A 576,716-nucleotide genomic window follows, 5' to 3' on the forward strand; every position below is an offset into this window, starting at 1 on the left:
AAAAATAGGGGTCCCCCATATTTTTATAACCATTACTGGGCTCCAACAGCCAGCAGTGTCATTCTACAGCCAGGGCAAACTTTTAACACAAGTGATTCTGCCAAAAACATGATAACCGTGGCTGTTGGCTGAACAGCCATGGTTATCATGTTTTGGCCAGGGGGAACTTGTACAAAAAGTTCCTATGACCCATAACCATGGCTATTAAGCCCTGGCCGATTCCCTAGGGGAGTGACCCCCCCAATAAAGGGGTCTCCTACCTCCAGGGCTCCCCCAGCCCAGACTGAAGCCCAGGGCTGTCCCTTGTACCCCTGGTCGGTGGGTGCCAGGCTAATTTTTTTCTGTGTGTAAAAAAGAGTATATTACATTGGGTTTAACTTAAGACCTAGAAGTGCCAGCAGGTGCACTTGTATAAAAAGTTTCCCTGACCAATAACCGTGGCTTTTTAGCCCTGGCTGATTCCCTGGGGGAGTGACCCTCCAAATAAAGGGGTCTCCTCCCTTTAAGGCTCCCGCAGCCCCGGGCTGTCCCCGGCACCCCTGGTCAGTGGGCGCCAGGCTGATTTGTTTTCTGCGTGTAGAAAAGAAGAATAAATTACATAGGGTTCAACATTTGACCTACAAGTGCCAGCAGCATGCTGGGACTTGGAGAACCACAGGTCCCAGCATGCTGGGCATTAATGGGCTCGCTGATACATGTAGTTCTACTGTTAAACCAATGTAAAAATAAAGATACAAACACACCCTGAACACTTTATATACATACAGTACATGCACTCACACACACATACATACTGTACATACTCACCATTTCCACGATCCCCCGATGGATAGTTCTCTTTTCCAGTCGGCGATCTTATGGCTTTTACACCAAAATCCCTAGTTCATACCCCATTTATACCGGCCCGGCATTTGGAATACGGATCCAAGCCAGGTCAGATCTGGGATTTGCACCATTTACACTGCAGTGCCTACCCGCAATGTAAACAGAGGCGGCGCTTGGAGATGACATCATCTCTAATAGCCGGGACCAGCCATCACCAAGGTAAGCTGTGCCGATGTAGATATGGACTGGAATAGAGGGTGTATTTAATAACGTGAATAATGTATCCTGGTGAGTATTTTAATCTTCAACCTAACCATCCTCTCCCACAGCCTAACCCTTAAGGTGCGTACACACGGGTGCAATTATGTATGAAATCGCTGGCAAAATGGTCGCTCAGCGACCATATTGCCAGTGATTTCATGTGCAGCCGGCGATAGATGGCTGGGAGCGCGCTCCCGCGGCCAGCCCTTCATGGTCGCTGGTCGCAGGAGCATGCTCCTGCGACCAGCGGCTTCCCCCCAGCGATCGCCGGGCAGGAGGTCAGCACCGGAGAAATCAGCACTGTTCTCCCATGCCCTGCGACGCTGCTCCCTCCCTCCTCTTGTCACCTGCTGCTGCGCTCCGCCTCCGCCCCGTAGCAGTGTCTCCTTTTCATCGCTGATGAAAAGGAGACACTAGCAATATGATTGCTGGGGATATATTGCTAGCAATATATCCCCAGCAATCATATAGACCCATGTGTACACAGCATTACCTTCCCTCCTGCAGCTTAAAGGGCCCCATACATCAGCAATTAATTGTGACAATTTTCAGATATGGAGATGATTGCCACAATTCATTTTAGATGTGTGGGCTCCCCCTTTTGGCAATCCCAATCAAAATCACCAGGTTTTTAAACATGTTTAATAATCTGGTATTATCTGCAGATCTTTTTTATATGTGTGGGCGTTCCCAATTCGTCTTCTTCATCTATTTACATTATGAACAGCAATCGATTGGGCAATTTCCAGATATGAAGATGCAATCTTTAGATGGAAAAATCTGCCGATCACTGAAATAAATCCGTGATGTGTGGGCAAAGTCAGATAGATTGTAAAATCCATTTATCTGGCCAAAAAAATCCCTGTATCTGGAAATCCATAAATTGTGATTGCTGATGTATGGGGCCCATTAGACTAACCATCCCCTCCCACAGATGAACCCTAACAGTCCTCTCCTGCAGCCTAATGGGCCCCATACATCAGCAATCACAATTAATGGATTTCCAGATCCAGGGATTTTTTGGCCAGATAAATGGATTTTACAATCTATCTGACTTTGCCCACACATTACAGATTTATTTCAGTGATCGGCAGATTTTTCCATCTAAAGATTGCATCTTCATATCTGGAAATTGCCCAATCGATTGTCATTTCAGCTGTTCATAATGTAAATAGATGAAGAAGACGAATTGGGAATGCCCACACATATAAAAAAGATCCACAGATAATACCAGAGTATTAAGCATGTTTAAAAATCTGATTAAGCAATCGATTGGCGATTTTGATTGGGATTGCCAAAAGGGGGAGCCCACACATCTAAAATTAATTGTGGCAATCATCTCCATATCTGAAAATTGTCACAATTAATTGCTGATGTATGGGGCCCTTAACCCTAACCATCCCCTCCCATATTTAACCTTAACCTAACAATTCCAGCAGCCGTGTGGGCCCCATACATCAGCAATTAATTGTGACAATTTTCAGATATGGAGATGATTGCCACAATTAATTTTAGATGTGTGGGCTCCCCCTTTTGGCAATCCCAATCAAAATCGCCAATCGATTGCTTAATCAGGTTTTTAAACATGTTTAATAATCTGGTATTATCTGCAGATCTTTTTTATATGTGTGGGCATTCCCAATTCGTCTTCTTCATCTATCGATTGGGCAATTTCTAGATATGAAGATGCAATCTTTAGATGGAAAAATCTGCCGATCACTGAAATAAATCTGTAATGTGTGGGCAAAGTCAGATAGATTGTAAAATCCATTTATCTGGCCAAAATATCCCTATATCTGAAAATCCATAAATTGTGATTGCTGATGTATGGGGCCCATTACACTGTATCTTTTTTTTTATATTTATTTTTGTTGAATTTTTCTGTATTACACAAAATCAATTCTGAAAAAAAAAAACAACAACAAACAATAAATTAAGAGGAGGGGATATAAAGGACAGAGTATAAACGGGGGTATGGATCATATGTTAGGTATTGGACAATATTCACAGATTTTACACATATCATGGTAAATTAATCAATAGGGGTATGTACACTATGACTTGTTAGGTACCTCAGTATAGGCTCATGAGGAGTGACTTTACAGCCAATTATAGCAGCATAGACCGATTGGACGTGAGATTCAGCTAGGGGAATGCAGGACAGACAAGTCGCATGGCGTACTCGAGGTGCAGGGTTGACCTGTGGATTCCCTATACTCGCCCCACCTGCACCACTTCGTGTGTATCGACGAGGCGGACGATGAATATGGACAGCTAGCCGATTCAAAGAGAAAATGATTGTGAATTCTGTTTTCAATGGACTTGAGAGTGGGTATAGAATTTGACTTCCACATTTGAGATATAGAAGCTTTGGCTGCTATCAATATATGGCCCAGGAGGTAGTGGTCATCAGATTTCTGATCCCCAGGGAGATGATGAAATAGGGCCAGCAGGGGACTCATGCAGACTTGTCTGTGTAACACCTTTGATATAAGACCGAACACCTCCCGCCACAGGGGCTGCAGGGCCGGGCATGTCCAGAAAACATGAAAAATATCTCCCACCATGCCGCAATTCCTCCAACAATAAGGAGAGACATTAGGCCAGAACTTATGCAATATTGCAGGGGTAAGATATGCTCTATGTAGCAATTTGTAGAACATTTCGGAGTGGTTGACGTTTTTGGATATTCTAAAGCAGGAGTGGGTGATTTGTGACCAAATTTCTTCAGTAAATGTGTTGGGCATATCCCTCTCCCATTTAATTTGTGAGGGGAATGAAACTTTCCCTTTCTCCTCTATTAAATATCTGTACCATTTAGAAATTCCTCCCCGATCCGAACGAGACATTAAAAGAAACGTGAGAATTTTAGGGAATTTATGTTGCCGAGGAGGTTTGGGGGTGAAGCTATGAAACCAGTGCCGTATTTGAAGGTATTTAAAGAAGTCTTGCTTTGGTATACAAAATTGTGTCTGGAGGTGGGAAAAGGGGACCAGATCACCGTTAGAAAGAATATCTTGAAGGGATGAGATGCCTAAGTCAGGCCATGTATTGATATTTAAATTGGGGGTCAGCTGTGCTATAGCTTGTAATGAAAGATGGGGGCAGGGTAGGGTAGTTGCTTCATTAGATAAGACCATTTTGTGCCAAAATGAGATGGTCGTCTGTATAGCTTTACACTGACTGATCCCAGAGGCGACCGCTATAGGTGGTAGCCACAGCACATCTGGCAGAGTTAGGGGAAGTGTAACAGCTTGTTCCATAATTACCCACGGTTTAGGGTTGTCTTTCTGGAACCAATCCCTGGCCTGAGCAAATATGCATGCCATGTGGTATTTCTCTAGGTCGGGGTATGCCACCCCTCCCCCAGTTTTAGCGGTAATTAAGGTTGATTTTGCTATTTTGGGTTTTGCACCCCTCCAGACATAACTGGATATAAGTCTGTTAAATTTGTTGTATATAGCCTTAGGAAGGGGTCATGGGATAGTTCGAAACAAATACATTAATTTGGTCAATAGCATCATCTTAACTGCGGCTATGCGTCCCACCCAGGACACCTCCTGCATCATCCATTCTTTAGTAAGCTGCTCAAATGCTCTATAGAGGGGCTCATAGTTGCAAGTAAGCAAGTCCGTATCTCTAGAGAGATTAACACCCAGATATTTCAGTGATTTGGATTGCCAGGCATATTTATAAGAGTTTGTTAGATATTTGAGTGTGGTATCTCCGATATTGAATGGGAGAGCCTCCGTCTTAGTGGTATTTAGCTTGTAGTAGGATACTCTGGAGTATAGGTCTAGAATTGAGTGCACCTGGGGTAGGGAGGCTTCCGGCTCAGGGAGGCACAGCAGGATGTCGTCTGCAAACAAGCAGATCTTATGGGATAGGCCCCCTATCACTGGACCAGCGATCGCATTCTCAGATCTAATCCGCTCAGCCAGAGGCTCAATGGCCAGAGCAAAAATCAAAGGGGATAGTGGACAGCCTTGGCGGGTGCCATTTGAAATATGAAATTTGGATGAGTTACATCCATTGGCAAAAACTTTAGCGGATGGGAAGGAATATAGAGCCATTATAGCGTCAAGAATTTTATCTTTAAATCCGAACCGACGCAGGGTTGCTTGCATATATTCCCAGTGAAGCCTGTCAAAAGCCTTCTCTGCGTCAAGGGACAAGGCCAATAGTGGCAAATTCTGGGCTTGACAATGTTCAATAATGTTGATAACTCTACGGGTATTGTCCGACGCCTGCCTACCCAACACAAAACCCACCTGGTCTGGGTTAATCAGACTTGGTAACAAGGGAGAGATCCGGTTCGCTATCATTTTAGCAAATAGTTTAATGTCCGTGTTCAATAAAGCGATAGGCCGATAATTTTGGACAGCTGTGGGCGGTTTGCCCGGCTTAAGGATAGTTATTATTCGGGCCTCTAACATTTCATCGGGGAAGCAAGCGTCAGAAGAGGCTTTATTAAAAACTGGCAGAAGGACTGGGGCAAGGGTGTTTTTAAATTTCTTGTAGAAATTTGAGGGGTATCCATCAGGCCCTGGGGCCTTATCAAATGGGAGGGAATTGATAGCTGTCTCAACTTCCCCTAAGGTCCAGGGGGCACTAAGCGTTGCACAAGTATCGCTGCCAATGGACGGGAGGGGTAGCCCCCTGAGAAAGTTGTCTATATCCACCTTGGCTGGTTGGGGAGTATTAGGATCATCTTTCAAGTTATATAATTGCGAGTAGTACTCAGCGAATGCATCGGCGATGCCAACTGGGTCAAATACCTTAGCTCCCTTAGAGGTGTGTAGAGCATGTATTCTTTCCCTTGCTCTACAACCTCGTAGTTTACGCGCCAAGAGACGACCGGCTCTGTTACTGTGAACATAATATTTTTGCTTAAGGCACTGTAGTTTGCGGTGGACTTCAGTGAGGGAGAATGTGTTGACCTTGTCCCTAGCCATGAGAAGCTGATGATAAAGGGCCCCATTGGAGGGGTCCATTTTATGTGCCTCCTCTAGTTTGGCTGCCTCCCTCTCTGCCGACGCAAATCTCTGCCCCCATTCCCTTTTGAGTCTAGCGGCCATTTGAATTGCAGAACCCCTAGTTACAGCCTTTAGTGTGCACCAAAGTGTAAAGGTAGATGTATCTTCGGGCCGATTAGTTTCCAGAAATACATCTAGGGACCCCTGAATGACCTGCTGTGCCTCCGGTCGAGCAAGAAGCTGTGCACTCAGCCTCCAAGAGCCAGGGGTGATTGACCGTTTACTAACTTCCCATATCAGCAAAAGCGGGGAGTGGTCTGACCAAGTAATTGGTAATATATCTATTTTACTGATGGAGGGTAATGTCCATCTATCGACTAAAGCAAAATCAATCCTAGAGTAAGATCTATGGACATGGGAGTAAAATGTAAAATCTTTAGTTGTGGGGTGCTTAGCTCTCCAGGAGTCATATAGTTCATATTCTGCGAGGAGTTGACGGAACTGGGTTGAAGATTTTTCAGTATGACCCGATGTTGGTCCTCTAGTATGATGGGATTTATCGGTTTTAGGGTCCAGTACCATATTAAAGTCACCGAGGATTAATAGGGCACCTCTAACATGCTTCTGGAGGGTATTACAGAATTTCCTACAATACGAGATTTGTTTTGTATTCGGAGCATAACAAGATACTATGGTAGTGTCTACATTATCCAGCTGACCTACTAAGATCAAAAAATGGCCCTCCGGGTCTGCATATTGTGTAGATAGCTTAAAGGGGCAGTGTTGGGAAAATAAAATGGCTACCCCAGCTTTCTTAGATGGTCCATTTACTGTATAACAATGGGGGTACCTGTTGTTAGTGAAAAGGGGGGGATTTTGGCATTGAAAGTGGGTTTCTTGCACTGCAACCACATTTGCCCTAAGTTTATGAAAGTAATTTAATGCTACTTTACGTTTATGGGGTGAGTTTAGTCCCTTAGCATTTATAGATATTATTTTAACCATGTCTGAAAGTTAACAAAATATGAAACATGCACGCTGAAATAAACATATAAAGCTTAGAGACCTGACATATATAGAGAAACACATATCTACCTTGAAAAACTAAAAAAAAAAAACAGGGAAAAGACAGAACAGAACTGACCTCTCTTGAGGCCATGACCAGACGCCATGAAGTGGCGGCTGTGTATAACAGAGGGGGTAGTGGACAATTTCCTACCATCCTGCACAATATCACAACATAAATGTAACGGTTGTAAACAGTATTTTCGAAGATTAACTTGAGAAAGAAATATCGCAGACCATTGAGCCCAAACTATATATTACAGGGAAATATTAACTGTTCAATTAAGAGCCCACATTTAAGCATAGATCGGGTACCAGTGGTAAGGGGCCAAACAGGTATAACATTGCAATAAAGCCTTTAGTGATGAGCTCCAGTACATCTTATATATGACTATTGCAGATAGCGTTATCCTACATAACCCTGTAATAGAAACAGTGCGGATAAACGGACCTGAGTAGCGTTATACAGGGAAATATTAACAATACCCATAAAAACAAGAACCCAGGGGTTAATGATGACCTAAAAGAAGCTTTGTTGATATCTGCATAGTCAAGAAAAACTTTGGTACTTATGAGTTATCCGGGCGCCCGATTTCTAAATCGGGTCGGATCGGGCACATCGCATCGCATCGCATGCGACCATCGGATGCGATGCGATGCGATGCGATGACCCGATTTTTCCATAGGAATCAATGTTAAAATGGACAGAGTCGTGCGTAGCGAGCCCCGCGAGGGGACATAGAATACCGTCCCCTCGCGGGGCTCGCTTCGCTCGCCACGCTTCGGGCTCGGTGGCTCGCTACGCTCGCCACAGGTTTATATCCAACTCCATGCCCACTTGGATAGTAGGGGTATGAAGAGGACCCCTTTTTCCCATTGAATTCCATGTTAAAATGGACTCTGTCCATTTTAACATTGATTCCTATGGAAAAATCGGGTCATCGCATCCGATGGTCGCATGCGATGCGATGCGATGCGATATCGCATCGCATCTGATTGTATGCCTTAACTTAAGGCATACAATCAAAAAATCGGGCGCCCAGATAACTCATAAGTACCAAAACTTTTTAGCAAATGAGTGTAAAATGGGTAAATGTAATAAAGAACCAAACAAGTATAACATTACGATACAACTCTGTAATTAGAACTCTCACCCAGCCGTAGACCAGTCCTGCTGAAGCCCGCAATGTTCCATGAGCCAAGTAGTTTGACTCCTTCCTCGGTGTCGTTAATAATCACAGTGGAACCTTCTCGTGAAACTAAGAGTTTTGTTGGGAATCCCCACCGATAAGGAATGTTAGCTTTCCGAAGAGCCAGCGTGATGGGTTGGAATGAGCGCCTCTTGAGTAGCGTAGCCGGGGACAAGTCTCCAAAGAGTTGAAGCTCTCCAAGGGTAGCTGAGGTATCAGATGATGGTCTGGCAGCTTTCAATATAGACTCTTTTATATGAAAGTAATGCAGCCTCATTAGAACGTCCCGGGGAGCACTATCCGGAGCCGACTTGGCCTTAGGGACTCTGTGGATACGATCTATTAGTAAATCTGCAGACGAGGCTTGGGGCACAAGCTTCTTAAACACATCTACTGCAAAATCATGTAGGCTGCTATTGGACACCAATTCGGGAATTCCACGCAATTTCAGATTATTTCGACGGGATCTGTCCTTGAGATCCGCCACTTTGTCACGTAACATCCGCACCTCACTTGTAAGTGCATCATGCGAGTCCAAAAGTCCGTTATGCGACCCCACCACCTCCTCCATTTTTGTTTCTAAGTGATTAGTGCGATCCCCGAGTTCGTCAATGGAGGCTTGGCACTCCTGGAGAGTGGCACGAAATTCCATCGCTACTTCCTCCTTAAAACGTGACAATAACATCTTCATAGTGCCGACAGTGAGTGCGTCCGTGTCTCTGACCTCTTCCGACGTATGCACGCGGCTAGGCGGAGAGGCAGCAGCCATTTGTGCAAGAGATGGAGGATCGGCAGTGTCAGGCGGAGCACTACTTTTCTTAGGTCTGGGGGGCTGTGGGGACGGTTTGAAGAAGGAGACTTGAGAGATTGTTTTAGGGACTTTGGTCCGCTTAGGAGGCATATTAGGAAATAATAGTAGACAGAGAGGGTTTTCTCAGATATGTTAGACAATGAAGTGAAGGTTCCACTTGTATGGATACTGTTATAGCATCCTGCTGAAGGGGAGGATGGTAGGATGGAAAATCAGCATCATAGCTGCATTGCTAGTGAACAGGGTGTAGTTAATGACACCTGTGGTCTTCTATGAGGACCCTGCAGTGGGAGAGGACAAGCTATTCACAAAGTCTCCCACATTGACTCCCTGTGTTTGTATGCTGGCAGGCTATACACAATATGGCCACTTCTGGCAGGCTTTCTGAGGGGGGACCCAGATCACCCAGAATCACACAGCAAAGGGTTCCAGGGGTCACTGTATGAGAGGACCCTGGGTTGATGTGGGGGCCTGTGGTCAGTAGAGGTGCTGTTTTTACAGAGGAGATGTGTAAGATCTCCTCTGCCCCAACCAAGATGGCCGCCACTTGCTTCAAATCTGTATGCAGGGCTTGATGAGGGGATAAATGCTTGGAAGCTGGACTTACCAAGCGGGTCCCCGCTCCACAGGTACCTGGAGGTGCTTGGGGAGAGCCTGCTGTAGCGCTGGGTGTTGATTTAGAGGCTCCGGCGGTGTCACCCGCCGCGGAGCCCGATTTCCGGCAGCAGCCCCAAATCGAGGTCCCGGCTCCGGAGTCGCGGGTAGGCCGCAATCTGCAGAAGCCTATAAATAGGCCTCCCGACTCCGCTGCCGCCCGTGACTTGTCACCGAATGGGTTGAGGAAGCTCAGGGGGTCCCACAGCAGTCCGTGGAGAGGGTATGGGCACCAGAAATCCCTATTTTCCTGAGGGTCCTGCAGGAGCTCCTATAAGGTGCTTCTGCTCCATATAGCCGCTAGGCCATGCCCCCATTACACTGTAATCTTATTCTTGATGTGTGGGAAGTGGAGCTCAAGACATACTGATCCTTTTCTTGATGTGTGGGAAGTGGAGCTCTAGACATACTGTAGTAGTAGGAGGCTGGGGCAACGAAAAGGAGGAAGGGGTGCTGGATATTACAGGAGAAGGAAGGAGGCAGAATCCATGGGAAAAGAGGAGCAAACTGTGACAGTAGGAGGAGGAGGGTGCTAGATATAAGAGAAAAGGCTGGAACCAGGAAATAGGAAGAGTAGGTTGGCACTGGCGCATGTATGTCAGATAATTTCTGATTATCTAGAAACCCCCCTGAAACATCACTGGATGGATTATGGACACTATAGGTTATAGTAGAAATGAGACTATAGTTCTCTCTGCCACTCTCATTTCGGGTGGCGGTAGGGTTAGTGTGTGTGTGTGTGTGTGTAAGTATTATGGATACTATATATGCTTGTATTGTATATCTTGTTTGTGTTATATGTATTTGTGTATAATAAATATATTTCAATATCATCCTAAGGTGCGACATAAATAAATATGCTGTGAGTGCCACAACTTTGGATGGATATGTCCTGATAAAATATACAGCATAATCTCTGTGGTTTAGAGCTACTGCATACCTCCCAACATGACCCTCTCCAGAAGGGACACAATGCTCTGTTTTTCTCTGTTACCGTCACCTGTTGTGAAGCACCTTTCTTATCAATTAACCTGTTTAAACAGGTGATGGAAATCATACATTAATAGGGAAGTCCTGGAATCCTGCAGGATTTTGGAGACAAGATGAGTAGTAGGCTGGAACAGGTCAAGGAGGAGGGGTGCTGGGTATGAGAGGAGAGCCTAGGGTAGGAGGAGGCTGGAGCCGTGTGTCAGGAACAAGTGTAGCACAGGACATGGAAGGAGGTGATGGGGAAGTTGAGGGGACAGGGCCAAGAAGAGCAAGGAGCTGGGTAAAGAGTAGGCAGCGGTAGAAGAAGGAGGCAGGATGCCTAATTGTATAGTGCAGGGGAGCCACTGGCACGAGAAATCAGGTATTATATGCACAGAGACGGGACTGTTGGGGCCAGGTGCGCTGCGATGCTGGCAAGCATCGGGCTATTTAGTAGCATTGCTGCTGAGTCTGACGCATGGCCTCACTGCTGAAAGAGTGAGAGGCACAGAAAGGAGGTGGAGCTGCCCGTCTGCATTTACCATCCTGGAACTGCTGCTAGAAGTAGCATGATGGCCCATGCTGTAAAATTGCATATACCAGCAGCTGGCTCCAGTCACTGAATATTGAACTATTCAAATGAAAATAGCAGTCAAATGAAAATAGCACAAATTGCATGTAAATCAGTCAAATGAAAATAGCACAAAGTGCATGTAAATCATGGCCAGCTTAAGCAGGCAGCTGACATCAGTGCATGTCGGCTGCCCACCCGCTTTGCGCACAGGGAGCCCGCAGAACTAAGACACCACAGAGGTGTCTTAGGTCTGCAAGCGCTGTAGAAATCATACGATGGTCGGCATTCATCGAATGATTTTACGCAAAACATCCATTTGCATGCCTGCTGCGGATTGTGGCCGTGCGTGTGGCAGCAGCATTTGCAGCCTTGCCAGTCAACCAGAATAAGGTCCTTTATGCATCTGTTTCCAGGGAATTGTAAAAGAGAATTTTTAGAACTAAAATAAATACTTAAAGCAAATATTACAATTATGTGTTTACTATATATGGCCATACAGTATATCAGAGGTTCCCAATCTTTTTTGATTCACGGCACCCTAGAGAATCAGAATTTTTCTCACGGCACCCCTAGGTCCAAAAAATTTAATTAGATTGGGTTTATATGCGATTCTTAGCGGCAGTTATGTGGTAAAGGGCAGGATTTGCTTCTGTTTGTACACATTCTATGATTGGCAGCCACCAGCACTGGTTTTGCTCCTAAATATTTAACCATTAATAATTTGAGTTGGTCCTGGACCACCAAGCTGCGGCACCCCTGCATGTGTCCCTAGGCACCCCAGGGAGCCACGGCACACAGTTTGGGAACCACTGCAGTATATACAATTAAGTACAAAAATAAATTGTACCTACTGTAAAGGGCATACACACGTTGAGATGTGTGCTTAGCGATGTTTGGTAAGCGATTTAGGCTAGGTAATTTCCCCTGAACTAGATCGCCCATAGACACATAGTGATGTGTGCTAAGCTAATGGAAAAAAAAAATCCTCCCAGCTTGGCGATCTATCTAGATTTTGACTGCATGGACATATAATCTGAGCTGGCAATAGCAGGGCTATGCATTGCCACCACTCTGGGGTGTACACAAGGAGCAATTGGTACTTTTTTAAAGTGATCTAGACAGGTCACTTAGAAAATAGGCAAAAAATCGCCTGTGTGTATGCCCCATAAATCCTAAAGTATATTAATACTGATATGTGTTATGTAAATTCTGCATTTAATACACAGGCTACACCAATTTTGTTAACATTTCATAAGTGATTATATTTTTTTTACAATTATTTTAAACATAGTAATGAAAATAACATGAGTGCTTTATATGTGGCTGTACTTTGTTAAAATATATGTAGCAGATCGAGCAGCAGTGACATCAGGATCAGCTTCTGGTGGGAGCAGTCAGTAATGTGCAGCTGAACACTGAGCATGTCTCTGTGGAGCAGACTGCAAGCAGCTCATTATGCACAAAGGCAGCACAGACGGAAGAGAAATACAACAAACAAAAGCATCTCTTCTTTTGCAGCAAAGGGACCAGATTTTCTCACTAAGCATCAGCTGTGTATCCCGCTGAAATGCATTATTTGCTAGAGATCATCTACTTCTGATCAAGATGGGGAATCAGGATGGAAAGCTTAAGAAATCATTGGGAGATGTACATGAAAAAGCAGAGCCTAGGCCTGAAGATGGAGAGACTACAAAAAAAGGAAGCAGAAGGACCTTAGGAAAACGCAGTGAGCAACATGGTAAAAAAAGAAGCAAGTCTGAGTCCAGGGCTTCTGTGTTCTCCAATTTAAGGATCAGAAAGACACTAGCAAGGTCCAAAGATGGTACATGTGATTCCAAGGAGGATGTATTGGGAAGGCAAAATCTGCAAACAGAGGAGCTGGACAGTACCCATTCAGTGACTACAAAAACTCCAGACATAAGCATTTCAGCCGATGAAGGAGGCCTCTCTGATACAGATGCTGATAATTTCCAGATCTGCAAATCCCTGGTAGCAGCTGCTGCCAGTGAGATACAGGAAGGACAAAAGACCAGTTCAGGATCTGATACAGATATATACAGCTTCCATTCAGCTACTGAACAAGATGACTTGCTGTCTGACATCCAGCTGGCAATTCGGATGCAATTTTCTGAAGAGGGATCTTATGAAAGTGAAGCTGGTCAATTGTCAAAAGTTTTTCAAGGACACCTCACAAGTTCCCACACATTATTTTGGGATGCAGGTGAGCAGCTAACCGCTAATAAGGAAAAGAATGCAAATGTAGCTCATTCAGATGCAAAAGAAAGCATTTTTAATGAAAATGAAGGCTCTAACAAAGTAAGGCTTAATGCATTGGGGAAGGAAAGCCTACTTGAAGAAAGCTGTCAAGAAGCTGCAAGTGAGACAGCAAATATAACAAATCATCTTGAAGTCTCTTCTTCACCATCAGTACATATCAATGAAGTTAAAGATTTAGCATCTATGCCCGACCGAGGTCCAAATGGAGATATTACTACCATTACTGATTGCAGTAACTGTTCAAATACAAATGGAGATAAAGATACTGTAAACTGTATAACGGAGGAGAAACATGGTTTATTATTACCTGAGCAAAATAATACAGTACTGCTTAGTTCTGCATCTGTCACTGAGGATAGGTATATATATACAACTGCCCAAAGGAACACTGAAAGTAAAGCACATACTGTAATTAAAACAACAAGACAACAAACCTCTTCAAACTGTTCTCCATTTGCCTCACCCCAGTGCAGTCCACCATTTCATAAAAAAATGGGCCATATTCTTAAAGAGGATAATGTAGGCATTCAAAAGAACACATCGAGCAGCATGACAGGAAGCAGCAGCAGGTCTGCAGACTGGACGAATGAAATGATAAAGGCCCAGCATAAAAATATGAGGAAAGGAAGCTTACCAGAAATGTTACCATACGGAGCAAAATCTTCAAATGTTCCTGCATCAAGATTTCCCAATGTGTTCACAGGTAAGGAAACATTACATTTGAATTGATAGCAAAACACTTTTATCAGTAATTGTGAATAACATAGAATATAGAAATATATAGAAATAAAAATATTGACAAATTGACTATTGTTTTATAGAAACCTTGATACAGATACATTTTCTGAATTCAGCAGAGGCTATACTGATTATTAGTGTTCACTAATCCTCACACACTGAACATATTTGTATGTACTTGCATGCTAGTGACATTACAATTTGTAATCGAAGGTAGTCATTTATTTGCACCAACACTATACAGATATGACCATAGCAGTAAGAGTTTTATGCAAACAAAATGCAAATTTAATCATTTTTGCATACGGCCTATAATGTTTATTCACCTCAGTCCTTGATCCAGTATAGCTTACATCATTTCTATAATTAAAACCTTTAATCAGGTACTTAGAGGCCAATTAATAGATCATGAGATTTTTAGACTGTGGAAGGCAACTCAGATGGTCATGGTTAGAATATTCAAACTCTATGCAAATAACAAACTGACAGGATTCAGGTCATTGGTAGCTTAAGAAAGGAGGGGCTCCATGAGCAGGCCCTGTATGCTCACCGAACCCCCAACCCACCATATCTCTGGCATACAGTAGAATTTGGCACTGTGGAAGAGTCTACTGTGTATACACAGTTCTCTGTGACCTATAATGCACATGTACAGATCTTCAGGAAAATGGCACATTTCATTAAAAAATCACAGGCAAAATGGTATGCACATTGGCATTTCTATAATGGGTGCAAAGTGTGTGGTGTACATGGGCCCCTAGCACAATGCTCTCCACTGAGATGTGGAGAGGAGGGGGTCCACCCAGGCTATGCAAATGGGACCCCCCCCCAATTAAAAAATATTCTTATATTATTTTAATAAACAGCATGCTACATATTACTTACTTTAACTTATTCTAATCCATTTATATATATATATATATATATATTTTTATACAAGTGCTCTATTTACTTGCACCAATATATCGATATTTATACTGAGCTGCTCATTAAGCGCAGTACACACTCTTTCTTTTTCCACTTCATAAACGGTGTTGTCTATACATATATTACTCACCATAAAAATTTGTTTTCTGAAGATGGATATGCAAATATGCAATTCTTATATTTATTTATTTATTAACTTTTATTTATATCACCAGCATATAATATTGTACTTCAAATTGGGAGAAAACACTATTAAAATTAGGGGTATAATGAGGAAGCAATTTGATAGGATAGGTTAAGTGGAAAATATTGCAAATGGCATAGTTAGACTGCAAAGGTACTTGGGGCCTGATTCAGACCTGTTGGTTAGGCTATGTATATTCGCAGAATAGCCAACAGGTAAACGCCACCCACCGTCCTACCAAATGCCCCCCCCCCCCACCCATGTCCGTTCCTTAGCATGCAAACTGATGCGTTAGCATACACATCCACTTGCATTCGGCCAAATGGGAGAGAAATCATTCACCATCAAATGATTTGGTAATAAAAGTCAGTCTAGACTGACTTTTATTCTGGCCACTATCCGCCAAATTCATCATGTGACGTCAGCCGCCCTCCCCAAGCAGGCATCAATGCCTGTGTACGCAACAGTACGCCCAGTGTTTTCATGGGTGCAACCATAATTTTTTTTTAAACTGTGTCGGAACCTTGCATCCGCCCCCCTGCCCGCCCTCGTCCCTCCTAACCCAGAGTGAACAGTAGGGCTGGACTGGGACCAAAAATAAGCCCTGGAATTTTGAGTACACAGGCCCACATGTTGTGGCCATACAGTTCTATTTGCTTGTGACCTTCAATCATGATATTGTGGCACGCTGATGGGGCAGTGTGGGTACAGTCACTGGTGAATCTAGAAATATGGTAATGGATGGTCCGAGTTCTAACTTTTGCAGTAGGGGAAAAGGTGGCAAGGCCTCATGGAAAGGAGGCATGACATCACAAAAAGGGGGCATTGTATTATACATTATACCACACACATAATGCCCATTAGAAATTTTAGCAAACTCCGTAATACCCATTACACATAAAGCCACATGCCATAATGCCAATTACACATAAGGTCACACACCGTAATGCCCATTACAGAATATGACAATCCGTTATGCCCAATACACATTATGGAATACACCGTTTGTGCATCTACTTAGGGGAATAATTCCTGGTTCATCATGGATATATCCTTAATACACATGCGAGTCCTCCTGAATAACACTTTAGGAGACCACAGTCACTCTATAGAATGTAACATTTTTTATCCCACTGCAGAACTGCAAGTCCCATCAGTCCCTACAAGTCCCAGGGTCTGCCTAACAATGTAAAAGATCCCTAGCACAAGGAGAAGCAGTCTGGTACAGGTTGAGTATCCCTTATCCGAAATGCTCGGGACCACGAGCATTCCGGATAGGGGATTTTTTCGGTTTTTAGAATAATTTTTTTTAGGCTTACTTACCTGTCCCCTGATGGTGTCCGGTGGTCCCTCAGCGCCCACGCAGTCCCCGGGCGTCCACAGCAGGCCTCCGGCATCTTCTTTGGGTCTCCAGCGGTCCCAGGAATTCATTGCGCGGGTGTGCGCGCGCACCGGTGACGTCACCGGTGCGCGCGCACACTGGCGCAATGCATTCCTGGGACCGCTGGAGGCCCTGGAGAAGATGCCGGAGGCCTGCTGTGGATGCCCTGGGACTTGGTAAGTATGAAAAGAGGGTTAGGGGGGTAAAAAAAAAAATTCAAATTATTCCAAAAACCACGGTTTTTGGAATAATTCAGATAATAGATACACGGATACGGGATACTCAACCTGTACCATGGTTTACCTAAAGGCAATCATTCCTGGCTGGGTGACACCCAGCCAGGAATGATTGCCATTAGTTAATTTATTTAGTTAAACTACGGTACCAGACTGCTTCTTCTTGTGCTAGGGACCTTTTACACCCAGTGGGCGTAAAACTGTCAATTTACCTCGTGTTCTGCTACTCAGAGTCGAGTCACAGCACTCTGAGTCCTCTCCTCTGCAGTGCAGGCTGCAGCAACCACAGCCAACAAGTCGAGAGGGGTGGTCAGAGGTGCCGCCGCCGAGGGACAACTCTGTGACAACTCTGCGCCGCGCTCTCATATGGTGCCTACCCAGCAGCTCAGCACTTATCGCGAACTTGGAAGGCGGGCAGCAGGGGGTGGCTTGCGTCATGACATGGGATGTCCACAAATGCGGCAATCCCTCTTTGCTCCGTCTCTCCCCCCATGCCACCCAGCTCTGCCGACCCCCACAAATGCTGGCGCCGCTCACATTGGAGGGGGGAGGCTCAGTCAAGGTCGAGTCATAACGCAGCTGCATCATGACCTCATATGCTAATTATGTGGCTGCACGCTCAGCACAGGGGTGCCGAGGAGGCGGTGCTGACAGACTAGTTCACGTAAAAGGATGGTGAAAATCAGCCCACCTGGCCATCGGCCCTTCCGGCATTTGCCAGGAGCGCCCTGGTGAATTGTCAAATTGTTGGCCTTGGGTCAGTGGGTTGTGTACAAAGAGAACATACTTAAATTATATTTAATTTGTACTGGAAGCTAAAAGAACGGAATGAAGTCAATTTACCGACGGACATTTGACCCGGCCATTATCCAACACCCACTGACCGACAGTCAAAATACCGAAAGGGTCAATATTCCGACATTCATTATTCCAACATGTTCAGTTGGCCGACATCGTCAAAATCCTGACATTTAAGATGCCGACAGGTCAAAATGTCAGCATGAGTTTTCAACAATTTTTTCCCAAAGACAGACTTTTTTCATATTTTATCATCCTAGTGGACCTGGAGGGGGAATATAATATAGTGTGCCCGAAGCATGGCGAGTGCAGTGAACCATGCAAGAGGACACGGTAAACTAAGACGTGTCTATGTCGACCTACATTGACACGCCCCATCAAAAAAACACAGATGTTGACATGTCGACCTGTCAGCATATTAAATGTTGGTATTTTGACCATATTGGTCAATTGAACATGTCGGTATAATGAATGTCGGTATACTGACCGGGTCGATATTTTGACTGAAAGTCAATGGATATCGGTATAATCTGTCAGTCAAGCATCCATCCATAAATCATACTTAACCCAAAAGAACACCTTGTGCTTGGGTGCAGGGTTGTGAGTTACTGAAAACAGGGTAAAATTTGCAGGAAGGTGCACTACAAGCTGTTGGATGTGAAAAAAAGAGAAGGGGTGAAGTCCGAATATGAGAGTGGGGCTGCATGGTGCTGTCTGCAGTCAGTGCTTGCAGTGCAGCATGGGAGAGAGGGAAGGGGGCAGGAGCAGTTGCATATAGGGCATGATTCAGACCTGCTCACTAGGCTGCATATATATGGAGCCTAGCGAATACGTTAACGCTGCCTCTGCAAATGCATGCACTTCGCCGGTGGGATCCCCTTTCTGCACTGTGATTGAATCTGTACAATTACACATGCGCTCACATGTGCATACCTCCCAACTGTCACGATTCCGTCGGGACAGTCCCGATTTTCGGGTCCTGTCCCGACGTCCCACCCGCGGCAGGCATTGTCCCGCTGCGGGGGGTGGCAGTTGGGAGACCCTCCAATCTAGTAGAATAGACGCTGTGCGCATGCGCACAGCGTCTATTCTCGTATGAAAATGAGGTCGCGGCTAATAAGCATAAGCCGCGCCCTCATTTGCATACGCCCCGCCCCGCTTCGCCGCGCGAGTGTCCCTATTTCCTCCGGCCAGAAGTTGGGAGGTATGCATGTGCCCGCACAGAGGAGAAATAGTTTGATGGTTGTTCACTATACAATTACTTCTCTTCTGTTCATAGCAGACTTTACAAGACATACTTTGCTGCTGAGCAGTTTTCAATGGTCAGGGTCATGTGACATCATCCACCTGCCCCGAGCAGACCAGGGAACGTTCTCTGGGGCCCGCCCAGCATTTCTATGGCTGTGCCCACCATTTTTTTGTGCATGCCCTGGAACGCCTCCTGGCTGCCAAACAATGGGCCTTATTCTGATCGGTGCGGATTTTACCGCATGCGGACGTCCCGCCGATGTTGATCGTCTGCGCATGTGCAGAGGTCACTCTGCGCATGTGCAGGCGATTTCGACGCACGTATTCTTTATACGCCGCACAGGGGGCGTAGAGGGGCGTGAGGGGCTACTTAGCCTCATTACCCTATGCATACGCCCCGCGTTTCATGGGCGTTCCCATGCAAACGCGGGGCGTATGCATGGTAATGAAGCCGTGACGCGTGTGTAGGGGGCGGGCATCTGACATCGCCGGATGTCAGCTGCCCGCCCCCATACATGATTTCACACGGACAAGTGTCCGTGTGGTCTTGGGTGGCGGGACCTGGTGGAGCGTGCGGCCCTGCATTCGATGTTCGGCGACCATCGAATGCAGGGGCTGCTCCCAACATAGAGGAGGCGTATCCCCGTCCACTTTCATGCGGACCGCCACATATCCGCATACGGACGGAGGTGGCGATCCGTATGGAAGGCGGGGATTCGCCTGCACGGACATGACCGCATATTTCTGATCGGGCCGCACCGATCAGAATAAGGCCCAATGTGCCATTGCCACAGCATTCGCTGCTGCGGATTGTACATGCACATTAGTGCCTATAAGCATGCTCAAACACCCACCATCGGAGATGGGGCCAAATTTGGATGAACAAGTCAAAGCCCCTTGTGGGCTCGCTGCGCTCGCCATGCTGTGGGCACGGTGGCTCTCTACGCCCGCCACCTATTCTATTCTCTCTATATGGGGGTCGTGGACCTCCACGAGGGAGAATAGCCGGTGACCGTCGGGAACCCATCTGTCTGTGTTTTAACAGTCGGGATCCCGACGTCGGTAAATGACTGTTGGGATCCCTACTGTCCGGACCCCATCCGGCACCACCTGTACCATGATGCTGCAGCCGGTAACAGCCACCCCCTCCCCCTCACCTTGCCAGAAGCTGAGCCTACGTGCACACCCGGGACATGGCAGCTACTTCATGAACTGGGAGACATCAGAAATAGCCTGACCAGTGGCTCAATGAGCCGTGAAATGTCAGCAGGAGCCTGGCCAGTGGTTTGATGACCCTGCAGTAGCAGTGTCAACTTGCCCAGCGGTAAGATGCCCTACTGTATGTTGTCCGAAGTGGATATCCCAAGTAGCATCTGCCTAGAGTCACTCACCAGGGGAAGGTGGTGGTCTCAGTGTGCCTTGGCATGGGGTTGGGGTGAGATGTTTATTTGTATGTAAGCATTGCATGTGATAAGCACCTGCACCTGAATGTATGTAACGGCAGTGCATGCATGAATGAATGCAGTGCTGTAACTGGACATTTGGTGCATTGTGCCAGAAATGGAATTGATGTCCCCCCCCCCCCCCCAGACTGGAAATAGGAACAGCTTGCTAAAAATGTAGGGCACGGCTTTGTGGAGAAGGGGCATGGTAACATAAGCTTACCAATTCATATTACACCAAACAGTATTCGTTATTCACATTACACCACACCACACTTGCCACTTGTACACATTGCGCCAGGTAGAGCCCCTTAGACACTATTATCCTAGTTATGCCCATTACACATTATGCTGCAACCGTAGTGGCCATTACATATTATGCCACACACCATAATGCCCATTACACATTACACTGCAAACCCTAATGCTTATTACACGTTATATTACACACTGTACTGCCCATTACATATGGGGGGGAAATGTAATAGGGTGAGTGATTCAGAAAGTGAGAGATTTGGTAAGAAATCTCCAGTTTTTTTTAAACTATCGGCTATCGGCTATCATTTACATATCTCTAGCGCCGGCGGGCACTGGCGTATGCTGACAGGTCCTGGCTGGCAGACGGGGACGGATGGGGATACGCGAGCATCTCACACGTGAATGCGTCCCATTGCCCAGAATGGGGCATGCAAATATCTCGTAGGCGCACCCCATTTTGGCGGACGGGACAGGGGCAGTGTAGGCTGGCCAGGGGGTTCAACAACAGCGGCGCCATCTGTACACTGCAAAATCAAACTGGTTTTGCAGTGTAAATGATTGCCACTTTAAGAAAAACTAGAGATTTTATACAAAATCTCCCACTTTCTGATTCTCTCACCCTATTACAATTTTCCCATTATGTCACACACCACAATGACCATTACACAGTATACCATTACACCGTATACCTTGGGTAAACGGAACTGAAAATTTTCAGCTGCAAACTTTCTATGCTGTATATTCCACACACTTATTGAAGTTTATTTGGTAAACGAAACTGAACATTTTCAGCTGCAAACTGTCTATGCTGTATATTCCACACACTTATTGAAGTTTATTGGGTAAACGGAACTGAACATTTTCAGCTGCAACCTTTCTATTCTGTATATTCCACACACTTATTGAAGTTTATTGGGTAAACGGAACTGAGAATATTTTTTGTTTAGCAATTTCTGCTGCAGTCTGTAACCAAGTAGGAAATCTTTTTGTAGTAGAGCGGCCAGTGGTCTGATATTGATCACACCTTTGATCAACCATTTGTTGTGGGTGGAGTTGTAGGGGGATTACAAGCATGTGCATTGCTGTTTAATCAGTGTATTTTAGGCATTGTTGCCTACCCTCCTGCATTCTGCAGGAGACTCCCTGAAATAGCATCAATCTCCCTCTCTCCCTCATTAGTCTAACAATCTCCCTCATTTCACACTGCTACATTTTTGGGGAAAAAGAGAAATGAGAGACATTTACATTGAATCATCAGCGCCATTTCCCAGCACTTTGGGGCTCATCTACATTTGGATGTAAGTCATTTTACAAGATTCCCCTCAGATGTAGCAGTACACACCCACGCTTCTAAGTGCCATGTTCCTAATCTCTTTTCACAATCTCTCCATATATGGAACTAGACACGCCCTTTGGGTGGAGGATGACACGCCCCCTCAATGGTGCGCTGTGCAAAATTTTACTACCAACTATAATCTCCCTGAAACTAGTTTTCAAAAGTAGGCAAGTATGATTAGGCTGCATAGCCTTCTGGTTGTATAGCATTCGTAGCTGTAAAGTAATTTTAGTGTTAACTATTTCATATTAATATAACTTTGCAGATACACCATCAACAGCATCAGTCTGCACACCCTAATATCACTACTCACATTTTCTCTGTAACCATTTCAGTGTGCTAGATTCCACATCAGTTCTCTGTCCATTATATTTGTCCCTCTACACCTGCTTCTCACACTACCTACCCTAACTCTGTACTTATTTTCTTTTCTCCATTTTGACACTATATTTCTGAAATATACTGTGGCACAACAGCTATATTATGTGTGTGAGTGAGGCTGTATCTGCATATGAAAGAGTGTATTCATGGAAATTACTGTAACATAGCATTCCGTAAGCAGGTACAGCCACAGTCGCACACAGAATATATTCATGCCACATATCATTTTAATCATCGGAAGATCCTTGCGTGTGCTGGTCATAACAATGCAAATAAGACGAATTTTCAGCAAAAAAGGCACCCAACGTTAGCAGAACTGGCCAGGAGCTGCATGGCCTATTGAGGCAAGATTTATGAGGAAACATCTGTATCCAAGCAGAGGCAGAGGTCACAGTGTTAGCGGCTGTGCGAGTGGTGTCTGCGGGTGGGTTGGTTGTTCAGCATATGTGTAAGGGGCATTATGTGTGTCATGTATAAATTCATTAATAATGTGTGACATGTGTAACAGGCATTATGTGTGTCATGTGTATAAGGTCATTAATAATGTGCAACATATGTGTAATGGGCATTATGTGTGTCATGTGTATAAGGGCATTAATAATGTGCAACATATGTGTAAGGGGCATTATGTGTGTCATTATGTGTATGAAGGGCATTAATAAAGGTTGGCATAATGTGTAAGGGGCATTATGGTTATAATGACATTAATAATGTGTGTCATGTGTAAGGGGCATTACTGTCTGGTATTATCAGTGGTGCCGAGTGAAAGGGGTAGGGGGTACAAATTACCCAGGCCAAAGTCTGATGGGAGGGTCCAGTGGGGGCCCCGGGCCCCCTCCCCTTAAGTGACAACAGCAGCTGCAGCTCTTCTCCTCTGCCCAGCACACACTGTTTTGTGCTGGGTGGCAGTGTGGCCATGGAGGTGCTTAAAATACAATATTTTCTCAGGATTTTTTTCTAAGGTTATAATGTGAATAATGTGAGGAGTAAGGTACACCATCGCATGATATAATGTGAATAAAGTTGCACTACTGTGTGGCATAATTTGAATTGGGGGTACAATTGTGTGGCCATGCCCCTTCCCAGCAAGAACACACCCCTGTTTGGACTGCGCACCGAATGTGTGCGCTGTTTCTATTTAAGATATTGCGGGTAGGAGCAGCAAAATGATGACTGCTATGATGAGGGTTGATGGTGCTGGGAAAGGGGAGCAGGGTCAGAGGCGGAACTAGTGGCGGTGCTAGGGTGCACCAGTCAAAATCTTGCCTAGGGCATCATTTAGGCTAGGGCCGACCTGTCTGTCTCCCCCTCCTTCTAGATTGTAAGCTCCTTAGAGCAGGGTCCTCTTCCCTCCTGTTCTCACAGCACTCTTCTTGCATTTCAACTACAGCTCTCTTACTCACCTACAAGCTACAGTATAACTGCATATATTCTCATTCACTTCCTTATATCTCAGCTGTATTGTGTACTAAGAATTGTGCTTTAATTGTGTTATGTCTAGTTCTGTGTACCCTGTACTGTTCTAATGTGTTCTATATGTACGGTGCTGGCTGGTGCAATCCCCATGTGGTGCCGCTGAATGGCTGGGTGCTGCACAGCTCAGTAATTATATGTTCCCCATGTCCATGTCCCTCATTAGAGTACATCTAGTATATATATATATATATATATATATATATATATATATATATATATATAGAACCAAATGGATTATACAGCTGCGCTCAAACCTTGCAGAAGTCCTCATTTGCATCTCTCAAGCAAGCATAAAAGTCCTCCTTCAAAAGCGTTCTTAGCTGGAGTTAGACCAGTTCTGGTTTTCCTCACTTAGGTCTCTTTTAGAATAGACCGTCGCTCCCCAAAGTAAAAGACCCGTGTCCAGCGGGTATTAGAAATCTGTAGGAATGGAAGGACAATGGGGGCGCCTCATAGTGCAGTAATTTTTTTAATATATAAAAAACAGACAACAAGTGTTAAAAGATTAGAGGATGGTACGCGTAGACCACCTTTCCTCCAGCGGGATCCCAGTTCGCAACACCGCACTCAGAGTCCTCCACGGACCGCAAGCACACCGGGACTTTTTCCACGCTGGTTTAGAGGCACGCCGGACACCGGGACACAGAAAAGGGATGACGTCACACAGGTACGCCCTAAACGCATTTCATCATAGACACTTAATAAGTGGGCTGTCCTGTGTGACGCTCATCGTCAAACTTATTCTCCGTACAGCCAATCAGCTGCGGTTTTCGCCGGTCAGTCTATCTAGCTTTAAAAGCCGGGTGCCAATATTATCAGTCTTTTTGTATAACTGCTCTTAAGGGGCGAATGGCAAAAGTACTATTTGAAATTAAAAGTAAACTGGAGGTAAAAATAAGAAATAAAATATGAGTGGAACAGAACTGTTTTATTTATATAGTGACAGTAGTAACTTAGTTATAATTTTTAGATTTCAATTAGCGTGCATATATCATTTTTAAACTATCTTTTGCCCATCCCGGTTTGAATCAGGTTTGTTTTAAACAGTATTCATATCCAAGGCCGGGGTTTTTGTTTGTTTCACCCGTCTTTTAAACCTACAGAGACTTTACAAGTCACAACCCCATATTGGTAACTGGACTTATACAATATACATAAAACAATATGATACATGAATGATGATACTTGAAAATTATGATATACACACACTGGGCAAGCACGATATTCACTATGTCACCCTTTCTCTTTGCTACATTGTTTCCTTCACTGGAGGAATTGCTGCAGGGGTCAATAATCTTAGCCTTCTATTTCCACCATAGACATAGTCTCGCAGTGAGATTTTTTTAGAGGCAGAGTTCTTTTTGTCCTCCTCTGTTTTATACACTAGTAGGGAATCTCTCTCTTGTTCCCTTACAAGGGAAGGGGGTACCCTATAAGCCTAATTGAAAATTCTAAGCTGAGGGTAAGGGAACAATAGAGAGATTCCCTACTCGTGTATAAAACAAAGGAGGACAAAAAGAACTCTGCCTCTAAAAAAATCTCTTGACCATTTGTAACTGAATATAGTGCCTCTCAAAAAGGGGTAGAGAAAATAATAAAGGATAACTGATAAGCCAGATATTATGTATAAAAAGGCTAAAAACATAAAATCTTTTGTGTATAAAAGTTGTTTAGAAACAAAGAAAGAAAGTAAGATGCAACTATACATTTTGGGGGATTTAAAAGGATTTTATCCATGCAATGGCTGTAAAATGTGTACGCTGACAGAAAAAGGAGCAAAAACCTTTAAAAATATTAATGGTGAGGAAGAATACAAAATCAAAAGCCTCATCAACTGCAAAACAACCTTCACTGTATACATGATAAATTGTCCCTGTGGAATGTCTTACATAGGGAAGACAAAGCGGCCCCTTAAAATCCGCATGCTAGAGCATGTTCGAAATATAAAGAACGGGGTAACAAATCATAGCATCCCAAGGCATTTTAAAAGCGTACATAATGGGGATCCATCTGGATTAAAGTTTAAGGGAATAGAACATGTCCTTCAACATAAGAGGGGAGGGGATGGAGAAAAGGATCTCATAAAGAGAGAGACCTATTGGATCCTGATGTTAAACACAGAAGTGCTATATGGCCTAAATGAGAACTATGAAATCACCCCCTTCATTGAAGACTCCTAAAAGCATACACTAGGATTTAATTACATGTACCACCGCATTTATAAATAAATAGACACGCACTGCGAGACTATGTCAATGGTGGAAATAGAAGGCTAAGATTATTGACCCCTGCTGCAATTCCTCCAGTGAAGGAAACAAAGTAGCAAATAGAAAGGGTGACATAGTGAATATCGACTGCTTTGTAACCCTCCGATGGTGTAACAATTCGTATTAGCTGGCCATATATACGGCCGCTAATCCGAATTATTTCTAGCAGTCTGCACAGATCAGTCAGATCCGTGCAGGCTGCAAGGTGTAAAAAAAAAAAGAAAAATAAATATAAAAAAAAAAAACGGCGTGGGGTCCCCCCCACAGCCGAAACCAGCACCAGGCTGACAGAGCCTGGAGCCGGTAATTAAAAATCAGGGAACCCGACAAATAGGGGTTCCCCGATTTTTAACAACCAGCCCCAGGCTCCTGCTCTGGGGCTGGTTCCCAAAATACGGGTGACAAAATGACTAGGGGTCCCCCGTATTTTAAGAACCAGCCCCAGGCAAAACCAGCCAGCAGGGTAATGCCACAGCCGGGGGGAGACTTTTTATACAAGTCCCCCCGGCCAAAGCATTCATCCCTACCGACCAGTCAGCCTGGCCAGGGGCCCTGGGGGAGTGGGGACCCCCCCAATGAAGGGGTCCCCCCCCCTCCAGGACTTACCTGACCAGGCTGAAGCCTGGTACCCTCCCCGATGCCCCTGGGCGGTGGGCATCGGGCTGATTAAGTGTAAAAAAAAGATTAAACTATTGTTTTTTACTGTGGCACTACAAGTGCCAGCAAGCTGGGACTTGGAGAACCACAAGTCCCAGCCTGCTGGGCATTAAAGGGCCCGCTGGCACTTGTAGTTCCACAGTTAAAAAAATAGTACACAAAACACACTGACACACATTTTAAATAAAAGTTTAATACACACATCACAAACACACTGATACTTACCTATCTTGATCCCGTCGGTAGGTCGCTGGCTCCGGTGTCGGCGGCTCCGGTGTCGGCGGCTCCAGTGTCGGCGGCTCCGGGTCGGCGGCTCCGAGGTCGGCGTCCTGTCTGAAGAAAATCCATGTTGGACCTGTGGAAGTAAATCCTACTCACCAGGTCCTCCATGGATGGTCTTCTGTCTTCTCTCTTCTTTTCCAGGACTTATCTTCTGTCTTCTGTCTTCTTTCTTTCCTCACGCTGCCGCCGGGACTTTCAGAGCTGGAGAGATGTTGCCTCCTCGACGTCTGGACTAAGAATGAATTCTAGCCAATCAGGAGCCGCCTAGTGGCCAATCAGGAGCCAGTAAAGTAATGCCCAGCAGGCTGGGACTTGTGGTTCTCCAAGTCCCAGCTTGCTGGGGAGGCTTGCTGGCACTTGTAGTGCCACAGTAAAAAACAATAGTTTAATCTTTTTTTTTTACACTTAATCAGCCCGATGCCCACCGCCCAGGGGCATCGGGGACAGTACCAGGCTTCAGCCTGGTCAGGTAAGTCCTGGAGGGGAGGGACCCCTTCATTGGGGGGGTCCCCACTCCCCCAGGGCCCCTGGCCAGGCTGACCGGTCAGGGGGTTAATGTTTTGGCCGCGGGAACTTATATCATAAGTGTCTCTCGGCTGTGACATTACCCTGCTGGCTGGTTGTGCCTGGGGCTGGTTCTTGAAATACGGGGGACCCCTAGTCATTTTGTCCCCCGTATTTTGGGAACCAGCCCCGGACCTGGAGCCTGGGGCTGGTTGTTAAAAATCGGGGAACCCCTATTTGTCGGGTTCCCTGATTTTTAATTACCGGCCCCGGCTCCTTCAGCCTGGTGCTGGTTACAGCTGTGGGGGGGACCCCACGCCGTTTTTTTTTTTAAATTTATTTAATTTTTCTATTTTTCTACACTGAAGCCTGCACGGATCTGACTGATCCGTGCAGGCTAAAACTCAAATAGAACAGGAAAATGGTGTTCTATTTTTCTGTCGGGGGCTGAGCTATGCGTCTCCATGGAGACGCATCGCACAATCACGCTCTCAGCCTGTGTCAGCGCTGGGACAGTGCGACACAGGCTGTTATCTGCACGGGAGAAAGCCGGTTCAGCCCGCTGACAGTGCAGGCTGACCGGCTCTGCTGCAGACAGACCAGCAAAAATTTCGCAAAAAAACACAAATCGACTCCTATTAAATGTCACCCTTCATGTCTTTGAGTAATGCTACACTGGTATTACAAACCATAGTTAGGGATAATCAAAACTGAGGAATATTTTGTGACTACTAGCAGATACTTTGTATTACGTTGTATTTACCCATGTGTGTGATTAACGTTTGAAAAATCAGACAGATTGCCAAGAATTAATGGTATTGCCAGTTACAAACAAAAAGCATAAGTCAGTGCATTCTCTTGAGATATGTTAGATATATGAATAGATACAGACATTTGTCCTGCAGCATCTTATTCAAAAAATATTTTTCATTTCTGAGAAAAATAAAGTACTTAGCATATCCTGTTAATTTGACAGCACGTCTGACAGGGACATTGTCGCCTGTAAATTTACCAATGTCTATACTTAGGGGGAAATTTACTAATATGAATTCATAAAAAATAGGTGTATTCGTAGGCAGAAATACACCTATTTTTTACACATTCGTATTTTCGGGATTTACTATCCCGAAAATACGGCAATTCGTATTCCTAAAGATGGCACATTCGTATTTGTATTTACAAATATGAATGTCTACACCATTGACAGGAATCACCATTCAAAAGAATGGTGGTTCCTGATTTACTAAGCGGCCGTATTGAAAATACGGTTGCTAATTGGCGTGAAACTGCCACGAAAATACGGCAGGAAAATACACCTTATTTTCTTGTCGTATTTGCTTTAAGCCTGCACGGATCAGTCAGATCCGTGAAGGCTGCAGTGTAAAAAAAAATGGAAAATTAAATAAATAAATGAAAAAAAAAAACGGCGTGGGGTCTCCCCCACAGCCGCAACCAGCACCAGGCTGACAGAGTCGGGGCCGGTAATTAAAAATCAGGGAACCCGACAAATAGGGGTTCCCTGATTTTTAACAACCAGGTCCGGGGCTGGTTCCCAAAATACGGGGGACAAAATGAGTAGGGGTCCCCCGTATTTTAAGAACCAGCCCCAGGCCAAACCAGCCAGCAGGGTAATGCCACAGCCGGGGGGAGACTTTTTATACAAGTCCCCCCGGCCAAAGCATTAACCCCCTGATCGGTCAGCATGGCCAGGGGCCCTGGGGGAGTGGGGACCCCCCCCAATAAAGGGGTCCCCCCCCTCCAGGACTTACCTGACCAGGCTGAAGCCTGGTGCTGTCCCCGGTGACCCTGGGCTGTGGTCACCGGGCTGATAAAATGGTGTAAAAAAAAAGAATAAACTATTGTTTACAACTGTGGAACCACAAGTCCCAGCTTGCGGGGCTTTAAAGGGCCCGCTGGGTCTTGTAGTTCCACAGTAATAAAAATAGTTAAATAAACACACACTGACACATAAGAAAAATAAAACTTTAATACATACATTACACACATACTGATACTTACCTACCTTGATCCCGTAGGTAGGTCCCAGGGTCTTGTACCGGTGCCTTGTCCTGGTCCGGATCCATGTCGGCATTCGGCTCCATGTCGATGTCCATGTCGGCGTCGTCCGTGTCGTTGTCCGGTCCGGGGTCCGAAGAAATCCATGGGGTACCTGTGGAAGGAAATCCTACTCACCCAGACTGAGAGGCGCAGAGATCTTTCATCTTCCGTGCTTCTCATCAGAATGATTCTATTGGCCGCTTAGCGGCCAATCAGAAGCCATGCTAAGCGGCCAATAAAATAATTCTGATGAGAGGCGCAGAAGATGAAAGAGCTCTGCGCCTCTCAGTCCGATGCGGGGAGCCGATGGAATCGCCGGGAGCTTGAAGAAGCTGGAAGAAGTCCAGGACTACGTCGGTTCAAGACTTCAGATCTTCCATGGAGGACCAGGGTGAGTAGGATTTCCTTCCACAGGTCCCCCTTGGATTTCTTCGGACCCCGGACCGGATGATGACACGGACGACGCCGACATGGACATCGACATGGAGCCGAATGCCGACATGGATCCGGACCAGGACAAGGCACCGGAACAAGACCCTGGGACCTACCTACGGGATCAAGATATGTAAGTATCAGTATGTGTGTAATGTACGTATTAAAGTTTTATTTTTCTTATGTGTCAGTGTGTGTTTATTTAACTATTTTTATTACTGGGGAACTACAGTAATGCCCCGCAGGCTGGGACTTGTGGTTCTCCAAGTCCCAGCTTGCGGGGGAGGCTTGCTGGGACTCATAGTTCCACAGTTTTAAACAATAGTTTTTCATCTATTTTTTTACATTTCAATCAGCCCGGTGGGGTTATTATTTTTTTTTACACCATTTTATCAGCCCAGGGACCACAGCCGCACCGGGGACAGCACCAGGCTTCAGCCTGGTCAGGTAAGTCCTGGAGGGGGGTACCCCTTTATTGGGGGGGTCCCCACTCCCCCAGGGCCCCTGGCCATGCTGACCGGTCAGGGGGTTAATGCTTTGGCCGGGGGACATGTATAAATAGTCTCCCCCCGGCTGTGGCATTACCCTGCTGGCTGGTTTGGCCTGGGGCTGGTTCTTAAAATACGGGGGGGACCCCTACTCATTTTGGGAACCAGCCCCGGACCTGGAGCCTGGGGCTGGTTATTAAAAATCGTGGAACCCCTATTTGTCGTGTTCCCTGATTTTTAATTACCGGCCCCGGCTCTTTTAGCCTGGTGCTGGTTGCGGCTGTGGGGGAGACCCCACGCCGTTTTTTTATTTATTTATTTTTCTCTCTTTTTTTACACTGCAGCCTGCACGGATCTGACTGATCCGTGCAGACTGCCTACACTAATTTGTATTAGCGGCCGTATATACGGCCAGCTAATACGAATTAATAAACCATCGGAGGGTTACAAAGCAGTCCTATATGACTGCTATGTAAATCCCCCTCCAGAACACGGCTTGGCATACGACGTATGCAGTCGTAGCCATTCGTATTAAGAATACGAATGCAACTTTTTGCATAAACTCCCCATCAGGTATCCCCAGGTCCACACCTTTCCATCTCACCATAAACTTAACCTAAACCTTAACACTAACTTATATAATAAAAAAGACACAGACACAAGTGCTGGCGTTTCAAAATGAATGTCAATTTATTTTGACAATTAACTAACTATATATATATAATGGTGGCGGCACCAAAGAACGGTCATTATAGGAAAGTGGGGTTAAAGATGTTACCATACACACCATCGCCGGTGATCGCTCTCCCCGGTCATCCACTCGTGCTAGTGGTGACCACCACCCCGGGCGGGAGCATGGCCGATGACCATCGATGTCAGGAGAGAGCGACACCCCACTATCTACACACACACATGAAGATCTTACAAGGATGACCGTTCTTTACCGCCGCCGGAGAGAAAAGAAATAGGGAAGGGTGGGCGGGGCTTTTTCAGACAGAGGAAGACTTCCTGTGAGTATGATCCTTTTCTTCCCTGTCTATACTCCTCCCACAGCTCTGATAGGCCTTGTGCCCATCCTATTAGCATATCAGCTGACCTTCCAGCGTAACCTGGGGAACCATCAGGGGTTTATGCTCACTCAGTGCTTAGTCAGCATTCGTGGTTCTTAAACTCCCCATCAGGTATCCCCAGGTCCACACCTTTCCATCTCACCATAAACTTAACCTAAACCTTAACACTAACTTATATAATAAAAAAGACACAGACACAAGTGCTGGCGTTTCAAAATGAATGTCAATTTATTTTGACAATTAAACTAACTATATATATATAATGGTGGCGGCACCAAAGAACGGTCATTATAGGAAAGTGGGGTTAAAGATGTTACCATACACACCATTGCCGGTGATCGCTCTCCCCGGTCATCCACTCGTGCTAGTGGTGACCACCACCCCGGGCGGGAGCATGGCCGATGACCATCGATGTCAGGAGAGAGCGACACCCCACTATCTACACACACACATGAAGATCTTACAAGGATGACCGTTCTTTACCGCCAAAGCTAGGCCCTAAGCCGCAGCACCGCCACCAAGTAGGAAAACGCCCAGCACTGTGTATCTAACCAACTAAAGACATCGCCCAAAAACAGAGCCACGCCCTCCGGGCTCAGATGAACACCATCGCTCCTATACAGCGCACTCCGCTGAAAGCTGATGGCGTCATGGCGAATAACACCCCCGCCATTGGTCAGCAGATACTTCTCAACTGCAGCGTTCACCGTCTTCCGTGAACGCTCCAGGCGGGGGCAGGACATCGCATTCCTCCACACTATCCTCGATATAATGGAGGACCACACCAACTTACATGCAGGCAAATACAAAGAAATAAAATAGAGGTCCCGCACAATCACTGAGCGTAGCTCGAGAGCGGTCACCCGCCCTAAGTCATCGCCACCCAGGTGGAATATGATGACTCTCTGGACCCCAAAATTTCTCAGGGCTCGAATCAGCCCAGCCTGCAGCCCTTTCCATAGCATACCTCTCTCACACAGCCACCTAACCTCCCCAGCTCGACCAAACACGCGTACATCAGATACTATGTTTGCCCTGGAAGCCCAATAGACAAAGGAATGTCCAATCATCCAAATGGACTTAACGTCCTGTCGACCTGAAATATTTATAAAGAGGTTAGAAGGCTGTCGACAAGCTTGCATACCACGCATTCACCACGCTTGTTAGAGAGAGGAATGAGAAAAACCGTGGCCGACCAGCTCTTGAGGCACAAAACACACCGTCTGGAGTAAACTAACAGGTACGCCATGCCAGATTGTAATTATAGCCGAATTGTGCCCCCAGACGGATGTGAAAACACACCTCAAGGCCCCCACTGTAAGTTGACGAGCGCTTATGCGTCCAGTCGACCATGGTGAAAAGTGACAGATAAAGCTGGCCGAATGTACCTCCGGAATGCTGCCGAGCGCCATCGACCCAGAGATTGAATCTCTGCGTCGGAGCGGCCCCCCGCAGCCGCCGAGGTAGCAGCCCCAATCCTAAAGGAATGAGACCCAAATTCCTTAGGATCGAGACCCGTGGCCTCCAGCGCCCGTCCCAAGACGTGACAAAATTGGTATTTGGTGAGCGGTGACCCATCCTCGTGCATCAGCCATGCGCCTGGAAGGTCCGGGCGCACCTGGGCGAAGGCCGAGACCAACGTCACAGGGCACGCCCTTTCCACCGTGCACGGGAGCAAGGACAGCCACCGCCCCCTACCAGCCTGGTCCGTCTTAGATCGTCGCAGGTGACATAGCACCGAATCCACATGGACCACCAGGTCATCCACGGTCAGTGGTGAGGGCATTCGCTTTGACGGCGCCACCAGCTCCCCAAACCTGAAGGCACCATGATACGCCGTTGCATACGCCATTCGGAACAGCAGGACCTCATAGTCAGGCCAGCAAAATGTCCCTCAGGGCACCCAGCAAGGCTGGGAGCAATGTCAAATCATTTGGTCGCCTGCAGTCTGGGAGTGCCGGCGAGGCGCGCAGTCATCCACGCAACGCACTGGGCACCCGAAAGGACCGGGACGGGTCCGCCCTACCATGCCGAGACAAAAGAAAGGCACCCCTGCCAGCATCCTGCGTACTGAGGCAACAACGCCCCAAGGAGTACCAACTCCAGACAACGGCCACCATAGCCGCACCAGGTGTCTTACCTGCATGAGGGGCAGACAGCCTAAACTGTTCCCCCTCGTGCCATCCTTCCTGATGGCACCACAGTGTCCCGGGCATGATAGCCCTCATGGCTAGCCCCTACATTCCATGCTAATCACCTGAAGTGCCTGCCTCCGGCATGAGGCTCACCTCTGTGGACCTGCCAGGGGTCCCAACAGCCGAGTTCCAGGAACAACCACCGGAGGAGGAGCTGGCCCGCCCTGTGAGGCCTAAGTGGCAAACGGCCTGAGCTCCTGTGCCACTGCACATGTTGGGGACACAATTACGGGCGCCACCCGTGAAGAGGCTGTAACCCCAGGCAGCTCATCAGGGCAGGCAAAATAACAGGGTTGGGAGCTGGCAGAGCCCCAGTAGGGGAAAACCCAGACCTGCGGTCCATGAAGGAATTCAGAAGGGCCATAAACTGCTGTACTCTCTTACAGGCAGTAGGTGGCAGGGGCCCTACACCGCGCCAGCCCAACAGAGGGGAAGTATTTTCGGGAACTACCCGAGACCCCCTTTTAGCGCTGCCCTGAGGGACCAGCCTGGTCCTCCGCAGCCATCGTCGCCTGGCCGGTCCTGCAGGAGGCATGTCCCCGGGGATGGACAGAAGTGACTGGGGTCCCACAACAGGGGAAGGGGGGGGGTGGCCGTCCCCAGTAGCCTGCACTACCAGCCCTACATCCCTGTCACACGTCACCCCGCAGGCCAGTCTAAAGGGGGAATATACAAACATCTCACAGTTGGAGCCATGGTGGGAACCAAACCAACGCCATCGGTGCTGTGGGGCAGTGATGCTAACCATTACACCATCTGTACTGCCGGGAATGCCAGAGGGGCGTGCAGTGATCGTGGCAGGAGTACCCAGCCCCCTGCCTCTAACGGCCTCACTATATAATATGGTGGTGCCCCTTATGGGAGTCGAAGCCTGCCTCATGGCGTTAACCATCGCGCCAAGATGCTGTACCTCCCCAATGTCGGGGACTGGGCAGTGGCATCATCCCAGGGGCCCTGTCGCCCCCCCGGGTAGTTGCGCCATGGGCACTAGCTCTGCCCAACCCCCCGGGCTGCCAGGAGGTCCTGGCGCCATTGCCGCGGCCTACCCTTTAGTGATGGGAAATCTAGTTAATTTTTGTGACTAATTCATTACGATCTAGTTCACCCCAAAAGATTAGCTCAGAAGACTACCATATATATATACTCGAGTATAAGCTCACTTTTCGATAACATATTTATATGCCGAAAAAGGCCCGTCTCGGCTTATACTCAAGTGAGGGTCCCACTCGAGTCAATAAGCTTTCCCAGTATTTGATGTAGACTTAGGCGCTTAGTCTTATATTCGGGACGACCTCCACTCGAGCCTACCTACGGCAGTCCGTCCGGCTCACTATACCATCAGAGACTGAGAGGAGTGATTAGAACTAGATGAACCAGACTAACTTATTACCCGCAGAGCAGGGATTTTTTATACTAGCTCATTGGAGGAGTAATATTCTTGTTAGGATGATCAGATGGGAATAATCTGATTTATTAACCTATTTTAGAAGCAGTAATTTATACAGCACCCTTATACCCCCTTCACACCGCACTGAACGGAATATTGCCGTTGTTTTACAATTTAAACACGTTTAAGGCAAACAGAAAGTGCAGAGTTGATTTACCAGTGAAAGATCACCGATATTCCAAAACGGTCCTACACGTTTTAGGGCCATTGTTATGCAGTGAGAGTGTCTCGAAACGGTATTTAGCAGAAACAAACATCAGACTACAGACCCGTCCCCTACCTACTGCCCTGAAACGTGTTGAGGGGATCAAACGGGTTGATTGATGTGAATGGTATTCAAATGGCATTCAAAGGGGCCATCTACTGCAATGTCAAGGCTCAGACCTGTCTTGAATACCGCCTTAAATAAAGCTTGTGGAGCGTTTAGGCAGTGCGAAAGCGCACTATAGGGGCCTATTCTTTGTTTAGCTCTGCCAAACTTATCCCCTTTTGGTTATTATTTTAACTTCCATAATATGCAATTAAAATACCCAAATTTAGAGTAATATACTGTCACTATTTTTGCTTTTAAAATACAGTATTTAACATGTCCCTTTTCCCCAATGTAACTGACTTTAGAGAGAGATAAAGTAAAGCTTGCAAAATATCCAGTCAGTGTCTGTCATTTATCTTCCACAGCCTAAATGTGACCGAAGCCGATCGGTTGCTAGGGGAAACTGCTCCACTTTATGTATTATGAAGGTTCATACCTATCCCTCTTTGTCCTGTGGAGTAAACAGCGCTACAGTATATAACATCCTATACATGATTGGGAGTGTAGCTCGTGACCTAATATGAAGGCAGCATGGCAGTGCATACTACGGTTCAGCTCCATACATGTGCCTGAGCAAGGCAGTACCACACATGGCCGCCCAGAGGCACTGTACAGTCTCATTATGGCTGTATGAGTCAGAGATTAGTTTTTGGATCTGTAGGAAGGGAACTGACTAAACTACTGAACCATTTACATGACTCATGAGTCACCAGTAGATCCGCAGAGTCTAGACCATGTCTGAGCTCAGCAGTGCCCCCTGTGGCAGCAATCATGCACTGCCTCCTATGCACTGCATGAGAGCTGAATAACATGGCTGCTGCGGAACACCTACCCAGATCCCAGCAGAAGATTTTGCACAGCAGTATGCTCAGGCCCCTAGGGGTGTCCGCGGGGGCTGCTGGCACCATCTGGACCCTATTCGGCCCCTGACCTCCTCCCCTGGCTCGCCCACGGCCTCTACCCGGTCTATTAAGGTGGGAGAGGGGGCTCCGGAGGGGAGACCCCCCTGGGTCAGCCTGGAAGCCAGGATGGGACTGGATGAGGGCCACTGGCCCTCCCGCGGCCCCTACCCGACCTGCTGGGGGTGGGGGTGGTTACTCCCGATGGGAGGCCCCTCTGTGGCAATCTAGATGCCAGGATGGGGATGGATGAGGGGCGAGTAGCCTGACTGCGCCTATTGGCGCCCTGTGATTGCAGAGGGGTGACCTGTGTGGCCTGTATCCCAGCGCCTCTGGCGCGGGTAACCTGTCCGCGCCTATGGGCGCCCTGTGATTGCAGAGGGGTTACCTGTGTGGCTTGTCTCCCAGCGCCTCTGGCGCGGGTAACCTGTCTGCGCCTATGGGCGCCCTGTGATTGCTGGGGGTCAACCTGCGCGGCCCGTACTACAGCGCCTCGGGCGCTGGATCGGGCGGAAGGCCGCGATCCAGGCCTGGCTTTGCTGTCCGACGTGCGGGGCCTAGCCCGCTCGCACGGGTGTTTGCTGGACGGGCGCTACCCCTGCCCGACCCCCCTTGGCTGCCGCGAGCACCGCCGCGCACGCCGCGGCCTCTGCCCGCACCACGCGAGGTCCGGCGCCCGGCCGCGTCATCAGCCGGCGCCGCGACCATCGCGCCATGACGCGCGGGCAGCACAGGAGCCGCAGGACCGCGCCGCGATCCCCTCCGGTCCCCACTGGAACCACCAGGGACCGCGCCACTAGGCCCCGCCGCCTCCCAATCCGCCTCTGCTTCAGCAAGGCGGGCGGGCGGATCGCTCTGCGCGGCCTATAGGCCATATCTGACAGAGAGGGACAGGTAAAGAAAAGGGGACAGATCTATGAAGAGAAGAAAGGAGAGACAGAGTGGTATTAGGGAAGGAAGAAAAAGGCTTGAAAGACAAACGGAAATTTTATTGCTGCAGAGCAGCCTTGCCTGATCCTGCAGCACGCTTTTTCAGACAGAGGAAGACTTCCTGTGAGTATGATCCTTTTCTTCCCTGTCTATACTCCTCCCACAGCTCTGATAGGCCTTGTGCCCATCCTATTAGCATATCAGCTGACCTTCCAGCGTAACCTGGGGAACCATCAGGGGTTTATGCTCACTCAGTGCTTAGTCAGCATTCGTGGTTCTTTCGTATTCTTAGTAAATTTCCCCCTTAATGTTGAATGCTAATTACACTTTGGCCCTTATTCAGATCTGATTGCAGTACAAATGTGTTCTCAAAATGGGCAAAACTATGGGGGTTATTCTAGTTCATTCTTTCTGACAAAATCTTTCTTATACCCCTTTCACATTGCAGCTGCAACACGGTATATTGCCGTTTTTTTAGTGCTTTAAAACGTTTCCAGCAGCAATGTGAAAGCTACATTGTCAATTTACCGGTTACAGAAAACCGGCATTTTGACACGTGTTAAAAGGAGGATCCTACACGGTTCGGAGCCGTTTCACCTGCAGTGTGAACAGCTCAGAAACGGTATTTGCTATAAATGATAACCACACTTGATCCCCGCCCACAAGCAGGAAAAAAAAACATTTAAAATTACATTGTATGGCTTTCTATGGGTGAAACGGGTTGAATCTGAAAGGTACAAAACGTTATTTAAACTGCAATATAACGTTACATCATGCAATATGAAAGGGGTTTAACTGGCTTTTGACCAGTTTTAAGACACGTTTAGAAAAACGGGTTGAAAGCAGGTTTTTGCAATGTGAAAACAGTATTAGATGGACAAAACCATGTGCACTGTGGGTGGGGCAGATGTAACTTGTGCAGAGAGAATTAGATTTGGGTGGGGTTTTTCTTCAAAGTGAGATCTATATTGCAGTGTAAAATCATGCAGTCAGTATTTTCCCTGCACAGAAACAAAAAAACTCACCCAAATCTAATTCTCTCTGCACATGTTACATCTGCCCCCCTGCAGTGCACATGGTTTTGTCCATCTAAGAAGTATTTTGTCAGAAAGAATGAACTAGAATAAACCCCTATGTGCACTGCAGGTGGGGCAGATGTAACATGTATAGAGAGAGTTAGATTTGTATGAGTTATTTTGTTTCTGTGCAGGGTAAACACTGGCTGCATTATTTGTACACTGCAATTTAGATTTCAGTTTCCACACACCATATCTAACTTTAACTCTCTCAGCACATGTTACATATGCCCCACTTGCAGTGCACACTGTTTTGCCCATTTTGAGAACATACGATCATGCGATCATATCTGAATAAGGGCCTTTGTCCTCATAAGAGTCTCTGCGACATTAGGGAATTTAACCCTTTCAATAATTATGAATAATTATCACTTTGCCTCAGATGTGTCCTAGTGTAATAAATTACTTACATCGCTAGGCACCTATAATTTATCGATTCCAACTTGGAACCAATTTCCAGTGAATAGCGTATATTTTGCAAAACCTCACGGCAAAACTGGAATCTGAAAAATAGGCCATATCATCCCTTTTTTTAACTTTACTAATAAAAGAGTGCCCCACAAAAAGAGTCCTCTTTTCTTATTCATGTTTCTAGGGATTTATAGTTCGACAGCACAATCCAATGTTATTTTAATGTGTTTGCGCAAGTTGCTGAGTGAGTTCTTAAATACAAGGGAACTCTAACAATTTCCCCCAGGACCGGCTCAAAGTGCCCGGGGCTGGTTTTGCTGGGGGGACCCAACACTGTTTAAAAAATAATAATTTCTTTCAAAATCCCATACTTCCGTTACTAAAAATTTGCACCTTTGTTAAAAATCACACATTCCCATTACTAAAAAAATCACCACCCTATTACATGTGCGATTCTTGGTTGTACATCGTACGTGGCATGTGTGATATAGTGCAAATTTTTTATATTACTTAAAAAATTGCACCCTGTTTCATTTCGCCCATGGTATGCCATTGCACCCTGCACATTCAGCACTCTCAAAGAGTAAGATTGCTGTCACTAACAAAGTGGTTGAGCTGATTATTCACAGATTTGGGTGCTCATTGGAATAAACACATGCAGTTTATGTGACTGATCTGAGCACACAATCAACCTATTCTATCCCCACAAAAATGCCACTGGGTTCCAACATTCTTCTCTCTCGGAACATCCATCTCATTCAGTATACACATTCAGCTCCAACAAACAAATCTTGTATTATTGCTAAAACTCAAATCATACTATCTGTTTATCTACACTTATACACTTTCATGCTGCTCAGTGTTCCCCAATCCTTTGAACATATAGCAAATTGGTACTTGTTTAGTTTCACGACGGCAGATGCGATATCACATGTGATTGCATGCGCTGCGATATCGCATGCGATTTGATGCAATTTTGTACCTGTTCATAACCCCACTATCCACTACGCATGGAGTTGATTTTATATAGCGTGGCGAGCCCGAAGCGTGGCACAGTACTTTACATGTATTCCACGTCCCCTTGCGGGGCTCGCTGCGCTCCCCATGGAATACGTGTAAAGTAATCCGCGTCCGCTCGCCACGGTTCGGGTTCGGTGGCTCGCTGCGCTGCGCTCGCCACATGATATAAAATCAACTCCATGCGTAGTGGATGTTGGGGTTATGAACAGGTACAAAATCGCATGCGATATCGCATGCGACATCTGCCGCCGTGAAACTAAACAAGTACCAGCAAATTTTTATACACTATACACTACACAGCTCAATATAAAGTAATATAATAAGTTTAAAGGGAAAAACAGTGCTAAAATATATCAATTAAAAATATTTAAGTGGCACTTAAAAAAATGTAATGAAAATGCTAATGTTTAAGTTTGTGGTACTTGTTTAGTTGCACGGCTGCAGTGCTCGCCACTCTGTGTTTGAAACTTGGCAGACTGCCTTACTTCTCTAAGCTACGTTATCAGCGTCCTACGCTGACTCTCTGGCAGCCCAGCGCTGACAGCTCATTGTGGCACTTGTAGTTCCACAGAGAAATATACAGCCCGGCACACCGCTAACAAAGAAGGCGTCTAAAGTAGACACCCCGGCAAACCACTAACAAAGGAGGCTTCTGAATTTTGCGTCTACTACTTTGACGCTATACTGTCTAAATACAGCCCTGGCAAACTGCTTATTTAGACGGTTTAGCGTCTAAATTTAGATGCTCCACAAACAGCTAACAAGGGTGCATCTAAATTTAGCGTCTAAAGTAGACACCCCGGCAAACCGCTAACAAAGGGGGCGTCTGAATTTTGCGTTTACTACTTTCATGCTATACCGTCTAAATACAGCGCTGGCAAATTGCCCATTTAGACGCTTTAGCTTCTAAATTTAGATGCTCCGCAAACTAGACACTTTAGCTTCTAAATCTAGATGTTCCGCAAACTGCTAACAAGGGTGCATCTAAATTTAGACCCTTACAGCGTCTAAATTTTAGTTGAGTATAGGGGTGCAGAGTGCAAAACACTATTAAACCTGTTAACAATGACACTTGTCGACGTAACAGCTGTTGACCTTGTTTATTCCACTATCCATGCCAGCCCTAAGCGTGGCGAGCGCAGCGAGCCCTGCAAACGGAGGCGGTATGCGTCCTACAGACCTTTTCATACCCCCACCATCCACGCCGGCTTGGAGTTAGCTTTATATAGTGTGGCGAGCGCAGCGAGCCACCGAGACAACTGTTAACTGTTTTTTAGTGAATAATAAAGAATATGAATGAGGATAAAATGATTAAATGACAATACAATTCATTTAAAGACTAAAAGACACAAAAAATTCTAGAAAAAAGTCACTATTTGAACTGCAGTGCCATCATCAGCACTTGAAGAGGAAGCAGCTTCTGAATTGGACACTATCGACTCTGGCTCTGCGGCGTCGACTTTGTCGGCCTGGGGGAGCAGGGTCAGCGCGTGCAGTATGCGCTTGAAGGGGTCCTCTGCGCCAAGCGTCGTCCTCCAGATGAACTCCTGGAGATAGGAGTCCAGCTGATGGCGTAGATAGCTGTTTAGCGTGTGCACCCCACTCTCCAAATCCACGAAGTGGAAGCGGTGGTTCACCCTGGCATGATAATAGCCAGCCTGCTCCAGCTGCTTGATCTGGTATGCTCTCCAGCAGTCGCTGTAGATAGTGGTCCTCGGGAGCACGTGCCTCTCGATGGCAGCCATGAGTGTGCTGGCATCCCGCCTCTCGACTGCCGTCAGGAAACACTGTCCGGTCTGTCTGGAGATGCCCCCAAAGATCCACTGCTGGGGCAGCAGGCGTTCGACATTGGCCTTTCGTCTAACAAAAAGGCCTTCATCGACCTTCACTTGGGCCGCCACTCTTCCGCTGAGGCTGCGACAGGATGTCGACAGTGCAGGCCTCCTGGGCCGGGGGTCAGGGTGCCATGTGCCCCCCGGGCCGCTTACCCAGTCACTGGCTGCGGGCCGCGCTGGATCACCATCCACCTCCTCCAGCCCTCCTGCTCTAGCTGCAGCTTCCAGAACACTTTTCCTGTAGCCGCGGCCGTGTTCTGGAAGCCGCGGCCAGTGCAGTAGGGCTATCGGTAATAGCCTCACCGGACTGGGGTGTGGGCAAGAGGGGCCTGTACTGAACTCTCCCCCGCCCCCCCCCTCCCCCCAGCAGCAGCAGCAGATGGAGAGACAGCAACAATGTTGAGTTGCTGGTGGGAAATTCTGGCAGAGTGGGGCATATGTGTTTTTGGCACTGTGGGGGCATATGTGTATTTGGCACTGTGGGGGCATATGTGTCTCTGGCACTGTGGGGGGATATCTGGCACTGTGGGGGCATATGTGTATTTGGCACTGTGGGGGAATATCTGGCACTGTGGGGGCATATGTGTATCTGGCACTGTGGGGGCATATCTGGCACTGTGGGAGCATATGTGTATTTGGCATTGTGGGGGAATATCTGGCACTGTGGGGGCATATTGTATGTGTATCTGGCACTGTGGGGGCATATGCGTCTCTGGCACTATGGGGCATATCTGGCACTGTGGGGGCACATGTGTATTTGGCACTGTTGGGGAATATCTGGCACTGTGGGGAATATCTGGCACTGTGGGGGCATATCTGGCACTGTGGGAGCATATGTGTATTTTGCATTGTGGGGGAATATCTGGCACTGTGGAGGGCATATTGTATGTGTATCTGGCACTGTGGGGGCATATGCGTCTCTGGCACTATGGGGGCATATCTGGCACTGTGGGGGCACATGTGTATTTGGCACTGTTGGGGAATATCTGGCACTGTGGGGGCATATCTGGCACTGTGGGGGCATATCTGGCACTGTGGGGGCATATCTGGCACTGTGGGGGCATACAGTATGTGTATCTGGCACTGTGGGGGAATATCTGGCACTGTGGGGGCATATGTGTCTCTGGCACTGTGGGGGCATATGTGTCTCTGGCACTGTGGGGGCATATCTGGCACTGTGGGGGCATATGTGTATTTGTCACTGTGGCAGATTATCTGGCACTGTGGGGGCAAATCTGGCACTGTGGACATCACATTGTGCGGTGTAATGGGCATCATTGTATGGGGCATAATGGGCATTATGGTGTGGGGAGCATTGGGTAATTGCCATCACAGTATGGGGTGCAATGGGCATCAAGGTGTGCGGCATAATGTGTAATTAGCATCACAATGTGCAATCTGCAGGTAGACAATACAATCATGGTACAGGCCATGCCCCCTTATGATAGGCCACACGCCTAATTTTTCAGCGCACCTCCGGTGTGCACAAGCATTCCGTCTTCCAGAAAGTTGGGGGGGGTGTATGGGCCAGTGCTCTGGACTTGCCCCCTAGGCTAAAAGTTGGCAGCCAGTCCTTGCACCCTCTGAACCACTGCTGCCCTCAGACTGACCTTTTTGGCACAGCTGCAGATATGGCAGCGCCACATGCGCTCCCTAATATTGAGCCTCATTGGGTGCCCATTGGGGCAGGTCTGTGTCTGAGGCAGGAAATTTTGCCCCTGAAGGAATTCTACTGCCTTTTCCTCAGTCTGGGGCAGAGTAAAAATTGTCAGCCTCTCTGCAGCCATGTCTCCAATACGTGTGCCTCTCAGAGAATACAGCTGACTTACTATGTTAACTGTGTAGCGCTCAATCTACCAGCTGACTGACTACGCAACAGCTGACTGACTACGCTAACTGCGTACCGCTCAATCTACCAGCTGACTGACTTAGCCGCGAGAACTAGACGCTGTTTCTGACAGGGACGCTAATTCTGACTACGATGACTATGCTAGAACTAGACACTTTTAGATGCTTTTAGAACTAAACGCTAGACGCTTTTCAGTAAATACGGTGACTACGCTAGTCACCAGAACAGTACTGCCTACGCTGACTACACTACGCTACTTCTGACTGACTATGCGGTACTTGTTTACGGATGCTGATAACATAGATTACAGAAGTAAGGCAGCTGGCGAGGTGCCAGGATTCAAACAGGCGTTACGCTGATAACGTAGCTTAGGGAAGTAAGTCAGTCTGGCAAGCTGCCAAGTTTCAAACACAGAGTGGCGCGTGCTGCCTCTGAAACTAAACAAGTACCAAGTTTCTTTTTGTAGTACAGCTGGCTATACGCGTATGCCATTTTGCAAGATCTATTCCAACGCATCGGGCTGAGCAGTTGAGTGAAATTGGACTAATCACATGTGTTCACATGTGTTTTAGATTCGATGCACAGTACTGTGCGCATCGGATCAGAGCCCCTAGTTCACAAGGTGCTGCATGTGGGATTTGTCAGATCAGACAGCCTCCGGCAGCACTTGCTAAGATCACGTGCGATATATTGCATGCAAAAGAACCATATGTGATGTATTGCATATAATCCTGCTACCCGGGAAGCTTTCCGGTGGTTCAAGGGAAATCTTTAATGTGTGGAGTCCAGAACAATTTTAGATAAAGCTAAATCAGGACCTGGTCAAGGTCATTCTTTCTGTCTTTCTCTACCTCCTTTTGAGTGTACTTCTCTATCAGCATTAGTGGTCCTGATGTGGTCTGTCAGAAGCTCAAAGCAGAGTCCACTTCAGGGTTGGCAAGTAGGAGTCCCCAGGTAAGCTGTGATCCTACTCCTGCTGCCAGTTTACCCGCTAATGGTTGCTGCCAATGAAAATACTGTGTGATTAGAAGTCAGGGAGATTGTGGCAGTACCGCACATGCTGTTAATACAGTATATACTGCAGGGTTGCCTACCTGACGCTCTGGGGGAAATTTACTAAAGGAAATTTGTAAAAAAATAGGTGTATTTGTATCCAGAAATACACTTATTTTTGACATATAGGGGGAAATTTACTAATATGAAAAACCTAGTTTTTCGTATTAGTATTTCCCCTACGACTGCATACGACTGTTTCAGTCGTATGCAAAGTCGTGTTCCGGAGGGGAATGTACAAAGCAGTCAGATACGAGAAAGTCGGCTCCTGATTGGCCTGCTAGGCGGCCAATAGAATTCAGTCTGAGGAGAGGCGCCGAATATGAAACTTCAGCATCTCTCCTCAGCGCGATGCAGAGACAGCGCAGACAGCGGGGACCGGCGACAGCTTGAAGATTACCTGGATTACGTCGGATCAAGAGAAGACTTCTTCAGCGCAGGACCAGGTGAGTAGGATTTCCTTCCACAGCTCCAACATGGATTTCTTCGGACCCGGACACCGCCATGGACCTGGAGGACGACACGGACCGTCGACATGGACCTGGAGGACGACGCAGACAGCCGACATGGACCTGGAGGACGACACAGGACATCAGGACCAGGGCTACCTACGGGATCAAGAAAGGTAAGTATCAGTATGTATGTAATGTGTGTATTAAACTTTTATTTAAAACGGGTGTCAGTGTGTTTTATTTAACTATTTTTTTTACGGTGGCACTACAAGACCCAGCGGGCCCTTTAATGCCCAGCAGGCTGGGACTTGTGGTTATCCAAGTCCCAGCTTGCTGGGGAGGCTTGCTGGCACTTGTAGTTCCACAGTAAAAAACAATGGTTTTTCTATTTTTTACACCGCTATCAGCTCGATGCCCACCGCCCAGGGGCATCGAGGACAGCACCAGGCTTCAGCCTGGTCAGGTAAGTCCTGGAGGGGGGGGACCCCTTCATTGGGGGGGTCCCCACTCCCCCAGGGCCCCTGGCCAGGCTGACTGGTCGGTAGGGTTAATGCTTTGGCCGGGGGGACTTGCATAAAAAGTCTCCCCCCGGCTGTGGCATTACCCTGCTGGCTGGTTTTGCCTGGGGCTGGTTCTTAAAATACGGGGGACCCCTAGTCATTTTGTCCCCCGTATTTTGGGAACCAGCCCCGGACCTGGAGCCTGGGGCTGGTTGTTAAAAATCGGGGAGCCCCTATTTGTCGGGTTCCCTGATTTTTAATTACCGGCTCCAGGCTCTGTCAGCCTGGTGCTGGTTTCGGTTGTGGGGGGGACCCCACGCCTTTTTTTTATTATTTATTTAATTTTTCTATTTTTTTTTACACACTGCAGCCTGCACGGATCTGACTGATCCGTGCAGACTGCTAGAAATAATTCGTATTAGCAGCCGTATATACGGCCGCTAATACGGATGGCTACACCATCGGAGGGTTACAAAGCAGTCGTATATGACTGCTTTGTAACTGACCCTCCGGAACACGAGGTTGCATACGACTTAAACAGTCGTATGCAACCGTAGGGAAAAAACCAATACGAAAAACTAGGTTTTTCATATTGGTAAATTTCCCCCTTAATTACCGGCTCCAGGCTCTGTCAGCCTGGTGCTGGTTTCGGCTGTGGGGGGGACCCCACGCCGTTTTTTTTATTATTTATTTAATTTTTCTATTTTTTTTACACTGAAGCCTGCACGGATCTGACTGATCCGTGCAGGCTAAAACGCAAATAGAACAGGAAAATGGTGTTCTATTTTCCTGTCGTATTTGCGTGGGTGTTTTACACCACTAAGCAGCCGTATTATCAGTACGGCTGCTTAGTAAATCAGAAACCACCATTCTTTTGAATGGTGATTTCTGTCGTATCCTATCGATGGTGTAGGGCATTCGTATTTGTAACTACAAATACGAATGTTCCATCTTTAGGACTACGAATTGTTGTATTTTTGGGATTGTAAATCCCGAAAATACAAATTCGTAAAAAAAAGGTGTATTTCTCCCTACGAATACACCTTTTTTCTACGAATCCATTTTGGTAAATTTCCCCCTTAATTACCGGCCCCGGCTCTTTCAGCCTGGTGCTGGTTACAGCTGTGGGGGGGACCCCACGCCGTTTATTTATTTATTTTTCTATTTTTTTACACTGCAGCCTGCACGGATCTGACTGACCCGTGCAGGCTTAACCCCTTCCCGACGAGGCCTTTTTTGTTAATTTTTTTTTTTTCCCTCCTCGCGTTCAAATAAGCGTAACTTTTTTAATTTTCCGGCTATATAGTCACATGAGGGCTTTTTTTTTGCGGGACAAGTTGTACTTTTTAATGGTACCATTTACTATAATATTCTGGGGAATCAGGAAATAATTCAATGTGGGGTAAAAAAGAAAAAAAACGCAATTCCACAATTTTGCGCTGGTTACGGTTTTTTTGGAGTTCATAGTTCGTTTAAAATGATGGGTTATCTTTATTCTATGGGTCGTTACGATTCCGGTGATACCAAACTTATATAGTTTTCGTTATGTTTTACCACTAAAAAAAAAAATAGAAAATTTTACGGTTTTTCTAATTTGCGTCGCGTCGCCATGTTCTGCGGCTTATAACTTTTTTATTTTTCCACCTACGGACCTGGGTGAGGGCTCATTTTTTGCGGGCTGAAGTGTACTTTTTAAATAATACCATTATGGGATATGGGCGACTTTCTGATCTCTTTTAGTTATTTTTTTTTGGGTACGCGATGCGACCAAAAAACGTAGTTTTGGCGTTGGGAATTATTTTCCGTTTACGCCTTTAACCGTGCGGGATAACTAATGTTATATTTTAATAGATCGGACTTTTAGGAACGCGTCGATACCAAATATGTTTATTTTTTTTATTTTTTATTTATTTTTATTTGTGAAATGGGGAAAGGGGGGTGATTTGAACTTTTAATATTTTTTTATTTTTTTTTATTTTTAAACTTATTTTTTTATTACTTTTACTACAAGGCCCCCTAGTGTACTTGACCACTAGGGGGCGCGATCGCCTGTACTAGGTTCAGCCATAGAGCTCTATGGCTGAACATAGTGATTTTCAGCACTTTCTATTACATCCTGCCTCAGGCAGGATGTAATAGGAATGCTGACACGGCCAGCACAGGGGTCTACATTAGACCCCTGGCTACCATGGCAACCGATCGGCACCCTCCGATCTCGCCGCGGGGGGCCCCGATCGGCGCCGGAGGGGGGCGACCCCCCTCCGATCAGCTATTTAAGCACTGCGGGCGCTTTGCCCGCGGTGCTTAAAGGGTTAAACGGCCACGATCGGCGAATTCGCCGCTCGTGGCCGTGAGAGCACATACCTGGCTGTAATATACAGCCATTACCTGCTCTCTTTCAAGCCAGCTCACTCCGTGAGCTGGCTTGATTCCCCCGCAACCGACATATGACGTAAATGTACGTCATATGTCGGGAAGGGGTTAAAGCAAATACGACAGGAACATCAGGCTGTATTTTCCTGTCGTATTTGCGTGGCTGTTTTACACCAATTAGCAGCCGTATTATCAATACGGCTGCTTAGTACATCAGGAACCACCATTCTTTTGAATGGTGATTCCTGTCGTATCCTATCGATGGTGTAGACATTTGTATTTGTAAATACAAATACGAATGTGCCATCATTAGGAATACGAATTGTTGTATTTTAGGGATTGTAAATCCCGAAAATACAAATGTGTAAAAAATAGGTGTATTTCTGCCTACGAATACACCTATTTTTTACGAATCCATATTGGTAAATTTCCCCCTTACTATCCTGGAAATACGGCAATTCGTATTCGTATTGATGTGCTATCAATACGAATACGAATTGCCGTATTTTCGGGATAGTAAATGTCAAAAATAAGTGTATATCTGGATACAAATACACCTATTTTTTACAAATTTCCTTTAGTAAATTTCCCCCTCTACATCAGGGAGAAAATGCTCTGTTCCTGGACTGCCCTTGTAATGTATGACTGCCATCACCTGTGGTGAAAAACCTTTCTTATAAATTACCTAGCTCCCCATAGGTGATGGCAGTCATACATTACCAGGGAAGTCCAGGAACAAAGCATTTTCTCCCTGAAGGAGAGATTCAGGTAGGCAATTCTGATATACTGTATTTTCTGTATGTGTCAGAAGCAAAAACACTTATGAACACCATCACTGGCTCCCAAATTTCCAGACAAAAAGGTGCAGTGCAGTTCCAGATTTAAGTGTCAGGCTTTTAAGTGTAAACTGACTTTTATTACCGTTTGTGTCTGTCGAAGAAGGGGTGGCCGCTGACGTCTTGTGACATCAGCTGACAGCCCCGGCAGGCATTGGCCCACCTGCCTTCCCAGGGAAACGCCCAGCATTTTCATGGGGATGCCCATTAATTGCTGGGCATTCCCCTGCTCCGGCACCTGCCTGCCCCACTTCCTCCCCTACCCATATGAATACCTTGCCTACCCTCAACTATCAGTCGCTGAAGGTGACTGCACATGCACAAATCCACACATGTGCTGAGTATTGCCATCGGCTGTTGCCTATGGCAGTGGTTCCCCACCCTGGTCCTCAAGTACCCCCAACAGTGCACGTTTCCCAGGTCACCCAGCAGGTGCACTCATTATGCAGGCACATTTGAAAAGATCCACAGGTGGAGCTAATTATAGCACTTGTGATTCTGTGTGGAGACCTGCAAAACATGCACTGTTGGGGGTACTTGAGGATCAGGGTTGGGAACCACTGGCCTATGGCATCACTGAGCAATTAACAGTCAGGGAGAATGTGGCAGCGCCGCATTGCTGTTAATATATTGTGGCAGAGATAGCATCTCTCCATATGAGAGTAATGTGGAGGATCCATACCAAATTTTGGAGCAGTAGCAGCAAAAAGTGTGTATACTCAGCAGCACATCATTACTGTGCTGATTAAGTGATATGTTGTTGACCTGCTATGGAAATAAAGACATAGGGGGAAATTTACCAAAATGGATTCGTAGAAAAAAGGTGTATTCGTAGGGAGAAATACACCTTTTTTTTACGAATTTGTATTTTCGGGATTTACAATCCCCAAAATACAACAATTCGTAGTCCTAAAGATGGAACATTCGTATTTGTAGTTACAAATACGAATGCCCTACACCATCGATAGGATACGACAGAAATCACCATTCAAAAGAATGGTGGTTTCTGATTTACTAAGCAGCCGTACTGACAATACGGCTGCTTAGTGGTGTGAAACACCCACGCAAATACGACAGGAAAATAGAACACCATTTTCCTGTTCTATTTGCGTTTTAGCCTGCACGGATCAGTCAGATCCGTGCAGGCTACAGTGTAAAAAAATAGAAAAAATAAATAAATTAAAAAAAAAACCGGCGTGGGGTCCCCCCCACAGCCATAACCAGCACCAGGCTGAAGGAGCCGGGGCCGGTAATTAAAAATCAGGGAACCCGACAAATAGGGGTTCCCCGATTTTTAACAACCAGCCCCAGGCTCCAGGTCCGGGGCTGGTTCCCAAAATACGGGGGACAAAATGAGTAGGGGTCCCCCGTATTTTAAGAACCAGCCCCAGGCACAACCAGCCGGCAGGGTAATGTCACAGCCGGGGGACACTTATAATATAAGGTCCCGCGGCCAAAACATTCTCCCTACCGACCAGTCAGCCTGGCCAGGGGCCCTGGGGGAGTGGGGACCCCCCCAATGAAGGGGTCCCCCCCCTCCAGGACTTACCTGACCAGGCTGAAGCCTGGTGCTGTCCTCGATGCCCCTGGGCGGTGGGCATCGAGCTGATAAATGTAGTAAAAAAAAGATGAACCTATTGTTTTTTACTGTGGCACTACAAGTGCCAGCAAGCCTCCCCAGCAAGCTGGGACTTGGAGAACCACAAGTCCCAGCCTGCTGGGCATTAAAGGGCCCGCTGGCACTTGCAGTTCTACAGTTAAAAAAATAGTGCACAAAACACACTGACACACTTTTAAAATAAAACTTTATTACACACAAAGCCCACACATACTAATACTTACCTATCTTCTTCCCATAGGTCGCCCTGGTCCTGTGTCGGCGTCTTCCTCCATGTCGACGTCGCTGTCGGCGATGGTGTCCCCGTCCGGATCCGACGAAATCCATTTGGGAAGCTGTGGAAGGAAACCATACTCACCTGTCCCAGCGCGACGTAGTCCAGGTAAGGGTCTTTGCAAAAAAATAAACCGAACACCCCGAAACCAAACCGGACTGACGGAGACGCACGGTGTTTACATCGTGCGGCTCCGCCTCCCGAATGCCGCTATTGGCCGCCTTGCGGCCTAGCGGCCAATCAGGAGCCGCTAGGCCGCAAGGCGGCCAATAGCGGCATTCGGGAGGCGGAGCCGCACGATGTAAACAAACACACGTGCGTCTCCGTCAGTCCGGTTTGGTTTCGGGGTGTTCGGTTTATTTTTTTGCAAAGACCCTTACCTGGACTACGTCGCGCTGGGACAGGTGAGTATGGTTTCCTTCCACAGCTTCCCAAATGGATTTCGTCGGATCCGGACGGGGACACCATCGCCGACAGCGACGTCGACATGGAGGAAGACGCCGACACAGGACCAGGGCGACCTATGGGAAGAAGATAGGTAAGTATTAGTATGTGTGGGCTTTGTGTGTAATAAAGTTTTATTTTAAAAGTGTGTCAGTGTGTTTTGTGCACTATTTTTTTAACTGTAGAACTGCAAGTGCCAGCGGGCCCTTTAATGCCCAGCAGGCTGGGACTTGTGGTTCTCCAAGTCCCAGCTTGCTGGGGAGGCTTGCTGGCACTTGTAGTGCCACAGTAAAAAACAATAGGTTCATCTTTTTTTTACTACATTTATCAGCTCGATGCCCACCGCCCAGGGGCATCGAGGACAGCACCAGGCTTCAGCCTGGTCAGGTAAGTCCTGGAGGGGGGGGACCCCTTCATTGGGGGGGTCCCCACTCCCCCAGGGCCCCTGGCCAGGCTGACTGGTCGGTAGGGAGAATGTTTTGGCCGCGGGACCTTATATTATAAGTGTCCCCCGGCTGTGACATTACCCTGCCGGCTGGTTGTGCCTGGGGCTGGTTCTTAAAATACGGGGGACCCCTACTCATTTTGTCCCCCGTATTTTGGGAACCAGCCCCGGACCTGGAGCCTGGGGCTGGTTGTTAAAAATCGGGGAACCCCTATTTGTCGGGTTCCCTGATTTTTAATTACCGGCCCCGGCTCCTTCAGCCTGGTGCTGGTTTCGGCTGTGGGGGGGACCCCACGCCGTTTTTTTTTTTATTTATTTATTTTTTCTATTTTTTTTTACACCTTGCAGCCTGCACGGATCTGACTGATCCGTGCAGACTGCTAGAAATAATTCGTATTAGCAGCCGTATATACGGCCGCTAATACGAATCATTACACCATCGGAGGGTTACAAAGCAGTCGTATATGACTGCTTTGTAACTGATCCTCCGGAACACGACTTTGCATACGACTTAAACAGTCGTATGCAGTCGTAGGGAAACTACCAATACGAAAAACTAGGTTTTTCATATTGGTAAATTTCCCCCTTAGGGTCAGATTACTTTAAGCTTCAGAAGTAATAACATGAGTGATAAACAGCCAGCAAATCAGCTCATACCTGCTATGTCACAGACTGTGTTTGAAAAATGTCAGACATGAGTTGATTGGTTGGTTATTACTCTTCATTTTATCACTTAAGTGCATCTGGCCCCAAGACTAGAACAGCTAGTATACCTGTGTTTAAAAGGGTCAAGTTTACCCCCCCCCCCCCCCCCCCTGGTTAAACAATGTGCAGCTGGCCTAGGAGCCAGGAAAGGTTCATTGGAGTGTGCCTCGAGTACTGTTGCCTCTGCAAATCTCCTCAGTTTGTGCATATAGTAAAAGAAAAGGGCACCTTAGGAGTTGATAGCAATGTGTAAAATGGAGCATTCTTAAATGGCCACCTTACCACTGTAAAATATGTTTGCTGCTAAGTAGCCAGCAATGCAAGCGGGTATCAGCTTAGTCTGTTTTACAAGAGCTCAGATTCAAATGTTGCATTGAGGTATTGAAGGAGCCGAAGAAAAGTGAGCCAGAGTGGGAGAGGCTCCCGAAGCTCACCTCAGCTGAGTGATAGTTCACCCCAGGGAGTCCAGAGGTATTCTGTTTGGGTAGAATAATAGAGAATATTTTGCCCAGGGATCGAGTTACCGTTTGAAGTAAGTCCCCCGGCAACCTCCCACTTGAAGGGAACTTCACAAGCTCTGAATGTATATGCCAGAAGTATGTGGGAAGTCCAACCTGCTGCCTGACGGAAAGCTGGTGTTCTATTATCTCCCAACTGGAGGGAGCCTCACGTGCTCTGAATGCGGTTCCCAGAATGCTTAGCAGGTCTTGATCTGGCAAGTAGCAATGAAGCCGCATAGTTTTTGAATCTCCAGACCGGAGGGAGCATCACTGGCTCTTTTTTGCATACACCGGGATCTGGCTCCACTGCCGCTATGACGAAACCTCATGCTGTCAGCAGGTCAATTCACCTGGTGCCAGCGTGAGGTCTCGTCATAGTGGCGGCAGACTGGAATACGAAGCAATACTGGTTACAGACACATAAAAAAGCAGGGCCGGTACTGTTCCTCCCCCCTTCTTCTTTCTCCCCTGTCATTCCCAAACCCCTCCCTTATTTCTTTCTCTTCAGCAGACTGCATAAGGATTTAAAAGGAAATTGTACATACTGTATTAGAACATTGTTTATTTTATTTCATTTTTTGTTATATTTGTAGGCAATGTCCCACTTTTATTAGCGTCAAAGAGAAATTGAGTTTTATTTTATTATTAAACATTTACTAATGTGGTACCAATAAATAAATTTATATATTTTAATTATAATTGTGACAACTGCGCTCACTTTTTCTTTGTGAATATTTGTGCTATTATTTGAGTGATACAGAGTCACTCTTGGGAGTAGCAGAAATAGCCAATAAAATTTAAGTTTAAATTTAGAATTTTAGGTTATCTGTGTGTCTGATTTTCCTGTCTGTGTGGATGCGGCATGTATCTAAATATAAACGTACGTCACAGCATATACAGGGTAATTTATATGGTAAACAAACAGGCAGACAGTACCTGAGTTGCCACTAGTAGCGACCAGGGCAGCCGAGAGGAATGCGGGGCCCCGCTAAAATTTTAGGGGAGTGGCCTTAGTGTGGGAGGTGTGGCCACCTCCTGCGCAAGGCCATGCCCCCAAAATGTTTAGAGGGGGGAGAAAGAAAACTCTCAAAACTCAGCAGCAGCAGCACACACCTACAGCATGTGCTGTGCTTACACTGACACGCTGTCAGTGAGAGGCTCATGCTGAGCCTGCTGTCAGCACAGCACATGCTGTAGAAGTGTGTGCTGTTGTTGCTGCCCGGGAGGGACAGAGGGGGAAGGGAGGGGTCGGAACAGGGCCCCTGCCGGGTGCCTCCAGCAAACCTTGGCCCTGGTAATTAGTACCCGCTCCCCCCCTCTTGGCTGCCCTGGTAGCGACACATACAGTCCAGACAGATGCTGGGCAGGGAAAGGGGGCAGATACTGGGCAGGGAGAAGGGGACAGATGGTGGACAGGACAGATGCTGGACAGGGAAAGGGGGACAGATGGTGGACAGGACAGATGCTGGACATTTAGAGGGGGACAGATAATGGGCAGGGAGAGGGTGGGACAGATGCTGGGTAGGGAAAGGGGGCAGATATTGGGCAGGGAGCGGGGGACAGATGGTGGGCTGGAGGGGGGACCGGACAGATACTGGGCAGGAGAGGAGGCAGATACTGGGCAGGGAGAGGGGGACAGATACTGGGCAGGGAGAGGGTAGGACAGATACTGGGCAGGAAGAGGGTGTGACAGATGCTGGGCAGGGAGAGGGGGCAGATACTGGGCAGGGAAAGAGGGCATATACTGGGCAGGAAGAGGGGGACAGATTATGGGCACGGAGAGGGTGGGACAGATACTGAGCAGAGAGAGGGTGGGACAGATGCTGGGCAGGGAGAGGGGCACAGATAATGAGCAGAGAGAGAAAGAAGATGGGAGAAGCTTCAGGGAGAGGCAGGAGCTACAGAGACAGACAAGGAGGGTATACATACTCACAGAGGGAGCCATGCTGCAAGATCCTCTGTGCTTGCTTCAGTGGTGCTTGCTTCAGTGAAGCAAAGAAGCATGTCGCTCCTCCAATCAGGGGCTCCTTTAATCAGCACATGCCGAGCTCCTCCAATCACAGCTCGGCCCATGCTGTCCTGAACCCTGATGCTGAGCTAAGGGAGGAGGGTCTCGGCAATGCAGTGAGGGAATTGCAGGGAGTCTGACTTCTCCTGCTGCTGCTGCTTCTACTCTCTGCATTCTGAGTCAGACAGTCATAACATCTGATGTACAGTAAGTGTCCTCTCCTCTCTACCCTGTGCTGCCAGCGCTACTGCTGTCTGTCATACACTGACAGCGTCAGCCAGCAGCACCATACATGCCTGAGCTGCACACACAGTGGCAAAGTCACAGAGCAGGGAGAGTGCCTACATAGTCGGGTGCTTCCCTGCTTTGCAGGGAAGAGAGCCAGTATAGGCTGGAACACCCAGGATCAGGCACTTGCAGGGAATAGCAAGCTTAGCATATCTCAGGGTACACATGCTAGTCAGGATTAGATAGGATCAGGGTTAGTTAGGAAAGACTGAGTATGAGCTGTTGCAATAGCTAGAAACAAGCAGTATAACCAGCACAGATCTTAGGGCAGGCTGGGTAATAAAGGTAGCAGTATCCAATCAGAACAGCTGGAATGGACAAGCCCCCTAAATAAGGAAAGTCACTGCAGGTTAGCAGCCTGACACACAAGGCAGAGTGCTAATAGCCTAATTATGTGACAGGTGAAACTGCACACAGAACACATACAAGAGACAGGCTGCATTTACACAGACCCACCAGAGGCGGCTTGTAACTCCAAATTGATACTATTGGTTTGTTTAGGGGGACTGCCTGATTTTTCTCCATACGATGTCTTTGGAAGGACCTATTCTTGCTGCCCTCTATGCTCAGCTCATACTCGACTGGAGTCTGTACTGCTGTAGCCTCCAATTCCAAAAAATGCCAAAGGAAAAAAATTAACTCCAAAAACAATTAGAAAAGTAAACATGGGAAAAAGCAATAATCTCTGAAACTGATGCTGCTGCTACATGGGAACACCAGTCACAAAACACCCCGAGGCAGGATAACAGCCCAAACTGGCTGAGTAAATTGCAGTGTGACCTTTACCATTGAGAACTGGTCTGTTTCACACACAGCAAATTCCTTAAGATCAAAGAGGACTATGATTTTGTGAATTGTGTCTACAAATGGTTCATGGGCAGCGAAGCCAGCACTCAGAGACCAAGTGGCAAAAGACCTAAGCCTCACTGGCATAGAAGACGGGATGGGAGACCAAGAAACACTGCTACATCTGTCATAATTCCGATTATGTTCTAGAAACCCTAGTGGACCCGTTAGAAGGAACATCAGTAACCACCAACACTCCAAAAGGAAGAGGCGGCCTCCCACTGAGGGGGGGGGGGGGGGGCAAAACAAGAGGCTCCAAAACAAAAGGGGCCCAGAAGAATCAGTAATTTATAACCTCTAACAGGCAATTCAGCTAACTGGCAGTTCTTGGAAAAGATCTATATTTTGTCCAACTAGCCCCTTTAAAGAGCTAGATTGGGGCATAAATTTACATAAATTGTCAAGGAAGTTACGGCTACAAGAATTTTACCAGCATTCTCAAAGAGAGGAACCCAATGCCCTGGATAAACTATCTGAGAACTCAAAAAGACATTCGCAATTTGACCCGCAATCATCGAAAGCATCTATGAAATCATTCACCAGATTACTAAACGATTCCTTCATCAAATATTCCAAAGCCAAAACAGTCTTGCATTATAATTTAACCAGGGAGGAATGGAAATCACTCAATTCTTTAGTTTCATACCAGGATATCATAATCCACCCCGCCTATAAGGGAGGCGGTATTGTGATTCTTAACCTCACGGATTACAGGAATGACATTTTAGAACAACTGAGTGGTCACTCTACATATAAACTCCTTGCTTAGGATCCCACCCAGAAATACAAAGTTGAACTGGACTATATTCTTGACACAGCTGTGTGTGAAGGAAAGATTTCCAGCAAAACCGTTGAATTATTAAAGCAGGAACATCCAGTGGTTTCAATCTTTTTCTCTGTCCCAAAAATCCATAAACATATGAAAAGACCACCTGGCCGCCCCATAATGTCCACAAGGAATTATCTACTACACCCCACTTCACAACTGTTGGATAATATTTTACAACCTCTTATCATGGAGCAGCCCAATCATATAAGAGATACCACCAGCTTTCTACAACTACTGAACTGGATTGATCACATTCCAGAAGGCACAATCTTATGTACAATGGACATTTGTACAAAGTATCCCTCACGAGAGGGGATTTAAGACTATGACAGACTTCCTGGAGAAAACCAACATGGACATAATGTTTGTCACTTTTTCAAAATTTACTGTGACTGATTCTTAAAAAAAATACTTCTTGTTTGATGCAACGATTTACTTGCAAGTCAGTGGCTGTGCTATGGAGAGTTGTGTATCTCTGTCATATGCCAACACTTTCATGATGTCGGAAGAACAGGGGATGTTCTTTTAAAATGCCACCTGGTCCAGGTACATTAAGAAAGTTGCATTTGTTCCATTTAATCAAATGTAATTTAGTAACTTGCAATTGAAGGCATTACCACTGCCAACGCATGGGGTATTTGGTGGCATTTTAATGCACCTGGTCAATGCAGTGATATGATACAGCCCTGTCGTACAGATACGGTCCAGACAATAGAGCTCTCTCCATGCCGGGTCGCCCTATGCCATATAGGACCTTATTTATGTCAGGAGCATCTATTCCGCAGTTATAGACAGTGTTTTTATTATTTAGCCATATTAAGTGATATGCCACGTGGAGACAGGATGGTGCTTATTTTATGCAAAAATTATATGCCACAAGTTTATGGTTACTCCGCGCCCCCTGCAGATGGGTTTCCATGACTACACGGGATGCGACGGAATGCACGTCGGCAAGGGGCCGGACTGGAAGTTGTAGTTCTGGAACCCGTTGCCCAAGCCGCACGAGCCACGGTGGTGAGGGGACGTCACGTTTTCTTCTCCTAATGTTATTTAAGGTACACTTTTGTATGGTTATGCAATTTGATAAAGGGGTCGGTGAACACCAAAACGTCGGTTTAGTCATTTTTATGCACCTTATTGGAATATAAATGTTTTTCTAAGAATTACTATATATATATATATATATATATATATATATATATATATATATATATATATTATATATTAAACACTTATACTTACATATAAAGCTATTAACCATACTGCACCAGCAGTATTAACCATACTGCACTTATCACAAAATATCTCCCATCTCAACCATTCCGCTCTGCACAAGATCTGCATCTCTGTTCTGCATGGATCACTAGCTCCCATTCACTATTACAGGACTTTCATCGGGCTGCTCCCATCCTATGGAATGCCCTTCCACGCACAATAAGACTCTCCGCTAGCCTCCAAACTTTTAAGTGTTCCCTGAAAACTCACCTCTTCAGGCAAGCCTATCATATTTAAGTTCCACACGCATAACCCTCTGAGGCACTTATGTATTATATAGCTTTTCTTCTGGACTTGCAACTTGGTGGGACTGCTATGCTATTACTGGTGCCTGTCCTTGTGTTTCCCTCCTATATCCATATAGATTGTAAGCTTGCAGCAGGGCCTTCTTACCTCCAAGTCTGTCTGTTGTTACCCAGTTTGTTTTATCTCTGTTCACAATTGTAAAGTGCAACGGAATCAGCTGCGCTATATAAGAAACTGTTCATTAATTAATAAATAAATAAATAAATAGACAGTCTTTTCTCCAAACTCTCCCTGGTGCCTTCCCTGTAAGAACTCTCGTATTTTCATATATATAGTATCGATGGCCTGCAGCACTCACTGGATTTCTTCCACGCATAATAAACACCATACTGTGGTTTGGTGAGTATCCACAGTATAATGTTCATTTTCCAGCATAATTCCTCAGTATCTGCCCCCCTATATATGGTCCCACCCGCTCTTTGGAAACCCCCCTTTACAAATCCTGCATTTGACCCTGAAACACATGTGTGTATGGCAAAAGATAGCAACATCAACTACATTTGATTTAGATTGATTGTGTTGTATTATTACAAGTTATCTATAACTTTTTTACAGCATTTTACAGAGAATATAGGGCTATTCACATCAGTCCCTGCCCCAGTGGAGGTTACAATCTATATTCCTTACCACAACTACAAACACACATTCACACTAGGGTTCATTTTTTTAGTTGGTAGCCAATTAACCTGTCAGTATATTATTGGATTGTGGGAGGAAACTGAATTAGCTGGAGAAAACTCATGCAAGCAAAGGGAGAATATACAAACTGTTATGGTTCTGTAGGTGGTCAGAAGACCTGCTCCCTGACTCTGTTGCCCCAGCCTGACGTCCACGAGATACGTGCGGAGCTAGTCTTCTCCTGTACCCGTCTCGGCTGAAGGGCGAATTATGTCTGCCCCACTCCGCTACAGGCAGGTTTTATGTTCAGGTTTAGATTTTTTAAGGCGCTATTGTGAAACGTAAGACATATATATATGCGATGTAAAATAATAAATAAGGTTAGAATAAAATATGTGTAACGATGTGCTTGCCTGTGGAAAAAAGATGGTTAAAATTGAATGTATACAGCTCTTATTGGAGTACTGTTTAGGTTTTAGCGTTTGTGCGGAGGCTCCGGGGATTGGCGCTTGGGTGAAACAGTCCTACACTTTCCCTACAATACCTCGCGGTCGTCTTGCGGGGATGTCCGTGCAGGGTTGTCACTCTCGATGTCTTCAGCGTCAGCTTCACCCGGCTTCTCCGTCCGATCGTGGTGACCGGAAGTTCGGGTAGCGTGTTTCCGGTCCTTCGTTACACGCTCCCGGCAATGTGTGTCCAACGCGTTTCAAGTTTGGCACTCTTCATCAAGGATACAGAGCCCTTGCTGGGGCTGTCTTTTTATTCTAAAAAAACTTTATTTAAAATTTAAAAATTACAAAAGTCCGTCCCGGAAGTCATCTACGGGAACGGAGGAAGTTGTCATCATTTTCAGCGGCAAGCACATGTTCTATATATATATGTGTTAAAGGAAAGGATTTAAATCTATATCTATGTTTAAACCAGCGGGAGTGAGAGTTCTTAATTCATAGATCCATTTGGTCTCATTTTTTAGCAATTCTGTGACGATATCTCCTCCTCGCCAACTTGGTTTCACTTTTTGTATTGCAACAAATTTTAGGCTTGATGGGTCTTTGTTATGGTGTTTTGCATAGTGGTCTGAAACACTATGGGTAGCTAAGCCTCTTTTTATGTTGTGTATATGTTCAGCCAGTCTTATCCTCATTTTTCGTTTCGTCTGGCCCACATATTGATGTTTACATGGGCATTCTAATACATAAATTACTCCTATTGTTTCACAACTTATTTGTTGTTTTAATCTGTATTCTTTCTTTGTTTGGTGTGAAACAATATTCTGGGTCGGTTTTGATATTTTCTGTCCTGTTGTTCTGCATCCTATGCAGTTGAGGCACGGAAAGAAGCCTGGGGAAGTTGTTTTTCTTTTTTCTTGTTCCATTGGAATGAAGCTACTTGTTAGTTCCTGATTCAGGGTTGTTGCCCTTCTGTATATTATTTTAGGTTTTTGTTTAATGATTGTGTTCAGTTCCTGGTCAAGTTGTAATACATGCCAATGTTTATTGAGTATATCCTCTATTTGTTTATGGTTGCTACTGAACTGGGTGATAAAAGTGACTTGGGGGTCTTGATTCTCTGTTTTGTGTTCTTTGTATTGAATCATTTGTTGTCTGTCCATTTGTTGTACTTTGATTCTGTCTGCTTCTAATGTGGATTCTTGGTATCCCTTCTTTAGGAATTCTTGTTTGGCAGCTTTGCTCTGTATATCATAGGTCTCTATTTCAGTACAGTTCCTCATAATTCGTCTGAAGTTGCCATTGGGGATGTTTTTTACCCATTTTCTGTGGTGATTACTATTGAAGGGCAGGATGTTGTTGCCATCTACTTGTTTCTTGTATGTTCTTGTCATTATTGTGTTATTTTTTATGTAGATCTCTAGATCCAAGAAGACTATTGTTTCTTTACTGGTTGCCGTAGTGAACTCTAGGCCATAGTTATTTTTATTCAGGTATTCTTTGAAGAGTTCCAAGTCTTCCATTGGGCCGTCCCATATAAACAAAATATCATCTATATATCGATGCCAACTCCTGATGTTTTTTTGGTAGACGTTGTTTGACCAAATTTGCTCATTTTCCCATTGGGCCACAAACAGGTTTGCATATGACGGTGCGAAGGGGGTCCCCATCGCAGTTCCTTTCACTTGTACATAGAAGTCGCCTCCATACCAGAAGTAGTTGTTGTTTAATATGAAATCAATCTGTGCCATGATGAAATTAATTTGTGCATTAGATATTTCTGTTGATGTAGATAGATGATGTCTTGTTTTTTCGCAACCAAGTTCGTGGTCTATACAAGTGTACAAGGACTTCACATCACTGGTACAAAGAATGTATGACTGATTCCACTCCATGTTGTCCAAGATCTGAAGGACTTGCGAGGTGTCTTTTAAATAACTTTTCTGTTGTTTTACTATCGGCTGTAGAAACTTATCTATATATTTCGATAAATTTGAGGATAGTGACCCTATTCCCGACACTATTGGTCGGCCGGGGGGGTTCCTCAGATCCTTATGGATCTTCGGAAGATGATAGAATGTTGGTATCCGTGGATTCTGAATGTTAATGAAATCATGTTCCTTCTTTGTTAGTATTCCAGTTTCTAAACCCTCTTGTAGTTGCTCTGTGAGTATTTTTTGAAATTTTTCGGTGGGATCTGTAGTTAATTTCTTATAGGTTGTTTCATCTGATATTAAATTTTCAGCTTCTTTTTTGTAGTCTGTGGTGTTCATAATGACAAGTCCGCCGCCCTTGTCTGCTGGTTTTATTGTTATCTTTTTATCGTTTTTTAGTTCTTTCAGTGCTTGTTTTTGTTGTTTGGTTATATTAAAATGATTCTTTGAGTGGTCGGGTAGTTTTCTGATATCTTCTTCAATGAGTTTCTGAAAGGTCTCTATGTGTGGACCTTTTATGTATGATGGGTAGAAAGTAGAGGTGGGTTTTAGGTTTGTATGTACATATTCTTGGTGAAAGTTGGGTAATGAAGCTTCTATAGGATTTCTCAGAAAGTATTTCTTCAAACACAGTTTACGAATGAATTTATGTGTGTCGATATAAGTATTGAATTTATTGGTTGTGGATTGTGGGGCGAATTTTAAGCCCTTTTTTAAGAGATCTACTTGGTCTGTAGTTAGTGTCTTGTCACTTAAGTTGAAGATGGTATCTTTATCCTCTTCTTCATTTATTGTTTGGTTTTTCTTTGTTCTTTTTCCACCTCTTGTTCCACGTTTTCTTCTGTATGAGTTCGTGGTTTTTTGTGGGGTGTGGCTTCTGGCGGGTGGTCTTTGTCCCAGATTAGCTCTAAAAAATCTTCTTCCTCATATCTCTCGATTTCATTTTCTTCATCCATCTGGGTACGTTTTCTAGGATTTCTAGCTGTTGTATTCCTTTCTTGTATGGTATGTATGAGGGAATTGACTTTTTCTTGTTCTTCTTGTCTTGCTATGTTTTTTCCTTTTTCATAGGATTGTCTATGCGATTGATTCGCTGTGACTTGGGCGTAGGTGAAATGTTGTTGATTGTATGGTTTGTATTTGCGTTGGGATTGTACTTGTTGCGGAGTCTGTTTTATCAAGGGTTCTCTTTGTTTGGCAGAAGTTGTTGTTCGCTGGTTATCCCTATTGCATTTGATTGTTGGTTTCTGTGTATTGTGTTCTTTACTGTAAATCCTTCTCGTATCCATTGAATGGGCTGCGAATGTTTTTTCTCTAATGTCCCGTCTGTATTTATTTTGTTTTTGTGTTATAAGTTCCTCCTCCAATTTTTCCAGTTTATTGTTGGTCAATTTGATGAGATTGGAAAAATCCTGCATGTTGTGAAGGGGTTCAAAACGTTTTTCCAGAATTTTTATGTCTTTATTGATTTTCTCCAATGAACTTTTTCTGTCCTCAATAATTATTTTTATTAGGTTCCTGGAACAGTTGTCTAATTCGTTGTTCCATTTCATAAAGAAGTTTGGTAGAGTAGGTTCAAAAGTGGGATTTTTTTGTACACGCAGACCCTTTGGAATAAGTTTGTTATCTAAATATTTAGACAGTGTGGTTATTTCCCACCACTGTTTTATTTCTTGGTTGTATAGTTTTTCCAGTTTAAAAAACTGGGTACAGAAATCCTCTTCTTCTGTAGGTATTTCTTGTTTTTCTAGAGTTTGATTAATGGAAAAAATGTTCTCCAAATCTCTCCTTTTGTTGGAGTGAGATATGTGTACGGCCATAATGTTGTCGCAGCAGCAGTAACTAATTTAAGGAGATAGAATCGGTGTATGTTCCTGCGCTGGCGGTCTTTTAGCTGCCTCAATTGGGATATAGATTTGGTTTAGATTTTTTAAGGCGCTATTGTGAAACGTAAGACATATATATATGCGATGTAAAATAATAAATAAGGTTAGAATAAAATATGTGTAACGATGTGCTTGCCTGTGGAAAAAAGATGGTTAAAATTGAATGTATACAGCTCTTATTGGAGTACTGTTTAGGTTTTAGCGTTTGTGCGGAGGCTCCGGGGATTGGCGCTTGGGTGAAACAGTCCTACACTTTCCCTACAATACCTCGCGGTATTTTCCACAGGCAAGCACATCGTTACACATATTTTATTCTAACCTTATTTATTATTTTACATCGCATATATATATGTCTTACGTTTCACAATAGCGCCTTAAAAAATCTAAACCAAATCTATATCCCAATTGAGGCAGCTGAAAGACCGCCAGCGCAGGAACATACACCGATTCTAGGTTTTATGTTCAGGACAACGTATTTGTGGAGGCAGACCAGCAGCAAAAGGACCTCTAACTAAACCTGACATGCAGGACTGAGACCCCTACAGGGATGGCAACAATGCTCAAATGTTGTAAAATAGTAAATACAAATGCAATGGCAACAATGCTCAATGATGGAATATAACAAAATATAAATGGCAACAATGCTCAACGATGGAATATAATGAATGCAAAGCACAAGGGTAACTGGCAGGGTGCACCCCTGACTTATCTGCAATGAATGCTGACAGCAGGTTCAGGCTAGGACACTGCAGGCTGGATGAAGCAGGTACTGCGGACTGAGGTGACCAAGGACCAGGTACACGCAGACTGAGGCACAAACAAAGCTGGCACACAGGACGCTGGATACAAGGTGCTGGGACAGGGAACACTCTGGAAACGAGGGCTGGCAGCAGGTTCAGGCTAGGACACTGCAGGCTGGATGAAGCAGGTACTGCGGACTGAGGTGACCAAGGACCAGGTACACGCAGACTGAGGCACAAACAAAGCTGGCACACAGGACGCTGGATACAAGGTGCTGGGACAGGGAACACTCTGGAAACGAGGGCTGGCAGCAGGTTCTGGCAAGGACACTGCAGGTACTGAGGACTGAGGCACAAACGAAGCTGGCACACAGGATGCTGTACACAAGGTGCTGGGACCAAGAAGACTCTGGAGCACAAACATAGAGGGAATACACGGCAGGATACACAAAGCTATCAGTAAGCTATAACCGGCAGTGACTGCAAGCTGAGAACCTCACTAAATCACCTTGCATGCAGCCACACTCCAGGAAGCTGGATCCACAAAACCCGGAGTACAGATCCAGGGAAAACATACAAACTGCAAACAGAATATGAAAAACTACACATTTACACGGATCCGCTGGAGGCGGATCGTAACACAAACTCTGCACAGTGTGGACCATGGTGAGAATCGAACCCATTACCTTTATTAAAAGCCTCTATTTCATACCCAGTTGTGATGCAGAATTTCATACAGTTGCAAATTAATTTTCCGCTTTTACTCTTGTACATAGGCAAATTTCGCATTAAAATGTAGAAGAACCCAATGTGTTTCGTCTCTAGCGAGACTTCATCAGGGTTTTTTTCAATATTAAGATGAATTTATGAAACATGTAGCTTCAGAAAAAATGTTGTTTTAAATCGAGAGGTAAATAGATTTAGTAAGATTCTTGATTGGTCAGGGGTATAGTACCAGTTTGGTTATCCCGAATTCTCAAAAAAATCCCTTCAAAAACAGTGATAGGTTCACATTCTGTGGAGAAATTTAAGTGCTCTACTACCCTCTAATTGAAGGTGGCACTTAATCTATCATACAAGAGCATAATGGGTGTTTTTGTAATACAAAATGTCTGGCGATTGGCTGATCGCTTGTGCCTATATTCAAAGCCATTCTGATTGCTGACCTGTGGGTTGCCATGCAGGTTTTAAAGGGGCTCTCAGTCTTACCAATATATTGTATGACAAGCCACAGGGACAGACAATATGGTACACCACATATCTAGAGTTGCATGGTAATTTGTGTCTGATAGTGTAGATCTGACAGTCAATGGATAAGCAAATTCACAACTAGAGAGAAGATATTTACATGTAACACAGATGCAACAAAAACATCCTAATTTAGTAGTATCACTATATCCTACCCTAGACAAAACATCAGTTTTGGCTAATACTGTATGTCACGTCGGTTGAGTCCCCTTTTGTAACATGCCATTATTTTGCATACCCCCTAGTTTGGGTCTGATTGCATCATGGGCCAAAGTTGTTTGGCTGCCTTGTTAATAGGGCCATAAGAAACTATAAAGAACCACAAGTGCACTATAGCTTCTGTGTAAAGTTCCACAAAAACAATAACAATAGAGTATACAGCGCTTGGGTTTGACTGAAGAATGAACAATACTACATGATAAATGTAACGTATATATTAAATAATATACAAGCATATAAATGAAATGAAAGGTGATCTTAAGGGCCCTGCCAAAATACCAAAAGATTCCTCCACCGCGTTTCATGCTTGCACACAGGGTCCGAAAAGATGGAGTCCTCTACCTCAAACATGTAAATATTTCACTGTTAAAAAATAAATTAAATTGTGTATTCTGCACCTGAATGAGTGTAAATAAATCAGCTCTGTGAGGAAATAAGAATTATAATAGTATATATAAAGTGCAATATGTTTAGATCTAGGAGACAGTGCTTGTAATGTTACAGCCTTTCCAAAAAGTACTGCCGTACTTTTAGCAAGTGGAGTATGGGGGGAAACTTATTCCCCTTTTAGACATACTACCTGGGATTTTGGCCAGGTTTACCTGGGATTTTCAACCCAGGTCACTCCCGAGATTTTAGTAACAGACCCTTTCACACTACACCTCAGATCTGGGAAAAACCTGGGTATACCCCTTTCACACATAAGCCAGGCTTTTCAAGCATTTCAGTGTTTCATCATTAAAATGGGACACTTTGCTGGCTCACTAGAATAACATCATCCAAAGGTGGGGCTGACTACAAAAGGGCCTGTGGGGAGTTCCCACAATACATTGCTGTTATGGCTGCTGAGAACATGTGGAGGATGGAGAGTTTGTATGCTCTTGTGGATTTGCTGTGTTATGCAGGCTGTGATGCTTGGATTAAGCTACACATGCTGTTTTTTGTTGCACAGTGTGAGATGCAGAGAAAGAGGTATCAGTTTTTGTTGGAGAGGGAGGCCAATCGCTGGCATTACTTACGCCAGAGGAGAACCTTGATCATGTCGAGCATCTCATCCATACTGCGTGTGACTGGTGCGTCAGCTCGTACACTGTGGGCTAGAGATCAGCAACATGGGCAGGTGTTCTGGGCTACGGTGGAAGCATTTGAGGATAATCAATGGCTGGCACATTTTAGGATCTCGCAGGGCACCTTTAATTATCTTTTGGAACTCCTCTTCCCGGCACTTACCAGGCAAACAACACATTGGAGACTGGCAATTGTCTTGTGGTGGTATGCTACCCATGGCAAGTACCGCACAATAGCATGTTTGTTTAGTGTAGGCATCTCCACAGTGTGTGTGTTGGTGTGGGAAGTGACAAAGGAAACCCTGGATTCCTTATATCACCGGTTAATTTCCCTACCCCAGGGACAGAGACTGGATGAGACTGTGGCTGGGTTCCTGCATCGCGGATATCCGCAGTGTGCAGTTGCCATTGATGGCACCCACATACCGATAATTGCTCCTACAGACAGTACAGACTACTACAACCGCAAGGGGTGGCATTCCATCATTCTACAAGTGATAGTGGACCATAAATATTGGTAAGTACCTTTGTAAGTTTGGGGGGGGAGGGTCGCTGTTGTGAAACTACACATCTCAGCATGCCCTATCACAGGTTTTACATTCCCTAGGAGCAAAACTGCTGCAGGGCATCCTGTGACTTGTAGTGTCACAGCAGCTGCAGAGCCTAGATGTGTTCATTGGCTGGCCAGGTCATTCTCATAATGCCCATGTTCTTGCCAATTCGGACATCTACAAGGTAGCGGAGGATAGCGGAGGAGAGGAAAAAGTTTGTGGAGGGGGTAGAGGTACCAATCCACATTATTGGTGATGCTGCTTATCCGCTAAGAAGGTGGCTAATGAAAGGTTTGTTAATGGCGATTAAATATGACCAGAGAGACAATAAGTGAAAAGCGCTGGTTACGTAATAAGTCCGCAACCAACGTACCCTTTATACCTAACTACGTGCGAACAAAGCGTAGCGCAGCGTAGCGTACCTTTTATTGTATTATGTATACCAAGAACCAATACCTTAATCAGAGATTCCTTCGCAGTACTTTGTCTCTAATCTGCGAATATACCTTAAAGGACAGTGTCCGTAATATACCTTATCGCTATTATGCGAATAAACAGACACGACCACTGTATAGAAATAAGGAGATAAGAACTGGGACAAAAATAAAAACAGGGGTGGTTACAACATATACACGTTCACAAATATGGTTTCTTTAAAGGGAGGTGGTTTCGATTCTAGGGTCATATACCAAACCCTGGTCTTCCTCTGTATTTCTCGTTCTTACACTCATGATTTCGGTACGTTTTGTCTTTCCCCGGGTCACCACCTTTAAACATTTGAACAATAGCACAAAGACTATGATGGCACCACCGATACAGAGAAGGAGTTTTCCTATGCTAGCTATAATCCCTTGCGCCCATTCTCCTAAACCAGAGAACCAGTGCATTGGATTCAACCAAGAGGTCCATTCGCTAACTTTGTTACCTATTTCTGCCAGGCTGATATTATGTTCCCTTCTAAATTCCCATTTAAGCTGAAGAATCTCATCCATCCGATGATCGATGATTTCTTCTGGGTCTTCAGTATTGTTGGTGATATATGTACAACATTTCACCCCAAACTGTGTAGAGAGGGTGACACAATATCCTCCTGTCATAGCTGTCAGATAGTTCAGCACCATCCGATGTTGGACTAGCTCTCTTTTATATGCTTGCAACTCCTTCCCAGTGTATCTAAAGGTGTCATCATAAATCTCAGTGATGTTATCTACCAAGCTGGCTAATGCTTGTATATATTTAAAATTTATGACTCCTCTGGCGGTATGGGTGATATCTAATGCAATGAGAAGTTGGATACCGAATGACTCGTGTATCATTTCAGAAGCTAGGGGTTCTTTCCTGATTGTTAAATCCCTTTTATGGATTTGATCATAATGGGTATGAGTGTAAGGAGGAGGTATGCCTCTGTGTATGCTCACCATCTCATCATGGGTGAGGGTCATCACTTCAGGTAACACTCTGCCTAGGTAACAAATTCCAACGTAGTTCATGGAGAGCCATTTGTACGCCCTTCTACCACAAATATAATAAACATCGTCAGGGAGAAAATAAGGGACAGAGTATTTCATGATCTTGTCACACATTATCCATAAGAACATTCCCGTCCCCTGCTCCCTGACTTGTTCCTCACAAGTTTCTGGCTGTAGGGTCATATTACAGTAGCCGGCTGATACTCTGCCAGCCATCATTTTACTTTTCTTCACCGTGTAGACATATTTATAGTGTCTCCCACTGGTTCGGATTTTTAACAACAATTCTTTATCAATAGGCTCTCCATCTGGACGCTGGGAGTAAGTTATTGTCTGGTTATGCCATGTCACTTCCCAAGTACCAATCGCTCTGGAACTCGAGAAGTTCATACATACCAGGGATTTATCCACTTGGTATGGGTGTAATCTAAGACTATGGGACCTGGTATACAGGTATCTCTTATCCAATGGCCTCCCCTTATTTAATACGCTTATCTCTGAAATATTAAGCGGGTATGGGACTAGGCCTACACTACTCCTTTTATGTAACACTTGTGAACACACCCAGCATTCTGTTTGGTTTAAGACCTTACCCACTAGTGAGTGGTAATCACTCAAAGGATGTCGGCCTGTAGTTGCCTTACTTGTCGACTGACATCGCTGGATGCATTCTTCTTCCATTTTAGGTTGACAATATCTACAGACACAGTACTCACCAGACAATAACTCATCACATAGCCCTTGAACTACGTTTCCCTCATACCTTTTACCTTCTCCTGTCATGGGCAAAGTGTCAAGCTGGTTTAGGGATTCTACCTCACCCATATCTGGGTCCATTATTACACTGTCAGAACTCCGCTCCGATCGCTCTAGAATGTGGCAGCCACCGAGTATCTTTGGATGAAGAAATGAACACAGAAAGAAAACAAAGACATATATGCATAACTGTGAACCTGTTGCTTGGAGTCCTTCCATCATCTCTACCAGGGGACTTTTATTTTGCTCTGCTCTTAGACCTTTGTTCGCTCAGGTTGCTCGACCTTGGCTGCTTCTCAGTGTTCCCGAAACAATGCTTCTAGCGACGTTTCTTCTCTTTCGCTCTCTGCACACTGGGACTCTGGGTTACTGGCTTTCTTGCAGTGGGACGAATGTATCCAAGTCTCTCTCTCTGTGACTTTAATCGATGTAGTGCTGGTCAACAAAACTTGGTACGGTCCTTCCCAACGGTCTATCAAACAACCTGAGCGTAAAAAATTTCGGATCATAACAAAGTCTCCTGGTTTAAGATTATGACAATTCTCGGTAGGCATATCAGGGTTCAGTAAATTCAGCTGCTTTTGTTGCTCCCTTAGCTGTTTGTTTAGCTTTAGGATATACTGTACAGTTAGCTCATTGTTACATTTGAGATCATCCTGTGGGTCTATCATGATGTGTGGCTGCCGACCAAACAATATCTCGAAGGGGGACAAGTTGAGCGGAGTCCTGGGAGTGGTCCTAATGCTATACAACACAATAGGCAGTGCCTCTGGCCATAACAACCCTGTTTCAGCCATAACTTTACCCAATTTGTTCTTAATAGTACCATTCATTCTCTCAACCTTGGCGCTCGCCTGGGGACGATATGGAGTATGAAGTTTACTATTAATCCCCAGGAGTTTACACATGATTTGGAAGACCTCTCCTGTGAAATGAGTGCCTCTGTCACTCTCAATGACCTTTGGGATACCATATCTACAGACAAACTCCTGACATATTTTCTTTGCTGTGAAGGTAGCAGTGTTGGAGGCAGCGGGGAAAGCCTCCACCCAGCTGGAAAACATGTCAACACAAACTAATACATATTTCAAATTTCTACAGGGTGGTAACTGTATGAAGTCGATTTGTATTACCTGGAAAGGGCCTTCTGTAGGAGGGATGTGGGATGGCTCTGTTGGGATGGCTTTTCCAACGTTCTTCCTCAAACAGGTGAGGCATGACATTGCCACTCTACCTGCTTGAGAAGCGAACCCTGGTGCACACCAGTAGGCCTTTACCAGCTTGCACATACCTTCCTTCCCAAGATGTGTCAGCCCATGGGCCGCCTCGGCTAGACTAGGGAGGTATGCCCTGGGGGCCACTGGTTTCCCGTGTCCATCTCTCCAAAGTCCGGTAGACTCTTGGCCACATCCCTTCGACTTCCATACTGCTCTTTCCTGTGGGGAACACAAATTCTGCATGTCTATCAGTTTGGATGTGGATACCATGTTCAGTGTACAAAGGTTGGTAGGATGGGTGAAAATATTTACAGGGCATGCGGCCCTTTTCGCTGCCTCATCAGCGCGGCTGTTACCAAGTGACACCGGGTCCTTCTCTGATGTGTGAGCTTTGCACTTGATAACAGCCACTCTGTCTGGAAGCTGAATAGCTCCCAGAAGTCTCCTAATGTATGTCGCATGCGCCACTGGTGTGCCAGCCGCCGTCATGAAATTTCGGAGGCGCCATAGGGCTCCAAAATCATGCACTACTCCGAAAGCATATCTGGAGTCGGTATATATGTTAACTGCTTTTCCCTGGGCCAGTTCACATGCTCTGGTCAGTGCCACCAGTTCCGCTACTTGTGCTGAGTGAGGTGGTCCCAAGGGTTCAGCTTCCACAATACCTTCTCCATCTACTACCGCGTAGCCTGTGCACAGCTCTCCCGTGTCCGTCTGTCTATGACAGCTACCATCTGTGAATAAGGTTATGTCTACCTCACTTAATGGGCTGTCGCTTATGTCAGGACGTGCTGTGAAGGTCTGATTCAGATAGGTCATGCAATCATGTTTGTCCTCACCCTCACTAAACTCTGCTTTACCATTTTCAGCAACATTCCCATCACCCTCCACCCTTTGTGCCTTGGAGGGCACATGAGGAAGGAATGTGGCTGGGTTTAGTGTGTTGCATCTTTTGATGGTAATATTTACTGGGGCCATCAGCGCCAGTTCCCACTTAGTGAACCGTGCTGAGGACACATGACGTGTTTGGGCAGAATTTAGGAGGGCAGAGACAGCATGGGGAGCATGAACAGTTAAATCGTGTCCCAACACTACGTCCTCACTCTTACTTACTAGTTGTGCTATTGCAGCCACACTTCGTAAGCAAGTTGGGAGTGAGCGTGCTACTGTGTCCAGCTGGCCACTGTAGTACGCTATTGGTCGGTTGGCATCACCATGTTTTTGTACAAGTACTCCTGCCGCACACCCACCTGATTCAGTTCCGTACAGTTCAAAGGGTTTCCCATAATCTGGCATTCCCAGTGCTGGGGCCTTTGTTAGGCTCACCTTTAGTTCCTCGAAAGCCAGCTCAGATTCCTCAGTATGAGAGACCCGATCTGGCTTAGTTGAGGAAACCATCTCTTGTAGTGGTAATGCCAGAATAGAGAATCCTGGGATCCAATTGCGACAGTATCCACACATGCCTAGGAACGTACGGATCTGATGCTGGGTCTGTGGCAGTACCATGTTCTGAATCGCTTGGATTCTGTCGTCGGTGAGGTGTCTCAGCCCTTGGGTAAGGCAGTGGCCCAGATACTTAACCCTGGTCTGGCATAATTGCAGCTTATCCTTTGATACTTTATGTCCTGTCTCTGAGAGATGCATCAGCAGCTGTCTAGTGTCATCCACTGATGACTCCAGTGACTCAGAACACAGCAACAAGTCATCGACATATTGTATCAGTATCGAACCACTTATGGGTTGAAAGGATTGTAAACAATCATGCAAGGCCTGGGAGAAGATGCTGGGGCTGTCTATGAATCCTTGGGGGAGTCGTGTCCAGGTATACTGTACTCCTCTGTAAGTAAAGGCGAACAGATACTGGCTGTCAGGGTGCAAAGGGACGGAGAAGAACGCTGAACACAAATCAATGACTGTGAAATGAGTACAGTGAGGTGGGATTTGCATTAGGATGACAGCTGGGTTTGGCACTACGGGGAATTGGCTCTCAACTACTTTGTTTACCCCTCTTAAATCCTGCACTAGTCTGTAGCCCCTCCCCCCGCTCTTTTTCACAGGAAAGATGGGACTATTGGCCGTGCTGGAAGTTCTAACTAGGATTTCCTGTTGGAGCAATCGTTGGATCACTGGGAATACTCCTAGCTCAACTTCAGGTTTTAAAGGGTACTGCGGTATTTTTGGGGCTATCCTGCCTTCTTTTAAGCGGATTTCTACTGGAGCTACATTTGCCATTAGCCCAGCGTCCTGTCCATCTTTAGTCCAAAGGGAACTCGGTATTTGTGCTGTAATTTCAGCTACCCTAGATGGATTTGATTCTACAACAGTGGAATACAACATTAGCCTCTGAGGACTGTCCAGCATATCTTGCACTTCTTGTGTAAGATTTTTAGGAGTGTCTAGGAATACCCCATCGGGAGTGCAATAGATGACACATCCCATTTTACATAGTAAATCTCTACCCAGGAGGTTAGTCGGGGCCGCTGCAGCCAACAGGAAAGAGTGTTTGGTATGCAGAGGCCCGATTGTAACCTCCGCTGGTTTCGTCAGTGGGTAATGTTGTATTTTTCCTGTTACCCCAATTGCTGCTACTGATTTGTTAGTGAAACCCAAGTGAAGAGGAGTGTTGAGAACAGATCTGGCCGCCCCTGTATCAACCAAAAAGGTTTGCCTTACTCCAGCTATATCTACCTTCACCTGAGGTTCCTCTCTAAGGTGTTGAGTTAGTCTAACTGGCTGTAGGATACAGGTATGACCTATTTCCTATTGTCTGACCTGGGTTGCCCTTAGCACAGTGTCAGCCATCAGATGGGGAGGAGGCATGTTGCGTGACCTGTCTGTCTCCTCCCATTGTCTAGGGGCTGGGTATCTCCGTGTCTCACCTTGGTGAGATTCCCATTCTCACCTATGTGTTTTGTAACTCCTGGGGTTTCCTGACCTACATTGTGCTGCAATGTGTCCCTCCTTATTGCAGTTGTAGCAAACAATGGGCTTTCTGCCTGTGTCTCTGGTGTTTCGTTGGTATGCAGCTTTGTTTGGGGCATTTGAAAGGGCTTGGATGCTAACCATCATCAGTTTGTCAGTTTGCAGTTCTCTGCGTTTCTTGATGTTACGGTCGTGGTCTACAGCAGATTCCCGTAGGGCATCCACTGTCATTCCACGCCAATTTGGAAAAGAAGTTTGGACTCTGGCTCTCAGGTTTTCGCTAAGCCCTTCCACCAGCACAGAGACAATCAGCTCCCTCAGGTGGGGGTCGTCCTTAGGCTCGGAGACACCAGTGTACTTTGATACCGCCATCAAACCCCGGCTGAAATATTCGCTAGCTACTTCACCATCTTTTTGTTTGATAGTGAATATCTTGCTATATTCCACTGCTGCAGGAAAATACACTCCCAACTGTAAGTTGATTAGGCGTATATTTTCCTGGTTGATCTCATCATTTATCTCCTTGTCCACTTTCAATCCACTATCCTGAATGAATTTCGGGATGTCTATGTGAGTGGGGAGACAGGCCCTCAACATGATTCTCCAATCCTTGTTGGTGGGCTCATCAGAGTTTCCCAGATCCCTTACAAATTTCCGGCACAGAGCCAGATCTTTCCTAGGATCAGGGAAATCTGAAATGATGGACCGCAGCTCTAGCCGTGTCCATGGGTTTAGCATGGTCATCTTTCTGGTAGGTATCACACCCTCTCTGTCTGCCTTACCATAGGGAACCTCCAGTGTGCGCATAGGATATGTTTGTACCACATTCGCATTACTGGGACCTGCTTGGGAATCGTCCGTGTCTGTGCTGTGTGGTGCATCATTACCTGAGTCCAATACTATGCTGTTGGCATCAGCCGTCTCCTCCTCCTGTGCTGGGGCCTCAACAGCGGGTTGAGCTTTTCCCTCAATCATATTAATTGCATGAGAGACGGCCAGTGCCAACAGCTGCTCGTTTTCCTCTCGGGTTTCCTTGTAAGGGGATAAGACAGGGTACAAGTTAGCAACGGATACATTATTACTTATGTCTTTCTTATGAGTCATTAACCCCTTCGGCACATATGGGGGTGGGGGAGCTGATTCTATTGTGGCAGCGGTTGCATTTATATTGTGGCTGATTGCGTCTGGTATTGCCAGACCTCTGATTCCCCATTGTTCCTGTCCTTCCTTCTGCCACAATTTAAGAATATCTATATGCTTCACTCTCTCCTTACGACTGGAGAGTAGGCATATTTCATCTTTTACTGCCGATAAGATTTCCGGATCGAAGCTACCAACACTGGGAAATTCTAACTTGCTGCCTTGTGTCATTTTTCTCCATTTATTTTGGTAAACAACTGCGAGTTCACCGTGCTTCCTGCACATAATAAAAGCCGCCGATCCTTTTGGCCGGCTTGCTTCCTCCCTAACATGCACGTTATCACAGCGTGACCCGTTATTACCCATAATTACAGGAATAAACGTTCACAGCTTAACAGATACCGGTGGGTTATTACTTGTCTGAGAGCTCCCCAACCACTCACTTCTCCACACAGTGGCACTATTCCGCAATCAAGCGTGAAGCCCACAATGCGAGGTAATGTACTCAATCACCAAGTCTTTCAACTAGCAGCGAACTTCTAGTCAACTTGCAAGGCGCGGCCTAATTTCTCCAGGGCACAACAAACTTGTTTTCCTGTGCCCCCAGAAACTGGATTTCTAAAGTAGCTAATCGGAAACAACTGGGTTCCGATGTATCTTCTTGTACCCTCCTAGCGGATCAATTCCACTGAAGGGGCAGTTCCTATGGGCACGTCGTCACGTACACCCTGTCCTAACTGGACTGTCCTACACTGGACTACACTGCGCTTGAGTCGTGCCGTCACACACCCGTTCGCCTCAGTTATTTTTCACACTGGGCGCTGGTTACACCTTGGTCTTATGCATATATTTGAAATATTTCTGTACAGAAAATCTTCCCAGGCTGGTAGCTTTTCACTAGATACTTATGCAGGTATAAATCCCTTATAATACGCTATAGGAATCTATTAAAATAATGCTTGAGTTGCTTGCTTATGAGAAAATGAACAAAAGAAAAAAAACTTATTTTCTCTTTATTAAATCACCGCCCCATCCACAGTATATTACTATACTGTTTTAAATAAGGCTAGTGGTTTAATACTGTTCACCTTTGAGTTCCTATGTGTGCTGCATGTGCAGTACCAATGAACAGCCACGTGTGTACGTGCGTTGCTCACAGGCCGCCGATGAATCGGCCACCCACGTGTTCTATAGTGTATTCGCAAGGTTGCGCTCGGGTTTCGCTATACGCAGTAATTGCGCCTAAATGTGGAATAAATCCCTTAACTCCGTCCGAAAGTTACGTATCAAGATGCGAAATAAATCCCGCACTTAATCCGTAAATCACGTACAAAGATGCAAAACTTTCCCGATATGGGCACGTGCGCGCGCACCTTGCGTAATACACAATAGACACTTTACGTTACTGCAAAAGGCCCAGGGGCTTGTCACCACGTGGCGGAGTCCCTGGTTTTGCAGTAACTAACAATGAATGTTATAGTTTTGCACAGAGGGGATCCTCTATGTACTATAATAAACACAGACTCCACGTATGCGAACCTTATCGCACGTGGTACATATACTGTAATGAACAAGCAACTCAAAACACTATACCCTGTTAAACTACTTGTGGCAGGCAGAAGTACAGTTTACTAAATACTTAATATGTTTTAAAACACGTGGCTTTCACTTATTGTACTCCGGGTTCAGCGCTAGCACTTCCCGAACCCCGCACCGCCGCGGACTCGGCCTATCCAGCAATGGAAACAAATAAATACTTCCACCCTTTTGCTGGTATAGGTCGGGTCGCACGCCTGGTACTGAGTTCCGGAATGTGGAGCGGACGGACGAGCCCTCAATTGTTAATGGCGATTAAATATGACCAGAGAGACAATAAGTGAAAAGTGCTGGTTACGTAATAAGTCCGCAACCAACGTACCCTTTATACCTAACTACGTGCGAACAAAGCGTAGCGCAGCGTAGCGTACCTTTTATTGTATTATGTATACCAAGAACCAATACCTTAATCAGAGATTCCTTCGCAGTACTTTGTCTCTAATCTGCGAATATACCTTAAAGGACAGTGTCCGTAATATACCTTATCGCTATTATGCGAATAAACAGACACGACCACTGTATAGAAATAAGGAGATAAGAACTCCGTAAAAAGGTTGTATTTGAGTCCCTAATGGACAAAAGGGGGTTACAGAAATAAGAATAAACAGGTATAACAAGTGATACAATATACTAACAATGAATACTAAACAGACTCTGCTAGGGGGAAAGAAAACAGATACAAGACACAATCAGCCAATCAATACAATAAGAATAAATACCGTTAATGCAACCGTTACCGTTCTCATCAAATATGCGAAGCGCAGTCCGGTCAGAGCTCACTATCGTTCAGGGATGAACTATAGTCCGGTGGTAAGTCAGGGAAAGGTAGATGTGCCGAAGAGACTTTGGCTGCTCTGGGTCGCCTATCTTATAGGGTCAGAAAGGGGAGGTCAAAGGCCGTTCTCATTGGTCAGAGGTCATATGTCAGGTCAGCTGTGATTGGGGGGGTAAGATGATACACCTGGTTTGGCTAGGTCCAGGGGAGTGAACTTTAAGAGTCCTTTGTTTGGTGGTTTCGGCGTCAGCAGTGATAAGAACCGGTTTCGTCTAGATTCCTTTGTTACATACTTTCAACAGAAACTGTCCCTGGAATATGGATTATGTCCATAACTATCGGGCCGTGTCTATTGCGAAATATTCGCAATGACCGGAATACTACGCATAAGAAACGGAACGGAACGGTACTAAACATGATACAGACAGATGTATGCAGGGCTAACTAAGCTATGTGTGGCGTTCTAAACCTTTAACTATATTTTATTTAGTGTCAGTATGTTATTATGAATTTATGTGTGATAGTATGGCTACTCTTCTGGTCCACTTTGTCACACATACTCGGGTATGTAAACTTTATTTGCGCAACTCTGCGAACCAAAATGGCGGCCGTACTATCCTAAAATGGCGTGTGTGTAACTCGACTTCCATAGGTTATACATAGCATCTAAAAGTGGCCATACACACACAGATTTATCTTCAGATCTGTCTGGTTGGAACAAAAACATGGTTATGGATGAGAGCAAATGACAGTTGACCATTTGCTTGGAAATGCTGAAAAACTGACAAAGTGTCAAAGTGGACATAACCTTGTTTTTGTTCCAACCAGCTAGATCTGAAGATAAATCTTACTAGGGCACCTTTAGGTTGACACCGAAACAGATACGGTACACCCATACCCATACCATACCCATACTCAGTTCTGCCAGGATGGTGGTGGAGAATGCCTTTGGCCGGCTAAAGGTACGTTGGTGCTGTTTGCTGAAGCACAATGACATTCACATTACCCTTGTTCCTGACGTTGTGGCAGCATGCTGTATCTTGCATAATATATGTGAGATACAGAAAGAACACTATTTGCCGGAGTGGGATGTGCAAGATGATCAGGTTGGCAGTGAAATTGTTCCACCCCCCGCCCGAGGCCCAAAGTGGTGTGAATCCCGCAGAAGTAATACGTGCCACTATTACAAATAATCTAGATGCCATGTTGCAGTAATTAATAAAACATAAAACTGGTACTTAAACCATCAATTTTTATTTCAATTGCATTTCTTTCATGCATTAAATGTTTAATAGCATGTGTAACATAATGCCTTCATAAGGATTTGGAAAAATCAAGTACGTTTACAACACAGGTCATGTGTAAAATGTCTGGCAAACAATTCTCACAGTCAAAAGAAGAAAACAATTGTACAACTGCGCAAAACTCACTAAAGCAGCTTGGACACTGTCAATGAAGTAACACCAATGATTTCAAAACAATGGACAAAAGCAAAAAGAGTCAGTGTCCTGGGCGCTATAGTCTTAATGTATAAATTAATTTACACATACACAAACATAATATAATTATTATGGTGGAGAGATTTTCCTCCTTTCAGAAGGATTTCTGTATCCAAATCAGAACACAGTCCGTACACCTCCCACTTTCCTTTGTCTCTAAAAAAGAGAAGTAATCGTGCAACACCTTTTTCACAGGGGGAAACAATTTATTTATACATCAAACTCACAAAGGTAGGTTAAAAACAGGCGTATAGTCACCAACGGTGACACAAATGAGGAGCTCTCACCAACCACTCCTGTGGTTCTGACCGAAAGATAGCGACTCCCTCAGGCAGACCTCAGTGCGGGTGGTCCTCCTCTGCGTGTAACAAAGATTCTGTTCTCCAGCCACGGATACAGCAGCTCAATGCATTTTAGACCTTTAGGTCCTTCGTCAGGAGCATGCTGTATTCCGTGGCTGGAGGGCTTACCCAGCCATGGAGAGTTTACTTTTATGGGTAGTATACAATGCAGCCGGTGAGGGGGTTAAACAGCGAGGATTGCAGAAAACCAGCGATCCTTGCTGTTTAACTCCCTCGCCAGCCGCTCGCCCTATTCAACATTCCGGGGAAATCCTCGCCGCTGGAATTCCCCAAAACAGCGAGACCCGCGGCTAATGCAGAAAACCCGCTGTATTTAACCGCGAGTCTCGCTGCTTCTGGAGCCGCATACGCCAATCCCCCCTTGCTCAAAAAATGGAGCAATGGGGAATTGGCGTATGAGGGGGGTGAGTTGAATACAGACAGGGCGAGTGGTGACAGTGAGCAGGAAGCCCTGCTCGCTGTCGCCGCTTGCCCATGGCAGTAAGCTTCATTTCTACAGACATCACCAGCTCCAAAAAAAGCACACATTTGAAATTTTAAAAAAGCATGTTAAAATAAATTATTGCCACCTATACCTCCGGAGTGGCCAAAATTATAATTATAAAATAATAATAAAATCAGGACGTATATTAAGTTCAAACAAAGCTTCAGCTAACTTTTATAGGAGCATGGAATACGCTTTGAAAAACTATGGGGAAGATTTATTAAGCTTGGTAAAGTGATAAACTGTCTGTTTTTTTATCAACAACCAATCAGCTCCCACTTGTAATTTTTCAAACCAAGCCTGTAACTTCACAGGTAGGAGCTGATTGGCCGGTGATAAAAAACAGACAGTTTATCACTTCACTGAGCTTAATAAATCTACCCCTACTGTACGTACTCTGTTAACTTACATATTTTGGTAAATTGTGAACTCCGTACTACTGTTTGGAGAAGGGGAATGTTGCCCATTATGCCATTCCACACACTTCCCCCAAATGAAGGTGGAGATTGTGCTTGAAAATTGGGTACAAATGAGGGTGGAGAGTGCACTTGTTGCACATACTGGGAAGCATGGGCAAATGATGGTGGTGACTGTGGTTGGTGACTATATACGTTTGGGGATGGCAACGTTGTTGTGGGTGGTGACCAGGATTGGGACAGTAATTGTCATCCAAAATCTCAATTTTCTCAACAAAGGTTTGCCTGATCCTGACTCACCCTGTCATGCATTGCTGCCATTTGGGTAAGCACATTTTTCTGCAGTTCCCTTCACTATCCATGAAGCGCTGCAGTCTGGCATCTTCTTGACATTGCCACACAGAATCCAGGTCCCGCAGTTGTTCACCGAGGATGGTAGTCATGGCTCATGTGCTAATCTCTATTTTGGTCCTCTTCTTCTTCCACGATGGAACATTGTAGACAGTGTGCAAAAAAATTTGTTATAATGGTGTGCCAATAAACAGTCACAATACTTCATCTAGCTGTCATGTCGGCAAAGGTAGACACTACTATATCTAGCTGTCATGTCAGTAAAGGTAGACACTAATATATCTAGCTGTCTTGTTGGCAAAGGTAGACACTACTATATCTACAGTAGCTGTCATGTCGGCAAAGGTAGACACTACTATATCTAGCTGTCATGTCGGCAAAGGTAGACACTACTATATCTAGCTGTCATGTCTATAAACCAGGGGTACTTACTGTTATCGTGCAGTGTCGGCATGCCTCTCTGGGTCTCCGATTGGGTCTCTACCCCCTGGCTCTGGTGTGTTGCTCTCACATTGGATGTGCTGTCTGACTTGTTGGATTCTACAACAATGGCATCGTCATCATCATCAAATAGAAGTTGTGATGGCGGCGGGCTCTGCATACTGCACTCCGGTATCGCTGCTGGCATCTGTGGCCGTGATGAGGCATTATTATTATTATAATTTTATTTATAAGGTGCCACAAGTGTTTTGCAGCGCCATACAAAGGAACAATACAGGGAGACAAATCTTGGCATAACATTGAATAAATAACAAAAATACAGTACAAATAAAGAGGACCACAGTTCAATACACATTACAGCTTGGATATAAGTAGTGAGGACTCAATCAACATACAACTAGAGGCTAGATGTCAATGATGGAGATGAGTATGCGGACAAAGATGGTCACTGAGTGTTGGAGTATAGGAGAGATGTGAGAGACGTGAAGAGAAGAGGGCTATGACAACAGGAGGGAAGAGGGCCCTACTCGGAGGAGCTTACAATCTAGTAGGAAGGGGAGACAGACAGATTACAAGAGGTGCAAGCAAGTGGGTGGTGGTTAGATAGCAGGATGTAAACAGGCAAGGGGTCAGAGAACCATCTGGTTTATGCAGTGGAAGGGTATGCTTTGATGAATAGGTGAGTTTTCAATGCCCGTTTGAAGCTTTGCAAGGTCGGGAAGAGTCTAATGGAGCGAGGGAGTGCGTTCCACTGAAGGGGTGCAGCACGGGCAAAGTCCTGTACTCTAGCATGGGAAGCAGTGATCAGGGTGGAGGAGAGACGACAGTCGTCAGCCGACCGTAGAGGGCGGGAGGGTGTATGAATGGAGATGAGGTTAGAGATATATGGAGCAATGGAATTAGAGATGGCCCTGTATGTGAGTGTGAGGTGTTTGAAGAGGATTCTGTAGGGGAATGGAAGCCAGTGCAGATTTTGTTGAAGGGGAGTGGCAGAATTAGAGTGGCGGGAGAGGAAGATAAGCCTGGCTGCAGCATTGAGGACAGATTGGAGAGGAGCCAGTTGGGATTGAGCGAGGCCGGTGAGGAGAACATTGCAGTAGTTGAGCCGTGAGATGACCAATGAGTGGATGATCAGCTTAGTTGCACTCTGTGAGAGAAAGGGCCTGATGCGAGCAATGTTGCGTAACTGGAACCGGCAAGAATGGGCCAGGGCTTGGATGTGGGGTGCAAATAAGAGGGAGGAGTCAAGAGTGACACCCAGGCAGCGGAGTTGGGGAACGGGGGAGATGATGGTGTTGTTAACAGTGATAGAGATATTAGTAGGGGGCATAGCTCTGGGTGGGGGAAAGATAATGAGTTCGGTTTTGTCCATATTCAGCTTCAGAAATCGCTCAGACATCCAGGTGGAGATGGCAGAGAGGCAGTTGGAAACCTGAGAGAAAACAGTGGGGGACAGATCAGGAGAGGAGAGGTAGATTTGGGTGTCATCCGCATAGAGGTGATATTGGAGGCCAAAGGAGTTAATGAGTGCACCCAGAGAGAAGGTGTACAGAGAGAACAGAAGGGGGCCAAGGACGGAACCCTGAGGGACCCCAACAGGAAGGATAGAAGGTGGTGAGGTAGAGCCAGAGGCAGAGACTAAGAAGGAACGGTTGGAGAGGTAAGAGGAAAATCAGTTGAAGACTGTGCCAGAGAGGCCAATGTTTTGGAGTGTGTGGAGGAGGAGAGGGTGATCCACAGTGTCAAAGGCAGCAGATAGGTCCAAAAGGATAAGCAGGGAGAAGTGACCCTTGGATTTGGCTGACAGCAGGTCATTGGTGACATTCACTAGGGCAGTCTCAGTGGAATGAAGTGGGCGAAAGCCAGATTGAAGGGGATCAAGGATGGAGTGGTCAGACAAGTAGCTGGTGAGACGCCTGTAATCCAGCCGTTCTAGTATTTTAGAGGCAAATGGGAGAAGAGAGATAGGGCGGTAGCTTGTGGGAAATAAAGGGTCCAGGTTTGGTTTTTTAAGAATAGGAGAGACCAGAGCATGTTTGAAGGGTGAGGGAAAGATGCCAGAGAGAGTGTAGACTGTAGAAAGAGAGAGGTTAAAGAGGTGAACAAGGTGGGAGCAGCCAGTGGGGGAGAGGGAACTGAGGAGACGGGAGGGGAGAGGGTCCAAGGGACAGGTAGAGGGGGGAGAGGATGAGATGAGGGAGCGGACTTCCTCAGCTGTAGTAGGGCAGAAGGATGACAGAGTGGGGTAGTTGGGAGGGGAGGATGATTGGGGTGGGTGGGCAGCAGAGGGGGTATGGGAGGAGATATCATGTCGGATTATCTCAATTTTAGAGAGGAAGAAGGAGGCAAAGTCAGTGGCAGTGAGGGATGAAGGGAGGACGATGACGACAGGTCGACAGGGTTGAATAGTGCTTTATGGCCAAAAACAACATTGCAATGGTCGTACACGGGCCACTCTGTGCATCCAGCTCCACTGCGATTGCGATTCTGGTCATTGACCTTTAGGTACTGTTTTTTTTTTAGGGACTAAGCTTGTTCAGTACGTGCTGCTGTGTCTTCCTCACACCTCTGCTAGCAAGGACCTTTACAATATTTCCATAAACTATGGAATCATTCACAGTGCCTGTGATTTGAGATTTGATCTCCTCTTCTCCACGCACATGTAACAGCTCCCTGACTTCCTCTTCCTTCCAATGATGTGCCATGGCACCTGACTTCCCACAGGAGTCTGCACTCTGTTGCTGGAAAGGGAGCAAAGGAGCAACATGCAGCCACTGCCTATGCAAGCGCCTCCGCACATGTGCCTGAGGCGTCTTCCTTGGCTGCAGCTGATGATCTCATCAGAAGATGCCACGGCAGCAAAAAAAGCAACTTCACATGTTTAAAACTGAAAAACCCGGATAAAACCATTCATACATAAGCCGGGTATTATACCCGGGATTAAAATACCGGGAAAACCCCAGGTCAATTGCAGGTGTTCAGTATCCGGGAGTGAAATCATGGGTATACCCTTTCAGAAATACGCTAGTCCTGGGTTTGGGCACGTTCATGTGAAAAAAACCTGGGATTTTCGCGTATGTCTGAAAGGGGTATAACTCTCCCTTACTAGGGTGGGGATCCTTGTGGTTCCGTTCTCGTGGCTTGCTCTGGGTGTCTTCTCAGTCACTTCTGGTTTTGGCTCTCCGTACCTCTGGTCTCCGTTACTTCCTCCACCGCGTTTCATGCTTGCACACTTACTCATGGATACTTGGCTGTTGGTGATAGCTGTTATTTATGTTAAAAACTTTCAAAAACTTTATTTAATTCATTAAAAGAAGACAGCATTTTCCAGGAAGTTGTCCTTTTGGCAGCAATTTCATGTTTTCTATCTGGTATTGCTAACATAGAAAATGGCTAAAAAGATATATGTGTGTGTGTGTTTGTGTGTGTGTGTGTGTGTGTGTGTGTGTGTAAAATGTGTGTATTATTATGAGGGTTTATAAAAAACTCTTTTAATCTATGTCAATATTAAGACCTGATGGCTGTAAGGTTTTACCCTCTCACTCTCCTCCATTACCTCAAGCTCACTGACACAGAAATCATGCATGCCTACTCATGCTATTAATTTTCCACAACTTTCCACCTCCCTGCAACAACAGCTCTCACTAATTTCTACATTTACCTCTCCTGACTGCTGTTTCCCACCTCTACCAGACTCTTGAAACAGCCCTTAAAGTGGATCCAACTATTATGTATTTATTTATTTATTTATTAATTAACAGTTTCTTATATAGCGCACACAGATTCTGCAGCCCTTTACAGAGTATATTTGAACACTCACATCAGTCCCTGTCCCAGTGGCGCTTACCATCTATGTTCCCGACCACATGAACACACACACAGACATTCTAGGGTTAATTTTTGTTCGGAACCAATTAGCCTACCAGTATATTTTTGGATTGTGGGAGGAAACCGGAGTACCCGGAGAAAACCCACGCAAGTACGGGGAGAATATACAAACTCTGTACAGTTAGAGCCATGGTGGGAATTGGACCCATGACCTCAGCGCTGTGAGGCAGTAATGCTAACCATTACACCATCCCTACAACTACGAAATCAGTCGCATAAAGTAGAACGCCAATTGCGTAAATCTCGTAATATGACTGATTTCCTCACATATAAGACTAGCTACCACTCCTACTGCAATGCTTTGGACACTGCCAAACAATCATACTACCAATCTCTCATCTCTTCTCATGTCACCAACCCTAAGCGACTTTTTAACACCTATAAGTCTCTTCTGTACCCTCCCCCCCCACCGGCTACCATCAGTGCACAAGAACTTGCCTCCTACTTTAAGGACAAGATTGATAACATCCGAGATGAAATGGTATGCTCCACAACCTCTAACCCTCTTTCTTCCCCACCTGAACCCTCTGGCACTTTCTCTTCGTTTGAGCCCACAAATGAAAAGGAAGTATCCACACTCTTCTTATCCTCCTACTCTACAACCTCTCCTCTTGATCCTATACCTGCACAAGTCATTAAAAATCTATCTTCTGTGCTTATTCCAACCTTAACTAAAATCTGAAATCTCTCTCTTGCTACTGGTACTTTTCCGTCTCTGCTCAAACATGCAGTGATTACTCCCATTCTGAAAAAAACACAATTCTGACCCTAACTCTCTCTCTAACTATTGTCCTATCTCTCTGCTCCCATGCCTCTTCAAGCTACTCAAGAGACTTGTCTACTCTCGCCTCATAAACTTTCTTAACTTTAACACCCTATTAGACCCGCTTCAGTCAGGCTTTCGCTCTCTACATTCCACTGAGACAGCACTGACTAAAGTGGTGAATGATCTGGTAACTGCTAAGTCTAAAGGCCATTACTCACTACTTATTCTTCTAGATCTTTCTGCTGAGTTTGACACTGTGGATCACACTCTCCTTTTACAAACACTACACTCCCTAGGTCTTAATGATACAGCCATTTCCTGGTTCACATCTTACCTATCTGGTCGCTCTTTCCCTGTTCGCTTCTCTGACTCTACTTCCTCTTCACTACCTCTGTCAGTCAGAGTTCCGCAAGGCTCAGTCTTAGGTCCTCTGCTTTTCTCAATCTATACCTCCTCACTTGGCAAACTAATCAGCTCTTTCGGATTTCAGTATCACTTATATGCAGATGATACTCAAATCTATCTATCAATCCCAGAGTTGTCACCAGTGGTTTTGGGCCGAGTCTCTCTGCCAACTCATTTTTTATGTCTTCTCGCCAACTCAAACTCAATGTTTCCAAAACAGAATTACTTATATTCCCACCAGCTAAGAACAGTTACCATCCTGATATCTCATCACTGTTGACAACTCGACAATCTACTCTACCCCACAAGTTCGTTGCTTAGGGGTCATCCTCGACTCTGATGTGTCCTTTCTTCCCCACATTCAATCTGTCTCCAAATCATGTTACATGCATCTAAAAAACATATCCAAAATATGACCGTATCTCACACAATACACTACTAAATCTCTTATCCATGCACTCATTATATCCTGCATTGATTATTGCAATAGTCTCCTAACTGGTCTTCCCAAGAACATACATACAGATAGTGGTAGATGCTCAATTAGTTCAGTAACATTACCCAGGTGCATGAGGGAGGGGTTAATACTGGGTAAGTAAAACAAGACATTTCCCTCAGCACACTGAGTAATGTTAGTAACCAATCTTGAACACTACATGATAATAGAATTCAGAGATATTGGTTACATATACCTGCGCAGGTGTATGCTATGCCCCCAAGCCGCGTCAAGGCTTCTCTGTATATTGGGGGTCCCTAGCGCTATATCTAGGTGCAGGGTGCGGCACCCCAAAAACTATAATAAGCTGGGAAGCCCAGTGCGGCATGCCAGTGAGATACTAAGTGTTAATAATTAGTGATAAGAAGCCAAAGCTCTATATAAAGAGAGAGATAAATGAAATGTAATTAAAATAGGAGAGAGATAGTGTTAGTGAGGGGAAAGTGTTAATAGAATGTAAGGGCATGCCGCACTAAAGCCACCCAGCCCATCCAGTCCAGGAGCACCGCACCCCACACCACCGTTACCCTAAATTGGGTCTACGATTAACCAGCAAGGAGCCACATGATAATGGCTCCTTACTTGATATATCCAAACTAAGAGCTACCTACCTTGGAGCAACCCCAGACTACTCCATGTGACATATCAGGACCCACATCTCCACCTAATATGGGCTCCCTTCTGCCTCTAAAAACATACATACAGATAGTGGTAGATGCTCAATTAGTTCAGTAACATTACCCAGGTGCATGAGGGAGGGGTTAATACTGGGTAAGTAAAACAAGACATTTTTTCCCTCAGCACACTGAGTAATGTTAGTAACCAATCTTGAACACTACATGATAATAGTAGTGCCCCAGCAGTACAAATAGTTAAATAAAAAAAACATACACACTGACAGTAAAACTTTATTACATACGGAGCCCCTACATCCATACATACCTATGTTGATAGAAGATCGGTCCCCTTCTCCAGTAGAATCCAAAGTGGGGAACCTGTGAAAGCAAAATATACTCACAACGCTGATCTTCGGGGCTTCTCCGGACTCTCCGCAATGCTCTCTGGTGTCTGGGGGCGGGTTTGTTTACATCCGGAGCTCCGCCCCCAGCCCGGGAAAAGCCTGTAGTCCTGATCTGGGGGCGGAGCTCCGGATGTAAACAAACCCGCCCCCAAACACCGTACTGCATTGCGGAGGGTCCGGAGAAGCCCTGAAGATCAGCATTGTGAGTATATTTTGCTTTCACAGGTTCCCCACTTTGGATTCTACTGGAGAAGGGGACCAATCTTCTATCAACATAGGTATGTATGGATGTATGGGCTCCGTATGTAATAAAGTTTTACTGTCAGTGTGTATGTGTTTTTATTTAACTATTTGTACTGCTGGGGCACTACTAGTCCCAGCGGGCCCTTTATTGCCCCGCATGCTGGGACTTGTGGTTCTCCAAATCCCTGCATGTGGTGCAGGCTTGCTGGGACTCATAGTTCCACAGCAGTATACAATAGTTCTTCTTTCCTTTTACACCAATAATCAGCTCGATGCCCACCGCCCAGGGGCATCGAGGACAGCCCCAGGCTTCAGCATGGGCAGGTAAGTTCTGGAGGGGGGGGTCCCTTTCTTTGGGGGGGTCCCCACTTCCCCAGGACCCCTGCCCATGCTGACCGGTCAGGGGGACAATGCTTTGGCCGGGGGGACTTGTATAAAAGTCTCCCCCCGACTGTGGCATTACCCTGCTGGCTAGTTGGGCCCGGTGCTGGTTCTTGAAATACGGGGAACCCCTACTCATTTTGTCCCCCGTATTTTGGGAACCAGGATCGGCCCTTGAGCCTGGTGCTGGTTTGATAAAATCCAGGGAACCCCAACTTGTTTGTTCCTGCGATTTTATGAAACCAGGACCGGCTCTTTGAGCCCGGGGCTGGTTATGCTCAGGAGGGGGACCCCACGCAGTTTTTTTTTCACTTTTTTTTTTACACCAAAATCACACATTTCAGAAAATGTGCCGATTTTCATTACTGAAAACCGCACATTTTCATGACTAAAAATTGCACTTTATCGCGCTATTTTGCCGAGAATTTGCATCTCATTAAATATGCTAAAATCATCCCAATAATGCGATTTTAAAAAGTGCGATTTTGTGCGATTTTAAAACATGCCTAAAAATCGGCCCCTATTAAATTTCGCCCTATGTGTTCTCTTATCCTTATCTTCAGTTTTCTTTTTGTCTGTCCAATATATTGTACTCCACAAGGACATTCTAGAATCGAGATAATACCTTCTTTCTCACATGTTATATGGCCCTTTAATGTGTTTTTATTCCCTATTTGGTTAGATTTGAATGTAATAATTGGTTTTGTCTGTTTTGTTGCAATCGTCTTGCAATTGTCATACAATTTAAACAATGGTAGTACCCTGGTTTTCTGGTATCTTTTTTTTCTTATGTGGCTTATGTGTTGATAAAACTTTTGGTTAATTCCTGCCTTAAGTTCTTTGCTTTTTTGAGGGTCATTATATACATGTTATGGCCGGAGGCTGAGTGTAGAACGTCAGGCGTGAGCCCGTAGCCGGGACCGCCGCTTAGGACGGCCACAGCGAACCCTACACTCACTCTGTTGAGTACCTCTGGCAGATGTCAAGCCCCTGCGAGTGCTAGTGTTCACCTGTGGCCTTCGCGTCCGAATTAGCAAGTTAGGCCCGCTCCAACCCCGATGCAGCTAGGTCTTAGGTAGGGACAAAGGGCTAGCAATCGTCAGAGGTATGCTCAAGAGGTAATCTAACTACAGGGCCTAACTGGAAATGACACCCTGTCTACCAGCACCAGGCCAAGGACGGGGATGCGACCCAGTCGCAGACACAGAAGGAATGACACGGGGAATCACCACCACACTGGACAGAAAACAAATACAATGAATTCCCCAAAATGACTGAGGAGTAAAAGGAATAATACCCTGCCTAACTAGAGCTCCCGTAGTGGGAGAGGATACATAGAAAAAATCCTGAATCAGCCCTACTGCTAGCGAAGACCAGCAGGGCTAATAGCGAATACCGGGACCTAACCCTAAACAGAAGAATGGCTGGGCAGCCAGAGAAATAATAACAGAATATAAAGGCAATCTGCCAACAATGAGAAAAGGACAAAGCACCAAGCTCCAGGGGAGCACTCATGTGACCCCTGAAGGGGAGGCTGGGCAAACAGAGGCAAGAAGGCACCAGGACTGCTGATCAAAGACTCTGGGAGACAGGATCAGGACATGGAGGATGCGACCAGGATAGCTGTTTGGAAAGCTATAACTGGTGCCATCTTGCTTGCAGCTATCCCTTAAAAGGGATGGTGCAGCAAATGACCAGGCACCTCTGTGGACTGGCCCCCGGCCAGGTGGCCGAGCGCGCATCCCTCGGCGTCCCCTGTTGCCTGACTTCTCTCAGCGTCTCCCTGTCGGGCAGATGCCGCGTCACTCCGCCGGGCGGAAGTGACGCGCGGGCGCTCGGAGATGCCGGGCGGAAGTGCTGTGTGCAGCCCTCCGGCACCATCCCCCTCGGCTCCCGGGCATCCGTGGTCCTGAGAATACAGTGGTGTAGCTAGGTGCCGCGATTCCTGGAGCAAGGGCATGGTTTACACCCCCAATTTGTAGTAGGCGGGGCTCTTGTGCAGCAAAAACGGGGCGCAGCCTAACATTATACCACTGTCACTCTTAGGGTAATTTGTGGACTCTGAACTGACCCAGGGGCATCAGGGGTATCAGGATTTTGGAAAAGAAGACGTGTTGGATGAAGAACACACATTGCATGAATGAGGATTATTCTGGAATTTACATCAATGGTAAGAAAACATCCAAATTCAGGTTGTGGGGATGCAGCTGGATCAAAGCAAGGAACTGCCCGGCTTGGTTTACCATAATGCGGAGTCCTTCGGTGACTGACTAGGGGCAAGGTAATACTGGTGGCTGGTACAAATCGGCAGGCTAAGCTTCGGTAGGATCAGGAAGAATATTTACCAAGGAGGCTGAGACAAGTCTGAAAAGTATGCTGCTGGAACTGATGCTTGATAAATGCTGCTGTGGAGCACAGAGAACTAGTTGCCACAATACTGGACTGTTGAGACTTTGCACTGACGAATTCCAGTAGTAGGCCTTCCTGTTTTATACCCTGGGAGCAATTCCCATTGGTCAGGTAACTTAAGAAAGGAAGTAAGGGCAAACTGTGCTGTTTTCCCATATCCAAGATGATGCCGCAGAAAGTCGCACCCATAGAGCTGTTCCTCAGCTCCCAGCATGCCCCTGTCTTGCCTGCACGCCGGAGAGCCCAAGAGCCACCGGAGCCCATCGCCAGCACCCCGCACCTCCACCGATGGGACCTCTCCAGAGCCCCCACACCGGTACAACCACACACCATAATGCCCATTGCACATTTTAGCAAACTTTGTATTACCCATTATACATAAAGCCACAGATGGGGTGGGGGTGCTGAGTGAGGGTTGAGAGAAAGAGAGGTGGCAGGCCAGAGAGAATAAGGAGAGAGGAGACAGTGGTGAGAGACAGTGGTGAAAGGGGTCAGGTGATGGGGGGGTGTGGTGACCAGGGGTTTCTTGAGAGGTGAGACAACAGGGGGCAATAGACAGGGTGAGGTGGTGGAGGGACTGTGATAAGGGGCAAGAGGGAGTGAGATAATTGGGATGAAGTGACAGGGTAAGAGTGTATTGGAGGGTAGGTGAGGCAAGTCTTCTCACCAGCATCTGCAGGTCTTCTGGTCCTCAGAACCAGCCACTGCTCAGCTACTGATCCGTCCACCGGCCGCTGCTTCCCTCATTATCCCCTGCTCCCCAGTGCCAGCCCGCCGTTTGACTGGAGGGGGGTCCGCTGCTCTGTTTAGGGGGGGGGGGGGGTAGGCAGTGCTGCGTGCACTGTGGATGCGCTGTGGCTGCACTCTTAGCAGAGCTACCCATGCTGTGGCTTCACTTAGTGGGGTCGGGCAGCACTGCCACTGCACTCCTAGGAGCAGGGGCAAACACAGGGTTTTCATGGGTGGGTTTCTGTACATGCACATAACTATAGATACCCAAATACACACACACAAACACATGTACATACACATGCATAACCTACATACACACACACATCCTGCACACACACACACAGCATACACACATAATGTACACGCACATATACAATACATACCTACATACATCATGTACACATTCCATCCATTATTTACACACACAAACACACATATAGCATACATACATCATGTACACAAATACCTTACATACACATCATGTACACACATACTTTACATGCACATCATTTACACACATACATTATGCACATACATACTGTAGCATACATACATACATACATGTACACAAAGACACATGCATGCATTCAGTACATACATTAGGAACACACACACACATCATGTACACACAGATACCACACACACACACACACACACACACAATATGTAAACATAGCATACACCCTCGACCCTCAAACAAACATCAGGACAACCCCTGAGCCCCCCATCATAAACCATCCTGGCCATGGTCAAATAAAAGTACACTCACGGCAGCTGCTGGTCCCCTCTCCCAGCTTGCTTGCTCTCTTACACAGCGCAGCCGTGGAGCACTGTCTGGGAGGAACTATAGGCTGCCTCTGTAAACAGCGCCCCCTACCTCCAGCCAGCCCAGCAGCACCTTGTAACTCAATGCAACGAGACGCAGCTTACGGCAGCCAAACAGACTGCACTTTTCAAAAGAAAAACATTGGTCAGCTGCAGCGATTGATCGGCGGGGGGGTTTCTAAATACTCGGAAACCCCCTCTGCGTGCGCAGCACTGCCCGAGATGTGGCTTCACTGAATGGGGTCGGGCACCGACGCCCTTTGATGTCTCGGCTTCCCGAACTCGTGATCCGCTGGCTCCACCCTCCCTACGCCTCTGATTAAATATATATATATATATATATATATATATATATATATAGGGTCCAGCAGCAAACAAGCAGTGGCACTCCATGACTTTAAAGGTGCAACAAAGTTTTATTTCCAACGTTTCGGGGTGTGTTCTTCAGGTTCTCAAGGATAACAGTGCAAAAAACTACAAGCAAACAAGTGGTTTAAATAACCAATTACATCTGAAAACTTACAGTGTCTCTGCTGCGTTCTGGCTGCCTGCCTCCCCCGAGTGGGGGCCCAAATTCTCAGTTTGTAGCCCCAAGTGGGGGCCCACAGTCTCAGTTTGTAGCCCTGAGTGGGGGCCCACAGTCTCAGTTTGTAGCCCCAAGTGGGGGCCCACAATCTCAGTTTGTAGCCCGAAGTGGGGGCCCACAGTCTCAGTTTGTAGCCCCGAGTGGGGGCCCACAGTCTCAGTTTGTAGCCCCAAGTGGGGGCCCACAGTCTCAGTTTGTAGCCCCAAGTGGGGGCCCACAGTCTCAGTTTGTAGCTCCAAGTGGGGGCCCACAGTCTCAGTTAGCTGCCTCTGCTGAGGTCCCGAAGGCCACTGCCTCTGCTGAGGTCCCGAAGGCCACTGCCTCTGCTGAGGTCCCAAAGGTCACTGCTTCTGCAGGCGGTTCTGCCCGTCCAGTCCCTAAGAGGGGTTCCGATTGTCCTGCCTCGGAGCAGGGGTGCAGCCATGCTGGTAGCATAGTGGGACCATCTGTTGGTCTTTTTAGTACTGCCCAGCCAGGGACTCACCATAGTGCTGCCTGGCCAGAAAGACCATCAGACTCAGAAGAAGGCCTAAGAGCCGTTACCCTCTCGGGTAATTCAAAATACATTATCCCACAGGGGAATTCTTGTCATAGCCCTATATCCCTGCAGAAGGATACCAGTCAAGCTGTCCCTGAGGGGGGCTCCCAAGCTATTGTTCCAGATCAAGATCCTGGCCCAATTATTTTTTCTGGAGATCCAGAGCAATTTGTGAATTTAATGCATCAGTGTCTTGTATTAGGTCCACTTTTTCCCTCTCCAGAGCAAAATGTTTTGTTCTTGCTCACAGCCTTTAAAGGAGAGGCCTTGGAATGGGCAAGACCACTCATTAGGTCTAATGATCCTATTAGTTCCTCTCGAGCCCTCTGCAGCCCTTGTTTCACTAGTTAAGGATGTTGTGTCAAACATAAGCCAGGGGCTCGAATACCAGGCTTTTGAGAACCTACAGTCTCAGTCTGGGTCTTTTGCTCCATCTCTTCGTTCCAAACCCAGGAGCTTAACTGTTGGTTTTTCCACACTAAGATATGTGGACAAATCCAATATGCATTATCCTGAGCCTGAGGAATCCGATAAGAATTATGGCTATGGCCAATTAGTTCATTCCTCTCTCTCTCAGATTCCTTCTGTCATTAAGACAAAAGCACTTGCTATCCCCTCAGATCTCGACTCCAACTCTGATTCTGATTTGGTAGCCTATAGCTGCGGTTTGGTAGAAGGTACCATCAGTTCTGACAATGTGTGGGGTATTAAACTGTTTACACCATCTAATTCTAGAAAAAAAGAAAAAGATGAATAAGCACTGACCCTTTTGCTTTGTCCTGTTTGTCATATGCTTTGTCTGGTCGCGATGTGTCCGAAGGGCACTTTTGAGAGGGGGGCAGCTTGTTCCTGATTTTTGTTTGTTAGTACCCGCATGCCAGGGTTTGGTATTCTCCATGTAGTGGAGAACCTGGTATTGGGGTCCCTTGACCCCTCCTCAAGGGGGGGGGGGGGTACTGTTAGGAGTCCTCAGTTATGACTCCTATCTGCCTTGCTTGGCATGGGATCATTTCAGCTTGTGTTTGTGTTTACTCGCTGGTGGCCTCCACTGGTCAGCCTTGCAGCTCTCTCAATAATGAGTCAGTTGGGCACAGGTGTGTTATTATCAGGCTGCTAGCTTGGAGTGCACAGCTGCGCTAATTACCAGAAGCCTTGATAAAGGATCTGGACCTGTGTAGTCCTGCCAGTTATACTGTCTTGTTAGCCTCATGTTTCAGTCTGAACTCCAGTCTTGCTGTGTTACTACCGGTCAGTCATGATCCTTGGATCCTCTATTGCTGTGTTCAGTGGTGTTCCTGGTCCCTGGGGGTTATCCCTCGCCTGTCCAGCCAGTTTGGTGTGCCGTGTATCCAGAGTGTCATCCCTGTGATCCAGTGTACCCGTTCTGGGTTGTCCTGCCAGTCTGTGCTGCGGTGTCCCTACTGCTCTGCTATATATCATCTCTCAGCTAAGTTGGGGATTACCCACCAGATCAGTGTTTGGCATTGTTACAGTTGCTTATTATAACTCAGTGTATTGTTACACCTACACCCTGTATTGGCACTATAGGTACCGGTGCATTCATTTTTATAGTGTGTCATCTCCTGAGCATTGTTGCCCCCCCTGAGGTTTCTGGGAGTTCCCCGTTTCTTGTGGGCAGTAGTTAGTTTGTCCCCTTGCTCTCTCCTGGCCTCGGCGGACATGTTGTCTGTACATAAGACCTGCCTGTAACGGAGTCTGGGCGGACCTAATTCGCCCTTACAGCCGGGACGTGTACAGGCGAAGCCTAGCCCTGCACACGTCCGTCGACTCCAGTGAGAGGCAACGGAGTTAGGGTTTGGCGGGGACACTCCCAGAACCCTTATATATCCTCTGGAATCCTTTGTTTGAGCATCCTACCTGTCATTCCCACGTATGACATCCCACATTCACAAGAAATATTGTATATCACTCCAGTTGTTCGACAATTGATATAATCCTTTATCTTATGTGTTCTGCCATATTTATCCTTGATCTCCTTTCTTCTTTGCATGTGCTTGCAGGTCTTACAGATCCCACATGGGTGTGAGCCTGCCAGTGTTGGTTTTGGTTGGTTTTGTTCTGGTATAATGGCTCTTGACAAGGTGATCCTTCAGGTTTGGTGATCTTCTCCAGCTTATGTCTACCTTATCACCCAAGTTATTGGACAAATCATGGTCCAGATGTAGAATGTGCCAGTGTTTCTGGATACATTGTTTAATTTGCCTCCATTGTTGATTGAATCCACTGATGAACCATGGTTTCTGTTCAGTGGTTTGTGTTGTTGTTGTCTTCTTCTTGTTACCAAATATGAGGGTTTCCCTTTCTTTGTTATATACAGACTGTTGCGCTTTTTTCAGTGATCTGTTACTATAGCCTCTTTCTCTTAGGCGGGAGGCTAATTCCCTGCTTTGTTCATCGTAGGTTGTATCCTCTGAGCAATTCCTACGTAAATGTAGGAATTCTCCTTTGGGGATGTTCTCCACCGGGGGGGGGGGGGCTTGTTTGGAAAAGTACACTATTAGTTGCTGTGCTTTTTCTATAGAGTTTTGTCTCTATCTGCATGTCCTGTCCTTTATAAATTTTAAAGTCCAAAAAGGAGATTTCCTTTGCACTGATTTCTGATGTCAAACGTAGATTCAGGTTGTTAGAATGCAAGGTCTTTAAGAATTATTTTAGTAGTTCTTCTCCTCCATCCCAGATCATGATGATATCATCAATGTACCTGAACCATAAACTAATGCAGTTTGTGTATTTTTCATTTTCTTCATTGAATACTCTCTCTTTTTCCCACCATCCCAAATATAGATTTGCGTAGGTGGGCATGTAAGCTGCACCCATAGCTGTCCCTCTTGTTTGCAGAAAGAATTGATCATTGAATGTAAAAAAGTTGTAGTTTAATACAAAGTGCATGAGTCTGATAAGGAATTCTTGAAACTCCCAATGTTCTTCCATATCCAGAAAATACTTCACGGCCTCCAAGCCTTCCTTGTGGATAATGCTTGTATATAGGCCTTCCACATCTAGGCCCACCAGGAGTTGGCCATCTTCCAATATGATGTCATGAAGTTTTTGAAGGATGTCGGTAGTATCCCTGGTGTACGATGGTAATTCAGGCACAAATTTTCTTAAATGTAGATCCAGAAATACTGTATGCTGGCTTTTTCAGATAGACTGCCAATCCCTGATACTATTGGTCTACCCGGTGGTGTGGTGGGATTTTTGTGCACCTTAGGGAGTAGGTAAAATGTTGCGATCCTAGGGTTTTCTGTTTTTAAATATTCAAACTCACTCTTAGTGATGGTTCCTTCCTGTCAGGCATATTGCAGGATTGAGTCATACTTGTTTTTGATCATTTCCAGAGGGTTCAGGAGGATTCGTTTGTAGTAATCCTTGTTTTCTAACTGTTTGTAGGCTTCCGTAACATACAGTGTTTTAGGCCAAATTACTACATTGCCCCCTTTATCGGATGGCTTTATAACTACATCCTCCCAACTTTGTATGGTTTTGAGGACCTGCCATAAAGTCTATCAAATTCTCTGGATACTAGGCTCATAAATATTCCCACCTCTGGGCATATTACATCAACCAGGGTGAACGTGGATTTTTTCTTACATTTTTGTCTTGTGTCTGAGGGTTCAGATTGTGTTCCACCAGATTCTTCCATTAGTTATTCTATTGTAGCCAGTGCCCTTTGTTCTTCCTCGATAAGTTCTATGTCTGGTTGATTATTATTGGGATCCTATCTTTTACTAAGGAATTTTTTCAGGAGCAACTTGCGTCCGAATAGCCTTAGGTATTTTTCTAAATTGAATCTGTCAAAGTTACTTGTTGGAGAAAACAATAGTCCTTTACTTAGAACTCTCTTCTCTGTTTCAGTTAGATCCTGTCCAGAGAGGTTAATAATTTGTAGGGTATCCGTAGTTACTGCTTCCTTGCCCTTATCGGGAAATGGTTCGGTGATGGGGAACCCCATCTTCTTCGTCTTCCTCTTGGAGCGCCTCGTTTTCCCTTTTGCTCTCGGTAGCCTCCACTGGGGTCCCTCTGTTCATCTAAAAAAGCCTCAGTATTTTGTGATGCTCTTGTGTCCAGGGTGTCGTCTCCAGAGGAATCTAATTCCGATGAGGAGTAGTTGTATTCATGAATATTACTGTATACGTTTTTGGTGCCCTTATTTTCTGAGTAGTTTCTTTTCCATGCAAAAATTTGTCCTGTGGAGAAATCCTGTTTATCTCTGGCAAATTTGTTTCTTTTGCGATCCATTATTGTCTGCTCATAGTTGTCCAAATTCTTTTTGTTTTGTTCAAATGCTTTCTGGAAGGTGCAGTCCTTTTCCCATTTTTCTAATTTGTGACTCAGTGTATCAATTTCCTTCTCACATTCCTCCAAAATCAGGTGGTCATGTTTTAACAATACGCTTGTGAGTTCATGTGAGCATTTTATTAGACAGGCTTCCCATTCCTGACTTAGGGCTTCAGTTACTAATGGAAAGGCTGGCAACACCCTGGGTCTTAGGCCTCTCGGATAGATTTATTTGTTTTTGATAGTTTTCTAGGGTTGTAATGTCCCAACTGACCCTTAGTTGCTTCTGTAGTATTGATTTTAGGTTTTTGAAGTCCTCACTCCATGTATTGTCTCTCTCCCTCTGTACTTCCCATCATCTAGATCCTCATTAATTTTCTTGCGCGTAGTGAGTTCACTCCTTAAACTGAAGTTTGACATACTGTTTTTTACCAAGTTAGAAGGTTAAGGGACCAAGGTCCTATGAAATAATTATTTATCAACTCAGTGATATATCTAAATATCAAATAACCGTACTGATCCTGTTCTTGTGTTCTTTTTACTTATCCTCGAGTTCTGGCCTCCCCGATGTATAAATGAATCTGAAAAGATAATGTGGGCACTCCAATAGTGCAAATTATCACTGGAATAAAAATATATTTATTAAAAAACTTCACATAAAACACAGGGATGGGTGACATACTACAGATGGCGGCTTACACATTGCCGCAGATAGACAGCATAGGAAGGTGCGCAGCACCTGATACAAGTTTGAGAGGTTACACTCACTCCTGGCTCCACGATCATGCTTGATACTAGGCAACGCCCCCATGCGTTTCATCACGTCAGAGGGCTGACCTAGCATCAGGCGGACTCCTCTAACATATCAGTTGCACAGGTGTTGGTTATTAGCCGGCTCTGCTCATTTTTTTAAATTTTACTATCCATTATAATCACCTTGTACAACTAAAATCAATAATCAAAAGGCCTTAATTATTATAACATTCGACCAGTATACATATACATGCATCATAACATATATAAATAAAAATACAAATATAAAATACGCAAGGGCCACCTTATTTAAAGTGGCCAATAGTACAATAAAAAATAATAAAGTAAAATATACTATCAAAATATTCTATATAGGACCGGAGGATTTTTTAAACCCTACATATATAACAGCGAAAAAAGCAGAAGACAGCAAAAAAACTGTTTGACAGTAAATAAACCAATTATTTGAAAGCCAGGTACACACTTTAGAGAAAAAGGATACCTAGAGAGTCTAATCCAACAAGCCATAAACAAGTGCAGGGATTAAGATAGAAAAGAGTTATTGAAATATAAACCTAAGAAGGATAGAAATAAAGAGTTGGTTTGTCCCTTCGTCACAACATATAATACGAAGAGTGATGAAATTAGACGCATATTAACAAAACATTGGCCAATAATTCAAATGGATTCTCACTTACAAAAAATAGTAGGAAATAGAACAGAGGTAATTTTTAGACGAGCAAGTACCCTTAAAACCCGCCTAGCACCAAGTCTGCTGCAATTAGAACCCATATCAAATATGACACAGCAGATGACATCACCGCAAGGTTTTTTCACATGTGGCAAGTGCAAAATGTGTTCTCACAGTATAAAGGGGATGAAAAAAATAGAGGGAAAGAATAAAAAAGAACTTTGATTAAAAGGGTTAATGAATTGTTTAGCAACCCATATAGTTTATCTCCTTACCTGCCCTTGTGGAAAAAAGTACGTGGGACAAACAAAAAGAATGCTAAAAATTCGGATTCTGGAGCATTACCGGAACATAAAAAATGGGCTAACCACACACAGTGTTACCGGAACATAAAAAATGGGCTAACCACACATTGGGCCTTATTCTAGTTCACTCTTTCTGACAAAATCCTTCTTAGATGGACAAAACCATGTGCACTGCAGGGGGGCAGATGTAAAATGTGAAGAGAGCATTAGATTTGGGTGAGTTATTTTGTTTCTGTGCAGGGTAAATACTGGCTGCTTTATTTTTACACTGCAATATAGATCTCACTTTGAAGTAAAACCCCACCCAAATCTAATTCTCTCTGCACGTTACATCTGCCCCACCTGCAGTGCACATGGTTTTGTCCATTTGAGAAGGAATTTGTCAGAAAGAGTGAACCAAAATAAGGCCCATAGTGTTCCCCGTCATTTAAAAAAATGTCAAGCAAGTGACCAGACACGGATGAGATTTATAGGTTTAGAACACGTCACACTAGACATTAGGGGAGGAAACAGAGAGAATCTATTGTTAAAAAAGGAATCATATTGGATCTAAATGCTTGATACCATGTGCCCTATGGGTTTAAACGAGGGAATGGAGATAACTCCTTTCCTCAAATAAGTGAAAGTCAATCTGATCAACTATATGATCATTTTAGATATATATTCTTTGATTGCAAACAATGCGGTATATATAATGTTTGATATATTTTTTGGCATAGCAGAAATATGCGTATAAATAATATAGGCTATGTCGCTTTAATCCAAATGTCTTTATGTACTGTCAAACTGTTTTTTCGCTGTTATGTATGTAGGGTTTAATAGGACATTTTGATAGTATATTTTACTTTATTCTTTTTTATTGTACTATTGGCCACTTTAAATAAGGCGGTCTTTGCGTATTTTATATTTGTATATATATATATATATATATATATATATAATATATATGTTATGATGCATGTATATGTATACTGGTCGAATGTTATAATAATTAAGGCCTTTTGATTATTGATTTTAGTTGTACAAGGTGATTATAATGGATGGTAAAATCAAAAAAAAAGAGAGCAGAGCCGGCTAATAACCAACACCTGTGCAACTAATATGTTAGAGGAGTCGGCCTGATGATAGGCCAGCCCTCTGACGAAGTCCTCCGTGAGGAAACATGTGGGGGTGTGGCCTAGTGTCAAGCGTGATCGTGGAGCCAGGAGTGAGTGTAAACTCTCCAACAAGTTTTTTTAATAAATATCTTTTTATACCAGTGATAATTTGCACTATTGGAGCACCCACATTATCTTTTCAGATTCAAACTACCTGTTGGATTCAGGAGGGCCTTTTGGTCCATAAAAAAGTGTGGAGCTGCCGGCTTTTCAATTAAGCAGGAGTGCTGTGATATTCTTACAGGTGTGGAAGGGTTACCCACCATTGTCCGTAACAAGTGTTGGACTTCGAGACTGGTGTTTAATATCGGGACATAAGAACTATCTCCCTTCTGCGCACTGTGCATTATTGTTGCTGGTCTTAATGTAAATAATCATAATCTGCGTTTTACAAGTAATACCAATGCTAATAAAATCGAATTCCTCGATCTGGTTCTGGATACTGAAAAGTGGCCTGAACAATCTGCTATTTGTACTTACACTCATCTTAAAAGTGTCGACAGTAATAGCTATGTTGACTATAAACCCTATAAATCCCTCTCTCACAGTATATTAGGATTAGGAAAAATTGTAATGATGAAATCGTGGCCCTTATTCTGATCGGTGCGGAAATTCCCGCATGCGGACGGACCGCCGATGTTGATCGTCTGCGCATGTGCAGAGGTCAGTCTGCGCATGTGCAGGCGATTTCGCCGCACGGATTCTTTATACGCCGCACAGGGGGCGTAGAGGGGCGTGAGGGGCTACTTAGCCTCATTACCCTATGCATACGCCCCCCGTTTCATGGGCGTTCCCATGCAAACGCGGGGCGTATGCATGGTAATGAGGCCGTGACGCGTGGGTACGGGGCGGGCATCTGACATCGCCGGATGTCAGCTGCCCGCCCCTATACATGATTTCACACGGACAAGTGTCCGTGTGGTCTTGTGTTGCGGGACCTGGTGGAGCGTGCGGCCCTGCATTCGATGTTCGGCGACCATCGAATGCAGGGGCTGCTCCCACCATGGAGGAGGCGTATCCCCGTACAATTTCATGCGGATCGCCACATATCCGCATACGGACGGCAGGTGGCAATCCGTATGGAAGGCGGGGATTCGCCTGCACGGTTGCGGCCGCATATTCTGATCGGGCCGCACCGATCAGAATAAGGGCCCATGTTTGAAGATCAGGCTAAAATCTTCGATAATCGATTTAAAGAAAAACATTACCCATTACATCTTATTGAAAAATGTAAAACTCAGGTCAGATCACTTGAAGAAAGGAACTTTTGCAATACAAAGTTAAGGAATCGACTGACAATAAGATATTTGTTCCATTTATTACTAAATTTAATTCACAAGAGAAACAAATTAAAGCCATTCTTAATAAACATTGGGATGTATTACTCCTTGACCCACTTTTAAAAGAATGACCACAAGTGATTTTTTTTGAAAGGCCAACACTTTAAAGTCAGTATTAGCCCCTAGCAACCTTAAAATGAACACTGAATCCAACTGGTTAGGAAATACTAAGGGGTTTTTCCTTGCAATAAATGCAAAGTATGTAAATATATTAGTAAAGATAAGACTAAATTTCATAATAATGATAAAAGTAAAATATATGAAATTAAATCCCATATGTGCTGTACTACCACTAACGTAATCTCTTATTTAGAATGTAGATGTGGTAAACGCTATGTGGGTAAAACGAACCGACAGCTTAAAATTAGGATTCTAGAACACACCCGCAGTATTATCTTTATATAGTGTACCACGGCATTTTATTCATTGTTGTAGATCAGATCTTAATAATTTTTCGTTTAAAGGTATAGAGCAAGTGAGTTTAGACAATCGTGGTGGAGATATATTAAAAAACAGTATGAGGGAGACATTTTGGATATATAAGCTAGGCACTTTGTCCCCTGTTGGTCTTAATGAGGGATGTGATATCACCCCCTTTCTGCACTAGAATCGTTTGTGCTGCGGAATGGCAATAGGCCAGGGATGTGAAGTTGGGCTTCCCAATGTTGATACATCGCCCAGGTTTGCTAAACCCATAGAAACCTATGGTGGATGCTGGTGCCGGTGGTGAAGGGGGATTGCAGCAGGGATCAGAGATTCATGCTGCGCACCCACATTGATACATTATGGGCTCACGTAATATTTGTGCCTGAACCCCAAAAAGTGGTGTTTAATGGGTTTTAGACACAAATATTGTGTGATCAATGGCCCCCATATACCTTACATGTGGCATGTACACTACATACCAAATACATGATTCCAAGTACATGAGGCATATTGTGTACTTACCATTCTCCCCATCTTGTGCTCCCATTCTTGCAGGCTGGGTGGTGGGGGGAGGGTATGTAGGTGGTGGGAGAGGGGATTGGCTGGGGGGAGGGTAGGTAGGTGCTGGGAGAGGGGATTGGATTTGGGGGAGGGTAGGTGGGTGGTGAAGGCAGGGAGCAGGTAGGGGATTGGTTGGGGGGATGGTAGGTGGGTGGCGAAGGCAGGTAGCGGGTAGGGGATTGGGAGTGGGTAGGGGATTGTGAGTGGGTAGGGGATTGTGAGTGGGTAGGGGATTGTGAGTGGGCCTCCTGGTCCGGCCCTGCCTCCTCCGCCTGCCGCCGTTCCACTCTGGATCTTTGTCGTGCTGTGTATATTTTATCCAATTGAAAAAGATTTGGTGTTGTAGGTGGAATCCATGGAGATTTGGGGGAAAAAAGAAAAAAGAAAAAAAAAAACATTGTAGTTTCATTGCTGAAGTTATAAACCAATAGACATGACTATTTTAAAACTAGCATATAGAGGTTAGGTGAAAAATTTTTTAAATAAAAAAAAAAAAACCACACTCACAATCACTCACACTCTCTCACTCACACTCACTTACACTCATACATATACAAACATTTAGCCAAATAAGAACAAACGGTACTTGTTTCCTAGAACGGCCACAGTCGTTACTACTCGTGTACCTTAAGTTAAGGTACATGAGTAACGAGATGGACCCGATTTCCTTTGAAATCTGGTACATTTTGCTGGCAAAGGCAAAATCGCGTTAATCGCGTCGGTTGCGTGCATTAACATGGCACGCGTCCGACGCGATTAACGCGATTTTGCCATAGGGTTCAATGTTACAATATTTTTAACATTGCAATCACGTTGATCGCGTCGGTCTTGTGCCATTATAATGGCACAAGATGCGATGGACGCGATTAACTACATTTTACATATGAAACAATGGGAAATGGCCCAATATGAGCCATTTCTCATTTTATATGCCCCTGTCATGGGTATTAATTAATGCCCCCCCATTGTGAACGTCACCCCACGATTGACGCCAACCCGAAGCGTGGCGAGAGTAGCGAGCCCGCGAGGGGCGGCGGTAAGCGTCCTCTGACCTTTTCATACCCCTACTATCCACGTCGGCGTGGAGTTGACAATATAAAGTGTGGCGAGCGTAGCGAGCCACCGAGCCCGAAGGGTGGCGAGCGGACGTGTATACCTGTGAAGTTATGCGCGTCCGCTCGCCACGCTTCGGGCTTGGTGGCTTGGTATTCTCAACTACACGCCGACGTGGATAGTAGGGGTATGAAAAGGTCGGAGGACGCATACCGCCGCCCCTCGCGGGCTCGCTACGCTCGCCACGCTTCGGGATGGCGTCAATCGTGGGGTGCCGTTCACAATGGGGGCATTTCAGCTATCAGGGGGGTTAAAATTGGGGTCTGGGGACAATTTTACATTGTATCCAATGTGAAATAGGGTCCCAGGGACCCTATTCACATTTTAATCAATGTAAAAATCGGGTCCATCGTGTCGGTCCCATCGCATGCGATTTGGTCGCATGTGATGCGATCTACGCGATTTTTCCAACCCAATCAAAATCTGTGTGGCCCTGCTAGGAAACAAGTACTGAACAAACGCATGCAAAAATTTGCCATAAACACAGAATATGTGTTCAATACAAAAATACTCACAGCGTCTAATTCGGTGCCTCAGGTTCTGGAGGAGGTCCGGCTGGCGTCTCCTCAAGTCGGACCATCGCCGCTACAATTGGGCGATGGTCCTCCGCACACCTGTACGAGGGCGATTATGCTGCACTGGGCCGCAAGGTAGGCCCGGTGCTTGTCTCTATTGGAGACGTAGGGGCCTGCCCGCCCCAGCCTCCGCTCCATGGTGGCCACTAGGGCCATCAGCTCCACCATTGAAAATGGTGCTGCCCTCTGAGTAGACATATTGGCAATGGCGCATTAAACAAATATATTAATAATGCTGTTCTCTGATTGGTTGTTAACATTCTTATTTGGTTTTAATTTTATTGATAATAGTTAAATTAACAGTATGTATGCAACATTTCTCTTGTCATGGGAATACTTACTCTATGCATGTATGTATATGCGTCTACAGTATTTACATAAATATACTTATACACATATGTGCATGTCTCTTGCCTACATGATTTTATTGTTTAGACTGCTGACCATACCTGCCTGACTGTATACCCACTCAACTAGTATTTTGGACATTTCAGCAATCTTAACCACCATATAATAACTACTGTACCTTCAACAAACACAAAAAACACATACCAACATGATTGTTACAGTAGAATACACAAACAAATCAACTCACCTGACATGGCGTCCATCATCAGCTATATAGAGAAAAAACAATATTAAATAGGTTAGGACATTTCCCAAACATGCAATACATCACCCAGTTCACACATGACTGGGCATCCAAACCATTACACCTCAATCATTATGTAGGCTACAGGTGCATTGTTCATCAATGTCAAATAATCCGTGATGTCACCTTTTTAACACATTTTGAATTGCTTCTGAATTTATAACCTCATCAAGTAGTTTAAGAAATGATATCGTATGTTGTCCATTTACACAGATACCTTAAGTAGCGTGCCAACACAGAGTCCCAAAGTTGGTATCCCTGGATGCTTTCAGGGGTGCGGGATGGGCGCAGGGCAACGTCTTGCGGCTCAGATGTTGTTACTTCCGTCTCAGGAAAGGGAACATTATGCCTCACAGCGATGTTGTGCAGGAAGCAACACACCCCCACAATCCTTGCCACCATTTCTGGGGAATATTGCAGGTCGCCACCAGTGTGGTGGAGCACACGGAAATGTCCCTTTAACAGGCCAGTTGTGCGCTCCACCACTTAGCAGCTACATTTATGTGCAATGTGGGTCCCCACATCCATATTGTGTTGCGTTTGGAGAGTGATGAACTCATATTACAGTGTTTTTGTTTCAGGAATGGACACGTGTGCATTGGGGGAAATTGAGTAAGATAGGAGATGTATTTCACATGTGAGGTTGCTATGGGCACCAATCTGAGTGTTCTTGCTATTGATTGAGCACTCTGTATAAGATAGTAGAGAGGGTGTGATTGTTGTAACCTAGCAACATGACATGTGAAGTACAAGACACATCTTAACAATTTTGAATCAATGCCCCTAAACAGCATTGATGGATAGATACGCCCACACTAAGCCCATATTATGCGACAGTCGTTGGTGGACATTTTTTCTGTGTAGCGATCCGTCCGAGTGCAGAGTGCCGCTGTTGCACATGCGCAATGCGTACTCTACGCACACGCACTCAGTAGGAGTACGCATTCCGAACGAATGTGTACCTGTCCGAGTCAATCAGAATAATGCCCCATGTGAAAAAGCATCATTAGCCTGGCAAACATATAACATATACAATATAAAACTATAGTTAATTTTTTTTTTTTAATATATAGTGATTCTATTAGTGGAAAGGATAGCTATAACAATATTACACAATACAATATTGTTATACCTATCCTTTCCACTAATAGGAATAAGTGTCATTAAAGTGGGACTGGAGCTGCTGATACTGCCGTCTTGCCCATGCAGTTTCCAAGCAAAGCAGGAAGCATGAGGAGTGTGGAGACGGAGCTCACAGCTCCGCCTTCACACTACCATGGCCCATGTCAGTTTCTGTGGTGGCCATACACAGCCATTTTAAGGCCTAAAGATTTCTGCCCACAAGTTGCCGCTGCCCACTGTGACCTCAATAGTCTCAGTTAGTGGCCTGCGGCCCATGCTGCTGCAGCAGCAGTACTAGTAATAGTCAGGGGCCGCTGGTATGTGGGGGCACCTAATGTGTGGGGGCCATGGGACGCGCCTCTATCACCCCTTTGTTGATCTGACCCTGGTTGGTGATATAAGTTCATTATTACTGTGATGTATTTACTGATTTATATGTTTTGCTTATGTATTTAATGCAGGACAGACTTTACTGGAAAAGTTGTTCAGTCAGCAAAGGAATGCACCAGAGGATGCAGAAAAACTCTGCTCTGAAGTCCTTGCTATGGGATTGCTGCTGCCTTTTAGCGACTGCTTTCGGGAAAAATGCAGCAAAAGTGCAGAACAGATTCCATCAACTGTACATGTAAGTTATTAATTTTTTGTATTGTCTTTGTATTAATTTGCAGGTCCACTGATTGGATGACGGGCTAAAATGACGCGAAATGACGTGATTCGTGTAATTTTAGCCCCTCCCAAATTCGTGATCTTATACAGCGGAGAAGGGGGAGCGGAGCTGCCGCGGTTATGCGGGAGACTTGCCCATCTTCCTGTGGGCCGGGAGGGGGACCGGATTTGCAGGACCCTCGTTCTGGGAGGGTAGGCAGGTATGGCACAGGAATGAAGCAGAGGAAATCATGGGGGAGTGACGGGAGGGGGCAGTGTTCCGGAAAATGGGGGCACGTCCCTGTTTCCCGGATGTGGTGAGGCCAAGAACTGCAAACAGCTTAGCATATACGAACCAAGCTGAATTAGGTCTTAAGTTTGTCTGTAAGAGGCAATTTAGGCATTGAATAATGTATTGATGCAATCTGGTTTAGGCTTCATAGTGTTATCAGGTGCTCTCCTTCACTGAGGGCGGGATGTATTAACATACATTGCCGCCCTCGCCACTCCCCCACCGCGATGCTAGCGCATATGTACTATCATATGCAGCTACCATCATGGTGCGGTGACTGAGGTCCCCCGGGATACCTGTGATGTGATGTGATCGGTGTGTCTCTATCACCTCCTGGGCTCTGCGGCAGTACCCGGTGTCTCCTCCTCCCCCTGCAGCTGGAAGGACTTCTCCGGCTGTGACATGCTGCTGGGGGAGGAGGAGCAGCATGGAGAACGGGGAGGGGTAGCAGTCTGCAGCGGACGATGGGCAGCAGGCTTCTATAGGGTATCGATACCCTGCCCTGCGATGACGCGGCGGCTGGGTATTAGTACATTTGAAAATGTGGAAAACGGGGATTTTTATCTTAGTACATCGCGCCCTGAATAAGTTAAAAAAGAAAAAGAAGGTTCAGTTTACTATTTTAGATACATTATTATGTTCTCTATTTGTCAGCGTGTGTTTCTTAGTGTCAGAAAGTGTTTTCAGTGTTTAAGCTCAAATGTACTTTATTTCATTGTATTTAAATGCCAATGTTTCAGGGCACTCAAACACTCAAGGTGCTAAAATAACCAGTGACGTGCGGTGGTGGCTGTGAATGGAGAGGCACTGTCACAGCCATCACCGCACCCCCCCCCCTCCCAGCCCTCGTGAATGGCTGCAGCCGACACCTGCTGCCCCCCTTCCAGCAGCCGGCCAGCAAACTTTCCCCGCCGCCATCTCCGTCCTCCCCGCCAACCCCTCATCCCGCACCTGGCCGCCGATGACACCAGTGCCATTCCCCGCCGCCACCTCTGTCCCCCTTCATAAAGTTGTACTTACCAGGAAGGGGAGAGGGACACATCGTGCGGCAGGGAACCGGGACTCGGGAGCCAGGGCACAGGGGAGCAGGGGAGGGGGGGACAGAAGTGACACTGTCACGCTTAAATGACAGGGGCTGCTGTGATTGGACAGCAGCTGGATCTGCTGTCCAATCACAGCAGCCCCTGTCAATTAGGCACTTCTAGAAGTGCCGCTTTTGGCATTATTTTTAATGGCCTTTTTTTAGCCAACATTTTAGCTTAGCCCCGCCCCCTGCTTCTTCCCCTTGCCATTCTTTGTGGAAGGCACGCTTATCGGTGCCTCCCAAACTAGGTTAAATAATTAAATGTAGTAAAATAATCTAAAGAAAATACTTATGACACAGAATATGTGTCATAGGTATATTCTTTGTATTATTTTGAAACAAAGCCTCCCCTGCCTCCCCTGACTGCACGTCCCTGAAAATAACAGTGCTTAGCTTATATAGCCAAGCACTAGTATTGCTCCCCACGAGTCACAGCCTTGCATTGCTGGTTAAATGACAGACCCTTAAATTACAGCTCCAAGCCTTTGTGGACCTCATTCTGGTTCTTTTACTATGTGCCACAAGTGAACTTATGTCCACCAGTTTATTAGGCCCTCTGTGTCTGTTGTTAAGAACAGAATTATTGATGCATATTTTGTTCAAATACTGTAGCAATACAAATGTACACATTAATGTATGTAAATATTCCTCTGTATTTTAATTTTTTTTTACTCTCATCAGCAAGATCAATTTTCCACATGGGCTGCAATTAATCAACCCACTCATTCCCTAAACTCCTTAGAAGAATGCTTTCCACAAAGAATTCAAACATCATCCATTATATTTGACGAAGAACCTGGTAAGAATTTTGTCCCACTTATTGTTAAACATTATATTATAAAACTATTCTAAATATATCATACAGTATGTGATTCACTGCAACCCATTTTCAAAGCATCAATGATGAGTAACTACACAGCAGAGTGCAGCTCTTTTGAGTAAAAAATAATGATACATACTGTACGGTACTCACAGTTTTTTTTTTATATAAGTATATTTTTTGCTATGCAGTTGTATGCTAAATAGCTGATGGGTGTCCTCCATAATCATTATACAAGCAGTTCTCAGAAATGTCTGTTGAAAATGTATCACTATCAACAACAAGTAGCTAAGACTTTTCTTTAATGTGGTACCGATGTAGCCTGTTAAATTTATGTTAATATGTTACCTCAGGGGCAAACACAGGATTTATAAGGGGGGTTAACGTATGTGTACATCCCGTTGGTCAGGATGCCGGTGTTGAATATACTTACGCCGGCATCCCTACTACCACCTGGAGACCGGTGCCAGATTTCCAATATCAATTATATTAAAATCCTTCCTGCCAGGATGCCAAACGGTCAGTATGCAGGCAGCACGAGCATGTACCCGGGAGAGGGGGGTGTTAGGTTTAGACACTAGTAGAGGGGATGTACCAAAAGGATGATCACTAAAAGGATCATGGGGATGATTGCCAGTAGTTCCTATTCACACCTCTAGATTTCCCAAATTTTTTAAACTTCAACTGAGAATTTACAAACTACAGCAAGCACATGAAACTTTCAAATAATATATTTATAAAAAAATGACACCTTTTATATACATTAGCATCTTCATTAGTTTATATTAACAAGGTCATATAATTAAATAAGGAAACCAGCATCCTAATTTCAAGTCCTGGCACCATTCTTAGTGTGTGTGTATTCCAATGAGCACACAAATCTGTGAATTAGCAGCTCCACCATTGTGTGAGTGACAGCAAACTCACTCTGTGAGAGTGCTGAATCTGCACTTACCCACAGGCTGTGATGGCGTACCATATCTGTATTGCGCAAGGAACACGTCCATTAAGGCGTCAGCCTTAATGATCGGAATTTCATTGCTTTTTGGTGTTTGAGTGGAAGAGTTACAACAGGTTTCAGAAATGCAAGATCATGTGTAAGAAGCCTTAATGCAGGCATGTCCAACGTTGGCCCTCCAAATGTTTTGAAACTACACATCCCAGCATGCTTTGCAATAGTTTTAGCATTCTCTAATAGCAAAACTGTGGCAAAGCATGCTGGGATGTGTAGTTTCACAACATCTGGAGGGCCAACGTTGGACATGCCTGCCTTAATGGGACATGTGAAACCGTAAGGTTTTTTGTCTTTGGAATTTCATAGCTTTTTTCCAATTTATTTTTTTAAATTCAGAAATGTGAAATTTCACTGTAGAAATAAACATTGGATTTTTAAAAATGTTTAAAAATACACACCCTTGGCAATGAGCATTACCACTGGCTACAAGCATTACAAACCAATGGCAATGAGTATGACACCCATCCCAGAGCATGAAAGCCCTGGCAATGAAGACACCCAACTCATGAAACCCCTGGCAATGAGCATGACACCCAGTGTATAGAAGCTATCCTGTAGGGCATAATGTATCACGGGCATTGCAGTGTGGGGCATATGGTGCAGGGGACATTACTGTATGGAGCTTAATATGGTGACAAAATGTTCTTCCTGTGGTGGCAAAGGTCTGTTGGTGCAGGGCCAAAAACTGGGGTATAAGGTAGTCTTCTCCAGTGAGGCCATGCCCATTTTAATGAGACCACGCCCCTTGCCTGGGGCAGAGATCACATTACAACTGATATATAGATGACACGCTGACCCTACCAGGTCATGGATCAGCTTTGGGTGTGAATGTTTGGATAGGGTTAGGCTACATATATGTGTGTGCGTGCGCATATGTATGAATGTATGGATAGGCTATGGGTGTGTGTGTGTGTGTGTCAATGATGCCTACCTATACAGAACATGCTGACCCTACCAGGTCATGGAACTTTACCAGGATGGGGGTTTCTCCAGGGGATGGCGACCAGTCTGCTCCTTCTGTCTGACTTGATGGTTTCCCCTCTAGCAGCGAGTTCCAGGCAGCATCTCCCCTCTTCCCCGGTGTCTCCAGATGCTGAGCAGGAACACAGAGCCAGGCCTCCACCTTCTGGCCTGGCAGTGGTGCGGTCTCCAGAATGGATCACCAGAGTTAAGGGGAGTGTCGATGGGGTGACCAGGGCGGCAGGCTCCCTGCGGAGGGCTGCTGCGCATGAGCCTCCTCCCATGGTCCTCCCTACAAAGGAACATGGGAGGAACTGCACATGACTCGTGCATGCTCAGCAGTACTCAAGTTACCAAGGAAAGCCGCATATGACAATAAGCAAACCAGCTTGTAAGAAATAAAAGAAAACAATTGGAAAGCTGTCACAGCATTAGCAATTATACCTTTGATTAAAGTTGAAAATTAAATGTAATATAGGTCCCCCTTTTTAATAATGGCACAAGACTCAGTTCAATTCAAATAAAAATATTTTATAAACACATAATAAAGTCATATACTGTACAAAAATATACATAAATCACATGTAATTAATGGTAAAACAATGTAACTTAAGGTGCTGGCGTCCCAATTAATTAAAAGTAATGAACGTATGAGCAGCAGACCTCACTTGAAGCTCAGGCAGGATGGTGATGGAGCTGGCGGAAAAGAGCTGGGTCATGGTCAGAGCCCACAGCGGGTCCCCGCCGGCAGAGGAATCTGTACTAGTGCAGGCAGGTGGAGTGCCGGCGGTGCGGGAGTAGAAGGGGGGGCTAGTTGAGGTCTGACAGAGCAGGCAGTAGTAGGGAGGAAGCCACAGTGAGAGACCAAGGCCTAGCTGGTTTGTGCAGAACGGGGAGGGGAGGTCGGCGGGTGAGAAGCCCCAGAGCAGATGAAAGCTACTGCGGGCAGGAGGTTTGAGGTTTGGGGGGAGAAGGCTGCAAGGGCCAGTGAGAGGGGGGCAGTGTACACATGGGGGGGGGGAACAGTATACATGGTGGCACTGAGGGGGGACAGCGTACACATGGGGGCACTGAGGGGATTATAGGCTGTGGGGTGTGTATGGTTAGGGTAATAGGCTGCGAGGGGGGGTATGGTTAGGGTTATAGGCTGCGAGGGGGGGTGTATGGTTAGGGTTATAGGCTGTGGGGTGTGTGTATGGTTAGGGTTATAGGCTGGGGGGTGTATGGTTAGGGTTATAGGCTGCGCGGAGTGTATGGTTAGGTTTATAGGCTGCAGGGTGTGTGTATAGTTAGGGTTCTAGGCTGCGGTGGGTGTGTATGGTTAGGGTTATAGGCTGCGGGGGTGTGTGTATGGGTAGGGTTATAGGCTGCGGGGTGTGTGTGTATGGTTAGGGTTATAGGCTGCAGGGTGTGTGTGTATGGTATGGGTTATAGGCTGCGGGGTGTGTGTATGGGTAGGGTTATAGGCTGTGCGTTGTGTGTATGGTTAGGGTTATAGGGTGCGGGGTGTGTGTATGGTTAGGGATACAGGCTGCAGGGTGTGTGTGTATGGTTAGGGTTATATGCTGCGGTATGTGTGTGTGGTTAGGGTAATAGGCTGCAGGGGTGTATGGTTAGGGTTATAGGCTGCGGGGATGTGTGTATGGGTAGGGTTATAGGCTGCAGGGGGGGTGTGTGTGTGTATAGTTAGGGTTATAGGCTGCGCGGTGTGTATGGTACGGGTTATAGGCTGCGGGGTGTGTGTATGGTTAGGGTTATAGGCTGTGGGGTGTGTATGGTTATGTGTATGGTTAGGGTTATAGGCTGCAGGGTGTGTGGGTGGTTAGGGTTATAGGGCGAGATTCTCTATCACAGAAATGCGGTAAAAACCCTGTTATCGGGGTTTTTACCACATTTCTGTATTCTCTAACCCCCCTTCGCAGTGTCAGCGCTGCGGAGGGAATCGCCAGAAAAAGCTGGCGATCCCCTGCAGAAGCCTATGGGCTTCTTACCGCAGCGCTGTGTGAGGGATCCATCACGGATCCCTCCCAGCATGCCCCGCGGCCGGAGCGTCGATCTGTGCATGCGCAGACGGACTCCCGGGTCATAGACCCGGAAGTCCAGCAACGGCGCCGCTTCGCAAGGGACAGCTCTTACCGCAAGAGATGTCCCTTGCGTTAATGACCGCATATTTTAGAGAATATGCGGTCATTAGAAATGCGAATGCCGGCGATACTGGGCTGCGGATTTTAGAGAATCCCGCCCATAGGCTGCTAGGGTGTGTGTGTGTATGGTTAGGGTTATAGGCTGTGGGGTGTGTGTGTATGGTTAGGGTTATATGCTGTGGTGTGTGTGTGGTTAGGGTAATAGCCTGGGGGGGGTGTGTGTGTATGGTTAGGGTTATAGGCTGTGGGGGTGTGTGTATGGGCAGGGTTATAGGCTGCGGGGTGTGTGTGGTTAGGGTTATAGGCTGCAGGGTGTGTGTATGGTACAGGTTATAGGCTGCGGGGTGTGTGTGTATGGGTAGGGTTATAGGCTGTGGGTTGTGTTTATGGTTAGGGTTATAGGGTGCGGGGTGTGTGTATGGTTAGGGATATAGGCTGCAGGGTGTGTGTGTATGGTTAGGGTTATATGCTGCGGTATGTGTGTGGTTAGGGTAATAGGCTGCAGGGGTGTATGGTTAGGGTTATAGGCTGCGGGGGGGGGTGTATGTATGGGTAGGGTTATAGGCTGCAGGGGGTGTGTGTGTGTATGGTTAGGGTTATAGGCTGCACAGTGTGTATGGTTAGGGTCATAGGCTGCAGGGTGTGTGTGTATGGGTAGGATTATAGACTGCGGGGTGTGTGTATGGTTAGGGTTCTAGGCTGCGGGTGTGTATGGTTATGTGTATGGTTAGGGTTATAGGCTGCAGGGTGTGTGTATGGTTAGGGTTATAGGCTGCTAGGGTGTGTGTGTATGGGTAGGGTTATAGGCTGCGGGATATGTGTGTGTATGGTTAGGGTTATAGGCTGCATGAAGTGTGTGTGTGTATGGTTAGGGTTATATGCTGCAGGGTGTGTGTGTGTGTGTATGGTTAGGGTTATAGGCTGCAGGGCGTGTGTATGGTTAAGGTTATAGGCTGCAGGGTGTGTGTGTATGGTTAGGGTTATAGGATGCAGGGTGTGTATGGTTAGGGTTAAAGGCTGCGGTGAGTGTGCATGGTTAGGGTTATAGGCTGCGGTGTGTGTGTATGGTTAGGGTTATAGGATGCGGTGGGTGTGCATGGTTAGGGTTATAGGCTGCAGGGTGTGCATGGTTATGGTTATAGGCTGGAGGGTGTGTGTGTATGGTACGGGTTATAGGCTGCGGGGTGTGTGTATGGTTAGGGTTATAGGCTGCGGGTTGTGTGTATGGTTAGGGTTATAGGGTGTGGGGTGTGTGTATGGTTAGGGATATAGGCTGCAGGGTGTGTGTTTATGGTTAGGGTTATATGCTGCGGTGTGTGTGTGGTTAGGGTAATAGGCTGCAGGGGTGTATGGTTAGGGTTATAGGCTGAGGGGGTGTGTGTGTGGGTAGGGTTATAGGCTGCAGGGGGATGTGTGTGTATGGTTAGGGTTATAGGCTGCGCGGTGTGTATGGTTAGGGTCATAGGCTGCAGGGTGTGTGTCAGTGGTGTAACTATAGCACCGCAGCCCCCGCGACAGCGCAGGGGGGGGTGCTGTGCATGTGCGGGCGCCGGGGGCTGCAGTGCTATAGTTACACCCCGCCGCCCCGCCGGCATCCCCCACAGTCTTTACCTGTCTTCAGTACGCGGCGCTGGTCCCGGCTCCCTTCTTCTGCTATGAGGACCACCACAAAATGTCCACCCCCATTAGCAGACAGTTCTCTGAAACTGTCTGCTGTACGGGGGCGGACATTTTGTGGTAGTCCTCATAGCAGAAGAAAGGAACCGGGACCAGCGCTGCGTACTGAACGTAGGTAAGACTGCGGGGGATGGCGGGGTTGATGCGGCGGGGTTGGTGCGCGGGGTTGGTGCGGCGTGGTTGATGCGGCTGGGTTGATGCGGGGGGTGAGCGGGCTGGAGCCCGGGCGCCCTCCCTTTAATGGCGGGGGGGCGCCCAAAATGTAGTTACGCCCCTGGTGTGTGTGTATGGTACGGGTTATAGGCTGCGGGGTGTGTGTATGGTTAGGGTTATAGGCTGCGGGGTGTGTATGGTTATGTGTATGGTTAGGGTTATAGGCTGCTAGGGTGTGTGTGTATGGGTAGGGTTATAGGCTGCGGGATATGTGTGTGTATGGTTAGGGTTGTAGGCTGCGGGAAGTGTGTATGTGTATGGTTAGGGTTATAGGCTGCAGGGTGTGTGTGTGTATGGTTAGGGCTATAGGCTACAGGGTGTGTGTATGGTTATGGTTATATGCTGCGGGGTGTGTGTGTATGGATAGGGTTATAGGCTGTAGGGTGTGTGTATGGTTAGGGTTATAGGCTGCAGGGTGTGTGTATGGTTAGGGTTAAAGGCTGCGGTGGGTGTCTATGGTTAGGGTTATAGGCTGTGGGGTGTATAGTTAGGGTTAAAGGCTGCTGTGGGTGTGCATGGTTAGGGTTATAGGCTGCGGTGTGTATGTATGGTTAGGGTTATAGGATGCGGTGGGTGTGCATGGTTAGGGTTATAGGCTGCAGGGTGTGCATGGTTAGGGTTATAGGCTGCAGGGTGTGTGTATGGTTAGTGTTATAGGCTGGGGTGTGTGTGTATAGTTAGGGTTATAGGCTGCGGTGGGTGTGCATGCTTAGGGTTATAGGCTGCTGGGTGTGCATGGTTAGGGGGTACTTATGTAATATCTGGGCTCCCGTTTTTCTTATGAGACCGTGTCCCCTCGCGGGGCTCGCTGTGCTCGCCACGCTTCGGGCACGGTGGCTCGCTGCGCTCGCCACACTATATAAAATCAACTCCATGCGTAGTTGGATAGTAGGGGTATGAAAAAATAGGGTGCATTTAACATGGGAGCCCAGATAATACATAAGTACCGGTTAGGGTTATAGGCTGCTGGGTGTGCATGGTTAGGGTAATAGGCTGCTGGGTGTGCATGGTTAGGGTTATATGCTGCGGGGTGTGTATGGTTAGGGTTATGGGCTGCGGGGTGTGTGTGTGTATGGTTATGGTTATATGCTGTGGGGTGTGTTTGTATGGTTAGGGTTATAGGCTGCAGGGTGTGTGTATGGTTAGTGTTATAGGCTGTGGGGTGTGTGTATGGTTAGGGTTATATGCTGTGGGGTGTGTGTCTGTGTGATTAGTGTTATAGGTTGAAGCAGGATGTATGGTTAGGCTGCGGAGGGGAGTGTATGTTAGGTTTAGGCTGTGGGGATGGGTATGTGTGGGGTTAGGCTGCAGGTGGGAGGAGAATGGTTGGGTTGTGGGGGGGTGTATAGATAGGGTTAGTCTATGGAGGTATGTATAGCTAGAGTTAGGTTGCAGGGGACAGGGGTGTATAGTTAGTGTTAGGCTGGTGGGGAGTGGTATGTATAGTTGTAGTTACGCCATGGGGGAGGGGGTATATAGTTAGAGTTAGGCTGGGGGTATAGTGTTAGCATACCTTCCAACTGTCCCACAGTGTCCCGTGGTGGTGGTGGTGGTGGTGGGGGCAGTTGGGAGATGGCCGGGCGCGCAAGGTGTCCCTCTTAATGGCAGATTTGGGGAGGTATGGTGTTAGGCTTCAGGGTCAGTGGCAAACGCAGGATTTTCAGAAGGGGGTTTCCAGAGGGGCGGAGCAAAGCACGTAGATGGACACTTAGGTGACCCAGTATATGCCGGGTCAGTTAAAGTATTATAGATAGACCAAATGTATATAAATAATAATAATTTAAAATATATATATATATATATATATGTCCATGAATACGGATTAAGTTCAGAAACGCCGTCGGATAATAAAGGCTTGTTTTACTACACTGAAAGAAGACTGACGAGTGCCGCCTCATTTGCACACCTATATATATATATATACATACATATATATAAACATACAAGGGCATCAACAGCAGTGTAGACCCCTGGGCATAGCAATGTATTGGGGCACCTACCGATCCTCCAGCGGTAGGGGTGGGGGAAGCTTTGCCCCGGGTGGTAGGGGGTATTATATCAACAGCTCAGCATGTAGGGCCTGGATCAGTAATTTCCACTAATTACCCCTTTACTGCACAGATGGTGGGAGATGGGGTGGGAGAAGGGGGCATTGGGCTGAATGAAGGGGCCCTGATGCATAACTTCCAGGGTGTATAGTGGAGTGGGCTTATTATTCATAATTTTCTGGTGGGAGGACAGCTTGCTTGACTGCAGATATCTCCAGTTCCCAGAAAAATATTTCTTAGATTGTAATGGAATTAAAAACTAGAGAATCCCACCTACCAAATGGTATTGGGGACTAGGGGATCAGAGTTCAGGAGGCAGAGCAATCTGCCAATGAGTATATAAAACTACATACCAGGTGTGTGGAGCTGGAGCAGTAACCAGCTGCTGGAAGGGTGATAGCTCTGATTTTGGGAAAAGTAGAGACAAGCTACTAGTGTCCATCAAAGGGAGAGAGTCCCAGCTTTTGGAATATACTTTCAGAAAAAGAGGGCCCTTATTCTAATCGGCTCGGTACGGCCCGCGTGCGGCCGTACCGCCGATGTTTTCTCTCTGCACATGCGCAGAGGTCACTCTGCGCATGTGCAGGGGAATTCTCCGTGTTAAAAATTTAGACGCCGCAAAGGGGGCGTATAGGGGCGTGAGGGGCTTCATCCCCTCATTTCCCTATGTGTACGCCCCGCGTTTCATGGGCGTTCCCATGCAAACGCGGGGCGTACGCATGGTAATGAGGGCATGACGCCACTCATGGGGGCGGAAAGCTGACGTCGCCGGATGTCAGCTTTCAGCCCCCATACAAGCTACCACACGGACGATTGTCCGTGTGGTCTCAGCTTGCGGGAGCTGCCGCGGCGTGCGGTCCTGCCTTCGATGGTCGTCGACCATCGAATGCAGGGGGCAGCTCCCAGCATGGTGGAGGCGTACGCCTCCACCATTTTCGTGCGGTTCGCCAGCCGTCCGTGTACGGACGGCCGTGGCGAACCGTATGGTGGGCGGGGATTCGTCTGGTGCGGTCGGAGCCGCATATGCGGCTCGACCGCACCAACCAGAATAAGGGCCTAAGTCAGACAGAACCTGAAATATCCGACTGGGAAGAGCAATTAACCGGCTTGGATGGGGACCACTGCTTTGAAGTCAGATATCTCCGGTTCCCAAAGGCCGATTTTCAAAATTCTTGTACCCCTGGAAAGAGGGGACCCTCAGCTTTCAGCCTAGGGTCCTTAGACTCCTGGGGGGGTTTCTGGGTACTCATAAACCCCCGCTGCGTGCGCTACTGAGGGTGTATGTAGTAGCTACTAACCTTGCCCACTGTGCTTCAAAGGAGGCTGCTTTTGAGGGACACTCTGGATGATTCACCTCTCTGCAACTCTTTATTCATCCTGTCCGGACCTCTGGTTCCAGGTTTCCTGCAGCCTTCCCCCCTCCGCTCTTCAGTGCACTCTCCTTAGCTTCCTAACCTTCTGCTGCTGGCACCGTGCAGTTCTCCACTTCTGCTCCCCTCCAGCAGCCAGGACTGGAACGGCAAAGAGCAGGGTGACATGTGTCCTGTGCAGGAGTAAAGACATTGAAGAAATCATGATGACTTGCGCCGTGCATGCAAATCCTGGGAATACCGCGGCTGGCTTGCAGGGAGGGGGGGGGGGGTGTCCGCGTACCTCCCCCCGCGTACACACAGGAAGGTGGAGGGGCATAGCGCACACACTTGGGGAGGGCAGAGGGTACCCACAAGGGGGCACAGCATACACACGGGGGGGGGGGGATCGAACACACGGGAGGCACAGCAAACACACGGGGGGCACAGCGTACACACTGGGGGGGCACAGTGTACACACGGGGGCACAGCGTACACACAGGGTGGGGGCCACATCGTACATGGGGGGGCACAGCGTACACACGGGGGGCACAGTGTACACAGGGGGGGCACAGCGTACACGGGGCGGCAAAGCATACATGGGGGGCACAGCGTACACGGGAGGCACAGCGTACACAGAGGGCGGCACAGTGTACATGGGAGGGGGGCACAGAGTACACAGGGGGGGCACAGCATACATGGGGGCAGAGCATACACGGGGGAGACAGCGTACATGGAGGGGGGCACAGCGTACACAGGGGGGGCCACAGCGTACACACGGGGGGCAGAGCGCAGCAGATTCCGTTACAGTGTCTTATATAGCGCAGCAGATTCCGTGACAGCGTCTTATATAGCGCAGCAGATTCCGTTACAGCGTCTTATATAGCGCAGCAGATTCCGTTACAGCGTCTTATATAGCGCAGAAGATTCCGCTACAGCGTCTTATATAGCGCAGCAGATTCCGTTATAGCGTCATATATAGCGCAGCAGATTCCGTTACAGCGTCTTATATAGCGCAGCAGATTCCGTTACAGCGCCTTATATAGCGCAGCAGATTCCGTTACGGCGTCTTATGTAGAACAGCAGATTCCGTTACGGCGTCTTATATAGCGCAGCAGATTCCGTTATGGCATCTTACATAGCGCAGCAGATTCCGTTACAGCATATTATATAGCGCAGCATATTCCGTTACAGCGTCTTATATAGTGCAACATATTCTGTTACAGCGTCTTATATAGAACAGCAGATTCCGTTACGGCGTCTTATATAGCACAGCAGATTCCGTTACAGCATCTTATAAAGCGGCAGCAGATTTCGTTACAGCGTCTTATATAGCGCAGCAGATTCCGTTACAGTGTCTTAAGGCCCCCATACACTATACGATTTTGGGACGATTTCATCCGATTTCGGCACTTTGGGCCGATAACCGGATGAAATCGCCCCAAAATCGCAGGTGTGTGATATATGATCCGATCCGATGCGCGGTCCCGTGCGCATCGGACCGGATCAGGGAGGTCGGACGGTCAGCACATAAGACCATCCGACCTCCCTGTAGGCTATGCATATGCCTGCCCACCTGTCAGGCATATGCATGCAGACACCGGGGGGCGGGGGAGCACGGCGGGCAGACACACTGACCTGGCTGGCATGCTGTGATAACAAATAGCAGCGGCAGTAGTGGGGGCGGGCGGCGGCAGTAGTGGGGGCGGGCGGCGGCTCACAAATGAGTTCCCAGCGAGTGGGTGCGGCGAGTGATGCTGACCTGGCCGGCATGCTGTGATCACAAATAGCAGCGCTGCAGCTGCGGGACGGGACGCACAGTGGCGGCTATTAGATTTTCAAAATACCTGTCAAATGACCGGCCGTTCTGTGATTGGCTTAGAGCTCTCTCAGCCAATCACAGAACGGCCGGTCATTTGACAGGTATTTTGATAATCTAATAGCCGCCACTGTGCGTCCTGTCCCGCAGCGGCATCGCTGCTATTTGTGATCACAGCATGCCGGCTAGGCACTACTGCCGCTGCCCGCCCCCACTACTGCCGCTGCCCGCCCCAACTACTGCCGCTGCCCGCCCCACTGCTCCTCACCGCCCTGTAGCTCCCCATTTGTTTTACATGTGATAAATCGCAAGCGATTTATCACATGTAAAAACTGGCTCATCAAGTGCCAAATTGTATGTGAGCCTCCCGGGGAGCTGCCGGGCGGCTCACAGGAGAATTGGGTCCGACTTGTCCTAAGGACAAGTCGGCCTAATGTATGGGGGCCTTTATATAGTGCAGCAGATTCTGTTACAGCGTCTTATATAGCGCAGAAGATTCCATTACAGCGTCTTATATAGCGCAGCAGATTCCGTCTTAAATAGCAGCAGATTCCGTTACAGCGTCTTATATAGCACAACAGATTCCGTTACAGCGCCTTATATAGCGCAGCAGATTCCGTTACAGCGTTTTATATAGCGAAGCAGATTCCGCTACAGCGTCTTATATAGCACAGCAGATTGCGTTACAGCGTCTTATATAGAGCAGCAGATTTCGTTACAGCAACTTATATAGCGCAGCAGATTCCGTTACAGCATCTTATACAGCGCAGCGGTTTCCGTTACAGCGTCTTATATAGCGCAGCGGTTTCCGTTAAAGCATCTTATATTGCGCAGCAGATTCCGTTACGACGTCGTATATAGCGCAGCAGATTCCGTTATGGCGTCTTATATAGAGCAGCAGATTCCGTTACGGCGTCGTATATAGCGCAGCAGATTCCGTTATGGCGTCTTATATAGAGCAGCAGATTCCGTTACGGCGTCTTATATAGCGCAGCAGATTACGTTACAGCGTCTTACATAGCGCAGCAGATTCCGTTACAGCGTCTTACATAGCAGCAGATTCCGTTACAGCGTCGTGTATAGCAGCAGATTCCGCAACAGCGACTTATATAGCGCAGCAGATTCCGTTACAGCGTCTTATATAGCGCAGCATATTCCGTTACAGCATCTTATATAGTGCAACATATTCCGTTACAGCGTCCTTTAAAGCGGCAGCAGATTTCCTTACAGCGTCTTATATAGCGCAGCAGTTTCCATTACAGCGTCTTATTTAGCGCAGCAGATTCCGTTACAGTGTCTTATATAGCGCAGCAGATTCCGTTACAGCGTCTTATATAGCGCAGCAGATTCCTCTACAGCGTCTTATATAGCGCAGCAGATTCCGTTACAGCGTCTTATATAGCGCAGCAGTTTCCGTTACATCGTCTTATATAGCGCAGCAGTTTCCGTTACAGCATCTTATATAGCGCAGCAGTTTCCATTACAGCGTCTCATAAAGTGGCAGCAGATTCCGTTGCAGCGTCTTATATAGCGCAGCAGATTCCGTTACAGCGTTTTATATAGCGCAGCAGATTCCGTTACAGTGTCTTATATAGCGCAGCAGATTCCGTTACAGCGTCTTATATAGCACAGCAGTTTCCGCTACAGCGTCTTATATAGAGCAGCAGTTTCCATTACAGTGTCTCATAAAGCGGTAGCAGATTCCGTTGCAGCGTCTTATATAGCGCAGCAGATTCCGTTACAGCATTTTATATAGCGCAGCAGATTCCGTTACAGCGTCTTATATAGCGCAGCAGATTCCGTTACAGCGTCTTATATAGCGCAGGGGGTGTACTCGCGGGGGGAGGGTGGGTACCCGCGGGTGGCGTTGCATTTGCGGGGGGAGGGGTTGCACTCGCGGGTGGGGGTGCAGTTGAGGGGGGCACCCGCAGGTGGTGGTGCACTCGCGGGGGGCACCCGCAGGTGGTGGTGCACTCGCGGGGGGCACCCGCGCGTGGGGGTGGGCCCAGCTGCCGGTGCGGGTGTACTCGCGGGGGGGAGGTATGTATATTTGCACTTAAAACATGATCATCCAACGTGAATAAAATAAAACTTTTTTGGCAGGGGGTATTAAATGTATAGTTAAGCCACTATGGTAAGGGGAGATAGGGTTAGGCACTTATAAGGGGGGTTAGTTTAGGTACTGGTGTGGGGACTTAAGGTCAGTCCTAGTCCTACGGGGATGGAGGGTTAGGTTTTGGGGGGGTGGCAGTGGTAGGGTAAGTATACTTACCTGAAACATATTGGGATTCCCTCCTTCAGGGTAACGGAATTATTATTCTGAACGTCTGCGTCCCCACCATCAGTTATCTCCACCACCATTCACACTAGGGTGGCCAATCCCCGGATCGGCGGGATCCTGCTATTTGGCCTCAAAAAGTCTGGGATTTCAATTAGACTGCGCATGCCGGGCAATCGCTCAGATGCTGCCCGGCTGTTCCAGAATCCCGACCCCGGCGTGCAGCCTGCGTAGCGTGACAGTAGAGGTCACGCTACGCAGGCCACACCATCACCACTCACCGCCCACTCTTCTCCGCCAGCCCGCCTGCCTCTTCTCCTCCGCCTGCCAGCCTGCCTCCGCTTGCAGTCTGCTAAGGAGGAGGTGCACTTGCCGGGAGGCACCGCGCACCTCCAAACCCACTCCCGGACGCCCGCCCGCTCGCTAATGTAAGTAAATGTGCGGGTCGGCCGGTGTGGGGATGTCTATGGGATAGACAACATCTGTGCTGGTAATGGGATTGATGGTGAGGATGCCAATCCCGGGAATCCCGGGATTGAGCATTTTTCAATCCCGGAATTGAAAAAATGCCCTGGGATTGGCATCCCTAATTCACACACAGATAGATCAGCGCTTATCCAGCGGCACGAATGGCGAGCATCTCACATACATGCACACTACGCTCTTGGCGCCCCAAGAGTGGTATGGATAAAGGCGGCTCCATCTGTGTGTGTGTGTGTTATGTCTTAGCTGCATATATATATATATATAAAGACAAAGGAACAGAGTGCGCTTATAAGTGAAGGTACACAGCTTAATCCTCACATTTGTTTAAAACATTTATTCAATAAAAGCCTTAACAATTCGGCTCATATAAAATACATAAATACACATAATCTTTTGAAGATGACAATTGTCGTAGTGTACAATTTTACCAATATAACAACTGGCCCAACGCGTTTCGTCACCTACGTGACTTCCTCAGGGGCACTTGGCAACTTGATTGACAACCGTACAATTGCACTTTATGCAGTATCTCAAAATGAGTGTGTACAGAAAAATAGTTTTTTTTGCAGGAATATATATTTTACCAGTTAACAGCGCTCTTGTTAAAGCTGGCCCATACAAATAAACAGAGTTTTTGTCCCAGTTTCACTGAGTACACCCACTCAGTGGCAGATATCCACATCCAAGTCAAACAATGCTGTGTGACCAGGAAGTAACCTCTAATGTATTCAATGGCAGAATCCTGCCATTGAATACATTAGAGGTTACTTCCTGGTCACACAGCATTGTTTGACTTGGATGTGGATATCTGCCACTGAGTGGGTGTACTCAGTGAAACTGGGACAAAAACTCTGTTTATTTGTATGGGCCAGCTTTAACAAGAGCGCTGTTAACTGGTAAAATATATATTCCTGCAAAAAAAACTATTTTTCTGTACACACTCATTTTGAGATACTGCATAAAGTGCAATTGTACGGTTGTCAATCAAGTTGCCAAGTGCCCCTGAGGAAGTCACGTAGGTGACGAAACGCGTTGGGCCAGTTGTTATATTGGAAAAATTGTACACTACGACAATTGTCATCTTCAAAAGATTATGTGTATTTATGTATTTTATATGAGCCGAATTGTTAAGGCTTTTATTGAATAAATGTTTTAAACAAATGTGAGGATTAAGCTGTGTACCTTCACTTATAAGCGCACTCTGTTCCTTTGTCTTTATCTCTATCTGTCTTAAGTCCCGGCTAACAGGGGACTTTCAGAGTTGCTGCTAGCCATCTTTAAGGCGCGGACGGTTAGGTATTCCCCATTTTTTTTATATATATATATATATATATATATATATATATATATATATATATATATATATATAAAATAATGTCCCTACATAGATAGGTAGATAGATAGATAGGTTCTCCATAGAGTGAGAGAGAGAGAAAGAGAGACTGTACAAAGATAGATTAACACAATACACAGAGAGAGAGATGATAGATAGCTAAAACATCCAAATACACAGTATTAATACTAGCCTGCACTGTAGGATCCAAACTGCTGAGTGTGACTACCATTGTGTCAGGTCTCTCCCTCACGCTGCCTGCATTTCTGTCCCTCCATCAGTTCAACTTTCACTTTGTGCTCTCACTGCTCAAAACATGGTACAACTAGTGGAGAAGATGGCAGTGCACCTAGCAACACCACCCGATGGTACTGCAGCCAGCAGTGACAGCACTCAGCAATACTCAATGTACACCAGACTGGCTCGTAAATTCCGTTCTCTGGTCAGAGAACAGAGTCTTTGCCGGCCAGCCCTGATCACTGTTTGGGGAGTTTCTGGGTACTCAGGACCCCCCTGGGTGCGCTACTATACCTATCATTAAAACAACTTGCATTCCTGCTTCACGTATATAGAAAATGCAGACCTGTATTGAGTGTCTTTAAAACTATTGAAACTATCAAAGGTGGTGGATTAGATGGTATCGTGTGGTGCACAGGAATAGATGATTGACCAGAAGATGTAAGTTTAAAACGAGCAGATTTAATGAAAGAACTCATATATAAATGACATGAACTTGAATCAAATACTACTTTGATGAGCAGTCACAAATCCTAAATAATAAGTCTTTGCAATAACCTTGGAAAGATCTGAGAAACAAGTCTTTGCATATATATATATATATAAGAATTTCTGTTTGAAGATATATTGGACTGTTGAATGATTGGAAGATTGGATGATTGAAGAATGGATGATTGGATGATTGAAGATTGGACGATTGGATGATTGAAGATTGGGCGATTGGATGATTGAAGATTGGATGATTGAATGATTGAGGAATGGAGATAGGATCCGGGTCAGGAGGTAGAACCGGAGGGTACCGTGATGGTCCAGTGCCTCCCCGGGAATGGAGATGGATCAATAGACCGGATACCAGGAAGAGGCTGAGATGAGGTCAGAGGCCAGCAGGGACTACTGACTGACAGGACACAGTGAGCAGAGGCACTAGCAGGAGTCAGGATCTTCCCAGAGCTGTGTACTGCCCAAGAGACTCTTTGCACTGACACAGGATAGCCTAGGCAGATCCCCTTTATGACAAGGGGGTGGCTTCCATTGGCCACCTGGACAGAGGAGGAGGAGGAGGAGGAGGAGGAGGAGGAGGGAAAGACAAAGACCTGGCCGATCACTGTTTTGCCATTTTCCAAGATGGTGGTGCCGGCCTCCTAGCACCTACCAACACACAGTCAGACTGCCACGCCTCCAACAAGCCTTTCAGAGCCAGCATCCTGAGCCGCCATGACCTGCTGCCATCAGCCTGACTGAGGACTCCACCGGACACATGCCAGCCAGCGGCGGACACAGACGGGTGAGTACTGTGCCCGCTGTGTCGCCGCACGGCAGCGTGTGACAGAAACTTTTGTATTACCAATTCCACATGTGAGGTACTGTAGCTCTTCCAGATCCAAACTTGGAAGAAAGGTGATCATGTGCTGCAAGCAATGTAATCCTAAATCCCTGCATAAAAACTGATAGATAACTTTAATCATTTATTTCTTATTGCTGTAATGACATGGCGATCAGAAATGTAATTTAACAGGGCTAATATGTGGTGGTCATTAGTAACAAGAAAGTTGTTAAAACTGTAATTGTAAAATAGCACCCCTGGTGCCCTGACAGAAATGTTGCCACTAGCATTCCCCTAGAAAGAACAGTCATTGCCGCTAGCACCAATGTCACCTCCTAAAGAACATCACCAATAGCACCCTCTCCTAAGCTTGAAAAGTGATAAAATGGATAAACCATCAGCTCTTACCTGCCATGTCACAAGCTGCGTTTGAAAAATAACAGGTCTGGAGCTGATTGGTTGGTGGCATATCACTGTCCATTTGATCACTTTGCAGGGCTTAGTACATCTCACCCACGAACTCTATTAAGTCAAGGTGGAGTTGTTTTCTTTATTTGCCATTGTGACACAAAGATAAACACCATTTTAAAGTTCTTCTTAATTTTAATTGTACAGTACTAAAATAACTGATAACTGAAAATATTGCTAGATGGCTAATTGCAATAAAAGAAGGACATACTGTACATGTGTCACACTGTACTTTTTATTTTAAATGGTAGTTAACAGAACCTTCATGTAGTCCATTTATATGGCTTTTTTGTTTTTCCAGAAAAAACTCCAACGGAATATGGATTTGAAACCAAACATGATGAGCAGGTTAAGGTAGGGATTACAGAGCAATCACTTCATACTGTAGATATATTAATTGAGTGATCTTGAAATTCTACTTATTCAGATCTTACATTCTGCTCCTACAGTATATAATTAATTCCTTGTATGCTACAGTCAGAAACGCTTGGCTTGAGTTTCATTACCCTTGTCTCTGCTGTCTGCCATTCGTGTGTCTCTTCACCCCATCCCCTACAAACTCTACCCACTACTTACCTTTGACTACTGGCATGGGATGTACCAACTACATGTAGAACATCCTGGGTGTCTGTACTTTGTGACTTCTAACGCCAGCTATAGCCCCTGGAATATATATATATATATTGCCCCTGGCAATGAGCATGTAAACCCCTGGCAAGGAGTATGTAACCCCCTGGCAACTGGCATGTAATTTCCTGGCAGCGAGCATGCAACCCACTGGTAACAAGCAAAAAATCACTGGCAATGAATAAGAAACCCCTGGAAATGTGCATGAAACCTCTGGCTATGAGCATGTAACCCCAGGCAATGAGCATAAAACCCCTAGCAATGAGCATTTAACACCAAGCAACAAACATGTAATGCCTGTCAATGATTATGTAATCCCTGGCAATGAGCATTTAGGTAAAAAAAAATATATATATGGAGTTGGGGGGCAGATTTTTTTCTAGTCATGCCACTGTATCCAGAGATGTAGAAGAACATAGAGAGGTCTAGAGCAGTATATAGGGCAGTGACGTAACAATAGCTCCTTAGACCCCCGCATTGGCTTGGAGGCTCTAGGGAAGTTTGGGCATCGTGAGGTCTGCGGAAGCTATTGCTGACCTGGGGAAGGATAATGGGTTACCCACAGCCAAACCTGTTGCTGCCAGCCATCCCCTCCCCCCCCCCCCCCCCCCGGGACCAGCAGAGCTTCCTGTTGGCAGTCCCAGCTCTCCTCATTTCCATTATAAATACCCCTCACAGAATGGCCACCCCCTTCACAGTAGACAGTTACTGACAATGCTAGAGGAGGCGGCGACCTCCTCTTGCATTCTAAATAAAATTCTGTTATAAGGCAGCGTCCATTTTGCAAGTGACATTAACGCTGAGCGCTGTGATCGGAGACAGGAGGATCTGCTGCTCCCAGTGGGCCGGCAGTGGAGCAGCAATGGACTAGGCACGCTTTAGTGCCAGGGGGGGTGCACATATTTTAGTTATGCCACTGGTAGAGGGATATAGAGAGATGAGCCACATTAGCACAGCAATATTTTGCAGATCATTTGGAATGATGAATCCGACTCTCCAGATATAGAAAACCATTAACATGGGTCAAATTTACAAATATGTAAAATTGTAGCAACATGGAATTTTTCAAGAAAGAGGATATAAGAAAAACTAAAATGGACAGTGTAATTTTCACAGTTTGTTAATGTACTGTGATATGTTATTTGGCGGGACGGCCTCTCTGGTGCTTGGTAAGCTGCGGTCTTCAGCTGAGCCAACCAGAAGCAGGCCCTGGGTCGCATCGCATCTAGTACAAAACTCATGTTGCTGCAGCACATCACATGCATTTTGAAGCAGATGCGATGTTAAAAAAGCACAGAGCACATCACTCCATGACAGTATGGGCACCCTTAGAACTACTGTAGCTTCACAAACCATTCCAAATATTAATCCTCTGGGAACATAGTTTATAGTCCTAAACTTATTAATGATCAGTTCACCATAATTACAAGGCTTTCAATAATTTGAAATACCCACTTTATGTGGTCTCTAATAATCAGGATATCCAGCATTATGGACACTTGTTTTACCCTTAGCTGATTTGCCCAATTAAAGAGATGTAAAGAGATTTTGCATGGGACCCCATTCCACTTTCTTTAGAATTATCATTCTGACAAATTAGGTAAGGATCACTCCCTTTGGCCCCCATTCTGTTCAATCAGAATGGGGAGAATTTAGCCCCTTCCGATGTTTGGGGTTCTGTGCCATGTGCAAGCCTATATTTGTGCATGTGCAGACCCCAAAAACAAATGGCCTCAGCAAGTTACATTCTCGCCTTGTCGTTCATTGCGGGAAGTGAGGGATGGGGTCATCCCCATGAAAATGCTGGGCGTTCCCATCACATCACAGGACATCAGCCGTCTGCCCCATCACCTTCCCGCCACTTGCAAATAAAAGTCTTAACTCAGGGCAGCATGGATGGTGTAATGGTTAGCATTACTGCCTCAGAGTGTTGATGGGTTTGATTCCCACCATGGCCCTAACTGTGCAGAGTTTGTATATTCTCCCCGTGCTTGCATGGGTTTTCTCCGGGTAAGTAAGTTAGTAAGTACGTTTTTTTTCTGCAAACATTTTTATTGAATTTTGCATATTACATATCAGATATCAAGGTATCAGTCGACATAAATTTTCCAGTTCAATTGTGGTGCTCATAGACATATCAGAAATTAATATTAAGTTACAATTTGGTCTACACACACAAATGTAGTAGTACTGAAAAGACGACTAATATCTCTGTAGTTAACTGAGCAATGAGTTTGGGGGGGTAAAATGTGACTTACAAGACAGAGACATTCAAGGGAAGAAGGGGAGGAGGGGAAGGGGTTGTTGGAAGTGTCATAGTATTATAGTAGGTGTATATCGTTTCATGCAAGAGCTTGAGTAACAATACACATAAGAATCTTTTTTTTTATTTTTTTCAAGATATTATACCTGTAACCATATCCTAGCTATTCGATGGAAGTATGTTACAATAGGTAATTTTGATGACTTTCCTTTACTGGCTTCAAGGTAGGAATCATGGCAGTTGAGGTTGTAGGTCATTTTATGTATTTGGTGGAGTAATGGTATTCTTGAGATGATATCCAACTTTTTTCCATATATTAGGTTCGAATAGTTCCAATATAGTATTTTTATAGTCCTTATCCAGGGAATTGAGGTAGTGGTCCCATTTGGTATGGAAGGCTTTGGTTGATAAGGCGTATTCGAGGGCTGTGGATCATAGGTCGAAATATAAAAGTTGTGTAAGTTTTAATCTCAGTTCTTGTAATGTCGGTGCGAATTTTTTGGTCCAATGAATTAATATCAGTTTTTTCGCCACAGTAAAGACTGTTACCAAGAATGGAGCAAGTTGGGAGGTTGAAGAGTCGGGGGTTCCATTTCTCGAACAATAACATTAGACATGCTTCAGGCATGCGGGATACTGAAACATGTAGCGTGGAGTTTATAAAGTTGGTAACTTTGAACCAAAACCTGTGAATTTTAAAACAGTTCCAAAAACAAAGTACAGTAAGTTTAATTTATATAGCACACTTTCTCCAACAGGACTCATGGTACACCGGTTTCATCCCATATTCCAATAATATACAGGTAGGTTAATTGGCTTCCAACAAAAAAATTAACCCAAGAATGAATATGTGTGCGTGTATATGTGGTAGGGAATAATGGGGCAGATGTATTAAGCCTTAACATGAGATAAATTCAAGTGTGATAAGGAGAGATAAATGTCCAGCCAATCAGCTCCTTACTGACTTTTTTCAAACACAGCCTGTAACATGACAGTTAGCAGGTGATTGGCTGGATCTTTATCTCTCCTTGGGCGGGATGTTGTAACATCCGCGCCCATTATCGCCGGACATCGCATTTTTAATAACGGCATATGCTATAACATATGCCGTTATTCATGCAAGGGACAGCTCTTGCGGTAAGAGCTGTCCCTTGCGATGCGGTGCCGGCGCTGGACTTCCGGGTCTGTGACCCGGGAGTCCATCTGCGCATGCGCAGACCCCGGCGCCGGCCGCAGGGCACGCTGGGAGGGATCCGTGACGGATCCCTCAAACAGCGCTGCGGTAAGAAGCCCATAGGCTTCTGCAGGGATTCGCCAGCTTTAGCTGGCGATTCCCTCCGCAGCGCTGACACTGCGGAGGCGCCATATAGCATATAGAGATGCGGTAGAAACCCCGAAAACGGGGTTTTTACCGCATTTCTGCTATATAGCATCCCGCCCCTTATCACACTTGCATTTATCTTTTGTTAAGGCTTAATACATCTGCCCCATAGATTGTAAGCTCCACTGGGGCAGGGAATGTTCAAATATTCTCTGTAAAGCGCTGCGGAAAATGTGTGCGCAATATAATAAACTGTTAATAAATAAATAATAAATAAATAAATAATCTGACTTCTATTTGCGAAGCCAGGAGAAATCATTCGATGGTCGGCGACCATCAAAAGATTTCTCCTGCAGCAGAGGCATGTGATGAGATGTGTTTTTGTTACATATCCCCTTGCATCGGCAGCGCGGAGGGGGGCGGGTATTCGGCAGGGCGGCGTCTCTGTTCGCAGCTTACCGAGCAAACTCCAATCAGGCCCTTTTTTCTAAACCTCATTTCATTGTCCAACCTCGGTGGAAATTTAATGAAATGGGAGTTCTGTTTCACATGGGATGTTGCTATGGGCGACCAACCAAAATCTACTTACTGTATTTATTTTGCACCTTCTAGAAGATAATAGATTGCATCTGATTAGTTGCACATAGCAACATCTCATCTGAAATACAACTCCCATCGTAGTAAATTTCCCTCAGCTACTTGAAACTATTCACTAAAATGTTTGCTAATAGGCTGAATGGAGTGTTGCTTATATTCATACACCAGACTAAGCAGCTTTCATTCATACTCGTGAGGCCTCAGACAGTACGAATCGCACTGTACATTTCATCCACTCCACTAATGCACACCCCTCTAAAATACTAGATACAGAAAAGCTATTTAATCGCCTTTCCTGGCAATTTATGTTTTCCACCCTGCCCCCCCCATTGGTTTCACTTGGAAATTTCATGATGGTCTTTGCATCTTTTGTGACAAGGACTCACATACACTGGATAAGATGAAGTCTTGGTCTTTATTTTGTAGCATGTACTCAGCCTACTAGGTAACCAGCATAAGCAAGGATGTTTACAGCATTGCAACATACAGGTGTCACAGCATAGTACAAACTATTCAGAAAGCTCCAGTGGTCCCTACCGTAGCCCACACCACAGCCTATCACTTTGGCTGCAATTCCACCATCAAGAAATATGAAACCCTTATATCAGGAGAGCACAGGTGCTGCTACTCAGCCTGGCTCTGATCAATTTCCCATGCTGCTGCTCTAAAACCTGGAGCAGATCTTCCACATTATCTTCATTTGGGGGTATGCTGTCCCTGCCTTACTTGTTTTCCCAAAATTCCTTGAATTTTTTTGAACCATTTGCACTACTTACATTCGGGCTGAGCAATTGGACGAAATAAGGCTGTCCTTTATGTTCATGTTGAAGTAGGGAAGAATCGATACAAGCTACCTCTCTTTGCAGATGATGACTTCCTCACTCTGTGTCACGACCGCAGGATGATAGCGGCACTTAGCGGTCTGGTGGTGGGGTCTCCGCTCCCTCCACATTGGTACCGGCCAGGGGAGTGCTGCTGTTCCGTCCGTCCGGCCGCGCCTGTCTCCTCCTGCTTAGCTGCTGCCGGCGTCCATTCCTGATCACCATGTTGGCGTTGTTCCTGTCTCCTGTGGGATGCCATCTTCCTGTAGCCATCCCATGGCTTTCAACGGATCTCCCTGCGGTACTTGTGTATTATCACGGCTCCCACGATTTCCATCTTATGGGATCTTATACAATTTAAAATTGTATACCATTGTATATGGCATACAATGGCATACGATGAGATGAGATTTTAAATTGTATAAGCACACTAAAGGTGCCCACAGACGCTACAATTGTACTGTGCTATGCGTTTTTGTCTGTACAATGGTTCTATACAATTTTTCTTCCAGCTTGCTATGCAATTTTAAATTGTATAAGATCGGGTCCCATCGCAGCACATCTCAACTCATTGCATACCATCTTAAAGCCTTATGGTATGCAATGAGATGGGATGAGATGGGAGCCGTGATAATACACAAGTACCCTCCCTGCTCCTCCAATCAGGAGCCCGGGGGATTTAATCTCTCACCTTAGAATCAGCCAGGGCCAGTGCTTCGCTATATGTTCCCTGGGAGTATCCTGCGACCTGTGCTCCAGATGTTCCTGAGTTTCCCAGTGTTAACATTCACCTGTTCCTGTGTGCTTCCATGTAACTGCACCAGCATTCCCCTGCACTTGTGTGCTTTCAAGTACCTGCACCAGCGTTCACCTGCACCTGTGTGCTTCCAAGTAACTGCACCAGCGTTCCCCTGCACTTGTGTGCTTTCAAGTACCTGCACCAGCATTCACCTGCACCTGTGTGCCTCCAAGTACCTGCACCAGTGCTCACCTGCACCTGCGTGTCTCCAAGTACCTGCAACAGCGTTCACCTGCACCTGTGTGCCTCCAAGTACCTGCACCAGTGATCACCTGCACCTGCGTGCCTCCAAGTACCTGCACCAGCGTTCACCTGCACCTGTGTGCCTCCAAGTACCTGCACCAGTGGTTGTCTGCACCTGTGTGCCTCCAAGTTCCGGCACCTACGACCACCTGCACCTGTGTGCTTCCAAGTAACTGCACCAGCATTCCCCTGCACTCGTGTGCTTTCAAGTACCTGCACCAGCGTTCACCTGCACCTGCGTGCCTCCAAGTACCTGCACCAGTGGTTGTCTGCACCTGTGTGCCTCCAAGTTCCGGCACCTACGACCACCTGCACTTGTGCTCCAGTGTCTCCTACTCCAAGCTTCCAGGCACCTGTGCTCCAGTGTCTCCTACTCTGTGCTTCCAGGCACCTGTGCTCCAGTGTCTCCTACTCCGTGCTTCCAGGCACCTGTGTTCCCGAACTCCTTGGCACCTGGACTCCAGCTGTATCCAGTCTGTACTTCCAGGTACATGTGTATACTTTGACTTTTTCTATGAGAAAGACTTACATACGGCCTGCCTCCTTCTGCCCCCCAGTCAGCCTGTTAACTCTGATCAGCAGACGGACTCACAACACCCACGAGTCCTGACACTCTGATCAATCCATTACTGTCTATTCCTTATATGTTATCATCATTGGACTCTTATAACACACTCTCTAATTACAAAGTGATTAACAAGTTCTGTCCATTCTCTTCTAGTTCAGGATTGATTGCATCTTCTGATACTTACAGTAAGTCTTACTTGGCACAACTCTACCACATCATCTCCTGGCACCCTGAGCCTGGACTCAAATGTGGGGTAGATCAGGAGAAAGTCATGTTTCAAAAAGTGAGTGTTGATGGAATTATCTGGTTATCTAAATTGCTCAGAGCAGCCTGGCCTTTAATTCCCTTTTAGTCTAGTTTATGTTCTGTATATGGGATGACATATGAGCAAGCTTGGACCTAGCTCCTCACCCATCTCCTATATCTCCCACATGTTTCCTCCTGGAAACATGTGCCACTATGGCCTCTTTCTGGCTGGTGATTCACATTGATAGATTTCACCACTTGCAACTTAAATTCTCAATATCCCTATTTGTAGACCATCAAACTGGTCAGCCCTTCTCAACATTACCAGTATCTCCAAAATGTCAATTCCTTTTCACTGCCCTCTTTTGATTGCCTTTGTGCCTATTCTGTATAAATTAGTTGTATATTTTTCCATTCTAACAACCACTTTCCCTTGATGGGATTAAGACATTTTAGATACCATTGATGATGAGTAATGAATAACCATTAGATTTAGGAATGCTAAGGCCGCTAGCATACTGTAGGTATTCAGGACACATGCTAAAAGGTGATACCAGGTGATATTTTGGGCCTGATTCAGCTTGGATCGCATATAATAAACTGCTCGCAGAGATCAGTTAAACGCCGCCCGCCACCCTGCCGAATGCCTTCCCCCGGCCACACAATTCCCCACATTTGGATGCAAGCAGATGTGTACTTACACGGCCGCATGGGTGAAAAATCATTCGATATTCGCTGACCTTGAATGATTTTTCTCCCGTTCGTAGATAAATGTCAGTCTAAACTCACTTCTATCCTGGCCGCAAATCGCCGAATTCGGGGCATGATATCATGTGACAGCAGCCGCCCACCCCAAGCAGGCTTCGATAAACCTGCTTTCACAGGGGGATGCTGGGTGTTCCAACCCACTATGTGCATGTGCAAACCCGACCATCGGGGATGAGGCTGAATTCGCCCCCACTGAGTACATTATCAGACTGTAGTTGCCTGTTGCAAAAATGTGAAAAATTTGTCGACCTTTTTCATGTTGACCTTTTCGATGTCAACATATTGCTTGTCGACCTATGGCCTATAGTCCAATAGTGGTTGGCCTATTGACTGTCAAAAGGGCCGGGGCTACCACTAGGCAGCTGCCTATGGGTGCTTGCCACTGGAGGGCACCCCTTGTTGAGCCCAATATTTAAATGAAGCAGAATGCACAATTATTGGCTGCCTCCTCTGCGGTTTCTGTGAAATAGGAGGTTGGGATTTATGGCAAGCCAAAAGCCGCCTTCACCTGCAGCAACCCCACCAGCAGTGCTATGGAGTCTCGCTGCCAGCAGCATAAGGGTAAGAGTGAGGTAAGGATAAGAGCAATGCAGCAGTGAGAAATATGTCATAAACCACAACCCCACCGGCACGCAGCGGTGCACCGACCTTCTTTCTGACTTTCAAATGTTGGGAGATATGCCTTAGCTAAAACTTCCGATGGTTATCCATCACATAATTTATGACTATCGATGGCTGGTTGCAGTATCGCCATTGTGACTGCATCCCTACTTAGTGCTCTCCCAGCTCCTTGCTCTCACAGCATGCTCCACGTGCAGTCTGACTCTCTACTTCCACTTTCTGTTCCAGCAGGCTGCTCACATGTGCTCTTCCCCTGCAGTCAGCTCTGGGACCTAAAGTCCTACTCATTTTAGAGCCCACTGCTGAGTCCTGCAGTAAAAGGAAGTTAACCAATAGTTGCAGATTATGTGGGTTCTCAAGGGCCCAAGCACCCACAGAAATTGATGAGCACCCATGGGCCTGAGTCCCGCTGCTGGGCCGCTGTATTTACTTGCTTATTTGCAGCTGCAGCACCCACATCGCCCTACCCACCGCCTGGGAAACAGTATGCTGGGACGGCGGGAAGATGGTACTTCATCCGCGGAGTAATACGCGGACGTGGGGTGTGCCAGCCTGTGCATGCTCTGTGCTTGCTGTTCGGCGCCAGTGTCTGAAGTCAGACACTGATGCTGAGTAGCTCAGCAGCAGTCAACCTTCCTGTGTCCCGCTGCACTACCCCTCCATCGTCACTGGCACAGGTATTGTGGGAGCATTTATGTACCTGCACTTTGGGGGCATTTATGTACCTGCACTGTGGGGGCATTTATGTATTTGGCTGTAATGTGTAAAAAGGGGGACTTTGCTTCTGTAATGTGTAAAAAGGGGAGCTCTGCTGCCATAATTTGAATATTGGAGACAACTGTCCTGCGTAATATAAATTGGTATTATTTTTTGGCCATGCTCCTTCCCCATGAAACAACTCCCCTATATTTTTGGCTTGAGCACCCACCAACAAAAAACATAAATCAGCACCTACAGATGGAGCCCCTCTTGTCCTTGCCCGGTGCCTTTCTTCAAGGGGTAGGGTTTTTAATTCCGCATAATGCTCCTTTTTTGTACGTCTTCACATGAGTTATATTTTTATATTTCTTGTTTTTTGTCACTCTTTCATATGTTCACTTTAAATTGGTATATTGTAGATTAGTGGTGCTACCCTTCTCCCATATGGTAATTTGCAATGGAGAGAAAAGAGAGAGGGTGGAGAAATTGTGGGTGCACTCAAAAAATAACCCAGGAAGACGTCCAACTGATTTTTCACACTTTAAAAAAAATATAACTTTTAATAAGTTCGATTTAAAAAAGAGGTGTACTGATTACACCCTCTTAAAAAGACAGTATTGGAAAAGATGTGCAGTAAGATTAGAAAAAGTTATTTCAAAGTTTTGTGGCGTGTAGAAACTCAGAAGATTTTATAGCATGTGTAATCCTTCATTTATCCTATATTATTTTATTTTATTGTATAGGATGTCTTTTCTGAATAGACAGATTTTGAGCAATCTTCTATGCTGTCCTTATGTTATTAAAACATGTAGCAGTCTCTGATATCTCTTATGTGCTGTGTGGTTTCTATTTATGACATTTGGGGGGAAATTTACTAAAGGAAATTAGTAAATAAAATAGGTGTATTTGTATCCAGAAATACACTTATTTTTGACATTTGGGGGGACATTTACCAAAATGGATTCGTAGAAAAAAGGTGTATTCGTAGGGAGAAATACACCTTTTTTTTACGAATTTGTATTTTCGGGATTTACAATCCCAAAAATACAACAATTCGTATTCCTAAAGATGGAACATTCGTATTTGTATTTACAAATACGAATGTCTACACCATCGATAGGATACGACAGAAATCACCACTCAAAAGAATGGTGGTTTCTGATTGACTAAGCAGCCGTACTGATAATACGGCTGCTTAGTGGTGTAAAACAGGCATGCAAATACGACAGGAAAATAGAACACCATTTTCCTGTTCTATTTGCTTTAAGCCTGCACGGATCAGTCAGATCCGTGCAGGCTTCAGTGTAAAATAATAGAAAAATTAAATAAATTAAAAAAAAAAAAAACGGCTTGGGGTCCCCCCCACAGCCGAAACCAGCACCAGGCTGAAGGAGCCGGGGCCGGTAATTAAAAATCAGGGAACCCGACAAATAGGGGTTCCCCGATTTTTAACAACCAGCCCCAGGCTCCAGGTCCGGGGCTGGTTCCCAAAATACGGGGGACAAAATGACTAGGGGTCCCCCGTATTTCAAGAACCAGTCCCAGGCACAACCAGCCAGCAGGGTAATGTCACAGCCGGGGGACACTTATAATATAAGGTCCTGCGGCCAAAACATTAACCCCCTGACCGGTCAGCCTGGCCAGGGGCCCTGGGGGAGTGGGGACCCCCCCAATGAAGGGGTCCCCCCCCCCTCCAGGACTTACCTGACCAGGCTGAAGCCTGGTACTGTCCCCGATGCCCCTGGGCAGTGGGCATCGGGCTGATTATGGTGTAAAAAAAAGACTAATCTATTGTTTTTTACTGTGGCACTACAAGTGCCAGCAAGCCTCCCCAGCAAGCTGGGACTTGGAGAACCACAAGTCCCAGCCTGCTGGGCATTAAAGGGCCCGCTGGCACTTGTAGTTCCACAGTTAAAAAAATAGTACACAAAACACACTGACACACTTTTAAAATAAAACTTTAATACATACAAAGCCCACACATACTAATACTTACCTATCTTCTTTCCATAGGTATCCCTGGTCCTGTGTCGTCTTCTGGTCCATGTCGACGTCTTCTGGATCCATGTCGTCCTCGCTGTCGGCGGTCCGGAGTCCGACAAAATCCATGGAGGAAGCTGTGGAAGGAAACCATACTCACCTGTCCCAGCGCGACGTAGTCCAGGTAAGTGTCTTGGCAAAAAAACGAACCGAACACCCCGAAACCAGCCGGACAGGGAGACGCACGGTACTCTGTGTACATCGTGCGGCTCCGCCTCCCGAATGCCGCTATTGGCCGCCTTGCGGCCTAGCGGCTCCTGATTGGCCGCTAGGCCGCAAGGCGGCCAATAGCGGCATTCGGGAGGCGGAGCCGCACGATGTACACAGAGTACCGTGCGTCTCCCTGTCCGGCTGGTTTCGGGGTGTTCGGTTTGTTTTTTTGCCAAGACACTTACCTGGACTACGTCACGCTGGGACAGGTGAGTATGGTTTCCTTCCACAGCTTCCTCCATGGATTTCGTCGGACTCCGGACCGCCGACAGCGAGGACGACATGGATCCAGAAGACGTCGACATGGACCAGAAGACCAGTGGCGTAAGTTCGTCCGAGTTGCCCGGAGGCAAGATAAATATTGGTGCCCCCCCCAACACACACACACACACACCATCTTATATAAATATATGTATGCGTGTATGTATGTTATGGATATTATGTTTAGAATAAAGAGTGTGACATCTATGGTCCTTCTAGGAGAAGTCAGCCACAGAAGCCATATCAACGGCTTTCAATTAGCTAATTCAAACTCACAGGGGAGGAGAGGTGCCCCCTTGGTAGCAGGAGCCCGGCGGCAGATGACTCCATTGCCTCCCAGAGTTCTGCCTCTGCAGAAGACGACACAGGACCAGGGATACCTACGGAAAGAAGATAGGTAAGTATTAGTATGTGTGGGCTTTGTATGTATTAAAGTTTTATTTTAAAAGTGTGTCAGTGTGTTTTGTGTACTATTTTTTTAACTGTGGAACTACAAGTGCCAGCGGGCCCTTTAATGCCCAGCAGGCTGGGACTTGTGGTTCTCCAAGTCCCAGCTTGCTGGCACTTGTAGTGCCACAGTAAAAAACAATAGATTAGTCTTTTTTTTACACCATAATCAGCCCGATGCCCACCGCCCAGGGGCATCGGGGACAGTACCAGGCTTCAGCCTGGTCAGGTAAGTCCTGGAGGGGGGGGACCCCTTCATTGGGGGGGTCCCCACTCCCCCAGGGCCCCTGGCCAGGCTGACCGGTCAGGGGGTTAATGTTTTGGCCGCGGGACCTTATATTATAAGTGTCCCCCGGCTGTGACATTACCCTGCTGGCTGGTTGTGCCTGGGACTGGTTCTTGAAATATGGGGGACCCCTAGTCATTTTGTCCCCCGTATTTTGGGAACCAGCCCCGGACCTGGAGCCTGGGGCTGGTTGTTAAAAATCGGGGAACCCCCATTTGTCGGGTTCCCTGATTTTTAATTACCGGCTCCAGGCTCCGTCAGCCTGGTGCTGGTTTTGGCTGTGGGGGGGACCCCACGCCGTTTTTTTTCCATTTATTTTTATTTTTTTATTTTTTTTACACCTTGCAGCCTGCACGGATCTGACTGATCCGTGCAGACTGCTACAAATAATTCGTATTAGCAGCCGTATATATGGCCGCTAATACGAATTCCTACGACATCGGTGGGTTACAAAGCAGTCGTATCTGACTGCTTTGTAAATGACCCTCCGGAACACGACTTTGCATACGACTGAAACAGTCGTATGCAGTCGTAGGGAAAATACTAATATGAAAAACTCGGTTTTTCATATTAGTAAATTTCCCCCTTTCTATCCCGAAAATACGGCAATTCGTATTCGTATTGATGTGCTATCAATACGAATACGAATTGCCGTATTTTCGGGATAGTAAATGTCAAAAATAAGTGTATTTCTGGATACAATTACAACTATTTTTTACAAATTTCCTTTAGAAAATTTCCCCCACAGTGTTTAAATCAATACATTGTATCAGAGTTACAATTTTTTAATCTGCAAGATTACTAAACTTGCACTGTCCTCCTATATTGACTGAAGACAGTCTATTTGTTAATTGGCAGGGTATAGTAGGAACTTGCTGATTGGCAACATATAATTAGGACTTATTGTTCTTATGATTGCATTCCATATCCATTGGTGAACAGTGTGTGATTTGAAGCAGTCTAATTATTTGCTTTTCAATAATAGATAAAGTATTTCTTTCAAGTATAGTATGTGCCCAATCTGTTGTACACTTTGTAGTCTTTGCTGCATTTGAAAGGTCAATTTGTGTGCAACTCATGCGATATCTCAATATTTTTACATTTATTATTATTGCCTTTAATGTCCGCTTTCTTATACTACTTTCAGACCGCAAACCCGTGTCCAACCCTGCATTTTGAACACGGGTTTGTCCTTGTGAAGAGCCGTGTCAGACTCTTAAAATACCCATTTCACACTGCACTTCAACCCGGGTTTTCTTAGGATTGGTGCTTACACACTGAACCCGTGTCCGTCCTGCAAAACCTATGTGTGTCATTAAAAATGGACTTTTTTCATGGCTCACAATAATGATGTCACAAAGGAAATAAAAGTGAGGGCGGAGATTGTTCACAGCATTGCAGCAGCAGCAGCATGGCAGACTTCTCTGACCTCATGGATGTTTGTGCTTTGATTCTGTGTGATTCAGGTGTTAGCATGCAGCATAGTGTCACACTATGCAACATGTTGTACACTTATTTCATGCTGAGGAAAAGTATACAGTTTTGGGCAGAGAGGAACAAGGAGAGATGCCTTTATTTGCGCAGGAGGAGAGCATTTATCTCGTCTACTATGTCGACCGCACTACATCTGAACACGGCATCAGCCCGAACATTGTGGGCCAGAGACCGGAGTCATGGGCAAGCTTTCATGCTAGCTGTGGAATCTTTCCAAAATGAACAGTGGATGGCTCATTTTCGGATGTCACGTGGCACGTTTAAACACCTCCTGGATGTACTGACCCCTGCACTCACTATGCAGACCACCAACTACAGGAGACCCATTGAGTGAAGCAGGAGGCTAGCCATTGCCTTGTGGTGGTATGCTACACCTGGGGAGTACTGCACACTGTCCTGCTTGTTTGGAGTTGGGATCTCTACAGTCTGCAGCATAGTCTACCAAGTCACACGGGCAATACTGGATACTCTCTACCAGCGGTCCATCTCCCTTCCAAAGGGACAGCGCCTAGAGGACACCATCCAAGGGTTCCACAGACGGGGGTATCTACAGTGTGCTGGGGCCATTGATGGGACACATATACCTATTATTGCACCCCGTGACAGCCCGGCAGACTATTACAACAGAAAGGGGTGATATTCCATCGTTTTACAAGCAGTCGTGGATCACCAGTACTGGTAAGTTTGTTTTTGCAGTGTGTGTTTTATATTATGTGCATTGAGACCATTTTTCTAAACTAAACATACATTCCTTTTAGCTACACTGATGTCTTCATTGGGTGGCCAGGCAGAGCACATGACTCCAGAGTCCTCGCCAATTCAGACCTTTTCCAACTTGTGGAGGAAAAGCAAGGTGGCTGGCTGTTCCCAAGAGAGGTAAGAAATTACACATTTGTCAAGTTGTGGGGGAGACCAGGAGTGAGCCATAAGCGGACCTCCACCTACTGATGAATTACACATACCGCCGTGCTTTGACTTACATTAGGTCATACTAAAACTGGTGCAAGGAATGCTTGTATGTTTGGTTCACCAACATCTGAAGGGTAACTAATAATATACCACTATGGTGTAGGCCAGTGGTTCACAACCTCAGTCCTCAAGGACCCCCAACATGCACTGTTGGGGGTCCTTGAGGACCGAGGTTGAGAAACACTGGTGTAGGCAATTTTTTGACGTTACAAATACTTATTTTTTACTCTCTGTTTACAGAAATCAAAGATTATTGATGGGGTTGAGAAACCAGTGCATATTATTGGCGATGCGGCCTACCCTTTACGCCGCTGGTTGATGAAGGGTTTCACGCAACATGTGCAGTTGAGCCCTCAACAAATTGCCTTCACCCACACCTTGAGCTCTGCTAGGATGGTCGTGGAGAATGCGTTTGGCAGATTAAAAAGAGCCCTCTGACGAAGTCGATGACGAAACGCGTTGGGGCGTGGCCTAGCGTCATCTCTGACCGAATCCTAACCTGAGCACATACCACTGCTGCCGTCTGCATCGGATCACCGCCCGCCGCGTGCTGTTTGCCGCTTGGTGAGAAACATCAGAGTGTAACCACTCCAACACACTGCTGCGGCGTCAGCATTCTATGTGATTCATACTGCGGTGTTTATACCGCTGTATTTGGTACGTGATCCCTGCTGTCTATCACCAGTTTTTACCTTGTATCAATAAAAAATTTTTTAAATTGATTCACACACTATGGAGCGCTTGCTCTCATCATTTTCTTCTAGATAAACACACCTGTGGATTCAGGATTGCCTCGGTGGAGGTGGAGAGTTTAAGCTGCCGGGGATACAGTCACCTGCATTTCTAAGGACATTATTACGGAGGAAACTCTCTGATGGTATCATTGTCTGAATAAGACATTGGCTTTTTTACAAATTTGAGCACTGTTTTTTTCTTTTTCTGTTATATATACATATATATATACATATATATATACACACACAGACACACACACACCCCCACCGCTAAAAAACTTTATTTTTTGAAAGTGTATGTTTATGTTTGTGTGTGTATATATATATATATATATATATATATATATATATATATATATATATATATATAGATATACAAACACACACGTGCTTGCACACACATACCCCCCCCCCCAAAAAAAAATTACACCAACTTTTTAAGTACTTGTGGGTGTGAGTCTGTCTGTCTGTGTGTATGTGTATGTATTTACACACACATACACACACACACACTCACTATAAAATAAATAGTGGCACCACACATTTTTTTATACATTAGTACTTACTGTTGCGGGGGTGGGGTCTGGGTATTTGGAGGTGGCGTGGCTCCAGACGATGTGGCTCCAGATGCCATACAGGCTACGGCCTGTGTCTCTTCTGCCGATTTAACAGTCGCAACAATATTGTCATCATGGCCCCCAGGATGTTGGTCCATGGTGTCTGCCGGGTCATCATCAATTAACAGTGGCGACGATGGACAAGAGTGTGCAATGCTGCTGTTGTCATGGTCCTTCTCAGATGCCTGGCTGCTTTGCGCAGCTAAATTGGACGACAGCCTGACAGGTGTGGCTAATGCTGTGTATCCAAAAACACCAGCACACTGGTCATAGTGTTTCCAATCTAGGAGTGCCGCACCACTTTTGTGTCTGTTGTGGTCGTGTACCTTCATGAAATGTTTCCGCAGCGCCTTGAGCTTATTGACCACCTGTTGCTGTGTCCTTTTGTAGCCACGGGATGCCAATACTATCGCAATATTTTTGTAGACCACAGCGTCCTTTACGGTTCCGGTGATTTGTCTGCGGATCTCCTCCTCACCCCTAATGTTGAGCAATTCTTTCACCTTCTCATCTGTCCAGAGAGAGGACATATTGCTGTAAAGCAGGCTGTAGAAGTGTGGAATACACAATGGATTGCAGGCTGTAGAAGTGTGGAATACACACTGGACAAGTGTGGATTGCAGGCTGTAGCAGTGTGGAGCAATAGGCTTCCAAAGTGGGGCACAGCAGGCTGTTAAAGTGCAGAGCGCAGGCTGGGATGGTGCCTGTGTCCCGTGGTCCGCAGCTCCAGCGTGCTGCTTGTTGGTTTCCGGGTTCAGACTGCTGACCTCACAGGAATCCACCAATAGCGGCATTTCAGAAACAGTAGTGTCGGATGACACGGGTCAGGGCCTTTCTGACCGCACACAAACACGTATTAGAGCCGTGTTCAACCCTGGTAAAACCAGGGTTGAAAAGCCGTGTTGCTCAACACGGGTTTTCTGAGTGTGGCACTTTCATACCGCACCTTCACCCGTGTTTAAGCCCCGCGAACACGGCAATAACCCGTGTTCACAGTGTGGTCTGAAAGCGGTATAATTGACGTTGTCTATTGGGGTGTGTTCATAACAACTAGATGATTGTTGGGCCATACACTATCAGATTGCACTTGCAATTTTGCCAATGTATAGAGATGTTTGATTAACTGTCATGCTGTGCTTGCAGCGTTCTCAGTAATTTCACAATGTCAGTATTCGGCGATGCCTCTTTTATTGTGTCCCCATTGTGGCAGGCATCCCCACATTAGACTAATGTGAATGGTTAAGCATGAAAGGTATTTACAATGTTTAACTGTGTGGTATTCACTGCCTTTATCCTGCACTCTGCGTTTTCTTGCCCAGTGCCTGCCAGAACGTCTCCTCTGGCGAGTGCCAGCGGACAAGGGACTCCATTAAATTCAGACGCTTGTGCGTCCCAGTCTCTCGGCGGCTGGGCAGCGGGTCCCTCTCCGTCTCTGCTTCAGGGAGATGGGCAGGGTTGGGGGGGGGGGGTCAGCGGTGGGGACCGGCTCTGGTGGCGGGAATCTCCATCACCACGGGGTGTGCGAGCCCCCTGGCGGGGGGCTGGCAGCTGGGGGGGGCTGGCGATAATTTTGCCAGCCCCTGCACAGATGGAGCACGCTACATCTGTATGAGTTAACCCATGCAGTCTCAGGGGAGGATTAGCTATGCCTCTTGGGCAAACAGGAGAGGGACCATAAGACTTTGGGCTGCATGTCTCAGCAACTGGCAACCCAGAGACAGGCTGGCACTTGTAGTTCCACAGCAGTCCAGGGGTACCACACTTATACTTTTTTTAATTGCATCAAAAAGCTGCTTTGTACACTAAGGGGCCGATTCAGACCTATTTTTGGGGGCCTACGGGTCCCGTGGAAAAATTCTGATACTTTAGGGTGCCGTGATTAGAAAAAGATTGGGAACTAGGACAAGCTTGTACTCTTTTTAATATGCTAAAGTTTATTAATGAACCGGAACAGAAGATGTTGATTCAAATCAAAAATGCTTTTGCACGTTTCTTATTCAGGTCAAGTCACAACTTTTCCACACTAGCCGATTTTGAATATCTCAATTTAAATTTTTTCACTCCGCCCTAGTATACATACAGATGGTGCACCTCTCATTCATTCCCAGCACACGCCATAATGTGAGCGCTGGCTGAGAGGGACTCCATCAGACTGGACACATGAGCGTCTCACACGCACGCATGTCCCAGTCACTCGGCGGTTGGGTGGTGGAAAGCCTGCCCATCTCGGCTTCAGGGAGATGGGCAGGGTTGGGGGGGGGGGGTGTCATAGGCAGTGGGGACCAGAAAACAGCGACGGGGAGGCATAAGACTGCAGCAAGGAGCTCCGTTGGAACGGGGCACGCAAGAGTCTCATGCGTGCGCTCCCCCTTCTGACAGATGGCGATTCTATTGCCTGCTCTTGCAAAGCTGGTGCCAGGCTCCATCTGTAGGCAAAAAAAATAAGGTACTTGTTTACTAGCACGGTGCCCACTAAGCAAATAGCTTAGTGGGCTATTCTGCGTAAGATAATCGCATACTGTGTATAGTGCTGTGCGATGCGTGTGATGCGATATTTCATTGTACAAGCACCCATGCCATCAGATGTGATGGGTGCTTACTATGATATTTGATGTGATTACATGTGATGGGTGCTCACAATTGTAAGCACCTCTGGCATTGTTTTGCGTCACCCCTCTGTATCCACGTCACCCTGAAGTGTGGCGAGCGGCGGCGGCATGCCTCCTCCGACCATTTCATTCCCCCACTATCCACGTCGGCGTGGAGTTAATTTTATATAGTGTGGCGATTGCAGCGAGCCCCGCGAAGGGACGCGGATTACTTTACATGTATTCCGCGTCCGCTCGCTGCGCTTGCCACACTATATAAAATCAACTCCACGCCGAAGTGGATAGTGGGGGTATGAAAAGGTCAGAGGACGCCTTCCGCCACCCACCGCCATGCTTCGGGTTGGCGTGGATACAGGGGGTGACGCAAAACAATGCAAGAGGTGCTTACAATTGTAAGCAACCATCACATGTAATCACATCACAGGGAGCGGGAATGTGAAAATCGCATCGCATGCTAGTACTATGCGTTATGCGATGCGATGCGATTTGACTACGTTTGCATACGTAGCAAATCTTGGCGCCGTGCTAGGAAACAAGTACCAGAAAATAAATTTACTCACAACTTATTTTATGTACCATAAATGATGATTAGTGTGTCAAAGATGCTTCTGGAACTAAAATTGAGTACTTAAGAAATGGTGTATATGCAATGGGTCTGACTCAGCCCTGAATGTCTCTGATCACAGGCTCCGAACGCCTGTGTTAGCTGGCTGCTTGCTTGACAGTGGGCTGCCATTTGGGGGCGTTCCCTGGCATTTGGGAGGGAGTGGGAGAGGATGGTGGATAACAAGTTATCCACCGGTGTGGGGGGCGCAGGGGATATGGGTTGCTCTGCCAAGCTGCAGTGTAAGAAAAAAGGGGATAGTAAGTCCCCAACTGGAAAGGCGTTTCGCCAGTTCCCTGGCTTTATCAAGGTGTGATAAGCCAGGGAACTGGCGGAACGCGTTGGTGGACTACCAGGAATACCCCTGTCCAGTTCTAAACCTCCCTATTGACCACTATTTTGGATCCGGACCAGTCTTCCATCTTTTTTCTTCCTCCTTCCCGTACACCAGGGAACACCATCGGCACCTTGGGCAAAACTACCTGAAGCCATTCATCTAGAGGCCTATACTTGCCCTACTCAGGACATAAGGTGATACACCAGGAGATTGCCTCTCCACAAAGTGCCTGCCATCTGGACACATTGGACCTACCATTTACATCCTATGGAAGACATTAAATAGGAACGGACCCATACACCTATGGTCACAAAAATACGGTACCGTATGAACTGGACTTTTTAAATCACATTTTTTATTATTACCAATTTTTTAAAACTTTTTCTTTATTCATTTTCTTAAGATTTTCATTAAAAGTGATACTTTTACCCTACCATTGGCACATTATTGGTAACTATTAGCATCTTTTATTGTTATGCAATTACATTTCTTACTGTCAATGAATTGTACCTAGCGCAGTGTTCTTCGCTTTTTCTTCATTTGGGAGGGAGTGCTTCATCTTCAGTCCTGGCTTACTTAGCGCTCCAAATGTGGAAATCCAATGGATGGTAAATTAATTTTTCCATGTTTCACGGCTGTGAAGAAATCTGCAGCCTTGCACAGGAAGTGGGAATTAGCGTGTGTTAGGTGTGGGGGTCGGCATTTACCTAATCGCAGCTCAGCAATCAGGTTTTAATCAGGCCCTATGCAGGCAAGTTCCTGTGGAGTCTGCCTGATGTTTTAAAGGGGCAACCATTGAAAGGAAAAATCAAGTTGGGTTTGCCTTTGAAATGACTGCCCCTTTAAGACATTGGGCAGACACACCAATAATTTGCCAATACTTGCATCTTGCAGATTATTACATTTACCCCTTGTATGCCTGGACATATATTACATTTCATACAGTACCTACTGTTACATACCTCCCAACATATGTAACTGTCAAGTTAAGGGTAGAGGGGTATGTCCTAGTGCCACGACCCCCATTTTAATAATTTTTTGGGGTTTACCCAGCACTATCCTAGCTCCCCTAGTGACTGGGCAGCCACAGCTTGTGCACGGCATCTCTTCAGCGATCACCGGATGCCCATCCTGCCCGTGGGACATTGCCACCCACAGGAGGTACAGCAGGACAGTCTCCAAATAGCGGGACTGTCCTGCTGTAATCAGGACAGGTGGGGGTGTTCTGTTAGTTATAAAGTATATTGTGCAATAATAAATATTGTATTTTTGGGGGCGTGGCCAGGACCATCATGGAGTGAGACATATCTTGTCTTGATTTTTTGTGGAGTCCCTGGCATGGCCTTGCTCCGGGATTGGAGCACCGCCATCTTGAATCTGCCTGCTGGGACATCCATCCCCGTCACCCTGTGAGAACACCTGTGCCGTGTGACCTGCAGCGCCCAGAGGTGAGGAGGAACGGTGCTGCCTTCCCCGAACCCCGCTCCGATGACATCACCAGCGGAATCCACCACTCCACTGACAGGCTGGCTGCGGCGGGATGAGGGGAGCCGCCATCTTGAGCCTGCCTGTTGGGATGTCCACTCCCATCCCCCCGCAGGAGCACCCGGAGGTAAGAAGAGGTGGAGCTGACATCTCCGGACTCTGCTCCACTGACCCCACTAACTAACCCCACCGCTCTGCTGTGCCGCTGGCTGCGGAGGGAGGGGAGCCGCCATCTTGGAATTGCCTTAAGCTGCTTCAGATACCCTGTGGGCTCCCCTGGGTCCGGCCTGCCATAGGGGAGCATCTGGGGGCACCGTGTGTGTAGGTTGGTTTGTGTCTGCTAGCTATATAGAAGATCCAGCGGCTGCAGCAGCACATAATCAGGCTTGCATACCTGTGAACTACACAAGAAAGGGTCGGTTGCGCTTAATATAAATATTCAATTAAACATAAAAAACATTCTTATTTATTGGGTCAATAAACATAAAAATAATTAATGGTGCACATACTCAGCTGAAAAGCTAATAAAAACGGATCCTCATAAAATATGAATATATAAAAAGAGAGAAGCTGCAATTATTATAGATGGGGTTGTGTACCCACAGTCACCTCAATTCCAGTAGTGTCCTGTCCTCTTTTGGGCCCAAAAGGAAAGTGATTCCAATGGTGGTATGTGGCAGTGGGATTGAATCTGCCACTGTATTCTCACCGCTTTTTGTGACAGCGGGATCACTCCGCAGTTGGATTGTTGGGAGTTTGGGGATGTGGGGTCCTGGTTGTGGCAAAATTAAGAGGTGGCGTTCCTCCACATAGATGGTGCTGCCCGTCCTAGGATCCCTCACTCCAAACGGTGATGATGGTCTCAATCGGTTTGTTAATGCTGGAATGATGTTGGCAGGCTCAACCTGGAAAGGGTGGTGGGTAATTTGGAAGCAGCTGTAAGGATTTACCAATGCCCAACACGTTTCGCTGCCCCTGCAGCTTTTTCAAGGTGGTTTGCTAGGTACAGCATCTGGGTATAAATACCCTTGTAAATGAGAGTATTGTGCAGGGTTGCCGACTTGCATAAAATCCTCTCCGGGAGAAGCCCGGAGAGGAATCTTTCATAACGAGTTACGGTGAATAGCCTAAAAACTGATCTCCATGGAGGGGGCGGGCCTAAAATGACACGATTGTGCCATTTTAGCTCCGCCCCCTCCTCTGAGACCCGCGGATTGCGGCATTTAAATGCCGCGATCGGGGGGTTCAGTGGGGGGGTCCCCCTGATTCCGGGAGGGTTGCCCACCCTTCCGGGGGCCGGGAGGGGGGACCCGATTTTCGGGAGACTCCCGCAAATTCCGGGAGGGTCGGCAACCTATTGTGCACATCTGTGTAGCTTCAATTATTTTTTGAATCAACACAAAACATGTTAAAAGTTATATCAGCAGGAATAGGAGACAGATCTGGTCATGTATATATAATTAAAACATAAAAACGAAGTTTACAAATAGTGTAAAATAAACATTTTGTATAAAAATGAAATAGGATGAGTTCAGTGCATTTCCGGACTTCCGGTGACGCACTTCCGGTTAAATGGAACGCAAGTGAACCACATACTCGCGGTATTGTCAGTCTAATAGAGTTGACTAATAAAGTGTTTGGCTGCAGGTTTTTACTATTTATAGAAGGCGCATATTATTTAACGCGTCTCTTATGCTGGGTAGATGCGCAGTTATATTAGTATGCGCATCTATCTGTGGTCTGTTCGATGGCAGTGGGATATTTGCTTCCGGGTAACATGACTCGGAAGAAGAGACTAGTTTCCTTGCGTTTCACTTAATAGGAAGTTTCTATCACAGTTTGTTAATTAGATGCGTTCCAAATGGCTCATATACATTCTAAAGGGCAGATGAATAGAGAAATAGAGAGCTAAGGTAGACAATTCGTATATTTCATACATGTATTTATGCACTTAGGAGAGTCCATAGGGAATAAGAAGAGTTTTCTAATTATTATAACCAAAATAATTTAAATACAGAAACATAATGATAGTGTAAAGCAATGGTAATATGGATAATTAATTAGTTGAAAAAATACGAATAACTAAAAAATAAAGGATAAAAATATGAAAAATTAAAATATGAACAATAAAAATATGAAAATAAAAATTATGTATATATGAAAAGAGTGAATAGGGGTAAAAACATATATTACAAGTAATGATAATAAAACACACCATATTAATCTCCTATATATTTGGCTACATCTGTCACTCAAAGTGGGTGTCTGTGTCTATAACGCTCTGTTCCTGGACTTTCCTCTTAATGTGTGATTGCCTTCATCTGTGCTGAACACCTTTCTGAGAAATTAACCTGTTTAAAACAGGTGATGGCAATCATACATTAAGGGGAAGTCTAGAAACAGAGCATTGTGTCCCTCCTGGAGAGGGTCATGTTGGGAGGTATGTGACAGAGAACCAGCCCAGTGAGCCCACAGACAGTGCCAGACACCCACTGCCTTCCCATGTTGCCCAGCACTGCTACTCCACAGCCACCAGGTGAGCGCCCCCCTCCCGCAATTTGCGGCAAAACCTCCCCCCACGCGCGCCCCCCCCTCCCGCGTTTCGCGGCAAAAACACCCACTCCCCCGCGACCCCCCCTACCGCGATTCGCAGCAAAAACACCCCCGCGACCCCCCCTCCCGCGATTCGTTGCAAAAAGAACCCCCCCACGACCCCTCCCGCAATTCGCGGCATAACCACCCCCCCTGCGACCCCCCTCCCGCGATTCGCGGCACCCCCCCCCCCGCAATTCGCAGCAGCCCCAGGATTAAATGGCACATGCAAAACACTGACATGGCTATGGTCGACAATGAAAAAGGTTGACATGAGTTTTTGAAGATTTATTTTTAATTTTTTTAATTTTTTCATATTCATTGTCATGTGTCGACATGGACACCAATGAAGTGGCACACTTATGTCAACATTTACATGTGTTGACCTTTCTGTGTTGATTTTTTCTTGTGGCGATTCACGTCACACCCCCCCGCAACTCCCCCTCCCGCGATTCGCGGCACCCCCCGTGCCCCCCCCCCTCCCGCAATTCGCGGCAACCCCCCACCGGAACCCCTGTGAACCCCGCCCTCCCGCGATTCGCGGCACCCACCCCCGCGACCCCCCCTCCCGCAATTCGCGGCACCCCCCCGTGATTCGCGGCAGCTCCAGAATTAAATTGCACATGGAAAACACTGACATGGCTATGGTCGACAATGAAAAAGGTTGACATGAGTTTTTGAAGTTTTTTTGTCATTTTTTGAATATTTTCATATTCATTCTCATGTGTCGACATGGACACCAATGAAGTGCCACACTTATGTCAACATTTACATGTGTTGACCTTTCTGTGTTGATTTTTTTCTTGTGGCGATTCGCGTCACACCCCCCGCAACCCCCCCTCCGGCGATTCGCGGCACCCCGGCACCCCCCTGCGACCCCCCCCCCTCCCGCAATTCGCGGCAACCCCCCACCAGAACCCCCATGAACCCCGCTCTCCCGCGATTCGCGGCACCCACCCCCCGCAACCCCCCCCCCTCCCGCAAATCGCGGCACCCCCCGCGATTCGCGGCAGCCCCAGGATTAAATGGCACATGCAAAACACTGGCACGGCTATGGTCGACAATGAAAAAGGTTGACATGAGTTTTTGAAGATTTATTTCATTTTTTGAATGTTTTCATATTCATTGTCATGTGTCAACATGGACACCAATGAAGTGGCACACTTATGTCAACATTTACATGTGTTGACCTTTCTGTGTTGATTTTTTCTTGTGGCGATTCGCGTCACACCCCCCCGCAACCCCCCCCCCCGCGATTCGCGGCACCCCCCGTGACCCCCCACCTCTCGCAATTCGCGGCAACCCCCCACCGGAACCCATGTGAACCCCGCCCTCCCGCGATTAGCGGCACCCAACCCCGCGACCCCCCCCTCCCGCAATTCGCGGCACCCCCCGTGATTCGCGGCAGCTCCAGAATTAAATTGCACATGGAAAACACTGACATGGCTATGGTCGACAATGAAAAAGGTTGACATGAGTTTTTGAAGTTTTTTTTTCATTTTTTGAATATTTTCATATTCATTCTCATGTGTCGACATGGACACCAATGAAGTGCCACACTTATGTCAACATTTACATGTGTTGACCTTTCTGTGTTGATTTTTTCTTGTGGCGATTGGCGTCACACCCCCCCACCCCCCCCACAACCCCCACTCCCGCGATTCACGGCACACACACACACACCTCCCCCGCGATTCTCGGCACCCCACCCCGTGACCCCCCCTCCCGTGATTCACGGCACACCCCCGCGACCCCCCCTCCCATGATTCGCCGCAACTCCCGCCCCGTAACCCCCCCTCCCGCGATTCGCGGCACCCACCCCAGCGACCCCCCCTCCCGCAATTCGCGGCACCCCCCCGCGATTCGCGGAGGCTCCAGAATTAAATTGCACATGGAAAACACTGACATGGCTATGGTCGACAATGAAAAAGGTTGACATGAGTTTTTGAATTTTTTTTTTCATTTTTTGAATGTTTTCATATTCATTCTCATGTGTCGACATGGACACCAATGAAGTGCCACACTTATGTCAACATTTACATGTGTTGACCTTTCTGTGTTGATTTTTTCTTGTGGCGATTCGCGTCACACCCCCCCCCACCCCCCCCGCAACCCCCACTCCCGCGATTCACGGCACACACACACACCCCCGCGATTCTCGGCACCCCACCCCGTGACCCCCCCTCCCGTGATTCACGGCACACCCCCCCCCGCGACCCCCCTACCATGATTCGCCGCAACCCCCACCCCCGTAACCCCCCTCCCGTGATTTGCGGCAACCCACCCCGCGACCCCCCTCCTGCGATTCTCTGCAATCCCTCCCCTCCCGCGATTCGCAGCATCCACCCCCCCACAACCCCCCCTCCTGCAATTCGCGGCACCCCCGCGACCCCCCCTCCTGCAATTCGCGGCACCCTCCGCGACCCCCCCCCTCCCGCGATTCGCGGACACCTAAGTTGCAATACAGGGCATCTTTCATACAATTCTAACCATATTTCTCATATACAAACGTTCACAAATTAAGGGGGCGCAGCCCCTTACGACGGTGTGAAGAGCGCCCGTAGGGCGCGATGAATCACCTAGTATATAGTATTAGTATAAACAAAAATAGTGATGATTATTATAGTGATAATAAATAGTAAATGGCTGTTTGTAACATGAGATATCGGGGGAAATTTACTAAAGGAAATGTGTAAAAAATAGGTGTAAAAATAGGTGTATTTGTATCCAGAAATACACTTATTTTTTACATTTTCTATCCCGAAAATACGGCAATTCGTATTGATAGCACATCAATACGAATTGCTGTATTTTCGGGATTGTAAATGTCAAAAATAAGTGTATTTCTGGATACAAATACACCTATTATTTTACAAATTTCCTTTAGTAAATTTCCCCCATCGTGTCACATATTATATATTGAGATTATGAAGCATTCTCATAAAGTTACTTGTTAAATAGTTATTGCTTTTATTATGCATGTTTTTATAGAGTGCTTTCTAAATGACTGGGCATAAACCCTACTATCAGCACGATTGGGATGCCTAACTAAAAAAAAGAGGGACTAGGGATGGTGGGAAAGAGAGGGGAAAAAAAAAGAAAAAAAAGGGGGGGGTGGGAGAGAGGGAGGGAGCAGAGGAAACTACTGATGGTGTAATATGTTAGTTCAGATAATCATGTTTAGTTCTACTGCCTTGTTGAGGCCTTCAGGATGGATGGTATTCATCTGGAACATCCAAAATACTTCTTGTTTGCACAGTTTCTTATATCTGTCAACCCCTCGTATAGTTTCAGGTATGTGTTTGAGGGCCATGAGACTAAGACCCTCCGGGTTTCCTGCGTGCGCCTCGAAGAAATGTCTTAGCACACTATGGTTAACTAGTTTGTTGTTGACATTTCTACGATGTTCTAAGAAACAGGTTTTGACTTTTCTAGTGGTCCTACCGATATATCGAAGGTTACAGGGACAGCAGAGCATATAAATTACATATTTGGTGTTGCAGTTTATGAACGAATTGATTTTTTGTTGTTTGCCTTCATTGTTGTAGACATGGTAATTGGATTTATTTTTAGTGTGGTTACATGTTAGGCATCTAGTTCCTCCACATCTAAAAAAGCCCTGGGGTTTTTGACCCAACCATGTGTTAGAGGTTTCTGTTGGGATCATCTCATTTAAAGTTTTCAAACAACTCGGGGCCAGTACATTTTTCAATGTTCTGTTTCGTTTAAACACGAAACGTGGGTTCGATGGTAGAACATCAATCAACAGTGGGTCTTGCTTAAGGATACTGTAATTTTTCCCTACTATTTTTTTCGTATTTGATTGGAATGACTGTTATAGGTGGAAATAAACATGAGTTTGTTTTTAGAGTTTATTTCTTCTTTGTCATCCTTTCTGTTCCCTGTATGGTTAATTAAGTCTTCCCTATTTTTGGTAATGACTTCTTGGTAGGCCTGGTCTAGTAGTTTTTTAGGGTAGCCTCTTTGTAGAAAAGACTGTGTCATTTCTGTGGCTTGTTCCTTGAAGGTATCGAAATTAAAGCAATTTCTAAACATTCTCAGTAGCTGGCCCTTCGGAATGCCCTTTTTCCAAGGGGGGTAATGTGCGCTGCTGTAATGGAGATAAGAACTGGCGCCAACTTCCTTAATATGGTTGGAGGTAGTGATTTTATTTTCTCTGCCTCCAGGGTCACATCCAAAAAGGTAGTACGTTTAGCATTTAGATTGTGTGTGAAACTTAAATTATAAGTGTTGGTGTTCAAGTGATCAATAAAATACTGTGCTCGAAGAGAGTCCCCATCCCAAATAATAAAAAGATCATCGATGTAACGGCCATAGAGGACCAGGTTCCCCCCGAATTCGCTATCCCAGATGTAATTTTGTTCCACCTCCCCCATGTAGAGATTAGCGTAACTTGGGGCGAACCTGGTCCCCATGGCCGTACCCATCACCTGTAAATAAAATGTGTCCTGAAACAGAAAATAATTGTGCTCAAGTATATAGCTAATAGAATCGGTGATGAATTTCTGGTGTCTTTCCCCCAGGTCCCCATCCGATGTTAGTCTCCTGCAAATAACATCCCTGCCCATTTTGTGCGGGATGTTGGAATACAGGCTGGATACATCAAGAGTTAAAAATGAGTAGGTGTCTTTCCATACAATGTTTTGAATTAGTTGTAGGAAATGCATCGTATCTCTGATGTGGGACCTGAGGGTGGACACTCGTGGCTGCAAAAAGGAATCGACATAAAACAAAAGATTGGATGACAGTGATTGGATTCCCGAAATGATAGGCCGTCGAGGGGGTGAGGTGAGGGACTTGTGAATCTTCGGTAAATGATAATAAATTGGTGTCAAAGGGTGCTCACAGTACAGAAAACGTAGTTCCTCTTTGGAGATGACCCCTTCACTGTAGGCACCTCTCAAGAAATCAAATAGGGTTGTACCAAATTCTCTTGTGGGATCTTTCTCTAAAACTCTATAGAAAGTTTGATCCTTAAGCTGTCTATTAGCTTCACATATGTAGTCACATCTATCCTGTATGACTAACCCCCCCCCCCTTTATCTGCTTCTCGGATAATTATGGAGGTGTTCTTGGTGAGATTATGTAGTGCTCGTTTCTCATGCTTACTCAAGTTGGATTTTTTAGGTTGAGATTTGAGGTTAATGTTCAGACACATCTTTTTGAAATCATCTAGGGTCGTTTTGAAAAAAGGATTCCACACTTGATCCCTTTGATTTTATTGGATAAAAATCTGATTTCAGTTTGAAATTCTCTTTTGATATTTCATGTTTTTATTGGTTTTGGATTAGTTCCATCAAGTTCTTCTAGTAGTTCGGTGAGCGCATTTAGTGCTGGGAGATCACCTTGGTCAAGAATGATGGCTGCTGCCTCATCTCTATTTTTGTTTAGTAATTGGCGGGCAAAATACCTTTTCCGACATAGGCCTCTAACAAATCTGTTGAGCTAGACAAACAGGTCGAATATATTGGGTGGTGCAACCGGAGAGTATTTTAGACCTTTGTTAAGCAGTGATAATTCAGATTCTGATAGTGTTTTTGTAGAGATGTTGAAAATGGATTGTTTTGGGGGCGGGAAAGGGGAAGGTTTTTGTTTTAATTTCTTCTGTCTCTCCTTTTTTCCTCCCCTTGTCCCCATTGAATCGTAACTTCTTCCCCTTTTTGGGGTCCCCATGTTTCGATCCCTGTATTGTCTGTGTTCTCTTTGGCTGGTGGGTTTTTCGTCTAAAAAAACCTCGTTTGAATCTGCGTGTTTGTAATTTGCGTCGGGGTCCCGTTCTTTAGGGCGTGCTCCCAGGTACCTTGGTTCCTGTATTCTAGGGGCATCTCTCTGTCCCAGTTGGTCTAGATGTATTGCTCTAGATGAGGGTGGGGGATTCTGTCTATCGGGTATGCGGTGATCAGAGTGGACCCTCTGTCTCTCCACATACCTTTGTGTCCCCTCGTTGGAAAATCTACTCCCATTCTGTTGGTATTTTACGTAGGATTTCGTTCTACCATAATTTTTGTATGGGGGTTCCTGTTGTCTTTCCCGTGAGTATGCTGTATTGGGATGGGTTCTTTTTTCATTCCTCCCTATGGGCCTTATTTTGGTTCATTCTTTCTGACAAAATCCTTCTTAGATGGGCAAAACCATGTGCACTGCAGGTGGGGCAGATGTAACATGTGCAGAGAGAATTAGATTTGGGTGGGGTTTTACTTCAAAGTGAGATCTATATTGCAGTGTAAAAATAAAGCAGTCAGTATTTCCCCTGCACAGAAACAAAATTACTCACCCAAATCTAATTCTCTCTGCACATGTTACATCTGCCCCCCCTGCAGTGCACATGGTTTTGTCCATCTAAGAAGGATTTTGTCAGAAAGAATGAACCAAAATAAGGCCCTATGTCTCTGTATGTTCTTACGGTACCATTTTTATAGTCCTCTACATCTCTCCTGTATTTTTTACTTTTCATTTCAACAAGCGAGTGTTTAGTAATCTTATCGTTAACAAATTTGTCCCTCTCTCTATATTCTTTTGTTTGTTTGTGTAATTCTAGTTTAGATTTAAGTTTGTCAATCTCCTCTATTGCTTTATATGCTTGGATCTTTCTATATCTTATGACAATTTTTATTAATTCCAGGGAACATTTATCTAATGTGCGTTCCCATTCGTTCTGAAATTCTGACTCTGGCTGGAAAATAGAAGGCTTGAAAAGCCGCAAGCCTCTCGGGATTATGTTTTTATCCACATATTTTTGCAGGTTTGTGCTATCTAGCCAGTGTTTTAGCTCTATTTTAAGTAGATTTTCAAATTTATCAAATTGAACCCGTTGGGAAAAGTAGTTATTGCATCATTGATGCTTCATATTATTGCTTGATCTGTACTATCAAGATCCGTTTTATATATATATATATATATATATATATATATATATATATATATATATATATATAGAGAAAGGGGTGTAGAGGTGCGCTCAACAGGTAATATCACCAATCAACAATTGTAAAAATACAAAATTTATTTCGTACAATAAAATGGTTTAAAATACATAGGTCATCGGTGATTTTCAGAAATAGTTGATGGTTTACAGAAATTATTGAAGGTAGTAACTCTTAATGATTCCGTACAATGGTGTAGATTTGATCAAGCGAAATAACCCTACGCGTTTCGTCCGCTAGGGACTTCCTCAGGGGTAATACACCAAGATCTAGAAAAGTTGATGAAACAATGCCGTGAAAAACAGTCTTGAGTGGGTTTGAAAGATAATTCAGGGTATGAGAGGCTAGAAGGAAGAACAAATGCGAAGAAGAGGAGGGAAGAGGAGAGGTGGGTGAGTGGTTCCTTATGAGGAACTAGCGGTGAGAATGTAGACCAGAATTTCCCAGGTCAACCTCAGTGTGGGAAAAAAAGCATAACACATACCTATGGAATCTTTAAGCATACAAATTGAAGTACACTCTTTGTGGATAATTTTATAAAGAAGAGAAAGGGTGTGGTCACCGTTGTGAGTCACATGACTCGGTAGTGCTTCCACTGAAGCAAAACAGCAATATCTGCAAATATATATCATATTGATAAACAGACGGGTATATATAGGACCAACCGTATGTCGATAGGTCTGTTTTGGCACATCGAAACATCAAATTTACAATATAAATACAAAAAAATGTACAGTAATAGATGACAATGGATTAGAGTGAATTAATAAAATACTTGAATAGTTCATAATAAGGTGACAATGAATAAAGGTATAAGCACTCATTGAGGACCAGTAAGCATGATTTTTGAACACAATGGCAACATAGCAGTAAGTTTATAAACAATACGTTTCTAGAAAACAAGCATATATATGGAAAGCGTACAGTACATACCAAAATTAAAAGGCGAAATGACACACCTCTCCGACTGAAGTCAATTTCAGGTAAGCAGTTGATTCTAAATGTCAACACATATGTCTATTAGACAATTTTGCAGGTCGTGCTATAACACCACAGATGGGGTTGACAATATAATGATCTGTGAGGGAGTTGGGGTTAAGGACCAGTGGGACGCTGATATATAGCAGTCCCAACAGTGATGTCAATCATCCGTTAAAAGTGAAAAACAATAATGGCTATAAGCCACCCCTACGTGTATAATGGCCCAATGGGTGCTAGTGTATATTAATTACATCAATAGAGGTTACAGATACCCTCTAAGGTTAGACTGATACAAAAAAGTTCTAAATTGATAAGGCCCGAAGGGCGCGTATAACACACACAGTATGTGGCCACTATGGGGGTCCAAGATCATAGCCGTGCCACCTCTATACATACACAGTTAGTGGCATAAAGATAAACATAACACTATTAAATAAAGCTTTTACAATGGAACACAGTGTGTAATTAGGTGTATTGTATTCATGTGTTGTATATATAGTAAGGGGTACCTTAACATACATAAGTTGGTATTATACAGTATTAATACCATGAAACAGTATATAATTGCATGTGTTGTATAAGAGGTATCTTTACATACATGGGTCAGTATTATACAGGACCAGTAGGGAGCAACCTACCCAAATCAGCTATCCACCGTCTCGATCAGCAGGGAGAGAGATAATGACCCTCTACAATGAGGTGCTTTATATATCAGTACGTGAGTGACCTCACTTCCGGTTTTCCGGCTGTGGGCATATAGAAACTTTTCTACATTAAAGTGGGTAGAGGAAAATATAATGTCATGTCAATGAGGGGAGCGCTGGGAAGTGTGGCGTTTTAAATAAAAACGTTGTTGTTAGGGGGCGGCAGTTACCTGTAAGCAGGGAAATAACATACATTTGTATGAACTTCCGGGAACGCTATGCGTTCCAGCTGCGTCTCAACCCTCATTCTGAGAGGGTGGACGCCTGGATCTGGCGACTTCCGGAATTGTGTGACGTACTTAGAGCGTCTCAGACTTCCGGAAATACCGTGCGTTCCACGATATGGGCTTCTAAGAACGCTGTGCGTTCCAGTTCAGCGTGACAGCCCTCAGTGCGGAAATGCCGTGCGTTCCACGATATGGGCTTCTAGGAACGCTGTGCGTTCCAGTTCAGCGTAACAGCCCTCAGTATATAGGCTGGTCACGGGGGCAGAAAAAGGGGCAGTCTATGGTGCTGGAGAGAAATAGGTGGGAACAATTGAAGAAGATAGGCGTGGTGCTGTGTAGATAGTTATTATCTGGTTGCCCAGGTTACATAGAGGGCTTATAGCGCTGCCTTGGTTTCAAGGTTGCCTGGGTTACAGGCACCTGGGCAGGTAACGCTATAGGTGTCAGCTCCTAACTGTAAGAACAAGACAGAGTGTATCTAAAGGTGTGTGTGACTATGATAAAGGAGTGTAAATGTATTAAATATTCAATTGTTTTTAAAAGGAAAAATTCCATCAATAAAGTGGGCAACTTATGATAGAGGTATGGGGTGAGTGTACAGGGAGAACCCTGTGGGTGTGGGTGGTAGGGGAATGGCCTACTCAGTGTGAGTGAAAGAATAGTGTATACCATATGCTGGTACACGATAAGGGTAGGTGTAGGGCTAAGTGTGACCCCAATATTCTAAAAGATGGGGGGGGGGTTTATATTCTATGTGCTGTGTTGTAGGTGTCTATATGTCACCCCTTAGTTGAATGGGGTGGAATTCTAAATGTGGTGGTGCCTATGAGTCACAAACTTTCTATCAAAAATGGTAATAAGTAGACCAGGAAAATCCTAAATATGGTGATGCCTATAAGCCATATATTGCAATAATAGTAATAAGTGAGGAATGTATAAAGGTGGACCAGGCTAAATTATAAAAGGTTGGAAACAGTGGGGGATGAAATAAGTGCCACCTATAAAAGTGGGAAATGGCAAACTAAATATGTATAAAGGCCGATGGGTTAAGGTAACCAAGGCCCAAATCTGGATACTAAGTCCTAGAAGCACTATAGGATGACTGGAGTATGACAATTAAGTGTGATGGAATGATGAAAGGATGGAGGGTGCAGGTGCCCTCTGAGTATATTGGAGTTCCCTAAAGAGGAGAACCCCATGTTAAAAAATGCTAGAGACGTATGAACCGGCTGTGCTGGCAAATTACTAAGGAAATTAAACCAGCTAGGCTGGTGATTTATAATTATGACTAATAACTATAATTTAATTAAAGAACATAGGTTGATCGGAATCAATCAGTGTTCGAATTATAAGGTTTATAGCCCCACTAGTCCTGTATGTACAGATAATTATCTATGAGGGCGGTCAATTAAGGCACTCCAACTCAAGGTGGAAAAATGGAAACAAAGAAGAAGAAAAAGAAAAAGGGTTCAAAAGTATAGGCTACAAGAAAGAAACTATGTCTAAATTTTCGTTGAGACCATTGGGTGAAAGGGACCCCAGGGTATATATCCAGAAAGTTTCTCGTTTGGATAGAGTGAGTTCTCTATTGCCTCCTCTAGGGTTCAGGGGAATGTGTTCTAATACAGTAAATGAGAAGTTTTTGTCCGGGTTGGAATTATGTTTGTGGAGATAGTGACGGGGTAGGTTATGCGAGGTCAGTTTATTTTTGACATTTCTCAGGTGTTCTTGAATTCTCAGCTTAAGCATTCTTTTGGTCTTGCCTATATAATATAGGCCACATCCACATGTGATCCTATATACCACGAAGTTAGAGGTACATGTACATGGTAGATTTAAAGTGTGAGATTTATTTTCCACTGTCTTCCACATGAACGGTTGCTTTTCCATGTACTTGCAACAATTGCATTTAGTGCATGGAGTACATCTGATGGTATCATTCAAAAAATGTTTGCCCAATTTCGGAGTTGTTTTTTCAGGGCAGAAATGACTGGGGGCTATCAAGCTCCTCAAATTTGGAGCTCGTCTATAGACCACATTTGGTGAGGGTGGTAAAGCTGGGCCAAGGATAGGGTCCTTCAGAAGGATATGCCAGTGCTTGGTAAGGACTTTTTTGATCTGGCGATTCTCCTTGTTAAACTGGGTGATAAATGGACGATATGGTGTTTTTTGGACCTTCTTTACTTTATCCCGCAGCATGATTTGTCGATCTGATTTTTCTGCCCTTACTCTGGCTTCTTCAAGTTTTATTTTATCGTAACCACGTTCGATGAACCTGTCTTTGAGGATTTCTGATTGGCGTGTGTAGTCATGGAGCTCCGTACAGTTCCTTCTGAGTCTGAGGAACTGCGCGTAAGGAACTCCATCCTTCCATTTTGGGTGATGGCAGCTGTTGTAGGGGATGAAGCTATTTGCGTCAACATCCTTGAAGTATGTTTTCGTGTTGATCAATTCGCCAGGTGTTCCCTTAAGAGTAAGGTCTAAGAAATCAATTTCCTTGTTGTTGGCTTTAGAGGTGAATTTTAGATTATGATCATTAACCTGGAGGTAAGAGTTGAATTCATCAATGCTTGAGGCATCACCTTGCCAAATGAATATCAAATCGTCAATATACCTATAAAAGAATTTAATGTGTTGCTCGAACCTGGAGCCGTAGATGTAAAGCTCGTCCCATCTCCCCATTAGGAGGTTGGCATAGGAGGGGGCAAATTTTGTCCCCATTGCTGTCCCGTTCTGTTGGAGGTAGTAAGTACCATTGAATTCAAAATAGTTGTGTGTAAGTATGTAACTAATACACTCAATGATGAAGTCCACTTCTTTTTTGGACATCTTCGGATCTTTAGAGAGAGTCCATCTCACTGCTTCCATTCCTTTTGAGTGTGGGATGGATGAGTACAATGCCTGCACGTCTACAGTGAGCCAATGGAAGTCTTCTTGCCAATAGATGGTTTGGACTTTCTGTAGAATACTAGTTGAATCTTTTAAATGGGATTTGTTGAGAGTTACATACGGTTGGAGAAGGAGGTCTACGAAGTGTGAAAGATTGGCGCTAAGAGATTCTACACCCGCCACAATCGGTCTTCCAGGGGGTTTGTTTTTGTCTTTATGGACTTTGGGGAGGTGATAGAATATAGGCATAATGGGGTGTTTAACGTACAAGTAATCGAATTCTTTTTTGGTGATCAATAAATTCTTCAGTGCATTTGTTAGTAGCATATATAATTCTTCCTGGAACTTGGCTGTCGGGTCTTCTTGGAGTTTTATATATGTGGATTGATCATCAAGAATATTTGACGCTTCTCTTAAGTATGCCTCAGTGGTTAATAAAACCACTGCACCTCCTTTGTCCGCCCCCTTAATAATAATTTCTTTATCTTTCTTCAAAGTTTTGATGGCTCTTTCTTCTTGGGTGTTTAGGTTGTTATCATATTTGTGATCTATTATTTTCATTCTCTGGAAATCGTCATTCACTGAGTCGTAGAAAATGTCAATGTGGCTCCCCCTCGACTCCACTGGATAGAACTTGGACGTGGGGGCCACTCTGGACTGAATTTTATTACTCTCTTCCGGCTCGAGAGTAGGATTTTTGATAAAATGTCGCTGTAGTGTTAAGTTTCTTATAAATTTGTTTAAATCTATAAATAGGTCAAATTTTTTCACGTGGGAGTTCGGGGCAAACTTCAGGCCTTTATTCAAAACTGTGATCTGCGCTGCAGGTAATTGCCGCGCAGTGAGGTCAATAACCCCTGTTTCTGTGATGAGGCTCCCTGTGTTGCTTTTCTTTTTTTGGGGCTTCTTTCTTCCGCCTCTACACCCTCGTCTTCTCCATTTAGGATTCTCTTCGTACCCTGAGGGGAATCCATCATACGATGGAGTTCTTCTTCTCTTTGTAAAATGGGCCGTTGGAGGTCCATATTCCCTCCTAAAAAACGCTTAGAATGTAGGGGGGCAGGGGAAGGAGATCTATACTTGCTCCTGTAGTAATTATGCTCGGACGGAATTCGATTGCGATAGGTTGGTGGTCGTCTAGGGTCTGATCTATCCCTATAATTCCTGGGGCCAGAGTGGTCTCTGGGGTTTCTCCGCCCTGATCGATCTCGAGGGTGTATAAATTTAGACCCTTGGGTTTCTTGATTAAACACGGGTTGTTGCCACCCATTATGGCGGTCTCTTCTTATATTATTTCTGCGGTATTTCGGTTCGTCTATATATCTGGAATCCCTTTGATGGTAGTTGACGTATCTGTACCCTTCAGTGTTTTTAGGTCTAGTGTATTGTTGGTTAGGTTCTGTCCTTCTCTCAAAATTTGACCAATTCCTTATTTTCCCATTTAGGTAATCGTTCTTATCGCGTATGAATTTTTTCTGTTTTCTACGAATGATGTCATTTTCTTCTTCGTCTAATTTATTTTGGATATCCGCGACATCCCGTTTGAATTCCTCACTCTCACCGAATTTCTCCAAAAGTTTCTCGATTCTGTTAAGTTCCTCTTCTGTTTTGAGGATTTCCCTCTTTCTTTCATCTACAATAAGGGCTATAAGTTTAGATGAACATTCATCCAAAATGGCGTTCCAATGTGTCAGGAAATCTTCATTACTGTTACCCATTGTGGGTGTTTTGTTAATTCTTAACCCCCTTGGGATACGGCCCACCTCTAGGTATTTTTCCAAGGTATTGATATCGTACCAATTCCTTAGCTCCCTTAGGGTGAGTTTTTCCACTGTGTTCAGATAGTTGTAGTAGTCATCCTCCTCCGTATCGATCATTTGTTCTTCCTCCAGAAAGATGTTTTTTACTCTGTTGGATCTTTTTGATCTATCATAAAACGGCATATTTACTGGCAGCAGGTGGGGTACACTTAGCAGCTGAACCTAGGTCCACAAGATAGAGAAACAAAAGGGGGTTGTGTCCCCGTTCTGCGCCAATAGGTGAGCAGCACTCTTCTAAAAACTCAGCCGCTAATGGGAGTCTGAAGTACAAGATAGAGAGAAAGGGGTGTAGAGGTGCGCTCAACAGGTAATATCACCAATCAACAATTGTAAAAATACAAAATTTATTTCGTACAATAAAATGGTTTAAAATACATAGGTCATCGGTGATTTTCAGAAATAGTTGATGGTTTACAGAAATTATTGAAGGTAGTAACTCTTAATGATTCCGTACAATGGTGTAGATTTGATCAAGCGAAATAACCCTACGCGTTTCGTCCGCTAGGGACTTCCTCAGGGGTAATACACCAAGATCTAGAAAAGTTGATGAAACAATGCCGTGAAAAACAGTCTTGAGTGGGTTTGAAAGATAATTCAGGGTATGAGAAGCTAGAAGGAAGAACAAATGTGAAGTCCTATTTCAGGTTATGCTGTAAATGATTATCTCCTTTTCATCTTACTGATGTATTGAAGTCCCGGACAGATATACCCTGGTTTATATAGTAATGCTATGGTGGGAGATCTGCGACCGGTAGTCATTAGATTCTTTGCCCCCACTATAGTTATAGTAACGTTTTATTTTTCTCTTTTAAAGTTGGGTAATGTTCTCTAGGTGATATACTCACCTGCATTTTAGGTTGGTATTTTTGGGATCCAGGTATGCCGCAGTTGGGTATTGGTATATGGGGAGGGGGTAAGGTTAACATTTCCCTGTTGGGAAATAGGAATTTCTATGTTGTTGTTTTTATGTCTATGTTATCTCAGCAACATTGGTTTATGTGGCTCTCATTTAATATTACAATAGTGCAAAGGTCCCTTGTTATTTGGCAAAGGTATAGTTGGGTGGTTAATCCGCTCATTTCCCATCATACTACACTTATGATATGGCTTCACTAAATTTCCTCTCCTGGAATGTGAGGGCCTTAATGATAAAGTAAAGAGGTCCCTGGTATTTAGACAATTAAAGCAATATAATCCAGATGTACAGTAGCATGCCTTCTAGAAAAGCATTTAGCAGGTAGCAAAGTGTTGTCACTCAAGAAGCACTGGGTCGGTTGGACATATCATTCTACCCATACCTCCTCCTCCAGGGGGGTGTCTGTACTCATTAGGAAAACCGTTCCCTTTTCTGTGATTGGGGTGCAAATTGACCCCTGGGGCAGATTTGTTTTTATACAATGTCAACTAAACTCTCTTCTGGTATTATTGCTGGCGGTTTATATCCCACCCCCGTATTCTCCCTCTGTCCTCAAAAAGGTGGCTGAATTGATGGCGTCCTCTCCTTGCACTGCTACTATATGTATGGGAGACTTTAATAATCTTCTAGACCCCATGATGGACAGAATCTCTATGAGATCACATACCACTCAGCCATGGCCGTCACACTTCCCGGGTATTGTAGCTGAATTAGGCCTCATGGATGCTTGGAGAGTGAAATATCCTGACTCTAGGCAATACTCGTGCTTTTCACACTCACACTCTTCCTTCTCCAGGATAGACCTAGCTCTGATTACATCAGACCTGATACCTAGGATCCGTCACACTAAGTATGAAAGCAGAGGCATTTCGGATCATTCCCCTATCACGTTACATTTAGACCTTAAGGGGGAAATTTACTAAAGGAAATTTGTAAAAATAGGTGTATTTGTATCCAGAAATACACTCATTTTTCACATTTACTATCCCGAAAATACGGCAATTCGTATTCGTATTGATGTGCTATCAATACGAATACGAATTGCCGTATTTTCGGGATAGTAAATGTCAAAAATAAGTGTATTTCTGGATACAAATACACCTATTTTTTACAAATTTCCTTTAGTAAATTTCCCCCTAATTGTCACCGAGGCCAGGCGATATGAAAATGTAACCCCTTTTGTCTAACTCGTATGGGTGCAGGACTGGACCTTAAGGCAGCATGGAAAGAATTATTTGATAAAAACTCTGAGAGTGTTTCCACGGACATCTTGTGGGATGCTTTTAAGGCCTTTTTTAGGGGGACGTTAATCCAAAGGACCTCCAGTCTAAAATCGTTTTACAAGAAAAAAGAGGTAGATTTAGAAACTCGATGTGTTGCAACTGAGCTAAATTTCCTTACTGACAAATTAGAATCCTCCAAATTAGAGTGGTTGGATGCCCAAAAAGAATGGAAAAATTATTTGCTAGAGAAGACTCGCTATAAATTATTGTTTACTTCCCATTCGACCTATACCTACCCGGTGACAGACCGTGTAGTTACATGGCACGACTTATGCGAGGGGAGCGTGGCCCCTGTACTGTCATGGAGCTCCACACAGAGAGGTGGGGCAGTCAATCACACCCCCGACATCGCCAACGAATTTGCTTCGTACTATAGCAATCTCTAAACTTCCAAATCCTCATGTGACTTGGATGATCTCCGAGCATATCTACATAAAATATCACTCCCCTCCTTATCTAGCGAAGACCGTAATCTGTTAGTCACCTCTCATGCTAGATGAAATAACATCTGCTATACAGTCCTCTCCCAACGGCAAGGCCTCGGGCTCCATCGGTATCCCGTCAGAACTATACAAAAAACACATAAACTTCTTTTCCATCCATCTACTTAATATTTCTCGAGCTCAATGTCAGAGGCTATAATTATTGTTATCCCCAAACCCAGCAAAAACCCCTCTTATCCTGACTCCGACTCATATTTCCCTACTCCCAACAGATATTAAGATTCTGGCTAAAGTGTTAGCTACCAGAATGAATCGAATTATAATATACATAACACACCCAGACCAGACTGGATTTATGCCCAATAAAACCACTTCCATTAACCTCCGTCATCTATTTACACACCTGCAGACCCCCAGGGAAGACCAATGCACTTCGGCTGGATGCAGCAAAAGCATTCGATTCGGACAAGTGGGGATACCTTTTTTGAGGTAATGGACCGATTTGGATTTGAACCAAAATTTATTAGATTTATTCAAACGCTATACGCTTCACCGAAGGCCAGGATCTCGGTGAATGGATATGTATCTCACTCATTCCCCCTGTTTAGAGGTACAAGGCAGGGCTTCCCCTTGTCCCCCGCCCTATTTGCCATTGCCATTGAGCCCCTGGCCTGCTTAATTAGATGAAATTAAAATATTGCTGGTCTCAAAATAGGATCTAGAGAAGACATAATAGCTTTATACGCTGACGATATCCTCCTATTTATCCATGATTACTCTATTTCGTTACCCCTAATATTCAATACCATCACAGATTTTTGTCAGTATTCCAGTTTATTAATTAACTGGTCCAAATCCTCTAGTACACCACTTAGGTGCAGTGTTCCGAGCCCCCTTCCAGTACAACTCCCACTCCCATGGTCGGATACCTTTAAATATCTAGGCATTTGGGTCTCAAACAAACCCAAGTCCTATGTCCCACTAGATCTCCTCCCACAAATCGCCTATCTTCGCTCTAAAATGCCACTCTGGAGTAAATTACTACTAACCGTCACTGGAAGAATCAATATGGTGAAAATGATCTTCCAACCTAAACTCCTTTACATTCTTCAACAAGCCCCGATCTATATTCCTCAGAAATACTTTAAACAAATCAAAAGCTTACTATCCTCTTTAACCCTAGGGCGCTTACCCGCCCAAATTAATCTTCGAACCCTCACCAGAACTAAGAACTCGGGTGGCCTAGTCCTCCCTGATTTCAGGCATTATTATTATGCAGCCCAACTATGCTTTATATGGGAATGGCTAAATGTAAAGGATGATACCACTCTTCATATGCAACTGTTTTCTCAACAATATCCGGGATGTTCCCCACTACAAACTTTACTAGGAGGCATTACTAAAAATATCAGTCCCTTTGATAAAACAAGCAGTTATTATATGGCGATTGGTTCACAGAACTATGGGAGGTCAGGGATGGGATCCAGAGATTTCTTTACTGAACACCCGTGCCTTGCCTAAGTTGGCCTCTCTGGAGGTGGAGAACACGTGGAGTAGATGGAATGTATGTAGTCTGGGAGACTTATACGCTTATAACACTCTTAAAACTTTCCAGGAGCTACAGGTTGTTTTTCCCATTCCCAATTCTATAGGTACCTCCAGGTACGACATGCCCTCAACAAACAAATGGGCTCGTCCTCCCCTTCTATTAACAATTCCCCCATTAAAACATTGATTCAGAATGCCACGGACAAACATCTTGTATCCACAATGTACTCGGCTAGACAGCAGAAATACCATTTGGACCTTCTCCCCTCTGTTAGGTCAAAATGGGAGGCCGACTTTGGAGTCATTACTGATGAGATATGGTCTAGTGCCTTGGAGGCCCATAGGCTATCCACGACTAATATTAGATTCCAACAGATACAGTACTTTATTCTACACCGAGTGTACATGACCCCAACTCTGTTACATCGCATAGGAGGATCCTCCTCTTCGACATGTCCTAGGTGTAATCTAGCAGAAGGTACCTTTTTGCATTTATTATGGTCATGTCCTAGGATAACTGTGTATTGGACTGCTGTTACTGACTTTTTAATCAAATCTGGTGTCCGTGGGAATGCGATAACCCCTGTCTCTTGCCTACTCTCTGCTTTTGACGAGGAAGCCCTCACTACTTCAGATAAACGTTTTATGATTTATATATGTGCCTTGGCTAAAGTGGCCATAGCCAGATTGTGGATGGGTGGGGAGACACCGAACATATCGGCCTGGGCCTCCCTGGTCAATGTAACGGTGAGCCACGAAAAATTTGTCTACCTGTCCAGAAATAGTGAGAGAAAGTTCCACTCTATATGGTCCAAATGGTTAGAGTCTAATTATTCAACGAAAAATACTCCTGGAAATTTATGTCTTGGGACATATGCCCTAATGTATAACAAACCTCTTATGTTGCACAATGCCCAATGTGCCTTACCTCTAGGTTAATATATATCTATGTCCTGACATCTCACTATTATTACCTTATGCGCCTACTAATAAGTTTGTACATTTTAACATTGCAACCTGCCATGATCTATGTTTTTTCTCTTTCTTTTTCTTTATAAGCTCAACTTTGTCTTACAATATGAGATCACACATGAAAAATAATACAATGTTGGCATATTTTACACTCTTTATTGTTCTGATGACAGTATTGATTATATTACTAAATGTTATTACTGTACCATGATATACATTTGCAATCTTATATATGTACACAACAACGATATAGTCTTCTTTATGATAAAGAGACCATGTATCTTTGTATAATTATACTCATGTTTTGCTTGCATGTTTGTTTGTTCTTTTTTGTTCTTTATGTATCTAAAAACCAATAAAAATGTATTGAATTAAAAAAAATATATAGTATTTTTAAATGAGAAATATAATTAATTTTAATGAATATTGTATTTTTTTATAGGATAAAGACTGGAAGTGTGCCTCACCTAAGGAAGATCATGCTAACATAATACAGCACCTTGAGCAAACCATACTAGACCTAAAGGCTAAACTAGCTGAACATGAGAAACAGTACAAGCAATCAAAGATTTTTACTGATTCTGAAACAGAAGATCAAAATGTGTTTTGTTCTGAATTATTTGCACCAAATGATAGCCATCAAGATATGTCATTAAAGAATAATGCAACTGGAAAATCTGTACAGACTTCCCCAATAGAGGAGTATGTCACACAGGAAGTGCCTTCGTTTTCTAGATTTCAAGAGCCTTCAAATGTCACTGAGGATAAAATAAGAAACCAGATGCTCTATTATACTTCTACTAACTCACAATGTAATGATTATTCTGGAGATTTTCAAAAGAAGTCAAATAAATTACAGTTTGATCATTCAGAATGTAAAGAAATTCCCCCAGGCATTGAAGTCTCTCTGAATGCCTCAATTTTAACACTACCCTCTCCTACATTAAGTTGTGTACCTAATCTTCAAACTTCCGATGGGTTGCCTGATGTTAAAACTATTTTGTTTTCTCATCAATGTAAAAACACAGTAATTCCCTTTTCCAGTAAAGGTCACTCATGTCTAGACCATCCGTGCCCATCTTCTCCCCCATTAGAATCAAGGCTATGCACACAATGTTCTTCTGAAATGCATTGTCTTCAACCACTATTACCTCAGCATTCATATAATTCTACAATTTTTCGTCCAGCACCACTACCTCAACTGCTATGTTCTAATGCAATTCCTCCTCCACCTCTACTACCATATACTACTGTCATTTCACCATCACTTCCAATAGGTACTCCTGTAATTCCTCCACAATCTCCACTTCAAGGTAGTACTGTAATTCCTCCTCCACCTCTGATACCATGTAGCACCGCAATTCCTCCTGCACCCCCACTACCAGGGACTGCTGCAATTCCACCTCCCCCCCCATTACCAGGTACTACTGCAATTCCTCCTCCCCCTCCATTACCAGGCACTAATGTAATTCCTTATCTATTTCCAATGCCAGGTACTTTTGCAATTCCTCCTCCACCCCCATTACCAGGTAGTACTCTACTACTATCAGGTTCTACTGCAATTCCTCCTCCACCCCCACCTACACTGCCAGGTACTATTATAATTCCTCCTCCACCGCCACCTCTTCCACCGTATATTACAGCAATTCCTCCCCCACCTCTATTAGGTACTAATCTGATTGAGCCTCTTCCCATACTGCCTCCACCACTACTAGGTTCTACTATTCAGCCTTCTCCACCACCACCTCCACCACTACCAGGTTCTACTACTATTCTGCCTCCTCCACCGACACTTTCACCACTACCAGGTTCTACTACTATTCTGCCTCCTCCTCCACCACCTCCACCACTACCAGGTTCTACTACTATTCTGCCTCCTCCACCACCACCTCCACCACCACTACCAGGTTCTACTACTATTCTGCCTCCTCCACCACCACCTCCACCATTACCAGGTTCTACTACTATTCTGCCTCCTCCACCACCACCTCCACCATTACCAGGTTCTACTACTATTCAGCCTCCTCCCCCACCACCTCCACCACTACCAGGTTCTTCTGTGATCCAGCTTCCTCCTCCACCTCCACCACTACCATGTAATATTGCAGTTCCACCACCTCCACCAGCACTAAATCCCCAACCTTTTGGATGTTCAGCATTTTTTACTACAAATACTCAAACACATAACTCTTCGTTGTCTGGTTATTTACCAGCTGGATTATTTGCATTTGGATTTAATCATACTAAAGGGAATAGGAAAGCTGCTATTGAACCAACAAGGCCGATGAAGCCCCTCTATTGGACACGAATAGAATTACATGGGAATAGGTAATTCAATAGATATTATTGTAACAAATGTATGCCTATATGTTTGTAAATGTTATAAATATAACTAAAAGTGAAGTCTCTTTTTACAATGCAGTAACTGTTCACTTTCCAGATCCTTTCACTTCAATCTTGTCGTACTTTGTAGCATCAGTTTGAGGATTCATTGGTATTTTTTTTATGTATTAACAAAAATTAGTTTTCACAATTCAGATCAGTTCCTGGTCCAAATGTAATAAGGTCTAATTTTGCAAAATGGGCTAATTCAAATACACTATTTTAGGATGTTAAAGTTAAAAGAGGACTTTTATGCATTTACTTACCAGAAGGAGGGGACACTGGACAGTCTATGTCCAATACATGCACAAAAGGAGGCACTTCTAGAGGGATGAATTGCTTCAGTTCCTCCTCAAATTACATGTACAGTAGTGGACAAGTGCTGGATGTCTGTCACGATTCAAGGTCTGAGAAACACTAAGGCTTCTCAGCACCCTAGGCAACACTTCAACCTACTGCCGCCCTCCCTCCTCATACTGCCACCAATAAACCCTTTTCCAACCGCTTAAGGCATGGGTCTTCAAACTGTGGCCCTCCAGATGTTGTGAAACTACAAATCCCAGCATGCCTTGCCACAGTTTTTACACTCCCTTATAGCAAAACTGTGGCAAGGCATGCTGGGATTTGTAGTTTTACAACATCTGGAGGGCCACAGTTTGAAGACCCATGCCTTAAGGCACTCTTGCCTAACATTCTGGAATGGCAGAGAGGCTCCCAAAAATTGAGTGATCCTCCCAGCCCCTCAGGAAGGTGGGCAAGTTCCCTGCTTTCCCTGGAGGCCCCCAGCACCCTACCCTTTGCCACCCACAACAGAGTACAAGGAAGATGGGGCAGCAAAGTAGGGAAGTATGCCTCAAGAGAAAGTATGGAGGTGAGGTCTTAGAAGTTCCGCAGCAGCCACCTGCATTAAGTACAACAAGGATCGTCACAGACAGCCTTGATTTTTTGATAGGCAGACTTGGTGGCGCCCCCACAGATTCCGACACCCTAGGCAGCTGCCTAAAGCTGCCTAATGGTAGAGCCGGCCCTTGGTGTTTCTCTAGGCTTGCTCAGAGATTGTCATCTAGATCTGCGATGCTGCGTTCCAGTGTCCGGCTGGCAATGGGTGTTCACAGTCAGCATCTCCCGCGATATCATCTCAGCGGGCACCGCTGAACACAGTCTGCGGCCTTGTTGTTTACTAACCCCCAGCACTGGGCCTTCTCTCCGTTACAGGCCTCAGGCCTTCCCACAAGCAAACCAAACATAGGCCCTTATTCTAGTTAACTCGGACAGATGCATATTTCGGACGTCCACCGAGTGTTCTTAGCCCCGCCTACCGTACGAATAGCTCACACCGTCCTAAAGCGGTAAGACGCAGAGCGAATGGACCGCGAGTGGATGTTTCATGTGAACACCTTCCCCATCTGTGGGGACCGCCCTCATTCTCCGATGGTCGCCGACCATCGAATGATGGACTGAGCGGTCAGGCAGCCCCGAGTGCTCCAGACAACTCTGACATTTTTCTATGTGAAAGCAGGGATATGGGTGGGCAGCTCACATCCGGCTATGTCAGCTGTCCGCCCCCCACAAATGCGTTATGGCTGGATTACCATACGTATGACCAGCGTTTTCATGCGGACATGGTAATGAGCCCAAACAGTGCTTCACGCCCCTCTCCACCCCCTGCTCGGATGGTTCCATTCGATCCTTTTCTGCACGGAATTCACGCCATGTTCGGACGTGCGAGGCATTCAAAAAAGCGCAGAAACGCCTCTGCACATTTACAAACACAATACATCGATCGTCCGACCGAACACGCAGCCATCCGACTCAATCAGAATAAAGGCCATCGGGTGAAATGTAATAAGATGAGAGATTCAGAAAGTGAGAGGTTTGGTAGGAAATCTCTAGTTTTTTTAAAGCTGCAATCATTCACACTGCAAAACCAGTTTGATTTTGCAGTGTAAATGATTGCCGCTTTCAAAAAACTGGAGCTTTCTTACCAAATCTCTCACTTTCTGAATCTCTCATCCTATTACATTTCACCCATAATTTCTGTCTCCAGCATGTGCGTGGCTATATTTGTTTGATTCACAGGACCTCCTCAGCCAATCCTGGACTTGCTATTCTGACATCACTCCTCTACAACCAATCCGCTGCACTCTCTGCCTATAAGTATGCTGAAGCTGGGCCAAGCAAACAGTCAGTGCAATGACGTCCTTAGGGTAACAGTGTCTCCTGTCCTCTGAAATGTTTCCTGGTTTCCATAGCATCTTCGGCTTACCACCTTGCTGCAGCCTGACTCCCTCCAGTGTCCAGACCTTGGTTCTATCCCTGTTTCACCATTGGTTCCTGCTTACTATGGTAACACCATCACTCATTCTGCCTTCACTGCTTACTTTCATTGCCACCTGCTCAGAGTGTCAACATCGATATTACCACCTTCGATGCATCAACATTGGTTGCAGTCATCATCGGTGGACCTCTTAGTGACTGTGTTAGTGGTATCTACTTGAGCCATATACTTACCTGCAGTATCTCTCCGGTGTACCCTCCACCATCGATTGTCAACATTGGTCAGGAACCACTCATATCTCCAGCATTGTATTCTGTAGATTACTCACTAGACTCCCCCTGGTTCAAGTTCTCCATTGACTTTAACTACCATGCATTTGGGCCTTGTACATTGCTTTCAGTGGTTAGCATTGTAGATCAAGTCCAAACGAATTAAAGAACACAGCTTCCGTTTTACTCCAGTCTCAGTACATACTTGCCTACTTTTGAAAACCAGTTTTCAGGAGATTATAGTTGCTAATTGTATTTTGCAAAGTGCCCCATCAAGGGGCATGTCATGCTCCTCCCAAAATGCGTGTCTAGTTCCATATATGGAGAGTTTGTGAAAGAGATTGTGAACGTGGCACCTACAAGCGTGGGTGTGGTCTGCTACATCATAGAGGAATCTTTTAAAATTACTTATATCCAATAGTAGATGAGCCCCCAAAGCAGTTAGTAAGAGCTACTATACTTGCTAAAGTATAGTAGCTCTTACTAACTGGGAAATGGTGCTGATGATTCAATGTAAATGTATCTCATTCCTTTTCCCCAAAAAATATAACAGTGTAAAGTAGGCTGGGTGAAATGAGGGAGTTTGCTAGACTAATGAGGGAGAGGGAGATTGCTGTTATTTCAGAGAGTCTCCTGCAGAATGCAGGAGGGTAGGCAACTATGCCTCAGTACAAAGTCACCCCTCAGACATGACAATGTCCTCCTTCTATTTTGAGACCCTCAGCCATCTTGTATTTGAAGACCCTTTTAATATGCCCAAACCTTTTCATCACATTTTTGATGTCCCGATGGCTTGAACTAACCAAGTTCACTGCGTTTTGTGCTGATTTTCAAATTTTCTTCATCCAGGATGCAGGGGCTATGTGTATCTAGACACACAGCAGGCCTGGTAATACACTATGGCATGGACTACTGCTCAGTTCTCTCTTTGAGAATGAGACATTGCACCCTGTCCTCATTTTGCAGGTGTTGGTGCAGAAACCTCCTCTTCCTCCTCCTCATGCTCCTCACTCTCTTCATCCTCTGTGGCAGGCTCAGGCTACTGCTGTAACATGACCTCCTCCTCCATCTTCCTCTCCCTGTCAACTCGCCTGGAAGTCCTGGCTGCTCCAAAACACAGCAAATTTCTCTCTCCTTCTCTCTCTCTCAGGTACATTTACAAATGCTTTTAAAATAAAAAAAAAGGTTATGTTGACCATAGCAACCAGTCAGATTCTATCATTTTTCTATTGTATCCTAGAAAATGATAGACAGAAACTGATTGGTTGCTATGGGTAATATCACCTCTTTTCCTTTCAGAAGGTTTAGTATATTTACCCCTGAGGGTTTATATAAGGTGCTTAAATCAGGGGACTTTTGGGTGCCTATGGGTGACTTTCTTTCACACTGTGCAACTCTCATAATGAAATTCACATTCTGGTTGGTCTTAAAACTTAGCTGCTTCCTGGTGTGAAATCTGGGACCAACTACTTGGACCCTAACATTGTGTGAGTTGCAGCATAATCTTGCACATTTTAATGTTCAAGATGATGCGCGTTTTTCTCACACTAAAAAATTGGAACCAATTACATTTGACTCAATAATTTAAAGGACATATGGATCCACAATCCCAAATTTCCATATTCCATGAGTAGTTAGTGGCTTGCAGGGTCAGACTGGCCCACTGTGGAATAGGAGAAAAACCCCAGGGAGCCCCACTGCCTGAAGGCCCAACCAATGCTTTATGGATCAGGATCCAGTAATTATCCAACCACCAGCTATTCAATTGTGCCTGTTTTCACCTCTATTGAAGTCATTTTTCACCAATCTCTTTTCACTTTTTTTGGGGGGAGCAAATAGGCATCAGTGAAAAAATATGACTGGGTGGGGCCTGTATATCTGTGATGCCAGTGAATTTCCAACTAATAAGTATACTGTAGCTGAAATATAATGCAACAGTTATATTTGGATTAAATGAATTTTAGTTATATATTCCATAAATATTGTATTAAACTGTAAATTCTTGCTGAACTACTGTGTGCTTGTGTGTGTGTGTGTGCGTGTGTGTATATATATATGTATGTATATATATATATATATATATATGCCGGTTCACTGGAATGGACGGCGCCTGTGTGATGCAGCGACGCTGTGCCATGCTGATAAATTATTTTAGTGATGTATGTGAGCTTTTATACAGTATCTTTTAGTTAAAGACTGTTATATGATTGCTCATTTTGTGCGCTCCTTCTTGTTTCTCTCTCTCTCTCTCTCTCTCTCTCTCTCTCTCTCTCTCTCTCTCTCTCTCTCTGCTTTTGAGTCCACAAGTTCTTGTTTAGCAAACACTTGTTCCAAAGTTAAGGAACCGCAGCTCCCTTCTTTCGTCTCAGTCCCCGTGAGACAACACCAAAGGCAATCTACGATACACAAAATAAGAAGGGGCGCCCAATAGCGTAGCATTGTGAAATCACATAAAAAGTTTTAATGAATAAAAGTGACATGTATCACTAGGAGATTATCTGTACAATAAAAGTCCTCAGTGGTGGACTTAAAACCACATGGTGTAACAAACAATCCACACTGGCAAATGCAGGAATAGTTTAAGCTTTAGACCGCGGGTCACTCACAGATACCACGGCAAGATATTCTCCCGCTGACATTACGGGGGAAATTTACTAAAGGAAATTTGTAAAAAAATAGGTGTATTTGTATCCAGAAATACACGTGTTTTTGACATTTACTATCCCGAAAATACGGCAATTCGTAAATGTATTGATGTGCTATCAATACGAATACGAATGGCCGTATTTTCGGGATAGTAAATGTCAAACAGGTAAACACCACCCGACCGAATGTCTGCCCCCCCGGTGCAAGAATCCCCGCAATTGCATGGAAAGGTATGTTTATGTACATGCTCAGACCCACACAAACGGAAAAGGGGCCAAATTCAGCCCTGACAGATTGATTTTCTGGTGAGCGCTGAGATTGAGTGAGAGGGGCTCCATCTGTACATCTTGGTTTTATTGTACCATGTATGGCACTGTTTAGCACACCTTGGTCTATGCAAAGTCACTCTTTGTTCTTTTACTAAAAATGTGCTTCTCTAATCTATTACTTTATACAAATTCTACTGCTGCAAAAAAAATATTGCCCCTATGCATTTCGTCATGGACTTCGTCAGTGGGGTCCATGATGAAACGCGTAGGGTCGTGGCCTGACTTACGCTGTTTCAGAAGCAGGAGACGTGAGCTGACATCAGCCGCTGTGCTGACCGATTGGAGTTAACTTGAGAAGTACCGCCAGCGGGAGAATATCTTGCCGTGGTATCTGTGAGTGACCCGCAGTCTAAAGCTTAAAGTATTCCTGCATTTGCCAGTGTGGATTGTTTGTTACACCATGTGGTTTTAAGTCCACCACTGAGGAATTTTATGGCACAGATAATGTACTAGTGATATATGTCACTTTTATTCATTAAAACTTGACAATACTATGCTATTGGGCGCCCCTTCTTATTTTGTGTATCGTAGATTGCCTTTGGTGTTGTCTCACAGGGACTGAGACGAAAGAAGGGAGCTGCGGTTCCTTAACTTTGGAACAAGTGTTTGCTAAACAAGAACTTGTGGACTCAAAAGCAGCTGCAGTTGTGGTATTTTAATTAAGCAGGTGTCAGCGCATCATTCCAATCCTTTGTGTAATATATATATATATATATTTTTTTTTTTTTACAAATGTTCCATGTTAAGATACTGTCTGGTCCTAATTCTCTTTTTTAATTTAATCTTAGAGATGGCAGCAGCCCTCTAGTTTGGGAAGCAGTCAATGAGCTTAAAGTAGATGTTAAAGAGCTGGAAAGTCTGTTTTCTAAAACTGCAGTAAAGGAAAAAAAGAAACCTATTTCTGATACAATAACCAAGACAAAGTCTAAACAAGTAAGTTTATAACTTAGAATGTATCATTTAATTCAAAATAAATATTGTAATGTACTTTTTGGGGGTATATTTACTAAGCAGTAGCTTTTCAAAAACTCCAAAACCAGGAGTGTTTCTCATGTTATCTTATTTCCATTTTAAATTCCTTGGCCAGATCCAACAACAAATGGTGGCTTAAAGACTTTAAATACTTTTAAGCAATGTTCACACTGGTGATAGCAGGTTAAAACAAAATGCGTACAAACCCAATTGCACTTCCAGTATGTATGCATTTAATATCTATCTGATATACTGTACATTTAGGGGTCAATTCATATGCCACACTTATGGTACACAAGGATTTATGTTTACAGCCCCATAGTTATGTATCCAAATTTTTTTGAGTTCTTGGGTTAAGATTAGGTTTCTACAGATTTGCCAACACTTCACTTTGCTCGCACTTAGGACCCATACACACTGGTTGACTTTGAGCTAAAAGTCGAACAAAATGGCATGTTTGAGCAGCTTTTAGCTCAAAGCCGCCCAGTGTGTATGCCCCGGCGATGAGCGGTGAGCGCTGTCGCGCGCTCCCGCATCATCGCCGGGAAAGCCATTCATCTGCGCTATGCAAAGCCGGCCTCTCCCCGCTGATGGTGCCGGGCAGGGGGAAAGCAGCTCAGTGTGTATGCACTGAGCGGTTCCCCCCCCCAGTGATGAAAACGATCATCGCTGTCCATAAACGCTGGGCAAAATAACCCAATGTGTATGGACCTTAGCAATTTAAATGACACAAATTCGATTCATTCTTGTTTTTTATACGCATCATTGTCAAACAGGAATTGATAGTGTTCACAACAAATACATGTTAAAAAAACACATGGGAATACCACATGATTTTCTCAATGAAGGCATAATATTCTTAAAAGGGTACAAAGTAAAGAGACCGTGGGCCTGATTCAGACCTGTTCTCTAGGCTGCATACTGTATATTTGCAGACTCGCAAACAGGTAAACACCACCCGACCGAATGTCTGCCCCCCCCGCCGGTGCAAGAATCCCCGCAATTGCATGGAAAGGTATGGGTATGCTTATGTACATGCTCAGACCCACATAAACGGAAAAGGGGCCAAATTCAGCCCTGACAGATTGATTTTCTGGTGAGCGCTGAGATTGAATGAGTGGGGCTCCATCTGTACATCTTGGTTTTATTGTGCCATGTATGGCACTGTTTGGCACACCTTGGTCTATACAAAGTCACTCTTTGTTATTTTACAAAAAATTTGCTTCTCTAATCTATTACTTTATACAAATTCTACTGCTGCAAAAAATATATTTAAATCAGTCAACTTGCTTTATTTGAAAAAAAAAAAAACCAGCTAAGCCATGTTTTACATGTTGTGAAAAATTGAGAAAAAAAGCCAAGATGTATGTGGACAAATCTGTATGGAAGTAGTTGGAGATGGTATTTGGATTAAGGGTTTTTTAAGGATAGGGGAGCTGAGAGCATGCTTGAAGGCAGAGGGGACAGTGCCAGATAAGAGGGAGAGATTGAAGAGGTGGGCTTAATGGCAAAAAGCAGAGAGAGAGAGAAGTAGGGGAGGAGGTGGGAGGGTATAGGTGTCAGGGTTGAGCTGTTAGTTTGCGAGTGTGAGCGATGGTCAGGGAGTGGAAATGGGAAGTTGGAGAAATCAGAAATATCACAATGGTAGTTGAGGACCCGATCAAGTGAGCTTCCATTCAAATGGGAAGGTGAGGAGGTCCACTGTGAGAAACCAAGTGAAGATGTGAGGTTAAGGAGGCAGAGTTGTATGTGGGAAAATAGGGATGTTGAAATCACCTAAGATAATAGAGGGAATGTCAGAAGAGAGTTCGTGTGGAATGAGCAAGAGAAGCTATCAAGGAATTTAGAGGGAGTGCCAAAGTAGGTTGGGGTGGTAAATTAACAGGTTGGAACAGGCAAATAGCACGGGCCCCAATTATAGAGAATATAGGGATGTTCTGGGGTAGTTGGTAGGAGTAATTGGAGCGTAAAACCTTCATGGTGGCCGCATGGTTGGGGTGTATGTGAGAATGTGAGGCCCCCAGCAGAGAGAGCAGCAGGAGAAGTTGTGTCAGAGGGAATGATCCAGGTTTCAGTAATGGCTAGGAGATGGATGGAGTAGGAAATGAAAAGTTCATGAGTGGGGACCAGCTTGTTACAAACTGATCTGGAATACCATAGGGTACAGAATAGAGGGTATGAGTTTTTGGGACATATGTGAATGAGATTATTGGGGATTCTATAGCACTGAGGCAAAAATTATTTGGAAGGCTGGAATATAGAGGGAATAGGAATTGTGCTGGCTCCTGATGGGAAAGGAAACGTCAGAAGTCAGGCACGGAGGGAGTAAGTGTATACTGATCGTGGAGAGGTGAGGTGACAGTTGGAGGAGGAAGAGAGCAGGTCTGAGAGGGGAGTTAGGGACCCGTGGTCAGGCTGAAGCGAATTAGAAGGGAGGTTTGGGGATAGAGGAGATGAGGAGATTTAGGGGACTATGAGAGAAGGACAGAGGTGGTAACATGGGGCAAATAAAGGAATTGGGTAAAGAAGGAATGTTGGGGAGTGTTGACAGCCTGGACATAGTGTAGATGAAGCAAAGGGTAAAAAATAGAAATCGGAGTGATGGCTGAATGAGAGACAGAGCAGTACAATTTCAGAAAAGAAAGAGTAGTACCAAGAGAATTTGCAAGCATGGTTACGGTTAATTTAGGATTAATTTTTACAGGTTAGCAGTGTGACAGATGTAAAAAAAACACTGTCAGGGGTATGCCCAACATTTTTATGGTCATGCCCATAAAACACTGGGCTTTCCCCTGCTGCCACCCCCTTCCCTCCCCTCCTCAAGCAAATGGCTTTATCACTTTTTGAAGCTTAGCACACCTGTGGCCAGATGCACTATGCTTCAAAATGTATAAAATGGAGAGTGATAAAAAACCAACCAATCAGCTCCTACTTGCCATGTCACAGACTGTGTTTGAAAAATGTCAGGCAGTAGCTGATTGTCTGGTTGTTTATCACTCTCCATTTTATGACTTTTGAAGCTTAGTGCATCTGGCACCTGGTCTTAAGACACTACACTGCTGTACTATCAACTCATCAATGCAAGTAGTGGAGGTAATGGGGCAGGCTGACTGCTGGGCTGGATCTGATCCACTCCGCTTCTGCAATGCTGTTTCTGGGGGATGTAGTACCCAGAACAACCCCCCCCCCCCAACAGGGTAGAAAGACTGGGCACAATATGACTACGCCCCCCTACCTTGTGGCAAATTGCTGTGATTTGATGGTTGTGTCAGGAGTCGCGATGCGTCCTGGGGCACAAGTCCATGATTTGCATTGTATCTGGCCACAGTCCATGGTGGGATGCTCCCTGTAGTTGCCTGGGCCTAGTCGGTGTCTCATGCTTGTCCCAAGTCGGTCCCATGCTGCATGGGGCGCCGCCATGACACTTGGAGTCAGCTGATGGTTTGATCCATTAGTTTCCCTATAACCTTGATCCCTCTGACTTGTGCACTTGATCATATGATGATCAAGGTGTACACAGGTACTTCCTGTGGTTAATTAATACTGCGACTGGCAGCCAATCAAAGACAGGCAGGGGGGATATAGGTGAGCAGTGGCAAACGCAGGAATTTTAGAGGGGAGAGCACATTGGAGTAAGTACGGGAGTCTGGGGAGTGGTAACAACCCTGATATTGGTCTTTTTATACACTGGATACTGTATGGAATACAGTATTAATATTTAACAGTACTGAAGGTAAATGGTCAGGAAAAGGTTAAACTTATCATAATAAATACACAATCATAAAAGAACTAATACTGCACTTTTTAAGCTCACAATCACCCACTTCATGGGAAGGCACCTGTCTCTTCCTCCTGGCAGCTATTCTCTGGTCAATTGCAATGTTTGTGAGTTCAGATACACATGTACAGTAATTGTGGTAGAAGAAGCTGGTACACTAAAGCTCCTCACAGTGAGCATTCTAGGCTACAGGTTACATTGCTCCAGTGTTACCTGTTCCAGTGCATATGTGACCTGCTGCTGCTGCTGTGGCTGCTAGACAGCTCCTAGGATAACCCTTCATCTGCCAGACTATCTTCCAGCTATTCCATCTACAGCTCCCATCTGAAGTAGCCTCCGCCTCATCTAGCCATCCCAAGCAGAAATCACTACTGGCTTCTAAGCCATCTACCTCTCATCGGTTCCCAGACCAATTGCCACTGTAGATGCATGCGGTGCATCTTGGTACATGTAGTCTCAAGGTATGACTCCCTTCCGGTCAGGAGGACGGGCAGTCAGTCAGAGTTAGCCGGAGGCTTGAATAAAGACACACCTGATTCAAGCTGCACAGGTGTCAGTGAGTTGATTGATACACACACATCTAAATGGTGTCAGAAGCGGGATCAACATGGCACATGAGCTAAGGAAGATTGATCCGCTGGTATATGACGAACATATCTCTGACAACTGGCTCAGATTCAAGAGAGAATGGCACATATACTGCATTGTGGGCTTATCAGACAAGTCAAAGAAGGTACAAGCATACACGCTGCTGAACCTCGCGGGCACAGACGCCGTGGACAAATCAGAGGTATTCATATACGCGGACGCAGAAAACAGAGAGGATCCCGAAGTCCTGCTCACTAAGTTTGAAGAGATCTGCATGCCGGTGAAGAATGTCATCATGGACAGGCACATCTTCAACAGCACAAATCAAAAGGGTGACGACACCATACAATCATACGCATCCACACTAAGGCTCATTATGCGAGGTCACCGCTTTGTGATCCCAGCTGCACTGCAGTCATCCTACACACAGCACATGTACCACGGTCATGCAGGCCTAGAGGCCACAAAGCGCAGGGCCCGGGAAACTGCATTCTGGCTCTCTATGTACGGTGACATTGAACGGGTTGTTTCACTCTGTGGCCCCTGCAACACCCAACATGTTACTCCACAGCAGTTAATCACTGACAACGCTTTAAGAGTAGAGAGTTCACAGAGTATGCAAACATATGGGACACCAGCAGCCCACACTATCCACAGTCCAACGGGTTGGCAGAGCGGGCAGTTCATTCTGCAAAGCACCTAATGGAAAAATGTGCACGAGACGGCTCGGACATATATTTAGCTCTGCTGAACCTGAGAAATACACCCAGAGATGGACTACCCTACCCTGCACAGTGTCTGTTAGCACGCCGCACCCACACAGTACTCCCTATGGCAAAGCAGCTTCTACAACCCAGAGTGGAGCCTCAGGTGCGCGACTGCATCAACAGACGCAGGGCAGGTTCCAAGGCAGCATATGACAGGTAGGCACATCGCCTGCCACCACTCTCCCCAGGCCAGCCAGTCCACATGCAAACTGAACATGGTTTCGACAGAGTAGCAGTAGTGCAGCGTCCTGCAGAACGTCCAAACAGCTATGTGGTGCAATCTGACAATGTCCTATACCAGTGGTCGCCAACCCGTCACTCGCGAGCTACCGGTAGCTCGCCTGAGCGAAACGGGTGGCTCGACCACTGCTGCCTGCCCGGTCCGCCTGATCCGCTGGTATATGACGAACATATCGCTGACAACTGGCTCAGATTCAAGAGAGAATGGCACATATACTGCATTGTGGGCTTATCAGACAAGTCAAAGAAGGTACAAGCATACACGCTGCTGAACCTCGCATGCACAGACGCCGTGGACAAATCCGAGGTATTCATATACGCGGACGCAGAAAACAGAGAGGATCCCGAAGTCCTGCTCACTAAGTTTGAAGAGATCTGCATGCCGGTGAAGAACGTCATCATGGACAGGCACATCTTCAACAGCACAAATCAAAAGGGTGACGACACCATACAATCATACGCCTCCACACTAAGGCTCTTTGCAAAGAAGTGCAACTTTGGCATACTCACAGGTGAGCTCATCCGTGAAAGGATTGTATGTGGCATACGCAATGACCAGGTACGTGCACAGCTACTAAGGGAAAAGGGCCTCACGCTAGAAACCGCCATAAGCATTTGCATGCTCCATGAGCAAGCAGAAAAGGGCACAAGGGAGTTGAAGAAAGATGCTGAAGTCTGTGTCATGGCGGCCACCACCCCCGGTCACTCACATGTGAGAACTGCGCAGCACAGCACCCCAAAGGCAGGCAGAACTGTCCCGCATATGATAAATGCTGCAATGCATGTGGCAAATGGAATCACTTCGCTAGGTGCTGTCGCTCTAAAGACCAGGCACCCACAAAACAGCAAACTGAGCCACGCTACAGCCGCACACTCCAGGTAGGTCAACAAGGTTGACACAGACCCGGTGTACGACACAGCCCGCACAACAGTCTGTGACAGTGTCGACCACACAGATGAGAGGGGTGAGATATTCATCAAGCTCAAGACAAAAAACACCAACAGAGTGGCCACGGTCAAGATAGACTCAGGCGCCAAATGCAACGTCATGTCACACAGACAATTGCACAAGCTAGATCCTACTGCACAAATCAACCCACAAGACAGAATAAACTTGATAGCATATGGAGGCCAGGTTATCACCACACTGGGCACCACGCGAATACAGTTCACCCGTGCTGAATTGCTGTTCCATATCGTGGACCAACAGGTCAAATCACTACTTGGTCTCCCGGACAGTATGAGACTAGGCCTGTTAAAACTAGGGCCTGACGTACATGCCATTCAAATGACCGTTCCAGAAATGAGAGACTTTCAAGATCTATTTGATTGCAACACACTGGGAAAACTGACGATCACGTACCACATGAGGCTGGATGACTCTATTGTTCCCACTGTTTGTGCTCCCCGCAGGGTTCCTATTGCCATGAAGGACAAGATCATCCAAGAGCTACATAGAATGATGCAACTGGGTGTCATTGCACCGATTGAGGAAGCAACGCAATGGGTGTCTGCCATGGTCGCTGCAGCTAAGAAAGATGGGACTGTACGTTTATGCATTGACCCTGTACATTTAAACAAGGCACTTCTACGCCCATACCACCCGCTCTGCACCATCGAGCAGGTGATTGCTGACATGCCAGGTGCAACCATCTTCAGCACTCTGGATGTCAAGTGCGGTTTCTTTCAGAAACCGCAGACAGAGCCTCTTCACGACTCACTGCCTTCATGACCGCCATTGGGCGGTATGTTTTCCTCTGCATGCCCATCACCACGGGCAGTGAGGTCTTCCAGCGCTGCATGGAGCAACTGTTTGCTGGTGATCCCTGTGACATCATCATTGATGACATCCTCATCTGGGGCCGCACCACGGAGGAGCATGACCAGCGCCTACACCAGGTACTTCAGCGGGCTTGTGCCCTCAACCTCAAGCTCAACCCAGACAAATTCAGAGTCACGGAGGTGGCATACAAAGGCCATGTACTCACTAGTAAGGGTGTCATGCCAGACCCAATAAGGTCTCTGCTGTCGTGCAGATGCCCCTCCCGGCAGATAAACTGGCACTACAGCGCTTCCTGGGGATGACCAACTACCTGTCAAAGTTCCTCCCGCAGTATATCGAGACCACCGCACCCCTGCGGCAGCTATTGAACCAGGACTCTGATTGGTGTTGGCTTGACACACATACAGCTGCTGTCAACCAACTAAAGACCATGCTTACAAACCCGCCGGTCCTGCAGTACTTCAATGTGCATGATCCAGTTGTCCTTGCTGCTGATGCTTCACAAAATGGCCTTGGGGCCGTGTGCCTCCAACACCGGAGACCAGTGGCATTTGCATCCAGAGCCCTCACTGACACAGAAACCAGGTACGCACAGATTGAAAAAGAATTGTTGGCCCTTGTCTTTGCCTGCAACCGATTTCAGGACTTCATCTATGGCCCTCCTGTCATGATTGAAACAGATCATCAGCCGCTCATCACTATCCTGAAGAATCTCATTCACTCCGCCTCATCTTGCATACAAAGCATGATGCTAAAACTCCAGAGGTACAACTTGGACGTTATCTACAAACCAGGCAAGGAAATGTATGTTGCCGACACATTGTCCAGAGTATTTCTGCCCTCCACTGACTCAGGTAGCACCGAGGATGATTTTGAAGTAATGGCGGTGGAAGTCCTTCCCACCAAGTGAATGGAGGAGCTGCGCGCAGCCACAAGCACAGATGAGCTCTCTCAGCGTTTTGTTGCAGTCATCCTCAATGGCTGGCCACCCTCTTCCAGAGACTTGCCACACTGCCTGCGCCCTTTCTATTGCATGAGGGATGAACTCACTATATCTGATGGCGTCATTATGCGAGGTCACCGCTTTGTGATCCCAGCTGCACTGCAGTCATCCTACACACAGCACATGTACCACGGTCATGCAGGCCTAGAGGCCACAAAGCGCAGGGCCCGGGAAACTGCATTCTGGCTCTCTATGTACAGTGACATTGAACGGGCTGTTTCACTCTGTGGCCCCTGCAACACCCTACGCCCACATCAGCCACGGGAGCCCATGCTGCTCCATGACATCCCGGACCTTCCATGGTCTATCCTTGCTGCTGACTTGTTTGAATGGAGGCGAAAGGAGTTTATGGTGCTCGTTAACTCTTACTCAGGCTGGTTCGAAATAAACTACCTGATCAACACCACAAGCCTGATGATAATCTCGAAACTAAAAAGGCACTTTGCAGCACATGTTACTCCACAGCAGTTAATCACTGACAACGCTTTAAGAGTAGAGAGTTCACAGAGTATGCAAACATATGGGACACCAGCAGCCCACACTATCCACAGTCCAACAGGTTGGCAGAGCGGGCAGTTCATTCTGCAAAGCACCTAATGGAAAAATGTGCACGAGACGGCTCGGACATATATTTAGCTCTGCTGAATCTGAGAAATACACCCAGAGATGGACTACCCTACCCTGCACAGTGTCTGTTAGCACGCCGCACCCACACAGTACTCCCTATGGCAAAGCAGCTTCTACAACCCAGAGTGGAGCCTCAGGTGCGCGACTGAATCAACAGACGCAGGGCAGGTTCCAAGGCAGCATATGACATGTAGGCACATCGCCTGCCACCACTCTCCCCAGGCCAGCCAGTCCACATGCAAACTGAACATGGTTTCGACAGAGTAGCAGTAGTGCAGCGTCCTGCAGAATGTCCAAACAGCTATGTGGTGCAATCTGACAATGCCCTATACCAGTGGTCGCCAACCCGTCACTCGCGAGCTACCGGTAGCTCGCCTGAGCGAAACGGGTGGCTCGACCACTGCTGCCTGCCCGGTCCGCCTGCCCGCTGTTGCCGCTGGCTTGCACCGCTATAGCCACCACCTTGCGCCGCTATAGCCGCCGCCTTGCCCCGCTACAGCAGCCGTCATTTTCCCCCGCCGTAGTCCTTGTTACGGGGACCAGAGGAGACAGGCGCTAGAAGTCATATTTGACCTCTAGCGTCTGACAGGGAGCACCGCGCTAAGTTCTCCCGGCACTTCCGGGTAACGCTGCAGCGCTGTGTTCCCTGTCAGATGCAAAGTCAAATATGACTTCTAGCATGGTGTGGGGGAAGAACCGATGCACTCCTTAAGCCAGCAGGGGGATGATGGAGCTGAGCTCCGATGCTGCAGCAGCCAGCAGCGAAAAGTTTATTATGGAGAAATTTATTATGGTGCAACTGCCCACTATGCCCATGTGAAGACGGGCATAGTGGATGGGGGCAAGCAGTGACCCCCTTGTCAATGAGCATTAACCCCTGGCAACAAAAATTAACCCCTGACAGCAAGCAGGTAATTTACTTTTTTTTTTTATTGGAAGCCATACTGTGGGACATTGGGGGAAATTTACCAATATGAAAAACCTAGTTTTTCGTATTGGTATTTTCCCTACGACTGCATACGACTGTTTAAGTCGTATGCAAAGTCGTGTTCCGGAGGGGGATTTAAGCAGTCATATACGACTGCTTTGTAACCCACCGATGTCGTAGGAATTCGTATTAGCGGCCGTATATACGGCCGCTAATACGAATTATTTCTAGCAGTCTGCACGGATCAGTCAGATCCGTGCAGGCTGCAATGTGTAAAAAAAAATAGAAAAATAAATAAATTTAAAAAAAAAACGGCGTGGGGTCCCCCCCACAGCCGAAACCAGCACCAGGCTGACAGAGCCTGGAGCCGGTAATTAAAAATCAGGGAACCCGACAAATAGGGGTTTCCCGATTTTTAACAACCAGCCCCAGGCTCCTGCTCTGGGGCTGGTTCCCAAAATACGGGGGACAAAATGACTAGGGGTCCCCCGTATTTTAAGAACCAGCCCCAGGCAAAACCAGCCAGCAGGGTAATGCCACAGCCGGGGGGAGACTTTTTATACAAGCCCCCCCGGCCAAAGCATTCATCCCTACCGACCAGTCAGCCTGGCCAGGGGTCCTGGGGGAGTGGGGACCCCCCCAATAAAGGGGTCCCCCCCCCTCCAGGACTTACCTGACCAGGCTGAAGCCTGGTGCTGTCCTCGATGCCCCTGGGCGGTGGGCATCGAGCTGATGGTATGGTGTAAAAAATAGAATAAAAACCATTGTCTTTTACTGGTGAACTATGAGTCCCAGCAAGCCTCCCCCGCAAGCTGGGACTTGGAGAACCACAAGTCCCAGCCTGCGGGGCATTAAAGGGCCCGCTGGGTCTTGTAGTGCCACAGTAAAAGAAAGAGTTAAATAAACACACTGACACACGTGAAAAATAAAAGTTTAATACATACATAACACATACATACTGATACTTACCTTTCTTGATCCCGTAGGTAGCCCTGGTCCTGATGTCCTGTGTCGTCCATGTCGGCTGTCTGCGTCGTCCTCCAGGTCCATGTCGACGGTCCGTGTTGTCCTCCAGGTCCATGGCGGGGTCCGGGTCCGAAGAAATCCATGTTGGAGCTGTGGAAGGAAATCCTACTCACCTGGTCCTGCGCTGAAGAAGTCTTCTCTTGATCAGACGTAGTCCAGGTAATCTTCATGCTGTCGCCGGTCCCCGCTGTCTGCGCTGTCTCTGCATCGCGCTGAGGAGAGATGCTGAAGTTTCATATTCGGCGCCTCTCCTCAGACTGAATTCTATTGGCCGCCTAGCAGGCCAATCAGGAGCCGAGAAAGTCGGCTCCTGATTGGCCTGCTAGGCGGCCAATAGAATTCAGTCTGAGGAGAGGCGCCGAATATGAAACTTCAGCATCTCTCCTCAGCGCGATGCAGAGACAGCGCAGACAGCGGGGACCGGCGACAGCATGAAGATTACCTGGACTACGTCGGATCAAGAGAAGACTTCTTCAGCGCAGGACCAGGTGAGTAGGATTTCCTTCCACAGCTCCAACATGGATTTCTTCGGACCCGGACCCCGCCATGGACCTGGAGGACGACACGGACCGTCGACATGGACCTGGAGGACGACGCAGACAGCCGACATGGACGACACAGGACATCAGGACCAGGGCTACCTACGGGATCAAGAAAGGTAAGTATCAGTATGTATGTGTTATGTATGTATTAAACTTTTATTTTTCACGTGTGTCAGTGTGTTTATTTAACTCTTTCTTTTACTGTGGCACTACAAGACCCAGCGGGCCCTTTAATGCCCCGCAGGCTGGGACTTGTGGTTCTCCAAGTCCCAGCTTGCGGGGGAGGCTTGCTGGGACTCATAGTTCACCAGTAAAAGACAATGGTTTTTATTCTATTTTTTACACCATACCATCAGCTCGATGCCCACCGCCCAGGGGCATCGAGGACAGCACCAGGCTTCAGCCTGGTCAGGTAAGTTCTGGAGGGGGGGACCCCTTTATTGGGGGGGTCCCCACTCCCCCAGGGCCCCTGGCCAGGCTGACTGGTCGGTAGGGATGAATGCTTTGGCCGGGGGGACTTGTATAAAAAGTCTCCCCCCGGCTGTGGCATTACCCTGCTGGCTGGTTTTGCCTGGGGCTGGTTCTTAAAATACGGGGGACCCCTAGTCATTTTGTCCCCCGTATTTTGGGAACCAGCCCCAGAGCAGGAGCCTGGGGCTGGTTGTTAAAAATCGGGGAACCCCTATTTGTCGGGTTCCCTGATTTTTAATTACCGGCTCCAGGCTCTGTCAGCCTGGTGCTGGTTTCGGCTGTGGGGGGGACCCCACGCCGTTTTTTTTTAAAATTTATTTATTTTTCTATTTTTTTACACCGAAGCCTGCACGGATCTGACTGATCCGTGCAGGCTAAAACGCAAATACGACATGAAAATGGTGTTCTATTTTCCTGTCGTATTTGCATGCCTGTTTTACACCACTAAGCAGCCGTATTATCAGTACGGCTGCTTAGTAAATCAGAAACCACCATTCTTTTGAATGGTGATTTCTGTCGTATTCTATCGATGGTGTAGACATTCGTATTTGTAAATACAAATACGAATGTTCCATCTTTAGGACTACGAATTGTTGTATTTTTGGGATTGTAAATCCCGAAAATACAAATTCGTAAAAAAAAAGGTGTATTTCTGCCTACGAATACACCTTTTTTCTACGAATCCATTTTGGTAAATTTCCCCCATTGTGTGCAGAATCTTGTGTAAGGGGCATTGCGGTGTGTGGTATAATGCATTTTTGGGGGCTGTCCTGCTTCCCACCTGGGGCCGGCAGTGTCCTGCGGTGAATAGACGGTGTGCATATGCGCACACCGTCTATTCATAGAGGCTGGGGGCATGGCCAGCAGCTCTCAGAGTGCTGGCCATGCCCCCATAGTGGAAAAAAATGGGGGATGTGGCCTCACAGGAGTACCACGGTAGTAGGTCACCCCCCCTAATTTCGTGCGCATGCCGATGTCCCTTCTCCTCTGCCTCCAATGTTGGGAGGTATGTATGCGGCATATTGGACATTGCAGTGTGTGGCATAATGCGTCAGGGGCATTACAGTGTGTGGCATAAGTGTAAAGGGCATTTTTTGGTTATTATGCAGGTTTTTTTATTTAATTTTTATTTTAGTAGCTCTTCAGGCGGTTTATTTTGTCGCGAGTAGCTCTCGCCCCAAAAAAGGTTGGAGACCACTGCCCTATACGAACTCAACCACCGACACCTGCTGAGTGTGGCTGAGGATAACTCTGCACAGCCGGGTCCATCAGCTCCTACCACTGCTGCAACCAATGTCAGTGATGATTCACATCATTTGGGCGATCCCATCCCAGAGACCATACTGATGGCAGAACCCTCCCAAGATGCCGAGGACAGTTCCATGGGTTCTCAATACACCATCACCAGGTCTGGTCATGTATCCAAACCCAATCCCAAGATCCAGGACTTTATTGTTTAGTCTTTCTTCTTATATTTGTCTTTGTTTTATATTGTTGCCACAGTTCATGCATATTGTGTCCTTCCAGTTAAAAGGGGGGATGTAGATGCATGCGGTGCATCTTGGTACATGTAGTCTCAAGGTATGACTCACTTCCGGTCAGGAGGCCGGGCAGTCAGTCAGAGTTAGCTGGAGGATGAATAAAGACACACCTGATTCAAGCTGCACTGGTGTCCGTGAGTTGATTGATACACACACATCTACAGCCACCATCGGTTTCCCGACCAATAGTCGCAACATCAGTCCACGGCTACCGGGCTGACACATTCCATTGCTCCCAGGCCGACACAGTCCACAGCTCCCAGGCTGACTCAGTCCATTGCTCCTAGGCCGACACAGCCCACAGCTCCCAGGCCGACACAGTCCACAGCTCCCAGGCTGACACAGTCTACGGCTCCCAGGCTGACAGTCCACGGCTCCCAGGCTGACAGTCCACAGCTCCCAAGCTAACACAGTCCATGGCTCCCAGGCCGACACAATCCACGGCTCCCAGGCCAACACAATCCATGGCTCCCAGGCCGACACAGTCCAGGGCTCCTAGGCTGACATAATCTAAAGCTCCCAGGCCAAAGGATACCATATCAGTTCCCAGGCCGATACCATGGTGTTCAATTCCTAACTATCGCTGATCTATCGATACTGATCACTCAGTGATAAGCCAGTTAGGTGTGGGAACTCTGACAGATGGCCACGACCTGTCCACTGATTGCAGCAAAGTCTAAACATCCTTGCGGGGTCCCTGGTGAAAACTATCGGTGGGGTTAGACTTCGCCCATCTGATCAGTCATGTCAACTGCCCAGTGACATATGAACTGTCATTACCTCAAACCCCAAGTCTTCCAGTATCCTGAACCCACCACTGGCTCACTACTGCCAAAGCCGGGGACACCAGTTACCGGAGCCCTGACAGGTTGCTGTGGAGGGGGTAGAGCCAACATGACATGACTCCATTTGATTTGCATCATTTTGGCTCCACCCCTCCCGATAGACCCACAATGCATTTTTCCCTCTGTGTTGTCAGTTAGGTACCTAACAGGTCTACTGTAATACTTGACTAAGATGTCTTTTATTCTCAACAGGTTGTCAAGCTATTAAGCAATAAAAGATCACAAGCTGTGGGAATATTAATGTCCAGTCTTCATTTAGACATGAAAGATATACAACATGGTAAGAATATTATTTACTTTGACTTTAGTAATTACATTTTTTTGCAACAGTGAAGTACTGTACAAACTGAAAAGCACATTAATAATGTCAGCTCCCTTATGGAGGAGAAGTGGTATCAGCACACATTATGGGCCTGATTCTGGTTGGTTTGCACATGGACAAAACCATGTGCACTGCAGGTGGGGCTGATGTAACATGTGCAGAGAGAGTTACAAATTGCAGGGTAAAAATAAAGCAGCCAGTATTTACTCTGCACATAAACCAGGGTTGCCTACCTGACCCTCTCCTTCAGGGAGAATATGCTCTGTTCCTGCAATTCCCTGGTAATGTGATTGCCATCTTCTGGGGATGCAGTTTAAATCCCGGCGGTCGGGATCCCAGCATTCAGAATCCCGACGCTGGAATCCCGACCTCCGAAATCCCGACACTTTCTCCCTCCAGGGGTGTCCACGACACCCCCGGAGGGAGAATAAATTAGCGTGCCGAGCGTAGCGAGGCACCAGGCCCGCTGCGTGGCGAGCGCAGCGAGCCCGCAAGGGGGGGCGATCCACGTCATTTCGGCGGTCGGGATTCCGGCGTCGGGATTTTGAACGCCGATATCCCGACCGCCGGGATTTCATACTGAATCCATCTTCTGTGGTGAACACCTTTCTTATCAATTACCTGGCTCACCACAGATGCTGGCAATCATACATTACCAAGGAAGTCCAGGAACAAAGCATTTTCTCCCTGAAGGAGAGGATCAGGTAGGCAATAAACAAAATAACTCCCCCAAATGTAACTCTCTCTGCACATGTTACATCAGTCCACCCTGCAGTGCACATGGTTTTGTCCATTAAAGAAGGAGTTTGCTTTTGCAAACCAACCAGAATCACCCCCTAGTATGATGGGGCCTCTGTAAATTAAAGGGGTGACCCTGTCCACAGGCGTGTGCACGGGGGGTGCCAGGGGTGCACAGGCACCTCCTAATCATTGCCGGCACCCACACAGGATTGCACACTAAAATGTTGATTCCCGGGCCGCAGCAGCGCAGCACCCGGTTACCGGCCGGCGGTGGACAGGATTGCATTAACTGCCTGCTGCCGCTGACCTCCAGCCCACACGCCAACAATACGGGGGAAATTTACAAAAGGAAATTTGTAAAAAAAAAATAGGTGTATTTGTATCCAGAAATACACTTATTTTTGACATTTACTATCACGAAAATACGGCAATTCGTATTCGTATTGATGTGCTATCAATACGAATATGAATTGCCGTATTTTCGTGATATTAAGGGGGAAATTTACTAATATGAAAAACCTAGTTTTTCGTATTAGTATTTTTCCTTCGACTGCATCAGTCCTATGCAAAGTCGTGTTCCGGAGGGGGATTTACAAAGCAGTCATATACGACTGCTTTGTAACCCTCCGATGGTGTAATGATTCGTATTAGCTGGCCATATATACGGCCGCTAATAAGAATTAGTAGAGGCAGTCTGCACGGATCAGTCAGATCCGTGCAGGCTGCAAGGTGTAAAAAAAAAATAGAAAAAATAAATAAATAAAAAAACAGCGTGGGGTCCCCCCCACAGCTGTAACCAGCACCAGGCTGAAAGAGCCGGGCCGGTAATTAAAAATCAGGGAACCCGACAAAAAGGGGTTCCCCGATTTTTAACAGCCAGCCCCAGGCTCCAGGTCCGGGGCTGGTTCCCAAAATATGGGGGACAAAATAACTAGGGGTCCCCCGTATTTTAAGAACCAGCCCCAGGCCAAACCAACCAGCAGGGTAATGTCACAGCCGGGGGACACTTATTATATAAGGTCCCGCGGCCAAAACATTAACCCCCTGAGCGGTCAGCCTGGCCAGGGGCCCTGGGGGAGTGGGGACCCCCCCAATAAAGGGGTCCCCCCCCTCCAGGACTTACCTGACCAGGCTGAAGCCTGGTGCTGTCCCCGGTGGCCCTGTGCGGTGGCCACCGGGCTTATCTTGGTGTAAAAAAAAGATGAATAAACTATTGTTTTAAACTGTGGAACTATGAGTCCCCGCAAGCTGGGATTTGGAAAACCCCAAGTCCCAGCCTGCGGGGCATTAAAGGGCCCGCTGGGTCTTGTAGTTCCACAGTAAAAAAAATAGTTAAATAAATACACACTGACACCTGAAAAATAAAAGTTTAATACATACATTACACATATACTGATACTTACCTATCTTGATCCCGTAGGTAGGTCCCAGGGTCTTGATCCGGTGCCTTGTCCTGGTTCCGGATCCATGTCGGCATTCTTCTGCATGTTGATCTTCATGTCGGCGTTAGCGTCCGGTCCGGGGTCCGAAGAAATCCATGGTGGACCTGTGGAAGGAAATCCTACTCACCCAGGTCCTCCATGGAAGTTCTTCTGGCTTGATCCGACGTAGTCCAGGGCTTCTTCCTTCTTCTTCAAGCTGCCGGCGACTCCGGCATCTCCCCGCTGCGGACTGAGAGGCGCAGAGATGTTTCCTCCGGAGTCGCCGGCAGCTTGAAGAAGAAGGAAGAAGCCCTGGACTACGTCGGATCAAGCCAGAAGAACTTCCATGGAGGACCTGGGTGAGTAGGATTTTCTTCCACAGGTCCACCATAGATTTCTTCAGACCCCGGACCGGACGCCGACATGAAGATCGACATGCAGAAGACTGCCGACATGGATCCGGAACCAGGACAAGGCACCGGATCAAGACTCTGGGACCTACCTACGGGATCAAGATAGGTAAGTATCAGTATGTATTAAACTTCTATTTTTCAGGTGTCAGTGAGTATTTATTTAAATATTTTTTTTACTGTGGAACTACAAGACCCAGCGGGCCCTTTAATGCCCCGCAGGCTGGGACTTGTGGTTCTCCAAGTCCCAGCTTGTGGGGGAGGCTTGCTGGGACTCATAGTTCCACAGTTTAAAACAATAGTTTATTCATCTGTTTTTTTACAAAAAGATCAGCCCGGTGGCCACCGCACAGGGCCACCGGGGACAGCACCAGGCTTCAGCCTGGTCAGGTAAGTCCTGGAGGGAGGGGTCCCCACGGCCCCTGCTCTTTCAGCCTGGTGCTGGTTACAGCTGTGGGGGGGACCCCGCGCCGTTTTTTTTTTTTTTTTTTATTTATTTATTTTTCTATTTATTTACACTAAAGCCTGCATGGATCTGACTGATCCGTGCAGGCTAAAGCCAAATACGACAGGACAATCAAGGTGTATTTTCCTGTCGTATTTTCGTGCCTGTTTTACACCAATTAGCAGCCGTATTATCAATACGGCTGCTTAGTAAATCAGGAACCACCATTCTTTTGAATGGTGATTCCTGTCGTATTCTATCAATGGTGTAGACATTCGTATTTGTAAATACAAATACGAATGTCCCATCTTTAGGAATACGAATTGCTGTATTTATGGGATAGTAAATCCCGAAAATACAAATGTGTAAAAAATAGGTGTATTTCTGCCTACGAATACACCTATTTTTTACGAATTCATATTAGTAAATTTCCCCCTAAATGTCAAAATGAAGTGTATTTCTGTATACAAATACACCTATTTTTTACAAATTTCCTTTAGTAAATTTCCCCCAATATGTACAATTGTTAGTAAAGCAGTATATATTTTATTAAAAATCTTCACATAAAACTTCATAGTTTGCATCCATTCCTTTCATTCATAATGATATAAACAACCCTACACGTTTCGTCTTTAGAAAGACTTCATCAGGTTTTTTTTTTTTTCACAAATAAAGCAATGATTCAGAAGTGAGTTGCAAATAACACTCTTTTCAGAGATCCCAAGATTGAAGGTTAAAGTGTCCTGTAGGACACATTGGGGGAAATTTACTAAGATATGTATTCTACTTCACATGTGATGTTGCTATGGGCAACCAATCAGATCCCATCTACTATCTTCTAGAGGGTGCTAAATAAATAAAAAGTAGATTCTGATCACATGTGAAGTAGAATACACATCTTAGTAAATTTCTCCCATTGGGTGGCCAATGCCTCAAGATGGTGTTCAATTTTCCAAATAGCGGTCGAAAATAATGACAGCCAAGAATAGATGAAACAAGCCATATCGTACTTAAAAAATGGGCGTGATATCGCGTCTCCCAAATACAAATAGGGTAAAATACCCTGGATAGTGTCAGCACCTGGAATAGTTCTAGCTAGGAACACATCCAGCAGCAGACTGAATGCTGGATGTGTTCCTAGCTAGAACGCTAGAAAAGGGCTCAACAATCCCAGAAAAAAATTACAAAAAATAAATGAACAAAGCAAGCCTTGAGCGCTATAAAATGTCCTGCTGATGCTTGTCTTTAAATTATAGTTCAACTGTAAACTATCTAGAAAGACCTCTCGCAGCACTGGACCCTTGGGGTACAGTACATCCAGCTTGTACTGAACCCAAGGGTCTAGCACTGCGAGAGGTCTTTAAAAAAAAACACACATACAATGTCAGAAAGAAACTGAGAGTTATATAGTGGCAGTAGCGGTTTCCCCCAGCAGCACAGAGTATATCAGGAGATTATGCTGCGGAAGGCACCCTTGGTTTCCTGCAGCTCATGCAATCCATTTGTTACCCCGTCTCCTCCTTCTAGTGGAGAGCGCCCCCCTCAAAAGCAACTAGTCATCAAGTACAGCATGGGGGACCTCCTGAAATGGTCCCCTCTCTAGATTACAGTGGCCGACTCCCGACGGAGCAGACAGCGAGCACTTCATTGGCCTGTGTGGCCCTCGCAGGCCTGACCACTCTGTGCAGCACAGACAGCAAGAAGCCCCCTGGCAGAAGGACCCCTATGGTCACAGGCAGCAGAAGATGCAGCAGGGGCTCCGAAGGTCGGATCCCCCGGGGGCGTTGTGGCAGCAGTCCCAAAGTGAGCCGAGCACATGCTCGCTGCCCAGCACAGGTTCCTGCCAGCTGCATCACCGCCTGTGACCCGGTCTGCAGCTGGCCGGGTCCCGAGAGCCCACACCAGTTGGCCCACACCCTGGAGAAGAGGTAATTCTCCCGACCAGACCTCCAACGGCGGCTGCCTGGTGACCCCTGGGCAGAAAGGTGAGACAACCACTGCCTAAAGTGGCTACAGTGATAGCCCCTGTCCCAGAGTCAGCCAAGCCCGAAATCGCAGGCACGTTCTCCCCCCTAGCATGCTGGTCTACCTCCCACCCCCAGCAGGCAGGACACACAAGGTCCCCAAGGCCCCTCACAGCTGCAGTGCCCCTCAGGGCTAAGCCATATTTCCCCCAGTTCCACAGGCATTCCCCCAGGTCTTCAGGGTGCTATGGACCAGCACTGGCAGTGCAGGCTCGAGGCCCAAAAGAGGGGCCCTGGCAGGAGATAGGGCAGGGCATGCTCCGCCAACAAAAAGGCCGCGTCCAAGCACCATCGCATGTGCTGGCCCCAGCCGCCCCCTGCAGCTATCAGCATCTCTGTGCATAGGCAATAAGGCCAAAGCCCCCGGGGACAACAACTGGAGAAGTGCAGCCCACAACAATGTGGATACAACCATTGGGTATCCACCCCTTTCAGTGGGAATGACCAGCAACAGCACAAGACGTGTGATGTGCAGGAGGGTCTGCCTAGCAGGGGTCCTTGTCAAGTGGAGACACAGAGGCCACAAATCTGCTCTCCTGGCAATCCTTCTTTCGAACACCCATTCCCTGACAAACAAGTTGGATGACCTGTCCCTGCTAGTAAAGGATGCTAGTTTGGGCACCGCAGGGTCCTCCATCCTGTGCTTCATGGAAACCTGGCTAGAGGACCTCATTACAGACTCCTCACTGTCCCTCCCGGGCTACGGGCTCTTCAGGGCGGATTTGTGACAAGGCACTCTCTGGCAAATCTAAAGGAGGAGATATCTGCTTCTTTATAAATGAAGGGTGGTGAACTGGTGGAAGGACTCTGGGAAAATCCTGCAGCCGTCAACTGGAGACGTTCACCATCAGATGCAACCCTCTGGAATTTGCCTCTATTATCCTGATGGGTGTTTACATCACCCCACAAGCAAACGTAAAGGAGGCCCAAGAACAACTACAGTAGCCACCCTTATTGCAGACACTGAACTCAAACACCCAGACTCCCTGCTCATGGTGCTAAGCAACTTCAACAGCGCCAACCTGGGACAGGAGCTACCTAAATTCAAGCAGCAGGTCAAATGTCCCACCGGGGAGGGGTGCACCCTGGATCACTGCTACACCACCATAAAGTTAGCTTACAGGGCCATCCCACATGCGGCCCTGGGTCTTTCAGACCACTGCATTATCCACCTTCTACCAACATACACACAGGCTAAAAGTCAACAAAGCCGGTAGTCCGGTCAGCCAAAAGCTGGACAAGTGAGGCAAAGCAATCGCTCCAGGCCTGCTTCGACTGTACGGACTTGGAGGGTCTTTGAAGTCTCTGCCTCTGACCTTGATGAGCTAGCGAATGTTGTGACGGCTTACGTCAGCTTCTGAGAGGACCTGTGCGTACCAGCAAAAATGGTCCGATCCTTCTGCAATAACAAGCCATAGTTTGGCAGCACCTAAGGAAACTCTGCGTGCCAAGGAGGAGGCCTACAGCAGTGGGGAAAGGGTCATGTACAAAAAAAGCCAGAAACTCTCAGAGCCAAGAAATCAAGCTAGTCAAAAAGCTGATCTCTCAACCGATGATCCTGCAGCAGTCTGGAAAGGCATGCAAGCCATCACCGTCTACAGGAAAGCCCCAAGGCCAGTGGCAATGCACCAAGATCTGGTGAACGAGAGAAGAGTGCCCCAAACACCAGCCCTCTCCCTGACCAGAGCAAAACTACTCTACCACCTCTTCCTCCTGGCCCTTCCCCTCAGGTCCTCCAGGTGGACCCAGGAGAGGTAGAAGCCCTGTTTAAAAGGGTCAAACCAAGGAAGGCCGTGGGCCCTGATGGAGTGTACCCATCCACCCTTAAGACCAGTGCAGAGCAGCTTTCCCCCATCTTTGCTGCAATCTTCAATGCCTTTCTGGAAACATGCAGGGTTCCAGTCTGCTTTAAACTCTCCTGTGAAATACTTAAATGACTACCGACCACTTGCTCTAACTCCAGTGACCATGAAAGTACTTGAAGGACTAATACTGAAGCACCTGATAGAAGTGACCAACTCCCATCTTGACTCTCTACAGTTTGCCTACCAGGGCATAGTCAATCAAGGGCTACACTACATCCTGCAGCACCTTGATCACCCTGGCACCTATGCAAGGGTCCTTTTCATTGACTTCAGCTTGGCGTTCAACACAATCTCCCCTTGTATCCTGCAGCCCAAACTTCTCTCCCTTGGAGTCCCAGAACCAACATGCTCATGGATTGTGAACTTCCTTAAAGCTAGGGAACAGGTGGTGAAAGCCAGAGCTTTCACATCCTCTGCACACATGATCAGCACTGGCGCGCCCCAGTGATGCGTACTTTCCCCCTTAATCTTCTCCCTTTACACCAGCGATTGCTCCTCGGCTGAGCAGTCAGTATTGATCATAAAATTTGTAGACAACACCACAGTAATCGGCCAAATTGAGGGGGGGGGGGACGGGACGAGACCGCATACAGGAGGGAGGTGGAGAGGTTAATCAAATGGTGCAACATGAACAACCCTGATCTGAACCCGGCCAAGACAGTCGAAATGGTGGCCAACTTTAGAAGAAAATCGAGCACCTTGGTCCCACTAGTCATCTCCAACAATGTGGTACAACAGGTCAAGACCTTCAAATTTCTAGGGACAACTACAGATGTAGCCCCTCTCATTTATCTTCCTTAGGCCATGGCCCAGCATGGCTCACCAAGGCTATCCTATTGTTCTCAGCTGCAATACAATACATAGAACAATATAGCAGGGGATTAGCAGAGTAATCCTATTACTCACTTAATCCTATTAAAGGAATAGATGAGATGGGCTCCATCTGTATTTCCCACGACCTGAAATGGGGCCCTAACATAAACACGAATCTGATAAACATAAACTGCAAAGGATAGTGAGGACAGCAGAGAAGATCATTGGAGCTGACCTCCTCCTGTACAAGAACTGTACTCAGCCAGGGTCAAGAAGCATGCGGCGAAGATCACAGCAGACAAGCTCCACCCTGGGCATAGCCTAGTTGACACTCTCCCATTGGGCAGGTGCTTCAGGTGCTTTTGAACAAGGCACTACAATCTTCTCCAACCCCAGTTAGGGGGTAAAAACATGATCTGACCGCAGTATGTACTTGTCTAATATAACCACTGTATGTATGCAGTGGCCAATAAAGTCCATTCGGAGTCTGATAATGTGTTTCGCTCCAATGTAAAGTTTTATTTATACTGTGTGTTTAACCCTTTGAGTACCACATGAATTTGGCAAAATAGGTGTGAAATAGATAGATAGATAGATAGATAGATAGAGAGAGAGAGAGAGAGAGAGAGAGACAGACAGACAGACAGATAGCAGTAAAAAACAGCAGCGGCACTCAGCTGGATTTAAAAGTTCTTTTAGTGGTCAAAATACAAAGAAACCAACATTGCAGGGTTCACCCTCTCTTTCCCTTCGGAACACGATTCTAACTTCTCACGTCCAATCCTCTTCTAATTATATGCCTGACCTTATTGACCTTCCAGTCCTATCAGATTCTCCACCTCTCTACAAACAGGCTCTCAAGATTCAGTATTTTTTAAAGCCTTCCTGCTCTCATCCTCTGCTCCATGCTCCTTGCTTCCCTTTGTATCACACCCCTGTCTGGCTGCCTCTCCCATCTCATGTGCTTATCCTTCCCTCACTAATGCCTGGTACACACCAGAACGATCCTGATTGCTAGTAGATCATTAGCAGATTGCCAACGATCTGCATCCAATCCGATCCCAATCCAATCTGAGTCTGTATCTAGTTGAATGGGTCTTTTACAGATCCTACCTGCAGCAGGTAGGATCTGTAAAATGACCAATCGACAGCAGGGACACACATCGGATTGGAATCGGATTGGAATTGGATCTAAACATGCAAAAACATGCCCAATCTACATACAATCTACATACAATTGGTTGGAATTGGATCCAGATTGATGGGATTGAGCCCTAATAGTTCTGGTGTGTACCCTACATTACTGTTTACCATCCTTTCCTAAACACTGCTTACAATGGCACCAAACCATAATGTTCTAATACCCTGCAGCTTATTTGGCTATTATGACTGCTTATGCAGGAATGTTTATTAATGATGTACTTTTTCTACAATATTCTCTAAGTGATTTTGTATCTTGATTGGGTTAATAGGCACAGACATGTGAGGGGGACTGCAGGGACTCCAGTGCCTAGCTTAGACAGACAGGGGGCTCAGGACTCAAGTTTATAAAGCATAATTTTCAAAAAGTTCAAATTTCCCTTTAAAGCACTGTAGCGGTTGAGTAGTGTTGCCGATCATGCAGACACAGGTCTCACCAGGCATTCCTGGTGTTCAAGAAAAGGGGGGGAGGGCGGCTGCCTATTTTGTCAGTCCCTGGACCCACAATTTCTATTTCCTGTACTATGGTTCTATTTACTGCAGAGATAAGCACTATTCTTGTTATGGATTCTGAGAGGGAGTACCTGTGGGATCCTAGGCGATGTAAGCTTGGAATGGCAGATGTTCCGGAGACGCAAAACTTGATGATGGTCTATTGCAGATGGCTCGAGGAATCAGCACTTAGGCCCTTATTCAGATCTGTGCGGCCGGAGCCGCATACGGTGCTCCGGCCGCACAAACCAATCCCCGCCCACAATACGGATCGCCACGGCCGTCCGTACACGGACGGCTGGCGATCCGCATGAAAATGGTGGGGCGTACGCCTCCACCATGGTGGGAGCTGCCCCCTGCATTCGATGGTCTGCGACCATCGAAGGCAGGGCCGCACGCCCCACCAGCTCCCGCAAGCTGAGACCACACGGACAATCGTCCGTGTGAAAGCTTGTATGGGGGCGGAGAACTGACATCCGGCGATGTCAGCTTTCCGCCCCCATCACTGGCGTCATAGCCTCATTACCATGCATACGCCCCGCGTTTGCATGGGAACGCCCATGAAACGCGGGGCGTATGCATAGGGAAATGAGGGTATGAAGCCCCTCACGCCCCTATACGCCCCCTTTGCGGCGTAGAAACTTTATGTGCGGCGATTTCGCCTGCACATGCGCAGATTGACCTCTGCGCATGTGCAGAGTGAAAACATCGGCGGTACGGCCGCACGCGGGCCGTACCGCTCAGTTCAGAATAAGGGCCTTAATGACGGTCTTCTGGACAGTCCCCCGATACAACCAGAAGTAAAACCCGCAGGGGTTCCATAAGGTATACATGCCTACCGGTACTATGATGCCACCAGGACTTACGCAAGTGTAAGCTTACCCCAAGTGATTGGGGCTACTTTTGGTAGGATATAGGTGGACACGGAAAGAGGTAGGAAAGTGTAGCTACTGTATACTAAACAAGGTGAGGAATAGCAGAGGAGGTTGGGGTAGAAACTAGTTTATAAAAACTATGGGGACGCAGGAGCGTGACTGTGGTTACTGGCAATGTGCCAACAGGGCAGGTATTAGAGAGAACTATACAGGCATTATAAATATACTCTCACACAAGATGACAGGGGCAAACCCTGACATAACAAAATGTACACCACACAAAATACACACTAAATAGCAAAGACAATACGAGACATGCATAAAGAATAAGAAAAGAGTACACCTGATTAAAGGCAGGAGTTTAGCAGTGCAGGACTGGATTTTAGCAGAGACAGAGCGTCAGCACGCAGGACTGGTATACAACCAAACATGAAGGAACTATCACCAGCACCAGGACTGTGCAGCTGGTGCAATTTTAAAAGAAGAGTAACCAATCAGCTAATAACTCAGGTAATACTCAATGGTATGCAGCTGCCTTGCTGCATGCCTCCCTGAGTCTGCTCCTGCTAGACTTCAATATCTAGCAACATGGAACGCCATCTGCCTCTTTTAAGATAACAGCACCTATATAGAGAGGGTCATAGGTGTGCGCAGCCCATTTTATTAGTGGGTGCACAATTGTAGGGGCGTGTCCATTACTGCCTACTGGGCATCAATGACGTTGCGGGGGTCCCGGCCGGCGAATGTCCCGGTGCTTGGAGATGATGTCACCTCCAATCGCCTGCTCAGGACCCTCCTCCGCCAGGTGGGACACCGTGGGACAATTTGCCGGGGTAGGATACCTGATGATGCCGAAGTAAAGGGGACAAATACCGGGTTGCACCTGAGTCCAAAAACCTGGGTGCAACCTGCCATTTTGGTGGTATCAGTGACAGTGACTGCTGCAGCAGCTCATGGCCACAGCACCACAGTAAAGAGCCATTTATTTTACTTTAATATTTTAGCATACTTCCCAACATGACTTGGCTTGGCGTAAGGGCTTGCTGCCTGTGACCGAGTTGAGGAGTTCCAGACGTGGTGGCCGGCGTGCTGGCTCTGAAAGGCAGGTGGGAAGCGTGGGAGTGGTGCGGGCAGAAGGGTCAGAGTGCAAGCAGGCGGGCGGGCACGAGGTCAGGGGTGTGCACTGTGATTGCGTCAAGGTGCGCAGTGACGTTTATAGGGGCGGGGACTGACCTCAGTGGAGCTAGCAGCACCGCAGGTCCATCGCAGCACCCGGTCTGAGCCCAGCCGCCGCTGCGATGATCTGTAGGGGGAAATTTACCAAAATGGATTCGTAAAAAATAGGTGTATTCGTAGGCAGAAATACACCTATTTTTTACACATTTGTATTTTCGGGATTTACAATCCCGAAAATACAACAATTCGTATTCCTAAAGATGGAACATTCGTATTTGTATTTACAAATACCAATGTCTACACCATCGATAGAATACGACAGAAATCACCATTCAAAAGAATGGTGGTTCCTGATTTACTAAGCAGCCGTACTGATAATACGGCTGCTAAGTGGTGTAAAATACCCACGCAAATACGACAGGAAAATACACCTTGCTTTCCCTGTCGTATTTGCTTTAAGCCTGCACGGATCAGTCAGATCCGTGCAGGCTTTAGTGTAAAAAAATAGAAAAAAAAAATAGAAAAAAAAAATCGGCGTGGGGTCCCCCCCACAGCTGTAACCAGCACCAGGCTGAAAGAGCCGGGGCCGGTAATTAAAAATCAGGGAACCCGACAAATAGGGGTTCCCCGATTTTTAACAACCAGCCCCAGGCTCCAGGTCCGGGGCTGGTTCACAAAATACGGGGGACAAAATGACTAGGGGTCCCCCGTATTTTAAGAACCAGCCCCAGGCCAAACCAACCAGCAGGGTAATGTCACAGCCGGGGGACACTTATGATATAAGGTCCTGCGGCCAAAACATTAACCCAACCGACCAGTCAGCCTGGCCAGGGGCCCCAATGAAGGGGACCCCACGCTGTTTTTTTTTAATTTAATTTTTCAATTTTTTTTTACACTGCAGCCTGCACAGATCTAACTGATCCGTGCAGACTGCCTCTACTAATTCGTATTAGCGGCCGTATATATGGCCAGCTAATACGAATTCCTACGACATCGGAGGGTTACAAAGCAGTCGTATATGACTGCTTTGTACATTCCCCTCCGGAACACGACTTTGCATACGACTGAAACAGTCGTATGCAGTCGTAGGGGAAATACCAATATGAAAAACTAGGTTTTTCATATTGGTAAATTTCCCCCTCTGTGTCTATATGTATATGTATATGTATATAGTGCTGGGTGTATATAGTATAGTGTATATAGTATTTGTTTAAACATAAAATTTATTGGTTTTATATTCTCACCCCAAACCCCCCTCAAAAAAAAAAAAAACTGTCATAGTACAAAAATACATACAGTAACAAGGAGAATCTTCGCCAAGTCGAGAGCATTACTTTTAAACAATCTTTAAACATAAAGGGATAAAAAACAACCGGTACTTATGTAGTATCTGGGCTGCCGATTTTTTGATTGTATGCCTTAAGTTAAGGCATACAATCAGATGCGATGCGATGCGATATCGCATCGCATCGCATACGATGCGATGCGATGCGATGCGATGACCCGATTTTTCCATAGGATTCAATGTTAAAATGGACTGAGTCCATTTTAACATGGAATTCAATGGGAAAAAGGGGTCCTTTTCATACCCCTACTATCCAAGTGGGCATGGAGTTGGATATAAACCTGTGGCGAGCGTAGCGAGCCACCGAGCCCGAAGCGTGGCGAGCGAAGCGAGCCCCGCGAGGGGACGGTATTCTGCGTCCCCTCGCGGGGCTCGCTACGCTCGCCACGCTTCGGGCTCGGTGGCTCGCTACGCTCGCCACAGGTTTATATCCAACTCCATGCCCACTTGGATAGTAGGGGTATGAAAAGGACCCCTTTTTCCCATTGAATTCCATGTTAAAATGGACTCAGTCCATTTTAACATTGAATCCTATGGAAAAATCGGGTCCATCGCATCGCATCGCATCGCATCGCATGCGATATGGTCGGGTGCGATGCGATGCGATGGACCCGATTTCAAAATCGGCAGCCCAGTTACTACATAAGTACCAAACAACCTACTGTATTTCGCACAATAATCGATTGCTGCATTATAGGTTTGCATAAAGGTCTTGTCATCCAATAACCATCTAAATCAGGAGTCCTAGTATTAATGGTAATTTCTCCTTGATCAAAACCTGCTACAGGTGTGCACAATAGCCAGGGTAACACTGTACAGCGCTACGGGTGAAAGTATGTGACAGGCAGTTACAATAAACAGACGCTAAGTGGATTTGGATGTACCCCTCCTCATTTCATACAGATCTCTATGATGCCGTGCGGACAGCCTTGAAGTCACTGTATATCCTGCAGTGAGTGGTTTGGTCTGGCAGAAATTGATTATTTATATATAAAGAAAAGAAAATGAAGGTGTAAAGTCGTGAGATCATTTCTTCTGCTTTAGCAGCGGCCTGTACACTCCAACCTCCACTGTGTGATCCCTCTCGTAAGGCTCGAATGTCAACTGTTCTTGGGGTTTCATATTTTCCTGCTGCATTTTCTTTACTTCCGACGCAAAAACGGCCTCTGGGGCTGCTGTGGAGTCAATGCAATTTCGCCTTTATAGATATGACAAAATGGCCTCCATTTTTCAGGAAATTGTGAGTATTTAAGGCGACAGTTCTGGTCTGATCAGGCTGGGCCACATCAGTGAATATAACATCGACCATTCCTAGCAACATGCAATATTTGTGTGGGTGTCTGGCATCTTCAATAACGGGGATATTTGTTTGTATGCTTTTTGGCAACATTGATCAGATCACGTCCCGATCGGTGAGAAAATTCTACAGGGTACACCAGCCCTTCCGGTCCAACCAAGTCCGACACATGGGATACGGTGGTCCCAGACGCAGCCCCCAGGTACAGAACTTTAGAGCCTGGCATTATATTTATCTGATCCACTCCGCCCAAAATGGCGGCCGTGAGCTTCGATCGGAACAGATTCCAGGCTCTGTACTCAATCTTCAGTTCTCCTTCCTCAACCGAGATCCTATTTTCTCCATACACAGTTTCCCCGGGTACGAGGTTCTTGGTCACCAGCGCTGAAAACCACCTCTTCCACTTCACTAGGCAGGCGATACCTAGGATGTACAGAGACATCCGAAAAAGTGTCCTTAGTGCCCTGAAAAATGCGGTTGTACCCATTGTCCACTTAACCCGAACATGTGGTCAAAGTGGTACAGGGCAAACTAAGTATTATAGGACTGTGACAGCCCACTGGGTAGATGCATTGCCTTCCATAGCAACAGCAGCAGCAACATCTCTGAATCACCAGCCTTTACAAATTGGCTCTATTTTACCTGAGTTGTCCCCTCTCCAGTGTGTACTCCAAAAGAGTTTTTAGTGCGGCCAGTAAACTGGTCAGCGATTGGCATAGTAGGTTACTTCCACAAAGAAACATGCAATGGATCATAAATGTCAAAACATACACAGAGAATCCTGATTTTTTTTTTTGTATTTTAAAAAACAACCACAAAGTATTAATTTGTGGTGGTTAAAAGATACATTTGCTTTTGGTTCTCTTAATTAAGATTTACATTTTCAATGTTTTTGGACAAAATTTTATGGATGTGCTAGAATGAGTAAAAAGATTATTAGCAGTTTCTGAAAATACAAAGGGTGAAATGTAATAGGATGAGAGATTCAGAAAGTGAGAGATTTGGTAAGAAATCTCCAGTTTTTTCTAAAGCGGCAATCATTTACACTGCAAAATCAAACTGGTTTTACAGTGTAAATGATTGCCGCTTTAGAAAAAACTGGAGATTTCTTACCAAATCTCTCACTTTCTGAATCTCTCATCCTATTACATTTCACCCAAAGTCTTCTGTATATTGCATTATTGATATTAAAATGATATTGGAATTTATATTGTTGGAAAGGTCAAAATATGAAAAAATTGATTGTGCAAGGCAAGATGAAAAAACCCACAGCAATCAAAAAGTTACAAAGAAAATTCTATCCACGTTCGACAAATGTACACATTCTACTAACCAAACATTGGGGGTTATTCTAGTTCATTCTTTCTGACAAAATCCTTCTAATGGTGCCCACACACGCACCGATTTCAGTGCTATGCGTTTTTGGCTGTACAATGGTTCTTTACAATTTTTCTGCCAGAATTAAGCATGACCCGATGTGATGGTTATTTTGCTGTCTGCGATGCGATGCTGTGCGATTTAAGCACATTTTTTCACTGGCTTTTTCTGACCTTTATTTTGTTCGAGTTCACGTTTTAAACCTGCAATATTTGTATGTAATTATTTCCCCCCCCAAAAAAAAAAAACGTCATATAGCATCGGCTCGTATGCCTGTATAATGCTGAGCCCGATGCTATGCGATAATGTCCAAAAAAGTACCTACTGCACATACTTTTTTGGACATCTAAAATCGCCCCCCGGGAACGCGCATAGCACAGCATCGCGTCGCACACGCCACACGAATACACCCCGATAATTGTACGCACGATGCGTTTTGTACTTTAAAAGTACAAAACGTGTTCTAAAATCGATGCGTGTGTGGGCTGCATTAGACAAAACCATGTGCACTGCGGGTGGGGCATATGTAACTTGTGCAGAGAGAATTAAATTTGGGTGGGGTTTTTCTTAAAAGTGAGATCTATATTGCAGTGTAAAGTAAAGCAGTCAGTATTTTCCCTGCAGAGAAACAAAATAACTCACCCAAATCTAATTCTATCTGCACATCTGCAGTGCACATGGTTTTGTCCATCTAAGAAGGATTTTGTCAGAAAGAATGAACTAGAATAAACCCCATTGTTATTACTTTGATATCTTATTCTCATATACTGTACTGCCCACTGCTTCCACTGATTTTAAACCAAAAACCATGACCTCTTACTATTTTAAACTCTTTATGTTTTATTTAGCAATTCTGAAAATGGACTACTCTGTGGTTGATTTAGAAACTCTTCAAGCTTTATATGAAAATGTAAGTATACTTTTAAAAGAACAATTAGAATATCTTTTTTTTTTCTTTCTGACACTTTTAAATGGTAGGTTAAACAAAGTAACTTATACTGCTTTCACATTGCAAAACCTGCTTAGACCCAGTATTTGAACCGTTTCTTAAAACGGGTCTGAGTAAGTTAAACTCCTTTCACATCACCAGTTGTTACCAGTATATTACCGATTCATTACTGGGTTGGTACCTTTCACACTGAACCCGTTTCACCCATAGAAAACAGTGGCTGTCCTTTGTAATGGGCTTCGATGGCGCAAATTTTTTTTATTATAGCTAAAAATAAGGCTTTTTGTTGATGATTATGTTCTGGACCAATTACAAATGCCTTTAGTTATATATTAGAGAATCCTTTACAGTGCCAGTGATTTGACTGGCAATGTCTGCATCCCCTCTTAACTAAGCATCTCCCTCCCATCCTAATCCGTCCATGTTGCCATAACTGTATGTTCTGTCATGTACAAATATGCCAGCAATGCTTCTTTACTATTTCCAATGCTATTTGTCTGTTTTCCTGATTCAGGATTGTGTCATCAGGCAGGGAGATAGCTTATAACCTCCTTTTGCAGAGTAATGTGTTCAAAATACAATATCTGAGGCTTTCACACTGCAAATGGATTGGCTTTGAAACATGTACTGTAGGATCCTTTTTTTAACACGGTTTCAAATACCAGGTTTTTGTAACGGCAAATTCACTCTGGCACTTTCACACTGCAGCAAGAACTGTTTTGAAACAATGGGGGAGATTTACTAAAGGAAATTTGTAAAAAATAGGTGTATTTGTATCCAGAAATACACTTATTTTTGACATTTACTATCCCGAAAATACGGCAATTCGTATTCGTATTGATAGCACATCAATACGACTACGAATTGCCGTATTTTCGGGATAGTAAATGTCAAAAATAAGTGTATTTCTGGATACAAATACACCTATTTTTTTACAAATTTCCTTTAGTAAATCTCCCCCATTATGCCATGTTATAGCTGCGGTGTGAAAAGGGGTATTAGCTGTAGTATTGTGCTGAGCTGATTAAGAAGAGGGTACTTGTGTAGTTTCACGGCGCCGCCGCGCGCACACTCTGTCTCTGAAACTTGGCAACCTGCCTGAGGCTTTGTTTAACTGTGCGCGTGCCGCTCTAGCTCTGCCTGACTGTGCTCCTGCCGCTTTAGCTGTAAGTTACGTATTGACAGCTACGTTAACAGCGTAGCGCCGGGCAGCAGCAGAAGTAGCGTGCTGCCCAGGCGCTGACAGGTCACTGTGGGACTTGTAGTTCCACAGTGAAATAGGCAGTGCCTGGGCACCGCTGACAATGTAGGTGTCATGAACCCCGGTTCCCGCACTGCTCGCATGCGCCCCTTACCGGCACGCTGGGGTAGTGTCCTCCGTAGGTCAGCTGCCGGCACAGTCGGCAATCCCTGGCGTGATGTCTTTTGCTTCCAAGTCACCCCTGCGTCACTGTAAGCTCCAGGTGTATTCCCTGATCAAGTTGCGGGTCACATGATCCAGGTAAAACTCCATCTACTTCCTGGTCTGTGTGCTGCTGCTGCGGCTAATTCCATCACCTGCGTCTGATTCCCTAATCACCTGGAGGGATAAATACCCAGCTCACAGTCTCCTCCTTGTCTTGAACAACTCGTCAGTTTACCTGTGAGTTCTCCAGCGTTAAGCTCCTGTCAAGACTCCCCACGTGCTCCAGAGGTCCGGTTTTCCTGAGTCCGCTGTCACCTGTGTTACTCTCAGCGTCCTGGTCATTCTACTCCTGCCAGAAGTCTCCACGTGTTTCCATCTGCCGTGTGATCCTGTCTTCTCGTGCAGCCCAGGTTACTTGCTCAGTGTCCGGTTATCCGTGGGTTCCGTGCCCGTCTCCTCTCGGCTCTCAGGCCGCTCCAGTGATCCCCAGTATCGGCTCCCTAGCCGCCCCAGTGATTCCAGCGATCCCCAGTGATCTCAAGTACCGGCTCCTTAGCCGCTCCAGCGATCCCCAGTGATCTCAAGTACCGGCTCCTTAGCCGCTCCAGCGATCCCCAGTGATCTCAAGTACCGGCTCCCTAGCCGCTCCAGCGATCCCCAGTGATCTCAAGTATCGGCTCCCTAGCCGCCCCGGTATTGTCATTGTCTCCAGTGTCCCCCTGTGTTACCTTCACGTCATCCCCGGCTTCCAGGCCGCATCCCACTACTCTCAAGTACCCTCCGTGTTGCTGTACAGCATTCAGTGCCATCGATCACCATCGATGGTTTTCGTACCCCATTAAAGACTCTTGTTATTCAAACACTGCCAAAGTCACAGGGGAACCTGGGCAGAGGGCCGCGACCTGGTCGGCAGTTGCAGCTAAGTCCATATCCCCTTGCGGGGGTCCCTGGTGAGTACCACTGTCGGCTTAGACCCCGCGCCTCTACCTTAGGTCTCAGCCAATCCTCTGTGTCCCCGGCAGTTCAGCTCTCTCCTGTCTCCGTGCATGAGCTCCAGCTATCTCAAGCCTCCTCGCTTCCAGTTCCCTGCGCCCTCCACTGGCGCACCCAGGTCAGTGCCGGGAACACAGACAGTCCAGGCCGTGACAGATTGTTCAAGACCGATGGACTTGGCACGCGACCATAGTGTGGGGCCAGCGGCGCTTCAAGATGTCACCTCGCGTATAGAGACGCAAGAAGCGACGCAGCAGCAGGTGATTACATACCTCCAGGATGTGTCTACTCGTCTGGATTCTCTCCAGCAGTCCCTCCGGCCACCAGTATCTAATCAGCCTGTCACTCATGCTTCTACATATTTCCCTCGTCTTCAGCTGCCTACTCCTTATAAATATGATGGCAACCCCAAGGCCTGTAGAGGCTTTCTAAACCAATGTGACATTCACTTTGAACTTTTACCACAGAACTTTCCGACTGCCAGAACCAAGATAGCATATATTGTCTCCTTGCTGTCAGGTTCTGCCCTAGATTGGATATCACCCCTCTGGGAAAGATCTGATCCAATTCTCACCGATTATGAGAGATTCGTCTCTACCTTCCGACGGATATTCGATGAGCCAGGAAGGCCTGTGTCAGCCTCTACAGAAATTCTCCGTATCAAACAGGGCTCTCGTTCCATGGGTCAATTCGTGGTTCAGTTTCAGACCCTTGCCTCCGAGCTCAAATGGAACAATGAGGCGCTAACAGCCGCCTTCTGGTTGGGCGTCTCAGAGCGCATCAAAGACGAACTTGCCACCCGAGATCTCCCCGAGCAGCTGGAAGATTTAATCTCCTTGTGTGTCAAAATAGACCTGCGCCTAAGAGAGCGAGGTTTAGAAAAATTAAAGAAAGTAGTTCCCCGAGTCCCGCCTCCGTCTCAGCACCGTCCTGCGACAACCTCCACAGAAGAACCTATGCAAATAGGTAGATCTAGGTTATCTACAGATGAACGGTCCAGGAGACAAAGAGAAAAATTATGTATCTACTGTGCCGCCCCCGGTCACTTCATTGGGTCCTGTCCCGAGCGTCCGGGAAACGCCAAGTCCTAACCTGCAGTGGGGGAGTCAGGTTAGGTTGTCTCAGTAAAGCTCCTCCCACCAATGACTTAATTCTACCTGTTGCCCTTGTGTCCCCTGTGGGTACCCTTAAAGTCTCAGCCCTGGCAGACTCCGGGGCTGCAGGGAACTTTATCTCAGCTGAGCTGGTAAAGAAGTGCAAAATCCCAATCCTGCCTCTTCCCCAGCCTCACTACCTCACAGCGGTGGATGGAAGCAGGATCCGCGGAAGTGACATTGTGTATCGGACAGTCCCTGTCTCATTCCACGTAGGGGTACTTCATCAAGAATGTATGGACTTCCTGGTCATTCCTAAATCTTCTTATGATCTTGTGTTAGGATTACCATGGCTACAACTCCACAACCCCCGTATCGATTGGAGATCTCTCCAAATTGTGGAATGGAGCGATTATTGCCAGAAACATTGCTTGACTGAAGTAACTCCAGTCCGATCTTCCACAGTCAAAAGCCTTCCAGGTCTTCCATCAGCATATCATTCTTTCAGTGATGTCTTCAGTGAACAAGCCGCTGATGTTCTGCCTCCACACCGCCGATGGGATTGTCCCATCGATCTCCTCCCTGGGAAGTCCCCTCCTAAGGGGCGTACCTACCCCCTGTCAATCCCTGAGACCAAAGCGATGTCTGAATACATTCAAGAAAATCTCCAGAAAGGGTTCATCCGACCCTCTACCTCCCCTGCTGGTGCAGGATTCTTTTTCGTGAAAAAAAAAGATGGAGGGTTACGCCCATGCATAGATTATAGAGGCCTCAATGAGATAACCATCAAGAACAGTTATCCTCTTCCCTTGATCACTGAACTATTTGATCGTATCAAAGGGGCAAAAATTTTTACCAAGCTTGACCTCCGAGGGGCGTATAACCTAATCAGAATTCGCCAAGGCGACGAATGGAAGACTGCCTTCAACACTAGAGATGGGCATTACGAGTATCTAGTGATGCCCTTCGGTCTCAGTAATGCACCTGCCGTCTTTCAAGAATTCGTCAATGAAATCTTTAGAGATGTCCTATACAAATATCTTGTTGTATATCTCGATGATATTTTGATTTTTTCTTCAGATCTCCAGTCTCATCGGTCTCAAGTCAAAGAAGTGCTGTCCCGTTTACGTGCTAATAAATTGTACGGTAAACTCTCCAAGTGCACATTCGAAGTTCCCCAGATACCCTTCCTAGGGTATATCGTATCCGGCTCAGAGTTGCGAATGGATCCCGCAAAACTTGAAGCCATCGATAGTTGGTCCCAACCAACCACTCTCAAAGCAGTCCAGCGTTTTATTGGCTTTGCCAACTACTACAGAAAATTTGTCAAAGGATTCTCCACCCTCATCGCCCCCATCACAGCCCTCACCCAAAAAGGTGCCAATCCAGCTGTCTGGTCCGAAGAAGCCTTGTCAGCATTCCACCTGCTAAAACAAGCCTTCATTTCTGCCCCCATTCTCCGGCAGCCAGATACAGACAAACCTTTCCTCTTGGAAGTTGACGCCTCTAATGTGGGTGTTGGGGCTGTGCTCTCTCAAGTCACAGACGATGGCAAACAGCACCCCTGTGGGTTTTTCTCCCGGAAATTCCTCCCTGCCGAGAAAAACTATTCCATTGGCGATCAGGAGTTGTTGGCAATTAAACTTGCACTGGAAGAATGGCGATATCTGTTAGAAGGGGCCAAGTTTCCCGTGTCCATCTTCACAGATCACAAGAACTTACTGTACGTCCAGACCGCCCAGTGTCTTAATTCCCGCCAAGCTCGCTGGTCCTTATTCTTCTCACGATTTAGTTTTAAAATTTTCTATCGTCCTGGGTCCCAGAATGTAAAAGCCGATGCACTGTCCCGCTCTATGGAAGATGACACAGTGCTACAAGAACAACGTCCCATCATCAGTCCTACGGCTTTTGCGGCCACCCATGTGTCACCTGTGCCACCTCGAGGAAAGATGCTAGTTTTACCTGAGCTCCAGCCCAAAATCTTGTCTTGGGCTCACGCCTCGCCCTTCTCCGGTCACCCAGGTGTTCACAAAACCCTGGAAATTCTTCGCCGGTCATATTGGTGGCCTCACATGAAAAAGGATGTCCAGGATTTCGTGGCCTCATGTCCTATCTGTGCCCAACATAAAGTCCATCGTCAGTCCCCTGCAGGTACTCTCCTTCCATTGCCCATTCCCACGCGTCCCTGGACGCACATTTCCATGGACTTTATTTCTGAACTCCCAAAGTCTCAAGAATGTAATACCATCTGGGTGGTGGTAGACCGGTTCTCCAAAATGGCACATTTCATTCCATTGACTGGCCTGCCCTCTGCTCCCAAGCTCGCCCAGATCTTCATCCAACACATCTTTCGAACTCATGGACTTCCCACAGATATTGTCTCCGATCGTGGAGTGCAATTTGTAGCCCGCTTTTGGAGAGCTCTCTGTTCTGCCCTGAAAGTGAAATTGAACTTTTCCACAGCGTACCATCCGCAGTCTAATGGGCAAACAGAGAGAGTTAACCAAGACCTAGAAGCATTTCTGCGCCTGTATGTGTCCTCGTCACAAGACAACTGGGTCAACTGGCTGCCTTGGGCTGAATTTGCCCACAACTTCAGATACCACACAGCTACTGGCTACTCTCCTTTCTACGTAGTCTACGGTCATCACCCTCGACCACCGATCTTTGAGCCCTTACCAGTTTTGGAAGTGCCTGCCGCATCTTCCACCCTCAAACATTTTTCGCAAGTTTGGAAAAATGTACATGTTTCTCTCAAGAAAGCCTCAAAGAGATACAAGTTCTTTGCTGACCGTAAAAGAAGAGCAGTTCCTCAGTTAAAGCCTGGCGACAAGGTATGGCTTTCCACTCGAAATCTCCGCCTCCGAGTCCCGTCCATGAAGTTCGCCCCCCGATTCATTGGGCCATTCCCTGTGATCCAAAGGATCAATCCCGTAGCTTATAAGCTGAAGCTACCACCATACCTGAAGATCCCAAATTCCTTCCACATATCCTTACTGCGACCTCTTGTTCTCAACCGGTTCCAAAGTACTACTCCTGAGCTCCCCAGAGTTTATACCCATCGAGGGGTTGAATTCGAGGTCGATAAGGTGGTGGATTCTCGCAAAAGATATGGAAATATCCAATACCTCATCGATTGGAAGGGCTATGGCCCGGAAGAAAGAAGCTGGATCAATGCTGCAGATGTGCATGCTCCCCGTTTGATTGCAGCTTTTCATAAAGACAATCCAAGTAAGCCCAAAGGGTGTTCGGTGCCCACCCTTAAAGGGGGGGGTACTGTCATGAACCCCGGTTCCCGCACTGCTCGCATGCGCCCCTTACCGGCACGCTGGGGTAGTGTCCTCCGTAGGTCAGCTGCCGGCACAGTCGGCAATCCCTGGCGTGATGTCTTTTGCTTCCAAGTCACCCCTGCGTCACTGTAAGCTCCAGGTGTATTCCCTGATCAAGTTGCGGGTCACATGATCCAGGTAAAACTCCATCTACTTCCTGGTCTGTGTGCTGCTGCTGCGGCTAATTCCATCACCTGCGTCTGATTCCCTAATCACCTGGAGGGATAAATACCCAGCTCACAGTCTCCTCCTTGTCTTGAACAACTCGTCAGTTTACCTGTGAGTTCTCCAGCGTTAAGCTCCTGTCAAGACTCCCCACGTGCTCCAGAGGTCCGGTTTTCCTGAGTCCGCTGTCACCTGTGTTACTCTCAGCGTCCTGGTCATTCTACTCCTGCCAGAAGTCTCCACGTGTTTCCATCTGCCGTGTGATCCTGTCTTCTCGTGCAGCCCAGGTTACTTGCTCAGTGTCCGGTTATCCGTGGGTTCCGTGCCCGTCTCCTCTCGGCTCTCAGGCCGCTCCAGTGATCCCCAGTATCGGCTCCCTAGCCGCCCCAGTGATTCCAGCGATCCCCAGTGATCTCAAGTACCGGCTCCTTAGCCGCTCCAGCGATCCCCAGTGATCTCAAGTACCGGCTCCTTAGCCGCTCCAGCGATCCCCAGTGATCTCAAGTACCGGCTCCCTAGCCGCTCCAGCGATCCCCAGTGATCTCAAGTATCGGCTCCCTAGCCGCCCCGGTATTCTCATTGTCTCCAGTGTCCCCCTGTGTTACCTTCACGTCATCCCCGGCTTCCAGGCCGCATCCCACTACTCTCAAGTACCCTCCGTGTTGCTGTACAGCATTCAGTGCCATCGATCACCATCGATGGTTTTCGTACCCCATTAAAGACTCTTGTTATTCAAACACTGCCAAAGTCACAGGGGAACCTGGGCAGAGGGCCGCGACCTGGTCGGCAGTTGCAGCTAAGTCCATATCCCCTTGCGGGGGTCCCTGGTGAATACCACTGTCGGCTTAGACCCCGCGCCTCTACCTTAGGTCTCAGCCAATCCTCTGTGTCCCCGGCAGTTCAGCTCTCTCCTGTCTCCGTGCATGAGCTCCAGCTATCTCAAGCCTCCTCGCTTCCAGTTCCCTGCGCCCTCCACTGGCGCACCCAGGTCAGTGCCGGGAACACAGACAGTCCAGGCCGTGACAGTAGGCATGTAAAAGTGGACACCACGGGCACCCCCCGGCACACCGCTACCAAAGGGGGAGTCCCCCATGCATATGCTGAATTTAGACGCAAAAGCGTCTGAAAACCGGACTATCTGCAAGCCGCTAAGAAGGGGGAGTCAGGATTCAGACGATAAAGCGTCTGAAACCCGACTACCTGCTAGCCGCTACGAAGGGGTCGTGTCCCCCATGCAGATGCTAAAACTTAGACGCTTTAGCGTCTGAAAACCGGACTACCTGCTAGTCGCTAAGAAACCGGGGGGTTTCTGGACTTAGACGCTTTAGCGTCTGAAACCCGACTACCTGCTAGACGCTAAGAAGCCGGGGGTTTCTGGACTTAGACGCTAAAGCCTCTGATATTAGTTGGGACTAGGGGTACATCTAAATTTAGAAGCTAAAGCATCTAAATTTAGTTGGGTCTAGGGGTACACTATTTAAACCTGTCCACAGTGGCACTAGTCGACGCAACAGCTGTCAACCTTGTAAATCCCACTATCCACGCCAACCCGAAGCGTGGTGAGCGCAGCGACCTACGACCTTTTCATACCCCCACTTTCCACGTCGGCGTGGAGTTGAGAATAGAAAGTGTGGCAAGCGCAGCGAGCCACCGAGCCCGAAGCGCGGCGAGCGCAGCGAGCCCCGTGAGGGGACGCGGACACCTGTGAAGCCCGCGAGGGGACGCGGATACCTGTGAAGGTATCCGCGTCCCCTCGCCACGCTTCGGGCTCGGTGGTTCGCTGCGCTCGCCACACTTTCTATTCTCAACTCCATGCCGACGTGGATAGTGGGGGTATGAAAAGGTCATAGGACGCGCACCGCTGCGCTCGCCATGCTTCGGGTTGCCGTGGATAGTGGGATTTACAAGGTCGACAGCTGTTGCATCGGCTAGTGCCACTGTGGACAGGTTTAAGAGTGTTTTGCACAGTGCATATGGATTCAGACGCTAAAGCGTCTAAATTGTAGCGTCTGCATTTCGGGCACCCCCTTTGATAGCGGTGTGCTGAGTTTAGACGGAATTAGGCGCTACGCTGATAACGTAGCGCTGCGAACAGCTAGAGCGGCACGTGCACACGCTACGCTGGTAATGTAGCTCTGAGCACAGCTAGAGCGGCACGCGCCCAGAGTCTGGCAGGCTGCCAAGTTTCAAACAGACTGTGCACGCGGCGGCGCCGTGAAACTACACAAGTACCAAGAAGAGAATTACAGCATCTTTTGTGAATTTCACTCTCTTTATATACATGACACTGCGACCAACATTTCAAGCTGGGATCCAACATCATGATCATCAGTCATGATATTCCATGCAGTTGGCCAGTTGAGTAAGCCCCAGCTTAAATGGAAGTGAGTGCTGCAAGGCCAGGAAAACTGTTGTCATTGCTCGGGTCTCTGGTGTTCCTGGCTGTGGCAGCAGTGGCCCAGTGGTGGATGCTGGGAACTGGAACACAGGAGGCTTTAGGTAAGGACATTTCATAGAAGTATCACTGGCACTGCCAGCACAGCTAGGTGGGGGGGAGTTGACGAGACTCTGGCCAGAGGCATGGAGTCTAACACCACAGATGGTTTTCACCAAGGAAACACCAGTGGACTCTGCTGCATTCGGTGGCAAGGCCGTGGCCCTCTAACCTGAGTTCCCCACAGCTAACTGGCCAGTCACAGGAGATGGATAGTGACTAGTGGCAGTGAGCTTGGAACTTGGAGCATGGAACTTTGGTCTGGGCTGGCCTGGGAGATAACAGTGGCTTGGGAGCCGATGAGTAGTCGACAGCTTGGGAGCCGACACGGAGGGTTGATGGCCTGGGAGCAGAAGGGAGAGTTGATGACCTGGGAGTTGACACGGTACTGTAGTAGGCGGCTTTGGAGCTGGAGGGAGTTTTGACAACTTGGGAGTCGACACGGTACTGTAGACAGCCTGGGAGCCACAGGGAAGTCGACAGCCTGGGAGCTGGAGGGGTATTAATGATCTGGGAGTCAATAGGAGCTTGTTGATGACCTGGGAGTCGACAGGAGCTTGTTGATGGCCTGGGAGTCGATGCAGGAGTTGACAGCCTGGGAGACATGACTGTTGACGACCTGGGAGTTGACAAGGGATATAGCAGTAGCAAACTCTGCTCATGGATGCTGTAGTGCTCTATCCTCTTCCCTTTGGAGCTAGTAGACAGCGAGGAAGGTAAGCTGGCAGGTAGAGAGAGCCAGGGAGCTATGTCAGCAGCAGATTGCACAGGGTAACCACAGAGACTCTGGACAGGATCATGGAGCCTTGAAATGCTGAGGACTGGATACACACAGGGATCAGACAAGTTGTTCAAGGCAGGGAAAATGGGCGAGAGGCCTCAACTATATCCCCCCTGCTGGCCTGTGATTGTCTGCAAGCCGCAGCAGCAATTAAGTCCAGGAGTACCTGTGCACACCTTTGGTCACATGGGTCAGTGCACAGGTCAGAGTATCCAAGTCACAGGGAAATCCTTGGACAACAGAGTCATGTGATTGCAGGTGTCATGGCGGCGCCCATGTGGTGTGGGCCCAGTCCAGACCAGTGTGGGATGCTGGCAACAGTTCAGGGTAATGCCACTCAGATCCTGCCACGGAGAGTACCCAGGGACGGCACAGGACAGGGGCCTGCGCCACAAGACACACCAGCGAGCGGGTAAGGAATGCATGCGCAGGTGCGAACGCACATCACTGTTTCTGACAGTACCCCCCCTTTAAGGGTGGGCACTGAACACCCCTTAGGCTTGCTAGGGTTCTCCTGGTGAATATGAGCAATCTGACGAGAAGCATGTACATCATTGACTCAGCTTACTCCTCAGGACCATATCCTTTCCAGTCAATGAGATACTGGATGCAACCATACCTCTGACAAGCATCCAGAACTTTGTTGACCTCAAATTCCCCCCCACGATGGGTGCGTACTTTAGGAAGCACAGGCAAGGATGTCTGGAATCGATTCAGTATGACAGATCATAGTAAGGAAATATGGAAGAAGATGGGTATCTTCAGATGGGGGGGGGGGGTCAGATTTGGGGGGGTTTCTGCATCCCGCGCTTGTATCTTGGAAAATTGAATTTTTAGTTAAATGACTAATAAAAATGAAAATAATCCACTAGCTGCTGCAGGTGTTAATGAGTTTACTGGAACTCAGACTAGAAGAAGGTTTGGAGATTGAAACACCTTGCGCTGCTTAGTGGATATGTTGCTCTGAGAATGTACCCCTGAACAAAATGTATACTGGACACACCATAAGATCAAATTATTTTTATAAATTAATTAATTAATATGAGAAGCAATTCACAATAAAAATATTACACTTAATACAATAATGAAAAATAAAAAACTAAATAATGCACCAATAAAATGTAGCAATCACGTTTGCATAAGGAACTCCGTGTGTAGCAATAGTTAATTTAAATATCAATTGATGTTAGTAATATGTTAGAGGCAGGTTGCTGAGCCAAGTGGGCTAGTAGAGTAGAAAAAGCCAATAGCATATATTATATAGCCCATTAGCGTGTAGGCAGACCACGCAAAAAACTGTCTGTTGGGCAATAATGCAGTCTGTAGCATAAATAGTTGATGGCTATAATATATGGTTATCTCACCCTCCGTAACAAGTGTGGTGGCTGTTGGAGGACAGGGAGCCTGATGGACCTGTGGCTCGACCCGCTGGGTGGCAGTTGATGTCCCGAATCAGCTGGTTTGCAATGGAGCGGGGAGTTGTCTCCACCCGCCGGAGTCAGCAGAAGTAGCCGGGTATGTGTGCCTGCCGGAATGAAGAGGGGCCAGTGGTTCACCATTCACACTGGAGCTGCTGGCTGGCTGCTGAGTCTCATGTATCGGGAGACGCGGCCAAACAGCTGAGGGAGTAGATGCTGTATCCACGGAGGGTGCAAATGTGATGACGTGTGGCGGAAGTGAGGAATGTCAACGCGTTTCGTTTCTATGGTTACCAGAAACTTTCTCAAGACGATTATGGGCTTCCTTTGGTGGTGCTATTTAAAGGCTGGAGTACTCCTAACAATCAATCAATCAATCAATCAATTACTTAAAGTACATAATTAGTTAAACAGGTGTGTCCAGTATTTTAAATCAATTTATACATAAAATAAAAGTAACAATTTCATAAAATTATTTACTATCTGGTAATTATAGATTATTGCAAGTGTCTGAAGTTTAACTTAATACGGAAAAAAGATTGGTTTAATTTTACAATATCATTAGACGGTACTTATGTATTATCTGGGCTCCAATGTTAAATGCACCCCATTTTTTCATAACCCTACTATCCAACTACGCATGGAGTTGATTTTATATAGTGTGGCGAGCGCAGCGAGCCACCGTGCCCGAAGCGTGGCGAGCGCAGCGAGCCCCGCGAGGGGACGCGGTCTCATAAGAAAAACTGGAGCCCAGATATTACATAAGTACCCATTAGACAAATAATTGCCAATCAGTATCTCAATATATGTAGTAGTTGATCGTTTGAGACAAAAAGGGAGGATTTATATTGCAAAGCTTATATTTGGGAGGAGAGAGATTAAAGTGAATAGTATAATTTGACCCCATTAGTTTGGTAAAGACATATACAATAGATGTATCTAATAGTACTTTTAGACAAAACTAACAAATTAAATACTAACAAAAATAGCGTTGTTCATTTAATTATGAATTATTAAATCAAGGACCCAATAGGGATTTAAATACTTTCACCACTATAAATGGTATATAGAACAGTACCCCTGGGGGTACTCTGCAGACCAGTTAGGGGTACTTTAAAATAATATTGGTAATGGCGGAAGAAAAAAAAGTATTTTGATGGCAGAAGAAGAAGACCCATTGCTATGGAGAAGAACAATGTTGTGTCACTTATAGTTCTGTCTTCAGCATCATCAGCGTCCCGCTTTTGCCTGACCAGCAATCCACTGGGAGCTACCCATGCTGCCCTCAGACATCAACGATCATCTGCCCTGCACTGACATGGGTGGAAGAAGCAGCAGCATTAATCCTAAAGGTGTTAGTGGGAACCCTGGAGACAATACACAAACAGCGGCCAGACACGTAAGGGCACTATTCCTTTCTGCTACTCCTTAATATAAGGACATGCATAAGGACACGCATACCGCTCACTTCCACTCCACTCATAAGTACTGTCTATATTTTAAATTGAGAGGAGGGGTCTCTCATCAATTAAAAGCCTAATCAAGGGGTACGGGAGAGAAAAAAGGTTGGGAACCACTGATCTTGAGCCTCATTTAATCCTATTGGATTAAGAGTATCTAGTCTAAAGATCCATGACGATTCAGCTAGACAGTTTTCTAAAACGATCCCAACCTCTCTTAGGGGTTTATTCTAGTTCATTCTTTCTGACAAAATCCTTCTTAGATGGACAAAACCATGTGCACTGCAGGGGGGGCAGATGAAACATGTGCAGAGAGAATTAGATTTGGGTGAGTTTTTTTGTTTCTGTGCAGGGAAAATACTGACTGCATGATTTTACACTGCAATATAGATCTCACTTTGAAGAAAAACCGGTACATGTGAGTTATCCGGACGCCCGATTTCAAAATCGGGTCGGATCGGGCACATCGCATCGCATCGCATGCGACCATCGGATGCGATGCGATGCGATGCGATGCGATGACCCGATTTTTCCATAGGAATCAATGTTAAAATGGACTGAGTCCATTTTAACATGGAATTCAATGGGAAAAAGGGGTCCTTTTCATACCCCTACTATCCAAGTGGGCATGGAGTTGGATATAAACCTGTGGCGAGCGTAGCGAGCCACCGAGCCCGAAGCGTGGCGAGCGTAGCGAGCCCCGCGAGGGGACACGGAATACCGTCCCCTCGCGGGGCTCGCTTCGCTCGCCACGCTTCGGGCTCGGTGGCTCGCTACGCTCGCCACAGGTTTATATCCAACTCCATGCCCACTTGGATAGTAGGGGTATGAAAAGGACCCCTTTTTCCATAGGAATCATTTTAACATTGATTCCTATGGAAAAATCGGGTCATCGCATCCGATGGTCGCATGCGATGCGATGCGATGCGATGCGATATCGCATCGCATCGCATCTGATTGTATGCCTTAACTTAAGGCATACAATCAAAAAATCGGGCGTCCAGATAACTCACAAGTACCGAAAAACCCCACCCAAATCTAATTCTCTCTGCACAAGTTACATCTGCCCCACCCGCAGTGCACATGGTTTTGTCCATCTAAGAAGGATTTTGTCAGAAAGAATGAACTAGAATAACCCCCTTAGTGATGGGAATACTGTATGTTCAATTGTCAAAATAGTGACTACACTTGGGTCACTACCATAGAGTTGAGAGAAGTGACGGGGGACACTGTGATTGGGGATTCTCTTAAGAATATTTGTCCTATGTTCTTTGAATCTCATTTTGATGCTACGTGTTGTTCTCCCCACGTACTGTAGTTTACAGGGACATTCAAGAAGGTAAAAGCAGTATACTGTATCACAGTTCATGAATTGTTTAAGAGGGAACGTTTTATTAAACATATGTTTACATGTTAAACAAATATTCTTATTGCACCTAAAAAGGTTTAGTGGGGAGCCAAGAGGATTGTGACCCTCATGGAAGTGAGGGTACTAGGCTTGGTGCTATCTGATCTCTTATATTTCGGTTCCTTCTTAAGATTATCTTCGGTTGATCCAGGGAGCCCTGTAAAATCTCATCATATTTAAGAATTTCAAAATGTCTCAATAGTATCTTCTTAATATTCTGCGATTCTTTATTAAACTTAGAAATGAATGCAAGAGATTCAAAATTATTTTTATTTTTATTTTTACAAATTTCTGTGGGCTGATTTCTAGGTTTCAATAGACTATTTCTCTCAACATTTATTACATAAATCATAGGCATTTATTACATGATCATAGGCTTCTGTTAATAGTTTTTTAGGGTAACCTCTTCTCTTAAAGTGACCCAACATGTTTGTTGATTGGGATTGAAAATCACTATCCATACCGCAATTTCGGCGAAGTCTCAGTAATTGTTTTTTTGGTATGTTACGGATCCAAGGTTATGGTGTCCGCTATCAAAATGAAGATAATTGTTAGTCCCAACTGGCTTCATATAATTCGCAGAAATTAAGAGGCCATTTTGGATTGAAAACGCAATATCCAGGAAATGGACCGAAGTCAAACTATACATGTGAGTGAAAGTGAGATTGTAGGTGTTGGAATTAAGAAACTTAACAAAATCAAGTGCTAAATCGTGTCCACCCTTCCAAATAATAAAAAGATCATCAATGAAACGGCCATAGAGGACCAGATTCTCTCTATATTGGCCACCCCATATAAGTTGGTCCTCGAGGCAGCCCATATAGAGGTTTGCAAAATTTGGTGCACATCTGGTCCCCATGGCCATCCCAAGCTGTTGAAAATAGTAGTGATCATCAAAAATAAAATAATTGTGCATGAGATTAAATAGAATAGAGTCAAGAATTAAATCTTTTCTGGGTAAGGAAATATAGTTGTCCAGATCTAAATAATGATTAATGGCTTTAATGCCTTTTTTGTGTGGAATGTTAGTATATAATGCCTGGACATCAAGGGTGAGTAATATTGAGAATGTGGGTAGTGTCCTTAATGTGAGAGGGAAGTGAAGTGACACATTTTTGGAGGTGGGAATCTACAAAATGTGACAAATTAGAAGTGAGGGACCCTACACCAGAAATAATGGGTCTCCCGGGAGGTGACGTGAGATTCTTGTGAATTTTGGGTAGAAAGTAAAACATGGGAGTGATAGGGTGAAAAGAAATAAAAATTGGGCCTCTTCCCTGGATATTGCGTTTTGTATTACAGCTGTGTCTAAAAATGTTTTAAATTTGGACTCAAAGTTTCTGGTAACCATAGAAATGAAACGTGTTGACATATGTCACTTCCGCCACACGTCATCACGTTTGCACCCTCCGTGGATACAGCGTCTACTCCCTCAGCTGTTTGGCCATGTCTCCCGATACATGAGACACTGCAGCCAACCAGCAGCTCCAGTGTGAACAGTGAACCACTGGCCCCTCTTCATTCCGGCAGGCACACATACCCGGCTACTTCTGCTGACTCCAGCGGGTGGAGACAACTCTCCACTCGATTGCAAACTAGCTGAGCCATTGATTCGGGACATCAACTGCCACCCAGCGGATCAAGCCACAGGGCCATTAGGCTCCCCGTCCTCCAACAGCCACCATACTTGTTACGGAGGGTGAGATAATCATATATTACAGCCGTCAACTATTTATGCTACAGACTGCATTATTGCCCTACACGCTAATGGGCTATATATATAGGCTATTGGCTTTTTCTACTCCACTAACCCGCTTGGCTCAGCAACCTGCCTCTAACAAATTACTAACATCAATTGATATTTAAATTACCTATTGCTACACACGGAGTTCCTTATGCAAACGTGATTGCTACATTTTATTGGTGCATTAATTAGTTTTTTATTTTTCATTATTGTATTAAGTGTAATATTTTTATTGTGCATTGCTTCTCATATTAATTAATGAATTTATAAAAATAATTTGATCTTATGGTGTGGGTACATTAGAGCAACATATCCACTAAGCAGCGCAAGGTGTTTCAATCTCCAAACTATCTTCAGATAGTTCCCTTATTCTGATTGAGTCGGACGGCTGTGTTTTCGATCGAACGGCCAATGTATTGTGTTTGCGCATGTGCAGAGGTGTTTCTGCATATGTGTGAACTCCTCGCACGTCCGAACATGGTGTGAATTACGTGCAGAAAAGGATCGTACGGATCCATCCGAGCAGGGGGTGGAGAGGGGCGTGAAGGGCTGTTTGGGCTCATTACCATATGCATACACCAAGCTTTTCATGGGTGTTCCCTTTAAAACACTGGGCGTATGTATGTAAATCTGGCCGTGACGTACATGTGGGGGGCAGACAGCTGACATAGATGAATGTCAGCTGGCCTCCCATATCCCTGCTTTCACACGGAAAAATATCCGAGTGGTCTGGAGCACCTTTATCGCTAGCAGTTTTTGATCTCCGATCGCATAATTCTCTGCTGATAGGAACTTGTGAGAGAAGAATCCAGAGGGATGCATCTTCCCATCTTTGGCTGCCTGTGAGAGAACTGCTCCTACGCTGACATGGGAGGCATCGACCTCCAGCACGAATGGTCTATTAAGGTCTGGCTGCTAAAGGATTGGAGCAGTCACGAATGCCTGTTTTAGAAGCTGGAAGGCTCGGGAAGCTTCTTCAGGCCAATGAGCCAGATTAGCACCTTTCCGGGTTAGCGATGTGATGGGAGCAATGAGCATCAAGAACCCTTTGATAAACTTTTGATAGTAGTTTGTGAACCTGATGAAGCGCTGGATGGATCTGATAGTGGAAGGCTGATTTCAACCAGTGATGGCTTTCAACTTTTCTGGGTCCATGCTGAGTTCTGTACCAGAGATTATGGGGGAAATTTACCAATATGAAAAACCTAGTTTTTCGTATTGGTATTTCCCCTACGACTGCATACGACTGTTTCAGTCGTATGCAAATTCATGTTCCGGAGGGGAAATTACAAAGCAGTCATATACGACTGCTTTGTAACCCTCCGATGTCGTATTCATTCGTATTAGCTGGCCATATATACGGCCGCTAATACGAATTTTTCTAGCAGTCTGCACGGATCAGTCAGATCCGTGCAGGCTGCAGAGTGTAAAAAAAAATAGAAAAATTAAATAAATACTTAAAAAAAAAAACGGCGTGGGGTCCCCCCCACAGCCGAAACCAGCACCAGGCTGACAGAGCCTGGAGCCGGTAATTAAAAATCAGGGAACCCGACAAATAGGGGTTCCCCGATTTTTAACAACCAGCCCAAGGCTCCTGCTCTGGGGCTGGTTCCCAAAATATGGGGGACAAAATGACTAGGGGTCCCCAGTATTTTAAGAACCAGCCCCAGGCAAAACCAGCCAGCAGGGTAATGCCACAGCCGGGGGGAGACTTTTTATACAAGTCCCCCCGGCCAAAGCATTCATCCCTACCGACCAGTCAGCCTGGCCAGGGGCCCTGGGGGAGTGGGGACCCCCCCAATGAAGGGGTCCCCCCCCCCTCCAGGACTTACCTGACCAGGCTGAAGCCTGGTACTGTCCCCGATGCCCCTGGGCGGTGGGCATCGGGCTGATTCAAGTGTAAAAAAAAAGATGAAACTATTGTTTTTTACTGTGGCACTACAAGTGCCAGCAAGCTGGGACTTGGAGAACCACAAGTCCCAGCCTGCTGGGCATTAAAGGGCCCGCTGGCACTTGTAGTTCCACAGTTAAAAAAATAGTACAATAAACACACACTGACACAATGAAAATAAAAGTTTAATACAGACATTACATACATACTGATACTTACCTTTCTTGATCCCGTAGGTAGCCCTGGTCCTGATGTCCTGTGTCGTCCTCCAGGTCCATGTCGGCGGTCCGTGTCGTCCTCCAGGTCCATGTCGGCGGTCCGTGCCGTCCTCCAGGTCCATGGCGGTGTCCGGGTCCGAAGAAATCCATGTTGGAGCTGTGGAAGGAAATCCTACTCACCTGGTCCTGTGCTGAAGAAGTCTTCTCTTGGTCCGCCGTAATCCAGGTAATGTTCAAGCTATCGCCGGTCCCCGCAGTCTCCGCATCGGACTGAGGAGAGATGCTGAGATATTTCATACTCGGCGCCTCTCCTCAGAATGAATTCTATTGGCCGCCTAGCGGCCAATCAGGAGCCAAGAAAGTCGGCTCCTGATTGGCCGCTAGGCGGCCAATAGAATTCATTCTGAGGAGACAGATGGTGCGATGCGGAGACAGCGGGGAGCGACGGCAGCTTGAACATTACCTGGATTACGTCGGACCAAGAGAAGACTTCTTCAGCACAGGACCAGGTGAGTAGGATTTCCTTCCACAGCTCCAACATGGATTTCTTCGGACCCGGACACCGCCATGGACCTGGAGGACGACAAGGACCGCCGACATGGACCTGGAGGACGACACGGACCGCCGACATGGACCTGGAGGACGACACAGGACATCAGGACCAGGGCTACCTACGGGATCAAGAAAGGTAAGTATCAGTATGTATGTAATGTATGTATTAAACTTTTATTTTCATTGTGTCAGTGTGTGTTTATTGTACTATTTTTTTTAACTGTGGAACTACAAGTGCCAGCGGGCCCTTTAATGCCCAGCAGGCTGGGACTTGTGGTTCTCCAAGTCCCAGCTTGCTGGCACTTGTAGTGCCACAGTAAAAAACAATAGTTTCATCTTTTTTTTTTACACTTGAATCAGCCCGATGCCCACCGCCCAGGGGCATCGGGGACAGTACCAGGCTTCAGCCTAGTCAGGTAAGTCCTGGAGGGGGGGGACCCCTTCATTGGGGGGGTCCCCACTCCCCCAGGGACCCTGGCCAGGCTGACTGGTCGGTAGGGATGAATGCTTTGGCCGGGGGGACTTGTATAAAAAGTCTCCCCCCGGCTGTGGCATTACCCTGCTGGCTGGTTTTGCCTGGGGCTGGTTCTTAAAATACGGGGGACCCCTAGTCATTTTGTCCCCCGTATTTTGGGAACCAGCCCCAGAGCAGGAGCCTGGGGCTGGTTGTTAAAAATCGGGGAACCCCTATTTGTCGGGTTCCCTGATTTTTAATTACCGGCTCCAGGCTCCGTCAGCCTGGTGCTGGTTTCGGCTGTGGGGGGGACCCCACGCCGATTTTTTTTTACATTTATTTAATTTTTCAATTTTTTTTACACTGAAGCCTGCACGGATCTGACTGATCCGTGCAGGCTTCAAGCAAATACGACAGGGAAAGCAAGGTGTATTTTCCTGTCGTATTTGCGTGGGTGTTTTACACCACTTAGCAACCGTATTATCAGTACGGCTGCTTAGTAAATCAGGAATCACCATTCTTTTGAATGGTGATTTCTGTCGTATTCTATCGATGGTGTAGACATTGGTATTTTAAATACAAATACGAATGTTCCATCTTTAGGAATACGAATTGTTGTATTTTCGGGATTGTAAATCCCGAAAATACAAATTCGTAAAAAAAAGGTGTATTTCTGCCTACGAATACACCTTTTTTCTACGAATCCATTTTGGTAAATTTCCCCCTACGTGTTTCACAATCTCCTTTAAATTTCTTTTTTAAATCTTGGCAAATATGATGTATAATGTAATGATGTATTTAATTAGTGTTTTTTCTCTTTACTTCTAGAGAGCTGTGTCAGAAGAACAGGAGAAAATTGAAAAACATGTCAAGGCTTCCAAAAATAAAGACAGTTCAAAGCCTCTGGACAAACCTGAGCAGTAAGACAATTATTATATTGCATTTTAAATGACCTGGTTCAGGATATCATGTTTGCATTGTAAAAGCAACCTGGGCTCAGATAATTAGGTGATGATACATTTTATCAACTAAGCATTCAGTACACTGCTTTTACATTAATAAATTAATTCAGTGGAGTGGAGATTAATTTAGTGTAAATATACATAAGAAGTCCTAAATTTGGTGCCCTCCTCTCCTTTAAAAAAGATGTGACAATAGCCGGTGGGTCAGTCTGACGGTGCCCATACACTTATCCGATTTCCCTACAGATTGGGCTGAGAAACCGGCCCAAATTAGATGCGTCTGACATCCCCTCCGTCCCAAAGCGCAGTCCCATTTGCATTGGATCAAGTTGGGAGGCCGGACGGGCTGCACATGAAATCTATCGGATTGGACCCATCAATGGCACATTGCGGGGGCTTTGTAGCACCTGCAATGTGTTGGGTCCAATCCATAGGTGTTTGTGCCAGCGGTGAAGCACCGCCTGCACACACCTATGTGCAGCAGCGTGGTCTGGGCATCAGTGATTGGCAGATTTCGGGCAGCGGAGTCTGGGCATCAGTGATTTGCGTGGTCCGGGCAGCGGAGCGGATCACGTAGCTGCGTGTGCTGGGCAGCGGGATGTCTCTTATATGACCTGATAAGAGATTTGGAGTATCAAGGTATGCATAAGAAGGGGGGGGGGTCCCCCCAGGTGGCTTAGGCAGGGGGGACAGCGGCAGCACTGCAGGGAAGCTCCGGCGTACTAACGCCAGAGAGGAAGTGAGTTGGCTTACAAAGGAAAAATTAAATATATACATATATATAACTCAAATCCACAGCTTAAGTGCTGCTCTCAAAAAAGACTAATAAGTCTTTGTGGCAATACAAAATACAACAAAATACAACAATATCTTTTCCGACACCCACTACAACTGGAATAGCCCGAATTACTACCCATTGGTTGCCCAGTTCCTAAATTCAGCCGGACTGATCCAATGATCCTGATACAGCGGCACAGCAGCGCTAAGAGGCGTCCTTCCATCTCGGACACCAGGGTGAGAGCTAACATCTTGCTTCCATGTCAGCTCCCAGCGCTGGCTCCCCCAACATCGGGGCTACGCTGGTTGTCAGCAGACCGGCACCACCCGCTTCCAGAGTGTCTGCTCTCGGAGAGAGTTACCATCTTGCTTCAGTGTCAGCTCCCAGCGCCGGCTCCCCCAACATCGGGGCTACGCTGGTTGTCAGCAGACCGGCCACCACCCGCATCCGGAGTGTCTGCTCCGGGTACTGGCTCCCATGCCATCGGAGCAACACCGGTGGTAGCGGACACCAAGGAATCAGACCTCTGCTGCTACATCATCTACATCAGCCGGTAATATATATCCACACAAACGTTGAATTTAAAACAACCAACAACTACTACAGCAACTTTATTATAAAGGGAATTGCTATACTGCTATCTATTATTTGGGAACACTCACATTGTTGGCAACTTAAATACCAGCATGGGCTCCAAGTGGTGCTAGTCGGAACCAATATTTTATTGTGTACATGTATCTATTTTATAGTCTTGAATTTTATTGTGTATTTACTGTATTAAATAATTATTAAGTAAAAATAATAACAAAGATCAACACAGTGCGCTCTCTTTCATTTTGTTGTATTTTATATGGTGAGTATATAACAAACTCTATATTTTGAGTGGAAATGTTGGGGGGTCGTCTTATATGCCCAGTCGTCTTATACACCGGCAAATACGGTAATTCCCACAGTTACCGACAGTAGTAGTGCTGCTTATACATAACAGCAAAAGTTGCTGAAAATAGTAGCACTGCCTTATACTGTATATATACAGGGCCGGTGCAAGGCACCGGAGCGCCCCAGGCGAGTCGGCTGGGGGTGCCCCGGTGCCGGGGGTGTGGGCGGGGGGTACCTGTTGCACCGTCTGGGGAGCGGGCAGGGGGGTCCATGTTGGCCTTGAGGAAGCTTAGGTGAAATGGCCGTAGGCTAGCTATGACCACAGCTCCTCTGTTTGTGTTGTTCAAATGTGTAATTGTGTATTAATATGTGTAAATCAGGGTTATGTTTGATGCAAAGTATATTCAGCATATAACGAACTAACGGTGCGGCGCGAGTGATCTAAGCAGCCTGACAGCCCATTGCGGCTCGCAGGCACAATACTGAGCCTGAGAGGGTGAGCGGCACACCAGACAGCCGCTGAATATCACCACAAGAGCGGCTGTTCACAGCCGCCACAGTCCGGCAGCAATAGGAGAAAGCCGTCTGCTACTATATAGACGCTACTGAATGAGGATTAGATAAGTGGGGATATTTGCCGGTAAATGAACGGCTTGACAAAAACCTCCACACAGCCCAGGAATAAATATGTATGTAATGTAGAGATATTGCCATCTCCAATAAATATACCTGGTTGTCTGTACATATTGTTGTATTGCTGCGAAATTGGGTACACACTGCCCAATCATCAGTAGCAATCTGAGGAAGTCATTGTTGTGAACACAATTAATAAAACGATCAAATAATTAAACACAACATATATCCCTAATCTCTATACCTTTCAGTAATAAACTGTGACACCATTTATTCGTTATAATGCATGATAAAAAGTCTAATTTATGATTAAAAAGAACAAGAAATTGGATGATTGATGCTCTCTAAACACACCGTCCAATAAGCGGTGACAATCACACAAAGACACTGTTTGAGTGGGATAAGAACCGTTAAATATAAAGTGACGGCTAAATTACTTTCCCTTAACTTAACAGCAACAATTTCTGTAGAATATTGATCACTGGTCATCTATCCTAAAAATGTGAAGTATATCTGTACAATTAAGGCTCTATTCTGACAAGTAGATTTCCCAGAGATTGAAGAATTGTTGTCATCCATACACATCGAAAGATACTGTTTTAAGGGGACACTAGCCAATAAATAGAAAGCGGCTGAAAAATTGTGTCCACCCTAAACCCAACAGTATGAATATAGGTGGAATATGAACATCTTCTCTCTAAAAGTCAATAGATGATAATAAAATCTATAAAATATTTGCTTAATTAAAGCCTAATTGTAAAACTGCAGATTGGAGGATTGGTGGAAGTAACACATACTGCACAACATCAGTGACAGATATATAAGTGTACTGTCTGAGTGGGGTAATTACCAACTAGTAATAAGTGGTTCATAAACTTTATCTCCCTTAGCTCAAACAACACCGCACTTTGTGAATGAGATACACCACCTCTTTATCATAATACAAGCAGATGACCTGTGTATATATAAGCCTCATCCAATAACGAATTGGATGAAAGACGGCATAAATACACACTGTCCAATCAAAAGACAACCTTGAATTTATTGGTGATAAGAGACATATCTCCATTGAAAAGCTTGAAGAAATCATACAGTAAAAGTAAAAACCGCAATAGCCCTGATACACAGAAGTAACACAAACCCTATTGGAAGGCCATTGCAGCCTAAACAAAAGTCCTTGTAAAGTATAGGATATTATTACCTCTCCTACTGTAAATATATGCAATAAGGAGTTAAATATCACGGAAAATAATCCAAGGTGATATAATCCCAATAGGACACTAGTGACAACACACAGGGATTATTAACCCTGCAAATACAGGACAGAGCAGCACTGTGGCCATCAAATTTTAATCTTATTTCTGCTCTTTATTTCTTTCTTATATATTTTACTATTTCACCGATTTTATTGCATACCAATTAAAAGCTAAATTTTAAGCGACATTAAATGACTTTCAGTGCATCTACAATATACTATCTTTCCCCCCTTTTTTTGTTATGAGTCTATATTCAAGTAGTAGGTAGCACCTCTTACTGATAAACAGTGGTTAAAGTATTCCCATAAATATCAGTATTGTAAGAGATAAGAAAGTCACATTATCAAAGACTGGTGCGGGCATCATCTCCCCCCCTTTTTTCGGGTCCATGTTGGCGTCTGACAGGAGCCTGCAGTGGTGTCCTTGCTGCGCGGGTACCTGTGGCGCTGTGTATAAAGCTCAGTCAATCAGCATGCGGCCAGTGTTTTCAAACCCAGCTTCTGTATAGCCCGGCGGATAGCGCTAGTTATTTCTTATTCACTGCAGGGACCCCCCACCACCGCCAGCTTTATACACAGCGCTGCAGGTACCCGCACAGCAAGGACACCACTGCAGGCTCCTGTCAGAAGCCGGCATGGACCCCCTGCCCACTCCCCAGATGGCGCAGCAGGTACCCCCTTTGCACGGAGGGCGAACTGCCGCCCTCCAGTGGCTGGCACCCTAGGCAAATGCTTAGACCTGCCTAGTGGTGGCGCCGGCCCTGTATATATATATATATACTCTATATATATATACATACAATACACGGTGACCGGCACTCCCGTTGTCGACTCAATGCTATTTGGCACCCGGTGCCCTCCTTCCTGGAAAAAAGTCCACTTAAATAGAGATGTATGGCAATGAAGGCAGCACTCTCGGATTTCCAAAAGCTTTTGCAAATCCGAGAGTGCTGTCTTCAATGCCATACATCTCTCTCTCTCTATCTCTCTCTCTCTCTATATATAGTTCGGCCACTATTACACTAAACACAGGGGTACCACAGGGCTGTGTGTTGAGTCCATTTTTATACTCCGTTTTTACCTCCGACTGTAAACCGGTTCATCCATCAAACATTATCATCAAGTTCGCTGATGATACGACACTGGTGGATCTCATCAGCGAGAATGATGAAACAGCTTACAGAGAAGAGATACAATCTCTTGCTGCTTGATGTTGTGATAACAACTTGTTACTTAATATCAGCAAAACGAAAGAGATCATTGTTGATTTTAGATGGGAGAAAAGTAAACAGGCTGTCCCTATTCAGATAGATGGGATGGAGGTTGAAAGGGTTCCGTGTTTTGAATTTCTAGGCACAGTCATTTCGGAGGACCTTTTCTGTATTCTGACCAACTGTGTTACAGTATGGTACGGAAATTGCACAGTTGCGGAGCGTAAGAAGCTTCAGATCGTTGTTAACCCCTTCCCGACATTTGACGTACATGTACGTCATGGTCGGGAAGTACTTCCCGACATTTGACGTACATGTACGTCATGGCTTGTAACTGTCACTGCGTCTATAGACGCGGTGACAGTTAGGAGATGTCTGCTGTCCCTGACAGCAGACATCCCCCCTCGCCGCCCAGGGGGGGCAGGGGTGCCCCCCCCGGTCGGCGATCGCTGTGATTGGCTGTTCAAATCTGAACAGCCATTCACAGCGTTTCCTGTGTTACCGGCGGCTAAGCCGCTCGGTAACACAGAAAACGGTGGTGATCGGTGCAGCACCGATCACCACCGATGAGCAGCACCCCCCTCCCACCCACCCGGCACTCACCCGGCAGCTCCCTCAGGTCCCCCGGCAGCAGCAGCAGCACGCCAGGTCCCCCGGCAGCAGCAGCAGCACGGAGCCTCAGCGCACGCAGCGCTTCCCCCCTCCCACCCCAGCAATGAGTTAAAAAAATAAAGAAAAGGTACTGAAATATATATATATATAAATATATATATATATATATATGTGTGTATGTGTATATATATATATACACACATATATGTATGTGTATATATATATATATATATATATATACACACATATATATATATATGTATATATATATATATATATATAGACAGATATATGTGTGTATATATATGTGTGTGTATATATATATATATATATATATACATACACACACACACACACATATATATATATATATATATATATATATATATATATATATATATATATATATATATATATATATATATATATATATATATATATATATATATATATAGAAAGATATTCCCGACATATGACGTATATATACGTCATGGTCGGGAGGTACTTCCCGACCGAAGACGTATATATACGTCATGGTTTTAAACTGTCACCGCGTCTATAGACGCGGTGACAGTTTGGAGATGTCTGCTGTCCCTGACAGCAGACATCCCCCCTCGCGGCGATCGCTGCGATTGGCTGTTCAAATGTGAACAGCCAATTGCAGCGTTTTCTGTGTTACCGGCGGCTAAGCCGCTCGGTAACACAGTGATCGGTGGTGATCGGTGCTGTTAAGTACAGCACCGATCACCACCGATCGCCAGCCCCCCCCCCTCCCACCCGGCAGCCCCCCTCACTCCCACCCACCCGGCTGCCGCAGCGCCAGCCCCCCTCCCAAAGCTGGTGACCAAAATGGGGTCACTTGTGGGGGGGTTCCACTGTATTGGTGCTTCGGGGGTCTTGCTAATGCGACATAGCACCCACCATTCATTCCACCACCAAATATCACTCCTTCCCTTCTGAGTCCTGCCATGCACCCAACTGGTATTTTTTGGTCACATGTGAGGCATTGCCGTACTCGGGAGAAATTGGGGCACAGATTTTGGGGTGCTTTGTATCCTTCATTCCTTGTGAAAATGAAAAATTTTGAGCCAGAACTGCATTTTTCTGTAAAAAATTACATTTTTTTACACAAAAATGCAGATCTGGCTCAAAATTTTTCATTTTCACAAGGAATGAAGGAGACAAAGCATCCCAAAATCTGTGCCCCAATTTCTCCCGAGTACGGCAATGCCTCACATGTGACCAAAAAATACCAGTTGGGTGCATGGCAGGACTCAGAAGGGAAGGAGTGATTTTTGGATTTTGCAGCACAGATTTTGGTGGAATGAATGGTGGGTGCTATGTTGCACCAATACAGTGGAACCCCCCCACAAGTCACCCCATTTTGCAAACTACACCCTTCAGGGAATTCATCAAGGGGTATAGTGTACATTTCAAACCCCCAGGGGTTTCACCAATTTTGATACAACTGAGCTGTGAAAATGAAAAATTTATTTTTTTTATTTTCACTGCCCAGTTGTACCACAATTGGTGAAACCCCTGGGGGTTTGAAATGTACACTATACCCCTAGATGAATTCCCTGAAGGGTGTAGTTTGCAAAATGGGGTCACTTGTGGGGGGGTTCCTAACTTTTAGCATCTTATGGTGCCTAGAAACCTACATGGTGCCTAAAAAATAATCTCATAAAAAGGAGGCTCCAAAATCAAGTAGGTGCTCCTTCTATTATGAAGCCTGTGGTTTGGTCACCGTGCACACTAGGGCCACATATAGGATATTTATGAAAACCAAAGAATTGGGGGAATCAATTTTTAGTCACATTTCTCTAGTAAAATCTACTGTATTCGTTAGAAAAATGTATTAAAATTGAAACTCTGCAAAAAAAATGAAATTTTGAAATTTCACCTACACTTTGTTTTAATTCCTGTGAAACACCTAAAGGGTTAACAAACTTCCAAAATGCTGTTTTGAATACTGTGAGGGGTGCAGTTTTTGAAATGGCATCATTTATGGGGGTGTCTCACATACAAGTCCCTCAAAGTCACATCAGAACTGAACTGGTCCCTAAAAAAATCAGTGTTTGAAATTTTCTTGAAAATTTGAGAATTTGCTATTCATATTTTAAGCCTCCTAGTGTCCAAAAAAATGAAAATGAGGTTGAAATAATGATGGCAACATAAAGTATACATATGGTCTATGTTAGTTATTAACTATTTTGAGTGGTAAGATTATTTGTCTCACAAGCAGAAAATTTAACATTTTGCAAATCGCAAAATTTTCCATTTTTTTACGACATTTTGGTATTTTTCACAAAAAAACACAGACTGTATCGACCAAAATTTACCACTTACTTGAAGTACAATGTGTCACGAGAAAACAATCTCAAAATCACTGGGATAAGTAAAAGCAAAAAAAAGTTATACCCACTTAAGTGATACATGTCAGATTTGAAAAAAAGGGCTCTGTCAGGAACGCAAAAACTGGCTCTGTCAGGAAGGGGTTAAAATGGCCCAGTTGATTGACGGTGGAAGCTTTTCAGCGGAAACGCTGTAAAGACTGTGCAAATAATATTGTAAAGGATTTGACTCACCCAGCGCAGGGTCTATTCACACTTCTGCCTTCTGGTAGGCGTTTTAGATGTTTTAAAAATAGGACAAGCAGACTAAGGAATAGTTTTTTCCCTACAGCAGTTATAGCTTTAAATTCTATATAGTGTAAGTGCTGATTGTATTATTGTTTTATGTACTGTGATTAAGTTTGTCGCTGCCATATATTGATTTACGGAAGATGTTAAAACTTAATTTTTTTGCCCTATCGTGGGGTTATGATAATAAAGTGAATCTCATCTCTCATCTCATATATATATTCTCCATACTCAGATCCGTCACAACTGGTGCCCCCGAGGGGTTAACATGCTCTGGTGCCTTCCTAAAGGATTCCACTCCATACAAACCAAGCAAACAAGAGGCGGCACTCAGAGTCTTGTGAATAGATTCTTTTAGTGTAATAAATACATCACGTACATCAACGTTTCGGGGATGTGCTCCCCTTCATCAGGATACAGTGTACAGGTGTCATATAAATAGTGTCTTACCTAACTAAGAGAAACCATCACCTCCTATCACGGCACTGCCGCCCGCAGCCTCGGCGCGTCCATACCCAGCCATCAACTTCTGCTTCCGGCCTGGTCAGCGTCAGTATGTCCGGCGGCGTTGCCGTGGAGACTGTGTACACGAAATACGTACATTGTAAACATGGTGATAACAACAACTGTGATCAATAAGGATCTGCCAAACCTTAGCAGATCTAAAGTGCAAGTGCTTAAACCAATACTTTAACTGTGTTTACAATACTATATCAGTGTATTAAGAATCAATGTATAAGAGACAATATAAAAAGCTATATAAAAAGCAGATATTTCTTGACATGTTGGCCACTCAGAGGTTCTAACCTACATCGGTTTTTATGCTCATAAATAGGGCCCTTTCAGATTTCTACTAGTGACAATCTTATAGTATAGCTGAACACTTACAGAAAGTTAATAAGACCTAATGGGAGAAATTTACTAAGAATACGAATACAAATAATTGTATTTGTATTCTTGCTACGAATGAATACGACTGCATACCTCGTATGCAAAGTCGTGTTCCGGAGGAGGATTTACAAAGCAGTCATATACGACTGCTTTGTAACCCTCCGATGTCGTATTAATTCGTATTAGCTGGCCTTATATACGGCCGCTAATACGAATTCCTACAGGCAGTCTGCATGGATCAGTCAGATCCGTGCAGGCTGCAAGGTGTAAAAAAAAAATGTAAATAAAAATAAATAAATAAAAAAAACCGGTGTGGGGTCCCCCCCACAGCCATAACAAGCACCAGGCTGAAAGATCCGGGGCCGGTAATTAAAAATCAGGGAACCAGACAAATAGGGGTTCCCCGGTTTTTAACAACCAGCCCCAGGCTCCAGGTCCGGGGCTGGTTCCCAAAATACGGGGGACAAAATGACTAGGTGTCCCCCGTATTTTAAGAACCAGCCCCAGCCAAACCAGCCAGCAGGGTACACACAGCCGGGGGGCACTTATTATATAAGGTCCCGCGGCCAAAACAATTATCCCTACTGACCAGTCAGCCTGGCCATGGGCCCTGGGGGAGTGGGGACCCCCCAATAAAGGGGTCCCCTCCCCTCCAGGACTCACCTGACCAGGCTGAAGCCTGGCGCTGTCCCTGGTGGCCCTGTGCGGTGGCCACCGGGCTGATTGAAGTGTAAAAAAATAGATGAAAAACTATTGTTTAAAACTGTGGAACTATGAGTCCCAGCAAGCCTCCCCTGCAAGCTGGGACTTGGAGAACCACAAGTCCCAGCCTGCGGGGCATTAAAGAGCCCGCTGGCACTTGTAGTTCCACAGTAATAAAAATAGTAAAATAAATACACACTGACACAATGAAAATAAAGCTTTAATTCATCCAAAGCCCATACATACTGATACTTACCTATCTTGAGCCCGTAGGTAGCCCTCGGTACTGTTGTCTGGTGTCCTGGTCCTGTGTCGGCATCCGTGTCGTCCACCAGGTCCATGTCGGTGGTCCGTGTCGTCCTCCAGGTCCATGTCAGTGTCCGGGGTTCGAAGAAATCCATGGTGGAGCTGTGGAAGGAAATCCTACTCACTTGGTCCTCTGGCGAAGATCTCTTCTCTTGATCCGCCATAGTCCTGGTATTCTTCAGCATGTCGGCGCTCCCCGCACTCTCCGCATCGGACTGAGGAGACACGCAGAGATGTTTCATCTTCTGCGCCTCTTCTCAGAATGATTTCTATTGGCCGCCTAGTGGCCAATCAGGAGCCGACTTTCTTGGCTCCTGATTGGCCGCTAGGCGGCCAATAGAAATCATTCTGCGCGTCTCCTCAGTCCGATGCGGAGAGTGCGGGGAGCGCCGACATGCTGAAGAATACCTGGACTATGGCGGATCAAGAGAAGAGAGCTTCGCCAGAGGACCAGTTGAGTAGGATTTCCTTCCACAGCTCCACCATGGATTACTTTGGACCCCGGACACCGACATGGACCTGGAGGACGACACGGACCACCGACATGGACCTGGACGATGACACGGATGCCGACACAGGAACAGGACACCGGACAACAGTACCGAGGGCTACCTAAGGGCTCAAGATAGGTATGTATCAGTATGTATGGGCTTTGGATGAATTAAAGTTTTATTTTCAGTGTGTCAGTGTGTATTTATTTTACTATTTTTATTACTGTGGAACTACAAGTGCCAGCGGGCCCTTTAATGCCCCGCAGGCTGGGACTTGTGGTTCTCCAAGTCCCAGATTGCGGGGGAGGCTTGCTGGGACTCATAGTTCCACAGTTTTAAACAATAGTTTTTCATCTATTTTTTTTTACATTTCAATCAGCCCGGTGGCCACCGCACAGGGCCACCGGGGACAGCACCAGGCTTCAGCCTGGTCAGGTAAGTCCTGGAGGGGGGCGGGAACCCCTTTATTGGGGGGGGTCCCCACTCCACCAGGGCCCCTGGCCAGGCTGACTGGTCAGTAGGGATGAATGTTTTGGCCGCGGGACCTTATATAATAAGTGTCCCCGGCTGTGACATTACCCTGCTGGCTGGTTTGGCCTGGGGCTGGTTCCTAAAATGCGGGGGGACCCCTAGTCATTTTGTCCCCCGTATTTTGGGAACCAGCCCCGGACCTGGAGCCTGGGGCTGGTTCTAAAAAAATTGGGGAACCCCTATTTGTCGGGTTCCCTGATTTTTTATTACCGGCCCGGCTCTTTTAGCCTGGTGCTGGTTTCAGCTGTGGGGGAAACCCCACGCTGATTTTTGTCATTTATTTATTTTAATGGTGGGCAGATTAACGCATTATTATTGCGTTAACGCTTAAATCTAATAACGCAGATAATATCTTTAACGTGTTAACGCGTAAATCACGTGACCAGCTAGATCTCAGACCCGGAAGCCGGAAGAACAGCGCATTTTCGCGCCAGGACACAGCAGCCGAGGTCCGTGCGCATGCGCATTGGCACTTGGAAGATGCCAGGACACGGCTGCCGTGGTCTCAGCGAATGTGCTGCAGCACTTGGAAGACGCCAGGATCCTGCTGCTGACGTCCCCGTGCTTGTCCTGCCGCACTTGGAAGACGCCAGGATACCGCTGCAGAGGTCCCCGTGCATGTATCAGCAGAGGGGCTGCCAGATAGGAGGAGGAAGGAGATCCCCGGGTGCATAAGGAAGACGCTGAATATCCAAGAGGGCTACATCACATCATCACCATACCACCGTGAGTTTGCCTCAAGAGAAGGCTTTAATTACAACTAGCACATGACTAGTATAAAGGGGTTCATTATGAATGTGAGCAAGGACACCATGTAGTCTGTACATGAGGGGAGGATGTCACTGCAGGCCCATACCAAAGGAATACTTGAGGGGAGGATGCCATACCAAAAGGGTACTTGCAGAGGAGTACACAAGGGGAGGATGCTACTGCAGCCCCATACAAGAGGGGTACACAAGGGGAGGATGCCATACCGAAGAGGTACATGAGGGGTGGATGTTATACCAAAGGGGTACATGAGGGGAGGATGCCATACCACAGGGGTACTTGCAGAGGGGTACATGAGGGGAGGATGCTACTGCAGCCCCATACAGTACTTAAGAGGTACATGAGGAGTGGATGCCATACCAGAGGAGTACTTGCAGAGGGGTACATGAGGGGAGGATGCTACTGCAGCCCCATAACAGAGGGGTACATGAGGGGAAGATGCTACTGCAGCCCCATAATAGAGGGTTACATTAGGGGAGGATGCCATACCAGAGGGCTACATGAGGGGAGGATGCCAAACCAGAGGGTTACATGAGGGAAGGATGCTACTGCAGCCCCATAACAGAGTGGTACAAGCCACTATGGGTGGGGTAATAGGGTGGGTACTGCATGTTACTGGGGATGGGGGTGGGTACACATTTCTAAGCAGGTCTATAAAGTTTGCATGTCAGTGTGCAATCCCTACCTTAACATTCCAGCAAACTTGGGTAGAAAGAGAGAGTGGCAGTAGTGAAGAAGGGACAGAGTGACATAACCGCAGGCTGTTCGGCAAGACGTGCAATTCCCCAACTACTGACCAGCAGCAATGGGATCATCGTGCAAAACTACCAGAGATCGTCTGAGGTTAAGGTTTGGAAAGGGTCATGAAAGTTGTAGGCTGCGGCAGCTTACTGAGGGCCCTTTATTTATTAAAAGTTTATTATATAGCACAGCATATTCCATTGTGCTTTACAGTGATAGAACAAACTGGGTATTTATTACAGACAGTCAAACGTTAGGTGGGCCCTACTCGCAAAACATTAATCATTAATCAGTGGCATCACAAAACTATGGTGTAAAGTCTACTTTTTTGTTCTATATGATACAGTAACAGTGGTCTTATGTCCCTTTTTATCATCTGAGGGTAAGATATGGAAAGGATAATGAAAGTTTTAGCCTGCGACAGCTTACGGAGGGCCCTTTATTTATTAAAAGTTTCTTATATAGCATAGCATATTCCGTTGTATTTTACAATGAAGACAGTGATGGAACAAACTGGGTATTTACAGACAGTCAAACGTTAGGAGGGCATTCATAATTAATCAGTGGCACAGCAAAACTGGGGTGTAAAGGCTACTTTTTCTTTCTATATGATACAGTAACAGTGGTCTTATGTCCCTTTTTTCTTTTTTTTTTTTCAACCCTCACAGAAATAACTAAATGGAGAAAGGAACAGAAATATTACATGGACATTTTCATTTTAAATCTCTTCCAGACGGCAGAGTTGATAAAACCAAAGTTATTTGTAAATACTGCAACGTTGAATTGTCTTATCACCGGAGTTTAAAGTATCATTTAATGCAATACACAGCGTTGATTCCAGAAAATCACCCAACAAAACAAACAGTGCAGTGAGGCTTCGGCAGACTACGTTGGATACAACATATGGGAGAAGTATAGATAAACAAAAGCAAGAAAAGCTAACAAATAACCTAGCGAAGTGGATAGCTACAAGCTGCAGGCCAATTAGTATTGTGGAAGATGTTGGTCTCAGGAACATTCTTAGGATCGCAACAAATGACAGCACATATGAGCCTCCCTCAAGACGCACCATCACAAGAAGAATACATGACTTGTATGAAAAGGAGAGGACTACAAAAGCAACAGCGTTACAACATGCACCACATGTTGCTCTCACTGGAGACTACTGGACATTGCTGGGTAACCATAATTACCTTAGAGTTACAGTGCATTATATAGATGAAAAGTGGGAGCTGCATTCACGTGCTCTGACTGTAATGAAAACAGAAGAGAGACATTTTGCTGAAACATGCGCAGAACATTTTATTCATGTTGAACATGAGTGGGACATTTCAGATAAAGTCAGCACACTTAGCACAGATAGCGCAAGAAATTTGATTGCCGCTGCAAGACATCTGCCTTTTGATCACGTTCCCTGCACTGCACACAGTCTCCAGCGTTCTATCACAGTATCTTTACAGAACAGTGCATTTGACAATGTCCTGGTCAAATGCAGAAAGGTTGTGGGCCATCTTATACACAGTCCAGCAAATGCTGCAGAATTAGAAAAACAACAAATTGAACATGGACAAAAGAAAGACATTCCAACCAGATGGAATTAGACTCTGGACATGGTAAAAAGCATCTGCAGAAATGAACAGCCACTGAGGGATGTCCTCACTACACACAACACCAAGATTGCCATGCCAACTAAAGCTGAAAAACTGCAGAGGTTGGAAACGCTGCTGGAGCCCTGCAGGTATATTTTACATACATCATATATTTAATTTTCTCACTGTCCTGTCTTTAAAAATTATAGCATGAATGGGATGTAGTTATGATGCTGGCTCTCGGTATCTCGGCAGTCAAGATCCTGCAGGGAGGGTTAAGGTTAGGGGGTTTAGTATACTTACTGGGGTCTGGCTTCTGGGATGCCGCTGTCGGTATCCACGAGAATTGTCAGTGCCGGTCTCCCATATCCAACAAATTGGGTTTGAATTTTTGTTTTGCTGTTGCAGGTACAGATGGGTCTTGTCCCATCCTTGCTGGCGGGTCGCCATGGCGTCTGCGCTGGCGACCCGCCAGCAGCCACGCCAGCGAATGCACTGAGACGCGCGTGCGTCTCACGCGCACACGCGTCTCAGTCTCCGTCGCCAGCGCGACGGAAACTCTGTCCGTCTCCGCCTCAGGGAGATGGACAGGGTTAGGGGGGGTTAGGGGGGGATGCGGGCAGGCGGCGGGGACCCCGGGTTACCTCCGGCAAGCCGGCGGGGACCCGGGGGAACGGATGGAAGCGCCGTCGGAAGGGGACGCGCGCGCCTCTCGTGCGAGCGCGTCCCCTTCTCACCATCGCCATGGCGCTGGCGGGGGATGGCGGCTGGCGACGCCAGCGCCATCCCCTGCCAAGATGGGACAAGACCCATCTGTATGTGACTGAACTTCTGGGAGGAGAAAAGTATGTTTCATGCTCTGTGGTTCTGCCTGATTTTTGCCATCTCTCTCGGGTCATGGAGAGCTCAGATGATGACCCTGCCTACGTGGTCAAATTTAAGTCTACATTCATAAAAGACCTGGAGACACGCAAGGGAAATGCCAACCTTGCATACTGTATCTGAAGATTGCTAGCGCATTGGATCCAAGATTCAAAGACCTCAAGTGTATACCCAGACCTGAGAGGGGTGAGGTGTGGGCCTCAGTCACCAACTTACTCAAGGAACAGAGGCTTGCTGCAGAGAAACCGGTGGAAGCAACAACATCAGAGCCACCAAATAAAAAGTTAGTCCTATTGGCTGCTTCATCAGATTCTGATTCTGAACAAGAGGAAGATTCAGTTGAAAACAGTGTGCGTCGATACAGAGCGGAGCCCAACATCAGTACAAAGTCCTGTCCGTTAGAGTGGTGGTCCAAGCACGCAGGCTCACACAGCAGACTGGCCTCTATTGCACAGAAGTACTTGGCCACACCTGCAACATCAGTACCCTGTGAAAGGTTGTTTTCTCTTGCTGGTCATATTGTGCAGAAGAAGAGAGTTTGTTTATCATCTGAAAATGTAAATAACCTGGTGTGTCTTAGCAACTGGCTTGGTGCAGAGGACTAAATACAGTAGGTTACACTCCTAAAAGATATATGTGGAATCTGTCTGGTGGGAATAAAATCTGGTAATGTATGAGGGCATATAACAATCAACCTTTTCCTCCCAAACACTGGAAAACAGACAATGGTCTTTCCTCATTCATTACATCCGATGTATTGATAGAACAAATTTGTCCAAAACAATTGTTTTTGTCTGTTTTCCAATGTTTGGGAGAAAATGGTTGATTGTTGATTGCTATTTGCTCTCAAGATTTGTGTTCCCAACAGACAGATTTGACAGATATATTTTAGGTATGTATCCATAGTTGGAGGAATGGACAGTAACATGACCCATTCCAGGAGGGATAGAATGCTCTGTTTCTGGACTTCCCTTTTATTTTATGATTGCCATCACCTGTTTTAAACAGGTTAATAAGGATAAGAAAGGTGTTCCACAACAGATGACGGCAATCATTAATTAAGAGGAAAGTCCAGGAATAGAGCATTCTGTTTCTCCTGGAGAGGGGCATGTTGGAAGGTATGCTTTATCCCCTTCTCCAGGCTTAATACATCTGCCCCGTACACTGTTTATACTGCTACGTTATGATCGTGGACTGTGGAGGGAAAATACCTTTGGTTTTATTTTCAATTTATTTATTATTTTTTTAAATTATTTTACATTAATGCTAAAGAAATATTACATGCTAATGTTGATGTTAAAGCATACCTCCCAACATGACCCTCTCCTGTAGGGACAGAATGCTCTTTTCCTGGGCTTTCCTCTTAATGTATGATTACCATCATCTGTGGTGAATCACCTGTCTTAGATCTAACCTGTTCAAAACATGTAATGGCAATCATAAATTAAGAGGAAAGTCCAGGAGTAGAGTAGTTTGTCCCTCCAGGCATGGGTCATGTTGGGAGGAAATATTAGAATTATTTTATTCTTTTAAATGCTACAGTATAAGTAAATACTGCTGTGAAAAAGCACGTTCTACTAATTGTTTGCAAACCAAATGTTATTGCACTGTTGTTCCTATAGCAGTTCTTAATAAAAGTGCACAATACATTACTTTTGAATATGTTATTGAATTTTTCGCAGGAAAATACGATTTTTTCCCACGAATTCATATTAGTAAATTTCCCCCAATGTGTCATTTATCCCCTTGGGGTGCAAGGTATCCAGACGGAAAATCCATCTGGATTCCAACTGTAATAATTTTTTGGACCGGTCCCCGCCTCTAGGTGAAAGTGGTACATGGTCTATAATTTTATGTTTCAAAGTGGCCATTCCATGCCTGGCTTCAACAAAATGCCTGGCCATGGGTTGATCTCCTTTGCCACTTTGTATTGCTACCCTTATGGCCAACCTGTGTTGAGCCATATGTATCTTAAAAGGGCATTCTGTCTTACCTACATAATAAAGTCAGCATGGACATAATATTACGTAGATAACGAATTTGGTACTGCATATTAATGACCATTTTTTGCCTAAAAAGGAGAGTTAATGCTATCCCCAGTGGCCATTTAGTTGCACGTAGTGCAACCCAAGCACTTAAAACATCCCTTTTTTCACGACAAAAAGTTCAGAGTGCTGAATCTGCACTTTACCCACAGGCTGTGATGGCATACCATATCTGTATTGTAGAAGGAACATGTCCATTAAGGTGTCAGCCTTAATAATCGGAATTTCATTGCTTTTTGGCATTTGAGTGGAAGAGTTACAACAGGTTTCTGAAATGCTAGATCATGCCTATGAAGCCTTAATGGGACATGTGTGTCACAGTCACCCGGACCTGTGGCGTCACTTACTGGGTCCGGGGGTATGTCCGTCGCGGGCGTCCATCCCATCACGCCCGGGCGGTGGCGGGCGGCAGCCGGGGCGTGCGGTGTCCCTCCCCGCTGGCAACAGGGAGCACTCAGCAGCGCTGGCGGGGGAAGTGGCCGGCGTCTCAGCAGCAGGCGGGTGCGCGCTCACTAGGGGCGCGCGCGCCGCAGTAGAAGTAAATTTAAAGGGACAGGCAAGAAATAGGGGGGTTTGCCTGCAGGGATAAAAGGAAGTCCCTTGCAGGTAAACCTTGCCAGAGTATAGGCTCACATAAGTCTGCTCCAGCGTTCCCATACTGTTATCCATCGTGAATTGACCCGAGCTATTCCTGACCATCCTTCTGTTATACCCCTGTGTACAGCCACTGTGATCTCCCGTGTACCGACCAAGCCTGACTCCGATTATCCGTTTGCCTGATCCCTGATACTAGTCATTCCAGTGTACCTGACCCGGCCTGTCCTGACCATTCTTCGCTGCACCCCTTTGCACCGCACTGTCCATCTGGTTCTGACCCGGCTAGATGACCACGTCCATATTCATCCAGCACATCAGCTCATTAGGGAAAACTATCCAGGGGGCCGCGACCGACGTGTCGGGAGCCGCAGAAGCCCAAATCCCGCTTGGAGGGGTCACTGGCAGAAAACCCCCGGCACGGTTAGACTCCACACCCCTGTGATAGGTCAAGCCAATTCCCGAGCTGAAGTGCACCCTGAATTGTGACAATGTGAAACCGTAAGGTTTTTTTGTCTATGGAATATATATATGTTTGATGCCCGTTAGGGGAAGGGGGAGTGGTTACATATATGTGATCTAAATTCACTGAGTGATTTGTTGCATATGCAGGAGAGTTTCTCTGCAGGAGGTCATCTGCATATATAATTGATATTGACTGCTGGGTGTGATGAGCACGTGTGCTGGTTATTCTGGCTCATGCCATGACTCATACATACTCAGGCAGCCAACTCTGTAGGACAAAGTTGAGGCTGGACAAATGCCAGAGGGGTACAAAAACAAACAAAAATGATCAGTCCCAAGGCGCAGTCGCTCTTCTTCTGCCGGTCCGAAAGAAGGGGTCACCACTCAACCCCACGTGGATACAGTTCGTAGAGAAAGGGACCAGGGGCGATGAAGAGGTGTTAACACATCCAACGATAAAATTAAAAGATATGGTGATAGTAGGTTAGAAGCAACCTTGATTATTGGGAGATAATCTTTATCACAACAAACGGGAGAGGGTTCTTCAATAGCATACCCGTACTCACGCTCAAGATTGAAAAATTGTGCTCATAAAGGTATCTTTTGCAACACTAGGGGATTTTCACCACGAGTGGATTCTAAAATGCTGGATGCGTACCGTACTCACAAATAAGAGTTGCTGGCACAGGCGCATCAAGGTTTCTTTTTTTATGAAGGGAACCCAGTCTCTCAAATACAATGTATGTCCATAAATTGCACCATATAAAAAGACAGAAAAAACCTCTTTCAAGAAAAGGGATGTACAAATTTATTGGCATAAAACAAGGTTTGGGGAACACCAGATGGAAAGGACACGGTACCTGGTGACTTGGTATTGGAATCGTAACCGCATACAGGTGGTGGATTCCCCAAAATGAAGTACAGCAAGGCTCCTCTCCTACCAACGCGTTTCGACAGGATGACCTGTCTTTTTCAAGGCTTGGAGAGGAGTCACATCAAGCCGATATTTATACCCCTGCACTTGTTAGCACAACCCCGGAAGTAAGGGGAAGACCGGAAGTAAGGGAATGTTTCTGCAAACGTTAATTCCCTGTTACTAATGGATTTTTAATCCATCCAGAATCATGTAGGGAGGCCCTCTGGCTTAATAGCCATATTTGCGGCCGAAAACGAGGGTCCCAAACAATAGTATTAATGCCCTAAGTCGCGTGGAACGCACGCGCTTCGGGCAGTGGAACGCATGACGTCTTCCGGCGCCTGCGTCATTTCCGGATACACGGAAACGTAGCGCCGCATCATACTTCCGTCTGTATGTAATTCTACTTGGCGATGGTAACTATTGTAATTTGAAATAATATATTGCATGTAAATTTATCTTTTATATTGGGCGCTCTTTTATATATAAATCTGGGTTTATTAGGTAGAATATTTACAAGGACAGGATCTCGTAACAGTAGATTCCAATTTTTATAAAAAATGGATTCTACTTGGCAATGGTAACTATTGTAATTTGAAATAAAGGCCACATTTGTTCCTGTTTCTACTGGCTCTTTGTTTTTTTCTTCCAATAATGATTCTCTAGGGATACCATCAACCTCCTCTAGTGCTTTATCTAATTTGTTGGGTTTATAGCTTTTTTGTAAAAATTTCAATCTCATTTCTTTGACGCTTTGATCATATGTCTCAGGCTTCGAGCAGTTTCGTTTCATTCTAATGAATTGTCCCTTAGGGAAGTTGGAAAGCCATCTGTTAAGGTGATTACTCTTATTATCAATGTAAGTGTTTGAATCAGATGGCTTGGTATATACTGCCGTTTGTAGCGTCCCTCCTTCAGCATAAATGTTCAGATCTAAAAAAATTTACGTTGGTTTGGCTAATATTAAAAGTTAATTTAATGATTAATAAATTAGTATTTAAAAAGCAGCAGAAATCATTAAGCGCTGATTGGTCACGTTGCCATATAAATAAAATATCATCTATGTACCGCCACCATTGGACCAGGCTCGCACCCCAATCATGACCCGTCCAGACCATTTTGTCTTCCCAACGGGCCATGAAGATATTGGCATAACTGGGGGCGAACCTGGTCCCCATGGCGGTACCCACCTGTTGTAAAAAGAATGAACCATCAAAGTTAAAATAATTATTTGTTAAAATAAACTGGATCCCTTCTATAATAAAAGATTGTAGGTTTATATCCATTTCAGTACCTTCAAGTGTGGTTTTTATTGCACTTATCCCGTCATCATGATTAATAATAGTATACAAGGATGTTACATCCGCTGTTACTAAAAATAAAGAGTCATCCCATGTTATATTTTTAATTTTATTTAGAACATCTTTCGTATCCTTCAAGTGGGATCTGTTATTATTAACCAGTGGTTGGAGGTGATGATCGATGAAAAATGAAAGGTTTGAGGTAATGGAGTTGGTCTCCGCTATAATGGGGCGACCTGGGGGCTGAGTTTGACTCTTATGTATCTTTGGCAATAAATATATGACAGGCACAGAATAATCTTCAATAATCAAAAATTCTGTGGTGTCTTTATTGATGGTATTAGGTTCTACATATTTTTCAATGAGAACTTTATATTTTTTTTAAATGGAGATAGAAGGGTCTGACCTGAGTCTTTTATAGGTAATTCCATCGAAAAGTTGCCTATTAACCTCATTAACATACATTTGTTTATTTAAAATAACCACCCCTCCGCCTTTATCGGCGGGTTTAATTATGATCCCATCGTTTTGTTTGAGGGATTTCAGGGCTTCTCTCTCTTTAAGTGTAAGGTTATTTTTGTATGATGGAAGGTTATCTTTAAGAGCATTTAATTCCTCATTGATAACTTTATGGAAACTTTCCAGAAAGCAACCCTTAATATGTTTGGGATAAAAATGTGATTTCTTTTTAAAAGGGTTAATGGTTGAACTACTGGAAGTTGGTGTTTCAGAATCATTAAGTGCAAAAAATTTCTTTAATGACAAATGTCTGATGAATTTTTGAACATCTATATACCAATCGAAGAAATTAATTTGATTGCTCGGGCAAAATTTGAGTCCCTTCTGTAGAACTGAGATTTCATCGGGGCTTAATAGGTGATCACTCAAGTTGAAAATTTTGGTAAGAATTTCCTCCAAATTTCCAGGATCAGTGATGCCTGTATGTCTGGATTTCTTGACACGTTTATTTATCCCCCCTCTCTTGCCTCGTTTGGTTTTATGTGTTTTGAGGCTTTTTTGTGGAGTTACGTGTTTCTCCACCGAGGCAGTCTCCTGGATAAAAAAATCAGTATTGGTGGTTTCAGGTACAGAATCCAACACTTTAAATCTATTGTAAGTGATTGGGCCGTCTTTGTTATACTCATAATCATTTGACTGTGGGTATACTCTTTGGTTCTTCCTAGTTTCCCAATCATAATTGGGTCACACATACAATAACCTAAAAATTGCCCAACCCAAACAAACAAAAACATATCTTTACCTCTCTAGGGAACAAACAGCCATCCTGCTTCTCCTCAGCAATAAGGTATAGGTTTGAATTGGCTAGAACCCTTGCATCATGGGAACAACCTGGCCAGCCAATAAAGACATCAGTGAAACTGCAAATATAAAGGGGGAAATTTACTAAGCTAAACTCGTAAAAAGATGGTGTATTCGTAGGCATAAATACACCTTTTACGAAAATACGTCAATGCATACTCCTATGGATGGGACAGCCAATAGAATCATTCTGACGAGAGGCGCGGAAAATGAAACATCTCTGCGCCTCTCAGTCCGCTGCGGGGAGATGCCGGAGTCGCCGGCAGCTTGAAGAACCTGGAAGAAGTCCTGGACTACGTCAGATCAAGACTGAAGAACTTCCATGGAGGACCTGGGTGAGTAGGATTTCCTTCCACAGGTCCACCATGGATTTCTTCGGACCGGACACCGAGCCCGGACCCGGACACCGGAAACCCGGAGCCAGGGACCCGGGACCCAGGGACCTACCGACGGGATCAAGACAGGTAAGTATCAGTATGTGTGTGTTATGTATGTATTAAAGTTTTATTTTTCTGGTGTGTCAGTGTGTGTTTATTTAACTATTTTTTTAACTGTGGAACTATAAGATACAGAGGGCCCTTTAATGCCCCGCAGGCTGGGACTTGTGGTTCTCCAAGTCCCAGCTTGCAGGGTAGGCTTGCTGGGACTCATAGTTCCACAGTTAAAAACAATAGTTTATTCTATATTTTTACACACAATCAGCTCGATGCCCACCGTCAAGGGGCATCGAGGACAGCACCAGGCTTCAGCCTGGTCAGGTAAGTCCTGGAGGGGGGGACCCCTTTATTGGGGGGGGTCCCCACTCCCCCAGGGCCCCATGCCAGGCTGACTGGTCAGAGGGTTAATGCTTTGGCCGGGCGGACTGTGGCATTACCTAGCTGGCTGGTTGAGCCTGGGGCTGGTTCTTAAAATACGGGGGACCCCTAGTCATTTTGTCCCCCGTATTTTGGGAACCAGCCCCAGACCTGGAGCCTGGGGCTGGTTGTTAAAAATCAGGGAACTCCTATTTGTCAGATTCCCTGATTTTTAATTAGCGGCCCCGGCTCTATTAGCCTGGTGCTGGTTACAGCTGTGGGGGGGGACCCCACGCCGTTTAAAAAAAAATGTATTTATTTTTATTTATTTTTTTACACCTTGCAGCCTGCACGAATCTGATTGATCCGTGCACACTGCCTACACTAATTCGTATTAGCGGCCATATATACGGCCAGCTAATACTAATTATTACGCCATCGGAGGGTTACAAAGCAGTCGTATATGACTGCTTTGTAAATCCCCCTCCGGAACACGACAAAGCATACGAGGTATGCTGTCGTATTAATTCGTATTAAGAATACGAATGAAACTTTTTGCATTCGTATTCTTAGTAAATTTCCCCCAAAGTGTTTTTACCAAAACAATATTTAAAGCACAGTTTAGTATTTAAAAAAAATGATACTTACCAATAGTTATGGTCCACTGTCAGTGGGGGCAATAATAGGGATGTGTAGCCCATCTAGCTCCTGCACACTGCGGATATCCACAATGCAGGAAACGAGCATGGTGTCATCTAACCTTTGTCCTTGAGGTAAGGTGATGAAACGACGGTAAAGGCCTTCCAGCAAAGCCTGCGTTACCTCATGCACTAAAGTGCCAACCAGTGGCGTAGCTAAGTTTTGGGCGCCCCCCCGTCGTTAGGGCCCCCCGCCGCCGCCAAGAACCCCCCCCCGCCCCACCGCCCTGCCGCCCATGCAAACCCCCCCAATCCCCCACAGCCTTACCTATCGCGCTGGTCCCGGCGGCTCCGTTCTTCTGCTGAGGACCACCACAAAATGGCCGCCCCCATACAGCAGACAGTTTCAGAGAACTGTGTGCTATATGGGGGTGGCCATTTTGTAGAACGGAGCCGCCGGGACCAGCGAGATAGGTAAGTCTGCGGGGGATTGGGGGGGTGTAACTACAGCACCTCAGCTGCGGTGCTATAGTTACGCCGCTGGTGCCAACCGTTGATCTCCCCACTCCAAACAAGCAGGTGACTGTGCGGTAATCTCCGGGGGTAGCATACCACCACAATACCATCGCTAGTCTCTTTCTAGATAAAATGGGTTTTCTGCAGTTTGTGGTCTGTCTAGAAAGTGGAGGTGTGATAAGGTCCAGCACATACTGAAAGGTCCCACGTGACATGCGAAAATTTTCACTACACTGCTCATTCTCATAAGCCTCCACTGTAAACCAAAACATTGCGCCATGAGTGCGCTCTCTGGTTCACATTCACCGGGTACTGCCTGTGCTGAACCTTAATATGGAGGTAATGCTGGAGACAAAGAAAGCTCTTCTCCTGCACACATAATGAAGCTGAGCACTCTCTCTCTCAGCAATAATTTGAGCTTTCCTCCTCTTCAAAGTACACTGTGCAAGGTAGCACAAGGTTAGCAGCTGCATCAAGCTCTCATTTTCTGCATGAAACAGCAAAATACTGCAAAACATCAGGGACTCCAAGCTACTCAATAGTATCTCGCCGGCCATGATTCCAGCAATGCAGTGTGCAAGAAAAAAAAAAGTCCACTTTAAATTACATCATCTTTAGCGAGCCAATAAAAGTTGCTTTCTAATCAGCCAATCACAGCTACTTTTTCAACAGCCAATCAAAGCTGCTATTAGATTCCGCACACTTGTTGGCAGGCAGACCAGGGGAAGCAGTGTTAATGGGGCAGACACGGGAATGAGAACATGGTATTAGTAAATAACACGTACACGGTCGTACATTTTACAACACAAATACAAACATAGCTATTTGATGTCATAAAAATACGAATGACAATGAATGAAATACAAATTCTTAGTAAATTTACCCCTAGATAACCATAAACAGCAATTGACCTTGTTTATTTAATTAATAATAATAATTTTATTTATAAAGCGTTTTTCTACAGCAGAACTCAAAGTCGCATACAGGCAGTTGCCTTTATAACAAGTTCCTAATATTAATCATTGAAGTTAACAAATGTGGTGTCGCTATCCTTTTGTTACGTAACTCAAGTTTGTGTTCTTTCCTCATTTAGATTCCTTTACGAACTCACAACAATACCAAATTTTTCAGAACGTGTTTTTTGCATTTTGCTACAGTCAACAATTTCAGAAAACATTACTTCTATTCATCGAAAGCTTGAATTACTACAGAAAGTGTGTAAGGTTAGTTATACTTCATATTAAATATACTGTTTTTAAAAATTGTCAGAATGAGTTTTGATAAATAAGAGCTTTTCAAGTAGTGAAATTGAAACTATAAGGTTATTTCAATTATATGTGAGTAGCATGATGTGCTATTGCAATGGCGTAGAAATACCAGCAAATTCACATCAACAATCCTCCATCCTCATCAAGGACTTGCAGATTTCTGAACGGTTCCTTATGGCACCATTGTGCCTTTTGTGTGCTTTCCTAGGAATTACCATCCAACTCAGACTACTTTGACACAAATGCCACCATATTGCTCCTCATAACTGTGTTTATTGGTTGAATATCAAAGCTCACATCAAGGGCCTGATTCTGGTTCACTTGCAAAAGATATTTCTTTCTCTAATAGACAAAACCATGTGCACTGCATGGAACATGTGCAGAGAGAGTTAGATTTGGGTGGAGTTTGTACTTCAAGTGGACAGTTTACATTCTGTTTGTTTTATACATTAGTCCAATTTTTATTATTGCAGAAAATATATTTTATAGATTTTGTCTGTTTGTTTTCAGATTTTAAAAGAAGATCCTGCAGTTTTGCAAGTTTTAGGTTTGATACTTGCAATTGGCAACTACATGAATGGAGGGAACAGGACAAGGGGACAAGCTGATGGTTTTGCATTGGACATTTTACCAAAATTGAAAGATGTCAAAAGTAATGTAAGTATGTAATATTGAAAAAAAAAGAAAAAGCTTGAGGATAATTGAGTAGTCTGTTTATGAACTTACAAGAAACAAGCAAGGTGATATTGAGCGCTGATTAAGATATTCTGCACTGCAGCTGTACCAATAAAGGGGAATTACCTAAACCCCTTATATGAGACCAAGCAAAAAAAAAGGAAAAATATGGAACAGCGCTGTGCTGAATATTATGAAATTTTATTTAAAATATAACAACATTGTGGCCAACAATAGACAAACAAGACTTACAACATATATGAATTGGTTAGTCCATTCCCATCTCAGAACTGGTTAGTACTTAGTTGCATGCATATTGTAACTTTGTAACTTTGTAGCCAGTAAATTAGGATCAGTTATAGATATCACAGTCCTCACTTGTTGTGCACATACAAGATTTATAAAGTATACTTATGATTTTTCCAACTTTGGAACAGTGATGGGGTGTTTGGGGCTGTATAGATACCGCGATGTTTCTCCGACCGATGGTGCAATCCTATTGTACAGTCATATCCCAGATTGAATCGTTGGTGGTGTCTAGTGGTAGCCAAGAGCATCCCCTCTGTCCTCAACGCATTTCTCTGCCTTGAAGTAGCTTTCAGCGGCTTCCTCAGGAGTAGTATATTCAGCCTCACCTACTATGTAACTATGGGCCTTATTCTGGTTGGTGCGGTGGAACGTACGTACGGTCCGTTTCACCGTACGTTTCCCGTACGCGGACGGTGAGCAAAAGTCAGCCCACAAAACATCCGCATACGGACGATCACAAACACAAGGGGAGTGGGGTACACTTGAGCGTACGCCACCGTACACGGACGGATCTCCTCTTAGCCACTGATAACTGGCGTACAACAGAGTGTACGCCACCGTATACTGACGGGTCTCGTCCGTTTTCCCACCGACATCTTGCGTATATCTGAGCGTACACCACAGTGCAAATAGAAATTGAGACCAAAAACATCCTTGTGGCTCTTATATGTGGTTTATGTGTCTTTTTCCTAATAAAAAACTGGTATGTTTGTGTTACAGTGAAAAAGTTGACACATGTCGACTCATGTGAATTGAGTGTCCTGCTTTTTTTTTTTTTTCCATCAATACATTTTTATTGGTGCAGAAAATTTATAAAAGGGGGTACAAAAAGAAAAGGGGTACATTCAAGGGGGGGGGGAGGGGGGGGGTACATGGATAACAAACACAATGGGGGTTACAAGTTAGAAATAAGTTGTAACATATCACTGCGCAGAGTGGACCATAATAATGGCATGGATATAAACAATACAACACTTGCAATAGTTTTATTATAAAATGCTGCCCTAAAGCCCAGAGATGGTGGGCTCACAGTCATACGAGGTGGAGGGGGCAGAGCTGAGGGGATGGACTTGAACTGGGGAGGCATCAGGAGGTTCATTCATGCTAAACTGCGGCGAGCTCGGGGTAGTATCGGGGCGGAGGTGGCCAGCACCATCTCCCTCCGTGGTGTATATAAACCAAGGCAGCCAGCGGGAGTGTGGGGGGGAAGGTCTGGCTGAGAGGGGTAGGTCGTTGGTTTCCATAAGATAATGGTGGTTAGTCTTCAGAATAACCTTAAGGAGGGATGGGGGGGAGGGTTGTTTCCATTGTTGTGCCAGATTAGCTCGAGCAGCGATGAGGATATGCCCTAGGACATATGTTTTCTGTGTCGGGACATCCTGGGGGTAGATGTGGAATAGGGCGATATAAGGAGAGGGAGTGATAGGCATCTGGAGGACTGTGGAAGCTAAGTTAAAAACCTCCTCCCAATACTCCTGGAGCATTGGGCAGGACCAGAAGATGTGGTATATGTTTCCTACACAGCCACACCGCCTCCAGCACTTATTAGAACAGGAAGGCCAAAAGGTATGGATGCGGTCAGGGGTTAGGTAGAGTCTATTGACAAGTTTGATATGCATCTCTGTGTGGTTTAGGCAGCGGGACATTGTGTAGGACGATAAAAATATATGACGCCACTGGGCGGGCGACAGTGGTCCGCCAAGGTCCACCTCCCACTTCCTGTGGGCTGAGGTTTTGGAAAATTCAGGAGGGGTCACCAAGACCTTATACCAAAACGATATATCCCCCTTAGAGTACACCATGTTGGGTCTAGCGAGAGCTACTTGGGAGAGTGCATTTGGGGGGGAATAATTATGAAAGTTGGTTTTCCACCAGTGAGCAAGTTGCAGATAGTGGTAGTATTCCGACTTGGGGAGAGAGAATTGGTGTTCGAGAGAGGTGAAGGGGGTTACAGAGTGGGCTTCCAGGATGTCACTTAGAGATTTAATCCCACAAGCTCTCCAGATTGTCAGCCGAAGATTGGGTATCAATTTCGCTACCGTGGTGATAGGCAAGGTGGCAATGAGAGAGTTCGGAGGGGGGAGCGAGGCCGTAAGTTGGTCCCACGTGTGGAGGGAAGCTTTTGTGGATGGGAGCAGGTTCGGGAGGGTGGGCCTAACATGTTTCGGGATCTTGAGGAGGTCTGATAGAGGAATCAGGGGGGAGCGGGTTTGTTCGATAGTCACCCATGCCCTGGGGGGGGCTGAGTCAGTGTAGTGTTTAATTTGGGCTAGTAGGCATGCTGCTTGATATTGAAACAGGTCGGGGAGATCAAGACCCCCGAAGGCTCTTGGAATTGACATCCTGGTGCGAGCCATAGCCGGGGGTTTCGCTGCCCAGATATATTTTGTCAAGATGGAGGTGGCCAGTTGTAGAGACTTTTTAGGGAAGACATAGGGGATGGTGCGAAACAGATACATTAATTTAGGGAGTAACGACATCTTAAAAGCTGCCATGCGTCCCAACCAGGAGATTTCAAATGAGAGCCAGGATTTAGATAGGGCGGCAAGGGAGGTAAGAAGGGGGGAAAGGTTGGCGTCAAAGACGTTTGCCATAAGGGGTGTGATGTGAATGCCAAGGTATTTTATTGATTTGGTTTGCCAATTGTATTTGTACGCGGCTTTCAGTTGAGACAGTGAATTGGTGATGTTTATTGGGAGGGCATCAGTTTTAGTAGTGTTGAGCTTATAATATGAGGCTTCGCTATATGAGGCTAGTGTTGAGTGAAGAAACGGAAGGGAGGTAGTAGGATTGGTCACAAAAAGGAGTACGTCGTCTGCGAATAGACTAAGTTTATGGTTGGTGGGTCCTATCTGCAGACCTGGGAGGTTTGGGTTATTGCGAATGGAGATAGCCAATGGTTCTATGGAAAGAACAAAGATTAAAGGGGAGAGGGGGCAGCCCTGTCTGGTACCGTTTGAGATAGTAAACGGGTCCGAAACAAAGCCGTTGGTGAACACCCGGGCCGATGGGGAGCCATATAAAGACATGATTGATGTAAGAATCCGATCTCTGAAGCCAAAGCGTGACAACACCTCCTCCATATATCTCCAGTTTAGTCTATCAAATGCCTTTTCCGCATCTAGAGACAGGAGGAGGAGGTGCTGCCCCGCCGAGAGAGAGTCGACCAGGTCAAACACTCTTCTGGTGTTGTCCGAGGCTTGTCGACCTGGAACGAACCCCGCCTGGTCCGGGTGCACCAGCAAGGGCAAAATTTGGTTAATACGGAGCGCCATAAGTTTAGCAAATAGTTTAATGTCGGTATTTAATAATGCAATAGGGCGATAATTCTGGCAGAAGGCTGAGTTTTTGCCTGGCTTCGGGATAGTTACTATGCGGGCTTCTAAGAGCTCTGGGGCAGCATGACCTGTGGAGGACAGTTCATTGAAAAGATTTGTCAAGTATGGGGATAGAAGGTCGCTGAAGGTGATATAGAAATCTGTGATAAACCCATCGGGTCCAGGGGCTTTGTTGCGAGGGAGGGATTTGATGGCCGATTGGACCTCTGGCTGTGTCCAGGGGGCATTTAGGGATTCTAATTGTTCCGGGGTAATGGAAGGGAATTGTAAGTCTCGCAGGAAGCTTGAGATGGTGTCGCTGGTGGGCTGGGGTGTAGAGGGGTCTGAAGACAGGTTGTACAGTTTGGAATAATAGGCTGCAAATTGGTTGGCTATATCTTTGGGGTTGCTAAATTTCTCTTTGGACGGGGAGATTATACATTTGATTCTATTCCTAGCTTGTTGGGCACGTAATTTGCGAGCAAGCATCCTGCCGGACCTGTTGCTGGAGAGATAAAATTTATGTCTTATTCTATTCAGGGCAGACTGGGTGCGGGCCAGGAGAAGTTTTTGGAGCTGACCACGTATGTTGGCCAGCTCCTTCTTCAGGAGGGTCGATGGGGCCGTTTTATTTTGTAATTCCAGGGCAGCCAGCTTAGTCTCCAAGGCTTTCTGTGTTGCAATGGCCCTTCTTTTTAGGGCGGCTCCTGCCTGTATGGCCGCCCCCCTGGTGACTGCTTTAAAAGCGCACCAGTGGGTGGTCACAGAGGTGTCCTGCGGTGTGTTATTAGACATGTAGGAGTTGATGGATGCTAAGATAGAGGATTTGGCGGTGGGGTCTGTCAGCAAGTGTGGGAAAAGACGCCACGGTCTGGGGGGGATTTTAGATGGCTGGAAGTCCCACTGCCACACAACTGGAGCGTGGTCAGACCAAGTGATTGGAAGGATGTCCACCATCTTGGTATGTTGCAGGACCCATTTATCACACAGGATGAAATCGATCCTGGAGTATGTGTTATGTACAGGGGAGTAGAATGTATATTCACGTCCGGTGGGGAAAGAAGTTCTCCAGGTGTCGTAGAGATCGAATTCTAATAGAAGGTTGCGAAAAGCTAGGGACATGTTATTGGAGGAAGATTGGCCGGTGGTAGGGCGTCGGGATTTGTCCAGTGAGGGGTCAAGGGTCAGATTAAAATCGCCTAACATTATGAGGGAGCCTTTGGCGGAATTCCTAACAAGAGAGAGTAGTTTGCGCAGGAAGGGGAGTTGGTTAGAATTGGGAGCGTAGATGCAGACAATGGTCGTCAGCCTGTCCTCAAGGAGACCCGTCAAGACTAAATATCTGCCATTCTTGTCTGTTATTTGGGAATGATGGACAAAGGAGGTGTGTTTGCTGAACAGAACTGCTACTCCATTCCGTTTGGAGGGGTCGTTGGCGTAGTAGGCTACAGGGTAATTTGAGTCCTTGAAGGTAGGGGGGTTGGGGGAGGCGAAGTGCGTCTCTTGGAGTGCAACCACTTCCGCTCTTTGCTTATGAAAATATGTAAGGGCAAGCCTTCGCTTATTGGGGGAGTTCAGACCTTTAACATTTAGCGATAAAAATTTAGGCATTTAGGGACTTAAGGGGATGCGGTAAGGGACCATGGGTATCGACATGGAGGGCATTTGGTCCTGAGGGAGCTGGGGCAACCATCATTGCTATCCAATGCAGAAGGGGGATGGGTGCGGGGGGGGGTGAGGACAGAGAGCGAGGTGTAGAGGGGGAGAAAGGGAAAGGCAAAACAAAAGGGTCCAGTAATTGGGCCCGCATGACTACTGCAGGGGAGAGAGAAAGGAGGGGGAACTCGTGCAGTAGTAACTAAAGGTTAGGGGGGTGGCCTGATTCTTGAACGGGGAGAGAAATCAAGGCCGCCACTCATAAGTGTACAAACAGGCATAAACAAACAATGGAGGAGTCTAGCATATTGTAATGTAATAGAACCTGAGAATATTGCAGACATACCATTTAACACATCTAACTAACCAATGGTATATTAAATGAAATTATATTAAACTATCTAGGGTGCTATCAAGTACCGTTTCTAATAGCTAACTAAGAATAGAAAAGTTAGAACTACAACTATGGGACTAGGCGTCTGACGCCCTACTTTGCTAAACAAACAGAAATAATATACTCATCGCTAAGTCCTCTTCCCGGCGGAGGAGGAAGCAGGGGGAACGACCGTAGAGTCCACGGGTCTGCAGATGTGAACAAACATGAAGTTTAACAGTTTTTCAGGTGTCGGACCATTCCTGGCGCATGGACTGCGGGCGTCTCGGATCTTGAGGTCTGGTGACCGAGATGTCCCATTCAAGTAGTAGCTTGATCCCCGCATCCAAGGAGGAAATGGTGTAAGTGGTGTCGTCATGATATATTATCAGCTTGACTGGGAACCCCCAGCGGTACCGGATGTCTTGGGATCTTAGTGCCGAAGTGATGGGGGCAAATGCTCTCCTGTTAGCCAGGGTAGCGGGTGAGAAGTCTTGAAACAGCTGGAGGCCGCCCAGGACGTCGGTGTTTTTTTGCTCACGAGCCGCTCTCAGCAGCTGCTCTTTTATCGTGAAGAAATGAACTCTGAGGAGGGTATCCCTAGGTAGGTCGGCGGAGACCGTCTTCGGTCTGGGGAGGCGGTGTATGCGGTCGATCAGCAGCTCTTTGGGATCGGTGGAGGGGAGAAGTTTGCGAAACAGGGAGACGGCATATCCTTCAAGCTCAGAGTTAGCCACAGAATCGGGTATTCCTCTGATTTTCACGTTATTACGTCTGGACCTGTCCTCTAAGTCCGCAAGTTTGGACTTAAACTGGGTAATCTCCTGTTGTTGTTGATCATAAGAGGATATAAGGTCGTTGTGGGACGCAACCAGTTCTTCCATTTTCCGCTCTAGGTGATCTGTTCTATCACCTATTGCCACCAGCTCAGTTTTAACCTCTCGAATGGCTAGTTTGAGATCTTTGGCTATCTCAGCTTGGAACGCCGAGAAAACCTGGCATAGGGACTTTACCGTCACTGGTTCATCCGAGTTTGCATCTATCCCTGCCACACCAGTTGGAAGGACAGGCTCCTCTATTACTCCCAGGGGGGGGGTTATATGCTTCGGGGGGCTGGTATGGGGGACAGGAATTTGAGAGGATCTCCGCGAGGACATGGAAATTTTTGCCGGGACAGCGTCTCTGGCTCTCTTGGAGGGCATGTTGATAATGGCGGCACAGTGGATAGGAGAAAGTTATAGTGTGGTACCGTGGGGGTGGTTTGTCTCAGGTTAGGATGGCATGGAGGTTGCTAGAGTCCAAGTGTTAAGTAGTGGCAGCCATGAAATCAGGGTGATCACATTTGTGCAGATAAGGGTGGGACCAGAAGGTGCTGCATAGAAACTTATATAGACAGGATCTTGTGTGGTTATGTTCAAATAGTAATGACTTCAGTGAGCACAAAGTATAGTGTAATCCACAGGCTGGCCAGCAGGCCTATGTACACAGCTGCAGTATACCCAGATATGGAAAATAATAAGATCACGGAGATCTGTTGGGGGAAAGGTGGAGGGTAGGTATTTCCACCTGTAGCTAGGCACTTCAGTATATATATTGCCTGCTGGACGGGGGTGCTGCTGTATAGTTTGCAGATTTCCCTGGAGCAAAAAACAAAGATGGCCGCCTGCCTGTGTAGCCCAGGGCTGCAGGGTTGTCACACTTGTTCTCTGATCGTGGGGGACCCAGCACCAAGGTTCCCGGGGGCCCTTCCAGAGGTAGGAGGCTCAATGGAGGGTGGGAGGCGGGGTGGGAATACCTTTTGCGGGTTTTTAAGCCCGCGATCGATGTCGCGATGTCCGTGGTCCGGCTGGCTGGATAAATTTAGCCCCCGGCTCCACCGGCAGCTCCGGCGGGGTAGGCCGCAACCCGCAGAGACGCTTCCCAGCGTCTCCCGGCTCCGCAGCACGACCCGACAGGCGTCCCCGGTGTCCGGCCGCAGTGCAGGGTCAAGAGGTGGCGGAGAGGGGCACGGAAAGGCAGGTAAAAGGCTCTATTAGGTGGCTGGAAGCCGGAGCTCAGGGAAAGTGCTGCTGCTCCTGGTCCCGGTCAGGCCACGCCCCTCGAGTGTCCTGCTTTTTAAAGTATACAGAAACACTTTCTGAATGGGTGTAGATGGTTATAAAATAAATACCTTGACATATGTAAGCAGGTCTTAGAATGAATCTTACCTCAAATTAAACAAACCTTTACATGAGAAGTGTAGAAAGATATGCTTCCAATGTGTTTGAGGGCTGTGTGTGGCATGCAGGTAGGGAAATCATGGTTTTTTACTAAGGCCAGTATTCAATGCCTCTGATTTGCCATATTTTCTGGGGAATCAGGCAATTCGCCGGGTTTACAGGGAATTTTCTCACAGGAAAAACAATTTGCCCTATTCAATGGACACAATTCTCTGCAAATGAAGAGCGAATGTCTGGCGATTCTCTGTTTGTGATTCTCCGCGATTCGCCAGTGGTTTTCAATGGGGTTTTTAGTGGAATTCGCCGAGAGTGTATTCAATGCTGAAGTGGAGAACTGCTTTCTCCAGTGATTTTCCCCCGGATTCTCCATTTTACATTTGTCATCTTTTTTTGGTGAACTGGAATGTGTTCCAGCATTTTTTATTTTTATTTTGGTGTCAAAAAATCAGATTTTTTTTCTGTGAAGGGGCATGCTATTTTTATTCATGTGCTTGCAGCACATGAATATATATTTATACATATATATATATTTTTTTTTTTAAACAATATATATATATATATATATATTTTTACACATTCACCAGCAGGGGGCTGAGCCGGGAGCTGCTCATTAATATTCATATATTCACTGCACACTGATCCCGATCATTACACATGCACGATCGGGACTAGTGTGTAGCGGCTCCCTAGCACAGCCCCCTGCCAGCTCTGGGGGGCTCTCCCTGTGTCCCCCACAGCCCTCCTTCACCCCCACAGTGTCCGGTGCAGGCAGGGAGGCTTCCATCTCCCTGCCTGCAGCCGTCCCCCAGCTCCCCGGCGGCATTCGCAGGGGGGTTAAAATTCGCCGCCAGGGGCAAAGAGCCCCAGGCGAGTTGAATAGGGCGGACAGGAGGCTGCCCAGCGAATCTTCCTACATGGAGAATTGGGGCGAAAGTGCAGCGAATCCTACACAGGATTCGCTGCCTCCCCCCCCCCCCCCCAGTACAACCATTGAATAACTGCCTTAGTAGTCTGCAGCATTTCTTATTACATTCAGGTGTATGTGTTTGAGTAATTAGCAGACCCAGACGTACGCTCTTATGCGGTATCTCTAGGGGTGGTCTGCAGCTATCTTTTATCTAATCCGCACCTGCGCATTGCGAAAGCTACGCATGCGCAGATGAAAAAAAAACCAATCCGCCCGATTACGGTCCCACCGTACCGAGCAGAATTTGCATCCAAAATCCTCTAATTAAAGTACACATTAATAAACAGTGATAAATGTCTGCTTGAGCTTCACCGCATTTCCAACAGCAATGAGAGTTTGACTGTAAGGCAGACTAGAAACCATATGTATCTGGAGTAATGCAACTGAGTGGTACAGAGAGACTAGACTGTGGTTGCAGAGGAGTACAGACAGGTTCAGGTGTGGAAAAGGTACTTGCTGAGTAGTAACCAGGGATGTGAGATTAACCCCTTCTGTGCATAAAGTCTGGAAAAACAACACAATGGGCCTTATTTTGGTTCATTCTTTCTGACAAAATCCTTCTTAGATGGGCAAAACCATGTGCACTGCAGGTGGGGCAGATGTAACATGTGCAGAGAGAATTAGATTTGGGTGGGGTTTTACTTCAAAGTGAGATCTATATTGCAGTGTAAAAATAAAGCAGTCAGTATTTTCCCTGCACAGAAACAAAATTACTCACCCAAATCTAATTCTCTCTGCACATGTTACATCTGCCCCCCTGCAGTGCACATGGTTTTGTCCATCTAAGAAGGATTTTGTCAGAAAGAATGAACCAAAATAAGGCCCAATGCATGGGAAGAGGGAAAAGCAGCAGCTACCAATAATACAGATCTAGCCAGCACCTGGATACAGCTCAAATGAATGTCCACAGCAATAAATATGAAATACTTTATTCATTCAGCAAAGAATAAAGTATAAATTATTCAGCATATAATTATACAGCAAACATAGTAACTTTCAGGGTACAAGAAATGCAGGTGGCTTATTCAAAATAATATGGACATTTGCATTATACATAGTACTGGGAGCATACCTCCCAACATGACCCCCTCCAGGAGGGACAGAATACTCTATTCCTGGACTTCCCTCTTACTATGGGCGGTATTCAATGAGCCTGATTCGCCATGTTTTTATGGCGAATTTGTGCTGTTTGGCGAATTTTGGACTAAAACGGTGAATCACCCTATTCAATGACCACATGGCGAATACATTTGAAGGTTTTTTTCGCCATGATTCACCGAGTAGCAATCGCTATCTTTTTATGGAGAAGTGGAATGTGAACTTTTAAAATAAAGTGTTTTGTTTTTAACATTTGGTGTCAAAAAATCAGGAATTTTATTCTGAGGAGGGGCATGCTACTTTTATTCATGTGCTGTAAGCACATGAATATATATTTAATTTAAAAAAATATATATATTTTTTTTTTACACAGCAGCCAGCAGGGGGCGCCGGAGCCGAGCCGCTCATTACATATTCATATATTCACTGCACCCGATCGTTACGATCGGGTGTAGTGAATATAGGTCCCCTGCTGGCACCCCCGGGGGGCAGCCTGTGCTGCCTGGCACCCGGGGAGCCCACCTACCCCCCACAAACGTTCTGGGGCAGGCAGAGAGACTTCTATCTCTCTGCCTGCCACCGTCCTCATGCTCCCTGCGGCAATCGCCGCAGGAGCTCATATTCGCTGGTCAGGGGCTCGCTGCCCCTGACTCGTTGAATACCGGAGCCGGTGAGGCTCCGGAATGTGGCGAATGTGCAGCGAATCCAAAAAAGGATTCGCTGCACCTCGCAGGTATTCTCATTGAATACCGCCCTTAATGATTGACATCACCTGCGGTGAAACACCTTTCCTATCAATTCACCTGTTCAAAACAGGTGATGCAATCATATACTAAGAGGGAAGTCCAGAAATAGAGCATTTTGTCCCTCCTGGAGAGGGTCATGTTGGGAGGTATGCTGGGAGGATGCAGGCCAGCTACTCAGTATATGGTAAGTATTAGCAGGAAACACTTAAGTGAAAAGTCATTTTGATAACAGGCAAGGTAAATATCCAGGCAAGGGTGATAACAGGAACAAACAGACAATCCAATCATCCAAGACTTATTTCCTGAAGGAGCTGGAGTACAGAACATGCACACACGGAGCAGAAACCATGACCAGCAAGATTTCAGTCCTACTGATTACCTTTTATACCATCAGATGAGGTACTTACTGGATGCAGCTGAGAGGCAGCATAATGGCCAGACTCAGGACACCATGATTAAGGGCCTTGTTAGGTCCGAAACGTCGGCTTATCTGTTGCTGGAGATGAAATAAAGGAAAAGTATTGCCTTATATGCTGCTTGGTGAGTGCCCTGATTCTTGAAAACTGTGGATGGGGATCATAAGTTTACTTATGGGACTGGCAGGAGCACCACTGGAATAACTGAACCAAACCGTGAGTGCATTGGAAACTGTCTTATATATATATATATATCTCTTATATATTTGGCTACATCTGTCACTCAAAGTGTGTCTGGAGCAATAACGCTGGGTGGAGCCTCTGACTCACATGATTGACTCACATGACAGAGAACCAGCCAAGTGAGCCCACAGACAGTGCCAGACACCCTCTGCCTCTCCATGTTACACAGCAAAGACACAACTACTCACCAGACACACCAGGTGAGCGCCCCACACCTCTATACCTCCCAACATGACCCTCTCCAGGAGGGACAGAATGCTCTGTTTGTGGACTTCCATCTTAATTTATGATTGTCATCACCTGTCATTTTAAACAGGGTACTTGACAAGAAAGGTGTTTAAGCACAGGTGATGGTAATCCATAAATTAAGAAGAAAGTCCAGAAACAGAGCAATGTGTCCCTCCTGGAGAGGGTCATGTTGGGTATGCACCTCCCCCCCCCCCCCCCATTCACGGCATCCCCACGATTAAATGGCACATGCAAAACACTGACATGGCTATGGTCGACAATGAAAAAGGTTGACAAGATTTATTTTTCACTTTTTCAATGTTTTCATATTCATTCTCATGTGTCGACATGGACACCAATGAAGTGCCACACTTATGTCAACATTTACATGTGTCGACCTTTCTGTGTTGATTTTTTCTTGTGGCGATTCGCAGCACACCCGGTGACTCCCGCGATCCCCCCTCCCACGATTCGCGACAACCCCCCGGGCCCCCCCTCCCACGGTTCACGGTGCCACGATTCGCGGCACCCACACACCCCCCCCCCGCGACCCCCCCTCCCGCAATTCACGGCATCCACCCACGACCCCTCCTCCCGTGATTCGCGGACACCCCTCACCTCCTCCCTCCCCCCCACCCCTGCCCTGCGCGCGATTCACGGCAACCCCAGGATTAAATGGCACATGCAAAACACTGGCACGGCTATGGTCGACAATGAAAAAGGTTGACATGAGTTTTTGAAGATTTATTTTTCTTTTTTTTGAATGTTTTCATATTCATTCTCATGTGTCGACATGGACACCGATGAAGTGCCACATGTGTTGAACTTTCTGTGTTGATTTTTTCTTGTAGCAATTTTTTTCCAGTGACAACTATGAACTATGTGCACGTCCACCTACACATCATCAACCAATTCTTTGTATAATATATAACACCTGTTCTGTTTCACTGTAGGTGTTTTAAGTCAGACCTTTACCTGCTACTATTACTGTTTATGTAAATGCATCCTGAATGACAGCAACATCCTACCATCCTTCTACAAGAATATATAACCAACTAGGTGATTCATCGCGCCCCGTGCCCCCCCCCCCTCCCGCAATTCACGGACCCCCCGATCACTACCCAGCCTCCTGTTTTCCTGTGTCGTGACCTCCGCCAGTGGGGAGCCGCTGACTCAGAAACACCCTACTATACTATTGAACACACACACCTAAACAACATGCACACACAGCCCCCCCCCCACACCCACAAATGTCACTGTACCATCCACACTATCAATCTTACTCTGTAACCGCTTTTTAATTAAACAAAACAAGACACACCCCCTTCCACATCATATGCTCTCTATTTAACACATTTCACCTATAACTCAAGTTGCAATGCAGGCCATCTTTCATACAATTCTAACCATCTTTCTCATATACAAATGTTCACAAATTAAGGGGGCGCAGGCCCTTACGACGGTGTGATGAGCGCCCGTAGGGCGCGATGAATCACCTAGTATATATATATATATATATATATATATATAAAATTGTGGGTACAGAAGGAGGACACTCGCCAGACTGGAGTTAAAAATGATTCTTTTTATTTCATTTCATTTTATTTACGCTGCCATCACATATGGTCAACGTTTCGACCCGAATTAGGGCCTTTTTCAAGACTTGTAAGACAGCCATATCAGATAATACATCAAGTAGTAAAAGACACCTATTGCAAGAAAAATAGATACAAACAAAAAATATGTATAAGTACCAGGTGGGGATTATTCATACATATATTACAGTACAGACTATCCCCCAGACCAATAAAGTTCTATCAATATCACCTCATTGCAGAGAAAAAACGGTACTCTTTACCTAGAACGGCGCCCGTCGCTGGCATCGCGGGTACATTTATGTCTGGCCGCGACGCGACCGACGCGATGCCCGCGATTTCCCATTGAAACCCATGTTAAACATGGAAATCGTGTCGGTCGCGTCGCGGCCGGCCATAAATGTACCCGCGATGCCTGCGACGCGATGCTCCCGATTTCCCATAGGAATCAATGTTAAAAGGCGCGATGGACCCGATTTTACTGTTAAATGGCTCAATGGACCCGATTTGGCCATAGAAATCAATGTTAAATGGGCCACAGAGCCCATTAACCCTTAAATGTCCCCCCCAATTTTTAACGCCACCCTGCGATCCACGCGAACCCGAAGCGTGGCGAGCGCAGCGAGCCCGCGAGGGGCGGCGGTACGCGTCCTCTGACCTTTTCATGCCCTACTATCCACTAGGGCGTGGAGTGAGAATATAATAGTGTGGCGAGCGCAGCGAGCCACCGAACCCGAAGCGTGGCGAGCGCAGCGAGCCCCGCGAGGGGACGCGGATACCTTCACAGGTAGACGCGTCCCCTCGCGGGCTTCACAGGTGTCGGCGTCGCCACGGACACCTGTGAAGCCCGCGAGGGGACGCGTATAACTGTGAAGGTATCCGCGGCCCCTCGCGGGGCTCGCTGCGCTCGCCATGCTTCGGGCTCGGTGGCTCGCTGCGCTCGCCTCACTATTATATTCTCACTCCACGCCCTAGTGGATAGTAGGGCATGAAAAGGTCGGAGGACGCGTACCGCCGCCCCTCGCGGGCTCGCTGCGCTCGCCACGCTTCGGGTTCGCGTGGATCGTGGGGTGGCGTTAAAAATTGGGGGGGACATTTAAGGGTTAATTGTGCTTATTTGGGCTCTGTGGCCCATTTAACATTGATTCCTAGGGCCAAATCGGGTCCATTGAGGCATTTAACAGTCAAATCGCGGTCAATCAGCCTTTTTAACATTGTTTCCTATGGGAAAATCGCGGTCATCGCGGTCATCGCGGGCATCGCGGCCATCCCGATTTACCCGCGATGCCCGCGATGACCGCGATGACCGCGATTTTTACCCCCGATCACCGCGATTTCAATCGCTGGCGCCGTTCTAGGTAAAAAGTACCGAAAAAACCTTAGCAAGATGCTTAACTATTAACCTTTAAAGAGCATATACTATCAATAATCCATGCCAAAAAAGACCAAGTGCTACAGCAATACATACCATAGAGTGTCCAGAACGCTGCGCCACGAGCTGTTAATGCATGTCAGCGTCGTGTGCCACTGTTTACTAACCTCCAACCTTTTAAAGCGTCAAATGGCGCGAAAAACGTCAGCTGGAACGCACGCCAGCTTCCCCTTTGAACCGCATGACACAAGCTAGGTGTTTCCGGGTGCGCGGCGCTCGAATAGCGCGTCACCCGTCTATTCCTATAGACCATAAAAACCATGTGATCGCGACTAGCGCGTCACATGGCCACCACCGCCAATCAATTTAAGCTTACTGGCTGTGTCATTGCTGGGTGCCTGGAACGCACCTGAACCGCATACAATGTTAGAGGATACCTTATATTATCCACCAGACGCCATCTAGTGGACTTTTTGTAAAGTGGCCAGCAAGAAAGATTATTCAGACACTCTTGGCATATAAGTGCACCAGCACCTGGTATATGCAGGTATACCAACATTATTTTAGATTTAGAGCCTCACCTGGACTAGATACATATTTTTTAAAACATAACAAATATTAAAAGTATAAACATACAGTTTACACTAAAAATTACAATACAAACATATAAACAGTTTAAGCATGCAAATTCATATACCAACCCCACCCATGTCACAGACATATTTTATCATAAAGCATCCAATTACAAAAATGCTGCTAATGAATTACTCTCGTTTAAGCCTTTCGGCGCTACTGTGTCCAGTTTAGCAATCCACCTTGCTTCCCTTTGAAGGAGAGCTTTTTTACGGTCACCACCTCTCTCAGAGGGGGGCTCCCAATCTATGATCATATATTTCAATGACGAAATTTGGTGACCTTCCTTTACGAAGTGGACAGCCACTGGTTTATCAGATGCACCCGTATTGTATGCTAATCTGATCGAAGACCTATGTTGGGTCATCCGTTCGCGGAAAGTCCTAATTGTCTTCCCCACGTATAAATACCCGCAGGGACATTTCAGAAAATAGACAACATAGTCCATAAGACAAGTCAGACGATGTCTTAATATTATTCTGGTGCCCGTCTGGGGATGATTGAATGTCCGGCCAGTTATCATCGATCGGCAAGTTATACATCCCAGACATCGATAGCACCCAACCTGTTGGGAAAGCCATGTCGGTTTCTGTTTAACAGATGTGATGGACATATTCGGTCTCAATAAATAATCTTTGAGATTCCGGCCTCGTCTCACACTCAGTAATGGTTGGTTTTTCTCCATTTTTGCAAATGCAGGGTCAGAGGAGAAGATATGCCAATTTCTTTTTATGCCATGCTGTACACGTCTTAGGCCTGTATTGCACTCAGTGCCCAGTACCATAGTTGGTGCCTTTCTCTGTACAATACCACTTGTATTTTGCACTTGGTGTTTTCTTCTGGCTTTAGTGAGGCAATTTTGAATATCCTGTCTCCTGTGCCCACGTTCACTAAATCGCTGGCACCACTCTTGAAGTTGTTCCTCAGCTTTCATCGGACTAGAGTTGTTGCGTAAGATCCTTAGGAACTGTGAGATGGGCAGTTTGGTTTTCAATGAGTCCGGGTGATGGCTTGTAGCCCACAACATTGTATTCCGATCTGTGGGTTTTCGGTACAATGTGTAACCCAATTTGTTACCATCCCTAAACAATGTCACGTCTAAAAAGTTTATGGACATGCTACTAATCTCTGATGTGAACCTGATAGGGTGGTCAAGACTGTTAAGGTTATTTACCATTTCATGAAAAGATTGTTCAGTGTCCAACCATAACAGGATCACATCATCAATAAACCTTTTATAATACAATATCTGGGTACTATACTTAGAAAGAATGTGCTCATCCTCATACCTTTGCATAAAGATGTTAGAATAGGCCGGAGCCAAATTAGACCCCATAGCGGTCCCGGATAGCTGAATGTAATAATCACCCTGATACAGGAAGTGATTATTACGGAGCACCATGCCCAATAATTCCATCATGAATGCTATCGGGGGACCGCTATAGGGCCCTATCAACATTTTATCCTCAACAGCCCGTATCCCCATATCATGGGGTATTACGGTGTATAAAGATGATACATCAAGTGATGCTAACAAACAATTTTTCGGTATATCAGTCAGTCTGTTAATGTCATCTAAAAAATGACCTGTATCACGGAGGTAGCTCTTATCACTTATTACAAATGGTTGCAGGAAAAAGTTCAAGAATTGGGCTATAGGTTGTAAAATCGAGCCGCGCGCAGAAATTATTGGCCGACCAGGAGGGTCACTGAACAATCTTTTCATGAAATGGTAAATAACCTTAACAGTCTTGACCACCCTATCAGGTTCACATCAGAGATTAGTAGCATGTCCATAAACTTTTTAGACGTGACATTGTTTAGGGATGGTAACAAATTGGGTTACACGTTGTACCGAAAACCCACAGATCGGAATACAATGTTGTGGGCTACAAGCCATCACCCGGACTCATTGAAAACCAAACTGCCCATCTCACAGTTCCTAAGGATCTTACGCAACAACTCTAGTCCGATAAAAGCTGAGGAACAACTTCAGGAGTGCTGCCAGCGATTTAGTGAACGTGGGTACAGGAGACAGGATATTCAAAATTGCCTCACTAAAGCCAGAAGAAAACACCAAGTGCAAAATACAAGTGGTATTGTACAGAGAAAGGCACCAACTATGGTACTGGGCACTGAGTGCAATACAGGCCTAAGACGTGTACAGCATGGCATAAAAAGAAATTGGCATATCTTCTCCTCTGACCCTGCATTTGCAAAAATGGAGAAAAACCAACCATTACTGAGTGTGAGACGAGGCCGGAATCTCAAAGATTATTTATTGAGACCGAATATGTCCATCACATCTGTTAAACAGAAACCGACATGGCTTTCCCAACAGGTTGGGTGCTATCGATGTCTGGGATGTATAACTTGCCGATCGATGATAACTGGCCGGACATTCAATCATCCCCAGACGGGCACCAGAATAATGTTAAGACATCGTCTGACTTGTATTATGGACTATGTTGTCTATTTTCTGAAATGTCCCTGCGGGTATTTATACGTGGGGAAGACAATTAGGACTTTCCGCGAACGGATGACCCAACATAGGTCTTCGATCAGATTAGCATACAATACGGGTGCATCTGATAAACCAGTGGCTGTCCACTTCGTAAAGGAAGGTCACCAAATTTCGTCATTGAAATATATGATCATTGATTGGGAGCCCCCCTCTGAGAGAGGTGGTGACCGTAACAAAGCTCTCCTTCAAAGGGAAGCAAGGTGGATTGCTAAACTGGACACAGTAGCGCCGAAAGGCTTAAACGAGAGTAATTCATTAGCAGCATTTTTGTAATTGGATGCTTTATGATAAAATATGTCTGTGACATGGGTGGGGTTGGTATATGAATTTGCATGCTTAAACTGTTTATATGTTTGTATTGTAATTTTTAGTGTAAACTGTATGTTTATACTATTAATATTTGTTATGTTTTAAAAAATATGTATCTAGTCCAGGTGAGGCTCTAAATCTAAAATAGTGTTGGTATACCTGCATATACCAGGTGCTGGTGCACTTATATGCCAAGAGTGTCTGAATAATCTTTCTTGCTGGCCACTTTACAAAAAGTCCACTAGATGGCGTCTGGTGGATAATATAAGGTATCCTCTAACATTGTATGCGGTTCAGGTGCATTCCAGGCACCCAGCAATGACACAGCCAGTAAGCTTAAATTGATTGGCGGTGGTGGCCATGTGACGTGCTAGTCGCGATCACATGGTTTTTATGGTCTATAGGAATAGACGGGTGACGCGCTATTCGAGCGCCGCGCACCCGGAAACACCTAGCTTGTGTCATGCGGTTCAAAGGGGAAGCTGGCGTGCGTTCCAGCTGACGTTTTTCGCGCCATTTGACGCTTTAAAAGGTTGGAGGTTAGTAAACAGTGGCACACGACGCTGACATGCGTTAACAGCTCGTGGCGCAGAGTTCTGGACACTCTATGGTATGTATTGCTGTAGCACTTGGTCTTTTTTGACATGGATTATTGATAGTATATGCTCTTTAAAGGTTAATAGTTAAGCATCTTGCTAAGGTTTTTTCTCTGCAATGAGGTGATATTGATAGAACTTTATTGGTCTGGGGGATAGTCTGTACTGTAATATATGTATGAATAATCCCCACCTGGTACTTATACATATTTTTTGTTTGTATCTATTTTTCTTGCAATAGGTGTCTTTTACTACTTGATGTATTATCTGATATGGCTGTCTTACAAGTCTTGAAAAAGGCCCTAATTCGGGTCGAAACGTTGACCATATGTGATGGCAGCAAAAATAAAATGAAATGAAATAAAAAGAATCATTTTTAACTCCAGTCTGGCGAGTGTCCTCCTTCTGTACCCACAATTATATCAAATACTTCCTCCATGGAAGCTTATTTTTGAGTGTGCACCCCAGCATTTATGAACTCTAATAGTGAGTGTCGTCCCATTCCTTGGATATAGTTACATAGTTACATAGTAAGTAAGGCTGAAAAAAGACTTGCGTCCATCTAGTTCAACCTGGTATAGATATCCATTGCTGATTTGGTAGGTTCTGGTATTTTACAGACAAATTATATTTCTTATTTGTACCCATGGATGTTTTTCTCCAGTAAATGTTTGTCCAACTTTGCCTTGAACGCATTTAATGAGCCAGCCATTACCACCTCTCTGGGAAGAGAGTTCCAGAGTTTGACTGTTCTGACCGTAAAGAAATTCTTTCTACTAGCTGAATGAAATCTTTTTTCTTCTAATCTATACTCATGCCCTCGCGTCCTAGATTCCTTTCTAGTAGAAAATAGGGTGTGTGACAGTTCCTTATATTGGCCCTTGATATACTTGTACATGTTGAGCATGTCCCCCCTTAAACGTCTCTTTTCTAATGTAAATAGTCCCAAATTGCTTAATCTCTCCCCGTAGCTTAAATTCTCCATTCCCCTAATAAGCTTTGTTGCTCGCCTTTGGACTTTTTCTAATTCTATGATGTCCTTTTTATAGTGTGGGGCCCAGAACTGTACTCCATACTCTAGGTGAGGTCTCACCAATGCTTTATATAGTGGCATAATTACCCTTGAGTCCCTAGTTTCCATTCCCCTCTTAATACATGCCAGAATTTTGTTGGCCTTTTTTGTAGCTACATTACAATGGGCACTACATCCTAGATTGCTGTCTATTTGGACTCCTAGATCCTTTTCAAGTATGGAATTACCCAGTTCCTCTCCGCTAAGGTTGTAACTTGCACACTGGTTGTGTCTCCCAAGGTGCATAACCTTACATTTATCTACATTGAACCTCATCTTCCATTTTTTAGCCCACTCATCAAGAATTGCAAGATCATTTTGAAGCATGGTGACATCTTCTGGTGATTTGATGACTTTGCTAAGTTTTGTATCATCCGCAAAGATGGATACATTGCTGAGTAACCCTATCCCAATATCGTTAATAAAAATGTTAAACAAAATGGGCCCCAAAACCGAGCCCTGGGGCACTCCACTTAGTACCGGTATCATATCTGATACGGCACCATTCACAACCACTCTTTGTTCTCTATTACATAGCCAATTCCCTACCCATCTGCAGATATTTTCACCCAATCCTAGGTTCTCCATTTTATTAATCAATCTCTTGTGTGGGACAGTATCAAATGCTTTAGCGAAATCTAGGAAAATCACATCTACAGCATTTCCATCATCAAGGTTTTTGCTAACCTCTTCATAGAACCCTAATAGATTAGTTTGGCATGAACGATTTTTCACGAACCCATGTTGGTTAGTACTGAGTAGACGGTGATTATCTAAATATTCCTGGATACCATCCCTTAAAAATCCTTCAAATAGTTTACCCACAATTGATGTTAAACTAACGGGTCTGTAATTAGCGGGATCTTCCTTTTTTCCTTTTTTGAATATTGGCACTACCTCTGCTATTCTCCAATCTTTTGGTACTATACCTGACGATAGTGACTTGCTAAAAATATAATGTAGGGGGGTAGCTAGTTCATCCCTTAATTCCATTAATACCCTCGGATGAATCCCATCTGGCCCTGGTGACTTATTTGTTTTGAGTTTGCTTAGCCTCAGTATTATTTCCTTCGGCATGAAATCCACAATGAGATCTGGCTTATTTGTCCCGTTTGTGGTAAATGTTCGTTCCACAGTCTGCTCTCCCTTAGTAAATACTGATGAGAAGAACTCATTTAACAGTTTTGCTTTTCCCTTGTCCTCAGTAACACTTTTTCCACTAGTATCAGTTAGTGGGCCTATGTTTTCCTTAATTAAACGTTTACTATTTATGTATTTAAAAAACTTCTTTGGGTTGGTTTTGCTTTCAGTGGCTATGCACTCTTCATATAATATTTTAGCTGCTTTGATTACCCCTTTACAAGTTTTGTTTGATTCTTTGTATTTTGCGAACGCCTCCTCATTCAAGTTATTTTTATAGAATTTAAAGGCTCTGGTTTTATTGTTGATAGCTGACCTTACTTCTCTGTCCAACCATGGTGGCTTTTTTTTGTTGAATTTACCTTTAATTACTTTAGGAATGTATTCAATAGTTAGTGAATCAAGCACCTTTTTTAGAGTATCCCACATTTCCTCTGCATTTTTTCCCTCCATAACCGTTTCCCACCCAATTCCTGTAAGGGCTTCCCTGAATAATTCAAAGTTCGCTTTTCTGAAGTTTAGTATTTTTGCAGATCCTTTTTGATGTAATTTACTGAAGTTGATTTCCAGTGAAACCATATATATATATATATATATACATATATATATATATATATATGTAACATTGACAAACCAATTAAAAACAATTTTTGAGGGAAAATATATGTTTTATGAAGAATATTAATAAACATTTCTTTATATCTGGAGGAAGAAAGAACTTTGCATTGTTAAGTACGTGCCATTGGGATCGTTTCCAAATTAATATTTGAGAAATGTGGCCAAACCCTCCGTTCTTAATGAGAAGTCTAAATTTCATTGGACATTTTTATAAGCTGCTGAAAAGGCTTTCTCAAATAAAGTTTTTTAAAGCATTTTATCTATTGGATTGTTCCATTCTGCTGAAGAAAGATATCTTATAATTAAACTAACATAGTGTTAAGCAAACAGAAATGCAATTGGGAATGGTCTCACAACCGGAAACCTATTGTCTCCTACCAACGTCAAGGGCCTCCTGCTCTACGCATAAACCAGCTCTCCGACACTGAGAACTCTTCCAGCTCTCCAAATGTCATATGGGTGACTTAAAAATCTGGGTTACCTAAAAATGGAATAAATAATGATCTATGAGCATTCACATTATTTTTATGTCTCATACTCAGCCAAAGTTTTCCTACAGGCCATAAAAGTAGGGTTTCTTTTGTCACGCCTGTGGCTAGATCTTGGCTGGAAATAACAACAGGCGTAGGGGCTGACTGGTTCTGGAACTTGGGAGCCTTGATGAGGGTATGGGATAAAAGTAAAAGTCTTTATTGACTATAGCAGATAAACAATTGGTAAGTTTGAAGAATGGTATCACAGAGGATCACAGGCAGTTATGAATAAGCATAAATGGCAATAGCAAGATTGGTATTTAGCTGCAGTGTGTGCACACTGATGAAGTCCATTAACATATAGCATAGATGGAAGGAAGCTGGTGCAGTGCTAAATGCACTGAAGAAGTCCAGAGCATATATGAAGGAGCTGTGTAAGAACACAGATGGAGTCCACAGTATAATATGCAATGCAGATGGTAATGAATACTGACCACTATGAGGAGCTGGAGACCAAGGAGAATGGTCACGGGATGAAGGTATTGAAGATAGTGAGCACTTCTCAAACAGTCACTGGGAAGAACAGAGAGTCACTGATGCAACATTGACGATGGCAGTAATCAATGTGATTATTGATGGTGGTGGATATCGATGTAGAGGGCACCTGTGTGATCAGCTGTGATGGGATAACAGCGATGGTGACGTGGAAGGATGAAGCACCGATGATGAGAGGAAACGATGACGGAGCACCGATGATGAAGAGCAATGATGACGGAGCACCGATGTTGCAGAGGAACGATGACAGAGCACCGATGTTGCAGAGGAACGATGACAGAGCACCGATATTGGAGAGGAACAATGATAGAGCACCGATGTTGGAGAGGAACGATGATAGAGCATCGATGCTAGAGAGGAACAATGTCAGAGCACAGATGTTGCAGAGGAACGATGACAGAGCACCGATGTTGCAGAGGAACAATGACAGAGCACCAATGTTGGAGATGAACGATGGCAGAGCACCGATGTTGCAGATGAACGATGTCAGAGCACCGATGTTGGAGATGAACGATGACAGAGCACCGATGTTGGAGATGAACGATGAAAGACCACCGATGTTGAAGCCAGGCGAGATGTCAAAACCTGGAAGGAGTGGAATCCTCAGGGACTGGAACCTGCAACACAGCTTGGAGACAGAACACACCAACAGGTAATAACCTCAGGATGAGATCAGTAGCACTGGCCCTGATCTGACTTCAGGAAACAGAATTTTGTGGGTGGAAGAGCGCAATAAATTGAAAAGGTGCAGCCCACCACACAAAGAAGGGGATACACCGTCCCCAATGGGCAATAGATACAACAAAAATGTGTATGGTGTGGCGCAACCCTCTCAAACGATGTTCAATACAACTTGATTGCATACAAAGCTAATGTATGATTTCATAAAAAGAACAACATACGGTAAAATCAAAGAATGAACTGCTACATTACTTATGGGGTACACTTCATTCTGGGTACAAGCATGAATAAAAATGAAGTATCTCACCATATGTATGGACTGCTGTGGGCTATGCTTAGAATCAAGACTGCGGCACCACTGTAGTGGGCTTGGATGTTGGATAAAGTGCAAGTGCATCCAAAAGTAAGGTGCGTCCAAATAAAGTGATCCTGTGCCAAGGTGCTCCGTTTTCAAAGTGCAGAAGGCATGGATTAGCAGCTTTCACTTCTAGCCAGTCTCCTTTCTAGGTCCCTATTTTTCCAATTCAAGGTAATTTGTTGGATCCCTAGAAATCTTTTTATATATCCCTCGCACTTCTGATGATTTTTTGAAAAATGCTCAGAAAGTGGGTGTGTGTCATAAGGCCCTTGTGAATGTTGTATACATGTTCAGCAGATTTGAGCTTTAAATTGCGTATGTTACATTCAAATTCCAATTGGTAAATCACATTCCTCGAATGACGTGTGATGAATTGGTTAATTTTGTGTTTGACACCAACATTAACGATTTTTTTCAAACGATTTTTTTCCATATTTTTATTTGTGGTTTTGCACATTAGGCAGGAACCGCACCTATGAAAACCTTTATTGCGGTTACTGCATCTGTTTTTTTCTATAAGGGCACTTTTAACTAAAAGATTTTTTCGCCACGCTTCGGGCTCGGTGGCTCGCTGCGCTCGCCACACTATATAAAATCAACTCCATGTGTAGTGGATAGTGGGGTTATGAACAGGTAAAAAAAATCACATCGGATCGCATCGATATATCGGCCGATATCGCATACGATATATCAGGCGCTGTTAAACTAAACAAGTACCGTTAGGAGCACAGGGATGATGATTTGAGGCCTAGTGGTCATCATTTTTGTCCACAGCTGATAGGCCTATAAGAGGTTGGAAACATAAGGTCTTTATTAAATTATGGGACTTGACTATCATTGCCCTGTATTTCTCAATTGTCATGATCCAGTGTCTGAGAAACACTTATCAATTGTTTTGCGAGGCTTGCCCAGAGACTCTCTCCTGCAGTCACGCTGTGGGCGTCCCTGCGGCCTCTCTTACAATGCTTCTCGGCATGTTTAACATCAGGCATGTTACAGGCCTCAGGCCTATTCCACATGCACACCAAACTTCCCTCCAATTCCCAGCATGGACACAGTCTTTTTGGATTCATCCTCATGATTCTTCCCAGCACTTGTGTCAAAGCCCTTCTGACATCATCCTGCGACAACCAATCCGCTGCACTCACAGTATGCTGGGAGAAGGCTTGGTAAATGTCAGTGCAATGATGTCTCTTGAGTAACAGTGTCTCATACCTCCCAACTTTGCGAGCTCAGCAGGCGGGACGCTGCTGCTGCGCGCCGCAGGTGCGGCGAAATTTTCGGGGGTGTGGTCTAATTAGGGGGCGTGGTCTATACTCGCGGCTCTCCCGTGAGGCCACGCCCCCATTTTGCCGCTATGGGGGCATGACCCAGAGGCTCTGTGAGCCTCTAGCCATGCCCCCAGCCCCCTGGCTGCGGGAATAGACGCACAGCGTTTATTCCCCGCTGCTTAGCAGCTGACAGGGGGGGACTCCCAACAGCCCCCCCACACCGCGGGACACTGCCGCCCGCGGGTGGGACAGCGGGACAGGCCCTGATAATCGGGATTATCCTGCTAAAATCGGGACTGTTGGGAGGTATGGTGTCTCCTGCTTGCTCCTGAGTGTATCCTTTTTACAGCAAGTACAGTTTACCATCCTGTTGCAGCCTGACTCCCTCCAGTGTCCAGACTGGGAATTGCCTTTGGTTCCATCCAAGCCATAAGTGGTAATCAGGTAACCAATGAAATGAATGATTAGTTAATTTCATTGGTTACCTGATTATCATTGCTTGCCATTGCGATACCATCCTTCATTGCCAATCACTGCTTACTTAATTTGCTACCTGCTCATATAACCAGTACCACTAAAATTACCAGCTACCTTCTCAGAGTGTCAACAGCAATAATACCACCATTGGTGCATTAACATCAGTTCCAGCATTAGTCAGTGGATCTCTCCTGTGCCTGTGTTAATTTTATCTGCCTGAGCCATATACTTACCTGGAATGTTCTCCTACAGTATGTCATCATCCACCACTTATGGTCAACATCGGTCAAGACTGATTCCTTGTTCCAGAGACTTCAGTGTTGTGTTCATCACCCTACTTACCTGATTCCTCCGGTTTCCAGTCCAGAACTTCCTCCATTACTACCATCCAAATTACTAAACTCCTCGCAGTCACGTCTTCACTCCAGCTCTAGACCAGAGTCACCCCTCAGACATGACAGTTTGCACTGACCCCATGTGCCGTCAAATAAAAAGGGCTCCAGTGCCCTGGCCTGTACAACATCTGGCTGCTCCTATTGACCATCAGGCCATATTGACTATCAGAAAGCTGCGCAAGGACATACCGGTACTTATGTAGTATCTGGGCTGCCGATTTCTAAATCGGGTACATCGCATCGCATCGCATGCGACCATCGGATGCGATGCGATGCGATGACCCGATTTTTCCATAGGAATCAATGTTAAAATGGACTGAGTCCATTTTAACATGGAATTCAATGGGAAAAAGGGGTCCTTTTCATACCCCTACTATCCAAGTGGGCATGGAGTTGGATATAAACCTGTGGCGAGCGTAGCGAGCCACCGAGCCCGAAGCGTGGCGAGCGTAGCGAGCCCCGCGAGGGGACACAGAATACCGTCCCCTCGCGGGGCTCGCTTCGCTCGCCACGCTTCGGGCTCGGTGGCTCGCTGCGCTCGCCACAGGTTTATATCCAACTCCATGCCCACTTGGATAGTAGGGGTATGAAAAGGACCCCTTTTTCCCATTGAATTCCATGTTAAAATGGACTCAGTCCATTTTAACATTGATTCCTATGGAAAAATCGGGTCATCGCATCCGATGGTCGCATGCGATGCGATGCGATGCGATATCGCATCGCATCGCATCTGATTGTATGCCTTAACTTAAGGCATACAATCAAAAAATCGGCAGCCCAGATACTACATAAGTACCGACATACCATTTGTGCCCTCCAAGAGCTCTCCTTATGGCTTGATAGTATTCAGACCACCTTACAAGGTTCACAAGGTGCTGAGGCTCTGCCAGTGCGAGGAGAGACAACTCTGCCTCCTGCGGCTACATCCACTTCACATGAATCCACTACTAATTAATTTGATGGGTCACCCAAGAACTGTCATGGATTCATTAACCAATGTGAAATTCATCTTCAGCCCAATTACTTCCCACTGATTTCACCAGGATAGCCTATATGGGAAGCGGTCATCTATTAGAATGAACTTAGGTCTACAGTCATTAGGTCGACCCCACTAGGTCGACTGGCAGGAAGGTCGACCTGACTTAAGGTCGACATGGGCCAAGGTCGACATGACTTAAGGTCGAATTTGCATAAAGGTCGACATGAAAATGGTCGACTGTTCATAAGGTCGACATGAGATTTTTCACTGTTTTTTGAGCTGACATGTGCCGACAGGCGGTATTTCATGCCCTACCATCCACTAGGGCGTGGAGGAGGTTATTAAAGCTGTAGCGAGCGAAGCGAGCCACCGTGCCCGATGCATCGCGAGCGAAGTGAGGGTCCGATTCTCATTGCCAACTGTGTCCATGTCGACTGTGTCGACATTCGGATAAAAAAACAGTGAAAAACCCATGTCGACCTTATGACCAGTCGACCTTCCTCATGTCGACCTTTATGCAAATGCGACCTTAAGTCATGTCGACCTTGGCCCATGTCGACCATAAATCAGGTCGACCTTCCAGCCAGTCGACCTAATGGGGTCGACCTAATGACTGTAGACCTAAGTTCATTCTGACAGATGTACCGATTCCGCCTATATAACTTTATTGCTATCTGGCTCGACATTAAATTGTGAATGTCCTCTCTGAGAAAAGTCAGACCCCATATTTGCTAATTATCTAAAGTTTGTGTCAACATTCTGCTTCATCTTTGATGAACCCTGGGCGAATAATAATAAGGACATTCTGCATTTGCGGCAGAGGTCCAGAACTACTGTATGGTATCTGGTCCAATTAAGAATTTACCTGGAATGATGAGGCTTTCTATGCTGCCTTCTAGAACTGACTGTCTGGCCAGATTAAAGATGGAGTAGCCACAAGAGATTTACCTTCAAAGTTAATTTCCTTCTGTAAAAATGTTGACTTATGTTTCAGAGAAAGAGCCTCATAGAGGCTTTTTTTTTTCCTTCCCCCTTTTACCTGTATGTGCGCAATGGAAAAATGAAGTTGAGAAAACCTGTCTCTTTTTTCCCTGGCTCATAGGCTTAGCATGGCAAATAAATATAAAAAAGTGAGAGAGGAGAAGTTGAGGGAAAACCAGGAGAACAAATGAGAAAAGATGGGAGAATGTCTAACTTAGCGGGCCCAATAGGGGATAAGAGATACAATATAGATGAGCCGACAGACAGTGATAAAGTTCCTGATAACTCAATACGAATGGGTAGACTAGTTAGTCTCAATCTCATGCTAATGTTATACCTAGCACTTTAATAAGACATCCTAAAATATGTTAAAGCACCTACACAAGTTGTATGTATGTATGTATGTATGTATGTATGTATGTATGTATGTATTGTATGTATTGTCTTTGTAATATAAAATGCAATAAAGATTTAAAATGAAAAAAAAAAAAAATTGTGAATGTCCTCTCTGGGAAAAGTCAGACCCCATATTTCCTAATTATCTAAAGTTTGTGTCAACATTCTGCTTCATCTTTGATGAACCCGGGCGAATAATAATAAGGACATTCTGCATTTGCGGCAGAGGTCCAGAACTATGGTATCTGGTCCAATTAAGAATTTACCTGGAATGATGAGGCTTTCTATGCTGCCTTCTAGAACTGACTGTCTGGCCAGATTAAAGATGGAGTAGCCACAAGAGACTTACCTTCAAAGTTAATTTCCCTCTGTAAAAATGTTGACTTATGTTTCAGAGAAAGAGCCTCAGAGAGAAGCAGATCCACACATACCAAGGTTTTCTCTGCTTCTAATATATACACAACACATGCAGCATGAGCTTGCATATTGTCAAGAGGCGAAGCTGTGTTCAGTATAATAATTATTATATGCAGTTCTTTAGCAATATATAAATGTACTTAAAAATAATTCCTAAAATATTACATAAATATTTGAAGTGCACTTCATTAATAATTCATTAATCAGACACACAAGACAGACAACATATAACATAAATGGCTTGGCATATATATTTACTAATGTAAGGCTGGAAATGGCTCAAACTATCAGGCATCAAATTTCAATGCAACAGGCAATCAACCTTTATAATTACCAGTCCCGTATATGAGATACAATCTCTCCAGTGGCTATATATGTTGTTAATCTTGGTTCTTATTCCAATATATGTAGTGTCCAAATAAAAAGGCCTCCCTCTGTTACCAGAGGGGTGCTCTGGGTGCTGGAGATGGATTGTATTTGTAGAAACCGCTCAATGACTGTGGGTCCAGCGGTATTTCAGATTGTATGTGGTGACTGGGCTATACAGCTCCCAAAACGAGTTTCTCCGCCTGTGTGAACACGTCAGTGGCTTCCTCAACTATCTCTGGAGCACCGGGGACCATGAATACAGCAATTCTGTAAGGGCAGAAGTGACGCAATGTGCTGGGCGGAAGTGATGCCGCGGCACGTACCCAGGGCGGAAGTGAGCGCTAACAAGTGGGAAAGTGGGCGTTAAGCAACATCAATCAACACCCATTTAAAAGACTTGGAGGAGGGTATCCCAGTCTCTGCAACCATCCTGAAGAAGCCATTCATTTGGTGAAACTAGTTGATGCGAAGTACACTGGACCGATTGGAAGCTGGAGTGCACACAGACAGCGCCGAAGGGAGTCTGCAGACAGATATTCCACCTCCAAACCAGAGGACCCAAGGACCTGTTCATTTGAGACCCACTGATCCACACACCCACACTGTCTGTATATAAAGTATGTCTGTTTCACCTCCCACCCATCCCTCTGTTTGTGTATACCGGTATTAGCAAGTCATATTTAGACTTTGTGCAGAATTGTATCCCACAGCCAGGAATTACTTATTACATTTACAGTATATAATATATTTTTTACCAATTACCTATTTTTTACCAATTACCTTTTTACTCATATTTATGCTGTCCTCTAGTTGATGAATTGTTATTTGTTGATAATTTATATGTTATTTTACCAGATCAATAAAAGATCATCATTTTATAACCATGTTACGGTGATTATTTAAACCTTATTTAAACCTTACCTAAAATATCCCACTAGTGATTGACACCGTGAGGTGTACCTCAGTACTTCCCCACACTTAGCATCACCCCTGGACTAATACAGCACACTTGGCAGCACCCCATGAATTATAAGGCAGACTTGCCCTGGAATTATATGGCACACATGCAGGCACCCCTGGACTGATACGACACACTTAGCATCACCCCTGGACTGATATGGCACACTTAGTAGGACCCCATGAATTATACAGCACACTTGGCAGCAACCCATGAATTATATAACACACTTGGCAGCACTCCATGAATTATATAGCAGACTTGGTTAACCCCAGCAATTCTGGTTTTCTTGAGCGCTAGGGGCACGTGTGCTGTGTGGTACAGAATGCTGCCCTCTGGTATAGGGATGCCGCCCTAACAAGAGTGCTTACAAAGAAAAGAGAGCCAGTGGGCGCCTTCTGTACACTAAAAAGATTTAATCGATATACACATAGATACAATACAGGCGCCCACTGGCTCTCTTTTCTTTGGTTAACCCCAGGAATTATGTAGCAGACTTGGCTCACCCCTGGACTGATATGACACAATTAGCAGCACCCCATGAATTTTACAGCAGACTTGGCAGCAATCTATGAATTATATGACACACTTGGCTCACCTCAGGAATTATGCATCATACATGCGGGCACCCCTGACCTGAGACAGCACACATGGAATTATACGGCACAGATGGCGGCACCCCATGGACTCATATGGCACACATGGTGGCAGACATGGCTACATTCCTGCTGTAAAAAAAAGAAAAACTTTTATTGTTTTAATTATAAAAAGAGCAGCACACCTGGACTTATACAACAGACTTAGCAACACCCCATGAGTGATACATCACACTTGGCTCACCCCTGGACTGATACAGCACACTTAAGAGCCCTTGCATTAAAAATGTATATATTTTCATTAAAAAAAGGGCAGCTCCCCTGGTCTGATACGGGACACATGGAGGCACCCATGGAATTATACTGTACACATATTGGCACCCATGGATTTATACTGTACACATGTTGGCACCCCTGGACTGATATGGGACACATGCAGGCACCCCTGGACTGATATGGGACACATGCGGGCACCGCTGGACTGATATGGGACACATGAGGGTACCCCTGGACTGATATGGGACACATGTGGGTACCCCTGGACTGATATGGGACACATGCTGGCACCCCTGGTCTGATACGGGACACATGGGGGCACCCATGAAATTATTCGGCACACATGGGGGCACCCATGGAATTATACGGCACAAATGCAGGCACCCCTGGACTGATACGGGACACTGGGCAGCACAGTTGGACTGATACCAGGTAGCCCTGCAGTAAAAAAAAAAAAAATTCAGACAGCCCCTTACTTGTCCCCCACAGCAGTCCCATATAGCAGCCCCCCTTAGTAATGCCCCCTTAGTAGTGGTGCCTTCAGTAGTTCCCCCTTAGTAGTTGTTCCCTGGCTACTCAGTAGTACCCCCTTAGTAGTTGTACCTGGCCGTTCAGTAGTTCCCCCTTAATAGTTGGACCCTGGCTGCTCAGTAGTTGCCCCTTTAGTTTGTCCCCCCTCCAGCAGCCCCTATAGCCTGTTTAGTTCGCCCTTTAGTGTCTACCTCCCCTGCAGCCCCTATATGAGACCGCCACCTCTGCAGACAGCAAGGACGCATCCAAGCTGTATGACATTCACTTGCTGAATGAAGATGGCGCCAGAGCTGGGAATTATATAGAGATCCGGTTTCATGAGAATCCGACACGGGATGATGATGTTTTGGCCTCGGAAAAATGGCGGGACCCATCAAATCCAGCCTCGGATTAGGTACATTTGGGGTGGGGTGGGGGGTTGGATCTTTAGAATCTGAACCAGCTCATCTCTAATTAGAATGCTCCATTGCCCTCAGAACTCAACCTCTCCTTCTCAATGTTGGATTTCTCCATTCTGAACCTATAAGTTTTCTCATTATTACAAAAGCCTCTCATCCCCTAGTATTGTGTTTAACATGGCTTTGTTTGCACAATACCAAGATTGGATTGGAAGTCATCCCAAGTTCGTGCTTGGGGCCCTACATGCTTCGGGTCCTGTCTTCAACAAGTTGTTCCTGCACGGAGTTCTGAAACTAAGCCGTGTTGGTCTCCACCTCTAAAAATAATTATCTGATGTATTTAGCAAATCAGCAGGAGACATTCTGCCTTCCCATCGTGGGACTGTCCGATTGAGTTAATTCCTGGAAAGACTACCCAGAGGTCCCATTTATCCACTATCTCTACCTGAGGCACAAGCAATGTCTGACTATATTACATAGAATTATTGCCAAAGGCTTCATCCATCCATTATCATCACCTGCAGACCGGATTTTTTTCTCCGTTAAGAAAAAATATGGTGGCTCGAATATAGTGTGCTCAATGACATTGCTATTAAAAGATTTATATCCTCTGCCCCTGAATACTGAACTGTTAGATCGCATCAGTGGAGCAACTATCTTTACAAAACTGGATCTCCCAGGAGCGTATGATCTCGTCTGGTTAAGAGAAGTAGGTGTGTGGAAGATGGTGCAGATGTAGCTGGCCCTGCCTTTTTCCCTGAAGTGGAGACTGGCAGGGATTCCGTCCCCCGCTGCTGAAAAACTGGGATGTGCGTGCGAGACCCAGTCAGATGGAGCGATCCCCGGTGCTGAATGAGAGGTACTCCATCTGTATTTAAAACCAGAGATGGGCACTATGAGTACCTCGTTATGCCCGTTGGTCTCAGCAACGCTCCTCTGGTATTCTAGATCTTCGTTAATGAGATCTTTTGAGATTTGTTGAATCATCATGTCAAAGTATATCTGGATGATATACATACTGTACTGTACTAATTTTTGACAACAGTCTTGAGGAACATTGTCACTGGGTCAAAGAAGTACAGTACTTTCCTGTCTTTGTGCTAACCACATGTATTGCAGATTGGAAAAATGTGTGTTTGAAGTTAAGTAAATTCTGTTCCTGGGCTACATTGTTTCTGGTCTCAAGATGGATCCTGCTAAGCTACAAGCAATCCAAGAATGGCCTAGTCCATCAACTATTCGCAGTATTCAGCAATTTCTGGGATTTTCTAACTATTACAGAAAGTTCATTCCAAAATGTTTCCACCATTGTGGCACCTATCACAGCTCTCACTAGTAAAGGGGCCACTCTTTCCAATTGGCTTGGAGAGGCCACAGAGGCATTCCATCTGCTAAAACAAAAAATGATCTTGGCTCCTGTATTATGACAACCAGTCGTCTCATACCAATAAACTGGCATTAGAAGAATGAGGTCAGTATCATTACAGACCTCAAAAACGTACTATATTTAAAGACTGCCCATTGCCTAAAACCCGTCAGATGGGCGTTATTCCTTTCAAGATTCAAGTTCAAATTGTCTTTCTGTCCCAGATCATCCATCCGTAAGGTGGATGTGCTTTCCCATGCAAGGGAATTGGACAATGAATCAAAAACCACAGAAAAGCACCTCATCATCAACCCAATGGCTTTTACTCCTGGGAAAACATTTGTGAAACCAGCATTACGCAAGAATCTGCTACAATGGGCCAATGCTTCAAATTTTGTTACTCACTCTGGCATCCAAAAAAACTTGTGAGTTCCTTTGCAGGTCTAATTGTTAAAAGATCTATCTTGTAATGTTCAAAGTGTGCTCAGCACAAAACCAGTTGTCAAGCTCCAGCAGGACAACTTATTCCATTGTACACTCCTTATAGTCCCATCTATCCATGGACTTCATTACTGACCTTCCAGAATCAGCCAAATACAACACCATCTGAGTAGTCATCAACCGTTTTCTGAAAATGGCACTATTCATTCCTCTTACTGGTCTCCCATCTGCTTCCAAATTGGCCTTTTTTTATTAAAGATATGTTTATTGGATACATTAGAGAATACAGGAGTCTGTCCAAATAAGGTGACTTAGCTTATCAAATCATTAACAACATGGAACAGGAATCCAAAAACAGCGGAGTTCTGTAAAATATTGTATCTGATTTTAGGATGAGAAGTAAAACATTAAGTAGGTGTTTATTAAAACTACAGGACTAAGAAAGTCTGCAACTTTTTCCAATAGTTGGACTAATAAGAAAATTGAAGCATAGATAAGCAAAAGGGAGAGTTAGAAAAGGAGAAATAAAAAGAGAAAGAGAGAAAAATAGAAGGGAAAGGAGAGGAGTGAATAAGTGGGGGGAGGGGGGTGGCGGATCTTTGGTAGAAGCTCCTATCATGTGCCTCAGTCAATGGGATTGCAAAAATAAAAATTCATGAGGAATTGTTATATAAGATATACAGTAATATAGTGTATTGTAAAAGGGGCCTTAATCAATTTGTTAGCCATTACATATGGAAGGGATAGGAGGTTTGTTGAGTGGTCAACCATGGAAGGATTTAGAGGATTTGTTTGTAATGCTAGTCATAAATTCCATGCGGTAAGCATGCCATATACGGGATATGATAGATTGTAGGGATGGTGGGTCAGCTTTTTTCCAAATTGGCCTCCTTATTCAACCATAAGATATTCTGCCATAATGTTCCCGTTGGGAATATATGTTCTTTTAGGTTTCAAGGAATTAATATACGGACAGCAAAGAAACACCACAACAACAGACCAAGAAAATATTAGATTTATTATACTCAACTTCAGGAGGATAATTCATTGAAGTCAATAAATGATCACACATCCAGGGAGGCTTCAGTTTTCATTTCAACACCTGTGTGCAGGGCCGGTGCTAGGGTGTCCGGCGCCCTCCTGCAAACCATAAAATTTGCGCCCTTTCACATTGCCATTGCAACAAGCTGCAGCCCGATTGTGGGAGCGTATGCAACATGCGATCCTATGGAGGATCTCGGGTGCATGTACATGTCAGTGCTGTGTCCGCAAAACGTTACAGGCACTAAAGGTGCCCATACACGCTGTGAAAATCGCATACGTTATGGGCTAGATCGCATCGCACGGCATGCATGCGATGTGTGTGCGATCCGAATGCCCGCGGAAGCGCACTTCGCATCACATGAGGCTACTGCAGCATGTACAATGGGGCAGGTTCCATCTTGGCAGGGGATGGCGACACCAGCCGCCATCCCCCGCCAGGGCCATCTGCGCGCGCGCCCCCTTCCGACGGCGATTCCAGCCGCTCCGCCGGGTCACCGCCGGCTTGTCGGCGGTAACCCGGGGTCCCCGCCGCCTGCCCCCACCCCCCCTAACCCTGTCCGTCTCTCTGAGGCGGAGACGGTCAGGGTTCCCATCGCCCCGCACGCGCGTCTCAGTCAGACGGATCGCCAGCGCTGATGTTCTGGTGATTCGCCAGCAAGGAAGAGGCCTGCCCCATCTGTATGACCACCTTTAGGCACATAACCCAGCCCATTATTTAAAAAGTATCTAAATTAATATAAAAAAAAAATCTAAAATTATAAAAAAATGTGGGTACTTGTTTCCTAGTACGGCGCCCACGATTTTAATTGTATGACATCGGGTCTGAAAAATCGGTCGGATCGCATGCGACCAAATCGCATGCGATGCGATGCGACCGGCCCGATTTTTACATTGGATCCAATGTTAAATTGTACCTGACACCCGATTTTACATTGGATCCAATGTTAAATGCCCCCCAGACCCGATTTTTTATTGTATACCCACCCTAATGGTTAATTATTATGTCAAATGCCCCCCCCCCCATTGTTAACGCCACGCCACGATGAACGCGAACCCGAAACGCGGCGAGTCCGCGAGGGGCGGCGGTACGCGTCCTCCGACCTTTTCATACCCCCACTATCCACGTCGACGTTAAGCTGCTTTTATATAGTGTGGTGAGCGCAGCGAGCCACCGAGCCCGAAGTGTGGCGTGCGCAGCGAGCCCCGCGAGGGGACGCGCCTTACGTGTGAAGTAATGCGGGGCTCGGTGCGCTTGCCATGCTTCGGGCTCGGTGGCTCGCTGCGCTCACCACACTATATAAGATCAACTCCACGCCGAAGTGGATAGTGGGGGTATGAAAAGGTCGGAGGACGCGTACCGCCGTCCCTCGCGGGCTCGCTGCGCTCGATACACTTCGGGTTGGCATTCATCATGGCGTGGCGTTACCAATGAGGGGGCATTTGACATAATAATTAATGGCATACAATGCGACCGGTTTTTTAATTGTACGGGAAATGTCTTTGAAGGTTAAAAATCGGGTCGTCGGGTCTGATCGGGTCCCATCGCATACCTTAAGTTATGGTGTGCGATGGGACCTGACGAGCGCCGTGCTAGGAAACAAGTACCAAAATTTGTTATAAACATGTATAATAAAAGACTCACTGTTGTTTTGCTGTTTAAATCTTGTGCAGTCCCTCCCCTTCTATCTGCGTAGGCAGGACGCTGAGGACGCCATTACAACCCTCTCATGACTGAGGGGGAAAGGAGGTGAGAGAAGGAGGAGATGGAAGAAGAGGGGAGGAGATAGAGGGGGCGGAGTGTTGAGGACTGGCAGTGGCACTGGCACAGCTCACTGAGAAGAGGGAAGGAAAGGGAGGCGGCGCTGCTGCCTGTTCGTCATTTGATTGACAGCTGACAGGCGCAGGGAGCAATGGTTAGGGGGCGGATCCGAACAGGACATGTCATCCAGGCATTCACAAACAGCGCTGCATGCCTCAGCGCAAGTGTCTGTGAGTAAGAGGGGGCAGGTCGCAGGAGGAGGACAGTGTGTGTGCGGTGCAGGGAGCTGCTCAGCCTCTCCATACTGACGCCCGCTGTCAGACAGGCACTGCGGGCGGTGTGCAGGCTGTGTGCACTCGCGGTGCAGGAAGCAGCTGTTTATACTGCCGCCTGCCCGCTGTCAGACAGGCGCTGCGAGCGGCGTGCAGGAGGCAGTGACAGTGAGGGCTGAGGCAGCTTTAGCAGAGCAGGGAGGGAGACAGCGCCTTTTAAGCATGGCGCCTCCCTGCTTTGCAGGAGCTGCTGAATGGGTAGCGCCGGCCCTGCCTGTGTGCTTAGGAAGAAGTATAGCTTAATTATGTCAGTTCTGTCATTTTATCGTCTGTTCATCTGTCCCAGAGTGAGGCCCATTAGTTACTGTCCTCCATTAGTCAGTTATAATCAAAAACAATATTCCCTTATTTTTGGAGGGTGTCAGCCAATCTTTAAATAAAAAGTAGTAGTAAGTTACTCAGCATGAGTGCAGCTGTGCACCTGCCGGGTGACCTGGAAAACGTGCACTTGAGGACCGAGGTTAAGAACCACTGCTTTAAACAACAAAACAAAGGGACAAAGGTAGCAAGTGCTTATCTTAGTAAGGCAGGAGCATAGGACCCACCAACGCGTTTCATCTCTCTGACTTCATCACAGCTCACAACTGACATTTATTTGTTGACGTTTTCCAGAATAGATGCATTTCACTACCATTTAGGAGGAGGGCAGAGGAAAGCCATTGTTAAAAAGCAGCAAGCACTATTTGTACAGAAATGCTCGTGCAGAGGAGTTACCTTCCACTTCAGGCCAATTAGATATCTGCTATAAACAATCATTTATCCGATCAAGATGTCTTAAGCCCATAAACTTATTCAGAAAATTATAAAACTAAAATATACAGTATATAGCTGCAAGAGTAAGTTAAGGTACCCATACATCTGGCAAGTATTGGGGCCATTTCCTGTTTTGACAATTAAGGGGTCAGGGTATCAAAAAAATTTAATATACCATATTAGAAATCCTTGATTTCCTGATCCGAACCAAAAATGATCATTGATGTGTCTGTAGATATGTGGCTCACATTACCCATTATTAAAACCGTAATTACAGGTAATTTGCACAGGAGAGTGAGTTTGGTTTTACTCAGATTTACTCGGTCCTTTTCTACAAATTATCCCAATTTCAGATTTTTCAGTTTGGCTATCGGCTGTTTTTGATGGCCAATAAGATCTAAGTAAATGTGAGTAAAAACTGAACTTGCTTACCCATAATAATTTGGTGTCATTTTTTTTAATCTGTACATTAAACTAAGTAATCTTCCTCCAACAATTATTGTAATTATATTTTATTTACTTTTGTTTTAGGATAACAGCCGAAATCTTCTTTCATATATTGTTTCATACTACTTGCAACACTTCGATGATGTAAGTATAAATTTCATATATTTGTTTAACCCCTTCCTGACAGAGCCAGTTTTTGCGTTCCTGACAGAGCCCTTTTTTTCAAATCTGACATGTATCACTTAAGTGGGGATAACTTTTTTTTGCTTTTACTTATCCCAGTGATTTTGAGATTGTTTTTTCGTGACACATTGTACTTCAAATTAGTGGTAAATTTGGGTCGATACAGTCTGTGTTTTTTTGTGAAAAATACCAAAATGTCGTAAAAAATTGGAAAATTTAGCAATTTGCAAAATGTTAAATTTTCTGCTTGTGAGACAAATAATCATACCACTCAAAATAGTTAATAACTAACATAGACCATATGTCTACTTTATGTTTCCATCATTATTTCAACTTCCTTTTAATTTTTTTGGACACTAGGAGGCTTACAATATGAATAGCAAATTCTCAAATTTTCAAGAAAATTTCAAACACTGATTTTTTTAGGGACCAGTTCAGTTCTGATGTGACTTTGAGGGACTTGTATGTGAGACACCCCCATAAATGATACCATTTCAAAAACTGCACCCCTCACAGTATTCAAAACAGCATTTTGGAAGTTTGTTAACCCTTTAGGTGTTTCACAGGAATTAAAACAAAGTGTAGGTGAAATTTCAAAATTTCATTTTTTTTTGCAGATTTGCAATTTTAATACATTTTTCTAAGGAACACAGTACATTTTACTAGAGAAATGTGACTAAAAATTGATTCCCCCAATTCTTTTGTTTTCATAAATATCCTATATGTGGCCCTAGTGTGCACGTTGACCAAACCACAGGCTTCATAATAGAAGGAGCACCTACTTGATTTTGGAGCCTCCTTTTTATGAGATTATTTTTTAGGCACGATGTAGGTTTCTAGGCACCATAAGATGCTAAAATTTAGGAACCCCCCCACAAGTGACCCCATTTTGCAAACTACACCCCTCAGGGAATTCATCTAGGGGTATAGTGTACATTTCAAACCCCCAGGGGTTTCACCAATTGTGGTACAACTGGGCAGTGAAAATGAAAAATTACATTTTTTACACAAAAATGCAGTTCTGGCTCAAAATGTTTCATTTTCAGAAGGTATGAAGGAGAAAAAGCACCCCAAAATCTGTGCCCCAATTTCTCCCGAGTACGGCAATGCCTCACATGTGACCAAAAAATACCATTTGGGTGCATGGCAGGACTCAGAAAGGAAGGAGTGATTTTTGGATTTTGCAGCTCAGATTCTGGTAGAATGTTGGTGGGTGCTATGTTGCATTAGCAAGACCCCCCAAGCACCAATACAGTGGAACCCCCCCACAAGTGACCCCATTTTGCAAACTACACCCCTCAGGGAATTCATCTAGGGGTATAGTGTACATTTCAAACCCCCAGGGGTTTCACCAATTTTGATACAACTGGGCAATGAAAATGAAAAATTACATTTTTTTACACAAAAATGCAGTTCTGGCTCAAAATTTTTCATTTTCATAAGGTATGAAGGAGAAAAAGCACCCCAAAATCTGTGCCCCAATTTCTCCCGAGTATGGCAATGCCTCATATGTGACCAAAAAATACCAGTTGGGTGCATGGCAGGACTCAGAAGGGAAGGAGTGATTTTTGGTGGTGGAATGTTGGTGGGTGCTATGTCGCATTAGCAAGACCCCCAAAGCACCAATACAGTGGAACCCCCCCACAAGTGACCCCATTTTGCAAACTACACCCCTCAGGGAATTCATCTAGGGGTATAGTGTACATTTCAAACCCCCAGGGGTTTCACCAATTTTGATACAACTGGGCAGTGAAAATGAAAAATTACATTTTTTTACACAAAAATGCAGTTCTGGCTCAAAATTTTTCATTTTCAGAAGGTATGAAGGAGAAAAAGCACCCCAAAATCTGTGTCCCAATTTCTCCCGAGTACGGCAATGCCTCACATGTGACCAAAAAATACCATTTGGGTGCATGGCAGGACTCAGAAGGGAAGGAGTGATTTTTGGATTTTGCAGCTCAGATTCTGGTGGAATTTTGGTGGGTGCTATGTCGCATTAGCAAGACCCCCCAAGCACCAATACAGTGGAACCCCCCCACAAGTGACCCCATTTTGCAAACTACACCCCTCAGGGAATTCATCTAGGGGTATAGTGTACATTTCAAACCCCCAGGGGTTTCACCAATTTTGATACAACTGGGCTGTGCAAATGCAAAATTACATTTTTTTACACAAAAATGCAGTTCTGGCTCAAAATTTTTCATTTTCACAAGGAATGAAGGAGACAAAGCACCCCAAAATCTGTGCCCCAATTTCTCCCGAGTACGGCAATGCCTCACATGTGACCAAAAAATACCATTTGGGTGCATGGCAGGACTCAGAAAGGAAGGAGTGATTTTTGGATTTTGCAGCTCAGATTCTGGTGGAATGTTGGTGGGTGCTATGTTGCATTAGCAAGACCCGCCAAGCACCAATACAGTGGAACCCCCCACAAGTGACCCCATTTTGCAAACTACACCCCTCAGGGAATTCATCTAGGGGTATAGTGTACATTTCAAACCCCCAGGGGTTTCACCAATTTTGATACAACTGGGCAGTGAAAATGAAAAATTACATTTTTTTACACAAAAATGCAGTTCTGGCTCAAAATTTTTCATTTTCATAAGGTATGAAAGAGAAAAAGCACCCCAAAATCTGTGCCCCAATTTCTCCCGAGTATGAGAATGCCTCATATGTGACCAAAAAATACCAGTTGGGTGCATGGCAGGACTCAGAAGGGAAGGAGTGATTTTTGGTGGTGGAATGTTGGTGGGTGCTATGTCGCATTAGCAAGACCCCCAAAGCACCAATACAGTGGAACCCCCCCACAAGTGACCCCATTTTGCAAACTACACCCCTCAGGGAATTCATCTAGGGGTATAGTGTACATTTCAAACCCCCAGGGGTTTCACCAATTTTGATACAACTGGGCAGTGAAAATGAAAAATTACATTTTTTTACACAACAATGCAGTTCTGGCTCAAAATTTTTCATTTTCAGAAGGTATGAAGGAGAAAAAGCACCCCAAAATCTGTGCCCCAATTTCTCCCGAGTACGGCAATGCCTCATGTGTGACCAAAAAGTGGCAGGACTCAGAAGGAAAGGAGTGATATTTGGATTTTGCAGCACAAATTCTGGTGGAATGTTGGTGGGTGCTATGTCGCATTAGCAAGACCCCCAAAGCACCAATACAGTGGAACCACCCCACAAGTGACCCCATTTTGCAAACTACACCCCTCAGGGAATTCATCTAGGGGTATAGTGTACATTTCAAACCCCCAGGGGTTTCACCAATTTTGATACAACTGGGCAGTGAAAATGAAAAATTAAATTTTTTTACACAAAAATGCAGTTCTGGCTCAAAATTTTTCATTTTCAGAAGGTATGAAGGAGAAAAAGCACCCCAAAATCTGTGCCCCAATTTCTCCCGAGTACGGCAATGCCTCATGTGTGACCAAAAAGTGGCAGGACTCAGAAGGGAAGGAGTGATATTTGGATTTTGCAGCACAAATTCTGGTGGAATGTTGGTGGGTGCTATGTCGCATTAACAAGACCCCCAAAGCACCAATACAGTGGAACCCCCCCACAAGTGACCCCATTTTGCAAACTACACCCCTCAGGGAATTCATCTAGGGGTATAGTGTACATTTCAAACCCCCAGGGGTTTCACCAATTGTGGTACAACTGGGCAGTGAAAATGAAAAATTACATTTTTTTACACAAAAATGCAGTTCTGGCTCAAAATTTTTCATTTTCATACGGTATGAAGGAGAAAAAGCACCCCAAAATCTGTGCCCCAATTTCTCCCGAGTATGGCAATGCCTCATATGTGACCAAAAAATACCAGTTGGGTGCATGGCAGGACTCAGAAGGGAAGGAGTGATTTTTGGATTTTGCAGCTCAGATTCTGGTGGAATGTTGGTGGGTGCTATGTGGCATTAGCAAGACCCCCGAAGCACGGTGAAATGATGAACCTAATAATCCATAGATGTGTGGTATATTTTAAAACACTCCTTTATACATAGGCCGGGTTTGTCGGGGCAAGTTTCACAGTGGAAAATAGTTTCCTTTCTTATTCCCTTTTTATAGCAAACTTTGCACCTTTTTTGTGTCCTGCCCTTTCTTGCAGTGGAGGGGATTTCGTTCGGAAAATGCTGCCCTGGTACAATACGGGGGCCAGTACTAGAAGTACTGGGGCCCTCTGCCTGCTGGTTCCCAAATACTAGGCCCTTTATGACTTCCTCTTGAAAGTGCATAAATGTCCCCCTCTGGCCGGTAGAACGGAATAACACGTAAGCGTTATACAGTGCCATCTGGATGATATACACGGCCAGCTTCTTGTACCAGATTTTTGTTTTCCGCAGGGCACTGTACGGCTTCAGTACCTGATCTGAAAGATCCACTCCGCCCATGTACCTATTGTAATCCAGGATACAATTAGGTTTTAAGGTGTGGGTACTGGTACCTCGTACAGGGACGGAGGTGGTACTGTCTCCGTGAATTGTTGTCAGTATAAGGACATCCCTCTTGTCCTTATATTTGACCAACAACATATTTTCGGTGCATATTCCCCTGCTTTCACCCCTTCTCATTACTTGGGCAATGTGCGTTTTTGGGAGGCCTCTTTGGTTCTTGCGCACAGTACCGCAAGCTGCTGTACCTCTTGAACCAAGGGCCTTAAACAGGGGGATGCTAGTGTAAAAGTTATCCACATAGAGGTGATAACCTTTATCCAGGAAGGGGTGCACTAAATCCCAGACAATTTTTCCACTAACACCTACGAGGGAGGGGGGGCATTCTGGCGGTTCAATTCTTGAATCCTTCCCTTCATATACCCTAAACCTGTGAGTGTACCCTGAGGTGCTTTCACACAGCTTATACATTTTTATGCCATACCTTGCCCTCTTACTGGGAAGGTACTGGCGGAATTTAACCCTTCCTTTAAAATGTATAAGGGACTCGTCTATGCAAATGAATTTATCTGGGATGTACATCTCTTCAAATTTGGCACTGAAATGATCAATGACCGGCCTGACTTTGAATAGCCGGTCAAAGGTGGGATCATCTCTGGGTGGGCACTGTGCATTATCGTTGTAATGCAAAAATTTAAGGATCGTCTCAAATCGAGCCCGGGGCATGGCCATACGGTAAAATGGGGTGCTGTACAGAACATCTGTACTCCAATATTGCCTAATTTCTGGCTTTTTTACTATGCCCATATGAAACACCAGACCCCAAAACGTCATCATCTCTACTGCATCTACAGGGGTCCACCTAGCAAATGATGACGTGGGGTTTTGAGCAATAAACTGCTGGGCATATAAATTAGTTTGGTCCACCATTAAATTAATAAAATCATCAGAGAAAAATAATTTGAAAAAGTCAATTTCTCTGAGACCTGTGGAATCAAATTGGATTCCTGGCATGGCCAAAAACTCAGGAACCTGGGGCTCAAAATTGTCTGGTGGTGGGGTCCATACGAGATCAATTATTGGGGGGTCGGTCTCAGCTGCTCTACGGGGGCGTCTTTGAGGGGGTCCCTCATCACCAGAGGAGGAAGAGGAGCTTAAGACGAATCCTTCAAATTCCCCGCTTGCATCACTGGCTGTGTCAGAGTCAGAGGCAAGCATGGCATATGCCTCCTCCGCTGAATACATTCTTCTGGATGACTGGGATGACATTTGGGATGACATTTGGGATGACATTTGGGATGCCATTTTTATTTTTGTGTTACTGGTAGTGAAATGTTTCAACACGTGTATAGTGTAGGGGGGGGTACAAACTTTATTTCAACCCGGGGGGTATGTAGTGTGTAGTGTGTATGTAGTGCAGAAAAAAAAAAAATACTTTATACAAAAAAAAAATTGAAGGGGTTAAAAAAAAAAAAATTGAAGGGGTTAAAAAAAAAATTGAAGGGGTTAAAAAAAAAAAAAAAAAAGGTCCTGCGCCAAAAATTGAGCACAGATGTTGGTCAGTAACGTCCGTCACTGAACAGCGCTCAAAGGCAACAGGAATTTGATCCAAAAAAAAAATAAATAGATCAACCCTGTGCCGAAAAAGATGATCAGTGATGTACGTCACTGATCAGCGCACAGTGGCCACAGGACACCCACAAAATCACAGTGTGTGTAAAAAAAAAATTAAAAAAATACCCCACAGCACCCACAAAAAAAAAAAAGGTGATCAGTGATGCGACACTGATTACCAGTGAGGGGCAGCAGGTGCACAACCTTTGGTGCAACTGACAGTGCAACTGGCAGGTATATATAAAAAAAAAAAACCTCTGCACCCCCAAAAAGTTGCTGATCACCTCAGATATAGTGATCAGCACAAAAGGCGGGGGCAGCAGACACAAAATTTAGCACTCTCTATCACTCTCTGTCACTATCTCTCTCTATCTCTCTATCTCTCACTATCTATCACTCTATGACACTGCAGCAGCAGCACTGACAGTTATATATATGAAAAATAACCCCTGCACCCCCAAAAAGTTGCTGGGGGTGCACAAAAGGGGGGCAGCAGACACAAAATATAGCAGTCTCTATCACTCTCTGTCACTATCTCTCTCTATCTCTCTATCTCTCTATCTCTCACTATCTATCACTCTATGACACTGCAGCAGCAGCACTGACAGGTATATATATATATAAAAAAAAACCTGCGCCCCCAAAAAGTTGCTGATCAGTTAATTTATACTGATCAGCACAAAAGGGGGGGCAGCAGTCAGTTATATAAAAAATATATAGCACAATCTGTCACTATCTCTCTATCTCTCTCTATCTCTCTCTCTCTATCTCTCTCTATCTCTCTATCTATAACTCTATTACACTGCAGCAGCACAAAATATAGCACTCTCTGTCACTAGGCCTCTCTATCTCTCTCTATCTCTCTCTCTCTATCTCTCTATCTAATAACTCGCAGCAGCACAACACAGCACAACACAGCACAGGATGTCACAAGAGGAAGCAAGATCCAGGCAGTGATCAGGTAAGTATTTAGCAAGGTTCTGGTCAGTAAATGGCGACAGCTGGGCACGGTGACCGCACTGCACGCTATTCCAGACCGGAATGGCATCTGCAGTGCAGTCACCGTTAGTTTAAACCCCCCTCCATGGCTGTGATTGGTCCGTCGGTCCGACGAACCAATCACGGCCTTTGGGGGCGGGCGGGGTGAGGTGGGGTGACACCAGTGTCACCCTTACACCCCGCGGTGATTGGTGCTGTACTTTACAGCACCAATCACCTCCGATCCCGTGTCACCGGCGAACGTTATTCGCCGGTGACACAGAAAACGCTGTGAATGGCTGTTCACACTGAACAGCCAATCACAGCGATCGCCGACGGGGGGGCGGCATCGCAGTGCCCCCTGGGCATGCAGGGACATGTCTGCTGTCAGGGACAGCAGACATCGTCCCTCTGTCACTGCGTCTCTAGACGCAGTGACAGTTTGAAGTCATGACGTATATATACGTCATGTGTCGGGAAGTACTTCCCGGCCATGACGTATATATACGTCAAATGTCGGGAAGGGGTTAATCAAATTAAATGTATTTGTCATTGAAACCCTATGGTAACACAGTACTTAGAGAGTTGCAGAGCTGGGTTTATCTCTAGGCAACCTAAACCTAAGTCTCCTTGAGTCCGGCAGGTTCTAGGGGGCCTATGGTTCCATTAAATCCAGCTGTTACCAATACATATTCCACAGGCCAAGCATCAATTTTCTGTTGTAACTGGGTTTCTAGTCTGGTAGCTTTAAAGTAGGGTTTGCCATCGCATCAGGATGTTTCTTAACCTTCAATAATTTGGTTTTGATGGTAGTAATTTTACCATTTGATAGTGGCAGTCCAATTTTTGCCACTATCGAATTGTAAACATTTATGGGTACTTGTGTATTATCACGGCTCCCACGATGTGCATCGTATAGGTAAAAATCGCATCGCATCACATGCCATCGCATGCGATGCGATGCCATTTTTCACAGAAATCATTGACATGTGTTAAAATCATGTTAAATGCACCCCAAAGGGCATTTGTTTCTGTAGCACCCCCACTATGAACGCCAACCCGAAGCGTGGCGAGCGCAGTAAGCCCGCGACGGGCCGCGGTACGCGTCCTACGACCTTTTCATACCCCCACTATCCACGTCGGCGTGGAGTTGAGAATAGAAAGTGTGGCGAGCGCAGCGAGCCACCGAGCCCGAAGCGTGGCGAGCCCTGCGAGGGGACGCGGATACCTTCACAGGTATCCGCGTCCCCTCGCGGGCTTCACAGGTATCCGCGTCCCCTCGCCACGCTTCGGGCTCGGTGGCTCGCTGCGCTCGCCACACTTTCTATTCTCCACGCCGACGTGGATAGTGGGGGTATGAAAAGGTCGTAGGACACGTACCGCCGCCGCTCGCCCCGATTCGGGTTGGCGTTCATAGTGGGGGTGGTACAGTGTGAAAAAAGACATTTGGGGTGCATTTAACATGTTTGCTACTAATTTAAATGCATTTGGATGCATTTGTGATCAAAATCGCATGCCATCGCATCGCATCGCATGGCATGCGATTTTTACTACAAATTCATAAAAAACACTAAAAAATCCCACTACATTTGGCATGCAATGGCATGCAATGGGAGCCGTGATTGTATACAAGTACCCATTTATGTGATTTGATGGTGCTGACACCCCAGCCAGCCATGCTGCAGTGCTTCTACGCATATATGGTCGTGCTGAAGATATTTACGCATGTACAGAAAAGGCTTTTTTTGCACATGCACAAATATGATCATTTTTTTTTCTATTGAACTATTTTGATGCCATGGCCAGTTACCATTGATTCAAAAGATTTGATGGTGGAAGCCCAGGCATAATTTGAGGGTTCTGATGTCCATCCGTACTTCAAAGGACCAAAATATTATGAGAAAAGCTAACTGAAAGTCTTGTGGGCACTGAATGGGACATCAACCATGGCACCATGCCCATTTGTAGGGCATCCCACACCAGAAAATAGACGCTCGGTCCAGGGAACAACATTATAGACAACCGCTCACTGCTGCTCACCACAGCTTACACTGCTGCCACAGACCACAGAAGATTTTTTACAGGTAGGCAAGACATTATCTCGGCTTGCATACTGTGAATGGGAACTGCTATCATGCTTCATGTGACTATATACTACTGTTTATAAATTTATATGACGACTGGGCACTATAATGATGTTATTGGTCACTACATGTGTGTATATTTTTATATTTTTTTGTGTAGGGCTATTGTGTTTTCTTTTTCTATTCTGTGGGCTCCAATGTGTATAGAGGGGCATTTTGCAATAAATACAGGGATGACTTAGAGACAGGAGCACAAATCAGGAATGAAAGTATAGTGCTTTGGATTTGAGGAAGGGGGCCCCAACCGATATCTTGCCTAGGGCCACCCGAGGTCTAAATCTGGCTCTGTAGTGTTGAAATATTTTTATAAAAGTGTCATATTCTTATGAAAATGTAATACAGTATGTGAAAGGTACATTCGTTTTCTTTCTCTGTATGGTTATAATACAGATGTGTCCTCATATATACTTGCAGTGATGTGTATACAGTGATGTCGGATAGAAAACAGAGTTGTAGTAAATGGAGTGCAGTCACAGAAGGGAAAGGTTACCAGTGGAGTACCCCAGGGATCTGTACATGGACCAGTGCTTTTTAATATCTTTAATGGTGACATTGCATATGGAATTGAAAATATGCATTTTACAAGGGTATTTTTTAATTATTTTATTTATTAACAGTTTCTTATATGACGCGTACATATTCCGCATGGCTTTACAGGGAATATTTGAACATTCACATCAGTCCCTGCCCCAGTGGAGCTTACAATCTATCTTCCCTTCCACATGTACATGAGCACACATACATTCTAGGATTAATTTGATGCCCGCGATTTCCCATAGGGATCAATGTTAAAAGTGTGATTGGACGCGATTTTAGTGTTCAATGCCTCAATGCCCGCGATTTTTCCATAGGAAACAATGTTAAATGGGCCACAGAGCCCTAATAGTCCCCCTGAAGTCTGAAATGGCCCCCTCAATTGTTAACGCCACCCCACGATCAACGTGAACCCGAAGCGTGGCGAGCGCAGCGAGCCCGCGAGGGGCGGCGGTACGCGTCCTCCAACCTTTTCATACCCCCACTATCCACGTCGGCGTGGAGTTGAGAATAGAATAGTGTGGCGAGCGCAGCGAGCCACCGAGCCCGAAGTGTGGCGAGCGCAGCGAGCCCCGCGAGGGGACGTGGATACCTGTGAAGCCCGCGAAGGGACGCGTTTACCTGTGAAGGTATCCGCGTCCCCTCGCGGGGCTCGCCACGCTTCGAGCTCGGTGGCTCGCTGCGCTCGCCACACTATTCTATTCTCAACTCCACACCGACGTGGATAGTGGGGGTATGAAAAGGTCGGAGGACGCGTACCGCCGCCCCTCGCGGGCTCGCTGCGCTCGCCACGCTTCGGGTTCACGTTGATCGTGGGGTGGCGTTAACAATTGTGGGGGCCATTTCAGACTTCAGGGGGACTATTTGGGCTCTGTGGCCCATTTAACATTGTTTCCTATGGAAAAATCGCGGGCATTGAGGCATTGAACAGTAAAATCGCGTCCAATTACACTTTTAACATTGTTCCCTATGGGAAATCGCGGGCATCGCGTCGCACCCGTTTTTTAGTGCATGCGATGGCCGCGATGCCCGCGATGGGCGCCGTGCTAGGTAAAGAGTACCGTTATACTACACACACCCCTTTGATGGTGCACCCCCTAATAAAATGTGCTGCGCACGCCTATGCATGCATCCAATATCCACCATTAGTGCAGCGGAATTTACACAGTTGATTGACATACTGGGTGAGATTTGATAGGATGAGATTTTCAAAAAGTGAGAGATTTGGTAAGAAATCTCCAGTTTTTTTAAAGCGGCAATCAGTTACACTGCAAAACCAGTTTTATTTTGAAGTGTAAATGATTGCCGCTTTAAAAAAACTGGAGATTTCTCACCAAATCTCTCACTTTCTGAAACTCTCATCCTATTAAATCTCACCCACTGTGTGCCCGCTCTAGATTCAACTTCACTAGACAAGCAATTCCCAGACTGTACAAGGGATATTTTAAAAAAAATTTAATTAGTATCCTCACTCAGAAATGCTGTTGTACCCACCCGCCCACATGTGGGCAGGACAAAGTGGAGCTTATTATCTGTATTCCCTTACCATATGTTTTATTGTACACAAGCACATTCATTGTAGTATACCTCCCAACATGACCCTCTCCAGGAGGGACACAATGCTCTGCTCCTGCACTTTCTTTTTAATGTATGATTGCTATCACCTGTGGTGAAACACCTTTCTTATCAATTAATCTGTTTAGAACAGGTGATGTCATTCATACATTAATTTATGTTGTGAGACAAATAACTGCAGATTCCCATGTCCCATGTTTTTCTGACACAATACTTTTGATAGCGGAGACTAATTTGATTCCATAAAATTACAGGGGCATGCAGAAAATACTGTCAGCAGCCCGAAAAGGGTGGTCAGTCTGTTGAAATCAGATCACTGTATTTTGGCTACTGTACTTAATCCCAGGTATTGTAAACCTGTATCTTTTTTTCTGATGGACACAAATCTGCAGAGGCGCAAAGAGCTGTTGGTGAGAAAATTGTCAGCTCAACCGTAATGTGACGGGATACGGTCATATTGTCTACAGCATTTAGGTCTACAAGCATTAGGTCTACACCACTAGGTCGACCTGCATTTAGGTAGACATGCATTTAGGTCGACATGACTGAAGGTCGACATGACTTAGGTCGACAGGGTCATTAGGTCGACAGGGTCATTAGGTTGACTTTTATAAGGTCGACAGGGTCATTAGGTCGACATTGGGAAGGTCGACCGGCAAAAGGTCGACATGGGGTCATTTGACTGTTTTATGAGTCGACATGTGCCGACAGGCGGTATTTCATGCCCTACCATCCACTAGGGCATGGTGGGAGAATAAAATAGTGTGCCGAGTGTAGCGAGGCACCCTGCCCGAAGCATGGCGAGCGCAGTGAGCCATGCAAGGGGACGTGGTGCTATGTTGACTGTGTCGACGTTTGAAAAAAATGGAGAAAAAAAAACATGTCTACTTTTTCACTGTCGAGCTAATGACATTGTCGACCTTATACCTGTCGACCTAATGACCCTGTCGACCTAACACATGTCAACCCAATGACCCTGTCAAACTAATGACCCTGTCGACCTAACCCATGTCGACCTTCAGTTAAGTCGACCTAAATGCAAGTCGACCTAATGGTGTAGACCAGTGTTTTTCAACCAGTGTGCCGTGGCACACTAGTGTGCCTTGAGCTGTTCTCAAGTGTGCCCCCACACCTAGAGATGCCCAAACCCATTTACAGCCACCACCAGTTCAAATGTTATTTACTGGTCTCTTCTTTTCATGTAAAGGGCCAATGTATTTTATTTTTGTTACCTATAGATATCAGTGTGATTGTTTTTAATGTGGGGGCCAATAGGTTTGTTTTTTTCTGTGGTGGCCAATGTGTTTTGCCCTGTGGGGATCTTAGGGTGTGCCTTGGCAATTTTAAAGTCCTATTTAGTGTGCCGCAAGGTAAAAAGGTTGAAAATCACTGGTGTAGACCTAATGCTTGTAGACCTAAATGCAGTCTGGCGAATGATCCCATTCCAACGTCTCCTTCTTTCATTTTCATTTCATTTTCAAAACACACCCGCTGCAATGACGGACATGTCTACTGTCTCTGCATGTCTCCATTGAAAGAATGGTGGAGGATTATTTATTTCTTCAGTGACAGTATCCTAGGCATATCAGACAGTCCATTTATTATGATTTACAATTTCTTATATAGTGTCCCTTATATTCCGCAGCGCTTTACAAATGGAACAACAGTTTTAAAAACAAACTGGGTAGTTCTAGTAACAGACTGATATACTGTAGAGGTACTGTCAGGGCAGCCGAGAGGAATGCCGGGCCCCGGTAAATATTTTGGGGCGTGGCCTAAGTGTGGGAGGTGTGGCCACCTCCTGTGCCTAGGCTACGCCCCCAAAATGTTAAGATGGGGTGAAAGAAAACTCTAAACTCCACAGCAGCAGCACACTCCTACAGCAAGTACTGTGCTGACAGCAGGCTCAACATGAGTTCTCACGCTGTCAGTGAGACACACATGCTGAGCCTGCTGTCAGCACAGCACATGCTGTATGTGTGCTGATGCTGGGAAGGACGGAGGGGGAAGAGGGGGGGTTGGACCAGGGCCCCTGCCGGGCCCCTCCAGCAAGCCCGGGCCCGGGTAATTAGTACCTGCTCCCCCTCCCTCTCGGCTCCCCTGGGTACTGTAGGAGAGCCCTGCTTGCAAGCTTACAATCATGTAATATATTGGCAGGAAAAATATGCAATGTTTAAGTTGGGACCTTTGTATTACTCCAGTGTGTCTACTCATCATTGCAATTTAATATCTAATACAGCACCATCGTTAATAACTCAATTTAAAATTTACAGCAGCACCCCTCTCCCAGAGGACTTGAATTATATAGCATTATCAGTGGACTGCAATTATACAGCAGTATCACTGGATTGGACTTTAACGGCAGCAGGGGCGGATTGGCCCGGCGGGAAACCGGGCCATTTCCCGGTGGAACGGCCCAAAACTCCTTAAAAATGGGCCAGCTGCCCATGGGCTGGCTGGGCCACGACCTTTGCCCACATTCAAAACGGCCGCGGGAGGGCTGCTGCGCATGTGCGACAGCGCACAGCACCTCCCATGGGTCTTCATGTGCACCCCTCGCATTACATAAGACGCGCCACCTACCCACCCCCACCACCCCAATTACATACGCCGCCTACCCACCCAATGATATACGCCTCCAATCCAGCACCCCCCCCCCCCCTTGGCTGTATTGGAGTACCAATCCACCCCTGAATGGCAGTATCACTCTGGACTGGACATTAACGGCAATAACATTGCTATTTAACAGCAGTATCACTGGACTGGAATCATACAGCAGTATCACTGGACTGGACTGTAATGGCAGTATTACTGGACTGGAATCATACGGCAGTATCACTGGACTGGACTGTAATGGCAGTATCATTGGTCTTTAATGGCATTATAACTGGACTGGACTGGAATGGCAGTATCATTGGTCTTTAATGGCAGTATCACTGGACTGGACTGGAATGGCAGTATCATTGGTATTTAATGGCAGTATCACTGAACTGGACTGTAATGGCAGTATCATTGGTCTTTAATGGCAGTATCACTGGACTGGACTGTAACCGCAGTATCATCGGTCTTTAACGGCAGTATCACTGGACTGGAATCATACAGCAGTATCAATGGACTGGACTGTAATGGCAGTATCATTGGTCTTTAATGGCATTATCACTGGACTGGACTGTAACCACAGTATCATTGGTCTTTAAAAGCAGTATCACTGGACTGGAATTATACAGCAGTATCACTGGACTGACTTTAATGGCAGTATCACTGTACTGGATTTATATATCAGTATCGCTGGACTTGAATTATAGAGAAGTATCACTGGACTGGACTTTAATGTCAGTATCCACACTCTTCTTATCCTCCTACTCTACTACCTCGCCTCTTGATCCTATACCTGCACAAGTCATGAAAAATCTATCTCCTGTGCTTATTCCAACCTTAACTAAAATCTGCAATCTCTCTCTTGCTAATGGTACTTTTCCTTCTCTGCTAAAACATGCAGTGATTACTCCCACTCTCAACACTCCACTGAGACAGCACTGACTAAAGTGGTGAATGGTCTAGTAACTGCTAAGTCTAAAGGCCATTAGTACTTATACTTCTAGATCTTTCTGTTGCCTTTGACAATGTGGATCACACTCTTCTAAAAACACTACACTCCCTAAGTCTTAATGATACAGCTCTTTCCTGGTTCACATCTTACCTATCTGAACGCTCTTTCAGTGTTCGCTTCTCTGACTACTTCCTCTTCACTACCTCTGTTAGTCGGAGTTCCGCAAGGCTCAGTCTTAGGTCCTCTGCTTTTCTCAATCTACAGTATACTTCCTCTCTTGGCAAACTATTCAGCTCTTTCGGATTTAAGTATCACTTATATGCAGATGATACTCAAATCTATCTATCAACCCCAGAGTTGTCACCAGTGGTTTTGGGCCGAGTCTCTGAATGTCTATATGCCATTTCATCTTGGATGTCTTCTCGCCAACTCAAACTTAATATTTCCAAAATGGAATTACTTATATTCCCACCAACTAAGAACAGTTACCATCCTGACATCTCCATCGCTGTTGACAACTCGACAATCCACCCTACCCCACAAACTCGTTGCTTAGGGGTCATCCTCGACTCTGAACTGTCCTTTCTTGCCCACATTCAATCGGTCTCCAAATCATGTTACTTGCATCTAAAAAACATATTCGAAATACTACCCTATCTCACACAAGACACTACCAAATCTCTTATCCATGCACTCATTATATATATTAGCATTGATTATTGCAATAGTCTCCTAACTGATCTTCCCAAGAACAGACTCTCGCCACTGCAATCCAATTTAAATGCTGCTGCTAGGCTGATCTTCCTTGCAAGATGCTCATCGTCTGCTGATCCGCTCTGCCAGTCCCTGCACTGGTTGTCTGTATTTTACCGTATTCAATATAAAACACTTCTACTCACATATAAAGCTATTAACCATACTGCACCAGCTTATATCTCTTTAATTATCACAAAATATCTCCCATCTCGACCACTCCGCTCTGCACATGATCTGCATCTCTGTCCGCATGGATTACTAGCTCCCATCACTATTACAGGACTTTCATCGGGCTGCTCTCATCCTATGGAATGCCCTTCCACACGCAATAAGACTCTCCACTAGCCTCCAAACTTTCCAGTGCTTCCTGAAAACTCACCTCTTCAGGCAAGCCTTTCGTATTTAAGTTCTACACGCATAACCCTCTGAGGCACTTATGTATTATATAGCTTACCTTCTGGACTTGTAACTTGGTGGGACTGCTATGCTATTACTGATGCCTGTCCTTGTGTTTCCCTCCCATATCCCTATAGATTGTAAGCTTGCAGCAGGGCCCTCTAACCTCCAAGAATGTCTGTCGTTACCCAGTTTGTTTTATCACTGTCTACCATTGTAAAGCGCAACGGAATCTGCTGCGCTATATAAGAAACTGTAAATAAACAGTATCACTGGACTTTGACAGCAGTATCATTTGACTGGAATTATACAGCAGTATCACTGGACTATAATTGCACAGCAGTATCACTGTACTGGACTTTAACGGCAGTATAACTGGACATTAATGACATATCACTAGACTGGAATTATATAGTGGTATCACTGGACTGGAATTCTACAGCTGTATCACTAGACTTTAAAGGCAGTATCACTTGACTGGAATTTTACAGCTGTATCACTAGACTTTAACAGCAATATAACTGGACTATAATGGCAATATCACTGGACTTTAACAGCAGTATCACTGGGCTGGAATTATACAGCAGTATCTCTGGATTAGAATTATACAGCAGTATCAATGGACTGGACTTACAGTATACAGCAGTATCACTGGAGTGGAATTATACAGCAGCATCACTGGACTTAAACAGCAGTATCACTGGACTGAAATTATACAGCAGTATCACTGGACTTTAATGGCTGTATTACTGGACTTTAATGGCTGTATCACTGTACTTTAGGACAAATTGAGTTTATTGGTTTACAGTAGTTAAAAGTACATAAGTAACCTTTGGTATATGCATATATCAATTCACTTATTAGCATACAAAAATTGAACCCAAGGCATATAAACAGGGTGTAAGAAGGAAAAAAAAGGGGGGGGGGGGTGTAAAAGAGAAGTATAGGGGGAGAAAAAGTGAGAAAAAAGAACAAAGAAAGAGGGAGAGAAGATGGGAGAAGCTTCGGGCTAGGCTGGACAAAGGGACAGTAAGACCAAGAAGATGGTCCGCAGGGAGGGGGGAGGGGGGGCTAAGAGGGTTGGGGTGCAATAATGTCCTTAAAGGTTTTGGAGTATTTGAAGTCCATCCAGCGGAACCATGTGTTTTTGAATACTGCATTGCTGTCCGCAGAGGACAAAATATCTTCCATTTACATATAAAAGTCTATTTTACTGAACTAGTCTTTAACCGTTGGAGGGGAGGAAGAGCGCCATCTTACTGGGATGACCGACTTAGTGGCATTATTGAGCTGGCATAATAGGTATTTTTGATATCTCGAGAGAGGTACAGGGGAAAGATGGAACAACCAAAACAGTGGGTCAGTAGGGTCCGGTTCCACCATAATAATCGCAGAGAGTTTGAGAACCGCAGACCAAAATAGAAGCATGTGGGGGCATTGCCACCATATATGAAAAGGGTTACCTGGAGCCCCAGAGCACCGCCAGAAAATATTAGGAACCCCGATGCCCATCTTAGAGAGAGCATCTGGGCACCTGTACCAATGAGACAGCAATTTGTATTGGGACTCCCGGACACCGACACTAGAGGAACAATCATGTGCTAAACAGAATTTTTTTCCTAATTGGTTTCCCCAACCTCCTCGCCCAATTCTCGATCCCAAGTTTTAGTAACGTATGGGAGTTGAAGGCTTGTGTCTTCCAGTAGGAGATTATATATTAAAGAGATAGTGTGGGAGGGCAGGGATTCACTAGTACAGAGGAGTTAACAAGGCATTAGAGATCTACGGAGAGTACCAGAAGGCACAATGGATTGGAGATAGGGGCAGACTTGTAGGTACCGCCAGTATTCATCAGGAAGATTCCACTTGGTCTGGAAATCCCCCAAAAGACAACATTTTTCCTCCACTCACCAGCTGTCCAACCCGGCAGAGGCCCCCACCCAACCAGCAGCCAAAGGCTCTAAGGTCCAACCCAAGAGGGAAGCGATAAAAAGGGGACATATGGGGAGGACTTAGACAAGATAGAGGGATACTTCCTAAGAGACTTCCAGCAATGCAAGATAGGCCCTATGGTGGGGTGTGAAAGACTGGGAGGGGTAGGGAGTCACGGGGCCAAGTAGATAGGGACAGGTAGTGCCTGTTGTTCAATCTGGACCCATTGCTTTGACTTATCATTCCTTGACCACTCAAGGACCCTAGCAAGCAAGCAGGCATGGTAGTACCCCATAGTATTGGGGAGCCAGAGACCCCCTCTGGAAGTCGTCCTGTGCATTAAATCTATAGACATGGTCTCTTTTCACCCCACACAAAGTCCCGAATGAGGGCTTGTACGTCTAAAAACCAGCACTGTGGTATTCGTATGGGTAAGGTTTGCAGAAGATACAGGATCCTAGGAAGAGAGTTCATTTTAAGGATTCCCAACCTCCCAAACCGTGAAAAAGGTTGAGCTCTCCAGGAACGTAGATCAGAACGCATCTTACTCAGAAGGGGGGTGAAGTGATCTTCAAACAATCGGTGATGGCTACACCAAGGTATTTTTTTTTTATCAATTTTTATTGAGTTTTTCATTAAACAAAACAGTGGTAATTAAATGAGAACATATACAATTACCATTCATAGCTAGCAAATAGGATCATAAGGTACAGATGGAGCCAGGCTCCCTCTTGCTGGCGAATCGCCAGAACGTCACCGCTGGTGATCCGCCAGCAGCCCGGCGTCCATCTGACTGAGGTATTTTAATTGGGTTCCGTGCCAGGCAAAGGGGAAAGCGGATTTTAGTCATTCTAGCATCTGGGGTGCGGCGGAAATATTCAGGGCAACTGATTTAGAGTAATTAATCTTGAAATAGTGAGATCTCCAAACAGCCGAAATTCCTCCAGCAGGTTGGGAAGGGAGGTGGTCGGGGAAGTCAGAGTGGCCAATAAGTCATCAGCAAAAATGGCTTATTTATATTCCTGGCCTTGGAGGACATATCCTGCGATATTAGGGTTTAATCTAATAGAGTGCACCAGGGCTTCCATGCATAAAATAAATATCAAGGGTGATAGGGGAAATCCTTGTCAGGTACCATTATTAACAGTGAAGGCTAGAGAGGGAGCCATTGACCCTCACCTGGAAAAAGACAGGGCCCAGTCCCAGGTGAAACTCCAGTCAATCCGGTCGAATGCCTTTTCAGCATCAGTGGAGAGTAGAATTGCGGGGGCAGTCCTTGTGGAAATATGGTGAATGAGGGCTAGGGCTTTAGAAGTGTTGTACCGGGCCTCACAACCAGGGACAATCCCAACATGGTCATTATGTATAACTGCCGGGAAGAAGGCTTTCAGTCTATTTGGCAAAAGTTTGGCGAATAGTTTGACGTCAACATTAAGGAGGGAAATTGGGCAGTAGCTGGGGCAGAGGGAAGGGTCCTTACCTTCCTTAGGGATCACTGTGATGTGGGCTTCTAATGACTGGCTAGAGAAAGGGGACTGGTCAGAGACCGTGCTAAAGGCCTCTAGTAGTAAAGGAAGCAACTTGTCTTTAAAAGCCTTGTAGTAGGTGATAGTGAAGCCATCTGGACCGGGGCTCTTCCCAGTGGGAGAAGATTTTAGAGCCTCCTCCAGTTCTAACATGGTGAAAGGCTTCTCCAGCTCTTCAATATCGAGCGCAGCAAGCCTGGGGAACCCTATCTTGGTTAGGTTTTCGTCAATAGCCCATCGTATACCACTAGTATCAGGAAAGACTCCTGAAGGGGGGAGGTTGTATAGGGAGGAGTAATAAGTGCAGAATGCTTCCGCAATCCCACTGGTTTCATGGAGAGCCTGGCCTGTCCCATCCTGAGGGTATAAAGGAAAGAGCTCTCTGTGCACAGGCAAGCATTTTTTCAGGTTTATTAACCCATTTGTAGTATTTGCTACGGTATTTCCTGAAGGAAAATTTGACCTTGTCGAGAAGGATCTTATTCAAGGCCGAACGAGCAGCAGTGAGTTTGATGTAGGTGTCAGAGGGAGGATTTATGGGAGATTTCGAGAGTATCTTCTGCAAAAGGTTTGTAATCTGATCCATTCTCTGCTTTTTCATATACTAACCTAATTGGATACACTTTCACCCCCAATACATACTTATGCGCCTCTCAAATTGTGAGCTTTGAGACATCAGGGGTCACCTTACAGTCAATGTATTCCTTTATGGCATCCACTAGTTGAGATCTGCAATAGGGGTCACTCAGAAAGGATTCATTGAAACACCAAGAACGACTGTAGAGGGTAGGGGTTCCCAGGGACAGATCGAGTATAATTGGGGCATGATCAGACCAAGTTGTTGGACATATAGAGGCATCTCGTACCAGTTGGAGATGTCTGTGGTCTAATAATAAGTAGTCTATTCTTGAATAGGATTTGTGGGGATTAGAGAAATGGGTATAATCCCTTTCTGTGGGGTGGAGGACATGCCAAATGTCAGACAGCTGGTGGGTGTGGAGCAGTCGTCTTACCTTGCGAGTTGTGCGTTCGGGGAAGGAGGAACCAGATGAGACATCGAGATGGGGGTCTAGGGCCCAGTTCAGGTCTCCTCCGACTACTAGGACTCCCTCCTGAAGAGAGGAAATCTTATTGAACACCCTCTCAAGGAAGGCTGTTTGACCCTGGTTCGGGGCTTAAATATTGACAATGGTGAGGACTTGGTTAGACACAATACATTTAACAAGTAGGCACCTCCCCTCCTCCAATCTATGGACCACTATATCAGACATAGGCAGATGTTTAGCAAAGAGAGTTGCCACTACCTTAGATTTGGATTGTGTATAGTTGCAATAGAAGGCTGTGGGGGGAAAGTGTTTGCTAGGACTAGGACAATGTCAGCCCTATCAGTATGGAAAGAACCTAGGGCCTGGGCCCGTTTTTCTGGGACATTTAACCCTCTAGCATTAACTGAGATAATTCTAAGAGAGACCAACATAGGAAGGGTGATAGCTGAAAAAGAAGATGATTGGGAGACCGGAGCTAGGGATAGAAAGAAAAGAACAAATAAGAGAGAAGAAACAGACTTCAAGGGAGTGAAGGAGAAAAAAAATGAACAACAGAAGTCACATCAACAATCAGAATGCAATGCAAAATACTGTACATACAGTATAAACATGGTGAGAGCGTGAAAAAGCTGCATTCGGATGAAAAGAGGGACTACCAGATTACGGCAGGGGTGTACACTAGGGGGCAATGACCTTGTCTACCTATAAAAAATAAATAAGTATAAAAAGTTGTAAACACAGTGCTAGTACCTAAGTAATAAGCATATAATGTAACTATAGTAACTAGAGTAAGGGTAGCAATCTTCAGCAAAAGTAAAGCAATAATGGAGACATTTTTCATGTATAAGCGCAGTGAGGGCTACTCTATTGTTGACACAAAATGTAACTAGAGTAAGGGGCAGCCCTCTGCAAGCAAAAAATTAAATAAGTAACTACTCCTATAGGAGAACAGGGGAGATAACAAGAGCCATAGGGGGTGTACAGTCAGGTAAGATGTCTGATCTGGCAGAGACCTAATCGGAAAAAAAAGGGGGGACTGGGAAATGTGTAGCGTCAGGACCCAAGTGGATTCTTGGCAGCGGCCTATAAGGGCACCGAGTAATGCCCTGACAGCCGCCACCAACCAATATGCTGGGAGAAAACAGAGCTATCTTGCGAGAAAGACAAAATTAGAGTCAAACGGCAGACCAGCTATAGTCAGCCTCTGGAGGTGAATTAGTGCCCCTAGACTTCTTCTTGGGGTTGGAGACTTGTTCCCAATGAGGTCTTCTCAGAAGGCTGGGAGGCAACGAGGTGGGAAGGGAGAGGGTATGCCAGTCAGGTAGATTTATAGTGTTCAGGCCTAGCGCTGAACAGAAACCTGGTAGGTCTGAGGGATCCGTGAGGGCAAGGGACCTGTCTTTGTGGGATACCTGAAGGGAAATGTATCTCATTTCTTCCGGCGAAGCGCTTCCATGAGAGGCTTCAGCAGTCTTCGCTGTTGAAGTGTACGCCATGAGAGATCCTGGTATATCTGCAGATGAGTATCACCTAATTCCACCCCTTCCAAGTTACGGACCCTATGTAGTATGTTCTCTTTTTGTGAGAAGTAATGGACCCGGCAGATTACCTCTCAGACGCAGGGCTCTGTGAGCTCGATCGAATTCGATGGAGTCATTTGGATCTAAGTCCAGAATTACACCAAAAATCTTGTTTAGAGCATCCATAAGGCCCAAAGGAGGAATGTCTTCTGGAAGGCCGCGAATGCGTATATTGTTGATACGTCCTCTGTTCTCCAAATCATCTAGTTTGTTTTGCATTGCCCTCATATCTAGGGACTGTTGGGAAAGCGTCTCATGAAGATTAGAAAGCTGAGAGTGCACAGCTTCTCTGTCGTCTTCTAACATAACCACACTGGAGCCAAGATGAGTAACATCTGCCTGTACTAGAGGTATCTGAGTCTGCAAGGACTCATGGAGCCTGGATTCCAGGGCCTGCATGTCTTGTTTGGAAGGCAGTGATCTAACATGGCGGATGATCTCCGCAATTTCACCTCTCAGCTGCGCCAAGTGTTCGTCAGCAGCGCAGGATGGAGGAGTGACATCCATAATAGGAGGAGCCGTGACGGTGGCCCCAGATGGCAATTCAGGTGGGTATGAGGGTTTTGAGGTGGATAAGTAGGAGCATAGGTTCTGTTGGGAGGCGGTGTCTCGGGATTTTCGGGGAGTCTTACTTTGAGAGCCTTTCCCTGGTTTGCCCATCGGAGAAAAAAGCCGCTAAAGGTTACATATGGAAGGAGCTCTGTGTATGATGCAGGAGACGAGGGTCACATTCCCCTGTTAGTGGAGCAGCATGGCGGAGGAGGAGCGCTTACATGGAGTCCAGACTCCATCTGCTTTAGGCCACAATGGTAGACAGTGGGGGTAGAGCAAGCCAATGACCACAGTAAGAATTGTTTGTACTACAGCAGCAAAATAAATAGTATATGAGGAGATAGAACCAGGTTGATAGTGTCAGTGTATGACCACCAGAGGGGTTCTTGTACAGGCAGTGTGCAGTGATGCAGGCTAGCTACAAATACCCTGAAGCAATGAATATAGGACTAACAATGGTTGATGAGGTCCAGTGGGGTAGGGGTACAGCAGGCTTAGGGGGGCCCTTCCAGCAAGGACAGCAGGATTTTTGGATGCCCTCTGATGAAGTTTGATACGAAACGCGTTAGGGCGGGGTCTTGCCTGGGTGTTTCAATATTGAACCTTGTGGTAACCAGCCCACAGCGGTTACCCGCTCGGTACGGGTCTTCATTGATTTTATGTACCTTTACACAGTTCTGTGTTTTATCTTTAAAAAACTGTTTTACACTATGAAGCGCACCTCTGCTTTTTTCTAAACATATGTATATGTATCCCCAATTCTCAGACTCGCGCTATAGCCTATTTCACAAATATATTTTCAATATATTTAGTCAGGTGATTCCCCTGATCAGGCTGTTGCAGAAGCAGCTGGAGAAAGTGAAGGAGGAGCTAAAGTGTAGCGATTCCGCAAAGCATGTCGCTCTTGTGGATGAAGCCCTCCATACGCTTTGCCAGGCTACGAGGGTAGTCAGTCGGTTAAATTCAGAGGAATACGTTCTGGCCACCATGCTTGATCCTCGGTTTAAAGCGTATGTTGTGTCTCTGTTTCCAGCGGACACGTCTACAAAGGTGCAAACACCTACTGGTCAGGAGATTGTCATCTGAAGGGGAACGTGTCACGGCCCCAGCTCCTCCTTCATTTTCTCCCATACCTGTGCCTGTGAGAAAACAGCTGCGATTTCCCACACAACCCGCTGGCAGGCAGGAGGTAGTTTTGACATCTGGTCCGGACTCAAGGACCTCGCAACGATTGCTGACATGTCTACTGTCGGTGCATTGGATGCTGTCACCATTGAAGAAATGGTGGAGGATTACTTTGGTGACAGCATAAAAGTAGACATGTCAGATAGTCTTTACCTGTACTGACAGAGCCATTGTAGGGGTAGGAGAATCATGCAGCTGTGCTCCTCTTCAGGACAGCAGGGATAGCGGGCATAACAGTGGGGGACATTTGCTGGTACCACCTATTGGTAGCATATTTGTTAAAAGAAAGTCATACCAAACTGTACCCCCTTACTTTCACCACTAGGTAAACTAATCCTTCTCATCTTTTGATTTGTTGTACAGTAGACACCCAATAGGATTATTGGAAATTAGCAAAAAAGACTTGGCAGAGGCAATCCAGTCCATATAAATGTGTTATTGTGCATGTTTCAAAGATGCAGGAATGACTTGTTGCAGTGGTGAGAGAGAGCACTTGGAAAAGGCCCAACATGCCCAGCAGTAGGTATACAATCGTAATTCCCAGTTTAATGGCAAAAAAATGCTAAATTATGCACTTGGCTCTCAAAAATCCAAAGACTAAATATAGTATAAAGGACACTATAATGGAAACTACTAAGGAGGAGAGAGATCTAGGTATCACTAATTAAGGGGACTTAAAGGCAGCTAGGCAATGTGACAAAGCAATGAAGAAGGCAAGTCAGATGCTTGGTTGCATAGGGAGAGGTATCAGCAGTAGAAAGAAAGAAGTAATAGGCCACTGTATAGGTCATTGGTACGACCTCATCTAGAGTACTGTGTTCAGTTCTGGAGGCCATATCATATAAATACTTTAGAGACTGTACAAAGAAGGGCAACTAAAAATGGTGCATGGTCTACATCACAAAATGTACTAGCAAAGACCAAAATATCTTACTATGTATACTTTAGAGCAGAGAAGGGAAAGGGGGGACATGATAGAAACTTTCAAATATATCAAGGGTTTTAACAAGGTACAGATTGGAGAAATTTTTTACAGGAAGAGGAGCAACAGAATACGAGGACATGCACTGAAACAAGAGGAAGGAAGATTCAGGGGAAATTTGAGGAAGAATTACTTCACAGAAAGAGTAGTAGATAAGTGGAATAGCCTCCCATCAGAGGTGGTAGAGGCAAATACAGTAGAGCAATTTAAACATGCTTGGGATAGGCATATTGATATCCTTACAAAGAAATAAGCATCAAATATGGTTTGGGGTAACATGTTTAAAAAAGGTCAGACCAGATGGGCCACAGATGTAAACCAAAGATAGGCTTGTGTGTACAGTGTTCCAGGTAGGGTGACCAATCGGGGGATCGGCGTGATCCCGGGATTTGGCCCTAAAAACACCGGGATTTGAATCCCAGGGTTAGAGTTTCTAATCTATTGCTGGGCAGCACTGAGAGACCAGCTCAGATGCTGCCCGGCTGCTTCTGATATCGGCATCTAGCAGGCAAGCCACACAATGAACTGCCAGGCACCTGACTTCCTCGCATCTGCCCAGCACCTGACCTCCTCACCTCCGACCCGGCACCCAACCTCATCAACGCCTCCCGGGCAGCGGGGTCCCATTTCCCTAAGATCCCTTCCCATGCCGACTGGTCAGGATGTGAATGCTTTGGCTTGGGGGACTTGTGTAAAAAGTCTCCCCCCGGCTGTGGCATAACCCTGCTGGCTTTTTGGGCCTGGTGTTGGTTCTTGAAATACAGTGAACCTCTACTCGTTTTGTACCCCGTATTTTGGGAACTAGAACTGGCCCTTGAGCCTGGTGCTGGTTATAAAATCCAGGGGAACCCTACTCAGTTTGTTCCGTGATTTTATGAAACCAGGACCGGCTCTTTGATCCCGGGGCTGGTTATGTTCAGGAGGGGGGACCCCAGGCCATTTTTGCACCATATCACATTTTTTTGCCTCAAATTCACATAGTTAAATAGTCATAATCAGGTAAAAAATGCGATATAAAAAAATGCGATAAGGTGCGATCTATTATGTTTGAGAAATCCTTTAGTCATTTAACATGATACCATCACTGACCCAGAAGTTACGTTTTATCTAAAGCTCTTATAAGACCAATGCATTTCTACCCCAACTGGGGTCTTTCTCAAGGGCAACAGTTTAGAGACGTTACCAGGGAAATATGCAAATACCAGATGGGAGGTCCAGAAGTGCGGCGTATGGTCATGGGACTCATAGGTAATTCCTGTATAGGACCCAGCTACACAGAATGGACTCCCATTGGTTGGGGGAGAATAAAGTCATACACTGGAGGTTATTCTGGTTGGTGCGTAAATGTCTGAATTCTTTCGGAGCGGTCCGCACGCCACGCTGTGTGGACATGGTACGAAGAAACGCCCACTGGTCCTCCGCATTCGGACGGACTCACACTTTAAGAAGAGGGCGTGTTTACGGACGACATCCAAACCTTGCGTGTGCGGTGGACACACACATATTCTGCACGGTCTTACAGCGTCTGCACGGTCTTACCGCGTCAGAACGGATGGGAACAGTCGGTGTTCAGTCCGAATGCACGCCTATCAGAATTAGTGCACTCCCTCGTGTACGCCCATGTTTACGCCCAGTTTAGCCCACTTTGAAACTACGCCCCTGTGTACTTCCGAATGACGCCCATAATACGCCCATATCTCCCAAGTGAATGCAGTGCACATTTCTGTACAATATTAGTAAGAACGAGTACGGAGAGCGTGCGTGGCACATGCGCATAGCGTTGCCTACGCATGCGCAGACGGCTAAAAAACGCCATCCGAAAGAATTCGGAAAATTACGCATCGACCAGAATAAGGCCCACTGAGAGAAAGTGATCACACACATTTTTCTGTGCCTTGAAAAAGACCCCAGTTACATAGTTACATAGTAGATAAGGCTGAATAAAGACTTGCTTCCATCGAGTTCAACCTACAGTAGGTTTAATCCGCTTATCCCTTGTTATATGTAGTGTATCTTGATATTTTTAAAGACATATTATGATTCTTATTGGTACCCCTGGATGTTTTTAACTAATAAATGTTTGTCGAACCTTATTGTAAACGTATTTAATGTGTCAGCGACACCACCTTTACAGGAAGAAGATGTTTTCCTTCTAAGAGAACAAAATCTTCTTTCTTCTAATCTATACTCGTGCCCACATGTCCTAGAACACTTCCTTGCTGTAAAAAGGGTGCTTGACAGTTCCTTATATTGGCCCCTGATATAGTTGTACATGTTAAGCATGTCCCCCCTTAAATGTCTCTTCTCTAGCGTAAACAGTCCCAAATTTGTCAATCTGTCCTCGTAGCTTAAATTCTCCATTCCCTTAGTTGCTCTTCTTTGAACTTTTTCTCTTTGTTGCTCTTCTTTGGACTTTTTCCAGTTCAAGATGTCCTTTTTATAGTGTGGGGCCCAGAATTGTACTCCATATTCTAGGTGTGGTCTAACCAATGCTTTGTACAGTGGCATAAACTTTTGAGTCCCTAGTTTCCATACCCCTTTTTATACATGCTAGAGTTTTGTTGGCCTTTTTTGTTGCTATGTGACATTGAGCGCTACACCCCAGTTTGTTATCTATTTGGACTCCTAGATCCTTTTCAAGTACTGAATTACCCAATGCCTCCCCGCTTAGGTTATAATTAGCACACTTGTTATGCCTCCCATGGTGCATGACCTTGCATTTATCCACATTGAACCTCATTTCCCACTTTTTTGCCCACTCATCTGGTTAATTAAGATCATTCTGAAGCTTGGATACATCCTCGGTTGATCTAATTACTCTAGTCAGATTTGTATCATCCGCAGAGATGGAAACATTGCTGAGTATTCCCACCCCAATATCATTGATAAATATGTTAAAAAAAAGTGGGCCCTAGTATCGAACCCTGTGGCACTCCACTGGTACCATATTTGATCATTTATTTATTATTTATTTATTTATTAACAGTTTCTTATATAACGCATAAATATTCCGCAGCACTTTACAGAGAATATTTGAACATTCACATGAGTCCCTGCCCCAGTGGAGCTTACAATCTACATTCCCTACCACATGTACATGCACACACATTCATTCTAGGGTTCATTTTGTTAGGAGCCAAATAACCTACCAGTATATTTTTGGAGTGTGGGAGGAAATGGAGTACCCGGAGGAAACCCACGCAAGTACGGGGAGAATATACAAACTCCTAGCAGTTAGGGCCATGGTGGGAATCAAACCCATGACCTCATCGCTGTGAGGCAGTAATGCACTGTTTACAACCATTCTCTGCTCTCTATTACATAGCCAGATCCCTACCCATTTTATTTATCAACCTCTTGTATTGAAAGCTTTAGCAAAATCTAGGAAGACCACGTCTATGGGGTTTCCATAATTAAGGTTTTTGCTGACGTCCTCATAGAAGCCTAGTAAATATGTTTGACACAATCAATTTTTCACAAACCCATGGTGGTTAATACTAAGTAAACTATGAAGATCTAAATATTTCTGGATACCATCCCTTAAAAATCCTTCAAATAATTTACCCACTATTAATGTTAAGCTCACAGGTCTGTAATTAGCTGGGTCATCCCTTTTTCCTTTTTTGAATATTGGCACTACCTCTGCTATTCTCCAGTCTTTTGAAACCTTGGCCCTTATTCTGATCGGTGCGGATTTTTCCGCATGCGGTCGTACCGCCGATGGTTTTCGACTGCGCATGTGCAGAGGTCACTCTGCGCATGTGCAAGCGGTTTCGCCGTACGTATTCTTTAGATGCCGCACAGGGGGCGGAGAGGGGCGTGAAGGGCTACTTAGCCTCATTACCCTATGCATACGCCCCGCGTTTCATGGGCGTTCCCATGCAAACGCAGGGCGTATGCATGGTAATGAAGCCGTGACGCATGTGTAGGGGGCGGGCATCTGACATCGCCGGATGTCAGCTGCCCGCCCCCATACATGATTTCATACGGACAAGTGTCCGTGTGGTCTAGGGTGGCGGGCGCTGGTGGAGCGTGCGGCCCTGCATTCGATGTTCGGCGACCATCGAATGCAGGGGCTGCTCCCAAGATGGAGGAGGCGTATCCCCGTCCACTTTCATGCGGGCCGCCACATATCCGCGTACGGACGGAGGTGGCGATCCGTATGGAAGGCGGGGATTCGCCTGCACGGTCCTGGCCGCATATTTATGATCTGGCCGCACTGATCAGAATAAGGGCCCTTACCTGATGAAAGTGAGTTATCAAGAACGTAATGCAGAGGGGTTGCTAATTTCTCCCTTAATTGGATTACTACCCTAGGATGAATCCCATCTGGGCTTGGTGATTTGTTTGTTTTCAGTCGTGAAAGCAACATTAAGATCTGGCTTGTTCGTCCCATTTGTGGTATCTGTACATTCCACTGTCTCCTCTCCTCTAGTAAACACTGATGAGAAGAACTCATTTACCAGTTCTGCTTTCCCTTATCCTCTGTAAAGCTTTTACCATTGATATTGGTTAATGGACCTATGTTCTCTTTAATTATTTGTTTACTATTGATGTATTTGAAAAACTTCTTGTGATTGGTTTTGCTCTCAGTTGCTATGCACTCTTCATTTTCCCTTTTAGCTACTTTTACCGCTTTACAAATTTTGTTTAATTCTTTGTACTGGTTGTACGTCTCCTCATTCATGTTATCCTTATAAAATTTAAATGCTCTTGTTTTATTGTTGATTGCTGTCCTTACTTTTTTGTTCAACCATGATGGCTTTTTTTTATTGAATTTACCCTTATTGACTTTTGGGATTTATTTAATAGTTAGCGAACCGAGCACATTTTGTTAGTGTTTCCCACATTTCCTCTGCATTCTTCCCCTCAAATAAAGTTTCCCACTGAATTTATTTTAAAGATTCCCTTTATAACCCTTAAATATAACGACAAACGCTGAAATAATTGCACGCCAGCACAAACTTGTAAAAAATGTATGACAATGCTTTACTTTAAAAATTAGCTTAATTACAGGTATTTGCAAATGCAGACTAACACAAGAAACATAAAATTGATTAGTTAATACTTAAACAGTAATTCTAAATCAAATCAAAATGGAAACATATCAAGGACAGTGATTAGCCATTAAACCTCCTTCATAGTTACCTCCAGCCCCCTGCTTGCCTGTTCTTCCTCAACTGCTTTCTCTTCCTTCTCTAACTCTGATATTTAAACCTTAATCACATTAATTAATTACTCATAAGCATTGAGTCTTATGCTGTGTACACACGGGGGAGATATATTGCTCAGCCATATATTGCTGAGCAATATATGGCTGAGCAATATATTGCTCAGTTTCTCCTGTTTATCAGCGACCAGAGATGGTCGCTGATGAAAATGAAACTGCCCGGGGGAGCCCGGCAGTGGTAATCAGCTGGTCGCAGGAGCATGTTCCTGCGACCAGCGATCACCACAGGGGCAAAAACGGGAGCGCGCACCCGTCGATATATCGCCGGTGCACACTCCCATTGCGGGCAATATGGTCGCTCAGCGACCATATTTCCCGCGATTTTGGACAAAATCGCCCCCGTGTGTACGCACCTTCAGTGGCAAGCTCTGTTTTCAATAATGATGTCATAATTAACCCAACAACCAACTTCCTTGTTACTAGGGAAAGATTCAGTGGCGTTGGGGTCTACGCATGTGTAGCCCTGTTCCCATATTATTGATAAGTTTGTGGAGACTAGCTGGATGTCCTCGTTCTCTGTACTGTCAACACCACATTCTTAAGCTTATAAAATCAAAAACAATTTTCTATAAGAAATCACTCTTCCAGCACTCTTCTGAATCTTCAGCCATTTTATAATATTTTTATGCAAGTTATAGTTGACAAAATGGTTGCTGCTTCTAACAAACACATGCTGCTTAGGGCAAAGGGTAGGCCTCATACGCTGTGGCTAGTACCTTGTGCAACAAGCTAACGCCATCTGCAGCAATAATAACAGTATTTAAGCAAACAGAGTATAATAAAAGCATAGAATTATTGATGCGTTTAATTTCTGTTTTAACACCTGAATAATTCAAAATTAGCTTTTTTGAAATATAATATTTTAACTGGTCCTATATGTTGTAGTTTACAGAAGTTGATTTCCAGTGAAACCATGTTGTGGTCACTGTTCCCTAGATGTTCTATTACTTTGGTATTTGAAACTAAATCTATGTTATTTGTTAATACTAAATCCAATAATGCCTCGTTACGAGTTTCTACTGTTTGTGTGATAAATTGATCCTTGAGTAAGTTTAGAAACTCCCTGCTTTTTACTGACTTACATGTCTCATTTATCCAATCAATATCTGGAAAGTTAAAATCCCCCATAATTAGTACCTGCATTATTTTTTTTATGTGGTTTAAGAGTAGAGACTCATCCCTTTCATTCACATTTGGCGGTCTGTAGCATACCCCTATTAAAATTGTATTATTATGTTTTTTGTAATTTTCAGTTATATCCCACACAGCCCCCATATTATCTTCATATATCCCCAAGCTCAATTCCTTCTAACACGGTGTTAAGTTATTTCTTACATAAAGGCACACCCCCCCGCTCCTTCTATTTTCCCAGTATTTTATGAAGAGAGTATGTCCCTCCATGTTTAATGCCAAAGTGTGCGACTCATTACACCAAGTTTCTTTTATACCTATAATATCATAATCGTCCCTTGTGGCCACTGTTTTCAGTTCCCCAATTTTTACTGAAAAAAAGAGGGGGCGAAATTCTGCACTCACTTTCAGTGTTAGATTAGTTTTCAGGGGCTGCTGAGCCTTAAGGGTTTACCAAACCCTTCTTGGTTCATCTACTGTATGATACAATTGGGTGGGCTCTATTTTATCCCCATTTAACCAGTTTTGTAAGCAAAAACATTGTACTTTACATCATTCTTCTATTTATATCCTTATACGCACATAAATAATTTTACAAACACAATAACAAACAAATATCTAAAACTAGGTTTACCCACATACCGAGGAAATCATCCAACATTAAGGCAGCGCTAACCCCCAATTTTTACTGCCAAGCTTCTTGCATTAGCCAGTAAGCATTTCAGTTTACATTTATTTGTATTTTTCAATACAAACCTTTACGGTTTGGTTGTGATCTTTTTTTAACATCAATATTTTTATTGAAAAGGTTATTTTTTCAACAAATTTATAAAGGGCGGGGGTACAGAAAGAAGAAAAAAAAAAAGGTGGGGGGGGGGTACATAGTAGGGATAACATACTCAGATTCTACAAACATATATACGGTTTGGTAGAGAAATAACAATAAGAAAAATAAAAAAAACATGGAAGAATAATATCATAGCAAATCCGATACGTGAAACACATGGAGTGTAGACATAGGTGGAGGGGCACATATTTTAGGAAATAGCCATCATAGAGATACAAATTTAACCTCAGAGGAGACCAAGGATATTGTAGAGTTTTATTTTAGGGATCATATATCTCTCTTATCCCAATAATGGTTATTGAGATTGAAATATTATATAAAATATATTTATTATATCTGGTATTGATATAATAACATATATATTTGACATCTGCAATTATATTCTAATAGACTTTACAATACAATATGCAGAGTACTTGTCATAATTTGATTCCCCAAATATGAGAGTTCAAGACTTGTAATTTTAGCTCCAATTGGAGGATTTTATTTATAGGCAAAACAAACCATACAGAATAGATTAACACAGTGATTGTTGTATATGCTATTATATATATATATATTTATATACGCCTCCTTGCTTATATTACATAAAACGACATTGACAGACAGACTGCTACAATACTGACATAACTTATACCTATACCCATAAACGAACATTCATAACTACCATATTTACTGTTAGTCTCTAACTCCAGCCCATTGCTTCGGTTCCGTTCTCTCTCCTGCTCCTGTCTCACATCTCTCCTCCTGACTCACTGAATGGGTTTCTTGCTGACTGTCCGTGTGTCTGTGAGTGAATGTCTACTCTGAAACCATGTTGTGGTCACTGTTCCCTAGATGTTCTATTACTTTGGTATTTGAAACTAAATCTATGTTATTTGTTAATACTAAATCCAATAATGCCTCGTTACGAGTTTCTACTGTTTGTGTGATAAATTGATCCGTGAGTAAGTTTAGAAACTCCCTGCTTTTTACTGACTTACATGTCTCATTTATCCAATCAATATCTGGAAAGTTAAAATCCCCCATAATTAGTACCTGCATTATTTTTTTTATGTGGTTTAAGAGTAGAGACTCATCCCTTTTATTCACATTTGGCGGTCTGTAGCATACCCCTATTAAAATTGTATTATTATGTTTTTTGTAATTTTCAGTTATATCCCACACAGCCCCCATATTATCTTCATATATCCCCAAGCTCAATTCCTTCTAACACGGTGTTAAGTTATTTCTTACATAAAGGCACACCCCCCGCTCCTTCTATTTTCCCAGTATTTTATGAAGAGAGTATGTCCCTCCATGTTTAATGCCAAAGTGTGCGACTCATTACACCAAGTTTCTGTTATACCTATAATATCATAATCGTCCCTTGTGGCCACTGTTTTCAGTTCCCCAATTTTTACTGAAAAAAAGAGGGGGCGAAATTCTGCACTCACTTTCAGTGTTAGATTAGTTTTCAGGGGCTGCTGAGCCTTAAGGGTTTACCAAACCCTTCTTGGTTCATCTACTGTATGATACAATTGGGTGGGCTCTCTTTTATCCCCATTTAACCAGTTTTGTAAGCAAAAACATTGTACTTTACATCATTCTTCTATTTATATCCTTATACGCACATAAATAATTTTACAAACACAATAACAAACAAATATCTAAAACTAGGTTTACCCACATACCGAGGAAATCATCCAACATTAAGGCAGCGCTTACCCCCAATTTTTACTGCCAAGCTTCTTGCATTAGCCAGTAAGCATTTCAGTTTACATTTATTTGTATTTTTCAATACAAACCTTTACGGTTTGGTTGTGATCTTTTTTTAACATCAATATTTTTATTGAAAAGGTTATTTTTTCAACAAATTTATAAAGGGAGGGGGTACAGAAAAAAAAAAAAAAAAAGGTGTGGGGGGGGTACATAGTAGGGATAACATACTCAGATTCTACAAACATATATACGGTTTGGTAGAGAAACAACAATAAGAAAAATAAAAAAAACATGGAAGAATAATATCATAGCAAATCCGATACGTGAAACACATGGAGTGTAGACATAGGTGGAGGGGCACATATTTTAGGAAATAGCCATCATAGAGATACAAATTTAACCTCAGAGGAGACCAAGGATATTGTAGAGTTTTATTTTAGGGATCATATATCTCTCTTATCCCAATAATAGTTATTGAGATTGAAATATTATATAAAATATATTTATTATATCTGGTATTGATATAATAACATATATATTTGACATCTGCAATTATATTCTAATAGACTTTACAATACAATATGCAGAGTACTTGTCATAATTTGATTCCCCAAATATGAGAGTTCAAGACTTGTAATTTTAGCTCCAATTGGAGGATTTTATTTATAGGCAAAACAAACCATACCATACAGAATAGATTAACACAGTGATTGTTGTATATGCTATTATATATATATTTATATACGCCTCCTTGCTTATATTACATAAAACGACATTAAACAATTGACAGACAGACTGCTACAATACTGACATAACTTATACCTATACCCATAAACTAACATTCATAACTACCATATTTACTGTTAGTCTCTCACTCCAGCCCATTGCTTCGGTTCCGTTCTCTCTCCTGCTCCTGACTCACTGAATGGGTTTCTTGCTGACTGTCCGTGTGTCTGTGAGTGAATGTCTACTCTATCTCTCTCCTTATATCACAAATTCATGGATTGAAGTTCCCTGTTCTCATGACGTTATTGAATTTATGGATGCTAATGGTGACAGGGTCTCCTGCTTGTCTAGACGCTAGTGGTAATCTCCATTGCGAGATTTCCTGTTTCTGGGCTCTCCCTGTGCATCAATCTATTTTACACTCCTGTTGTCAAAATACACCATTGCGTCCTGTCTGTCCTGCAATGTAACTTGGATGATGTACTAGCAGTCTACATTCTCCAGAAAGGAAACCAGATGGCTGGAGTCTGGCCCATAGTGTCTATATAATATTGCTTACTTCATTAATAAAACATGGGATTAATCCGTTTCATGTATACTGTATTAAGCATTTGGCCTTCTGTCTACAATACAGTCTGTCTAATATACACTGTCCCACAATTCTGCCTTACAGCACAGACTACCTAAATACAAATATTGCTACATTCTGTAAACATTTAAATGATATACATATTCAATGTATAGCTACATTACTTTATAGTATCAAAATAATATTCAATTTCTATGCAAACAAAATTATATATGGTAACAATATGTAGGAGAAAGTGTGTTCTAGGGAGCAGTAGCACTCTATTCGGATCTGGGATGGTCAGGAGACGTTGAGCCACGTTCGTTGAGGCTGAATTGGCCAGGTCACAAGGGTGGGCACAGGGGGAGTGGAAGAGCCTACACCAGCTGAGGCATAGTTATGCCAGTAGGACCATCGCGCCAGCGGGGATGAGGCAGAGTATGAATATGGCATATATTCCGTCTCCATAGTATAGCTAAAGTTGATTTTCTGTATAACTTTTGAGAGCTGGGGGGGGGGCAGGCTGTTTCCAGGATTGAGCCAGGGTAGCCCGAGCAGCGATAAAGATATGACCTAAAACATAGCTCTTGTGGGTCAGGACAGTGTCTGGGAATACGTTTAAGAGCGCTGTTGATGGGGAAAGTTGCAGTGGGATGTCCAATACCCGTCTTGCTAGTTCAAATACCTCTTTCCAATAAGTTGTGATGATAGGGCAAGACCAGAAAATGTGGAAAATGTGGCCAGTTTCCCCACATTGTCTCCAGCATAGTTTAGAGCACGAGGGCCAGAAGGTGTTTAATCTGTCTGGGGTCAGGTAGAGTCTATGAATCAGTTTAATATGCATTTCGGTGTGGTTCAAACACCGTGACATATAATGAGAAGAGTTGGAGATATTTCTCCATTGGGCATCTGTGAGTTTTATGTCGAGATCGGTTTCCCATTTTTCTTGGGCTTTTGATTTGGGGGTGTCAAGTAAGTCTAAAAGGGTTTTATACCAAAATGTAATGTCCCCACTGGAGTTCGGTTGGTTAAGGCGAGTAAAGATTAGTGGGGTTAAAGTGTGTGGAAGGGTAGCTCGGCGGTTGGTTGTGATCTTGATGCGCTACTGATTTCTTACTGAAAGTTTTTTCCCCAACCCCCCTTCTCCAACCTCCATTATCTTGCTTGCCCGTTCCTCACTATTCTGACTTATGTGCCCATAGTTTCTATTTGTATCCCTCCCCTATGTCTAGTTTAAAGACTCCTCCAACCTTCTAACCATCCTGCCTCCCAGCACTGCTGCCCCCTTTCCATTCAGGTGCAATCCGTCTTTGCTTTATAGATGGCACTTGTCTGAGAAGTCTGACCAGTGCTCTAGGAACCCGAACCCCTCTTTCCTACACCATCTCTTTAGCCACGCATTAAGCTTCATGAGTTCAATCTGTCTCCCTAGACTAGCGCGTAGCACAGCTAATATTACTGAGAAAATGACCCTGAATGTCCTTGCTTTTAACTTACATCCTAAGTCCCTGAAATTGGGACACCCCACCTGCCACTAACTTGGTCATTGTGCCAACATGCACCATGACCGCTGGGTCTTGCCCAGCCCCCTCAGTAATCTGTCCACCCAGTCCGCGATGTGCTGTACCCGAGCAAGCGGAAGACAGACTGTACAACTATCGCGGTCCCGGTAGCAGATTGCTCTATCTGTCTTACGGATGATAGAATCCCCTACCACCACCATCTGTCTTGTGGTCCCTGGTTCCCTAGCCCCTGCTTAGCCTGATGTGCCAGTCTCCTGGATGCTAGAAGTACTGGTCACATCCAGGCCCCACCAGTTTTGAAGTACCATTCGCAGTAGTTTCGTCCAGTCTGGGGAATCTACCCAGATTTGTTAAGTCAGCACTGGCCTGCCTCTTCCTCCCCCTACTACCCCTTCTGGCTCACCCTCCTCATCTATCTAATACCCACTTATCCACCAAAGTTTCCATCATGAGTCGGAAGCTTTCTTCTAATTTGGCAATGGCCTTCAGAGTTTCAAAGGTCTGCTTTAGATCAGAAATCTGGGCTTCCAAAGCAGCCATCTCTATGCATTTCACACAGATGTATTCTCCCTGGATCTTTTGATACAAGTGCGCATACATCTGGCAAGATACGCACTGAGTGAGATTGAGTGGGGTACTCATTGCCTTTTTAGGGTGAGTACTACAGCTAAGTAAAAGGGTGCTATATACTATATTATATTATGCTATTTTATACTATACTGTGGATACTACCTGGGAGCTATGCTACTGTAGGGAATCTATATGGGCACCTATACCGGTATCAGAAAAAAGATAAATGAATAATGAAGAAGGAAGGAAGAAAAGAGACTACTTGTAGCAGTGCTGATATACCTATACAGATCCCACAAAAGAAAATATTCTAAAACAACCCAATACCATAAAACAGCACAATACGATTGAAATACTTTACAATAAGTGGGAGAAGAAAAGAAACAAGAGAGAGAACAGTTTATACAGTATAATACTTGCTGTTCTCAGCTGCCTCCGATCATCCTGCAGCACACCGCACCTTGGCCCTTATTCTGGTTGGTGCGGCCAGAGCCGCACACGGGGCTCCGGCCGCACAAACCAATCCCCGCCCACCCTACGGATCGCCACGGCCGTCCGTACACGGACGGCTGGCGATCCGCATAAAAATGGTGGAGGCGTACGCCTCCACCATGGTGGGAGCTGCCCCCTGCATTCGATGGTCGTCGACCATCGAAGGCAGGTCCGCACGCCCCGGCAGCTCCCGCAAGCTGAGACCACACGGACAATCGTCCGTGTGGTAGCTTGTATGGGGGCTGAAAGCTGACATCCGGCGACGTCAGCTTTCCGCCCCCATGAGTTGCGTCATGCCCTCATTACCATGCGTACGCCCCGCGTTTGCATGGGAACGCCCATGAAACGCGGGGCGTATACATAGGGAAATGAGGGCATGAAGCCCCTCACTCCCCTATACGCCCCCTTTGCGGCGTAGTAACGTTATGTGCGGCGAATTCGCCTGCACATGCGCAGATTGACCTCTGCGCATGTGCAGACGGAAAACATCGGCGGTACGGCCGCACGCGGGCCGTACCGCTCGAAACAGAATAAGGGCCCTAGTGAGGATATCTGCTGCATATGCCATCCTGTTGACCACAAAGCAGCAGCTGTTTGGTAATTATTTTAACTCTCCGAGACTAACTATTGAAAAACCATCACGCCCCAAAAACATCTGGTATTGACACGAAGAAGAGGGGGAAGATGATACCCGCACCAGTCTTTTAGTAATGAGACTTTCTTATCTTCTCCAGTACTGGTATTTTTCAGGAACAATGTTCCCACTATTTAACAGTAGGAGGTGCTACCTACTACTTGAATATAGACACATAACAAAAACAAGGAAAGAAAGTATGATGTAGGTGCACTGAAAGTCATTTAGGGGGAAATTTACTATAGGAAATTTGTAAAAAATAGGTGTATTTGTATTTAGAAATACACTTATTTTTGACATTTACTATCCCAAAAATACGGCAATTCGTATTCGTATTGATAGCACATCAATATGAATACGAATTGCCGTATTTTCGGGATAGTAAATGTCAAAAATAAGTGTATTTCTAAATACAAATACAGCTATTTTTTTTACAAAATTCCTTTAGTAAATTTCCCCCTTTAATGTCACATAAAATTTAACTTTTAATAATTTTTCAATAAAAATCGGTGAAATATTAAAATGTAATAGTAAGAAATAAAGAGCAGAAATTAGATTAAAATATGAAGGCCACAGCTCTACTCTGTCCTATATTTGCAGGGTTATATTATCCCTGTATGTTATCATTTGTGTCCTATTTGGATATATTTTGTCTCAGATTATTTTCTCCGAGATAGTTGTCACATTACTGTCTATTATTACAGTGGAAAAAGTGACAGAATCTTGTGACTCATAATAATTATCACTAAGGCTAGATAGCCTTCCAATAGGTTTAGTGTTACTTCTGTGTGTTGAAGCTAGATGTGTTCTTAATGTATGATTTTTATAAGGCAGTTCAGTAGAGATGTCTCTTTTCACCTATAGATATTGTGCTGTCTGTTGATTGGACAGTGTGTATATATACACCATCAATTATCCCATTAATTCTTGAATGAGGCTTTTATATACATAAACCGTCTTGCATTTTTATAATAAAGGAGTGGTATTCCAGGTTCACAAAGAACGGTACTGTTTGAGCTAAGGGAGATGAATTTTATAAGCCGCTTAGTATTTATTCGCTATTACCCCACTCAAACAATATTGTTATATATCTGCCGCGGATTGTTTGGACAGTGTGTGTAAATAACACCAATCCTCCAATCTGCGGTATTACCCGTTTCAAAGTAATGCTTTGGGTGCACAAATATTCTTGGGTTTTTATATTTTAGAAAGCTAGGGTGAGATATAATAGGATGAGAGATTCAGAAAGTGAGAGATTTGGTAAGAAATCTCCAGGTTTTTTTTAAAGCGGCAATCATTTAAACTGCAAAATCAAACTAGTTTTGCAGTGTAAATGATTGCCACTTTAAAAAAACTGGAGATTTCTTACCAAATCTCTCACTTTCTGAATCTCTCATCCTATTAAATTTCACCCATAGTGTTCAGATTTCACATATATTAATGCTGTTGAGTTTAAGGGATATTCAGTTTATCAGCCACCTTATATTTATCGGCAATTTTCCCACTCTAACAGTATCTTTAATATGTGTAGATGACAACAATCCTTCAATCTATAATATACCCAATTTTCAAATAAAGCTTTAATTATACAGGTATTAGACGGATAATGTTCAGGTTTTCACAAAGATTAATACCATTGAGCTAAGGGATATAAGTTTTTTCAGCCGCTTTGTATTTATCGGCTATTACCCCACTCAAATAGTGTCTTTGTATAACCGTCGCTACTTATTGGAAAATGTGTGTAGAAAACACCAATCATCCAATTTCTGCTATTCTCAGTCTTTAAATGGAGTTTTAATCATACAGGCATAATAGAGAGACAGTATTACGGCTTCCCACTGAAAGATGTTTAAATTAGGGATATATAGTTTATTAGCCATTTTATTTTGGCTATTATCCTATTCAAAACAACATCACCATGAAATTGCCACTGGTTATTTGGCAATGTGTATGTGTCACACCAATTAACCAATCTCTGCTGTTCTCAAGTCTCTAGTAGTGTATTTATTTATACAGACAATTTGGGCTATTATAAGAAATGGTAATATTCCGGCTTCACATACAAAGATACTGCTGAGCTGCGTATAAGGTTTTATTAGCCGCTAATTTGCCGGCATTTACCCCCGCTCATATAGTTCTATTCAGTGGCTGCCATTGGTGATTATGACAACTTTCTATCCGTTACAACGGATCTGTAGCGGCTATTATTATCCGTTCATGTGGTTGTGCTCTGCGGGTGTTTAGTGTGCCGCTCACCCGCTCAGGCAATATAATGTGCCTGCGTCTCCAGCACCAGTCGGCTGTTAGGCTGTTTAGTACCAGTAACACTCATGCTGCGCTGTGTCTCTATTAGCTGCCTGCATATGATTTTTTCTCCAACACATCTACAAAGCACACATTTTTTAGTACACATTAACACATTTTAAGGACATAAACAGAGGAGCTGTGGTCATTGCTAGCCAACGCCCTGAGGAAGCTTAGGTGAAACGGCCGTTGGCTAGCAATGACCACAGCTGTGTGTTTTGTAGATGTGTTATTTACACACACTGTCCAAACAATCCGCGGCAGATATATAACAATATTGTTTGAGTGGGGTAATAGCCAATAAATACTAAGCGGCTTATAAAATTCATCTCCCTTAGCTCAAACAGTACCGTTCTTTGTGAACCTGGAATACCACTCCTTTATTATAAAAATGCAAGACGGTTTATGTATATAAAAGCCTCATTCAAGAATTAATGGGATAATTGATGGTATATATACACACTGTCCAATCAACAGACAGCACAATATCTATAGGTGAAAAGAGACGTCTCTACTGAACTGCCTTATAAAAATCATACATTAAGAACACATCTTGCTTCAACACACAGAAGTAACACTAAACCTATTGGAAGGCTATCTAGCCTTAGTGATAATTAATACGAGTCACAAGATTCTGTCACTTTTTTCACTGTAATAATAGGCAGTAATGTGACAACTATCTCAGAGAAAATAATCTGAGACAAAATATATACAAATAGCACACAAATGATAACATACAGGGATAATATAACCCTGCAAATATAGGACAGAGTAGAGCTGTGGCCATCATATTTTAATCTAATTTCTGCTCTTTATTTCTTACTACTACATTTTAATATTTCACCGATTTTTATTTAAAAATTATTAAAAGATAAATTTTATGTGACATTAAATGACTTTCAGTGCACCTACATCTGGTATTGAACTGTTTTCCTAAGGTGGCATAATAGGAACGGGAGTCCACTTCTTACAGTATTTTCATTTATTATCAATATCTACATTGCACATTTGTGTTTAATATTTTTATTATTAAAATGTTTGCTCTTTTTCATGGGACTGACTCCCCCACTACCAATTTTCTGCTCTTGGCGACACACTCCTTGCAGTGCCAACTATCGCTACCTTGGTAGCTGTCTTTTATGTGTGGAAATCCAGCTGTGATACAGTACTAGCCAGTGCCTCCCCAGCCACTGATATCACCGCAGTTCACTGCATTTATGGTACATAGAGCTACTGTAAAATTTAATAACAGAGGTAGTAGCCTTTAAGAGAAGAAAACTCTAAAAAAAAAACGTTATACAGTATATGTCATAGTATTTGCTAAATAGTATAATCTGATATATGTTATCTCAAACTTTTATTCTAATTTCTGTGTTTTTATTTTTCAGAATGCTGGCAAAGAAGAATGTGCTTATATTCTCCCAGAACCTCAAGATCTCTTTCAAGCTTCACATATGAAGTTTGAAGACTTTATAAAAGACCTTCGTAAAATTAAAAAAGATTTGCTTGGTACTATATGTTAAGTGAATCTGTATTTTGTTTCAAGAAATTACTAAATTTACAAAAATACTGTATATAAGAAGACATGAGAGAGAGAAAATAATAATTATGACAAAAATTACAAAATATGAATAATAAATAGTCTATTAGTAAGGAATAGGAATAGTATGGGGCGTCTGCACCCCAGGCTATCCCACCACCCTCTACATCCCCTCTCCCCTCTGGGGGTGAAATTTCAGTGGGCACTACACGCGCTCCAGGGGGAGAGTTTTTCGGACGATATTGCGGCATGGGGTGTGTGTGTGTTGGGTGCTTGATTACTGCTGATGACCAGTGGGGGGGGGGCAGCATTGATTCATGGGCGAGATCTGGGCGGGAGTGGGGGGGAAGGGATGCTCACTTACTTACCTGCTCCCCGCTCCCTGCTTTCTATGGTACCTCTCCTTGGCAGCTTAGTACCGCCCTCCAAATGCCTAAAGCTGCCTAGTGGTGGCGCCGGCCCTCTGGGGTTAGATTTAAGCAGAAACGTGGTCCTAAGATTATACTGCATGTGGATAAGGTTAGGAATAGGAGTAGGAGGCTAAGGCATTAGTGGGGATGGTTGTGGTTAGGCTGTAGGAAAGGAGGACAAGGCTTGGGGGCTATGAGCAACAAGAACACCAGTACCCTATATTTAATACAATAGAAAGGGATTAGTTAATGATTCAGAGGTTGGCGCAGTTTCAGTTACTTTTGCAGTTGGCTGATGGTTGTGGACCTGCGCATGCTCAGGAGCCACACCAAACATGCCGATTTGGGGTTTCAATGTTGCTCACACTACCCAAAAAAGCCGCAGAATGGCTGACATGCTGCTGTCGTTTGGGCACATCAAAGAGGAGCATTCAACAAAATGGGCCCATTTGTGGGTGTGTTGAAACCAGTGGCTGCATACTTGGCTATCTTCACTAATTCCGATGCAGCGATTTGTCCAGATAAATGGATACTCCAATATACTATAGAAAGTCGTTTCAAAATACACTTGATAATAGTTGTTCAATTTACTGATCTACAGTATATTAGACATTTTGCTTTGCATTTAAAATGATCTGCGTCATGATCTGCAACAGAATGTATATATATATATATATACACAATTAAATACTTCTCTGTAATTTCAGCATGCGAGACTGAAGCTGCAAAAGTATATCAGAAGTCTACAGAAGAACATTTACAACCTTTCAAAGACAACATAGAAGAGTTTCAGTCAAAAGGTAAAACACACACACATATTATTATTCTCGTTTATTTATATGGGGCCTGATTATACATAGATGAGCAAAAGAACAAAACAGGAAAATTAGGACAAGTACAAGTACAGTATAATGTGGTTTATGTCTAGTTATTAAAACTTATGAATTTTTAATTAACCGTCTTGCAATTAATTCAGCCAGCGCTGGCACAACCATCTTTTTCTCTAGAGTACAATCTGGGGAGTGACTACCCCGTGCCATCTGCTGCTAATTGCGCAACACACAATTTCTTTCTTTATTGTTGAAAAAGCACATGAGGAGAGAGGGCCTTGCTAGTTAGAGCTTAGATTCTAAAGGGAAGGGGCAGACAAACTGGGGTGACACAGTGGGGATAGAAGTGATAGTATATTCGGTATGTACACGTGCCACTTTTACTGTTTTGTAAAACGTATTTTGGATCTGTATCTACAGCAGTGTTTTGGATCTGGATCAGTGGCGTAACTAGAAATTTTGCTCCCCCCTGCCAAAAAAAATTCTGGCACCCCCCCCCCCCCCATTTTTGTTAAAAGAAAAACAGTTTCTTGGCAATTAGGTTACCAGTGCAAACAGTAAAAATATGCCCCCCCCCCCCCCCCCAAATTAAAGAAAAACACAAAGAATTTATGAAGAACCAATTCTTATTAGACAATATGCCATACACTGTACGCTTGCGAGCAGGGCCCTCCTCCCTCCATATCGGTTTGTATCTACCCAGTTTTTTTTAATCACTGTTGTTTCCAATTGTAAAACGCAACGGAGTATGCTGCGCTATATAAGAAACTATAAATAAATAAATACATTATACCACACACCATAATGACCCTTACACATTATGCCACATACTGTAATGTCCATAACACAGTTATGCCAAATACACATTACGCCACAACGTAATACCCAATGCACATTATGGCGTGGGGGGCAGCACTCTGAGACTTAATACAGGCGGCGGATCAAGGTGAAACTGGGTGCATTTAATAACGTTTCGGGGAGCTAGTCCCCTTCATTAGATGGCACACAATAGTGAAGACATTACAGATATAAGGATACTCACCAATCGATGCCGGGGAAGCCGTCCATCCGTCCGCCCATCCACGCTTCCATCTCCGTCCAGCGCCGATGACGTCATAACCCGGCGGCTGTATCGTGCAGGAGGTGGCTGCGTTGTAAGGGATACAGAGACTCTTCTCCCGGCATCTCCTCGGCAGCATCTAACAAGAGTGCACACATAACATGTGAATTAAAAACTGCAAAAAACGTGTGTACAGTGCTTTAAAGAAGAGGAGCGTACATGCTCCATTTACAGTGATTATAATATAGGTAAAAAAATGTTTTGAAAAAAAAAACTTATTACACTTAACGCTGACATTACTTGTATATCTTAATAATCATGGAAAGCACCTTGAGGGACACAGTATGATCTTATGTGGAGAACGGTTCAGAGTTATAATTTGTTTAACATATAAAACCAGTCACTGAGAACATTTTATAAACAATTATTTTATAAAAAATTACTCAGACCTAAAGACTCGTTAAGACCTCACGGCCACAAGGTGTCTAAATGATATATCCAATGGGACTCTTAACTGTAGCAACTGTAGCAACTTAACTGTAGCAACGCTGGGGGCACATGGTCTATGATTTTATATTTAAGCTTAGCCATGTTATGTCTAAAACTGGCACCTTGCGGCCACAAGGTCTTAACGAGTCTTTAGGTCTGAGTAATTTTTTATAAAATAATTGTTTATAAAATGTTCTCAGTGACTGGTTTTATATGTTAAACAAAAAAGGGGGAGGAGACAGCATCAGAGAGAGGGGGAGGAGACAGCGTCAGAGAGAGGGGGGAGGAGACAGCGTCAGAGAGAGGGGGAAGGAGACAGCGTCAGAGAGAGGGGAAGGAGACGGCGTCACAGAGAGGGGGAAGGAGACGGCGTCAGGGAGAGGGGGAGGAGACGGCGTCAGGGAGAGGGGGAAGGAGACGGCGTCAGGGAGAGGGGGAAGGAGACGGCGTCAGAGAGAGGGGGAAGGAGACGGCGTCAGAGAGAGGGGGAAGGAGACGGCGTCAGAGAAGGGGGAAGGAGACGGCGTCAGAGAGAGGGGGAAGGAGACGGCGTCAGAGAGAGGGGGGAGAAGACGGCGTCAGAGAAGGGGGAAGGAGACGGCGTCAGAGAAGGGGGAAGGAGATGGCGTCAGAGAGAGGGGGAGGAGACGGCGTCAGAGAGAGGGGGAAGGAGATGGCGTCAGAGAGAGGGGGAGGAGACGGCGTCAGAGAGAGGGGGAGGAGACGGCGTCAGGGAGAAGGGGAAGGAGACAGAGTCAGAGAAGGGGGAAGGAGACAGCGTCAGAGAGAGGGGGAGGAGACAGCGTCAGAGAGAGGGGGGAGGAGACAGCATCAGAGAGAGGGGGGGGGAGACAGCGTCAGAGAGAGGGGGAGGAGACAGCGTCAGAGAGAGGGGGAGGGGGCAGCACCAGAAAATGAGAGTGGGGGCCTAAAATACTATAATACCTATACCTATAATACCTCATTATGACAGACAGCAGCCTCAGTGGGAGCACAGGTCAGCCAGGCACTTCACGGCATTAGGCCACGCCCCCTAAATGTCTGCGAATTGCAGGACTTCTGGAAGCCGGCCAGGAGGGTGAGAGGATGCGCTGCAGCTTGAGGGGGGCGGGCTCCGGCTAAGGGGAGCAGGGAGCTCAGCCAGTGCTGATTGAGTGACGCAGCCGCTGCTCTTTGGCCGCGGCGCAGTCAGGAGGAATAGTGGGCACGCCACGGAGTAAGAGGGAGCTGCCTCTGTGGCTGTCTGTGTGGGGACGCTCAGTGACCGGGTCACTGAGCACCCTCACACAGACAGCCAGTCAGAGGCAGAGTAGTACAGGACGTATTGGCTGCTGCAGGCAGCCGCAGCAGAGGAGAGAGCTTACGCAGGATGCCTGCTTCCGGCTCTGAGAGTGCCGTGACACACTCACTTGTCCGTCACTTGTCCGGCACAAGGCGCCCACGCAGCCCCCGCTCCCCCAAGCAGCGGCGGGGGCTGCCTTACGGTATCTCCGCCACTGATCTGGATTTGTTCCAAAACACCACCCTTCAGTGTTTTGGGTCTTGTTGTGTTTTGGAACTGTATTTTTTTTTAGGAAAAAACATACAAATCGCTAAAATCATTGAATATGCTATTATGAACCTCAATAAGATTAATTTCCACTAATTTCCAGTCTACCTTACACTCTACAATGTTGTTTTTAAGCCAAAAGGTTGCACAGAGGTAGCTGGATGACTATGCTAATACCCCTTTCACACCAGAAAATGCAGGGACTTATATCCCCGAGTTGGCTTCTTTCACACCGGCCTAGTCCCTGCATTTTCTGGTGGGAGGGGACAGCGGGTGGTGGGGTCCGGGCAGTGGGTGGTGGGGTCCGGGGTCCAGAATGCGGGGATCCAGCAGCGGTAGAGGGCGGGGGATAGAGGGCAACCCTGCCTAGTTCCTCTAACGAGTTTGAATGCTGAGGTCACATACCCATTAACCGATATACGGGCCATCGGGGAAGAATAGAGCAGTAGTACCCAGTTAATAAAGTTGGGGCCAAAGGCAAAGCATCGCAGGACTTCACAGAGGTAGCCCCACTCTATGGAGTCATAGGCCTTGGCAGCGTCAAGAGACACCACCACTGCCCCCGACCCACAGGTGGCAATAGAGTCGCCTGACTGTGGTACAGAAAGTACATAAAGCCGGATTGATCATCATGTATAACGGAAGTAATCACAGCATTGAGTCTAACTGCCAATATTTTTGCTAATATTTTTACATCTGTTGATAGAAGTGAAATAGGGCGGTATGAATCTGGGAGAAAAGGATCCTTGCCCGGTTTCAGGATTACCACGATAACCACTTCTGACATGGATGGAGGGAGACCGCCCAACTCTTTTAGGTCACCATACAGTTGTAGGAGATAGGGTATAAAGTAATCCTTGTATTTTTATAGACCTCTATTGGTATGCCATCACTACCAGGAGCTTTCTTGTTTGGGAAGGAGGCAATAGCTACCTCAATCTCAGACGTTGTGATGTCCGCCTCCAAAAGGCCTAGAGTGTTGGGAGAGAATAGGTATATTGATCTGCGAGAGGTGTTGCACCAGTTGGTGCGAGGTATATGTCGCCCGAGATGAATATAGCGAAGAGTAAAAGTTTAAAAAAGTTTGAGCTATTTCAGGGGTGGTATAGTATTCCACACCTCGAGGGTCACATATCTTTTGAATGGAGCTCATCGACCTTTCATCTCGAGCGAGATACGCCAGGTAGCTGCTTCCCGCGTCTGATTTGGAGTATTGGGCATGTGCAGAGAAGAGGAGTCTGCATTTAGACTTATCTAACAAATAATCAGTCCAAACCTTACGGGCCTCGTCCCATCTAACCTTATCCTCCAGCAATCCAGACCCCAGGTATATGGTCTCACTGCGAAAACACTTCTCTTCCAAATTTAACTCCTCTTCCCTACTGGATTTTTTGATAGCAGCTACTCTTTTTATGAAAGATCCCCTCAATACAGTCTTAAACGTCTCATGACGTAAAGCAGGGTTTGTACAGGAACTATTGTCCTCCCCAAAACATGTCCATTCCTTAATCATCTCATCTCCATCTGTCATCAAAGTGAGCCAGAATGGATTAAGTTTCCAAGTGCTGGACTATTGAGGGAAAATTAATTTACCCATGAAATAATGTTGCTATTGTTTTTTTTTTATGTAAACAACTCCTCCCTTCTCATAATTAGTACCAGTTGTTTCAACTTTAGTAAATTGTGACGTTCATACCCTCTCACACAAAATCTATTCACCATCTTCCCTAATTCAGCAGGAATGCATTTTTTATCACTAGTGATGCGGGCTATCTGCATCATTTGTGAAAGTGATAAGCCATTTTTTAATGAAGGGGGGTGATGGCTGGGTGCCCTCAACAAGGTGTTTCTATCAGTCCTTTTAACAAACACGCCAGTAGAAATTTTACCATCTATAACTGACACTGCTACATCCAGGAAATTAGCATGTGTTAAACCATGCATGTCCAAACTGTGGCCCTCCAGCTGTTGTGAAACTACACAACCCAGCATGCCTTGCTATAGTTTTAGCATTCCCTAATAGCAAAACTGGCAAGGCATGATGGGACATGTAGTTTCACAACAGCTGGAGGGCCATAGTTTGGACATTCTTGTGTTAAGCTATATTCAAATGTGAATTTGATAAACGGACTGGAAGCATTGATGTATGCCATGTGCCAGCCGTCTATACCAGGAACACATTGTCAATACACCTGGTGTATAAAATGTATAAAATAAAATAAAGTTAGAAAATAAAACCATAGTCACAGAAAATAAAGAATTTCTCTGAGGTCAGCATTAGGCTACATACCAGGCTACACTGAACAGGAATTTTTCAGACAGACACCTGTGTAATTTTGAACACACAAATACTTTATTTTCTATATCACACACTATGGGCCAAATGTAATAGGGTGAGAGTTTCAGAAAGTGACATATTTTGGGAGAGTTTTCCCATTTTTTTTAAGGCAAAATCAACCTCAAAACTCTCCCAAAATATCTCACTTTCTGAAACTCTCACCCTATTACATTTGGCCCAATATTTCTAAATGTTTGTATGTTGTATGTGATTTTATCCTCTATTTTTCACTGTTTATGTAATTCCCCACAATCATGGTCCCAATTATGGATGCATAATTTAAGGCACAAATGGTTATCTAAAACAATTGGGACCATAATCAATTTCGCCAACACAAATTAACTTTTTATACCATAATTAAGTTAAAACAGCAGACTTGTCAATTGTGCTGAATAATATAATTAAGTTTGTTTTAACAAATTCTAAAACGCTCACTTTCTTTTATAAAAGTCTAATAAAAGCTGTTTTAAAATAATACAAATCATACAACTATTACTGTAATTAGAAGTGTGCTGAAAAGACACATTTGTCTTTCTGTTTGCGTCTATGCGAACAAACCCCTTTATATTCAGTCACATACAAACCTCCCAACACTGGCGGCAGAGGAGAAGGGACATCTGCGCGTGCCAAAGGCATGTGACTGAAATTAGAGAGTTCACCTACTACCGTGGAACTCCTGCGAGGCTACATCCCCCATTTTTTTCCGCCATGGGGGCATGGTCAGTGCTCTAAGAGCTGTAGCCACATGGGGTACTGCCAATGAAAATAGGGGTGTGATACACATTTGCCCCCAATAGTGCAGTGCCAGATACACATATTCCCCCAATAGTGCCAGATACACATTTGACCCCAATAGTGCAGACCATGATGCCCATTATACATATGACCTACACTGTGATGTACATTATACATATGCCCCACACCGTGATGCCCATTATACATATGCCCCACACCGTGATGCCCATTATACATATGTCCCACACCGTGATGACTATTATACATATGCCCCACACCGTGATGTCCATTATACATATGCCGCACACCATGATGCCCATTATACAGCGTGAAAGCAGTGCATTACCTCTGTGCCAGCACACACACACATACACAGTTCCCAGTAAATAACATAAAAAAAGCCAAGTGTTACCAGATCCAAATATATTGAAGATAGATGTGGGAGCATTGAAGCAGCGGTGGTGACAAAGGAGCACAGCAGGAAGCATTGGATAATGCGCAAAAGTCACCTCACGCCACAAGAAAGTGACCTCCGGCTTTAAAGAGAGTCACTTTAAAGCCGGAGGTCACTTTCTTGTGGCGTTGACCTCCTGCCGCCAAGCAAGAAGCGTTACATGTTGACAGAGCAGCAGGAGGTCACTTTCTAGCGCCTTTGACCTCCTGCCACCAAGCAAGAACCGCTGCACATTGGCGGAGCGGCAGGAGGTCACTATCTTGCTGCGCCTTTGACCTCCTGCCGCCAAGTGAGGAAGTGGATGTCGGAGCTCAGCCAAGCTACCGGTAATCACCCGGCGAGCTACGGCGAACCGGGGACTATACTAATAAAAGTTATATTGCAAAACGATCATTAGTGCATTCCCCCAAACAGTCCCCTTCTTTTCTTCCTGCATACAATTCATATTTTGACTGGTGGGAACAGCACCCCCAATACCGATTAAAAAATTTGGGGTCTCTCTATTCTGTAATTAATTGATCTATATGGTTGTGCGGATACATACCCTGCTCCTTGTGGAGCGAACCAATGCATACCCTCTATGCCGCAAATAAAATTTGCCATCAAACAGAAATAATTTTAAGAATACTGCATGATCAAAAAGAACAGGATCCAGACAAGAAAGTCCTTGTTAAACAAGCAGTACGGATGGTGTAATGGTTAGCATAAAACACAAATCACGCACAAGGCATGTCAGCAGCGCTAGTAAATTAGGACAATAGTTTGAAATTAATTATTAGTTTTTACTGTCAAAATGTATAAAAAAAATATACAGTATAGAGAACAATTACAATATAGATGCACAATAAAATACAGTAATTATATATTAAAAATCACGCCACAGGAATATTAATAGGAGTGTGGAATTGGCCCAAGATTGGGGCAGGGGAGGGGGAGGGGGGTGAATGGAAAAATGGGGTTTCTCAGTTAGTCAGAGGTAAGTGCACTTTACCTATTTTTTGTTGTTGGTGACTTTTGAGTCCAATGAGATCCACTTTGTAAAGAGTAATCCTCACTAGTTGTTACGGTGCTTGTAGTTACAGTTGGAGGAGGGAGATATACAGGCTTCCGCAATGGCTGGTGAGGTGCTTTCTAGTCTATACAAGACATAATTTCACCGATGGTGGTTCAGGATGCGGTGTCCACCTGATGAATGGAGTGAGATCTCAGGGAGAAAAGGGCTTCTGCTCACAGGAGACAATGTCCTCCCACTGTGCTGGCTGGATGGAAAAAAGCTGCTGGAGAGTTTAGGGAGCAGTGTCCGCCACAATTGTTTGGGATGGAGAGGGTCTGTGAATAATCGGTCCACAATGGGCAGAGGGTCCACACTGGTGTCCTGGGCGTGATGATTGGAAGTCCACTGACGCGTTTCACTGCCAACTGCAGCTTTATCAAAGGTGTTTTGGCAGTGTATCTAGTAGGGGTATACAGTATATACCCTCACTAATGGAGAAACAATCAACATGTGTGTGCATCAAACACTCATATAATTAAGTTTAATAGAGCATACAGCAAATTACATAAAAGTATTTATTAGCAGGAGACAGACATGTATTAGAGCGATCCCACAATTCAATGAGAAAGAAAATATGTATAATAAATGAAACATAATTGATGAACCTGGCCGTATGCAAATGAGGTTGGTCACGTGATCGGAGTAGATCTGATCTAATATAAATACGCATTTTGTAATTCTCAACGCCTGGCTAAATTGGTTATGAGACTGAATCTATCGTGTCAGATAATGGTGTTGGCTCTAAAAATGAATAGTTTAGAGCCTTTAAAGTGGGATGAGAAGCTGGTGGAACGCATCTCCGCTCCAGCAGCCGGATCTTAATCACTTCCGCCATCACACCGGAAGTATATGTGTGACGGCGCGTCTCAGTTTACAGAGAGGGAGCGAGTGAGGTGTGCGCTGGGTGACGAACCCCGGCGCACACATATTCAGCATGCACATTAGTTCCGCATATTGATTGCGTGCAGGGGAAAGGAAGGTTTTAATAGAACTGATGACATAGAACTGGCGATCACGTGATCGGTTTTAGATGGAGGGGAAAAAAGAAAGAGAAAGAGACATTGCTGGAACGCATATGCGTTTCACAGAATAATTTATGTATCACGTGGTTAGACATAGATAGAGTTTATTGATACAGATATGTTGGTATTAAGTAATACTAAATATAGGACATCAGCGCAACCCAGTATAATTTAAATGGAGAGATACATATACATAAGTCTATCTGTTTATTTATGCATTCGTTTATTTATTTATTTATTTAAATAGACTTCATACTATTCACATGATCAGATTTTAGGAGGGAGAAAAGGAAAAACAGAAAAGGAAAAAACGGAGAACCACCAGTACATGTAATATTTTAGTTAATGCTATATGTCACATGACTGGACAAGATGGAATACAGTATGTTCAATTTATGTGGGTATATATATACTTATGCTAAGCCATATATAATATCAATATTCTAATATATTTTAACCAGAAATATCATTTAAATTTCCAAAGATATATATCGATTGCAATTGAACAAAGAGATTATATTATATATATTATTAATTGTAGAATATTTCTACGTGTAGAGGAACATAATTCAGATACATCAAGATGGGCAGAATTGAGTCAATATACATTATTCACAAATGCAGGGAGCTAGAGTACAATATTTAATTCTATGGCCTCATTTAGGCCTTTGGGAAACAAACAGTCCATCTTAAATGTCCAGAAAATTTCTTGCCTGCAGAGTGTATGGAATCTATCACCACCTCTTTTTGTTGGTGGTATACAGATGGAGCAGGGCTCAGCCTTGCAGGGGATGGCAGAAGAATCGCCAGCTGCCATCCCCCGCCAGCTGCCATCGCCGCCATCTGTTCTGTGAAAGGGGACACGCGCGCACGAGATGCGCGCGCATCTCCCTCTGACGGCGATTCCCCCGGGTCCCCGCCGGCTTGTCGACGGTCACCCGGGGTCCCCACCGTCTCCCCGCTGTCCTACCCAACCCTGTCCGTCTCCCTGAAGCGGAGACGGACAGGGTTCCCGTCGCCCGGAAACTGAGACGCGCGTGCTTGTGAGACGCACGCGCGTCTCAGTCAGATATTCAGATGGAGCGCCTCGCCGCTGGTGGATCGCCAGTGGAGACAATCTGGTGATTCGCCAGCAAAAGGGAGGCTAGCTCCATCTGTATGTTCAAAGCCAATGAGTTGGAGATCTTTAGGGTTATTTTTATGGCATTCGGCGAAGTGCCGTGATACACTATGCAGTACAGAACCTTTCAAAATATTCCTACGGTGTTCGAGGAATCGAGTTCTAAGAGGGCGTGTTGTGCGACCGACATATTTTAAATCCCATGTACAGATTAGTAAATAAACGTGAAGGTTTTATTGCAATTAATAAACCCATGGATCTTAATGTTATCTGTAGGTGTATTTATCATCACAGTTTTATTTTTTATGTGGTCACACGTAATGCATTGAGTTCTGCTACATTTATAGCATCCTATAAGTTTAATGGGGAGACAACCAGATGTTGAGGCCTGTTGGTTGTTTTTATCTTCTTTTGAAGGGTCTCATAGGCTACTGGGGCAAGAAGGTTCTTAAGGGATTTATTTTTATGAAAAATAAAGTAAGAGCGGTAAGGTAACACATCCCTAAGCAAAGGGTCTTGTTTTAAAATGAAATGATTTTTATTTATAATTTTCTGTATATTTTGGTAATCTTTATTAAAAGTAGAGATGAAGATCTTATTAGTCGTCTCAGTGGTATGTATGTCCAACGCTTTATCGCATAGGAGGGTATCTCTGTCTTTTTCCCTACTTATTTTGTAGGCTCCCTGCACCAATTGTTCAGGATAGCTACCATTTTGGAATGATCTCATAAGTTGTGTGGCTTGTAAATCAAAAGTCTCCAGAGCAGTTGCGTCGGAGCCGTAGCATCTGCCCCTTGGGGATATTTTTAATCCAGGGGGCTTAGTGGGCACTTCTAAAACTCAGATAGGAATTAGTATTGACCGCTTTTTTGTAATTACTAGTCTGGTTGTGCCCATCCATAATGTTAAGAGTGATGTCTAAAAAATGAATGGTGTGGGGGTAAAACATGTGAGTAAATTTTAAATTAAATTGGTTAGAATTAAGGTGAGATACAAAGGAAGTGATGGAAGTGTCATCCCATCCCAAATGAAAAAAAGGTCATCTATGTAACGGCCATAGAGGACCAGATTCGCACGCGCGTCTCAATCTCCGTCGGCAGGGCGACGGAAACCCTGTCCGTCTCCGCCTCAGGGAGACGGATAGGGTTAGGGGGGGTTGGGGGGTGCGGGCAGGCGGTGGGGACCCCGGGTTACCGCCGACAAGCCGGCGGGGACCCGGGGGAGTGGATGGAAGCGCCGTCAGAAGGGGACACGCGTGCCCCCTTCTCGCCATCGATATGGCGCTGGCGGGGGATGGCGGCTGGCGTCGCCATCACCATCCCCTGCCAAGATGGGACCTGCCCCATCTGTAGAGGACCAGATTCGCACCGAAGATGGATCCCCAAATAAGATGGTCCACAAACTCTCCCATGTAAAGGTTGGCATAACTAGGCACGAATCTGGTCCCCATGGCCATCCCCATCACCTGTAAATAAAAATAATCTTGAAAAAGTAAATAATTGTGTTTAAGAATAAATTAAATGGAGTTAGTGAGAAATTGGCAAAGTTCCACTGTTAGATTACCATCGTCCCGTAATCTTTTGCATATTGTGTGAACCCCCAATTCATGGGGTATATTTGAATAAAGGCTCTCCACATCTAATGTCAAAAAGCAGTAGGAGTCCTTCCATTTTATATTTTTGATCAGATTAAGAAAATGGGAAGTATCCTTGATGTGTGATCTAAGAGTGGACACCCGTGGCTGTAAATAAGAATCAACAAACTGTGAGAGGTTGGAAGTGGGGACCGGGAAACCACGCTTCATTCCTCCTCTACCATGCCCTGCAGATTGGTTCCACACCGCCGCCCGCACTTCCGGTATACGGCGGCGATGTGCACTGACTGCTGTGATGTGCGGGTAGAATATGCAATGTGCAGAAGTGGCACCTGTGATTGATGGTCTGTGTGTCAACAGGTGAGTATGCCACTGATGCCTTTAAAATTTCAGGTCCTCTGTTCAGTGTCTTGATGACCCCTCTTGATGAAGGTGCGGATAGCACCGAAACGGCCGTCGAGGAGACGTGTAATGTATCTTATTGTATCTGCCTGATGGGTGTTTATATATGCTCTTTATCATCTTGAGCTTGTATCTATTAAATATGCACTAAAAATTATCTCTTGGATTTGGATTCTTGTGACTGGTGCCGGCTGTTCTGTTTCCCTTGTGGATTGCATACAGGACTCTATATATAGATATATATATATATATATATATATATCTATATATAGAGGTAGATTCCTTAGTGTAATCCAGAAGGACTCCAGAAGGACCCGCACCAATCAGATAGAGATAATCAGTTCAATTCAAAGCATATAGCATATTTATTCAGCCCAGCCACTCCGTCCAGCAGGTTGCTCCCGTCCATCACCGCATTCCTCACACAGCGCCGGAAGTCACACACGCGCTGTGGAACTGAAATGCAGAGCATGTAGGCGGGGGACCCATCTGAGGTTCCCATGTCCCGGAAATCGTCATAGCCCACACAGACGGTTACCATGGTTACACTATAAGCGATTCAGCGTCTCAGAAAGAAACATACAGACGGCTGCAATAAATAACAAAAACAAAAAACCAAACAATAATAAAAATTTAGAAAAATAGGGGATATAGCCATTACATGACAGGAACATATATCAGCAATAAAACATGCCAGTAAGCAGCGTAACTGCAAGTAAAGTGCCAAACACTATACTTCATAACAGATCAGGGAGTAACCTGCTGGACGGACGGAGTGGCGTGTCCGGGGTGATTGTTGACGACACACAGGTGAGTGAATCATTTACAGCATATATATGCGAGCTCCAGCCACCAGTACTGTGATGCCCCCTCTTGAAAAAGGTGCTTTCCAGCACCGAAACGGCCGTCGAGGAGCCAGTAATGTATTTCTCTTGTATCTGCCTGTTGGGTGTTTAATGCCTTGCCCCATGTGCTCTACCTTTGATGCGAGCTGGGCTGAATAAATATGCTATATGCTTTGAATTGAACTAATTATCTCTATCTTCTGGAGTCCTTCTGGATTACACTTAGGAATCTACCTCTATATTACTTCTACCCAGCACGGTCCTCATATCAAATTGTCAGTGGGTGCGATTGCTCTCTGAAATATATATATATATATATATATATATATATATATAAAGGGATTTTTGTAATAACTTACCATTTGAATCCCTTTCTCCGATTCTATCCTGGTGACGCAGCTGACCTTGGGATGTAGTAGGGTCCAATAGGAGCCAGGCACCTATGTTAAACATTTTGAAGATGGCAGGCTCCTCCCTCACTGCATCCCATCATGCCTCAACTTCCAGAGCACACTAGGATACAATAAGTCAGCACAATGCCTGAACATATTACATGCACAATCAATTAACAAAACCATTATAACATGACAGTACATGAAAACGGTATTACTTACTGAGCTTATTGCTGCGTCACCAGGATAGAATCAGAGAAAGGGATTTGAACGGTAAGTTCTTACAAAAATCATTTTTTCTTCATCTATCCTGGTGACGCAGCTGACCTTGGGACGTTCAAAAGCCGGTCCTTTGGGAGGGTACGCTCAGGGTTGCAGATTTCATCACTGAATGATGCGTCCTCCGACGCAAACTCATGGAACCTATAAAATTTTGAAAATGTGTGAACAGATGACCAAGTAGCAGCCCTGCATACTTGTTCAGCTGTAGCCCCATGGAGTAATGCCCAAGAGGTAGCCACTGACCTGGTGGTATGAGCATTGATCCTTGAAGGCACTGGTCTGCCCACTTTTGTAATATTAGACTTAATACTTACAAATGGTGACAGTTCCCTGTGCTGCTGCACCCTGCCTAGCAACGTCCCGACACTTCCGCCCAGCAAAGCTTGATTATCGCCGGGGATGCTGCTGTCCCTGCTTCCGCAGCACCGGAACTGTTAGGAGAGCAGGGGCACAGCGACGACTTCCCTGGCGCCTGACAGTACCCTTGAGCAGGGGTCCACTGACCCCTAAATCCAGGTTTATTGGAATATACTCTCAAAAAACTCTAAGTTATAGAAAACCTGAGAAATATGACTGGGAATTGCAATTAACAGGTCAGATGTGGACTGCTGCTTTGAAGTTGGATATCTCCAGTTCCCCAGGGCTGATTTTCAAAATTCTGGTATCAGCATAGGGCCCTTATACACCTGGGGCCCCTTGACAAGTGCCCATTAAGCCTATACAAAAAGACGGCCCTGGTTGTAGTCATATCCTGGTAGGGTGGTGTTCATTTGACTTGGCTGAATACCCTAGCCTACTCCTTCCTATAGTTCATTGTCTTTATCTGACACAAAATAATTAGATAGTCGGTATAGATGGTTGGGAGGGAAGTTATTTGGGATCCAGGTATGACTAGATTGGGGTTAGGTTATACAGGATGGGGGGTTATAGGGAGGTTTGCTCTGGGTTTTTGTGGGTGGTTTTGCCTTTTTTTGTACTCTTTGGGTTATAAGTAGGTTTTATAGATTGGATGGTGGTGGGTTATTTTATTTTGGATGGTAGTGCAACTGACTATTGGCAGCATAGGCAAATCTAGAATTATGGTAATGGGTGGTCCCAGATCTAGACACAATAGCAGGGGGACCTTTGCGCGGCAATGCCGCGCGGCAAAAAGGGGGTGTGGTCTCATGGGAAGGAGGCGTGGCATCACAAAAAGGGGTGTGGTATTACACTTTAGACCATACACAGTAATGCCCATTACACATTTTAGCAAACTCCGTAATACCCATTACACATAAAGCCACACGCCATAATGCCAATTACACATAAGGCCACACACCATAATGCCCATTACACATTGTGCCACACATCATGATGCCCATTACATACTATTTAACAAACCGCAATGCCCATTACATATTTGCCACATAAGTGCTACTTACCTACATGCTCATTGCTAGGGGGTTCTTGCTTGATGGCACCTTAGTACCCATTACACATGATGCCGCACACCATAGTACCCATTACACATGATGCCGCACACCATAGTACCCATTACACATAAATGCCGCACACCATAGTACCCATTACACATGATGCCGTGCACCATAGTACCCATTACACATGATGCTGCACACATAATGTTCCTTACACATGATACTGCACACATAATGCCCGTTACACATGATGCTGCACACATAATGCCCCTTACACATGATGCTGCACACCGTAATGCCCCCACATACCACCACTTGTAGTGTCCCTTAAGCAATGCCCCCAAAAGTGCCACTTACTGTAAATTTTTATATGAGCCTTCGCTGCTGCAGGGGGAGATGGAGAGCAGTGCAGCTGCTTCTATGGGGAGAGGAGCAGAGCGCAGCGCAGAGCACGCTCCCACTCCCCTCTTGGTGCCGCCTCTAGCCAAGTGGACATTTGAAATATTCTGCGCGCTGTTGTTGTGCGTGACGTCGGGGGAGCACGCCGGGCGCCGGCACCACATGATTAAAGGGGGGAGGGCTGAGGGGAATTGGAAGCGGAAGCTGCAGGGATGACAGTCATTGACAGCTGGGCAGAGAGCAGGGTGCTGCCCGGCTGTATTCAGAGCACTGCAGGTCGCGGCAGTTTGAAATAATACCCCTTTCACAACAGAAAATGCAGGGATTTACCCGGGAATATTGTCCCAGGATCATGCAGAGACATTCCCAGGCTGTCCCCTTATACACCAGCCTAGTCCCTGCATTTTCTGGTGTGAGGGGGAGAGACAACCACTCCCCTCACCCTACCCCCCTTTAACCAACCAGCTATATCTTCGGAACCAACTGACCCATTTACATGAGACCAGTATCATATTGAAGAACTTTTGAGTTAGCTTCGAATGATTTTGGTCCCGTGAAACTGGGCTGTTTGGTTCCAGAGAAATCTGCCCTCAAAGAACATAAACAGTCATGAAATTACATTTAAGAAAAAAAAAAAAAAAAAAAACGGTTTAACCTCAATATCCCTGGAACCAATTAACCCATATGGATCCAGCCTGGTATCAGATTGAAGGCCCAGCGATTTGGGTTCGACTGAGATCAACCTCGAGCTTCAGTGATGCCGAAGGGGGAACTGGCAGCCGTTGAACTGGGTGGGGGTCGGAATTAGCGGGTCCCATGTTATCCTATAGGGAAAATGTTCCAGCTATGCCTAGCAGTATCTCCAGTTCCCAGGGGGCTAGAGACACGTGGCTGGGTTCGTTGGAAAGCCCCATCCCTCAGCTATAAAATGGGCTAATGTGTGGCCCGATGCACACCTGGACCACCCCCTAGATTCGCCTATGATTGGCAGTTATGTTTTTTGAATTCTCTCTCCTTTTCCTTATATTGGATAATTCATTAATATTTAAATGCATATCCATGTACTATGACTATCTGTGCCTTTTTTTACTCTAATGTGCGCAAGAGCCTGGATGGTGCCTCTGGGTGATTGTGCACTCAGTTTTTTGCCATGAGTGGTCAATATTTGCTTCCATATCCTTATGTCTACCGGTGTGACTGTATATGTAAATTCCCATTTATCTTATACATATGGATGCGCTGTTGGGGCAGTACAGATGGTGTAATGTTAGTATTACTGCCTCACAGCGCTGAGGTCATGGGTTCAATTCCCACCATGGCCCTAACTGTGTGGAGTTTGTATATTCTCCCCGTACTTGCATGGGTTTCCTCCGGGTACTCCGGTTTCCTCCCACAATCCAAAAATATACTGGTAGGTTAATTGGCACCCAATAAATTAACCCTAAAATGTCTGTGTGTGCGTGTACATGTGATAGGGAATATAGATTGTAAGCTCCACTGGGGCAGGGACTGATGTAAATGTTCAACTATACTCTGTAAAGCTCTGCAGAATATGTATGTGCTATATAAGAAACTATTAATAAATAAATAAAAAAATAATATGACGGAGTATCTCTCTTAACCAATCTCATAATGTCTCAGTAGATGAGTTGGTACACACCGGGTCAAAAGAGCTCGTAGGTTTAAACCTCTTCTGAGGGACCTCTGTGGTTGCTTGTTTTGTAAAAAAATCTTTACATTTTAGAAGTCGATGGAACATAAACAGTTCCGTCTCAAAATCAAAAGAATTCTGCCTGAAAGTTCTCACAAAGGAAAAACCTTTAGAGAGTACAGCCATCTCTGTTTCTGTGGGGGTATAATCAGATAAATTAAAAATCTTGAGTAGCTATCCTTTTCCTGTTTAATATTGATTTTTTGCATTATTTTTTGCATATGCCATGTCTCTATAAATGTTTTGAACTTTTAACTAAGATGTTGCTGGCTTCTTAAAGGTGTGCAACCTGGTCTCATGACATATATATATATATATATATATATAGGGATGAGGGATAGGCTGCACACACGTACTGAGTTCAACTCCTGAGTGCCCGGCACAGATATGGTAAATTTGTAGATATACAAACTGATAGCCAGCAACATCAGATAAATGCAAAAAATGTTTTTATGGCATATTAAAGTGCAAGAGTGACAAGCATACAAAAAGAGATCCGGTACATGCAAATAAAGTGCAGTAATGAGATACTTAGCAGCATAGTAGAAACCGGTACATCTCCAATAAGGTCATGGCACGACGGCCGTTTCGGTGCAACCAAGCACCTTAGTCATGTGCAACTGACCTAAAGACACACCACCAGTATATATACCATGGAGGAAACATAGTGATTGGTTAAGCGGACACACACCCCCGTGCGCCGCGCGTCACAGACAGATCCAAACAATAACGAAGAAACCGGAAGTGTCACAGACGTACTTCCGGTATAGCGTCATGACATCATCCCGCCGGAGGGCACGATCCGCGTCAGCCGACGCTGGATCACGTGTGTCCTATAAACAACGGAAGAATGGCATGGCAACAAATTTAAAGGGGAAATAGCCGGACTTATGTAATAAAAAAGCATAAACAGAGCCATCTATGGCGCCGGACCAGTCCACATATATGTAGAAGTAGAAATATAAGGATCGCCAAGCAAATAATGCTCCCTAACCATGGTATATACATACAGTGTGAGAAAACACAAAACAAGACAGGGACAGACACGGAGACAATACAATAAAGATAAATATGAAGAAGAAAAAACAAATAGTAATACAGCTACGCAAATACACTGCATACAATTAATTTTACAAGAATTATAGTTCATATTTGTAAAATATGAACTATAATTCTTGTAAAATTAATTGTATGCAGTGTATTTGCGTAGCTGTATTACTGTTTTTTCTTTTTTTTTTTTTCTTCTTCATATTTATCTTTATTGTATTGTCTCCGTGTCTGTCCCTGTCTTGTTTTGTGTTTTCTCACACTGTATGTATATACCATGGTTAGGGAGCATTATTTGCTTGGCGATCCTTATATTTCTACTTCTACATATATGTGGACTGGTCCGGCGCCATAGATGGCTCTGTTTATGCTTTTTTATTACATAAGTCCGGCTATTTCCCCTTTAAATTTGTTGCCATGCCATTCTTCCGTTGTTTATAGGACACACGTGATCCAGCGTCGGCTGACGCGGATCGTGCCCTCCGGCGGGATGATGTCATGACGCTATACCGGAAGTACGTCTGTGACACTTCCGGTTTCTTCGTTATTGTTTGGATCTGTCTGTGACGCGCGGCGCACGGGGGTGTGTGTCCGCTTAACCAATCACTATGTTTCCTCCATGGTATATATACTGGTGGTGTGTCTTTAGGTCAGTTGCACATGACTAAGGTGCTTGGTTGCACCGAAACGGCCGTCGTGCCATGACCTTATTGGAGATGTACCGGTTTCTACTATGCTGCTAAGTATCTCATTACTGCACTTTATTTGCATGTACCGGATCTCTTTTTGTATGCTTGTCACTCTTGCACTTTAATATGCCATAAAAACATTTTTTGCATTTATCTGATGTTGCTGGCTATCAGTTTGTATATCTATATATATATATATATATATATATATATATATATATAGTTGTGGGGAACGGCGGCACTCGCAAAATGAAGACACAGGAGACCACTTTTTCACAATTGTGTTGCCCCTTTATCAAGTGCAAAAAAACAACCAAACAATCGTGCAAAACAAGCATAAATACCTGCAGCCTTCCTGTCAGTCCTCCCTGCTCAGCTTCCCCTGGGCGTCTAATGATGACGTCACTGGAGTCTGCTAGGCTGGGATACCGAGAGGTCCCCCCCCTTGTGTGTAAACAATATCTGTAACGAAAAGAAATACATCAAAAACATTATAACATACACTTGTGCATTAAGAGACGTCCTTGACATCAATTCAGGCTGCTTTTGATGAATCTGCAGCAATGTGGCATTGTGCCGTGGAGGTGCAATACTCTGCAGGAACCGGCAGGCAGCCAATAAAGCCGCCCCCTCCAGCTCCCGCAGGACATCGCCTCCACTCCTAAAGTGCTAAGTGCATACTAAGACCCATCGATCCAGTTAAAAAACAGTCATGTGCAAAACATAATCATGTGACTGATGTGCTGACATAAACACAAACACATACATTTAAAAACCTGCTGACAGTTACAAGCACTTCTCTGGGGGGCTTGTTATTATAATGGGTGGCCTGTTGGCCATACCCCTACTTTCTGTTCTATTTGGGAACCACTGACATCGTATTTGTGAAAGTGTCGACATTAAAGGTCGACACTCTACCCGAATCAAATGTGTTGACATTATCTACATTTAAAAATATATATATATATATTTTTAAAAAGGGATTTTTGATTGTTCTAAGGGCTCAATATTGTGGGTAGTAAAACAGAAATGGAGCTGTATGGGCCAGACACACTGAGATGTTAAGTCTATAGGAAATGGGAGAGGCCTGCATGCTCATTAAGGCCCCTTGGGACCAACGTGTCCAGTTGGAATATCCAACGACTCTCAAGTTGTAAGAGTCGTAGCGACCTGTCTCCCCCCCTCTTGGGAGGTGGCACATGGTCGATGATGCGGTACCTCAAGGATGCTAAATTGTGTCTGGCTTCGTGGAAGTGTCTCACGACAGGTTGCTCGCTGTGACCAGTGCTGATGGCAGATTTAATGGCCGAGCGATGGGCAGCCGTCCTCTCTTTAAATGCTCTGTCCGTCTTGCCGACATAATGTCGGCCACACGGACAACTTATCAGATACACAACGTATCTGGTAGAGCAACCGACCCTGTGATGAATTTTGAACTTTTTACCTGAGTAGGGGTGGTGGAACATGTCTCCTGGGGGTCATAAGGCTGCAGGTGGTGCAGCCGCAGCACCTGTAGCAACCCCCTTTAGGTCTACCTAAGAATGTAGGGTTATTAGGGTTATTAGGGAGGGGAAAGGTGACATAATTTTTCACAAGATAATTTTTCAAGTTTTTGCCTCTAGTATAAGAGTGCAATATCTTTTTATTTTGGAGGACTGGCAGGGTGGGATCAGAATTGACAATGGGCCAATGCGACTGTACTATCTTTTTAACTGTGGAACTCTGAGGGTGGAATGAATTAACCCAGATGATTTTATCCGTCACATCTTTTTTCTATGTACGGGACTCGAATGCCTCCACGCAAGTCATGGATTGGACTCTATTTTTTGTGTCAACTATCTCTTCAGTGGTATACCCTCTGGCTATGAACTTTTTACCCATTTTATCAAGGGCATCTTCCAACCCTTGGGGCTCACTGCAGATGCGCCGGGCCTGCAACATCTGCGAAAAAGGTAAGCCTTTTTTAAGAGGCGTTGGGTGGAAACTGGAGGCTAATAGAGTATTGTTCCTATCAGTTGTTTTGGTAAATAGTGTGGTGGACAGCCGTCCATCCAACACTTTGATGTCAACATCCAAATACTGTAATGCTGTATCGCTCATGTTGTACGTCAATTTGATGGGGGATTCTGAAGCGTTATGTGTGTTAATCAGCCTCTCAAGGGGGTTTATTCTAGTTCATTCTTTCTGACAAAATCCTTCTTAGATGGACAAAACCATGTGCACTGCAGGGGGGGCAGATGTAACATGTGCAGAGAGAATTAGATTTGGGTGAGTTATTTTGTTTCTGTGCAGGGTAAATACTGACTGCTTTATGTTTACACTGCAATATAGATCTCACTTTGAAGAAAAACCCCACCCAAATCTAATTCTCTCTGCACAAGTTACATCTGCCCCACCCGCAGTGCACATGGTTTTGTCCATCTAAGAAGGATTTTGTCAGAAAGAATGAACTAGAATAACCCCTAGGTCACATCGATCATCCCCCCAAATAATGAGGAGGTCGTCGATGTACCTTGTGTACAGAATCAACTTTGATTGAACCGAAATGTTCTGTGTGAACAGTGCCCGTTCTACTGCAAACATGAAGGAGTTTGCGAATGATGGGGCCACTGAGGACCCCATCACACACCCCCTCTGTTGCAGGTAGAACTTATTGTTAAATGCGAAATAATTTCGCTTCAGGGTGAGTTCCAGCAATCGGATGAAAAAATGTACTGCTGGCCCCTTGTACAAAGCATTGTCACTGATCAAATTTGTCACAGCCTCCAGTCTGGCTGCGTGTGGAAAGCACGTATATAAGCTTGATACATCGACAGTACTTAAGATGCATCCTGGAGGTAATTCGGTGATGGTTGACACTTTCCCTAGCAAAGCGTTAGTGTCCTTCAAAAAAAAAGATGTCGTTTTGGACACATGGCTGCAAGAAAAAGTCCAAATATATGGATATCCCTTGATACAGAGAACCCCGGGCAGAAATGATGGGTCTGCCCGGGGGTCTCTGCAGACTCTTATGAATCTTTGGAATGGAATATAGGATAGGGACCACCGGATGGTCCACAGTTAATGCAGCTAAAGTGTCCCGATCTATAATCCCCTCCTGGACTGCGCACCCCAAAATACTGTCTAGTTCAGTCTTGAACTTCTGGGTGGGGTCACTATCAAGTAAACTGTAGGTGTCGACATCCTGCAATTGGGAATCAAGTTCATGGACATAATAGGATGTGTCCATTATCACCACCCCCCACCTTTGTCGGTGGGGCGGATAACGATAGAAGGGTCGTTTATAAGGCTTCTAAGAGCCTGCCATTCCTCTCGAGAGAAATTAGAGCGGGTGGCCTGCTGTTTGCTCAGTGCCACTGTAATGTCTTTCTCCACCAGTCGAGAGACAGGTTTCAAATTGAGCCACTCGTGGTACAGTTGGACATTTTCAGGTGTACCAACCGATGCAGCCGCGTCTTCTTTAAAAAGTAGCCGGTCATAGTCAGTGTCCAAATAGCTGAATGTGGTCCCTGGGGTAAGCTCTACCCTTGTTTGCGAGGCAGTACCACGAGTGGCTCAATTTGAAAAGAAAGGAGCTCAATTTCTACTACCATGGGGTCACCCTGTCTGATTATGTCCGTGATAAGAAGATACCGCGAGGGTGTCGGGTGAAGAGGTGGGGGGGTGGTGATAAAGGACATATCCAATTATGTCCATGAACTTGATTCCCAATTGCAGGATGTCGACACCTACAGTCTACTTGATAGTGACCCCACCCAGAAATTCAAGAGTGAACTAGACAGTATTTTGGGGTGCGCAGTCCAGGAGGGGATTATATATCGGGACTCTTTAGCTGCATTAACTGTGGACCATCTGGTGGTCCCTATCCTATATTCCATTCCCAAGATTCATAAGAGTCTGCAGAGACCCCCCGGGCAGACCCATCATTTCTGCCCAGGGTTCTCTGTATCAAGGGATATCCATATATTTGGACTTTTTCTTGCAGCCATGTGTCCAAAACGACATCTCTTTTTTGAAGGACACTAACGCTTTGCTAGGGAAATTGTCAACCATCACCGAATTACTTCCAGGATGCATCTGAAGTACTATCGATGTATCGAGATTATATATGTGCATTCCACACGCAGCCGGACTGGAGGCTGTGACAAATTTGATAAGTGACAATGCTTTGTACAAGGGGCCAGCAGTACATTTTTTCATCCGATTGCTGGAACTCACCCTGAAGCAAAATTATTTCGCATTTAACAACAAGTTCTACCTGCAACAGAGGGGGTGTGCGATGGGGTCCTCAGTGGCCCCATCGTTCGTGAACTCCTTCATGTTTGCAGTAGAACGGGCACTGTTCACACAGAACTTGTCGGTTCAATCAAAGTTGATTCTGTACAAAAGGTACATCGACGACCTCCTCATTATTTGGGGGATGATCGATGTGACCTTGAGAGGCTGATTAACACACATAACGCTTCAGAACCCCCCATCAAATTGACGTACAACATGAGCGATACAGGTGTACAGTATTTGGATGTTGACATCAAAGTGATGGATGGACGGCTGTCCACCACACTATTTACCAAAACAACTGATAGGAACAATACTCTATTAGCCTCCAGTTTCCACCCAACGCCTCTTAAAAAAGGCTTACCTTTTTCGCAGATGTTGCGGGCCCGGTGCATCTGCAGTGAGCCCCAAGGGTTAGAAGATGCCCTTGATAAAATGGGTAAAAAGTTCATAGCCAGAGGGTATACTACTGAAAAGATAGTTGTCACAAAAAATAGAGTCCAATCCATGACTCGCGAGGAGGCATTCGAGTCCCGTACACAGAAAAAAGATGTGACGGATAAAATCATCTGGGTTAATTCATTCCACCCTCAGAGTTCCACAGTTAAAAAGATAGTACAGTCGCATTGGCCCATTGTCAATTCTGATCCCACCCTGCCAGTCCTCCAAAATAAAAAGATATTGCACTCTTATACTAGAGGCAAAAACTTGAAAAATTATCTTGTGAAAAATGATGTCACCTTTCCCTCCCTAATAACCCTAGTAACCCTACATTCTTAGGTAGACCTAAATGGGGTTTCTACAGGTGCTGTGGCTGCACCACCTGCAGCTTCATGACCCCAGGAGACACGTTCCACCACCCCTACTCGGGTAAAAAGTATAAAATTCATCACAGGGTCGGTTGCTCTACCAGATACGTTGTGTATCTGATAAGTTGTCCGTGTGGCCGACATTATGTCGGCAAGACGGACAGAGCATTTAAAGAGAGGGCGGCTGCCCATCGCTCGGCCATTAAATCTGCCATCAGCACTGGTCACAGCGAGCAACCTGTCGCGAGACACTTCCACGAAGCCAGACACAATTTAGCATCCTTGAAGTACCGCATCATCGACCACGTGCCACCTCCCAAGAGGGGGGGAGACAGGTCGCTACGACTCTTACAACTTGAGAGTCTTTGGATATTCCAACTGGACACGTTGGTCCCAAGGTGCCTTAATGAGCATGCAGGCCGCTCCCATTTCCTATAGACTTAACATCTCAGTGTGTCTGGCCCATACAGCTCCATTTCTGTTTTACTATCCACAATAAAAAAAAAAAAAAAATAGATAATGTCAACAAATTTGATTCGGGTAGAGTGTCGACCTTTGATGTCGACACTTTCACAAATACGATGTCAATGGTTCCCAAATAGAACAGAAAGTAGGGGTATGGCCAACAGGCCACCCATTATAATAACAAGCCCCCCAGAGAAGTGCTTGTAACTGTCAGCAGGTTTTTAAATGTATGTGTTTGTGCTTATGTCAGCACATCAGTCACATGATTATGTTTTGCACATGACTGTTTTTTAACTGGATCGATGGGTCTTAGTATGCACTTAGCACTTTAGGAGTGGAGGCGATGTCCTGCGGGAGATGGAGGGGGCGGCTTTATTGGCTGCCTGCCGGTTCCGGCAGAGTATTGCACCTCCACGGCACAATGCCACATTGCTGCAGATTCATTCAAAAGCAGCCTGAATTGATGTCAAGGACGTCTCTTAATGCACAAGTGTATGTTATAATGTTTTTGATGTATTTCTCTTCGTTACAGATATTGTTTACACACAAGGGGGGCGGGACCTCTCGGTATCCCAGCCTAGCAGACTCCAGTGGCGTCATCATTAGACGCCCAGGGGAAGCTGAGCAGGGAGGATTGACAGGAAGGCTGCAGGTATTTATGCTTGTTTTGCACTATTGTTTGGTTGTTTTTTTGCACTTGATAAAGGGGCAACACAGCCCCGAAACGTTGTGAGAAAGTGGTCTCCTGTGTCTTCATTTTGCGAGTGCCGCCGCCCCCCACAACCATACATCGGTGTCAGCAACACTGTCACATACTGGAGGGCACCGCATCATTGCTGAACTGTTTCGTTTTAAACCATCTGCTTGGAGTGCCGCCCCTACTACATTGCTATATATATATATATATATATATATATATATATATATATATATATATAGATAGATAGATAGATAGATAGTATCTATAGTGTGTGTATATATATATATATCTATATATATATCTATATATATATATAGATATATATATATATATATATATATATATATATATATATATATATATATATATATATATTACAAACACAGGGGACCCAGCACTATAAAAAACGAACTCACCTTAACATTCAAATAATCAATTAAATAAATAATGGGGTTTTAGTTCATGAATTGATCAATGCATTTAAGCTTGCAGCCCATCGCCAAGGGACCCCATTTCACTGCAAGTACTACACTAACAACTGGTTTTCATGGGAACCTGGCCACTGCTTACACATCATAGCTAAAATGAACATGTGTTTTTTTTTCAATTCATGAACTAAAACCCCATTATTTATTTAATTGATTATTTAAATGTTAAGGTGAGTTAGTTTGTTGTAGCGAGTGCTGGGCCCCCTGTGTTTGTATTTACTAGAGTGTGTGGTCACAGGCCACTGCACCCCATCCTGGGAAGTGGGTGCTGTTTGTACCTCATTCTTAGGAATGGTGAGTGTGTTGGTACTTCTGTATCCTGTCTGCAGTGGAACCTACTGTTTGTTCGAAATTGTGGACTATTTTTTCACTGATCTTAAGCCAATACCCTATAGTGAGTTCATCCTATCCCAATAATACGGCACCATTATTGTCTACTATCTGTGGGCTATTGAATCATTTTCTTGTGGATAATCGTTCTCACTACCTTCATTGATTTTATATTCGTTATTTGATGTAAAGATTACTTTTTATACCATTTATTCTATGAACTGCATTTGCCCCTGATGAAGTCGTGTTGACGAAACACGTTGGGCTTTTTTAATAAAGAATTTCTACTCGAACGAAGTCTACGTCTTATTGATGAAAACAGTCGAATTGTATTCCAGAGAAATTGTGATTGTGAAATCATGGTGATTGTATGTACATGCTAAGTGGTACTATTTGAGCGCACTCTAAAACAACCCCCTTTTTGTCCATATATATATATATATATATATATATATATATATATATATATATATATATATATATATATATATATATATATATTAGATATATAGTATCTATTGGAAACACTATTAAAAAAAAGAATAGTGGACTATCTTAAATTAAACAACTTACAGGATCCAAAACAGCATGGTTTTACTGCAAGGAGGTCATGCCAAGCAAGTCTCATTGACTTTTTTGACTCCGTGTCCAAAATACTAGATGAAGGGGGGCTGTAGATGTGGCATATCTAGACTTTAGTAAGGCATTTGACACTGTCCCACATCGCAGGCTGCTAAATAAACTTGAAAGTGTGGGATTGGATTATAAAGCAATTAAATGGATAAGAACCTGGTTGCTGGATAGGAAACAGACAGTTGTAGTAAATGGAGTGCATTCTATGGAGGGACATGTTACCATTGGAGTACCCCAGGGATCTGTACTTGGACCAGTGCTCTTTAATATCTTTGTTAGTGACATTGCAAATGGTATTGAAGGGAAAGTATGCCTTTTTGCAGATGACACAAAGATATGCAACAGAGTAGACACACCAGGAGGGGTAAATATAATGACTGATGATCTATGTAAACTTGAGAATTGGTTAAGAGCATGGCAACTACAGTTTAATGCTAAAAAATGCAAATTATGCAGTTGTGACTCAAAAACTCAATATAGTATCAAGGGTACTATAGTGGAAACTACTGAGGAGGAGTGATCTAGGAGTCACTATTTCAAGTGACTTAAAGGCAGGAAAGCAATGTAGCAAAGCAATGAGGAAGGCTAGTCAGATGCTTGGTTGCATAGGGAGAGGAATCAGTACCAGAAAAAAAGACATAATAATGCCACTCTATCGGTCATTGATACGACCTCATCTGGAATACTGTGTCCAGTTCTGGAGACCATATCTTTAGAAGGATACAAATACATTGGAGAGTGTACAAAGAAGGGCAACTAAAATGGTGCATGGCCTACATCACAAAACTTACCTGGATAGACTAAAAGATCTTAACATGTATAGTTTGGAGCAGGGAATGGATAGGGGGGAAATTTTCAAATATATCAAGGGTTTTAACATAGTACAGGAGGGAAATTTTCTTCAAAGGAAAAGAAATAATAGAACACAAGGACATACACTGAAACTGGAGGGAGGTAGGTTCAGGGGAAATGTTAGAAAAAAATTACTTCACAGAAAGGGTAGTGGATAAGTGGAATAGCCTCCCATCAGAGGTGGTAGAGGCTAAGACAGTAGAACTATTTAAACATGCTTGGGATAGGATAGGATAGTAAGGATGAATATCCTCACAAAGAAATAAGGATTAAAAAGGATTGAGGTTACCTGAAGGGTAAAAAAAGGGGCAGACTAGATGGGCCAAATGGTTCTTATCTGCCGTCAATTTTTATGTTTCTATCTATCTATCTATCCATATATAAATCTATCTATCTATATATACATATATCTCTCTCTCTCTCTCTCTCTCTCTCTCTCTATCTCTTTATATATATATATATATATATATATATATATATATATATATATATATATATATATATATATATATATAAAGGTACCCCTAGGTTAAACATTTGTCATTGAGAAATTCAGAAAAAAATGAAATAACTTGTGTTTAACTTATATGTCATTCTTATGATCAGTTACAGGTATGTGGTGAGGGACAGTATTTTAATTGATCCTGTAATACCAACCCAAGGTACCCCTGCAAGTGTACTGAGCATGGATAAAAGTGGTCCTGGAGAGGTGGGGGGAACTCCTTTCCATCTGCCACCTAATTACTCTCCCTCCCCTCACCCCACTAGCAGGCCCGCTATCAGGAATTTTGGGGCCCAGGACTCATTTCCAGTCCGGGTTCCCCCTCCTCACTTAACTTACCGTAACCTGCAATGGGCAAAATAAGCTGCCCAGGTCCTTCCAGAGGCCGGGGCCTGGGACAGCTGTACCCACAGCACACCCCTGTTGGCGGCCCGATCCATTAGGCAGAGCCAGTGTCAGTAGCTGGGTTTTCCGTACCCCTTGCAAACCCTAATGCTTTTCTGCTAGAATTATTATTCCATCTCACCATTAGAGGTGGTGGAACTCAGTTCCACCCTGTTCCCCCCACTTTAACCCCTGGTACTAAGACACCACGGGATGGGAACCACTGGTCTAGTGTGTACCCAGCTTAAGGGTTTGTAAATGTAACTACATGCAAAGCAGACCTGCCCAAACCTGCTGATACACAATACTGCTGATGGCACCTTCTTCAGGTTTGTGAAGCAGATGCCAGAGGCTGGCACAGATATGGGCGCTTATGACTATGGTGATACTCTGTCTTTGGATGCCAGCAGATGTCTGTGGCCCAAAAGATGTAAGATGATTGCTAGAAATTGAGGATTTGGTAAAAAAATTTAAATTGTAAAAATATGCACAAAAATGTATTTAGTTGTTTTCATTTCAGCATAAATTGCGGGGACCCAATTTGCAGGACCCTCCCGGCCATTCGGGGAGGGTAGGCAAATATGCATTAACCTATAGGGCTAGTCAACTGAGACTGTAGTTACCATTTAGAATAATGCTGTGTGTGGTATCTTCTACATAAGCCCTGCTACTGAAAGTCATGCAGAAATTGCAGTTTCCACATGAAATTATTGAAAAAGAGATTTTAATACATATAGTACTGTATGCCCCACAGTGACCTATACTACAGTATATCCTGATAGAGTTAGGATCACATAATCTAGAATTACATCCCTTTTTTTGCTACATTTTTTTAGAAACCAGTTGAGAGCATTAAAATATCTTGAAAATATTAAGTGATCCTGACTCAGTCAGGATATACTGTATTAGAGGTCACTGTGAGGCATATATAATTTATTATATATTAAAAGTTTACAATTTATTTTTTGCAGCTAAAATTGAACATGAAAATACAGAAACATTTCTGACTGAGGTTCATTTACGGTATGTGAAATATATAAATAATATTGTGTGTATATTTACATAATAATTTTTTTTTTTAACAGTCATTTCCTGAAAGTAATGCACATTAATACTGCAATGGTAAAACAATGAAAGGATGAACATATATAGAAGAAAGGATGAACATACATAGAAAAAAGAACTGCAATAATGATGGATATAATAATAGATTTTTAATACTGATAAAAATGTGTATAAATATATTCAAAATATATAAAGCACAGGAACACAACGTATTAGGGTGCAATTGATAAAAACAGTGATCTGGTATATTGTAGTTGCAGAAAGAAGATACTGTATGTGTGTTTTAGATTTATTAAATGAAGACAGACACTGCCTGCTAGTTCCAAGTAGCCATGTTGTACAAGAACCGTTATAACCAGGAAACCACACCCCCAACTCCCATGGCAACACTAGGTGTGGCCAAATACATAAGATTAACATTACACAAACATCTCCCCTTTTAAATATACTTAAGTTATATCATAATTGACACTGCTAACAGTGTTCTCCTTTAGTTGTTTTTTTACTATAAATCAAGTCTGTCAGTTGGCTGTGACTGACGCCCACTACAACTATAGACAGGTTGAGCCAGAGTTGGATTTTGTTGGGCCGGAGAACCGTAGCTGGTGATAATGATGGACTGCCATCTGGTATGCTTGTGTATTCCATGTTCTCATTTTCCCGATTATCTGGTAAAATGGCCTGTGGCCGGCTCCATAATTAGACCAGGAACGGAATGCCCTACAGTCTCATGTAGAATTGATTGCGTCTGTAAGAATTATCTTCCACAACCACAAGATATGAGTTTGGTGCAAACTTGCGCATACAGGTACCAAGGCATTTATCAAACAATATTTGCAGCTAAATCCCCGAAAACACCCCTTTCACATCCCTGTCCCTGCGAGCGGGGGATAATACATCCAACCATTAGGATTTTACAATGCGATCCTGGGCGGTAATATTCCAATCAGATCATATTAGAAATGCGATCAATGATAAATGGGCCCCCAGGTCACCAACAGCTTGTTTGATCTCCAGGAAGCAGCTTCATATGAATTAGCTCACCAATAGCAATTTCATGCAACTGCTTAGTAAATGCGTCATACTCCAACTTGGAAATCTGCTTCTTCTGATGTAGCATTGCTGGGACTCCTTGTACTACACTTGGATATAGTAAATTACTTTCTACGGGCAAAGATGTCTTAAGTCTCCTTGACATTAGATGCTGTTCACGACTGGTCCCCATGCCCTCTGTTGGTGTATTCCTCCAATGTAATATGGCTTTACAAGCATCTTTATTATCGCTGCTAGCCTTTTTGCACAGATTCTTCATTATCTTAACTACTGACTCAGCTTTACCGCTCAAATTCCATTCAGAAGCAAATTGTCTGAACTGCTCACAAGCAAACTGCGGACCGGTGCAGAATCACTCTTTCAGACTGGCCATAACATGCAAATTGTGTTTTGCAATGCATTATTGTAGTCTTTGAGAATACGTCTGAAAAAAGCTAAATTTTCCAAAAATCTGAATAATGGTCCACTGTTAAAAGAAAGGCTTTGGCTGCATAAGTAAATTAATCCATGTTGACAATCTGCTACCAGGAGACCACTCCCCCAACTCCCATGGCAACACTAACTGTGGCAAAATACATAAGATTAACATTACACAAACAATGTGGTGCTATGCTCACCTCCTCAAGTGATTAAAGTCACAATGTTATTCCAAGCTGCTGTCAATATTGTAGAATGATTCCTTAGCGGGTAGCTGGCTAGGCCATTTCTTAAGAAGGTAACAAAGTTAGTCCTTTAGGCCAAGTATTTAATCCCCTGATGTCCAATCAGCAAATTTCTCGAACGGTGGACACATGGTTCATATATATACAATGATCCGGCACTATTCAGAGACAAAATGTACCTTGTTCTGGTGACCCTCACATCCAGGCAAAATGCAGCTGGAAAATATATCTTACATCCTGTGCGGCACCCAGAAACCAATAATGAATAGAAACAAAAGTATCCTGACAAAATTTGTTTATGAAATGAAAAGTTGAAACCCCTGTTTGTATCTACTCATTATTGGTTTCTGGGTGCTGCACTGGATGTGATTATATATATATATATATATATATATATATATATATATATATATATATATATATATATATATATATTATATATTCTGTCCACATATGTTGGCACTCTGCACAAAATACATCAACTTTCCGGTGCACTGTCTGCAGTTATAACATACCAATCCAAAGATTCAGAGGCACTCGGATAAAATAAAACTTCAAGATGCAGTATTTTCAGATACTCTTAGCTGTATTAGGCCCCAAGCGCTTTAGAGGAAACACACCTCTTCACCAGGGCACAGCAATAACACATTAACATAGTACTTACCCCACCTAAATACCCCACTAAGTGCCAAAGCTGCTCCATCCGTGCGTGCGCTGGAAGGTGTCATCCTGCAACTTCCGGTGACGCATATTCCTGAAAGCAGGGAGCGTTCTCTGTGTTCCACCTGACATCCGTCTTGTATTCCACCGGGTGCAAAGTGACTTCCTCCTAGCGGCACCAGGCGTCAGCACCCTATGAAGATATACACAGTAAATTGGCACATATCACTATAACGGATACCAAAAAAAACCCATATAAAAAAACACATATATACAGTAGACATAAAAAATGAAAACAAAAAACATGGATCACATTACATGTCACAATAGCCAGAAAACAAGCATAGTTACACTATAAAGATACATATGAAAACATACAAGGATCTACTGCATTATTCCAAAAAGATATTACATGATACTTTTCCAATTAACCTATTCGTTTAGTCCAATTAACCTTTTTGTTTAGTCCACTAAATGCATAATCCATTGTGACTCCTTGATCAACAACCTTTTTGCACGGTCACCACCACGCATTGACAGTGGAACCTGATCGATCATAAAGTAACGCAATGACTCCAGGGGGTGGTTCATTCTCTTAAAATGCCGGGCTACCGGTTGATCACTTTCCCGACCCCGTAATGCTAAATTAATAGAAGATCTATGTCCCCCCATGCGCTCTTTGAATTTGCAAGTGGTCTGCCCCACATAATAAAGCCCGCAAGGGCACACTACGATGCAGACCACATACGAAGAGGAGCAACTCGGGACATACCTGATGTCCTACATTTTTTCTGAGTGAGGATGTTTACATTTTTTACAAGGGATAAGCAACTTACATGTAGCACAATCGCTACACTTATAACATCCCGGGAGCTTAGTATAAATGTTAGTACCAATTTTCTTTCCCATACCCGTTCTATCGGTTTTAACTAACCTATCTCTCAGGTTTCTCCCTCGAGAATAGGCAACAATAGGTCTAGGGCCAGGAAAGTGAGGTTGGAGGTTGGAGATAGCCTCCATTGAGGAGAAAAGGGCTGCGCCACAGAAAAAGGTGTACACAAGTGACCATTCTTTTTGACTCTTAAGGACTGAGCGCACATCTGAATATTGGGTGTTTATATATATATATATATATATATATATATATATATATATATATAATATATATATATATATATACACACACACATTTATGTGGTTTACTAAATTCTTAATAAATTTAGTGTTTCATAAAAGGTTATTAATGATACTAGGGTTTAGGGTTGGGAGATAAAATTTGTAATTGGATTAAAAACTGGTTGCACAATGGTGGTATATGGTATACATTCCAGCTGGGATAAGGTCCAAAGTGGAGTCCCACAAGGTTCAATATAGGGACCCACCTTGTTTAATATATTCATTAATGGCATTGAAAGTGACATAGTGAGTAAAATTGCAATATTTGCGGACAACACGAAATTGAGTAAAGAAATTAACTCAGGAGAGGATGTGGAAGCACTACAAAGTGACTTAAATAAACTGGAAAAGTCGGCGGAAAGATGGAAAATGCAGTTAAATGTTGAAAAATTGAAAGTAATTCATTATGGGAACAAAAATGAACAAGCTGCTTATAGGCTAAATGGAGTTATTAATTAGTATGTTGAAATACAGGATTGGTAATCATTTGGAATTGGGAGATGATTTGTTCACTGCGGGCATGTACTTAGGCTTGAGGAAAATAAATTCCGTACTGAATTAAGAAGAGGATTCTTCACCATTATAGCAGTAAAAGTCTGGAACTCATTGCCAGTGGGGGTGATTACATTCATTAATTGATTTTTAATAAAATTGTATATTCCTTTTTAGAAAACCGTTTTGTCTAATTATTGGTACTGTCAGCTCTGGCACATCTTTTTATTCTATATCTTTTGACTTGTTAGGGCTTGACAACCCTGTACCAGCAGCTGTTGTCTGCGCACCACACAATACCTGTATTATAACTTAGAGCAAACCTTGTTCCCATAGCTGTGCCTGTCTTCTGGAGATAATATTGCTTTTCCAACCAGATGTAGTTATCTTCTAGTATGTACTTGATCGAATCTAGGATAAATGTCTGAATTTAAGGTACAGTACTGTATTGTTTAATCTGATTCCAGAAAGGGTATAATGCTCTCCAAACCTTGTATGCGATTGAGGATGGTGTATAATTAGGTCACGTTGCTTGTACCTAGCAACATCCCTTACTTCCATTACATTCCTTCCAGTGTCTGTAATGTATAAGTAGTGTCCCTCAGTAATGGTCTATGGATAAATTTGATGAAATGGAGTCAATATCTGAGATAATTGGTCCTGCCGGTGGGTTGTCTGTGTAGCAACACTGGTGGTTCCTTCTATCTTCAATACCTTTACAGTGGATGCATACAAACAAAGAGGTGAATGTTCAGGTGACCCATTGGTATTTGGCCTTGCAACCTTTAAGTTTGAGGCGAGGCTTTGTCCAGGGAAACAGCACCTCAATACCGATGCCCTGTCCAGGAGGTTTGTAGGTCTTGAACCTCCAAGCAACTCTATGGTGAAGCTAGGGGAGGAGGAAGACAGCGAGGTGGGTGACCTCTGGAAGGTGGTGGAGGGCTGTGTACCCGGGTGGATGACACAAATAGGGGTGGGTGAGTTCACCTGAAAATTTCGTAGCTTTCGCCAGGGTGGTTGAAGCTAAGGGAGAAGGAGTGTGGCAGAGTCAGCATTCCCCCACATGAATGTAATGTGGAGAATCCAGACCAGGTTTTGTTAGCAGTAGCAGAATCCCAGGTGGAATTAGCACCACCTGGGATGTCCTTATTTAAGGATTTAAGGCTTCCCATGGCAGAGTCTCCTTGCTCTCGATGGTGGACTATCTACCCGAGTGAAAGGCTGGGGGTATGGGTTAGACTAGGGACCATTGGAGCCTTTTGAGAATCTGCTATGCTGTACCTGGTGATGAGAATAAATTACCAAGTCGTCATCTGAGTTGTGATCTTTGCATCTGGCAGTTCATACACCTCTTAATTAGGCCCATAGCCTGCAACCCAGCTCATGGAAAGAGCAGGTATAAAAGAAACGCATAAAGAACAGTGTCAAGTCTTACATAATTTCTTGCTTTACAGGTTTATAGAAACAACGGCTTATTTTTGTGTGAAACCAAAAATAGGTGAAAAAGAAGTATCTCCTAGTACTTTCTTCAGTATTTGGCATGAATTCAGCACTGATTTTAAAGATTTCTGGAAAAAAGAAAATAAGTTGATTTTACAAGAAAGGCAAGTTACTATAATATTATTATTATTATTATTATTATTATTATTATTATTATTATTATTATTATTATTAATAAATGCAAGTGTGAAACTCACCCATAATGTGTATATTTGTGTTTATATTGCCTGTCATATTTAAGCCTATTCCTCTTGTGGGCATCCATGTTGGAAATGGCATTTTGATGAGAAGCTACAAAAGCTTGAAATCCATTTTATTCAATTACAGTGAAAGCGGTGGTGATTCTTTATTTCTTATTTGGTCTATTCAGTCTAACATAGTGGTTCCCAAACTTTCCCGAATCATAACGCCTTATACCTCTTTCACACCACTCAAATAACCCTGATCTGACCCGGGTTAGTGCCGGGTCACTGTGCGGTGTGAAAGGGCCATTTGAAAAATACCAAGTCCAGCAGCCCGGCAATCTGACCCGGGTAAAAAAAGGGTTCTACCCGGGTCAGACCCGGGCTGCTCGGCAGTGTAAATGGGTATCCCGGTTCAAGCGACCCAGGTCCCATTCACATCTATGGAGGAGGGCGCTGTGTCACCTTAGTGCTGCCTCCTCCTCCGCATGACACACTGTCTCTCTACGCCGCTCCTGGATGACTTTAGAGACCCGGCAATAAACCGGGTCACTGAGAGCCCCAGTTAGCGCAAATGCCGGGTCGCTCTCGGGATGGACCTCTAGGAGCACACACCTACACATAGAAGCAGAATCTTTCTTTGACATCATACGGATTCCAGTACTAGAATATTGTTGTTTTGCAATGTGATCTGGCACAAAAGTTTCACATCCAAAATAATAGGAAATTGGGTTGAGGTTGCTTTTATAATTAAGGCCTTACTCATGAAGAGTCCTACTCCTTTTTCTTTGGAATAAGTGCAAGACCCATTAATAGAAAATCCACCATTGTATGAGGATATATGAAAACTTTCGGCCTATAAAAGGCACTAATAGATTGAAGATCAAAAAACCCCTGATGAAGTTCCTAACGGGAACGAAACGCGTTGGGTACTGATCAAAATAAACGGAGAATCATTCCAAGAAAGAAATCGAAGCCACTAGCGTTTTTTCTTTTATTCAAATGGACATTACATGTGTTACACATTATATATAGGGCGCTACTGACACTATTGTGGGTTAGGTAAAGAATTTGGTTCCTACTGGTAGGGGACCTAAGTGTCAAAATAGCGACCTGATACCTATTGAAGCGCAATTTCGGAGATATTGTTGTGTATATATATATATATATATATATATATATATATATATATATATATATGAAAAACACATAAAGACAGACATAACTAGACACAAAGACAGACCGGGAGATGTAGGAGGAAAAAAAGGTGCGTAGGAGGAAAGGTGCATTGAATTTACCTAGCCTGGTACCAGTTTTAGTTAAAGAACACAGATAAAAATGGTTAAACCTTGCAGTGTTATTATTATTAATGTCTAAAGGTATAACACCTTCCTATATAATGTCTAAAGGTATAAAACTCTCCTAGGTATAGACAGCCCCTTCGTCAACAGTTAGATGTTTTGAAAAATGTTGTTTAGTCGCATCGTCTAGTCTAGTGTATTGACGAATAGGCACCATTTTTGATAAAACTTCTTTGTGCCATTTTGGGGGTCTAGTCTGGCAAAATTCCACTCATAGTATACAACTCGTAATAATTTCTGTTTGAGTAAAGGAAGAAGGGGGGCAGACTTTTTTTTCCAATGCAAAAGTATGCAGTTTCTTGCCAGAGTTAGAATAGTTATTAATAGGGGAATTGAACTTTCCTCAATATTTTCAATAGGCCACGAATGGAAATTCAATCCCATGAGAGCCGCTGGGTCATATGAAAACGTAAGATTATACATGTCAGAAGCATATCTCAGAACTTTATGCCAAAATTTATTAATCTTATAGCAGTCCCACATAGAATGGGCATAGTGCATGCCGCACTTCATGCAATTTTCTTGTTCATTTGCCACCATATATTTTCTGCGATAGGAGGTAATATATGCTCTGTGCATTGTGCGGACATAGACTTCCTGGTAGTAGACTGACATTAGTGATTTCATTGTAATCTCTTGTAGTTCAATGATGTCCTCTAGATTCCTGATGGTAGGAATGTCTATTTTCCATTTATTTACCAGAATGTCCCATTGTGGATGAGTAGTAGCAATATTTTTCATCAATAGACCATATAAGTATTGCAGTTTATACGGATGTGACATCAGATAAATCAGCAACAAGTCAATTGTAGTAATTTGCGATAATGTATGTAAAATAGTAGGCAAGGATCCCAGTGATATTTGATTCTGCAAGAAGTGTCTTAGTTGGAAGTACATAAACCTGTTATTATGGGGTAGGTTATATTGAGAAATGAACATCTGAAACGAAGAGACGTTTCCACCAGGGTCAAAAACTTTGTATGATGTATCTGAGCCTTTATCTCTCCAGACCTTAAACCAAGAATTATGTAGAGAGGGCTCAAATGAAGGGTTACCCCATGTTGGGATGAAATGAGATATCCGCATATCTCTACCCAGGGTTTTATTTGTGCCTGTCCAGACCGCATATGTGTCCCTAAACAGTACGTGTGATCCTATAGTTATTGGGATAAGTTATTGGGATAAGTTTTTTAGCTGATTGAACTAAGGCTGCTGGTGCATAAGGTGCGCAAATAGCTCTATCTAGGCTTGAATCTGTATAAATAGATTTATTTAACAGACAGTCACTAACATATCTAAAAAATATTGCCGAATGCAATTTTTAAATGTTCTTCACCGATCATTATACTCTGAATATTTGAAGAAGCCCGTATTATCAAACAATAATGGGGACAGGGGACATCCCTGACCTGTTCCCCTGCCCAATACAAAAGGGTGAGAGTACAGATTATTGCATGTTACCATTGATTTGGGAGAAGAATAAAGGGTTTGAATAATCTGTATAAAGACTGGAGGGAACCCAAACCTTTCAAGCATACGGAAGAGATGTGGCGAAAGAACTAAGTCGAAGGTCTTCTCCGCGTCAAGCGCGAGCAGCATATTTGGCGCCAACAGGGCCGCCAAGAGAAATTCTGGGCCCCGGTACAACAACTTCCTGGGGCCCCCACGGGTGGAGATCCCCGCACACTCTGCGGACCTTGTGTTACGCCACTGTTTCCAAGGTGGATACACGTACAAAAATTTACACTGTAATGTCTATTACACATGTCACACATCCATTACATATTATACCACATGACATAATGCTCATTACACGTTATGCCACACACCGTAATGCTCATTGCATATTAAGAAGTTAACATGCTCTACCAGGGGTTAACATGTTCTGCCAGGGGTTAACATTCTGTGCCAGGGATTAACCTGTCTGCCCTGATTTACATGCTCTGCCAGGGGTTAACATGCTCTGCCAGGGGTTACATGCTCTTTGCAAAGGATTTACACATACCCTCCAACATGGCCCATTTCATTAGGTACAAAATGCTCTGTTCCTGGACTTCCCTGCCAGTGGCAATTACAGATGTGAGCCTGCAGCACAGTCCAATATTCAAGAGGGGGGTCACATATACTGCCACCCCAAGCATCACTGTCCTGGACTCACTGGCAGTTGATGTGACTGCCCCTCTTTGAGTTTTGGACTGTGCTGGAGTCCAACCTCTGTAATTACCACTGGCAGGGAAGTCCAGGAACAGAGCATTTTGTACCTAATGGAATGGGTCATGTTAGGGGTACTTGCCACCAAATAAAAAAAAAAACCTGTGTGTCCAGACCAGGGCCCCCCTGACAGGCCCGGGCCCGGGTAAATTGTACCTGCTCCCTCCCTCTCTCGGCACCCCTGGGCGCCAAGCCCGATGTCAGAGAGGCCTCCGAGTCCTGCACAGCCGCCAAAACCCGCCTTACATTTACCACTGCATGGCATCCTGTTATGAACCCCATCTGGTCCTTATGTATAATCCCTGGGAGTATTGTTTTCAATCTCTCCGCCAAAATCTTTGTAAAGATTTTGTAATCGCAATTTAGCAGAGAGATTGGACGATACGATGCTGGGATTCCCAGATCTCGACCCGGCTTAGGGAGCACCCGTATTATAGCATCTGAGAAATGTTCTGGCATATTTCCAGATTCTATTATGTAATTAAAACATTCAGTCAGTGGCTGATATAATGTGACCCATAATTTTATAAAACTCATTCGAGTAGCCATCCGGGCCTGGGGCTTTTGCCAGTTTTAACTGACCTATCGCCCATTTGACCTCTTCCACTCTTATTGGTTCTTTTAGTTTTTGAGAGGCTGAATAAGAGATTTTTGGGAGATTCAATGAATCCCAATAAGTGGGTGAGTAGGGGGGTGTATTACTATCTGTTGACTGGTCTGGGATCACATCAGGTGGAGTATATAATTTTTCATAGAAAGCTTGCATCTCTGCCAATATCTGCACATCTTCTCTGGCTATAGTTCCATCTCCTTCCCTCAGTGGGTGAATAGTGTTGGATGTTCTAGGTCCTCTTAGTAAGTTCGTTAGAAGCTTACCCACTTTATTTCCAAATTTGTTAAACTACATCTATATTAAAAAGGTATCTATCCCCATGTACCTGCAGATACTCATCAAAATGAAGTCTAGCTAGTCTATAGTTTTCTCTGTTGTGGGAGGTAGGGTTTTCTTTAAAAGTTGCAAAGGCATAAGTTAGTTTCGATTGTAGGTCTAAGTATGATAAATTTTGCTTCTTTTTAAGTCTTGCCATATAGGCTAGGAGTTCTCCCCGCATTACTGCCTTGCCAGTATATGGCAGGGTTGGTAGTTTCAGTGATGCTATTTTCTAGACAGTAATTGTTCCAAGTGTTAATAAGCTTGGTTTTAAGTTCCTGTGACTGTTTTAAATGCGATGGGAAGCGCCATAGTGGTTTACTTCCGGTATTATTATATAAATTTAGAGACACTGAAATAAGGCCATGATCTGACAAAACTGGGGGGAGAAGGGTTTTGCTAATAGTATATAGTCAATTCTTGAGCAAGTAGAGTGGGTCAAGGACATACACGTATATTCTTTTTCGGTTGGGTTTAAGGCCCGCCATGTCAGCTGTAATGACTCCATAACATAGGAGATATTTATTTTTGGGAATGAGGGTGGTCTCTTTGGTATTGGGGTTCTATCTAATAAGTGCGAAACCACTAAGTTAAAATCACCGCACACGAGCAATGAGGATAGATCACACACATGTAGCCTGGACAGAAAATTTACAAAAAATGACTTTTTATATGGAGTAGGGGCGTAAAGGTTACATATAGTGAATATATTATTGTTGATTTTAATACAAGTAATTACAAATCTGCCCTCTGGGTCAGCTGTTTCTGATTTAATTTGTACATTTAGGCTTTTTCTAGCTAAAGTGATAACACCACATGATTTCGCATTAAGCAAAGCTGAACCTAGGACCGTCCAGCCTAACATATTTAGTTTTTTGACTTCCTGAGGCATAAGATGAGATTCCTGCAAGCAGGCTATGTCCACATTCTGTTTACTGAGATACACTAATAATTTGCGACGTTTTGATGGGGTGTGTATACCTCTAATGTTCAGAGATCCTATTCGCAAAGACATGTCATTCAGGTTTGGTTTCACTCGGGCGTCTGGTTACATAGCAGGCTAGGTATAAGGAACGAACAACAAGGAAAGGAAGGACAAGACAAAATACAACATATAATATGAAACATAATATGCAGCTATACATTGAATCTATGGACTTCCGCACACGGAATTCAAAAAACCACAGCCAGTGCTTACACTGGCATTAACTATTTCAGTTTTATAGATGTTAACCTAAACCGGCCAAAACTCAGTTTCGCATACAACTCACTTATAAATAATCAAAAGTATACTAGAACATGTGGCTCATTCCCATAATAAGGTTAGTTTCTCCAAACATGAAACACCTCACTTAAACCATATGCAATATTAATAATACCCCAAGTAGGGATCAGAGTAAATGAAGAATGTCCCGATCTTTTTCATGGGGTGTCACGATCTGATATGTCCTCGGAGGAATAGTTGGGTGAGGATCGTGCAAGATAAGCCTCAGCCTCTTTGGACGTGTCAAAGTCTTTATATCCATTGGCTGTAAATATACGGAGCCGCGCTGGATACATAACATAAAATTTGCGTTTCGCCTGTGTTAGGGCGGTGCAAACCGTGTTGAAAGATTTTCTGGCTTTTGATACCTCCAGGGAAAAATCTTGAAATATGCGTATATTATTTTGTTCCTTGACAATGGGGTTCATTTTGCGCGAGGCATGCCAGTTAGCCTGCTTGTGAAGATAGTTTAGCACGCTCATGATGACCACCCTAGGTCTCTCCTGGGTTGTGGGTTGTTGTTGACCCAGCCTATGTATGCGTTCAATAACGATGTCAGTGCAGGCAGCCTCAATATGCAGCAGCTTAGGTAGAAAAAGGTAAAAAAGGAAAAAAGGAAGATCCCGCTAATTACAGACCCGTTAGTTTAACATCAATTGTGGGTAAACTATTTGAAGGATTTTTAAGGGATGGTATCCAGGAATATTTAGATCATCACCTTCTACTCAGTACTAACCAACATGGGTTCGTGAAAAATCGTTCATGCCAAACTAATCTACTAGGGTTCTATGAAGAGGTTAGCAAAAACCTCGATAATGGAAATGCTGTAGATGTGATTTTCCTAGATTTTGCTAAAGCATTTGATACTGTCCCACACAAGAGATTGATTAATAAAATGGAGAACCTAGGATTGGGTGAAAATATCTGCAGATGGGTAGGGAATTGGCTATGTAATAGAGAACAAAGAGTGGTTGTGAATGGTGCCGTATCAGATATGATACCGGTACTAAGTGGCGTGCCCCAGGGTTCGGTTTTGGGGCCCATTTTGTTTAACATTTTTATTAACGATATTGGGATAGGGTTACTCAGCAATGTATCCATCTTTGCGGACGATACAAAACTTAGCAAAGTCATCAAATCACCAGAAGATGTCACCATGCTTCAAAATGATCTTGCAATTCTAGATGAGTGGGCAAAAAAATGGAAGATGAGGTTCAATGTAGATAAATGTAAGGTTATGCACCTTGGGAGACACAACCAGTGTGCAAGTTACAACCTTAGCGGAGAGGAACTGGGTAATTCCATACTTGAAAAGGATCTAGGAGTCCAAATAGACAGCAATCTAGGATGTAGTGCCCATTGTAATGTAGCTACAAAAAAGGCCAACAAAATTCTGGCATGTATTAAGAGGGGAATGGAAACTAGGGACTCAAGGGTAATTATGCCACTATATAAAGCATTGGTGAGACCTCACCTAGAGTACGGAGTACAGTTCTGGGCCCCACACTATAAAAAGGACATCATAGAATTAGAAAAAGTCCAAAGGCGAGCAACAAAGCTTATTAGGGGAATGGAGAATTTAAGCTACGGGGAGAGATTAAGCAATTTGGGACTATTTACATTAGAAAAGAGACGTTTAAGGGGGGACATGCTCAACATGTACAAGTATATCAAGGGCCAATATAAGGAACTGTCACACACCCTATTTTCTACTAGAAAGGAATCTAGGACGCGAGGGCATGAGTATAGATTAGAAGAAAAAAGATTTCATTCAGCTAGTAGAAAGAATTTCTTTACGGTCAGAACAGTCAAACTCTGGAACTCTCTTCCCAGAGAGGTGGTAACGGCTGGCTCATTAAATGCGTTCAAGGCAAAGTTGGACAAACATTTACTGGAGAAAAACATCCATGGGTACAAATAAGAAATATAATTTGTCTGTAAAATACCAGAACCAACCAAATCAGCAATGGATATCTATACCAGGTTGAACTAGATGGACGCAAGTCTTTTTTCAGCCTTACCTACTATGTAACTATGTATTGTGGTAGAAAAGGGTTGATACTCAAGAAAGAGCATCAAAAAAAGAAACTCCCGGGTGGGGCACAACCTTCTAAAATTTATGTAACAGTCTAAAATGTCAACTTTATTTGTTACTAAAATTGATCCTTTAAGTGGATCAAATCACAAACATAAGACAAGAACATACAGATAACATGATTAATAATACACAATATTGAGAAAATGAGTGAAAATATATTGTGGAAGTCTGAGAAAAGAACTATGTTATCTCTCTCTTAAATGTCACACAGGTATCTATAAGTCTGTGCAAGAGATTCCTCTCAGACTAGGCACGTCTTCACTTGACCAAAACAATTGGTTAGCATATCAAAACATCAAAATGAATATCATATTAAATGGAGTAGAGGGCTCACTTATCAAACAGCACATGTATATCAAATGAATATGATTTAGAATTAGCTGCAGAGTCGTAATAAGTGTGGAGATACACACAGAAATGAAGTACCTGAGCTGTATATACTCGCGGGGTGGCTGCTGTCTGTGCTTTCGGTAGCAAACAAATATTTGCACAGTTGAGCGGACTCAGCGAGTGTCAAAGGTACGGAAATAAAGCAAAAGGGCGGGTTTCTGCTGTCTCCAGAGGCGACCAACCTGGCCCTGTTATCCAAAGACAGCGCAGGGTCAGGTAATGGGTCCTCCGGGGATGAGAGAACCCTGATAAGAGGGAGTCAGTAAAGAGAGCACCTTCACTGTGTGTCCCTGGCATACGCTACTGTCCAGTGTGTGTGTCCATAGACACAGTGAACATTGGTTGAGCGGTATGCCTGGGTGGTGAATCGCAGAAAGAAGTGTAGATAGCACTGTGGTACTGTCGTCTTAAGTCGCGGATTCCTATTGTACCATGCAAAGGTGGTAAATCAAGGAGAGGTATTTTAGGATCAGGGGTCACCCTGGTTATAATGAACCCTCTGGCCCAATGGCCTATTTACATTAAATTGCTGATCAACGGTCCCAGATAAGGAGTAGCGCTGAAATATCAATTATACAGAATACTCCAGTTATCTCCTATACAGTGATTCATAATTAAAGGTTCCACAGTAAGATCAAAATGCGAAAGGAAAAAACCAAAAAAACCTCATGTAATACAGAACACTCAATTAAGGGGATAAATCTAAGGATCAATAAATAGCCTGCTGCTGTATCAACGTATAATGTAGCACTCTATCATTATATGTTACAGGGTTACAGTTTCTTTGATATATGTAGCATCTTCTCAGATCAATTAGCATGCAAAAGTATCCATATGATCTTTTTTACTATAGGTAGAAGCCACAGAGTTAGAGTATGTATCACAATGGAGTGTAATTGTTGATAAGTAATAATAGAGGATATGTTTAAATATAAACAAAGAATACTGCCCTGAGGGCTGTTCAACTCACGGACACCCGGTCCCGGGTGTATCGCTGGTCACTCTGGGTATCAGATGGCAAAATCTCCTCGTGTGTATACTCCAGAAAGAGTACTGCAATCAATTAGCCTTGGATATATAGAGTAAGTGAATCCACAGGAAAACGGTCTGTATGTACATACAGGTAACAGTCTCTGCGTTTATTAGAAGAAAGTCCCCAGCATATATTGGAATTTTCCAGATATAGCTGTAAATTCAGATCTATTAATCCTGTATAGCGGCTGAAATTAGGCAAAGGAGGCAGGCGATGGTGCAATGTCCCAGATAGGGATTAGTTCCGTCAGCGGCACAAGAGAGGAGTTACCGTTGTGTGTCTCCAGCAGTTGTACTGTCACACGGACAGAACTTGAGTGGAGAAGCGGCGGTGGGGAGATTTCCCATCCAAGTGCAGGCGCCGTCGGCGGCAGAGGGACAGAGTCGCCGATGTGTTTCTCCGTTAGCGGTCACACTGACAATCAGTCAGAGCCGTAGTGGAGAGGCGGCGGTGAAGGGACGCTCCGTCCAGATGTAAGTGCCGTCGGCGGCAAAGGGACAGAGCCGCCAGTGTGTTTCTCCGTTTGGCTGCGACGGCATGCAGTCGGAACCTTCAATTTAGCCGGGGGTCGTGCTGTTAGCTGTAGTAAGAGCCCAATGTAGATATGTGAAGCGTGCGGGGTCCCGCTTGTGCACAGCGGGAACCTGAAACAACCGAGACGTACGTTTCACTTTTGCAAGCTTTCTCAATCGGTGTGCAGGTGTGCTCTGGCGCCCATTATTTAAATGGTATTTGGCCAATCCCAGGTGGGGGCAGGTAAGGAAAAGGGAGGTGGGAGGAGACCTACGTTAGTCTACCTGATGACAAGTGGATTTACAAGTATAAGACTGGCAATTCCATAAAAAGGTTAGGGGAAGGAGGAAGAAAATATTACAATCCTGGTTAGGATTCAGGAGGAAAAATATATAGAATGTCATGAACTCCCAATTCTTCTGATTGGGAGTGATGTGGGATGATATTGTCTAGGCACTAATGCAAAAAGTTATAAATATTCTTTTAAGAGGCAGGGGCCTGAAGGTCCAAAAAGAGGGGGGGATATTAATAGTATTTGGTATAAGAGAGTCCACATGAGGATCATAACCTTTAAATAGCGTTTAAGATGGATATATCATTGTCCAGTTATTTGTAGATATGGCTTGTGCATGAATGGACCTCCTATCTTTGTGTTTTATGTAATTAAATGTCCTGCTCCATCAATGAGCAGGTTACATATTACAGAATGAATAATGCATATTAGTTATAGTGAAAAAGTGTGTGTTATAGAGAGACATATGCATGAGCACATGCGTGCACATATGTGTAAAAAACCCCAGGTGCACATCCCTGTATATACAGAGATTAAGGATAGTAAATATGAGGATATACAAAGGGAATAATGAATGTAAGATCACACACACTGGTGTGAATGGAAACCGTGAAAGTGAACACAAGTTCAATATGTGTAATATTGGAAGTGAGAAAGAGGGGGGGGGGGAAGGGGGAAAAAATGATAAATGTGAAGGGATGATCTGTGGGAAATACCATAATGTGGGAATAGTTATGCATGTTAGGTTATTATGTCACAAAAACGGGGGATTTTAGCTAAATACAGGTTGGATATAAATCCTATGGGTTCAGAAAGACTCCGTAGTTTATGAACTCATTCAGGCCCGTTGGGGTTACTGAGTTGAGTCTGAAAGTCCAACTACTTTCCTTCTTCAAAAGCTCCCTGGTGATATCACCACCACGGATCCCTAAGTGGAGTTGCTCGAGACCAAATGCCTTCAAACCTTTGGACGATCCTCCATGATGTCTGTGGAAGTGACGTGCCACAGAGGTTAGCTTCTTAAGTTTTTTAAGATCAGAGGCTGCGTTGCGAATACTCCCTACATGTTCGAGTATTCTCTGTTTTAGAGGGCGTGTGGTCATGCCAACGTATCTCAGACTACATTGGCATTCCAAACAGTAGACTAGATTCTTAGTCTCACAATTAAAATACCCTACAATCTTGATTGGTTTGTTGGTCCTATCTGTCACAGAAGATCTCTTATCCAGAAAAATACATGCCTTACAGTGGCCGCAGGGGTAGGTACCTGTCGCCTTTGCCTGTATGGATTTTCTATTTTTAGAAAAATGGCTTTGTACTAGAGTATCACGAAGGTTAGGAGCTCTGCGCCAGCTGCAATCTGGTCGTTCTCCCAGTGCTCCTTTGAGGATACTGTCACTTTGGAGGATTGGCCAATGTCTGGAAAGTATGTTTTGTAATTCCCTCCACTCCTTGCAGAAGTTACTGATGAAGCGTATTGGTTGTGATGATGTCATTGCCTTATTCTGTGGGAATATGAGGGTTTGTCTATCGCATGTTCGGGCATGATGTCTAGCACTCTTAATGCACCTTTTACTATACCCCCTACTCATCAATCGATTGGAGAGTTCTTGGCTTTTGCTTTCAAAGGACTGGATATCGGTACAGTTTCTGCGAAGGCGCAGGAATTCTCCCTTTGGCAGATTTTTTACCGTCGGAGGAAAATGAAAGCTCTCGTGATGGAGCAAACTATTCGTGGAGGTCTGTTTTCTAAACAGTTCGGTTTTAAGTGCTCCATCCGTGTCCTTATATAAGGTGAGATCCAGAAAGGTGGCTTGATGTTGACTATACTCATAGGTAAGTTTGATGTTTAATGCATTAGTATTGAGTATGTCAATAAATGCTCTCAATTCTTCCAGACTCCCATGCCACAACATAAGGATGTCATCGATGTATCTATACCAACCTACAATGAGGTCGGTATAGATATCATTGGTGTCGCAGAAAACGTATTCCCTTTCCCAGGATCCGAGGAACAGATTGGCGTAAGTTGGCGCACATGCCGCGCCCATCGCCGTTCCCCGGACCTGGAGGAAGAAAGAGTCATTAAAGGTAAAATAATTTTTACCTAAAACAAAGCCAAGTAGATCCAATAGAAAAGTATGGAAATCGTCCTGGCCTTCTGTTTCCAGGAAGGTCCGTACCGCCTGTAATCCGTCCTGATGTCGGATACAGGTGTATAGGGACTCGACGTCCATGGTGACAATATAATCACCTGCAGCCAGAAAAACCCCATCAATTTTCCGAAGAACATCGGCAGTGTCCTGGAGGTAGGACGGCAAACTGTACACATGGTGTCTAAGGTATGTATCTATGAATTTGCTGGCTGGTTCCAGGAGACCACCAATGCCCGAGACTATCGGTCTCCCGGGAGGTTTGGTAAGGTGCTTGTGTACCTTAGGCAAAAGGTAGAAGGTAGGTACTTTAGGGTGATGAATCTGCAGAAAGGAGGTTTCTTTGTTGGTAATGGTGCCCAGTTGGTTATAATGACGTAGCATTTTGTTGTATATCTCAAGAAAGTCAGTGGTGGGGTTCCCCAACAGTTTTTTATAGCAGGTTTTGTCCTGTAATTGTTTGTTGACCTCGGCAAGGTACATCTCTATAGGCCAGATGACGATATTGCCACCCTTGTCCGAGGGCTTCAGGATAACGTCATTCCATCCTCTGATCTCCTTGAGGGCCACCCTTTCATTGCTAGTGAGATTATCCTCCTGAGTTGGTAAATGCAGTTTTTTGGATTGTTCTAATTTATCCATATCCCTGCCTACCATGTCCATGAAGACTTTTACATTAGGACTTATGTTGTCCTGGGGCATAAAGTTGGATTTACGTTTACATAGATCCATTCGTCTGGTCTCCGGGGGACAGGTGGTAGAGCTCCCTGATGCCAGTTCTTGTAATGCCTCAATAGCTTCTTGTTCTTCGGTTGACAGGGTCATCTCTATCGAATCTGGGGTACTCATATCAGTTGGAGTATTGTATAATTTATGTAGGAAGAGTTTTCTTCCGAACATTTTAAGGTCTTTTTCCCATTGAAATCTGTTAAAAGAGTTTATGGGTGAAAATGATAGCCCTTTGGCAAGTAAGGATATATGCGCTTCATCAAGTTGGTGGTCCGAGAGGTTGATAATTCTCAAGTTATCGTCGTCCGAGTCTAGGGGCGTTGAAATCGTGGTGACTGACGGGATGGCATCTCCGTCCTCCACTGGCGTGGGTCTCGCCCTCTTCTTCTTCCCCCTCCGCGTTCGTTTGCTGGTTTTCGATATCTGCCCCTGGATGTTCCTGGGCCTACTTCTAAAAAAGACATCGCATTTCTAATGGATGTATTTTGGGAATCCTCAATGTCGGACATTTCGGCCTCTGATGAACTATACTGTGAATTATAGGTTTTCTCTCGGATTCTGTCTGTGCGTCTCCATTTAAAGATCTGCCCTGTGGCATAATCACGTTTGTCTCTGAGAAATTTTGAACGTTTGCGTTCTATAATCATTTTCTCATAGTTTTGAAGGTCTTCTTTTGTTTTTGTGAATATTTTTTGGAAATTTTCATCTTTTTCCCAGGTCTCGAGGGTTTTACTTAATTTGGAAATTTCTTTATCACATTCTTCCAACATAAGGAGATTATGTTTAGAAAGGATGGACATTAGATCAGAAGAGCACTTTAACAGACAGGTCTCCCACTCGGTTTTTAAGTTAGATGTAATGAACTCAAAGGTTGGAAATATTTTTGGACGCAGTCCTCTCGGTACCAGTTTTTGTTTTAAGTAGTTTTCTGTGGTTGTCAAATCCCAGTTGGTACGTATCTGTTTTTGTAGTGTGAGGTTGAGTTTACGTAGGTCTTCCTCCCATGAGGTATTTAGAGTATAGTCCTCAATGGAGGTTGGAAAGATGTTATTCAAGTCATCTGCTGGTCTTTTTAAAGATGATAATTCATCTTTTAGATTGAAAGCCATATTTGATAAATCGAAAATATGAAAGAAATATATATAAGGGGCACAAGTGTGCAGATAACAAATTAGGTTATTCCGTGCAACCTTGGGTGGCCTGGAAAACCGGGAAAAAGACACCGGTATGAAGTAACTGTTGCTCAGGGAAAAAGGGGAAGGGAATGAGGCCAAGGGCACAGGACTAATTTGCTGTGGGGTTTAGAAGGTTTTCTCCAATCAACGTGTAAATTATGGTATATAGTATTGTTGCGGAGGTGCTCCCAGGGAGTAAGGTAAGTACAATAGAAAAGGGTTGATACTCAAGAAAGAGCATCAAAAAAAGAAACTCCCGGGTGGGGCACAACCTTCTAAAATTTATGTAACAGTCTAAAATGTCAACTTTATTTGTTACTAAAATTGATCCTTTAAGTGGATCAAATCACAAACATAAGACAAGAACATACAGATAACATGATTAATAATACACAATATTGAGAAAATGAGTGAAAATATATTGTGGAAGTCTGAGAAAAGAACTATGTTATCTCTCTCTTAAATGTCACACAGGTATCTATAAGTCTGTGCAAGAGATTCCTCTCAGACTAGGCACGTCTTCACTTGACCAAAACAATTGGTTAGCATATCAAAACATCAAAATGAATATCATATTAAATGGAGTAGAGGGCTCACTTATCAAACAGCACATGTATATCAAATGAATATGATTTAGAATTAGCTGCAGAGTCGTAATAAGTGTGGAGATACACACAGAAATGAAGTACCTGAGCTGTATATACTCGCGGGGTGGCTGCTGTCTGTGCTTTCGGTAGCAAACAAATATTTGCACAGTTGAGCGGACTCAGCGAGTGTCAAAGGTACGGAAATAAAGCAAAAGGGCGGGTTTCTGCTGTCTCCAGAGGCGACCAACCTGGCCCTGTTATCCAAAGACAGCGCAGGGTCAGGTAATGGGTCCTCCGGGGATGAGAGAACCCTGATAAGAGGGAGTCAGTAAAGAGAGCACCTTCACTGTGTGTCCCTGGCATACGCTACTGTCCAGTGTGTGTGTCCATAGACACAGTGAACATTGGTTGAGCGGTATGCCTGGGTGGTGAATCGCAGAAAGAAGTGTAGATAGCACTGTGGTACTGTCGTCTTAAGTCGCGGATTCCTATTGTACCATGCAAAGGTGGTAAATCAAGGAGAGGTATTTTAGGATCAGGGGTCACCCTGGTTATAATGAACCCTCTGGCCCAATGGCCTATTTACATTAAATTGCTGATCAACGGTCCCAGATAAGGAGTAGCGCTGAAATATCAATTATACAGAATACTCCAGTTATCTCCTATACAGTGATTCATAATTAAAGGTTCCACAGTAAGATCAAAATGCGAAAGGAAAAAACCAAAAAAACCTCATGTAATACAGAACACTCAATTAAGGGGATAAATCTAAGGATCAATAAATAGCCTGCTGCTGTATCAACGTATAATGTAGCACTCTATCATTATATGTTACAGGGTTACAGTTTCTTTGATATATGTAGCATCTTCTCAGATCAATTAGCATGCAAAAGTATCCATATGATCTTTTTTACTATAGGTAGAAGCCACAGAGTTAGAGTATGTATCACAATGGAGTGTAATTGTTGATAAGTAATAATAGAGGATATGTTTAAATATAAACAAAGAATACTGCCCTGATTGATTGGAGAAAACCTTCTAAACCTCACAGCAAATTAGTCCTGTGCCCTTGGCCTCATTCCCTTCCCCTTTTTCCCTGAGCAGTAGTGTATTGTGGGCAAAGTGCTCCAAGGCTGGACCCTTTAATGACTCAGGTAGTCCTGCTATTCTGAGATTATTACGTCTCTGCCTGTTCTCATTATTTTTAATAGCTTCATTCAGCTTTTTAGAATCTTGTTTTAGTGTCTAAACTGCAGCTCAGTGGTGCAGGGGATGCAATTGCTATGGGGCCCGGCCGCTGGGGGGGCCCGAGGGTCCAGCATTCAATCCCCTGCACCCTTTTAAATCATTATTATTTTCTGTATTAATGGCATGCACCGCCAGCCACTGCAGCGCCGAGTTTTCCCTACTTGTAGTAAAGGCAGGGACCAGGTACTTATAAGCCCAGCCATGTAGACCACCACACTATAGAGAGCGCTGCAGCAGATGGCGGTGCAGACTGCCTGGCAGCCTTTTCCTTCCCCTGCCCTGTCTGGACGATGCGGAGTCTGCGGTGTAGATCATCATCTCAGCGCCGTTGGTGGAAACCGAATGCAGCCTACCCCTGCTGCTTTTCGTCCATTGCCGCTCCTCCGAGTCCTTATACACAAGAACTGTACAGGTAGTGGGTGGCAGGGGAGGGAGTTGCGCACCGCGGCTAAACAGTAGGGAAGGGAAGAAAAGGATGTGGAGAGCCCTGGGGCAGGTGCAGGGACAGCAACTCAGGCTCATCGGGTCACCGGCTCTCTGCATTGTCAAATATGGCCAGCGCAGGAATGTGTGGATTTATAGTGGAATGGGGGAGATAAGTACTGACCCCAAACTCCTGTTTATGTGTAAGGTGTGGGGGTGAGGGGTGACATGGGCCCCTCCTGCACGTTATATGTTTTGCCCTCACCTGCATATGTCTGTCATCCCCCTATAAGTGACAGCTTCTTTCACCTCTCTCCCCTGTATTGTGACAGCTTGCCATGTGACGTACTGTAACTCTATTCCCCCCCTGTGTGAGACAACTGCATCCGTTCCCCCCATCACTTCTTTGTGCTTCTATTTGCCTCTTCACCATACTCTGCATATAAGTGTCTCTCACCTCCCGCCTCTATTTGTTTGAATCTTTCTGCCATCCAACAAGCTTCCATTTTCATTTTTGCACCTTCTGTCCCACCTCTCCCTTCTCTCAATATGTGACAGCCTAACCCTTTAGCCCATAGTTGGCCCCCGGACACGGTCTCTATCTTAATATCAGACCTGTTCTCTCTCACTCTCCCCCCCCCCTCTCTCTCTCTATCTGACCCTCTCTCTAACACTGTCTCTCTCTCCATGACACTCTCTCTTCCCCATGACAATCTCTCATTTTCTCCTGACATACTCTTTTTCTTGACTACCTTTCTCTCACTCTTTCTTTTTTTCAGGAAACCCTCTCTCTCCCTGCCTTCCTATCTATATCGCTCCTCTTTTTCTTTCCCCGTGACACCCTATTTGTCTCTCACTTCCCTCACTCACACTAAGGGGCAACGGTGGTGGTGGCGGTGGTGGTGTTTGGGGGGGGACCCTTTCAATATTTTGCTATGGGGCCCACAAGGTTCTGGTTACGCCCCTGGTTATGCTGTCAGCATTATCACTAATACATGATTCAGCCTTGGTCACTCTAATAGAGAGAGCGGTTATTTGCTCTGGTATGTCCGTGACAGCCTTTTGCAGTAATGGGGAGACTACTGCATGTATTGCAGACATGAGGTGAGTGCCGATAGGGTGGTATTTTCAACGGTAACTGACAATTCCTGAGTGTTGTCAGGAATTGTTTTTTAGATGCTGGTGTGCCTGCTAAGTCTCCCCTCGACGGCGCCATGTTGTGATCGCCGCGCCTTTTCTCCTGGCCCTGGCGTTGCGGCTGGGGAGCGGGTTTAGGAGCTGGTCCAGCGCCCAGGAACTTGTCCATCGTCAGGTGCGTTGTGCTAGGAGAACGGGAACGGTGTCTGCTGTGAGACGACAGTTTGAATGCTGATATGAGCTGCAGCTAAGTACAGAGCGGCTCGGAGGTGCTGCTTACTCCAACATGCTGGAATCGGAAGTCCTCCTGCACTGCACTTTTAAGATTTATTTTTTATTTGTATAAAGATGTATAAGAAAAGCAGTGCAAGTCTAGTTCACAAAGAACTCAGGTGGGGGTTAGTGTGGAAGATGTTAGGATCCACAAGCAGCTATAGACCAGAGATAAGGAGTGCAGCCTTAATATGAAATATAAATAAAAATAGTTCTGCTGACAGCAACCTAATTCAAAGCCTGGTTAATTAGTAAGCCAGTAGCTTTGGTAGTTATATTGCAGATTGAGGCAAACACAGCATTACAAAAATGAGCTTGATTGGAGAAGACTATAAATTAGTCTCAGAGGATGTATAGTGTGTAGATGAAAAATAAAATGTCCGCCGCCATTACTGAAGTGCTGTTACTACAAGACATCTTTCTCAGCGTTATCCCACTTCCAAATAGATGTACAAAGCTTCTGGGGTCCTCTGGGAGTGTCTCCAGATGTTGGGGAGAGAGGGGAGTACACTACAATACGTCTGTTTGCTGTCTGCGGGGTAGAACACCCGCGATCGTCGCTCCGGAGATCCAAACCCGGCAGGGCCTCAAAATTTAGGTCCCGGCTTCACCCAGCGAGTAGGCCGCAACCGGCAAAAAATGTCCAGAGACGTTCCCCGCAGCTTCTCCCAGCAGGGTTCCCCGATGGTCGGATGTGACAGGGAGGTGTTCTGCAGTCGAGGTATGCTGCAGGACAGCTTTGTAAGGGCTTTTCAAAGTATTTATCTGGAGAGCTCTCAGAAAACGCAGCCACTCCAGATCTCGGTCAGGCCACGCCCCCCGCATTTTGAACATTAGCAAAAATCTGTCCAGATCCAAAAGTATTCTCTTTTAAAATGAAAATATAATATTAGTGTAATATACAGTACAAATCCTGCACAGCACAGAAAAAAAAACATACAGTATACTGTACTAGAAAGACATATTTGGCAAATAGAGGTTTATTGCAACATAAACATGATTACATTTTAGTGTTGCAAGTCATTTTGTGCATTGCACAGATATACTTTTATCGCAGATGTACTGTATACCTATTGCCAGCCATATATTTCTAAAGGTCCATACTACACACTAGGCGATTTTGCCCAGCATATATATATATATATATCACTGGCGTAACTATAAGGCCGCAGCCCCCGCGGTGGCGGGGAGGCGCCGGGGGTCTGCGGGCGCTATTTTTTCTCTGCCAGCTCCCCACTGCTTGTGGGTGCAGCGGGGAGCTGGCAGGGGGGTCCGTGCGGCGCGGAGGTACCTGTATTCAGGGAGAGCCTGGAGGTCCCTGTGCCGCTGAGTATGATGTTGCCGCCGCCGGGGTCCCTGCAGTGAAGTGGAAATAACGCGCTATCTCCGCCGGAGATAGCGCGTTTTTTCCACTTCACTGCAGGGACCCCGGCAACATCATACTCAGCGCCGCAGGCGCAGGGACCTTCAGGCTCTCCCTGAATACAGGTACCTCCGCGCCGCACGGACCCCCCTGCCAGCTCCCCAGGGGGTCTTTTAACGGGGGGCAGCGGCTAAATTGTCGGGGGGGGGGGGGGGCGGCGAAATTGTCCCGGCGGGGGGGGAGCAAAATTTTTCGTTACGCCACTGATATATATATATATATAGCAGTGATGATTGATGACAGGAGGGGGGCGGGGTGGCCCTACGATCTGTGGTGGGTTTTGCTGGGTTAGGACAAACCTGGCATGGTAAGTTTGTCCTGCCCCAGCAAAACCCTCCACTCAAGGTGTTAAATCATACATATATAGTTTTAACAGTAGCTATTTTTTCAGGTTGAAAGAAGCTGAAGAAGTATATAAGCAAAAGAAGGAAAAGGTAACAATTGTTGTGAAGCCAAAACACGAATCTGGAATTGTAAGTATACAGTCATAATTTATTTGTATGATGTGTACCAGTTATAAAATGTTAATCAGTACCCCAAAATGTTGTTAATCAAGGTAAATGTAATTTATACAATGCAATATCTGGGTGTATTGTATGTATGTATAATGTAATTATCCTCTTTTTCCTCAGCATAAAACATTTAATTTCAGGGTCACTTGAAATAGAGCTTTCTGTATAGGCTATGGGGCTCAGGTCTGATGAAGGGGCCTGGGTCCTGCTTCCCCCTCCTGCATTGCAGAGAACCAGGCAGTTAGTGAGAGAGGACAGCACAGCCTCTCTCCCCAGCTCAGAACATAGGGCCTTATTCTGATCTGAGCTCAGTACAAATTTGTTCTTAAAATGGGCAAAACCATGTGCACTACAGGTGGGGCAGATGTAACATGTATATCGAAAGTTAGGTTTGTGTGAGTTATTTTGTTTCTGTGCAGGGTAAATACTGGCTGCATTATTTTTACACTGCAATTTAGATTTCAATTTTAAGCACACCCCACCCAAATTTAATTCTCTTTGCACAGGTTACATCTGCTCCACCTGCAGTGCACATGGTTTTGCCCATTTTAAGAACAAATTTGTACTGAGCTCAGATCAGAATAAGGCCCATAGTGCTGTGTGCTAAGCTGGGGAGAGAGGTAGCAGCCTATCCTCTCTCCTTCTGTTTAATAAAAAAAAAAAAAACACTTGGAGAATTGCTGGCATGCTCCCAATTCCTCTGTCCTCTGCCAATTCCTCTGTCTTCTGTGAATAGATTGTTTAGTTTAAAAATAGTGATTGCTATAATAGATTATGGTACTTGTGTAGTATCACGGCTCCCACGATGGGCATCGTACAGGGAAAAATCGCATCGCATCGAGCGCAGCGAGCCCCACGAGGGGACACGGATACCTGTGAAGCCCGCGAGGGGACACGGATACCTATGAAGGTATCCGCGTCCCCTCGCGGGGCACGCTGCGCTCGCCACGCTTCGGGCTCGGTGGCTCGCTGCGCTCGCCACACTTTCTATTCTCAACTCCACGCCGACGTGGATAGTGGGGGTATGAAAAGGTCGTAGGATGCGCTCGCCACGCTTTGGGTTGGCGTTGATAGTGGGGGTGGTACAGTGTGAAAAATTACATTTGGGGTGCATTTTACATGATTTCAACTCATGTCCATAATTTCAGTGAAAAATGACATCGCATGCGATTTTTGTCAAAAAATGCATAAAAACACGGTAAAATCACATTGCATGCCATCGCATGCCACTACATATGGCATGCGATGGGAGCCATAATACTACACAAGTACCTAGATTATTATTACCCGTTTCTTTTATAGCGCATACAGAGACTTTTTCACATCATTCCATGTCCCAGTGGAGCTTACAATCACATGTACCACATGTACACCCACACACAGACATTCTAGGGTTAATTTTGTGTGGAGCCAATTAACCTACCAGTAAATTTTTGGATTGTGGGAGGAAACCCACGCAAACATGGGTAGAATATACAAAATCCACACAATTGGGTTCAAGGTGGGAATCGAACCCATGACCTCATCACTGTGAGGCAGTAATGCTAATCATTACACCGTCCCCATTGCTGCCCCAATAATAGATATAGAAATGTAAATACAAGTACAAGTACTAAGGCCTTTATTCAGATTTGATCGCAGTACAAATTTGTTTGGAAAATGGGCAAAACCATGTGCACTGCTGGTGGGACAGATGTAACATGTGCAGTGAGAGTTATATTTGTGTGAGTGATTTTGTTTCTGTGCAGGGTAAATACTGGTTGCCTTATTTTTACATTGCAATTTAGATTTCAGTATCAACACACCCCACCCAAATGTAACTCTCTCTGCACATGTTACATCTACCCCACCTGCAGTGCACATGGTTTTGCCCATTTTCCAAACAAATTTGTACTGCAATCAGATCTGAATAAGGGCCTAAGTGTTTGGAGCAAAATTTAAGGTTTTACTCCAATGTAACAGTAAAGGGGTTACTCTGAAAAGCACAGGAATCCAGTCACAGTTTAGCCCATTAGGGACCAAGTAATTGGTTATATACAGAAAAAAAAGGTGATGAGGTCACATCTTCCGGTTCTTCCATTGGTCAGTCTTTGCAAGGCATTTTGGGTAGATGACTGCTGATTGGATATGTCTGCTCTTTTATTCACATTCAACATGCTAGATATAGACACGCTCAAATTAATGCATGAATACACTTTCCTAAAACGTAAAAGCTAGTATTTATATCTATAAGTAACAACAGCTCTCACTAATTTCTACAGTTACCTCTCCTGACTCTGGTGTTTCCCACCTGTACCAGACTCTTGAAACAGCCTTTAATGAAGTTGCTCCAGCTTCCCATTACACTTCAAGCAGACTTATGCTGCTTTCACACTGCAAAACCTGCTTACACCAGGTATTTAAAAAGTTTTTTAAAACGGGTCAGAGCAAGTTTAACCCCTTTCACATTGCATGTAAATACCTGGTCTAAAGCAGGTTTGCGGTGTGAAAGCAGCTTACAGTCTCCCACTGGGGTGGAGAATTGTCACTGTTGCCATACATCTCAGTGTCCCAATAAAGTGCAAAGCCCTCTGTGCAGCACTACCTATTGGTGCCCACCTGAGAAGCCATACCCACAGAACTGCCACCCCCTTTGCCCCCCGGTACCTGGCAGCAGACCCAATGACACCAGGGAGAAGAGTCCCAGCACAGCGAAGATTTTTTTCCAGCATCTCGGCAGCTTCAGGGTCCCCGGGCAGCAGGAACGGAGCTGACGTCACAGCAGCTCCGCACTCGTACAGCCCCCGGCGCAGTATATTAGTGTAGCTGCTGTTCTTTACGTCACGCTGAGGCAGAGTTCCCGGTGGTGGTGACGTCACGATGCACAGACACAGAGACACCATGCTCCGGAGAAGAAGCGGAGCGGTGTGTGTGGTTCCCGGGACCAGTAGTCAGTGGGAGCAGGAGCGTGAGGCGCGCCGTGCAGAGAGTGACGGCGGGCGTCTGAACACAGAGCACCGGCAACAGGAGAGAGAGGTCTGCGATGGAAACTGCGGAGGTGAGTGACAGATGAAGAGGACCACGCTCCCAGACCCGCAGCACCCCCCCATCCCCCCCCCCCCCGGGAAGCAGCCTTTCCTACTTTCCTACCCCCACGGACAGCCCCCCCCCAATGGGAAGCAGCCTTTCTTACCCCCATGGTCAGCCCCCCCCCCCCCACAGACCAGAGGCGCATTTCCTGCACTGCCCAGGGGGGATACTGTTTCAGACCCGTTCTAGACACAAAAAAAGGGTCTGAAATGGGTAGGACCCTCCTTTTTAACCGTTTAAAAAAAACATTTTTTTGGGAAACGGTAAAATCCCTCTGCACCTTTCAGACCGCTATCAATACCGATATAAATATTACCAGAAGGACAATAAGTGCAATGCGCAGCTTACGTACTCTATCCGTAATCTGCTTACCCTTTTAACCTAGCTACGTGCGAACACAGTGTAGCGCAGCTTAGCGTACCCTTTCCGTGTATTGTACACGCTAAACCAATACCAGTAATTGAGTATCCTTTTGCAGTACTCAGTACCTAAACTGCGAATACCTTTAAGGACAATGTCCGTAACTTTTGGGATACCATATCTGCAGACAAACTCTTGACATATTTTCTTAGCTGTAAAGGTAGCAGTATTGGAGGCAGCGGGGAAAGCCTCCACCCAGCTGGAAAACATGTCAACACATACTAACACATACTTCAAATTTCTACAGGGTGGTAACTGTATGAAGTCGATTTGTATTACCTGGAAAGGGCCTTCTGTAGGAGGGATGTGGGATGGCTCTGTTGGGATGGCTTTTCCAGTGTTCTTCCTCAAACAGGTGATTCATGACATTGCCACTCTACCTGCTTGAGAAGCGAACCCTGGTGCACACCAGTAGGCCTTTACCAGCTTGCACATACCTTCCTTCCCAAGATGTGTCAGCCCATGGGCCGCCTCGGCTAGACTAGAAAGGTATGCCCTGGGGGCCACTGGTTTCACGTGTCCATCTCTCCAAAGTCCAGTAGACTCTTGGCCACATCCCTTCGACTTCCATACTGCTCTTTCCTGTGGGGAACACAAATTCTGCATGTCTATCAGTTTTGATGTGGATACCATGTTCAGTGTACAAAGGTTTGTAAGGGAAGTAGAAATATTTACAGGGCATGCGGCCCTTTTCGCTGCCTCATCAGCACGGCTGTTACCAAGGGACACTGGGTCCTTCTCTGTGTGTGCTTTACACTTGATAACAGCCACTCTGTCTGGAAGCTGGATAGCTCCCAGAAGTCTTCTGATATATGTCGCATGTGCCACTGGTGTGCCAGCCGCCGTCATGAAATTTCTGAGGCGCCATAGAGCCCCAAAATCATGCACTACTCCAAAAGCATATCTGGAGTCGGTATATATGTTGACTGATTTCCCCTTGGCCAGTTCACATGCTCTGGTCAATGCCACCAGTTCCGCTACCTATGCCGAGTGAGGTGGTCCTAGGGGTTCAGCTTCCACAATACCTTCTCCATCTACTACCACGTAGCCTGTGCACAGCTCTCCCGTCTCCGTTTTTGTCTATGACAGCTACCATCAGTTAATAAGGTTATGTCTACCTCACTTAGGGGTTTATTCTGGTTCGTGCGGCCGGGCCATACGCGTACGTTCCGGTTTTTTTTTTTATCTGCGCATGCGTACCATCTCCAATGCGCAGGCGCGACCACTCCACAACGCTCACGGATGGGTCTTTCCGTGCGAAAAAACCTGTACGCGAGAGTACGGTCATTGTGGGCAGCATAGGGGCGTGTTGAGGGGAGCGGCCGAAATAATGAGGGAAAATGGGCGTAAACATGGGCGTACGGGGGGTGTGCACCAAAAATGTACGGTGCTACTACCGCTCGATCGGCGAAAACACCGTTCATTTTCGGACACAAAACAGGCGGCCGCCACCGCCACCTCAGACCACCCCTACAGAAACCGCATGACAGCAGACGCCTGGGTCTGCTAATTAACGCTGATTACTACTCAAACACATACACCTGAATGTAATAAGCAATGCTGCAGCCTATTAAGTCCAAACCATTATTTCACTACCTGCAAGCCACACACAGCACTCAAACACATTGGAAGCTTATCTTTCTATACTTCTCTACATTTAAAGGTTTGTTTAATTTATGGTAAGAATCTTTTTAAGACCTGCTTATATATGCTAAGGTAGGTATTTGTTAAACATTTATACACATTCACTACGTGTTTTCATAAACTTTACACAGTAGCACACTCAATCTACACAAGTCGAAATGTGTCAACGTGTTCACTCTAATACAAACATATGTTTTGTATTTATGATACAAATACATAAACCACATCTAACAGCTACAAAGGATGTTTCAGCAATGTTTTAAGCCCATGGCCACTATTTTGCACGCAATCTTTGTATAGTACCCAAAATACAGAACTGTACCACTTTCTGATCTGCTATGAATTGGATTTTACTACACTCTGGATGTAAGATGCCACCAATCACATTATTGCAATCACATCTCTCTAACAAAGGATTCATACATCTGCTTATGACACTGTAAACTTATATATATTTAAATATTTAAACATGTTTGTTCACAAGCAATTTTATCATGTTTGACCGATTCACACATCTTTAACATACCTGTACCAAGACATGACTGTTTTTTTAGGGAGGACACATGCATTCCTACACAAATGTCCCTTTTGACCCTTGTTTGTCTACCTCACCCGCTACATGAGGAAATCATTATTCTGGACCTGCTTTTACCTACTAATGTAGGAGCTACCTCACCTGCACACAAACTGCTTTCTCACCTATTAAGTTGCTCTGCACATGTGCTGACACAAACTAATTAGCTGGGAAAAGTTGGATATGAACATGTGAATGGCCATGGAGAGGGTTACACATGGGAAACTTCTACCACACTTCAAGAAATGCACAAAAATACCCTGGTCAGTAAGTACACATAAATGTAGTATTTGTTTCACACAAGAAATTACACATACAACAATTGTGTGGTAATTGTGAAAATAAATTTATTTGCTGTTCAGCATCACAGCTTATTTGACACTTTAATGTCATAAATAAAAATAAAATATAAAATATAGACAAAAATAACAATCAGCCAGAACAAGAGGTTGCATATCTCCAAACATGTGTTACCCTGCAAATGCAATGGTGAAAGAAATGTGGACACCAGAATACGAACTGCAACAACCAGGGTGAATACTAAGCATGATACACACCACCAAAAATGTATCCTGCATTTCTAGAGGTCAAAATAAGAACTTTACTGCCCATGGCACGAAAATGGATAGATGGCCAACTCAGGAAGTGGATGTCCAGTGCAATTTAAACATTTGGGGTCCAACCACAGAGGAAGTGAACCAGGTGTCATTATTTTGGCCCTTTTTAGATGGGGCCTTGGGGACAGGGACCTTTGGCTCTGATGGCTTGCGCCGTCATGCCCTAGTGGACACAGGAGGGTCAGCAGAGGTGGAAGGTTGGGGAGCAGCTTGGGGTGGCCCAGCAGATGGGGGATTGTCCCTTAGGGACCTGGCGGTGGTGAGCAGCTCCGCCAGAATGTCATTCTGGCGGCTGAGTTGTTGGGCAATGCTTTGCATGCCAGCCGCCAGAATGTCATTCGTGCGGTTGAAGGCCTCACACTGCTGCCTGTTTGTGTCCTTCCAATCCGCCAGAAAATCCTGCTGCTGACGGACCGCAGCCTCCACCCCTTGCTGCTCGATTCTATCCAGCATCACCATCCACCTCGCATCCCATGTGTCCTGTGGCTGGGGGTGTCGTGTTGGTGGAGGCTGGACCACTTGCTCCACCTGTGGCGCTGCAGAGGAAGATGCTGCCGGTTCATCCTGTGTTTCTGCTTCTTCTAGGATAATAATTGAAAACAATGTCACCATCACATACACACAAAAAACTATCTTACCAAATACAATGCATTACTGTGACTTACCATCAAAAGCAGCATCAAAGACCTCCACCGGGAGCTCACTATCCATATTGGATATCCCCCTGACCTCGGCCACATCAATGACATCCAAGGCATCCTGCTCCAGGGGGGTATATTCCAAATTATCTGGCATAGGCCCCCTCCCGGTGGACATGCTGTGGTTGTACCGGTCAGTCATCTTCCTCTTCAGTGTAGTTTTGAAGTCATAAGATCAAAAAACATAAGATCACCCACACTAGGAAATGTAACGTAGTCATGATGTTCACTAGCACAGTGGTGCACATATCTCATGGTGATAGGTGGTCAACCTTCAAGTTCAAAAATACAAATATCACCATGAGATATGTGCACCACTGTGCTAGTGAACATCATGACTACGTTACATTTCCTAGTGTGGGTGATCTTATGTTTTTTAGGCATATGTTTCCCACACACACATTAATGTCTCCATTATGAGGCATTTCAGTGTCTCATCTCATTCATTAGGCCACTAAATGCACATACATAGATCACTATGCAGAAATGACATCATCCATGGCCAAATTATGCACCTCCACCTGGTGTGAAACTACACATTCCACCATAGCTTGACAGTGTTGTTATTATGGAGTAATTTAACTATGGGAAGGCATACTGGGATGTGTAGTTTCTCACCAGCTACATGTGCACAGTTTGGACATTCTTGTTTCAGTAGCATCATATGGAACATGTTACAACAACTCTTTTTCAACAACACACTTTCTGTTGTCCCATCACATAATTCACATGAGCAGAACTGTGCCCATAACCTCACATCACACCAATGGTGCATGTTTCATATATAAATGTGGGTTATTAGACATGGTTGTGTTTTTCTGTGACATTGAAGTGTAGCACTATCTACAAACACACCTTTCTATTATTCTCAAAACATACATGTAACATATGTACACACATATGACATTATCAGGGGGAGAAACACACTTGCCTTTTCTTCACTGATAGCCAATCTCTGACCACTGTTGACACCTGGTTCGCTTCCTCTGTGATCTTCTCCCAAAGGTTTCTCTTTGCACTGGCACTCGGCTTCTTGGTAGCCAATTCGATCCATTCTCGTGCCCTGGGCACTAAAATTCTGAATTCTGCCTCTAGAAATGCAGGGTTTCTCTTTTTGGTGGTGGTATCCTGCTCAGTCCTCGCCCTAGATGTTGCAGCTCGTTTTCTGGTGGCCCCAGTTCTCTCACCATGCACCTGCTGGGTCACACCTGTTTGGAGAGATGCAACCTCTTGTTCTGGCTGGTTGCTTGGCTCTTGTGGAGCTGGTGTAGTTTGAACAGGGCCTGTTAGTGAGGGGCCCGCTTGGTCTTGCAGCCTACTCATCTCTTGGGCCCTCCTTCTCCGCTCCTGTTCCCTCTTGGTCAAAGCTTCAAGCAGGGATTCTGCTGTAGCTCTCTGTAGGGCGTCCTCTGCTGCGGAATCATCTGAGTTAGACATGTTTGCAGCAATTATGGCCTGCATCTGACTTGATATTTATATGCTAAACTCCCGCCTTGAACAAGGGGCGTATACTTTTCACCGCAATGTAGCAGCTAAATTACACATATAATTTCTGCCGATAATTACAGCGGAAATTACGCAGGTCTCAACGCACCTGAGCATTCACCTGTACATGCACATACACAGGTTGTTGACCATTGTGTGCTACATGGTTAAATGTGTGCACCTGTCATTCCAATGATGAGTGTTTTCAGGTGGTATCTGTTGGAGTTCGTGTATGCTTTCTGAATCACATTTAAAAACATAACAACGTTATAATGCTTTCCTTACATTTGTTATGTAGGATGAATTTGTCATACACCAACATGTTGTATGTGCCTTGTTATCAGCATATGTATTAGTAGATGGTTGCGTGTATTATTTTTCGCACACTGTATATACAGTACAACTGTACATTGAAAGCATGTTGTATGTGCCTTGTTATCAGCGTATGTATTAGTAGATGGTTGCGTGTATTATTTTTCGCACACTGTATATACAGTACAACTCTACATTGAAAGCATGTTGTATGTGCCTTGTTATCAGCGTTTGTATTAGTAGATGGTTGCGTGTATTATTTTTCGCACACTGTATATACAGTACAACTCTACATTGAAAGCATGTTGTATGTGCCTTGTTATCAGCGTATGTATTAGTAGATGGTTGCGTGTATTATTTTTCGCACACTATATATACAGTACGTCTCTCTATAAATTGAAAGCATACTGTTTGTTATGGTGTGTGTATATCGGAACGGTCCATGTAAGTTTCTATTCGCATACATATTGTTAATGTAAGAAGGATTAATAAAGTTAATACTAAAAAAACAAGTTTTTAGACCAATCAGCAACCACCAAAAGTTATATATGTACCTGCAATTAATAACTGCACCATTGCCAATATGTCTTCAACCAGGGCTAACTCCTTTTCCATCCAGGAGCTGGTGGCCTTGGTTGAGGTGATGGACTGGTGCCTGGGGCCCAGGGGCCCATATGTCTCCAACAGGGAGAAGCGGCGGGCATATAATGCTGCCCGCCGCTTAATCTACGCCCGGACCGGCGTCTCAAGAAACCTGGGCCAGGTGGAGAGGCGCTGGTCAGACTTGCGGCGGAGGCAGCCAAACCTGCTATGTAGCATACGGCGCCATATTGCCCGCTGTAAGTATATAATTTCCACGTTTTGTAGCAATGAGTTCTGTAGTTTGAAAACATGTACATGAGTATGTGGGGGTGTATATGGGGGGTATATGGGTGTATATGGGGTGTATATGGGGGGTATATGGGTGTATATGGGGGGTATATGGGTGTATATGGGGGGTATATGGGGGTATATGGGGGGTATATGGGGGGTATATGGGGTGTATATGGGTGTATATGGGGGGTATATGGGGGGTATATGGGGGGTATATGGGGGGTATATGGGTTTATATGGGGGGTATATGGGTGTATATGGGGGTATATGGGGTGTATATGGGGGGTATATGTAATCCCTCTGTTTTTGTAGCATATCATTTAGTTAGATTGTTACATTTATTAAATATAGCTGCAATGATAATTTGTAAGGTTATGAGCATGACTAATGTGAGTTTTTCTATCCCCCAAATTTTTGAAACCCAACCTTCGATTGCTATGGCATCAACATGAACATTTCAGCACGCGTAAGGGCACGCATGGCAGCCCGGGAGGAGGCAGCCCGGGAGGAGGCAGCCCGGGAGGAGGAAGTGGAGGCGGAGGAAGGGCCTGAGGAGGAAGTGGAGGCGGAGGAAGGGCCTGAGGAGGAAGAGGAGGCGGAGGAAGGGCCTGAGGAGGAAGATTAGGATGAGGAAGGCACTGAGGAGGAAGATGATGAGGAGGAAACATTGGGGCCTGCTGGAGCCCACCCCATATCAACCTCCCCTTCCACCAGCCACTCCCCTACCCCCACCCCCACCCCCTCCCCACCCCATTTCCAACCCCCCTACACCTCCCCACCACCCACCCCCAAACCTCTCCAATCCCCACTCCAACCCACTACCTCTATCCAAACTCCAATCCCATCCCCCTTGCTCCTGACCCCCCCAACCACCGGACACCCAACCAGCGGCGAGCAGGATGTCTCATCTAGCCGTAAGTTAATAATGTGCCTAATGTTTACCTACACATTTCTACACATAAACAATCACAACAACCACATATGTGTATCCAACATCATCCAGGAACAAGGGTACCCTTGGTGGTTTTCTTGAGTGTGGCCAAGCCTCACCCCTTAAATAATTGACATAACAGTACATCCAATGAGATATCCGACATTAGTGGTGTTGTAGTTATGTGGGTCCAGGTGTTGTGTAACTCCACTTCCCAGCATGATGTGCAACATTAATTTATAGATTGTTTTGTTAATAATGTGTGAGGCCATGCGGATGCATGCTTTACAAACATAGCTTTAGGCCTATAATTTGAACAGCAATGTCCTAAATTTAAAATAGTAAGTAGTGCTGGTACTCTTTACCTAGCACGGCGCCCACGATTTTGATCGTGGGCATCGCAGGTAAAAAAATTGCGGGCATCGCGGCCATTGAATGCACTAAAAATCGGGTGCGACGCGACCGACGCGATGCCCGCGATTTCCCATAGGGATCAATGTTAAATTTCTCAATTGACCCGATTTTACTGTTCAATGCCTCAATGGACCCGATTTTTCCATAGGAAACAATGTTAAATGGCCCACAGAGGCCAAATAGCCACCCTGAAGTGTGAAATGGCCCCCACAATTGTTAACGCCACCCCACGATCAACGTCAACCCGAAGCGTGGCGAGCGCAGCGAGCCCGCGAGGGGCGGCGGTACGCGTCCTACGACCTTTTCATACCCCCACTATCCACGTCGGCGTGGAGTTGAGAATAGAATAGTGTGGCGAGCGCAGCGAGCCACCGAGCCCGCAGCGTGGCGAGCGCAGCGAGCCCCGCGAGGGGACGCGGATACCTTCACAGGTAAACGCGTCCCTTCGCGGGCTTCACAGGTATCCGCGTCCCCTCGTGGGGCTCGCTGCGCTCGCCATGCTTCGTGCTCGGTGGCTCGCTGCGCTCGCCACACTATTCTATTCTCAACTCCATAGTGGGGGTATGAAAAGGTCGTAGGACGTGTACCGCCGCCCCTCGCGGGATCGCTGCGCTCGCCACGCTTTGGGTTCACGTTGATCGTGGGGTGGCGTTAACAATTGTGGGGGCCATTTCACACTTTAGGGTGCCTATTTGGCCTCTGTGGGCCATTTAACATTGTTTCCTATGGAAAAATAGGGTCAATTGAGGCATTGAACAGAAAAATCGGGTCAATTGAGAAATTTAACATTGTTCCCTATGGGAAATCGCGGGCATCGCGTCGGTCGCGTCGCCCCCGATTTTTAAGTGCATTCAATGCCCGCGATGGCCGCGATGGGCGCCGTGCTAGGTAAAGAGTACCGTAGTGCTTAAGCCGCAACAATGTCATAACCCTTAAATAGCTCAGCCTAATTGTGAGGTTAGAGGTGAGTCCCCCAAAACAAAACTACCAATTGGGATACAGCATACATTCATCCAAGAAGGAGTAATTTAATTAATGTTATTTACTATGTACAGTATGTGTGTGTTAACATATTATTTTTTAGTACTGTGTTTACAGCAGACCCTTCTTCAATGTAGTTTAAAAATGTATGTGGCCTTCACACATAACTCAAAACTTTTTATTATGTACAAATACAACAAACATTTGTGTATATTATGTATTAATGTTTTTTTTTTTTTCCCTTCACTACAGACACTGAACAGCACCAGGAGGAGGTGGCAGTCATCATACAGGAGATATTCCTGACTCTCCTGTACCTCCACATCCTGTTTTGCCAACTCGAGGCCCGCTTATAATTTTATTTTCAACGTTTTTCCGTTTATATGTAAATAATAAATATTTCTGTTCAGAGAGAAGTTGCCTGTGTTGTTATTCAAAAATATGTTTGCAGGTTTGTAAGGGCAGGTACATACAGATGTGTCATGTAAGTTATATTTGTATTTTGAGGTGAGGGGTAACGATTGCTGTGTGAATGTGTGTGTTTTTGAGTTAAATAACACATAGTGAAAATGCATGAATGTTTAATGTTGTTAGATTAAAACATCACACATAACATCAGGGTAGGTATACATAGTACAAATTCGGATCACACTAATTATGAACATAATTTAGTACATACACACAAACACCAACACCAACACCAACATAACTTTATTTAAAAGTAAATTGAAATGTAGGGACACATAGTGTTAAAAATGCAACATTAGAACATAAAATATTTACATGTAAGGGGGTTAAAATTTATTATTTTTAGCCTGTTCATTAAGGTAGACAATTGAGGTAATAGAAAACAATAATTGATTAACAAATAGAATAATTCTTTTAATTGTCTTAATCATAGTTGAAAGGGTAGATTATGAGGGCCATATATGTGAAGGGTATGCCAGCGTGCACGGACGTACGCTCACTCTCACGAGCGGTGACATACGCTGAGTTTTCCATTGAAAACAATAGAGACCCATCCGTGCACGGTGGCGTATGCTCAGATAGCCGCAAGAAGTTGGTGGGAAGACGGACGAGAGACGTCCGTAAATGGTGGCGTACGCTCTGTTGTACGCCAGTTGTCAGAGTCTAAGGTGTGATCCGTCCATGTACGTTGGCATACGCTCAATTGTACGCCACTCCCCTTTGTCGGTGTTTGTGCCCGTACGTATGCGGCTGTTTTGTGGGTGGACTTTAGCTCAACGGCCGCGTACGCTGATATGGAACGTACACACGTTTGGCCGCACCAACCAGAATAACCCCCTTAATGGGCTGTCGCTTATGTCAGGACGTGCTGTAAAGGTCTGATTCAGGTAGGTCATGCAATCATGTTTGTACTCACTTTCACTAAACTCTGCCTTACCATTTTCAGCAACATTCCCATCAAACCCCACCCTTTGTGCCTTGGAGGGCACATGAGGTAGGAATGTGGCTGGGTTCAATGTGTTGCATCGCTTTATGGTAATATTTACTGGGGCCATCAGCGCCAGTTCCCACTTGGTGAACCGTGCTGAGGACACATGTCGAGTTTGGGCAGAGTTTAGGAGGGCAGAGACAGCATGGGGAGCATGAACAGTTAAATCGTGTCCTAACACCACATCCTCACTCTTGCTTACAAGTTGTGCTATTGCAGCTACGCTTCGTAAGCAAGTTGGGAGTGAGCGTGCTACTGTGTCCAATTGGCCACTGGTCAGTTGGCATCACCATGTTTTTGGACAAGTACTCCTGCCACACACCCAGCTGATTCTGTTCTGTACAGTTCAAAGGGTTTCCCGTAATCTGGCATTCCCAGTGCTGGGGCCTTTGTTAGGCTCACCTTTAGTTCCTTGAAAGCCAGTTCAGATTCCTCAGTATGAGAGACCCGATCTGGCTTAGTTGAGGAAACCATTTCTTGTAGTGGTAATGACAGAATAGAGAATCCTGGGATCCAATTGCGACAGTATCCACACATGCCTAGGAACGTACGGATTTGATGCTGGGTCTGTGGCAGTACCATGTTTTGAATCGCTTGGACTCGGTCATCAGTGAGGTGTCTCAACCCTTGGGTAAGACAGTGGCCCAGATACTTAACCCTGGTCTGGCATAATTGTAATTTATCCTTTGATACTTTATGTCCTGTCTCTGAGAGGTGCATCAGCAGCTGTCGAGTGTCATCCACTGATGACCCCAGTGACTCAGAACACAACAATAAGTCATCAACATATTGTATTAGTATCGAACCACTCAAAGGTTGAAAGGATTGTAAACAATCATACAAGGCCTGGGAGAAGATGCTAGGGCTGTCTATGAATCCCTGAGGGAGTCGAGTCCAGGTATACTGTACTCCTCTGTAAGTAAAAGCAAAAAGGTATTGGCTGTCAGGGTGTAAAGGGACAGAGAAGAAGGCAGAACACAAATCAATGACTGTAAAATGTGTACAGTTAGGTGGGATTTGCATCAGGATGACAGCTGGGTTTGGCACTACGGGGAATTGGCTCTCAACTACTTTGTTTACCCCTCTTAGATCCTGCACTAGTCTGTAGCCCCTCCCCCCACTCTTTTTCACAGGAAAGATGGGACTATTGGCTGTGCTAGAGGTTCGAACTAGGATTTCTTGTTGGAGAAATCGTTGGATCACAGGGTACACACCTAGTTCGACTTTAGGTTTTAAAGGGTATTGTGGTATTTTTGGGGCTATCCTGCCTTCTTTTAAACGAATCTCTACTGGAGCTATGTTTGCCATCAACCCAGCATCCTTTCCATCTTTAGTCCAAAGGGAACTCGGTATTTGAGCTGTAATTTCAGCTACCTTAGATGGATTTGAATCTACAACAGTTGAGTGCAACATTAGCCTTTGAGGAGTGTCCAGCAAATCTTGCACTTCCTGTGCAAGATTTCTAGGAGTATCCAGAAATACCCCATCGCGGGTGCAATAGATGACACATCCCATCTTACATAGTAAGTCTCTACCAAGGAGGTTAGTCGGAGCCGCTGCAGCAAACAGGAAAGAATGTTTGGTATGCAGAGGCCAGATTGTGAACTCTGCTGGTTTTGTCAGTGGGTAATGTTGCACTTTTCCTGTTACCCAAATTGCTGCTACTGATTGGTCAGTGAAACTCAAATTTAGAGGAGTATTGAGAACAGATCTGGCCGCCCCTGTATCAACCAAAAAGGTTTGCCTTACTCCAGCTATATCAACCTTTACCTGAGGTTCCTCTCTTAGGTGTTGTGTTAATCTAACTGGTTGTAGGATACAGGTATGACCTGTTTCCTATTGTCGCATCTGTGTTGCTCTTAGCACTGTCAGCCATCAAATGGGGAGGAGGCATGTTGCGTGACCTGTCTGCCTCCTCCCAGTGTCTTGGCGCTGAGTACCTATGTGTCTCACCCTGGTGAGGCTCCCAGTCCCTTCTATGTGTGTTGTTTCTCCTGGGGTTTCCTGACCTGCAGTGTTTGGAGTAATGTCCTTCATTATTGCAATTGTAGCAGACTATTGGCCTTCTGCCTGTGTCTCTGGTGTTTGTGTGGTATGTAGTCTTGTTTGGGGCATTAGTCAAAGCTCGGATGCTAACCATCATCAATTTTTCGGTTTGCATATCTCGGGTTTTCTTTATGTTCCGGTCGTGTTCGACAGCAGATTCCTGTAGGGCATCTACTGTCATTCCACGCCAATTGGGGAACGATGTCTGGACTCTAACTCTCAGGTTTTCTTTAAGCCCTTCCACTAGCACAGAGACAATCATCTCCCTCAAATGAGGGTTGTCCTTTGGTTCGGAGACACCAGTGTGTTTTGATACCATTTGCAAGGCCCTGATGAAATAATCGCAAGCAAGTTCACCATCCTTTTGTTTGATGGTGAATATCTTGCAATATTCCACTGCCACAGGAAAATGTACCCCCAATTGTAAATTGATTAGGCGTATATTTTCCAGCTTAATCTCATCATTTATTTCCTTGTCCCCTTTCAACCCACTATCCTGAATGAATTTCGGGATGTCTATGTGGATAGGGAGACAGGCCGTTAACATGATTCTCCAATCCTTGTTGGTGGGTTCATCAGAGTTTCCCAGATCCTTTACAAATTTCTGGCACAATGCCAGATCTTTCCTAGGATTAGGGAAATCTGAAATGAGGGACCGCAGTTCTAACCGTGTCCATGGATTTAACATTTTCATTTTCCTTGTAGGTATCACACCCTTTCTGTCTGCCTTACCACAGGGAACCTCCAGTGTGCGTACAGGGTACATTTGTACCACGTCCGCATTACTGGGTCCTGGTGTGGAGTCAATTGTGTCCGTGCTGTGTGGTGCTTTCTTACCTGTATCTACAACTGCATGGTTGGCATCAGCCGTCTCCTCTTCCTGTGCTGGAGCCCCAGCTGCAGGTTCTGCTGGTTCTGCCTTCCCTTCATGCATGTTAATTGCATGGGAGACGGCCAATGTCAACAGCAGATCGTTTTCCTCTGTGATTTCCTTGTAAGGGGATAAAACAGGGTACAAGTTAGTAACGGTTAAAGTTCTACTCGTTTTCTGTTTGACGGTTATTAACCCCTCCGGCACATATGGGGGGGGAGGAGCGGTTGCGGTTGCATTCCTACGGCTGATTGTATCTGCAATTGCTGGGCATCCAGCTCCCCTTTGGTCCTGACCTTCCTTCTGCCACAAGTTAAGTATTTCAATGTGTTTCACTCTTTTCTTACCTGAGGAGAGTAAACATATTTCATCTTTAACCGCTGATAAGATTTCTGGATCAAAACTACCAACACTGGGAAATTCTAGCTTGCTGCCCTGTGTCATCTTCTTCCATTTATCTTGGTAAACAACTGCTCGTTCACCGTGCTTTCTGCACATTATGAATGCCGCCGATCCTTGTGGTAGGCATAATTCTTCCCTATGTAGCACGACCCCCTTGTGCGAGCTACTGTTCCCCATTATGGGAATGAGAGGTTCGCGTCAAGAGAGGCCGGTGGGTAATTAGTGAGCAGTACCCAAAACACTCCTTCTCAATATCCTGAAGCGTTTCCGCACTCAAGCGTGACACTCAGTCTACGTGGATGTGTACTCAATCACCACTCGATTTCGGCTAGAAACGAATCGCTAGTTGACTTGCAGGGTGCGTCCGAATTTTGCAGAACACAGAAAAACTTGTTTTTCCTGTATCCTTCAAAACTGTAGCTAAAGGGGCTAATCAGATCACTGGGTTCCGATTTAGCTTCTTGTACCCTTCCGGTGGATCAAAATAGGCAGATCCACGAAAGGGGCAGTTTCTATGGGCACGTCATCACGCACACCTATATGTCCTATTTCAACACACAAATACTATCCTTCTATCTGGACTGCACTATGGGTCACACCGTCATGCTCCCGTTCACCCAATGGTTTTCACACTGGATGCTATTTACATCTGTGCCTTACACTTAAACTTGAAATAATTCTGTACAGAAAACTTTCCCTGGTTGGTAGTTCCTCACCAGATGCTTATGCGAGTATAAACCCCTTTAATGAATATAGGAATCTATTAAAATAATGCTTGAATTGCTTGCTTTTGAGAATAATAAAAAAAATTGAAAACACTATACTTTCTTGTATTAATTACCGCTTTATCAACAGTATGTTAGTATGCTGTTAAATAGAGCTTGTGATTAATACTAGCCCCCTCTGGGCTCCTATGTGTGCTCTCGTATGCAGTGCCCGCGAACAGCCACGTATGCACATGTCTTTGTTAAGACCTTTTCACAGGCCACCGATGGATCGGCCACCCACGTGTTCTATAGTGTATTTGTAAGGTCGCAATCGGGTTTCGCTGAACACAGTAATTGCGCAGAAATGCTAAATAAATCCCTTAACTCGGTCCGAAAGTTACGTATAAAGATGCAAAATAAATCCCGCACTAAATCCGTAAATTACGTACCAAGATGCGAAGTTTCCTAACGTAACCACGTTTGTGCGTACCTTACGTAATACACAGCAGACGCTTTACGTTACTGTAAAGTCCCAGAACTTGTCGCCACGTGGCGGAGTCCCTGGCTCTGCAGTAACTAACAGTAAAATGTTATAGTTTTGCACAGAAGGGATCCTCTATGTACTATAATAATCACAGGCCTTTGCCTCCCCGTGTGTGAAATGTCATCGCACGCGACACATATACCGTACTATAAACAAGCAATTCAAGACACTGTACCCCGTTAAACTACTTGTGGCAGGCAGAAGTACAGCTTACTTAATACAAAACACTTTATATACTTTAAACACGTTACGTAATTTCTCTTTGGATTTCACTTATTATACCTCGGGTTCATACGCTAGCAGCTTTCAAACTCTGTACCGCCGCGGACTTGGCCTCTCCAGCAATGGTTAAATGATCACTTTCCACCCTTTTGCTGGTATAGGCTCAAGAACCACGCCTGGTACAGTGTTTTAAAGGTGTAACGCTCGGACGAAGCCCCCAATTATCAATACCGATATAAATATTACCAGAAGGACAATAAGTGAAATGCGCAGCTTACGTACTCTATCCGTAATCTGTTTACTCTTTTAACCTAGCTACGTGCGAACACAGTGTAGCGCAGCTTAGCGGACCCTTTCCGTGTATTGTACACGCTAAACCAATACCAGTAATTGAGTATCCTTTCACAGTACTCAGTACCTAAACTGCGAATAACTTTAAGGACAATGTCCGTAATACACTTTTATCGCTAGATGCGAATGAGAGTCGAGACAAGGATGTCCTGACACTCTTCACCCTGTCCACATAAATGCACAAGGCGCGCACAACATCCAAATTCCTCAATTTGTCCCTTTTTCTAGAACCCTCTGGGGGTTGGAACACAGGCAGAACTATCTCCTGATTTAGATGAAAAGCAGAAACTACTTTTGGCAAAAATTGGGGAACTGTTCGAAGAACAGCCCTGTCATCATGACATATAAGGAAAGGAGACTTGCATGACAATGCTCCCAATTCCGATACTCTCTTTTCTGACGCAACCGCCAACAAAAATACAAGTTTCCATGTAAGGAACTTAAGGTCAGCCGACCTCAATGACTCAAAAGGCGCCTTTTGAAGGCACTCCAAAACCAGTGACAAATCCCATGGAGCCACTGGTTGCTTGTAGGGAGGTTTCAATCGAGAAACCCCTTGCAAAAAGGTTTGCACCTCCGGCAACAACGCTATCCTTTTCTGAAAGTAAATTGACAAGGCCGAAATCTGCACCTTGAGTGACTGAAGGCTAAATCCAGAGGAGAAGCCATCCTGCAAAAAACTCCAGTAATTTAGAGAGTCGAAATCGTGATGTATGCAATTTCTGTCTTTCACACCACCTAATATAGGTCTTCCAGACCCTATAATAGTTTGCTGAAGACACTGACTTCCTAGCTTTCACCATGGTGTAAACCACAGCCCCAGAGAACCCCTTGTTCTTCAAGATGGCGGTCTCAAAAGCCAAGCCATCAAATTTAGCTGAGCGTAAATCCTGGTGTAAGAACGACCCTTGACTTAACAGGTCTGGCCTCAGAGGTAGACGCCACAAGTCTACAGACAATCTCTGAAGCCTCCTTGGCCAATCTGGGGCCACTAGGATCACTGGAATTCCTTGGGACTGGACTCTCTTCAACACTCTTGCCAGCATTGGAAATGGTGGGAATACATACAGAAGATTCCCCTCCCAGGGGATAGTCATTGCGTCCACTGCTTCGGCTAGTGGATCTCTCGTCCTGGCATAAAACCTGGGAACTTGATAATTGAACCGTGATGCCATCAGGTCCACATCCGGAGTTCCCCCCTTCAATGTAATTTGATGAAAAACCTGTGGGTTCAGGCTCCATTCCCCCTCCAGCAGCTCCTCTCTGCTCAGAAAATCGGCCTCGATATTCTTCACCCCTGGGATGAATATCGCTGACAAAGCTGGAACATTCAGCTCCGCCCACAAGAAAATGCGGGAAACCTCCCACATGGCCAGTTTGCTGCACGTGCCTCCCTGGTGATTCAGGTATGCCACAGCCGTGGTGTTGACGGTCTGAATCCTCAAAGGAAGGCCCTGCAATCTTTCTCCTGCAAGAGAAATCACCTTCCACACAGCCCGCAGTTCCAGGATGTTGGTTGGCAAGGTGGACTCCTCCGAGGTCCATAGACCCTGAAGGCGTAGGTCCAACACCACCGCCCCCCAGCCCCTGAGACTGGCATCTGTAGTCACTACCAGCCAGTCCCAGGACTGCAGAGACCGACCCCACTGAAGGGAATCCACCTGCATCCACCATTGCAGAGAAGACCGTGTCTCTGGAGACAACACTATGTGCTCTGACTTCATGGTGTGAGTATTTCCTGACCAAGACGTCAGAATCTCCCACTGAAACACTCAAGAGTGGAACCTGGCAAACTGTAGCGTCTCGAAAGTTGCCACCATTTTCCCCAACAGTTTGAGACACCTCCAAACCGTTGGACTCTGAGGCCCCAGGATCTCCCGAACCAAGATGGCTATGTCCCTGGCCTTTGTCTCTGGGAGAAACACCAGATGTAGATGGGTATCCAGGATAATCCCCAGGAACTGGATTCTCTGTGACGGCACAAGCTGAGATTTTTGTAAGTTTAACAGCCATCCGTGAGTCTGCAAAAACCTCATAGCTTCTGCTAGGTGACTCTGCAACTTCTCCGCCGACTCTGCTTTGAACAGCAGATCGTCTAAATATGAAATCAGAGTGATCCCTTTCAGGCGGAGAGCAGCCGCCATAACAAACATTATCTTGGTGAACAACCTTGGTGCTGTTGCTAGACCGAAGGGTAATGCCTGAAACTGAAAATGCAGGTCTCCTATCGCAAATCTCAAGAGAGCCTGATGCTCCGGATGGATAGGGACATGAAGATATGCGTCCTGTACATCCATGGACGCCAAAAATTTTCCTTGGGCCAAGCTTAGAAGCACAGACCGAAGAGACTCCATCTTGAAATGATCCAGCCATAGATGGAGATTCAAGGATTTTAGATTTAAAATTGGTCTAAAAGACCCGTCTGGCTTGGGGACCTAAAACAGTGTGGAATAAAAGCCTTTTTTCCACGCTGCTTGAGGTACCGGGATCACCACACCTTTCTCTAAAAGAGACTGAGCCGCCCCCAAAAGAGCAGCTCGGAGTCGAGACTCCTTTGGCAGAGGTGTAGGCAGGAACTTTTTCGGAGGAAGACCCCTGAAAGGAATTCTGTAGCCCTGGGATATAATGTCTAATACCCAAGGGTCCCGGTCCAACAAAGTCCATGCATCCCTGAACCATCTCAGACGACCCCAAACCCTGACCACCATCGGGATATCTCCCAGGTAGTCATGCTAAGGGTTTGTCCTCACCTTTAGTGCTTGGTTTCTTGTTAAAGGAACCAAATTTTGACTTAGGGGCCTTGCCCCGGTAAGGACTGAAACTTTCCCCTGAAAGCTTGTCCACGAAAGGACGCACCCCTTCTAGGGGAGGGCCGAAAGGATGGCCTAAAGGCAGAAAACCTTGAGGACTGTTTAGTTGCAGGGGCCGGCAGAAAGGTACTCTTGCCTCCCGTTGCCTGCTTAATAATTTCCTCCAGCTCTGAACCAAACAACAGCTTCCCTTTAAAAGCTAAAGCCTCTAAGGCCTTTTTGGATTCATTGTCTCCTGGTATTGACGGACACTGTGGAAACTCTGGAAGCCATTTTAAGAGCCTCCTCCTCTGCTTCAAGCACATATTCTGCCGCTGCTTGAAGCTTCTCAGCAAGCAATAACGCACTTGGATCAGCATGTAACATAGTACAAAGCTCATTGGCCCACACAATCATGGCCTTAGAGACCCAGGCTGATGCTATCAGCGGGCGTACAGTGAAGCCCACCCCCTCAAATATCGCCTTGAGGTTACGTTCCAGCTTTTTATCCACGGGGTCTTTAAAAGCTGCCTACCTGGACAGGTAGCACAGTGGCCTTAGAAAGCTGTGCAACAGGAGCATCCACTACCGGGACTTTTTCCCAGAGGTCAGCATGCGCCTCAGGCATGGGGTACAGGCTTAAAAATCTTTTAGGCATCTGAAGCCTTTTATCAGGGGATTTCCAAGCCCCTTCCAATAAATCTTGTAAAACCCTCGTCTGCAGGGAAGGTAACAGTTTCTTTACGCTGTCTCTTAAAAACACCCTTTGCAGGAGTTTTATCCTCCACAGACAAATTCAATGCCTGTTTAACAGCAGTAATCAAATCATCCACCCCTGAGGCTGAGGACTCTTCAGAATCATCACCCTGATCCCAGGGTATGTCTGTGTACTCTCCTTCCTCATCAGCAGCTAACAATGGCACTGAATAAGACCTTTTAGGGGTCCCCACAGAATCACCATCAAACTTGTCCAACAAGTAATTAAACCTGCTGATTCCCTTAGCAGTATCTTGCATGACCTGTAATAAGTCAGGATCTGTCTGGGTCAGAGGCAAAGAGCCAGAGGACTGCTGAGATAATGGCAATGGTCTAGGGGAAGTTACCAGCACATCACTCTGCCTGTCCAGCAATGCACCAAAGCATTAACAGACCTGCCCAGGGACTTGGCCTACGCAGGCTCCGATAGCTCTACCCTCTGGGGTTCACTCCCCATGGGTTTCACAGCAGCGCAAGAAATACATAAGCCCCCCTTGGCCATCTGCTCAGGGACAAATTTCAGTGTACAAACACTGCAAGCGCTCAATGCATTTAAGGCTCCCTCCCCCAAAACCACAGACTGTTGCTCAGACATGATGTTCTCAAATAACAATCACAGCGCATTAAATGTACAGGCGTTATATACAGAACCAATGTACTCAGTCACTTAGCTTTCTGTAGTCTTCAGAATGGGGAAAGCGATGCCCAGGAAATCCAATCACTCTGTCAGGATCTGTAAGCCAGCTCAGCTCCGCTGCAAGCGTTCCGAATTGCGCCAAAACAGAGTGAGGGAAGAGACCAAGTCCCTGCTGCTGCGTGGTCCGTGGCTTTTGGCGCCAACCACCCCCAGACAGCCGCTCCCACAGTAGGATCTCCAAGTTCCAGTGTCTCCCCCTCTGCTGGGGACCACTTAGAACATAGATAAAGGTAACCAGCGCTTGGTGCCTGATGGAAAATAAACTCTATCAGGGAAGGTTGAATGAGATTTCCACCCTCTGTATGGGTCTGTGGTCTTACTGGCAGTGAACTCACATTAAAATACTAATCTCGCATACACAAAAAGGTTTCTTTTACCACTCTCCCTGTGTGGAGTTAGCGCTCCCCTCAGATAGCAGATAGCAGATACTGGCATATGACAGGCACTCAACTTACTTGAGATTTCTGTCACGCTTTCCCTCAAAGGTTTCTTTCTCAGTGATGAAGCAGCCAGAAGTACACAAAAATAGACTCTTTATTCTGCACACTCCAGGACATAAAGGTCAGCAAACAGATGGTGATGATAATAGGAGGGAAGGGAGAATACAACGAGTGGGTGAAGGCGGCTCCAAGCTCCAGGCTGGTCGGCGCGGCGTGCTGCAGACACGGTGAGCCCGGCGTTCACTTGTAGGTACTTGTGAGCGCTGGCGTCCGTCCACCGGAGATCCCACTGGTACGTCTGTTTTCTCCTTTAACCCTCTGCGGCAGGTAGATCAACGCGTTTCGGATAATGACACTTATCCTTTTTCAAGATGACCTGCTCTGTTCCTGTTCAGGGTATTTAAGCTGTCCTGCCGGGTCACGTGATGATAGGTTCACCTGTTCAGCGTTACCTATACCCGGCTTTAATTAAAAGGTTTCTAACAGACTTAATACATCCTGATACGTTTTTAAATAAATTAATACAATGTGTAAAAATTTATATAAGCAATACATGGTAATACATGTTTAAAAATGCGTATTTCAAAAATGATTACTTTAATGGAAATTTATAGGTTAAAAAAATTCATTTAAAAAGACAATTGAATAATGGTAAAATATACAATTTGATACAATGTTTAAAATGTAACAAAACTATAAAAGACACTCTAAAATCATTTATAGCTCATAAAGCCGGGCATATAGGGGAGAAAAGAATGGGGAAAGAAAAAATGCCGGATTAGTAAATAAAATTTAAATCAACCACTTATACTCATAATCTACATTTAGTCCTCTAGGGACCAGAGTATTTAAATTAAAAATGGTCTTCATTTCCATTCTGGCTAATCTTTCATCAATGTCATTCTTTCTCCAGTCTGATTTACACAGTTGAATGCCACAAAAAGATTTCAAACATTTAAGATCACAGTTATGCTGTGTTTTAAAATGCAGCGATACGTTATGCAATTCGTGTCCTTTTTTTATATTGCGGACATGCTCAGCCAGGCGATCCTTAAGCTGTCTGCTGGTCCGCCCAACATATTGTTTACCACATGCACATTCTAACAGGTAAATGACATTTTTTGAATTGCAGGTGATAAAATCATGAATGGTGACAATTTCATTATTGATGTTGGATTTATATTCCGTGGTCTTTGCCGCTGTTTTGCACACCCTGCACATTTGGCACGCACCGCAGCGGTAAAAGCCCTTGGACGTGATTCTAGTAGTAACTTTCTGTACAGCCTGAGCACTCCTGACTAAAATGTTTCCCAAGTTGTCAGCCCTACGGTACACAAATTTGGGTCTATTACCGATGTAATTTTGCAGGAGTGGGTCTTTAGTGAGAACCCCCCAATGTTTGGTTATAAGGCTCTCTAACTGTTTGTGCTGGGAGGTGTACTTTGTAATGAAACGGACTGTGTCTTTACTTTCACTATTTTTTACACTAGAATCTTTGCTAGTAGCACCTTCTTCATGGTTTTTAATATAAGCTTTCTGTATCCATCCTTGGTCATAACCTTTCTGTATGAAATTCTCTTTCATTTTATTCACTTGAACCTCATAATCCTCCAGTTTAGAGCAGTTTCTCCTTAATCTATAGAACTGGCTGGATGGGATACTCCTAATCCAATTCCTATGGTGATTGCTTTCACTATTGATGTAGGAGCAACAATCTGTGGGTTTTGAGTAATTTTTGGTATACACTTTTTCATTATCTACAAAAATAGTCAAATCCAAAAAATTGACAGATAGAGGGCTGATGGTGTACGTGAGTTCGATGTTCTGGTCATTTTGATTTAGATACATACAGAAATCATTGAGAGACTCTTGACCCCCCCTCCAGACGAACAGGAGGTCATCTATGTATCTGACCCATAGCACCAGGCTGGCACTCCAGGGGTGGTTGGACCAAATTTGTTGGTCCTCCCACCGTGCCATAAACAAATTGGCATAGCTGGGTGCCAGCCTGGTGCCCATAGCTGTTCCTGCCATCTGGAGGTAGAAGTCTCCCTCGTACCAGAAAAAGTTGTTGTTTAAAATCATGGAGATACCTTCCATAATAAAGTTAATATCTTTTTCAGCAGTCCCAGCTTTAATCAAGTGATATTTTGTGGCCTCAATGCCATGTTCATGCTGGATTATGGTATACAAGGCCCTTACGTCAGCTGTTATGAGTAAATCACCTTCTTCCCATTGTAGATCTGCTAATTTATTAATCACGGCGGCCGTGTCCTTAGTATATGATTTAGTTTGCTTAACTAAGGGTTGAATAATATGATCTAGGAAGTGGGACAGATTAGATGTAATGGATCCCACCCCTGCAACGATAGGGCGGCCAGGAGGATTTATAAGGCTTTTGTGCACTTTTGGCAGAACGTACAAAACTGGAATGGATGGGCTGTCTATTTTTAAATACTTAGCTTCTTCCTCCGTGATATTACCCTGGGTTAAATAGAGATTAATGAAAACATCCATTTTCTTTTGGACCTGGGTGGTGGGGTCGCCTCTCAATTTTTAATATGTGTTTTTATCCGCCAACTGATTGGCTATTTCTCTGTGATAATCACATTTATTGAGAATGACACGGACCCGGCGCGCCACCCCCTGCGCCCCCACCACCCTTGTCTGCTGGCTTGATTATTATAGCATCATTGTTTTTCAAAGATTTAATGGCTTTTCTTTGACCTATTGTAAGGTTGTTTTTATCTTTACTTTTAAAGGTCATTTTATTTAGATCTTCTTTGACTAGATTTTCAAATACATCAACGTAACTCCCCTTCTTATGTCGGGGAAAGAATTTTGATTTACGTTTGAAAATATTTTGTTCACCTTCAGGAATTTGGTCTAAGGTGGCCATTGAATCAGGTTCTCTATTAATTTCGGAGAAAAATCTTTTAAGTGCAAGTTTCCGTACGAATTTTTGTAGATCAGTGAAAACTTCAAACTTGTCAATCCTATTGGATGGAGAAAACTTTAAACCTTTTTCCAAAAGGTCTTTTTCGTCCACTGTTAAGGCGTAATTGCTCAAATTGTAAATTTTTGAGGTCACTGTTTGATTTTGATCAGTTTCCTCCAATACCACCTGATCATTAATTTCAGTGGCTTGTTTATCATCAGTTTTGGATTTCTTCTTTTTCTCCCTCGTCCTTTTAATTTTAGACATCCCTAATTTGCATCCTGCCCTTTTTCCCCGCACTCTTAGTTTGTATGAACTCTTCATGTATGGGTATTTTTTTGGGGGCGCCTGTCTAAAAAATGACGGTGAGTATTACTGTTATCCCTCTCTCTCCATTGTTTTTTATTGGTACGAATTTCTGGGGAGTCATACCATTGATCCTCCTCAGTTTCGTTGGGTCTTGAATCATACAAGTATTGATAATTCCTTTCCCGCCATGAGTGATTGGGCTGTTCCCTATGATTTCTAGGGGAATAGGTGTTATGTTTAGGTCTATACATACCCCTAGAGGTGTTGGGGTTATTATTGGCGTAATCATTGTATTCCTGTTTATTTTCTTGGTCCTTTCTGATTCTATTCTTATTTTGATAATTTTTCTTATTCTCCACTCTAATATTTAGTTGGCTATTGGTTACTACCTTCTTTTTAGCGCCATTGATAGTGGGATTTTCTATTTTATTACTGTGTGATTCTGGTTTTTCTTTATTGGGCTCTAGGGATTCTTTTTTATCTCTATTATATTTTTTCTGTTTTTTGATCCTCAAATCCCTCTCATTTTTCTCTATTTTAAATGTTATTCGTTTTTCTAGTTCCTTATAGTCCTCAGATTTATTGTATGGTTGGGCTAGTGTGTATAGTACTTCAATTTCCTGTCCAACCTTTTTAAATATTTTTTGTTTTTCCTGAACAATATGTTCCATCAAAGAAATTGAACAGTTCTCTAGAATTTCATTCCATTCTTTTTTAAAGATTTCGGATTCTATAAGGAAAGATGGAGTTTTATCTATTTTTAAACCTCTAGGGATTCATTTGTCCTTTAGGTATCTTTCCAGTGTGGCGATTTCCCACCACACTTTCCCTTCAGTGATAAGGAGTTTTTCTATTTTAGCCATAATGCTGTCCAGACTTTCATCGCCCAAAATAACATTATCATCATCCTTATCAAACAGGGTACGGATACATTCCTCTCTTGTTTTACGATGTGAAAACATTTTACACAAAGATGCAGAAAAAAAACGAGAATATAAATTGAAATAAAAATGGAAAATGTAGGCAGCAGGGATATAGACAAGGCGTTTAGAGAGACAATGCTAGAAAAATGTGCACAAAAGCCTTATAAATCCTCCTGGCCGCCCTATCGTTGCAGGGGTGGGATCCATTACATCTAATCTGTCCCACTTCCTAGATCATATTATTCAACCCTTAGTTAAGCAAACTAAATCATATACTAAGGACACGGCCGCCGTGATTAATAAATTAGCAGATCTACAATGGGAAGAAGGTGATTTACTCATAACAGCTGACGTAAGGGCCTTGTATACCATAATCCAGCATGAACATGGCATTGAGGCCACAAAATATCACTTGATTAAAGCTGGGACTGCTGAAAAAGATATTAACTTTATTATGGAAGGTATCTCCATGATTTTAAACAACAACTTTTTCTGGTACGAGGGAGACTTCTACCTCCAGACGGCAGGAACGGCTATGGGCACCAGGCTGGCACCCAGCTATGCCAATTTGTTTATGGCACGGTGGGAGGACCAACAAATTTGGTCCAACCACCCCTGGAGTGCCAGCCTGGTGCTATGGGTCAGATACATAGATGACCTCCTGTTCGTCTGGAGGGGGGGTCAAGAGTCTCTCAATGATTTCTGTATGTATCTAAATCAAAATGACCAGAACATCGAACTCACGTACACCATCAGCCCTCTATCTGTCAATTTTTTGGATTTGACTATTTTTGTAGATAATGAAAAAGTGTATACCAAAAATTACTCAAAACCCACAGATTGTTGCTCCTACATCAATAGTGAAAGCAATCACCATAGGAATTGGATTAGGAGTATCCCATCCAGCCAGTTCTATAGATTAAGGAGAAACTGCTCTAAACTGGAGGATTATGAGGTTCAAGCGAATAAAATGAAAGAGAATTTCATACAGAAAGGTTATGACCAAGGATGGATACAGAAAGCTTATATTAAAAACCATGAAGAAGGTGCTACTAGCAAAGATTCTAGTGTAAAAAATAGTGAAAGTAAAGACACAGTCCGTTTCATTACAAAGTACACCTCCCAGCACAAACAGTTAGAGAGCCTTATAACCAAACATTGGGGGGTTCTCACTAAAGACCCACTCCTGCAAAATTACATCGGTAATCGACCCAAATTTGTGTACCGTAGGGCTGACAACTTGGGAAACATTTTAGTCAGGAGTGCTCAGGCTGTACAGAAAGTTACTACTAGAATCACGTCCAAGGGCTTTTACCGCTGCGGTGCGTGCCAAATGTGCAGGGCGTGCAAAACAGCGGCAAAGACCACGGAATATAAATCCAACATCAATAATGAAATTGTCACCATTCATGATTTTATCACCTGCAATTCAAAAAATGTCATTTACCTGTTAGAATGTGCATGTGGTAAACAATATGTTGGGCGGACCAGCAGACAGCTTAAGGATCGCCTGGCTGAGCATGTCCGCAATATAAAAAAAGGACACGAATTGCATAACGTATCGCTGCATTTTAAAACACAGCATAACTGTGATCTTAAATGTTTGAAATCTTTTTGTGGCATTCAACTGTGTAAATCAGACTGGAGAAAGAATGACATTGATGAAAGATTAGCCAGAATGGAAATGAAGACCATTTTTAATTTAAATACTCTGGTCCCTAGAGGACTAAATGTAGATTATGAGTATAAGTGGTTGATTTAAATTTTATTTACTAATCCGGCATTTTTTCTTTCCCCATTCTTTTCTCCCCTATATGCCCGGCTTTATGAGCTATAAATGATTTTAGAGTGTCTTTTATAGTTTTGTTACATTTTAAACATTGTATCAAATTGTATATTTTACCATTATTCAATTGTCTTTTTAAATGAATTTTTTTAACCTATAAATTTCCATTAAAGTAATCATTTTTAAAATACGCATTTTTAAACATGTATTACCATGTATTGCTTATATAAATTTTTACACATTGTATTAATTTATTTAAAAACGTATCAGGATGTATTAAGTCTGTTAGAAACCTTTTAATTAAAGCCGGGTATAGGTAACGCTGAACAGGTGAACCTATCATCACGTGACCCGGCAGGACAGCTTAAATACCCTGAACAGGAACAGAGCAGGTCATCTTGAAAAAGGATAAGTGTCATTATCCGAAACGCGTTGATCTACCTGCCGCAGAGGGTTAAAGGAGAAAACAGACGTACCAGTGGGATCTCCGGTGGACGGACGCCAGCGCTCACAAGTACCTACAAGTGAACGCCGGGCTCACCGTGTCTGCAGCACGCCGCGCCGACCAGCCTGGAGCTTGGAGCCGCCTTCACCCACTCGTTGTATTCTCCCTTCCCTCCTATTATCATCACCATCTGTTTGCTGACCTTTATGTCCTGGAGTGTGCGGAATAAAGAGTCTATTTTTGTGTACTTCTGGCTGCTTCATCACTGAGAAAGAAACCTTTGAGGGAAAGCGTGACAGAAATCTCAAGTAAGTTGAGTGCCTGTCATATGCCAGTATCTGCTATCTGCTATCTGAGGGGAGCGCTAACTCCACACAGGGAGAGTGGTAAAAGAAACCTTTTTGTGTATGCGAGATTAGTATTTTAATGTGAGTTCACTGCCAGTAAGACCACAGACCCATACAGAGGGTGGAAATCTCATTCAACCTTCCCTGATAGAGTTTATTTTCCATCAGGCACCAAGCGCTGGTTACCTTTATCTATGTCTAATAATCTGTATTATTGAAGTGTGGCGATTCTTCTTCCAAAGGGATACCAGCTGCTATCTTCTGGCGCAAGGATTAGGACTATCCCATTTTTCTACCACTTAGAACATGCCTGTAACACACTGCTGTCCTCTCAGTATAGGAGCTCAGTGTGTAAGCTCCGTGGAAAATGGCCATCACGGAGAGCCTGTCCCCCATGATCCCCACCTAGCGTGGAGCCGGTTTCAGAGCGCTCCGGAGCCCAGGCAGCCTCTTAAAAGAGGCTGTAAGCGCTGCACAGGTAGACCAGACAGAGCTGACAGGACGTGCTTCTGTCAGCTCCTGCTGCGCTTTCAGTGTGAGGATTCAGTGAGAATCCTCACACTGTGCCTACCTAAGCTAGTGTAAAAGTTAATAAAATAAAAAAACTCCTAACTAACTCTAATCCTCCAGCAGCCTTTTAGAATAGCACCCACTCCAGTGGGCACCTAACACGAACTGAGGAATTCTGGGATGCAGAAGGGAGGAGCCTACCCTCCAAAAGCTTTAGGATAGGTGCCTGGCTCCTTCGGACCCTCCTACATCCCAATGTGAAGCTGTGTCACCAGGACCATTGAAAGAGAAATCTAATTAAATTAAAAAATAATACTTGTGCTGTGTGGGACTGTAAAAAATAATTCCATGCTGCTGGTGCACTGACATGTGCCACTGAGTGCCACTGCCAGCGGTGTAGCTAGGTGCCATGGTGCCCGGAGCAAGGGCATATTTTGCGCCCCCCCCTTCCTCCTCCCGGTAATGAATTCTGGGCGTGGCTAACTTGTGTTGGCATGTTACATTTGAAATATATAAGACACTGTAATGGAATCTGCTGCACTATATAAGACACTGTAATGGAATCTGCTGCGCTATATAAGACACTGTAACGGAATCTGCTGCGCTATATAAGACACTGTAACGGAATCTGCTGCGCTATATAAGACGCTCTAACGGAATCTGCTGCGCTATATAAGACACTGTAACGGAATCTGCTGCGCTATATAAGAAACTGTAACGGAATCTGCTGCGCTATATAGGACACTGTGACGGAAGCTGCTGCACTATATAAGACGCTGACGGAATCTGCTGCGCTATATAAGACACTGTAACGTAATCTGCCCATCGATGTACTTATATCTACGGATAGACACAGATACACACTGATGTACTGATGTACACTTAAAAATATAAACCAATATACTGATACACAGTGATGTACTGACATACACTGATACATACTGATGTACTGATACCAGATCCGGCCCTAACCAATTTGATGCCCATGGCAATATTTTGGCTTGTGCCCCCTAGCACCGCCTCGATTTAAACCATACATAGCACTGCAGGTCCAATCCCTCTGCACCCCACTGTGGTGCAGCACAAGTTGTTACCTGCTCGAGAGGATAGAGTACGGGATATTCTAACATGCGCAGCCTCCCTTCGCCGGCCACCACATTCTTAATGATCGCTCATGCTCTAACATGCGATCATTAACACAAGGGACAGCTCGATAAGAGCTGTCCCTTGCGATGCGGCCACGGTGCTGGACTTCTGGGTCTGAGACCCGGGAGTCCACCTGTGCATGAGCTGGAGCCGGCCGCAGGGCATGCTGCGAGGGATCCGTGACGGATCCCTCACACAGCCCTGCGGTAAGAAGCCCATAGGCTTCTGCAGGTAATCACCAGCTTTTGCTGGCGATTCCCTCCGCAGCGCTGCCACTGTGGAGGGGGGTTAGAGAATATAGAAATGCGTTTTTACAGAATTTCTGGGTTAGAGCATCCCAACCAGAAAGATGCAGAGGAAGCAGAGATAGGGTGTGGTATAGGGGTCCGACCGTCGGGATCCTGACAGTCATTATCTCGACGTCGGGATCCTGACTGGCCGGACCCAGACAGCATGGTGAACTAAGCCCGTTGCGGGCTCGCTGCACTTGCCACGCTCACCACCTATTCTATTCTCCCTCTATGGGGGTCGTGGACACCAACGAGGGAAAATATCAGGTGGCCGTCGGGAACCCGGCTGTCGGTGTTTTGACAGTTGGGATCCCAACGTTGGGTGAATGCCTGTCGGGATCTCGACTGTCGGGACCACGTCCGGCACCCGCAGAGATACACAAGCCAGTAAGGAAGGTATAGGGAGATGTAGGGAGGGGATAGAAAGACTGTAGGGAGGGACTAGAGAAATTTGGGGCGGTAGGGAGGGGATAGAGAGATTTGGGGCGGTAGGGAGGGGATAGTGATACGTGGGGTGGTAGGGAGGGGATAGTGAGACGGGGGTGGTAGGGAGGGGATAGTGAAATGCGAGATGGTAGGGAGGGGATAGTGAAATGCAGAGTGGTAGGTAAGGGGTAGTGAAATGTGGGGCAGTAGGGTGGGGATAGTGAGACGTGAGGTGTAAAGGAGGGGATTGTGAGATGCAGGGTGGTAGGTAAGGGGTAGTGAGACACAGGGCAGTAGGAAGGGCATAGGGAGACAGTAGGGAGGGGACATAAAGATGCACGGTAGGGATGACATAGTGAGACGCAGGATGGAAGAGAGGGCATAGTGAGATGCACAATGCTAGGAAGGGCGTAGTGACTTGCAGGGTAGGAGGGAGAGCGTAATGAGACACGGGGCAGGAGGGAGGGCATAGTGAGATGCAGGGCAGGAGGGAGGGTGTAGTGAGATGCAGGGCGATAGGGTTGGCATAGTGAGACGCAAGGCGCTAGCGATTATGTAGTGAGATGCAGGTATGGTGTGGTGAGATACAGGGTGCTAGGGATGACGTGTTGAGACACAAGGCACTAGGGAGGATGTAGTAAAAGGCAGGGCACTAGGGAAGGCATAGAAATCCATGTGACACACACCAACACTCACCTTGCCTTCTACATCCTGGCTGCTGGGCAACTCAGCTCCTTTTCTTGCTCCGTCATGGCAGGGCTCCATATAGTGGTATCCTGCACCAGTCAGACATATAGGGTGAGCTGGCAGGTTGCTGCAGTGCTCACAGTCACAGGTCACTGTGCAGCAAGGTCGGGGGCGTGGCGTAATCTCGGACCTCCGTGACCACGCCCCTTTTATGAAAACAAGCCACTCCAATGCAGGAGCAGCAAGGAGGCCAAGATACACACTGACACTAGTCATCAGGCCAGTTCTGTTTAGCTCCGTGCCCCATTGGGTCCGTATAGCTCCGCCCCCACCATTTCCATGTAGCTCCGCCCACTGTTGAGTCCGTGTAGCTCCGCCCCCGCCAAGTCCCCCTGATGCCTGCAGTTCAGTGCACTGCAGTCAGTGTACCGTAGCCTGACAGGCGGCTGAGGCAGTCCAAATAGTGGGGGTGAGGGACCGGCCCACCAGGAATCTACCCGGTGTCCCGGCATCCCAATCTGCCCCTGCCGCAGTTAGTGTATGGGGTCCGGATCATGCAGGGATCATTTGCGGAGGGGGGGGGGGGGGGGGCGGTCCGGCGTCGCCATTCCACCAATCGGCGCCCGGAGCATAAGCTCCGGGGGCTCCGCCCTCCCTACGCCTCTGGCCACTGCCAAGCAGTACCTAATATAAAATTAATTATTATAAATTCTGCTGGTGCACTGCATAAATCTGCTGGTGGTGTGTAATATAATAACTACCTTTTGTGGTGACCACTGGCAGTGCTACTGCCTGCCTGCCTGCCTACCTACCTAGTAGTTTATTTTCTCTACCTACTAGGCTGCTATATTATTAATAATTAATTGAATTATATATAGTCCACTGGTGCTGCCTGCCTGCACTAAATACTGTGAATAGAGGTTGCCAGTATTATTTACTCAGTCCACTGTTGCCACTGGCAGTGTTACTGCCTAAGTGTACCTACCTACAAGTGTACAACTACATACTAGGCTGCTATATCTAATTTAATTAAAAATAATACTTGTGCTGTGTGGGACTGTAAAAAATTATTTCATGCTGCTGGTGCACTGACGTGTGCCACTGCCAAGCAGTACCTAATAATAAAATTAATTATTATAAATTCTGCTGGTGCACTGCATAAAGCTACTGGTGGTGTGTAATATAACTACCTTTTGTGGTGACCACTGGCAGTGCTACTGCCTGCCTCCCTACTTACCTAATAGTTTATTTTCTCTACCTACTAGGCTGCTATATTATTAATACTTAATTAATTGAATTATATATAGTCCACTGGTGCTGTCTGCACTGAATACTGTGAATAGAGGTTGCCAGTATTATTTACTCAGTCCACTTTTGCCACTGGCAGTGCTCCTGCCTAGGTGTACCTACCTAGTAGAACAACTACATACTAGGCTGCTATATCTAATTTAATAAAAAAAAAAATACTTGTGCTGCGTGGGACTGTAAAAAATAATTCCATGCTGCTGGTGCACTGATGTGTGCCACTGAGTGCCAAGCAGTACCTAATCATAAAATTAAACAATCAGATCATTAAATTAATTAGTAATAATCATAATCACAATCAAGCCAGATAGGGGTCTTGTTGGATGTTAAAGTGATCGAAACAGTTACACACTTCCAGACAAACCGATCCTTGGCTGCACATGGTAAACAATGCACGATCAAGCCAGATAGGGGTCTTTTTGGGGCCTAGTTTTTTAAACTGCCATCCTGTCTGCTGCTGCAGTGCAACTCTTACATGAGCCACGTGTTTGTGCCGCACACTTGTGTGGCTTAGCATAGTTATCCAGCTACCTCGGTGCAACCTTTTGCCCTAAAAACAATATTGTGAGGTGTTCAGAATAGACTGGAAATGAGATATTAATGTTATTGAGGTTAATATAGCGTAGGAGCAAAAAAAAAAAAAATCTGCAATTTTAGCAGTTTTTATGCTTTTTTAACAAAAATATCAGAACCCAAAAATCCAAACACAAAACACTTAGGAGGTGTTTTGCCAAAACCCATTAGAACCCAAAACCTCAAGGTAATCAGAACCCAAAACCGGAAATGGGCCAATGCACATCCCAAACTGTAAGTGCACCTTGGGTGGTGTAGTAGCCTTTGCTGGAGTGCCACAGACTCTCTGTATGTATGTGTATATATATATATGTATATATGTATATATATATACGATAGCACCCACCGTTAACCCCCAGCGGGCGATGAGATAGAAAGGCGGCACTCAACGGGCTTTGTAGAAAGTTCAATTTATGTTAGTGCATGAAAAGTAAAGGACAACGTTACAAAACCAATAAGGTCTTTTCATCAGGTCCAGTAAACGCATAATATAGTGTACAGACAATAAAATATGTATATATATATATATCCATATCGTAGAGGATAGCACTCTCCCAATCCTTGAGCCAACTGCCGGGGTGCCTAAAGCCAGAAAGTCCCAATCCTGGGTGCTTCCAAATATATGCGAGTAGAAAAGTGGGAGACACTCACCGGACTTGCTGAAGCAAAAGTTTTTAATGGTACATACCACCTTTCAAGTCACCATGTGCATAACAGTGGGTACAGGTCGACGTTTCGGTCCTGGCTGGACCTTTATCAAGACCCCCTTTCTGCCTCCTCCAGTGTGCAACTACCCATGCTCCATGTGGGTCTTTTATACCAAAGGTATACCACTCCCCCTACTCACAACAGGAAGTGTACTATAACATTTTAGTCAAGCAATAAATGTATATATTTTCAAGATGTATGAGCGGGGACCATATCCCTATCGCTCACATACACATATGATAAATCACAAAATGCATCTATATTATTTTTATGCTCTTACCATGTGTTAATATGCATAGCGTGCAATACATAATCAGCAGCCGGAAGTGTGCAACAAGAAAAGCGCTCCTACTTTAAATGGGAATTAGGTCAGTGGCTTTTACGTTACCTTTCAATGTTAAGCAGGCAGTCAGTGCACACTTAGCTGCGGCGCTACAGACATCCGTCTGTCAGAGCAGGATGTCTCCTGCAGCGTACCTGACACGCATCCACCCTGTGCGCGTCACTACAGGCTCCAAAATGATCACTTCCGCCCTCTGACACGCGGAAGTGCATCACCAGTTGGAGCGCATAATACTAAAATCATGTGCGCTCCTACTTAATGGCTCAATGTTGTTTACTTCCGCCCTTTGACACGCGGAAGCACACTATTGGAGCGCATCATCATACTATTAAATGGGCTGACGTTTTTCACAAATCATGCATGCTTTGTTATACCCTTGGTATTTCAGACCCACATATTGGAGCACCCCCATCAAACATTATAACAAACAAATCTATACACAATAAAAAAAGAAATACATTCTCTAAGAAAATATATTTCTTTACAAAAACTTAAAAACAAGTGAAATGTGTGCCAGACGCAACACAATATTTAAGCAACAAAAATAATACAGAAGAGATTCTATTTCATTGTGCACTACTGACGCCTATGATCTAGCGGGGAAATAGCTTCCTTTAACGTTTCAGAAGCTATAAAAAGACATTAAGAGGATTAACTTCATTTAGTCCCCTAGGGGCGACCGTATCCAGCCTCATAATCCATTTAGCCTCCTTTCTCAGGAGTAAGAGGCCCCTGTCACCACCTCTCTCGAGGGGGGGGACCCAATCGATGATCATATATGTCATAGCAGACACTTGATGTTTCAATCTAAGAAAGTGGGCTGCTACCGGTTTGTCTGTGCTTGAGGTGGCATAGGCCAAACGAATCGAGGACCGGTGCTGATTCATACGCTCCCTAAACGTGCGTATCGTCTTGCCCACGTATGTGAGCCCACACGGGCATTTCAACGTGTACACCACATGATCCATGGTGCACACTAAATGGTGGCGAATGTTGATTTTCAAGCCCGAATGTGGGTGGCAAAAGGTGCTCCCAGTGATAAGCGCCCTGCAAGTCACGCATTTTAAACACCTAAAGCACCCCATTTTCTTTTTAAGCCACCCTTCACCACCTTGGGTGTGACGCATATTTGGGCGCATGAGGAGGTCTTTCAGGTTTTGACCTCTCTTTGCTCCAATGAGAGGGGGAGCTGAAGAAATAGATCTAAAGGCCGGGTCTGTCGCCAGTAATGGCCAGTGTCGTCTGATGGCATTGGTGACTGTACTGTACCCACTGTCGCACTTCATGGCCAAGGTCATACGAGTACTGTCAGTTTCCCTTTTCCTGACGGTCTCTGGGGAGCTGTAGATCCTTCTGGCCTTGGTCAAGCACCGGTTAATGTCCATTACTTTGTATCCACGATTTTTAAAACGAGTCGCGCACTCCTCTATTTGCTTCTCAGCTTGAATCGTATCGGAGTTGTTGCGTAATACTCTAAGGAATTGGGACACAGGCAAGTTGGACTTTAGTTTATCCGGATGATGACTCGTTGCCCACAATAGAGCATTCCTATCGGTTGCTTTCCTGAATAGTGTGTAGTCCAAATGCGAATATTTGTTAATCACAGTCACATCCAGGAAGTCGACAGTATTCGCGTCGACATGGGCAGTAAATCTAATGGGGCTATCAATCTCATTTAATTCTTCAACCATTAATAAAAAAGACTCTGTAGTCCCCCGCCATATCATAAATAGGTCGTCAATAAACCTTTTGTAGTGCACAATATTTGTAGCGTACTTTTGCAAAATGTGGACCTCTTCATACTCGGCCATATAAAGGTTCGCGAACCCCGGCGCAAGGTTCGATCCCATTGCCGTCCCCGATATTTGCATAAAGTACTCCCCCTGATACTGAAAATGATTCAGGGTTAGCACTTTATGAATCAGGTCGCAAATAAATTCTATTGGTGGACCATTATAAGGGCCAAGTGTCAGGGCCCTCCGTACAGCCTGAATACCAGCCTCATGCGGTATTACCGTGTATAGCGAAGCTACATCAAGTGTCGCAAGTACACAGTCTTCAGAAAGCCCCACCACATCACGCAGTCCCCCCAGGAAGTCACCCGTGTCCCTGATGTAACTGGGTACTATCTTCACGCATGGTTGTAGATAAAAATCCACTAATTGGGCCAAAGGTTGTAAAATGGACCCACATGCGGAGATAATGGGTCTTCCTGGGGGGTTTACTAGCGTTTTGTGGATCTTAGGCAGGGTGTACATCAGGGGGCACCTAGGAGAATCCACCACCAGAAAGTTGAGCAGCTGCTCATCAATCCACCCCATATTAAGTGCAGATCTGAGCATCTTATCTATTTCTTTTTTTATCCGGGGCATAGGACTGTACTCAATCCTCTGGTAGGTGTTGACATCTCCCAATTGCCTCCTGACCTCTCTGTCATAATCAGCAAAATTTTGGAGCACTATAGCACCCCCTTTGTCAGCACTTCTTATCACAGTGGATGTATTATTTTTTAGCTCATCCAAGGCCAGTCTCTCTGCGCGAGATAGGTTGTCGAATGTGCATTGATTCTTTAAACCCTTCTTTACATCCTGATCAACCATCCGCATAAAGGTTTTCAGACTGGCGTTGGTGGAGGGGGGGTCAAAATTGCTCGGTCTTTTAAGACCAGGTACACCACTACAAATTTGTGGGGTCTGTTTATCCGAGAAGAACTCTTTGAGCCTTAATTTACGGCCCATTTTGTACTGATTAATGGTCCAGTCAATTTTATTAAAACTACAGGTCGGTACAAACTTTAAACCTTTTTTCAACAAGGTCTCCTCAGCCGAGGATAACGTATGGTCAGATAAATTGAATATGAGTTGCTCTACCTCCCTCTTCTTCTGCCTCCCGTACCTCCCCCTCCTCGGGTGCGGTCTCTGCCGCTTGATCTTATACCCGTCTTGGGTCTGGTATCTGGGCCTAAAAAAGACCCAGATGCAGAATCCTGTCTCAGGGGGGGTAAACTACCCGATGCGTCGGAATCAGCAGAGGAATCAGAGTACTGAGAATGGCCCGCCTGGTCTTGGCCCCTCCTATTATACCTTGTTCTGGGTCTGAATCGGGTACCTTGTGAGTCTCCACTTAGCCACCGATAGACTGTATGTCGCTGGTAGTCTGATTCGACTGTTTCCCACTTTTTGCGTTTAAACGCAATCAGGTCAGTTTTGTATTTATCAACCAGTGCCTGAATTTTAGTCAACCAGTCATCAGTCTTATCTTTGGCTAGAGTGGGTTTATGTTTTTTCTCAAACTCTTTGATCTCTGCTCTCACCTTCTTTAACTCACACCCGACCTCCTCAATAACCAGAATCAATAAATCAGCAGAGCATTTATTTAATATACCGCACCATTTGACACAAAAAGCGGAATTTTTGCGTCCAATGGTGGGGGCGTTGCTGACTCTGAAGCCCCTTGGTATCCTTTTTTTTCTATAATATTCGGATAGAAATTGCCCGTGTAAAATCAGATCTACTTCACGTTTTCTCAAACGGGTCAATTTAAAATGGAGGTCCAAAGGGGTCTCAGCAGGCAATCTCTCAAACTCTACCTGATCAAACAAGACTCTATCAGCCTCATCATCAGTAAGGCTTACAAATATACTCTCTGCCTCATGCAAGGCCTCATCATCAAGAAAACCTGGTAATTGTGACATCTCACACCGGTCCACACTTTGCAAAAAGAACAGCTACACAGTATTAGCGTCTGGTCCACACATACACAAAAATTCACAATAAGTTCATATAACTAGCGTAGATAGCTACACGAACCAAAGAACAAATGCAGAAAGCAATGAAAAAATCCAAAATAACATCAAATCTTCAAAAGTTGTATTAAATTCAAATTCAATATCCGTTAAGACGGGGTGCCAATCCAGAGAAGCATCCATATGATTCCCCAATAATATCCATATCGTAGAGGATAGCACTCTCCCAATCCTTGAGCCAACTGCCGGGGTGCCTAAAGCCAGAAAGTCCCAATCCTGGGTGCTTCCAAATATATGCGAGTAGAAAAGTGGGAGACACTCACCGGACTTGCTGAAGCAAAAGTTTTTAATGGTACATACCACCTTTCAAGTCACCATGTGCATAACAGTGGGTACAGGTCGACGTTTCGGTCCTGGCTGGACCTTTATCAAGACCCCCTTTCTGCCTCCTCCAGTGTGCAACTACCCATGCTCCATGTGGGTCTTTTATACCAAAGGTATACCACTCCCCCTACTCACAACAGGAAGTGTACTATAACATTTTAGTCAAGCAATAAATGTATATATTTTCAAGATGTATGAGCGGGGACCATATCCCTATCGCTCACATACACATATGATAAATCACAAAATGCATCTATATTATTTTTATGCTCTTACCATGTGTTAATATGCATATTAACACATGGTAAGAGCATAAAAATAATATAGATGCATTTTGTGATTTATCATATGTGTATGTGAGCGATAGGGATATGGTCCCCGCTCATACATCTTGAAAATATATACATTTATTGCTTGACTAAAATGTTATAGTACACTTCCTGTTGTGAGTAGGGGGAGTGGTATACCTTTGGTATAAAAGACCCACATGGAGCATGGGTAGTTGCACACTGGAGGAGGCAGAAAGGGGGTCTTGATAAAGGTCCAGCCAGGACCGAAACGTCGACCTGTACCCACTGTTATGCACATGGTGACTTGAAAGGTGGTATGTACCATTAAAAACTTTTGCTTCAGCAAGTCCGGTGAGTGTCTCCCACTTTTCTACTCGCATATATATATATATATATATTTATATATATATATATATATATATATATATATATATATATATATATATACATATACATACACACATATACAAAGCATGTGGGTCCGGCACTCCTTTCTGCATATGCGGAATACTGGCTGAGATGCCTGCTTTGTAAGATACATAAGCATAGAAGTTGTCTTAATTGAAGAGACCAAGCGGCACTCACTGGGCTTTCTAGTGAAGACAATGATCATTTATTCCATCAGTGCATCAACGTTTCAAGATCGCTTGGATTTTTTCATCAGGATGACATCGATTTTATATTGCTTATATTTATTATTCACACTATATTACTATATACATACCTCCCAACATGACCCGCTCCAGTAGAGACACAATGCTCTGATTCCAGGCTTCCCTCTTAATGTGTGATTGTTGTCACCTGTTACAAACAGGTTATTAGATAAGAAAGGTATTTCCGCACAGATGATAGCATTCATAAATTAAGAGGGAAGTCCAGAAACAGAGCATTGTGTACCTCCTGGAGTGGGTCATGTTGGCAGGTATGCTATATATAGTATTGTACCATACAATCCCTTTAAACTGGGACACTTGTGAATCACACATGTTTTGTGACTGATTAAAATCAGGTGGAGTGTAGCCTTGAAGTCAGCCAGCCACATAACCTGTGTAATTTATAAATGTTCTGGTTTAAAGGGAGAGTAATGTAGCCTAATTATAAATAATGTTTATCAACATAAAACCTGTTAAGCTCCATACACACTAGGCAATATTGGATAAGAAAAGGGTTTTGAGCAGCGCTGGGTTTCACTGAGAGAATCACAACTGTAAAATTGAACAATTTATTGTATACACATATACATACATGATATAAAAAATACAAAAAAGAAAAAATGTAAAATAAAATAAAAAAATATAAAAATGGTAAAGGGTCAAGGTTGCAACCAATTATTCCTGCATAATAGAGGGAAATGGAGAGTTTCTCCACAGTATATCTGGTGTCCGAGAAGGCCTTTAGAATCTCCAATTATTTAGTGGCGGAGATAGTTCATCACATGGATATGGAATATGGATGATTATCACAGTGGATATGGGAGTATAGATGGTAAAAGAGTTCCGGAATATTACCCAGCTTGGTGAGTCGGTTACCCTGGTGTATATATGAGCAGTCCATCTGGAATAGTCCACAGTAGGTGAATGGCACTTCGCTTGGCAAAAGGTGGAGACGGCAGGGTCCTGTAGTGTGGATGGAGTGCTGGTCAGGAGCTCAGATGAAGAAATGGCTCAACGCGTTTCGGCACCGGACTGGTACCTTTCTCAGGAGCAGTGTATGTTGGTAGGTCTCACTAGGCCAGAATTTATACCCTTTTTGATTAGGTAGGTGGTAGCAGCAGGTGAGCAGGAAATGACCTCATCGTATGTCTAAATATACAGATAAAATAACAGTCAAAATAAAAAGCAAATACATGTATAATCATTATATAGTCATATAGGAGGCAATCCCACTTATAGATATCTGAAATATTGTTTTAAACACATGGAGCACAGTGAAATAGCTTTAAGAATGTGTATGTCATGTGATCCTGTGAGGTCACATGACCCGGAAGTCATATGGACTAACATCATAAAAGGTAATTGAAACGTTTAATAAACATTTATAAGGCACACTATCTGGATGTAGGGGCTGGCGCTAATGTCACCATAGAAAATTATAGGTGTATAAATACTAGATGGCTCATAACATTCATAAGGCTCTTAACAGTGCTATTGAAGTATAAAACCGGAAGTGCGTCATTTGCACTTCCGTGGTTGGCATAGAGTGAAGCCTGGATGGCGGAAGTCGGGTGTAGTAGTTGCGCCCGCCATCTTGGAATTGGCTAATGCTTAAGCATAGAGCGCTGTTGCCATACCTACAGATAATGTTTAGCGTCCGCCATCTTGTGGTTGGCAGACGTTTTTCCCCACAGTGTAAGGTACATGAGATTGAATTTAAACAGCACCCGCCATCTTGTAAGTGGCACTGTCAGCCTATGGGCCAGATTCTCTAAGCTTCAAAAGTGATAAAATGGAGAGTGATAAACAACCAGCCAAAATGGATAAAATGGAGAGTGATAAACCAGTGTTTATCACTCTCCATTTTATCACTTTTGAAGCATAGAGATTCTGGCCCTATATCTTATAACTACAAGCAAAGATGCATGTATATAGAGATAATATCTCTTGGTCAAATTCCACCTGTGGAGGTTAGTTATTAGTAAAGAAAATATACCTTACAGAACTTAGATTTAAGTATCGTCGGCCATCTTATGTGTGGCACTGTAAACCTGCAATTTATATCTGTACATATAGATATGTGTGTGGGGATATAGGGGCCCAATTATCAAGTAATAATTGCGGTTAAATCCCCGAAAACATCAGTTTTCGGGGGTTAACCGAAAATATTAAGTAGCACTGGGATGTATTATGGGGGATCGCAGCAGGAATCTCCGATCCCTGCTGCGACCCCCCCCCCTGCAGCGCCGCCGGCCGCATCCCCCATAGGTTTCTATGGGGGATGCGAAGCCGCCCGATGTATCAACATCGGGCAGCCCGGCATCGCACCCCTGGGCTATCGCCATTCTGATATGGCGATAGCCCATTGTAGCCTATGGCTACATATCGCACTGCCCGAGCGGCAGTGCGGTCACAGGGGTCGTGGGGGGGTCAGTGCCTAACCGCGCATGCGCAACCCCCCTCCCCCCCGGCTTCCGGCTTCAGGCTATCGGAACCCTGCGCCCTGCCAGGTAATACATTCGGCCGAAATGATCGCATTTTACATTGTGATCCTAGGCGGTAATATTCCGCCCAGATCGCATTGTAAATGTGATCAATGATAAATGGGGGCCATAATCCCTTGAAAAAAATTAATGCAAAATGTGAATAAAAATACAAATGAAAAATAAAAGTAAATATGAATAAAACAATAAATAAAAATAAAATAAATAACAAAAAACAAAATATAAAGTAAAATAAAAAAAATTAAATAAAAAAATGACAATTATTCGATTGGGAGTGAATACACGGTTATGTGCATACTCTCTTGATCATTGGTGTATCAGATATAGAACATTATCCTCTTATTCTAGAGAGTAACCATATACTATTAACTATAGCTGAATGGGGTTCAATACATGTGTAGGTCACATTATTGTCATCCTCATGATGGACCTGAGTTTACGAGGGGAGGGCAAAAGGAGGGAGAAAGGAATGGGTGTTGTGCATACGTTGATATCTCACTGAGATCTGGATGTTGTTGAATGCAAAAGCATTTAGCGTCAAGAAACTAATGGGTAACTAAAGTGCAGAGATACCTAAAGCAAAATATACAAAATAACCTAAAAAACCTTACCGTATATACTCGAGTATAAGTCGACCCGAATATAAGCCGAGGCACCTAATTTTACCACAAAAAACTGGGAAAACTTATTGACTCGAGTATAAGCCTAGGGTGGGAAATGCCGCAGCTACTGGTAAATTTATTTGACACATCAGTAGGTTAAATGTTTCTGAATATTTATTTCACAGAAACACAGTAAACAAGCTAGCTCTTTCAGTGGAAAAGAGGGTCAACCAAAACAATTAGAGATTTATTAAGCTTGGTGTAGTGATAATGTGACTGGTACTTTATCACCGACCAATCAGCTCCTAACGCTCATATTTCAAACCCAGCCTGTAACTTGGCAGTTAGTAGCTGATTGGCTGGTGAAAAATTACCAGCCACCTTTTCAGTTCACTGGGCTTTATAAATCTGCCCCTGTGGACAGTCTGCTATATTTTATTTTCTTGGACACAAATCTTTATTTAAAATAAACTTACTTTTTTAAATATACCCCTGCACTTCAGTTAAGGAAGGTGGCTGGCTGCACTGGCACACTTCACGGAGTCACGAGCAACAGATCTCAGACTCCGCAAAGGCCCATGGGAAGAGCTGCTCTCTCTGGGCATGCTCAGCAGCACTCCTTAAGGACCGGCAGCCATCTTTGACAGTGGCAGCCAGCCTCCTCGCATCCACTGTAAGTACAGGCTGGACGCTGCACAGAATAAATATGATAGTGTGGTACTGTATTGCGCGGTCAGCTCAGCATATGCTGAGCCTCTGCAGTGTGAGGGAGCGCTGGAGCGTGTACCTTCAGAGGGACAGGCGGCAGGACGCTGCACATAGTAAATATGCTGGTGTAACGCTGGAGCGGGTACATGCAGAGGGACAGGCGGCTGGACGCTGCGCAGAATACATATGCTGGAGTGACGATGCGGCCAACCGCTGGCAGAGCTCACATACTGTAGCTACGGCAAACCGGATTACAAGCAGTGCGCAGACTGGCCGCGCAGCGCGCGGCGCGTATATGCAGTCTGCACACTGTGCTTGTAATCCAGAATGCCATAGTTACAGTATGTGAGCTCTGCCAGCGGTCGGCCGCATCGTCACTCCAGCATATGTATTCTGCGCAGCGTCCAGCCGCCTGTCCCTCTGCATGTACCCGCTCCAGCGTTACACCAGCATATTTATTATGTGCAGCGTCCTGCCGCCTGTCCCTCTGAAGGTACCCGCTCCCTCGCTGCAGAGGCTCAGCATATGCCTGAGCTGACCGCGCAATACCACAGCCTGTTTTCTGCCTTAACCCACCACTGTCTGTGACCCTCAGCCGGCCCCTAGGCATTCCAGATGCCCCAGGCAAATGCCTGCCCAGACCCACACTCGAGTGTAAACCGAGTAGAGCTTTTTCAGCCAAAAAACAGGACTGAAAAACTCGGCTTATACTCGAGTATATACGGTAATTTCTATATCTCAGTTTATGTTGTTGATCTCCATCGATTCATTTAGTCCTATGGGTACAAAGGTGTCTAGTTTGAAAATCCAATAAACTTCCTGACGACATAGTTGTTGGAATCTATCTCCTCCCCTTTCTGTCAATTGTATATGTTCTAAACCTATAATTTGTAGACTGGAGGGATTGCCATCATGGAACCTATCAAAATGCCTGGGTACACTATGAGTTTGAATTCTGATGGTGACAATGTGGCGATGTTCCATGAATCTCCTTTTTAGGGGTCTTATTGTTCTTCAATAATCATGTAAGTAGGTAAATCATATACGAAGTATCATAGTTGGCAAATGTAGAAATTTTAATTGGTTTTTCAATGGGTCCTAAATTAATATCTGTGGTACGTCTAGGGGTGTAAATGCACATTGTACATTGTGTCTTGCCACACCGGCAGAAGCCCGCGGGTCTGTTTGGAAGCCAAGTAGTGTCCTTGACGTTCGATACAGCTGGTGTTTTTAAGTGACTCGGGGCCAGAATAGATTTCAACAATTAGTTTTTTCTATAAACAATGGAGGGAGGACCTGAGGGAAGTAAAGGTGAAAGGATCCTATCTTGTTTTAAGATACTGAAGTTCTTTTGAATTATTTGTTTTATTTGAAAGTGGGCCTGGTTATATTTGCAGACAAAGGAAAATTCTTTGTCATGAGAGTTAGTCCCTTTCTCTTTGGTCGGATTTTTTAGGAAAGTTTGTTTATCCATGGAGCAAACTTCTGAGAAAACCTTCTCAAGGATGTGTTTTGGGTACCCCCTTTTGGAGAAAGCTGTTATCATTTGTTTTGCTTGGGTATTGAAGGTTTCCTCCAAAGTGCAGTTTCTGTGTAAACGCATTAGTTGCCCTTTGGGGATATTAGTTCTCCAGGGCTTGTGATGGGCACTTTTAAAATGTAAGAAAGATTGGGTATCAACCGTCTTAATATAATTTGACGTGATAATCTTGGAACCCATGGTACTGAGGGATAGGTCCACAAAAATCAATTTTCTTTTTATTGTATGAAAAAGTGAACAATAAATTAAAAGTGTTGTGATTGAGTGAATCAACAAAAGTCTGTGCAGAATCAAAATCCCCATCCCAAATAATAAAAAGATCATCTATATAATGGCCATAGAAGACCAGGCTCGTGCCACAGCTGCCACCCCACACGTGAGTTTGTTCAAACTCCCCCACATATAGGTTTGCGTAGCTGGGCGCAAACCTGGTCCCCATGGCCGTCCCCTTCACCTGCACATAAAATGTGTCTGAAAAAATAAAATAATTATGAGTGAGGATAAAGGAAATGGCTGTAAGTAGAAAGGCCTCTTGCCCCTGGGTATATATATTTTCTCTTTTGAGTTTTTGTTCAATTTGTTTGAGTCCTTCATTGAGAGGGATATTTGTGTCTAATGATTTAACATCTAGTGTTAAAAAGGCATAAGTGACCCTCCAAGGTATGTCTTGTATTGAACTTAAAAAATGTTTTGTATCTTTAATATATGATTTAAGTCCAGGGACAAGAGGCTGTAGAAATGAATCGACATAGTGTGACAAATTAGAAGTAAGTGAATTAATGCCCGAAAATATAGGATGCCCGGGTGGTGAGGTAAGGGGTTTGTGCACTTTGGGGAGATGATAGAAAATAGGGATGGTGGGGTGAGTATTAAATAAAAAGTGCCACGTCTCCTTGGATTTGGACATCATCATTAAGCGCCATATCCAGAAGGGCCTTTAGTTCTCTCATATATATATTGGTGGGGTCCTGCCCCAAAGTCTTGTAAAAAGAAGTATCTGAAAGTTGGTTGACAGATTCTGTGATATAATCTGTACGATTCAATATCACAAGTCCTCCTCCTATGTCCGCCTCCTTAAATATTAAGGAGGTGTCAGATGTTAGGTGGGTAAGAGCATGCTTCTCCCCACTAGGCAATATTGTTCACAACTCAGAAAGGGCTTTTTTGAGTGATATTGTTGACAATATTGCCTACTGTGGATGCTCCTTGTTAACGATGCGTGTTGGTTAACGGAATTTTTTTTTTGTAAATAAACAATACAATTTCATAGACAAAAAAAACCTTAAGGTTTCACATGTCCCATTAAGGCTTCTTACATATGATCTGGCATTTCAGAAACCTGTTGTAACTCTTCCACTCAAACTCCAAAAAGCAATGAAATTCCAATCATTAAGGCTAACGCCTTAATGGACGTGTTCCTTGCACAATACAGATATGGTACACCATCACAGCCTGTGGGTAAGTGCAGATTCAGCACTCTCACAGATTTTTGTGTCCATTGGAATACACACATACAGTCTATGCAATTGAAGGTCTGAGCAGTTATGTGGCGCAGTCATCCTAATAAGTACCCACAATCATCTAACACTGTCTATCCCACTGAGTTACTAGAACTATATCACTGGGATCCAACATCTTTCACACTCACTACCTATATCCATTTATTTTAATATTCACATGCAGTTACCACAAACATCTTTCATAATTGCAAAAACTATAATACTCCAACTACTATGTATCTACACTTTCTTCTCCTACAGTATATGCCTCCATGTAGCTCTGTCTTCCCCTATCCTTACTGCGCTGTGTTCTCCTATCTGTGCTAGTCTGTAGTCCCTCATCCACACCAATCAATACCACTGTTTTCTTCTATCTGCGTCACTGGCTTCCCCTCTATTAGTGATACTCTGTCTCCGCCCTCCATCCATGCTGCTCTGCCCCCTTATCCATGCCACAGTTTCCTTCCATCTGTAATGCTGTCTCCTCTCTCCATCTGTGCTGCTGTTTTCCCTTCATCCCCTTTGCTCTGCCCCCCCATACACACTCCTCTGTCCCTACCATCCCTGCTACAGTCTTTTTTCTATCTGGGCCACTCTGTCTTTCCTCCAACTATCCCACTGTTTCCCACCTAATCGCATCACTCTGTCTTATCTCCCCCAATCTCTGCCACTGTTTTCCACCCATCTGCTTCGTTAGTCCCCATTAGTGCTGCTTAGCCTTCCCACTATCTACGCATTTCTATTCCTCCCCATCCTCACTACTCTGTCTCCTCCCCCAATCAACACTACTTTTACCCCATCCGCTCAGCTCTGTCTTTTGCTCAGACCTTCAGTTGCATAGACTGCCTGTGTGTATTCCAATGAGCACACAAATCTGTGAATTAGCAGCTCCACCATTGTGCAAGTGACAGCAATCTCACTCTGTGAGAGTGCTGAATCTGCACTTACCCACAGGCTGTGATGGCGTACCATATCTGTATTGTGCAAGGAACACATCCATTAAGGAGTCAGCCTTAATGATCGGAATTTCATTGCTTGTTGGAGTTTAAGTGGAAGAGTTACAACAGGTTTCTGAAATGCTTGATCATATGTAAGAAGCCTTAATGGGACTTGTGAAACCGTAAGGTTTTTTTGACTATGGAATAAATAAATGTATTCCCATTTAATAACCATTTTCATGTATATATATATATTAAAGCAATCAATATTTTACATATCCAGTCTATTAGCAATACTTTATAAATTATACAATTAGTTGCCTCATCAATATTCATTGTTTACACCTCTATCAGAATCAGAATCACTTTATTGGCCATGTATACTCTTGTATACTAGGAATTTTTATGGATACAGTGCAGCTTCAAGCATGGTACAAGAGGTATAACAGGACATTGCATCAGTTGCACATAGAAATGACAATTCACATGTTATTATTTGCAAGGTTAGATAGAGCAGTTAGGTGTTTATATTAGCAGTATCTTAGAGTACATTGTTCAATAGCTAAATAGCTGTTGGGAAGAAGCTTTTTGCAGTTCTTGATGACTTTGCAGGGATGAAAGCATCTACCTGATGGGAGAATATCAAACAAGTTATGGCCAGGGTGGAGTTTGTCTGCCACGATCTTCCCAGCTCGCTTCTTGACCCTACTTAAGTATTGTTCCCTTACAAGGGGAGGTCTGTCCCAATAATCCTCTCTGCTGTCCTCACCACTCTTTGCAGGCTTCGTTTGTCAGATTTATTGGCCCCTTTATACCAGATTGTAATAGAGGAGCATAGAACAGACTCCACAATAGCAGTGTAAAAGAGCTGCAGCAGCTCCTGCGGAATGTTGAATTTTTTCAGTTGCCTCAAGAAGAGCAGCTGCTGTTAGGCCTTTTTGACAACGGAAGTTATGTTGGGCTCCCATCTGAGGTTGCGAGAGATTTTTGTCCCAAGGAATTTGAAGGTCTCTACCCATGACACCACTCTGTTGGAAATTACCAGTAGGACCTTGACATTTGGTTTTCTCCTGAAGTCTACTATCATCTTGACTGTTTTGATGGGGTTTAGGTCCAGGTTGTTTCTGCCGAACCACTGTGAAAGTCTGTAAACTTCCATTCTGTATGCAGACTCATCTGCCTCCTTGATTAGGCCGATGATGGTGGTGTCATCAGCAAATTTTATGATTTTTACTGACTGGTCACTTGAGATGCAGTCATTAGTGTAGAGGGAGAAGAGCAGAGGGGAAAGGACACATCCCTGTGGAGCACCAGTGCTGATCATAGGAATAGTGGATGTGAAGGCTCCGGCTTTCACCACCTGTTTCCGTGCTGTCAGGAGTCCAAAATCCAGGAGCAGGTAGATTCTGGAACTCCTAGGGAGAGAAGTTTGAGCTTTAGGATAGCGGGTGCAATTGTGTTAAATGCAGAGCTGAAGTCAATGAATAGGACCCTCGCGTAGGTGCCTGGATGATCCAGGTGTTCCAGGATATAATGCAGCCCTAGGTTAACTGCATCCTCAACACTTCTGTTTGCTCGATAGGTGAACTGCAGGGGGTCGAGATGGGTGTTTGTCACCTCCCTCAGATGGTTAAATACCAGTCTTTCGAATGCCTTCATGACCACTGATGTTAGTGTGACTGGCCTGTAGTAATTTAGATCCTTCACAGCCAACTTCTTGGGAACCGGAATAATAATTTAGCGTTTGAAGCAGGCGGGGACCCTACTCGTTTCCAGTGAGGTGTTAAAGATGATAGTGAAGATGGGTGCAAGCTGCGTTGCACCAGGTATTAAGGGTAGATGGCGACACTCCAACAGGACCCGCAGCCTTCTTAAGTCTGACCCTTTTGAACAAAGCTTCTACCTCCCCCTGGTCCACCTGCAAGACCTCAGAGTGTCGGTCAGGGTGGTGTGGCGGTGGAGCCGCCTTACTATGGTCGAGAGGAGGGGGGTGTGAGGCACTGGGCTCCTTTTTCGAATCTGCAGTAAAACACATTCAGCTCCTCAGCCAGTTCCTGGAGCATTGGAGTTGGGCTTAGGGCTTTCTTGTAGCTGGTAATAGCTTGCATACTTTTCCAGACAGCTGCAGGGTCGTTGGCTGAGAGGTTATTTGTCAGCTTGATTTCACGTGTCAGGGTGTTCCTGGCCTCTTTGTACTGTGCCCTATCCCCACCACTGTAGGCCTCCTCGTTGGCCCGGTGGAGCTTCTTTAGCTGACTGCCGAACCACGGCTCATTGTTATTAAATGATCAAACTGTTTTGGAAGGTACACACAGATCCTCTCAGAAACTGACGTAGGATGTCACAACGTCTGCTAGTTCGTTCAGGTCAGTCGCAGAGGCTTCAAAACCCTCCAGTCAATGCAATCAAAACAAGCCTGAAGCTTTATTTTTGACTCACTTGATCAGCTTTTAACAGACCTGACAGTGGCCTTTGCTGACTTTAGCTTCTGAGTATACGTTGGGAGGAGGTGGACCAAGCAGTGGTCAGAAATTCCCAGGGCTGCTCGTGGGATGGATTGGTAGGTAGACTTTATAGTGGTGTAGCAGTGGTCCAGCGTCTATCTAAAGTACTTTACCACTACTTTATACTTTGGATCGGCTGACACCCTATATGAGATAAGGGAATATTGTAAATTTTTGGGACATTTTACTAAGGACTAACAAGTGGCGCTACCACTATTTATAAAAATAGAATATATGACTGCGCTTATTTCTAGTACCACCCAAGAACACAATATTGATTACATTGACATTCTTTCTTCTTATGTGCAGTATTTGGACAGAAATAAAGGTACTTGTGGATTATCACGGCTCCCATCGCATGCCATATATAGTGGCATGCGATGGCATGTGATGCGATGCGATTTTTACAGATTTTTGCAGTTTTTGTCAAAATCGCATGCAATCGCATCACATGCAATCACATGCGATTTGATCGCATGCAATCGCATATGATTTTTCACTGAAAAGCATCCAAATGCATTGGAATTAGTATGAAACATGTTCAATGGCCCCCAAATGGCATTTTTGAGGCTGTACCACCCCCACTATCAACGCGAACCCGAAGCGGGGCTGCGGTACGCATCCTACGACCTTTTCATACCCCCACTATCCACGTCGGCGTGGAGTTGAGAATAGAAAGTGTGGCAAGCGCAGCGAGCCACCGAGCCCGAAGCCTGGCGAGGGGACGCGGACACCTGTGAAGCCTGTGAGGGGACGCGCATACCTGTGAAGGTATCCGCGTCCCCTCGCGGGGCTCGCTGTGCTCGCCACGCTTCGGGCACGGTGGCTCGCTGCGCTCGCCACACTTTCTATTCTCAACTCCACACCGACGTGGATAGTGGGGGTATGAAAAGGTCGTAGGACGCGTACCTCCGCACCTCGCGGGCTCGCTGCGCTCGCCACGCTTCGGCTTCGCATTGATAGTGGGGGTGGTACAGCCTCAAAAATGCCATTTGGGGGCCATTGAACATGTTTCATACTAATTCCAATGCATTTGGATGCTTTTCAGTGAAAAATCGTATGCGATGCGATGCGATTTTTTCGCATACGATGGCCATCGTGGGAGCCGTGATAATCCACAAGTACCGAAATAAACTTCAGAATCTCTTGTATGGTGTAGACAATTTATTTAAAAAGTAACCGACGCGTTTCGTCAGAATGACTTCATCAGGGGCATAGCTGGGAATGGTACAGAAAGAATAACACAGACAATTAGTAAAAGTATACTTTTGCTGTATTGAATTACAATGAATTCCATATGGAACAAATATATATATATATATATATATATATATATATATATATATATATATATATATATCTGTGAGCTTGAAAAAGGTTAATAAAACCGAAACGTTGCTACACTTTTAGTGTCCTGTGTATCCTGTGAAAAATCCTCTGAGTGCCATCATACTGCTCCTGTATATATATATAGATGTGACTACATTTCCGAGGTTAATAGACAGTTAGCTGATACAGTGTGCTACAAACCCTTGCGTTTTGACCCCACAACCTCCTACTCTAAGGAATTGGAAGGCATTTTGTCAATTGGAGTGACTAATGGGTGGATTGATGAATCTACCTGTGAGTTTTTGACTCAAACACACCCAGTCACTCCCTTACTGTACATTTTGCCCAAAATTCATAAAACCCTCACTAGACCACCAGGGAGACCAATTATTTCTTCTAGGAATTCCCTTTGTCAGGGTTTATCCCAGTTTGTGGATTATTTTTTACAAGCTGTTGTCTTAAAAATTGATGTGATTTTGAAAGATACCACGGATTTCCTTAATCGTATTAAGGACCTCAACATTCCCTCTGACTGTATACTGGTGACGTGTGACATCACCAGCTTATACACAAACATTGACCACAAAGCAGGGCTGGATGCAATCAAAAGAGTTATCACTTTGAGTCAAGACTACACGGGTCCCCCAACGGAATATTTTTTGTTGTTAATGGATTTCATACTACATAAAAATTATTTTTTATTTGAAAATTCTTTTTATTTACAGTTGCAGGGCACGGCCATGGGCTCAAACATGGCGCCGGCCTATGCCAATTTATTTATGTTTGATTATGAGACAACTTTTATTTTGAACAACAGACAGTTTTCACCTTATATATCATCTTACGTTAGATTCATTGATGATATTTTTTTTCTTTGGAGTGGTGGCCCGGAACGTCTTGACTCTTTTTTAGGATACCTGAATGGATTACCAGGAACAATTAGGTTGACACATACAAGCAGTTCCACTAACATTTCCTTTTTAGATGTGGAAGTCTCGATTGTACAGAATAAACTTGTAACATCTGTATTTAAAAAAACCACCGATACCAACTCCCTTTTACGAGCTGAGAGTTTCCATCCTATGCCCCTTAAACGGGGGTTACCCTACTCTCAATTTTTACGGGTGGTACGGATAACTTCAGACAAAAACCAGCTTCCACAAGCCCTACAGATGATGGGAGATGACTTTATCTCAAAGGGATATGATGCCACAGAAGTTGGAGATTCTATTAACAGATGTCTTACGTTGGACAGAGACTTGTTGTTATCCCAACCCAAGCGAGACAAGACTGTTAAACGTATTATTTTTCCAACTACTTATTCAATAGCATCCTCCAAATTGAGAGAAACTATACATCAGCACTGGCACATATTATCAACTGACCCCGTTATGAGTTCCTTTTGTCAAGATAAACCACTGTTTGCATACAAACGCAGCAGCAACTTTAAGGACCAATTAACCTTCTCAGATATTAGTCCGGGTACTAACAAAAACACATGGCTGAGTGGCAGAAATGGAGCTTTTAAATGTGGCAGTTGTGTCAATTGTCAATTTCTCTATGCAGGTGAAGTCTTTACCCATCCACAAACAGGTTTTAAGTATAAATTACAACAAAGAATGAACTGTGATACCAAATATGTTGTATACATAATTTTTTGTCCATGTCATCTCCTTTACATCGGGAAGACAATCAGGATGCTTAAAGAAAGAGTTGGTATGCACAGATCATCAATTAAGAAAGCTATGCTTATTAGGGATCATACCACTCCACCTGTTGCCAGGCATTTCTACGAAGCTGGTCATACTATCCGAGACTTTAAATTCATGCCGTTATATCACATCAAGGCCCCAAAAAGAGGTGGAGATCGCCACTTGAGATTGTTACAGAAAGAAAGTGAGCTCATCTATAATTTTGGGACTTTAACTCCTAACGGTCTTAACGAGGAGCTGAACCTTAATGTCTTTTTATAGTGGAACTGCTTATATGGTCTCTATTTATGATATCTTGATTTATGCATTAATTTTATGTACTCTTTTAGTATATTCTTTTACTAGCCTTCTTTGCCTGGGATTCGTCCTCTTCATTTCTCTCCCTCTAATAACCAATGTATGTGTCACTATTGGTCACAATGTAACGTTATACACATTGTGCAGCATGGTATTGGTACACTACATAGATTTATGGTGTTGGTGAAAGTTTTTATCTTTGTGGCACTAATACATCTAACTATGTGGTCCCTGGGTCCCTGCCATATTTATGTCAGACTGTGATACACCTTGTTGACCATTGACATTAGCCTCAGTATACGCCCCCACCGCACTTTTTGGTTGGCTCTATTACTTAAGTTATACGTGCTGCTGGTTGCCAGTGATACCAGCTTTAGTACACGCCCCCACCGCTTTTCTATTGGCGGGCTTAATTATTCGTATTATACCTATTGCCGGATGCTAGGGACATGGCCGTGCGTTCCACGACCTGACCCATTGCGTTTCAAGGCATAGGAAGTGATGCTGTCTGTCTGACTGGCGGGGGGCAGCGCCGTGCATACTGTTAGGGTGCGCGAGTGAATGCGCTCCCGCACGTGTCCAGCAGCCACAGCGGGCTTTCCTTTAAGTTGGTTGCTGCATTTAGAGAATAACACCATATTGCGGAGTGGGAAACCGGAAGTAACGATGCGTTCCAGCACTACTTCCTTGCGTTCCAGTGGCTCTGGCGTCATGGATCTATACAGGTGAGACTGTTTTTTGACTGATTATGGCGGGATTTTGAGTACTATATAGTTGGTAACAGCCCACATAGTCCCTAGCTCTTGACAAAGGTGGATGCCCCACCGAAACGGTACTGTCGGGCTCACTGGGCTGCAGCACATTGCACAGATCTGGGGTCATACTAAGATGGAATTGGACTCTTAACAGATGAGTGTACTTGTATCCAAATGTTGCTGCATTTACAATATGTTGCCATGTGCTACTTTTAATCTTTTTACATGCATTTGAAAAAATACAAAAAAATTTTTTTTCATTTAACTGGTGTGCGGATTTCTCTCCTCCTGATGGAGGTTACCCTATGAAATTATTTATGTGATCGGCACCCGCAAATACAGTTCTAATAGTGTGCGGTTTTTCTCTTTTTTCTATATATATATATATATATATATATATAAAAAGCTTTATATATAGTACATTCCGCCATATGGATCTTATCACTAGATCCGAAATGAAGTTATTTTTTACATAAACAGTTTAGTTAAAATCTGAAAAGAACATATAAATACATTTTTTTTATATATTTTTTTAATTCAATAAGGAGGAGCAAATGATGATAAACAACTAGATGAGTAATTGAATGGTGATCTACACACCAATTGGACACCGTAGATGTATCAGACTTTTTTGTTTTTATAAAGCTGTAATGGTATTCTGTCCCTCACTATTCACTTTTTATACAAAAGAAGGTACTTGTTTCCTAGCACGGCGCCAGCGATGGAAATTGTATCCATCGGGTGCTAAAAAATTGCATCCATCGCATACAACCAAATCGCATGCAATGCGATCGATGCAATCAACGCGATTTTTACATTGGAACCAATGTAAAATGGTCCCTGAGACACGATTTTACATTGGCCCCAATGTTAAATGCCCCCCAGACCCCAATTATGTTCATTGTATCCCCACCCTGATGGGTCAAATGCCCCCTCACGATCAACGCCAACCTGAAGCGTCGCGAGCGTTACGAGCCCATGAGGGGCGGCGGTACGCGTCCTCCGACCTTTTCATACCCCCACTATCCACGTCGGCGTAGAGTTGATATCATATATAGTGTGGCGAGCGCAGTGAGCCACCGTGCCCGAAGCGTGGCGAGCCCCGCGAGGGGACGTGCATTACAGGTATTACGCGTCCGCTCGCCACGCTTTGGGCTCGGTGGTTTGCTGCGCTCGCCACACTATATAAAATTAACTCCACGCCGACGTGGATAGTGAGGGTATGAAAAGGTCGGAGGACGCGTACCGCCGCCGCTCGCCACGCTTCGGGTTTGCGTTCATCGTGGTGTGGCGTTAACAATGGGGGGGCCATTTGACATACAAATTACCCATCAGGGTGGGTATACAATCAAAAATCGGGTCCATTGTGCCATTTAAAATTGTTCCCTTTGTAATATCGGGTCCATCCCATCAGTCGCATTGTATGCCATTATAATGGCATACAATGGACCCGATTTTACATAGGAATTTAACATTGAATACAATGCATTCAATGGTAAATCGCGTCGATCGCATCGGTCGCATTGGGACCTTACCTTAAGGCATGCGATGGACGTGATGGATGTGATTTTTTAATTGTCGGGGCAAAGGCTAAAAATAGCCCTAAAATCGTGTCGGTCGCGTCCATCGCATACCTTAAGTTAAGGTATGCGATCACCCACGACAGGCGCCGTGTTAGGAAACAAGTACCCAAAAGAATCCCATTACGACTTTGTAGATCACCATTCAATTACTCATCTAGTTGTTCAAAATCATTTGCTCCTCCTTATTGATTTTTTTAAAATATGTTTTTAAAAAATATGTATTTATATGTTCTTTTCAGATTTTTACGAAACTGTTTATGTCAAATAATAACTTCTAGTGAAAAAAGTAGCAACACGTTGTAGCAAATAATTTTTCGGTACTTATACTGTTAGTTGGGTGCTTGTTACGTAGTTTGCGTAGTGGTGTATTGAGAATAACAATACACCACTATGCTAGTTATGTAAACTACGTAACTTACGTAAACTACGTCAGTTACATATTTTGAGCTACGTTAATGCATAATGTTTCATATCCCCACTATCCACGTCATACCCCCACTATCCACGTCATACCCCACTTTCCACGTATCCGCATCCGCTTGCCACACTTCGGGCTCGGTGGCTCACGCACTTTATAAAATTAACTCCACGCCCACGTGGATAGTGGGGGTATGACTTGGATAGTGGGGATATGCTCTCAGTGGGTCCGCCATGACAGTCCCAGCGCTTAGGGATGGCCATCGAGAATCAATGTTTACAAAAAATCCCTGGATGACCATCGATGTGTAAAACCATCGATGGTCAACCATTGCACTTAAACACCATCGATGGTCTGTTGCACTTTTTCCATCGATGGGAACCATCAATGGCAAAGGCAACGATGGCCATCCCTGGATGACCATTGATGTGTAAAAACATTGATGGTCATCCATTGCACTTATACACCATCGATGGTCAGTTGCACTTTTTCCATCGATGGTAACCATCGATGGCAAAGGCAACGATGGCCATCCCTGGATGACCATCGATGTTTTAAAAATATTGATGGTCATTCATTACATACTTATACACCATCGATGGTCAGTTGCACTTTTGCCATCGATGATAACCATCGATGGCAAAGGTGACTGGGGGACCATCGATGGAAAAGGTGGCTGGCTAGTGCCGCTGGGGGAGCCGGGAAAACATGTGCCTGCCTGCTGCTTAGACGGCCATGCTGCCCTCCCGCCCGCTGCCTCAGCACCCGCCCGCTGGTAGCCGACCACTGGCAGCAAACCCCTGCCACTCTCCCGCCCGCTGCCTCACCTCCCGCCCCCTGCTTAGGCTACGCTACGTTGTCTGCGTAGTGTAGCTGGGCGCCCGGCTAACATATAAGTACCAATTTTTCAAAACAAATTATGGTAAAGCATCAATTACCCTGCCACTAACCAATTTAACAGTCTCAAAGGTATGTACCAAATTACTGTCATTGCGTTGATCTCTCCCAAAGTCCTGCAGTGATACTGTCTCATTATCTGGGTTCTCAGACTCTTTTGGTGGTTTAGGACTGGCAGAAGCTCTTCCGGAGGCCAAAATTTGGAAGTCTCTGGCCTCTGGCTCCTGAGTTGCTTCAGTGGCTGCTAGTTTATTGGTGTTAGGCCAGGTAACCAGCTCCTGCAGCAATGGAAAGCCATTTTTCCCGCACAATTAATCGGCTCACCATATATCAGGCAGGCAGTCCTGCTGCACATGACCAGGCTCGCTGAACTCAAAGCACACCAAGGGAGGCAGAGCCTTTGGTTTAACCACTGGGACCTGAGTTCTGGGCTTAGGTATTGTCATGTATCCTGACCTGGCTTTATTCCGCTTTCCCAGTGTCAGGTGCAGCTCAATTACCACTGCCAACTCCTCAAATGTATGGGGTCAGCCTGAAGGGCCCACTGCTACACCGAGTGGTCTAACACCTGCATAGTCTGGTCCAGTGTGACTATCTCCACAATCTGAGGAGTTTTTATCCAGCTGCAACCAGGCCCTTGCCAGCTGGGCTAGTTTGGCTAGCTAAATCCTCAGAGGCTCAGAGCCCTCCCGCCACCAGTCATGGAACTCCTGGGCCTCGTCACCACAATCCTGTCCAGTATTGCCTTTTTCAGGCCAGCCTCAGTGCCTTGAGTCCTGTTGGAGAAAGTGCGCTATATAAATTAAACTTACTTAGTCATATCAACATAGTTACATAGTTACATAGTAGGTGAGGCTGAATAAAGACTTGCATCCAACCTATGTTTATAATAGTTTATCCCTTGTTGTATAGTATGTTCTGATATTTTAAAGACAGATTATGTTACTTATTCGTACCCATCAGGGTGCGGATTGGGAATGAAATCCAGCCCGGGAAATATCCCAAAGCATCCCTGATGGGGGGGGGGGGTGGCCTAACGATAGGGGTGTGGCCTATTTCAACGAGGCCATGCCCCATTCTTGCCGCTGTGGGGGCATGGCTAGTGGCTCTCTGAGCTGCTGGCTATATCCCCAGCCCCTCAGGCTGCAGAATAGGCGCATGCGCACAGCGTCTAATCTGCAGCTTGTGGGGCTGGGGAGATAAAGACAAAGGGTGACAGGGGGACAAGCAATTCCCCCCCCCCAACCCCCACACACCCGCCAAAAAATGTGAGGTTCCCGCGAAAAGCGGGACAGTTGGGAGGTATACATTTGACGCAGGACATATATATATATACACACACACACTGTAACGGGAACGTTTCAGTTTTATATAACTGTTGTCATGTCATATAAATGGAAATTTTTAGTGTCATACCTTTTTACTCTATTACCTGTTGTCAAGTCATATACAAAAATAACAGTGAACACACCTCTTTTAAAGGGAGCATATCACCCATGCAAATGAGGACCGGCATCGCTGGACGGTGCTGCCGCCCCAGCTACGGCCACCTCTGATGACGTCAGCGCGTCCTATTTTCAAAAAGTTTACCCCAAAATAAAGCAAAGCTTGTGCTGCTGCATTAATATGTATTAACATTAATACAATTCTGAGAGGCTGGGGGGACAGGCTGTAAGTACACTGTCAAACTTTTAACTTGTGAGTCTGTGCCATCGAGCAAACACTGCTGCACTGACTGCCGGGGATCAGCAATCAGGGAGGAGGATGGACGGAGCCGTGATCAGTCGCTCATGAACTCCGCAAAGATCCACAGGAGGAGTTGCACACTGCCTCCTCCTGCCGCTGCCGCCGCCCATCGGATCCATCCCAGCAGCAGCGCGAAACAGTCCTGCGTGCTGCTGGGATGGATCACGTGGGTAGCAGCAGCGCAGCCGTCCTTCCTCTGGACCGCGGGAGCAGCTGTGTGCGCCCGCATGCGCACTAGCCCTCCCGCGGCCATTTTAACTTTGGGTAACTCAAGGCTGGCCGCGGCTATCTTTAATTAGGGCGCAGTGCCGCAGCCCAGCACAGAGATCGATTATCAGGTTACCAGGTTTAGCATCCCCTTCTGCTTTAAAATGTGCTGGCCCACCGGGAAACGGCCGGTTTCCCAGCAGGCCAATCCGCCCCTGGTACCCATGGATGTTTTTAACCAATAAATGTTTATCCAACCTTATTTTAAACATATTTATAGTGTCTGCTGACACCACTTCTCCAGGAAGAGAGTTCCAAAATTTGACTGCTCTGACTGTAAAGACATTTTTTCTTCTAGATGAACAAAATCTTTTTTCTTCTAATATAAACTCGTGCCCTTGTGCCCTAGATTCCTTTCTAGAAGAAAAAAGGGTGTTTGAGAGTTCCATATATTGGCCCCTAATATATTTATACATGTTGAGCATGTCCCCCCTAAAAGTCTCTTCTCTAGTGTAAATAGTCCCAAATTGCTTAATCTTTCCTCGTAGCTTAAATTCTCCATTCCCCATATAAGCTTTGTTGCTCTTGTTTGGATTTCTTCTAATTCTATGATGTCCCTTTTATTGTACTCTGTATTCGAGGTGCGGTCTAACCAATGATTTGTACAGAGGCATAATTACTTTTGACTCCCTAGTTTCCATGCCCCTTTTAATAAATGCTAGAATTTTGTTGGCTTTTTTGTTTCTATATTACATTGAGCACTACACCCCAGTTTGTTGTCTATTTGGACTCATAGATCCTTTTCGAGTACTGAATTACCCAATTCATCCCTGCTTAGGTTATAACTAGCACACTAGTTATGTCTCCCAAGGTGCATGACCTTGCATTTGTCCACATTGAACGTCATCTTCCACTTTTTTGCCACTCATCTATATTGTCAAGATCATTTTGAAGCGTGGTGACATCTTCTGATGATTTAATAACTCTGCTCAGTTTTGTATCATCCGCAAAGATGGATACATTGCTGAGGAACCCACATCCCAATATCGTTAATAAAAATGGGTACTTATGTAGTATCTGGGCTGCCGATTTTTTGATTGTATGCCTTAAGTTAAGGCATACAATCAGATGCGATGCGATGCGATATCGCATCGCATCGCATACGATGCGATGCGATGACCCGATTTTTCCATAGGATTCAATGTTAAAATGGACTGAGTCCATATTAACATGGAATTCAATGGGAAAAAGGGGTCCTTTTCATACCCCTACTATCCAAGTGGGCATGGAGTTGGATATAAACCTGTGGCAAGCGTAGCGAGCCACCGAGCCCGAAGCGTGGCGAGCGAAGCGAGCCCCGCGAGGGGACGGTATTCTGTGTCCCCTCGCGGGGCTCGCTACGCTCGCCACGCTTCGGGCTCGTTGGCTCGCTACGCTCGCCACAGGTTTATATCCAACTCCATGCCCACTTGGATAGTAGGGGTATGAAAAGGACCCCTTTTCCCATTGAATTCCATGTTGAAATGGACTCAGTCCATTTTAACATTGAATCCTATGGAAAAATCGGGTCCATCGCATCGCATCGCATCGCATCGCATGCGATATGGTCGGGTGCGATGCGATGGACCCGATTTCAAAATCGGCAGCCCAGTTACTACATAAGTACCTAAAAATGTTAAACAAAATGGGCCCCAGAACCGAACCATGTGGCTCTCCACTTAGTTATGGGGGGTTCCTGTATGAGAGTACAGGTAAAAAGACTGACTGTGTCTTTTCCGGGGCACTCTTTATTATTTTATTAGTGTTTAATTTGGTTTATTTAAAACTTAGCTTTTAATTCGATATGCCTTAAAACAAGTTGTGCTTAATAAGGAACAATACACCAAAAATTTTTGTGCTTTGCTTATCCAATAATAATTATATGGATGACAAGTACAGATACTTAAATTATTCTAGCACAATTATCAAAGTAAAGGGTTAGTACAATCTCAAGAAAAAAAGAAATATGGAGCAGCGCTGTACTGAATAATAGAAAATTATTTTATTTTAAAATATAAAATATAACAATAATGTGGCCAACATTAGACAAACAGGACTCACAACATATAAATGGTTAGTCCATTCCCATCCCTTAGGACTGGTTAGTAGTTAATAGCATGCATGAATGGTATTTAGTAGTAATTGTAGCAGAGATACTGAAGTACCAGTCCTTAACACTTGCTGTGCACATACAAGATTTTATAGGTTTATACTTATGATTTTCAAGCTTGTGAGCAGTGATGGGGTATAGCAGGCTGTAGATACCGCGATGTTCTCCGACCGATGTTACTCTCCAATTAGGCGGTCATATCTGAGAATTGATCGTTGGTGGTGTCTAGTGGTAGCCACACAGGTCCCCCTTCGTTCCTCTACGCGTTTCTCCGCCTCACGATGCTTGTCAGCGGCTTCCTCAGGAGTGGTTTAAACCCAGTCAGTCACTTCCGCCTTTTATTGTGATCTTGGGCCGACTGCGCATGCTCCCGCTATGCGCGTCAAGCCTCTTTCTCATACCTTCTCTTACGCCGGGAATATTTCCGGCTCAGCGTAGCTGGTCTCAGCGGTGTTAGCGTGTCAAGCCTCGCTTTGAGCTGCTTAATGCATCACGCCTCGGACACAGCGAATGGACATCATTGGAATCTTGTTGTCTAGGCAACTTCGATGTTTATAACGCTGATTCTGACAAATCTCATTCTCTATATGACGGAAGAAAATAGACAAAGTTCATTGTGCTTATTTGGACGGGTTTACCGATGGTGGTCGGCTCCCAATGGGGATTTTGACATACAACATTTAACATGTAACATATAACATAAAATATATACACTTAAAATTAGTAAATCGTATTTTTACCTATAATAGAGCGAGATATGTTTTCATATATATGGATATTCTTTATTTATAGATCATTTTTCCACATATGACACTGAATATGTATGTTCTTCTCATTTAAAACAAAATATAAATATATATAAAAAATAATAATAAATGAAAAAAATAAATAAATTATAATGAGACAAAAAACATATAAATATATATAAAATATGTATATTAAAAGGAGAAATTTCATTTTTTAGGTTGGAGAGAAGTTTTTAGTGTCACACCAAGGGTCTGAGTCGACGAGACTGAGACCTCTGGTGGGGACCTGGACCGGTACCTGAACCGGGGAGGTTGGAGAGGACCCTTGCGCATGGAATGCGCGACAGTGCACCCGGAGCCAATGAGTAGTAAGGAGTAAAATACAACCGAGTTTATTTGCAGATAGTTGTAAAAAGACAGGCAGTAAAGTATGCAGGAATAATGGTACAGTCTATGCAGATAGCAATACTTTACAGATGACTGATGGAATGTATCGATGGTGGAACATCGGATCCGGAGTATCGGATGTGGAGACTGTGGGTCCGGAATGACGGACGGAAGCTTGGAAGCTGGAGATCCGGAATATCGGATTTACAGGCGATGGTGGAACATCGATGGTTGGTGATGCTGGAGCATCGGAAGGACCAGAGTCCCGGAGCTAGGCTTGGTCGCTGGGCTGAAGAAGCAGAATCACAGGTGGTGGAATAACCTGGACTTCACAGGAGATGGAATAACCATAACCATAACCTGCAGCATGGAAGACAACACCAGCAGGAAATACACTTGCACGGAGACAAGGACAGCTGACCATACACTGGAGACAACTGTAGCACTAGCAAAGGTTCTGAGAGCTCCCAGCATACTTATACTCACTGAGTGGCCAGGATTGGCCGGGCAGGTATGACTGGGAGATCAGAACCCTCAGGATTGGACAGAGCAAACATGTGACTGGGAAGAACATGGCAGCCCCCATGTCTGCTATGGCGGGAAAGTGTGTTTGTGCACACCATGCTGGATACTGGGAGCAATGGCGGCGGACGGATTGCCGTGCACTGAGTACTGTCACTGGAGGTCAGGAGAGCGGTGCGCCGCGCAGCCGCGGACTCAGCAGCGCTGAGAGGACTGGAAGGTGGCAGCAATGATGGCGCACGGCAGACAGGACGCCGGCAGAGATGACGTCTGGACCGCAAGCTGAACCTGCGGAGGCACTTAGCCGGTAAGAAAGTCTGTCTGACAGCTCGGATCGTGACAGCACCCCCCCTTTAAGGGTGGCCCCAGGACACCTTTTAGGCTTGCGGGGAAACTTGGAGTGGAACGCCCGGATGAGTCTGGGAGCATGGACATAGATGGCATTGGTCCATGATCGTTCTTCGGGGCCGTAGCCCTTCCAATCGATCAAATACTGCAGACGACCATATCGGATGCGAGAGTCCAAGATTTTACTGACCTCATATTCTGTTCCACGCTGGGTGCAAACCTTAGGAGCCTTTAGGAGCTTGGAATGAAAGCGATTCAGAACCAGCGGCTTGAGCAGCGAAATGTGGAATGTAGCTGGCACTTTCAAATAAGGCGGCAACTTGAGTTTGTAAGCCACAGGATTGACGACTAGCTCAACTGGGAATGGACCAATATATCGGGGAGCGAACTTCATAGATGGCACTCTCAATCGAAGATTCTTGGTTGACAACCAGACACGATCTCCTGGACGGAGGGCTGGCACAGCTCTGCGTTTCCTGTCGGCAAATTTTTTGTACCTGCTTGAAGCTTTCAGGAGTGAAGAACGAATGAGCTTCCAGGATTTGACGAATTGCCGGATGGTCGTGTCGACCGCTGGAACAGAGGACACAGGTTGCAGAGTGAAGTCAGGAACTCGAGGATGAAACCCATAGTTGGCAAGAAATGGAGTGACATTTGATGAAGAATGATATTGGTTATTATGGCAGAATTCTGCCCATGGAAGAAGTTGAGCCCAGTCATCTTGGGAGGAAGAGACATATGTGCGGAGAAATGCTTCAAGGTCCTGATTCACCCTCTCCGTTTGGCCATTTGTTTGAGGGTGATAGGCTGTGGAGAACTTTAGCTTGATTTGAAGCAGGGAGCACAGGCTTCGCCAGAACTTGGCTACGAATTGGACTCCTCTATCGGAGATGATTTCAAGAGGCAGCCCATGAAGCTTGAATATCTCGTTGACGAAGAGCTGGGACAGCTTGGAAGCTGACGGAAGACCGGTGAGGGGAACAAAGTGAGCCATCTTGGTGAACCGGTCAACAATCACCCAGATGGTGGTGAACTTGTCAGACTCTGGAAGATCAGTTACAAAGTCCATAGATATATGCGTCCAAGGACGATGTGGCACTGACAGTGGCATCAATTGCCCAGGAGGAGACTGACGACTGGTCTTGTGCTGAGCACATTTGGCACAAGAGGAGACAAAGTCCTGTACATCCTGTTTGAGGGACGGCCACCAGTAGGACCTGGTGATAAACTCGTAAGTTTTCTGAATGCCTGCATGGCCAGCGAAATTTGAAGAATGCGCCCAACAAAGCAACTTCTTCCTTAGAGCTGGCTTTACATATCTTTTCCCTGTAGGGGGCGTGAGATTTGAAACTCCCATTGTGGAGAAGGCCACTGGATCAATAATGAAATGTTGATGTGTGGACTTTGACTCACTATCTTGCTCCCATGAGCGGGAAAGGGCATCAGCTTTTCGATTTTGTGTCCCTGCACAGAATGACAGCTTGAATCGGAACCTAGAAAAGAAGAGTGTCCATCTGGCTTGACGGGGATTTAAACATTGAGCAGACTTGAGATACAGAAGATTCTTGTGGTCTGTGATAATGGTGATCTCATGGACAGCGCCCTCTAGAAGATATCTCCATTCTTCTAATGCCAGCTTGATGGCGAGGAGCTCTTGATCGCCGATGGCATAGTTACGCTCTGCGGGCAGGAACTTACGAGAGTAGAACCCACAGGGATGAAGACGACCATCGGGCGCTTTCTGCGAGAGGACTGCCCCAACACCCACGGTTGAGGCGTCAACCTCGAGAATAAAGGGCAAGGTGGTGTCAGGCTGTCTTAACACAGGAGCTGAAGTGAACCTCTGCTTCAACAGATGGAAGGCTTCGATGGCTTCTGCCGGCCACTTCGCTGGATTAGACCCTTTCTTTGTTAGGGCAGTGATGGGTGCCACAATAGAAGAGAAGTTACGTATGAATTTTCTGTAATAATTGGCAAAACCCAGGAATCGTTGAATACCTTTCAGCGAAGAGGGAATTGGCCAATCTTGGATGGCCTGCAGTTTTCCTGGGTCCATTTGTAGGCCAGAACCGGAGACAATGTACCCTAGGAAGGGTATAGACTTCACCTCGAAGACACACTTCTCCAGTTTGCAGTAGAGATGATTAGCTCGCAGCCGGGACAGAACCTCTTTGACCCAATAACGATGTTCTGTGATGTTATTGGCGTAGATTAAAATGTCGTCGAGATATACGACTACATGCCGATACAGAATGTCCCGAAAAATCTCATTGACATAGTGCTGGAACACGGCTGGGGCATTGCTGAGCCCGAAGGGCATGACGAGGTACTCATAGTGGCCGTCTCTGGTATTAAACGCTGTCTTCCACTCGTCGCCCTCTCGTATGCGGATGAGATTATATGCGCCCCTCAAGTCGAGTTTCGTGAAGATGGTTGCACCGCTGACACGGTCAAACAGCTCGGTGATGAGGGGCAATGGGTATCTGTTCTTTACTGTGATGTCATTGAGGCCGCGATAATCAATGCAGGGACGTAGACCTCCATCCTTCTTCTTTACGAAGAAGAATCCTGCACCAGCAGGAGAAGTCGAAGGACGGATGAATCCCTTTGCCAGATTTTCCTTGATGTAGTCGGTCATGGCTTGAGTCTCTGGAAGAGAGAGAGGATAGGTTCTACCTCTGGGTGGTTCTTTGCCTGGAATAAGGTCGATAGGGCAATCCCACGGTCTGTGAGGAGGTAGAATATCAGCGCCAGACTTGCTGAATACATCTGAGTACTCTTGGTAGGGAAGAGGCGGAAGGTCTGCTGCATCGGCTGAAGAATGACGAGCTGGGAGTACCTTTTGGAGACAGGTACCGGAGCAGGAAGGATCCCACGTCACTTCCGGTCCCCACGCTGACAGTCTCACAGGAGATGTGAGCGAGGGACACAGAGGCTGACTCCCGACAAAGTCTCCCTACCGACACCGCCGTGACCGGGCTCAGTGAGTACATAACGCCTATTGAAGGCACAGCCCACAGCTGAAACAAGTACGGGTCCCGACGCTGACAGTCTCACAGAGATGTGAGTGAGAGACACGGGGACTGACTCCCGGCAGGGTTCACCCACCGCTATTGCCGTAACCTGGTCCGTGAGTACGCAGCGCCTAGTGAAGGCATAATCTACAGCTGTTTATATAGCACGTATCCATATCTGATTTGATGGTAAATTGTATATTCCAACAAACGGAGATCCGTTGTTCATTATACCCTGACTCATAGATAAAGGAACCAGTGTTAATTGGACCCAGTATTTGATGGGCTGCAGACAGCAAACGGACGCTTCTATGACCTATATTGCTATAGCAGTCCAAAAACCTACGGGCTGTCAGTAATTTACAAGTATTATTATCTTCTTCTCATATGGACTGTCACTAGCTATATTTTCCCCAGGTTCAACGGCGCTAACATTTATTTAAATCTAATTGTATGCCAATAGCCAATTAAGTACATTCTCAACTTTAACAAGCTACCTCTCCCTGCTTTCCAGCTCTACGGTTTCTCTCATTTTGGCACCCACAGCTTAATATATTTTCTGCAAGTGTTAATAACATCAGAATTAATATTTGCACAGGGGTCAGAACAGCAGAAAACTGTAACCTATGTTTATTCTGTATGGGTGACACATGACATTTATCTCTCATTGGGCATTCGATGCCGACACGGCAAATGCCAGGCAGCGGAATGATGTCATGGTGAATAACCCAAACATTCTATCTTTTATGAGGTACGCGACACTTCTGAACTCCTCTATCTAACGTGGGTTCAGTGTGAACAATCTCTGTCAGAACAGCCGGGTGTCCCTTCTGCGCTGCATACATTTGCAACAGAAACACTCTGAGCAGTGTATACCTGACAGAACAGAGAGTTCACACTCCTTTATATCTATTTCTTCCTTCCCAAGTGCAGAAGGTACGAAGGGAGCTAACTCTCATTCAGCATTTGACGCCAAAAAATTTTTTTTGCATGATACTGAAAAGCAGAAAGGCCCCAGCAAGAAAGAAAATGCACATCCTTTCCTTCATCTTCCCTTCTAAGTGACACAATCACATGGCTCACAGGATCTAAACCTGCCTGCCTATGGGCGGTATTCAATGAGGCAGAATCGCCAAGTTTTATGGCGATTCTGTGTTTTTTTCGTGTGTGCCGGCGATTTTTTGAGCTGAAAAAGCGAATCACCCTATTCAACGTCTTCTATTCGCCGATGACGACCGGTGAATGAAGCACCAATCGCCAAATGTTATTCTCTACAAATCGCCGGTTTTTGTGTATAGGGATTTTCATGGGGATTCGCCGGTAGTCGACGGGAATCGCCAAAAGTGTATTCAATGAGAAGTTGGCGATTCTTATTTCTTGTTTCATATCGCCGTTCCTCACCGAGTGTCCCTCGTCATCTTTTTGTGGTGAACTTTTATCGGAACCTGTGAAATAATTGGTTTTAAGTGTTCAATTTAACTCTGCAAGTGTAATGTATTATTATTTGCTGCCCTTTTGTGATGTGATGGTCGTAGAAGTGCTATACAAATATATATTTAATTTTTTCTGGTATTTTTTTTTTCTCCCACAACGCACTGTTCTTACCCATGGTGCACCTCACTTACCCATGATTCTCCTCCCCACCTCACTCCTTCGTTTGGCCTTTGAGGAGATTACACAGCTTTTGCAGTCTGCTGTATTGGACTCGTTTTTTCAGGGTAATTTGCATTTTTCTTGCATTTCACTGCGATTTCTTACAGTACTGAAGCTGTTTAGGGAAACGCCGGATTGGCTGAGAATCGCCGTTGGGGGTGAGAAGGTGACACAGCTAGTCCCGGCGACTCCCGAAGCTTGGCGAATCGACGTAAAAAAACGGTGAATGGCTGGCGAATGTAAAATCTGAATCGCTGTGACCAACGATTCAGGTCATTGAATACCGCCCTATGTCTCCTTTTCTCTCCCTTCTCAGAGAAATTGTACTACTGAAGTGGCAACACTTTCACTGATTGTTTAAACTGCAACAGTAGCTGATGTACCTTTTAGGAAAGCTTATCACCTTGATAATATTTGCAACAGTAGCAACAAAGAATGAATGGAATAATTCAGCTGGCTAACTCACTCAGACCTGTATTAGCATTCCTAACACAGAAATTAAGATTAAAGGGAAGACTTTTTTGGGACTGTAAGCCGTTAATGCATGAAATTTACCCCTGACACTGTACTGGGGTTATTTATACTTACTACTATTTTTTGAGTAAAAATTTTGCAAACTGTATGTTTAAACCACAATATATATTTGTTTAAAAATTGTTGGTTACTAACTTATGACCTGGGAAACCAAAGGGGAGATTGTACTAACCCTTTACTTTGATAATTGTGCTAGAATAATTTAAGTATCTGTACTTGTCATCCATATAATTATTACTGGATAAGCAAAGCACAAAACATTTTGGTGTATTGTTCCTTATTAAGCACAACTTGTTTTAAGGCATATCGAATTAAAAGCTAGGTTTTAAATAAACCAAATTAAACACTAATAAAATAATAAAGAGTGCCCCGGAAAATACACAGTCAGTCTTTTTACCTGTACTCTCATACAGGAACCCCCCATAACAGAGTTTTCCTGAACTTGTTCTGGGAGCACCACCAACACTGCGATTAACCATATTTATATACCCCATGCACGTTATGTTGGTTTGAACGAAATTACCGTATACTAACCCCGAAGATTACGTGCAGACTCACACAAATCCCATTTAGCTGGCTCTCCACTTAGTACTGGTATCATATGTGATACGGCACTGTTCACGACCACTCTTTGTTCTCTATTACACAGCCAGTTTTCTATTCATCTACATATATTTTCCCCTAATCCCAGGTCCTCCATTTTATTTTTCAACCTCTTGTGTGGTACTGTGTCGAAGGCTTTAGCAAAAGCTAGGAAAATCACATTTACAGCATTTCCATTATCAAGGTTTTTGCTAAACTCTTCATAGAAACTAAGTAGATTAGTTTGGCATGAACGATTTTTTCACGAACCCAAGCTGGTTATTACTGAGTAAACTATGAAGGTCTAAATATTCCTGGATACCATCTCTTAAAAATCCTTCAAATTTTTACCCACTATTGATGTTAAACTAACAGGTCTGTAATTAGCGGGATCCTCCTTTTTTCCATTTTTGAATGATGGCACTACCTCTGCTATTCTCCAGTCTTTTGGTACCGTTCCTGATGATAGTGAATTAATTCCATTAGTACCCTAGGATGAATCCCATCTGATCAAGGTGATTTATTTGTTTTGATTTTGCTGAGCCTCAATATTATTTCCTCAGTAGAGAAATCAATATTGAGGTCCGGCTTGTTCATCCCATTCGTGGTATGTGTACGTTCCACAGTCTGCTCTCCCTTAGTAAACACTGATGAGAAGAACTCATTTAACAGTTCTGCTTTTCCCTTATCCTCCGTAAAACTTTTTTCCATGATATTGGTTAGTGGGCCTATGTTGTCCTTAATTATACATTTACTATTTATGTATTTGAAAAACTTCTTAGGGTTAGTTTTGCATTCATTGGCTATGCGCTCTTCATAATCCTGTTTAGCTACTTTGATTGCCCCTTTGCAAATTTTGTTTGATCCTTTGTATTTGGTGAACGCCTCCTCATTTAACTTATTTTTATAGAATTTAAATGCTCTTGTTTTATTGTTGATTGCTGACCTAACTTTTTTGTCCAACCATGGTGTTTTTTTTTATTGAATTTACCCTTATTTACTGTACAAAAGTATTTAATAGTTAATGATTCGAGTACATTTTTTAGAGTATCCCACATTTCCTCAGCATTTGTCCCCTCAAAAACAGTTTCCCACACAATTTTTTAGGCTTCTCTGAATATTTCAAAGTTAGCTTTTCTGAAGTTTAGTATTTTTGCCGATCCTTTATGATGTAATTTACTGAAGTTGATTTCCAGTGAAACCAAATTGTGGTCACTGTTCCCTTGATGTTCAATTACTTTTGTGTTTGAAACTAGATTGAAACTAGATCTATGTTATTTGTTAATACCAAATCCAATAATGCCTTATTACAAGTTGGAGCTTTTACTGTTTGTGTGATAATTACCTCTATCTGTATTCATTACCAACATAGGCAGCGCTTGAGCCATCCTTCTTCTTTTACATTTATGACCCACAGGGGATACAGGACACCCCTGAGGCACAAGCAGCGCCAAACCACACTACCAAAGGGAAGCGCAGTATAGCAACCACCATACTGATCTGATTATTGTTTGATTTGGTTTAAAAGAAGAGACTCATCCCTTTCGTTTATGTTCGGCGGTCTATAGCATACTCCTATTAACATTTTTTTATTAGGTTTTTTTTTTTTATTGTCGGTTATCTTTGCCCACACGGCCTCCATGTAATCTTCCTCTGTACCTGTGCTCATTTCTTTCTCACATGATGTTAAGTTATTTTTTACATATAGGCACACACCCCCGCCCTTTCTATTTTCCCTGTCTTTTCTGTAGAGTGTATATCCCTCCATGCTTAATGCCCAGTTGTGCGACTCATTACACCATGTTTCTGTAATACCAATAATGTCATAATCATCCCTAGTGACCACATTTTCTAGTTCCCCAATTTTACCTGCTAAGCTTCTTGCATTTATGTTTATTGTTAGTTGCATCCCTAACATTGTGTTTAATTTCTCCTCTGGACTTATGTGTATTCCTTACTAACTTCCTCGTACCCACCTCCCCCTCAGTAGACTCTCTACAGCTCTCCCCACCATGCCCACTGCCCAACCTATTTACAGTTTTGAAACTTCTTCCTATGTCATTTACTCCTTCCCCTACCCTAAGGTCATCTGTACCTAAGAGCTGTAATAATGCAAGATTACTGTTATTACATAATATTCCTGGCACACCCTGGGAATTACCCACGATATTACCCTTATTAGTACCCCGGACATTGCCTGTAACTATGTCCTCCCCTTTTCCTCCCCCAAATTGATTCTTGACTCCAATCCTACTATTCTCACTTCGGGTCCCATAGTATCTAGCTAAACCCACCCCCCCATCGCCTAAATCTCCTCCAACCCTCTAACGATCCCCCCCCCCCAGCACCGCAGCCCCCTCCTCATTCAGGTGCAATCCATCACGGCAAAAAAGATGGCGCCTGACCGAGAAGTCCGCCCAGTGTTCCATGAACACAAATCCCTCCTTCCTACAACAGTCCTTTAGCCACACGTTTACCTCCCTGATCTCCCTCTGCCTCTCTTTGCTAGAGCGTGGCATTGTTAATAATTCAGAGAATATTACCCTAGATGTCCTCGCCTTTAATTTCATAACTAATTCCCTATGCTCTTTCTTGAGGACATCCCACCCACAATTAAATTTGTCATTGGTACAGATGTGTACCAAGACCGCCAGGTTGCTCCCAGCCCCTCCCAACAATCTGTCTACTCAGTCCGCGATGTGCCGTACCTGAGCTCCTGGGAGACAACAGATTGTACGGCGATCACAGTCCCGATAGCAGATTGCCCTGTCTGTTCTCCTGATGATAGAATCCCCTACCACCACTATCTGACTTTGCACCTCCCTGTCTCTCATTCCGTTAGAGCTAGAGGGACTGCTACTCTGGTTGCTAGAGGGAACAGTCTCCTCCAGCTCTGTCATTTCGTCACTATCCTCCACCGAAACTTCGTCCAACCGGGCAAATTTATTCGGGTGTGATAGTTTCGAGATGTTGTGCCTGTCCCTCCTGACCCTCTTTTTCCTCCTGCTGACCTTGACCCAGCTGGCTACCTGTTCGATCTCATCAACCGGTAACCCCATCTGCAACTCCTCCACCATTCTATCTAAGCTTTGCTCGAGATTGGAAATATTCCTCAGTCGCTGAGTCACTCTAGATCAGTGACCTGGGCTTCCAGGGCGGACATTTGCTCACATCTCTTGCAGATGTATTCGCACTGGGACTTTTCCTCCTGGTGAGCATACATTTTGCACTACATGAACTGAGTGAGATTCTCAATCTGGGCCCCACCCATTTTATCTACCTCGCTGTGACTAACCCCCTAGTATACAATAGAAAATTTAATTACAATGCAATTACACACTACAAGTTAATTTCTATCAAAATATAAGAAAGTTGATACTTATCTGTTCCTGCAGCTTTGTCACACTCCTGGTGTCCTCACTCCTGATGAGTCTGCAGCAGCGACAGCAGGGATTTTAACCTGGTCCTCTGGTCTTCTGCTGTTACCGGCTGTCTTGCAGTCTGCTGACACTCCACTCTGTATCCGTCCACTTCCTCTGTAATTTCTTCCAGTTGCACGTTGTCCTCAGTGGCCCACTCTCAGATCATGCAGCACACTGTGTACCTGCACTTTGTGGACCCTTTAACAGGTCAGGCACCTGGGCTTCAAGCAAAGAGAAATAAAAAAAACAGAAACAGAAGGGACAGAAGCCTCTTGCAACCTTGTTTAACCCCTTCCTGAATGTAACTCCTTGTAACTCCGCACCTAAACAATGGCACTTTAACCACTGGCAGTTTAAATTCACAAGCTCAATGTGCCTCCCCTGTTAGACAAGCCATTCTGTCAGACCCTTCCTCCCCAGGCCATCCTAACCACATGGCTGTGTGCTCAAATGTGCAAAGGAATGCTTCTATATCATCCACTGGGATGAGCTTCAGTAGCCTTTCCTGATCTGGCTCCCATACTTTTAGCACTTTAACTCATCACACAACATTTGAATTTGTCATCTGAAGTCTGCTCTCATTCAGCCAGATGCTGCTGATGGGCAGCCATCTTCTGCTGACCCTCATATACAGTATCATCTGGACCTGGGCTTACTGGCCTTGTATCGGAGGGCCAGATGTACTAAGCTTCAAAAGTGATAAAATGGAGAATGATAAACAGCCAACCAATCAGCTCCTACCTCCCATGTCACAGTGTTTGAAAAATGTCAGGCAGGAGTAGCAAGGGTCAGCAAGTCACAGCATAGCAGGTTCAATCCATATGCGGTGGGTATTACAGGCAGAAGCATACAGGCAGACTCAGTATAGCAGACTCTTGAAACCCTTATACAGTATATGAGATCACAGGTGATGCCGATTATCTACCTGGGATTCTGCTACTGCTACCAAAACCTGGTCTGGATCCTCCACATTACTTTTATGTGCGGTAATGCCGACTCTGCCACCATATATATATATATATATATATAACTGTTCCACCGGCGGCACTCCCAAATAAATTTGGGAGTGCCGCCGGTGGAACAGTTGTATGCTGGATGTCCTTAAGGGATCTCTAGGTCGGAAGGCACCCACTTATTGCACTTGACGGAGTGCTGTCCTCAAGGTCTACTATATATATATATATATATATATATATATATATATATATATATATATATATATATATATATATATATATATATATATATATATACAAAAAAGGAACAGAGTGCGCTTAGAGGTGAAGGTACACAACTTTTTTTCCTCAGTTATAAAATGTATTCAATAAAAAGCCAACACTTCGGCTTATATAGCATACACAATACATATAGTCATTTTAACAATTGACACAATGTACAATTTTCCAATACAACAGCAGGTCCTGCTGTTATATTGGAAAATTGTACATTGTGTCAATTGTTAAAATGACTATATGTATTGTGCATGCTATATAAGCCGAAGTGTTGGCTTTTTATTGAATACATTTTATAACTGAGGAAAAAAAGTTGTGTACCTTCACCTCTAAGCGCACTCTGTTCCATTTTTGTATCTCTATCTGTCTTGAGTCCCGGCTAACAGGGGACTTTCAGAGTTGCTGCTACTCACTACTAGGGCGCGGACAGTTAGGTACTTTCCATTTTCATATATATATATATATATATATATATATATACTTATCTCGACTCATCTATTCTTCAGTCAATGCGAGTGCCACACATCATTTCATATATATATAAAACACAAACAGCCAGGCACTTTCTCCGTAGTCGGTGATATGTGGGTGCCCTCACTTGCGGATGCAATATAGAGTTTCTTGGTGTGCAGCACTCCAGCCAAAATCATTGAAGTCAAAAAGGCTTTTTATTGAACAACGTTTCAATATCTAAACGATATTGTCATTGTTTAGATATTGAAACGTTGTTCAAAGCCAAGAAACTATATATATGTTTATATATATATATATATATATATATATATATATATATATATATATATATATATATATATATATATATATATATATATATATATATATATATATACAACTTCGGCGCAACGATGTTTCGGGGTTCTGGGACCCCGTTTTAAAGGTGAAAAAACAATTGTTTGTGGATTGAACCCTTTCAATTCAATTTGTGGATTTCAGAACACTGAAACGTCGGTACACTTATAAAAGCACTTTGAAAAATCCCTGGGAGTGCCGCTGCCTGTGTCTGTGCCGAAGTTATACAATTTCTCCAGAGGGCACCCAGGTAGCTGTATTACTCTAAAATAGAGTGCCGGACTGATCACCACAAGTAGATAGATAGATAGATCATGAAATAAATCTCTGAATGTGTTCACATACTCCAATATCTTTCACCAACACCTTACTCCATTGCCATACTCTGAGTTGGCACCCCTCTCCTATATTTTTAATAAGATATATGCCATTGAGGGAAAGAGGCATGACAACATTGATTCCAGAGAGATCCCACGCTGTAATTCCCCTTTCCACATAATAAATACAACAAGCTCTGAAGTCACCTAACTTGTGAGCTCGTAGAACCGCAGGAGGTGTAAGCAATGATTTTATATTTAATTTATTTCTCTAAAGGGCATTAACAAATTTTAAACTCAATTTCTCTTTCTCTTTCTATTATGTCTCTTTAGATATATCTTATGCTCTCATGTCTAATAATGTATATTTTATGTTTTTTTTTTTCTTTTAGAAAGCAAAGCTGAGCTTGCTAACATGATCATAGCACAAAATACACATTTGGAGTCATCAATTTGAATGTTGTGCAATTTTGTTTTTGTAAATATAATGAAAAACCGCATTGGTGTAACTGAGAATACAACAGAATACAGCGAAAAATGGAAATATATTTTTTCAATGGATACAATGGGAAATGCAATCTACAAAATTGTGCTATTGTGCTGAGGTTTAATTTCTTGTATTCTACAATATTCTGTAGCAAGATTATTGTTAATGGCAGACCAGAATATGTTATTTAATACACTGTCTTCAAATCCAAAAATGAACATTTCCGTATGTTTTTCTATGAAATAAAGCCACAACATTTCTAGTTATCAATATCTTTAAAAAAATGTTACTGTAACATCATAATAAAAATCACATACTGTTTTCATTTTCCAACATTCAACAGTCAAACATTTTTCTACAGTATTTTGTTTCTAGATCATGAATTTAAATAATAAATTCTTATTAAAAAATTGTCTATGTCTGAGTGCTTTAACAGGTAATATGTTAAAATAGCGAGTCTATTGTACCAATCTTGTTTTTACTAAATTGTAATGTGCAGTAGCAAAATATTAAAATCTTCAATGTGTGGTTTAGCCCTAATTTTTGGAAATTCTAACACAATTTTTCCATATATTTTTACTTATTTTCTCCACATCACGAGAACTATACATTTCGTGGGACACACAAGTTCAGCGCCATCAAGACCTTCCTTTGTTTCACGCAGCATGTAGGGCTAGGATCAGTAATTTCGGTACTTCTTTACTTTCATGGCGCCAGCATGGCGCCGCGCTACTTCCGGGTTACGCTCGCCACGAACTAAGTAAAATAAACGAAGTTAACGCCATGCCAACATGGATAGTTCATACCTCCACTATCCATGTTGGCATGGAGTTGATTTTAATAAGCGTGGCGAGCGTAGCGAGCCACCGAGCCTGCAGCGTGGGCGAGCGAAGCGAGCCCCGCAAGGGGACTCTGACGCGCGGCGCCATGCTGGCGCCGTGAAAGTAAAGAAGTACCGTAATTTCCACTATTTACCCCTTTACTGCACAGATGGTGGGAGATGAGGTGGGAGAAGGAGGCATTGGTCTTAATGAAGGGGCCCTGATACATAACTTCCAGGGTGGTAGAGGATGTTTAATACGCAGAGGAGGGGTGCATAGTGGAGTGTACTTATTTTTCATAATTTCTGGTGGGAGGACAGCTTGCTTGACTGCAGAGATTTCTTAGATTTTAAAGGAATTAAAAACGAGAGAATCCCACCTACCAAATGGTACTGGGGACTAGGGGATCAGAGTTCAGGAGGCAGAGCAATCTGCCAAAGAGCATATAAAACTACATACCAGGTGTGTGGAGCTGGAGCAGTAACCAGCTGCTGGAAGGCTGATATCTCTGGTTCTGGGAATAGTAGAGACAAGCTGCTAATGTCCATCAAAGGGGGAGAGTCCCAGCTTTTGGAATATACCCTCAGAAAAGCTCTAAGTTAGACAGAACCTGAAATATCTGACTGAGGAGAGCAATTAACAGGCTTGTATGGGGACCACTGCTTTGATGTCAGATATCTTCGGTTCCCAAGTGCCGATTTTTAAAATTCTTTTACCTATGGAAAGAGGAGATCCTCAGCTTTCAGCCTAGGGCTGTTAGACATCTAAGGGGTTTCTGTGTACTCAGAAACCCCCCCTGCGTGCACTACTGGCGGCTTTGAGCTGAAAGACACTCAAACAGGCTGTTTTGAGCGGCTTTCAGCTCAAAGTCGCACAGTGTGTATGGGCCTTAAAGGCCCACGCACACTAGAAGATTTTCATTTCAAAAGACTTTGCTAAAATCTTTGATAGATATATCTTTCACCAAAGTAGTGTGTACATACTTAAGGCCCATACACACTGGGCAACTTTGAGCTGAAAGTAGCTCAAAACAGCAGGTTTCAGCAGCTTTTAGCTCAAAGCCGCCCAGTGTGTATGGTCTGGCGATGAGCGGTGAGCACTGCTGCGCGATCCTGCAACATCGCCGGGAAAGCCGCTCATCTGTTGGTTATACCAGCAGATGAGCGGCTTTCAGGACGGCTTTGCATAGGGCTGCGCTATGCAACACCGTCCTCCCCCCTCCATCGGTGCCAGGCAGGGGAAAGCCGCTCAGTGTGTATGGACTGAGCGGCTTTCCCCCCAGTGATGATTGGCATCATCGCTGTCAATACACACTGGGCATAGTCACCCAGTGTGTATGGACTTGTAGCCATTTTCCTCAAACAGCAAAAGATTTTCAGGAGGCGGAAAGGCCCATACACACTGGGTGACATTTATTAGAGATCGATGTTGGGTTTTTGGCGATTTTTATCGCAAAAACGGCCGTTTTCTTTTTTGCTGCTGCCCACCAGATCCAGGTACCCCGACCACTCCGTGCTTCTCGCCGGTACCGTGCTAGGGTGTACCTGGACTCCCTCTCTGATCAACAGGTGGTGGAGATGTTTAGGTTGAACCGACAGAACCTGTTGAACTTATATGAGCAGGTGAGAGATGATTTGGACCCTTGTGGGGGGGCCAGCTATGCAGTGTCTGGGCTGCAGAAATTAATGTGCGCCCTCCACTTGTTTGCCACAGGCTCCACTCAGTCTGTGAGCTCATGGGCCTTGGGGGTGTCACAAGCCACTTTCTCTAAACATTTTTCTCAAGTGTTAAATGCATTAAAGAAGCTGTGGCGCACATATATCACATTCCCACGTTGTGAGTCCGAGTGGCAGGACCTGAAGGTGGCATTCTATCGGCTCTCAGCATTTCCAAATGTGCTGGGAGCCATAGACTGCACCCACATTGGGATTCGGGCCCCGCACGTGAGGGAGCATGTCTATGTCAATCGCAGTGGCAGACATTCCCTCAATGTGCAGGTGGTCTGCGATGCCAACCTCAGAATTCTCAGTGTGGTTGCAGGCTACCCCGGGAACTGCCACGATGCCTATATCCTGCGGCACTCAGCTCTCTGGGACCGTTTCCACAACAACACCATGCCAGAGGGCTGGCTAATTGGTAAGTCACTTACCACTGTTTACATGCTGTTTGCTTACCTATGTCTTTACCTTTAACATCCATGTGTGTAATCTTCTAATCAAGAGTCATTTCTGTTGTAATTCTTTATACCAGTCCAAACAATATAGTATAGGCTGCTACTATTATGTACCAATTACCCACATGATATGTGACCACACAAATCCCTTTACATGTTAGGTGACCCAGGATATGGGTGTCATTCGTGGCTCATGACACCTCTGCGGAACCCACAAAGCCCTACACAGCACCGCTACAATGCTGCACAAATTGCTACCTGCAATGTAGTGGAACGCACCTTTGGGGTGCTGAAAAGCCGATTTCGGTGTTTGGACAGGTCAGCAGGTACACTATACCACCCTGCCAAAGTGGTTTTGGTTGTCCAGGCTTGCTGTATGCTGCATAATATAGCTTTGGGTCAACCAAATTATGTAGATGTGGCCCCTGCAGCAGTCATGCAGGAAGCTCAAACTACTGATGTTGTAGTGCGAAGTACATGGAGGGGGGATGTGGTTCGTAGACGGATGATCCTGCAGCATTTCACAGGTAATTTGTGTGTGTACAATGAATAGTAATGGGGAACCTGTAACACACATACATTGGTAACATTACATTTTTCCCTGTCCATGTTATTTGCCCAGAAGCAGACCAACAATAATGGGCAACACCTGAAAGCTACCCCACCACAGCATACTTTATGCCTGGCAACATGATAACACCTATAACAATGTCAAGTAAGTACTGTAGTTTTCAGTGTGTGCAAATGTTGGCAAATACAAATTAACATAGGCTTAATGGATGGAGGTGACATGGATCATTGATCAGAGGTGGTTGAAATGTTGCAAAACAAGTGGCGCCTACATACAGTATGCAATTCCCAATGCTTATCCCCTTCAAATGTGACTATTTCCTTAAAATTCCATGACAAATAAGCACACACAACCCAAAGTCCCGTGTCTGCTAAAATGTGACTAGTTGACAATACATAATAGAACAGTGTGGGTAATAATTTGTAAAGAATGACAACAAGTTTGCTGGATGCAAATAATTTTTACTTGCAGAAAAATTTAGCCATAGGCCATAGCATATCAAAAATTTGCAGGAACAATCACTGCATGAGTGAAGGAAAAAAAGAAAGAACGATACACATGTAAATGCAAAGAACATTATTCATGTTTGAATACAGCCTGGGTATAAGCACCCTTACCACTAGTGGCACCACCACCCCTAGTATGGACACTACGCCGTGGGGGAGTAGTGGGGGACCCACTCATGGGTGTGGAGGACATACTACTGCTTTGGGTAGATGTGGTTTGATGCTGACCTAACAAAGTAGTTGCACTGAGGCTGATTTGCATTTGTAGAGACATCAACGCAGTTGTTTGGCCATTAATAGCTTGGGTCTGTTCAACCATATTGGCATTTAGTGCTATAAAATTAGTAGTTTGACCCTGAATGGCTTGGCCAATTTCTGCTAAGCGTGTGTCTAATGTGGAGACAAGACGAATTTGTGTCCCTACATTAGCCCGACACTTTGAGAAATTTCTCTCATTTGCAGAACTATGTTACGCACATACCCCTTCACGGTTTCTAGTTGGGTGGTCTGCACCTCCATGAAAGCTAGTTGTTTCCCCTTAAAAAGATAGATGGATTGCGCCAACTCCTCTGCACTAGTGGGGGTGTTGGTGGCTGCAATGATTGGGGGCTGCTGCCTATGTGACTGCGTATAGGAGGCCTCATTGACTGGGTGTGCTTGGTTTTGTGCAGGTTCCAACGATGGCACCGTCTCCAGGATGATTTTACTCATGTCGTCCATATTTTGCATGGGATTCGTAGGTTCAGGCATCGGTTGTGAAGGACCTACACATGAGAAAAGAGTCACTGTCACTTTTTCAAATATGCTGATAAAAACTTTACCTAAATCAAACTTTTTTACTCTGATATGATTACATAAGGAATGTGAAGACTTTGAACTAAAGTGGTTATTTCAGTATTATGACTGTGAACGAGATTTTGACTCCACTTGCAAATAACAGGAAAGACCAGCAGATTACACATGTAAAAGTGACTGTAAAGTGCTTTTCCAACTACCCAGAGGAATGATATGGATTAACAATCAAGTACACTGCAGGCCTACAGTGATTAGGGCAGCACACATTAATTGGATCTGTGGAACTACATAACGCAGCAATATGCACACTCCATTATTTAGCAATGCAAGGTAGCAAAATGTGATTTTGCTGGGATATGTAGTTCCACACACAGCAATCTTTTGGACACATAAAGCATAGCAACATAATAGCATGCGCACATGACATAGCAAAATGTGTAGTTGACATGTGTTGGTGGTGGAGTGGGGGGCCTGTCTGTGTCGGCAATGTGGATGCCTGGAAGCACCTCCGGTGGGATGATTCGGCGTAGCAGCCTCTCATAGGCCTTAAAGCGGACCTCCTGCCTAGGGCCACCTCCTGTGCGACAGGCCTCTTTCTTCTCCAGGGCAAGCTTGGCTTTGAGGAGGCGCTTGATGTCATTGTATCGCTTTTTGACGTTTGCGCACACAACTCTTGTGTGTGCTAACTGCATTTACCGCGGAGGTGATACTGTCCCATATCCCCTTCTTCCTTGCCACACTTGTGCGGTGATGGTGAGGACCAAGTAGGCAGTCATACAGGGGCAAGAGTGCACGCACCAGGGCCATATTCTCCTCATAAGAGAACTTTCCTCCCACTAGCTGTACGAGCTGCATCATCCTCCTCCACATTTTCAGCCTCACCCTCTTCCTCCTCCTCCTCCTGTCCTGGTTCTTCCCCCAGCACCTCCAAGTCAGCTTCATCTGCCTTCTGCACAGGCCAGTCCACCTCAGAGAAATCCCCCTCTTGCAGCTCCTCCTCTGTGTGCCTGGCACTCTGTTCCTCCTGTGAGGACACCTGGCTTGTGCCTGCTTCCTCCTCATCCTCCATAGCCACATGCTCAGCTTCCACCATGTGGCCTCTCCCTGGCGCAGCTCTTGCTGGTAGCATGCTGGCTCTCCCTGTCCTGCCTCTGGCAGTGCTGCCTCTCACTTCCCTACCTCTCCCAGTGGTTGGGGTATTTGGGCCCAAGCTGGCTGTCCCTCTGACTCCTCTGCACCTAACCAATCCTCCTCTCCATCTCAAATGCCTTACCCTTTCAAAGGGTAAAATGGCGTCTGCGCCCCTTTATATAGGGGGTGTGATGCGTATTGCAAGGGACTAAGGTGGGCCAATAGGTTAGCATGTTGTATGGGCTGTTCAGGTGGGTACTTGTGGAGTATCACGGCTCCCACGACCTGCATCGTATACAGATCGTATGCTAAAAATCGCATCGCATCGCATGTGGCATACGATGGCATACGATGCGATGCGATGTTTTACCGATTTTTGACTATTTTAGCTCAAAAATCGTATGCCATCGCATAACATCGTATGCCATATGTAGTGGCATACGATGTCATACGATGCGATACGATGTTTTACCGATTTTTGAGCAAAAATGGTCAAAAATCGGTAAAACATCGTATAACATTGTATGCCATATGTAGTGGCATACGATGTCATACGATGCGATACGATGTTTTACCGATTTTTGAGCAAAAATGGTGAAAAATCGGTAAAACATCGGATAACATCGTATGCCATATGTAGTGGCATACAATGTCATATGATGCGATGCGATGTTTTACCGATTTTTGAGCAAAAATGGTGTACAATCGGTAAAACATCGCATGGCATCGTATGCCATCGATGCGATACGATGTTTTACCGATTTTTGAGCCATTTTAGCTCAAAAATCGTATGCGATCGCATCGGATGCCATACGATGGCATCCGATGCGATGCGATGGCACCCGATTTTGCACTGAAATGCATCAGAATGCATTGAAATGTGTATTAAAGTAGTGAAATGCCCCCAAATGCCATTTTTCATAGTGCACCACCCCCACTATCAACGTCAACCCGAAGCGTGGCGAGCGCAGCGAGCCCGCGAGGGGCGGCGGTACGCGTCCTACGACCTTTTCATACCCCCACTATCCACTTCGGCGTGGAGTTGAGAATAGAATAGTGTGGCGAGCGCAGCGAGCCACCAAGCCCGAAGCGTGGCGAGCGCAGCGAGCCCCGCGAGGGGACGCGGATACCTTCACAGCTATACGCGTCTCCTCGCGGGCTTTACAGGTATCCGCGTGCGCTCGCCACGCTTCGGGCTCGGTGGCTCGCTGCGCTCGCCACACTATTCTATTCTCAACTCCACGCCGACGTGGATAGTGGGGGTATGAAAAGGTCGTAGGACGCGTACCGCTGCCCCTCGCGGGCTCGCTGCGCTCGCCATGCTTCGGGTTGACGTTGATAGTGGGGGTGGTGCACTATGAAAAATGGCATTTGGGGGCATTTCACTACTTTAATACACATTTCAATGCATTCTGATGCATTTCAGTGCAAAATCGGGTGCCATCGCATCGCATCGGATGCCATCGTATGGCATCCGATGCGATCGCATACGATTTTTGAGCTAAAATGGCTCAAAAATCGGTAAAACATCGTATCGCATCGATGGCATACAATGCCATGCGATGTTTTACCGATTTTTCACCATTTTTGCTCAAAAATCGGTAAAACATCGTATCGCATCGTATGACATCGTATGCCACTACATATGGCATACGATGTTATCCGATGTTTTACCGATTTTTGACCATTTTTGCTCAAAAATCGGTAAAACATCGTATCGCATCGTATGACATCGTATGCCACTACATATGGCATACGATGCCGTTCGATGGCATACGATTTTTGAGCAAAAATGCTCAAAAATCGGTAAAACATCGCATCGCATCGTATGCCATCGTATGCCACTACATATGGCATTCGATGCCATACGATGGGAGCCGTGATACTCCACAAGTACCTTCAGATGTATTGGTGTAAATCGCATTCCGGTTGGCCGCTAATACGCACATGACCTAACCCGGAAATCGCACTTTTATGGTGTATTACATCGACTCAATTCGCACCTTATCGCCGTCTATCGCCATCCATCGCACTTTTCAGGCGGCTTTGCACCAGCCATTCAATACGTGATTTCTGGAAAAAAATGCGATTTCAAAAAATGGCGATATATGGCGATTTGAGTTTAAATCGCATTTTCGGAAAAACGGTCAACACAATAAATCTCGCCCAATGTGTGATTTGGAGCTGAAAGCCACTCAAAACACTAAAGGCCCATAAACACTAGAAGATTTTTATTTAAAAAAACTTTGCCAAAAACTGATATATCTTTCACCAAAGTAGTGCGTACACACAGTTATTTTCCCAAAGAGCAAGAGATTTTCAGGAGGTCAAAGACTTTGCTGGAAATCTTTTATATAAAAGACTATTTACAAAATGGGCTGGGTTTGAACCCGTTGCATGGTGGAGGGGAGTGCCGCTGCCGCTCACCTGGCTCCACGGTGGTGGATGCGGCTGCCACTGTCTCGCTTTACGGTGGGGTGGGTGCTGGAGTGAGGCTGACATGGGGATGGGGGCTGCACTGGCGGAGTGAAGGGCAAAGGGACACAGCTCTATAGACGCAACTTTTATTTTACTGCTACAACTACATATATACATTTGGTCATGGAGGACTGCCGGGGTGACCCTGAAAACACAAATCAGGTGGAAGTGACACCAATCAGAGAAATCAAGCATTCTGCGACCCCTTTAAAAGTCCAAAGATATAAAGACATCATGTTATATCCTAGCTCACACTGCAGCACGTGTGCTAGGAAAGAGGGGCCAGCCAATGTGCACTGCATTTGGCATGTTAACGGTGCTGCACCATATTGTACCATGTCAGGCACATGCTACAGTGTGATATTAAAAACATGTGCCCTTATATCACCTCCATTCAGCACTGGAGAGCATCTCAGGGGTCTCTATGTACAAATAGCCCCTGGATCATGGGTTGGATTCTCTAATAACCCCGGGAAGCACATCACCGGCACTCACAGTGTTAATAATCGCATATGCAGTAATATATGTGATTATTAACGCAAAAGCGATGGGCGGCGATGTTCTGCGGGTCCCCACTCCCTCCCTGAACCCTTACCAGGCTGTGTGAGGGCTCCGTTTCCTCCTCCCTGCACCCGGAAGCTGTGCAGGGAGGAGGAGATCACTGGTCCAGGCAGCACAGCAGGAGGCTGCCCGGACACAGGTGAGGGAGGGTGGCTTTGCTGCATATGAAAATGCGGTAAAAAAACCCAGTTTTTACGGCTTTTTTAGTTTGGAGATTCACACCCTTTGTCTGGTATTATACAGGGCCGTCTTCACAACAGTGTGGGCCCCTGGGCAAAGCAATGCACTGGGGCCCTTACCCATTCTCCCCTCCTAGGGGTGCGGGGTTCTATCAGCAGCAGCTTTGATGTCCCATGGGTGGCAGGGGGTGCTCTATCTTCCATTCAACATGTAGGACCTGGAGCAGTAACTTCTGCTAATTACTCCTTTACTGCACAGGTGGTGGGAGGGAGAACACTAACGTGTGGTAGGGGGCACTGAGCCTAGGTAGGGGGTGTTTTATACACAGGGGACGGTTGGATAATGGAGTGGGCTTAATATTCATCATTTTCCGGTGGAAGGGCAGCTTGTTTGACAGCAGATATCGCCATTATCTGGAAATAGATTTCTTAGCCTTCAATAGTATAAAAACCTAGAGTCCCACCTTTCAGGAGGTGCTGGGAACTTGGGGATCAGAGATCAGGAGCCAGAGCAATCCATTGACAAAAATATAAAACTGTACACCAGAAGTTTGGAGCTAAATCAGGGACTGGCTGCTGGAAGGCTGATATCTTTGGTTCTGGGCATGATAGAGACAAGCCGCTAGTGTCGTCAGAAAGGGGAGAGTCCCAGCTTTTGGAATATACTCTCAGAAGTCAGAGAAAACCTGAGAAATATGACTGGGAAGTGCAATTAACAGGTCGGATGTGGACTGCTGCTTTGAAGTTGGATATCTCCAGTTCCCCAGGGCCGATTTTCAAAATTCTGATATCCCTGGAAAAAGAGGATCCTCAGCTATCAGCATAGGGCCCTTATACACCTGGGGCCCCTGGGCAAGTGCCCATTAAGCCCATACGAAAAGACGGCCCTGGTATTATACAGCAACAAGCACATCTGCTGTGTGCGGGTATGGACGCTGTATTGGTGGTTCTGACACTGGCAGTTACTATACAGACATGGGGCCTTATTTTGGTTCACTCTTTCTGACAAAATCCTTCTTAGATGGACAAAACCATGTGCACTGCAGGGGGGCAGATGTAACATGTGCAGAGAGAATTAGATTTGGGAGAGTAATTTTGTTTCTGTGCAGGGAAAATACTGGCTGATTTATTTTTACACTTCAATATAGATCTCACTTTGAAGTAAAACCCCACCCAAATCTAACTCTCTCTGCACATTTTGCATATGCTCCCCTGCAGTGCACATGGTTTTGTCCATCTAAGAAGGATTTTGTCAGAAAGAGTGAACCAAAATAAGGCCCATGGTGCTGTCCTCATGCTGTGCTCTATATGCCCACAATCCACCAGCCGGCATACTATAGTCTCATGAGGGGCGAGCACAGGAGATATACACCACATCACTCCACAGCCTCCAGGATAACATTCACCATCCGAGTCTCGTAGCCACGCCGAATGGTAATGGTGAGTTGGGGCTGGGAGGTGACAGCGTCGTACACGTCCTCTGCAATGACAGCTCTCTGTGTTGAAAGGGGCGTGGTGTGATGTGTTGACGAGTGGGGGAGCAGGACCCCGTGTGGAGCCAGCCGCAGCGCAGCAGCCAGACAGATGGAGATAGTGATGAGCGGGCGGTGCTGTGCTGACATGCAGGGTGAGTGACAGGCGAGGGGGCGGGGGAGGCAGCGTGACGGTCCGCCGCACTGAAAGTGGGGTACTTATGTAGTATCTGGGCGCCCGATTTAGAAATCGGGTCGGATCGGGCACATCGCATCGCATCGCATGCGACCATCGGATGCGATGCGATGACCCGATTTTTCCATAGGAATCAATGTTAAAATGGACTGAGTCCATTTTAACATGGAATTCAATGGGAAAAAGGGGTCCTTTTCATACCCCTACTATCCAAGTGGGCATGGAGTTGGATATAAACCTGTGGCGAGCGTAGCGAGCCACCGAGCCCGAAGCGTGGCGAGCGAAGCGAGCCCCGCGAGGGGACGGTATTCTGTGTCCCCTCGCGGGGCTCGCTACGCTCGCCACGCTTAGGGGTATGAAAAGGACCCCTTTTTCCCATTGAATTCCATGTTAAAATGGACTCAAAATCGGGTCATCGTATCGCATCGCATCCGATGGTCGCATGCGATGCGATATGGCATCGCATCGCATCTGATTGTATGCCTTAACTTAAGGCATACAATCAAAAAATCGGGCGCCCAGATACTACATAAGTACCGAAAGTGGTTAATCTTTCAGCCCGGCAGCGTACACACCCGGCGAAGATGGTTGAAAAACAATCCATCATCGCTAAATCTGCTGGTAAAACCAGCAGATGAACCACCTTGCTAGCGATGATGCGGGAGCACGCATCATCGCTAGTTGGCAATCTCTGGGGCATACACACTAGGCGATTTTCATATGAAAATCTCTCAAAACAGCTGTTTTGAGCGATTTTCAGCTGAAAATTGGTAAGTGTGTATGGGCCTAAAGACGTTGCTGAAAATCTTTCAGATAAAAGGCTATTTACTGTACATAATGGGTTGGGTTTGAAATCCAACGGTGAGAGCAGGGACCATTTTATTCACTGCATTCCTGTTCTTGGGGCCTGATTCAGAGCGATTGCTAGGCTGCATATATTCGGAGCCCAGCAATCAGGTAAACTCCACCCCACACCGCCCTGACCGGGCAAAATCCCACCCATGTGCATGGCAAACATTTCATTTGCAGCTGTGCACATAGGGAGAAATCCATTCACTTGCGACAGCAATGTATATGTTATGCCATAACAAAATATTCATTGGGGGGGAGTGGCGGCGGTACCATATACATTGCTGGCCTGCAAAAAATTTAAAGCATGGCTTTGTGGGACAGGGGACTATGCACACCGTAATGCTCATTACACATATACCAAACACGGTAATGCCCATTATGTATAATGCCACATAAGTACCACTTACCTAACTGCTCATTGCTAAGGTTTTCATGCACAGTGCCAGGGGTAACATGCATGGTGCCAGGGGTAACATGCTATGTGCACTGCACTGTGTGGTTCTGCCTCCTTCCGCTCACCTTGCCTGCTGTCTGTCACTGACTGCATCACTAAAGGAGACCGCCGGGCAGAGCGGTGGGGAAATCTGACTGTCTCAGAGCAGGTTCATCTGTCCGCGACCCGCAACCACTCAGACAATGGTGGCTCGCAAGTTGCAAGCAGGCGTATCATTTGAATTAGCCTCACAGTGGATGGTTGGTGTGCTCTGAGAGCCGGATTTACCACCGCTCTGCCGGCTGTCTCCTTTAACGATGCAGGCAGGGACAGACAGCAGGGCAAGGTGAGCGGGCGTTCTGCCTCCTAAATGAAATGATGGAATGCAGTTCTGCCCCCTTCCAGCTCAATTTAACCCATGGTGGGCAGTAATGTCAGTAATATATACATAGCTGGCATGTGCCAGCTATGTATATATTACTGGCTAATATCATTGGTGGACAGTGGTGTCATTAATATATACATTGCTGGCATGTGCCAGCTATGTATATTTTACTGGCTAATAAAGTAATAATTGGTGGCACTGGTGCCAGTAATATATACATTGCTGGCTTGTGCCAGCTATGTATATATTACCGGCTAATAAATAAATCATTGGTGGGCAGTGGTGCCATTAATATATACATTGCTGGCATGTGCCAGCTATGTATATATTACCGGCTTATAAAGAAATCATTGGTGGCAGTGGATGCTCCGTGTGTGGAGAATGGCGGAGGTGGTGTCTGATGGGCGCAGGAGGGGCAGGGCGTCCAATGGGCTATGTCCGGGATTCAAGTGTGTGCAGCAGAGCGGCGCAGTGGTGTGACTATGCACCAGGGCCAGGGAGCAGGGGGAGATAGCTGCGGAGGGAGCAGTGGAAGGAGCAGCACAGTTGTCCATGCGGTGAGTATGCTCCAGTGCCGGGGAGCAGGGGGAGGGAGCAGGCGGTCAGTCGGGCTGAAAGTATCTCATTTTTCAGCCCGGCTGATGTATACACCTAGCGATAATGGCTCAAATATGAGCCATCATCGCTAGATGTGCTGGTAAAACCAGCAGACGGCCCACTTTGCTAGCAAGGTGGGAGTGCATATCATTGCTAGTCGGACATCGGTGGCCCATACACACATATACACACAAACGGCTGTTTTGAGTTAGGGCAGTATTCAATTAGAAAAATTTGCTGTGTTTTATGGCGAGTTTGTACTTTTCTCGCGTTAGATGGAGACTTTTGCTCTCAAAAAGCGAGCAACCCTATTCAATGTGCACTTCTCGCCGTCTTTCTGAGTGATTTTCGCCGTTTCTCTCCGTGTAGTTATTCTCCATCTTTTCATGGAGAAGTGGAATGTGAACTATTAAAATAAAAGTTTTTTTTGTTTTAATTTTGGTGTAAAAAAATCAGGAATTTTATTCTGTAAAGGGGCATGCTATTTTTATTCATGTGCTTATAGCACATGAATATATATTTTAATTAAAAAATATATATATATTTTTTTTTACACAGAGCAGCCAGCAGGGGGCAGGGAGCCGAGCCGCTCTTTAGATATTCATATATTCACTGCACCCGATCATTACATATGCATGATCGGGAGCAGTGACTATACCGGGTCCCCTGCTGGCTCGGGGGGGGGGGGGGGGCAGCTTCTCCCTCCTCCCCTCCACAAAAGTTCTGGGGCAGGCAGGGAGACTTCAATCTCCCTGCCTGCCACCGTCCCACGGCTCCCTGCCGCGGACGCTGGTCCGCTGCAGGGGTTAAGATTCGCCACGAGGGGCAACTCGCCCCACCGACATTGAATACAGGGAGAGCAAGTGGCAGCCAGCCCTCCGGAACACAGCGAGTGTGCAGCGAATCCTAAACAGGATTCGCTGCACACATCGATATTTTATATTGAATACTGCCCTTAAAGTCGGCAAGTTTGTATGGGCCTTAAAGCTGGGCAAACACTATACAATAATCTGTCTGATCCACCTAATACAGTATGTGCAGATAACCCTGATAATTGATTGCCCAACGTGTCTGTCCAATGTGATAGTTTTAAGTGTCATGTGGGGCAGTGCATGCACTGCTGTGGCCAACCAATGGACATTTCCCCTGTTACTTTACAGTGGAGTGAGTGCACATATACATCAAATACAAACTATTCATACAACCAAGGGCGGATCCAGGAAAAAATGACAGGGGGGGCACCAAGATAGGCAGAGGGGGGGGGGGGGAGAGTAGTTGTGCCAGTGTGCACGCTCAGAGAGCGGAGAGAGAGGAGGAGAACAGAGAAAGGCTGGGAATGGGATTAAAAATAGGCCCTGGCTAAGGCATGCGCGCACTGGAAAAGGGGGTGTGGAAACTCAAAAGGGGGTGTGGACTTGAGTGAGGTGTGGCACACCATAATCCACTTCTACAAATTTTGCAACAAAATAGTAGACCCCATTATACTTGCCCCTTTCACATAATGCCACATGGATTGCGCCAAAATTCACATAATGCTACACGGATAGAACCAAAATTCACATAACGCTACACAAATTGAGCCAAAATTCACATAATGCTACACGGATTAAGCTCAAATTCACAACATGCTCCATAAAAAGGGACATTGCACCATAATTCCCATTACACATTAAGCCACACGCCGTATTGCCTATTACAAATTAGGCTACATAAGTTCTGCTTGCTGACATCACTATCCCCCATCACACCAGCCCCACACTGTCCCCGTTCACATCAGCCCCACATTGTCCCCCTTCACATCAGCCCCACATTGTCCCCCATCACACCAGCCTCACTCTGCCCCCTTCACACCAGCCCAACACTGTCCTCCTTCACACCAACCCCACACTGTCCTCCTTCACACCAGCCCCACACTGTCCCCATCACACCATTACACCATTATCCCCATCACACCAGCTCCACACTGTCCTCCATGACACCAGCCCCACTCTGTCCTCCTTCACACCAGCCGTACACTGTCCCCATCACACCAGCCCCACACTGTCCCCATCACACCAGCCCACACTGTCCTCCTTCACACCAGCCCCACACTGTCCCCATCACACCATTATCCTCATCACAGCAGCTCCACACTGTCCCCCATGACACCAGCCCCACACTGACCTCCTTCACACCAGCCCCACACTGTCCCCATCACACCAGCCCCACACTGTCCTCCTTCACACCAGCCCCACACTGTCCTCCTTCACACCAGCCCCACACTGTACCATCACACCACTATCCCCATGACACCAGCCCCACACTGTCCCCCATGACACCAGCCCCACACTGTCCCCATGACACCAGCCCACATTAGCCCCCTCACACCAGCCCACATTGGCCCCCATCACACCAGCCCACATTGACCCCCATCACACCAGCCCACACTGTCCCCATCACACCAGCGGCCAGCCCATACTGTCCCCCATCACACCAGGCCACACTGTCCCCCAGGCCCTTTACACCAAGCCACACACAGCCTGGCAATCCTGGATCATCCGCAGCAACCGGCAGATGACACACAGTGTCACTGAGCAGTGTCAGTGCTGCAGTGCACCACTTAATCCCCCTCCCCCCAACACAGTTTATACAGCACAGGCGGGGTTGGGGGAAAGTGGAGGCGGAAGAAGAGTGAGAGCAGGGCGGGCGGCAATTGATGCAGCGGGGACTGGGAAGCCAGCAGAGCTCTCCTCTCCGCAGACCAGACCCCGCTGCGCTGCTCAGTGTGACTGTGAGCACTCACCAGGGCTGCTGCCTGCTGTGATGTCGTCCCTGCTGCTGCACTCTGTCTGGCGGGTGACTGTCCAGCGGCAAGGCCCCCCCCTAAATCCACGCATGCATACAACCAATTTAGAATCTACACAAGTATAATTGAATGATGTTTGTGTGAGTGTATGGATGTTCCACGATACAGATGGGGCTGGCTTCATCCTTGCAGGGCTGGCATTTCTAATGCCAGCCCCGCCAGACAACGGAGCCTGTCTCCAGTCCCCGCCGCCTCTCCCGCTGTCACCGCCTGTTGCCCTCGCCGGCCCGAGTGCCCCCCAAGTGTGGTGTGTTGACGGGCGGGGGAGCAGGACCCCGTGTGGAGCCAGCCGCAGTGCAGCAGCCAGGCAGATGGAGCCAGAGATGAGCGGGGAGGCGTGGTGCGGACCAGCAGGGTGAGTGACAGGCGGGGGATGCAGCGTGGCGGTTCGCCGCGCTGAAAGTGGTTAATCTTTCAGCCCGGCAGCGTACACACCCGGCGATGATGGATAAAAAACAATCCATCATTGCTACATCTGCTGGTAAAACCAGCAGATGAACCACCTTGCTAGCGATTATGCGGGAGAGCGCATCATCGCTAGTCGGCAATCTCTGGGGCATACACACTAGGCGATTTTCATATGAAAATCTCTCAAAACAGCTGTTTTGAGCGATTTTCAGCTGAAAATCTGTGTGTATGAGCCTAAAGACTTTGCTGAAAATCTTTCAGATAAAAGGCTATTTACATAATGGGCTGGGTTTGAAATCCAAGGTTGAGAGCAGGGACCATTTTATTCATTCCATTCCTGTTCTTGGGGCCTGATACAGAGCGATTGCTGGGCTGCATATATTCGGAGCCCAGCAATCAGGTAATCTCCACCCCATGCCGCCTTGACCGGACAAAATCCCACCCATGTGCATGGCAAACATTTACTTTGCAGCTGTGCACATAGGGAGAAATCTATTCACTTGCGACAGCAATGTATATGTTATGCCATAACAAAATATTCATGGGGGGGGTGGGAGGAGTGGCGGCGGTAACATATACATTGCTGGCCTGCGAAAAAATTTAAGGCATGGCTTTGTGGGACAGGGGATTATGCACACCGTAATGCCATTTACACATATACCACACACGGTAATGCCCATTATGTATAATGCCACATAAGTGCCGCTTACCTAAATGCTCATTGCTAGGGTTTTCATGCACAGTGCCAGGAGTAAGATGCACGGCGCCAGGGGTAACATGCTATGTGCACCTGTTACCTTCCTGGCTGTTGCAGCGACCAGTGGCGCCGCTGATGGCTGCCTAGGCGCTGTGCAGCTCGGCGGGTATGTGTTCCCCACATGTAATGTCTTAATGTAATGTATGTAATGCCTTCACCCCCCCACCTTCATCCCTGCTTGATGCTGCACTGTAAATCCACAAAAAATTCCTAGTGTGCGCAAGCATACATGGCCAATAAAGTTGATTCTGATTCTGATTCTGATTCTGATTCTGCACTGCACTGTGTGGTTCTGCCTCCTTCCGCACACCTTGCCCTGCTGTCTTGTCCCTGCCTGCATCACTAAAGGAGACCGCCGGGCAGAGTGATGGGGAAATCCGATTGTCTCAGAGCAGGTCCATCTGTCCGCGACCCGCAACCAATCAGGCAACGGTGGCTCGCAAGCAGGCATATCATTTAAATTAGCTGCACAGTGGATGGTTGGTGTGCTCTGAGCCAGCCGGATTTACCACCGCTCTGCCGGCTGTCTCCTAACGATGCAGGCAGTGACAGACGGCAGGGCAAGGTGAGCGGTTGTTTCGCCTCCTAAATGAAATGATGGAACGCAGTTCTGCCCCATTCCAGGTCAATTTAACCCATGGTGGTCATTAATGCCAGTAATATATACATTGCTGGCATGTGCCAGCAATGAATTTATTACTGGCTAATATAATTGGTGGACAGTGGTGTCATTAATATATACATTGCTGGCATGTGCCAGCTATGTATATTTTACTGGCTAATAAAGTAATAATTGGTGGCACTGGTGCCAGTAATATATACATTGCTGGCCTGTGCCAGCTATGTATATATTACCAGCTAATAAAGAAATCATTGGTGGCAGTGGATGCTCCATGTGTGGAGCATAGCGGAGGGGGTAGCGGAAGGAGCGGTGAGTATGCTCCAGCGCCGTGGAGCAGGGGGAGGGAGCAGGCGGTCAGTTTGGCTGAAAGTCTCTTATCTTTCAGCCCGGCTGCCGTACACACCTAGGGATAATGGCTCAAATATGAGCCATCATCGCTAGACATGCTGGTAAAGCCCGTAGACGGCCCACTTTGCTAGTGATGATGTGGGAGCGCACATCATCGCTAGTTGGGCATCGGTGGCCCATACACACTAGTCGACTTTAAGCTGAAACTCGGTCAAACAGCTGTTTTGAGCAAATTTCGACTTAAAGTCGGCAAGTGTGTATGGGCCTTAAAGCTGGGCAAACACTATACAATTATCTGTCTGATCCACCTAATACAGTATGTGCAGATAACCCTGATAATTGATTGTCCAATGTGTCCGTCCAATGCGATAGTTTTAAGTGTCAAGTGGGGTAACGCATGCACTGCTGTGGCCAACCAATGGACATTTCCCCTGTAACTTTACAGTGGAGTGAGTGCATATATACATAAAAAAAACGATTCATAGGTACTTGTGTATCATCACGGCGCCCCCATTTCCATCGCATGCAATTGTACAACCAAAAAAATCGCGTCAGATCGCATCGCATGCCATATGATCGCACGCGATGCGATGAGACGCTATTATACCCAATTGATTTTATATAGTGTGGCGAGCGCAGCGAGCCACCAAGCCCGAAGTGTGGCAAGCACAGCGAGCCCCGCGAGGGCACACGCATTACTTCAAAAGTATTACGTGTCCCCTCCACGCCAGTGGAGGGGACTGTCTACCTTTCTTTCTTTTGTGTGTCTTTTGAAGGTGTTTTGGGTCACCTTCCAGTCAGTCACCCACCATCAGGCAGCCTTTTAGCGCACTACTTCAAAGACTTTCACACACTTTTTTGATTACGCGTCCCCTAGCGGGGCTCGCTGTGCTCGCCAAGCTTCGGGCTCGGTGGCTCTCTGTGCTCGCCACACTATATAAAATCAACTCCATGCTGACGTGGATAGTGGGGGTATGAAAAGGTTGGAGGACGCGTACCACCGCCCCTCGCGGGCTCGCTGTGCTCGCCACACTATATAAAATCTACTCCACGCCGATGTGGAAAGTGGGGTATGAAAAGGTTGGAGGACGCGTACCACCACCCCTCGCGGGCTCGCTGCGCTCACCACGCTTCAGGTTGGTGTTGATAGTGGGGTGGGGTTAACAATGGGGGGGGGGGGCATTTAACATACTTTTTACCCATCAGGGTGGGGATTTAAAAATCGGGTCTGCCTGGGCATTTGACATTGAAATCGCGTCGCATCGCATGACAATATAATGGCATGCGATGCGACGCGATATTAAAATTGTACACTGTTCATACAACCAATTTAGAATCTACATAAAAGTTCTTTCAAAGCACTACCATTATATATGATATTCGAGGAATCAATAAACTCGGGGATGGTACCAAGGGACTGGCGCATATCTAATGTAGTTCTATTATGGAAGAAAGGTCGCAAAACTAACCTTGAAAATTATAGACCGAAATTATTACATCCATTGTGGGGAAAATATTAGAAGGAATAATAAGAGATAGTATGCACAATTTCTTAGAACAGGAGAAATTGATAAGTACTGTACGGCTCAGCATGGGTTCATCAAAATAAATCATGTCAGACTAATTTAATTAGCTTCTATGAGGAAGTCAGTAGAGGGCTGGACTTAGGGAAATCTGTGATGTAATACTGCTTGATTCCACTAAAGCTTTTGACATGGTGCCTCATAAAAGTTTATTAATGAAACTAACTTATTTAGGGTTAGGAGATAGCATTTGTAATTGGATTAAAAACTGGTTGCACAATCAGGAACAGAGAGTGGTGGTAAATGGCATACATTCCAGCTGGGGTAAGGTCCAAAGTGGAGTCCTGCAAGGTTCAATATTGGGACCCACCTTGTTCAATATATTCATTCAGTGACATAGGGCATTATTCTGGTCGATGCGTAAATTTCCGAATTCTTTCGGATGGCGTTTTTTAGCCGTCTGCGCATGCGTAGGCAACGGTATGCGCATGTGCCACGCACGGTCTCCGTACTCGTTCTCACTAATACCATACAGAAATGTGCACCGCATTCACTCGGGAAATATGGGTGTAATATTAGCGTCATTCGGAAGTACACAGGGGCGTAGTTTCAAAGTGGCCTAAACTGGGCTAAACTGGGCGTAAACATGGGTGTACACGAGGGAGTGCACTAATTCTGGTAGGCGTGCATTTGGACAGAACACCGACTGCAAACGAACCAACAGGCAGGAAATATGCGGTCTTCATAAGCAAGTTTCACTTTGCGGACACCACTCGGTCATGCGCTAGGCATTCGGATCGCCCAATTAGTACGCCCGCACATGAACCACTGTCAGCTGAACACAATACAATCCACTCCTCTACTCATAAGTCATTAATTACACTCTTTTCATCGCTTCAATTGGAACCATTACGCCTAAATGGACCATTACAAAACACACAAATATATGCTGAAAGCACGGCTGCATTTTTTACACACATTTACACTGCAAGCAATGGACAGAACTTGGTATCACTAATATAAATATACATGTCACTTTTACATTCAGCAATAACAGCACACATTTGGGGATCAAATGAAAAATTTATTACAGTTAGAGAAAGCATAACATTTTAATAGCATGTTATTTGGCACATGCCAAAAAATAAAGGTACCATAACAGGAATTTACAAAACAAACAAAAATGTATTCTTTTCATACGTAGCCTCAGCATAATCTTTAGGAACACATCAGGTGGCTTCACAAGAAAAGTATAGCACCAACACTTCAAGTACAGCAGACAGTAATGGTAGCAGAAAGAGGGCAACAGGGGAACCAAACAAAACATTTGAAACGAGGGCAAATGTGGGTACCCTGTGCACGGGATGAAGCTGACACACACAGCTAAATGAAAGATTTGGGAAGACATAAGGGTGGAGATTAATGCGGAGCCAAGTTCACTTTCGGGACCGTTTGGCCCTGGTAGGGTCCTTGCCACGTGCAGCAGCTCGTTGGGATGGTGGGGCAGGTGGAGCAGATGATGTGGAAGGGGGGATGGTCTACCCCTTCTGCCAGCAGGGAGTACTGGTGTAGGGAACGCACTTGAAACGACTGACAATAGGGCCCTATTGGTGTTAAGTAGCTCCGCCACAAGCTCATTATGGCAGAGGAGGAGGTCATTTTGGCGCAGGGCTTGCTCTGCCAACACCTGCAGGCTGCCAGCTATGGACTGCTGGGTGGCAGCCATGCCCTGCTGGGTGGCAGCGATTGTCTGCTGGGTGCTGACAATACCCTGCATGACCTCCTCGGTCCTACGCAGCCACTCTGATGCTAAGTCTCCCTGCTGGCGAATCTGCCCAAGCATCTGCACCCACCTGTCCAAATCCTGTGTGGCCGTTGGCTGCTGCACATGGCTGGCACATGTGGCAGGTGGCACTGTCTCCTCCGCCTCCTCAAGAGTATCACTCCCGCACGTTGAAGATGCTGCTGAAAGAGAAACGTACAATTACAACACATTCCTATAAAATTAGTACAAACTACTTATGGCATGCAAACAAATTGCCTTCTAAGTCAGTAGCAAAAACTTCCACTGGGGCCTCACTGTCCATGTTGCTCACCCCCCAGACCTCCTCAATTGCAATGCAGGGCAGAGCCAACTCCTCCAGGGGGGTGAGCTGCAGTCGGCCTGGCATGGGGCCAGCCCCAGAGGTTTGGCTGTGGTTCCAACGTGCGGTCATTTTCCTCTTGAGGTTGGTTTTGAAGTCATGCCACCTGCAAACAAAGTTTAAATATTATTACATGTTACCCCTGACCTTTGATTTAGCATGCATTTAAATCTGCTACAGATTTCAACGTGTGCTTCATTCAACATAACTTACATTATGTTAAACTATAAAACCAACACTTTGAAGAAACGTTCACACTCACCCTACAATAAATCTAGAATAAGTGACATGGCAATCATGTCTGTTGCTCCCAGCAACATGACCAACCATTTACCAAATCCATCTAACATCTAATAAAAACATTACTGGTCTTGTTCTGCTCAAATGTAACACACTTGAACTTGCCTCTTTTTCACGTGCTCCGCCTCACGAACTTGTGGAGCTACCGCATTAATTTCCACAGTTATGTCCTCCCAAATCTTCCATCTCCTTGTGTGTGTCAACCTCTCCTGTGTCAACTCTATCCAATCCCGTGCATGGGGTACCAGTATGGCAAGCTCCTGCGCTTCGAATGCCATGTTCCTGGTGCTTGGTTCCTCTGTTGGCCTCTTTTGGCCACACCCACGGCCACGGCTACCAGGCTACTCTATTGTGAAGCCACCTGCTGTGTTCCCAATGATTCTGCCTGAGGCAGAAGATGGCCCAGCTGTAGATTGGGCAGCTGTAGATTGGGCAACTGTAGATTGGGCAGCTGTAGATGGCCCAGCTGCCACCTCACCTCCCAATGGCTGGTCTCTGGTGAGGTGCTCATTAGAGGTGATGGAGTCCAGCCGAGCTAGGAGGCGCTGATGCTCCTGTTCTCCCTCTGATTGTGAGCCAGACATGTTTGCAGCACAAAGTTGTATTTTGTGCACACCTATATTTACACATTGATGTAATAGCAGGGGCGGATCCAGGATAAAATGACAGGGGGGGCACCATGATAAAAGAGGGTTTAGGTGGGGGAGGGCCAGTGTAAGTGGTGCCAGTGTACATGCTAAGAGAGCGGCAGAGAGAGGGTGGCAATGGGATTAAAAATAGGCCCTGGCATTTAAAGTACGCAGGCCCACCATGGCAACAAAAGTGAAGGATGTAGTTGTGCGCGCGCCGAAGGCGCGCTCTGGAAAAGGGGGTGTGGCCACTCAACAGGAGGCATGTCCTTGAGTGTAGTGTACAACACCATATACAACTTCTACACATTATGCAACAAAATACTAGACCCCATTATACTTGCCCCTTAAACATGATGCCAAATGGAATGAGCCAAAATGCAAACAATGCCACATGGATTGTGTCAAAATCCCAAATTTTTTTTACATAATAACACACGGATTGAGCCAAAATTCACATAATGCCAAATGGATTGAGCCAAAATTCACATAATGCCACATGGATTGTGTCAAAATTCACATAATGCCACACGGATTGAGCCAAATTCATAAATTGCCATATGGATTGAGCCAAAATTCACATAATGCCACATGGATTGAGCCAAAATTCACATAATGCCACACGGATTGAGACAAAATTCACATAATGCCACACGGATTGAGCCAGAATTCACATAATGCCACACGGATTGAGCTAGAAATCACATAATGCCACACAGATTAAGACAAAATTCACAATATGCTTCATAAACAGGGACATTGTCCACCAAAGGCGCGCATTAAACATTTACACCATAATGTCCATTACACGTTAAGTTACACGCCATTATGTCCATTATGTATTATGCCAAACACCATAATGCCTATTAAAAATTATGCTACATACAGTAAGTGCTGCTTATCTACATGCTCATTGCCAGAGGTTTCATGCTCATTGCCATGTGGGATTACATGCTCATTGCCAACGGGGAATACATGCTCGTGGTAAATGGGGGACAGCCGCCGCCAGGCAGAAGTGATAGCCACTGACAGTGGCAGAGCCTGGCTGTATTCCAAGCCCTGCAGGTCCCAGCTATTTGAAATAATACCCATTTCACACCAGAAAATGCATTCCCAGGTTGGCCCCTTTTACACCAGCCTAGTCCCTGCATTTTCTGGTGTGAGGGGGAGAGAAAACCACCCCTCCCCCCCTTTAACCAGTTATCTCATTTAACCGGCTGTATACCTTCGGAACTAACTGACCCATTTACATGAGACAAGTATCATATTAAAGAACTTTTGAGTGGGCTTTGAATGATTTTGGTACAGTGAACGTTTGTTTCCAGAGTAATCTGCCCTCAAAGAACATGAACAGCCATGAAATTACATTAAAAAAAACACGCTATATCTCTAGAACCGATTGACCAATATGGACCATCCTGGTATCATATTGAAGGCCCAGCGATTTGGAATTGAATGACATCAACCACAAGCTCCTGTGATGCCAGGGGGGGAACTGGCAGCCGTCGGAACCGGGTGGGGGTCGGAATTGACGGGTCCCATATTATCCTATGGGGAAAAAATGTTACAGCTTTACCAGGCGATATCTCCGGTTCCCGGGGGGCTAGAGACATGGGGCTGGGCTCGTTGGAAAGCTCTGGTCCTCATCTACAAAAGGAATGACAGGGGGGGCATGTGCCCGGGTGCCCCCCCCTGAATCCGCCACTGTGTAATAGGTGTACATCAGCCCCACCCTGCGTTCTGTGCGGCAGCGTACTGTACAGCGACGTACACCGTGGTGTTTGTGCGGCGCTTAGGCCACGCTTATACCAGCGGAAAATCAAATGTACAAAACCAGACGTCCATTCTAAGTCTGATTTTGTACTCATTGCCAGATTTTAATCACTATGAACAACTGCACATTTAGCCAGAAATAAATTATATCTGTGAATGTTCTTTTCTACTGTGCACTTGTTTGGTATGTACAACAAATGACACTAACCCATTCCATATGTTAATCCAGAGGTAGATGTGTACAAGACACATCTGTTGTATTCCAAAAACCCTCCTGCGAACCAAGAAATGGGCAGATGGAAAGTAACGTCCCTATATTTAGAGAGACGCTCCTCTTCTCCGCCTCACGGACTATAAGCAAATTCCCAAAGCTGGATCTACGGATAGAAAGTGACGTCCCTGTATCACCAAAAACGCTCCTCTTCTCCGCCTCAGGGGAAATGGGATAGACCTCACCAGTGTGAATACATATACCGGACAAAGTGTGCACCCTGTACCACACCTCAAACGTATTCAAAGAGGTACCCTACTTCCCTTATCAGGGATAGGCGTCTCCTCTTCTCCGAATTGGTCTTATATCGTCATCTACTGGATTATATCACAATCCCTCTTTCTTCCATATATATGGAGGGTCAGGATACCATACGGAAATAAGATATAATCGTATATAGTGTAATAAAATCTCATTTATTTGAACACACAGTAAGCTAATAAGACAAACCAATATAAAAACATGTACAAGTACTATCGTGGAATAGTAAAAAAATAGCCGTATAAGGGGATTCAAAGGTTACCAGAACAGGTGGAGAACTTTGATGGAAAAAAGTTCTCAAACAGGCATGGAGGATTGGAGTCCCGGAAACTCCTATACTTCAGGCGAGCCAAACACCCTCGATAGTCCTGGTAGTCAGGTCCCCAAAAACGGTGGTAGCAATCCGTTTTTAATGGTCTTGATGTGCGACCTATGTAAAAAAGTTTACAATCGCACTCAATGGCGTACACGACATTGGGGGTATTGCATGTGATAAAATTTTCTATTTTGAAAAGATTTCCATTAATTGTCACATCGGTAGTTTTAGATTGTCCATTGCTTTTAATTGTTTGACAGCCTCTACACAATCCACATCTGTGGAAGCCCTTTGTTCGGACTCTCCCATTAGGGTTGACTGTGTTTAGGGCACTCCTCACTAATTTATTTTTAATATTTGGTGCCTTTTTGTATATGAATTTCGGCTTTTTAGGGAGGTGAGTACCTATGACTGGATCTTTTAAAAGGATTTTCCAGTTTCTCCTGAATGACTTCTCGATGGTTTTGTGCTGGGCATTATAGCCAGTTATAAATGCCCATTGGAAATCCCCATCCCCCTGTGTGGGTGCTTCTTTAGATTTAGGTTCCAGAAGGATTTTCCTTTCCATCTCTTCAGTTTCTTTTTGTGTTCTGGAGATGGTCTCTGTGGTATATCCACTCTGGATAAATCTCTCTGCCATTTTTTCTGCCTGTTGTTTGTAAGAAGATATCTCAGAACAATTGCGTCTCAGGCGTTTAAATTGTCCGCCCGGGATGGCATTGAGCCAGGTGTTGTGATGGCAGCTATTTCTTTGTATATATGATAGACAGTCTGTGGGTTTGGTGTAGGTCTTGGTGCCCAGGAGGCCGTTGTTATCATAAATGGTGATATCCAGAAAGTCAATGCTAGATTGACTGATGTTAAATGTCAATTCAATATTATTATCATTCTGATTTAAATGGTCACAGAAAGCTTCCAGGTCGGGTTTGGTCCCCTTCCATATAAAGACAATATCGTCTATATAGCGTGACCAGGATACCAGATTCGCCCCAAAGCCATGCCCGCTCCACACATGTTCCTCCTCCCAGAGTCCCATGAAGATATTGGCATAGCTTGGAGCGAATCTGGTACCCATCGCGGTCCCCACCTTCTGAGTATAATAATTTCCTTCAAACATGAAGTAGTTGTTATTAAGAATTAAGTTTATGCTTTCAATGAGGAGTTGTTGTAGGTGGGGGTCGAGGTTGCTTCTTTCCAGATATTTGGTAGTGGCTCTAATCCCTTTATCGTGTCGGATAATGGAATAGAGAGATTTCACATCTGCGGTTACAAGATAGTAACCGGTCTCCCACTGAACTGTAGGTAGAAGATTCAGGAGACTGCAGGTATCTTTAAGGTGGGAACGATTGGTTTGTACAAGTGGTTGTAGAAAGTGGTCAGTAAATTCTGATAAATTAGCAGTAATTGAATTGATCCCGGACACTATAGGGCGTCCGGGAGGGCATAATGGATTTTTATGAATTTTGGGAAGTAAATATATCACTGGTACTGTTGGCTCTTGTATATTGAGAAATTTGAATTCTTTTTCGTTAATAATCTCTAGATTTTTATATTTGTTTAGTAGCAAGATGATTTTCTCCTGTATCTTTGCGGTGGGATCTGATCTGATTTTAAGGTAGGTTTCCTGATCTCCCAGGTGTTTGGTGACTTCATTTATGTACCACTCTTTGTCTAAAACCACCACTCCACCGCCTTTATCGGCTGGCTTGACAATTATTTCTTTGTTTTCGCTGAGTTCCTTGAGTGATTGTCTTTCTTTTTTTGTTAAATTGTAATGAGTATTTTTTGTTGTGACTTTCTTAATGTCCTCTATTACCAGGGCACTGAAGGTTTCGATGAAGTTTCCCTTCATGTGGGCTGGGTAAAATATGGACTTGGGTTTGAATTGGCTAGTGGTAACAGGTTCTTCAGTTTCTATTTCAGTGTCATTTTTATTCAAAAAGAATTTTTTAAGACAAAGCTTGCGTACAAATTTATGTACGTCTACAAAACACTCGAATTTGTTGAGGTTGGCTGTAGGAGCGTATTTGAGGCCTTTTTCGAGTACTGAGACCTCTACTGGAGAAAGAGCATATTTACTGAGGTTAAAAACTTTCACTTTATTCATAGAGTTTCCTTCTTGTATTATGTCATCACTCTTCTCATTGGTTTGTGAAGGGTTAATGATGGCACATTTCCGTTTTTTATTTCTTTTTTTGTTGTTGTGAATTTTTCTTTTTTGGGGGTTGCCGCCTCTTACCTCTTCGTACTTTATTTCTATATGTTGTTATTTTATATGGCGTTGGTCGGTCCCCCTCTCTAAAAAACGGGTTCTATTGGAGTCTCGTTGTAACGGGGAATACCTATTTTGAGTATTAAGTGGCGATTCTGGCTGGTCATTAAAATTAATGCGTCTCTTAAATGGTCTTTTTGGATAATCCCATTTTTGATCATTTTTGGTTTCTCTATGGTATCTATGTTGGGGGATTCTATAGGGGCTTGTTCTATTCCTGTTGTTTTGTCTTCTATTATCAGACTGTCTATAGTGCTCATGTCCTTTTTCTTCAGGTCTCCTATGATTGTATTGGGAATAATTATTTCCAAATCTATTTGTTTGGTGATTCCACCTGTTGGGAGTGGTGGATTCTTGATATACTTCTTTATTGCTATGGGTATAGTCATTATGGTGTCTTTGGGAATCTATATTACCTCTTATGTTTCTTTGATATGTTTTCCTAGGTTTATATTCAGGAAATCTCATGTTATCCATGGGTTTTTGTATCCTACAGTCACATGATGGAATAGGATTGGATGTTTCCGTGGTAGTGATCTCTTTTTTGTCTCTAATAAATTTCCTAAGTTTGCGGTCTATCATTGGTTTAGCAAGTCTTCGGATATTTTCCTCAATCCTTTTTTCGTACTCAGTATACTCAGGGAGATCTGAGAAAGGGTTGATAAGCTCCCTGTATTTTTTAATTTCCTCATCTAAAACCACTAATTGTTTCTTGCGTTCCTCAACAATCAGTGTGATGAGGCGAATGGAACAACTATGTGTTATTTTGTCCCAGTCGTCTTTAAATTTTTCGGTCGCTATTTCAAAAGATGCTTGTTTATCTATAATTAAACCTTTAGGGATAATATCGTGGGCCAGGTATTTTTCAAGGGTGACGACTTCCCACCATATCTTATTCTCTTTAATAAGGACCTTTTCTAGTTTCCTCATAATGCTTTCTAGGTTTTCATCTATTAGTTCAGAGCTTTCAACCTCATTGCAAAAGATATGGCCTAGTAGTGTTTCTCTTTTTTCTCTGTACTTAAACATAATAGCTGCTGGGATATATCGGTTCTCCTATGGGGAAGGTAAATAATGAAAACTGGACAAAAAGACGGTGAACCGAAATCTGAGCGCTGAAGTTCTGCAGGTGGGTATGGAATGCGTGTGGCAACCCCGTACCACCAGGACAATGTTTTCAGAGGTAGATGTGTACAAGACACATCTGTTGTATTCCAAAAACCCTCCTGCGAACCAAGAAATGGGCAGATGGAAAGTAACGTCCCTATATTTAGAGAGACGCTCCTCTTCTCCGCCTCACGGACTATAAGCAAATTCCCAAAGCTGGATCTACGGATAGAAAGTGACGTCCCTGTATCACCAAAAACGCTCCTCTTCTCCGCCTCAGGGGAAATGGGATAGACCTCACCAGTGTGAATACATATACCGGACAAAGTGTGCACCCTGTACCACACCTCAAACGTATTCAAAGAGGTACCCTACTTCCCTTATCAGGGATAGGCGTCTCCTCTTCTCCGAATTGGTCTTATATCGTCATCTACTGGATTATATCACAATCCCTCTTTCTTCCATATATATGGAGGGTCAGGATACCATACGGAAATAAGATATAATCGTATATAGTGTAATAAAATCTCATTTATTTGAACACACAGTAAGCTAATAAGACAAACCAATATAAAAACATGTACAAGTACTATCGTGGAATAGTAAAAAAATAGCCGTATAAGGGGATTCAAAGGTTACCAGAACAGGTGGAGAACTTTGATGGAAAAAAGTTCTCAAACAGGCATGGAGGATTGGAGTCCCGGAAACTCCTATACTTCAGGCGAGCCAAACACCCTCGATAGTCCTGGTAGTCAGGTCCCCAAAAACGGTGGTAGCAATCCGTTTTTAATGGTCTTGATGTGCGACCTATGTAAAAAAGTTTACAATCGCACTCAATGGCGTACACGACATTGGGGGTATTGCATGTGATAAAATTTTCTATTTTGAAAAGATTTCCATTAATTGTCACATCGGTAGTTTTAGATTGTCCATTGCTTTTAATTGTTTGACAGCCTCTACACAATCCACATCTGTGGAAGCCCTTTGTTCGGACTCTCCCATTAGGGTTGACTGTGTTTAGGGCACTCCTCACTAATTTATTTTTAATATTTGGTGCCTTTTTGTATATGAATTTCGGCTTTTTAGGGAGGTGAGTACCTATGACTGGATCTTTTAAAAGGATTTTCCAGTTTCTCCTGAATGACTTCTCGATGGTTTTAAAAACGGATTGCTACCACCGTTTTTGGGGACCTGACTACCAGGACTATCGAGGGTGTTTGGCTCGCCTGAAGTATAGGAGTTTCCGGGACTCCAATCCTCCATGCCTGTTTGAGAACTTGTTTGAGAACTTTTTTCCATCAAAGTTCTCCACCTGTTCTGGTAACCTTTGAATCCCCTTATACGGCTATTTTTTTACTATTCCACGATAGTACTTGTACATGTTTTTATATTGGTTTGTCTTATTAGCTTACTGTGTGTTCAAATAAATGAGATTTTATTACACTATATACGATTATATCTTATTTCCGTATGGTATCCTGACCCTCCATATATATGGAAGAAAGAGGGATTGTGATATAATCCAGTAGATGACGATATAAGACCAATTCGGAGAAGAGGAGACGCCTATCCCTGATAAGGGAAGTAGGGTACCTCTTTGAATACGTTTGAGGTGTGGTACAGGGTGCACACTTTGTCCGGTATATGTATTCACACTGGTGAGGTCTATCCCATTTCCCCTGAGGCGGAGAAGAGGAGCGTTTTTGGTGATACAGGGACGTCACTTTCTATCCGTAGATCCAGCTTTGGGAATTTGCTTATAGTCCGTGAGGCGGAGAAGAGGAGCGTCTCTCTAAATATAGGGACGTTACTTTCCATCTGCCCATTTCTTGGTTCGCAGGAGGGTTTTTGGAATACAACAGATGTGTCTTGTACACATCTACCTCTGAAAACATTGTCCTGGTGGTACGGGGTTGCCACACGCATTCCATACCCACCTGCAGAACTTCAGCGCTCAGATTTCGGTTCACCGTCTTTTTGTCCAGTTTTCATTATTTACCTTCCCCATAGGAGAACCGATATATCCCAGCAGCTATTATGTTTAAGTACAGAGAAAAAAGAGAAACACTACTAGGCCATATCTTTTGCAATGAGGTTGAAAGCTCTGAACTAATAGATGAAAACCTAGAAAGCATTATGAGGAAACTAGAAAAGGTCCTTATTAAAGAGAATAAGATATGGTGGGAAGTCGTCACCCTTGAAAAATACCTGGCCCACGATATTATCCCTAAAGGTTTAATTATAGATAAACAAGCATCTTTTGAAATAGCGACCGAAAAATTTAAAGACGACTGGGACAAAATAACACATAGTTGTTCCATTCGCCTCATCACACTGATTGTTGAGGAACGCAAGAAACAATTAGTGGTTTTAGATGAGGAAATTAAAAAATACAGGGAGCTTATCAACCCTTTCTCAGATCTCCCTGAGTATACTGAGTACGAAAAAAGGATTGAGGAAAATATCCGAAGACTTGCTAAACCAATGATAGACCGCAAACTTAGGAAATTTATTAGAGACAAAAAAGAGATCACTACCACGGAAACATCCAATCCTATTCCATCATGTGACTGTAGGATACAAAAACCCATGGATAACATGAGATTTCCTGAATATAAACCTAGGAAAACATATCAAAGAAACATAAGAGGTAATATAGATTCCCAAAGACACCATAATGACTATACCCATAGCAATAAAGAAGTATATCAAGAATCCACCACTCCCAACAGGTGGAATCACCAAACAAATAGATTTGGAAATAATTATTCCCAATACAATCATAGGAGACCTGAAGAAAGAGGACATGAGCACTATAGACAGTCTGATAATAGAAGACAAAACAACAGGAATAGAACAAGCCCCTATAGAATCCCCCAACATAGATACCATAGAGAAACCAAAAATGATCAAAAATGGGATTATCCAAAAAGACCATTTAAGAGACGCATTAATTTTAATGACCAGCCAGAATCGCCACTTAATACTCAAAATAGGTATTCCCCGTTACAACGAGACTCCAATAGAACCCGTTTTTTAGAGAGGGGGACCGACCAACGCCATATAAAATAACAACATATAGAAATAAAGTACGAAGAGGTAAAAGAGGCGGCAACCCCAAAAAAAGAAAAATTCACAACAACAAAAAAAGAAATAAAAAACGGAAATGTGCCATCATTAACCCTTCACAAACCAATGAGAAGAGTGATGACATAATACAAGAAGGAAACTCTATGAATAAAGTGAAAATTTTTAACCTCAGTAAATATGCTCTTTCTCCAGTAGAGGTCTCAGTACTCGAAAAAGGCATCAAATACGCTCCTACAGCCAACCTCAACAAATTCGAGTGTTTTGTAGACGTACATAAATTTGTACGCAAGCTTTGTCTTAAAAAATTCTTTTTGAATAAAAATGACACTGAAATAGAAACTGAAGAACCTGTTACCACTAGCCAATTCAAACCCAAGTCCATATTTTACCCAGCCCACATGAAGGGAAACTTCATCGAAACCTTCAGTGCCCTGGTAATAGAGGACATTAAGAAAGTCACAACAAAAAATACTCATTACAATTTAACAAAAAAAGAAAGACAATCACTCAAGGAACTCAGCGAAAACAAAGAAATAATTGTCAAGCCAGCCGATAAAGGTTAATGTCAACACAGTCGACATGGACACAGTTTAAAGTGCACTGCATCCCCTCGCATCGCTCGCTGCGCTCGCTATGCGTCGGGCACGGTGCCTCGCTACGCTCGGCACACTATTTTATTCTCCCACCACGCCCTAGTGGATGGTAGGGCATGAAATACCGCCTGTCGGCACATGTTGGCTCAAAAAACAGTGAAAAACTCCATGTCGACCTTGTGAATGTCGACATAGACAATGTCGAACTAATGACCTTGTCGAACTAATGACCTGTCGAACTAATGACCTTTCGAACTAGAATCATGTCGACCTTTTCCCATGTCGACCTAGAGTCATGTCGACCTTTTAACATGTCGACCTAATGGATTCGACCTAATGACTGTCGACCATAATGCAGTAGACCAAATGACCGCATCCCGTGCAGAAGTGGCAGGCGTACCTTGCTGCCTGCCGAAGAATTTTCGCGCGGACCCAGGTGCGGAACTCCGTGGCGCAATTGGAACGCAGGTGGTCGAATCTGCGCCGACGGCAGCCTGAGCTTCTGCAGCGCCTAAGGCTGCAGATAGCAAGATGTGAGTTTTTATGCAAAAATAACATATTTACCAGTGAATGATTTAAGTAGATTATTTATGTAAATGTGGGTAAATGGCTGTTAATGATTTGAAAATGGCTTAACTATATATGTGTTACTTCCTCTTTGACATGCTGTCATGTGGGTATAATATGTCATTGTTTTTGGTGAATGCTGATTCAAAAAATAATGTGCCATAATTGACACTCTGCATTTTTTTTTCTAGCACGTGAACGAGCAAGACAGGCCTGGGAGGAGGCCGAGGAGGAGCAGGGCCGGGAGTAGCAGGCCCAAGATGAGGTGGCGGAGGAGGAGGTGGCAGAGGAGGAGGTGGCGGAGGAGGAGGTGTCAGAGGAGGAGGTGGCAGAGGAGGATGTGGCAGAGGAGGAGGTGGCAGAGGAGGAGGTGGCAGAGGAGGAGGTGGCAGAGGAAGTGGTGTTGGCGGAGGAGGAGGTGGCGGAGGAAGTGGTGTCGAAGGAGGAGGCCTGCGAGGTGGTGCAGGTGCAGAAAGTGGTAGGTATACATAATGCATCATTAATATTTTTTGGGCCTACTATTTGTTATGTAGCACTGCTGAATCTATTGTGTTTTACAATAGTATAAAGTAATAAAACAAAGTGGGTAACAACAGACACACTTAGGGGTTAGATAGGGTGACCAAGTCATCCCTTTCATCCGGGACACATCTTAATGACACAGGTTCTGGGGATGGCATTCAGTTTGATTTTTACTGCCACAGAACCTGTGTAGTTAATCTGTATCTTGGATTAAAGGGATGACGAAATTTCTCCATTGTGAGACGAATAAAGGGATTCTATTCTATTCTATTCTTAGGGTTACAGGCCCCTGCTGCAAGCGTACAATCTGTAGCCTCATATAGGTGATTAGAGTTTATAGTTGATTTATATTTCTAAACTAGATTAAGTATGGCATAAATGGAGTATGGACAGGCCTGGCTTATAATGGAGTCACAAGTGGTCAGTGCCCCTGGGACCTCCTCTAGCTAGGCACCCCCTGTGGGTGGCATGTAATTTGTACTACATAATTGTTGGTTGCTTTTGACTTAATAATGTTTTTGTGCATGGGAGTGGGTTAGTGCTGCATCTTCACCTAACTGTCAATATGACAATGATTAATGGAGCAGAACATCAGCAGGCAAGCCATCCGTGATTGCACAAGTGTACTGTGCATTCCTGAGAGTTGACTAAGTCCCATGTCACGTTGCATCAGAGAACAGAGACTGAGAGGTTTTTGATGAGTTGTGATTGGTGGAGCTCATTACCTGCTTCTCATGTCCAAGGACAACAGCAGCATCAGCTTAGTCATGGGTGGGTTGGGATTCAGAGGGAGCACTATGACTGTGAGGTCTCCTACAGAGTAAAGGGTAGAGGGACAAAAACAGGCTTTTCATGTGGTATGTATGCATGTATGTATGTATGTATGTATGTATGTATGTGTCATATATATATATATATCTATATATATATAGATATATATATATATATATATCGCGTAGGAATATCCTATATATCCTATATATTCTTTGGAAGGCACCGGGGCCATTACCACTATCGGAGTGCCGGATCTCCCCATCTCTAGATATATATATCTATATATATCTATATATATATATATATATATATATATATATATATATATATATATATATATATATATATATACATATATATAAATATCTACATAGATACAGATATATAATATAGATGTAAACTTGAATGTTGTGGATTTATGTATGACTATGTTAAATGTATTTATGAATAGCCATAGTAATTTTGTACCCCCTTTAACATGCCCACAGATTACTCTAGCCAAGTAGATGAGGGTGTCCGTGGGGCCCTCCTTCGCATGAGGCACCACCTGCAGCTATTGTCGGCGGACCTACAGGACTTGACAGACCTGCTTCTGTAATTTTTTTTATATTTTTATCCCCTTTTTGTTAATATTTTGTTAAAAAAATAAATTGTTGTTGACAGTTAGAAGTTGTGTGTGTGTTTTTTGGACATTAAACAGTATGGGGGAAATTTACCAATATGGATTTGTAAAAAATAGGTGTATTCGTAGGCAGAAATACAGCTATTTTTTACACATTTGTATTTTCGGGATTTACAATCCCGAAAATACAACAATTCGTATTCCTAAAGATGGCACATTCGTATTTGTATTTACAAATACAAATGTCTACACCATCGAAAGAATGGTGGTTCCTGATGTACTAAGCAGCCGTACTGATAATACGGCTGCTACTTGGTGTAAAACAAGCACGAAAATACGACAGGAAAATACACCTTGCTTTCCCTGTCGTATTTGCTTTAAGCCTGCACGGATCAGTCAGATCCGTGCAGGCTTCAGTGTAAAAAAATAGAAAAATGAAATAAATAAATAAATAAAAACAGCGTGGGGTCCCCCCCAGAGCTGTAACCAGCACCAGGCTGAAAGAGCTGGGGCCGGTAATTAAAAATCAGGGAACCCGACAAATAGGGGTTCCCCAATTTTTAACAACCAGCCCCAGGCTCCAGGTACGGGGCTGGTTCCCAAAATACGGGGGACAAAATGACTAGGGGTCCCCCGTATTTTAAGAACCAGCCCCAGGCCAAACCAGCCAGCAGGGTAATGTCACAGCCGGGGGACACTTATGATATAAGGTCCCGCGGCCAAAACATTAACCCCCTGACCAGTCAGCCTGGCCAGGGGCCCTGGGGGAGTGGGGACCCCCCCAATGAAGGGGTCCCCCCCTCCAGGACTTACCTGACCAGGCTGAAGCCTGGTGCTGTCCCCAGTGACCCTGGGCTGTGGTCACCGGGCTGATGTTAAAGTCGAGTTGCACACACGCCATTTTAGGATAGTATGGCTGCCATTTTGGTTCGCAGAGTTGCGCAAATAAAGTATAAATACCCGAGTCTGTGTAACAAAGTGGATCATAAGCGCAGCCATACTAATACACATAAATTCATAATACCATACTTACACCAAATAAAACATAGTTAATTAAAGGTTTAGAGCACTACACATAGTTTAATCAGCAATACACACTCTGTCTGGAAAATGTTTAGTATCGTTATGTTTCGTTTCTTATGCGCAGCACTTCGGTCGTTGTGAAAACTTCGCAACTCATATGGTCCGATAATTACGGACAAAATCCATATTTCAAGGACTATTTCTGCTAAACTGTGTGGGACAAAGGAATTCCAGTTATAACCGGTTCTTGTTGCTGTTTACGACCCCCCGACGAAGATGCCAACACACAAAGGACACCAAAGTACACTCCCCCTGCACCAATCCAAACCAGGTGTAATACTTTGCCCAAATCACTGAGGACTGGACATTCGAACACTGGACCAATAGGAATGGCCTTTGACCTCCCCCTTTTGACCCTATAAAGATAGCGAACCCTGGGCTGGCTTGGTCACTTTGGCACTGCTGTTATCCCCTCACCATTGACCCGGGCTATAGTTCTATTTGAATATAGCGAGCTCTGACCGGACTGCGCTGAGCTATTTCCATGACGGTAACATTTGTATTCCTGTTCTGTGTAATGTGGCTGATTATAGATGTATCTGTTTCTGTTCCTTTGTTAGTGTTTTAAAGTATACTTATTATTGTTAGATAATTGTATCACGTGTTATCCTGCATTTTCTTCTTTCTGTAATCCCCTTTTGTCCGCTAGGGACTTAATACACTATTTTGGAGAATCTATCTCCTCATTTGTTATATCGTGGTCTTGTCTATTATTCGCATCTAACGTATATTACGGACATTGTCCTTAAAAGGTATTCGCAGATTAGAGACTAAGTACTGCGAAGGGATTTCCCATTACTGTTATTGATCCAGCGTGTACAATACACGGAAAAGGTACGCTACGCTGCGCTACGTTTTGTTCGCACGTAGCTAGGAATAAAGGATACGCAAGTTACAGAATAATTACGTAAACTGCGCATTTCACTTATTGTTCTTTGGTTATATAAATATCAGCTTTAATACTGATTAAAGTGTAAAAAAAAGAAGTAAACTATTGTCTAATACTGGGGAACTATGAGTCCCAGCAAGCCTCCCCCGCAAGTTGGGACTTGGAGAACCACAAGTCCCAGCCTGCGGGGCATTAAAGGGCCCGCTGGCACTGTAGTTCCACAGTATTAAAAATAGTAATATAAAACACACTGACACACACTTAAAATAAAACTTTAATACATCCAAAGCCCATACATAATGATACTTACCTATCTTCAGCCCGTAGGTAGCCCTGGTCCTGATGTCCTGGTCTTCTGGTCCTGTGTCGTCTTCTGGCTCCATGTCGACCATCGCTGTCGCCGTTGCCGTCCGGGGCCAACGAAATCCATGGAGGAACCTATGGAAGGAAACTATACTCACCTGTCCCAGGGCGACGTAGTCCAAGGGGGTCTTGGCAAAAACACAAACCGAGAAGCCGAACCAGATGAACAGCTGAGCCGCACGATACTCTGTGTACATGTGCGGCTCCGCCCCCGAATGCCGCTATTGGCCGCCTTGCGGCCTAGCGGCTCCTGATTGGCCGCTAGGCCGCAAGGCGACAGCGACGGTCGACATGGAGCCAGAAGATGACACAGGACCAGAAGACCAGGACATCAGGACCAGGGCTACCTACGGGCTGAAGATAGGTAAGTATCAGTATGTATGGGCTTTGGATGTATTAAAGTTTTATTTTAAGTGTGTGTCAGTGTGTTTTATTTTACTATTTTTAATACTGTGGAACTACAAGTGCCAGGGGGCCCTTTAATGCCCCGCAGGCTGGGACTTGTGGTTCTCCAAGTCCCAGCTTGCGGGGGAGGCTTGCTGGGACTCATAGTTCCCCAGTATTAGACAATAGTTTATTCTTTTTTTTACACTTTAATCAGTCCGGTGACCACAGCCCAGGGTCACCGGGGACAGCACCAGGCTTCAGCCTGGTCAGGTAAGTCCTGGAGGGGGGGGACCCCTTCATTGGGGGGGTCCCCACTCCCCCAGGGCCCCTGGCCAGGCTGACTGGTCAGGGGGTTAATGTTCTGGCCGCGGGACCTTATATCATAAGTGTCCCCCAGCTGTGACATTACCCTGCTGGCTGGTTTGGCCTGGGGCTGGTTCTTAAAATATGGGGGAACCCTAGTCATTTTGTCCCCCCATATTTTGGGAACCAGCCCCGGACCTGTAGCCTGGGGCTGGTTGTTAAAAATCGGGGAACCCCTATTTGTTGGGTTCCCTGATTTTTAATTACCGGCCCCAGCTCTTTCAGCCTGGTGCTGGTTGCAGCTGTGGGGGGACCCCACGCTGTTTTTTTATTTATTTAATTTTCTATTTTTTTTACACCTTGCAGCCTGCACGGATCTGACAGATCCGTGCAGACTGCCTTCACTAATTTGTATTAGCGGCCGTATATATGGCCATCTAATACGAATGGTTACATCGGAGGGTTACAAAGCAGTCGTATCTGACTGCTTTGTACATTCCCCTCCGGAACACGACTTTGCATACGACTGAAACAGTTGTATGCAGTCGTAGGGGAAATACTAATACGAAAAACTAGGTTTTTCATATTGGTAAATTTCCCCCTATATGTGTACATTTTTAACAATATTTGTCACTTGCAAAAGGTAAATACTGTATATAGATATATGTTATTGTAGTGTGCACATCCTTGCAATACACAAATGTACTATAATTGTAGAGCAAATAACATTATCCAAACAACAAAATACACACACACTGTGTTTATAACTGTTGGTAAGTTTTCTTTAGTATGTGTTAGTAATAATTAGCACATTGTAGAATATTGCATTTGACGTGCAATTATTATATAATATGCATACATAAAACCGAGGTAAAGGGGTAACAATGAATGAATAGCACTTCACATGATGTAAGGGTTAATGTAAAGTGGTTGTAATGTGTTTAATGTGTTTAAGTATCTATTAGGATTTAATTGATTCCAATTACAAACAAAGTGTGTCATGTGACAGATTTATGAGTTCAGAGAATAGTCGTGAGTTTTGCGGAAATACACCGCATCGGTGCGTACGTGCAGCTTCACGTCCGTTCTGACGCTGTAAGACCGTGCAGAATATGTGTTTGGCCACCGCACGCGCACGGTTTGTATGTTGTCCGTAAACACACCCTCTTCTTAAATAGTGAGTCCGTCCGAATGCGGAGGACCTGTGGGCGTTTCTTCTTACAATGTCCACACAGCGTGGCGTGCGGTCCGCTCCGAAAGAATTCGGAAATTTACGCACCAACCAGAATAACCTCCATAGTGAGTAAAATTGCAATATTTGCGGATGACACGAAATTGAGTAAGGAAATGAACTCAAGAGAGGATGTGGAAACACTACACAGTGACTTAAATAAACTGGAAAAGTTGGCAGAAAGGTGGAAAATGCAGTTTAACCCCTTCCTGACGCAGCATGTTTTTGCCTTCCTGACAGAGCCCTTTTTTTCAAATCTGACATGTATCACTTAAGTGGGGATAACTTTTTTTTGCTTTTACTTATCCCAGTGATTTTGAGACTGTTTTCTCGTGACACATTGTACTTCAAGTTAGTGGTAAATTTGGGTCGATACAGTCTGTGTTTTTTTGTGAAAAATACCAAAATGTCGTAAAAAAATGGAAAATTTAGCAATTTTCAAAATGTTAAATTTTCTGCTTGTGAGACAAATAATCATACCACTCAAAATAGTTAATAACTAACATAGACCATATGTCTACTTTATGTTTCCATCATTATTTCAACATCCTTTTAATTTTTTTGGACACTAGGAGGCTTAAAATATGAATAGCAAATTCTCAAATTTTCAAGAAAATTTCAAACACTGATTTTTTTAGGGACCAGTTCAGTTCTGATGTGACTTTGAGGGACTTGTATGTGAGACACCCCCATAAATGATGCCATTTCAAAAACTGCACCCCTCACAGTATTCAAAACAGCATTTTGGAAGTTTGTTAACCCTTTAGGTGTTTCACAGGAATTAAAACAAAGTGTAGGTGAAATTTCAAAATTTCATTTTTTTTTGCAGATTTGCAATTTTAATACATTTTTCTAAGGAACACAGTAGATTTTACTAGAGAAATGTGACTAAAAATTGATTCCCCCAATTCTTTTGTTTTCATAAATATCCTATATGTGGCCCTATATTATTTTTTAGGCACCATGTAGGTTTCTAGGCACCATAAGATGCTAAAAGTTAGGAACCCCCCCACAAGTGACCCCATTTTGCAAACTACACCCCTCAGGGAATTCATCTAGGGGTAAAGGGCCTTATTCTGGTTGGTGCGGCAGGGCCGTACGCGTACGTTCCGGAGTTTTTCATGATCTGCGCATGCGTACAATCGCCAATGCGCAGGCGCGAACACTCCACAATGCTTACGGACGGGTCTCTCCGTGCGAAAAAACCTGTACGCGAGAGTACGGGCATTGGGGGCGGCATAGGGGCATGTTGAGGGGAGCGGCCGAAATAATGAGGGAAAATGGGCGTAAACATGGGCGTACACGGGGGTGTGCACCAAAAATGAACGGTGCTACTACCGCACGATCGCCTAAAGCACCATTCATTTCGGACACAAAACAGGCGGCCGCCAACCGCCACCTCAGACCACCCCTACAGATACCGCATGCCAGCGTGCGCCTGGGTTTGCTAATTTACGCTGATTACTACTCAAACACATACACCTGAATGTAATAAGCAATGCTGCAGTCTATTAAGTCCAAACCATGATTTCACTACCTGCAAGCCACACACAGCACTCAAACACATTGGAAGCTTATCTTTCTATACTTCTCTACATTTAAAGGTTTGTTTAATTTAAGGTAAGAATCTTTTTAAGACCTGCTTATATATGCTAAGGTAGGTATTTGTTAAACAGTTATACACATTCACTACGTGCTTTCATAGACTTTACACAGTAGCACACTCAATCTACACAAGTCGACATGTGTCAACGTGTTCACTCTAATACAAACATAGGTTTTGTATTTATGATACAATAACATAAACCACATCTAACACCTACAAAGGATGTTTCAGCAATGTTTTAAGCCCATGCCCACTATTTTGCACATTAATTAATTCAATCAATTAATTAATTTTCATAATTATAGTTGAAAGGCAAGATTTGCAGGTCCATATATGTGAAGGGTATGCCAGCGTGCACGGACGTACGCTCACTCTCACGAGCGGTGACATAAGCTGAGTTTTCTATTGAAAACAATAGGGACCCGTCCGTGCAAGCTGGCGTACGCTCAGATAGCCGCAAGAAGTCGGTGGGAAGACGGACGAGAGACGTCCGTAAACGGTGGCGTACGCTCTGTTGTACGCCAGTTGTCGGAGTGTAAGGGCTGGTCCGTCCGTGTACGTTGGCGTACGCTCAATTGTACGCCACTCCCCTTCGACGTTGTTTCTGGCCGTACGTATGCGGCTGAGTTGTGGGTGAACTTAACCCCAACGGCCGCGTACGGAGAGCGTACGCTAATAGTGAACGTACGCACGTTTGGCCGCTCCGATCAGAATAACCTCCATAGTGTACATTTCAAACCCCCAGGGGTTTCACCAATTGTGGTACAACTGGGCAGTGAAAATAAAAAATTAATTTTTTTACACATAAAATGCAGTTCTGGCTCCAAATTTTTCATTTTCACAAGGAATGAAGGAGACAAAGCACCCCAAAATCTGTGCCCCAATTTCTCCCGAGTACGGCAATGCCTCACATGTGACCAAAAAATACCATTTGGGTGCATGGCAGGACTCAGAAGGGAAGGAGTGATTTTTGGATTTTGCAGCTCAGATTCTGGTGGAATGTTGGTGGGTGCTATGTCGCATTAGCAAGACCCCCGAAGCACCAATACAGTGGAACCCCCCCACAAGTGACCCCATTTTGCAAACTACACCCCTCAGGGAATTCATCTAGGGGTATAGTGTACATTTCAAACCCCCAGGGGTTTCATCAATTTTGATACAACTGGGCTGTGCAAATGAAAAATTACATTTTTTACACAAAAATGCAGTTCTGGCTCCAAATTTGTCATTTTCACAAGGAATGAAGGAGACAAAGCACCCCAAAATCTGTGCCCCAATTTCTCCCGAGTACGGCAATGCCTCACATGTGACCAAAAAATACCATTTGGGTGCATGGCAGGACTCAGAAGGGAAGGAGTGATTTTTGGATTTTGCAGCTCAGATTCTGGTGGAATGTTGGTGGGTGCTATGTCGCATTAGCAAGACCCCCGAAGCACCAATACAGTAAAACCCCCCCACAAGTGACCCCATTTTGCAAACTACACCCCTCAGGGAATTCATCTAGGGGTATAGTGTACATTTCAAACCCCCAGGGGTTTCACCAATTTTGATACAACTGGGCTGTGCAAATGAAAAATTACATTTTTTACACAAAAATGCAGTTCTGGCTCCAAATTTTTCATTTTCACAAGGAATGAAGGAGACAAAGCACCCCAAAATCTGTGCCCCAATTTCTCCCGAGTACGGCAATGCCTCACATGTGACCAAAAAATACCATTTGGGTGCATGGCAGGACTCAGAAGGGAAGGAGTGATTTTTGGATTTTGCAGCTCAGATTCTGGTGGAATGTTGGTGGGTGCTATGTCGCATTAGCAAGAACCCCGAAGCACCAATACAGTGGAACCCCCCCACAAGTGACCCCATTTTGCAAACTACACCCCTCAGGGAATTCATCTAGGGGTATAGTGTACATTTCAAACCCCCAGGGGTTTCACCAATTTTGATACAACTGGGCTGTGCAAATGAAAAATTACATTTTTTACACAAAAATGCAGTTCTGGCTCCAAATTTTTCATTTTCACAAGGAATGAAGGAGACAAAGCACCCCAAAATCTGTGCCCCAATTTCTCCCGAGTACGGCAATGCCTCACATGTGACCAAAAAATACCATTTGGGTGCATGGCAGGACTCAGAAGGGAAGGAGTGATTTTTGGATTTTGCAGCTCAGATTCTGGTGGAATGAATGGTGGGTGCTATGTGGCATTAGCAAGACCCCCGAAGCACGGTGAAATGATGAACCTAATAATCCATAGATGTGTGGTATATTTTAAAACACTCCTTTATACATAGGCCGGGTTTGTCGGGGCAAGTTTCACAGTGGAAAATAGTATCCTTTCTTATTCCCTTTTTATAGCAAACTTTGCACCTTTTTTGTGTCCTGCCCTTTCTTGCAGTGGAGGGGATTTCGTTAGGAAAATGCTGCCCTGGTACAATACGGGGGCCAGTACTAGAAGTACTGGGGCCCTCTGCCTGCTGGTTCCCAAATATTAGGCCCTTTATGACTTCCTCTTAAAAGTGCATAAATGTCCCCCTCTGGCTGGTAGAACGGAATAGCACGTAAGCGTTATACAGTGCCATCTGGATGATATACACGGCCAGCTTCTTGTACCAGATTTTTGTTTTCCGCAGGGACTGTACGGCTTCAGTACCTGATCTGAAAGATCCACTCCGCCCATGTACTTATTGTAATCTAGGATACAATTAGGTTTTGAGGTGTGGGTACTGGTACCTCGTACAGGGATGGAGGTGGTACTGTCTCCATGAATTGTTGTCAGTATAAGGACATCCCTCTTGTCCTTATATTTGACCAACAACATATTTTCGGTGGATTGTGCCCTGCTTTCATCCCTTCTCAGTACTTGGGCAATGTGCGTTTTTGGGAGGCCTCTTTGGTTCTTGCGCACAGTACCGCAAGCTGCTGTACCTCTTGAACCAAGGGCCTTAAACAGGGGGATGCTAGTGTAAAAGTTATCCACATAGAGGTGATAACCTTTATCCAGGAAGGGGTGCACTAAATCCCAGACAATTTTTCCACTAACACCTACGAGGGAGGGGGGGCATTCTGGCGGTTCAATTCTTGAATCCTTCCCTTCATATACCCTAAACCTGTGGGTGTACCCTGAGGTGCTTTCACACAGTTTATACATTTTTATGCCATACCTTGCCCTCTTACTGGGAAGGTACTGGCGGAATTTAACCCTTCCTTTAAAATGTATAAGGGACTCGTCGATACAAATAAATTTTTCAGGGATGTACATATCTGCAAATTTGGCACTGAAATGATCAATGACCGGCCTGACTTTGAATAGCCGGTCAAAGGTGGGATCATCTCTGGGTGGGCACTGTGCATTATCGGTGTAATGTAAAAATTTAAGGATTATCTCAAAACGAGTCCGAGTCATGGCCATACGGTAAAGTGGGGTGCTGTACAGAACATCTGTACTCCAATATTGCCTAATTTCTGGCTTTTTTACTATGCCCATATGTAACACCAGACCCCAAAACGTCATCATCTCTACTGCATCTACAGGGGTCCACCTAGCAAATGATGACGTGGGGTTTTGAGCAATAAACTGCTGGGCATATAAATTACTTTGGTCCACCATTAAATTTATAAAATCATCAGAGAAAAATAATTTGAAAAAGTCAATTTCTCTGAGACCTGTTGAATCAAATTGGATTCCTGGGATGGCCAAAAACTCAGGAACCTGGGGCTCAAAATTGTCTGGTGGTGGGGTCCATACGGGATCAATCATTTGGGGGGGGTCTCAGCTGCTCTACGGGGGCGTATTTGAGGGGGTCCCTCATCACTAGAGGAGGAAGAGGAGCTTAAGACGAATCCTTCAAATTCCCCGCTTGCATCACTGGCTGTGTCAGAGTCAGAGGCAAGCATGGCATATGCCTCCTCCGCTGAATACACTCTTCTGGATGACTGGGATGACATTTGGGATGACATTTGGGATGCCATTTTTATTTTTGTGTTTCTGTAAGTGTAATGTTTCAACACGTGTATAGTGTAGGGGGGTTACAAACTTTATTTCAACACGGGGGGTATGTAGTGTGTAGTGTGTATGTAGTGCAGAAAAAAAAATACTTTATACAGGAATTTGATCCCAATAAAAAAATAAAAAATTGAAGGGGTTAAAAAAAAAAAAAAAGGTCCTGCGCCAAAAATTGAGCACAGATGTTGGTCAGTAACGTCCGTCTCCGTCACTGAACAGCGCTCAAAGGCAACAGGACACCCACAAAAGCAACGTGGGTGTAAAAACAATAAAAAAAATAAATAAACCACAGCACTCTCCAAAAAAAAAAAAATTTAAAAAAACTGCAGAAAAAAAATGATATCAACCCTGTGCCAAAAATGCTGTTCAGTGATGTACGTCACTGATCAGCGGCTACAGGACACCCACAAAAGCAACGTGGGTGTAATAAACCACAGCACTCTCCAAAAAAAAAAAAAAAACAATTTAAAAAAACTGCAGAAAAAAAATGATATCAACCCTGTGCCAAAAATGCTGTTCAGTGATGTACGTCACTGATCAGCGGCCACAGGACACCCACAAAAGCAACGTGAGTGTAATAAACCACAGCACTCTCCGAAAAAAAAAAACAATTTAAAAAAACTGCAGAAAAAAAATGATATCAACCCTGTGCCAAAAATGCTGTTCAGTGATGTACGTCACTGATCAGCGGCCACAGGACACCCACAAAAGCACCCACAAAAGCAACGTGGGTGTAAAAACAAAACCCCACTGCAATCCCCCCCCCCCAAAAAAAACTGCAGATCAGTGATGCAGTGATGCGACACTGATTAGCAGTGAGGGGCAGCAGGCAGACAACTGTGGGTGCAACCTGACAGGGTATATATATAAAAAAAAACCCTGGACCCCCAAAAAGTTGCTGATCAGTTAATTAATTTAAACTGATCAGCACAAAAGGGGGGGCAGCAGTCAGTTGCACAGGCAGCACAACCTTTGGTGCAACTGACAGGTATATATATATAAAAAAAAAAAAAAAAAAAGTTGCTGATCAGCACAGATATACTGATCAGCACAAAAGGGGTGCAGCAGACACAAAATATATCACTCTCTATCACTCTCTATCACTCTCTATCACTCTCTGTCATTCTCTGTCACTATCTCTCACTATCTCTCACGATCTGTGACTTTATGACACTGCAGCAGCAGGACACAGGAAGTCACAAGATCCAGGAAGCATCCAGCTGCTGGCAGCACGCTACCAGCGGTGATCAGGTAAGTATCAGGCAAGGTTCAGGTATGTATATCACGACAGAGTGGCCGGTGACCGCTCTGCACGCAATTTCAGACCGGAATGGCGTCTGCAGCGCAGTCACCGTTAGTTTAAATGACGCGCCTTGGCTGTGATTGGTCCGTCGGTCCGACGGACCAATCACAGCCTTGGGGGCAGGTGGGGTGAGGTGAGGTGGGGTGAGGTGTGGTCATCACCGGTGACCCCCTCATGCCCCCTCACACCCGGCGGTGATTGACACCTGTGTTACCGAGTGTCTGATTCGCCGGTAACACAGGAAAACGCTGCGACTGGCTGTTCACATTGAACAGCCAATCACAGCGATCGCCGACGGGGGGAGGCATCGCCACCCCCCCTGGGCATGCAGGGACATGTCTGCTGTCAGGGACAGCAGACATGTTTAAACTGTCACCGCGTCTATAGACGCGGGGACAGTTTAAAGTCATGACGTATATATACGTCATGTGTCGGGAAGTACATCCCGGCCATGATGTATATATACGTCAAATGTCGGGAAGGGGTTAACATTGAAAAATGTAAAGTAATTCATAATATGAACAAAAACTATCAAGCTACTCATAGGCTTAATGGAGTTATTATAGTGAATTCTGCTGTAGAGAAAGACTTCGGGGTCATCATAGATGAAAAATTGTGCAGCGACAAAGGCAAACCAGACACGCATGCATGCAAGGGATGCCAATATGATAGTGCCTCTTTACAAGGCATTGGCGAGACCAAATTTGGAATATTGTGTTCAGTGAGACAGCCTTATAAGTACAGTGGTACTGCCATTAAGTCCAGTGCAGTCGTTAAGTCCAGTGGGACAGCTATATAAGTCCAATAGGACAGCCATTTAAGTCCAGTGGGGCAGCCGTTAAGTCCAGTGGTACTGCCGTTAAATCCAGTGGTACTGCCATTAAGTCCAATGGTACTCCCATTTAAGTCCAGTGGGACTGCAATTTATGTCCAGTGGGACAGCCGTTAAGTCTAGAACTGCCATTAAGTCCAGTGGGACAGCCGTATAAGTCCAGTACTGCCGTTAAGTCCAGTGTTACTTCCGTTAAGTCCAGTACTGCTGTAAAGTCCAGTGGTACTGCCGTTAAGTTCAGTGGGACAGCCGTATAAGTCCAGTGATACTGCCGTTAAGTCCAATACTGTCATTAAGGGCCTTATTTTGGTTCATTCTTTCTGACAAAATCCTTCTTAGATGGGCAAAACCATGTGCACTGCAGGTGGGGCAGGTGTTACTTGTGCAGAGAGAATTAGATTTGGGTGGGGTTTTACTTCAAAGTGAGATCTATATTGCAGTGTAAAAATAAAGCAGTCAGTATTTTCCCTGCACAGAAACAAAATTACTCACCCAAATCTAATTCTCTCTGCACATGTTACATCTGCCCCCCCTGCAGTGCACATGGTTTTGTCCATCTAAGAAGGATTTTGTCAGAAAGAATGAACCAAAATAAGGCCCTAAGTCCAGTAGTACTGCTATTAAGTCCAGTTGTACTGCCATTAAGTCCAGTACTGCGTTAAGTCAAGTGTTACTCCCATTAAGTCCAGTACTGCTATTATGTTCAGTGTACAGTCTTTGCCGTGTGTGTGTGTGTGTGTATGTGGTACCCTCCTCCTGTGTTGCATATAAATGAAATAACCCCAAAATAAAAGGGTTATTTTAATCCGTATAATTTTTTCGGGCTTTGCTGAGTGTGTGTGTGGTTTAGGAGTACAATCTACGGTGCTACCCACATAATCATTTTTAAATAAAAGGGTTATTATAATCCATCTAATTTTTTCAGGCTTTGCCATGTGTGTGTGGTTTGGGGGTACACTCTTCTGTGCCACCCAGATAATAATTTTTAAATAAAATGGTTATTATAATCCATCTAATTTTTTCCAGGCGTTGGCGTGTTAGTGGTTTAGGGGTACACCCTCCTGTGCAGCATATTATTATAACTCCAGAAAGTCAAGGGAGTACAAAAATTTCAAGAATAAAATTGTGAAAGAACAAGAACCACTCCCTCCTAGTGCTGAAGCTGCTACCAATAGTCATGACATAGAACATGAAATGCCAGCAATGTCATCTGCCAAGGACGATGCCCAATATCATCATAGAGGGCATGTAAAATCCAAAATGGCAAAGTTCAGTAACTTCAAGAAAAAAACTGTAAATCATTTGAGGAGAAATGTAAGTTTGCTAATATGCCATTTATGACCCTGTCTTATGTTCATGACTAGTGGTTCAGCTTCACACAACGATTGAAGCCCTCCTCCTCTCCCCCAGCTAGAAATTTTAAGAGAGTTAAGCTGTCTATAAAAACACAGCAAACAACTGTGCCTTCTAAAGACACAAATTCTCTAGGAGAGTCCAAGGTTGTCGGTGGTTGCAATGCCTGATCACTGTATGAGAAGAGGTGGCTCATTCTACCATTTGCAGCATGCCCTCTGCATATGATGGAAGGATCTCCAACAGTTCAGTTCCTGATTTTGATATTGGAGGTGTTAATATTGTACATCAGGATGAGGATATTGATGTAGCTGGAGCTGAGGAGGAAGTTGACGAGGAGGATACTGCAGATGGTGATGTGGTTTGCTTAAATGAGGCACCGGGCAAAAGAGTTGTTGTTCATGGGATGCAAGAGGCCATTGTCATGCCTGGGCTGATGACCAAAAAATCCACCTTTTTTGTGTATGATTATTTTTATCCAGATCTGAACAACGGTGTTGCCATATGTAGCTAATATAATACTGCAATAAGCTGGCTAAGGACATTGGCCACTTAGGGACATCTTCGCTTATAAGTCACCTGAAGTTCATTCATAAGTCACTGTTTAGTTCATTAACTGTGACTAGGACAGTAAGCAGTCCAGGTACTGTTGTATCCAAGCTCCTAAAACCACACCAGCAAGTCTGACTACTCCTCATCAATTTCCTCCTCGATCCGGATCTGTCATGCAGGCCATTTCACCAGCATGACTAACTCCTCGTACATCCGTGATTCCATCCAACAGTTGTTTGCGATGAGGACAAAGTATGCAGTGGTCATCCTATGGCAAAGCGGATAATTGCAGCCTTGACAGCTATGTTGGTATTAGACATGCGTTCAGTGTCTGCTATCAATGAAGTGGGATTTTGAAGATTGATGGCGGTATTGTGTCCCCGGTACCAAATCCCATCTAGATTTCACTTCACTAGGCAGGCGATATCCAGAATGTACAGAGACATCCAAAAAGTGTCCTCAGTGCCATGAAAAAGGTAGCTGCACTTAACCACGGACAAGTGGTTCAGGCCAATCTAAGGACTATATGACTGTGACTGCCCACTGGGTAGATTCATTACCTTCCGCAGCAGCATCTCCAAAATGCCAGCTCCTTCCAAGGCAGGCTACGCTGTGTTTCACCAGTTTCAGTAAGAGGCACAATGCTGACAACCTCTTAGAGAAACTGAGGAAAATCATTTTGCAGTGGCTTACCCAACTTAGGAGGATAGAAACCGGCGCTTTTCCCTGTCAACCCAAAATTGCTGTTAAATCCACTCATGGAGTTGAATTAATGTATACCAATATATGAAGAGAAATTTTTTAAACATAACTAGTATAGAGAGAATCTCCCTTGCATATATGGTTCAGGCAGCGTGAAAGGGAATGCCAATTCCCAGTGTAGAAACAAAGTAAAGAAAGTATATGGATACACGCGCTAGAAACAAAGTAAAAATAAAAAGTTTAGGAGTTTATTAAACAAAGTAGTATTAAAAAAAGATATAATATTAATAACTGATTGGTTCTCTTGTAAAAACAGCCTTTAGCTTGTTAATATACACTCTCCTAGGATGGTCTAGATCCAAGTGTAATTTCATGAGTATTGTCAATCATGCATCAACATTTATGCTTTCTTGGGACAGAGAAGGAGAAAAACTGTCCCCTAAAAAAAGAAAAAAGTTCTTTAATGTCCGCTGTCTGGCCAGACACAGTTTAAAACAAGAAGAGGACGGATCCCAGTTCTATATGGCTGCTGACTGACCAGCTACTGTTAGTATAGTGCTGGGTTGTAATATTGCAGTACTTGCTTTTTTGCAGGAAGGTTAGGGATCGTATTCTGGAGCTCCAGAAAGGAATGGTGAGAGTAGCATACAGTCATATGACACGTTTCTCCGCCTCCTGTAAGGTGTCAGCGGTTTCATCAGATCTGATGTTTTATCCCCAATCCCAAATGGTGACATCAGCTTTGCCCCGCCCAAAAAACATAGCCTCATCCCACCCCCCTTTCAATCCTCTCCGGGCTTTCCCCAAAGAGGAGTTATAAAAAGTAGGGAGGTATGCTTTACCCTGTGTGTCACTCCATGCATTCTCCTACATCATGTGTCACATCCACTACAGTCCACTGCCCCATGTATAGCCCCCTGCACAAGACTGTTTCCCACTCCCTGCTTATGCCCAACTGCCATTGCAAAACAAGTTGAAATGCCCTATCTATATAATGGGGCATATTTCACTAAATAAAAAAATAAAACTGTCAACCCCAAAAGGCACTACACTGGGACAAGCTCTAGCTAATAAAACAAACCCCAATTCTCAATTCTTCATCTACCCTGAGTTATGCCTTCCCAAAAATCTCCTTATAGACTACATGGGAAAACGGTCTTAAAAAGCCAAACAGGAAATGGCAGAAAAAAACTGACAGTTGAAATTTAGGTTACTCCCAATTCCTATTTTTTTTAAATATTTTACCCTGAAATTTGGCATGCAGCACTGGGTATCGATTCTACGCGTTCGTGCCAAATTTCAGTAAGTCCAATCACTTTTGAGGTGTAGCCCCTCAAACACCATGACCCCAACTCATAAGTTCCCTATGGGCACGACCATTCCCTTATAATAAAAAAGTTAAAAAATATAAGTATAACTGCCATTGATTGGACCGCAGCAAGCGCACTATAAAGGATCATGTGGTCCGTACCAACCTATTAGAGGGCTCCTTATCTCGCCCATGTGTTGGAACACAACCTTGCATTCCACCTAAACAATACATGACCCCAATCGATAGGACCAATTTTTATAGGAGTTATAATAATATTGGAGCAGTAAAAGTAATTAATAACAGGGCAGAGGAATACAATAGTTAAATACACTATGCTGTATATATGAAACTACATAATGTGTCTATAATGATGTGAGTTAATTGCAGCACTACTAGATTGTAAGATCCTCAGAGCAGGGCCCTCTTCCCTCCTGTTGTCAAAGCCCTCTTCTCTTCACATTTCCCTCACAGCTCTCCCATACTCAAAAATCCAGTAACCATCTTTTTCCGCATACTCATCTCCACATTGGCCACAAGCCTCTAGTAGTACGTTGATCGAGTCCTCACTACTTATATTTAAGCTGTAATGTGACGCTCTTTACCTGTACCCTATTCTTGTTATTTATTCAATGTAATGCTAAGTTTTGTCTCCCTGTACTGTTCCTTTGTACGGCACTGCAAAACACTTGTGGCGCCCTATAAATAAAATTAATATAATAATAATTATAAAGGGATACATACATTAAAAACATGTAAACTATATAGAAAAAGTGTATACAATAAAAAAGGTGTATAATCACGTGAATAATTACGTATAGAAATAATAATATGTAGACAATTTCGCAAATAATTTAATTCAGTGGCGTGATAGGTATTTTGAACTAATAAAAAATCCTATATACTTATAAACCTATCACAGAAAGATAAAGTGAAAATATCACCACTATTATATTTACAATGAGAATAACAATTACATTGTACTCTGCTGTATAAATAAAAATAAATGACTTAATAATTGATAAACAATTACAAATAATCAAAGTAGAGATGACAGGATTAGTGTTCAGTGTAACAGAAGAAAAAAAGGGGATGGGGATTTGCTAAATTAAAGGAATGAAACTACTTCTATACCCTCATTTAGGCCTTTAGGTGTTAAAGTATTAAGCGTATAGATCCAGTAACTTTCCTGGTTAATCAGTTCAAGGTCTCTGTTTCCTCCTCTGGGATTGTCCAGAATTCTCTGCAATAGTGTCCCCCATCAGCGAGGCAGTCAAATGCGCTGTCCTGAGCAGTGACCTATACTGTGACCCTGATGCCGCATACTTTATAGAACACCTTGAGTTAGCCTTGTCCCACACTACTTTATTTTTGACAACCACTTTTACAGATCTAGGTGGTCGCGATGGATTTTTGTGTTGCCCCCAAGTCTGGCTAATATTTTTATGTATGCCGTGGAAAAAGACATCTTTCTGTCAGACATTAACATCACAAAGGACATTAAAGCCTTCTTCCACTACATAGATGCCATGTTCATTCTATGGGCAGGGAGTGAGACAAGTTTCCATCAATTGATGTTGGTAGCCAATTCATCAGACCCTAATATTAAATTCACTTACTCGTGCAGTCCAACTTCCATTAACTTTCTAGATGTGAATGTCCACCTCACTTAACAGCAAGAATTAATTACCAATTTGTACAAAAAACTACTAACAGAAACACCACTTTATTATGTACCAGCCATCATCCACCTTAACTCAAGTGGGGTCTGCCCTATTCTCAATTTCTCAGGGCTCTGCAAATTTGTAGCAGACATTAGTGACAGAAATGCAGCACATGCAAGATGATTTTTTGGCCAGAGGGTATCCTCATAAACTCCTCAGAATACCAGGGCCAAAGTAATGGCTCTAGACAGGTCCTCTATCCTTCAGTCCTCTAAATGTACTGATTGCAGCCAGGCTCTCATGCGAGCTGCCAAGGAAATGTGGCCTTTAGTGACAACAGATGCCAACTTACCCGTATTTAAAACCAGTACCATTTTACCAACTTTTAGATGAGGCAGAAACATCAAAGACACAGGGCGTTATTGGGGTTTTTACCACATTTCAATATTCTCTAACCCCCCTCCGCAGGGTCCTGCAGAAGCCTATGGGCTTCCTATCGCAGCACTGTGTGAGGGATCACGGATCCCTCCCACCATGCCCTGTGTCTGGCTCCATCACTCTGTGCATGCAGTCCAGCGCCGTGACTGCATCGCAAGAGCTTTCCCTTTTGTTAATGATCGCATATGTTAGAGTATATGCAATCATTTACAATGCAAAGCCTTGCGCAGGGGGGCTGCAGATGTCAGAACATCCCGCCCACAGTCTTACATAATGTTTTCAGGCTCATTCCTGCACAACCATCACATTTTCTGTCCCACAAAAAGGGCAATTGTAAGTGCCTAGGCTGCACCACTTTCTCAAGTTTGGAGACAGGGGACCATTTTTTCACCCCAGAACGGGAGAAAAAATAATGATAAAATACACTTTGACCTGCAGTAACAGGTACGTAATTTACTACATTAAATGCCCCTGTGGCTTACTTTACATTGGTAAGACCATATGCCAAGTTAAAGAACGGATAGCCATGCACAGCTCGAGTGTCCGTGCCTCCCTGAAAGGGAAAGGCATGGCTCAGCCGGTAGCACGGCACTTTAAAATGTTCAACTACACTTTACCTTCATTAAGGTACAAAATGATAGATTGCATCCCCCCAACAGGCGGTGATCAAGGAAAAGCATTACTGCAGCTAGAATGTAGATGGATACACTGCCTGAAGATGGTGCATCCACTAGGACTAAATGAACAGCTGTCATTCACTTGCTTTCTGTAAGATAATGTAACTTCTTACTCCGTGATACTGCCTAGATCTACATTCAGTCATTATCCACGTTGATTAGATCCAACCCAGAGCACTGTATGGTGGGACACGTAGCAAAATGAACTGCACCAACGTCTATATAAAGTGCCAGTATTGTTAAGCTATTTATATGTGTGCTATTTTTGTGCCATTGCTGCTGCTCTGTAGTGTATATTGTATTCACTGTTTACTTGTATCACCTAGGTGATGGGTTACACAACTTTGACATGCCCCCCCGTAGCAGGGGCAAGTCAGCGCTGCGGCGCATCTGTGATGTCACTCAACTCCCGGTGCCAGCGTGAGGTGGGGATGGTGGCATGCAGGTGTATGAGCAATTCTTCTGTATATGTAAGTACATGTGTGCATATTTTCATGTCTTGATAAAGGACTTAGGTGTCCGAAACATCGTTATCCATAACCGGCTGGTTGTGTCATTTATGAAATTTGTTTATTGAAGCTGGCTTCGGTCCGAGTGCAAGCTACTATAATTTACATAAATCTCCTACAAGGATTGCAAGCACAAGATGAGTCAACTTATGAATATATATATATATATATATATATATATATATATATATATATATATATATATATATATATATATATATATATATATATATATATATATATATATATATATATATATATATATATATATATATATATATATGGGGAACTAATTTTTTGGAACTCGGCGATCGGTTTTATAGGTACAATAAGAAATTAAAATCAAATATTTCAAAAAGATGTCAGAAATTTATTTTAACAAAGGGAAGGGGGGTATTTGTACAACACGTAATGAAACAATAGAGGTAATATACTCTAAAAATATATACGGTGCTCAGCAATAAAAAGAATCCCTAAAATATGCTGTAAAACACAATAAAATCTGCTCGGCTAAAATAAGAGCCCTGTCAATGCATTCATATGATCATAAAAACGGGAACATAAAAATGAAGGTAAAAGATATGGAAAATCGCTTAGCTTTTGAGAGGAAACAAGGTTAAAAGCTGCCCGACATGTTTCGTCTAAACAGACTTCCTCAGGGGGTGTGGACAAACTGGTAGGAGCTGATATTTATGGTATGGGACATGCTTACATCACTTCCTGTCCCTCAATTAAAAACTATAGCAATTAGCGCATGTATAAAAGCGTTCTGAAGGTGGGTCATAATATAGTTAATAAATACAGTGGTAGTCCGTCATTAGGACCAACTTAGCCCGCTATCCGATTAGCAAAAGTACGTTAATTGACCTTCAATAGGTCTAATTGCTTTACGTGGGTACGGAACAGCGGGGCGGTACGTCACATCCGCCCCACTTCCGCCCCACATCCGCCGTCAGCCAGGAGATCAGTGCGCCTGTGTGTGATTCATGTGGTACGCTCCGTCTACCCTCCGGCTTGTCTCTCACTCCTCTGTGCGGCTTGGGACGGTCACGTGGTGTCTCCCATTGCGCTGTGACAGAGTCATATGGTTGCTAGGCGACCTCTCATGTTTAGCAGCATTTTCTTTACTGCGTGTCACTCGTCGTAATTTTCTCGTGAGTATAGGATTTTTGATGATTGGTATGGGGAGAGGGAGAGATAACATCAGTGCATTACTGATCACAGCAGGAATACATAGTAGAAGACAGGCTGGTGATGGTGCTTTGAAAGGAGTGAATAAATATATCATACATACCCCATTAAATAAATAATGATTAAAATGAATCAAAACATAATTATGTTTAAGAAAGTATAATATAGTAAATATTAAGGAGGGGATAACTCCTAATAATATACATATAATGAAATCATATAAGTGATAAGCTAATATTTGTTATTGCATGGTATTTGCATACAAGACTAGTATGCTAATCCGACTAGGAAAAATACAGGGAAGGGTATATAAGCTGATCCGGTCATATAGATACAGTTGAGTAGACCTGGTGAGGATTATTTCATGGTTGCCTCCATATGTGTGTCCCTGTTCAACCTTAGATTACAGCACCTGGTCTTCTTTGGAGGTGCCCCTTCCAAGTACTGGCCAGGCCTAACACTGCTTAGCTTCCAAGATCGGACGTAGTTGGGCGTCCCAGTGTAGTATGGCTGTATGGAGGTGAACTATTATGGGCACTGGAAGGTCATGTATTACACCTCTTGAGTCTCTCTCATTGTTGTGTATTATCTTATTATGGATGTAAGCAGCGTGACGAACCTTACTGGGGTAGGAATAATCCTCACAACGCCCATAAATATCCAGGTATTTATTTTTACAGGAAAGGGTGCTATTTCGTAGTTATCAAGTTTGTCACCACGTACAATTGCCACGAGAAAAACATCAAAACGGCCCTAACAAAACACTGGGGCATATTAATGATGGACCCAGTCCTCAAGGAGCACCTACCTACCCACCCGCAGGTCGTATACAGAAAATCTAAGAACCTTAAGGACATACTGGCACCCAGCATGCTACGAGAAGAAAATACCACGTCCAAAATTATGCCGAAATGTGTAGGAAGTTTTAAGTGCGGCCATTGCAACATTTGCAAACTGCTTCATCCAAACAGGAGATTCTTCCAAAACAAAGAAAAGACGAAAGACTTCAAAATAAAACAATTCATCAACTGCATGACTACCTCAGTGATATATGTATTGGAATGCCCTTGTGGTACCCAATACATTGGAAAAACCAAGAGAACGCTGAAGACCAGGATCCAAGAACATGTGAGAAATATAAAGAACAAGGTCCAAACCCACATTATCTCACAACATTTCTTAGAACACCATAACTCCGACCCAGAGAAATTGACCTACAAAGGAATAGAACATGTGACTTTGGGAGTAAGAGGCGGTGACCTTTCCAACCTGCTCTCACGCCGAGAAATGTTCTGGATCTTTGAATTGAATACACTGAACCCGGACGGCTTCAATGATAACTACGAAATAGCACCTTTCCTGTAAAAATAAATACCTGGATATTTATGGGCGTTGTGAGGATTATTCCTACCCCAGTAAAAGGTTCGTCACGCTGCTTACATCCATAATAAGATAATACACAACAATGAGAGAGACTCAAGAGGTGTAATACATGACCTTCCAGTGCCCATAATAGTTCACCTCCATACAGCCATACTACACTGGGACGCCCAACTACGTCCGATCTTGGAAGCTAAGCAGTGTTAGGCCTGGCCAGTACTTGGAAGGGGCACCTCCAAAGAAGACCAGGTGCTGTAATCTAAGGTTGAACAGGGACACACATATGGAGGCAACCATGAAATAATCCTCACCAGGTCTACTCAACTGTATCTATATGACCGGATCAGCTTATATACCCTTCCCTGTATTTTTCCTAGTCGGATTAGCATACTAGTCTTGTATGCAAATACCATGCAATAACAAATATTAGCTTATCACTTATATGATTTCATTATATGTATATTATTAGGAGTTATCCCCTCCTTAATATTTACTATATTATACTTTCTTAAACATAATTATGTTTTGATTCATTTTAATCATTATTTATTTAATGGGGTATGTATGATATATTTATTCACTCCTTTCAAAGCACCATCACCAGCCTGTCTTCTACTATGTATTCCTGCTGTGATCAGTAATGCACTGATGTTATCTCTCCCTCTCCCCATACCAATCATCAAAAATCCTATACTCACGAGAAAATTACGACGAGTGACACGCAGTAAAGAAAATGCTGCTAAACATGAGAGGTCGCCTAGCAACCATATGACTCTGTCACAGCGCAATGGGAGACACCACGTGACCGTCCCAAGCCGCACAGAGGAGTGAGAGACAAGCCGGAGGGTAGACGGAGCGTACCACATGAATCACACACAGGCGCACTGATCTCCTGGCTGACGGCGGATGTGGGGCGGAAGTGGGGCGGATGTGACGTACCGCCCCGCTGTTCCGTACCCACGTAAAGCAATTAGACCTATTGAAGGTCAATTAACGTACTTTTGCTAATCGGATAGCGGGCTAAGTTGGTCCTAATGACGGACTACCACTGTATTTATTAACTATATTATGACCCACCTTCAGAACGCTTTTATACATGCGCTAATTGCTATAGTTTTTAATTGAGGGACAGGAAGTGATGTAAGCATGTCCCATACCATAAATATCAGCTCCTACCAGTTTGTCCACACCCCCTGAGGAAGTCTGTTTAGACGAAACATGTCGGGCAGCTTTTAACCTTGTTTCCTCTCAAAAGCTAAGCGATTTTCCATATCTTTTACCTTCATTTTTATGTTCCCGTTTTTATGATCATATGAATGCATTGACAGGGCTCTTATTTTAGCCGAGCAGATTTTATTGTGTTTTACAGCATATTTTAGGGATTCTTTTTATTGCTGAGCACCGTATATATTTTTAGAGTATATTACCTCTATTGTTTCATTACGTGTTGTACAAATACCCCCCTTCCCTTTGTTAAAATAAATTTCTGACATCTTTTTGAAATATTTGATTTTAATTTCTTATTGTACCTATAAAACCGATCGCCGAGTTCCAAAAAATTAGTTCCCCAAAAATTTCTACCCTATACAGACGGTTCACCAACGTCTGGCTTTGGACTCGTGCTGACACCCAATTTTTTTGAGTGGGGAGTGTTTTATATACATAGATTTCTTGTTGAGGTGTAATAGAACACCCAGAACTTTTTTAGAAGTACTAATATCCTTCTGTATACAAGTATATATATCTTGGCGCTGAAATCTTCTCTCTCTCTTGTGTACCCATATATATATATATATACTTAACTTTTATTTAGGCCACGTTTCAATGCCCTATAGGCATTTTCATCAGGCTTAAAAACAGACCACAAATGCACATACCTTATATCACAAGACACGTAGATTCCCACCTCTGGCTGCACAGCACTTCCTGGAGTGTGTGCACACCAATGACGTCAGGTAATGACAGCGGGACCACGTGATGCATCCTGTGTGGATGGCATCACCATGGATACCCGATCATAACAACAACACATTGAAAACATATACATAAAAACGCTATCACTAGCGGGAATAACACGAAACCTTACAAAACTCATAATAAGAAACCTTACAAAACTCATCTGGCATTGTTTGATAATACTTAGCATTGAACTAGAACTCAAAAAATAAACAAGTCCTAAAGCGTAATAATGAAGAATGAAAGAGAAAGACAACAACACAATACTCCTGTAAATCATCTACTATAAACCAATTCCAAGAATATACAAATTATTCTCATGATTAAAAAAAAAACAAAAAAAAACTAAAAACTACATACATCATGAGATTCAGTTATATAAACAGCCCAGTCTACTATAGGTACCCCCAGGCAAATTTGCATAAAAGGCTCAATACATGATTATTATTGTGATAATATTTTAACTATTGATAAGAGCACTGATGCCTGAGTACTCATTTAGACCACCCGGCATCACCGTGCCCAATTTCATTATCCACCTTGCTTCACACTGAATAAGTTTCAAGCCACGATCACCACCACGTAACGAGAGGAGTATGTGGTCTATCATTCTGTATTTGAGCTTGGCAACACCATGACCAGCAGTGCAAAAAATTCTTGCCACTGGTTGGTCACTGGTGCCCTTTTCAAGGGCTTTTTTTTATGGCAGAAGGGTGTGCTGTCATCCTTTCTTTAAATGCCTGTTCTGTCTTACCTATTACAATTAGTTCTTACCAGGGTATCCCGCAAATTTCGGCCCCGTTTGTAGCAAGTGAGCAACTTGGTAGATTGAAGAGGGAGCTCGGGGTCAGGTTGAACTAATGGCCACAAATTTTTAGAAATGTTGTTAATCAAGGGACTGGCCTGATTATACTGTATGTGTTAACACAAGTTTTTTTTCTCCAGTAGTGTAAATCTCTCCATGTTAGACACTTTAGATTTTGCCTCAGCCAACAAACGTAAGTCATAGCCACGCTCCTTGAATTTCATAACACTGTTGCCCATTTGTATTTCAGCCACAATAAGGTCCGAATTGATACGATTAACACGCATCAATTGGGAATGTGGCCGTTCAAAGAAAAAGACAACAGGGAATATCCACAGGATCAGGGCCACCTGATCCTGTGGATATTCCCTGTTGTCTTTTTCTTTGAACTTGGTGACCACCTTACTTTGCTGCTGGACTTGACAGACTCCTTGACAAAGGTCACGGTTAGTGACCGAAACGTTGGAGCATATAGCTCAGGATTATGCTTATTGATGTGGCTGGTTTTTGATTCATCAGAAGTTTTTTTTCCCCTGATATTTATTTAATTAGTGGAGAGTGCTTTTGTCTCACCTCACAGTGAGACTTTTTTTTCTATATATATATATATATATATATATATATATATATATATATATATATATATATATATATATATATATATATATATATATATATATAGACAGGTGTCCAGCAACTCCTCCGCTGACAGGGGCAGCTCAGATACTTGCCCAGGTGCCCGTGCTGAGGGCGATTTCTCACCCACCAATATAACCAAGCAAGAAGGCACGTTACTCCGGGTCTGGTGTTAACAAACAGAATTTTACTGCGTAATGTCTACGCCGTTTCGGGCTGCGCCCGTCTTCAGGACATTAACAGTGGTGTACAGAAAAAGTGCAATAAATACCTTACCAGTATCGCAGGTTACTCCCCGCTGCCCGACGCTCACCGTCCGTGTCCCGCTGTCACTTCCGGACTCCCAGGCGGAAATGACATGGTGCCGGCTACAGGAGCCGTCAGGAGAAGGGCAACACTGTGGGCAAAACATTTACAAAAGTTAAATGGTGCAAAACATGGAATCTCGCTATTTCGCGAGCAAACGTGTATACAGTGCAAGCAGCAGTGTGCAAATAATCTTAAAATAACTCATAACAGATCTTGGTAAAAACAATGCGTACATTGAACTGTCCATTTTTATGTGAACAATAAAGTGCTTCGTGTATCAATTATAAGGCCACTAGATGGCAGTGTCAGCTGCTGTTATTTAATGGTGTCAGAATGGTGTATATAATACATATAAGGTCCCAAGGGACTAATCCAACTAAAGTGCTAGTGCCTTATATATAGAATGTTAAGTGAAAATTGGTTTATAAAGGAAACCACCTTCTGTGGTGGTCACTTGGCAGTTAAAAATTTGGTGCATTGGGCATAAATCCATCCCCCTCTACATAGGACCCTATTGCTGAATAAGGGGCATGATATTAAATCACAAATGTATAACTCCCCGTGGCCTCTGTTTAGGGACTCCCCAATATAAATAGAATTCTATCCCACCTGTTGTTGTTTGGTGTTTATAGGAAACAGTTAAAGTTAATGGCCTCATTTAGTCCCCCAGGGTTAACAGAGTTAAGGGTGTATATCCATCTGCTCTCTAAGCGGAGCAGTTGTCTGTCCCTGTCACCTCCACGGGGGGATGGGGGCACATGATCAATAATGCGGTACCGTAACTGCGCCATGCTATGTCGAGTCTGGGCATAGTGTCTGGCCACCGCTTGGTCACTGGTTCCTGATAACAACGCTGACCTGATGGCCATCCTGTGTTGGGCCATGCGTTCTTTAAACTGTCTGGCTGTCTTGCCCACGTAGTTTAACCCACATGGACAAGACAGCAAATAGACCACGTATTTTGAACTGCATGTGAGGGGATATTTAATTTTATAACTTTTCCCTGTTGTGGGATGTTTAAAACTATCCCCCGTCTCCATGTGGTTACATGTTGCACATCCCGTACATTTAAAACAGCCAGCTTTTCTGCTAAGAAAGTGCTGTGTGCTTGGTTTCGGGATCCTGCTAAGGTCAGTTTTGACCACTAGGTCACGAATGTTTGGACCTCTCTTGTAGCTGGGCATTAATTTGGTTTTATGCAGGCTTTTAAGATCTGTATCTGTGCTGATCATGGGCCACAGTGTCTTCACTTCCGTCACTATGGGCCTTATTTTGGTTCACTCTTTCTGACAAAATCCTTCTTAGATGGACAAAACCATGTGCACTGCAGGGGAGCATATGCAAAATGTGCAGAGAGTTAGATTTGGGTGGGGTTTTACTTCAAAGTGAGATCTTTATTGAAGTGTAAAAATAAAGCAGCCAGTATTTTCCCTGCACAGAAACAAAATTACTCACCCAAATCTAATTCTCTCTGCACATGTTACATCTGCCCCCCTGCAGTGCACATGGTTTTGTCCATCTAAGAAGTATTTTGTCAGAAAGAGTGAACCAAAATAAGGCCCTATGTGTGGCGTCTGCGTGGAGTACTGCATCACCCATGTCAACATGTCCGAGGTCTTATCATTAGATTTATCTTTTGACCTAAGTAATTGTTCCCTCGTTTTTTGGCAAGCACGGTCTCTAGCCTTGGACAGATCTTTTAATGGGTATCCCCTTTGTATAAATTTGTCTGTCATTTCATTGAGCTGTTGGTCACGCATTTGGATGTTACTATTGATGCGGCATACTCGTAGATATTGGGAGTATGGAAGACCTGATTTTGTGTGTGCCGGGTGGAAGCTGCCATGATGGAGTAAGTTGTTACGATCAGTCATTTTTGTGAAGAGTTGGGTGTTAATGATTCCTCCCTCAATGGTGATCTGGACATCAAGAAATTGTATCATGTGTCTATCCAGTTTATACGTAAATTTCACCGGGCTAGCTGAGGCATTTTGGGTCTCTAGGCAGTCAATCAACATTTCCTGGGGTCCTGTCCAGAACACCAGGATGTCGTCAATATAACAACAATATAATGCAACATATTGTTGCATATCCGGTGTGAAGAAGATTTTTTTCTCTACACTGTACATATATGCATTTGCATATACCGGAGCTGCCGCGGAACCCATTGCACAACCCCTATTCTGATTAAAAAACTTTCCATCATGAGTAAAACAGTTGTGAGTGAGGGTGAACTTTAAAATGTCAAGGAAAAATTCAATGTCTGGTCCTGCATATTGCACATTGCCCGTGATGAGTGACTTAACAGCCTCCACTCCCTCCACATGGGGGATGCATGTGTAGAGGCTGCATACATCTATACATGCCATGGTTAGGTTTTCTACTCCTTGTTCAAAGCTAGATAGTTTTTGGAGTAGCATGGTGGTATCCTTCAAGTATGTATCCATGATCTGTATACAGGCCTGTAAGTGGTGGTCAATATGCAGGACCAGACATTGAATTTTTCCTTGACATTTTAAAGTTCACCCTCACTCACAACTGTTTTACTCATGATGGAAAGTTTTTTAATCAGAATAGGGGTTGTGCAATGGGTTCCGCGGCAGCTCCGGTATATGCAAATGCATATATGTACAGTGTAGAGAAAAAAATCTTCTTCACACCGGATATGCAACAATATGTTGCATTATATTGTCGTTATATTGACAACATCCTGGTGTTCTGGACAGGACCCCAGGAAATGTTGATTGACTGCCTAGAGACCCAAAATGCCTCAGCTAGCCCGGTGAAATTTACGTATAAACTGGATAGACACATGATACAATTTCTTGATGTCCAGATCACCATTGAGGGAGGAATCATTAACACCCAACTCTTCACAAAAACGACTGATCGTAACAACTTACTCCATCATGGCAGCTTCCACCCGGCACACACAAAATCAGGTCTTCCATACTCCCAATATCTACGAGTATGCCGCATCAATAGTAACATCCAAATGCGTGACCAACAGCTCAATGAAATGACAGACAAATTTAAGGGGATACCCATTAAAAGATCTGTCCAAGGCTAGAGACCGTGCTTGCCAAAAAACGAGGGAACAATTACTTAGGTCAAAAGATAAATCTAATGATAAGACCTCGGACATGTTGACATGGGTGACGCAGTACTCCACGCAGACGCCACACATAGTGACGGAAGTGAAGACACTGTGGCCCATGATCAGCACAGATCCAGATCTTAAAAGCCTGCATAAAACCAAATTAATGCCCAGCTACAAGAGAGGTCCAAACATTCGTGACCTAGTGGTCAAAACTGACCTTAGCAGGATCCCGAAACCAAGCACACAGCACTTTCTTAGCAGAAAAGCTGGCTGTTTTAAATGTACGGGATGTGCAACATGTAACCACATGGAGACGGGGGATAGTTTTAAACATCCCACAACAGGGAAAAGTTATAAAATTAAATATCCCCTCACATGCAGTTCAAAATACGTGGTCTATTTGCTGTTTTGTCCATGTGGGTTAAACTACGTGGGCAAGACAGCCAGACAGTTTAAAGAACGCATGGCCCAACACAGGATGGCCATCAGGTCAGCGTTGTTATCAGGAACCAGTGACCAAGCGGTGGCCAGACACTATGCCCAGGCTCGACATAGCATGGCGCAGTTACGGTACCGCATTATTGATCATGTGCCCCCATCCCCCCGTGGAGGTGACAGGGACAGACAACTGCTCCGCTTAGAGAGCAGATGGATATACACCCTTAACTCTGTTAACCCTGGGGGACTAAATGAGGCCATTAACTTTAACTGTTTCCTATAAACACCAAACAACAACAGGTGGGATAGAATTCTGTTTATATTGGGGAGTCCCTAAACAGAGGCCACAGGGAGTTATACATTTGTGATTTAATATCATGCCCCTTATTCAGCAATAGGGTCCTATGTAGAGGGGGATGGATTTATGCCCAATGCACCAAATTTTTAACTGCCAAGTGACCACCACAGAAGGTGGTTTCCTTTATAAACCAATTTTCACTTAACATTCTATATATAAGGCACTAGCACTTTAGTTGGATTAGTCCCTTGGGACCTTATATGTATTATATACACCATTCTGACACCATTAAATAACAGCAGCTGACACTGCCATCTAGTGGCCTTATAATTGATACACGAAGCACTTTATTGTTCACATAAAAATGGACAGTTCAATGTACGCATTGTTTTTACCAAGATCTGTTATGAGTTATTTTAAGATTATTTGCACACTGCTGCTTGCACTGTATACACGTTTGCTCGCGAAATAGCGAGATTCCATGTTTTGCACCATTTAACTTTTGTAAATGTTTTGCCCACAGTGTTGCCCTTCTCCTGACGGCTCCTGTAGCCGGCACCATGTCATTTCCGCCTGGGAGTCCGGAAGTGACAGCGGGACACGGACGGTGAGCGTCGGGCAGCAGGGAGTAACCTGCGATACTGGTAAGGTATTTATTGCACTTTTTCTGTACACCACTGTTAATGTCCTGAAGACGGGCGCAGCCCGAAACGGCGTAGACATTACGCAGTAAAATTCTGTTTGTTAACACCAGACCCGGAGTGACGTGCCTTCTTGCTTGGTTATATATATATATATATATATATATATATATATATATATATATATATATATATATATATATATATATATAGATTAGATACAGAAGTACCAACACATTCACCATTCCTAAGAATGAGGTGCAAACAGCACCCACTTCCCAGGATGGGGTGCAGTGGCCTGTGACCACACACTCTAGTAAATACAAACACAGGGGGCCCAGCACTCACTACAACAAACTAACTCACCTTAACATTCAAATAATCAATTAAATAAATAATGGGGTTTTAGTTCATGAATTGATCAATGCATTTAAGCTTGCAGCCCATCGCCAAGGGACCCCATTTCACTTCAAGTCCTACACTAGCAACTGGTTTTCATGGGAACCTGGCCACTGCTTACACATCATAGCTAAAATGAACATGTGTTTTTTTCTGGGTTAATGCTCAACTGCCATGTACCTTATGGCTTTTAAAGGTGAGACAATCCCAAACACAGCACCTGAATTAGTATTAAAGGGGCAGCTGTCACAGGTTTCAGGTAAATGAGCTTATCTAGGGTGCATGAGAAAGCTATGATCACAGTAACAGAGGTTAATTAAAAATCAACCCAAATATATAGAAGTACCAACACACTCACCATTCCTAAGAATGAGGTGCAAACAGCACCCACTTCCCAGGATGGGGTGCAGTGGCCTGTGACCACACACTCTAGTAAATACAAACACAGGGGGCCCAGCACTCACTACAACAAACTAACTCACCTTAACATTCAAATAATCAATTAAATAAATAATGGGGTTTTAGTTCATGAATTGATCAATGCATTTAAGCTTGCAGCCCATCGCCAAAGGCCATATATATGTGTGTGTGTATTGTGCTTACCCGCCATGTTTCAGATTCATTATATGGCTCTGTAGACAGTTTCTTTTTGTCCTAACCTCTTTTGATGGTAGCCACCAGCCATGGAAGGGGAAAACACAGGCACATACGAGGAGGTAGCAGAGGTACAGATGAGCAAGGTAAGATTGGGGAGGAGAGAGTTGGCTTCCCTCACAAACGGAGATTGTGGCAGAGGAAAAGATGACATGGGGAGCAAGGACACATAGGAGGAGGCACAGATGGGCAGGAAATAGGTATGGATATAGAAAGTATCAAAGACTTACAGACATTACAATATATAGGGAAATGAGCAGAGGTACTGATGAAGGGGGAGGGGCAATGGCACAGATGGTACAGGTGAAAAAAGGCACACATGTGGAGATTAGGAGCCGAGGCATTCATTGTGATATAGAGAAAGAGGAACACATAGAGTTACATAGTCACATAGGGGGTTATTCTAGTCCATTCTTTCTGACAAAATCCTTCTTAGATGGACAAAACCATGTGCACTGCGGGTGGGGCAGATGTAACTTGTGCAGAGAGAATTAGATTTGGGTGGGGTTTTTTTTTTCAAAGTGAGATCTATGTTGAAGTGTAAAATCATGCAGTCAGTATTTTCCCTGCACAGAAACAAAATAACTCACCCAAATCTAATTCTCTCTGCACATGTTACATCTGCCCCCCCTGCAGTGCACATGGTTTTGTCCATCTAAGAAGGATTTTGTCAGAAAGAATGAACTAGAATAAACCCCATAGTTACATAGTTTAAGTACCACAAGCATAACCCTCTGAGGCACTTATGTATTTTATAGCTTCCCTTCTGGACTTGTAACTTGGTGGGACTGCTATGCTATTACTGGTGCCTGTCCTTGTGTTTCCCTCCTATATCCCTATAGATTGTAAGCTTGCAGCAGGGCTCTCTAACCCCCAAGTCTGTCTGTTGTTACCCAGTTTGTTTTATCACTGTTTACTATTGTAAAGCGCAATGGAATCTGCTGCGCTATATAAGAAACTGTAAATAAATAAATAAATAATAAATAGTTACATAATAGGTGAGGCTGAATAAAGACTTGGGTCCATCTAGTTCAACATATGTTTATAATAGATCTAGATGAACAAATTCTTTCTTCTTCTAATCTAAACTCGTGCCCTCGTGTCCTAGATTCCTGTCTAGCAGAAAAAAAGGGTGTTTGACAGTTCCTTATATTGGCCCCCAATGTATTTATACATATTGAGAATGTCCCCCCTTAAACCTTTCTTCTCTAGTGTAAATAGTCCCAGATTGCTTAATTTTTCCTCGTAGCTTAAATTCTCCATTCCCCTAATAAGCTTTGTTGCTCTTCTTTGGATTTTTTCAATGATGTCCTTTTTATAGTGTGGGGCCCAGAATTATACTCCGTATTCGACGTGCGGTCTAACCAATTATTTGTACAGAGGCATAATTACTTTTGAGTCCCTGGTTTCCATGCCCCTTTTTATACATGCTAGAGTTTTGTTGGCCTTTTTTGTTGCTATATTACATTGAGCACTACACCCTAGTTTGATGTCTATTTGGACTCCTAAATCCTTTTTGAGTACTGAATTACCCAATTCATCCCCGCTTAGGTTATAACTAACACACTGGTTATGTCTCCCAAGGTGCATGACCTTGCATTTGTCCACATTACCTCATCATCCACTTTTTTGCCCACTCATCTAGAGCGTCATGATCATTTTGAAGCGTGGTGACATCTGATGATTTAATAACTCTGCTCAGTTTTGTATCATCCGCAAAGATGGATATATTGCTGAGTAACCCCATCCCAATATCGTTAATAAAAATGTTAAATAAAATGGGCCCTAAAACCGAACCCTGTGGCACTTCACTGGTATCATATTTGATATGGCACTGTTCATGACCAGTCTTTGTTCTCTATTACACAGACAGATCCCTACCCATCTACAGATATTTGCCCCTAATCCCAGTTCCTCCATTTTATTTATCAACCTCTTGTGTGGTACGGTGTCGAAGGCTTTAGCAAAATCTAGGAAAATCAATATTGAGATCTGGTTTGTTCATCCCATTTGCGGTATGTGTGCGTTCCACAGTCTGCTCTCCCTTAGTAAACACTGATGAAAATAACTAATTTAACAGTTCTGCTTTTCCCTTATCCTCCGTAAAACTTTTTCCAGTGATATCGGTTAGTGGGCCTATGTTGTCCTTAATTATAGGTTTACTATTTACTGTATGTATTTGAAAAACTTCTTGGGGTTAGTTTTGCTTTCAGTGGCTATGCGCTCTTCATAATCCCTTTTAGCTACTTTGATTGCACCTTTGCCAACTTTGTTTGATTCTTTGTATTTGGTGAACGCCACCTCATTTAAGTTATTTTTATAGAATTTAAATGCTCTTGTTTTATTGTTGATTGCTGACCTAACTTTTTTGTCCAACCATGGTGGCTTTTATTTATTGAATTTACCCTTATTTACTTTAGGAATGTATTTACTATTTAATGATTCGAGTAAATTTTTTAGAGTATCACACATTTCCTCAGCATTTTTACCCTAAAAACGTTTCCCACACAATTCTTTTTAGGGCTTCTCTGAATAATTCGATGTGAGCTTTTCTGAAGTTTAGTATTTTTGCCAATCATTTTTTAATGTAATTTACTGAAGTTGATTTTCAGTGAAACCATATTGTGGTCACTGTTCCCTAGATGTTCAATTACTTTTGTGTTTGAAACTAGATCTATGTTATTTGTTAATACCAAATCCAATAATGCCTTTTACAAGTTGGAGCTTCTACCATTTGTGTGATAAACTGGTCTTTATGTAAGCTTAGGAACCCACTGCTTCTTGCTGTTTTACATGTTTCATTTTTCCAATCAATATCAGGTAAATTAAAATCCCCCATAATTAATACCTGACCCTGATCTGATGATTGTTTGATTTGGTTTTAAAAGAAGAGACTCGTCCTTTTCGTTTATTTTTGGCAGTCTATAGCATACCCCTATTAAAATTTTATTTTAGGTGTTTTGTTATTGTCTGTTATCTCTGCCCACATGGCCTCCATGTAATCTTCATCTGTACCTGTGCTCATTTCTTTCTCACATGATGTTAAGTTATTTTTTACATATAGGCACATACCCCCGCCTTTTCTATTTTCCCTGTCTTTTCTGTAGAGTGTATATCCCTCCATGCTTAAGCCCAGTTGTGCGACTCGTTACACCATGTTTCTGTAATACCAATAATGTCATAATCGTCCTTATTGACCACAGTTTCTAATTCCCCGATTTTACCTGCTAAGCTTTTTGCATTAGCCAGTAGGTATTTTAATTTATGTTTATTTTTAGTTTTTATTTGTATTCCTTACAAACTTCCTCGTATCCACCTCCCCCTCAGTAGACTCTCTACAGCCCTCCCCACCAAGCCCACTGCCCAACCTATTTACAGTCCCATACCCTAAGGTCATCTGTACATAAGAGTTTTGAGGTGAGATTACTGTTATTACATAATATTCCTGGAGCACCAAGGGAATTACCCATGATATTACCCTTATTAGTACCCTGGACAATGCCTGTAACTATGTCCTCCCCCCCCCCCCCTCCTCCCTCAAATTTATTCTTGACCCCAGTCCTACTATTCTAACTATGGGTCCCATAGTATCTAGCTACCCCCACCCTGCCATCACCTAGTTTAAAATCTCATCCAACCCTCTAACCATCCTTCCCCCCCAGCACCGCAGCCCCCTCTTAGTTCAGGTGCAATCAATCACGGCAAAAAAGATGGCGCCTGACTGAGAAGTCCGCCCAGTGTTCCATGAACACAAATCCCTCCTTCCTAAACCAGTCCTTTAGCCACACGATTACCTCCCTGATCTCCCTCTACCTCCCTGGGCTAGCGCGTGGCACTGGTAATAATTCTGGGAATATTACCCTAGATGTCCTCGCCTTTAATTTCATACCTAATTCCCTATACTCTTTCTTGAGGACATCCCACCTACCATTAACTTTATCATTGGTACCGATGTGTACCAAGACCGCCGGGTTGCTCCCAGCCCCTCCCAACAATCTGTCTACTCGGTCCACGATGTGCCGTACCCAAGCACCTGGGAGACAACAGACTGTATGGCGATCATGTTCCCCAGGGCCGGCGCTACCCGCTCAGCAGAGCCTGCAAAGCAGGTAGGCGCTGGACTGTTTAGGCGCTTTCCCTGCCCTGCGGCTCTGCCACTGTTTGCAGTGATGTAAGGTGCTGCCAGCTGCTGCTGCGCCTGTCAGTGACAGTGTATAGCATAGCAAGCAGCAGTGCTGGCAGCAGAGGGGAGAGAGAACTTACATCGGGATATAGCAGCACTGCAGCAGCAGGGGATGTCCTGGCCTGCACCTTCCTCTGGGGACTGCGGTGCGGAGCCCCTCCCCACTCATGTCATCATCAGGGCCAGGACAGCATGTGCCGAGCTGTGATTGGAGGAGCTCGGCACATGCTGAATATGAGAGAACCCGATTGGAGGAGCTCCATGGAACACGGAGGATCTCACAGGCAGAGCATGGACCTGAGGCTGTCTGTGAGTGTGTCCCCTGCTTCCACTGTCTGTGCAGCTTTTCTCTATCTCTACCTCTACCTCTACCACCCCCTACCTGTCCAGCATTTCTCCCCCTCTCTCTGCCCATCATCTGTCCCCCCTCTCCCTGCCCAGCATCTGCCCCCCTCTGCCTGCCCACCATCTGTCCCACCTCTCCCTGTCCACCATCTGTCCCCCTCTCCCAGCCCAGAATCTGTCCCCCTCTCTCTGCCCAGCATCTGCCCCCCTCTCCCTGCCCACCATCTGTCCCCCCCTCTCCCTGACCATCATCTGTCCCCCCCTCTCCCTGCCTATCATCTGTCCCCCCTCTCCCTGCCTACAATCTGTCCCCCTCTCCCTGCCCAGCATCTGTCCCCCCTCTCCCTGCCCAGAATCTGTCCCCCCCTCTCCCTGCCCAGAATCTGTCCCCCCCTCTCCCTGCCCAGCATCTGCCCCCCCTCTCCCTGCCCAGCATCTGTCCCCCCTCTCCCTGCCCAGAATCTGTCCCCCCCTCTCCCTGCCCAGCATCTGTCTCCTCCTCTACCTGCCCACATCTGTCTCCCCTCTCCCTACTCAGTATCTGCCCCTCCTATGCCCAGCATATCTCCCCCTCTCTCTCTCCCCAGCATATATCTGCCCAGCATATCTCCCTCTCTCTCTGCCCAACATATCCCCCCTCTCTGCCCAGCATATCTCCCTCTTTCTCTGCCCAGCATACCCCCCTTCTCTGCCCAGCATATCTTCCCCTCTCTATCTGCCCAGCATTTGCACCCCCTTTCCCTGTCCATCCTCTGGACCCCTCTCCCTGTCCATCATCTTTCCCCAATCCCTCTCTCCACAGCATTTGCCCCCTCCCCACATCTGCACGCCCAATCTCTCCCCAGCATCTGCCCCTTTCTGGCATCCGCCCCCCTCTCCCTTGCATCTGTCCCCCTCTACCTTCCCAGCATCTGCTTCCATCTTCCTGCCCATAATCTTTACCCCCCTATCAGTATCTCCCCAGCATCTGTCCCCATCTGCCCAGTATCTGCCCCTCTGCCTGCACATGATCTCTTCCCCTCTCACTGCATATCACATTTCCCCCATCCCTCTCTGCCCAGCAACTGCCCCCTCTACCCAACATCTGTCCCCCCACTTTCTCCCCATCATCTCTCCCCACATCTGTCCCACCTCTCTCTGCCCAGCATATGGCTACCCCTCCCCCTCTCTCTGCCCAGTATATGGCAATCCTACCCTCTTTATGCCCAGCATCTGGATTTCTCCCTTCTATCTTTTTTCCTTGTACCCCATCTATCATTTCTATTGATTTCTCCGTCCATTTTCCAACAGCAGCCACTTTTCCCTTGTTCCCCTCACAACTCACTGTTCCTCTCACATTTCCCCTTCTCATGGATCCCCTTTCTTATTCCTCTTCTGCTCTCTTCACACCTTATGTCACTCCTATTGAGGGCATTATGTGTATAAGGTGCATTACCACTGTGCATTTTATGTGTAATGGGCGCTACTGTGGGCGTTATGTATAAAGGGGACTATTGTGGGTATTTTAGTGGCACCACTGTGGGCATGGTGTTTAAGGGGCACTACTTCTGCGGGTATTTTGTACAAGGGACACTACTATGTGGTGTCTTCTGAATCATGGGCACTGTAAGATGTAATTAAACTGGGCTATGGTCATTCCTTATGATAACACAGCCTTTATTTTTTGTGCTGTCCCTTTAGGAGAGGAAGGGCGCAAATATAGATTTTGCAGGAGGGCACCAGACACCCTAGCACCGGCCCTGATGTTCCCGATAGCAGATTGCCCTGTCTATTCTCCTGATGATAGAATCCCCTGCCAGCACTATCTGACTTTGCACCTCCCTGTCTGTCATTCCGTTAGAGCTAGAGGGACCACTCCTCTGGTTGCTAGAGGGAACAGTCTTCTCCAGCGCCGTCATTTCATTGCTATCCTCCACCAAACCTTTGTCCAACCGGGCGAATTTATTTGGGTGTGATAGATCTGAGATGTCGTGCCTGTCCCTCCTGACCCTCTTTTTCCTCCTTCTGACCATGACCCAGCTGGCTACCTTTTCAACCTCATCTACCGGTGACCCCATCTGCAACTCCTCTGCCCTTCTATCTAAGCTTTGCTCGAGATTGGAAATATCCCTCAGTTGCTGAACGGTCCGCTCTAGATCAGTGACCTGGGCTTCCAGGGCGGACGTTCGCTCACATCCCTTGCAGATGTATTCGCACTGGCACTTTTGCTCCAGGTCCGCATACATTTTGCACAACATGCCCTGAGTGAGATTCTCAATCTGGGCCCCACCCATTTTATCTACCTCCCTGCGACTAACCCACTAGTATACAATCGAAAATGTAATTACAATGGAATTACACACTACAAGTTAATTTCTATCTAGATATAAGAAAGTTGATACTTATCTGTTCCTGCAGCTGTGTCACACTCCTGGTGTCCTCACTCCTGATGAGTCTGCAGCAGCGACAGCAGGGCTTTTATCTCCTGTTGTTACTGGCTGTCTTGCAATCTGTTTACACTCCACTCTGTATCAGTCCGCTAACTCTGAAATTTCTTCCAGCTGCACATTGTCCGCAGTGGCCTACTCTACGATCATGCAGCACACTGTGTACCTGCACTTTGTGGACCCTTTAACAGGTTAGGCACCTGGGCTTCAAGCAAAGAGAAAAAAACAAAACAGAAACAGAAGGGACAGAAGCCTCTTGCAACCTGGTTTAACCCCTTCCTGGATGTAACTCCTTCTTGGATATAACTCTGCACTTAAACAATGGCACTTTAATCAATGGCAGTTCAAATTCACAAGCTCCTTGAGTGGGTAGGAGGTAAAGCTGGGGAATGTCTGAGAGCCTCTGTCTAGCTCAGCTAGTCGAAGCAAGAGGAGTAGGAGAGCAATTAAGCTGTAGGAGACCTGGGGGAGGGCACAAGCTGAGGTAGTCTAGAGATTAGTGAATACCCTGCGACTCGAGACTAGGGGAGGGGTACTGTGAGTGCAGACATGAAGTAGGTTGAATGCAGCCATGCCCTTGATCATCACAACCAGTGGCCAGTGGCCACTTCCTGTAACACCCCCTTATGCCATGTCTTCATTGAATCTGACTGCAGCCCCTCATACCATTTGTCCAGTTGTGCTACAGTTCTAACTCAACCACTGCTTTAGCTTATGCCTGCCTGTCAAATGTTTGACAGGTGAAAGCAGCAGGGGGAAGGGTAGTGCATTGCAGCCCGCACTGAGCGGGTAACTTTTTGTTAGTGCCCTGAAGTGAAGTGGAAGGGTCATAGAGTTCCCGCTGCCAGCGCCGCTGATTGTCAGTTTGACAGGTGCAGTGGCAGCAGGCTAGCAGAGCTGAGAGTGCGCCTCCCTTTACTGCACTTTTTTGCCTGGCACTCCCTGCAGATCGCACTGGCACTAGCTCCCCCAAGCACTGCAGGGTCTCCACCAGCATAGTTACGCCACTGCTTCAGGGACTTTCTTTTATACTATGTAAGGGTAGTTTTTTATTTATAAACATTTATTATAAATGCAGTATGTAATTATTTGAATGCTTTGTACATTTTGTTTACAGTTTGTTGGCATCTTCTGTGTGGTGGGGAATGCATGCTGATTTCCATCACTCCAGCTAGGAACAGATGGTGCATGGCATATATTTCTGTATTTCAGGTTTTACAGCCATGCATGAAAACAAGGTTTAATGCAGTGTCGGATTCCCATGTGATATACTTATGCAGCCATGCTATTATGTTTTTATAATAAATCAGATAAAGAAACATATTTTTTTTCATAATTAGCTGTTTAATGGACAGTATATAAAAGAATCACCGGGGGGGGGGCACAAACATGTTGCAATTAAATGCTAAATATTTGCTTAAAATATTACAGCAGTACAAACCTATAGCCCCCTACAAACTAGCCGACTCCCTGCCAACACCGATATTGGAAGGTGTGTATACACACTTGTTGTTGCTGCAGGGAAGCATTGGCAGAGGGGGGTGTGAGCCCATGCTAAAGAATTGCCTTTGCTAACAAGGACCTCCATCATCTGAACATGCAGGACGAGGGAGTGGGTCATTTAGAATCGTTAACGATATTGGGTGTACACACTAGACATATTCCAAACAATATCGCTCAGAAAGCCCTATGCGCAATATTGGTCATGATATCGCCTAGTGTGTATGTGTTTAAGGCTCCCAACCAATGGTCCCTCTAATTTTATGAAGACTGTGTGCGTCAAAAGATATTGGCTGTGCAACTTTGGAAGGAAATTTCAATTTTTGTGCGTCACTTATATATAACTGGAAAATGACGTTCAGCATTTGGGTTAGCTTTACTTCAAAATGATATTAAACATTTGAACATTCAAAACACAGCACACAATGCATTTAATGGGTGAAACACACATTAATTGAGTCCACAACTGCAAAAATGGACCACTGCTTCTTTGTGCGCTCTGTTGTAATGTCTGTGCGCACACTCGTCAAGTTGTGTGCGCGCGCACATGCGCACAGCTTAGAGGGAACACTGCTCCCAACACCATACTTAGGGCCATATTAACAGGCCTCCACATAGTAATCATGACAGCATAATGCTCACCAGACAGACACCAACTGGCCACATGGTTGGCCATAAACATTATGAAAAATTGCATTTCTTCTTTACACATTTATGCAATTTTTGTACTTTTGTATATTTATGGAGACACTGGGACTTATAGTCGGTACTCCCACACCACGTACGGTCCCTATAAGAGTTGTAACCTTGGGGAAAAGGGGGTGGCTTTGCAGAAATGTACGAAACCACAAAGCCACAGCTGGTTTTGTCTATGTAGTACTGTAGTTTGAGATGAGAATGTTGTTCTTTTTAGCAGTTTGATTACCAGTTTATCTTACTCTAGGTACCAAGTTGGTCTATTCTTTGAAAAACCTATGGAACCTTTGGATTTTGTGTTCTATTTTTATTTATTTTTTTATAATTAACACTTTGTCGATTCCCTACACTGCCCCGCTCAATTTCCCTTTAGATCTCCTCTGGATCGGTTATGATTCCCTCATGAAAGGTATGATCTATTCTATTTTTAATTTCTTATTACATTCAACAGATCCCCCTACCCCCAAATTTGAGCGACAATGGGAAATGGATCTGGGAGCCCCTCCAAAGGAAGATTCTTGGTCCAGAATTCATGAAAGAGTATCTAAAACTTCGATCTCTACTCTGGTTAAAGAGAACGCCTATTATCCATGTTGATTAGATCCAACTCAGAGCACTGTATGGTGGGACACATAGCAAAATTGACTGCACCAACGTCTATATAAAGGGCCAGTATTGTTAAGCTATTTATATGTGCGCTGTTTTTGTGCCATTACTGCTGCTCTGTAGTGTATATTGTATTCACTGTTTACTTGTATCACCTAGGTGATGGATTACACAACTTTGACACGCCCCCCGGCTAGCTTGGTCCTGTCGGCGCTGCGGTGCATCTGTGACATCACCCGACTCCTGGTGCCAGCATGAGGTGGGGATGGTGGCATGCAGGTGTATGAGCACTTCTTATATAATATATATATATATATATATATATATATATGTAAGTACATGTGTGTATATTTTCATGTCTTGATAAAGGACTTAGGTGTCCGAAATGTCGATATCCATAACCGGCTGGTTGTGTCATTTATGAAATTCGTTTATTGAAGCTGGCTTCGGTCCAAGTGCATGCTTCTATGATTTACATATATCTCCTACAAGGATTGCAAGCACCAGACAAGTTGACTTGTTGGCCTAAGTGCAGGACATATGATATGATTTTATATAGATATTCCTGAGGAAGTCCTGTGAGACGAAACATGTCGGGCAGCTTCTGAGACCTTATGCAAAAGAAAGGATGAAATAGTCCCAAGGCGCAAAGCCGGAATCAAGGCCTTGAGAAAGACAGTTCACCTGTCGAAACGCGTTGGTGGAGAGGAGCTGTGCAGTGAACATACCTGTAACCCTGGAAACACCTGATTGGCAGTGGATGGCCATACTCTGCCTATTCAGGTACGATTCCTTTTCTGTTTTGTAACACCTATTGGGTACAGGTTGCACCCTGCACATCTTCTATGTTTTATCCACAATAAAACTTTTAATAAGAGAGAATGTTTTCTTTCTTTTTTTGATGATCTGGGACAGTTGGAGACATTTGACATAACCTCCAATTATCGTTTGTGGGATTCCAAAAGATACCCTTACAACTGTGATCGTACATGTGAGTACAGTACGACCTCATTTTTGTCACTCTATCTTACACGGAGGTGGTCTATGAAGTTTAAAGATACCCTGATGTGTCTGTACACCCATTACACTGTGTGAGTGAGTGAACGATATCAATTTGGGACTTTCTCTCTCTCCTTGGCCCTTATTCTGATCGGTGCGGATATTCCCGCATTCTTACGGAGCGGTCCGCACGCTACGGTGTTTTGCCGCATGCGGCCATCGTCCGTAGAAACGCCCACGTGTCCTCCGCATTCGGACGGACTCACTCTTTAAGAACAGGGCGTGTTTACGGACGACATACAAACCATGCGTGTGCGGGAGAAACACTCCGATTATGCACGGTATTACAGAGTATTACAGAGTATGCTCGGGAATACCGCATCCGAACGGGAGCCAAGCGGTGCTACCGCACGTAAGCGGAGTATTTACGCCAAACAACCCACTATTAAGTATCTTCTGCAAGACATCACATGACCCACTTATTCAATTACCTATCCTCATAAAAAACTGCTTATTTGGAATTGGAATCAATTAAATGCCAATATATCCTTACAAGCATGCCTAACACATGCATTGCACACATTAACCCTTACAGCAATTTAAGTGCAATGGTTTGTATTACACCCTGTGTAAAAGATTATAAACAATCTACACATATACTGTTTAATGTGCAAAGAAAACCAACAACTGTGAACTTGCATAAACAATTTATTAGAAAACACAATGAACATATAAATAAAAAAATATCAAATAATAAATTAAATCAGCAGATCTCTGAGGTCCTGCAGGTCGGCGAGCAGGAGCCTCAAGTGGTGCTCCGCCCGCAGGAGGGCCCCACGCACCCCCTCATCTGCCGGTGTGGTGTCATCTGTGGGCATGTCAAAGGGGCAAAAATTAGTCATGTTATTCATGCATACATTTCACATACTGCGACATAAATTGCACAAATGCTAGGTGACATGTGTGTGTATATATATATATATATATATATATATATATATATATATATATATCTATGTAGAGAGATAGAGACACACATAGATAAATAGATATGACACATACATAATACATACATGCAAACTTATTTACTACATAGTGTCTTTTTTTGCCTCTACCCTTTACTCTGCAGAAGACATAACAGTGATAGTGTTTCTTCTCAGTCACAACCCACCCATGACTAACCAATGACAAGCATGTCATGGCCTCCGTCAATAAGAACTTGTCACAATCTGCTCAGTCTAAGTTCAGTGATGGTTCGTGGCATGGGAGTTATGCAAATGTCAGGAATGCACAGTACACATCCTCAAAATCATAATTCTGTCTAAACCAACCTACAATTATGTGAGGGCAAAAAAACAATCTGAACTACAGGGGGTGTTTAGGTCGAGGAGGCTCCTGGGACACTGGCAACTTCTGACTCCATTCCAAGGTAGGCCGGGCCATACTCCATTTATAGCATACATCCTAGAGTTTATAAATAACATTCACCAACAATATAGATTCCACTATTTGATGGGTCATAATCTACGATTGCAGCAGGTGAATTTAATCCACAAATGATCCACTCATCCCTTTACTCCAGGATCCTGTTTAACTACAACGGTTATGTGGCATTCAAAATGGAGCTCCAACCCATCCCACAAACCTGTGTAATTGAGAGGTGTCCTGGATGAAAGGGATGCCTTGGACACCCCATCTAACCCGTACCTGTATCTGTAGCTACCCACTTTGGGGTCTATATGAATAGTATTGGAACAAAATTTTTAATCACCAGTGCTACATAACAAATACCAGTACAACTACTTCATGAATGATGCATTATGTAAACATACCGATCTGCTGGGACTCCGGGGCTTGGCACGCCTCCTCCCCCTCGGAATTGGAATCCTCTGGGGCAACCGTGGCCTCCTCAGCCCCCTCCTCCGCCAGCTCCTCTGCCACAAGCACCTCCTCCTCCACCTCCTCCTCCTCCTCCACCTCCTCCTCCTCCACCTCCTCCTCCACCACCACCACCTCCTCCTCCTCCACCTCCGCCACCAACACCTCCTCCTCTGCCACCAACTCCTCTTCCACCTCCTCCACCACCACCTCCTCAGGCACCTCCTCCTCCTCCACCACCTCCTCCACCATCTCCTCCAACATTTCCTCCTCCTCCACTTCCTCCTCCTCCTCCTCCTCCACCTCCTCCTCAGGGTCTTGGGCCTCCTCCTGGGCCAGGTCTGCCTCGGCCTCTTCACGGGCCTGTCGGGCTCGGGCTCGTGCTGTGTGGTAGAAAAAAAAATCATGGTCAATGTCGGGTCATTGGGGCACATGTATTAATCCATAACAAGACATACATGGAAGGGTGATAATGATGGCAAACGATGCAGGCAAGTAGCTCCTTACTGTTAATGGACTCAAAAATGTGACATTTAAATTATTATGTGATTGTTAGTAATTTGTTCAAACATTACAACCCTGGCATTTATCAATGTGTAACACATATTAGATCTGGCACATTGTATGCATCAGAATCCTCAATGCTATGTCATTACATATAAAAGCCACATGACTGCATGTTAACCAGGAAGAAGCACACATAACGTCTATGGACTTTTAAACCCATGGACACCCACTTATCATGAGACACATGTTATTGTTTATATATGCTATGTTGTAAGTGCGAAATTTCATAGCTAAAATACTCACAATCAGCAATTTCGCCCCTGATTTGCTGCAAGAGCTGGGGCTGGCGCCTGCGGAGGTCCGACCACCGCCTCTCGAGCTGCCCGAGGGACCTCCGCACCCGAGTGCGGGCGTAAATACGGCGCCCTGCCGCAGCATAGGCCCTCCGCTTATGGCGGTTAGTGATAAAGGGCCCCGCACGGCCCAGCCTTGTCTCCATGACGGAGACCAGAACCCTCAGCTCCGCATGTGTAAAGGGGTCTGCCCTTCGTGTCTCCGCCATGTTAACAATGGCATCTATCAACCAATCAGGTGGTGGCATTGGTTGATCACAGTTATTTGTGTTAATAACTTTATTGTTCATCTTTACATGAACAGCGTCTCTGCGCCAACACAAATGGTGACAAATTCGCATGCCTTCAAAACAGTAGTGCTGATGTATGGCAATGAACAAATCTGATATATATATAAAACACAGTGTGTATGCACTTAGCAAATCCAATGACGCCTCGCTCCGCCAAGCAACGCGTGCTATAGCTTAGCAACGCATAGCTGTAGTTAGCATTACTTACTCTATGCATCTATGTGTATGCGTACATTTATGTGTAAAAGACACATACACATACTTGCAGGTATCCTGAGACCAGCATTATACACCAGCCCTGCCTGCCTGCCTGCCTGCCTGGGTGCCTGCTCCTTGAAATGTTGAAACATGTGAATAAATTCAAATATCATATATATATATATATATATATATATATATATATATATATATATATATATATATATCTGCAAACAAATCATACATCAACACAGGAAAAAATCCCCAACACATTAGAGAATAAAGCAATGTACTCACCAGTCATCAGGGATAGTATCAACTACAATAATGAAGATATAACAAACACATAAGATCCCTTGTACAAGGTATAATAATTAGCACCTATATTGAACTTCCCCCAAAACTAAGCACATATGATAAATATCTCCTATTTCTTTGCCATTAGGAGGGCAGGCTGGCTAATTTTAGTTTTGTAACACTGACAACTAACACACTGTACTTATTTGAAGGGCTGATTTTGACTAAAATTGGTGTGTTCTGTCAACTCGATAACATGTACCTGAAGTATCTTTGCGCCACAGAGTCCCGCAGCTGGTATCCCCTCCGGCATTCAGGGGCGCGGGATGGGCGCATGGGCGGATCTTGCGGCTCAGATGGTACCTCCCACTCATCAAAGGGTATCTCACGCCGCACAGCAATGTTGTGGAAAAATATACACAGGCCCACGATCCTCGACACCATTTGAGGCGCATATTGTAAGTCACCACCAGTGCGGTGGAGCACTCTAAATCGACCTTTTAAAAGGCCAATTGAGCGCTCCACCACTTGCCTGGTGGTAACATGCGCCCGATTGAATGCCTCCTGTGGGCCCGGTGCTGGGTAGCTGTACGGCGTAAGTAGCCAGGGCGTACATGGGTAACCGGAGTCACCCAGAACCCACGCATCACGGCCTTCCAGCTCTTGGAGTCTTTGCCATATCCCGGTTTGTCGGATGACATGAGAGTCATGGGCACTTCCGGGAAACTTCGAGTTGAAGGCGAGAATTTCCATGGATGGGCCACATACCACCATCACGTTCAGTGAGTGGAACAATTTGCGGTTCCTATATATATCTTCTCACTTCGAGATGGAGGCACAAATGGTACATGGGTGCCATCCACAGCCCCTATCACATTAGGGAAGCCAGCAATTTGATGGAAGGCCTGCTGGCTTCTGCGCAGGGTCTCGGTGGCAAATGTCATGGCCATGAAGTGCCCCTTGCGCCTGAACATGGCCGACGTCACACGCCTCAGGATTCGGCAGAAGGCCGGCTGAGATATTCCAGCAAGTACTGCCACTACTTGTTGGAATGATCCTGAGGCGCAGAAATGCAACACCGCCAGCAGCTGTGTGTGAGGCGGAATTGCTGTCGTGATCCCGTGTAGAGGTTCCAGATCGCTCTGAATTAAGGTGAGCAGATCCAGAATGACATGTGGCGGTAACCGGTACCTAGTAAGTACCTCATCATCGGGCATAGCAAACAGAGTCACCCGTGTGCGATAGATTCTAGCACGTCCTGGCCTCCTTGGCCGACGAGTGGGGAGAGCCGCAAGTGCCCTTAGCCTCCTCTCCATGTAGCGCATCATTGCTTCAGCAACCTATAAAGAAATGAACATAAATACTGATGCACCTATGCACATAATGGCCATATCCCACTACAAATAGATTTGTAGCCTTCAATACGTACAATAGATGGCCGCCCCGTGAAATCCCTCAGATCCATTTGACTCTATAATGATGACACAATAATATGAACTCAATACACACCGTCCAAAACACTCAGATAAAGGTGTCAGCATTTTTTGCCGACATCATGTACTATGAGACATTTCATCTATTGCTGGGACATGTTGTCCTGCAATAGATGAACCCACACAGGTTTAAGACCTGTGAGTGAAATAGTGAACATGTGACATGTTGCAATAATGCTACACGCACTTTGCTGGCCCAACAATCTGTAGTCAGTGAGGCAATGGTGCATACATTCATACACTTACATTGTTAATGGATATCATATCTACAAGGAGCATGGAAGAGCTTACCTTAGACCCTGACAAGTCCAGATCTGGAGACAAATGATTCTAGCAGCAAGTCACTATTTATAGGGCTCTCACATGTGTGGTCTATAACAGTAGAGATGAGTATTGCATGACTTGTGGCCTGGATTATCTAAGGGATTGGGCTACTTTTAGCTTGCAATCAAACGCCACAATACCACAGTAGTCATGAATCAAATGTCATGTCATGCTAGCAAATAGCATGTGTATTGTGCAATAGTCACAGGTGTATCAGAAGATTCTATGCAATGTTAGCATTGGTGCCCAGTATTTCATGTAGAACTTTCGCCAGGTTTTACACAATGGAATTTCCGCCACCGTATGCGGCGCGAAAAAACAGCGACGTACGCTCACGCACGGAACGCAGCTGCCGCTGATGTCCGCCAAACAGGCTACACAAACAGTATATAAAGGTGTATTAGAAGGTGACCATGTTGTTGCTAACATGTCTGGATCACAACCAGAGGTGGACCCAGATCTGCAGCAACTATTTGACCAGATGGACTCCAGCACCACCTATGTGCCACTGCACATGCGGCCACTGGGTAATGAGGAGGCTGCTGGACCTTCTACAGCAGGGCAACCTGCACCTGACCATTCTACAGCAGGGCAACCTACACCTGGCCCTTCTGCAGCAGGCCAACCTGCAGCTGGCTCATATGCACCATCAGCAGAATTGATTGGAACACAACCGGGGACTTCACAAGGTAGTACCATGGCCAGCACTTCAAGTGCAGCGACACGTGACAGGGGGCGTGGCCAAGGACGTGGCAAGGGGAGAGCCAGGGCAACAGAGGAACCACCCAAAAAAAATAAGGCATATGAAGCACAGGAGCTTGCCATCCTGGTTCCCCGAGCACGTGATTGGATTGAGTGTCCATCGGAGAAGCTGACACACACACGCAGATGGAAGATTTGGGAACAGATAACGGCAGAGATTAATGAAGTAGCGCCACAAGTTCGTGAGACGGACCATGTGAAGAAGAGGCAAGTTGTTTTGTCAGACATGTGCCCAGTAATAGCCAAGTAATGATTGAATTGATGCTTAGATGGATTTAGCAAATGGCCCGTGAGGTTGTTACGATACACATACATTATTGCCATGTTATTTCGGTGAGAGTTAGAGTAGGGTGATTGTGAATGTGTATTGTAACGGTGGATATCATAGTTGCATATAATATTATCTTTTGGACATTAATCACATGTCGTAATATGTAGCACAGAGCAATGGCTGCAACAGCTAACATCTGGAGTGACATGTATTAATATGTCAACTTACATTGCAGGTGGCAGGACTTCAAAACCAACCTGAAGAGGAAGATGACCAAGCGGTGGGAACACAGCCAGACATCTGGGGCCGGGCCCATGCCATCAGGGCTAGAGCTCACCCCCCTGGAGTTGATGGCCGAGAGCTGTATATCAGTTGAGGAGATCAGGGGGGTGAGCACGATGGATAGCGAGGCCCCAGCTGAAGTGTTTGCGTCTTTGCTGGAAGGTAAATATTGGTCATGCCATAAACTTGTGCAAGTAATTATCTTAGAATGTCTCCTAATTGTGTTTATCTTTTTCCACAGACACCCCACCGCTTGGTGACGACTCTGCTCAGGAGGTGGAGGAGTCCGTGCCACCTGGCCCCAGTGGTAGGCCTGTGCAGCAGCAGCCATCGGCCCAAGCCGATTTGGCCGCCTTGGCCCAGATGCTTGGGGACATCAACCAGCAGGGAGACTTGGCATCAGAACGGATGCATAGGACCGAGGAGATCCTGGCGAGCTTGGTCAGCACCCAGCAGGCCATCGCTGCGAGCATGCAGGCCATGGCTCAGTCACATCAGGCCATGGCTGCAAGTGCTCAGGTGCTGGCCGAGCAAGCCACCCGCCAAAATGATCTCCTCCTCCACCATAATGAGCTTATGGTGGAGCTGGTTACCAGCAACAGGGTCCTAATGTCATCCGTTTCTGGTGCATTACCACCGGCAACACTCCCTGCTGGCAGGAGGGGTAGACCAGCCAACCCCTCAACATCATCTGCTCCACCTGCCCCAGCATCTGGCCGTCCCCGAAGAGCTGCTGCACAGGCCAAGGAGCCTACCAAGGCCAAACGTGGTCGCAAATGAACTTGTGGCTGCATTAATCTCCACCGTTATGTGGTCCCAAATCTTCCATTGTGCTGTGTGTGTCAGCTTCTTGTGTCCAATCACGTGCTGAGGGTAACCAGATGAGCCCTTGCTTCATATGTCCTTTTTGGTTCCCCTGTTGCCCTCTTTTGCCTGCCATTACTGTCAGCTGTACTTGAAGTGATGGCCATGGTACTATCTTGTGAAGTCCCCGGTTGTGTTCCAAATGATTCTGCTGATGGTGCATATGAGCCAGCTGCAGGTTGGCCTGCTGCAGAAGGGCCAGGTGTAGGTTGCCCTGCTGTAGAATGGTCAGGTGCAGGTTGCCCTGCTGTAGAAGGGCCAGCAGCATCCTCATTTCCCACTGGCTGCATGTGCAGTGGCACATAGGAGGTGCTGGAGTCCATCTGTGTGCAATTATATTTGTTTTGTATTATTATTTATTTTGCTACATTCCTGCCATGTTGTTTATTTTTTGGATTTTGTATTTTTTGGTCATTGCATCACAGTGGCATTGACTGTGACATGTATAGAAATAAATTTTTTTACTTTACCCAAAAATGTGTTGTTTCATGAGTACATGTCGAATACACATGTGTATTGCTAGTATTAATATTCTGTCATGTCCATTGTTAGCAGTTTTAAAGTGTCTGACAAGTACAGGATATGTGGGTGTTTAGTAAGGGTTCCTTGAAGCAGCAATGGTTTCAATTAAAGCACTGACAAGCGGCCTATTAGTGAGTAATGAGTAAAGGAGTAGATTCTATTGGGTTCAGGTGTTAATGCTTGTAGTCATTAGGCGTACGTTCGCCTACCGCATGAACGAGTGGTGTCCGCAAAGCAATAGTACACTTGTGGACACCGCACATTTCTTCCCTTTTTGATCGCGTGCATTCGGAGTGCTATCCGAATGTACGCCCCCCAACATAAGTGTACTCCCCCGTGTCCGCCCATGTTTCCGCCCCGTTTTGCCCACTTTGAAACTACGCCCATGTGACATTCCGCATGACGCCCATAATACGCCCATATTTCCCGACTGATTGCGGGGAACAGTTTTGTACGGGATTTGGCCGAACTGGTACGGAGTCAAGGCGTGGCACATGCGCGTTGCGTTCTCCACGCATGCGCAGACGCCGAAAAGACGCGATCCGTAAGAATGCGGTAAAGTCCGCGTCAATCAGAATAAGGGCCCTTGTTTTGATCAGATACACATACATCACTAATTTATGTATGTTTATTTTTCATATATTTCCCACATATGAGATACTACTGAAGCGAACAGGACACCAGCGCTCATCACATACTGGTTCTTTTCTCTGCAAGTTTCTGAGACCTTACCTTCATTACTCAGCTAAGCAATTTATCTAACTTTTATATATATTCTATTTATGTGATTTTTATATTCTCTTATCATTCTTTTTTGGTCTTTTTAGTAATCATTTTTTTTAGTGTCATTAATTATCTTAATAGCACATTAGCACTTTTACCCTGTAGATTTATTCCATTATTGATTGCTATGAAACCCTTTTTTATAAAATAAAACTTTTTTATAGAGTAATTCCATTTAGCACAGATCGCCGAGTTCCATATTCCTTTTTAAATACCTTTTTCTCCTATACAGACAGTCCACCACCGTCCGTGTTTGGTCTCGTGCCGACGCCCACTCCCTTCTCTTATATCCTTCTGTGTATTATATCCAGGCGCTGAATCCCCGCTTTTCTGTGTATCCATATATTTATATGGAAGGCTGCTGTGGCACTCTTGGTCTTACTTGAATAAATACACTGTTACAGTGTTTACTTCAATGTTTCGGTCTTTATTTTACAAGACCTTCATAAGGAATAAAGAAGAGTTACAATATCACCATTTTTATACCATGCCAAACTAACCAAAAAAATGCCTATCAGATGCGGCCACCCACTTCCGGCAGTGCCATGACGCGTGGATGGGGAGATCCTCCCCGTTCTATGACGTCTGTTGCCTGGAGCCAGGCTCGCAAAAAAACAATTTGTGTAGTAACCATCACCATGGTAACCATAAAACAAATAAGACAGAATCCTGCAAAAGCAATTCAAGAAATATGTACAATTTCATCATAATAATACTTATGCATATATAAACAATACATTGCATATTAAATGACCATACAGTAGGTAAAGAATAATTGATTTCATATCTTATATCAATAATAAAAGCCTGTTACAAAAAACACATAGATCAGAGGAAGCTTATGAATGATAGATACTCATTTAGTCCATGTGGTTGGACCGTATTGAGCTGCGCTATCCACTTAGCTTCAATTCTTAGCAGTAGTAGATCTCTGTCACCTCCCCGTGTGTTGGGGGGAACGTGATCTATCATCTTGTACTTGAGTTGCGCCAGACTGTGACCCATCAGCTTAAAATGTTTGGCCACTGGTTGGTCTACTTGTTTCCCCGTAGTAGCACGATACTGACAATCAACCACCCACCTCCTCTGGTCACCCCCCTTTAGGGGTACGTACACGGGTGCAACTTGGAGAAACGAAAGGAAAAGGACGCACCGTGGCAGGCAATGTGAGAGGCAAGCAAAAAGCAAAGCCTCAGAGGAGATGAACATTTACAACCTATCCTCAAGGAATTTTTCACCTGTGGAGATGAGAGTATTGCAAAAAGGACTCAGTTTCGTGCCCACTAACAAACCACGCATGTTTGAATCATTGGTGGATGTTAATTTATTCAGTCGCCAACTAAGACTTAAAGAATACTTCAATGCGAGACCCTCTTGTCCCAATACGATGCCTTCTAATCCTGTTAAAAAACGCAGTGTCTTTGATCCACCTTCAAGTAACATCGCAATCAAGACTTTTACAAATGCTCTCACTTATCAAGTTAACCAACTTGATTCTATCTCTCATAAAAAAGCTAACCTCACATTTGAGGAATCTAAAGCTTTGCAACATCTGGCTGGGTACACAGACGTCATCCTGAGACCAGCTGATAAAGGTGGGGCTTTAGTTGTTCAGGACTTTGCCAAATACAGAGAAGAAGCCTTAAGACAGCTAAGTGATGAGGAGATCTATTTAAAACTGCAAAAGGATCCAACAGAGACTTACTTGACAGAATTGTCCAACCTATTAAAACAAGGAGCTGCACACCAATGGATTACAATTGAAACTGGGGATGCGCTTTTGAAGAAAAATCCGGTAATCCCTATATTTTACACCATCCCTTAGCTACACAAGAACAGTGTCGACCCACCGGGTCTCCAAGTACTTGGATATCTTTCTCCAGCCAGCAGTACAGAAAAAGAACACTTAATTAAAGGACACAAATACTTTTCTGGAGAAGCTTTATGAGCTAGGTGACCTACCTGAGAATGCTTTCCTGTGTACGGCAGATGTGGTAAGCTTGTATACCAACATACCTTTGCAAAGGGGTTTACAATCGATGGGTAGTTGCGTAGCTCCAGCCTACGCCAACACATTCATGTTTCAGGTGGAAAATGTATTATTCTTTGAGAATTCAGATTATGCTAACAAAATACATTTTTTTACACGCTTTATTGATGACTTGTTTATCATTTGGTTGGGAACAAAAAGTGAGTTTGACCAGATGATGCTAAATGTGAATCAGTTAGACCCTAACATTAAATTTACATATGAAATTCAAACAGATACAGTGCATTTCTTGGATGTATCTGTTACAAAAACTGGTAACAAACTCAACACATCGTTATATACTAAGCCGACAGATGTCAACACACTTTTAAACTCATCCAGCTTTCACCCACCAGCCCAAAAAAAGGAGTTGCCATATTCTCAGTTTTTAAGGGTTCATAGAATTTGCAGTAATTTAGCGGATGAGAAGGTACAAATGGATAAAATGAGAAAAAAAATTCTCAGCAAAGGTTACGCCAATAAAGCACTTATGATGCAATGAAAAAAGCCCTTGATCAACCCAAGCGAACCCAACCTTCCACAGAGGGTGCTGAGGACGCAAAAATAGATAATTCTATTATCTTTGTAAGTACCTACAATACTGCCAGTGATACTTTAATAGGGACAGCAAAGCATTTCTGGCCAATAATCCAACAAGACCAACACCTCACCTCACTTAAAAGTAAAACCCTCATGACATGTTATCGCAGAGGAAGAAACATTAAGGATCAGATTTTTCACACAAACATCTCAAACTTTAAAAAGAAATCGGAAGCAGGTTTTTTAAACCGCAAACCAGGGGTGTATAAATGTCTTGGCTGTGCTACTTGTGCACATATGGAGTCGGGGGATAATTTTTTTCACCCACACAGCGACAAAAAAATAAACATCAAGCATGTACTTACCTGTAATAGCCAGTACGTAATCTACTTTATTAGATGCCCGTGTTCAAAATTTTATGTCGGCAAAACGAGCCGCCTCTTTAAAGAGAGAATGGGCCAGCACAGAAGTGCTATCAGACAAATCCTTTCAGGGAAACAAGTAGACCAACCAGTGGCCAAACATTTTAAGCAGATGGGCCACAGTCTGGCGCAACTCAAGTACAAGATGATAAATCACTTCCCCCCAACACACGGGGAGGTGACAGAGATCTACAACTGCTAAGAATTGAAGCTAAGTGGATAGCGCAGCTCAATACGGTCCAACCACATGGATTAATGAGTATCTATCATTTACAAGCTTCCTCTGATCTATGTGTTTTTTGTAACAGGTTTTTATTATTGATATACCATATTAAATCAATGATTCTTTACCTACTGTATGGTCATTTAATATGCAATGTATTGTTTATATATGCATAAGTATTATTATGATGAAATTGTAAATATTTCTAGAATTGCTTTTGCAGGATTCTGTCTCATTTGTTTTATGGTTACCATGGTGACGGTTACTACACAAATAGTTTTTTTGCGAGCCTGGCTCCAGGCAACGGACGTCATAGAACGGGGAGGATCTCCCCATCCACGCGTCATGGCACTGCCGGAAGTGGGCGGCCACATCTGATAGGCATTTTTTTTGTTAGTTTGGCATGGTATAAAAATGGTGATATTGTAACTCTTCTTTATTCCTGATGAAGGTCTTGTAAAATAAAGACCGAAACGTTGAAGTAAACACTGTAACAGTGTATTTATTCAAGTAAGACCAAGAGTGCCACAGCAGCCTTCCTTATATTCATTTACCTTGGGGGGCAGACAGGATGCCAGGCACAACCTCCGTTCACGATTCAGTCTGGGTGCCCGCACAGATTGGGACGTAGATAGGACAGGAACGTGTAGCACTCCACGACGATGGAGCAAAAAAATATCTTTTTATTTCAAACAATGTTTCAATATCATTGTCATCAGGTTCAAACAACATGCCGTCTGCTGTTCACTGGGTATTTAAGGTGAGTATTATACACATGTTGTTTGAACCTGATGACAATGTCTACATGATATTGAAACGTTGTTTGAAATAAAAATATATTTTTTGCTACATCGTCGTCGAGTGCTGCACGTTCCTGTCATATATATATATATATATATATATATATATATATATAGAGAGAGAGAGAGAGAAAGAGAGAGAGAGAGAGAGAGAGATGTGCGGTGCACTAAGCGCTGCAACCTTTTTTCAGTGAAAATAAACGTGTACAATAAATTTGTGCACAATAAGTATGAAAAAAGATTAAAAAAAAACACTCCAAGAAAATACAAGGGGCTAAGTGTGCCATATCAGTCCAGGGGTGATGCTAAATGTGCCATATCAGTCCAGGGGTGATGCTACCTGTGCCATATCAGTCCAGGGGTAATTCTAGGTGTGCAGTATCAGCCTAGAGGGGATGCTAAGTGTGCCATATCACAGTTTGTGCCGCACACTTGTGTGGCTTATCATAGTTATCCAGCTACCTCGGTGCAACCTTTTGCCCTAAAAACAATATTTTAAGGTGTGACCTGTTCAGAATAGACTGGAAATTAGTGGAAATGAATGTTATTGAGGTTAATATAGCGTAGGAGCAAAAAATAAAAACCAAAATTCTGCGATTTTAGCAGTTTTTATGCTTTTTTAACAAAAAATCAGAACCCAAAACCCAAAAATATCCAAACACAAAACACTTAGGAGGTGTTTTGCCAAAACCCATTAGAACCCAAAAACTCAAGGTAATCAGAACCCAAAACCCGAAAAGTGGCCGGTGCACATCCCTAATATATATATATATATATAGTGCTTACCGGAAATGATTCAGATCGTTATATGGCTCTGCAGTTGATTTATTTTTAGCCACCAGCCATGGAAGGGGAAAGCACAGGCACACATGAGGAGGTAGCAGAGATACAGATGAGCAAAGCAGGAGTGGGGAGGGGAGAGTTGGCTAGAGGGACAAACGGAGATTGTGGCAGAGGAAAATATGAAAGATGACATGGGTAGCAGGGACACATAGGAGGAGGCACAGATGGGATGGAAAGAGGTATGGATTTTATAATTAAACCTTTGTTGATTCCCTATACTGGCCCGCTCAATTACCCTTTAGATCTCCTCTGGAGCGGTTATGTTTAGATGATTCCCTCATGAAAGGAATGATCTCTTCTAATTTTAATTTATTATTACAATCAACAGATCCTCCTAGGCCCAAATTTGAGCGACAATGGGAAATGGATCTGGGAGCCCCTCCAGAGGAAGATTCTTGGTACCCAATTCGTGAAAGGGTACTTGTTTCCTAGCACGGCCACACCGATTTACATCGGGGTGGTCGTGTTGGAAAAATCGGGTCGATCGCATCGCATGCGATTTGGTCGCATGTGATGCGATCGATGCGACCGACCGATTTTGGACCCGATTTTTTTTTTTAATGAAATGTAAATCGGGTCCCTGGGACCCGATTTTACATTGTATTCAATGTAAAAATATTCCCAACCCCCCCAAATTTAACGGCGTACACCGCACCCCACGATAGACGCCAACCCGAAGCGTGGCGAGCGCAGCGAGCCCGCGAGGGGCGGCGGTGCGTGTCCTCCGACCTTTTCATTCCCCTACTATCCACGTCGGCGTGGAGTTGAGAATAGAATAGTGTGGCGAGCGCAGCGAGCCACCGAGCCCGAAGCGTGGCGAGCGCAGCGAGCCCCGCGAGGGGACGCGTATACCTGTGAAGTTATACGCGTGCGCTCGCCACGCTTCGGGCTCGGTGGCTCGCTGCGCTCGCCACACTATTCTATTCTCAACTCCACGCCGACGTGGATAGTAGGGGAATGAAAAGGTCGGAGGACGCGCACCGCCGCCCCTCGCGGGCTCGCTGCGCTCGCCACGCTTCGGGTTGGCGTCTATCGTGGGGTGACGACGGGGACATCTATAATGTGAAATGGGTCATATTGGCCCATTTCACATTTTTCACATTTTTTCACTATTTCAATGTAAAAAAATATTTTAACATTGAACCCGATGGAAAAATCGGGGGCATCGCGTCGTGACCATTGTTAATGGTCCCGACCGACGCGATGCCCCCGATATTTTACCTTTCCCGACACGATTTCAATGTTAAAATATTTTTTAACATTGAAGCCTATGGGGAAATCGCGGGCATCGCGTCGGTCGCGTCGGGACCATTGTTAACGGTCCCGACCGACGCGATGCCCCCGATATTTTGTCCTAGCCGGCAAAATGGACCTGATTTCAAAGGAAATCGGGTCCATCGTGTACCTTAACTTAAAGGTACACGATCCATAAGATTGTGGCCGTGCTAGGAAACAAGTACCCGTGAAAGAGAATCAAAAACTTAAATCTCTACTCTGGTTAAAGAGAACACCTATAAACTTTATTATCGCTGGTACTTGGTACCTGTTAGACTAAATAGACTATATAGCTCTGCTTCTCCCCTATGCTGGAGAGGCTGTGGAGAGTCCAGCACTTTTATACACATATGGTGGACATTCCCTAAAATTTTAGCCTTTTGGGAAGAGGTAGGGAACCATGGTCCTTTCTTTTAGGATACACCATAGCTTTCCTGGACCCACTTTCTGACAAATTAGCATCCCATTTACTCAACACTGCCCTGTGTCTTGTTGCCTCACACTGGAAAAATCTAGACCAATCTCCCCCTCAAGCAGTTATAAATAAGATACAGTATAGTTTGTAGCTTCCATGGAGAAGATAAGTGCCTATCTTCAGAACAGATCGTTAAAATGTATTCAATTTTGGAACCCATGTTTGTCTTTACCTAATCTCTCTGTAACAGAAATTCCTCTGACTACATTGAGAATTTTTTAACATCTCTCCTATGGTGAATTCTTAAATTTCCTCTCTAGTTTATCTTTTAATTTTCTTCTATCTTCATCTCCCCGAGCAAACCCTTTCCATCTCCTCTAACCTTATTTTTCCTTTTTCCAAACCCCCCCTTTTTTTTTCTTTCCCATTCCCAAGTTATATCATTCATCCTTATTACTTCTACGTTGTTCTTAGGAATGAATATGTTTGATACACATTTGACAATATGAAGAAATTTTTCTAAATATTGAAACGTTGTTTGAAATAAAAATATATTTTTTGCTACATCGTCATGGAGTGCTGCACGTTCCTGTCATATATATATATATATATATATATATATATATATATATAGAGAGAGAGAGAGAGAGAGAGAAGAGAGAGAGAGAGAGAGAGAGAGAGAGAGAGAGAGAGAGAGAGAGAGAGAGAGAGAGAGAGGTGCGGTGCACTAAGCGCTGCAACCTTTTTTCAGTGAAAATAAACGTGTACAATAAATTTGTGCACAATAAGTATGAAAAAAGATTAAAAAAAAACACTCCAAGAAAATACAAGGGGCTGCAAAATGTCTCAGGTGGTCAAGTTTTTCCGACGTGGCCAATTTACAAATAGAGTCAGTGGTAGACAACTGCGCCTTCAGTGTAAAGCATCAATAGTGCATATCCTTAAAACAGTAAGGTGATGTGCGTACCAGATTGAAAGATAGAATTAGCTCGTAGAGATATCTTTCTTGTGTCCATCTCCTGACTGGTCCTCCTTATCCGTAGATGTATGGCTCGGATAGAGTTGTACCAATACAAAGGAGAGTATTTAGTAAAAAGCAAAATTGCTTAGAAGTGATTGGTGATGAGTGGTGATCTGCTGCCACCATGTGGTCAGAAGTTAAATAACACCCAATTGTAGTGTTTAAAGTGAGATACAATTATAGATGAATGACACACATTTAAACAGCGGTCCGTTTGCAACAAAGACCCCTGTAGCCTTTCAGGATTTGGGTACCTTAAATACAAAAAAACTCCCACCCAGGGGGGTAAGAAAAAGATAGTGTAGTAACGTTTTAAAAGGTTTTTAATGAAAATAAAAGACAGGTAGTGGACTCGTACAATTTAAACAAAGTATAAAAGCTTATCTGAAGTGTGCCTCATGCACAATGGAGGGTGGAGATCAGTGTCCAGAGTGACCAAGAAAGATATCTCTACGAGCGAATTCTATCTTTCAATCTGGTACGCACATCACCTTACTGTTTTAAGGATATGCACTATTGATGCTTTACACTGAAGGCGCAGTTGTCTACCACTGACTCATATATATATATATATATATATATATATATATATATATAGATCTCGCTGAAAACCCACAGAAGTTGGATGCTTACTACTATTCGTTTTTTATCCACACATACGTGGAAGTGACCTCTGTGGTTGAGCAGTTCAACTATTATCGGCAGAAATTGGGCTTTTTGAAGTCCTACACCTCTGCAGGACAGAGGTTTTATCTAAACTGACGTGGTCAGTAACCCTTTATAAATCAATCCTTATTGTCGGAAGAAATCTATCTTCACGATACAATTCAGATTGGATCCTCATTTCACCCCTGATGAAGTCCTAAGGGACGAAACGCGTAGGGTTCTCGTATCCTAAGAAGTTTTACACATCCTGAAGTTGGATCTGATGTCACTCACTTGAACAAAATTGTCATCTGAATTTGTAAAGTGAATCAAATTTTGTACAAACTTTTTTATTGATACTTTATCATTGTGAAGAAATTTAGAATAAACACAAATTTTATGTACCAATGCATGACTATTAATGTACTAAAGTGGTGAAATAGACAGAGCGCACATCTATCTCTTTTTCTTATATATATATATATATATATATATATATATATATATATATATATATATATATATATATATATATATATATAGCTTGGGTGGAGGACCGGCACTCCCAGCTTAATTAGATAGCTTGCACAGGTGCCTTCACAGCTTTACCAAGGTCAAGCAGGATACAGGAGAACGATGGTGCGGCACTCAGGTCTTACAGCAAATAAACGACAGTACAGTGTCTGGTGGTCAACGTTTCAGTGCTCTTTTATTGGCACTATCGTCAGGATAAAAAACAGGTAAGTGAGAAAACAATTTATAGCATTACAGGTGATCAAGAGGCGGGGGGAGTAACCGACGGTCACCAATCCCAAGGGATTTCACGTCGGCTAACCACACCTACCAAGGCTGTGCATTCTTCACACGAATAAAGTTTTGATACAAACTTACAAAAAAAGGAAAGAAAAAATACAAAAGTACATTTAAAGTGACAGGATACATATGCATGATAAAAATCACAGTATAACAGGCAAAAATAGTAAACATGTAACTTAGTTACAAAAGCACATAATTAATTTAAAAAGCAGCAAATGACAAATACTCATTCAACCCTTTGGGTGCAATTACACCCAAACGGTGAATCCATTTGGCTTCTCTTCTAAGCAACATTCTGTTGCGATCACCGCCGCGGACAGGTCTGTCGACCTGATCTATCATGCGATATCGCAGGCTGGTGAGAGGATGTTTTAATTCGAAAAAATGCCGGGCTACCGGCTGGTCACTGATTCCACTTTTCAGTGCGGCTTTTATGGAAGACCTATGGCCCGCCATTCTATCCTTAAATTTGCACTGTGTCTTACCTATATAGGTAAGCCCACAGGGACAAATTATCTGGTACACAACGAAAGAACTGTTACATGGTAAGTGTTGCCGTATACAAATCTTTTTCCCTGATTGTGGATGGTTAAAGCTGTCACCTGCCAGCATGTATTGACAGGTAACACAGGTGCATTTAAAGCACCCTGGTCGTTTGACCAAAAAATGACTGTCAGATTTCTGCTGGGAAATGTCTGACTTAACCAATAAATCACGTAGATTGGCTCCTCTTGCATAGCAAGGCATAAGGGTGGTGTTAGTAAATGGCAGCTGTTTATCTGTTTGAATAATGGGCCATTGGTTTTTCACCGTTTGTTGTACTGCTTTAGACATGATATTAAATTTATTGACCCATGGTAATCTTACATGTTCATTAGCTGTACCCTTGAATCTTTTATTTAGTAAAGTATTGCGATCCATGCTCAGGACCCTTTCTTTAGTTTTTAAGAGAAAAGTACGCTCATATCCTCTCGCGATAAATCGCTCAATCTGGTCGTCCAATTGTTTATTGGCGACTTGTTGATCAGAGTTGATCCTGAAAATACGGATCATCTGTGAATATGGCAATCCCATTTTTAATGGGATGGGGTGACAGCTATTAATGTGCAGGCCGGTGTTCCGGTCTGTAGGTTTATAAAATACAGAGGTTGCAAATTCAGAGTTATTTTTAGAAATGACGACATCAAGGAAGTCGATTTGATACAAATCCATGCGTATGGTAAATTTTACCGGGCATTCAGTGATGTTATGTTTATTAACAATGTCGCTAAATTCACTCTGGGTACCAGTCCATGTCAGGAAGACATCGTCGATGTATCGAACATACGACGATATCTTCCTGGCAATCTCAGAATTGGCAAAGAATACCTGTTCTTCAATAAAAAACATGTAAATATTTGCTAGCGCCGGGGCTACCGATGAGCCCATAGAGCAGCCCGTGCACTGCAAATAGAATAAACCATTAAACATGAAGAAATTTTTAGTTAAGATAAACTCAAGCAACTCAATGAAAAAGTCGACATATGCAGCAGAAAACAAATCACTTTCATTTAGAAATCTTTTAACGGCTTCACACCCATCTTTATGGGGGATGACAGTGTATAAACTGACCACGTCCGCACATATCAATACAGTCTCAGTAGTCAAATTAGAGAATACCTTGAGGCGATTCAAAAGGGCAGTAGTGTCCAATAGAAAGGATCCTCTAGAAGATGTAATGGGACGGCCAGGTGGGGGAATGATACCCTTATGGACTTTTGGTAGGGTGTAAAACACCGGTAGAATGGGGTGCTCAGGGCATAGAGCTTTGGCCAAGTCCATTGTAATGACTCCCATGTCAACACCTTTGGTAAGTAGATTTTTTAAGTCCTGTTTGAACAGTCCCGTGGGGTCCTTATTGAGCAAACGATAAATAAATACTAAATAAAAGATTCAAGGGTACAGCTAATGAACATGTAAGATTACCATGGGTCAATAAATTTAATATCATGTCTAAAGCAGTACAACAAACGGTGAAAAACCAATGGCCCATTATTCAAACAGATAAACAGCTGCCATTTACTAACACCACCCTTATGCCTTGCTATGCAAGAGGAGCCAATCTACGTGATTTATTGGTTAAGTCAGACATTTCCCAGCAGAAATCTGACAGTCATTTTTTGGTCAAACGACCAGGGTGCTTTAAATGCACCTGTGAATACATGCTGGCCATCCACAATCAAGGAAAAAGATTTGTATATGGCAACACTTAACATGTAACAGTTCTTTCGTTGTGTACCAGATAATTTGTCCCTGTGGGCTTACCTATATAGGTAAGACACAGTGCAAATTTAAGGATAGAATGGCGGGCCATTGGTCTTCCATAAAAGCCGCACTGAAAAGTGGAATCAGTGACCAGCCGGTAGCCCGGCATTTTTTCAAATTAAAACATCCTCTCACCAGCCTGCGATATCGCATGATAGATCAGGTCGACAGACCTGTCCGCGGCGGTGATCGCAACAGAATGTTGCTTAGAAGAGAAGCCGAATGGATTCACCGTTTGGGTGTAATTGCACCCAAAGGGTTGAATGAGTATTTGTCATTTGCTGCTTTTTAAATTAATTATGTGCTTTTGTAACTAAGTTACATGTTTACTATTTTTGCCTGTTATACTGTGATTTTTATCATGCATATGGGTTGGGATCATTTGGTCTATTGCATTATGGTAGAAAATAATTAGGTCGAATCCATTAGGTCGACATGCTAAAAGGTCGACATGATTCTAGGTCGACATGGGAAAAGGTCGACATGATTCTAGGTCGAAAGGTCATTAGTTCGACAGGTCATTAGTTCGACAAGGTCATTAGTTCGACATTGTCTATGTCGACATTCACAAGGTCGACATGGGTTTTTTCACTGGTTTTTTACCTGAATGTCAACACAGTCGACATGGACACAGTTTAAAGTGCACTGCATCCCCTCGCATCGCTCGCTGCGCTCGCTATGCGTCGGGCACGGTGCCTCGCTACGCTCGGCACACTATTTTATTCTCCCACCACGCCCTAGTGGATGGTAGGGCATGAAATACCGCCTGTCGGCACATGTTGGCTCAAAAAACAGTGAAAAACTCCATGTCGACCTTGTGAATGTCGACATAGACAATGTCGAACTAATGACCTGTCGAACTAATGACCTTTCGAACTAGAATCATGTCGACCTTTTCCCATGTCGACCTAGAGTCATGTCGACCTTTTAACATGTCGACCTAATGGATTCGACCTAATGACTTTCTACCATAATGCAGTAGACCAAATGACCGCATCCCATGCATATGTATCCTGTCACTTTAAATGTACTTTTGTATTTTTTCTTTCCTTTTTTTGTAAGTTTGTATCAAAACTTTATTCGTGTGAAGAATGCACAGCCTTGGTAGGTGTGGTTAGCCGACGTGAAATCCCTTGGGATTGGTGACCGTCGGTTACTCCCCCCGCCTCTTGATCACCTGTAATGCTATAAATTGTTTTCTCACTTACTGTACCTGTTTTTTATCCTGACGATAGTGCCAATAAAAGAGCACTGAAACGTTGACCACCAGACACTGTACTGTCGTTTATTTGCTGTAAGACCTGAGTGCCGCACCATCGTTCTCCTGTATCCTTCTTGACCTTGGTAAAGCTGTGAAGGCACCTGTGCAAGCTATCTAATTAAGCTGGGAGTGCCGGTCCTCCACCCAAGCTGTATCCTGTTCCCTGCTCTGCAAGGTTCTGACAAGGCACCCGCTGTCTGGTTCCATTTGGACATTACATTTGGATCTACACATCCACTCAAGTCACTGGGACTTCACCGTTCACATTCACCGCAGAGTTCTGCATTTATTTTTTCACCTGCTGCTGGATACTATCGGTATACCTCACAGTATACATTATGGCTGAAGGCTATACAGCTAATGCCGATATTCCGTTCAACCCATCCCTATTCTCTGCAGGAGATTTGTTCAGTTATACGGACACTGAGGCTGAGAATATCCTTGAGAAGGAGACAGCAAACGATCTACCTGAATCATCCACCCTTGAAATCATATACCGTGACCTGTTGCGCTTAAAAAAGCGTGAAATAGACTTTCAACTCCACGGCATCTGTCTGAGTGACTATTACCGCTCAAAAATGATCCCACGAGGATTTCGAATGAAAAATTGTCCAACTATTGGGCGATATGATCCCCTCTTTTGCAAGAAATGGATCGGAATATTGAATAAATGTTCCTTCGATCTCATTCTACTAGTTATTGAACAAGCAAAGAAGGAAAGTAATGCTACTAAAGACAAGATTGCCCAGCTGGAGCACAAGCACTTACCTGCGTTCACAGACGACACTGAAGGTGACTGGCTTAACAAATTGAGTGGACAACTTGCTTCTTACAAACGTGAATTATTGAAGTTTAAAAAGGAGAAGTTAAACAAAGTTACCGCAGATTATGAACAACATAAAGTTTACCAGTGGCTGTCTGGGGGGCGGAGCAACGACCAACGACGCCCCTTCTTCCGACAGGCCTACAATCGTAATAACTTGGACACAGAATCATCTGTTGATCACACCAGTACTGGGAGCAAAACCGAAGGGCCATCTCGCAGACCAGTCCCTTTAGGTGTAAAAACAAGATCCAAGTACCCGCCGCCTGCAGAAGGAGGACGCGCCGGGGGGGCCAATGCAAAAGGCAAGGCAACGGCAAAAAAAACCAACAAAACAGAAGAAGTAATTATAAATTTATCTTCATATGAATTAAGCACGCCTGAAATTGCCCTGCTCTCCAAAGGACTTTCATTTGTTCCAAGCTGCCAATTTAATGAGCTAACATGGCAAATAGAAAAATACAATCTACAAAGGAACCTAAGACTGAAAGAATATTTCAATAAAGCTACTAGCATTACGCCCTCCATCAACTTACCGCCTCCTACCATACCAGACAAAGTCCGCAAACTACTGCCTAGATCGATCTTTGATCCCCTATCAAATAGTGCTTCACTAAAGACTTTTTCACGTAGAATTGAGCAAGAAGTCGCAAACCTAACTAAAGTACCAAGTACCAGTCACCCCAATCTCACGGTGAATGAGCGAGTTGCTTTGAAGTCCTTGTCACAAAATGACAACTTAATAATTCGGCCAGCTGACAAAGGCGGCGCAATTGTGTTACAGGACCGCGAGGCCTATGTGACAGAAGCTATGCGCCAGCTGGGTGATTCAGCCACTTATCGTTTGCTCGATAAGGACCCCACGGGACTGTTCAAACAGGACTTAAAAAATCTACTTACCAAAGGTGTTGACATGGGAGTCATTACAATGGACTTGGCCAAAGCTCTATGCCCTGAGCACCCCATTCTACCGGTGTTTTACACCCTACCAAAAGTCCATAAGGGTATCATTCCCCCACCTGGCCGTCCCATTACATCTTCTAGAGGATCCCTATTGCAGCCCACGTCGATTTACCTTGATTCCATTCTTCAGCCGCTGGTACAACAACATAAGAACTTTCTATTGGACACTACTGCCCTTTTGAATCGCCTCAAGGTATTCTCTAATTTGACTACTGAGACTGTATTGATATGTGCGGACGTGGTCAGTTTATACACTGTCATCCCCCATAAAGATGGGTGTGAAGCCGTTAAAAGATTTCTAAATGAAAGTGATTTGTTTTCTGCTGCATATGTCGACTTTTTCATTGAGTTGCTTGAGTTTATCTTAACTAAAAATTTCTTCATGTTTAATGGTTTATTCTATTTGCAGTGCACGGGCTGCTCTATGGGCTCATCGGTAGCCCCGGCGCTAGCAAATATTTACATGTTTTTTATTGAAGAACAGGTATTCTTTGCCAATTCGGAGATTGCCAGGAAGATATCGTCGTATGTTCGATACATCGACGATGTCTTCCTGACATGGACTGGTACCCAGAGTGAATTTAGCGACATTGTTAATAAACATAACATCACTGAATGCCCGGTAAAATTTACCATACGCATGGATTTGTATCAAATCGACTTCCTTGATGTCGTCATTTCTAAAAATAATTTTGAATTTGCAACCTCTGTATTTTATAAACCTACAGACCGGAACACCGGCCTGCACATTAATAGCTGTCACCCCATCCCATTAAAAATGGTATTGCCATATTCCCAGATGATCCGTATTTTCAGGATCAACTCTGATCAACAAGTCGCCAATAAACAATTGGACGACCAGATTGAGCGATTTATCGCGAGAGGATATGAGCGTACTTTTCTCTTAAAAACTAAAGAAAGGGTCCTGAGCATGGATCGCAATACTTTACTAAATAAAAGATTCAAGGGTACAGCTAATGAACATGTAAGATTACCATGGGTCACTAAATTTAATATCATGTCTAAAGCAGTACAACAAACGGTGAAAAACCAATGGCCCATTATTCAAACAGATAAACAGCTGCCATTTACTAACACCACCCTTATGCCTTGCTATGCAAGAGGAGCCAATCTACGTGATTTATTGGTTAAGTCAGACATTTCCCAGCAGAAATCTGACAGTCATTTTTTGGTCAAACGACCAGGGTGCTTTAAATGCACCTGTGTTACCTGTCAATACATGCTGGCAGGTGACAGCTTTAACCATCCACAATCAGGGAAAAAGATTTGTATACGGCAACACTTAACATGTAACAGTTCTTTCGTTGTGTACCAGATAATTTGTCCCTGTGGGCTTACCTATATAGGTAAGACACAGTGCAAATTTAAGGATAGAATGGCGGGCCATAGGTCTTCCATAAAAGCCGCACTGAAAAGTGGAATCAGTGACCAGCCGGTAGCCCGGCATTTTTTCGAATTAAAACATCCTCTCACCAGCCTGCGATATCGCATGATAGATCAGGTCGACAGACCTGTCCGCGGCGGTGATCGCAACAGAATGTTGCTTAGAAGAGAAGCCGAATGGATTCACCGTTTGGGTGTAATTGCACCCAAAGGGTTGAATGAGTATTTGTCATTTGCTGCTTTTTAAATTAATTATGTGCTTTTGTAACTAAGTTACATGTTTACTATTTTTGCTTGTTATACTGTGATTTTTATCATGCATATGTATCCTGTCACTTTAAATGTACTTTTGTATTTTTTCTTTCCTTTTTTTGTAAGTTTGTATCAAAACTTTATTCGTGTGAAGAATGCACAGCCTTGGTAGGTGTGGTTAGCCGACGTAAAATCCCTTGGGATTGGTGACCGTCGGTTACTCCCCCCGCCTCTTGATCACCTGTAATGCTATAAATTGTTTTCTCACTTACCTGTTTTTTATCCTGACGATAGTGCCAATAAAAGAGCACTGAAACGTTGACCACCAGACACTGTACTGTCGTTTATTTGCTGTAAGACCTGAGTGCCGCACCATCGTTCTCCTATATATATATATATATATATATATATATATTAGAGCATGTGGTCACAGGCCACTTCACCCCAACTTGGGAATGGCGAGTGCTGCTTGCACCCCATTCGCAGGGATGGCGAGTGTTGTGGTACTCTGTATGTGTATATATGTGGGTTAATTTTTAATAACCCTTTGTAACTGTGATCATAGCTTTCTCTTTCATCCCAGATGAGCTAATTTATCTGTAACCTGTGACAGCTGCCCCTTTAATTCTAAGTCAGGTGTTGTGTTAGGTGACTGCTTTATCTTTAAAAGCAATAAGGCACTTGGCAGGTGAGCTTTAAAACCAGGAAAAAACACATGTCTACTTTAGCTATGATGTGTCAGCAGTTGGCAGGCTCTTGAGAGACAATTGTTAGTGTAGGACTTGCAGTGAAATGGGGTCCCTTGCAGGGCCGGATTTATCACTAGGCCCGTGAGGCACGGGCCTAGGGGCGGCACCTGTCATGGGCGGCAGGCTGCGACTATCAGCCGACGCCAGGCAGTCAGAAGTGATAGCCGGGCAGTGAGCTGTGGTCTCCCGGCTGTCCTCAGAGCAGGTTTGCGCCCCCACCACCTCTCCAGCACAGATCGGATCTTTCTTCCGAGTTCCGATCTGCAGCACCGCGCTCTGCTCCCTCGAGTCCCTCCCCGCTGCGCTGATTGTCAGCTGAGCTGCCGGCGCCCTGTAGCAGTACAGGGCAGCCGAGCGACGGCTCAGCTGTCACACAATGTAAGCAGCCTGCGCCTATGTCACTGAGTGGCTGCTGGGCGCAGAAGAAGGCTGTTGAAAGAGGCGGGATCTGGGCAGGCAGCGTCTGCTGTAGTACTTCAAGTTCTGCTGGGCTGACTGCAACTTCAAGATGAGTAAGGCAGTCAGCTCTTACATCTATTATAATTTTAGGCAGGCTTTATATATATATATATAGTGTTTGTACATGTATATCCGATGCATAGATGTATACGGTGCACCGGCAGGAAGCATGCCAATGCCAGCATCCCGAAAGATGGACACCCCAACTCTCCTTCATCTACAGCCTAACCATCCCCATTAACACCCCAACACCCCACTACTTAAACCTAACCCCCCTGCCCCACATTCTAAACCACCCTTCTATGTGCTTAAACCTACCCCCCAGCCTAAACCTAACCCGTGCCCCCTTGTTTTTAGTACCCCGGGACCCCCAGGGCCTTAATCCAATCGCACTTATGTGGTATAATATATAATATGTAATGGGAATTATCGTATGTGACACAACGTGTAATGGGCATTACGATGTGTGGCACAATGCTTAATGGGCTTTACGGTGTAGGGCACAATGTGTAATGGGCATTATGGTGTATAGCACAATGTGTAATGGTGCAGTGTGTCTAAGGGGCTCTAGCTAGCGCGGGGTATCTAAGGGGCGGCCAAAAATGTTGTGCCTAGGGGCGGCCTGACCCCTAAATTCGCCCCTGGTCCCTTGGCGATGGGCTGCAAGCTTAAATGCATTGATCAATTCATGAACTAAAACCCCATTATTTATTTGATTAATTGTATACTAAGGTGAGTTAGTTCATTATGGAGAGTGTTGAGTCCCTGTATTTGTATTTATTAGAGCATGTGGTCACAGGCCACTTCACCCCAACCTGGGAATGGCGAGTGCTGCTTGCACCCCATTCGCAGGGATGGCGAGTGTTGTGGTACTCTGTATGTATATATATATATATGTATATATATATATATATATATATATATATATATTAGAGATGAGCGGGTTCGGATCCTAGAGATCCGAACCCCCACGAACTCCGCCATTTTTCTGAGTTCAAAACGAGGCCGGACGTCATCTTCCCGCTGTCGGATTCTCGCGAGACCTGGGGATATATAGTTTCCGGCGGTCGGCGCCATTTTCAAACAGGCTGGTGATTTCAGACAGCACGGATGTGTCCGTGGTGTCTGCTGAGCTGAGCTGCTGGGGAAACATGCTGGGCGGGATGAAATGTTGGGGGGGGGATGATTTATGCATAGGGGGCTGCTTCTAGTGCTACAGAGGGGGCTACATTATTTTAATTAAGCAAATTTTTTTTAAATGACTGCTGCCAGTGCACAGTATAAGTCCAGGGTGCCCGCATGTGTGCTGCATCAGTCCAGGGTGCCCACATTTGTACTGTATCCATCCAGGGGTGCCCACATGTGTGCTGTATTTGTCCAGGGGTGCCCACATTTGTGCTGTATCAGTCCAGGGGTGCCCGCATGTGTACTGCATCCATCCAGGGGTGCCCACATGTGTGCTGTATTTGTCCAGGGGTGCCCGCATGTGTACTGTATCCATCCAGGGGTGCCCACATGTGTGCTGTATTTGTCCAGGGGTGCCCACATGTGTGCTGTATCAGTCTAGGGGTGCCCACATGTGTGCTGTATCAGTCCAGGGGTGCCCGCATGTGTGCCGTATAATTCTATGGGTGCCCCCTTGTGTCCTGTATCAGTCCAGGGGTGCCCACATGTGTGCCATATAATTCCATGGGTGCCCCCATGTGTCCTGTATCAGTCCTGAGGTGCCCGCATGTGTGCCGTATAATTCCAGGGGTGCCCCATGTGTCCCATATCAGACCAGGGGAGCTGCCCTTTTTTTTTAATGAAAATAAAAATAAGGAGTTTTTTTTTTTTTACTGCAAGGGCTGTTAAATGTGCTGTAGTCCAGGGGTGAGCCAAGAGTGCTGTATAATTCATGGGGTTTTGCTAAGTAAGGTGTGCTGCTCTTTTTTATAATTAATTAAAAGAATACAAATTTTTATTTTTACTGCAGTAATTTGTATGCCGTATAATTCCATGCCTGCCGCCATGTGTGCCGTATCAGTCCAGGGGTGCCGCCATCTGTGCCGTAAAATTCCATGTGCTGTATCAGGTCAGGGTTGCCACCATCTGTGCCGTATAATTCCTGGGGTAAGCCAAGTCTGCCGTATAATTCAAGGGGTGCTGCCAAGTGTGCTGTATTAGTCCAGGGGTGATGCTATGTGTGCCGTATCAGTCCAGGTGTGATGCTAAGTGTGCCGTATCAGTCCAGGGGTGAGCTAAGTCTGCCAAATAAATCCTGGGTGAGCCAAGTCTGCCGTATAATTCATGGGGTGCTGCCAAGTGTGCTGTATTAGTCCAGGGGTGATGCTAAGCGTGCCATATCAGTCCAGGGGTGATGCTAGGGGTGCCATATCAGACTAGGGGGGATGCTAAGTGTGCCATATCAGTCCAGGGGTGATGCTAAATGTGCCGTATCAGTCCAGGGGTGATGCTACCTGTGCCATATCAGTCCAGGGGTAATTCTAGGTGTGCAGTATCAGCCTAGAGGGGATGCTAAGTGTGCCATATCACAGTTTGTGCCGCACACTTGTGTGGCTTATCATAGTTATCCAGCTACCTCGGTGCAACCTTTTGCCCTAAAAACAATATTGTAAGGTGTGAGCTGTTCAGAATAGACTGGAAATTAGTGGAAATGAATGTTATTGAGGTTAATATAGCATAGGAGCAAAAAATAAAAACCAAAATTCTGCGATTTTAGCAGTTTTTATGCTTTTTTTTAACAAAAAATCAGAACCCAAAACCCAAAAAATCCAAACACAAAACACTTAGGAGGTGTCTTGCCAAAACCCATTAGAACCCAAAAACCGAAAAGTGGCCGGTGCACATCCCTAATATATATATATATATATATATATATATATATATATATATATATATATATATATATATATATATATATATATATATATATATATATATATATACGAAAACTTGGGGAATCCGCACTCCAAAGCAAAGGTAGAGAGTTAGGTGCCAGTCCAGAAGTACTAATAAGCAAACAGTATATCCAGAGACATAGACGAGACAGCACTCAATTTGAATCACTGTGAATCCATCACAAATTTTATATGAAATTCAAGTATCAGCCAGATACATTACGGTTTTTCAAACAGTTAGCAAGGAATACTTTGGGAATTTTAGGAATATAGTCACCCATCCATGCAAGACTTCATTGGTCAAAATTGGCAGTCGACAGATCTGTTTCGGCACCACATGCCTTCATCACAGACTGACCCACAATGGCTGTTACCAGAAGCCGTTATATAGCCACCAATACAAACAATCAACTAATTACACAAATCATGCCAGCTGTGTGCAGATTCAAATCAATCAATCAGCAGGTCAGAGCCCCAACTACGTCACCTATCCGGATGTCCATATATAGTCATAGGTCTGTTACTGCTGTATATGCAAATCGGTATGTGAGTAATGAGCAATGGGATAGCGCACTTACCACCTGGCTGTGTCACTCTGGTCGGATGAAGCAGGTAGACAGCAGCGCTTCGCGCCGTGTCTCCCGCGTCATCATTCTGTACCCATGGACGCCGGACCAATCAGGGAGCAGGCGCACAGCAGCATCGCTGACCGCGTCACCCGCTCACACTGGTGGACCGCATCCTGACACGCACGGCCATATTGGTGTGTGCGCCCTCACCAAACAATATACTCCGATGCGCAGCCATGTTGGGGGAGGCACAGATTACATGTCCCCGTCTCGGCGCGTTACCCTGGTGACCCAGATAAACAAAAAAGCAAATGTGGAAATAGCAAGGTTACGTGTATGGGGTTGACCCCTTACTTGATTAATCGCCCACAAACAGCTGGCAATGTGTAAAAAACTTATACAAATATAAACAAGTGCAAAGGTATGGTTAAATAGGAGATTAGTATCACAATATAATTAGCTGGTTAATAATATCTAAGATAAAGCTTTAGTAAGGCTCAGAGACATTACAAAAACACGGACAGTGGATATTCCTCATTTAGCCCGGAGGGAGATAGAGTGCCCAATTTTTGTATCCATTGGCACTCCCTCTGCAGAAGTAGTTTATGTCTATCGCCACCCCTCCTTAGAGGTGGTATATGGTCTACGGGCATGCAGCGAAAATCCTTAATTGTATGTCCCGCTTCAATAAAGTGGCGTGCGACAGGGGGTGTATTGGCATCTGTGCCATTCAGTGCTTTTTTAATCGATGACCTATGCATCCCTATTCTTTCTTTTAACATTCTGACAGTCTTTCCCACGTACAGTTTTTTGCAGGGACATGTAGTGATATATACAATATATTTCGAATCGCAGTTCAAACGATGAAAGATAGGAAAAGTTTGTCCCGTTGCAGGATGGGTGAAATTTGTTCCTAATAGTAAAAATGCACAATTAGTGCACCCTGTACATCTGTAAACACCCTTCCTGGGTGTCAGCCATCCACCGTGACTTGCTATAGGACTTATATCAGAATACGTGATCCTTTGCTTAAGGTTGTTGCTCCTCTTATAGCTGAACAGGGGAAAATTTATGCAGTCATCTTTTAGGATCGGATCCGTCTTGAGGATATGCCAGTGCCTATATATTGCATCTTTGATCGCTTTGGAGCTTGTCGAGTAGGTGGTCGGAAAAACTATTCTGTTTGAAGTTGTGTCCCTTGTGGAAGGTTTGAGTAAATCATCGCGTTCAAGACTCATGCATCTGTCAACTGCCAACTGTACTTCAGATTTATCATAGCCTCGGTCTAGGAACCTTTGGGCCATCTTGTTTAGGTCATAGGCCAGGTCTTCACGTTTCGATGTAATTCTGGCGACTCTTACAAGTTGGGAGAATGGTAATCCTCTTTTTAATGGTTGTGGATGAAAGCTGTCAAACGAAAGGAGTGTGTTCTTATCTGTTTGCTTATTGTACACTTTAGTGACGTAGTGGCCATTTTCCACCCTGATCGTTACATCCAAGAAATTAGCGGTTGTCGGATCACTGGTGCAAGTGAATCTGATAAGTCCAGGCAATTCATTTAGATTCAGGACGAATCTGTCAAGTTGTTCCTTCGACCCCGTCCAAACCAGAAACAGGTCGTCTATATATCTCATGTAGACGGCAATATATTTGGAAGATATCTTATCAGACATTATATGAGTTTTTTCATATTTATACATATAGAGGTTGGCATAGGATGGGGCCATATTGGACCCCATCGCTGTGCCAACCAGTTGGAGAAAGAAGGCATTATTAAACAGGAAGTAGTTTTTATGAAGGATCACTTCAATAAGGAGTAATAGATAATCAATCGGGGGACCTTCATAATCAGGACTAGTGGTGAGTATGTCTCGTACGGCAGACAGCCCCTCCTCGTTTACTATATTCGTATAGAGGCTGCTGACGTCGAGAGTCACCAAAAGGCTGTCAATTGGTGCCAAACCAAAATTCTGTAATTTTACCAAAAAATCGGTAGTGTCCCTGATGTAGTAAGGGGTCTTTTTTACAACAGGTTGAAGGTAGTAATCAACATACTGCGAGAGCGGCTGGCTGAGAGAACCCCTGGCAGATATTATTGGTCTGCCAGGGGGTGTCTCTAGGCTCTTGTGTATTTTGGGTAGCGCGTATATCAGGGGCACTTTAGGGTAATCTTGTTTAAGAAATGAGGCTGTTTGCTCGTTTATCCACCCATTAACAACACCCATGTCAATAATGGAGTCAATTTCCCTCTTGTAACCAGTCGTCGGGTCGAAAGCTAATTGTTTATAGCATATTGGGTCCGTGAGTTGTCTCATGAGTTCGGCTATATAATCTGTGCGGTTCAAGATCACGATTCCCCCGCCCTTATCGGCGGGGCGAATCACGATCTTGGCATTATCATGCAATGAGCGCACTGCCAAATTCTCTGCCCTGGTCAGATTGGACCTAATTTTCTGTTGTTTTGATGAAGCAGTGGCAACATCTGCCCTTACTAGTCTATGAAAGGTTTCAATTGAGGCGTTGCTAGTCGGTGGGTCAAACGTACTCTGGGCCCTAAAGCGGCTAGTCGGTTTGTCAGTACGGATGGTGTAATGGTTAGCATTACTGCCTCACAACACTGAGGTCATGGGTTCAATACCCACCATGGCTCTAACTGTGCGGAGTTTGTATATTCTCCCCGTACTTGCGTGGGTTTCCTCCGGGTACTCCGGTTTCCTCCCACAATCCAAAAATATACTGGCAGGTTAATTGGCTTCCAACAAAAAATTAACCCTATAATGTCTGTGTGTGCGTGTGCATGTGGTAGGGAATATAGATTGTAAGCTCCACTGGGGCAGGGACTGATGTGAATGGTCAAATATTCTCTGTAAAGCGCTGCGGAATCTGTGTGCGCTATATAAGAAACTGTTAATAAATAAATAAATAAATCTGTGGTCCCTTGTTTTTGTTTTTTTTTCCAAATATGTTTTATTGATCCTCACATATTGCAGTTATTACAAACAGTAGTGATAACAGACGTAAAAGTGTTAAGTGAGGAGCAATCCTCCATTTTCTAATTTTCCACAAACATATACAAACAATGACCATAGAATGTCCATGAAATAAAAGGAAACTTAACATGGCAACTCCGGTTAAAGCATAGCGGTGGTTGAGCATTGATTCGTGATCAGCATCACTGTATATAAGGTATAAGCAGTGTTAGTCATTTCGAGACTGGGAGTTACCAAAAATGATCAGTAATATAAAAGACTGGTCGGAAAACAAAAATAAAAAAAGAAAAACAAAAACAAAACAAAACCAAACAAAAATTTAACATTAAGCAGTAGTGGCAGGTAAACAACTAACTAATAGCCCGTTCCGAGATCCAAGCCATCAACCCATCCATGGACCGATCCAGCCGTCCAGCAAGAGATAGAAAGGAGAGAGAATAAGGTGAGTAAGAAATAGAGGAGAGGGATATAGATAGTAAGGGTATGTGGGTTGTGACACCTAAATAGCGACAGGGGTTTTATTTTGGAGAAGCTGTAAATTATACCATGAGGTAGACTGGAAGCATGCCTGGATTGCCGTTTTAGTTCTAAGGGGTAAGCTCTGGATGTATTTGTC

The 576,716-nt window shown here is 44.7% G+C and overlaps 2 protein-coding genes and 2 pseudogenes across 3 annotated transcripts; 2 read left to right on the forward strand and 2 right to left on the reverse strand.

Moving 5' to 3' along the window:
• Window positions 1–12,719: 12,719 nt before the first annotated feature.
• Window positions 12,720–467,311, forward strand: FMN2 (formin 2). 2 transcript variants are annotated; one of them, XM_083176392.1, is made up of 18 exons: window positions 12,720–14,305; window positions 106,378–106,541; window positions 108,619–108,736; window positions 126,410–126,462; window positions 169,536–171,421; window positions 177,786–177,930; window positions 192,301–192,388; window positions 208,760–208,821; window positions 229,095–229,186; window positions 253,822–253,951; window positions 254,507–254,653; window positions 292,440–292,499; window positions 334,394–334,523; window positions 335,663–335,755; window positions 364,795–364,846; window positions 370,386–370,535; window positions 390,246–390,327; window positions 466,821–467,311. In XM_083176392.1, exons 1-18 carry the CDS (start codon window positions 12,931–12,933, stop codon window positions 466,845–466,847), a joined length of 4,854 nt encoding a protein of 1,617 aa, XP_083032518.1. In that variant the 5' UTR covers window positions 12,720–12,930; the 3' UTR covers window positions 466,848–467,311. The 2 variants fall into 2 exon arrangements, with proteins under 2 accessions (XP_083032518.1, XP_083032519.1); XM_083176393.1 differs by having other exon boundaries at window positions 334,394–334,514; window positions 466,821–467,310.
• LOC146062412 (rRNA 2'-O-methyltransferase fibrillarin-like) lies at window positions 206,264–206,976 on the reverse strand. Its single transcript, XM_083174553.1, is given in 3 exon segments — window positions 206,264–206,431; window positions 206,433–206,603; window positions 206,605–206,976. Coding segments are annotated over 3 exon segments (711 nt in total).
• A 55,291-nt stretch (window positions 467,312–522,602) lies between the features above and the next one.
• On the reverse strand, window positions 522,603–522,720 carry LOC146065610 (5S ribosomal RNA; annotated as a pseudogene).
• A 1,005-nt stretch (window positions 522,721–523,725) lies between these two features.
• LOC146065622 (5S ribosomal RNA) lies at window positions 523,726–523,843 on the forward strand (annotated as a pseudogene).
• The last annotated feature ends 52,873 nt before the right edge of the window (window positions 523,844–576,716 follow it).

This window comes from Crinia signifera, chromosome 3 (assembly GCF_055691185.1).
Source record: "Crinia signifera chromosome 3, ASM5569118v1, whole genome shotgun sequence".
Taxonomy (NCBI): domain Eukaryota; kingdom Metazoa; phylum Chordata; class Amphibia; order Anura; family Myobatrachidae; genus Crinia; species Crinia signifera.

What these genes read in the sequence shown, in the direction of transcription:
- FMN2 (XM_083176392.1), top strand. Translation starts at nt 12,931, where the DNA reads ATGGGGAATCAGGATGGAAAGCTTAAGAAATCATTGGGAGATGTACAT. An exon ending in CATGAAAGATATACAACATG is followed by an intron (nt 192,389 to 208,759) that starts GTAAGAATATTA and finishes TGTTTTATTTAG; the next exon opens with CAATTCTGAAAATGGACTAC. An exon ending in TTCAAGCTTTATATGAAAAT is followed by an intron (nt 208,822 to 229,094) that starts GTAAGTATACTT and finishes CTTTACTTCTAG; the next exon opens with AGAGCTGTGTCAGAAGAACA.